Here is a 526134-nt window from a genome sequence, read left to right on the forward strand (position 1 = left end):
TTTTGGAATTACCTATGAGACACTGGTTAAAGATCCTCATGTAAGCATAGGCCAGTTCATTAGACATTGGCCTGGAGCTCCGGAAAAGGATTAGGTGATTGAGCTGCAGATTTCTGAGCTAAGCCTTAACCATTTGGAGAGGAAAAGATTGCCAGGGAAGGGCATTGATGTTGCAGAAAATGTTTTAGAGAAGTGAAAAGTAGACAATGGCAATTTGTCTTAGAGTTCAGAAGAGGGGAGCTCTCAGAAGAAGAGTCAGGTCCACGGTCTTACATGCTGGTGGGGACTGGGGACCAGCTGAGAGACTGAGAATTGACAGCAGCTCCTTAGTGACGTTTCTAGATGATAGGTATAAAAGAAGAAGGAGGTGGAGAGGGGCTACGTGTGGCTGAGGCAGGGGTGAGCTGGGAAGGCTGTGTCAGTGAGTGAAAGCATGGAAAGGAAAGGAATTATCAGTATGTGAAAGTATCTCCAGATTGTTCATGACATATTCGTTATCTGGGGGCCTTAACCAAATCAATAGTTAGTACATTGGCTTTGTTGGAGAATTTCCGTATGGTCATTTCCTTTTCACAGGAAGAAATCTCCCAGGGGAATAGCATATTTTAAAATTCTCACAAACACCCAGAGATGCTTCACCTACTTCATACTTTATTTGCGTGTTTCTGTGCTTTTCAGAATTTATCAGAGCACGTGAGATCTCGTGAGCCTGGCATAGTTACCTCAGAGCTGTCAGTCATGTGTCTCTCTCCGCAGGGGCCACATGGGCCTGGCTGCAAATTCTTTTCATCTCTTGGTTATCTATGAATTCAGTAAGAGAATTTCACAAAGGCAAATGGGATTTGAGGGCAGTGGCTTTAGAATTATGATAAAATACTCAGATTACAACAATGGACATCCAAGAAACTCCCTCCGACCAGTGATCCTGAAAGTGTAGTCTCATCCCGGGGCCTGTGGCTCAAATTGTCTTAATGAGACACAAACAATTTTCTCTCCTGCCCTAACTAAGGTAGAACTTGTTTGTTGAGCGAACAATGTGAGATATATGTGGCTTAAGAGATTTTGAGAAATATCATATTTCATCCTCTCCTATTTACTCTATAGTGACTACTCAGTGTTACCAAAGACCAGACGCAGCCTGTATGTTGACATCCACTGCAACCCCTTAGCCCCGACCAGCCCAGCACACACCTGATTGCCAGAGTTCCCAATGGAGCTTGCTTTGCCCACGTGTGGTGCTGGCCAGATGTGCTAGGGAATTAATAGCTCCCAGGGGCAGCCCTCAACCAGTGACCAATGGGACTCAACCAATGACCAGTGGGACTTAGTGTATCAATACCTCACCTCCCTCACACCTCTGGGGGGATAACTCTGAGTTGCGTGATCTAAACCCCCATGGTAACTGGCTTGATAATGCATCCTTTACTGGCTGCCTCTCCTTCCCTCCCTTTCTTCTCTATTCCTCTAATTGTGTTTTCTCCACCTTCCTGTACTGAAATTCTTGTCTTAGCATCAGTTTCTGAAGGAGCTTCAAGTAAACCCTGGGTATTCTACCAACCTAAGATAACGTTTCACGTTCAAATTTCACTCTGCCAAGAAGGAAATAAAGTGGTTGGCTTTAGCGACCTACCTCCTGCACTTTATTCATTTATTCATTGAGTAACTCTTACTTTTCCAAACACTGCTAAGTTTCTGGGGCTACAAAGATGAATACAGCAAATTACATAAGTCGATCAAATAGAAGTTTACACTTGGTTCAGAGAGTGAACCAAGAACCGGGTTACCACCTTCTCTTGTTGGTCAGAGGTTTCCTGGGAGGACATAACGCTTGAACTGAATCATGAAAACCACGCAGGTGCTGAGCAGATAGGAAAGGAGGAAGGGAGTTCCAGGCAGGAGGAACAGCAGGGGTAAAGGCAAGAAAGCATGAAACACCAAGGTGCATTAAAGGAATGATCAGTGATTTATTGGGACTGGACAGAAGAGGAGAGAAGGGTGCAGCATTCTGCTGGGCAAAGGAATTTGGACTTTCCCCCATAGGATATACCTTGAGAAAAATCTTTGGTAGAAGTGTGCCTGATAGCTTGGAGTAGCGCCAGATTGAAGGCAGAAGAACAAATTAAAAGACTGTTATAATTATTTAAGCAAGAAATAAGAAGTCCTTGAACTCAGCAGAAGCATGGGGTGAAGGAGCAGGCTATAGGAGATTGAAAAGGTAGGGTCTGATGGCATTTAATGGCCCATGAGAAATGAAAAAGGAATTGCAGTGACATTAACCAGCATAGAAAGTGCTCAATTTACAAGTACATAGACTGAGAAAGTTCTCGAAAAAAACTTATGTGACTTCCAGAATCCAAAATTTCAATTTCAAACTATCAATCCTTAAGATTATTTTCCCCAAGGTCATTCATGCCAGTAAGTATATATCCAGCAGTAAACTAAGTCTACCTGCAATGTGAAACTAGCCATTTTAAGCTAGTAGGGTGCCGCTTTTGTGTTTGAACAATAAATTAATAAAAGACCAATTTGCATGTGTAAAGTATCTAAAAGATAGGCTGTGTTTTTTGGTCTAATCCAGAGTAGAAGAAGTTGTAAGACAATTAAGGAAAACAGCTATGATTACATTCCATGCCTTGAAAATTAACACTAACACTAGTCATCCTGCTTTCCTAACAATTAGTTTTTGCCAAATCAGAAATTACTGTTTAAGCATCTTATTAGGCAAGTAAACAGCAAATGTATAGAAAAAATGGGAACTTTTGGGAAATTAGTTATTTTAATATGCCGACAAATGAACCTATCATACGTAACGTTTCAAAAGTAAAATCAAAATGCAGTTTTACCTTTTACTTACTTATATGTTACATATAATTGTAATAAAATGTCACCGAACACAATTTAATCTGTTTTTGAAATTTTTAAGTTTGGCTCGTTTCCTATAATGAAAACATCAAGATCATAAAACTTGATGTCGACCAAGTATTATCCTTGTACCAGCTGTTAATCTAAAAGTAACACATAGAAGTTATATCACATTTGTCCTGATCGCTGGAGAGACCCTTATGGAGTGGTTGTTGCAAGGAAAGAAAGAAGAAAAGGAAGGAAGGGAGAGAGGAAGAAATTAGTTCTACCTGGTACTTGTTCATTTGTCATACAAGTTGTATAAAGGGGTAAAGACCTCTGGTTATTTGAGTGTTCTTGTTATTTGAATTTAAAGTAAGTTTAAGTTTTTTTAACTTTAGGTAGAGAGTTAATACAGTGTCACAAAGTGCCAAACATAGAATCAGACAGAACCAAAACTATTTTGCTATTTTCAGTGTAAGTGAATTTGCTACCATTTATTTCAGTTATGCATGTTAGGTGATTTTTCATTGTGACACTTCCAAGAGGTGTCTTAATTGCATTCCCACACGTCCTCCTTCATTTTCAGCAATAAACAAATTAAGCAGTTTTAGATGGAGAAACTTTCAGATCAGTTGATTCATGTTTCATGTCCTATGTCAGTAATAAAAAATCAAAACTGGGGGCTTCCCTCATTTTGTTAATTTGGTTTCTGCCTTCCATTAAGTCACCAAAGAAGTTGAATGGTAATAGCAGCTCTTCTTCAGTTGTCTTTTCGGTCTCTTTTGAAATAACTTGAGTGAGATGGCAACAAATAGCAAATTAAATAATACAGAAGAACAAATAAATTACCTGAGAGACAGAATAATGAAACTCACCCAATTAGAACAGTAGACAGAAAGACAAATGAAAAAAAGAACCCAGTATACAAGATCTATGGGATAATGTAAAGCATCCCAGTTTATGCATAATGGGGATCCCAGAGGAGGAGAGAAAAGGGGGTTGAAATGTGCTGGGGAAAAAGTATGGCTGAAAACTTCCTAAACTTAAGGAAGGAAACAGATACCCAGGAACAAGAAGCATAGAGGGCCCCAAACAAGATGGACCCAAACAGACCTAGGCCAAGATGTTTTATAATTAAAGTGGCAAAAGTCAATAAAGAGACGCTCCTAAAGGAAGCAAGAGAGAAACAAAGAGTTGATCACAAGGAAACTCCCATAGGGCTGTCAGCTGACTTTTCTGCAGAAACGTTGCAGGCTGGAGGGGAGGGGCAAGATATATTCAAAGTTCTGAAAGGTAGAAACTTGCAACCTAGGCTACTCTACCCAGCAAGATTAGCATTTAGAATAAAAGGAGAGAGAAAGAATTTCTCAGACAGGCAAAAACTAAAAGGATACAGCAGTGCTAAACCTATCCTAAAAGAAATGCTGAAAGGTCTTCTCTAAATAGAAAAGAAGCAAGAATCTATAGAAAAGAGAAAAGCACGAATAGAGATGTGATGACAACTACAGTGAACAGCAAAAGAATAAACACGAAGATGTGAAATAGGACATCAAAATCAGAAAATGTGGTGGAGGGGAGTAAGGCAGCCCCAACTGACTAATACAAACTTGTGTCCTGCTAATTTGCTAATCTCCCTTATTCTGGTACCTTTTTATAATGTAGGATTTTCTACATGGACAATTTTATCATCTGCTAATAAAGGCCATTTTAATTCTTCTTTTCAAAAAAGAAGTCCACAAATAATAAATACTGGAGAGGGTGTAGAGAAAAGGGAACCCTCCTACACTGTTGGTGGGAATGTAATTTGGTGCAGCCACTATGGAAAACAGTGTGGAGATTTCTTGAATATGTGTAAGCACATTTGACTGTCCTTTATGATTGGATTACCACATTCTGTTGATTCTTATTTTGTGGTTGGCTTTATTCCTTTGATAACTATGTAAGTTTAAAAAGCTAGAGATCTAATCTGTGCTTAGAAACAATAACTAGTACACATATGAAAACTAAAAAAAAAGTGCAGTATATTGTTTATAGGTATTTACATGCAATACAGTGTGTACGTGCAGTTGAACTGTAATAATTCTACATAATAAAACTGGAAAAGAAGCCAAAAACTAAATATAGAGTTACCATATGATCCAGCAATCCCACTTCTGGGTATATATCCAGAGAAGACAAAAGCTCTAATTTGAAAAGACACATGCACCCCAACATTCATAGCAGCTCTGTTTACAATAGCCAAGACACGGAAGCAACCTAAATGTCTATCAGCAGATGATTGGATAAAGAAGTTGTGATATATATACATATATGGAATGTATATATATGGAATACTACTCAGCCATAAAAAAGAATGAAATAATGCCATTTTACAGCAAAGTGAATGGACTTAAGGGATTATCATACTAAGTGAAGTAAATCAGACAGAGAAAGACAAATATATGATACCACTTACATGTGGACTCTCAAAAACTGATACAAATGAACCTGTTTACAAAACAGAAAAAGACTCACAGACATAGAAAACAAACTTATGATTACCCAAGGGGAAAGGGTGAGGAGGGATAAATTAGGAGTTTGAGATTAGCAGATACAAACTACTATATATAAAATAAATCAACAACAGGGTCCTATTGTATGGCACAGGGAACTAGATTCAATATCTTGAATAACCTATAATGAAAAAGAAATATAGATATAAATAAATAACTGAATCACTGTGCTGTACACCAGAAATTAACACAACATTGTAAGTCAACTCTACTTCAAAAAAAAAAAAACTAGTTTAACACATGAATGATAAAAAGCTCTATTTCTGGAATGATCAACTTTAGATACAATCTATTGACTATCTATGTAAAAATGGAAAGATTAGTACATTGAAACATCTCCTTAGCTCTGCTCCTCACCTCCTGATTTCCTTTTGTTCTGTTATTGGAGATAGATGTCCACTCACCATCCGTCTTCCATCTGTTTGAGGTTGGGTAGAAGTGAGGGGTCCATTTGGGGGGTGGGAGTGGTGCCAGATCCTCTAGTGTCTTTCTGACTCTTACATTTCAAAGGTATTCATGCAAGTAGTGTGTCTTTTCTGGGTCCCCAGTGGCATATTTCTTTCTTTCCTTCTTTTTCTTCTTCTTTTTTTTTTTCAACTTATTATTGTTCTGGTTCACTCTGCCATTTTACTTTGGACATTGCATATCATCTCTTTCTTTACCACTTGGTATTCATGTGCCTTACATTGCGGGATTTAAAAGCAGAGGCCCCTATGTAAGAATAGCTTTAAAATCCCATCTATTGACAATAGATGACTTTGCCATGGCCACCAGATGATTATGCTGAAGGTAGGTCTTATCCAACTTTCTCAGTTGCAGTGGCTGGAGAAAGTACGGTTGATACATCGGTAAGAATCTGAGAAGCAGACAGTAGCATAAATGCCAGCCATGCTTAGGGAGCACACATGATGTGCGAGGTACTCTTCTGAGCACTGAGCATGAATGAACTCATTTGATCCTCACATCAGCACTATAGCATATGCACTTGAATTATCCTCATTTTACAGAGGAGAACTCAGAAGCACAGGATGGTTAAGTAATTTGTCCAAAGCCACCCAGCTCCAAGTAGTAGAAAGAGGACTCAAATCTTGGAGGTCCAATCCCAGAAGTGATGGTTTTAACCCTTTCCTTACACTGCCAAGTCACACGAGGTTTGCTGTATTGCACATGTAGACCTTAGAAGAAGTTTGGCTTTCCTAGGAAGACTGAGATAGCTTTCAGACTAAGCCAACTCTGTCAGCTCCAGCCATTCATTTAGTTGTTCCATCTGCAGTACTCTGGTGACTGGGTTTTCTAAGCTCTTGTTGAATTGATTGGAAAATTCAGTTTCTTTTTGTTTTTAATTTACCCAGCTGAATTTCATTTTTTAACAGGACTTACAGTCTATTTTAAGATTACATTTTGCAAAAAAAAAAAAAAAAAGGTTACATTTTGCGTTTAAGAGATTATTACAAGGTCGGTTAGGTTTATTTTTGCTGTGTAACAAACTATCACAAAACTGAGTGGTTTAAAACAATTCTTTATTATTCTCTCTTCTAGTTTTGTGGTTTGCCTAGGCTCAGCTCAGTAATTCTTTTTTTAACACCTTTATTGTGGCATGGTTCCTGTACAGTAAACTACACATAATTTGGATATACAATTTGATGAATTTTGATAGATGTATATACTTATGAAATCACTGTGATATCACTTATATGTGGAATCTGAAAAAAAAAAAAAAGGACACAAATGCACTTATCTACAAAAGAGAAACAAACTCACAGACATAGAGAACAAACTCATGGTGACCAGAGGTTCAAGGGAGTGGGAAGGGATAAATTGGGAATTCGAAAATTGCACATCGTGGGGAGTGATGGAAATGTTAGCTATCTTGATTGTGGTAGTGGTTTCATTGGTGGATGATTCAGTTTCATATTGGTTCTTCCTTAATCACTAAAAAAAAATTTATTTATTTATTTAAAAAAAATTTAAATTTAATTATTTTATTTAAAAAAATTTTATTTATTTATTTTATTTTTTCTTTCAGTTTTATTGAAATATACTTGACATATAGTACTGTATACCTTTTTGGAGGGGGAGGTAGTGGATTTTATTTGCTTATTTTTCAAATGGGGACTGAACCCAGGACCTTACGCTTGCTAGGCAAGCAGTCTACCACTGAGCTATACCCTCCCCACCTTAAAAAGAATTTTATTGATAGTTCCTTTAACATTTTTTGTCTGCACATTTAGAGGTTGTCAAAGAAAATGTAGCAGTGAACTGTTATGCTGCATTGGGCCACCTTTTGTCTACTTAGGCCTTAGTGAGGGAGGAAAGGGCAAATTTGGCAGGCAGCCGTGGAATTAGAATGAACATTGGCCATGAAGGTGCAACCAGTCATCCAGCCAGATCACTCCAATATTTGCCTGTCTGCATGCGCAATTCCTGTCTTAGACCAACGCACAGAAGGAAATGTTCCTCTTTTGAAAATTTTCTCTGTATACCAATCAAATTGTTCCCTCAGGACACATCATAAAGAAATGTCATTGAATACTCTAATTGTGGCATTCACCAGAGCTATTTTTTAAAAAGCAATACTTGGTCACAAACTCCAATTTTAATCAAAAACAGAATTCTGGTGAGTCGAGTGGTTTTTCCAATAGTTTTCAGCTTAAAATTTTTGATAGTCACTGGCCTCATAAATCGAACCTGTTTTCAAAAGATTTCAGCTAAATTAGTTCAGCATTTTACAGTTAAGTTAAAATAGAAAAAAAAAATCTACATTTTTCTCTGAATACAACACCCCGCACACACACCCTCCCCCTCACACCAACATCACCTTACCAAAATGCTTTTTTTCTCTTCACTGAGTATTACTCAAAAGTATCTGAAAGTTTAAAATTCAGACTTGGCAGCTGTATGATCCTCCCATGGGAGGAAACTCAGGAGAATTTAAAGAAAATTGGCTTAGCAATGTGTTTTGAATATAGGCAACAGAACGTTTTCTATTTGGGTACAACTACATCAATGAAACTTGAGTCAGTGGAAGTCTTGTCCGATGCCTTTTAGAAGGTTGTCAGAGCTCAGGGAGGCGTTAGAGGAATACCGATTGGAACAGAGAACTGCCTTAAGGAAAGACTCTATTTCCTTCCATTTCCTGCTGTAGATAAATGAGGACCAAATATAGGAAACCATAAGGTCATTTCAGCAAATAAAAACCAACCCACCATCATACATTGTGGTCATTGCTGCTGGTACATTGCTCACTGTAATGGCTTCAAAGCGTGTCTGCAGATGCTCTGATGCTTGGGCACTCCTCCCGCCCTGCTGGGTCTGAGTGGGCTTGTCACTGCTCCGAACAAGGGAGAGGGAGGAATGCCAGGTGACTTCTGATACACTCACTCCTGGAGCCCCGAATTACCAAGCAATCACTCTGAAAATCTTGGCTTTACCTGGCTGTTTAACCTCGGGGCAGTTACTTAATCTCTCTGTGCCTCAGTTTCCTCATTTATAAGTTAAGGGGAGATAATAGTCTGGTACACACCACCTGTCCTCGTACCTGTAACTTATACAATTGTTTAAAGAGACAGATGTGTTAATACTTAGAATAGCGCTGGCAGATAACAGACAAAAAATGGAACTATTTGTTAAATAAAACATGCATGTCCTTCCAAACGTGCCTTACAGGTTTAGAAGCAGACTGCCCTCAATGCAATTCAAAAGCAAATCATTCTGCATTTTGGATATCAGAGAACAGACCCCCATGGTAGCAAGTAAAAAGATTGTCTAAAGCACTAAAGAACTTGAGCAATTCAGCTCCCCGCTCCCACAACAACAACAAAAAAGCTAGTGTCAAAAAAGAAGGGATGTTTCTGAAAAAACTCCTTTGCTTGTATTTCCCTTCCTACATTCTAGGCTGATGTTTGCTGTGTTTACATCATTGAACTAGGCACTTCCCTACTCATGTTCTAGCACTAAGGTATTTGAACTTGTAAAATTTACAAGTCTAAAATGGTTACCATCACATACTCCCCCACTCTGCAGCTTGCCTCATCCTGTGAGGGATTAGGTTATAAAAATGAATGAAATCATCATTCCTGTTTACTGGATAATCCCAACGCTAAAATAAAAAAGGAACCGGGGAGACAGCAAAGAACAGTTAAGGGAAAAGGAAGATATATGGGTACAGAGAGACCACACCAGATACCTCGCAGGGTAAATTACTGGCAAACACATCACACAGCCTGATGGTCTGTGGTTTTCCTTCACTCATATTTTACGTGAATATGAATGAAAAGGGAGCTAAAATCTGCTCATCAAAGTCCACTTAAGACACAGGTCAATTAACTAAGGCCAATATACAAATATACATGTCTTCAGAGATGCCAAATGTGCTACTCACTTGCCATTCTGCAACGTTTCCCACATTCTGCTCTGGAAATTACATTTCCCAAGCTCTCTTGCACCCTGGCTTCCTGGTTGATTCAGCCAAAGGGAGGCTCCGATGGAAGATCGGGGGATGGAAGGTGGGAGAAGCCAGGATATTTCTCCCCTGCTCCCTCTGCTTTAGACTACATCATCTCTTCTGTGAATTCAGCTTTCACTGGGAAGACCTCACCATGAATTCTAGCATCCAGTAGATGCACCCAGATTCTGGTCCTGGGAACCACTTTTCCTTCCATTAACTTTAAGGAACCTTAACCTTCTTACTATTAATAATCTCTGATTGCTTCGCTATCCCCTGTGAGGGGGCGTCTTACCTCCTCAAATCTGTCCTCAAGTCCTTCTATTAAATCCCTTCTGCTTGAAACACCTAGAGCGATTCCAGTTTTCCTGACTCACAGATACTCATAAGCAGTTTTTAAAATTGTTTCTGATCTAAAATATATAGGAATAGTGTTGTTTTATTGGCCTGACATTTTATAGACAGACTGTACCAGTTACCTATATTAAGGCTGTTATGACATTTATGCTAATTTTTTATTTTCTCCTGAGCTAACTGAGCTATGTTTTGATATACATGGGAGTAAATCTAGTTGCATATTTAGAAGACTTGAGAGTTGAGTTGCTCAAGAGAGTGAATGCAATCAGATTCTCTTTAATTCACCTTCCTATGGGCTCCTCACTGGACCTTCTCTGTTTTTGTCACACCAAGTGTGCAGTATGTCAAACTCATGCATGGCATACGATACATAAAAACTCACTACCCATTAGGAAAAGGTATTCTCATACCATGACTTTTAACAGATATTTAATCTTTAACATTGATGATTCTTTTCTTCAAGTAATATTTTTATTGACCTCAGGACCACCAAGACTGGTAGGAATACTTCCCCAAAAAACATTTTATTTTCTTGCAAGGTGTCCATTTGGGGGCCTGGATATAGAATTTTGGTGCTGGGCTCCATCAGGAAATGCCACTGAACCCCCAGGGATCTGAACCTCAGTAGAGAGGCTATGATCTGCAGTCAGAGCTGACTGTTTGACAGAGGCTTTACTGCAGCTGCAGACTTAGCACATATGAAAAGGTTTTCTGTGCTCAGCTTCTGGATGAGGCAGATTGCATCACCGGGAATTCCGGTCCTGTAACACAGAGTGACCAACATGCCTTAATAAGCATTTGCCTTTTTTATTTTCAGGTCAATAACGTCATGCTTTCTGTTCATTATGGAACCAGTTTTTTTTTTTTTTAAATCTCTTTTTTAAACCAAAGGGAAAGACGTAAAATAAGAATTCCAAAGCTGTGACTCCGATGTGCCCTGCTCATAAGTAGTCAGCCAGCATAACTCAGTGCAAACGAGGGGCGATATTCAGGTTTGAATAAAGCAGGGTTTCCAAGACATGGAGTCTGGCAAGAGGGGTTGTTGTCAGGGGAAAAAAATTGTGTATCCTTCCATGAGGTAGGTACTCTTGGAGGGGGTGGGAAATTGGCCCCATGGACAGCATCCTCTTAGCAAAGAAGTCAAGGGTTCAAAGTTAATGCACTTTGGTTGGAAACATTGACAGCAGAACCTTAGGAAAGCAAATGCAGCAAACAGGACACAGAGCATCTCAGAAAGCCAGAGGATGTGAGTCCAGCCAGCAGGCCAATGCCAGAACCATAACAGCCCCAATCAGGCAGTGCAGAGATGGAAGGAGGGGAGGTGGAGGCAGCAGGCTGGTTCATGGGCTATAAGTGGGTTAGACCAAGAGGGAGCTTAGCTCAGCGGAGGGCTGCCCCTTGAGGGGCTTCCTTCATCCCTTGACCCTGGCCTAATTTCAGAGTCAACCTGTCTCCTTAAGGCACTCAGATACTGTAGTGTTGTGAAATGTCCCTCCCATGTACAGGAGCCACAGGGTTGCTCTGGAATGCCTTAAAGTACTGAAGAATGTCTTCTGACATACCTAGTCTCTTATGCTGAGCCCTTGAGGAGTCCTTATCTGCACAGTGACAAAGAATAATTTAGATGGGTTTTCTTACCAGACGATTGCACAATCCCAGGATTCTCCTTAGCGTTTAGCACACATTATGTTGTTGTGTGTGCGATCCAGGTGGGGGCTTACAAATCAGCAATCGACTTATACTGCTAGCGAAGAGGAGCCTGGGAAATGCTTAAAGATCACATGAGCCAGACTTTTTCAGTGGCTCTGCCTAGTGGACTTTGAGTCAAAGATAAATTAGAATTTGACAAAGTGAGAATACAGTTCTGGGGTTATTTTCCCACTGTAATGGCAAAATGCACAAGAAGAGAGTTAGTTGTGTTGACACAGACTGGATGTCAATAAAGGTTATCCTTAGATAACCATGCTGATTAGATTTGTGTGTGTGTGTGTGTGTGTGTGTGTGTGTGTGTGTGTGTGTGTGTATAAGAGTGGAGTGTTTGTGCATGAGGATGATGGGGAAGGAGAGGTGACCCTGAGGCATAGGAAGAAGGTGATCAGGAGCCAGGATTGCCCTGGAAAGCAATTGAGAACCTTCTTAGTGGCTTCTAGAACATTCTACACAGTTTCTGTGCTTTTATCATTGTAGAGGGAATTGCAGCAGCCATCCCTCTTCTCCATACCCCATGTAAACTCTGCCCAGTGGCCTTTCATTCATGGACTCGTTGAGTCTAATAGCTGCTAACTTGTGGCTCGTAGGGGATATCTAGCTCAAAAAGCATTAGATTTGGCCTATCAAGGACTTTTTAACTTTTGCGAATGTGCTGCTAATATCTAACATTTGGAAAAATTCTCAGAAAAACCTAGAATTCCTTCTTTTCGAAAGAGAGAGATTTGAAAACACCCAGTCTTCATTCCCACATAGCCCCAGTGTGCTGGGCCAGTGCAGTGGGGTAACTCACTGGGCACACGTGCTCCCCAGTTTTCCACAGACCCCACTGCTCCCTATTGTTCTTTGGCCTCTGTTGCCATATATCTTCACACTCACAATATTGCTTTTATTCTAAGGTAGAATAAGATACAGGTAAAATATGTCTTGTGTGAACGTCTCTAGCAAATGTAGGAAAAAGAGAGGGACCTAGAGCATTTACGCGTGGCAAGGGATGCTCTCTTATACCTGTGTTACTTCACTCATGGCTGCTGTAGGCATTTGAGCTTGAGAGCCTGAATTATACTTACTTATAACAGAAAGGTGCAAATGACAGTGACTTCGACAGCAATTGATCCATGATACAAACATGATCACTTGTGGAGAATGTCATTGCTTCTGTCTGTTCTGCAGACAGCCATGTGGATCTAGGTTATAAAATGTATGAGATGACTGGCCTCAAGAGTTTATCTGCTCAGATCATTAGGATTTACTTCAACCATCAAGCCCCCTCTTTCATTTTTGTAAAAACCAGTTCCTGGAAATAGCTTTTAAAGGCTAAACGAACCTATCCTTAGTGATTGTGTGAATAACCACAGAATTTTGTATAAACAGTGAGGTGAGGAAAGAGCCAATGACCTCTTAGGATGTGACGGGTTTAGAGAGAGCCAGGTGACAGAGGGACTGTTCTTGTCTGTCAAGACTTCTTAGCACGTGGGGGCACGTGCTGCTTCTGTAGATGAGATTTTTAAGTGGCTCTCCCAGAGCTATGAAATTCCTCTTAAAAAAAAAAAAAACAGACAGAAACATTGTACTAGGGAAGTCTGGAGACTTTAATACATTTCAGGTCCTGCAGATTTTTTTAGTAGACTACGGAGGTAGTTCAAAGGGGAGGGGAATGCTATTAGAATGGAACAACTGAAGATCCTGAAATATGAAACACACACATGCATAGACAACAACAATGACATTTACCAAAAGATACATTTTCAAAGAAAAAGATAATAAAGGCAAGTCCTAGATAAGACCAAATTCTGAATGGGATCATAGAAATCAGTTAGATGACACAGGGCCTTTTCCTGTGGGGAGGGCTTGAGGGAGCTCTAAAATCACAGGATGCCAGGCATTCTGCCAATCCCAGGTTTAGATCCACCCCCCACCTGGTGAATCACATCAATAATTAAGCTTAAGATTCAAACATACTTCCTCCACTAGATCTGGCCTCACTCTTGACAATTAGATTTTTCTATAATTTTTAGTCTGGATCTTCAACAGGAAAAAGAAGTAAATTCAATAGACTGAATGTAAGATTGAGGGTTGCAGTGTTGGTCGGTTGCTCTGTTTATTTCCACCCCATCCCACCCCCAATGCACATTCCTCCTTGCTCTCTCCTGCCTCATGCCCCATGAGGTGAGATCTATGGGCGGAATCCCATCCCTTGTGTCCTCTGACTTCTGGCTTCTGGGTGGTCCTGGCAGGAAACTGGAGGGCAAGAGAGAGATGGACAAGTCACAGTCTTCATGCTCGTATGTACTGTCTTCCCACTGAGCCTCATGTTTGAGAGTGGGTATGACCCTATGCCGTGCTGCAGCTCCTGTGTAGCTGCTGCCCCTCTTAGCATTGCTTCTCCCTTTCCTTGCATCTTCAGAATTGGGATGGGGGGAAGGGTATAGCTCAGTGGTAGAGCACATGCTTAGCATCAGCAAGGTCCTGGGTTCAATCCCCAGTACCTCCTCTAAAAATAAATAAGTAAACCTAATTAACCTCCCCACCAAAAAATTTTTTAAATTAAAAAAAAAAGAATTGGGGTAGTAAAAAATTTTTCCTATTGGTGGATTCTAGGTATCTCAATATCCCTTACTAGTTCTCTTAACTATCTTCACCCTTCTGCACATGTTCTAGGCATTAAACTCTGTAATCAAATTCTTTGTATGAGCTACCTTCTCCTGTGGAGACCCTGACAAGTATAATTTCATTTCCTAGAAGTCCTGAGTAACTCTTTCTATATTTGTGGCATTCTGATTAATAATAATAACCATTCTGACAGCAGAGTTAATTGAAAGGTTTCTGCAGATCAGGCAGTGTATTTTATATGCATTGTCTCATTTAAGCCTCATATTCACCCCAGAGGTTAAAAAAAAAAAACTTTTTATTATTCCTATTTGGCACATAGGGAAATTGAAACTTAGAAAAATTAAATAATTTGTTTTGAGTTCCACAGCAACCAAGACACAGACCTGAGACTCAAACTCAGGTCTCCCTGAAGCTGTCATAGAAAAACAGAGTGGACAAAAAAAAAAAAACTGTCCTGAAATCTCTGAGAGGCTGCTGTGGGTGACTTTGGACTTTTTAATATACAGATACAGAGCAGTATCACCCTCAAAGTGTAAAAGCATTAGTGTGCTGATAAATATTTAATAGTGGACTCAGCATGGGGGGTGGGGAGAAAAGTCCTGATTTGTGGCTTTTAGCAATTTCTGTGGTGTAAACACATACACCATAGCCAATTTCAAAGTGCCAACCTGAAGCCACAAAGCGTGGAGCTGGGAACAGAGGTGCACAGTCAGCTCTTGACTTGGGGTGAGTATAGACCCGCTCTAGTGTACCATTGGGTAGAAGTCTCAAGAAAGTGGATCTTAGCTAAATAAAAGGAAGAACCATCCCCAGTGGCTATCAGCTGCCCTGTGAAGGAATGAGGTAGTCATTATCGTAGGCCACCTGAAGCACAATGGGCTGTTACAGACCTGAAAGAGGGAATTCCTGTACTTGATAGGACCCAAGTTGACCTCTTAGGTCATGTCTAACTCTGATACTGAAAGATTTGTGTCAAGGTTACATGGATTCTAGGTGAGAAAGGAGAGAAGAAAGAGTTCAAGGCTTTGGAACGAGACAAACCCAAGATTCTGATCCCAACTTAACAAGATATTGACCTTGAAAAAGATATTAAACCTCTCTGAGCCTTTGTTTTCTCATCTCTGTAAAGCGGTGATGATAATAACTCTTCCTCTTGGTACATGATTAAGTCATCAAATGCATTTTCCATGTCTCACCTTCATTCTCATTCATCCCTCTCCTACACAAGGCAAAAAGCATGCATCTATATGGGAATCTCTTTAAGCAAATCTGCTTATAGGATTAACATGCAAGATTCCTACTTCATGGTTTGACCTGTGGTATTAAAAATGTGTATAATACATTGAGCTGTATTACAATGCAGTTCTACTGAGATTGGCTGGAAATTAAAAAGAAAAGGGAAAGGGAATTCTCCTGGAATCTTGACCACCAAATCTAACTGAAGGCCATGGAACCTTTCTGAGATACTCATATCAGAAGTCCAGCCAGCTGGAATGTGTTTTATAACCCTGCCTCCAGTGTAGCATTATCAGAGGAAACAAATGAATGACCTGCCAAATTGGTTTTGGACACACCAACCCACCCTGGCACAGCATGGTAATGTTTGAAAAGAAGAAAAATAGAGCCCACCATTCCAAGCCCTGAGTCACTTTAAGGGGCCAAGTCAGTGTGTGACTCCAGATCTTCCCTGCCTGTTGAAACAGGCTGCCAAAACCTCCAGGGAAGAGCGAGGAAGCCCTAAGACAAATCCTTCCTTACTCACTTTTCTAAAAGCCCTTCTAGAAATAGAGATGTCTGAACTTTAATCACATGCTTAAGATGTGGATGACAGAGATGGATGGCAATTGCACCATTTGCACTTAAGGTACCACTATCTAGTGGGCTGAGCAGATAGAAAGTTGGAGACTATGGAGAAAGCTGTTAAGCCGCCTTGTCTCAAAGAAGATTTTGCTGTAAAGGGACGTAGTAAGACTTCAGAAAAGATACTCTCCTTGATTTAGTTCCAAAAAAATTTTTTTTTTGGAAAAAGTTATTTACGTTTTTTCACCACCTAATTTAGGATACTGCTTGATTTCAGAGGAAGATCTGGCCAATCCCAGACCAAACTAAAAGTCTACAAAGCTGTTTGAGTTTCATCCTCTTACAAGAACTGAGAGTTTAAGACCTCTCCAGAGAAGAAGAGAATGGAGAAAGGAAGGGAATTTTTCAGCTCCTGCATCATCCCAGACACTTAGCTATCTCTTCTTGTTAAATCCTCACTTCAACTCTGTTCTTCTCTTTCTGTACACGTGGGGACTGAGGTTCAGAATCATAAAACAAGATTACAGAGAACCAAATTGGGGTGTGAGATTCAAATCCAGCTCTAACTCCAAAAACCTTTTTTTTTTTAAACCGTATTACACAACTTCCTGCCCTATTTAACTTCTTGAGTCTTGAGTGGTTTTAATCAGCATCAGACATCTAGGCTACAGCTCTTGGGCATCATAATGACTGGGCAAAAAGTGTAAAGTCCACTCCAGTTGGGACATAATCCACAGCCATGTGAACTCAGCCTGATGGGTTTGTATGGGTACACATGGCCTGCTGAGCTGGACTCTGTCCTCAAGGGACTCTGCCTCCAATGGAAAGACAGAATAACACAGGAGGAACCTGCAGAGCATAGCACTGCCCAGTGGCTAATCAAGTATTAATGGGGTGGGTCCATGTGTAAGTTCAACAAGCGCTCAACAAAATGAAAAGCCCATCTTAGTGCTGGGCGGGAGAGGTGATGTGGGGATATCATTATAGCAAAGATAGTCTTTGTAGAGGGAAGACTTGATGGTCAAGTTGGCTCTTGCTGGGTTAAGGGATGACTGGAAATTAACTGAAGCACAGAAATGAAAATTAATGGGTGCGGAATGGGCAGAGTTAAAATTGCAATGGCATATAGCACTACATGCCTTCCGGAAGAACTAAAATACACACTGAACATAATCAAGTACTGATGAAGATGTGGAGCAACTGGAACTCTCATGCATTGCTGATGGGAGTATCGGTTGGCTACAGCCAGCGTGGAAACTGATTGGTGGCTTCTATTAAAACGAATCACATTTACACTCAATATACAGCTATTCCTCTTCTAGGAATAAACCCAGCAAAGATGTAGATGTCTGTTCACCAAAAGATACGTACTAGAGTAATTTTCATAACAGCACTATTCATAATAGCCCAACTGGAAATTGCCCTAATATCTATCAGCAGGCAGAATGGATATAGAGTTTTTGGTGTACTCACCACAATGAGATTTCAACAGCAAAGAGTGTGAACAATCAGCAACTACACACAATTACAAGGATGAATTTCTCAAACATAACATTGAATGAAGTGAGCCAGACATAAAAGAATAAATTATGTATATTCCACTTATAAATATTTCCCCCAAAAAAGATTAAGCTATGGTAATAGAATTTAGGATAGTGGTTACTTACTTGGTGAGACAGTGATGGGTGGGGGTATGGAGGGGGTGGCTTCCAAGGTGCTAGTGATGTTTCATTTCATAATCTGGACGCTTGTCCCAACAGCATCCAGATTCCATTTGTAAAAATTCTCCAGAATGTACACTTGTAATAAGGACCATTCTTCCCGTGTAGATGGTATGTCAATACAAGTTTTAAAAAATGTATATATGTGTAGGTCTTAATCCAGACTAGAATGTGTAATCCCCAGCAGTGTTTAGTTGCTCTTGTTAAATGGGAAGGGAGGGGGACCCTACAGGTACTTCTCCATCTTCACGGTCCCCACATCCTGGTGAAGTTCATGGTAAGTTACTGAAAATCCAGCACTGCCTGCCAATAAGTGTGTATATGCACATAGAAGAAGAAAAGTCACTTCTTCTCTTTCCCTCTGCCTTCTGCCTCCCACATTTCCAGCCCCCAATCAGCCTCCTGCTAAGTATTAGCTAACCTCCTAAATCAATACCTCTTGATTTAAACGTAATAGGAAAGAATGTTTACTTTTGTATCTGGGTTCAAAGTACAGACTACAGTAGTGGCTTTTAAGTTTATGTTATAGGCTTAATTTTCTTGCTCAAAATGAAATGAGGAATACATTAAGACTGCAAAAGGGAAAAAAAAAACACATGATTGATGAACTGGCTTATATGACAATAGTTCCTCTAGCAACGAAAATATTTATTACGTTCTCTTCTTATGGAGATCAAGCAATGTGCCTGGATCTAAATGACACAAAAATGGTTTGAATTAGAGTCAAATAATTGCCATTCTGAGTGAACATAAACTTTTTGGAGGGGGGTGGTGAATGGGGATAAAAAAAAAAAAACTAATAAACTCTGAAGCAAAAGCTCACATCTGAGACTTAAGCTTCAAAGCGCTTTAAAGGGAGGCTTCCCCCTCCCGGAGAGAGAGAGAGATGCACGCAGCAGGAGGAGTGGTTTTCCCAAGCTGATTTTTCTTACGGGGTGACCCAGCCTGGGTCGGAATGTTACCATGTGATCAGCCCAGACTGTGGCAGCACCACAGTCACAGCACAGAAGTCAGGACTTTCTGCAGCATGATGAAAATAATTGGGGGAGAAAAAAAATGTTAAGCTCCACAAGATTGAATCACAAGCCTCTTGGAAAGGTTAATAAGCTCGCTGCTCCCCTCTCCCCTCCCCTCTCTTCAATGCCTTGCCACCCCCACCCTTCCCTCTTGCAGCGACAGCCTGGTTATCAGTTGGGGAAGGAGGATTCAGAATACAGCCTTTGTTCTGAGGCTGAATGGCACCCCTTTCCACTACTGATGCTGCCGGGTCCTTGTTTATGACGATGCCCTGGAGATCCAAAAGGCAGTCTCTGCTTTTGTTCTCACTACTGGAAGCTCCCAAGCTAGCAGACCCTTGGGGTCCAAAAGGAAGTCAGTCCCGCAGTATAAAGGTGGAGAGGAAGTGGGTGGGTGGGGTGGAGACAACACTCAGGCTGAGGTCGGACTCTATTAGTGCAAGGTGAGCAGTGTAGATCAGCAAGGGAGCAGGAAAGTTCTTTAACCAGAGAAGCAGAAGCAATTGTAGTGAAGCTCACAGAGAGAGTGTTGGAGCGTGGAATAAATTCAGCTGCCGTGGGTGGCGTGCCAGCTGGGGGGTGGGCAGCAACGGGGTAACTGGATTTGTGCCGGGAAAAAGAGTGAGAAAAGAGATAGAGATGGAGTCAGAGAACTGCAAGGGACTAGGCTTTCTTCTCCCTAACTTCGATTTGGCCTCGGAATACCCTGCCGTCGAAGGTGGACTTCCTTCAGTGGAGACACCTGGCTGAGGCTACCATCCCCACCCATCCCCGCCTAGGGATAGTCCCGGTCTTGAGACTGGAGTCAAGGTATGATCAGTAATGAGGGAACAGGTCCCCCTCCTCCCCTTCATCAGTAACTTTAGTAAGAATAGTTGGTGCCAATGCTGGTTATTAACGGAAGCTGAGAAGGAAGTGTGCCTTCCCCAGAGACAATGGATTTTCAAATTTTGTTAAAACTGGTTGACATGGGTGAGCACGTCCTTACCCTTAGTCTTTAAGAAAGATATTTCAGAAACCGTAGCCAGGGGAGCAATAGGCTCACAAAGGAAGCCCTGACTCCCCTGTGTTGAGTGAAAGCTGTCCTCAGTGAGTGGTGAGATGTGGACAACTGTTTGGATTTGGAATGCATCCGTCACAAAGGCCATCCTCCCTGACAGTTACCGTTGTCTCCTTATTGATCTCAGTCTCCCCAGGTGAGTGTGTATCAGTGAAGACACCCCAGGCCATCCCACTGTGAACATTCTGGCCTCTCCAACTGAAGTATTTAGTTAGTTGTTTAGCCTTTTACGTTTTGCTCCATTCCATACCCTCATCCCCATGACCACCATGCCGTCAGCCCCATTGTAGGGACAACTGTTCTCTTCCAACCCTGCAGAATGAACAGTCTCTGTTAACTGATATAAAAACAACTTCAAACTGTTAACCCTTAAATGTTTATTTCTTACTCACAAGAAGCCTTCCACATGATCAGTCAGTGACCCAGGCTCTTTCCATCTTGTGGCTCTGCCACTTTTAAGGGGTCTTGGCGTCCTCACTGTTCAAGTACTGAATAGGAAATTCAACAGTAGAAAAGTCATTAGTGTTTTAACCCTTTTGTTTGGAAGTGATACACAGAATTTCCGCTTATTTTCCATTGGGGAAACTTAGTCACATGGCCCAACACAGACTCAAGAGGGGCTGAGAGTTGTGGCCCTTCCCTAAGGAGGGATTTTCTAGCCTAACAAAAGCTTTATTCTAAAAGCATGACTCCTTGTTGGACAACTAGTCACGCCTCCCAGGGGGAGTTATGTTACATACGACTTCCCATCAGCCATGGCCGATTGAACCAAAGGTATGCAACTGTCCTGGTCACAGACTGGCCACTGGCACAAGATGTGGCCCATTGTAAAAACAAATGCCCCAGTTGGCACAATGACTTTTAGCTGAGTCAAACTGATGACTTATTTGAGGAATTTGAACTACCAAATATGGAAAGCAGACAGTTAAGGGAGAAAAACAAACAAGCAAAAAGAAACGAAGTCTCATTCATGCCAGAGGACAGGGAGAGCCATCTACGAAGTCCTGCTGATGGACACTTTTCCAGCTCTAGCGTTCACAGGACTTGCCTGTTGTTGAAGTCCCATAGGCAGAAAAGAATGGAGCCAGGATTTGAAACTCAGATCTTCCTGGTCTTTAAAGCCTGATTGTCTTAACTTCACTATAATACTGTTCCACTTGATATTTCAGATGGGACTTTTTGATATCTTTGGTAAATTGGTTCATTGTCTAAATTCCCATTCCCTTCCTGTTTTGGAATTATATATTCAAACCCTTTGCCACTTAACTGTGCATTTTATCCCCTAGAAGTAGAATTAATTTCTTTATCCATTGATGGTGGAGCTGGCCATATGATAAATTTTAATCAATAAAATGCAAGTGGAAATGACTTTGTGCCAGTTTACAGAAAAGGTGGTTTCATTCACTTGCTTCTACTCCTGTGATCACAATAAGAAAAGCACTACCCAGGTAGCAACAGCCTCATATAACTGAGCCCCCAGTAAGTGACACATGGAGTAAATGTGAACCTAAATCAAAGCCCAATCCAAGCCTAGTCAATCCCCAGCCTGAAGCAGAACAGTCCCAGCTGATCTGTAGACCCATGAGTGAGAAACATAAATGCAGTTGTAAGCCCGTGAGATATGGCATGTTTTGTTATGCAGCTTTATTGAGGCAAGAGCTGACTAATACAGTGCTGAAAAGCAAATATTTTGCTATTTAGCATAGTTGTATATATCTGCACTTTTTGAGCATCTACTATCAACATTTAATATAGCATATTATTAGTTTTTGATCCCAATGTAAGTCAATAATCCCTGTTTTAGCCCAAAGGATAATCTACATCCCTTATGGTTAGCAAAATTGAAGTTCTTATCATATATAAAAATAGTTATTTTTTTAAGTTACCAAAAAGTTATTTTTTTAGATCAATAACCACCTTTATTAAAGTTTAAAGATTTAACACTTGTTTAAGGATTTTTCATCCAGATCTTGCACGGCCAACAAGGGGCCACCATTCCTCTTTTGACTCACTAACTAGACCTGGTTTCTCAGTCCTGGCTAAGACCAAAGATCTCTTTGCTCAGTGCTCTATCTGGTTTCTAGGTAAACAAGAGAAGCAAATCAACAGTTAAAAAAGAATGACACCATCATTTTCTCATTTAAATGCCTCTTTCTCTGAGCATCAGTCACACAACTTCTGTTTGGGACACACAAGGAGCATGCAACAAGAAAGATGCTGAAGGGTGTGTGTGTGGGGGGGAGATGTTGAGTGTGTTTACATGAAAGGGCCTTGGGATTCCAGGAAGAAATTATAAATATGTTTCCACTGCTTATGCTTTAAACTAGAAGACAGTCTTCAAGTCCCTTACTTCTGTGTTCAGGGTGAAAATAGGGTTACTTAGATGAGGAATCTTTGGGTTAGAAGTGCCCTGGGATGTATTTTGATCCAGTACTTAGTCAAAATGAAATGCTCAGGTCTTTACTCAATTTAATCAGTTACTACAGAACTCTACATGATATGTCAGTTGCTTGAACGAACATTTTGCCAAGACCAGAAACAGCAAATACCTATTGTCTGTGCTGACACGCTGTTGCCCATCTCGTTCCCCACTCATCACAAAGGCACTGCTGTGGCAGACATTACTAATCAACTCTGGGACCCTCTTTCCTCCTAAGCCTAGAAGTGGCCTGAATTTCCTTCTTAGGAGCAGTCATGACTAATCGATGAAGTTGGCACCTGAGATCATAACTAGTTACCTTGCTTGACCTAGATATTTTGTGCATTTCTGATACCATCCTTCTATGCACATTCTCCCTTCTGTCAATTTCCAGTTTGTCAAATCACTTCTAAAATAAAATCAATGCAATGATAAAAGGACAGGGGAGAAAACAGATAATAATCTGAATATCATTTCCTTTCTTTCTGGTTTTTTGTTTTTTATTCTTCTTTGACCTGAGATTGTCTAAAGATGGCAATAAAACATGATAAACAAAGGTTCAGGGAGAGTCAAAATTATTGATTAAAGCGAGTCAAAATTAATAGGGCGCAGCTCTCCTTGGTCTGTTAGAAAAAATTCCTTAGGAAGCGGGTACAGTCACTGCAGCTTCACAGAAAGCAGTGGAGAGGCCTCACCTGTGGCAGAAATATCTCCCTGACTTAGCTACACATTGGAGGAAGCTGGTCCAAAAACAAGTGGCTGCTCGTTGGGCAGAAAAGCAAATTTTGTGTTGTGACTGTGTGAGATTACTCATAGTAGACACAGTATAGTTTCAGACCAACTAGGGAAAATGTGTTAAAGAGAAAATACATATTAGCATAAGTGAGTCATCGGTGTTCTCAGACTGAGCGAAATACACAAATCTGAATTGATCCGCTCAGGGCTCCCTACGCTGTCCCTCCCCTCTCCTTCTCCTGCCCCGCGTCCCCTCCAGTGTCCCCTTTTCTCCTGCTCTGAATGCATCAGTGTCCCGGGAATTCTGGCAGCCCTCCTAGGCCAGCTGCTGCCTCTGACCTGGACATTCCCAGCCTGCTACAAGGTCACGGGACATGCTGTATTCTGGGAGTCTTCTGGTGGAAGCTGTGAAAAGCTTGAGACTACATGTCCTCACTGTCCCTGTGACCCTGTGAGTCCTTGGCTGGTAGGTCCAGTTTTAAAGGCAGGCTTTGACTTTCGGCCCTGAGATCCAGGCCTATGGATTTGGATTAAATATAATCCCTGATTTACAAATTCACTACTTCACTCAGCCCCTTAACTGACAAAACAGCTCATGGAACACATTTTAACACTCCTGTTTTCTAAAGGCGAGAAATATAGACAGGACTCATTGATAGGAGTGCTTGAGTTACGATGTAATGAATTCAATGCATTATTCTTACATTCTAGAAACAGACATTGTTGCGTCAAAGGAAGAATGTTCACATACTTTTTGCCACTTCTTAACTCTCTCTTTTCAGCTTTCCTATGGCCTTGGCTACTGAGTCCTCGGGCTACTGTTGTGAGGGTGATGCTGGCAGGCCTGTTAATCACATCTCTTGATCTTCTGAGGAAAGGCCTCTTTCCTTACTCGCCCACAAATTCACTGGGCACCCCCAGAAGTGTGGTTGTGGGCGCACAGCCGGTGTCTGGGCATTCTTTCCTGGCTGCACCAATAATTGGGGCCTGATTATAATTCTGTTTGGCACAGGACACATCAGTTGAGAGAGATGGTCTGCTTGCCAGGAGGGACACTGGCAGGGGACTCATACCACCTGCCTCATTTCCTTCCCTTTTTACTTTCTGGGGTGAAAAGCAGGTAAAGGGCTGGAGAGAGGGCCCAGGTCAATGAGAAGGAACCAAAAAAGATGACAATTAATTAATTAATTACCTGGGAGACACTGAGGGAGATTTGAAGTTGTCCATAAGGAGGAATTCCTGGCACAGACTCAAACCTGGAAACCCAGTGAGATCTGCCCATCACTCATGGGCGCATAATAATGTATTCCCAGGGGAGGGGCTGAGAACAGCTATTAAAATGCCACAGCGTTGTCCTCTATGGGAGGGGAGCTCTCTGACATGTGGTCTTTGTCAGGTTTCCCCTGAGAGTCAAAGGGAAAAGAAATGACTGGAGTTTGGCTCCTGCAACATGAAGTGTTGGGGAACCTAGCCGAGGAAGCTTCTCTCCTCAGTCCAGTGCTGGACGCACCTTCATTCTCCTTGTGTATTTATTTTAAACATGGTGATGGGCCAGCTTGTCAAGCGTGCTGGCTGGCTGGCTGGCTGGGGGACTGGCAGGCAGCCGTAAGTGAGTGGAAACAAAAGCTTTGTGGGGTCTGAGGTGGCCACAGGAGCCAGAACCAGGTCTGGAACCAGAACCACCAAAACAGTTGTTTCCAAAGGTGTTGGCAACTCTGCACTTCCTTCTAGGGAGATATGACTTTCCATCGGGGTACATGTGGGGCTTTGGGCATCTTGACTGGTCACTATGACCAAAGAAAAGCCCTAATTTGACCGTATTCTATGATGACACATGGTAGGGCTCAGCGAAAGTTTTCTTTTTAATCAAATTTATGGATATATAATTTAATACAATTAAATTACCCATTTTAAGTGTACAAGGAGTTCTGACAAATGTATACATCCATCCAACTAACCACTACTGAAGTCAAGACAGGACATTTCCATCACCCTAAAATGTTCCCTCCTGCCCCCTTCCAGTCAATACTGTCTTCCAACCCCAGGAGACCACCGATCTGCTTTCTATCACTGTAAATTAATTTTGTCTCTTCTGGACCATCATGCCAATAGAGCCATATGATACGTATTCTTTTGTATCTGGCTTCTTTGGCTTAGGGCAATATTTTTGAGTTTCATTGATGTTATGAGTATCGAGATATCATTCATTTTTATCAATGGGTAGTATTTCAGTGTATGAACATGCCACAGTATTTATTTGCCATTTAGCTTCTGTTGGACATTTGGGTTTTTTTTAAATAGAAATAAGATACAGTCCTACAAGGAGTGAAGAGGGTAGAGAAGACAGAAGAAGAGGTTAACAGAAATATGGGCACAACATTTAAACTGGCACTTCGCAAAGACAGTGTCCGAATATCCAACACCTGCAAATTAAAACTAAGATGAATTACCATCACACCCTCACTAGAATGGCCGAGATGAGAAACACTGACAATACCTAATGCTGTCACGGATGTAGAGCAAACAAAACTCTCATGCTGTGCTAAGAGTGGTGTAAACTGACCCCGCCTTTTTCAAAAACTGTTTGGCAGAAGGCACCAACACATAACACAGGCAAACGGGCGATCTGCCAATTCCATTCCCAGGTTTATGCACCATAGAAACACATACATGTGGCACCGAGGGACATACACTCAAATGCTCATAGCAGTGCTATTCATAATAACCCCAAACAGAGAGTTATCTAACCATCCATCAACAGTAAGATGGATAAACAAGTTGTAGTTTGTTAACAACACAGAATACTACACAGCAATGACAGTGGACGTATATGTATATAACATAAATAAATATATGTGTGTGTATGTATTATATATACATAATATAATACATACACACACATATATAAACACATACAGCTCATAAAATTATGACTCAGAGACATTATATGGAGCAAAAATACCAGATACAAAAAAAAGTTCATACCATAGGATACATTTTCATACACGTCTGAAACTCATCTACGGTGTTAGAAGTTAGGACAGTGGGGTTGCCCTCTTGCAGGTCGTGACAGAAAAAAAATACAGCAGGAGCTTCCATGGGGCTCGTAATCTCCTGTTTCTGGATCTGGTTACTCAGGTGTGTTCAGCTGGTGGAAATGTATCAATGTCTGCCCTTCGTAATGTGTGTATTTTTTCTCTAAGTATGTTATCATCCAACAAAGTATCAAAAATCAGGAAAGCTTCTGTAGTCTCAATCCTCCACCCTCATTTACACACGCACACACATCGCAGGAACTGAGAAATTGTTGGCCACAGGTGCTGCTGACTGTGGTTCATAGCAATCGGTCCTGGGGCAGGAGCAGGTGCCTAGCAGTCCAAGTCATTGCCAAGAAGGCCAAAATAATTGTGGCACTAGATCGAGGTGGGCTAGATAATGTATCAAGGCCTACTGATAAATGGGGACCCCTGTGATAACCAAATAATCATGCGTCATACAAACTGGTGTGAATCTGGTCCTCCTTTTAGCAGTGTGAGAAAAGAGAGATGGAAAACTGAACCCATCAGCTCATAGTCTCCACGCATTTTGGTTCTGGTCTTACAAAAAGTAAATTAAATGGGGTCAGGAGAACGAATGGTGAGTTTGCGGTCATGGTTGAAAACCAAGTGGAGCAATATAAAGGGTGACATAAAGCACTTACTCCTTAAAATATCTCCCCCAGTGCTGTCTGAAATAGCGCTATGGTAGATTGATTCATTTTGGTTAAGGATTTTCTGGTTTGTTTTTTTTTTTAAACAAAAAATGGCTCACTTTTGAAAAGAATTCTCAATCGTAACTAGCCAACACTCCCACTCTGTATTTCAATGGCACCCAAATTTTACCTAGTTCTTCAGGCAAGATCGTGGCTGTTACCACCACCATGGCTGTTTCAGAAGCACTCAACTCTCCTAGATCTGCTGGTCTCGGTGGAGATAAAACAAACACACAAGATTTCCTTGCCCTCTTTTTTCTCAATATATGCAAGACACTTTGAAATCTTTCAAAGGGAACTGTAAAATTTGTTCAAGAAATCACCAAAAATATGAATAATAAGTATACAAAATACCCATCTCTGATTTTTAATGCCTAAAGCACGCCTGGGTTTCTCTCTTTGTTTTGCTTCTATTCCAGTCAACAGCTATAGGTCAGTGAAGAGAATTTTTGAGTTGGTGTGAAAAGATTTGGATTTGAAGCCTCAGTCTTGGGTTTACGTGGTATGAGCTTAACCAAGACCCTCAGCCCTCGCCAGCCTCAGTTCCCTCCTCCGTCAGTGATGAGTGATGTGCTAAGCTGTGTGCTGGAGTCTCCTGAACCACAAAATGCACTGTGTCAGGGCTCTCTTGCTGGACCAAGAGTATCAGTATTACCTGGAATTTGTTAGAAATGCAATTTCTCGGCCCCCATCTCAGACCTACTGAATTGGAAACTCACGTGGCGGGGCCCCCAAATCTGTGTTTTAACAAAGCCCCCCCCCCAGTGGTTCTGATGTTCAATCAAGTGTAAGAGCCACTGTACTATTCAGACACGTGTCTGCTTATAGTTAGAAAATACTCTTGTCTCCCAAGATCTTGTTTCAGACTGTAGCTGGGACACTTTGCCCTCTCAGAATGCATGGAGAGGATGCTTCGGACTTTCTTCTCTGAGTGGCATTACTGGGGCGGAAGATGCTCTCTCAAGATGACTCACTCACGTGGTTGGCAAGTTGGGGCGGGCTGTCAGCTGGAAGCCCAGCCAAGGAGACGGGTACAGACTTTTTGTTCCTCTCCGCATGAGCCTTTCCATGAACTGCTTTAATTTCATCACAGCATGGTGGCTGTGAGCATTTTAAGAGAACACACATTTTTCAACACAGGGCATTTTTCAGACCTGTCTTTGGAAATCATGCACCATCACTTCCACCGTACTCCACTGGTCAAGGCACTTACGAAAGCTTCCCAGATACAGCGGGAAGGGTACATATACTCTCCCTCATGGTGGAGGGTGGTGAAGTTTTAGAAGAGTCTTCAGGATGGGAGACATTGCTGGTGTCAGGGGGAGAGTCACCTCCCCCAAAGAATCTGCCACTCTCACAGCATCTTTAATACAATTTCAGTAAAATGCAAATCTTCCTGGAGAGGTAATGTGATCAACTCCCATCAGTCATTAATGTCCCATTGAGGATGTGTTTACTAGGCATTCGGCTAAGAGGAAAAGAGATACATACTAATTAAAGGTAATAATAGCTTCCAGTTATGAGTACTTACCACGTGCTCAGCACTGCTCTCCGCAACTTAGATGTGTTGTCTTATTTGATGCTTGTAACAGACCCACGAGGGGGTTCTCATTAGCCCCATTTGACAGCTGAGAATTTCAAGCTTCGAGAATTCTGAAGAACTTTGAGATCACACAGTTTGGAAGCAGTGGAGCTGGGATTCCAACATAAGCAGCCTGGTTTTAACTCCTCGGTCCGATTTTGAGCCCTTTACCTATCAAGTAAAACTTAAAAAAACAAAAAACGAAAAACCAACTTTTTGATCATACAATGATCAAAACAGGGGAATTAACATTATAATATTAACTCAACTACAGGTGTTTTTCAATTTCACTCCTTTTCCCAGTAATGCCCCCTTTATGTTCCGGGGTCTAACCTAGGACCCCGCATTGCACTTAGTCGCTATGTCTCTTCACTTTCCCCCAGTCGGTGACAATTCTTCAGTTTTCCCTTGTCTCTCATGATATTTCCACCTTTGAGGAGCCTGCCCAGTTGTTTTGTAGAATGTCTCTCCATCTGTGTTTGTCTGATTTTTTCCCCCCATGATTGGATTGAAGTTACAAATTTTTTGTCAACAATACCAAAAAAGTGATGTTGGGACCCCCTCAGTGCATCATGTCTGAAGGTACAGTATGATGATGTTTTATGAAAACTGTTCACTTTGAGCCATCACCAGACAGCATTTTTAAAGAAAGAGATGAGGGGGAAAGGACCACGTGGAACTGACATGGCAGTAGGCAATCTAGGCAGAAATGCTGTTAAGAACAGAATGATGAATAATTACAATGAACCTTCATGTATGTGCCAGGCATGAAATTTATCACTTTGTTAAAATGTACTAATTGGACATTCAGAAGACCTGTCTGGGAGGTGGATGCTTTCTCAGGACACTTGGAGGGAATCTGGTGACAGAGCCCATGTGGTGGTGTCAACACCCATTCTCGTGGGGCTCGGGGAAGTCAGAGTGGAAAGAAGGTTTGCCAAGAGGGAATCTGGATCTTGTAAGAGCAGATCATTGTTTTAGGCCACTTGCTGTACCCTAGCAGCTGAAATTTCAGTCCTTAGTACACAGAGCTTCTCTTCCATTTTCCATTGAGAGACAGCCTGGCTGGACAGGGAAGAGGCCAGGGCTTGTGTCCTGGACACTTGGCTCTTATGATAGCATCCTCACTTACTCACATGAAAGGGATCCCTCCGGCTTCACCTCCATGTACAAAATAGTGCAAGGACAGTGCTGAGCACTTCCTACTCTGCTAGTGCTCAACGTGTGAAAGCTGGTTCTCAGGGTATGAAAAAGAAAAGCTTAGAATTTTAGATTTGGACGCTCCTATCTTTCAGTCTCAGCTCTGCCACTTTCTAGCTGGGTGTCTTCGAGTAAGTTTTGAAACTCACCACATCAATTTCTGGAAAATGTTGTCTGTGTGACTGAATCGCTTTGCTGTACACCAAAAACTAACACAATACTGTAAATCAACGGTACTTCAGTTAAAAAAAAAAAAAAACATTTTCTGGAAAATGTTGAGAAGCATCGTGAGTGGGTAGGGTATGGCAAAAATAATGTATAGAATGTTCCTGGCATAATAGGTGTCTCAAACCAGTAACCTGTATTTTTTTATTACTGTTGATTGCATCTTTAGCTTGTTAGTTCTAATCTTGGCCTCTTTCCAAGCAAAATCCTCTTTTTAGGACGGTGTCATAACCACGAACCCAACTATATGGGTTCTTGGTTCTTGAACTGGATTCTTGAGTAGAACTGAAAGATTCAAGGGAAATCCATGGATTCCATGATACCAGGATAGAGCAGCCATGAAAAAAATGTTTAATGGCAGAACCCTTCGCATTAGGGCAAGGAAGGGAGCTTTCTTATGACTCAGCAGGGATTGTCTCCAAATTTTCGAAGTGTTTGCAAACTTCTCCTCTCTCTATGGATACACAGGTCTTGGTACGTTTCTAAAGGAAGTACTGATGCAGAACGTAGGCAGCTTGGAAATGGCTACTTGCCGAGATGATTAAGGTTTTATGACAGCAGTTGAACTGGAATGGATTTTCCTTCTAGTCATATAATTGTTGGTTGGCATTTCCAAGTAGAAGAAAAATCCTGGCTTAAAATAAAACAAAGCTGTTATGAGAACATCTTGGGCTGACCAGAGTCTGGGTTGAGTGTTACTCCAGTGAGAGCGACAGGGTACCAGTTATGTGGAATGATGTGTCTTTTGCACAAATGTATGTGAAAATGAACCATGGTGTTGATGTTTTTTGATCGTAGGGTAAGCGTAAGCCACTTAGGAAGGAGGAGACTTGGGTCCCAGAGCCCCGTCTGCCATGTCCTTGTTATGTGACACTGGAAAGGTAACAGTACCTGTCTTGGACTTGCTTATCTCATCTAGAAATTTGTGAGAATGATACCTATGTACTCAGATACTATGGTTGTATCATATGTAACCTGCATGTGACTGTGGTCAACAGAGGCACGTAGTGCGTTCTTAAAAGGCACTTGATGAGTTCAGCAGAATTCATACGTAGTCCATGCTTGGTCTGGTTGCCCTTGGGCACATCTCTGGGCTTTCCCTGTAAGATAAAGACTTTGAACATTAATGGCTGCCAGGGTTATTCTTCTTCCAGACATCTCTGTATCTTGGTCTCCCTCCGTGACTGTGCCCACGTACATACTTGTATGAGCCTTCCACCGCAGCTGCCAGGTACACATTCTGCAGCACCAATCACCCATCTCAAAGACATGCCCTTTCGATCAGATTGAAAGCCCAATGTCCTTTGTTTCGTAACCTCTAGAAGCCAAATGCTTCTCAAGAAAATGAATATACTGAAGTATAACATTTCTACCGCAGCTGCATTTAACATAATGAGCAAACATATTTTATTTAATCAAGTGAGAATCTGTAGTTTCCCCGTCTCCTTAAAGCAGTTACAACTACTAAACATCACATGGGAATTTTCAAACTAGAACTCAGACCTTCAAAACAAGTAAGATTTACAATGTACACACCAGCCAGAACAATTCTTAAAAGTTAAGTTTCATGGAGAGCATTCTTAGAGGAATGTTATTCCTTCATGATAAATCAGAGGAAATCCTGCATCTTCTCATGGGTGGTAGAATTCTATCAATCTCTCATCCTGAGGGAGGTTTGCAGCTTCAAGAAAAAGAATTCTACTCTAAGTCAAATCAATTACAACAAAGTCATCAGCAGACATTTCAAAAGATACTTTGCAGCTTTCTGAAATGTGTTTCCGTGTATTCACTTCCTGGGGCTGCTGTAATAAGGTACCACAAATTGGGTGGCTTAAAACAACAGAAATTTATTCTCTCAGAGGCTGGAGCTAGAAGTCCAAAACCAAGATGTTGGTAGGGCCTTGCGCTCCCTCTGAGACTTGTAGGGGAGAACCCTTTGTTTCTTCCCAGTCTCTGATAGACCCTAGCAACTTTTGACGTTCCTTGTCTTGCAGCTGCAGCATTTTAATCACATGACCTTCTCTCTTTGTGTGTCTCTTCTCTTCTCTTAAGGATGCAAATCATATTGGATTAAGGGCCAAGGTGACTCCAGTATGACCTCTTCTTAACTACACCCGCAAAAACCCTATTTCCCAATAAGTTCATGTTCAGAGGTTGCTGGGGATTAGGAGTTCAACATAACATTTTTGAGTATACAATTCAAACCATACCATTCAGATACCTGAAAACACCTGTTCAACAGGGGAAATAGAGCTGAGCACATTTGCAAGGAATTGGAGGAGCAAAAAAGTCAATGGTGGATATACACTAGCCAACACATTTCATACGATGATCATAAAACTATACAGTTATTGCATTAAAGGGACAGCAAAGATCTGTTGGCCTCACTTTTTATCCAGCGCATCATGCACTTTTCCACAGCATCTTTGTTGTGTGATCATTTAAATTCTGCCTGAAAATTCCAATGGTGTTGAAAGGTCATTGTTTCGTGAAGGCTACCATTTCCCTGTTGGACTTTCTAGGCTATAGAAGATTGGTTTCTTCACTGAGCAAAAATTTGCCTCCTAGGGTAATCCAGCACCTGTCAGGAATTTTGCTCTCTAGACTAAACCAGGGCCTGAAAGTGTCACCCCACCTGCTTGTGACAATCTTCCCAGCATTTGATGAGAATTGGGAGTGCTATGTTGTATGCTCTTAGTTTCTTGTCTTCTAATCCACACAACTGAGCTGCCTTGGGACCTTAGTGTCCAAAACCATTCTAGGCCATCTCCTGTGAGTGCCAGCCCACACCTGGATTAGCCAACCTGGGCTCAGCATAGGAAATGTGTCCCTTCTACCCATGGTCCCCATGTTCCTCCTCACAGCCATGGGGCATCCTCGTTTCCATTGACACATGCAGTATTGGACAATGTGTCTACCTCTTCTTGGGCTATTTTCTCCTTTGACTTGTATTATGACTGATTATTCTGATTTTCCTCTTTATCCCTCTGACTCCCTTGAAGCTACTTCCTTTCTTCCCTTCTTGGTTTCTCTTTCCCCTCCAATTATGATCTGATCTACCTACATAATCCCAGCTAGCCCCACTGTGCTGGAGTGCATTATTTGTTTACAATATCTTATTCCCTCCTATACCTTTGCTACGCTTCCCCACATCATTGACTTCAGGCTTAGCCATGTGACTTGCTTTGGCCAATGGAACATGAGTGGGTATTATATATGTCACATCCAAGCATAGTTTTCTTTAAATCATAATTTATTTTTTAGAATTTTCTTTTTTTTTTTTTAATCGAGGTACTGGAGATTGAACCCAGGACTTCGTGCATGCTAGGCACACACTCTACCACTGAACTACACCCTCCTTCCTGAGCATAAGTTTTAAATGCCCTTGTGTGGTTAACTCTGTGCCCTATTACTCTGACCTTTCACCATGAGAACAGTTTGTACCAAATCCACATGCAGCCTGGAACAGAGCAACAGAACCACAGAGCTGCAGCTGATTTACAGGTGACATGTTAGGTGAGCAATAAGAGGCTTCTATTGTTATAAGCCACTGAGATTTGAGGGCATGTTTGTTATGCAGCACAATCTAATGAAATACGACAAATACAATCACTCTCAAATCGACCATGGCTTCCTTCCAGTACCATACATCCCATATTTCTAACTGTTTTGTTAGCATCTCAAACCTAGTTTGTTTAAAAATTAACTCATTGGGTTTTTCTTTCTTTTTCTTTTCTAAGAAGTTCCTCCTCCTAACTTCCCTATTTCTATAAATATGATACAGATTCTTATGGTAACTTGGACTTCAAACCTTGGAGCCAGCTTCCAACCTGTCTCTTTCTCACTACTTCCACATTTAGTTAACTGCCAAGCCTGCTGAATTTTTTCCATTTATTTCAATTAATATTTATGAAAACCTACTGTAAATCTAGCATGGTCCTTCCTTCTTTCTGTGGAATTTAACATTGAATAAGACACAGCCCCTGCCCTCAAGAAGTCTTCAGTCTGACCTGGGAGTAGGACCATAAAGGTGACTTCAGCACTATAGAATCCACGCTGTGATAAAATTATCATGTAGGTGGGGAGGAGAGGCACAGAGCTCAAGCTGGACATTCTCGGAAGGCTGTCTGGGGGAAATGAGGCCTGAGCTGGCATTTCAGGAATGAGTAAGCAGTATCGTGGAAAGGGGGATGATATTCTGAGGAGAACCAGGAAGACATGATCGAGTATGGTGGATTTGGGCAACTCCACGTGGTTCACTATTATGTGGGCTTCCATTGTGAAGTTAGGGGTGGTAGGAGACGAGATGGGAAAATTAAGCAGGGTCCAGGCCATGGAAATGTTTGTACACCATGTCACACAACCTAGCATTTAGCCTACAGAAGAGAGGCATGGATAGTTCTTGCCTCCCTAGTGGGGGGGGGGGTGGATTTTTTAAATTTTTAATTAAAACAGAAAACATTATACAGCACCTATTACATACCTGATGCCCTTCTAAGTGCTATACAAGCATTAGCTCATTTAGTTCTCTTAACAGCCTCGGCAGATAGGCTACTAAGATTTACAATTTTCCATATGAAGCAAGAGAGGCAGAAAGAAATGAAGATACTTGTTGCCGGTCATATAGCTAAGAAGTGTGACAGCCCAGGCAATTTGATACCAAAGTCCAAACGTTGACCCACTATACTATTGGTTATGGCTGGATGTGGAGAGACCAATCAGAAGTTAGTGGCCAATGTTAGATGAGCTAGGGAGGGCTAGTGGGGTTGTCACAAGGATTAGGTTTAGAAATATTTTTCTGTGGTGGAGAATGAGACCTTGAGGTTGGCTGGATAAAGCAAGGCTCAGCAGAGGAAGGAGTCAGGCTTAACTTGGAAGTTTCTGGGTGCTGGCACTGTAGATGGTGTCATAAGTGAGATGCGGACAATAAGGGGAGGAGTAGGTTTTGTGAGAAAGACAGTTAATTCAGTTTGGGACACGTTGAGTATGACAAGTAGGTTGACAGTGGGTTGACAACTGACCTAGAGGCAAGAAGGCGGAGACGGCAGGCTCCCATTATCACCATGGTAGGGGAGGTACTTTAATCTCATAGCCTCCTAACGGACTTGCTTAGTCACTGCCCCTCCCTCCTCCAAAAAAAAATCTGCACTCCACATCAGAGTAGTCTTCTGTATGTGTGTTTTGACTACATCTTTCTCCACATCACACCTTTCCAAGGCTCCCCACTACTCGCTCAGTGACTTTCACCTCCCCAGCCTGCCATCAAAGTCCCCCCCCAAAATCAACCTCCACCTACTTGTAATGTTTCTCTCCTTCCATTGCTCCATGAAAAGCATAGCTTCTAACTTCTTGTTCCCAGATGTTCCTCCATGGTTTGGTCAGTCTTTGTGCATGCCACCTCCCTCTCCCAAAGTCTAACTAATAAAACCCTGCCTTACTTCAAGGCTCATACAAAATTCCCTTCCTCCATTAGCCTTCCCTAATTACTCCATCTGGAAGTGGTCTTTCCTGATCCTCAGCCCCTACCATGGTCTATAGTGAACACCTCTCCTTGCACAGATTCATGCACAAGGGCTATTTTACCTGAGGGATTCATTTCCTATTACAAGGTTGAAGCACTTTGGGCACATTTTGTATTCTCTCTATCTACAAATGTGTCTCAAACGAATAGATACATTAAGGTCAAAGTTAAAAAAAAAAAATCATGTCTTTGGGTGCACCAAACTTAAAAAGAGCTTACCTTGACAATTTTATAGACCAATGGCTCTCTTTTCCCTATTCAATCGTATTGAAAGCTGTATCAATTAACATTGCCAATACTTTTATTATCTCAGACATGACATAGGAAGACTGGAGGAGAGGAGGGAATCAAGCCTTTTGAGCATTTTATACAAAAGTTCTATCAAATATAACACAGTATGTCACATGATGGTTGTTCAATTAATGAAGATGTCAGAAAAGGCAGTATGACAGCAGATGTTAGAAGGCACGAGGAAGGGCATTAACTTCCACCCAAGCTTTTCAGCTCTGATGTCTGTAGCCGTATCCGTTCCAAGTCCCCTCCTTTCTACAAAATCACAGAACATATTTTGGTAACACCAGTCAGTGGAAACTAAGATGCACATTGCTTGAAATGTTGCACACATGTTTTTTGCAAGCTTATTACAATTTTCAAATGTGTGTGTATAGTTTCCCAGAAGTAGATCAGAGATTTATCTCTGGGCTGTGAGTGTCCTGTAGGATCTGGAGAAGGAAGACTTGAAAGAGATGTTTTATGGATTTTCGCTCTATGAACCACGCAGGGTCATCCCTAAAATCCCAGGCATGTTTCTTGAGCTCAGAACCTTCCGTGAAAAGAAAATAGTACTCTTGATGAGATAATTATCTATCAGTTATCTATTTTAAGGAACTTGTTAGACAGGAGAAGAGTGAGTCAATCCATGTTTAGACAAAATGATGCATAATTTATTTTTATCCTGGGCCATTCCTGGGGCAATCGTGCGTGTGCGTGTGTGTGTGTGTGTGTATGAGAGAGTGTGATTCAGTTCCAGTCTCCTACACAACCACGTATGCCTGGTCTACACCAGTGCTGAAGAAATTCCTTTTTCCACATCTGTATTTAAATGAGGCACTGGCTAAAATTGGATATCATTGTCCTAAGCCTCCGCTCGCACTTAATGAAAGAGGCAGTATGAATTATTTACCGAATGTCATACTTCAGGTTTTAAATTCAATATATTGAGATACATATGCTACATAATTTAAGAGGTGGACAAATTACAACACGGCACCTGCCCATGCTTCTCCATTCAGTCATTTCTGCTGCTGGGTTAAAATCTCCTTCACATCAATAATTTAGCAGAGACCCTCCCATGCTCTCCTTAAAAAATAAGCCAGCGTCCAAACACTTACAAAGGGAAGCAATCCATTTAACCTGGGACAAATCTCATCTGCTGAATGATTTAGCAGCCCAATGCGAAGCTTCAATAAGTCACTGAAATGTTGTGAGCAGAGGGATCAGCTGTGAGAACAGAAAGTTTCCCCAACAAGCTTTACTCTGTCTCTTGCTGTCTTTGGGTCACTGCTCTTCGGTTTGTGTTCGATTTTTTCAATTGCACTTAACCCCGAGTCTGTTCCGCCTTTGTGGGCCAGGAGCTACTCGGCCCGTCTTGCCTGTTACCTTGCTTTTTCTCTTTCCTCTGTTTTCTTTCCCATTAGTAATTATTTATTAGTCTCTGAGGTGCAGCCCAGGAGTTTTCACGGTATGTCTCCCACTTCCTCCAGCCCATTTGGTCACTGCTGCCTGTTGAGAGGGGAAAGTCGGCTTTGACATGGCCCTTACGTGGATCTGGAGCAGCGCACTGGAAAAGCTATACAATTGCCGGTTCCCTGGCATCGTTTCTTCCCAGCTCTTTGGCTAGGAGGGACTGATTGGCTAAGGAGGAAGTGTGGTTCGATGCTTTGAATGCACAGTGGTGGAGCAGTCTGAGCCCTGGCCCTGGCTCCTGGCTCCCCGACCAGCTCCAGATCTGAAAGCAATGTACCCCTTAGGAAATGTCTATTTGTTGTCCTTTCGCTATCTCTGAAGTCAAGGTAAGAAACCTATTGGTCACTGACACTCTTTCAATGGGCATAAATACTTGTGAGACAGGAATCAATTCACTGAGCCTACGAGGAATGAACACTGGTATTTTTACAGTGCTCTGCGTTGAGAGTACCATTTTATTATTCCCTGGAGAAGTTTAATTTCTCATGTGAGCATGGACGTTGATCCTCAGAAACAATTTATGTTCACCCTTCATCTGTAATCGTCAGTAATCATCCTGCTTATTTTCAGAGCAGTGCTTCTGGAATTTTAGGTGGCACCCAAATGACCTGAAGAGCTTGTTAATATGCAGTAGGTCTGGGCTGGGGCCTGAGATCTGCATTTCTAGCACGTTCCCAGGCAATGCTGATGCTGCCAGTCTTAGCCTACACTTGGGGTAGCCAGGTGTTCCAGAATTCTCCAGCCCCCCAGCTGTTTCCTTCCCCACCACATCTAGACTGTCTTCTCTGACCAAGGCTCCCCTCTCTCCTCTCCCCATCAAAACTTACCAATCCTATGTCCCATTGTCTCAGATCCCCTGTTCTATGTCATCTTGATGGAGCATCTTCATGGCTCTAACACTTCTTTTTCATCCTTGCTCATCCTGCTTTGATGTTCGAGCCACATGACTATATCACCATCTCCCTGCCCTTGTCATTGTCATCTACAATCTGATACAACCCATCGTTTGGTGGAGATTGGAACTGGAGGCATAATCATCATCTCTGATCTACCTCTTGTGATCAGGCAACCATGTCCATACAGCTAGCCCATCCAATCCCTACCTTCCCAATTCCTTCCTTATTTTTTAAAAAATGTAAACTTTACTTCCACTCCATGGCAGCTACCCATTGCAAGAGCCAACCCCTAGACTTGGCTACTACCCAGAACTAAGCATCAGAGAACTTGAACCCTGATCGCCCACTCCCTGACCTCCTGTCCCTCCAAGTCCCTCTGCCCTCCCTAGAGTGATCCCTGATCTCTCAACACCTCCATCCTTGCCGTCTCCACCGTCTCTTGACCTCTTGTCCTCGTGTGTGCAGCCTGGGTCTTCTATGCGATCATCTCACCTCCTTCCTCACAAGCACTCAAGTTCCTATTTTTTTTTCATGCTACTGTAATGTGTCCTTATTTTTCCTAAACCTGGAAACTTGAACACGGCTAGAGAAAATTACCCAAGAGTGCCAACCGGTGCCACCACAGCTGGGTTCTTGCCCAAATGAATGATTTGACAGACAGTTCATTCACTTACAGTGGGTCAGTTCCTTGAGCCCCTCTTCCAGACTTGCACCCCCCTTCCTCAAATCTGCAATTCAGTTCATGCCCACACTCCTAATTTCAATGAATCACCTTGTTTCTATTACATTAAACTTAGAGAAGATCTCTGAAGCGAACTCCTTCTGTGGTCCACCATCTATGAGCTTATCTTGGCCCACACCCGTCTTTACTTCCTTCTTCCTCTACATTCTCAGGTGATGAGGTGTCTCTCCTTCTGCCAAGTCCCAGACCCAGCACAGATCACTTCTGCCCATCCCATCCCATTTCTTCCAGGCTCCCAGCGATGACCCCACCAGCGTCTTCATCTTCAAACTCTGCCTCCTTCCTCCCTGCTTTCGCCATGCCTGCAAATCATTATACGCTAATTATCCTATGAAATTTTCTAGCTTCATTTCCCACAATCCCCCGTGTGAGTGGAATTCTGGTGATTTCCACTCTTCTCACATACTTCGTGCTTTGATAGTTTTGCTGACGCTGTCCCTTTAACTGGAATATTCTTTCTCTGTTTTGTAGTCTGGAAAACTTCCGCTCATCTTACAAGACTGAAATTGGGTGCTGCCTCCAAGCAGGCTTCCATGACTCCCACAATCCGAATTAGTGGCTCTGCGTCCAGGTTGACGTCCACACTTTACAGTTTGCTATAGCAGCTTTATTTCACTTTCCATATTTTATCTGAATTAATGGCAGGCTGTCTCCCTCGTAAACTAGGTGCTCTTTGAGGGCAAGAAGTCTCGCTTGATTCATTTATTCCGAATGCCTGGAGCAGCTCCTGGAATAATGAATGCGCTTGAGAAATAAATACTAGTTAAACAAATGAATTAATAAATAAAAATTCCTCATAAAGTGAACACTTTGTATCATGTCCCATTGGTTCCAAATGGCTTCATTTCACAGACCTTTAGATGGGGGTGCATATACGTATTTAATTCACAGGACTAGCTTTGAAAGCTCACTCTAATAGTAATAATACGATTTTTGACATTATACCAACAGTTTACTGAGTTTGTTTTAGGCACTTTGCTAAATGATGAACGTACATTATACAATTAAATCTTTATGACTGCATTCTGAGGGCAATCCTATTATATTTTAGAGATGGGAAGCTGAGAATCAGAGAGGTTGAGTAACACACTCAATGTCACAGAACCAGGGGCTTGCAAAGCTAATTTACAAACCTCAGCCAGGCTGGCTGAGAGATTCGTGCCCTGAGGAACATGTTACTTCCTTTCTAGCCCCCGGCTGCTCTTCCCTAGTCCCTGGTCTCTGCCCTTCCCTTGTCACATGCATTGCTTTTCCTTGGCCTGACTTGCCTGTGCAGTGGAAGCACCCTCCTCCCTCCATCCGTCTCAGAGCACTGGTGACATTCTGATTTACAGCCGTCCATCTAATCTACAAGCCGTAATGACTGTTTCAAGGAAGCCCAAGGGTTGAGAAAATTCGTCTCTTAATAATCATTAAGTAAGGAAGTGTTCATTAGCATTATTGCCTTAGATAACTAGGACTTTACAGAAGCCAGGCGTTCTGTGGGTTTGCGCTAAAACGCAGTTTGGGATAGTTGGAAATGTTGAAGTTTAATTGGCCATCACTTTTCTTCTTTTGCCATGAGCGACACCCTAGTGTAGAATAAATTCTGCATACTCACTTTTAACAGGGAATGAATGAAAAACCAGGACCAGGGCTGATTAGAAAGCCAAGGAGATTAGAAGCCCTGCTTACATAACCCTGTTGGAAAGTCCTCTGTGCGTGTCTAAGGTAAGGGGAATGAAAGTCTCCTTTAGCTAGTAACAGGTGGATGGCTTACTTTATATATCTGCCTTATACACAGACTGCTTCTAGACTCTGGAGCAAGGAGGAAATGGGTTTTAAAAGACTTACATAATTAATTACCCAGTAACTCTCATTTTTCACATTGTAAGTTAAATTGAGTAATATTTGCTTAATGCATAGAATTACAATCTAATTCTTAATAGAAGTCTGCATGACTCGATGCTAAAGATTTATCATGTTCTTTTTTAAGACCAACACTATTTCCATGCTTTGTCAAGCTTTCCTTGGTCTTCAGTGTTAAGGCACTTTTGGTGTCTATTGTAGCACTAGTAAGATGATGCTTGAGGGGTTAGTTCTTAAATCTGATTTTTATTTCCCTCTCATCCCATAAGTGAAGCCCGCATTCATTTGTCACAAGTATCTCACCCATTTAAATTGAAAAAAAAAAATCTCTATCTAATAAATAACATGCTTTGCATGCATGTATATGTGTGTTTTAATAGTAATAAAACCTTAACAGAGTCGATGATTTTGAATTGCCTGAACATTTGTTGGGGATCTAGATTAAATAACTTTTGAATGTATGTCTTCTGTATATACTACTATAAATGTTACAGTTACAGCTCATTGGTAGAGGTTTTCTTAATCTCTAATATGAGATTGAATCATACTGTGGAATTTTACATGGCCTGGCAAAGGGCTACTTTATCACTTAGAAACATCCTTTGGTTAAATGCCAAGGATGTAATTGAGACCATCTCAGTTTATGATTCCCTTTTAAACCTTTTGACTTCAACCTGCTCATTTCCTGAAATAAAAGTGTATATAAAGCAACAACTTTTTTTTATTTGCTCATTTCAGGGAGTAATCAGCTTCTCATGAACACATATAAAACAGGCCACGTGATCCAGCGATTCCACTCCTGGGCCTTTATCTGAAGAAAATAAAATGGTTAATTTGGAAAGATGGATGCACCTTGATGTTCAGAGCAGCATTATTTACAATAACCAAGATATGAAGTAACTCAAGTGTTCATCAATAGATGAACAGGTGAAAAAGATGCATATACATACACACAGTGGAATATTACTCAGCCATAGAAAAGGATGGAATTCTGCCATTTGCAATACCGTGGATAGACTTGGAGGGTATTATGCTAAGCGAAATAAGTCAGACAGAGAACGACAGGTTATCACTTGCATGTGGAATCTAAAAAAAATCAAACAAACAAATGTATATAACAAAATGGAAACAGATTCATAGATCTTGAAAAGAAACTAGTGGGTACAAGCGAGCATAGAGATGGAAGGGAAGAGGGGCAAGACAGGGGTAGGGGATTAAGAGATACAAACTACTATGTATAAAACAGATAAGCAACAAGGGTGTAATACATAGCACGGGGGATTCTAGCCGCTATCTCCTAATACCTTTAAAAGGAAAATCATCTATAAAATTATTGGATCACTATGCTCTACCCGTGAAACTCATATAGTATGGTAAACTATATTTCAAAAAATATTTAAAAAGTAAACAGGTTTTGCACACCATGCTAAGCAGAGCCTTCCTTGGCACCTGCAGCTGCTCACAGGAGTTATTCTAGACCTGGGGTTCTCGGCTTCCATGGAGGACAGAGCAGCAAGCAACTCTGCAGACCACAGGACCCCTCGATGTGTGTCTCCCTGATAGCACGCCAACAACAGTCTGTGTCGGAGTTAAATCTAGAATAGAATGCTTTACTCGTTACCCCTATTGCTAAACCTTCTTTCTTCGTGTAAACAGGATCTGTCGGCCAGTGTTCTTTTGTCCATCTGAGGCAAAAATATTCCCATTGTGACATCACCGGTGGTTGTTGAGGAAAGGACTCGATATTACAAATAAAGGCACATCGCCCTGGAATGAAATGATGGCGCCAATGGAGGCACAAGGGGCAAAAAATGCTGGTTTCCTTCATAAATTCTTAGCCTTCCCTGTGGAGTGCAATAAAGATGACCTATGGAGAAGGAGGCTTGGGTTCCAGTCCTCTGGGAGAGGTTAGAAAAGTAGCAGATTAACTTGCCTGATACCTTATCAGTCAGTTTTGAGTAATCAACTAAGTTAACATTCTTGCCTTCCACAAATCATTAAATCATACACCTTGGACCTGGAAATCTCCTAGTTCCTCCAGCGAAGGTATGCCTGGAATGTGAGGAAACGTCAGATGCGGAGGACTTTTCCCAACAAAAGGGAGTTAGCGATTCCCTTGGAACTTTAACCTCTTTTAATCTGAGTGAAGTCCATCCCAGTGGGACCAGGAAGGCGGATTGTTCCCAATCCATGGCTCTGTTTGACGGGTTAAATTGGGACCTAATGGAATTGCGCTAAGAGGTCTGGAAGGAACAATGGTGCACCCAGTGCTAACACCTTTATAACCCCAGGGCGTCACGCACACAAACACACACCATACAGGACGTGGAAGTGTGTTAAGCTTGGGTTCATTCTTCATGGTTTCAGTTAAGGAGTAGCGGGAGGGATTGGCTTGTAAATAATTTACTTCCCCCCTTTCCTCTCCTCTCTTACCAAGATCCTGCTTTTTAGGGATTGAGTTGATGATATAAATTTTAACTCTTGCCTCAGTTTCGCCACACCTCGGAGAAATTCAACATAAAGCATCGAGATACCAAAACCTATCAGAATTAGCAGAAACAGCAAATGAAGAACCATCCTACTGCACCCAGGTCAAAAAGAATTCTTTCTCTATTCTTCCACCAATTGGCTCAGCTTGGGGCTTATATAAAATAGACTGAATAAATTCTTGCTGGATATTTAAGTACTTCCCTATTCACTGAGTCACTGAGGATAAATCTCCTGCTTGTAAACAAACAAACAAAAAAAAACATAAAAAATAAGATGTATGGGTATCAGAATAACATAAAAAGCCATGCAGCTCTGCGCCCTCTCATGCCGGGAAACAGCTGTCGAGTCTCCGCTCCAGCTTGAGGTCCTGTTCCACCAGCCAGTAGAGTTTGGAATGGCTCTCCCAAGACATTCCCATCTCCCTGGCATGCTTTGGTTAGAGGAGCTCTGATTAACAATTAAATACCAAGGGCAGCTTTGAAAAGAAGCTAAATAATGAAGTACAACCCAAGATGGTGGACTTTTTGCAAAGAGGAACGAGGTTTTATTCATCTTTTGGTCTCTTTTAAGATGATAGCCAAATGTCTGGCACAAAACCTCCCTTAGGGTCTGCTTGACAAGGCTGAGCTCCTCTTCTGTGTTCACTGGGCAGTGGGCGTGTGGGCTGGTGGTCTGAGCAGCACCAGGTGGTTGAAATAAGCCCACCAGCCACTCCAGCACCCAGCTGACAAAGCCGCACACACCAATCTGACCAGGACAGCGGCCAATTAGAAACCTCATGAGCAGCAAAGAGACACAGGGATTGGCATCCTTAACTTCTACGCAGTCTGTCATGAGCATTTGTACCTTTACACTCAATCTCGCCAGCCTTTTTCTCAAAGTGCTGTACTTTGGGAGCCCTAGAGTTTCATTCCAAACCAGAAAAGACCCCCAAAGCTGGTACTTTTCTGCCTAAATTTCCCACGTCCAGACCTCAAGTGAGCACATTTGAGAGGTTACAGTCTTGAACCCTGCCTCAGTTGCCCAAGGCCGTTCAGTTATCTACAGCTGTGTGTCACATAGCACCTTGGTGCACGGCGGTTTGACACAGCCATGATTTTATTGCTCATGATTCTGGGTGTCAGGAATTCAGGCAGGGCTGAGTGGGACGGCTTGTCTCTGCTTCATGTGGGGCTGCCTGAACTCGCTCATGCAGATTCACTCAGCTGTCAGCTGGGCTGGAGGATGCGAGATGGTCCCCGGTGCTGGCTGTCTGCTAGAACACCTTGGTTTTCCTCCTTGTGGCCTCTTCTCAAGAGGCCTCCATATGGTCTCTCATCCTTCAGGGCCTCTCCCTCCGCCTAGCCTTTCCCTCCAGCAGGAGAACCTGGGCTTTTTAAGGTGGTATTGCAGAATTGCAAAAGTTACAAGGTTTCTTAAGGCCTGAGTTTAGAAGCCCCAGAATGTTCCCTTCTACAGCATCCAGGTGGTCAGAGAAAATTCCTAGGTCAGCCCATATTCAAGAGATGAGGAAACAAAACCCCCTCTTAATGGGAGGATGATGAACATACAGACCTGGCGGGGGGGATTGAGGAATGTCACCGCTGGAGGCGGTCTACCAGAAACCCTGTGGTTTGGATTGCTGGCAACGGCTATTCTCAGTATCCAGCCTGATATATAAGGTGGCCCTTAAATTCATGCCTTGCCCAATCTGTTTCTCTCTTCACCAGGCCATGTACCCAACATGCCTTGGCTAGCCCTAACCCACTGGCGGCATGCCCTGAGGCAGACCCTGGGTGGGCATTCCTTGTCCACGTGTTGGAAGGGGAGCTCGGAGCTTCTGCCATCCAGCCCATTTCCTAAGAGAACTGTACTGGGGAGTCATCCCCACTCTTCCTCCCTGTCTGCAGCCCTGATCTTCAGTCTGACTCACCTGGCAACATCTGGGTCTTTCTCAAACTAACGCCCTCGACTCAAAGTTGAGCTGTCTTTTTACCTGCTCTGGGTATCCCTGCCCAGTTCCGGGATTTACAGTATTAGCCTATATTACCCTGTCTCTTGGTTAAAACACCTGTGTGGCATGATGTGTGGGGCGGAAAATGGGAAAAGGAAACTGATTTGAATGTATGGATTCAGCCCCACCTTGACATTGACCTTTTGTTCCTCCTCCCTCCCCCTTCAACCTTAGGCCAAATTCCGAGAGATGATCTTTGCTCTCTATTGAGAAGGGCTGTGAACAACACACCCCTTAGGATGCTTTTTTCGTTCATGCAAGTGGATAAAAGGTCACATACTTTGTATGCAATTAAGACTTCGGGTGTGCAGTTACAATCAGATGAGGATCACAGGACAATAAATAATCAGGATGTGGCATCAAAGAAAACACAATTAAATATTATCTGAAAAGAATATGCCTAATCTGCATGTAGAGACAAATCTATTCTGTATATAAATTTCAGCCACATTTTTGCTCAAATACCCATGATTCCTCTACACCAGTTCACATGGCACAGGGGTCCCTAAGGGTCACAGAACGTGTTAAAATATACAGTGAAAGGAAGATTAAACTATCCTTCCAGGAAAAAAATGCACAGGTGGATAATGGTTTGCATTCATTTCAAGACATTTGTCAACCCCCTGAGTATCGCCATCCATGGACTTCTTGTAAAGAAGATAGGATGAGATATGGGTTTTTGGAAAATCTCAAGGAACGTGAAGGTCAATTTAGAATAATTTTATTGGGAATTATGCAGTCAGGACACACGTATGGTCCTTCAGCATTCCATTTTAATTGTCTCACGTGGATCTCATTACATAGATGACCTCCTGCTCTTCAGTCATCCTCACCTTCCTTTCGAAAGATCTGATGGAAGTATCCTGTGATAGCCACGCAAGCTTTCAGGCCAGTGTCCCTTCCCTGCTGGCGGAGAGGAGCCCTCTTAATCTATGCCTCACATGCATCATAGTTCTGAGTTTTGTGAAGACGAGGATCCTATCCTGGAGGGTTTTGGCAACCACCCAATTTTCACATGAGTGTAATAAACTGAAATTATCAGCTGCTATATATCTTGTCTATTGTCCAAAGGGAAACACCATCTTCTAGAGAACAGAAACAAATCTGCAAAAGGTCTTGTACAGTTTGGGCGTTTCTGAAGCCGGACACTAAGTCTGTTTTGATGGATAGTGCGTGTAGGTGCTCTGCTCTTAACGATGCACCATATCTGAGAAGGTCTAAGTAGTCATGAAATGTAACCGGACGGTCGAACCTAAAAGCAATTGCGACTTCCCAAGCATAGCGCAGCACTTCTTCTGATGGGTGTAGTTCAAGGGCAGTGCCCAATTCCACAGAAATCCAACCGTTAAGGTGACCTTCACGCTACACATTTTACAAATTTGTCTCATTTCTAAATTATCACTGGCTTGATCCTGACTATGAAGAGGAAAATAAAATAATGTAGTAACACCCTGGGCGGGTAGAGTGTATTTTATCAGTGATCTCAAAACACCACATAAGCATTAATTACTTCTCCAAACATGCTGGGAGGGAGATGTGGTTATGACCATCGTGCTGATGAGGGAGCGGATGCTGGGTTAGGGCTTGGTGACTTAGGTCTGGAGCAGAAAGGAGGAAAACTGGCCGAGCATTGAAGCTACTTGCCCAGCTTTGTTCATCAATTGCCAGTCAAATCCTACGCTGGCCCCATCCCTCAGCACCACCCCCCATTTCTCCCTTGTGCGGTCATCCTTAGGCTCATCCCAGGTAACCAAGCACCTCCCTGAAGCAGGTGTCATCCCAGCTGAGATTTACAAGATGAGCTTGCTGCAAACCAAAGAAAAAGGAATATCAGGGGAGAACTGATTAAAACACACTTTTCAGGGCTTCCAGAGGATTCTTAGTTGTAAATATCAGACTATAATCAAACTCACTGTAGCCCTTGAAGATTCAGTTTTGAACGAGCTGCTCTTCCCAGGGGCACTAACAATTTGATGCCGTCTGGCCCCATAATGTTCCAATACACTGGGTTAAATGCAGCTAATTGTAGCTTTTCTTGTTGGACATTTCATACCATAAACCTGGGAAGGTTAAGAAAGTAACTTCTGCCCATAGAGCTGCCCGCTAGAGTTTGCCCCATTTTTTTCCTTCCTCCTCATCAATCTTCTACTAGTTTTCCAAACTTTCTCAATGCAATGTTCTCAAGACTCAGCCCGTGATGAACATCAGAGCCAGACAAGGCCAGGTCAATGCTCACAAAGACCATTTTATCGAGGAAAATTCCAGAAGTTCCCCAACCTATCAGAGCCCCTCGGTGGACAACAACACCCCCACTTTTTTGGAGGTTAATTTTGATAAAACAAAAAGTGTACATTATTTGGGATATTTCTGTTTCCTGTGCTTCTTCTTTGCCTTATCCAAAACAGGCAACAGGCAAGAGATTAGGATGTAAACAAAGATGGCCACTGTGGAATGCGTGGGGACAACAAAATAAAATCATGATAAGTTAGTTCCATGTCACGTCACTAGAGAGAAAGGTTATACACAACTAGGGGGAAAAAAATCTTTTTTTTTCCATTGACCCACTCAAAACAAGCCATGACTTCACCAGGGCTGGATATCTGGTAAGTTCCACTGGGATAGCATGCTCTGGAATTTAGAAATTAGAGGAAGGGGCCAGAGGAAATTTGAAAATAGCCCTAGAGGGTGGTCAAGCCCGGTTCGCAGCTCCGCTGCACTGCGTAACCCCCAGCCCTCTGGGAGCTGTAGCAGCAATGTGTTTTACTTTTCTATTTTGAGCCTGTGACTCACATTACAAATATTGACTTCTATTTCTCTATTAGCATCAGATTTTTTCTTGAATCCTCCAAATTGACTTTGACTATAACTTTGGTTAATATTAAACCTCTTGGGTCAACACATTTTTATAGCTGTGAGCTGCTCCAACCACATGGAGAGGGGATTGGCAAAGAGACCTCACAACCAGGAGCAGGGCACAGAGAAGGCTCCTTCCAGGCAGCCCCCTTCCCGTCCCCCATCCACAGACTACCCCTAACCCTCCTGCCAGATTCATCTTCCCCAAGTACTGGGGGGATCATGGTTTCCTGGCATAAAAGCTGTTCACAACCCCCTAGTCCCAAGAGAGGAAGGTTTGAACTCCAAACCTGGGCTCTCAAGACTATGGAAAGACTTCACTCTGGCAAACCCCTAAGACGTCGCCCAACACATCACCTCCACACACAGACGTAATCTCTTCCTTGTTTTAATCCTCCAAGCACTCTGGGTCTTTCTTAAGGCACAAAAGTAAACTTGCACATAAGTAATTTCCCCCTCAGCTTCTCCTGCCTCCTCTTCCTTAGGCGCTGACATACCATCTTTGCACCCTCTAGTCACCTTGCTCCAGAGCTGGACACATGGGAGATAATGAATAAACATTTGCTAAGCTGAATTCTGTCTCAAGGTTTATCTGTTTCCTTTAGGCACATGATTAATGGTCACACGAAGCAGCTAAAATAGCCACACTGCAAGGTGGCTGGAGCAGCATGTCTCAGGGAAAATCGGGTGGTTTTGGCTAACACCCAGCTAAAATAACATGCATTACTATTCTTTTTCACTTTGTCTAGGATAGTAAAAGAAATTACAGCCAAAGTTGCAATAAACATGAAAATACAAGTCAGAGAGAGAGAGAGAGCAATAAAAATGGAAACCTGCAGGGAACACAGCATCCTAATAGCCTTTCTCTGATGAGGTCTTGTTAGGGAGACACTAACAAACAGAATTAAGGCATGAGATGTATTTTCCCTTGCCTTTGCATTTGTTTGGATGGGTGATTGTAAGGAGAAAACAGTGGCAGAGCAGGAGGAGGAAGCAGAAAACAGGAAGAATAGGGGGAAATTTTTAAATTAAAAAGAAATTAAAAACTAAAAGCCAGGTATCTCTCGCCGAAGGAAAGGAATCTCTTGACAATGTATGGTGACTTTGACCTCTCTCCTTCCCTGAGCTGGAAATAACCAGATAAAAGTCCAGTCCCTTTGTTTATAGAAGAGGAAGTGGGGGGCCAGAGAGGCCAAATTATTTTACTTCCTCAAAGTACAGGACTTCAGCTGAAGGGGGCATCTTGGCCATGATGGCTAAAGCATCCTCATTAGGTTCGTTAAAAAATAACTGGGCACTTATATGTGGAATCCAGAAAAAAAAAAATGACACAAATGAACTTATTTACAAAACAGAAACAGACTCACAGACATAGAAAACGAACTTATGGTGACCAGGGGGAAAGGGGGTGGGAAGGGACAAACTGGGAGTTTGGGATTTGCAGATACTAACTACTATATATAAAATAGATAAACAATAAGGTCATACTATATAGCACAAGGAACTATATTCAATAATTTGTAATATTGAAAAAGAATATGAAAAGGAATATATGTACATTTATAACCGAATCACTATGCCGTACACCAGAAAATAACACAACATTGTAAATCAACTCTATTTCAATTAAAAAAAAAAAATGGGGCACCTGGGTTACTGATGGAGTCCGTCTGGCCCACAAGTGTTTATCATGTCCCTCCCTACTCAACATCTGGTGATGCTATAGGTGCTGAAGATGCAGGGGAGAATTTTTGATTTTGTCAAAAAATATCCAAAGGTTAATATATGCCCTTTCTATGCTAAAGAGCTGAAGACAAAGCTGAGTGGTTGTAAAAGCTGGTCCCTATGCAGCGTTCCCGGCAATGTTGGACAAGAACCTTGATTTTCTAAAGGTTCAAGAAAAAAATCTTTAACTCAAATGCCATTGCTCATGCCCAATCATGAATTTGCATTTGCAAACACGGCCGTGGTTGATGAAATTTTCCATCAATTGCCGGCGTATTGGCCTCTTTGGCGAGTGCGGGCAGGCTTTGTGCACAACGATCCCCCCCTCATTCACTCTCCAGGGTTTCTGTAATAAAAATACTTGACCTTTATGCAATCTGGACCTTCCATCAGCTGCTTTTTATCAACCTCACTTTTCTGAAACCCTAACACCCATTTGGTTTTAGAAAAATAAAGGGAACAGGAGGCTATTTGACAATCAACCTTTCTGAAAGGCTTTGAGTGATTTGTGAGTTTTCTTATGGTTTGTAGTAATAGACAAACAAGGGACACATACTTCCATTTTATCATATCCCTGCGGATGGTGAAAGTCCGTATTTTCCTGTTGCTAAAACTTCATGGAAAAAAAAGAAACCCTAAAAAAATCCCTCAAAAGGAAAGCAGCAACATTTCTTTTATGACTCACTTTCAGTGTCAATAGAAAGATTTGTTTCCTCGGAAGGTGCACTTTAAAAAGGAAAAACAACTGAACATTCTAAAACAAAAATAATAAAAAATCTTGCCACACATTTTAAGAGCCAGAGAATATCATTATAGGACCCAGAGAAAATGCTGCTCACCAAAATAGATTCATTCATTCACTTGTAAATTCTCACCAATTTCTTCTTTCTCTCAAAGCAAACAACTGTACCATCCTCCCTCTTTTAAAAATAGGCATGTGTGGTAGGCCTGTGATAAAACTAAAAACTGCATATTCACTTAAGTTTGTCGGAAATCAAGGCTGAAGTATGAACAGGCCTGTCTACCAGGGTTTAGCAAATCTTGCTAGAAAGAGTTCACCTTTCTTCAGAAATTCAACAAGATGCATATCAACTTTGTCCCCGACTGTGTTAATACACAGTCCGTGGGCCAGTAGCCGATGCAGGGTTGGTCAGTGTTAAATAATATCAACAACAATAATAATAGCTAACATTTAATGAGTGTTTGCCAAACGCCATGCACTATATACACCATACACTATATACGCCATACACTATATAAATACCTTATATGCATCGCTCCACTGACTCCTCTCATCATCTCACTGGGCATAAACCACAAGCTTTCACCATTTTACAAATGAGAAAATAATATTTCCTGGGTGTTGATTCAAAGTGGAGTGGGTGGTGGGCTAAATTTTGAGGCCAAAAATAGTGTAAATCCTTAGGAAAAAATCTCCTATGCGCAGTGCCTTGGATTTTAATTTACTTTGCTCCCTGGAACTTGGAAGAGAAAGACAGAAGGTGGTGAGTTCAGGGAGTTGTGATGACCAGCTCTGAAGTCTTCCGGGAAAGCTAGATGGACAGTAATATGGAGGGGCGGGCCTCCTCCAGGCCCCGCCCCTCATCGCTGCCTCCCCTGCACAAGGCAGGCGCCTGGCATTTAGTGTGTTCGATATACATTTACCGGATGGAGGAAAGGTTGCCTTTCTCCTGCCAGCTGAAATGATTTCTGGAAGATTCAGCACCTCTGCTCCTAATGGCAGATGCCCCACAAGACGAAAGGAAGAGAGAGAGAGACTGAGAGGCTGAGAGTGGAGGGAGAAATGGAGAGGACATGGGCTAAATCACAGGCCTCTGGCGAGCACTTCTGGCTTAACCCGCTCCTTCTTTGGAATATCAAAGAGCTGCAGCAGCGTTCAAGGCAGCGCCCGGGACGGATGTCCTTCCTCTCGGCTCAGGCCATCTATCTACTGATGCCTGCAGCTTCAAGGCTGTCGAAAAGCCTTGACAACTTCTCACTTACAAGCACTAAATTGGGTGTGATTAGCCCATGCTCCACGGAGGATTAAATGCTCAGCTTCCCTTTCCTGATTTCTCTCAGCTCGGGACATGATGGCCCAAAAATACACTCTCCCTGCTGCCGACCAGGCTGCAGAGTCTGCCCTTCCCATTTCTGACCCCTTTTGCTATCAGAACTTTTTTTCCTGTTGAGCTTTCTAACCCATCAGCTGGCACAAGCAGAGAGGCCAGCGAGCAGCTGTGGGCCTCATGCTTCCTGCGGGCCCCACCCCTGACCCCCTGAACGCAAGATCCCACCTCGCCCGCAGGCCAGGCTCCTGCCTCCTTTGGCTCCCCCTGCGCCCAGCACCCTGTTCCCAAGGGAACACATCCCCTCTGGTTTCTCAGGGTCTCTTCTGGGGCTGCTCATTCGCCCAAAAGTCTCCCTCAAATCAGGTCTTCTCCCATTTTCATCATAAGCACATTTCACGTAAAGGAATTAAGGCCACCCAGTGTGCCCTTTCTGGATCTCGCTTCCAGATATGGGACCGCAGATTGAAACTGATCAGATAGGAGCAATTGTGCTGATATGATATTTGTCTTTTAGGCAACTTTGCCTTATCTCGGTGGGAAAGCACATGTTTCCAAAGGTTCTTCAAGACCTAACACAGCGGTGGGAATTGCGGCACAGTGAAAATCTTGTGAATGCCTCCCGATCGCATCAGCAGGTAAGGGTTAGTGCTCTGAACTCAGAGTATATTTCCCGCAGCCTCAGCCTTCCCTGCTGTCTCTCTGCACTTAGAAGCCTGGCCTCCCTGTGGCCCTCAGGGACGACTTGATAAACCATTGACCTCAATTATTAAGTGTGGAGCAGAAACAGTATTAAACCTGACTCTCCCTTGTTGAACTATCATGTGTCTCTCAGTCACTTGGCAGGAACCTCTTCCTCACCCCATGTCCTTCCTATTACCCTGCAGGATGTCCTGATCCCTCCCGAGTAACCCCAGAAACTCAGCTCCGGCCTCTCAAGCGTGAAATTGTTGGACACCTATGCGGGTGGTTTTTGCAGGTCAGCACTTAATCAGCGAGCTCCTTCCTTCTCCAGGAGTCTGATAATCACCCCGGGGTCAAGAGGGTCATTCCCTCTCTCACCAATCACTGCTGATTCCCGGGAAGCCGAACTGTGCTCCCGGGGAAGGAAGATGAGTCATTCCCAAGCAAAGAGTTACTTTTTGTGTTTTGCTTTGTTTTAGGAAACTGAGTCTTAGAGGAGTCAAGATAGGAATCTGGAAAGGACGTCGTCTCTATTGACCAGCCCAGCCTGAAGTTTCTAGAATACCTGGTTGCTGCATCGTCAGCCAAAAGAATGCCCAGGAGAAACTCCACTGGCTAGGACAGGAATCACAGTAGCAGATGATGCGTATTTAGCAAGCACCACGTGACACCCATGTCTTCAGGATCATTTAATCCTTACAGCGACCCAACGCAGTAGGTGTGGTTTAGTTCCATTCTAGAGGCAAAATAGAGGGGAAGAGGCAGTAGTTGGCTGGTAAATGTTAACAACTGAACTTCCAGGCAAAAAAAAGGCCCGGCGTGTAACATTTGCCAGTTTCTGTGGGCTCAGTCGTCACCAGGTCATGGGAGATTTTAAAGCACCAACCTGACGTCGGTGAATGCACAGCTGGGAAGAGTTATGCACCATCAGGCTTCTCGAGCTGGCCCCAGCGCACACTGGACAGAGAGGTTAAATTGCTCCTCAAAGTCACCAAGCAAAGACGTGGGAGAGCTGACTTCCGAAATCCAAAACCCAGACCGTTAACCACTAATGAAGCACAGTCAGAACCAAGCAGAAGGGCCCTCTCTGAACAGCAGGTTGTTTGCAATGTCTATGCTAATTCATCAGGCAGTTTCACAGATCATCACAATGGTATTCGCTGGCACAGACGAAATGGCCATCGACATGTCTTGACTGTCTCTGTCTCTCCCGCACCTGAGATAACACCTGCCTGCTCCAGGCACCGCCAGATGCCAATGGATTGTACTGACTGGCATCAAGGGGCGTGGGGTGAACTTCGGAAGTCCTTGGAGGACCGAAGGTCGGTATTCTGGGTTGGGGGGTGGGAGGGAAGAGTGGGGGCATCACGTGTGGCAGGTGGAGATTGGCAGAGCGGGGTGAGGACTGTGAGGCAGGGCCCTAGAGTAGACTTTCTCCATGTATCTTTTCTCCAAGGCTGGTCCCGGCTCCTGTGCTCAAAACTCTAAGTGGAGCGTGGTTGGGACACCCCAATGGTTGAGAATTATTTCCCTTCTTGGCTGCGTGAGGCCACCAGTGAGTCATTCTGGTCTGGCTTTCAAGTAAAAGGTGGAGGCAGGAGAGGCCGGGCATCCTTTGCAGACCAATGCAGGCAGCCGCCTGAGGTGTCAAGCCAGAAGGTGGGGCGTCTCACTGCTTCACAGCCAGATCAAGGCACTGGATTGCAATGTCACTGCCTTCCAAACGCAGACTGGAAGACTCTGCCGTGAGCTGCCAATTTAGCTGAGCCGAGAGGTGGAGGAGGATGGTTGGGGCTCTTCTGTCACGTGTCAACGTGAAACTGAGTTAAGGTATAAGCTGTGGGTGGGCCAAACCCTGGCATGACTGCTGGTTTAATAAAGCGTTCATCTGGGCCAGACGTAGCCTGTTGACATATGTGACCTTAGCTGACCCTCACTGGAATCGAGTAGACAGTTATATCCCCATTTCTCAAAGGAAGAAACCTTCCCCAAGTGTGTCCCCTGGCCTGGCAGGGAGCCCCTGGCCCACTCTGATGGTTTAGCTGGGAAGACTTTGTACAGAAGCGTGGACAGGGTTAAGGGGCAGAGCTGGTGGGCCTCTGGGGCCAGCAAGAGTGGGGAGGTTTTGCTACCCCCAGACTTAGGGCAGAAGGGAGGGAGCCACATGGCTGGAATCCGTTAAGGGCTGCAGCCATCAGAGGAGAGCCACTTCACTGGGGTCATAGCCGTCCCTAAGGAGCACAGCCACTGGGAAATCCATGACCTGACCTGAAAGAACACAGAGAATAAATCTCCCAATTTTCCTCCGGCATCAGCTGGAAGCTAGGGGGCAAAGGAAGTGGTTCCAGCTTCCTGGACACACAGAGCAGGGCAAGGAAGAGCAGAGGATGTGTCTGAGGGGACACAAAGACTAACCAGCACATTGTGTGACTTCCCCAGGCTCACAGAGGGAGTTTGCTGGCAACCTGAGAGAGAACACAGCATCCCGGAACAGAAGAGAGACCCCAGCAGACAGAGAGACCAGAGTCTGTGTGACTGTGATCAAGCCACTTCGGTTACCCAGGCCTCTGTTTTGTCACCTCTAAAATGAGACATTGGACTTGACCATAAGACACTGCCATTCAAATATTTATAATCTGTAGCTTTCCCCGAATGATGCTGTTCAGACCAGTGCCTTGCTGAAACTGGACTTGATTTCTCTCTGAATGCAAAATTCTTGGGGCACATCCACATGAAACAACAAAAAAGCACCAGAGCATGGAAGCTTCTAAGTCAGCATTTGGCAGCCCAGAGAACAGAGCCGGTGAGAAGCAGAGAATTCCGGAGTCCTCGGCGCGGCCACCACAGCCACTGCAGGGCTGCAGGGTCCTTCCAGGACCTTAGTGTCCACTGCAGGGAACGGGGGCTGCCACAGGGTTCAGTAGGGCTGGCAAGTCACGCAGTGCTGGTGGGCGAATGGTACACACACACGCAGCCGTCACCACTACACGCACGGATCGTTTCCAGCCGTATTTTAGGATGATCCACGTGTGCAGGTTGTGACTCCTTAATATGACAGAACAGGACAGTGTGGATGCATCTGAGGAGCATCGCTGTAACTCTTGAAGTTCTTGTCTTGAGGTCACCACGAGCCGACCTACTCCACGTTGAAGAAATTCAGGGAGATGGAAGAGGCTCGTAAGGCATTTTGATGTTTAGTCTATTCATATTCTAAAAGGAATTATCCGTTACTGAGAATTCATGTAAAGGATATAAAATGATGACCCCGTGTCTGGAACATGGTTGGACACCCAGCTTTGTGGAATTAACCCTTTGCCATTACTCTCCTTTCAAATAATTGGCACTTTGATGATATTTTTATTTCCTGTAAGAGATCAGTTGAAGGACAGCTGACCAGTGAACAAGTCTGTATGCAGGTAACTGCTTCTCTGAGTTTTCTGACTGTCCAGCCAGACTACCAGCCCTGCCCACCTGAGGTCTCCTGTCAGCAGTTCCCAAACCCACAGGTGGGCTCCCGTGTGCCTCTCTGCCTGAGTTCCGTCTCTGGCTCCAGACTGTGCTTCACCCCTGTTCAAGGTATTCATGCCCCGGGAGCAACCCTTACCTAGTGAGGGATGAGAGTTGGTGAAGATATACCCCAGGTTCTTTGCCCCCCATCTGGACAATTCTGAAGCACAGTCCACGTCTCTCAGAGGGCACGTGGTGGGATTAAACCTTGGTTGTTCCTAAAGGTAACCACTCATCAACTCACCCTTCCTGGACTTCCACCCTTCCCTCTGTCACCTCACTTACTCCCCAATGCTTCCTGGAATTACTTCTCAATAAACTTCCTGCATCCAAAGTCTTACCCAAGGTCTGCTTTGGTGGAAGCCAAACTAATGTAATGCTTTTGTGACAATCAGAGAAGGATACCCCCTCCTCCGGTGTGTTGGGCAGAACACAGGCTGGGTTCCAACAGATCTGGCTCCTCTTCATGCCCCTTGTGCAGTGAACAACCTGCACCACAGCACATGGGTCTCTGGTTCCGCAGACTCACAGGGTTACTGTAAAAATTGAGGAAGCCAAGCTTGCGGGAATGACGGATGCACAGTAGGTGCACTACGTATGGTAGCTTCCTTCCTCTGTTTTTGATATTTTCTTTTGAAACACTGGTTTCCTCAATATTCTATTACTTTTTAACATTCTCTTCAGTCCTGCCCTTCACACGCTACAGCCAAGTGTCCCTGTACATTTTGGGGGCTTTTTTTTTTCTTTTTCTTTTTCTTTTTCTTTTTTTTTTTTTTTTTTTTTTTTTTTTTGGTTTTAAAAGATCACATATTACAAAGAAGAAAAGAAACAAGAAAGAGCTCAGGTCTTACTTTTTTCTTTCTGACATTCAAACATGATAAGCAAAAACTTGCTAGTGGCTGGGCTGCAGGTGGCCTGAGAGGTGGGTTGAATCACTGGAAATGGTGCAGAAAAAGCAGCCGACAGAAAATGTTGCCTTGAGCCCAAAGCAGTCCCACAGTGTCGCCCTGAGATCCCGAAGCCTGAAACGAAGGAGAGGGATCACCCCAGGACACAGGGCTTTGCCTGCTCGGGGCTACCTACTTGCCTGCTTTACCCGAATTGATTCATTAATTCAGTGAAACAAATAGTTTGACTAATATTTTTTCTTCTGAATCAACCCCTTATTTGGGCATCTTGCAAACACAGGCTTTCTGTGCAGTAAGATCAGGTAACGTCAGCTCGGCGCTGGCGGTCACACTCAGCCTGGGCATGACGTGCATTTTGAGAGTAATGAGAAGGAGGTAATTTAAAGTTCATTATTGTTTTGGACAAGAAAAAGATAATTAAGCATTTATTATTTGACCTTGGGAAAAGGACTGCTCCGCTTGCCCCGGGAGGGGATGTCACTCACTGAAATGCCTGGTTATTTGTGTATCTGTTTAAAACCTCAAAAGATCTGAGTACCAGTCACAGGATGCTGGAGCGCATGCTCACTTTTTATCTAGCTGTTTCAAACGTGTGTGGTTAAGAGATGTACCTGCTGGAGTTCTGTCTCCACTGGGATTGCCTGTCACAGAGTCTAAACAAAAGAAGGGCAAGTAGCTGGATGTGATCGTTGGCTGGGTACCAAGGTCTGTGCAGAAGGGAGACCCTGAAAGCAGCAGGGGAGCCTCCGGGGTGGCACTGCTGGGGCTCCCGCCCTCCCCGAGCCTGGGAGCGCTGGGGGATGGGTGATTGATGGGCGAGAGCTCAGAGGCCCAGGAGTGAATGAGTCAGCAGCGGGAGCGGGAGCAGTGGAACAGGGGTTTTCTCTTGAATTCTTGCTTATTTTGGGACAGCACGATGCTCTTCTCAGAGGGAGCAAACAAAGTGTTAGTGGAGGGAGCCGGGCTTATGTAACTCACTTCTAAAACAAGTGGGCGACGTCACCGAAGGGATCAACACCTTCATTAAAGAGGTTAAACAGAATTGATGCAAACACAGCTGGCCTTCTTTCAATGTACACTGATACTATCCTTAGCTCTGCCACTAATTAGCTGTGTGAATTTGGGCGAGCATTCTGGGCCTCAGTTTCCTCGAATATAAAATGATGGGGTTGTCTTTGGCAGTGGCCCAGGTACTTTTTTGATCTGACCTCCCACAATTCTACTAAATATTAATAATGATAGCACTCTCAGTGACAACAGTAGCTAATATTTATTGAGGGCCTTCTGTGTGTCCGGCACCATGCTAGAGGCTTTAAAAATATTCTATCAAAACATATGATCTCACCATTTCCTCCAAACAACTTAAGCAGCAGAGAACATTATTATCCTGATTTTGCATATGGAGAATCTGCGTTTCCAAGAGGTTAAGGTCCTTGGACAAAGTCACGTACAACCAGTACAGAGGTGATTGGACCAAGGTCCCAGCAGAAAAGGGATGCCATGTTCAGAAGGGTTTAACTGAGAATAATTTAGTAAAGGGGTCCTTTAGAGGGGGTGAGGGTGTGGGCAGAGCTAAAGGAACTGACAGGGGGGTGACCAGGCACGGGGACTGGCAGCAGCAGGGAGCTGAAGGGAGCAGAGGGAGGAAACAGAGTTCCCTGGGGATGCAGAGAAGACGGGTCACCGAGGGATGAGAGAAGACGAGTAGCCACAGAGGACCGGAGAGAAGCTGGGAAGGCGAGAGAAGAATAAATACCCCAGCTTCCCTCTCTCTTCTTGCCTTCCCACATCCTGCTAGACTCTCCCATTGCCCGAACAACCAAAGCCAGAGGGTGGCAGAGCCTGAGAGTGCAGTCCATAGGGTCGGCCTCCTGATGCAGGAGCAGAGCAGACAAGAGGAGAGGATGGGTCTGGGGATCCAACAGAGAAACAGGAGCAGACCAGAGCCGGGATTACGGCCCAGCGCTCTCTGAGTCCGGAGACCGAACTTCCTCCCTAGGTCCAGCTGAGTGACAGGTGCATAGGAAGAAGCATGGCGTGTTCTAGACCACATGATAGGACCACTGGAGCTTGGGGAGCCCTAAATTCACGGCGGCTGTCCAGGTGGTCCTGGTTATCAGTGCTAATGGCATCACTAGCAGCTGTAGGAGCCTGACTGCGTTTAGGGTCTTTCCCCTTAAGGCTTACCCGTGGGTTATGTTACAGGAATGGGCATGTGGAGGGGGGTGATACTGTAAGTTTTCTCATAAATAATGTAATAATGGTCAACTTTGGAATGTAGTTCCCAGAAAGAAGCAGGCTCAGACATCCACAAACAGATGGAGACGTTCACCCTTTGATCTCTGCCAATCTTGGTGTGAAACCATCCATGCCTTCAACCCTCCCCCCCATCTCATCCCCTTCCACCCGCCGCGCAGCCGACCCTGTGGGCACATCGCCACTGGACTGTTTCTGTGCACAGGCTGCTCCCTCTGCCTGCGGTGACTTCTCCTCTCTTCACCTGTTGAAACCAGATTTCTTCTCCAGGAAGTGGACCAAAGTTCACCTCGCCTCTATGAAGCCTTCCTCACCTCCCTGTTCACTCTCTTATCTGCATTTCTTTGCACTGATTTCTATTGCAGCACTTAGCATTATGTTGTAAAGATTTCTTGTTTGTTCCTGCACTGGACTGTGAACCCTCAAGGAAGCATCTTAGTTAAAAACAAAGCAAAGCAACACAAAAAAGACTAACACTGGCTAATGCGTATTTAGCACCTGCTATACATCAAGAGAGCGTGTGTTAGCTCCGTTAAGCCCCACGACAACTGTCCAAGATAGCTGTGATTTTCACTCCCATTTCATTCATGAGGCAACAGGCCTAGAAAGATTAACTTGCCTCAAAAGTCACAAGGCTCTATGTGAGCTTAGAGATGCTTCTGGAAGTCATGGAAGTCTAGACTTCTTCTCTCAAAAAACTTAAAGTCTGACCCATCCCCTATAAAGACATAAGAAGTGAAGGATATTTACCTCCACCATCAATGTTTATGTATAATATTGCACTGACACATTCATTATTTATCTTAACATTTGTTAATTCTGGAAACTTACTACTGTATAGGGTGCTTGTTATATTGGCCTCTGTGTTTTTCTGAATTAAAAAGTTTTCCAAATTGAGCACATGCATAGAATACTTACATGTTTTATATGTAGTAGATATTAAATAAAGATTTGTCAGTAATGATGGAAATGAGAAGGTAAGCTGTTAACACTCACAAAAAGCTAACACAGGGCAAATGTAAGTTCAGACAATAAAAGCTATGTGAATTTCTAAGTGAGCTGTCATAGAGTATGAAAAGATGTCTGGGGTCTGAAGTAAGCCTTGGATCAAGTTCTGGGGGGTACCAAAAAGTGCTCCTGGCTCTTGAAAAATATTTACTGATTAAATCATAATTCCATTAAAAAATTCAAGGCTGTTCAGTTGAGAATCATTAAAGATGGCATGACAGTACTGTGGCAAAGCATAATTGTAACAGCAATCACACTGAATCTCACACACACACAGTGGGTTGCTGGTAGCTTCTACCTAGTCCTGAAAGCTTTTGGTGACCACACCTCCTGGAATCTGATTTCACTCTTGTTTTGTAAGCATGCGTGTATCTGTGCGTGCATGTGTCTGACTTAGCAAACAAACATGGGGTGAAAACTGAAATAGAAATTCTAGATATCAAAAACAAGCAGAGGTTTGGCTCCAAACTAAGACGAGATTGCAACATTCCTAGCGCGTGCATCTGGGAGCAGAAGGCTGACTCAACAGTCTCATAGCAGCACGTGCCTGTGAAGGGTGGGCGGCTCCCGCCCTCACCTGCGGACCTGGTCTCGTGAGGGCCTGACTGTGGGCTTTGAAGGGAATTAAAAGGAGCTTAGCAGATACGAACTAATATATATTAAATAGAAATACAAGAAGTTTCTACTGTATAGCACAGGGCACTATATTCAATATTTTGTAGTAACCTATAATGAAAAAGAACATGAAAAGGAATATATGTATGTATATGCCTGACTGAAACATTATGCTGTACCCCAGAAATTGACACAACATTGCAAACTGACTATACTTCAATAAATATATATATATATATATATATATATATTTTTTTTTTTTCCAGAGGAGCTAAGCTTTTGGTTTTAGACTGGGGAAGTTACACAGGGGTTGACATGAGTGTAAAATGGCCATTTAGACTATTTGTACACATTCTGTGATTTTATTATATTAGTGGGAGAGGATGAAGTGAAACCTGACAAGTGTGAGGAGACAGGAAAAAAGAAGGGTAAAGGCATAATGTTTTAACAGCTTCCTAACAAGTTCTGTCTCTGGATTCTTTTCATTCCATCTCCTCATTGGATTTTCCAACCCGTTCCCAACCCCAGCCTCCTAAGAGCCAAGGACAGTTGTGTATTTATAAAAGGCTTCTCGGAGAGTTTGATATCTCACCGACACCTCCCGTTCCCACGGGGAACTACCACTGAAATTCATTCACCCCAAGGTCCCCAGAGTTAGCTTTACATGTCACTCAACCAGCATGAAATTTTTCACCAAATTTTACCTGCCCAACTCCTTCAAAGCTTCAAAAGACCAGCCTTTGACAGTTTGGCCCCTGCCTACATTCAAATTTTCATCTTCCAAAATGGCCAACCACTCCATCCATAGGTCCCTGGATGACCCTACAAGGAGATTCGGCATGCTTAGCAATAATAACAAAAGCATCAATCTGTTGAAGAAATTTGAGGTTTAATGTTTCTAAATAAAGCATCCAAGCCAGTTGTTAAAGGTCAGCCGAAAGGTAGCTCATGAGGGTTTAACACGGATGAGATCACTTGACTTTTGGGAGGAGCTTCGTACCTTAGTCCCATTACTCCTTAGGTCCCCCAAGGGTCTTACTCTGGTTTTAACCTGAACATTTCTGGCTCTTTCCCACCTTCTTCCATTTCCTTCTCTCCCTGTTTAAAACATCCTCCCAGCCACACAAGCCGGTACTCTGTGTCTACACGACAGCCTCGTCTCTTCCCATGAAATCACAATCACGACTAACACTTACGATCACTTATTACCTGCCAGGCACTGTTCAAAGTTCTTTGCATAAATACCTCATTTAATCCTCAGACACATTTCTGGGTGGTGCTATTGCTATCTCTACCTGGCAGAGGAAGAACCTGAGGCTCAGAGAGGTTAAGTAGCTTGCCCAAAGGCACACAGCTAGCAGGTAACAGCGCCAAAGGCAAACAGGAAGAGTCTGTCCCCACTGTAGTCAGCTTCCTGGCCTCTCCACCCCTCGGTGGCAGCCCTCATCTCACTCTGTTGTGACCTTTGGTTTACCTGTCCATTGATCTACCTGTCTGTCTGTTTCCCACTAGACTGTAAGCTTCCTGGGTGCAGGACCCATCGATGATTCATTGTAGCATCATGGCTCGGGGATCCTGAAAGTTAGCTGGGGGAATGAGGCAAAAAGCAAAGGAGTTCTTCCAGCAAACCTGGGACCATTGTCAGACCCCGGGCTGACGCTTGCCAGGGCTCTTCACATTTTCCATGGGAGCCTAACCCAGTTTCCCACTTTTCCTCATAGTGTTCAGTTCCACGGCAAGGAAACATCCTGACCCCATGCCTGGGAAGGCTGCGTGCGTTACAGTACATTAAAAAAAAAAAGAAGCCTTAGAAATAGCAAGTGTTTTGAAAACCCTTTACTATATTCCCATTTCCCCTACCTACCTCCACCCAAAAAAAGCTGGAGTTATGAAACGCATGCTAAATATTGAGCCATTAAACTTAGGAATATTGAGAGAACTGTTTTCTTAAAAGCTTATTTTTTCTCCTTGTTTTGCCCTGAGTGTTTTTAGCAGTTCAAACAGGTTGGGTTGCCCACAAGGAGCAGGGCACAGGTTTTTTCCACCCGTAGGTTGAGGTATTCATTCCCACTTTAAACCTCTCTAAATTTATGTGCCAGTATTTTCCAGGGAGATGTATTTGTAGGTATGTTCGGGGTAGAATTGGACATTCACAGTATTGACTGAGACTGGGAGATGACAGCTGGACAAATTCGAGGTTTCAAGCTTCATCCTCAGCCTGACCTTTGGCAGCAATGGAAATGTTTGCACTTTGCAAAGCTTGTCACTCTCTCTGTGTGTGAGTGTGTGTGAGCGTGTTTGTGCGTGTGAGAGAGAGACTGCACTTTTGAGAAAACCTGATAGTGTTGTAATAATGGCCAGAATGGGTCAAGCCCAGGGTTTCTGGGCTCCCGCTGTCCACAGTTTTGTCTCTGAAAGAGACATCACGACATGTTATTATATTGTCATCAGCGCCCTTACGGCTCTCAGGAGATCTCTCTCTCCAACGCCCTCCCTACGTCACTAGCATCTTTGTGACCTCCACTGAGCTACCATTTTTCCTTTCTTATTTAGGGGGTGGGGCATGTCAGGTTTACTGAGGTATAATTTATTTACTCTGTTTAGTATATAATTTTATGAATTTTGACAAACGCATATAGTCATGTAACCATCACAATGATCAAGATATAGAACAGTTTTCTTACCAAAAATAAAAATCCTTTGTGTGGCTTCCTTTGCAGCCAGCTTCTTCTCTAATGCCCAGGCCCTGGCAGTCTATCTGTTTTCTGACTTTAAATTTTTTATTTTTCTAGACTATCATATAAATAAGATCATACAGTACATAGTCCCTTGTGTCTGGCTTCCTTCACACAATATAATGTATGGAAAATTTGTGCACGCCATGGCACACAGCAGTAGTTCAGTTGTTTTGTTTTGTTTTTTTCTGAGTAGCATCCTTTAGCATGGATGCACCACAGCATATCATGGTGAACCAGTTATTCATTCACCAGTTGATCATCTCTAGATTTCAGCATTTATGAGTAAAGCTATAAATACTTGCTTCTAGTTGTGTGGCCAAAACTAAGTCTTCATTTCTCTTGCCTAAATACCCAGGTGTGGGATTTCTGGGTTATCTAGTAAGTGTCCAAATGTAGAAGGAATTATAAGAAACTGCCAAATGTTTCCAGAGTTAATCTGCCATTTCTTTACTCATCTAAACATTTCAAGAGACTTCAACAGGGTTCCTGACCCTGTTCATGAATGCCAAAGCATTACGGCAGGAAATATGCCAATGGGTCAGTAACTCATGATCCCAGTCCAGTCAACACGACTGCCATTTTCCAGGGCTTTGGGGCTGACCTTTGCCATGGAATTATGGCCTGAAAGAGTTAACGCACCTCCCTTGGATGACTCTGTTCCCAGGTTGAGAATAAGTCATTCTGGCTCCTGGGAGGACCAGACCTATTATTAACACCCATTTCCGGGAGGAGCTGGTGAGGCCTGGGGAGCTGAAGAAAGCCCTGGAATTTAGACATTCTAGCAACTAAGTCCCACTGTGACCGTGACTCACGGGGTGATTCGGGTACATCAGTTTGATGTTCTAGACTCAGTTTCCTCAAGTCAGAGATAGGACTGCCCTGTTGACTCAACACATTGCTTGGGGGTAAAGGGGATTCCAAAGAGGAAGAGTGTCATACAGGGAGACTGAAACTGCTTGTCTCACGGCTTCCTGGTCCTGGGCTCCCCTCTCCCACAGGACGATAAAGCCCATTGTTACACCATCCCCTTGACGGAGACTCCCTCATAAAAAGGAGTCACATGACCGGTCCTGTGAGACACAGTGAGTCAGAGGAGTTTAAAGAGTCCTCAGGACTCCTCACCATCTTTCTGAAGGTGCCCACTGACTCACTGATTCCCTTCCTTCTGGAATAATTTTACAAGTTGAAAATACTGTTGGGCATGCTGTTCACAGATGGAGTCACCTCCAAATTGGCCATTCACCTTTAGGTGTCCCCTTCCCCCCCAATCAGAATTCTCTACAAAACTGGTCCAGGATGGCCTTAAGGAGATGAAATCGATAGGGGGTCCTGAGATATAGCTACAGCTAACTTTGTCCACCGACACTCTCTTGACAGCTCGACCACTGCCCTGAGTGCCAGCTTGACTTCCCATGGCCAACACCTGCCTGTCGGTCACGGGTCCCCCTTTGGGCTGCCAGAACCCACTTTGCCCTGCACGCTGCCAACAGAGGTGCCCAGAGGCGGTCCTGACCAATGACTGATGAGCGTTGGGGCCTTTTGGCGGGGATAATACTGAAGCGTGCGTTTGCAGCATTTTTCAGAGTTCCCCACGAGCTTAAGCTTCCATTGCTTTCATGGAGAGTGCCTTAATAATCCACCCTTTATTGCCTGCCTATACTCCCCCAGGTCAATCTCAGTGCAGTTCCTTGTTCTTTCCAAATAAACTGCTTGCCCTCCAATTCCTGCCTTGGCTCTGGTTCTAGGGAATCCAAACTAAGATGGTCATCGACGTTTGATATTTACATAGTGCACGTGCACTCTTTTTCTGAGGAAGGAATCTGTAGTCTTTTTCGGATTCTAAGAGGAGTCTGTGACTCTTCTTAAGTGATTAAGAGCGCTGCTTTTTCGCCTTGGACAATCTCTTCTCCCTTCCTCCTTGCAATGTGCTCCACCCACCCACAAGCCTCAGTGTTATTACTCCCTCGCTTAACCAATCCGCAAAAAAGAATCTTAAACTTATGCACATTAATATTTAACTGATAACCACTAGAGGCAAATAAGTCCCAGAGACATTTTCACTTGAAGTGTCCCTGAAGCACAGAACAGAAGTGACAGATTTTGTATCTGTAAGGAATCCAAATAATTCTGAATACTTTGGCGGAAAATTTTATCAAAGCAGTAAGAGAAAAGACTCAGGCCAATTGTTGAGCATTCTGCTAATAAAACATTGTTTAATATGTTTTCATCACACAGAAGAGGCTCTGACAATTGAATTTATGTATGAACACCTAGTCTCATATGCACACTAAAGATAATTATAAATCTTAGAAGCATGTAGGACAAACACAATTGCTTTTAACTGTCTATAAAAGTAAAGGTGTGTACCTTTCTAGAAAAGGTTAGCAGCTGAGGGATGTCATTCAAATATTTTTACTTGCTGACTTATGCTCTGTGATTCTTTCAGTGGTTCTTTGTCCTCAAGTTATTCCTAATGTGCTGGCCACACACCTGTGAACGCGTGCGCGCACACACACTCACATTGCTTTCAAACCAAATACACAATTTTTTTCTTCATATCCAGTATCAACATCAAGGAATCTCAAACACAGTGGCTGACAGTCTGAGGCTTACTTTCTGATTTCAAGGAGCTGCCAAAACGTACAAAATGAAACACTCTGGTTCACAGCAGGGCTCTTTGTCAGTTTACCTGATCTGAAATTCAACACTATCATAACTCCTAAAATTCTCACTTACTTGCCTTAGGAAAAGGGGGGAAAAGAAGTCATTTTCCTCAGCAGAGGACCATCGTCTGTTTGAAAAAGTTTGCGTTTGATCTTCCTGTGTCTACCCTAGCCAACAAACACAGATCAAATCCTGCTTCTGTGACGTGGGGAAGAAATACCACCTCAGGACTTACTAAAGAACGGTATGAATTCGGCCACTGCAATGCGAGCGTTGTCAGACTGAGCCACGGGCTTGTGAATAGAATCCAGTCACTGCAAATTAGTAGGAGGTATTTCCACTTCTCACTGCCACTATCTGCAGAGGGAGAAATGCCTTCACCGAGTCACACCCACTGCCTGCAAGCACAAGGGACAATTAGGAATCCCCTGGCAAGATAAATAGAACTGTCTTTTTTTTTTTTAATTGAAGTATAGTCAGTTACAATGTGTCAATTTCTGGTGTACAACACAATGTTTCAGTCATACACATGCATGCATATATTCGTTTTCATATCCTTTTTTATTATAAGTTACAACAAGATATTGAATATAGCTCCTTGTGCTATACAGAAGAAATTTGTTTGTTATCTATTTTATATACAGTAGTTAATATTTGCAAATCTTGAACTCCCAATTTATCCCTTCCCACCCACTTTCCCTCTAGTAATCATAAGTTTGTTGTCTACTTCTGTGAGTCTTAAATAAAACTGTTTAAAGCTGAATGAGCTAGAACTTTCAAAAATTAACTTCACTTGTTCATAAATTTCCTCCCTCCCTCTCTCTCTCCTTCCCTCATTCCTTCTTCCTCCTTTGCTCTTATATTCTTTGCTTCTGCTTTTGATCGAACTACTAAATGGACACAGAAAAGCGTGACAGCTTGAGTAATTTTCACAGCATGAACATAGTTTTACAGACCAGCTCCCAGGTTAAGAACAAGAGGTTTCCAGCACCCAAGAAACCCCCGTGTCCCTTTTCTGTCATTATGTCTTATCACTAATGGTAACGACTCTCTGGACCTCCCGCCCCAGAGATTCACTTTGCCAGTTTTTAAACTCTTATCAGTGGAGTCATCCAGACATGCCTGGCTTGTCATTACTGTCGTTCAATGTTATGTTTGCAATATCCATCCATGTTATCCAAATTCTAGTTTGTTCATACTCAATGCTTTATAGTATTCCTTTGTATATATATCTCACTATTTATGCATTCTGCTATTTAATGGCTAATTGGGTGATCTCCAGCCATGTAATATACAGGCTATTACAGATAGTGCAATAATAAATTTTCTTGAGCAAATCTTTTGATAATAAACACCCATTTCTTTAGTGTCCGCATTCAGGAGTAGAATTGCTGAGTAACATCAGATCAACTTCAAGGGCCAAACCGTCTTCCGAAGAACTTGTATGCTTGGTGTTTTTCAGAACATGTTAGTTCTTCTGGTGTGTGCAGTCTTTTATTTTTAGCAAGGTTTTTGTTTTTTTCTTTTTGTTTGTTTTTGAGAATATAGCATGTTCCAAGGCATGTCCCAAGCCCTGGGACAGGTACAAAGAACTGGACCCTGATCTTAGAAATGTGTCTAATAAGAGAGACAGAGAGAGAAAATAACTCCTAGAATTCACGGAGATGAAAGATTATTAAAGATAACTGTCAGATGCAGTGGATGCATCAAGGAAGACTCAACTAGCTCTTTAGAGGAGGTGATAAAGAGTTAGTGAGCTGGTACTAAAGGGCTGAGTAGAACCCAGGTGAGACAGGGAATTGAGATTTATTTGTTAGGTTTTCATGAGGTCAGAGAGCATTTTAAAAAGAGGAGTAACCTAATCAGATTTTTTAAGTAAAATATTGGCCACCGTATTGTGTCTGCAAGGGCAGAAAAAAAACACTGGTGACATTTACATCAAATTTGCTGTAAGGTTAACAATAATAAAGCCTCTGCCGTCTGTGACTGGGTTCAGATCCTGCTCCAGCGTTTAATGACTGTGTGATGGTGGGTAATTCAGCCACAGTGTGCAGTAATTTTTCCAACACTTCCTACCTTCTGGAGTAGTTATGAAGGAGATTAGCCAAGCAAAGGCCTCAGCCGAGCCTGCCAAAGCAGAAGCGCTCTAAAGGTATTAATTACCAGGTTAGATAAAGAGATTAAAAAAAAAAAAAAAAAGAACTAGGCTGATTACTTAAGCCATTCCCGTGGAGCATCATGGATGCTTTATGTACAACATGGAAAGCTACAAAAGCTGACCTGTCTGAAAACATCCTCCTATTCTAATTATGCCATCACGTGTTCAACAAGTAGGTCTAGTGAGTGTTTTATGTACGGCATGGAATGGTGATAAAGTTGATATTTTTGGAAACATTCTAATTACACAGTCATGTATGCAATAAATGGGCATTAAGACTCTGCAGGAGGTACGCTTTGTGCTGGACACTCTGAGTCCAAAAGGAAATAGAGCTGCCTCTGCTTCCCGGAGACGGCATGACCTAGTGTGACTCTAACGTGTAGAAGAGGAAGTCCTCCATCCTTTCTGAGATGACCAAGAGGGATGATGGAGATGGTAAGTAAGTGGAGTTCTGAGAGGCAAGCTGGACACAGGGCAGAAATGTGTGGGCACAGCAGGGGACAGGGGACGGCATAACAAACAAAGAGAATAGAATTTATTAGAAGGAGAGGGAAAAAGAGGCTATCTGAGGCCACTCATTCTGCCTACGGCATGCTAATACCATGACAGGAATAATTCATCTGCTATTTCATTCCATCAATCTTTACTGAGTGATGACTTTGTCCCAGGAAGGGTTTTAAGCACTGAGGATGCAGCCATGTATATCAGAGGATCCTGCCATCTTGGAGTTCATATTCTGCTTTGTTGAAAGAGACAACGAAGAAGTAAATGAATAAATGAATAAAATAACAGACAGTATACTAAATGCTGGAGAGGACACAGAACAGGTGATATGATGATGTGGACGGTTTAGGTAAGAGGGATGGGGACCAGAAAGTGTTTTCGAAGAGATGACATTGGAGCTGAAGTTTTAAAAGACTGCAGAAAGAATACTCCAAGGAGAAGGGGCTTGAAACCCAAGGTCTCCAGGTGGGATTCAGCTGGAGAAACTGAGTTTGGTGACACAGACAAGGGCCAGCTCACATGGAATCTCAGAGGACAACGTTAGGTGTGGATTTTATTCTAACTAGCAGTGGGAAGCCACTGAGTGAAATGGATGTAGAATGGTTGCGCAGAGAAGTGGCACAACCGGAAAAGCACACTGTGTGGCATGTGACATCGGAAGAGCAGCAGAGGAAAAGGGAAGTCTGTCCACTTGCTCGAAGAGCCCTTCAAGGTCAAGTCCAGGGTCTTTCTTTTACATCAGAAAGTCTAGACATGAATACCTCCGACATAAGCTTCAATTCACTTAGTCACTTTTATTTGGGAAGATACCACATCACGCTGACAACCTCCTAGGAATATGCTGATTGGCCAATCCCTGAACAAAGCTGCATCCAATCAAAAATATCGATTGTTCCTTCCCTGACAGCCTCTAGGGTGGGGCTGATGGCTCTACTTTAAAAAAAAAAATCCAAAATAAATAAAAGAATGCAAAATGTTAATCAAAAGTAAACAAAAGAATTGGATAAAAAAAGCCCCCCCACCTCCTCCCCTCTACTGACTTTTATTGTCTTTGCTGTGGGGCCCGCAAGGGAATTTTAGGTGAAATTCCCCCTTCAGCCTCCAGGAAACGGTACTTTGTTCAAGCAAAGCAGTTGCCCTGCCGTGCGGCTCTGTGTAGTCCACTGTGACCAGGCCGTGGCTTGTTTACATCCAGCTTGAAGAGTGTCAGAACACCTAACCCTCTTCCTGCCTCCCTGATTTCTCAGTAGAAGAGACAGTCAAATGAACTCTCCATATTATGGGCCCCAAGAAGCAGGCACAGGAGGCATGACTCAGGAACACGGGTTAGTTTGGAAAATGGAGGTTTTCACCACACAGGTGGTTTAAGTGATGTGTATTAGCTGGATCTACAATGGACCAAGACAGCACACTGGAGAGAGATGGCCAGGGATGGGAGTCATTGCAAAATAGTAATGTAACCTTCTTTCCTTGGATTTTTTTATTATGAATCTTTGGCTGTACAGAGGAAGTCAATAATTCCTAGCTTGAGCATCTTTTAGAATGCTGGTAGCTAGATAGCTAGGTATGAAAGATAAAATGAGGCTCAAGTCGAATCTTGGTCTTAGAACCCACACATGGCTTCCCGCCTTGGGCGTTTCCAGGACCCAGTCGTTGAAATCCAGAACATTTAATTAGTTATTACCTCTGAGCACACTGTTTAGCAACATCATGCTACTTGTCCTCTGTCCCTGCAGATAATTCTGGAAACTCGCCTTACTAAGGCTTGAAAACAAATTTAAGCGTTAGAGTAAATAAAAGAAAATTTGACTGAAAAAAAAGATACAATAAATTCCAAAGCCAAAACTAGAGTTGTAGAATCCTTTCACTGCTCATCCACCACTGGCACAGCTTAATAGAATTTTCATTTATTTCTAAGAACCAGTGCTTTGGAAATATCTACTCAAGTTTCTAAAGCACATCCCCTTTCAACATACATGTTGATGGAGTTAAAGGTACCTTTCTTCTCTGTAATGTTCTTATTCAGAAAGATGATTTGTTACCGCCAGACCTGACAAAACCTCAGGTCAGGGCTTCTACTCAAAGTAATCATAGAGTCTTTTGTGTTTCAAACATTTTATCACCTTTTTGTTCCACGAAGTGATGCATTTGGAGCTATGAAATATTGATCAACAGACTAGCCCTCGACATTCTTATCTGTAATAATTAAAATTAGTTAAACGCCTAGAGGAATAAATTTCATCCTCTTTGCCCGGAAGCAGTCTTCCTTAGTTGATTTAGAAATTTCAGTTGTGATTGTTGCAATTGTAAATTTCATTTTGTGCTTAAAGCCTGATTATCCCAATCACTTAGAAGTAACATCAAGCTGGGGTCAGACATCAAAGGAAAAGCTCTGTTTGCTTCTCTGCCTTCCAATGATGCTTAATTTATGCCTCCCTATTTTTCTTTTTTAGCAATTCTGCATTTTTACTCTAGTATTCTTTAAAAAAAATTTAGGTCTGTATTCAGAGGTAATAGATCATGAGGCTAAATGTAACTGAAATTAAACTAATAAAAGGTCAGACATGTGCTTCACTCAGAATCTAGAGGCAAGTTGCTATGAGAACAGTTCAGAAACTTACCAGCTTTGCAGCCCCCAGTAGCTGCTTAATAATGTCCATTCTTAGTATTGCTAATAAATCATTAGGTGAAGCTTCTCCTCTCCATTGTCTTCACCTCCCATTTCCCTCCCCACCGCTACCCTCCTAAAAAAAAAAAATACCAACAAGAAAAACCAAATTCTTCCTTTTGTGAACTTCCCCGTATTGGCTGTCAAAGAAAAGTACCATATGAGATAGCTCATACGTGGAATCTTAAAAAAAAAAGAAAAGAAAGAAAGAAAGAAAAGAAAAAGACAAATGAATGTAAATACAAAACAGAAACAGACTCATAGACATAGAATACAAACTTGTGGTTGCCAAGGGGGCAGGGGGGTGGGAAGGGATAGACTGGGATTTCAAAATGTAGAATAGATAAACAAGATTATACTGTATAGCACAGGGAAATATATACAAGATCTTGTGGTAGCTCACAGCGAAAAGAAAATGTGACAATGAATATATGTATGTTCATGTATAACTGAAAATTATGCTCTACACTGGAAATTGACACAACATTGTAAACTGATTATAACTCAATAAAATAAAATTTTTAAAAAATGACAATAGAGAATGATACAAGCCTGGAACACCCTGTAGGTTCTTGTTGTTTGTTTGTAGGTGAGAAATAAACACACATCATTTTTTTCTGTAAGATGATATGCTTGATATGGTCAATAAAACTTTAAAACTGCCAGTGATTAAAAAGAACTTCTCCAATTGAAATATTTTATTGGTTATTTTGATGTCCTGCAATAAGTACTTTTGATAAATTTGATGTATCATACACACACACACACACACACACACGCCACATAAGGGTATTTTAAATTTAAGTGCATTTATTTATTTATTTATTTATTTATTTATTTATTTATTTATTTATTTATGTGTTTATATGCTCAGCCATTCTTAAAACTGAACAAATGCCCTGTTTTGAGAATTTCTAGCTTGAAGGAAGTGTATACAATTGAGACCCACTAATATATTCACTTGTTTATAGTTTTAAATCAAGTTATTTATGCTCTTACATATGAAGTATCTATATCTACTGCTTCTGAGCATGGACTGAATTTATCAGCTGTTCATTCTTGGACAACTTGCCTTCATTCATGTAATCTTAAAGCATTAGCATCAAGAGAAAATAAACTCAGTTCAACTTAACCCAAGCCCTTCATTTTCTAATTGAGAAAACCTAGAGGTGGGGAAGATAAATGACTTTCTTCTATTCTTCATTTAACATTATTCATTGCGTGTCTCGTAACTAAGGACTTAAGGTAACCTATAGATATAAGACAAGGGGATAGAAAATAAATACAGTTGGATCTAAACAGTGGCTGAATTTGGCCACAAATATGGTTCCAGGTGCCCAAGTGGCAAAAACAGTGCAATCTTCACAAAATACAGAACACCTCTGAGCTGCCATCAGTCATTTACTCAGGGGAGGCACAGGGTTCCTGCAGAAGGCTGTGACCCGTGCTTCAATACACTGTACTCGTAACTAGAAAACAAGCAACTGATTCCCAACCTTATCTTTCCCCGCCATGCCTCCCAAATGAATTTTTAACTGTATCTGAGAAAGATTATTGACAATGAAACATCCCTCCCACATTTTGCAATTTCTCTTTCTCTGGAAGTGATTACTCTGTTACTCATTTGTCCTTTGTGACAGTCTTGCCTGTCTGGTCAGCACACACCTGCATCTCATTGCTTCAACCAGACTCTGAGCAACAAGACGGCAGGGGATGACTTTCCTTCTACTTGTCTGCCATGGGGACAGCAGAGTGTCCCACAAGTAGTAACTGTCAAAAGACTAAACATGGAGAATGAGAAGAATTATATATATATATATACACATACACACACACATAACATGTATATATACACACACACACACACACACACACACACACGATATCTTTGCGTACTCATCATTGGTCTACGGATGATTTGGCTAAAAGATGATGGCTGTGCATTTGCGGTCAATCTGCAAAGTTTCATGTCCTTAGAGGCCTGTGAACATAATAAAGGCTTATTTCAAGTGTCAAAATACAAGGAGAAAGTACTTATTTTCAACGGTAATTTCTAGGGGAATTAATTTTTTTGTTTGTTTCAATATTTAAAACAAAATGTTTTCAACATCTTTTGAGCACTGATTCTGTGCCAGGCTTTATTCTGAATGATCTGCACGTACAGATTCATTTCATAGCTAAATACTTCCATATAAGGCTTCATCCAATGCCCCCATCTGATCTGCTGCAAAACTGCCCAGCGTTTAACAAACCCTTCTTTGCCCTCTTACACCTTTCCCTCTGATGCTTCAAAATCGTTCCTGTATTTTTTCCTTTCCTTTCTACTTCCTGTATCGTTTATGACATGACGCTGCAAATGCTTATGTGTAAATGTTTACTATCTACTAGAAAAGATCCTATAAATATACCAGATACTATCTTGGGAAAATATATTTAACTTTTAAAAAATATTCATGATACTGTATAGTAATTACCTATGGGTAATTACTGTTAGCAGACACTATGCAAATGATTTTTCATTCATCACCTAATGTAATTTTTACAACTTGGAAATGTTAGTTCTAACAACAGTGAAATGTAGGGGATATTGATTCACCTCACTGTAAAGTTCAAAAACTGAGGCTGAACAAAGTAACTTAGCTAGTGTGTGGAGAAGCCTGAATTTAAATTCAGTTCTGTATGATTCCAAAGTATGCGATGTTATTTCCATATACATTACCTCTGATTTTACTTAAAGTCCTCTGCCACTGGTCCCAACCACCCTATCCACCACCATTCATCACTCCCTTCCCTCCTGCTCAATAATGTCTAAACAGGTCCCATTTATAGTTTATCATTTGTCTAAAAGAAACTTCAAACTCTATCTCCTGAATTTCCATTGGGAAAAATCTTTCTTACTTCTGGTCTACTATAGCTGTGATCTGTAACCATCCTTAAGACATGTTACCATATTCTTATTTGATGTTTAATGGACTCTGCCAGCTGACAAGCTCCTTGAAAAAAGGAAACCAATCTTTATATTTTTTCCTAGCACCGACATTGCAATCAGTAATTTTTAAATTAATTAATTAATTAATAGACATCAATTTCCTCCTTCCAAATTTGGACTGAGCACCAAATAGTTCATGGAGAAGACGTCTGAACTCAGAAAGTAATTTCATCTTATGCATAACATCCTTTCAAAATGGGAAGATGATTGCTAGAAAATTAATTTGTAGAGGAAGCCTCTTGCTTATAAAGGGTAGTTTATAACCAAGGGGAGAAGAAAAAGGGAAACAATGAGAAGAAAAAAGGGTTGAATAAAACAGAGGATAGGCCACAGTGGGAGAAGGAAGTGAAGAGAGAGGGAGTGGCAAGGACAGTCAGCCCTGTACCACGGATATGAAACCTGTAGATACAGAGGACTGACAATGGGCCTGGAGCATCCACAGCAGAGGGTCCTGGAACCAACCCCTGTGCACACTGAGGAACGACTGTATAAGCAAAAAAGGAAGGAGGAAGAAGAAGAGGACAAGGAGAAGGAGGGAAAAAACCAACAAGAAAGCAGGGAGTAGGAAATTAGAATAGAGAGCGACATGAAACTAGGATGCTGAAATAAGTCATTCAGAGCTGATCCAGAGAGGGCAAAATTTCAACGTTTGGTTAGGTTTTCTAATTAATGTTTGAAAACTTACAAGTCTTATTAAGATCCTGATTGCAGTGAAGATTTGCCCAAATCTGAAAATTTTGCCTAAACATAGATAGCTTTGGTTTAATACATTCTGTTCTTTAAACACGTTTTTTTTTTTCCCTTATTCCTTCTTATTTCCTATGAAAGAAGAAAGAACAGCACTGAACAATCCTTTTGCTATTAAATGACATATGGTATCTCTTCTTTTCCAAGCTTCCTTGCCAGGGTCAGGAAGGATTCGTGGCTTTTGAAAGATCATCAAACACTCTGGTCCTGAAGCTAATCTGAAGTGTCTAGAGACAGGATGTGTCCACAGTGTCCATGAGACACCTCGGGTAAAGTTTAAGGCATCTTGGAGCGGAGTGTCTTCTTGGTCTCTGGCTGAAATTCTACACTCTCCAAGAGCAAGTCTCCTTCCTTCTTTGGCTGTTTCAATCTTCATATACTTGTGGCAGGAACATTTCCCTTGGAATCTTCCAGAGGTTTCATAGTCTTCCTAAATGTGTCCTAAGGCAATCATTGGGAAGTAAGATGCCCAGAAGTCCAGAAGGATTTGCTTCATTCCATCAGTGTATTCAGGCCCGAAAGCATTCTTCTGGCTCTTGTTGAAATTTTAGCGGGGTCATTTACTCCCCTACTGCAGCAAGGTGCCAGATTCAAAGATGGCATTCCAGGTGAGGCCTCACCAGGATCCCAAGAGAGAAAATGTTCCTGTGGAATGGAGACTTTCCTCCTGCTGCTGAAAGCAAACCAAGCTCCTTTCCACTCAAATATCATGTTGCGAACTCCTCTGAAATTTGCCCTCTCTCATGTCCCTCTAGGTCTTTTCTTGGTCTCGCTGATTTTTGGGGTCTGAACTCCCCTGGAATACCTGTGTTTCTCATTAATTTTGACAGATGTGTTTCCCTTCTCTCTGAATGGAATCTTGGCATCCTCAAGTCGGTCTAGATTTCTAACCTCCACTCCTCGTGTTTGTTTCTGTGGTCTTGGAGGACATTCTCCTCCGCCTCATCTCATCCCTCGCAGGTAATGCCCTTGGTCCAATGAGGCAGAGTGAAGCTGAGCGCAGTCAGCAGCACATGCCGGTTCCTTACTCACTGGCTTGGCTTCCCACCGTTGAGCACATCCTGAGTCATTCGTAGTTGAACCAGCCTTTCCCCCTGCAAGGTTACATCAGTGGCAATCCTTTGCGGTGCTCATGCTAATGGGCTCTGGTTTTGAATTCTGGCATACCAGAAACAACGTATTCATTGGACGCACGCAGCTCAAGCCATTTCATTCAGGTGCCATAGGGTACCACATTCCACCAACCGGAGTTGAAAAACAGACATTACATTCCTTCCACCGCTTCAGCCTGCAAGAGAAGAATTTTTCCATCCCCTCAGAAACCCATGAAAAGCCCCACTCTGTAGGTCTACTCTAAGCTCTCTTAGGAAAAATTGGCTAAATGGAATTTCCTAAACAGTTCCATGAGCTGTTCAAGGGCTGCACACAGAAAGAGCTCCAGGGGCAAACAAGATGGGGAAAACGTCCTAATGGCTACATATGCATATTAGAGAACGTGCAGATACATATTAAAGTTTCTTAGAAGATAGGAAATAAAAAAAATGATTTTACTTTCTCTAAACAGAAGTTTTCTAAACTTATTAGACAGTGACTCATTTTAATTAAATACCCATCGCAGATACACAGGACAAAGGTTACAGGTACATGAGTCTGCTGCCTGGTCACCCATGAGGATTTGGGTTTCCCCACTCAGTTTCCTTTTTTCTCTCTTTGAAGGGGGAGGTAATTAGGTTTTATTCACTTATTTATTTTATTTTTCAGAGGCGGCACTGGGGATTGAACCCAGGACCTTGTGCATGCTAAGCACGCGCTCTACCACTTGAGCTGCACCCTCCCCCTTCCACTCAGTTTCTTTTATTTCTTCACTCTCTGCAGTTGCCCAAGGTGCTCTTTAGGCTTCGGCCATCAAGAAACAAGAGAAAAGTTGGAGGAACAGAAGGATAAGAAGCTCAAAGAACAGAACTTTATGGAAGATTATATTTTCCAAAGATGGCTGCACTGACGTATTCCATCCACATGCTTTCCTTACACTGTGACTTCAGCCGAGAGGTGGATCTATGCTGCTTTCCCTTGAACCTGGACAGGCCCTATTACCACTGTGACAGATGGAGAGTTGCTGAAGGGATGTGCTCTGTCTTCTGAAGCTAGGTTGTCCTAAGTGTTACAGCTTTCACTGGGCACTCCCTCTCGGAAGGCTCACCAGCCTCCATGTTGTGAGACATCCCAGGTCACATGGAGAGGCGACACACAGGTTTTTTGCCCAACGGCATCAGCTAAGGTCTCAGTTAAGAGCTAGTACCAACTGCCAGACATGTAATGATAAAACTTTTGGATGATTTCAGGCCCCCTCTTTTGAGCTTCCCCAGTTGACAGCAAGTGGAACAGAGATGAGTTATTCCCAGAGAGCCCTCCTCCAATGAAAGAATCAGAGGGAAATGAGTGTTGTGTTGGTTTAAGCAACTAAGTCCTAGGGTAATTTGTTATGTAGCCATAGGGGCTGGAATGAGTTGGGAGAGCCCTTGGGGAGTGGAGATGGTTCTGATTTAGTTCCGTTTTTGAGATGCATTATGATGGCGACAATTACCAATCAATGACAAGTAACTGCTAACAAGACAGCAGTTCTTTTCTAGAGTTTGAGGGACCCATAAATACAACTTAAAGTTCTGAGTTCCTTTTCCCTTAGCAAAAAAAATCACTCAAACACTTATCATATTTCCTCTTGAGACACTGTTTATTCAGTAGTTTCACTAGTTCTGGAGGGGCTGTCAGCTGAACCTCCAAGTTTCCCCATGGCTGTCTCCCTGTCCTCTTCAGAATTAGCCAAACTGCCACCCCTTGAGAGAAGCCCTCCCTTTCTTCTCTCTGTCCCCTTCACAGCATTTCCCGTGATATGAATATTTCACTGCTTTGATGGCGTGTTGATGGGTTGTCTCTTCCCACTAGAATAGAGTTTTCTTTCTTGCTTTAGTCACCACCGTATCTTCAATACAGTGCCTGTCTAGAGAAGGTATTTGTTAAGTGAGTGGGTAAAAGCAAAAGGTTGAGAGGGCCCTGTCCTGGCTTCCAGGGCTGCCTTGTCACTACATAAGCATGGAAGCCAGACCCCCGTGCCCAGTGCGTTGGCCACAGTGATGGCGGTATGTAGATTGCCTCCAAGAGCCCCTGCTCCACTCTTCTGGGGTTCAAGTCTCGAGGGTCTCCCTTGACCTGAGGTTCAACTCTGGCAAATCCTTATGTTATTTAAGCTGATTTTTTTTTTTTAACCACAGAAATTGCATTCAATCATTTGAAGATCTAGGTTATAGTTTCATCTGATAAAGCCATTTGTTTTGGGAACATTAGGTCCTTGCAGACACACCTTTGTCCTCAGGCTGGTCTATCTGTTCCAGACATTGTCCAAACAGACTAACTGGGGTAAATATGACCAGACCCCATTCATAGCACTTTGCAAGTCCTCTCCCAAGAAAAGGCTTAGAGGGATAATAATGTAATTTAATTGTCTAAACGAGGACACTTCGGAGAGTAAAATGGAATTCTGTTAATAATTACATCCAGGAAAAGACGTCATACTTTGTTTTCTAAAGTCCAGATGGTGTCAAGAAAACAAAGATACATATGTATACCCGTAAAATTTTCAGCATTGGCAGAATGAAGAGCCATCAGTATTTTGGCTTCTAACATGCATTTTATGATCAAAAAGGGTTTGATGCTTTTTGAGGGGGAGGGAGGTAATTAAGTTTACTTATTTATATATTTTTAATGGAGGTACTGGGGATTGAACCCAGGACCTTGTGCATGTTAAGCATGCACTCTACCAGAGCTATACGCTCCCCCATAAAAGGTTTTGATGTCATCATTTTATCCATTTTCTTTATTTTCACAGTGCCTTTTTGATGCAGGTGACAATAGTCAGGGACAGGAAACAGAATTTCTCTGGAAAACATTTAACTGCAAAGAAATTAATATGGGGCTATGCACAGAGATGTGTGTAGGGTTTTTTTTTTTACATTGTTTACATACATATACACACACACATATCTATAAATATCACTTTAGCTACATTCACTTCATTATATATACATATATGTCTGTATATGTACACATATTAATTAATGTATGTTTAACTAATAGACTTCACTTCTTAGAGCAGTCTTAGGTTTACAGAAAAATTGAAATTATAGAGAATATCCAGATACCTCCTCTACCTGGAACTGTTTCCCCTGTTGTTAACATCTTGCAATAACGTGGTCCATTTGTTACAACTGATGAACCAATATTGATGCAACATTACCAGCTAAAGTTCAAAGTGAACGTTAGAGATCACCTTTTGTGTTTCACCTTCTATGGACTTTAACAGATGCATAATTACATGCATCTACCATTGCAGTATCACACAGAATAGTGCAGAATGCTCTGGAAGTCTCCTGGGCTCCACCTCCTCGCCCCTCCCTCTCCCCACTACCTCTAGCAAACACTGATCTTTTTCTTGTCGGTATCGTTTTGCTTTTTCCAGAATGTGACATAATCAGAACCATAGAGGATATAACCTTTTCAGATTAGCTTCTTTCACTTAATTAATATGGACTTTTTCCCCATTCCTTTCCGTGACTTGATAGCTCAATTTTTTTTTATTACTGAATAATACTTCATTGTCTGGAGGTACCAGTTTATTTCCCTACTCACTTAGAAAGGACATCATGGTGGCTTCCAATTTTTGGAATAAAGTTGCTGTAAACATCCATGTGAAGGTTTTTGTGTGAACATTAGTTTTCAACTCATTTGAGTAAGCAGCTAGGAGCATGATTTCTGAAGTGTACAGATTCTGTAAGATTATGTTGAATTTTGTGAGACACCGCCTGTCTTCCAAAGTACACTTTTGTATTCCCACCAACAACAAACGAGGGTTCCCGCTGCTCTTTGAGACATGGATAGCTTTAATGGAAGCAACAGAAGATGTTGAAGAGCTCAGACTAGCAACAGCTGGAAGCCGTTAGCACTCCTAGACCTGAAGGGGAGGGGAAGGGAAGCCAGGTTGGCAGAGCCCAGGGAGAACTGGAACCAGGAAGGAGCCATAATCACGGAGGTCTGGAGACACCACCAGTGAAGCGGTGCCAAGGCCAGGTGGGGCCAGCGGATACGTACCCCGATTCTTTCTCCTCCAACACCCTTCTCCTGCCAGCACTCCCATTAGCTGAGCCGTGTAGAAACTAGAGAACAAGAGAATTCCCCTGACTTTGTCAGTAAAGGTCAGCCCCCAGGGATGCAGAGCAGGGCAGAAAGAGTGGCTGATGGCTCTGCAAGACGGGGGGGAGTACACACAGCACCACACAACTACGGTCAAGATAGTAACATGGATGGCCGTGGAGATCATCATTCTAAGTGAAGTAAGCCAGTAAGAGAAAGAAAAATACCATATGATATCACTCATAAGTGGAATCTTTAAAAAAAAAAAAAAAAAGACAAACAAACTTAGTTACAAAACAGAAGCAGTCTCACAGACATAGAAAACAAACTTACGGTTACCAGGCTGGGTGGGGGATGGGAAGGGATAAACTGGGAGTTTGAGATTTGCAGATACTAATTACTATATATAAAATAGATAAACAGCAAGTTTATACTGTACAGCACAGGGAACTATATTCACTATCTTGTAGCAACTTCTGGTTAAAAAAATATGAAAACGAATATATGTATGTTCCTATGTGACTGAAGTGTCGTGCTGTACACCAGAAATTGACACAACATTGTAAACTGACTATACTTCAATAAAAATATATTTTAAAAAAGACAGTATAGTGAGCAACAATGTCACGAGCAGTGTTGTTTTTTGAAGGTTTTTTAAATGATGTATCACTATTTTTTTTTTTTTTTTTTGGTAGAGTGTGTTACTGAGTCATTTCTAAAATGTCTTGAAACAGAATCTGGAGCTAAAATCACCAGTGGTGTGGAGTATGTCCCTCCAGGACTTCCTGTCCAACCTGTTCTCCCTGGTGAGTGTCCCCCTAACCATCCTGGCAGGTGGGTGTCCACGCGACTTCAGATCTTCAGAATGAAGGAGTCCTGTCCTTGTCTATCAGTTATGGTGCTAAATAATACTGCTTTCGCATGATTGCTCCCAGGTGAAATTCCATCAAAACCCAATGTCTGTTCTCGGAATCTACACAGCAGTGTTATGGTCAACAGCACTGTTGGCTGTCTCTTGGTAGCTTCCCTTGTCTATGAAGTCCCTTTTGTTCAATCAGACAAAGAACTTTCCTATGAATGTGGAAAAAAACAAAACCAAAAACATTCACTGTTTTTGCTTTTGAACCTTTGATATGCAGGGTCCCCTGGAGCACAGGCACAGGGAGGGACGGCAGGGAGGGGGGCATTTCTCTTCTGGTTCAGAGTTTCCCACCCTCAGCACTTGTTGACATTTGGGGTCAGACAACCCCCTGTTGTCAGGAGCTGTCCTGTGCATTGTGGGATGTCTGGCAGCAACCTCCCTAGTTGTGACAATCACAAATATCTCCAGATATTGCTAAGTGGCCCCCATTGGGCAAAGTCTCTTCCAGTTGAAAACTACTACCCCAGTAGAAAGGAGGAGCTACTTTCGACCTGCATCGTTGCCATAGTAACTTAATGGTGATCTCCACTTCTTGACAGTTATGATTCCGTTCTTTGTAACCAAAACCTAGGTCCCAAGTTGTTACGAAATGCCACCTTCCAGAAAATTCTGTCAGGAGTAGATGCCTTTTCTGACCCAAACTGTCATTCCTAATTCACTCCCTTTTCACTCACACTCACATAATTCCTGGTTGGATCCTAGCTATCCTTAGCAAATCTCAGCATCCCTTGTGGCCATATGGTTGGGTCATTGATGATACATACAGCTGCAGTGGAATTTCAAACGACAGCTGGAATAAAGACTGGGTGCTCTAGAATTTCTATGCTGCACACAGTTAGAAGTACTGACGTGTGCCTTCACCCAATCATGTCATTGAATAGTGACCCCTCATAATTTACCATATTTACCTGATGGTCCTTATTAATTCAGTGCTCTCATTTCTATCTAGAATATTAGCAGCTTTTCTCTTTTCTGCCTTTATCTCCCTTCAAGTGTTTGAAGAGGAAGAAATTCTCAAACTACCCAACCTCTTCTTACATTGGAGGCAGTTTTATTTATTTATGTTTTTATATCCTGCCTCATTCCAAAAAAAGGTTTCGAGGAGAATGAAGACATTGGATGGCATGGGTCAGTGAGAGAGCAACTGGAAACGACATTCCCCAATTCAACACTGTTTTCTGAAACAATGTCAAGCCCTTACAAGGATGGGAAAATAACGAAGTCACATACCGTGAAAGTCAAGGATTCTCTCTTAGGGAATAAGTGTCCTCAAGCTACTGTCCTCCCAGTCCATGTGTGAGCTTAACAGTTTGGAATGTCAACAAGAAGGGAGGCTGGGGGCAGAGGGCTGCAAGAGGCTTCACAGGCCACTCACTGATCAATGCAAGGAAAGGAGTCAAAGCTGGATGCTCTTTGGAAAGGGCGCACAAACTAACCACGCTGAACCAACATGCAAGAGAGATTTATCTTCCCTAGACATGGACAGACTACAACCAAGAATCCTGAGCCAGCAGATCTCCTGAATATAATACTTTATAGCGGATGGGGCTGAAAATCTGTTCAATAAATGGTGATACCTTGTGTTGTCTGTCTTTCAACATCCCTCACTGACAAACCTTCCAAATGTTCAGTCCAGCCAGGGAGATGCAATTGTTCACTTTATTTACAACAGTCTTCAAGACCAAATCTGGGCTTGAATTTTTCTATGCTGACTCATAGTTTAAAGAAAAAAGAAAGAAAAAAAGGAGCGAAAGAACAGTATGCAATGGGTCCAGCTGAGGACACTTAGTCTGCCTGCTGTGGTCTTTCAAAAGAAGGACTAGATGTTTGAAAGCCAGCTTTTGAGTGACAGCCCAATCATCAGAGATGGTTCAAGCTCATCAGACCAGAGATGTCATCTGAAACCCTTGCCACAAGTTGTTCAGGACACCCTCAGTCATTAGCATGCTTCAAAAGAGCAGACATCAAGTCACAGGTACTCATCCACTCTGCAGAGTCAGCAGTCACTTCAGCTGGGACAGCAGGGAACTTGGACCAGCCTGTGTTGCTGTGACCCAAGCATCTTGACCAGAAACAGGGCTGGAAGCATAGGCACAACCCTGATAGAACAAAGACATGGAGGATGAGGATGTCAGTTTGGCTAGTGTAGAGCAGCACTGTGCAAAAGAAATATGATGCAAACCATGTATGTACCTTCAAATATTCTAGTAACCACATTTTAAAAAGTAAAAACAAGCAAGGAAAATGAACTTAAGTAATATACATCATGTAACCCAATATGTCTAAAATATCATTTCAACATGAAATCAATATAGAAATATTTAATGAAATAGTTCACATTCTTTTATTCATACTGTCTTAGAAAACCGATGTGTATTTTACACCATGTGCTGCTGACAACACATGTGGCCATCGGTATGTTGTTCGGTGCAAGTCTAAGGAAACGGCATACAAATTCTAACTTCTCAGTTCCCTATGACATCAGGACCTGCCACAGTCTATCAATGGAGTGACTTCGTCAGCATGACTTGGAAACAGGGTACAGTAGCCCATAGCAACAGCAGGAGAGCTGGACCCCGTCTCGGTGGCTAGTTAGTTGTGTGACTGTCACAAGCCACTTGGACTTCCCTTTTCTCATCGTCTGACTGAGGGAGTTGCAGTAGTTGATCTGCCAAGCACACCTAAAGGCTCAGACATCTGGGATTATGAAGGACGCCAGTGGTGGTTTTAAAGATATGTTCACAATGTCTTTTGATACTTGTCCCCACAAGAGAGGAAGCCTAACTCTCCTCCTTTTCAGTATGTTTTGGACCTGGTGACATGCTCCTAGTAAATAGAATATGGTTAGAGTCTCTCGGTTTTTCTCTCATTACCTGCTCTGGGGCAAGCCAGCTGCCATGCCGTGAGGATATTCACAGAGCCTATGGAGAAGCCCACATTTTGAGGAACTGAGGTCTGCCAGGATCCTTGTGAATGGACTTGGAAGCAGATCATCCTCTGGTCAAGCCTTGAGATGAATGCAAGCAAGAGGGCAGCTTGATTATGACCTCATGAGAGACCCAGAGCCATAAGCACCCAGTTAAGCTACTCTGGGATTTCTGACCTACAAAAACTGTGACATAAAAATCTGTGCTGCTTTAAGATGCTAAATTTGGGGAAATTTGTTACACAGACAGAGCTAGCTAATACAATACTGCTGGAATATGAAAGACAATTTGAACGAGCTAAAAAAAAAAAAAAAACAGGTTGACTACAAGCAAGATGGCACAAGGCCACTCTTTCCATCAGGCATGGACACTTCCAGGAAGCAGCAGTGGAGAGCAGACCCGCCAACTGTAATAAGTCATGTTAATTGAGCACTTTTGTTTGCTCCACACTGTTTGTCCAGGATTATATAGGTTGTAAAAGACAAAATTATGATTTGAACATTGTCTACATCTACAACGCTTCATGAAATTAGGTGGATGTTCTCCCCAAGGCCTGGTTGACAGAAAAGATGCACAGACACTCAATGAAAAGCCCTAAAATAATGACGGCCCCCAGGAAAGTGTGCAAGTCCTGGGCTAAGTCATCTACATTAAGTAATTTTGGTTACTAGCAGCCACAATTACACGTCTGGGGTGCTCTGAGATAAGAAGGCTGACTATGACAGTGGCTCAAATTTTCTTAAAAACTAAGAATTTCTAATATTATAAATGATGATGTAGCAGTTAGTGAAGGAGAACTGATGGCATCTGGATTCGGAAGACTGGTTATTTTGGGGAATCAGTTTTTCAGGGAGCAACAATGGGGAGGTGAGATGTTTTAAGTACATGATATACAAGAGACAGTGAACAAAGTGGCTCTTTTAACTGGAAACGAAAAACTGATGTTAAACCACGGTAGATGACCCTGAAGTTCAAGGTTAGTGAGAATTTCCTATCAGGGAAGACTGAACTTTAAGGCTGTGGAGTTTCCTTTCCCAGAATTTCCCCTCTAAGCTTTCTAGACTATAACACTGAAGGAGGGGAAAGATGGACTCTGTTGGAGAGGCATGACTTTGGGATCAGAGGTGATTTGCAGCCCTTGAGCTTGGGCATGTGTAGGTTTCAAAAACTCAGATGACCACCATGCCTATACTCCAAATTCCTCAACTGTAAAATAAAGATTTATAGCAGTATCTGTGTGTTATGAATGCTATTGATGACTGATACCTCAAACTGACCTAAGTCAACTGGATCTTTCACAATGACTCATCCTTTTTTACTAATATGGATAGCTTTCAATAATTAGGAATAAGTGAGGCCACCTCCCCCTAAACCTCCCCACCAGTTACTATATAACAATAAAAGCAATTCTCAGAGAGAAATTTGCCCCCACTACAAATATCTATTTGCAAGCAGGTACCAAGTGGTAGGAATTCTTGACTTAGTTCTTTGTTCTGCTGGATATTTCTACAGAGCGTTGGCCAGAAGGTTCACTTGAAACAGATAAAAAAATATTCCAGTCGCAGAATTCAGGCCAAGTAACAAAATCCTCCTATAGACAGCTAGCGTCAGGGCCACTTCAAATTCCTAAGCTGAAGATTTTATTCAAAGGTGTGTGGACTCTTGGACTCATCCACCCTGTTCGTGCAAGGGGGTAAGAGCATCTCCCCCACAACTCACACGGCAGGTACAACCCCAAATCCACTAATGAGAAACCAACTCTGAAAGCCATTGTGCTAATGTCCCAGGCTTCTGATGGTCACTAAAAACAAAGAGCATTTCAGAGCTTATAGAAGGGCTTTTGAAGTACAGTGGAATGCTAGTAAACCGCAACTCAACATGGCGGTGTTTGTTGATTGACATTGAATAAATACTGCCGCCATAATGATTTTAAGTTATTACCATGACATCCCTGAATGCAGTTAGAAAAAGATGCGTAGGACCAGCTCTCATAAAATGGTTTAAGCTGGCTCCTGGACACCACTGAACACGGTCTTATGATTTGAGTTTTCCAAATGCTGACTACCCTAAGAAACATTCCATGTGAGCAAATAGCTTTGTGTAGTTTATCTCATGTTGTGTAAAAAATTACCTCAAAACTTAGCAGCTTAAAGCCAAACATATTTATTATTTCAGTTTTTGTGGCTCAGGAATCTTGGTATGACTCAACTGATACTCCTTTGCCTCAGGGTCTCTTAAAAGGCTGTGATCAAGGTATTGGCTTCATTTATGGTCTCACTGGAAGGCTTGACAGGGGAAGGATCTACTTCTAAGCTTGATGTAGAGGGTGTGGCCTCAGTTCCTGCTCGCAGTTAGCTAGTGTCTGCCGTGTGGATCCCTCCTGCCCCCTGAGCACAGTCAGCATGGACAAAACACCAAAGAGAGAGAGAGTGAAAGCAAGATGGAGATCACAATGCTTTTATAATCTCATCTCAGAAGTGACTCCCATCACTTTCCCATATTCCACGTGTTGGAAGCAAGTCACTTGGCTCAGCCCACACTGAAAGGTAAGGTTTTACACAAAGGTGTGAATTCCAGGAGGTGGCACTCATTGGGAGCTGTTTTAAAAACAACATACCACAAACTCCTAGAGTTTAGACAAAAATTAACTCCCAAGAATATGTCCCATTGTTCATGCTGGAAGTATTTCAAATTAGATTATAAACAACAAAAACTAAGGAATGTAAGTTGAATAATAAGCCCAGTGAATGTTCAATCACTCTTCCTCCTCCTTCTTGTCCCTACAGCATGGGAGAACTGAAAAGGCAGTTAGAGACTGCAGGCTGGTAGCTGAAAAGCTCTTATTTTGCCAACAAAACCTTGAAGAGAAGAGGACACTTGCCCTCATCACCATCCCCACTGCCTTACGTACAACAGGTTCATGCTGTTGTGTTGCCAGTCTGGCCCCTGCATGATCTGCATCAGAGACCCCTTGACATTGACGACTGTAACGTGCAGATATACCTCTTTTTAAAACTATTCTAAATCTCTTCCCTTCCACGAAGCACGTTTGCCACTCAACAAACACTTCTCCAGTGTTTCTTGTGCTTAAGAAACAGTACTAGGCAAGCCACACGACACAGAGCTGGGTGAAATACAGCATCTTGGCCTGACCACATGAGCCATGTCTCACTTTATTTTCTCATTTCAAACTTTGGCCTTCCAAAGATGGTCAACCTGGTGGGAGAAACCACAGCAAAGGGTGGGGAAAATTCAGAAAACAAAACCTCATTCATTCCTGGAGCAAAGGAGTCCTCATCAGACCACAATGAAGCTATGGATGGTGGCCCAGGAAGATCCCCAGAGCAGAGCAGAAATCATAGACGCAACAGTGGTTCTCCAAGCGCGGTCCCCAAACCAGCCGCTTAGCCATTCCTGGGAACTTAGTAGACATGCAAATCTTGGGCCCCACCCCAGACTTTCTGAATCAGTAACTCTTGGGGTGGGGCCCAGCAATTTGTGTTTTATCAGGTCTGCAGAGTGATTCTGATGATTCCTCTGGTTTGAGAATCACAGTGCTAGGGCAGTCAGAGCTGAAAGCTATCTGACGGCTCATGTGCTCAAACCCCTGACTGTACAGATGAGGAAACGGAGGTGCGAAAAGGTGACACAACTGGTTAATTTCGCCGAGCTAATGAGCAGCTACCTCCCTCGAGCACAGGTAACTTGAGTCCTGAGGTTTCAAGCAGGGCCAGGGGCCGGGCTCCCTGTCAGCCCGGGGCTCCCGCCTAAACCCATTCCTTGGCTCCGAGTGTAGCCAGCGCCTCCGTCCAGTCATGCACGGCACGTCCTGCCAGGTCTGCAGGTGTGGTCCATGTACTCAGAGGTGTGCCACTGGAAGAGTTAAACAATTACCAACCCTTGCCGGCCTTGCTACTCTTTAATGCCACATACCTGCCCCATTACCTGCAAAGGTGAGCTCAGACAGAGGCTATGCTCACACACCTCCCTGGACCCGTGCCAACGCGGAGGGGCCTGGGACTGGGCTCCTGGGGCTCCCACCTTGTTTACACAATTAACATTTGGACAAGAAACTCGAACCTCCCCGACGTACCACACCCTGGAGCACAGGATGGTGAAGGGCACAGAATTCCTGGTATATTCCAGGTATAACCCTCTGAATCACCGTGTGGAATGAACAGACCTCGTAAAGGCACATTATGTGAGTCGGAGAATAGGTTGCAAATGAAATAACAGGAAGCAGTATTTATCAGAGCAAATGATCCCTTATTAAGTAAGAAGAAGGAGAGAATTTTAGCTCCATCCTTCCACACACATGGAGGCTGGGGAGCAAGAGACAAGAAATAAGTCCTCTAGAATTTTTCTAGGTTATCATTTCTATGAATAGGACTAGAGAACAATAATAATAAAACAGTAAAGCTCATGTCCATACCCAAGTCATTGGATACTTTTTAGGTTTTTTCTTTTAAATCCTCATAGTCAATTTCCAAACATATTTATTTTTAAAAATTTTTAAACATTTTTTATTAAGTTATAGTCATTTTACAATGTTGTGTCAAATTCCATTGTAGAGCACAGTTTTTCAATTATACATGAACATACATTTATTCATTGTCACATTTTTTTTGCTGTGAGCTACCACAAGATCTTGTATATTGTACAGTACAATCTTGTTTATCTATTCTACATATGCCTGTCAGTATCTACAAATTTTGAACTCCCCTTCTGTCCCTTCCCAACCCCTCTACCTTGGCAACCACAAGTTTGTATTCTATGTCTATGAGTCTGTTTCTGTTTCGTATTTATGTTCATTTGTCTTTTTCTTTCTTTCTTCTTTCTTTCTTTTTTAAGATTCCACATACGAGCGATATCAATATGGTATTTTTCTTTCTCTTTCTGGCTTACTTCACTTAGAATGACATTCTCCAGGGACATCCATGTTGCTGCAAATGGCCTTATGTTGTTGTTTTTTATGGCTGAATAGTATTCCATTGTATAAATATACCACATTTTCTTTATCCAGTCATCTGTTGATGGACATTTAGTCTGTTTCTATGTCTTGGCTGTTGTAAATAGTGCTCCTGTGAACAGTGGGGTGGTACAATATCCAAACATATTTAGAAAGTCCTGATCATGAGGAATGGAGGGAGAGAAGAATGGGTTACCCTGGGTCTAAAGCTAACATGTTTACAAGCAAACAAAGAATTTAGATGACATCTTGTAGGGATGATCTCTGAATTCATACCCACTGATTGCAATGTAGAAGTCTGTTCTAAATAGCGCTTCTCAATGGTGGAGGGTGGGGTGGGAGGAAGCTCAGGGTCCTGAACTGCAAAAGCGTTTTAAAAAATGCCAATGTTCCTCCTTGGGATACAGCATAAGCCTCCTGGGGCTGGGAATGGGGGACCCATGTTCCCAGATATTCTGATATACCATCTCAGCACACCCCGAACAACCCCCTCCAGCTCCAACAAGGACACAAAAATGTGAATACGTAATCCATAGAAATTCTAAAATCCACAATACTAGATTGTGTTCCTGAAGGAGAGAAGCCAAATAATCATCTCTGAATTCTTACACCCTCAAAGCAGAAATCCAAAACTTGTGGCCCCTGCAATGTCTAGCCTACAGACACAATTTTTACGGAGTTGTACACACAGTGTTCAATTCATTTTAAAAAATAAAGTTTTGAATTAGCTACTGCAACAGGTTATATTTTTCAAAGATGATTGCAACACTATTTCCTGGCCATGTGTTTTTTTTAGAATGTACCCCATTAAAAGGCAAAGCCTTGACTCTGGTGGGCTTTTGACTGCTTTGACCAGCAATAGTACAGCTGAAGCGATGCTGTATGATGTCTAAGACCAGGTCATAAAAGGCCACGCAGCCTTCTCCTTGTCTGTAGGAATGCTGGTGCTTGACGCTCTGCCGGGGAGAAGTCCCACACCTCTGGGGCTGCCATGATGTGAGGAAGTCGGGCCACATGGGGAAGCGACACGTGGTTGATCCAAGTAGCAGTTTGGCTCACTGAGTCTTCCCAGCCCAAGAACTAGACATGAATAAATGGCCCTTTCGATGATTCCAGCCCCCAGCCTTCGAGTCCTCCCAGCTGAGGCTTCAGACATGGTGGAGCCGAAACAAGACAAGCCCACTTTGCCTGTGAATTGCGAGCCAAAGAATCCATGAGAATAATAAAATGGTTGTTTGTGAGCGGGTAAGTTTTAAGTTAATTTGTTGTGCAGAAATAGTAACCGGAACAGTTTCCAACATACAGTCATAAAGAGATTTCCCATAACATTTCCAAGTTTCTTGAAAAATTGGAGGATATGGCAGATGGACACCAGGTGTGCCCAAAACGAGGAGTGAGGTCGCTGACCTAGGAGCTCGCAGTTGGGAACGTACCCAATGGACACGGATTCTGCAGAGTCACTATCTCGGCCACTGTGACCTCAGTTTCGATGACAGGAGTTGTTACACTCATCCCGTTGTTTTTCTTACACGGCAGAACTGCGTACTTCAAAGCGGGTAAATAAGACCGAGGGGGCCCTGAGTCTTTTATATCGGCACCTCCTTGCCTGGTTCCTGGATGTGCTTTGAGTTTGCAACCCCTGCCTTGGAATACAGTAAGCACATAATAAATATTTGTTCAGTTTCGAAATTACTCCATCCTTCTTGTTGATTCTATAGTTATCTTTGGATTCTGCTGATAAAAATTTCTTTCTCCATAGGTTTAATGCCATTTAAGACATATTTCTCTTCCTTCTTTCTTTCCTCCCTCCCTCCTTTCTTTCTTCTTTCTTCCTCCCTTCCTTCCCTCCTTCCTCTCTCCTCCTCTTTCTCTCGCTCACTCTCACTCTCTTCCTCTCCTTCTCTTCTTCCTCCCTTCCTTCCTTCCACACTTTCACAGCTGCATCCCTGTTTATAAATCCTAACACTACCCACTGGCTGTCCATTTGCCTTCTAGTCAGAGTGTAGAAAAATAAAATAATAGCGTTCAAACCGAAAAAGTCTTGTTCCTTAGCAGAAGTACCATTTTGTTCAAGGAGAGCTTGCCTTAGGGCATTTAGGGAATTCTTTAAAATATCGAATTAGGTATAGAGTATACCCACCTTACACCCAGCAGCTCAGATTGAGGGCGCCAAGACACAAATCTGGACCTTAGCCAGCACGTCCGTCACAGGATTCTGGTGCAGACGCAGCTTTAGAAATCAGCCCAGCTTTCTTTAAGTGGCTGCCATGGAAGGTAGGCTCTGACGTCAAACCCTGGGATTGGAAAAATGGATCTGATGGGACCAGAGTGACGGTACTGCAGGAAGGTCAGTGAACAAGCACGTGGAGGTGGCACTGGAGATGATGGTGAAAACGAGGAGGCAAGACAATGAGAAGCTGGGACCAGGGCCTCCAAGGGCACAGAGACGAGGGGGTCAGCTAAGCAAGGTGGGCTGAAGCAGGGCTTCCGTCATGGGGTCTGTGGACCTGGACAGGGAGAAAATTCTACCTTGTCTGTACCACTCTCTGAATGGAACAGAGCCCTTCCCGTGGCACTGAATGTAGGCAACAAACCAAGGCAGGCTTCGCAGGAGACATGCTTTGCCCTAAAAGAAATCGCAGATATTTTTCTATCACAGAGATATCTCATCATGACATTTTCAGTCATCACTTACTTCAAAATATGATCGTTTTTAGGCCCTCTGCTAGATCTTGCTGTAATAGACTACTTCAGAAATATATCTGTTACTATGTCACAATTGAAAAAAATGTTTTGATATCTAATTAGTTTCCTTTGGAATCCCCCAAACTGTATTTTACAAATTTAAAACTTTCCTCAGGAAGGAGCTCAGAGGCTTCACCAGAGTGTCAGAGACCATGTACCTGGATTAAAGGAACAGGTAAACCACGGAGAGGCCAGCCTGGCCCCTACAAGCCTGCGAGAAGATCCAGGCTGCCACTTTCCACCCACACCTCTCCCCGAGGCAGGAGGGGGCTAAGGAAGGTGACAGAGAGAGGAGCCCCCCATCCTAGGTGCGCTCAGCATCCGGGCCACTCCTCCTAGGACTTGCTGCAACAGACTGTCCCCTGGTCTGCTGGGGGGGAATCCATGGCACCAGGCCTGGATTGGGACATCCAAGGATAAGGGTCCGTCTTCTCCTGGAGACTGGGCTGGCCCCTGTGTGTCCCCAGGCCCGCAACCTGCCATCCACTTAGGCAGCCTTGGAAGTACCATGTTTCCACAGGCTGGAACAAGGTAGCCGTTCTTGCTGACAAGCAAAGGATGTCTCTCTTCATACGGGGCCTGAGAAGGACACACAGACCTTGCATCTGAAACAGCGATCCTTTGTCACAAGCTGCTGGGCCAGTGCCGCGCAAAGCCGTTTCTTCTTCTTCACAAAAAAACTATGAAGCAGGGTCTTTTCCCAACGTTCATAGCTAATATCTTCATTTTCCAGAGGAAGAAAAAGAGGTTCTGCAAGATCAAACACCAGATAATCCAAATATCTATTGTTATTATTAAATATAAATATATTTTAATGTAAAATATAATACAGTAAATATAAATATCATTATTTACTATTAAAATAAACAAGCAATACTATATTATTAACATTATTAGTAATAATATCACTGATTAATAATTCAATATAGATTATACTTATTAATGTGGGCTCATTTTAACATCCATACTACTTTATTTTGTATTGATGAATTAATTATAATTAATTACTTATTGCAAATAACATTCATAAGAGCTAATAGTGATAATAACAAGATTGCAGCTAATAGTTATAATTAACAATATTTTATCTTGCCATTACCCAGCCATGGACTGTGTGTTGTGCTTTAATTTTCTCATATAATCTTTATACAACCTTCTAAGATGGAGACCACTGTCACTGCTGTTTTGTGGATGAAATCTTCAGGGGCTAAGAACTTACCCCAAGTCCCACAGCAAGGAGCTCGCTAGGTCCTCGGAGGACTGGAATTGGGATCCAGGCTTCTCTGATAGAAAGGTCACGTTTTCTCCTTGGTTTCAGGGCTCTGGGTCCTCACTGTGCCGCTCACGTTAACACCCCCGAAAACCTACACATTCTTGGCGAGTTGGCTTTGTGGAACCTTCCAAGGATAGTGAGGGATGGGCGGTTTCAATGTCTCAGAAGCGTGGAGCCACTGGGGCCGTTTCTTCAGGCCAGAATCTTGCCAACGTCCCCCACTCTCCCCCATGTCTTCTGAAACTTGAGTCAGCAGCTGAGCAAAGCCACAAAGACAGTCCCAGGAGGTGTGGTGTGACCAGGAATAAACACAGGCAGGGAACATTCGAACCAAAACGCACTGAAACTTGACAGCCAGGACATGCCAGGACACGCCAGCTCCTGGCTCATAAAGGTTGCAACTTTTATTGTGTGCGTTCAGTCCCTTGGTTAAAATACTACTATGAAAATTATACCACCTGCTGACATGACTGGGGTTCCCTGCTATTTGGGGGTACGGCACTATGCAGGCTCGACTGAGGGAAAGGGCTGGGAAACCACAGGCAAATGGACATTTTCTTGCCCTTGAAGGGAGGAGATGCAGGGTAGGGTTAAGGGGTGGAATTTCCCTGGCTCATTCCATGACGCCAAGACCAAGGTTAGAAATGAACTGAACCACCTTGTAAAAAGCATTATATATAAAGTCATCTGTTTACCCCGGCCGCTGCTGTCACAGGCCCGCGTTCCTATCAAGGGTTTAAAGCAAACACTGTGAGCAGCTAGCAGCTAAAAGAACAACACAGTTTCTGATTCTCTCCTAAGACCCGATTCACTTACAAAATGGGCTTATGAACTTAAAATTATGGGAGGTGGGGAGGGAGCGGGAAGACAAGAACCCTTTTATTTAGCATATTATTCACAATGAAAATTGGCACAGAAGCCAACCACATACATTAACATAGCTTGGGCAAGTTTAAAGCTTATGAATACATTTCTGTGGAAAAATGTGAATATGGAAAATCCCCTCTCTTATTTTGCCCTTTCCAAAAAAGCAATGAGTTCTGGGCTCCATGTGTATCTGTAACCTCACTTAGAAACCGGGGAATGCCAAGTGGGACTGACTGGGGGAGCCCGGGCTGAAGGGAGCCCAGGGTCTGCTACCTTGGAAACCAGAGGAGAGGAAGCGGGGAGGCCCAGGACTCTCTTGCAAGTCAGATTTCCTCCCGAGTCACAGCGGGGAAGCCCAAGAGAAGAAGCTGAGGTTCTCAGTGTCTCTCTGGCGATACGGGTGTCTGCTGGAGGAGAGGCATTATAATCAGAAGAAGAGAGGGAGTGAGATCTGTTTCTAATCATGCTTAAAATACACCAATTCAAAGGGAAGTTATAGTTAGAGAATTGTACACAGCAGTAACCAGGAGTCTGACGTGGCGATCTTGTAGTGGAATTTTATTCATAGAGTGTTTCCTTAAGGACCCTGTTAAGTATTAAGAAACAAGGTAATTCATCCTCCTCAAAACTGTCCTGAGGATAGAGGCGTCTGCTGATAGTTCTTCTTGTTTCAGTTATTTTGTGGGCTCCCATGGACGCTTTGCCTGACAGCTTCCCTGGAGAGTGAGGGATTTAACTACTCATTCACAAACAGGGGAAACAGTTGAGAAATAAACAGGCTAAGGAAATTGTCCACAACTACAGAGCAACATCTGTCAGTACATCTATCTGCCTGCCATCCATCCATCCGACCCATCCACCCATCCATCCATCCATCCACCCATCTATCCAACAAAAAATTTATTGAAGGTCCAAAGGGCCCTTGCCGATGCACATGTGAAGGTCTATAGAAGCCCTGGGGAAAAACTTACAATTTCTGAAACTCTTTAGCTTAGCCTGGAGAGCTAGAGCAGAGTTGGTTTGGTGGAAGAGGCAGAGTGTGCAAAGGCCGTGAAGTAGGGAAGAAATAATTTATGAACCAAGTGAAATGCAAAGTAGACAGACTAGACAGACAGACAGACAGATATTATATATGCAACCACTTTGCTGGAAATGTTCAAATAAGCAAGTCTAACAATCAGAAAACAATTGATACATTTCTAGGAAGCACTCAGCAGGTAATTATTGAGCACCTACTCTGTGGCAGACTCTGTACCAGGCCCTGGGAACACAGATAAGCTCTTTCTATGCTCACATCTGCTCCCAGTCCAGCTATGAAGGAGGCACATAACATTGTATCCTCATTGTGGTAAGCACTGCAAGCTCTGTGAGAGCTGTTGGCGGAGAACACGGCTGGTCTGCAGGCTCAGAGAGGAAGAGGCACGTACAAAGGCCCTGTGGTAGGACCCGGCTTCTGAGGAAACATCTGAAGGCCAGTATGGCTGGAGAGGTCGGTCATCTAAGGACTCAAAGGCTATGCTGAAGGCAATGTAAAGTCACTTACAGCTTAAAACAAGGAAGACTCTCTCATATTTACTTTGTAACCTACGCTCCTGGTTTCTGGGAGTAGAAAGGCAATCATTCAGGCAAGGCAGTGGGGGCATATGAATTAGGACCTTGCAGGTAAAGAAGGAAAATCTGAGAGATGGGCTTAAAAGCTGTATGGAGAAGAAGGTGCTGCAGGAGGGAAGGAAAGCGGACCCTCTCCCTGGGAAGCAAAGCAAGCAGATGCCTCCCCCCGAGGCTGCTGGAGGCAGCGTGAGTGTGGCAGGGGTCAGGGTGGGAACAGGGCAGAGGGAGGCCCCTGCCAGCAGGGGGCGTGGGTGTGGCTGGGCTTTTTTTCTGAGTCTAGCTCCCCATCCAACCAAGAGGAGAGGAGATTTAAACTAGCTTCCAGAATGTCAGATATGTCCGTGTGCATTCTTATCTTTCCTGCAGACTAGGTTTTTCCATTCTTTTTGTGCTGTGACATTTTTAGTCCTTAAATTCAAAAATGGAAGAAAGAAATGGGAAGTCGTTGATATTGGGAATTACTGTTTCTCAGGTCCATTTGAAACGAAATTCAGCAAAGACACTGATTAATATTAAAAGACTACATTTCAAAGATAATATGAAAATTATTTTCAACTTAATTTTTGAAAATCACAAAAAATAAGAGTTCTGGTGGCCTGAAATCATAGTGCCGTTCCCTTTGGCCCAATCACAGACGCCATAGCTTTTCAGAGACTGCAAGCTTCTCCTTGCATGCACATGGGAATATGACCTGACGGCCACCACTGCCCGTACTTGAGATGTCACTCTGCCTGTGGGTCACCCATCACTGCCTTTATTGTAGGAAGTCAGCAATTACTTTGGATTTTTTGTTAATGAGTTTCAAAAATGGCTAATCAGCATCCTTTAAATGATTAAGAAGTTGGGTCTGGATATCATATCGTATGAATCCGTCACAATTTTACTCAATTTAGTGTACAAATTTGGCAAGTGATTTGTTTTTAAAGTAGAGCCAATATCATGTTGTCAATCTGTTACTCAAAGATTAATTCTGACCATCACTTCTTAGAGCAAAATGGACCAATATCTCTAAAAGGAAATAATAAGATAATGATAAGTTTATGGATCTCATAACCACCTCCAAATATCCCAGGTTGCTTGTGTGTGTGTGTGTGTGTGGAGGGGCGGTTATAGGAAGAAGGTAGGTAGGCAGAGAACAGAAGGTGGTTCTTGTTATTTTTCAAAACCAGTTCATCTTTTCTAATGAGTCATATCCCTGTGTCTAAGCCAAGTTCTTCCATGTCCCCACTGGCCTCGGCTTTGGGAATCCTGGCTATGACTCATGGGTCACAATCCTGAAGACAGAGTCCTATATTTCTCCAAAAACAATTTACACCCCTCAGCCTGTGATGCAATGATACAACTCTGTATAAATCAGTGGGAGCTTTTATGGGTTGACTAATATGTTAACACCCTGTGATCCAGGAACGAAGTGGCCTAAGTTGTTTTCTGTTTTTTTTTTTTTTTTTGGCCGGGGCGTATAAATTGTGTCTCAAGCAGCGTTCAAGAGTTTTCAGTGTCTTTTAAGATGATGTGGCAGAATGGGACAACACGTGAACGATTAATACGCTTGACTTTGTGCAACGCTTAACCATGTGTTGGAAAAAGATCGATTTCTGTGCATTTACATCAGCTCTCAACTTTCTGCCATCATTCTTGGAACTGCAAAGCACCATCCCCAGCTCCCGGGACAGGAACTAGAAATTATAAATCTCTGAACTTCATGACTTGTGAACACAACGTCAATCACCTTCAGTTTCATTTGAAGGACTGAGTGAAATCCTTATAATACTTTTTTTCCTAACACTAAAATTTCAGCTTTGCAATGTTTGTTACCCAGTCTATAGGCTGCCAGAACCACTTCTCGGCATCTTAATAAGTTCTTTTTTTTATATTTATTTTTGGGGGGGGGTCATTAGGTCTATTTATTTATTATTAGTTATTTTTTTATTTTAATCCAGGACCTAGTGCATGCTAAGCATGTGTTCTACCACTGAGCTATACCCTCCCTGCCTCTTAATGAGTTCTTAACAGAGGCCAACCAATATCTTTTAGTATTATGAAGACAGATAGGAAAACACCATTTGTACGAAAAAAAAAATGCAAAGAAACAAAATCTTAAGACACAAACTCTTTTCAATTCAATAGATCTCTTATTAAATGGTTAGAGCTTTGAAACGAACCCTGAACGGCAAATGTGTGTTCTACAGTAAATTACAGTGCTGGGGCCACTGGGTTGAAAAAGGTACTAGTTCTGAGGAGAAAATGACCAGATGGATTTAGTAGCATCTGACACAGGCCCAGATTTGGAGAGTAGTGGTTTTAGCGCCATTCACCTGCCATCCACGTCCAACTTCCCAAACCAAAATACTAAAAATTATTGTACTGTAAATAAGATGAAATGCAATACTAACATAACACATTATCTAACGTATTCCCATTGCCATAAGTACTCTGTGTTCTTCCTTGTTTAAGAAAGCTTCAATACCAAAAATCAGAGAAGCTGACCGGTGAAGGTCATCTTGACACCAGACACTTAAGTTCTCTCACCCGGAAGCCCTGTGGCTTCGACATTCAGCGCGTGTCAGTGACTTCCTAATGTTTATTCCTTCGGACCCAGAATCCTTCCTGAGCTCTGGATTACATTTTTCAGCTGTTTATTGGACATCTTCATCCCCAAAATGGCGAACTCAAGAAAAAAAAATTAATACTCTGAAAAGATTCATCTTTGGACATTTTCTAGTCCATTCATGGCCTCATTGTGAATCCAAGCTGGAACCTTACAGTTATTCTTATATTTCTTTCAACTATTTCACACACTCAGTCACCAAATCCTAGTGATTTTAACACTTGACGTCTGTCTGTGGATTAAATCTAACACCTTTTCATTTGGTACTAGTTTTCTATGATTGCATGACCAATTACCCAAAAATCAGCAGTTTAAAATACCCCAGTTTATTATGTCACAATTTTCCTTGGTAAGAAGTCCAGGAATGGGTTAGCTGAGTCCTCTGGGTAGGGTTTCACCAGCTGCGTTCTCATCTGAAGGCTCTGGGCAGGTATCTGTCTCCAGATTCTTTCAGGTTGATGACAGAATCTCGTTCTTTGTGGTTATGGAACTGAGATCCCATTTTCCTGGTGGTGGTCAGCTGGGGGCTTGCTCTCAACAATTTGAGGCCCATGCTTCATGCTTCATCTTCAAAGCCAGCAGCGGAGAATCCCCCTATATCAAACTCCTCTCACACTTGGACTCTCTCTCACTAGGAAGACCCCAGTCCCTTTTTATGACTCAGCTGATTAAGTCAGGCTCACTCGAGACAGTCTCCCTTTCTTAAAGTCAGCCAATCTGGGACCTTAATTATTTCTGCAGAATCCCTTCAGAGCAACACTGAGATAAATGCTTGATTGAATACCTGGGAGAAGGTGGGTGTACACCAAGGCACGCGGATTTGGAGGGATTATGGGGGTAATTCTGCCCTCCACATTTTCCAAGGTCACTGCTTTAGTTGCGGCCCTGACAATTTCTGTGTCGACTATTACTATGACCATCTGACTCTGCCTTGGACTGGATTCTCTCCAAAGCAGAACGTGAGATAATGCGATGAGTATGGGTGGCTTATTTGCAAGGTAATCCCGGGAAACACTCATGAGGAAGCGACGGAGTGAAACAGAAAAGGAAGAAAACCAACACAAGGTATTGTTGTGGGGCTGTGTTACCGCTGTGAGTGACTGGGGTTCAGCGCCACTGCTAAGTATGAGGAAGCTGGGGTATCCATCTCCCAACTTCCATCATGGTGGCTTGAGAGTTGCTCCCACTTGTGCAATAAATGATCCCTGAAATTTTTTCTTCTTGTCTAACTAAAAAAAAAAAAAAAAAGATCTGATCCTGTCACTCCTCTTTCTAAAAATATCTATGTTTATACAGCCAACCAATATTTATCTTGTTTGTTGCAAAATACGACATGCAGTGCCGTATGATGGTCACTGTGGATTCGACAGTGAAAAGACAGCCACGTAGGGAGCTTATAATTGGAATGATCCAAAAAAAAAAAAAATTCCAAATTCCTTAGCCTAGACTGGGTCTTTCAAAATCTGATGTCAAACTGTTTTGGCAGTATCTTCTCTAATCTGCTTCATTTAAATTAGCCTCTATTCAGGCTACCCAAAGTTCTCAGTGTTCTTGGAAAATTTTGTGCTCTTTCATGGTTTCATCAACTTTGCTCAACCTAAAATGTGTTTCCCTTCCTCCCTTCCAGGGAAACTCCTATAAAATACCTGAATCCAAATCTGCTTCCTCTGTGCACTGTTCTAATACCTCGGCCTCAGTAACATCTATCGCTCGTATTACTTACAACTCGGGGCCCGTTGCACAGGAGGGACTTCTGGAATAAATGCATCAAAAACCATGAACAAGTAAAGTAATATTAGATTGTATTCTTTCCAACATGAAGAATTGTTTTAAGATTACTTTTTGTTTCAGATTTCCATATATGTCATTGTTCTTGGTTTCGTTTCACTTTTATCTATCTAGATAGATAGATTATGGAGATAGGTAGATAGATAAAAGGAAGATAGATAGATAGATAGATAGATAGATAGATAGATAGATACAGAGATACAGAGATACAGAGATACAGAGATACAGAGATAGATACAGAGATAGATACAGAGATACAGAGATAAATAGGTAAGAGATGGATAGACATACATCTATGAATAGGGAGTTATCTATACAAAGAAGCCAAGTAGTAATTTTAAGGAATAATTTTTAGTTGGTTTTTGATATTCTAGGATTCAATACAAGAGCTACCAGGTCAATGTGTCCTTAAGGCTGTTTTTGTGGCTGTTGTGTTTGTTTTTTGTCCTATTGAGGTATAATTGACAAATAAAATTATATGTATTTAAGATGAACACCTGAATGTTTTAATATACCTATACGTTGTTAAATGACCCCTACAATCAAGCTAATTAACTATGTGAGATGATCCATCATCTCACATAGTTACCTTTGTGTATGTGGTTATGTGTGGTGAGAACATTTAAGATCCACCCTCTTAGCAAATTTCAAGTGCATATTATAGTATTATTATAGTATTGTTAACTGGAGCCACCATGCTGCACATTAGATCTCCAGAACTCATTCATCTTGCATAACTGAAACTTTGTACCCTTTGACCCACATTCCATCTCTCTCATCCACCAACCCCTGGCCACAACAGTTCTACTCTGTTGCTTCTATGGTTATTTTAAATTCCACGTATAAGTGAGATCATGTGTTATTTGTCCGTCTGTGACTGGCTTACTTCACTTAGCATAGTGTGCTACAGGTTTATTCATGTTGTTGCAAATAGAAGGATTTCCTTCTTTTTTAAGGCTGATAATAATCCATTATATATACCACATTCTCTTTGTCCCTTACTTCGTGATGACACTTGGGTTGTTTCCATAGCTTGGTTATTGTGGATAATGCTGCAGTGACCGTAAAGGTGAGGAGATCTCTTTGAGATACTGATTTCATTTCCTTTGAATAGAAAACCAGAAAAGGAATTCAATACTGGATCATATGGTAGTTCTATTTTTAATTTTTTGAGGACTCTCCATACTGTTTTCTCCAACCTGTTTTCCAAATTGGCTGTACCAATTTACATTCCCACCAGCAGTATACAAAGGTTTCATTTTTCTCCACACTCTCATCAACTCTTGCGATCCCTTATCTTTTTGAGAATAGCATCCTAACAGGTGGGAGGTGCTATCTCATTGTGGTTTTGACTTGTGTTTCCTCAATGATCAGTGATGTGGAGCACTGTCTCCAAGTCTGTTGGTGTATCACATGTCTTCCTTCGAAAAATCAATTCTTTCCTATTTTCAAATCAGGTTATTTGTCCTCTAGTTACTGAGTTCAGTGCCTTATATATTTTGGATATTCACCCTTACCAGATATATGGTTTGCACATATTTTTCTCCCATTCCATAGTTGCCTTTTCACTCTGTTCATTGTTCCTTTGCTGCATAGGAGCTTTTTAGTTTGATGCCATCCCATTTGTACTTTTTTGCTTCTGTCACTTGTGCTTTTGGGGTCCTATCCAAAAAAATTTATTTCCCAGACCACTATCAAGAAGCTTCTTCTGTGTTTTCTTCTAGTAATTTTACTGTTTCAGGTCTTATACTGAAGTCTTTAGTCCATTTTGAGTTTATTTTTGTATGCAGTGTGAGATAGGAGTCCAAATTTATTCTTCTGTGTGTTGATATCGAATTTTCCCAGCATCATTTATTGAAATGACCGTCATCTCCTATTGTCTGTTCTTGGCAGCCTTGTTGCACATCAATTGATCATAAATGGATGGATTTATTTCTGAACTCCCTATTCCGTTCCATTGGCCTATATGTCTATTTTATGCCAGCACCATCTTTTTTGATGTAATATAATTTGAAATCAGGAAGTGTGATGTTTCCAGCTTTGTTCTTCTTGCTCAAGATTGCTTTGACTATTTGCAGTCTTTTGTGGTTCCATATGAATTTTAGAATGTGTTTTTCTATTTGCTATAAAGAAGGCCAGTGGGATTCTGATAGGGTTGAACTGAATCTATAGTTCACTTTGGGTTGTGTGGATATTTTAACAATGTTAATTCTTCCAAACCATGAACAGGGAATGTTTTTCCATTTATCTGTGTCTTCTTTCATTTCCTTCATCAATGTTTTATAATTTTCAGTGTCCAAGTCTTCTACTTCTTTGGCTGAGTGCATTTCTAAGTATGTTTTTGTGGCTTTTGCTATTGTAAATGGGGTTGTTTTCTTGATTTCCTTTTTAAATAGTTTGCTGTTTGTGTATAGAAACATCACTGATTTCTGTATGTTGATTTTGTCTCCTGCAACTTGGGTCTGGTTTTAAAGCTGAAGGTCTTGTAGACATTGGGGGTAGATAAGCTCTGCCAAGTTTTAAATTTTATGCCAATAATATCCCCTTTCTTTTGACAAATAATCTTTTCAACATATCTTCGCATGTTTTCTTTGTTTTTTTTTTTTTTCTTTTCTTCCTAGACAAAGTATTTGGGAGCATGTTGATAAGTATCCCTGACTTAAAAGGCTATATATTTTTTTAAAACTAGCTTTATTCCTGTGAAGCCTCTAGCACATTGCAGACATAAGTAATTTCTGTTAAACGATATGAAGCCATTTAAAATCACAGTGGGCCCATATACCAAAAGATGCATTTTAACCAAAAATGCCCCACATTCACTCTACCACTGCAAATAAACTTGAGGACTCAGAAATTTGAGGTACATAGTTGGGATTCCTTTTGTTTCCCTTGAGTCCCTCTTGGTTCAAGAAAACTGCCAATTCTAGAAATATTTCTCTTACTTGAAACTCTCCTTTTAATAACTGTTATTGAGTGCCTATTATAAGCTAAGTACTGTGCTGTGCATTGAAGTTTCAATGATAAGAAGATTGAAAGAAATGCACTGAGGAAGAAATGTTAATTACTTTGCCTCAATAAATATTCTACCCAACAGGCCTGACTAATTTGCTAAATTCAGCTGGGAAAGGCCTGACTTAGTGAGGCTTTATACTTACCTGGTAATGGCTAATTTTTAGATATCAGATAATTCAGAGGCCTATGTTCCCAATACTGAAAGAATACTTTCCTGGGTTAAACAGGCAAGCTCAAGGTCTCCCAGAGGTCAAGAAAAGCTTAAGATACATTCTTTTTTTTTTTTTAAGTCCCTATAATACTAAAAAAAAAAAAAAAAAAAATTATATGTTATCATTTCATTTGAAAAACCTGCAAAATATTTCAGGTATTTACCTTGAATTGGTAACACTTTTAATTAAAAATACAATGCAATATGATAGTGACAGTCATAAAATTGGTATACGTATTCATAAATAATATTACTTCACAGTTCATTAGAGGTTAAATGGTTCTGAGGAAAGGACACATGTTAAAGCCGTAGAATGAAGATCTTTGGATTCACCTTTGACCTCTACAGCAGTACTCCTGTGTGCATGACCTCCTTTGGAGAAAACGGCAAAAGATTTATTTATGCACTCACTTGAACACCAAAAGCAGAAATGTGAGGTTTCACCAAAGGGCCCAGTGACGTCCCCTTGGAGAAAAGAGAAGAGTGACCGAGGTCCTGGAGTCACCGTCACCCAGGAGCCTGGCACACATGAGGAAGGATGCTTTACTTCAGAACTACTCCCTGTCCTTGAGAACTAAGGCAGACTTTCCTTTCCTCACCCACAGACCCAAATCCTTCCTGCCATTAATCACGACAACCCCTTTTGATGTGAATAGAAAGTATTCTATTACCACTTAAAAACCAGTACTCTGGGCTTGCGACACATAAAGGTGATTCCCAATCAGAGGAGAATGTAATACCAGGCTTAGTGGGCATGAGACAGATATGTGGGAGTGAAACAAGGAAGGATAGGAGGGGGAGAAGGAAAGAGGGGGAAGAGAGGAAGGGGGGGAGGGAGGAAGGAAGGAAAGGAGGGGAGGAGAGATGGGGGAGGAGAGATGGGGGAGGAGAGATGGGGGAGGAAGAGGAAGTCAAGAACGTGATTCCTCAAGGAAGAAGGGACAGGAGACCTTGCCTCCCAGACAGAAGCAGAAAGGTGCAAAATCTCCAAGGGCCTTTCCAACACAGACGTTGAATCTCTGGCTTTAGTCCTTCCCAACAATGAAACGATAGGAGAATTCAGGGCCCGGGCACTGCTCCGGCATAACTGTGGACAGATTTTCCCCCATATGTTTACAGAATTCCGAAAGGACAGAAATAGCCATTGAGCTCTAAGCAGTTTTTGTAAAATTACCCTCGCTCTGAGAGGTTTTCATTCTACCCTGGGGACTCTTTGGTGAAATCTAAATAAGTGGAAAGATTCAGCTATTTTGGAGTTTTCCTTGTGCTAAATAATATTCTGTAGATTGGATTAAAAGCAGAAAAAAAATGTAGATATTTTCACATTCACATAAATCAAAATGGCTGAATGTTGAAAAACAAACAAAAAAGGGCCCTCAGGCTGAAACCAATTATGGAAATTCTTAGCCGAAAGGGATAATTTATTAGATCATTTATAATGAGCACAACGAGCAAGTGAAAACTGGTGTCCCTGACCTCAGCTACCACAAACACTACGATGTTTTCTATTTATAAAAATGATCACAATAAGGTTTGTGGAGGCTCCGGGTGGGAGGGGCGGGCCGAAGGGTCCACAAGGGCCCTGCCTGACCCGCCCTGATCCCGGAGACGGTAGCTACACGGTCTCCGTGGTGACAACTGTGGATGGCTTTTCTTTTTCCCTTGACTCCATTCATTGATTTCATGGGCTTTTAGGAGATTATTTTTTAAACTGATTAATTTGCAAAAGTAGAATGAGAAAACCCTCTTGACCTGGATGGTTCCCCCTTGTTCTCCAGATAGCAGCTCAAACATTACTTCCTCACAGAAGCCATCTCTAAGCATAAACGCCCAGCAAAATCAAGCTAAATATTATGCATGATGGTCCCCAATCACTTTCTGTCTCTCTCTTAGACTGGAATTCCCAGAAGCCCAGAAACAATATCTATTCCATTCAGCATGATAGCCCCACACCTAACCTTTGGTGGGTACTCAGCTAACATTTGTTGAATGACTGAGTAAAGGAAAGCAAACCAACCCTAAACATCTACATAATATAATTGCTTCATTAGAAAGATTCTGATGGCAAGTTACAGAATGCCCAATTGAACTCAATAAGATGCCCAGAGGTAGATGTTTCTAGAGTGGTAACTCACCCACATCAGGGCACTGAATCGACTTCCCTGGGTTTTTCCCTCATTGTCACAAAATGGCTGCCACAATGATGAGCACTCATCCTCAAATAACTGGGGTTAAAGCCACTAAATAGAGAGACAAGAGATCACTTCTCAAACATCAGTCTCTTATTAAGAAAGAAAATCTTTCTTCAGAGATCTTCTGACCAGACTTCTTCTTCAGTCCCCTTTGGCCAGGATATGATCACATATCCTTAGCCTATCTGCAAGAAAGCCTGAGAAAACAAGAGTCTGGCATTTTCCATATCCATAATAAGGGGAAGTTTCTGTGAGCAAGAAGGAAGGGTAGGCAAAACTACTGGGCAGCAATCAAGGGTCTGCCAGAGCACCCTATGACTGTATTCTTTACTCACCATTGTTTTAAAAAATATGTCATTAAAATGTGAGCTTTGTGTGCCCTAAGAACATAGGAAGGACACGTTCTACACACAGCCTTTCCTGGCCCAAGCATGCAGGGAAGCAGGAGAATCCAAAAATGATTCATGAAGTTACAACCAATGTCCAATAGGCAAATAACCCTGTCAACATGATGACCTTGAAGATGATTTTGAACTCTTATTAGATCAGAGAAATGTGCAGAAACGTATCCTGTTTTGTCTTGCCATCTTTTGGCTGATGTTATTTAACTGGTGGTGGCTGTGCCTTAGTGACTGTCATTACAGCAAAATGGTTTTGCTGGATCTGGAGAAGTAGTGTACCCTGCCCTTGTTAGTTTTTTTTTCATTCTCAATAAATGTAAAAGTTGCTTTCAAGGACCTACCAGATCAACCAAAACCCTCAGGGAGCACCATTAAGTAGACATTGTTTGGAGAACCAAGAGGAATACGGGCTTTTATTTATGTGCAGATGCTGAAGACAGATCTCACGTCTTTTACTTCCTCTGTCCTTTTAGCTCTATATCTAAACCTGGTTTAAAAATTCCTCAATTAGCTGCAAAGTGCTGAAAGATCCTGTTACAGCTTTGTTGCAGGAACTGGACAGAGCTGGGAATAGAAGGCAGCCCATACCATTGACTTGGAGATGAAGGATGAGTTCCTTCTCCAACTCAGAACGATAGGAACATGAAAGCTCCACTCAGGTTTTCCCAGACCCGGAAGATTAGTCAGTCCACTGTTCCTTGGAACCATTAGTCAGATCGGTGAATTCATTCCTTGGTGGGAGCTCAAACCAGCCTTGTCCAGTCGCTGCAATCCTGAGCTCTCCTCAGCACAGGACATCCTAACTTACTGTGTTCCCCAGGATCACCTGACATTCTGAGCAACCCTCTGGATAATCTACCTGGTGGTTTGGTATTACAGGAAATTCTTGGTCTCTTTTGTGACTCCTTCACAGGAAAAACACGTCCACTGTGCTGTTAAGGCTTTTTTCCTAGTCGCATCATGACCTACCGTACATTATCTTCTCTTCAACTCATTTCCTGTATTTACAAACCTTGCTAGTTTCAAAAGTTTAAAACTCTGTGTCTCGAAGAACACCCCTCCCTTTTCCTTCCCTCCTGCCAGGCCCCATACACCAGGCCTCTCTTGCCTTTGCAGTGATCTGCACGTTGCTCTGTGATTGATACAATCAGCCTCTCACGACACTCCCATGAGTATCAGCGGAGGATGCGTTGCTCACGTGCGTAAACATTAGAGATGGCAGCAGTCCTTTTGAAAATTTGAAAAAGGTTCCATTTTGAGAACTTGGCATTTCCCAAAGTCGCTGAAAATGTTTGATAGAATTAAAGCATATTAAACGTTAAAAAAAAAAAAGGAAAAGGTAGGCAGTGCATTCCCTTGTGTGGTCCAAAGGCCATCTGCCGCAAAATTAGCTGAGGAGCTGGTTATGAAATTGCAAATTCGTGGTCTTCTTAAGTGTACTAAGTCAGGCTCATAAGCAGTGGGGTTTCAAAAAGTGTGTTTTTGGAATCTTTCTTTTTGTCTTCTTCTCAAGGTGATTCACATACATCCTTGAAGAACTGTTAGCATAAGGCATTTCGCATCTATCAATTTCCCCAATTCATCAATCAGCCTGAAACAGAGGAGGTGAATGGGTCATCAAAATGTGGCAAAGGGAAGGTGTTAGTTTCGAGACACAGTTCAGGTCATGGCTGTCACTGAAAGCATCCTTGTGCCATGGACCTCGTTGGCAGACTGGGGAAGCCATGATACATCCCTTCTCAGATTAATGTTGTCAAAAGCATGAAACAAAACATATGCGATTATAAAGAAAATTAATTATATTAAAGTGTAATCCTATCTATGGGACCCCTTGGGGACTCTGTGAACACCAGATGAAGGATCCTCGCGCCAAGGGACAAAGTAATTCAACTGCTAAGTGGAAACGACAGATCAGATTGGGTTAGAAGCTATCTGAGGCTTGCAGCCTAAGTTAGGATTCATCTCGGCAGGAGAATCTAAAAGCGCTTCATAGAGAAGAGGCGTTGAAGATGAGAACAAGAGTGTTTAGGGATGGAACCCTCCGCAAAGGGGTAAAACACATACCCCGTCTCCTCTGTCTTCTCTTTCTCCCTTAACCTGCATACAAACAAAAAATACTCTTCCATTTTGAAAGTCTTACCTTGGTCCTACATCTCCCTCTAGCTATCGTGCTCGCTGTCTCTTTTTTCTTAGTGAAATATCTAGAAGCCATCTACACTTCACTCCCCTCTCGCCGAGGATCTGCCTTCTGTCCCCATGTCACCATTCCTGTTGTTTCTGCCAAAGTCACCAACCTCCAACGCTGCTGACCACCTGCTCTGTTTACAGTCTACTAATTTAACTTCCCGGCTCCCCTCTCCCTGGCTTTCTCACCAGCCAGATGCTTCTTTCTGGGCTCCTATTTCTCCATCATCCCGAAAATGCCTCTCATCACCAATCTGTCCTCAATCCTCTTTCCTTCACTTTCTTTCCACCGTCATCTGGCCTCGTCACCCCCGCCCCGCCCCGCCCCGCCCTGCCCGGGTTAGGTCTTCACCTTTATCACTGGTTTACTGCAGAGTTTGCCCTAACTCACCTCCCTGGCTTCTGCTTCCTCATCCATCTGCTCTCTACCTGCTCTCTAGGTGAAAGCATCTCTCCTTCTTTGGAGCTGACCCTTCTCTGGTTTCATAACATTGTTTGCCTTACTTTTTTCCGCCAAATGCCCTCTTGGAAGCCACTGCTGTCTAGATGACATATCTTTCTGTGTGTCCTGGTCAATTATCTCCCCTTCTAGACTATAAGTTCCTGGAGAGTTCACAGGACTTAGCCTACCTGGGTCCTTTCTGTCCATCCTCCCATCACACATACAGAAGAACTCAAACATTCTTCATCAAATTAGGGAAGTTGCCTTAAGGAAGAAAAGGACCGATTTGAAAAATGAAAGCATTGAGCAATCTATCTACCAATCTGTGGATAACCACAAACTACTACCACACATTCTCTGCCTGTCTAGACAATAAATGCTGTGAGGATGTTTATACAATGATACAGAGTAATAAAGGACCTGGTAGAGAGAAAAAGATGTTCAGCTAATCATGTCTCGCATTTCAGCATGGTAAAATAAAAAAAACCCCGAATCGCCTATCAGCTGCTAAGAGCCAAGGTTCATCTCATTCATTTACCATTTTATTCATTCATTCAACACATAATTTTGAGTGTCCTCCACATGCCAGTATGCCAGGCACTGGGAATTCAGCAGTAAACAAATATCCACAGATCCATCCTCACAAAACCAAGAGTGTGATGGGAGAGGCAGACAGTAAATAAATACATGCTTATAAGCTGTGAGAAATGCAGGAAGGAAAACTTTCTTGAAGGATCGATGGAACAAAGGACAAATACACATTCTATTTCTACAGGGTCTTTGGGTCACTGGAGAGCTGAACTTGCCCTTGTCTGAATCTTGAAGATTTCATTCACCCTCTTTACTGAAGGTTTAAGCTAGAATTAACCCAAGAAGTTAACTCCTTCTCTTCCCTCCAAGTTGGCCTTGACCCTCCAGGGGGAGCACTCCCATGGCATGAGGGGTGCCCGTCTCCCCTGGTCTGGAGTGAGCCTGTCTTTCTTCACACCAACACGACCTTTCATGATCAAACCCACTCACTGACAACATGGCGGGGAAACAAAAAAGGGCTTCTTCTAGCAAAAGACTTTTTCATGGCCCAACATTATTCCCATCCCTTTTCGCATCTCTCTGGAAAACGTCATCACCTCCTCCAGGCAAGTGGCCTCAGGGGGGTTCAGCCCGGTTTTCTTGAGATCCATAGCTATGCTCCTTTTCTTAGAGGTGGGCATGACAGCAGAAGAGAAAGAGTGGTGCTTCCCTGGTCGGTCCCTGGACAGACAGCCAAGGACACTAGGACAGTGTTCTTGCTCTTCTCTTTCCTCCTTCCTTCCATGCTTCTTACTTTCATCCCAACCTCCCAGAATTAGCATATATCACACCAAGGAAAGGACAGAGAAAAAGCAGCAGAAAGAATAAGAAAGGAAGGACGAAAAATTCAAATAGCAAAAGAGAGGTAAGTAGGAAGGGTGATTTTTTCATAGGAAAGAATAAATTGAAGCACTGATGTTGAGATGGAAGGTGTCACCAGCCCACTTCACCCCCAACTATCACTCAACTGAATAAATGATGAACACCTGCTGTGTATCAGGCAATGCGCACAAGTCCTAATATAATAAATGCAAAGAATTCTGGAATTGTTAAGCACATTCTGTGAGCTTGAGAGTGGGTTATTGGCATAGATTCCCCATAGTTGCCCTGATTGATCTGGGCCGGTGGTTTTCCACCTTGGTAGCATATTAAAGTTTTTTTTTTTTTTATTTTAATAGCAATTCCCAGGCCCCACCTCAGAGATTCTGATTTACTGATCTTGGGTGGGCTCAAGGCAACAGTAATTTTTCAAAAGTTGATTTTAATGTGCAGACAGGGCTGAAAGCCATTGGCCGAGGCAATAGGTCAGATCATTCTAAAAGCTATCCAGTCTAGTCTTCCAGAGCACAAAGAAGGACCTCTTTTCTTATACTCAACTCACATTCTGGAGAACACTCTTTGATACGCTGGAAGGAATTTTTCTCCCTCCAACAAGAACTAACCTTGACTCCTAGCATCCCCATACGTCTAAGCTCTCCTGCAGATGCAACGCGTGGACAGTGTCTTCTGTTCAATAACGGGGCTCTCCTTTGGCTGGGTTCCCAGTCAATATCCCTGCACGTCTTCTCCAAGCCCCTCCCTTCACAAACCGTGTCTTTGTAGGACAGCGTGAAATGTCAGTTTCTGTTGGTAATCTACATAATTGCATTACTCAGCCACCAAACCTACTCCTGTAAAAAAAAAGACTTAAGAGATACCTTTTCTCTGAGCCAGAAAGGTGGGACAGTGGCACTCCCTTGGTTGCGGCTGGTTTTGGAAGGAGCCTTTATTTACATGACAAATGTCTCTGAAAATAATCGTCCCACCTCCTTGCTGGGCCTTCCTTCTTGGCGGAGCAGGTGCTCGTCAGGAGACAAAATCTCGCCCTTGATGGTGGAATTGGCACTGCCTTCTAAGTAGGCCAAGGAATTTGGAGCTTGTCTAACCAGAAATTCTTACCCACTCCCGAAAAATGCGTATCCTGTCCGTCCAAAGGCTGTTAATTAGCACCTGCTTCTACTTCTGAACTCCTGTGGGATCTGGCATGATGCGCTCGTAGTTCCTCTGATCTGTACCGGCCACTGCCCCCTCGTGAACCAGGGCAGTCACATGATGTGTCACCTGATTGACCAGAGAGGGTGTTACATCCTTGAACCTAGGTGTGACTGCCCAACAAAACCATTAGAGAGTGTGTAAGAAAGGATGCAGCTGGAAATTGGCCAGGAACTGAATCCAATTAACCTGACAGCCATAGATTCCTTCCCTGAAAAACAAGAGCATCGTAGACTATTAAAGCTAAAGAAGACCTTAGAAATCACCTAATCCGGATGTTGTTTACATTAGAGGACTCACTGCCTCTGATTAGAATCAAAAGCAACAGGACTTCTTTCTAGAAAAATGCGTGTACAGAGTTTTCACAAGACTTCAAGAGGCTGGATCACAAACTCCATCAACTGGGCCTATGACTCCCTGTTGAAGAACCCTGATGTAATCTTAACTCCCACCCCGCCTCCCACCAAACACACCTTTTACAGACGAGGACACTGTCCAGAGACGCATGCGGTTCTCCTAAGAGCTCATAGTTTAGTGGCAGAGACACAAGCTCTAAATTCTCATTCTGGTCCCTCAGGACCTACCCAAGACCCCTGTCCCAGCATCTCCTTAGAAAACACTTGGGGGCTTACTTTTTCTGAGACCACTGTCCTTTGTCTTAGGATTTCTATTCATGGGCCTTCCTCTGTCTGTAGGCTGTGCCCATTGGCAAAATGGGCAACCATATCCCTTTGACTGGCAGACTCTTTCTCGGGAGTAACCACTTAACCTATTCAAAATTCTTCCAAGCTTAAAGCCTTGGGGTTGGAGAGCTTTAGAGCCAGGTCTTCACTAGAGCACCACCTGGTGGAGCATTGCAATAAATCCTGCCTAAGCAAGCAGGAGATGCCAATCACGCAGGGAATAAATAGCCTTTACCATTCCTTCCATATTTGATGTCAAGAGACCAGTTTTATCCACTTTTTTTTGCTTAAGAGCATTTTAAAATATCACCAAATAAAACCGTATTCGAAAATTAACTGATTACTCCAAAAAATCAAACTTTTATTTCCTAGCTCTTTACATAAAGTTGATCATCTTGTTCGTCCCTTTAACTACAGATAAATTCCAAAAGCAGGGGCAAGAAGTTTTTCTCTTGGAGTCATGATTGCCAACCTCATTCGGCAAACAGACATGACCTCGAGTTGGTGAGGTTTTCCTACAACACCATGATCGAGAGACAATGGATTCCATTTCTATCTCCACCACATAGGAGCTGCGGCATCTCAGGTAGACCATTTAATTGTTCTCGTCTGTGACATAATCCGAGGCAATGACGGTGGCATTTACTAGCTCGATGACTTGGACACATTATCACTCAAACTTCCTGTATTCCAGTTTTCTCTTTTCTAAAGTAGGAAGACAATAATGCCACTCATCTCTTAAGATTGTTGCAAGGATTTAATTGCATACTTTGTTCAGTTTTGTGACATCTCATGTCCATAGCATGATAGTGGCTTTGTAGAAAGAGCTTATCACAGTCACTGAGACATCTGAAGCGACCGACACACTTTCCCAAAGACACTGGTTGTTGGGGAATGTATGAGATTATACATATCAAGCACTCAGTATAGTACTTTTGTTTATTAAAATTCAATGGAAATAACTTAATGGTTAAAACATAACTTCACAGATTGGAGTATCATGCATCAAATGGGCATAATATTAAGACCTAGAAAATTAGATGTCAGTGAGGGACGGCAACCAAGCAAGAACTATCAAGTTCACCCACTTCCTTTGTAGATGATGAAACTGAGGCTTAGAGGTACTAAGGAACCGTTGAAAGACACACGGCTATGACATGTAGCCCAGAGCACAAGTCCAGGGTTCAAGCTCTCAGCTCTCTCTCTCTTAGCAAGACTGTCAAATGAGAAAGGAAAAGGAAAGATTTTGAAGAGTTAAGTGCACAGGACAAGCCTTTTTATTAGTCAACTTAAATGGGTCTCTAATCTTTGCACGCTGGGCACTACATCTCAGGCTCCAACGATGGGCTGAAAATACCAAATTCTCAAAGCCCTGACCTCAGCGGCCATCAGTCAGACTTTTCCTTCTGGAAAGCCCAGAACCAATACGCATCTCTGCGTGTGGTTGGACCTGTCTGCCCTGGCAACATCAGGGCTCCAGGCCACCCGGCACCATCCCATCTGGGAGCTGGGACCTTCTCAGTGATTGGAAGCTTCACAATCCTAAGACTGGAAGAGCAGCAGACGGAACAGCAAGCCTGGCACTGACACCAGGAATAGAGGATAATTTTCCAGGAAGTTCATGTGTCAAAGCCCTCACGCCGACCAGCCCTTCCCAGCCCTGGGACAGAGCTCAAAAACAGGGGGAGGGTATAGCTCAGAGGTAGAGTGTGTGCTTAGCGTGCAGGAGGTTCTAGGTTCAATCCCCAGTATCGCCACTTTAAACATAAATAATTAATTAAATAAGCCTAATTCTCCCTCTTCCGCACAAGTAAATACATTAAAATGTTTTTTTAAGTTTTATATAGTCTTTTGTTTTGCAAATTTTTCAAAAGAAAAAATATATTAAATCAGGATCAAGTAGGATTCCTGTCTTTTCACTCCAACTCCTGCTCCATCCCCCTTCCCTTGGTGTTAGGTGATGCTGAGTGAGAGTGTGTGTCTTGGCGATCTACCTAAGGGAAACCTGAGCTGAGGATGTATTTAGTGTCGGTTTAGTGGGAAACGGTGAAGTGGGTCACAGTCCCTTTCAGGATGTAAGTACGTTATTGTTTTCTACCCCGGTGTGGGAATGGCCCCCTCAGGGCCTCCCACTGCCCACTGCGCAAACTCATCGGGTGTCATGACAAGAAGGTGCAGGACCCAGGACGTGCACGTCATTTCATAGCATAAAAGAGTCCTGTGGTACCATGGCACATGGCACAGTGGCTTTATGGACAGTGGAAGAGAAACAGGGCTTGAATGCAGGGGGTCAGAAGGCAGTCTGTGGACTTGTGAGGTTGTAAGCGAAGGACTCCATTCTCACTGAGCACTTGTCAAAACGCAAGTTCTCGCCTACCAGAAGACACTCAATTTTCCAGCACATACAATGATATATGCACCTATATAAATTTTCTTTCCTTTTGGATGGGAAGCAAGTAAAATAGAATTTATCAGAATTTCTGTGTTTGCAGGGCACAACCTAGTGGTAGCACTAAAAAGAATGGGTCGTGGCAAGTTCTATGCATTTCATCAATAATAGTGACTAAATTTTGATCAACCATGCTACCCTAAAGATTAAATGATCCTTCTACTCTCTGTACAAAAAAAATTACCAAATCTGTTGCCATATGAAGGGACAATGGACAGAATGTAGCCAAATGTGCAGGAAAAAAAAAAAGTTAAAGCAGTTAATTCAAAACCTTTTGTGTCATTTTGTGTCATTGTACATAAGACATCTCCAGCTTTCTAGCATTTGTCATTTCTGGTGATTTATGTTTTCATTTTAAATAAAATAATAAAATACTTTAAATATTTTTATGATCATTTCTTCCTCTCCTTTGACCCCTGGGAAAAAAAAAAAAGGTTACATGAACTTCAGCTCCACAAAACCTGTATCTGTATTCTGATCGGGGGCAAAGAGAAAGAAAGAGGGTAGGAGGGGGATGTGGGGAGGAACAAAGACAGTTAGAAGGAGGGGAAAGAAGTCCCAGAGGGACAAGAATCGGCCTTGATGGATCAACCAGGTCGAATGTGCTTTGCCCTGTGAGTAGGCCTCTTACCCCGCAAAAGACAAATGACTGTCCATTTTTCCAGTCTTTTCTTTACATGTGATTTTCCCCAGAAGGAAAGGCAGGGGATTCTGGCTGCGAGTTCATTTTGCCAGTTTGTGCCTGGACACTTGAAGACACAGAATAACATCCATTTCGTTTGGCCCACGGGCTGGATGGTCCACAATTAGCCTGCTCCAGGCATTTTCTTTGGTTGACTTTCTCAGGGTAAACAACCTCAAATGCTCCATTAGCTAAGGTTCAGAAAATGTCCCCATCGCTGGGCAAGTCAGTAGGATTACAAGGCATCCCATGAGAAGAGTGGCAACAGGACAACGGCGATGAAGCTGGCAAATTAACAAGCAGACCTTCAAGGCCGTCGCTGTATACAATATCAAGAAAAACATGTAGAGGGGTGATCATGCCTCAGTTTCTCCTGGCTTTGGTCATGTCAACCCATCTCTCAGATTTACTCTGAAGAATAATTTACTTAGTGTGTTTTTTTTTTTTTGAAATTATGCAATGTTCCCTTCCTGAACTCCCCTGTGCTCTTTGAGATGTTACTGGGAAAACAGGATGTAGTTACATAATAAAAGTCTGCACCACCCACACTATTCCACTCTTACTAAGCAAAATTATACATCTGAAGGCTCTTATCTCACGGGAGGAATCTTGTCCATATCATATCGGCTTCACCTGGTCTCTTATCTCAGCTCAAATTTCTCAACTAATTATGAAAAGAAAGAAAAGTCACCTTGATTCTACAAAGTGACCACAAGTCTGGAAACGCTGGCAAAGATGTAATAAATGGTTTGTTGATATTACATGAAGATACATGGTATAATAAAAGATTGTCTTTCTCCCAAATTTATGGCTTTAGTGCTTTAGGGCACTGCAAGAAAATAATAATTCTGCAGCTCCGCACTGCAGCATACAAAGCGTTAACACCGCATGGCATCGGGCTGATGGCAGATTGCAAAGTGTAAGATTTTTCAGATATGAGCAGTCACGGGGTAAAGAAATATGAAAGGGGAGAGGAACTGTCATCCTTTGGCCTGGTGCCAGCATCCCAGACAGTTGCCATATGGGGCTCTGAGTCCACTCAGCAAAGCTCAGTGTCGCTCTGAAGTTCACCGGAGATGAAAGGAATGTCCCGGCTTGATGAGGGAAGGACAGGGAGGTGTCCTTGGGGACTTCTCATTCCATGCCTGTGGCTTCTCTGGGAAGGACAGTTTCACGCTTCATTATCTTCCTTAGTCATGGCTTGTGTGATTGCAAGAAGTGGAAATCCATTCAAACAAGTCAAAGCAAGGGAGTCCTGCTGGGCAAAGCGAATGAATGAACCATGGCTGTACACAACTCCATGGTGAATTCCATGAGCATAACATTAAGCAAAAGATGCCAGAGACAAGTATTGTTTGGACTTGAGGATTTTATTTGTATAAAAACACAAAACTAATCTACAGTGTGACTACTGCAAGGAGGCCATGGGAGGTGACTTGGACAAGATTGGAAGCAATTAGAGATGGAAACAAGTTGTTGGTTCTGGCACTTCTTAAAAGAGAGGTCGTCGGCCAGGAAAGCAGTGCAAGAGCTCTTCCCCGCACCTTCAGGTTTCCTTCCCGAGCCACAGTAGGAAGTGGGGGTGGTGCCAGGTCGCACCTGCCGCCGTGGGGTGGAGACATTTATTACCAGCGCTAACTCCTGCCACTCTTGCCCACCTCCTCTCATTTGTCAATCAAGTCATGAGCTCTGAAAAGGTTCTTTTGTCTTGTGGCCCCTCAAATGCAGTGTTCTTGTTCTGTGAATTTCTCAGAGAAATTCACAATCCAATTAGAGGAAGCAGAAAGTGAAAAAGACAACAAACAGAAGCAAAAGAAGCATAATGGAATAACCCCCTCTTAAGTAAGACAGACTCAATCTGGGAAATTTACACCAGATTGAAGGAAGTGAAGGCTACACACTCAGAGAGAGAGAGATGCAGATAAACAGGTGCTAAGGATCTAGCAAAGATGTTCATAATTCATAAACATTTAATAAGCTTTCAGAGAACACATAAATCACTTATGTAGCCATATCTTCTCTTCACACATGCCTTAGAACCAGTGAGGACATGTAAAGGACTCCATGAAGGCAAATAATGGAAAAGAAAAAGGGATCCTGGAGGACACATGTGGAAGGCAAGAGGTGTCTACAGCTGTGGGGTCCACAGGACCCCAGTGGGCCAGTTAGTGATGGAAAATGAAAGGTACACCAATAATTACATAATCTTCACTGTCAATTGCACGCATGCACTGATGACAGTCAACATTTGCACCAATGCACCCTCCCACATATTATGACCGTAAGTACTTAGTTATATTTGGGTGGGGAATGGTAGACCAGGCGTAAGGGTTGGAGGGTAGAATTTACAGCAGATTGTTTAAATAGCAGCTTAACCTTGGATGAAACACCAGATCAAGGCTCTAGACCCAGTCCTCTGATATTCCACATCCGGAGGTTTTTAAAATCACTAACAGAAAGAGGCTGGGGTGTTAAGAATAGACTCTTCAGAAAGAATAAAGGTTTGGGGGCAGAGAGCAGAAAGCGTAAAGCTTAAGAATGAATATTATAACGAGTAAACTGGGTTATTTAGTTATTTGCTCTTAAATCCTCTCCCCATCCTTTCTCTCTAAACTTTATTTCCTGGACTCTCTTACCAACTGCCTTCTAACTTGGTTTAGTCAATAAAAAGCACTGGGGAGATTAAAGAGCAGAAGGAAAGGGGAAGACAGGGTGTTTCTTCCTTTTTTTTCTCAGTTTCAGCCAGGATTTCTGGCCGTGGCTGTGTCTCCCCCTTGTCTCTGCTTCTACCACGAAGCCTCTTCTATCAATTAGCTCCTGCGGGAGGCTCTGATTCTTGGGCTCCAGTAAGTCTAGTTCTTCCCTTTATCCTTCTGGTCCTACCAGTAATAGCAGCTTCAAGCTGTTGCCTTTGATTGGGTTTTCAGTTCTTCCAACACCATTGTAACTAGTTCCCCACATTAAATTCCTTTGGCAGGAGTACCTTGCATGGCCTCTATGCTCATGACTCAACCATGACTGATACACCAGAAAGTCCTTCTTCTGCTATAGAATGCAGGCTCTTCCCCTACAAGAACTTCCACCAGGAGTAGCTGGAGGAAGGGGGCCATGGATGAAGGCTTAGAATTCCACAGGAACTGTTTTCCAATTTTTAAAGAAAGTTATACAGTGACAGGAGAGGCATCAAAGATCACCAGGGAAAATGACAGACGAGCTGGTAAGAGGACTAAAGGATTCTGCATTCTGCTGTCCACACCCAGAAGAGGGATAGATACCCAGAAGAGGGACAGATACCCAATAAGAAAAACCTTTGGGGGACACTATTAGGTACCAAAAGTACATGGTTTTGTAAGATGTGTAATGGCAAATTGTACAGGAAAGGAATAAACTAAACTGTGACTTGAAGCACACTGGGCAAGTGTGGTGAGGGTAGAATGTCCGATGTGGGGAACACAGGAGGATTACAGACAGCTCAGAGGCCCCTTTCCTTGAAGTCACCCATAAGGAAGGACTGCTGTGAAGCTCCTCCGAACTGTAAGTCTCTCTCATGGCCACCATTGTAGCCACTGTAGATGACAGACAGAGGACTTCCCAACCTGATTACAGAGCTTCCATTACAGGGAGAAAGAATCCAAAAATCAGGCCCAGTAGCCCCTTTATTTGTGGTCATTCTCAGGTAGATGGGCTGGTCCTAGACCTTTTTTTTTCCCACAATTCTATTCCTTACCCTCTCCTTGATCTGCTCTTTGTCTTGGAAAGAAGGGGTTGAGCGTATCAAGCTGTATGCCCAGCAGCTGGTTTCTACATGGGTTTGGACAATTAGCACCATTACTAGGAGATTAAAGGCAAGAGAAAGATAGGGACTAGGTAGCTTCTCCTCCTCCTTTTCTGCCACGGGCAGCATCCCTGCCAAAGGCTGCCTTTTCCTGGTGGACACAGTTCATTTGATGTAGCCTTCTATGGTTCTATTTCCCACCATATGATCCCAGTCCTTGGGTGCCAGTAAAACCACCTCTTCCCTCTGCTCTTCCAGCCTTGGGGTGGTAGAAGATTCCAAATGTTGTTGATTTCTGGGTTGCCTCCCTGTACCTTGTTTGACTTTCCCAGGATCCATAACTTGTGTAACTGACTTCTTGCATTGTATTACTTCTGTTTAAAATACTCAAGTGGTTTCTGATCCCTAATTAGACCCTGACTTATACACTGACCCTACGAAGATGCTTCACAGGCTAGAGCTAATTAAGACAAGCAGAGTGGTACCAGGCAACTACAGTTCTTGGTCCCAGATCCAAAAACCAAAGTTCATACAGTTCCCTGAGGTCAATTGCATGGTTAATTCTTCTCTTGCAGCCCTCCAAACCATAGAGCATCAAAACAAGTTGTTAAAAAATTTTTCATATTTTAGTGATTTTTCGTCCTATATCTGAGAACCCCAGATTGTTGCCTTGAAAAAAAAAATCCTGTATTACTTTTCTTCCTCTATTTTATGAGTAAGGGCTTGGAATTTCAAGGCTTAGAACACTTAGGCAGCTGTGGGGTTTGCAAGGCCCAGCAGGCCAGATTATGAATGAACTTTTAATTTATATTTCTAAAATTTAAATCTTTTTTTTTTTGATAATTTCACATAAATGGAACAATACGTGATTTCTTTCACTCAGCAAAATGTCTTTGAGATACATCCATGTTGTCGCACATACAAGAGCTCATTCCTTTTTATTCCTGGGTAGCATCCCATAGCAAGGATGTAGCGCAGTTTCTTTATCCATTCATTTGCTGAGGCTATTTGAGTTGCTTACAGTTTGGGACAATTATAAATACAGCCACTATAAATATTCACATACAGATTTTTGTGTGAATATTAGCTTTTATCTCTCTAGAGCAGACACTGAGGAGTAGGATTGCTGAGTCAGTAAGTGTATGCTTAATTACACAAGAAAACACCAAACTATTTTCTAGAGCTGCTGTACCATTTTTGCATTCCCACCAGTGATGTGTGAGATTTTCAGTTGCTCTGCATCTTTGTCATCATCTGACAGTTTCAGTATTTCTTAAATTTGGGCCATTCTATTCGGTAGGGTAGGGTGGGTAGAAGTACCTCATCGTAGCTTTATTTTTCATTTCCCCAATGGCTAATCGTGTTGAACATCTTTTCACGTGTTTATCTGCCACCCCTATATCTAGGTGAAGTGTCTACATTTTTAATCCATTTTTTAATGCAGTATTTGTTTTATTGCTGTTGAGTTTGGAGAGTTCTTTCTATATTCTGGAATGTGTGATTTGCACACATTTTCCCAGTCCATGGTTTACCCTTTCATTTTTGTACAGGTGTCTTTTGATACAATTTTTCTTCATTTGGAAAAGTTCAATTTAATTTTTACTTTTATGAACTGTACTTTTGGTCTCAGGTTTAAAAATTCTTTGCCTAAGTGCCCACTTTGCTCCAGGTCACAAAGATTTTCTCCTATGTTTTCTTCTAAAAGTTTATAGTTGGTTAAGGTATGAGTTTGGCAAAAATGAGCAAAAAGTGTTCTGCGATGGTCAGTTGGCTATGTGGAATTTGTAATAAAGATCATTATATATTTTAATTATTTTAACTTGTGTGCTATATATCCTGTAATATTTATAATAAACTTGGGTGTGTGTACTTTTTTTTTTTTTCTGAAATGCTGGTTGTTACACAGCAGCACAGCACAGCACAGCCCTGGGAGCACTGTTACATGGTACAAACTGATGGTTTTTATCATGGATTTTGCATTTTGGTACACCTGGATTCCAACTCTGTGGATACCATTTACTGGTTAACTTCATGTGAGTCACTTAAACTTCCTAGACCTCAGTTTAAATATATGTAAAATATTTAAGTGAGTATAACACTGACTTTGTAAGGCATTTTACAGATTAAATCCTCTAGTTTTGCATAGCGCTTAACAAGAAACTTGCAACAAATAGTAATTATTGTATATTGGCCTATTTTTCAAACCCTAATGTTCACAATGATCCCACCGGATGATTTAAGAAAGATCCGTTTCACTCAATGTATGTTACTTTGAAAGACAAGAAAATAAGCAATTTGTTTTAGATTGGTTTTCATCCAAAGCAGTGAAAATAAAAATTCAACTGCTTAGGCACTTGAAAAAGGACATGGTATGTGGACATTGATTCCCTTGGCTAACAATCACAGATTATTTCTGCAGAGCTTTATGTCTCCCAAAGTGCATCCTAACACACAAGCCTCGTCAGGCCTTCACAACCAGAAGATCCCTGTTGACCAGAAGCATGTCTGCAGCTGTTGTCTGGTGCAGTTAGAAGCTCTTTTTGTTTGATGGCAAACCAGAAACACTTTTCTTCATCTTGAAAAATCAATTAAAGCTGCCCTAAGAGTTTTTGACCTCAGGCCAAGCTGACCAGCCCGAGGGCAGTTTAAGAAACTCCTCTGCTGTCCTTACTAACCTGTCACCAGCAGGCTGGCTGCTTTTCCTGTTTGCCAATTGTCTTGGTACCAAAAAAAATTCCCTCCCCTCATCCAGCCTCCGAGCCTCACTCTAAAGTGATAGCAAGATAACAGGAAGTGAGGGAAACTGGTTTGTGCTGTGGTCGACAGTCCGGAGGTTAACGTGTCACTAAAGGAAGGTTCAGAAAGAGAACATTTAAGATAACACAGTCCTTCCCCATGGTTTAGAACAGTCCCAGTGCTTGTGTGCAAGTTATTCTTATGCAGAAATGCTTTCCTGACAGTTCTGCTAAACAAACGCACAAATGTATTCATTTGTATTCGTGTTTGTATTTGATATATTTGTATATGTATTTACAGCCACACTCATCCACATACATATAACATGCAAGTCTTTGTTAAAAAAAACATTTAAGGACTAGTTTCTTCTGCATCAAGGCCAAAAGAATTCTCTATTTGATGTGTGCACTTAATAGAGTACATATTTAAAGACTTGCTTTGCCCCTAGGCAGTAAAGACTTAGCCAAGGTACTCTTTGCTTTTTCTTATACCAAATCTCTGAGAAGAAACTAGATACATCACCAGATAAAGTATATGATAAAACTCTAGATGTGACATGGTCCACTTACTCGTATGTGTAATAAACAGAACGTGAATTATAGAGAAATTGACTTTGGAATACATTATGTGAGTAACTTCCTTGGCAATAAATGATCCCTCCTTCCTCTGGGCATCTTCCTCTGGTTGTGTAGTTTGTCACTGTCAATGCCCAAAATTAAACATAAGACACTCAGAAAGGACCCAAGTGGCACATGATACAGCGGGATCAAAATCACTGGGGAAGTTCAGCTTTTACAGAGCAGGCTAGAACTGCGTTAGAATTTTAGATAACTTAATTAAGGAATAATTGACTGTGTAGACAACTAAGACTTGCATGGTTCATCACTGAAGCAAATTACCCAATCTTTACATATGTAACTGGTATTTTGGTGCCAAGGTTGGATTTTCCATCTATTCTAATTAAATCAAATTTTGTTAGTTTAAGCCTACTCCACCAGCTTATTGAAATCTTTTGAGGGGGGATGGTGTAGCTCAAGCGGTAGAGTGCATGCTTAGCATACACAAGGTCCTGGGTTCAACCCCCGGCACCACCTCCAAAAATAAATAAGTAAACCTAATTACGTCCCTCTGCCTAAGGGGAAAAAAAAAGAAAGAAATCTTTTGAACCTCCATTCTATTAATATTTCTCTCAATTTTGTGCTTTAAATGATGCTTGTGTTTTAAAAGATGGTCATTAATTTTGCCTGCTCAGAATCCCCCCTCTTTACTTGTAACAAAATCTCTCTCTCTTTTTTCTTTCCTCTTCTTTTCTTCTTTCTGTTTTTTAAAGAATTTTTTTTTTTTAGTTCTTTATCTAGGTAGTTTGAGTGGAGCTGATCCAATGCCCTGGCTCCACAGGTGGGGGTGTGATTTTGACCTGGCTTATTGGAATATTCCATCACCCTGGCCACTGTTATTGATTCAAAATTAGATGCATGAGTAAGTCGGGCCATGAGAGCAATCTCAGGGCTGCTGGGAATTACTCTCTCCTGAAGTTGCTAACCTGATAGGATGTAAGAATGGCGGGATGCAGGTCATGTTTAATATCATATTGAGAAGTTTATATAACATAAAGCCAACAGAGAAGAAGCAGAGCCAAGAGGTTGTGAGGAAAAGACAGTATTTTTTATCACATCAGTCAAGTTTCATACCCCAAGTTGTGCTTATAGCCCTGCTCCTGAAGTTTTCTGGTTGAGTTTCTGTCACTTGTGACTAAGAGAGCCTTGTCTCTTTTCTCCCCCACTCAAATGCCTCATTAGCATGTTGAACTAGACAAGAGTATAGCACTCTCTGTCAAGAGCTCAATCTGTGTTGAGGTTCAGTTCAGTGTTGGTTTTCATATTATTCCACCAGTTCTGAACACATCATCCATCAGCTTCCATTTTCCTCTCTTATCCCAAGGATACCGTGAGACTCTCACAAGGACCTTGATGAATAAATCATCTACATAATATCTACTTGTCCAAAAACACTTTTAAAAAATGAAAGAGGCAAGCATGTCCTGAATCCAATCTGCTTTTCAGCTGTAGAGGACAACTGCCAGTTTTTTGTGTTTGGAATCCTGTTTTCTTTCCAAAAAGCACACTGATTTCCTTTTAGAGAATGAACTATAACCCTCTGTGTCTGTAGCCTTGGCAGACAGGCAGACCTAGCTTCCTGTCTCAGCCAGTGATCTCGCCCAAGGCTCCAGATCGTTTCTTTATCTGCCTTTACCGGGCAAAGGGGCAGACATGTGACTACGCTTGGCCAATCAGAGCTTTCCTCCTGAGACGTTGAATTTTGAGTATTTTACACCGGGATGTTATGGTTGTTTGTTCTTTTTAACTATGGAGCACAGACCAGACTTTTTTTTTTTTTTTTTTCCTCTATAAGATGAGCCTCCAACTTTCTGTTACCTACAAACTGATTCATGAACAATAATTGTTTTTCTAAGAGCTCACCAGCCTTCTATTTAATCATCAAACCTATACATTTTTCCAGAAATGTCTTTAATTGCTCTAACTGATATTTTTCTCTCCTTGAAAATGTATAGACATTTGATCTTTCCTGTACAAAATGTCTTTCATGCGGGAACCTCTTTCATTACCCATGACCTCCCTAAAGAAGGTGAGAGAGATTGTGCACACTACATGCTGCCTTAATACCCCTGAATGGATTTCACTTGAAGATTTGAGCTTGTGTAAAGAAATTTGGTAATTTCTTCCTAGATTCTTCTCTAACTTGGCTTCAACTTTTACACTTTAGAAGTTATCATTTTTGTCAAGAAAATGGAGGAGGGGGAGGAGAAAGAACAGTAGAAATGTTCGCTCTTGCTCCAATCTGAAATAAAAGTTTTTGCCTCCATCACTTTGAATTTACCACTTACTTGTTGCTTAATCTTGAGCATATTGGCTTAATCATCCTAAGGTTCAAGTAATTAATCTTTGAATTGGAGATAGTGAATGCTACTTTTATGGTTTGCTAAAGGAATTGCAAATAGCAGAAATTCACTAAAGGCAAGTTCTACCCTCCTGTCCTGCAAGCAGAGCATCTGTGATTTCTGCCCCCTTGTTCTTGCTGCACACATAATTCTGAGAGCCTTTCTCATGTATTTGGCATTTCCTTCAAGATGTGCAACATCCCAAGATTCAGGTTTCCCTTATTCAATCAAGCCTAGGCTGGAAACAGGTCTTATCTCCTTGGTATTTGCTCTCAGTTATGAGTTCTGATTTCAGTGAGGGGTTCCCTAAAAACCTGGACAGAAGAGGAAGAAGCTTGCCATTGAGAGTTTATGCGATATAAATTTACCAATGATAGACCAATGCAAAGATCAGCAAAGTCACTTTACAATGCTATAATGTTGCCTGGGTCCATGGTTCCCCCATATTGGGATTTCATAGACAAGTACAATTTTAAAATGAATTAAAATCCAGGATTGTCATATTATAAATTTGCCAAGGAAGGGCAAATTCAGAACTACAAATAACGAAATATCAAGCGGAGTGAAATCCTTCCCTCCAGAAACTAGGGAGTAAAATGGCCCCCATGCTAACGATTCAATCAAATCCTAACGAGCCGTTACGTCAGAGTTCTGCCTAGTCTGTGTTTCTGGAAGACAATGATGGGCTATAGCTAAGCGTGGCCAGTTTCTTATTTAAGGAAGTCCAGGTGGTGACAGTTTGAAGATGGGTGTGGGCAGGAGGCTGAGGTGCTGGTGACAGAAAGGAAGTGACCCTGTTCCACATAACAAAGGGAAGCTCTAGTGATCAGGTTTGCTTGTAGAGAGGCAGCCCTGCCCATTGGGGGGGGGGAGTTGGATGAATGCTTTTCTTTGTCCTCATGAACTGAGTTCATATATTGTAAACTGGTTGGTTGATGATAGGTCTAATCTGGTGTGAAATTGTATTTTGTTGGCCCACGTCTTATTTTAAAAATGGAATGCTTGCAGACAGGTATGTACTTTTCAACCCAACAACAACTATATTGCTCTGTATATTATAGCTGTTTCACTGTGCTTGTCCACCTTGACTTTTCAGCCCTTTTTTAGGCATATGACTCTTCTACCTTTAGTTTATACCAGGGATTGATAAACGACATCCATAAAGGATCAGACAATAAATATATTAAATTTTGTGGGCCACATGGTCTTTGTTGCAAATTCTCAACTTTGCCCTTGTAGTATGAAAGCAGACAAAGCAATAGGTGAATAAAGAGGTATGGTTGTGTTCAAATAAAACTTTATGTACAAAAGCAGGCAGAGAGCTGCATTAGGCTCCAGGCTCATAGTTTACCAAATCCCTGATCATGTTTTTGATAATTAACATCTGATCTTGGAAGATGTTATGTATCTTTGAAGACATAGGTGAGTATGTGTGCAACCAGTCTGATTGGTCAGTCAGGAAGAATAAATGGATGTATCTCTAAGTCATTTGACTAGACTTTTTTCTGGACCACCTTGAGCACTTTCCTATGGCCCTTACCTCAAGGTGGTGTTCTAAACTGAATAAATCAGACTTATGAAAGTGTGACACTATTGGTGAAGATCATGTGGAGAAAAATCCATTAAAAGTTGAATTTAGAAAAAGTAGTATTTTGAAGAAAACCCTCAACTTGAAATATGGAGAGTAACATTATTCAATGCATGTGTCCATCCAAGAGATTCCACAAAGAATTTAATTTACCAATAGCTTTTACCTTGAGTCCAACAGATAATCATATTTAGTAGGCAATTTTAGGAGTTTTTTAATCTGTTCCTATTTTTTAAATCTCTGATCCTTACAAAATCTCAGTTGGATTCACCAATATTCATTTTTCTTCTCTTTTGGCACACAGCTAAATTACAATCCCCTTAGAGTAAAGATCCCCTTGTAGTCAGGTGAAGGCCATATGATTGAGCTTATATCAATGGAATGTGGGGGAAGTAGGTTTGTCCTTTCCAGGACAGGCTAATAAAACATCAGTATATTTCTAGGTCTGTTGATCATCAGTCCTCTTGCAGCCATCTTGCAGCCATGAGGATAAAGCCAACACAGAGGACAGGAAAGAAAGCTCCAGCCAACCTCCTGTTGTTCTGACCACCTAAGCTGAGTGAAGTCACCTTCAGACACGTGAGTGAATCCATCTTGGACGTTCTAGTCCCAGTCAATCTCATCCTTGAGTTTATTTGCATGAAGGATCCCAGGTGATGTCATATGGAGCACAAGAATCAAAGAGACAAGCAAAGCCAATACCCAGAATTGCAAGAAATAATAAATGTTGATTTTTAAGCTATTAAGTTCAGGTGTGTTTTTTTCACATAGAAGTAAGTAACTGTTTTCATGCACTGGAGATGCTATAGCAAAATACCACAGACTAGTGGCTTATAAACAACAGAAATTTACTTCTCAAAGTTTGGAGGCTGAAAGTCCAAGATCAGAGTGCCAGCGTGGTCAGGTGATGGCCCTCTTCTGGGCTGCAGACTTCTCTTTGTTTTCTCAAATGGCAAAGGGAGCAAGGGAACTCTTTTTTATAAGGGCACTAATTCCACTCTTTAAGATTCCGCCCCCATGACCTAATCACCTCTCAAAGGACCCACCTCCTAAAACTATCCCCTTGGAGTTTAGGTGTCAACATACGAATCAGGACACACTCAAACCATAGCAGCAACCTTGTAACTATCTCTTGTGTTTCTGTATTCATAGGGAACACACCTGTCCTACTACTGTTTAATATATGTAGGTCTTCTGTCTTATTTTAAAGGTCATATCACTAAGAACATTTAGTTATAGATTTTAAAATGTTTGTTAATGTCTTTCATTTCTCTTAGCCATGTTCTTTTAGATTTGTGCATATTTTCAGCCTTAGAGAAGGAAAAAAATTATGTCTTTTTTGGGATATACATCTCTGGGGACCCTTTGCATTTGAGAAGAACTCGTCTATGTTCCTTGGAAAGGAATCTGAGTCAACCACAGCCCTGACCAAAAGCAACCAGTAACACATCTGCACACAGGAGGCACTCACTCAGGCCAAAAATGTCAGTTGAATTGAAATGACCAGGATACACTGCCATCTCCACGTCTGTGCCCCTATCTCACCTCCAGAGGGCATTAAGGTGATAGAGACCCTTACGCTATCCTTGGGCTATGTAATAGATAAATAAACTTTTAAAAAAGCATTTTGATATTTGGGATCCATTCCTAATGATAAACAGCAATGGCCTGTAAATTTAGGATAAGGAAGGAAAGATAAGTTTATGCAAATTTAGAGGCTAGTCAGGTTCCTGCCTCACTTTACAGAAAGTTGCAGAATGAAAGATGACCAGATAGGCCTGGTTTAGAGGACTAGAGAGACCCCGGGGATACCATCCTATTTACAATTAGCCTCTTTACAATTAGGAAGTTCAAAATCTAAACCACACGGACAAATAGCAGTCTCTCCTTTGGAGAATTCCAAAGAAGGAGATGCCATCATTTCTCCATGTAACACAACGATTTGTGAAAGAAGACCCTATTCCACTCCATCCCCATCTCTCCCAACTCCCAGTGTGAACCCAAAGCACACACAGCACACCTAAGTGCGCGCGCGCACACACAGAGATTCAGACAAATTTAGCCCAAATTTTTAATGCCATAATTTCAACCCATTTTATCTTTCTCTGGACTTTATAAACAAGCGAGCAGTCCTCCCCCACTTCTTGCACTGCCTGTAATGAGGTCAGGGATGACAATGGATTCCTACTGCCGTGGAAATAGCTGCAGCTAAATGTTGGAGACTTATTATACAATCTTTTGCAAAATGCAAAGTGTAAAATGGAAAAAGATTACCCGCAGACTCAGTTCTCTTCTAAATCATTGAATTAATATGTGATTTATAATCCCTCTGAAGCTCCTTTCCCTAGGGCTGTGATAAGGCTCAGTTTAGCAGTGAGTGCTTGAAAGGGAAAAACATGCAAGAAGCAGAATAAGTAGGGAGTGAGGGCAGTTCTAGAATGGTTTCGCTCTTGTGCCATCCTGGGCCCCAAGTCACAAAGAAAAGCAACATAGCATAAATGAAATTCTTTCACAAAATTCATTGTATCTATTGTCCTAGCAAAGAGGGGGGTCCTTTTGATAAAAGGCATTAATATATTTAGTTGAAACACTAAGTTAGTCATTAAATCATTTTTCCTATCCCTGGTTGAGATAAGGACACTCTAAATGATAACATTGGATTATTACTATCAAAAAGGCTTATGCCATTTTGGTTATGTGAATCCATGTAATTCAGGAAGGCAATTTCATTTCTCTTGCTTTAGGGCATGATCATGGAGCTCTGACGAAGTGCGTGTGCCCCTAAGGCCATAGGTGTGTCACCCCCTGAAACTGACAGTTCTCTGCAACTGTGAATGTGGCTTAAAATACATATAATTATCTATTTGATGGTTATGTAATGCAATATGAGCTGAAGTCGTGCCTCTCACACTTTAATGTGCACACAGATCTCTTGCAGATCTTGTCAAAAAGCAGATTCTGATTCAATAGGTCTGGAATAGGGCCCACAAGGAGTCTTGCTAATAAGCTCCCACCGAAATGTACTAACTAGGCTCTCTCTGGAACACACCAGCTATTCTATTGAAAAGTGAAACCTTTAGTCAACCGTTTACAGGTGGACCATCTTTTTCATGACTTCAAATTTCACTATCCCATTTATCTGGGCCTATAGAATTAATACCCATTTCTTCATTACTCTTTCATATTTCATCATGTATTTGGTACAATGCCTAAGACTTTGGAGCAGCAAGAAGTAATTATAATGATGCAATAGTAAGTGAAATAAAATCTCAGAAACAAATACTGTCTGAAGTACACAGACAACATTTTTAGAACACGTATGTACAAATAAAACCGAAGGAAAATTCAGCTAAATGTGATAATGGCTGCATGTGGATGGTCGCATGGTGTGTGCACATGCTTTTGTGTGTCTATTCTTATTTTTTTTCATTTTCTTCTAATTTTATTGTATTTTTGAAAAAAATTTTAAGATAGGCCATTTTCCGTATCACAAAAATCCTCCCTTTCTAGAAAGATAGATCAAACCAGGTTTATGACAGAGGGGCTGTGGTTCTGATAATGTTGCAGTAATGGATAAAGTTGTCTGAATATTGTTGCCTAAAAGGCTACAGACCCAAAAGCCAAAATAGAGAAAAAAATGTAAAAATAAACTTCCAAGAATTTAAAAAATTATTGGAGTCTTTGTTCCCTTAAATCTGGAAAGCTTTCCTTGAATGACTTGGGAAGAAACTGCAGGCGTAAAGGAAAATTAACTGAATTGGCTTGGTTTTTTATTATTCTCTTTGGAGAAAAATCATCCGTCGCCATGACCTTCAACATCAATGCCAGAGCCCAGGCAGGTGGTGGGGGAAGGGCAGGGAGAGGGCAGCCTTTGGGGACTGCTGGCCTCAGTGTGTTCCCAGCTCTGCTACTTCCAAGCTTTTGTCTATGTTCAAGACACTTTATCTCCTCTGAGGTACAGTTTCCTCACCTGTTAAATAAGGCAGTTATGGCATTTGCCTCTGAACCTTGTGAGAATTATCAATGTACATAAAGAACTTAGTGAGATTTCTGCTTCATAACTGTTACCGTTAAAACAAACCTTTGAGTTTTATCAATGTCCATTGATAAATGGAATGCTGTTTGCAGAGGATAAATTGCAGGAGGAAAAAAAGACATGTGGTTGAGTAGCGCATTTCAGAAAGTTCTAGAACACATGCAACTTTAACCTTCCAAGGATACACATAATAAATGTTTAATGCCATACCTAGCTTGTGAATTTCCTGGCAAATTTAAAATATAATAGAGTCATCTTTTTTATGGTCACTGTGAGCACTTCACAATGTTTTGAGGTCCCCTGGTAATAAACAATTTTATGTTTCTCTTGTTTTCCACACAGATTTTAAAGATCTTACTGAGGCTCTGGTAAATATTTTACAACTGGCTCTTCAAGGCAAAATAAAGCCCTGATTTGAAGTGTTTGCCAGATTCTATGGAATAAATACTCCAATCACGGCCAATTTCAACTCGCCCAGGTGATGTCACGGAGCTGGGAGTTGGGGAGAAATGCACCATAGAACAGCATTTCTACAGTATTTCTATCACACAGACACAATAGATAGAATTCACCTCAATAGTACAGATTATGGTAAAATGTAGTACATGACTAACAAGAGAAGGTTTTTGAGAATTTACGACTTTAGTTTTTAATAAAAGTGATTAAAGTGTAAGTTTATATGGTGTAGTTTTTAATAATGGCTGTGTTTAACAACCAGCTCTCCTAAAATTCCTAAAAATTTAGCAATGGGCTCTCTTGAGCCACTATGGGCTGGCTATAGCTCACTGTCCTGTGCTAATTCTAGTACAGGATACAAGGATGAACGACTAGGTCAGAACTATCCAAGCATTTACTGAGTGTCCCTTCTCTGTACAAGTCTTGTTCACAAAATTTACTTCTCTTGTATATGTGCGTGAGGTTGAATCAGGTCATCATCCCATTTTACTGAAGACAAAACTGAGGCCCAGAGTTGTTAGCAAACCAACCAAAGTTAGAATGAGGAAGGGATACAGCAGGAATCACAAACTGAGTTTCCAAAAGGGAGCAAGCAGGTAACTGAGCCAGGTTGGGTGTAAGAAAAATCTGAATCTGAGCATCAGGGGGTGGGTGGAGCCTATGACATGAAATATTAACAGCTGGCATATTTAAACCACTTTCTAAGTTCCAAGTACTTGATACTGGATCTCTGCATATATTAACTCATTTAATCTTCAAAACAACCATGAGGTGGGTATCTTACTATCCCCACTATCTAGAGGAGGAAATTGAGATGCAGAAGGTAGTCTAGACTCACATAGTAGATGTGGGAGAGCTGGAATAGTTCCACCAACCAGCCCCCAGAGCCTCCACACTAGCCTTCTACAAAGGTCTCATTTAAAAGCAGCCACTGGTCAGCATGGATGTATTGTTATGTAAATACATGAGCCAGGGGTGCCAGGTCTTCCAATTTATTGAGAAAAAGATGAAAATCTGGACTTTTACATGAAATAGACCAATCTTTACTTAATCCTGGAAGTCTTGGTTGGCAGGTTTTTGCCTATTTTCCTCCACTATTTCTCCTTCCCCTTTGGGTATCCTATTATACGGATGTTGAAACCCACTTCTCTCCACCATGGCTGTTAACATTTACATACATAATTCCACCTCCTTATTCATTCTTGTTATCTCCTGATAGAAATTTTCTGCTTCCTCTTCTGGCTCAATTAATCATCTTTGCCTCTCAATCCAATCAATCAGTTTGATTCTCTAGAGCAGTGGTTCTCACACTTCAATGCCTCAGAATCACCTAGGCGTGTGTCTTAAAACAGAGATGCCTGGGCGCTACAACCAGAGTTTCTGCTCCAGCAGATCTCAGGTGGATACAAGAGTGTGTATTTCTAACAAGTGTCCAGGTGATATTGACGCTGTTGTTCTGGGGCTCACACGTGGGAACCACTGCTTTACTACAACTCTTCTGTCTCTCATGTCTCCCATTTCCACTCCCATTTTCCTTATAACTGCTTGTTTCTCTTCCACGTTATCAAACCCTGACAAATTGCTTTGAACATACTCATTCTACTTATTTTATTTTATTTCTTCTAATTTTATTGAGCTATAACTGGCATATAGCACTGTATAAGTTTAAGGCATACAGCATAACGATTTGACTTACATACATCATAAAATGATTACAAGTTTAGTGAACATTTAACATCTTATATAGATTAAAGTTTAGAAAATTAAAGAATAGAAGAAAATTCCTTTATAAGAACTCAATAACTTTCTCTTATTTACTCTCTTAATAACTTTTAGATATAACATACAGCACTGTTCATTTTATTTATCATGTTGTACATTACATCCCTCATACTTATGTATCTTGTAACTGGAAGTTTCTATCTTGTGAATGCCTTCATCCAGCTCCCCCCTTTCCCCATTCACTTCATTTTATTTATATTAAATTCTTTCTCTGTCTAATACGTTAATTCTATTTTGTTTGCTGTAAGCTGTTTGGGAGTTTTGCTTTCCTGCTTTTCTTTTGTCATACGTATAGTCTCTGTATATTAATACATATTAAATATGTATATTTCACTGTTTCATATATTCATATATGCATATATGTATGTGTATATACATGTGTATATATATATACATGTGTGGGTGTGTATGTATAAATACATATCCCGTCTTCCGTGATCATTTCCCTGGGCAATATTAACGGTGTGTGCCAAGGCAAGGGAATAAGGGCATGCCCTAGCTTGTATCCCTCCTAACGATTTTGGAGAATGGTTTGGGGCATGCAGTTCAGAAAGGAGCCTGAAGCTATGGGATGGACCACTCTTCACTTGCCACCACACCACCAGGTGATCCTGACACTGGGATCTGTGCTCTCTTTTCCAAGGTGCTTATGAATACTTTTCACCCAGCTGTTGCGGTTGGGAATGGAGTGGGGCAGGAGGAGAGAATGCTCAGTGTCTGTAGGTCTGATGGATCTGGTGTTAGTCACCTCCCATTTTAGCCCAGCTGAAGTCAATCTAGATTGTAATGATGAGTTGTCTGTCAATTTAAAAATATGTTTTTTTGGTAAGTCAAGATTTTGGATTTTTTGGTGACTTGCTAATATCTTAGTAGGAAATTTGGAGAGTTTGCTTGGGGTGATGTAGTCAGAAACTAGAAGTCTAGATACTTAGGATTTTCAACTGCCTTTTAAAATTTTGAAATCTGTACAATACTTTTGCATATCTAAGTTAAAGTCAGATCTTAGAATCTAGGAAAGCACTGGCTATTTGCTTTTTTTCCACTAGAAAAAAAATTTATTGGAGTTAAAACATTTTCAAGACCAGTCAATTATTGCTCATAAATATAAGTTTCTTATACATGTCCAAAACAAGGAAATCCGTAAATGGGGAATTCCTGTTCATGGACGTGACAGGATGGAGTGGTGGTTATCGGAACAATCCAAGAATACAGATATGGTGGCATAATTCCCAGACCTATTCCACAATTATAGGGCTGATCAGTTAACACCACTTTCTCTAACAGTGAAGCAAGACAGATGTAATTTGCCACCTTAAGGCTCAGGCTGTTGCAGTAGTTTTGATGACTTCCGGGAATGCACTGGAAATTGCTCAACATTGTCAGTAAAAATCTGATGCACATTTGATTTCCACATATGCTTGGAACTTAGAAAGCACAGAAATCCAAGTAGCACAACCTTCTAATGGAGAACTGTGAAATGTCACCAAACACAAAGACCACAATCATCAACGCCAGGGTGAATTCTCTGGGACAAGTGCTCATGGCACCATGTTCTCTCTGTTTAAACTGTTTCCTGATACAATGTTTTCTCTATCACATTAGGGCTGTGTATGGTGTGTTTGTGGTAGATTGCACCCTCTTTCATTCTGTGGTAAGTTGCAAAAATAACCACAGATTCCTCCCTGCTCCATGCCTACATCTTCTGCAATGTGACTTTTGCCGCTCCAGTTATCAAAGAATAGGACTCGTCATTCAGTCTTGAAACGGGTGGCCACATGACTTGTTCTGACCAATGGAACAGTGGCAAACATGATGCAAGTTGAGGCTTGAAAACCACTTGTGCATTGAAGGTCTCTCTCTAGGGTGTCTTGGAAACCCAGCTGCCATGGAAACAAGGCAGAGCTAGCCTGCTGGAGAACAAATGGGCACCTGGTGGAGAACTGAGGCACTCTAGCCAACAATCAACAAGGCAGTTAATGGATAAATGAGCCCAGTCAAGATCAGCCAATCTCATCCAGATCAACAGAACCACCCAGCTGAGCCCATCACAAAGTTAAGACCTGCAGAATCAGCTAAAAATTAGTTTGAAGTCACTGAATCTGGAGTTATCTATTATGCAGCAAAAACTAACTAGGGACGGAGAAGCTAACATGCAGACAGAAATGTGCCTGTTTGAGACTTTTATCCTTAGGTGACCCTGAGAGCTCTTAGGTCTTCTGAGGATATTGTATGTAACATTCAAAAAACACATGTCAACTAGAATGACATCTCTATGAGGGCAAGGACTAGGTGCTTCCTTAATATATAGTGCAAGGCATATGAGGGTCTTCTAAAGTATTTATTGAATGTGTATTCTTGCACAAATCTGTGTAGGTATTGTGTCTTCCTCTAAACTGTGTAGAAATTTCTTTGGTTAACCCCACCCCCATATCTCCTTGTAATTTAGTAGTCTGGGCACACCAACCAAACTTGCAGCTGTCAACACTAGCAACTCTTTGCCTTAAGCTCCCTCTTGCCTCCAAAACCTGTTCTGCCCATGTTTAGAAAAGGCTGGAACTGCTGGGTAATCAGGGCCCCCCAAAAGCACCCCTCAGTGAATGATTAATGAGTGTTGGCAGGTAAATAGTCCATTTCCCTCAGAGGATGACTTTGAGTTTCACGTTCTACACTGGCTCCCAGAATTCCCCAGGGTTTTCATTTCCGGCTGCCCGAAGTATATCTTGTTTGATAATGTTTCCTTTATTGTCTTTTTTTTCCCCTACCAGTGTTTCCAGAAATCACTTTCCAAATAAATTACTTTGCTTCTGGGAAAAACTAAACTAGAATCATGGAGACTCCTGGGTCTCCAGGTTTGTTCTTACCTATACTAAGGAGAACAGAAGGCTAAAGAAGACTCATACCTTTCGGAGATAGATGGTACCTTAGGCATTTGCTATACATGGAAAGGACCCATGTCACAAGCATAATAAAGACATGTAGAAATGCCCTTCTGTGACCACACAAAACCAACAATGTCAAGACTATTTTGTAATTGTCAAAAGTTGAAAAGGACCTTCAGGGATTAAAAAAAAAAAAAAAAAAGAAATGTTGATGCTACTTTTAAAAAATCTAGATTTTTGGAAAACATTGATATTTTCCAAAGAATATGGATCTCATGAGAAAACAAGAGGAAAGAATATAACTTTGCTGTGTACTAAGGCCAATGCAATAAAAGGCAACCAATTTTTTTTTTCTTTCAAAAAATGCTTGTAAGTTTCTTCATTTTAAAATATACAGAATTTCAGCACTTTTGTTTGGTGGTAGAAATTTCAGAATAGATCTTTGAGGATACACAGAGAGATGATAAGATACACCTACCATATGCAATAAGAATTAAAGCCAATTATAAATTTTAATTTTCTATAAACAACTTTGATGTAAGAGCTACTTTTTCCTTATCTCCCCATAAAATATGATCACCTGCCTTCTAATAGCTCTAGTTTGTCCTATAGAACTGAAATCCTCATATCTTTTAATGAACCAGCTTCTGAGATTGATTCAATATTTGGATAAATTTTCAGTTATTAAAGGAAAAAAAAAAAACCCAGATTACTTTAACTTCAGTGCAATTACCAAATCTTATGTTCTCTAAACTTCATGCAGAAATAGGGAAGCCAAGCTGAATTTCACCATGGATCTACCCATGTTGGTTATGATGTATGGGGCTGGAATCAGTAGCCAAACTTTTGAAAGATCTTAATTCCTGGGTCTCTATTCTCGAATGGCTTATTTTTCACCTAATTTGCTATAATGAATGATTATGAAGATGTGGCATGAGTACACTGTTCTTCCAAGCTATAATCTCTTTGAAAGTATAACTGATCTTGTATTTTCCAGCCTTCCCATCCTCAGGCCCCAACAGAATTCATTTTTGACACACTCATCTGAGAACATAATCACTCATTATTTTATATTATTATATAACTATTGCAATGTCTAACCTTACCCAATGACATTTAAGGAACTTCATGGAACAATTATATTATATGTGTTTTTAAAGGTATCACTTAGTTGCACCATGAACGAGGTCAAATGTACTGTGGGAATTCAAACTTTCATCGACCGATTTGATGTTTTCCATAATTCTCTGGCCAAATGTGAAATACATATTAGGAGAAAATTTGCATTGATATTAAAATATTGACAGCATCCATTAGCCTCATCATAATTTATCCCAGTGGCATTTATTCTCATTAGTTTTGACACCTTGCTGGGTAATGGAAATATCCAAAGCAATTTCAACAGCTCCACCAACTACTGCTCCTTTAAAGCATGCCAAAGTTTGTGCTGATCAAAAGAGAATGGCCCACAGTGACACAACAAAGCAGCATGAAAATTATATTGAGAAACTCAAGTCAGTTACCAAATATTAGAAATGTTGAGTGGAGGGGAAAAATGTTAATGATGATATATACATATATTATTTTATATATATAATTTTGACTTGTCTATCAATTTCCTTTTCAAACTCCCCTGTAAAGCATTCAACATAGAATGGAAAAGGAATTCGAGAGGTGAGATGGAAGGACTAGATGGCAGCCTACTTCTGAAATCTTTTGGAATTTCAAACTGCAAAAAAAAAATTAATAAATTGGCATCAGTATACATCAGCATTAAGTCTCCTTAAAAATATATATACAAACTTACCACCTTCATGAGAATGGTGGCACTCAGAATCAGAAGGTAATATTTCTCTTTTAAACAAAAAGCAAAATTATTATCTAAACATTCAACAAATAATAACCTGATACATACACATTCTTAAACAACTGATTATTTAAGTAATTATAAATCAATTTAGCCTTTCCAGGTGAAGAACTGTCCAATAGCAGTCCTTTTATTCCCTGTACTAATATTCTCTTTACTCAAACCATTAAATGTTTGTTTTATAGTATTCTAACAATATGAACAAATATTTATTGTACACTTATGAGGTACCAAGCTTTCTTGTAAGTATTCTATAATGTATTTTAAATGAACATATAGAGATGAAACACCCCAGGGAGGTAAATACTGTCATTTTTTTTTCTCATTTTATATATGAAGAAATTGAGGCACAGAGAGGTTGAGTGATAGGCTCAAAGTCACTCAGCTGGTAGATGATGGAGCCTTAGAGACAACAATGGTCGGAAATCTGATTCACACATCAGGTCTACAAGTACTGCACAATTCAGAAACCAAGGTCTGAGATCTAGTTAAAGGCACTGACGAGGAAAAGTTAACAACCTCCATGAAATTCACTCAACCTGCATCTACAAATGGAGAGGGGGATGAGCTGAACTTCAGGGCCCGTCTAGCACTAACATAAGCTAGATCTCCCTGTACACCATCTGTGCATACTGCAAGCATGACCAGCTTCACCAACTACAGCCGCCACTCAGCCTTGGCATCCTTGAACAGACCTGCACTGTCCGACGTGGTAGCCATGAGCCACCTATGCTGTTGAGCACTTGAAATGTGGCTAGTCTGCTTGAGATGTGCTGTCGTTGTAAACTACGCACCAGATTTCAAAGATACATTACCAAAAAAGGTAAAACACCTCACTAATACTTTTATATTTATTTTAGGTCAAAATGATCATTTCTGGAAAAAGTGAGTTTAAATAAGATATATGACTAAAATTAATATCTCCTGTTCCTTTTGACTTTATTTTTAATTACTAGCAAATTTTAAATTGTATATGGGCCCCACAATGCCCTTCTGTGGGCAACAGTGACTTAGATGGTAAGTGATAAAGTGGAGGAGGGTATGATGTGTGTTACGGTTAAGTCCAGAGTTTACTTGTGCTAATTTAGTTCAAGGCAAAATAAAGAGAGTTCCTGAACTAAGGGATTCTGAATACTTTCTTTTTTTAAAATGGCTTTATTTGTAATAAACTGATCTTTAAAAGATTTGTGACAATATTAAGATGGTATAAAATATTGAGAAAGTATGATAGTCACCCAGACAGTATTTCTCTTTCATTCTTTTCTTCTTCCTTCCTTTCTCTCCCTTCCCTTTCTCTTCCTCCATCTTCTTTTCCTCCTCTTTCTCCCTCACTCTATCCCTCTCTCTCCACGGCCCCCCTTATCTTTCTCTGACCTCTCTCATTTTCTTACATGTGGATGTGGAAATAAATATTTTAACACTTGGCTCCAGGAAAAACCTGATTTATAGAGTCTGCCAATTTCCATGGTGTAAATACTCCCACCATGACAGATTTCAAACGGCCAATGCAATGTTGCTAAATGCAGAATTAGGAAGAGATATGTAGTATTGCATTAGACACCGTTTCTACCACACAGACACAATAGGTAGAAATAACCTCAAGACCATATATAAAATTTAAATGTGCTAAAATAATTATGAAGTGGTGACTTATACTTATTTCTTACCTTTGTTTTTAATAGAATTTATTTAATTGTAAGTCAACCTGATTTAATTTTTAATAACAGCTGTGTTGAACACTGACTTGCTAAAAAAAACCGAAATTCTAAGCATTCAACAATTGATTATCTTGGGAGGCACTGCCAGCTAACTCCAGCCCATCCCTGATGTGGCATTTATTTGAAAATCAGATGCAGAGGAACAACACTTTTTTCAAGACTCAAAAAAAAAAAAAAAAAAACCCCAAAATTTTCTTACTCCCAATCACTCAACTACCCACAAAGGCACAACCTGGTTAATGCTTATCATTTAGAAAGATACAGTATAGAAAGAAACAAAAGTTAAGTTGTTTAGCTGAGAATAATTATGTTAATCTGGGTCTCATATAATCCATCCCTGAGAGAAACAACAGGATACTCTTTAAAAGCCCTGCAGACCAAAGAGCCCCATCTCTCCTTGAGAACTCTCTGCGGAAGTTCCTTCTTACAACTAGCCCAAATCCCTTTTGCTGCAGCAGAGGCCCATTCCTGTCCACTCCGTCTTTAGTGAAGGTGAAAACAGCTGGTTACCATCCCCTGTGTTATAACTCTTCATGTAAGGAAATGAAACACCCCAAACCGGCTTCCAAATCTGTTCAGCTGTAAAAACAGGCTCTTCTTGAGCAAAAACAAACAATAAATTAAATGGAATTGGGAGTTGAGAAGTGCTGCATATTTCACTCCAGGGAAACACCTCGAGCCAGGTTATACCCTCGTCAGCACCTAGTGATCAAAGGCGCCTTTTCCCTGGAAACAAATTCAAGGAGTGAAACAGATGGGATTATTAATCACGTTGCTGTTAACCTTTTGGGCCATCTTAAAGAACATCCTTAAGCAGGAGGCGTCCTGAGCTTTATCTTGTAATAAGACTGTAAGATTCTAAGATCTTGGCAAGATGCACGTTGCGTTGTATGCTGATGCCTTGTTTGGTATGTCCAAGACATTTTTTTTTTACCGAAGAGAATTCAATAAATCAGAGTAGCTGCAGAAGCTACGTCTTAGGCGGGACAAGTAGGCCAGTAGAAGCTGAAATTCCAATTAATATTCAAAGCTGTGCCACCTACATTTTAATGCTAGGACTCTTATCTCTCTGGAAGGAAACAAGGAGGAGAGGCTGAAGAATTGATCCCACAGTGTAGAGCTGGCCTAAGCAAGGAGCGGGGAGCATTTGGAAAAGAAAGAAACAATAGCCCTCGTTCATGTCCGTTCACGGGAGAGTCATAGGATCAGGGAGAGAACAGAATCGTGAAGTCCTAAAACCAAGGACATTCAGGAGATGAGTTCATTGCGTTGATTTGCACTCTACTCTCTTTTTGATTGCTGCTTTTGATTTTTTTGTTGTTTTTTGGGGTTTTTTTTTTTTTTTTGAAGTATAATCAGTTACAATGTGTCAATTTCTGGTGTACAGCAATTATGCATTTTTATACATATAGTTGTTTTCATATTCTTTTTCATTAAAGGTTATTACAAGATATTGAATATAGTTCCCTGTGCTATACAAAATAATTTGTTTTTATCTATTTTTATATATGATGGTTAACATTTGCAAATCTCAAACTCCCAAACTTACTCCTTCCCACCCCCTTTCCCCTGGTAACCATAGACTGTTTACTATCACTGTGAGTCTGTTTTGTAGATGAGTTCATTAGTGTCCTCTTTTTCTTTCTTTCTTTTTTTTTTTTTAGATTCCACATATGAGTGATATCATAGCAATTTAAGGCCATGGTTACGATGTTAGTGACTGATTGACTTGCGTGTTCACAGGCAGATATGGGCTTCTTTATTTATGTAGCTCAAAGGGAGCATTCCTTCTCCACCTCTACCTCTTAACCAGCGCATCATTCCGTTTCTGCTTAGAGTCCAGATTTCAAAGCCAAATTCAGTCCAGACCAGCCACATTTGTCCCTGGATTGTGTCAAATCCCCAGAAAGGAAGGACAGATTGAATTTCTTTTGGTTGGATTCCCAAACTAGACAGTGTGGGGAGTTGTTTCTTGCAACTGAAGTTCAGTCCTGCTACATTCCCACCAGCAGTGTGGGAGGGTTCCCATTTCTCCACACCCTCTCCAGCATTTGTCGTTTGTGGACTTTTTGATGATGGCCATTCTGACTGATGTGAGGTGATACCTCGTTGTAGTTTTGACATGCCTTTCTCAGATAATTAGCAATACTGAGCATCTTTTTCATGTGCTTGTTGGCCATCTGTATGTCTTCTTTGGAGAAATATCTATTTAGGTCTTCTGCCTATGTTTGGATTGGGTTGCTTGGTTTTGCTATTGAGTAGTATGAGCTGTTTGTATATTCCGGAAATTAAGCCCTTGTCAGTTGCATTGTTTGCAAATATTTTCTTCCAGTGCGTAGGTAGTTTTTTTCATTTTGTTTATGGTTTCCTTTGCTGTGCAAAAGCTTATAAGTTTGATTAGGTCCCATTTGTTTATTTTTGCTTTTATTTCCATTGCCTTGGAAGACCAACCTAGGAAAACATTGCAACGACTTATGTCAGACAATGCTTTGCCTATGTTCTCTTGTAGAAGGTTCATGGTGTCCTGTCTTAACAGTTTAAGTCTTTAAGCCCTTTTGAGTTTATTTTTGTGTATGGTGTGAGGGAGTGTTCTAACTTTACTGATTTACATGCGGCTGTCCAGTTTTCCCAACACCACTTGCCAAAGAGACTGTCTTTTCTCCGTTGTATACTCTTGCCTTCTTTGTTGAAGGTGACACACATATGGCCACAGTATCTTTTCTTTTTAATTTGAATTCATTGACCAACATTTTAAATCTGGGGAATTCCACTTATAAATCTCCACTTCTAGCTGTCCTAGAGGATCGTGCCACAACGTGCCACCTTCCCACATAGCCGCAAGTGGTCACAGCTGAGTTGGATTGCCCCCTCTAGACAGGATGCGCCTTCGGTCTGCTGCCGTCCCCACTGCTCCCTGGCAGCAAAGCTTCCATTGCTATTTATCATTGTGTTTGTTCTGCCAGGTCCCTGTTTCCAGGCTTTCTTTCATCTCATGTCTTTCCTACATGTGACTGGCTTGAACTATTTTAAGAAATGAGAGGCAAAGCCACGCCCCACATAAGGTGTTAATACAAATAAGAACTTGATTTTGTGACAGAAGAGATTTTATAAGAAAGACAAAGAAAGGGAATGTCCTGGAAATAGTGTTATTGCTTGCCCATTGACTTTCTTGTTACCTTTGGCACCTAGCTGGCAGCATCTACTGATTATGGAGGTTTGAGGACTATGCAAGGATATGAACTAAGACACTTGTCAATAGTCTCCCAATGCCGGTCCAAAGATGGCCTTTAGCAGTTTTTTTTCTTCTAGTATTTCTTTTCCATCATTATCACAATATAAGTATGCTACAGAGTTTGAGAAAGAGACAAGAAAGAAGTCTCTCTCATTACAGTCCCACTGCCCTCTCCCCTCGTCTTATTAACCACTGTTACCTGTTAATTATGAATCCTTCCGGAAAATGTCTGGTCATCTGTGCACATCCACTGTTTTACACAAATGGGGTTGTACTGTGCTCATTTTTACTTAACAATATTAGCACATATATTTCTTCATCATTCTCCTTGAAAATTATCCTTATTGTTTTTGTAAAAAATGATACACATCTGTAGGAATTCATTCAACCAGTAAAAAAAGAACAAATGAAATTTAAAATTACTTGACATTATTTCACGTAGAAGCAGTGGTTACTAACATTTGAAGATCTTTATTATAGGCATTTTTCTATGTATGTATTCAGGCTGAAGGATGGATGGATGGATGGATGAATGGATAGATAGATGGAAGAACACAGGAGTGAGGGAAAAAAAAGAAGGGAGGAAGGGGGAGGAAGGAAGGGCATCAGACTGGCAAATCAGTCAATAGATAGGAAAATGGGATCATGTTATGATGGCATTTTGAAATAAAACCTTTAACTATGATTTTTCTTGAATTTTAAAATGAAGAAAGAGAAAGCCAAGGAACTCTTTAACTTCAGAAAAGAATGTTTCTTCACAAAACAGATCAGTTCCTGAGTTCTCTCTTTAAAAGAAACCATGTGAAAAACATTGTCTTTGATAGTATCTACTGACTTTCTCTTGTGAAAAAATGTGGAAACCAACATTCCTAATGTTATCATGTACATTCCCTTTTATGTTTGAGTTGTATGAAACTTACCGTCTGTTCTGTAACAGTCATTTCAATAGTTGTTTAGTTTTATTTTTATGTTTGCATAGCACCTGTGCTCATCACCGCCAACCTTTTATTGTGGCTTTCTCCATTTCTGATGTTTTGATTGATTCTTTGATTTATTGACTGGATTAAATAGTCTAATACTTGATCTTTTTTTTTCCCCCAAGAAGGGCTCTTGGGTGTTCTATTACATGAATTATTGCATATTGGAAAATGCTTGTGTATTGACTTTATACCTGAAGGACAACTTGCTGGACCTGTAATTCTCAGCTCGCATTTTTTTCTCAGAATCTTGTGGACTTTATTCTGCTGTCTTCTGGCATTGAGGATTTTCTGTATAGATTTTTGAGAACAATCTGACATCTCCCCAATTAGTGATTGCTTTTTCTGTCTAGTTACTTGTGAAAGTCTTTCCCTATATTTGTATTTCAGTAACTTCCTAATGATTGATCTTGTTGACTATTGTATCACTAATGTTTTGGACAACATGTCCCCATTACATCTGAAGATTTAAGCCTTGTGGGAAAATTTTAGGAAACTGAAGACACACGGGGGTTCAGTAACTTGCTCAAGATCACATAACCAATAAACAGTAGGGTCTAGATGTAAATCCTGCTGTCTGATTCCAGAACCCAGTCCCCCAGCCCCTACAGTAGAGTTTATCCTGATGAAGAAGTATCCTGGATACCTCCCCTCTAAGCCAGTTAGCAATTTACTCCAAGGACGTCTGCACGGGCAGGTACTGGACAATTTAGTCAGTGCCCCACCATTTGGAAGTCACCGTCTAGAGAGAGGACGACACAGTAGTTTTCAGTCATAGTGGTACTGCTTTCTCCCCCTTCCCCCGTTTCTCCCACCCCCAGCTTGGGCAACGACCATACTACTCTCTATTTCCATGAGTTTTTCTTTTTAAAAAAAAATCTTACTTTTTATACCAGTGACTCATTTACTTTGCAACTGGGAAGTCTCTACCTCTGAATTTCTCTCACCTATTTCTTCCCTCCCCCAACCCCCCTCCACTCTGGCAATCACCTGTTTGTCCTCTGTATCTATAATTCTGCTTCTATTTTGTTATATTTGTTCATTTATTTTTTTTTCCTTTTGGAAGAAGAGAAAAGAAGTAAAGGGAAGAGATGGAGGGACAAGGGTAACAGACCAAAAGCAGAGAGAAATAAGCAGAGGGGGCCAATGGAGACGGATGAAAGTGGATTGGTTCCTGCTACTACACACGCCCAGGGCAGCAGAACAAAACTGGGTCCTCTTCTGACATCCCCTCTCCTGATAACAACCTTCCCTAACGGTACTAGGTTTCCTTAATTTCTGGACTCAGTACAGCAGCACTAAGAAGAGAGCAGATGGAGCACAGTTACCTGATGAGGTCTTCCCTCCAGACAATCAGCCTCGGTGGCAATTCACACAGTGTGACAAGGTTCCTCACCCCGACTCTCTCCAAGCCTAACTGGTTGGATGCCCTGAGACCTCCACCTTGAGAATCACTCATTTGGGTTTACATTCTCTCTACAAAAGGCCTTTGTTATCAGGGAAGGATTAACTTTTGCCAGCCTTTGAAATATTAAGAGAACACAGTAGCTTCACAAAGTTGGAAGAGGCTTTCGAAAGCAGCAAGTCTCATCTCTCATTTCAGAGGCCAGGCGGTTGGTGCTTGAGTTTTAGATCAGTGAACTGTGAAACTGGAAAATGACGGATGTAGAGGCATGGAACACGGGGGCCTGAAAGATCTGTGCACAACTAGATGGGTAACTGGAGCAAGGTAGTGGGTGCTGTGGGTGCCTCCCCAGATCCCTTCTACTGGGCGGGTGCACTTACCTCCCAGCTGTGGGGGCCGTTGGCAGATAATGGCTCACCCTCTACCCACCCCCCATTTACCCTCTCTAGAGAACTGACATGGACCACAAGAAGCCTCCTTGCCTAGCACACTGCATCCCTTTCCTAGGGCAGCCCACAGCCAATGGCTGACTGAGACAGGAGTACAAAAGAACAGCTTCCACACCTGGCGGTGGGACAGTTTCTGCAGCGTGATTCATGATGCCGTGCTCCCCATGGGTCAGGCCGAGGATGGATCAAAGCCAGTTGATATCTCTGCCTGCCTCCTACTGAAGCCAGCCTGCTTCCCTTCCCTTCTTTCTCTTCAGAGCACTCTCTCAGTAAGTCATACGTAGCTGAATCTTTGTCTTGGACTCTGCGCTTAGGGAAGCCAACCAAAGACAAACAGGACACTGACTGGGGAAAGGAGTGACTAAATCCTTGACCTACTTAACAACTGGCCTGAAGGAGACTCTGTTCCCCTAGTAACCACGGATTTCCCTCTCTTTTCCTCTGTCTAGCATTTCAGGTGGAAAAAGATCGACAGACTCTGAAATTCATCCCTTAATATACTAGGTTTGCACTTTGGTCTGAAGAAGGGTTTGCACCGCTCTTTGGTGACACGATGACCGTTCCCTGAGTCTCCAGGACAATAGGATTTAGTGATGTCTCTAGTGTGAGGCATCCCAGGACTAAACGTACAGCCCAATGACCCACACTGCTCCTTCCAGTTTAGAGTAAAATGATACATTCATCTTCTGCTTTATCAATTAATGCCCTGGATGGAAACTCTCCTCCAAGGTGAGATGAGACAGAGGAATTGAAATATTTAAGAGACAGTGAGTATTTTATTTGGAAGTAAAACAGTTAACAGGACCAGCCATGCTTGGGAGCTGCTGCCTGGAATTTCTCTCTGTAAGTAAGAGGTGTCATCTCAAAACTCTGCACTTGTCCTGCCAAGTGACTGAATTAGCTTAAAGCTTTTTTACTTTTTGCCTGGGGACATCGCACTAGGATTATCACCTTCCTCCTGCACCTCAGTCAGGCCTCTTCATCCAGGACACCTCCAGAATGGTGCTACATCCTTGTGAAATCAGCTCGGCGAGGTAAGGCAGGAAGGACTATCAGTTCTCAAAAACAGTGGCTGAAGGGAATCAGATGGTCGTACAAACATCGATTGGTGCCAGTCAAGAATATTACACTGAGTCTTTTAGAATGTGTGCTTCATTTTCAGTTGTCTCCTTTGCTCGAAGGGGAAGCTACCTGGAGCAGGTGGATTGACACTCTTCACTCATTACTATTAAAGATTCAATTAATGTTCAAATTGCAGATACTCTGACTCCAGATATTATAAGCCAAGATCACCACCGATCTAAGAGAAAAGTGTGATACTGATTCTCTTTCTATTTTACTTCTTATTTTTTATGTCACCAAGAATAAACATTAGTAAAATATAGGGTTTACAAAGCTAGAGCCATGTCTTGAAAACCAGTCTGTAGTCGAAGAGACACACCCTTGCAGTCAGCAGGAGCAAGCGGGCAGCATGTCTCGCTGCTGTGACAAAGAATCCCCAACCTCGGTGGCTGAGAACCAGGAAGGATTGTTTGTTGCTCAGGCTACTTGTCTACTGCAGGTCAGCTGGGAACCCGAGCTAACAGGACCAGTCTCTATATGGAAGATAATGAATTGCTATGACAGGTCACCCTGGAAATTCATTGCTAAGCTCAGACATGACACATGACACTTTTACTCTCAACTCATTGTCCAGAACTGGTCTCAAGCACAGCTAGACGTACTCAGTCAGGAGATTTAGTGGCTCTACCAAGCCTGCATTCTGACCCTTAGACTAGCCCCAAAGGAGACCTGTCCGTCTAGAAGATGCCCTGCCATTGAGTTGCACTCCACTAACAAGCATTGGTTGAATCCCCATCAGGTGCCCAGTACTGGGCTCACTCTTATGTGAGTCACAGAAATGTTTTAAACATTTTATTTGTCTTCTAGCTGTCCCGGTATAACTGTTAGATGAATCCAGAAATGAGAAAATATATATGTATATAGTAATACAAAATAGGGCAAAACCATATGCCAAATCAAGTGATAACCCAAATAAAACCTCTCACATTGGCCTTTGTCTCTACCTGTATGTTGAAAACTTGATCTGCCACACCAGCTCTGGCCAACAGGAATACAATGTGAGCCACATTTGTCATTTTAAATTCTCAAATAGCTAATTCATAAAAATCAGAAAGAATAAATGAAATCGAATTTAACCGTATCTTTTGTTAAACTCAATATATTAAAAATAATTATTATTTCAACATATAATGAACATAAAAATCACTAAGGAGATATTTTGCATCATTTTCTTCTCATTAAACCTTCCAAATCTGGTGTGTATTTTACCCTTTCATATTCATATTCATATTCATATTCATATTCATATTTTACCCAGCATATCTCAGTTCAGACTCTCAGTCACTCACGTAACTAATGGCTAATGTGTTGGGCAGAGAAGTTCTAGACAATAACCAAAATTAATATAAGGACTGCTCAGCCTGCTTGGCCAAGATTTTTTTTCTTAAACTGCTGGTACATGCTTGAAGATTTTCTGGATGGTTAAAATGATGCTCTTTCTTTATGGCCCATATTTAGCTTACTTTTACTCTACAAAGCGATACAGTTGTATGAACTTAAAGCAGCTAAGGCTGAGGAGAGTGTGGTGCAAAGGGAACACGAATCCACCCAAAGTTAAAGAATTCAAGCAACAAACCAAAAGCATGTCCTACCAGGGCTGCAGGTGGGGGAAGGGGTGAAGAAGAGGGGCAGGCACGTCGAGGGCGTGTTAATAAAAGCCTGCTTGTTGAGGCTGGTGGCAGTGGAGCCCTTTTCTTAAAAGGTTAACCAGAAAGCAGAGCCACTGTATTTCAGCAGGCTAATTACCAAGGGTGACTTTGACCTTTTCCGTTTCTGGAGATTTACGATAGAACATTTTCCTTTGACATGGCGCAGGCTCTTTGAATCCAGGTTGAGTGTGATCAGGTGTGCTTCTAGTGGAACCCTTCCTGTGCACAAAGGCATGTCTGTGTTCCCAGGCGCACTCCGAGCGTCCGCTCTGGAAGACCTGACACCAGGGAGCTGTCGGTCCATTCCTTCGCGACAAACCTCACCCATCTTGAGACCACGTTTACCTTTGGAGTTGAAGAAACGCAGAAATAGACCATTTTCACAACGGAAACTTTTGTTGACAGTCAGGGCTGTGGAAGCTGAGCCTTGAAAATTCAGTTAATCTAATAAAGCTCTTGACATTCATGGGCTTAGCTAGTGGGAGAGTTTGAAATTCCTTCTCAGGGCCAACAGGGTCCCTCGGTGAGCTGGAGTCTTTCAGGTGGTTTTTGCTTTGGGCCCCAACATGCCAATTTCACACCGAGGATCCAATGCTTCAGGACAGTCATTTACACTTGAGTTTGGGTTCATTCTGATCAGGTCACGCTTCCAAGCCAGGTGTCCAAACTCACTGACCTTCGCTGTTGACTGGCTTGGTTTCTTACTGCTAATGAAGTAAAAGGTATCTTTATAATCCAGTCACCCTGTAAAGCTTGTGAAACTAGCAAAGGAGGAGAATCTGGTAAAGAGGTCAATTGACCCAAATGGTTTTCTGCTCCCAAAAATAAAACCTGAACGGTAAATACTATTTTGTGAATGAGCTATGGGTACATCTTTATAACCAAAAGGTAGCACTATTAAATGTAAAGTCTTGCTTGCATCTGACGCGACAGATGCCAGATTTTCTTTTCTCTGAAAATCGCCCCTTATAGATGGAGCCAGCAGATCTTATTTCACCCTCATATACCCACAAACCACTGGTCAGTCTGGTCCCTTCTAGCCACAATCTGAAACCTGGCCTCAGGTGAGTTGGTTTGTATTAATAACCCTGCCGAACCATAATGAGAAAGACGAAAAATGCTTATTTGGAAAATCAGCTGGTGTTCGAGGTCACCAATGGTTGAGGTGAAGGAGGCATCAGTGATTTTGGATTCTTTTGATCCCCCTGACTTTTATTTTACTGAAATTGTGGGGTAAACATAGAACATGAAATAGAGCTGACTTCTTTGTTAATTACGCATTGATAAAGGGCAATCAACCCTGGTGATAGGAAAGAAAAAGGAACTTCTTTCTGTGATTTTGACTTTCAACATGTCCGAGCTTTCGGGAAGATAAATAGAAGCAATGTTACTTTGCTACTAGTTCCATTTTTTCAGATCCACTTTTCAAAAGCTATTGAAAAGAAACTCAATCCAAACAAGAAGTGAGCAATGATGCTTACATCCCCCCAGGGGGAAGCAGGGCATACGGCTATTTATAATAATGACAACTGACAGCAAGGGCTTTAAAAAAAATGCCTTTCCTTCTGTTGTCAGTTTTGGAATGGCGTTGGAGGCAAACAAAGTCCTGATAACATTGGTGTATTGTTCCTGTAGGTCCTAACCTCAGCAGGCTGCATCAGTATCTTCTGTCTGAAGAAGTCACTTTCTTTTCATCAAACACATTCCAGAAGTCAGTGGTAAAAGCACTGACGGGGGAGAGCAGATTGATCCATTAACTCTCACCCAGTTCCTTGGCTGAACCCTCACTCTGCATTCCAGTTATAAAGACTTGGTAAGTTATCAAACAGGAAACAAACTCTGAAAGGAATTGCGTCTTTGGAGCTTCTCGCCAAAGCTCCTGCTTGTTGCCTGTGCATCCTGGAGCAGGGGAGAGCCCCACTTCCCTAGCAGGTCTCTGGACTTCTCGAACGTCGTGTGCCTCAATGATGTGGGGACCTGGTTCAAATGCACGGCTGCCTGTGGAGTGGTGGCATCTGAGAGTCTGCATTTCTGTGCTTCTAATAAACCCCCAGATGATGCTAATGCTCCCAGTACATGGACCACGTTTTGAGTAGCAAGGAGCTAAAAATCACTTTGGGCATCTCAAGTGTCAGAAGTCAAGATACCGTGTTTCCACTCATTTGAGCTCTGGCTTCAAAAGTTATCCCATAAGGCATTGTATGTGCTTTGCCCAGTGACAGCGGGTGGGGTGCAGTGGGAATAAATATACAATAAACTACAAAGCGGGTGGTTTATTGAGACACCGACCACTCAAATGTTGTGATGAAAAACACACTATAGCTTTACATCCACAGGTCTAGTGAGAAGGTCGAATCCAGGCAAGGAAGGTGCGTGTCTCCCAGGTGAGAAAAGAGACAGAAGATAACTGTCACACTAGCTGTACTCAAAGTCAAAGCTTAAGGAGGAACACTGGTTATCTCCTCTTTGCTAAGCTCAGCTTCAGGGTGACGGAACAGCTCAGGAGGCATGACCGGTCCATTTAAGGGGACACCTTCACCTGGAGTGTGACCTTTTAGGTGCTACTCCCTGCGACTGAAATGAAGATCAAGGGTCAGATTTAAAGTCCAACAAGATTCTGCCTTAACTGGTCTGAATTTGTGGCAAGTCGTAGCTCCCCACAACAGCCTGGGTTTCACTTCTCTCTCCGTTGAGGGGTCTGGGGTGACTGCTGAGTTTAGTTTTAGTTTTATCCAAGTGGAGTGGCCTCCTTACCTTAAACTCCAAACTCGCTGAGAAGGTTTGATGTCAGACCTCCCTGGCCCCAGTACCCTGCGCACCAGCCATGTCATCTTGCGACATCACACTTACCTTCCACAGATGTTATTTTCTCTTTCTGCAAAATTGGAATGATGAAAACCTACCCCATAACACTGCTGCGAATCCTAAATAAACTAATGTACAGAGCAAGTATGTCTAGTATAAATAAATGTGAATAAACCAATAAATGCACCTGTCCTGGCAATTGTTTAAAAAAAAAAAAAAAAAAGAGAGAACAATCTTTGTCTCCAGAAGGGCTTGAAATTCTATTTGTAGTCCATTGCTACTCGGAGTAGAGCAAACAGTAGGAACGCTGAAGGATTTCCTTCAGTGGCTAATTTGACGGCTGGGAAATATTTTTGGAGCGAGAAGACCATAATTTAAAGTAAACTGACATCAATAAATATTTCCTTAGCATTTAGCTGTAAGAGCTCTGAATCCTCCATCTGTTCAGAAATTTCTAATTTCAAAATAATATGGTGCTTTGGGAGTTCGTGAGTCCACACAAACGTCAGAAGGACCAGGTGCCACCGTAGTTTTCCACACTTAGGGAGAAGTGTACACGGCTCTTATTTCTTTGTGAAATGAGAACACTGATCTCCATTACCCCTTCATTCCTGTGTCCCCTCTGATGGTATTTGGAAGAGGCTCTGATGGGACATTAGTTCTGACTATGGGGTGAGACTGGCATTAGGATGGCCCACTGCCCAGCGACCCAGATGACACCTTCCGTATTCACGTGGCTGCATTTCTAAGCAGCTGCAACATGCATCCATCTCAACCAATTGTTTTCAAGCTCAGATGATTCTGAGATTACAGCATTGGATGAAGAGTTTCTTGCCAAATATTTGTTGAAGTGGCTAATAACGCTTCAAAATAGGTTCCAGGCAAGTGCTTGATTTAAAGTCAATCTTCTCTTTTCTGTTCACGTCTAGAATGGTCCAAATACAAATACTGTAGAAAGATCCACAGTCCTCGTCCTACTGTCCTACATCCACTGTAGACGGCACCCACCGAGATGACCAGGAGGACACCTGATTGTCTAGCACAAAGCCCACTGAGATGATTTGCAAATAAACATCTTAAAATGACAGTAGCCTTGCTTCTCTTCCACCTGAGAATCCTCCTTACCTCTCCATCTCATTCCATCCTCCATCCTGTGGCCCGAATAATATTTTCAAGAAGCAATGCTGACTGTGCCACTTCCCTGCTTAAAACCCTTCCTCGGCCGGCCCCCAGGAATGACGTCTGAACGGCGCACAAAGTTCTTCATGATCTGACTCCTGCTTATCTTTCCAGTCGAGTCCCTCAGACACTCCCCATCCTTCCCTCCCTGCCTTCCCAGTGCCTGATTCTGCACCTCTAAGCCCAGACGCACTCTGGACTGCCCTCCACACACACCTGGTCTTCTGCCTGACATACTCTCTCCCGTCCTGCCCCTCGCCCCCAACAAGGACCTACCCCGTGGTTAATTCTGACTCCTCCTTAAGCTGAACATCATTTCCTGGGACTGGTGCCTCAATCTCTGTATTTTTGAACGTGTCCAAGTCCTACCTGCTTACTAGCCATGCACGCCCTTTCCAAGCTACTAAGGATCCCATCTTATTCATGGCTATATAGTCCCAGAGTCTAGAATGGGAACTCACTGCCAATTCCCAGCATCTGGAATGCTGTGTGCCACACAGAAAGGGCTCTGCCAATATGCGCCCAATTACTAAATGAATGTGTCAATGAGCGACGTCCTTTTTCTGTACCAGAGCACACATACTAGAGCAGCGATGCTCCAAGTATGAGCCACAGACCAGCAGCATCAGTGTCCCTCGGGTCCTTGTTAGAAATGCAAATTCTCAGGCCTCTCTGCAGATCTGGTGAATCAGAGATGTGGGGGATGGGGTTCAGCCGTCTTTATTTTAACAAGCCCTCTGGCTGATGCTGAAGTGCGCTAACACGAGAACCACTGTTGTAGAGCAGTTGTACTGCACAGTCTGGCTGCACATTAAGTCACCTGGGATGTTTATAAAAATGCTTTCACTGTCCTCCCAAAGTTTTTTACTCACTGAGGTTGATGTGGATTCTGGAATAGCTTTTCAAAGCTCATCAAGTGATTCTGACATGCAGCTGGCATTGAGATGATCCCTGTCCTAGATTTTCCATTGCCTCTTCTTTACATGAACGTTAAAATTACCAAGAAAAATGGGGCATCAGTTGAGTACCACTCCGCCACTGCCTCTGGCCTCCACCGAAACAATGCAGTTGGATTCTGCATCAGGTCCAGCCCAGCAGCCCAAATCTCGGGATTCAAAGTGTAGTGCATGGAACAATGATTGCATCCCCAGTAGCTTGTTAGAAATACAGAATCTGAAGCTCCACCCAGACCTGCTGCATCAGAATCTGCATTTTAACAGGCTCCCAGGTGATTTGTGTCTACATTAAAATTTGAGAGGCACCAGCCCGAGAGGCAGAGTATTGAGCATGGATGCTAGAGCACAGAAGGAAAATCCCTTTCTGTAAGTCTTTATAATGAGGGTATATAGCACATAGTTAAAGGTACTTTGTCATAGACTTCCAATAAATCTTCTGATCAGGGCCAGCCATGGAACTCTCAAGGTCAGATGGCTTCACCACTTAATAGCACGGAATGGACTTCATGAGTCACGGCTTTTGTTGACAATTGTTGGGTAGAGAAGGTCATTTCCGCGTGAGTGTTTGAAAAACTGGGCCATTCAGGAAGACCCACACATACACAGCTCAAAATAATGAATTATGGGTGCTTCCAAACCAGTCATATTTACTGAGTGCGTACCATGTACCAGGCATCATACTAAGTACTCAAAACATATCAATTTATTTACTCTTTCCCAAAGCCCCATGAAGCAGGTGCTGGTAATTATCCCCATCACAGAAATGAAAGAAGCAGAGGCATGGAGAACTCAGGCACAGCTTACGAGTGTAACCGAGAACTGAAATCCAAACCCATCTTTCTCTGGAATCTGCGTTATTAACCACAACACTATGTTCAACAATTACTCCAAAGGAGACAGAACAATGACCCCAAACAACTGGTTTTTTAAAACATTAGTTGAAAGGCTCCTGACTGTTCCTCCAACAATTAGAAGAGCCAGAATTAAATAGGATGGCTGCTGTGCCAACCCACAGAAGTCAAATATAACCAGGCAGCAAATTAGAGTAAACATTTAGGAATCCCTTGCATGTGGCACACGACTCCACCCACCCTTCTTGGCACCAGCAGGACGTTGATTATACGGATCCCGCTGGCATTTCTTGTCCTCATGCGAGTCATGCAGAGTGTCCTCCTTACTGCTGAATGCGAACATGACCAGACTTATTTGGGTAATTTGGCACATATGGTGATGACTCAGTAGTGCAGACCAAGGCACAGGCTCCAGCTTATGCATTCATTCCTTCATCCCTCCCCCGCCCCTTACCCTTTTCATCCAATCACCTGCTGTAAATGGATAGAGACAAGATGTTTGTCACGAGAGAGCTGAAGGTAATTTTCCAAAACCTGGGACTTCTTGAGGATAGAAGTAACCAACTGGCCTGGAGCCATTAACTGCAACCGGTTAATAAGCTCTGGGAAATATATCTCATCTAAACAGTTTTTGCCATGGAAGATAAGGCAGGGAAGGGCGGAGCAGGCACCTAGGTGCCTATATTTGGAGCAGAATGTATACCCCACAGATGCCAGCCAATCAGTTTGGCTCATCTCTCCTGGCATTCCATTCTACTGACTCTCCCCTACTAACACAGTGGAGTTTTCACACGTTAACTCAGTTTGTAAGCATGGGAGTTTTCATGGGAAACTCCCTGAGCTCAGGTCAGAGGTGAGATCCCTGAACACGTGCATAGTTTTTCTTTGTCTTGGGTCACAAACACTGAGGTTACCAGGCAGCCTCTGATGAGTCTATGGTCACAGAACCTCGGCTGATGGACGCGGACAGAGTAACTCAGACCTTTCATGTCAGAGTTTGTGGCCCTGGCAGCATACTCTTAATTGAAAACATTTTCTGTGTCTCTAATTCATGTCACAACTTTCTTTGGAATAACTGAAAAGATCCCTTATAAAATCATAAACATTACTACTGAAAGAAACTTAGAATCTTGTCTAAGCCCTTTGTTTTGTAGATGGGGAAGCAGAGGTCCAAATTACTTGGCCATTTTCCAATATCATGTCATAAATGGCAGACCCCAGGGTAGAATTTGGAGTTGCTGATTTCCATGCCAAGTGCCAGCTCTGCCACTGAGTTAGAGTTAGACCCAATCTGGCTGTTCAGAATCATCTAGAGATCGCTGAAGGTACAGATCTCCTGGTCCCACTTTCAGATTTGTTGATTTAGTAGACATTTAGAAAGGGGTCCAGGAATCTGTACTTTAAGTAGCATCCTGAATATTTTGGTGCACAATCAGGAATGAGCTAGACTGTGCAAAATAAATCTCAAAATCAGACTTTTCCTAAATATATGAACAAAAATGATGAAGTATTCTTAGACCTTCAGGTTGTCCGCAGCCCTTTGGATTGGGTCTCCAAGCAAAGCTTCACAGAAGTTGACTTTCCCAAAAGTGATTTTTTTCCTTTTTATCAGAACATCTATGTGATCAAAATAGGGCCATTATTGTGCCCACAAGCTCAGAAAAGGAAAAGATAATCTAAAATCCCATAGTTAATAAACAATAAACCTAAATTTGAACCAAATCTTCTGTGCATGTTTTTACCCTCGCCCAAGCTAATTTACAGACACGATCTTGGAGATTATGATGCAAACACAAAACTGATGATAGAAGAAATCTCTCAAAGCCCCAGTGAATGAATGCCCTCCAGTATTAGGGACTTTCTTCTATCCCCTCTTTCTCTTTCCTCTCCCCTTCCCTCACAGGATGATGAGAACTGCAGAAAACATTCATAATATTTATTTACTGGGAGGCCATTGCTGAGCCTTTAAATGACCCCACTGGTCAACAAGTAGGTAGGTTAGAAAGGAGACCATCACCACTCCTGGCAAAAAAGATGTAATCTCAGTCAGTTTTCAAAGTCTGGATATAATACTCCTTTAAGAAACATAAGATCTTTAGTCATTTATATTTGTTTTATGTGATAAAATAAGCAGAGCTGGATTTTTAATAATGAAAGCATCACACTTAAAACCAGGAGGTTACACAATTAGTTTAGTAGTGTTTGCTGTAGGAAAATATCTTAGAAAAAACTGTGGGATGTATAAAGCCTGTCTTTGAGAGGACGGGGTCCAAATTCCCGTTTCTGTACGGGGAACTTCCTGTGCTCTATCTCCTTGGTCTTTAAGAGCTTTTTCAACAACAAGGAGTTAGTGACTGACAGCAGATTGGAAGGCAGGAGCGCTTAAAGGAGGTTTGAGTTGTGGATTATGAATATTCCATGCCCCTTTCTTTTCGGATTTCGTTATTTTTTTGTCCACTTTAGACCCTACCACTATTTACTAGCATCTTAGTAAGAAGTTAAAACCCAATCTAGCTCATTTTTTGCCCTCTTTTTTTCTGGTTTGGGGATCCAGGCGGTTCTGCAGACCCCAACTATTCATGCAGAGCTCTCGGATCAGAGTACATGGACGAAGCTCACCCAATTGGTTCGTTCCCTTCCCTGGTCACGGTGATTGGTTCAAGGTAGCCTGGTGATTGGTTCAGAGGTAGCCAGGTGACTAGGACTGGCCAATCACAGTGAGCCACAGGACTTTTCTTCTGGAGGGGAGAGAAATGTGGAATTCTGGGGCAAAACGCTCTCTCTTTTGTGCTGGACGTGAACGAGGAAGCATGTAGGCCTGAGAGAATCCATGTTGGAAGATGCAGAGGAGAGGAATACACTGGAATACAGATTGGTTTAGGAATTTTAACTTTAAAAAACTCTTTTAGCCCATTTGTATTATTATTTTTACTCTCAGCCTGCCTTTCCCTGTCTCTCTCCATCTCTCTTTCTCTTGTCATCAATCATGTATCTATCTATCTATCTAAACTATTTGAAAGTAACTTATAGTCATGATGCTTCTTTTACCTTAAAAATACTTCAGCAGGTATCACCTAAGAAAAAGGACATGGTCGTATCCCCTTATATAACAGCCGTGCAATTAATAAAATCAGGAAGTTTAACATTAATACAATACTAATATCTAAATTCACAGTTAATAATCAAATTTTGCCAGTTGTCCCAATAATATCTTTCATAGATATTTTTTTTTCCTGCTTTAGGACCCAATCCAAGGTCATTGCACTTTATTGTCATTTGCTTTTACATTCTAATTTGAAATTGCTTCTTCTTGTTGTTGTTGGCTTTTATGACATTGACATTCTTAAAGATTCTAGGTCAGTTTTTATTAGAATGTCCCTCCATTGGCATTTGAGGTAGGGATTATTTTAAACATGCATATGTTTAAGGGACCTCAGTGCACTTGTGTATACTGCGTGCAAGTTATAGATACCGGCATATTCTTCACACATACTTTGATTATCAGCAGGGTGTAATACAGTTTGAAAAAGCAGGCATACATTTGTAACGTATCAGGTGAAGAAGAGGCAGAAGAACAATTTTGCGATTTTGAAAACCATGCAATTTGACAGCCTAGTCCCTACATTTTCTCCTAAGTACCAACAAACTGAGGAAGATTGGAATTACTCAACTCCTATATTAAGTGTGACACATATTTACATGCAAGTAACTAAGCAGCAGCCCTATTTCGCTGTACTCTCCAATGAAAGGGACAGAATCAAAATATTAGAAAAACGGGCTTTTAGAAAAAGGGGCTTTTACAACCAAGAGGAGAGATCAGCGAGAAATATGAAACACAAGCGACAACATAACATCTGGGTGGTGAAGTGGGAAGAGCTGTAGACTAGGCATCGAGAAGCCAGGACACTAGTCCTAGCTTGGCCATTCACTCCGAGTGATCTCTGGCGAGATGCCGTCGCCCTGCAGTACAGCTTCTTTATCTATAAAACAAGGGGGCTAGACTGGATGCTCTGCCGTGCCCCTTCCAGCTTTGTGGGTCTCTGAAAGGTTCATATCTGCATTACTCAAAAGTCTGATCCAATGCCAGACTGGGCAGCAGTTCAGAGAAAGGGACTATCAATGTGAGGGGCAGTGATGGGAGGTTCCTGGGAGGGGTAGGGGCGGGGGCGGGGGCGGGGGTGCGGAGGCTCCTGGAGCATGGGAAGGCATTTGATGAGCGGAGGGAGAAAGAAGGCGTGCTAAAATGGAGAGCAATCCAAGTGAACGCACAGTCCAAGAAATGAGCACGGAATGTTCTTGAAACAGACTTGCCTGATTCGGGTGTGAACTGGGGACCTGAATGGACAGACAGCTCCCGTGCAGCAGGCAGCCTCTCTACTGTGGCCACTTTTAGGACCACAGAACGTTCACTAGTGCACTTTGTAATGATGCCTATGGATGTGAAAGAAGTCAGTGGAGTCTACGTATCTAAACAATATTACTAAAACCATTATTGAAAACTATTGCAGGTAGTTTGAGATGCCTTGACATGTATTTGGGATCAGAAAGGTTATTTTAACATATCTTGGTTAGGAAAAAAAAAAAGTTAATTCTATTTTACACGGAGATCATGAACCAAGGTTATGGACAGGCAGCAGAAAAAAATGAAGAAAAGGAAATTACTTAAAAGGGATAGGTGATAAATCCTCCATGCCCCCTGGGGTGGTTTTTGAATGAGTATTATTTAATGGTAGCAGTGGCTATGGGCATGTGCGTACTTGTATGTGCATGCATGTGCATACACTCGGAGGGCTTTTTTTTTTTTTAATGTTTCATATCCTTTGTAGTGTTTTATCCTTCTATAGACTTAATGGAAGAAGATTATAAGTCTCCATATATTTCAGGGCAGAGTTGTAAATTGTTGGTGATGGTTGTAAAGTTTGTTCTTACTTGTAAACTGAGTTCCTATTCTTTCTCTTCCTTTCTTTTCTTTCTTTCTTTCATTCTAACTCTCTTCCCTTTTTTCCTTCTTTTTCTTTCTTCCTTCCTTCCTCCTTCCCTCCCTCCCTTCCTCCCTTCCTTCCTTCTTTCCTTTCTTCTGGTTTCACAGTTTCAATTCACAAGGTGGTGAATTCTACTCAGTGGAAGATAAAAATGATCAGAAAGTATTCTGCAGTAATGCACAAAAGTGAAGTGCCATTCAGAAGCATCAGATCAAATCCTGTGATGAAAAAAGGATTCAAAGATTTGATTTTATTTTTAACTAAATTAATAATCTTCCCTATGGAATATTCTATTGTACTCAGAAGACGTGGGAATCCTATACTTATGTCTTCAATATTAAAAAGTCAACTTCAAAATACACATTTCAGGGTTTTTCAAATAGTGATTTCTATTCAGCAGAAACAGGATTTTTTTAAAAAATGTATTTCAAACTGAATTTTTGTAAGTGGAGTTGTATCTTTCTCCTGGTTTTTATGGTAATATTGAAGATCTGTCCTTCCAGAATAATTTTGCCTGTTATCAGATGAACTTTACCAAAATCTGTATTTGTTTTCTATAGCTGCCATAACAAGTTACTACAAATTTAGTGACTTAAAACAACATACATTTATTTTCTTACAGTCCTGGCGGCCAGGATACCAGAAAAATCTCCCCGGGCTGAAGCTAAGGTATCAGCAGGGTGGCTTCCTTCTTGAGGCTCCAGGGAGGGTCTGTTTCCTTTCCTTTCTTGCTATAACCTGCACACATCCCAACCCATCTAATGCTCCCAACACCTCGGAGAGGTTGGTCCATTGATTTCCAGTTTTACAGATGAGGAAAATGCAGCACAAATGGCAAAGTGACCTGTCCACAGACATGCAGAGGTGGGGCAGAGGTGGAATTTGAATCCACGCAGCCAAGGTCTCAGAGTCTGTGCTGTGATGCCAGTACTTCCTTTTCATCACAAAATATCATCGAATTGAAGACCCTAGGAAACATTAAGCTCATACGACTTAATAGTAATGAAACAAAAAACAAGCTATCCAATCCCAAAATGAGCAAAGACCTAAACAAGCAATTCTCCAATGAAAACATACAAATGGACAACAAGCACATGAAAAAATGCTTAAAATTGCTAATTATCAGAGAAATGCAAATCAATGCTACAATGAGGTATCACCTCACACCAGTCAGAATGAACATCATTCAAAAGTCCACAAATGACAAATGCTGGAGAGGCTGTGGAGAAAAGGGAACCCTCCTACACTGTTGGTGGGAATGCAGTTTGGTGCAGCCATTGAGGAAAACTGTATGGAGATTCCTCAAAAGACTAAAAATAGACTTACCATGTGACCCAGCAATCCCAGTCCTGGGCATATATCCAGAGAGAACCTTGATTCCAAAAGACACCTGCACCCCCATAGTAGCACTATTTACAATAGACAAGACATGGAAGCAACCTAACTGTCCATCAACAGATGACTGGATAAAGAAGATGTGGTATATTTATACAATGGAATACTACTCAACCATAAAAAAGATAAAATAATGCCATTTGCAGGAACATGGATGGACCTGGAGAATATCATTCTAAGTGAAGTAAGCCAGAAAGAGAAAGAAAAATACCATATGATATCACTCATACATGGAATCTTTAAAAAAAAAAAAAGACAGACAAATGAACATATATATAAAACAGAAATAGACTCACAGAATGGAATACAGACTTGCGGCTGCCAGGAGGGAGGGAGGTGGAAAGGGATAAACTGGGAGTTCAAGATCTGCAGATACTGACGGTTACATATAAAACAGGTAAACAACTTTATACTGTATAGCACAGGGAAATATATTCAATATCTTGTAGTAGCTTACAGTGAAAAAGAATATGAAAATGAATATACGTATATCCATGTATGACATTGTGCTGTACACCAGAAATTGACACAACATCGTAAACTGACTATACCTCAATTAAAAAAAAGAAAAAAAAAACCAATTCTGGTTGAATTATCATGTATGCTAAATTCATGGGTTGTAATATTCTTGGTTACACCAAGGCCCTATTTGCCCACTGGGTGTGAAAGGAACTCTGACAAAGTCATTACAAGCAACTACAAAACCATGTCATCTCTTTGTTACTAAGCAGGTGACATTCAGTGTTTTGGTTAACTATATCCGTGTATAGTTCTTTGTGAGGCAACAGTGGTGTATTTGACCAAGTCTTCTGAAATAAATTTCTAAATCATCCCTTAGCTTCTCTGTGTATGCGACTGTCTGATCTCCTAAAAGTACAGCTCAGCACCAGATACCTCCCGCTGTTCACTGATTCAGCACAGTGAGACCTGCTCTTGGATCAGACACTCTGCTTGATGCCGAGGCTGGATGAGACACACTCTCTGTTCTCAAGCAAGTCACAAACAAGGGAGGAAGGCGGTGAAAAGATGGGCACTGTGATATGGATGGTCACAGCATTACGTCCAAAATGCTACGGACGCTTTCCAAGAGTATTGCTTAAGGAAGCCGTACTTTCCAGAATGAGTAGGGACATTGAGGGGCATGGCATCTTCAAGGATGTGCCAGGAGCACAATGTGCCTTCCAGGGTTTGAGGGGTCCAAAGGCGACAGATTGAGAAGCTCTTTTATCTATGCTCACAAGTCTGAACCTCATCCTATAGTCAGTTAAGGACCATAAAGGGTTTTCTTAAAATGGAGGGGGACATCAGCCACCCCACACCCAGACAGCTTCTGCTACCCCAGACAAAAATTTCCTCTGCACCTCCATTATACTCTCCCTGAAAAATCTTCCCAGGGCAGTTGAAGAAAATCAGGTATTAGGGATCCCAGAATTCCTCCATTAACATAGGTCAGAGAGGAACATTCACAGCTTCAAAGGCCCTTTGACAGGGCTGTTGCTTCCTCTATCTTGGGGGTTTTATCTGCTCTTGCCAGTCTTGGGGGACGAGAGGGCACAAGACTCGACCCTACTTCAACCAGGGCAACTTGCTTTGATTTGTTAAACATATTGTTTTTCCACCACGAGATTTCTTCCTGGAAGAAAAGAAACTTACATGCTGAAACAGACTTTCTCGCGGCATCCCCAGTCAGTGGCAAGAGGAGGCACCTGCCAGAGACCTGGCTTCTAGTCCTCACTCCACCACCAACTAACAGTGTGTCCCTTGTCACTGGGTTCGAAAGCTGCAATGGTAGATCATTTTTTTTTTTTTTACATGAATTCATAGAATCCTAGAGCACGGAGGGAACTCAGAGGGCCCGAGAAACAGAATCTTGCCAGAGGTCAGTGCATAGCAGTGCAGGAGGAGAGATTTAGAGCGTGTCGACCTCTCCCCATCCCCACACCATGTCCTCCCACTCCCACCCCACTGTTGCCACCACCATCTCTCGCCTAGACCCCTGCAACAGCCTCCTAACCGGTCTTCCTGTTTCCAACCCTGAATCTTCTCAACAGTGGCGGCCAGAGTCATCTGACAACTTCTGAGATCAAGCCCTCAGATAAATGAGATCTGTTCTATCAACCTCCCAGGGTCAAAGGATCAAACAAGTTGTAACAATTCTTTGAAATACGGAAGATAGTTGCTGTTTTATCTCTAACCCCGAAGTTAAACAAAATAAAATAAACCTGCATGAGAAGCAAGGTGAAGCAAGTAGCCTCCCCAAATGTTTCAGAGGGGGCCCTCTCATCACTCATCGCTTCCTTCCTTTATTTCCTCTTCCGTAATCACCTCCAGGGAAACAAGGACACAGCTTTGCAGGAAGGGCAGCAGGCTGGGTTCCTCCAAGCAGGGGAGACAAGTACCACAGGGAAACAAAACTGAACACTGCCACCTGCTGGGAGAAAAGGGCGCACGGTGGAGAAAGCGCATGAAGCAGGAGAGAATGAGAAGAAACCAGAACAGACTAAAGGTATTGCTTCAGCTGGGCTGCTGCAGGGGGACAGGCTAGAGAGATGAGAGAAAGTAACGAAGGCAGAGATGGAAGCAGAAAGTGCCAGGGAGAGACTCAAATGGTCCTTAGGGCGCACCCTTGTAGCATTTCACAGGGGACAAAGGAGAAGCCTAAGAGATTTGAGTGACTTCCTTGCAGTGACCTAACTACTCAGTAACACCACCAAGACTGGACCCTTTGCTCAGTCCCTGGTGCACACTGGTTTAATCTTACACCCGCAAGCCAGCAGGCACACAAGCAAAGCCAGGAACTGCTGTTGCTACATTTTTGGTTACTTGGGAAATATGCATCTCTCTCTCCGTCTGGGAATGTATGTAATTACTCACATTCCAATTTGTCGCAGAAGGCATTCACAGAGGATAAATCAGGAGGCGGTGATGGGTACCTAACTCATTTATAGATGAGATGAATGGACAGGAACTGTGCGTCTACAGAGAGCATGAGTCCTGAGAGGGAAGGGCCACCTCAGGCTGGGAGGAGGAAGAGGAGATAAGGAGCTGGTCCTCTCACTAACCTCCTAGAAAAGAGCGTTCACTGGAGGAAGCAGTTTCCACCAGTTATTCTTTTTTCTTTGATGAGTTCTAGTGACAAAGCTAAACTATCCAAGAAGTTATTTTATCAAGCCCTTTTATTTTGTAGTGAAGAAAACAGAGGCTCAGGAGGACTAAATGATTTGGTGACACGTCTTCTGACCCAACCCCAGTTGTTCTCCCAACCATTTTCCTTGTCTCACCAATGATGTTATCAACTTATGAGAGCAAAGATCGCATATTTTGCCTTTGGTCCTCCGTGGTATATACCAAATTCAATCACCTGGTCACTAACAAGCTTTGGTTGGCAGACACTCAGAAAAGTTTAAACTGTCTGCTTTATGTAATACTCCCAGAGTCCAAAGGAAATACACCAGTGAAGTTCTCAGTATTGATCCCCTAGACACTTGTCTCCCCCCTCAGAGGAAGTGCTTCCTTCTTCAAACCAAAATTATTTAAATTCCAACCCAAACTCACAGGGTTGCTCTAGCCCCAGATGTGGTCCTCCCCATCTCAGGTCATCTGGGGTGCACTGCAGTCTTCAGCAGGACATTCCTCAGGGTCTGAGTTACTCAATCAGGGGCCAGGTGGAGGAGGTGGTGAGGCTGGAGGTGCAAGGTCGAGGGTGCACTGGGTTTCCACCTCTGGTCACTTTCAAGATCTCTCCAGCAGTCGGAGAAGCAAATAAGAATCCCTTCCGATCATTCAGGGATAAAACGAAACATCTTCCAAACGAAGAGCTCAGAGATACTAAAATTAGCTCTACATTAAGGAAGAAATATATTTTCCGAAATACATCGTTGGTCCAAATGCTGCCCACAGTGGAAAGAAGCCTCCCCCTGAGATAAGTAGATTCCATTTGTGCAGCCTCAGGCTTCTGAGCTGTGATCTGCGGCCTAGAATAGTTTTAAAAGTGATCTCTCCAGAGTCAGACTGCCTGGGGTTCAGCCCTGTCCTTCCATCTTATATCTAAGTGACCCTGGGCAGTGTATTTAATTCCTCTGTGCTTCAGCACTTCGTTCTTATGTGAGAGCAATGGTGGCAGCCACTGCAGAGTTGTTGGGTAGATGAAATGAATTAATGCCTGTCAAGTTCTTATGAAAGCAACTGGCCACTACTGAGTTCTCAGGAAATGTCTCCATCGTTAAACAACTTGCACTGAGAAATGGCAGCCCATTTCAGCACTGCTCCTCCAGTCCTTTGGCTGAGCCTTCTAAATGACTGGTTTTCTGCATTGTAGGCATAGTCATATTCTAAGTGAAGACTTTCCCTCATTAGTCTCTGTCAGAAGAAGTGAGCCCATATGAGGATTCATGATTCTGCCTCATGAAAGGCAATTTTCTCTTTCTCTTCCATTAATAATCATTTGAATAACGAAGAAGACAATAATGCATCCAGCATGCTTTGAACACTTACCATGTATCAGGCCCTTGGCTAAGGGTATTACATTATCTCATGGCCTGCGATATGGAGCTTTATTATCCCCATTCCACAGAAAGGAAGACCGAGGCCCACAAAGGTGATTCGCCTGGCTACTAAGCAGTGGGGCTGTCACTCCTGGAGCCTGCGGGCCTCAGCTCCACGGGTACACTTTAGTAACGAAGCTTCAGAAACACTCTTCTAGCTCTCACCCCTTCTCCTAGGTCAGATGGAGGAGACTTCACTCTAATCCTAATGAACGTCAGCATTTTGATGTACATCTAGAACTGATAACCAAGAGGCCATTAATGCACGTGTACTTGGAATTCTGCTAATACCCCAACAATCAGCGATGGTTTTAGAGAGGAGCCAGGAGCTGGTGTTCCCCGGGAAAGCAAGAGAAAGGAGAGGGAAGACCTTAAGGCAAAGATCTTTATTGAAGAAGCAAACTAAGGCCAGTGCTGCTGAAACCTGGGTGAGAACTCGGGGGACTAACAGAGAGCAGGGCTCTGAGGGGTTCCCCGAGGGCTATCTCTGCCTGTGGGGAAAAAGAGGACAACAGAACTTTCTGGTCCCTGCTGACAGCATAGGGAGAGAGGACTGTGGCCCGGAAAAGTCAGTTCCTCCCCTAGACATGGTGACAGTTGAGATGTGTGAAGACAGCTCGGGGGGGTTCATGTTGGTCAAAGAGATGAGTTTCAGCCTCAGGCAAGCAACAAACTCAGGCTCTCAGCTAAGAAATGGATGGGTGAGTAAAAGGAAAAAGGGTAAGACTTTCACCATCCTGAGCTGTGTTTTTTTCAATGTGTAAAGTTCTATGAAGGACTGAGTGTTTGCCATTAGTGCGGGGGTGTTCCCTGGGTGGACTGAGCGTGGTTAGGGAGCAGTGATCGATCTGTCAAGGAGGCTATGAGCAGCAACAACACCCTCCTCCAAGGCATGGAGGGACCGGGAGCCACTGAAATTATCTAGGAGAGCGAGGCAGGGCAGCTGCTCTGGCTGGGGAAATTTTATGGGCATTGGCCCGTTGTCCTGGGGGAACTCAGCCTTACCTGTGGCCAAAGCCTTCAGAGCCAGAGGGCCACAGATCTTGCAGCAAAAATGTCAGCAAGGAGGGAACAAATCCCTGTAGGCTTGGAGGTCTGCACTTCCAAGACGGCTAACGTGCCCCGGGGACGGAGGCAGAGATCAGATAAACGCCATGACTGTCAGGAAAGACAGTCATGTCTCCAGCAAGACAGATAAGACAAGTGGCTTCGACTTGCCACACAGTCTCCTCCATCCAAATTCCACGCACAACCCGGAGCAAAACCAGGAAAGTTGAAGACTAGGAGGGATGGCAGGTGACTGCCCCATTCTCAGAAGACACAGCACCCACTGTATGCAAGTCCCTTTGTTTCCTGGGTCTTCTCTTTCAAGGTCCCATTTGCTGGTCCCAGAATGCTTGGGAATGAGAAGGAAAGGATTTCGGAAAGCAGGTTGGGTTAAGATGGCAGATGGCCTGGAGGAGAAGCTGTGTTTATGTCAGAGGACAGTGGGAGCCATGAACACTTGTGGCTGAGTCCAGCACAGACGACTTCAGAGGACACGGAAGCCAGGGGACCCCTTAGTAAGCTGGTGGCGGTACCAAGCCTAGAGCAGGTGGTGGGTGCCTCTCCCCGCCGCCCCACTTAAAGAGTTCAACTCTGGCCTTTCCCTGGCTGCACCCCTCCCCATGGGGCAAACAATCTGCAGGGCCAAGTGGATGTACCCTCCGGGGGCCCACACCCCTCCTTCTAGACCACACCCTGAGAGGAGTCATGGGACCTGAGAATTCCTGCCCGGATAGCTGGGAGCCTGGCTTCAGGACCTGCAGGGGTCTCTTTCCTGCTTCTGTCCCCCTGAGGGGTGACTGGTGTGCACAGATCAGGCCTGAGGGGTGGCACAGGGCTGCTGTTTGTAGGCCGGGATGGAAAAGTGGGTGGGGTGTGTATACACGTCTGTGGGCCCTCGTGTGATGACAGAGCTAGGGAGGAGGAAGACAAGAAACCAGATCCCAGGCTGGGGGCTCCATTTTACCCTTGCTCTGGGCCCAAAAGTGTGAGGGGCAGGCCTGGCTGGCTCCGCCCCCTGGTGGGAGGCAGTGAGTGACCGATGGAGGACGGCCAATGGGAAGAGCTGTTATAGAAAGAAACCCTTCCAGCTTAGCTGTCTGCTGGGGGCTGCCCTGCCCCTCTGTGGTATCTCTGAGGCTGCTTTTCAGGTCCCGTAATTACAGGTCTGGCCAAGGGATGGGATGGGGTGGGGCTGAGGTAAAGTGGGTGAGGTACTTTCGGAAAAGGTGGTTAAGTGTCTGAGGCTGCAAAACCCGGGCACTGGCCAGGTACAAGGAACAATGTTTGGCAGAGAACAAGGGGTGGGGCCACTCCTGGCTGCCAGGCCTGGCCAGGCGCTGGGTCCGCTGCAGACATGTGGGCATGGGTTCCCGCACTTTCCATTCTTTGGTTCTCGGTGGGTGAGGGCTGAGGTAAGTGCACATCTGGGGATGCAGCTGACCTTCAGGGGATGACCTCATCTCTGCCTCCTGTTACTTGTGTTCAAAGTGGCTTTGGGAATCGCAGCCTTTTGCTCAGTAGCTATTTTAATAATATGATTCTTAGAAACATCCCTGGAGGTTTGCAACCCACACCACCACAGGCAAAGATTCCCCTGCCTTTTAGGAGACAAAATGCTTTACAGCAGGGAGTGAATGTTGAACGATACACGATATGCCCCTGAGGTCCCTTCTAAGGCTCACATGCCAGGACATCGCTCTCCTGGCCTTTCCTGCCCCGCTGGTCAACATCTGTATCAGTGTCTCTGTGATGGTTGGGCATGCCTGGAGAGAGGAAGTCAGACTCTAGCAGGCATTGTGTTGCTACTGAAAAAGCACCCTGATCAATTCTGTGATCAGTGATGAGTGTTGATAAAGTAAGGCTTGAGGTATGTTGTGATGTCCAATTAGGCTAATTAGTACCTTTAGATCATTCTTTTTATTCATAACGGTGGGTAATTATAAGCCGTCTTCTTTCTAGTTTGTGTTAGGATGCTTCACAAGGAGAAAATAGTTAAATCCTGAAAAAATCACAAAGCAGGAGATTCTCTCTTCTGGAGAGATTATTATAGATCTGGCATAAAGCCAGGTATTGAAGCATCCCACTGTCTGCATGAGTGAATTCCCTGGGAACCCTCTGGTTCGACAGGTGGCCCAGGATCCAAAAGCAAACGGGCTAACTCTGTTGACCAAGAAAGATACCATGATGAAGAGGGAGCAGTAAGAGTATGCAGGTCCCGCGTGGGGAAGTCCAACTTTAGGGGCTAGTCGAGGGGGAACAAAACATCTCAGAAGAGGTGAGTAGGGACAGGAGCTACAGCAAGTGGATGCGAGGCGTTTCGGCCAAGCACAGAGTTGCAGGGAGAAACAGCAGGAGGCCTTAGTCCCAGGAAGACGGCAAGATTGTTTCTTTCTGGCTCCACTAGATCGTCACGATACAAATAAGAGTAAAGAGGTGGGGCCACCGTCTAGGTAGCAGAGGAATGGCTGTCCCACTCCTGACACCTGGCACAGGGAAGGGGAAGGGGCTGCACTGTGGACCCGGGAAGTGGCCAACAGGAGTCTTTTTCGGAGCAGCGGGGCCCAGTGCAACCTCCCTAGCAGCGTGGTGGGAATTACAGTGGCCATAGTGTGCTGGCTGACAGAAGCTCCCAGAAGAAACAACTGTGAGTTGTGCAAGGGCAGAGACTGGGTTTAGATTCCCTCAGAGGCTGGTTATGAGAAAAGGTTTTGAGTACAAGTCATTTATTTGGAAGGTGATCTCAGACAACACTGGTTTAAAGAAGAGGAAAAGGGTGCAGGAAGGGAGGTTCGTCCATTTGGATGTGCTGTCAAGCGGATTACCCTGCAGGCAACTGGGGCTCAGTTCCACCGGGCATCTCTGGGAGACAGTGTAGAACACGTTTCATGGTTATCTTGCTCAAGGGGCAAGGACTATCCACCAACTGCTGTCAGTTTCTGGCTGAAGGACTCTCCCAGAGAGGTTTAATTTCTCAGCACTTTGGCCTGCCTCACACGGGTGATATTTTTATCAAGGTCCTAGGACTCCAGGCCATCCATGAGACAGAGTTCCCAGTCTTGGTGGCATGCCCTCTTTTTCACCCAACTCTCTCTCTCTGTCTCCCTGTCTCTATCCATCCAAGAAACATTTAATTTGATTTCTTGGGGATATCCGCTCTTCCAAATGAGAAATCACAAAATTTCTCTTACTCAAAAGAGGTGCAGACACGGAGACAGGGGTCTTAGAAAGGCCATTTTCAATTTATCTTAGATACACACCTTTATTCTTGGTCAGCAGGCCACCCCGCCTCCACCAGAACTCACAGTTATAGGCTAAGTACTTCGGATGGAGTCCGTCCTTTAATTCTCACTCAGTTCTACCAGTTAGCTGCTGCTGTAATGATCCCCCTCACTTCAGAGATGGGGGAAAAAGCCACACAGCAATTCACCTTCAAGCCCGTCTACTCCCTGATCTGAGATTCTTAATGACCACATCCATCCTCCTGCCTCCAGCAACTCCAAGATAACTCATGGTGCCATCGTGGCACACACACAACTGAGGGACTCACTTCCAACAAAGATGACAGAGAAACCATACAAGAAATATTCTTCTGAATATATCTTTTAAAGTAAGAGTGTTTATAAAACTGTAAAATACATAAAGAGAACTGCCCGAATCACGAGTATTCAGCAAGCTGAATCCAGCAAGCTACAAAGCAAACACAGGGGTCAGGCTTCAGCAGTGAAGACACGATCGGAAGCCAGTAGGACCCCTCCGTCCCCCTCCCATTTTCCATCGCCCTCAGAGGTAACCACTATCTCGACTTCTGACACCGAAAATTATCTTTGCATGATTTTGAAATTTACACAGATGGGATCTATCACACTCTATGTGTGAGGTTCATCGGTATTGCTGCACGCAGCTATAATTCATTCATTCTCATCGCCTCATGTGTGAATATGCCACAGATGTACTCATCCACTCTGTGGCTTGTGGACACGTGGGTAGTTCTCAGTTTGGGGCTCCTGCAAATAGTAAATGTATGAAATTCCTTGTACACGTCTTGGAGCACCTATGTCTGCACTGCTATTGGGTATGCGGAGAAGAGTGAAGTTGGTGGGCCACGGGTAGGTTCACTTCCAAGGGAAACTTGGTTGTGGAAAGTAGGCTTCCTTCAAAAAGCTCCCTCCTTTCCAGGATCAGACTGCTTAGGCAGTCCTCGTGGGGTTTTTTTGTTTTGTTTTGTTTTTTGTTTTTGCATTTTATACAGCTTTTCTGGTTTTTCCCAGCAGGAGCATTTGTCCACTACAAGTTGCTCTTATTCAGGAAGCAAAAGTGTACTCTTAATATATTTTAATAATCTATTTATATGCATTTATTTAGATTCATCTCCTATCTATTAATGTGAAAATAACTATACAGACTAAGACTTACAAGAAAAAAAATCCGAGTACAAGTGACATTATCATTATTGTCACTCTCACATCTTCCCTAACTCTGGCTTGTTTTATTTGGCTCATATTTTCCACTGTCCTTAGAAGCTGTTTATAGTCTGTCCTTTACTTTCAGATGTAGCAACAGATGCATTTTGGAGCATTAGGTGCTAAACACCTGATTAGCACCTTTCATGGTCGCTTTTGATTACTAACTGTCCCCAGATCACGCCTCTCTGGCCTCTGGCTTTTCAAGGTGCCCTCTGTCTTGCTGATCTTTCTCATTGCATAGGTCTCACATCTAGCCCCTTCCTGTGGGTCAGAATCCTTGGGAGGGGGCTGTCAAAAACACAGATTGCTTGGGCCCTACCCCGAGAATTTCTGATTCAGTAGGTCAAGTGAGGCCCAAGAATTTGCATTTCAAACACGTGCCCAGGCGATGCCGATGCGGCTGGTCCAGAAACCACTTTTTGAGATAGGCTGTTCTCGTGCCGTCTCTATTTTTCCTGAAGTAATTGTGAACTGTCTTTTCAAAAGAAGTTATTGTATCTGCCCCAGCTGTTTCTAATTTCCTCCTGCTGGATCGCACCCATCAACTGGAGAGTGATAAAACACAGGATTTTAAAGGAACTGGACCCATGATCCTCCGGCATCCATTTTAAGAAAACAAAGCAGTGGTATAAATAGTTAAACAGGTCTTTCGCCCCAATAACTAGGAATCAAAAGCTCCTTTTCAACTGAGAGTTATATTTAGAGGAGCTTTCTTAAAATTTTGGACATATTTGGGAGGAGGGGAGTTAAACGGAAGGTTCCTGTCCGACTCAAATCTCCCCCCTTCCATCATTTAAAAAAATGTCATTTATGACTGCAGGCCTGTGAAGCCAAATTTATTTATAATTCTCAGTAGCCCTCAGGCTCTGGGGCAATCTAAAGACACAAACCTTTCTTTGTCTTTAAGTGAAATATCTGTTGAATATATATTTTATGCATATTTGTCCAGCTTGAGTCAAAACAACACCAACTCTCAGCTATCAGGAAGTGTACTGTGATGTTCAGTAGGGAAAACAAACATGAGGTTGACTTCATACAATGGCATTCATGGCATTTTGCCCACTTTTAAACCTTTCTCGTATGGGGTGGACAACAGCAGCCCGAGGTTTTCACATGCTGCTCTGTAATCAAAGCGCCATCTACCCGCCGTGGAAGGGGAGGGTGGTGGGACCGGTCCCTTGTGTCTGAGATGAACCAGGCAAGACTGTTCCTCCGTCTCACTGTGCACACTCAGGCACGGCAGTTTCCATGTAAGGGAAAACGACTGCTTTTAACAGAAGATAAATTAAGCCCTCGGGTTAGAGTGGGACCTTTAAGGTCAGAATTCAGATGATAAAAGAAAACGGAGGTTGGCCCAGTTGTGGCAGAGGGCTGGGTAAGAGGTGAGGTTTATCGGCTTTCCTGCAGCAGTGCTAATGAGTGCTAAGGGGTCTCAGCGAAGATACCCCGTGGCTGTTAAAGTGTGTATGCAATGCAGACAGTTCATCAGCAGAGCAGGCATCTTCCCCCCACACAAACGGAAAAGCCATTTTGGTGTCTTTGGATTTCTGATGAAAGCCTGAGGGGGAATAAAACAGGAAGGGGAAACTAAATTTTAGAACACCTACTATACGCCAGGCGATACTCCAGTTCTTTATCCAGGGTCATTCATCTGGTATAATCCCCATGATAACTTTCAAAACATGGTGCCACGTTTTCCGGTGAGGAAACTGAGTCACAGAGTAGTTGGATGATGCAAAGTCTGTGCCTTGGTTTCCTTTTCTGTAAATAAGGCTGATCAGTGAAGAAACAGATGTTCAAGTCCATGGTTACCTGACCCTAAGCCCCATTCTTCCTTCACTAGCATTGGTAACTTTTTTCAGGGAGTGCATTTCAGAATTTCTACACCAAGCATACATAGATTCAAAAAAACTCCACGTTATTCTGAACCAATCCCTAATCCAGAGCATCTCCTATTGTTTTCTTCTCCTTTGGACAAATCTTTTAAAAATCACCAAAATGACAAAAGTGCTTTTTAGTCTAGTGAAAAAACACTGGAGTGGGAATTTGGAAATTTGGGTCCTCTCTGCTACTGGTAACTGTCACTTTTAGGCAAATGACTGAACATATGTCCTTCATTAATCAACATTCATTTATTAAGCAAAAATTCAGTAATATTTCCAATGGCGTGGGCTCTGTACAGATGAAGTGTGTGTAAGCCATGCCCTCCACTTGCAAGCTGCCCAAGGTCTAGTGAGGAATCCAGGCATGTAAACATGTTTGACATCCATAATGAGATCTGATGGCTTAAGTTCCACTCAGCGGTTGTGAGACTATGGCTCCCAAACTCTCACATTTGCCTGGATGGTCAGAGGGGTCAGGAAAGCTTCAGAAAGAAAGGAGACGATTGAAGGAGTTTGCCAGGTTGATATATAGAAGCAGAGAGGGGAGATTTCAGGGTAAGGGAACAATATGTGCAAACATATGAGGGTCACGTTCATAGACCTGAATGTCTAGAGAGAGCTGAATCACAGAGGACGTGGCATGCCGTGCGTAAGAGTAAACTTTCTCTCATAAGTGATGGTGAGACGTGGAAGGTTTTGTAGGGCCATCAGGTGGTTAAATTTGTGTTTCAGGGAAAATACTAGTTCTGTGACAGGTGAATTCAAGCAAATGAGATGAAACTAGAGGCAAGGAAACCAACTAGCTGTCACAAAAGTTCAGGTAAGAGATAATGCAGGCTTGATCTAGAGAAGGGGTGAGAGAAAGAGAGAGGGCGAGGTAGGCACTGGTTCAAGAGACATTCTTAACGGACAAATCTTGGCTGTCAACATAATTAGAGTTGTGAGAAAGATGACAGAATCAACTCCATGAAGACATGGATTATGTGTGTTTTATTCACCATTATGTGCTGTGATACAGTGTGGAGTTGCTCTATAAATAAATGAAAGCACAAGTAAATTAATTAATGATGACTTCCAAGTCTTGGGCTTGGTTGGTTTTGGTGAATGCTGGGACCATTATAACCAAAATAAGTGGGCAATAATAGAGAAATTTGGAAGGTAAAAGAAACAGAGTTTAGTTTTGGGATATTTGAGGTACATTTGTGAAATACACTTGGAAATTAGAATCTTGAGTTCCAGGGATGAAAATTCAAGACTGGAGATCATGGTTTGGAAGTCAGAAATATAGATACGGTATTTTCAATCCACTAGAAAGAAGTACAATTACTCAGGCAAAACTACAATTACTCATTCATTTGCTGATCCATTCATTTATTCTACTGTATATTTATTGAGAGCCTACCTAGCATCAGGCTTTGGGCAAGGCTCAGGAAATAAATAGGTCTCTGTTGGTCTCTGCCTTCAAAAGTATATTATAGCTGGGGAGACACATACAAAGTAAGAAAACAGACAAATCAGAAAATGTCTGTTTGTCAGTAAGTACTACTGAAAGAAAACAAGTGGTTGAGCCAGAGAATAAAGACAGAAAGGCTTCTTAGAGGAGTGGCATTTAAATTGAGCCTGTGTTATTCTGGGTTCTCCAAAAACAAACAAACAACAGAACCAATAGGAAGATAGATAGATAGATAGATAGATAGATAGATAGATAGATAGATAGATAGATAGATTAGATTATAAGGAATTGACTCTCACATGGGTATATAGACACTGAGAGATCCTAAGATCTGCAGCTGGCAAGCTGGAGACCCAGGAGAGCAGATGGTATATTTCCAGTCCAAGTATGAGATCAAAGGCAGGGAAAAGACCAATGTCCCAGTTTGAAGGCCCTCAGGCAGAAAGTACAAATTCCTGGTTCCTCAGCCTTATCATTTGATTTATGCCATTAACAGATTAGAGGCAGCCCACCCACACTGGAAAGGGCAATCTGCTTTCCTCAGTCTACTGATTCAAAGGTCAGTCTCATCCAGGAACACCTTCACAGCTATACTCAGCAATGATGTTTAACCAAGTATCTGGGCATCCCTGGCCCAGCCAAGATGACACATAAAATTAACCATCTCCAGCCTAAAGAAAGAGAACAGTTCAACCATGAAAATTCTGCAGTAAAGAGTGTTTTAGGCAGATGACAGTGGGTGTAAAGGCCTTGGGTGAAAAGGCATTTGCTGTGAAAAGCATTGCCCAAAAACTGAAAGGCAATGCACATGGCCTGACATTAGAGAGTGAGGTGGAAAATAAAGTGTAGAGAAATTGATCGGACAGGGCACAGATTATCCACAAACCTTAAGGCATGGAAAGAATTTGGGGCATTATTTTAAAGCAATGGAAAACCAATGAAGGGTTTTAAGTAGATATAATTAGATTTTGTCCTAAGGTTACATTTTTACAACATTAATAGATTGTATGAGTCAGGAATAAGAAGAGATAAGACTGAAGATCTTGCTACTTTCTAGAAAGCTTTGGAGAGTTAAGATAACATGGAAGGTATTTTCAGACTCACAGACAGAGAATACAGACTCGTGGTTACCAGGGGGGTGGAGGGTGGGAAGGAATAGACTGGGATTTCAAAATTGTAGAATAGATAAACAAGATTACACTGTATAGCACAGGGAAATATACACAAAATGTTATGATAACTCACAGAGAAAAAAATGTGACAATGAGTGTGTAATATGTCCATGAATGACTGAAAAATTGTGCTGAACACTGGAATTTGACACAACATTGTAAAATGATTATAAATCAATTAAAAATGCTAAAAAAAGCAATAATAATAATAACAATAATAAAGGAGAAGAAAGAAAGAAAGAAAAAGATAACATGGAAGGTGTGACTATATTCTGAAAAACAAAGCAAAACATGACAAGTGTGTACAAGTTAAAAAGTTAAACACAGAGAGAATATTATTTTAAGAAGTTACAGTCATTCCATAGAATTCAGTTCAAGTGAGGTCAGGGAGTAAAGAAATAATGCTAATCTTGTAAGTACTGAATTACTTTATATTTTAGGATTTTTTTAAATGATTATCTATCTTGTTAATATCTAACCCCTAGTTTTGTCAGCTTTTCCAAGTTGTATTCTGAGTGTGTCTTTTAAGTAGCTTGCATTTTACAAATACTACCTGTAAATCACAGCCTTTCAAGAAGCAGATTTAATCTACTTATATTTATGTCAATTACTGATGTATTTTGGTCTTATTCAACCTCTTACATTGTTTTATCTTTACTAAGATTTGTCTGCCTGTTTGCTCTCTTTTCATGCTTTCTGTTTGAACATATTTTCTTTTAGTTTTTCCTATATAGTTTGGAAGCTACACATTATATAGCTTACCTGTTTATTAACATACACAGTTAGCTTTGTATTTTCTCAACAAATTCTATAGCTAATCAATATCTCTGTGCTTCTCCTAACAAGATAAGAAATGAATACATCCATATCGTAGTCTACATTGATATCAACTATAAAGTACAGCTGAATAATGGAACATTTTGACCAAACTCTAAGTAGAGACCTCTGACATCCCTCCTTTCACATTGATACTGTATAATATTTTAGTTCCACTTTATTCTAAGCACAAACTAAATCAGTTATTACTATTATCATTAATATTACTAATTGCACATGGATTTACCAAAATATTCCATAATTTCTATGTTTATAACTACGTCTTGCATTCAACTCCTTCAGTACGGAATTTTTATTTTTCACCAAAACATATCCTTTCAAGTTTGTTCCACAAGGGCCGTGGATCTGTATGAATGTTAGTCTCTGTTTCATTCCCATCTTGAGTGAGACTTGTGGTCCAAGCAGAACCAAGGTTAACAGTTAACGTTCTTGAACATTTTGACTATGTTACCCCATTATCCTCTAGCGTCATTTGTTGCTGATAAGAAATGCCCCTTATTTCCCTTTTATTTTCAAAGCTCAACATGAAAGTAAATAATAAAATGCTTTTGAAGAAGCTGTGTCTTCTCTGAGTAAGTGAAGAGTGATAATGAGTTTCAAAACTTATGGACTGCTTGGTTCAATCCACCTGCTCAGGGAAGCCCCGTGATGGTCTTAGATGCCTCTCCACTCCACTTGAAAGTCATGGCAGGTGACGGAATATGGACCCCGAGGTTCCCCCTTTATCATTGTGCTGACACCTTCTGAATTGGCAGAAAAGGATACAGTGTTCTCCCACTTTAGTGAAAATAGCCAGTTCTCTATAGTTTTCCAGATTCCAACAGAGCCAGGGAAAGATAATCAGCAAGTCACCAAAAGGTGGAACTGTAAGAAATTCTGCAGTTATTTTGTAGACATTCAGTGATGCCTTTAATTGATGATAGAGCCAGCAATACAGCCCAGTCTCTTGGCCTCCAATTATGTATTTTTTTCTAAGACCCCACAGAGCTCCTCAAGATGGAGAAAGAATGGCTAAAGGAGGCACCCCTCCTGCTATGAATAAAGCTTTGCTCTTCTGGAATCTCCAGGTTCCTACACTCTTCCTCTGTCTCCCTGCTTTAGCAGCGGTATTCGGAGTGGATACATTATATCTACTTTCCCAATTATAAGAATTCAGTAAAAGTGTCTGATTTTTAATTAAAATTGATTTTTACAATAGGTGAATCTTCACTGCTAATGCCAATGGTTACCACAATTTAATCCAATGCAAGTGATCTGGCACAGACCGAGCACTGGACTTCAAGCACCCTCAAAGGCTCTCATTTCTACCTTCTTTACATTTGAGATGTTGTCAACAAGTCACCACAATAGCCAGGTAGAAAACGAAAAAGCTCAAGACTAGGCATGTGTGGGGGCAAGGGGTGTGCTGGAAATCTCTATACCTTTCTCCCAATTTTGCTGTGAATATAAAACTACTCTTAAAAAAAAATAAAGGCTTTAAATTAAAATTTTTTAAAAAGGCTCAAGGATGCAGACCAATTTTTGAGATACATTAGAAAAGATAAAAATATCCTGCCAAAGCATTTAAGGCTATTTGGTGTTCTATTGCAGACTATTGATATCCATGGCATTTCCTGTGGAATTTCTGGCACGAAAGAGGCAGTTTACACAGTACTATCAAAATCATTGATATAGTACCAAAACTACTGCTATATCAAATAGATATTGTTATTTATTATCAAAAATAAAATTACGATTTACATATCTTGTATTTTTGTCAAACTCTAATTAATTACTTCTTATCCAGAATCTAACCACCTGTCACGAACTTCATTGGCACCTCCCCAGTTTTAGCCACTGTCCTCTCTCTCCCATATTATTGCACTAACTTGCAAATTAGGTTCTTTCCTTCTTTCACCCTATTTTCAACCAGCAGCCAGAGTGATGCCGTAACATCGATCGACTGCGCAAAAGATTCCAGTGACGTCCCGTATCATCAGAGAAAAAGCTACTTTAATGGCCCACAGGACTCTACTTGACCAAGCCCCCATAAGCTAGCTCTTCTACTCTCTTCTCCTCCCTGCTAAGCCCTCTCCAACCATCCTGAGCTTCAGAGTGTTCACTAAACTCATTAAGTAAGCTCCAACCACAGGGCCTTTGCATTTGCTGTTTACTCTCTTTCCTCATCTTTACACATAGCTAATTCCCTTGCCTCCTTAGGCTATTTTTTTAATCAAATTTACTATCAGTGAGGTCTGCACAAAAAAAAATCCCATTCCAGAATTTCCCATCCCCTCCCCAGCTTTAGTCTTCACCACAGAACATGAAAAACATACCATACGCTTTATTTACATTGTCTCTTTCTACTAGAATGTAAGCTGACACCTCGTAGGTTCATAAATGTTTGTTAAACGAATGGATAAAGGACTGGACAGTTGTTTCTAAGCACTGTGCCAGGTGGTTTACACACATTCCATTCGACGCTCAAAACAAACCTAACATGCAGATACTATTACCTTCATTATATAGATGGGGACACTAAAGAGGAGAGAAATCAAATAACATCCCAAAATTCACTCAGCCAGAAAAAGCTGGACACTGACACCATGGCCCACGTTCTTCAAGCCTCTTCACTCTCCTTTGCACTGAAAGGCTGAAGGTCAAGTTTGTCCCTACAAACAGGGTAGCACAGAAAGTGTGTCCAGATGAAGCATGTTTCTAGAGAAGTCCGAGTCTAAGGAACACGATCAACAGCACTCCACACTCAGCACAGAGGGAAGCATATGCCTCTCACTGGCTCTCACTGCTCTGCCGCACAAATTCCAAATACCTACAGTGACACAAATTCATACTAATCACCTTAGAATTATACCACTTATGGTGTGTGTTATGCATGCACTTTATAGTTACTTCCTTAGAAAATATCCACAAGACTTAGCCATAAAAAAAGAATGAAATGCCATTTACAGCAACATGGCAGGACCTAGAGATGATCATAATAAGTGAAGTGAGACAGAGAAAGACAAGAATCATATGATAGCACTTAGATGTGGAATCTTAAAAAACGATACAAATAAACATATTTACAAACCAGAAGCAGATTCACAGAGATAGAAAACAAAGGGTTTTGTTACCAAAGGGATGGGTGGGAGGGATAAATTAGGAGTTTAGGATTAACATATATACACTACTGTATATAAAATAGATAAACAACAAGGACCCACTATATTCAATTTCTTGTAATAAGCTAGGATGAAAAAGAATCTGAGAAATATTTATATGTATATGTATAATGGAGTCACTTTGCCGTACCCTGGAAACTAACACAACATTGTAAATCAACTAGACTTCAATAAAAGAAGAAACTAACCACGAGAGAAATCTATCAAGTATACACATGTCCCGTCTGGAACAGCACGCAGCCCTGTTTGTGGGTATCTTCTTCTAGACACTATCTGTGTTGCAATTGGCACTTAATGGGGTCTTGCTCCTTTTTGAGGGAAAGATATCACAGACCTCTTCTAAGGTAGGGATGACCTTTCCATCTGACCTGATTATAGACATTCTCTTGCCAACAATGTCTAAAGCTGGCTGTAGGCAGGATGTGTTGGGAGAAGGGGGCAAGGGAGAGAATTCCTTTCTGCACTCGGCTGTACAACACCTTTGGGTCATATTGGGTCAAGGAAGTGAGCAGAGGGAGCGTATGGCATTCCTGACCCCCTTTCATCTCAGAGACCCAGGAATGATGGCATCGAGGAATATGAGATGTGTGTGTTTGTTCACATGTTCAACCATATATCGAGTACCTTTGCATGCTCTGCTGTGTGCTAGACACAGGGAGGGTCACATGATCTATAAGCTCACGCAGTATGCTGTCAGAGAGAGGGTATGACTCAGACAAGCTTGTCAACCTATAATAGACAGAAATGAAGTGATAACTTGAATCTAATCCAATAAGAGACTGCACAACCAAGATATACTTTAAAGGAAATAACACATTTGCAGAGATTTTGGAAAAGTCTTCATGGTGAAAGTTTGGCTGGAAGGACAGAAAAGCATGTGGATTGGCAAAATGGAGGAGTCAAGTTATTTCAAGAGAAGAAATAGTTTAAATTAGATAGGCAAAAATTAGAATAATTTGATTCAGAGAGAGAATTCCATTAGCCTGCTGATGGAGAGATTATAGGGATGTGTGAATGTCTGCATGAGAAGCTGAGCTCCCACATTTACACGTTAATCATAGAAAATTCTGAGACTTTGATTGGCAGTGGAGGCAAAAGACTCATTATCCTTTGCCATCAGGTAGTTCTAAAATGTGTTTCTAAGTGTTTCACTGCAAGAAATATTTCCATGCAGATGACAGCCACAGGAATCAATCAGAACACACCAATGGTGTCGTGTCTGATTCTTATTAAATACATTGATGAAGCATCAATTCATTCCAGAACCTTAAGTGTTCTCACTGTCATAAGCCAAGCATGAACATCATAAAAAAACAGAAGCTCCTTGCTGACAGCACCCTAGTGATCCCTGTAGCAAATCTGGGGGACATTCAAACCAAATCGATGGCATCCCAAATTGCTGCAGTGGGGAGTCACAATTTGAAGCTGACTCTGATGTTTTAAATCTTACTTCTGAGAAATGGGGCCTACCATGTGCTCTCCTTCCCTGTCTCAGGGGTTTAAGAAAACAACAAAATCATGGTGGAAATACTTTAGAATGAAAGTAAGGAGGACAAGGACAAATTGTTATGACCTCTTTGCTATGACCTGGACACTGCTAACCTGCTGCACCAATTCAGGGTCTATCTGATACTCAGTTCACCTTGCGCTAACTGCTCATGGCTGGGATGCTATGGCTCATTCATATTTTTCGCTTATGGAGGCTCCCCTGATGGTTAAAACATGAAAATATTTGCCCACCTCCTTCCTGCTTAGTATATGGAAGAAGAAAACCTTCCTCTGACAATGGAGGACCACGAAAGGGTCCTTGGTTATTCTCAGCGTAAAGTCCTGAAATGTGGATGTTGAATAAATTAAGAAGAATATTCAATGATGTGGGGACAACTCTGGAATTTGACTTTTTGAAATTGCAGTTAGGGCCCTATTTTCTAAAGGTCTGCCTCATTCCTGAAAAAGTGCAATGCAGCAGAAGGGAATGCATGAAGGTTACTGACAGCCTCTCAATGCTAGAAAGCAAGATGCTCTTACTTTACTGACTTCTAGAAAGTGCTTTCTCACTTTTACTTACTTTCTAGAAAGCCCGTACTCTTAGATCCGGTTCTCAAGAAGCAGAACCTACTGCAGGGATCCCAGTGCACAGGGTTACTTGCAGGGCTGGGAAGGAGACCAGGAGAACCAGGACGGGGCAAGGCAAGAGTCAAGGTGGAGATGAGCCCCAGCCTAAGCCCAAGGGGAGCTCCGGACTGTGGACCACAGACTTGACCCCACCTTGGGAATGGCCTCTTTTAGTTACATGTATGTCAGTCATTGGCTTTCAGCTGTCCCTAGGGTCTGGGGAATGTCATGTAACTTCCAAGGCAAGGCATCTCCATTTGGCCGAGGGCAGTTCCAGAGAAGGGAGCAGCAATCAGCCTTTCACTGCCGGCATTCACAGTGGCCGGGGGATGGGCGCAGCCTGGTGGGGTGATCTTAGTGGGGAACCCACAGCATCCACGGCTTCACTGTTCCCTAACAGGCAGGATGGGACGTACTTGATGGGGGCGAGGGAAGGCTCCGTGGAAATAGGAACACTTAAAACTGAGTCGTGAAGGATAAATAAAACTTCAAGGGGCAGAGATCTACTTGGAAAGTCTCTTCCTCGGTCTTCTGATAATAGATGGTAAACCCCACAGACACCATGCAAGATATTCTGGTATTTGCAGTCCCTCCTGCGGCCCTGGCTAGGTGCCCACTGCCATCTTTTCTCCTTTCCCATAGAACACAGTTGTAACCCAGAGGAGGCTGCCCAGCTGCAGGCCACATCCCTCACCCTTCTTGCCGCTGGGCAGGGCTATGTGACGAATTCTCGTCACTGAGAAATAAGTGGAAGTGGTGAGGAACACTTCCAGGCTAAGGCATTTAGGAAAAAATGTGCTTCCTCCACCCTCTCTTTGCCATTTCCATCAACTGCTCTATGGGATGCCAGAGTCCCAGGGGAGCCTGGTTCCCCGTTCTCTGTGTTGAGAACCATCTGCTAATTAGAACCTTCCACATGAGCCATTATACCTTTTATTGAATTCAAGCCTCTATTCATCACACCAATATCTTAACTAATATTCCTCATTCTTAAGAAACTAACAAAAACCCTTCTGCCAGATGAAACTAGAAAACAGTTTCTCTTCTGATGCAAGAAGCATTTCTTTTCCAGTCAGATCTTGGGTTCTGCTATCTTTCTTCTGTGCATTTCATAGAGTTTTGCCATGGACTGGTCACTTCCTTGTATCGGGACATATTTTAAGTTGCAGAAAATTCTGTTGCCTCTGTATGGTTGTTCAAGTTTTGTGATAAAAAAAAAGTGGTTACATCTATGGCGTGTTAAAAAGGCTCCACTTTCTCTGATGCCCTACATCCTGTTGCCAGCATTGGAGTTAGCCAGGCATGCATCACTGTGCTGGTGTAGACTGGTAGTGCTTTGGGATATCGAGATAGCAGCTTCTACATTCTGACTCCAAGTTCTCTTGAGTAAGGAGATGATATTGGGAGACTGTCAAGGGGGAGGGAGAGTGTTATCCTCTAGCATTTTGGCAAGAAGTGTTACTTCCTATTTGTAGATCCTACTAAAAATGCATGCCCACTTAGAGAGATGCATTAGGTCCGTGATACTTGTGGAGGAAGAAGGAGCTCAGGGATTTGACAGTTTATCAATTTCACACTCAATGTTGAATTGACCATGTTGACAGGCAGCAAATACTATCATTCCCTCAGACTTGATACAGAGCTTTAAAATTCCTTTTAAATTCACAGCAATTCATCACTATTGTCAGAGAAAGGAATGTGACAGATGAGGTTGCCATCAAGCTCAGGTACAAGCTAAGTACACTGCATGTGGGAAAAATAATTAGAAACAGCTTTTCTATTGACAAATCTTTCACATTTATAAAGCTTGGGAGTAATTAAATGATAATATCAACATATCCATAAATATTAATTTTAAAAAGCAGTCTATACCTGTAACACATACTCACTCTAATAAAACAGCATTTGATAGAGGCAGCATCTGTTTCCAGGTTTAGCTCAGATAGAAATGTGGTCAGCACATACTACATGACACTTAGTTTCTTTGGAGATATAATTTCATGTTTTATATTCAATCCTTATGTGAATTTAATATTTCATCCAGAAAGAAGCAGGCACAGAGAAAGGAAATAAATCAGAAACCAGGTCAAAAATCCATATAGCTGGAGTATGAAATATGACATGAAAAATTGGAGAGCCTCAGCCCAGTGGATCTCCAATATCTACATTATTTTTTAATATTTCTATTGGGTTCTAATATTTATCAATAAAATAAGTTACTACAGTTTTAACCTTTGAACAATGCAAGGGTTGGGACGCTCATCTGCCATGCAGTCCAAAATCCACATAAAACTCTACAGTGGGACCTCCCTCCATATGCATGGTTCCTCATCCTCATATTCAACCAACCAAGGATTGCGGAGTCCTGTAATATCTACTACTGAAAAAAAAATCTGCCGATAAGGGGATCTTTGCCATTCAAACCTATGTTGTTCAAGGATCAACTGGATCACCAAATATGAGTGAGGGGGGAAAAATCCCAAATCTTTTAGTCTTCCAGGTTAGAAATTCTCTGCAAAACTAACTAAATTACAGTGACTTCTTTTGAAGTTCTGAAAAGAATTCTTTGATTGGAAGCAGGTACTATATTTTCTGCACCCCATGAAGGATGTTTTTATAATAACAGTTTGCATTTCATAAGACACTAGAGTCTGGTCATGGTTTAACTTATCCATGAATCACTGAAAACAAGTTAACAATCTTCCCCCTCAGCTTCCACCCCTGCTTGTCACACAAACTATTCCTTCAGACCTGTTTTAACTGTGAAAAGCATGTTTCCTGACACAGAGCTTGTCTTTACGAAAGTCTATCTGAGTAATCCGCAGCGTCTGAGAAATGTCCTATGACCGCTTTTTGACCCATTGACACAGCTGTTGGTTTTCCCATTTTCCTTACTACAATGCCCTGGATAGCATTTCAGATGCACACAGTCACGACCTTTATTGTTGGCCAGATGGGCTGTGAGATGTATGCTAATGTTCATAATAGGATTACACAAGGTTGTTTATTCTCTGAAAAATAATATGAGCTTTATCCTCTATTTTTTCCCCCAGTGGGTTTGCGCTTTGATAGGAATTAGGAAGTCTAATTTTGATTAAGTAAATATCGGCTTTCAGCTTTACCAACGATGGTTCATTTAGGCAAATACTTTAATGGTATTAAGGGTGGAAAACAGGAAGAATTAGCCAGGTAAACTGAAGTACAAAGAACACATTATAATACAGGACCATGCATGGCAACTTGCAACACATACATATTTCATGCTAGAATTATGTACAGTGATTCACCTTAATTCAAATATGGGACAAAGGACTGTATGTGGGCTGTGAAAGTGACACTTAAAAATACAGAATGCAGGGCGTAACTACAGTGCCACTGTCCTTCAAACCTTTTGCTTTGTATATTCTTGCCCAGGTATGAATCTGGGTCCCCACTGAAAACGGATGCTCAGTTTAGAATTTTGGATCAGGCAGTTTGTTTGGGAGAGCATCACAAGCCGCACAGTGAAGGCAGGGAGGCAGATGGATAGGAAGGAATGCCAGCAAAGGGTGTATGATAGAGTGGACACAGCTGTGGGCACCTGGGGTGCAAGTTCACTGTGGATCATGGGAGAGGCTCTGTGCCTCCAACACCTCCAAAGAGGGGCAAGGGAAGGCAGGTATTTGGTCACCCATCACCTTCCCTCATTGGTTGAGGGCCACGTGCCATCCAAACATGGCCAAGCTGCCAGAGAGAGGCACAGGGCCAAGAAATTCAGGAAGACACAGGCCTGCCTAGAAACTCATTGAAGAGAACTCTCTTGTGGGTTGAGGGGATGTGGGCAGGGAATCTACAGATTCCACTACGTATGCAAAAGCCAGTGTGTCCCTGTGAACGTGGTGGCTACATCTGAGCTCAGATGCTGGGAAGTAGGGTTTGGGATCTTGTTCTACCATTCATTTGCGGCGAATAGTTTTTGCGTGCTTGGAGGTTTGGGCCACACTTTAACAGTTTGACCCCTTGTGGGCTAGAGCCTGGAAATCCATTTCCTCTTCAGTAAGAGAGATAAGAGAGATTTACTGCAAAGATTAAATCATAATAATAATGGTTGCATGAAAAGCATCTAGAAAAGTGCCTGGCTTATAATAAATGCACCGCAGATTCTAGGCCCCTAGCACCATTCTCCCGCTCCTATTTCTGTGCCCCTCCTTCATCCGTAGCATTGCTGTTGCATAATAGACAGCAAACCCCTTTGGGAATTAGGAATGTGTGTCAGGGGTCCCCGGTCACTCTCAAGTTTGATAAATTCACTCTAAGGATCTACAGAACTCAGGAAAGCTGCTATACTCATGGTAGGGCTTATTATGGTGAAAGAATACAGATTATAATAAGAACAGAAGAAGGCACATAGGGCAGAGGCCAGAAGAAGCCAGGCACAAGCTCCTTGTTGTCCTCTCTCCAGCGGAGGCATGTGGACAGCATCTAATTCTCCCAGTAGTGATGTGTGGCAACACGTGAGAAAGCTGTCACCAGAAAACAAACATGTTAGCAAGACCCAGATGCACTCCGCTGTTTGTACTCTACTTGGTGCCACTGTTTTGCTAGTAAAATTAGATTGTTGCCATCCTGGCTGCAGTCACCTGAATCCCACCCAGACACAGAACCACTCCCTCTCCCTCCATCCAATAAATTACAGATAGTATGTCTATTTGATCCAGGGAACAATCAAGCATCTTTAAAAAAGTGACTTCAGTGAAAGGAGAAAGAAAAATGGAGATGACTCTGCCTTGTAAAATCTGGCAATTATATGGTTTACAATAAAGAGAAGTTTTATTTTATGAAAGACCCATGATGGGCTTTACTCAAGTATGTTTAATTTCTAAAAGCTCCAAACCAACACAGTTATAAGATGGAAGAAGTCCAAGAGCAGGATATCACATCCTGGTGTCATAAGGGCAAATGTATGCAAAAAGCAGAAGACAGTGGTTTCCAGAAAACGTAATCATTGGGAAGTTTGATTTTTCCTATTAAATTGTATTCGTTCAAGATGGAGGTCTAGAACAGTGCTGTCAAACTACAACCCGAGGCACGAAAGTGAGATACGTATGTGATTGTAAGTTTCCTATTAGCCACATTTTGTTTAAAAAAATAAAAAGAAATGTTAAATTTGTTTTAACAATATATTCCATTTGATCCTATAGGTCCAAAATAAATCATGTAATCAATATAAAGTTATTAATGAGCTAGTGTACATTCTCATTTTCACACTCTTTGAAATCCAGTGTGTATCTACCTACGGTACATTATGATTCAGCCTAGTCCATTTTGTGGAGAACCGGAAAACAAGCACCTCTGTATCCTCCAGTCAGTGGGTCTGGTAATGACCTCCTATTTGTGCATATTTTACTAAACACTATCAACCTTTTAGTTGAACAGAGAATTAGAAAAACTTTAGTTATCCTACTTAGCACCATGATTCTCTTTCTCTTAATTGTGTTGGATGAATATTTTATCAATTATTTTGTACATAACTTCTTGAGTATATGGCACCTTACTGAACATTTTAATGCTAGATCATCCTTATATTAAATGGGTTCAGAGGAAATGGGTTCAGAAAAATTTGGCAATTTGCTTAGAGTCTCAGAGCTAAGAACAGGCGTGGGGGTCAAAATCTTAGTCTGTTTCTCCACTGAGCTTTCCTGCACATCACCCTCCATAGTACAGGGGCAGGAAGAGTAATGGCTTGTAGCCAAGGTGAATTGTGGGACCTAAAGTGACTCAGAAAGACCTGGAAATAAAGGAGCAGAGCTATATATGCCTTTCAGAACTCGCTCCTCCAGAGGGAAAAGAATGAAAGCCCTTGGAAAGATTTGCAATTCCATCTGGGTCTTAGATCTTATGATAAGATGTAAGGCCAGCACCCTATACCAGTGAAGAATGAAACTATTATTTCACAGTCATTTACAAACACATTTCAATTCACGAAGTCACATTTCATGTTAATTCCTAGGAACTTCAACCAAGTCTCGAGTCATTTGGGGGAAACTGCAGTGCTGGAATCCAGAACATCTCCTGAATCAGCCTAGTGTTTCCAAATATTTAAGGCCATCAACCCCAGGGAATTTTTTTCACCCTTCATTAACCTGGAGTTGTGAGGCAAACTACTGAGGAAAGTAACTTGGCCACAGGCTTTGATCCCTGAAAGATTCGAGGAATTGATTGACTCCTCTGTCAACCTAGAAATAATAATTAAATCGTCCTCTAATTTACCACACAGCGTATCGGTATTAATCACTCCTGGGCCTCCTTTGCTGACTTCAGTTATTTAATCAATTTTCCATACCACTAGCATTTTACATATTTACTGGTATATTATTTGATGGCAACTCAGTAAGTTATCAAAAATTCCACTGAGGAAAAAAATGATATTTAAAAAGGGCAGACTAATGAACACAGGAACTACTCGGTCCTTTGTATCAGCAGTTTTCAACCTTGACTTCACATTGGAATCACCCAGGGAGCTTTAAGAAAATGCCTGGTGTCCCAGCAGAAATCCTGATTTAATTGGTCCAGGATGTGGTGTGGGTATCAGGAATTTTAAAGCTCCCCGGTGATGCTAACATACAGCAGGGTTGAGAATCACTGCTCTACACTCCCTAAACATTATCCCTCAGTTATGTTAGCAGTGTAAGCTTAAGCTACGCAAATGGACTGTATTTCCTAAGATTCACATAAAAATGCCTTTAGAGAATAAATAGGCAACAGTGTGTCCTCAGGTTTAATGGAGAGTAAATAAAAACATCCAGTCAAACAATATTTCTGCTGTAGATTTTTTGTAACACCTTAAAGATATGAAATAACACACAGGATAAATTTTTCCTTAGATTAAATTTCCTCCTCCAAATAAACTTCCTTCCAGAAAATGGTATACTTTATAAATCAGATGAGATAAAGTGAGTTTTAATTTCAGGTACCTGAAATATCTATACTTTTGCTTCTTGAAAAAATGTTTTTTTCTTTAGAAAGAATTGTTTTTTGCCATGAATTGTGCTCAAATTCATAAGCCACATCCACTTAGTTTTGAAAGTGGCTGGAGTACAATAAAGAATGATAATACATGTTACTCTCCATTGAATAAATCATCGAGGAACTTTTTGCATTCATTTTTTTCCCACAGCTTTTCTCGTGACCATATCTTTACATCTTCTCCATTGTGCTCGAAGGTCACATGGCTCAGTCCTCCTTAGATAGAAGGCCACGCTCTGAACCTTTTTCTCTTTATCTCCCCCACCACCCATTAGAGTTTTCCTCTCCTAGATACCAATTTCCTCCCTAGTAACACGCTACACACTAAACTTCATGCCAGTCTGCTTCCTGTGCTGCTCCATCCGGGGCACACCCCAGAGGTCGCTGCACACACCATCCCCATTTTACAGACGAGTAAACTAACACCGGGTGAGATTAATTTACCTCCCAAAGACCTGTAGTGAATAGATGAGAGAACCGGGATCTAAGCCAGGAAGTTTGACACCTGAGCCTACAGCCGCAAAAGCGTGGCTATCAAACCAAGGCTACTAGATGGGGTGTTGTTAGAACACTTTACGAAGAAGCATTGTTATTTTGTTTCCATCTTTAGGAAACCTTTGGATGGCTCTTGGGATCCACACCTGGAGGAGGAGGAAAAGGAAGCAGGAATGGACAGAAGGAGAAACTGAGCTTCAATGAAGTTTTAACAGAGGCCTCAGCCTTTGGGGATCTCAGGAGCTAAGGTGACCCCTTAGTTGGGGAGACGGGTCTGGGCTCTTATTCCCCTGACAGTGATCCGTCATTGATCACTTGGAAGTGCATCAGACCTTGGGAGAGATACCTAAGGCCCCTTTCTGGCTATATCCCAGCAGCCAATGAATATGGTCCCCATTCCTGAAGGGGGATCTTCAGGGAGCATCACAGCATTCACCCCAGGGTTGTTCTAAGGTGATCACATCCCAGTGGTTAACCTAGAGATGATTTTCCCAAAGACAACTGGCCAGCCTCAACACGTTCAAGCCAAGTAAACAGATTTATAAAAAAATAGATCAATTCTTTTTTTCTTTTTTTCATAGGAGTAAGCTTGGTAGCAGTGATTCAGAGTGCCTGGGCATGCTGAAGAGATCCCAGAGAACATGCACTGCCCTGCCACCCGACTGCCCAAGGGCTGCTCGGCCCTCGGGAGACACCTGCTACCAAAGTACAGCCTAACTATTTGTGACCTAGCCTCTCCCTAAATAACACCCAATTATTCAAATAAGCAAAATATTCAAATGGAAAGTAATGTTAAAAATACATACAACTTTTTTTTTTTTAACCATTGGCTCTCAATTAGTCTCACTAATGAGCTATAAATTGATCCACTGTATACTTCGGAGGTTCAGCCTCAGGACACATCTCCCAGGCTCCCCGATTCCCTTTTATAAATAAAGAAGTCGCCATATCCACACATACCCTGATACCTGAAATAGTGGTTGAAATATGAAATAAATTTTTACTTAAATATTTAGTTTTCTTATTTTCCAGGAATCTTTTCAACATCTGGCTCTTGTTGCTACTGGGAATTAAGAGTTCCAGCTAACAGAGGAGAATTCTGTGGACAGACACTTCATTTTTTGTGACGGCATCCTTGGGGGTCCTGGAAGATCGTATCCGAGTGGGCAACAACTCCGTTTTATCACCCCATATTTGGACCACTGTGACAGAGATGGAATGCTCCCTGACAAGTTGAAAGTGATACCCCTGCCACTTTCAGCCCTAATGACCTGTTCTTCTTCTTGCCGTAATAAAGAACAAGTTGAATTTTGCTTCCAAGCAACACTTTCTCACACTTTCTGTGCAGAGCTTTCAACTTAAATGTCTCCATATCTTTTAACTCTTTCTCAGGGGTCAAGCTTTGAAAATCTTTTTCTTTAATTGATTTATTTTATTTTATTTTATTGAGTTATAGTCAGTTTACCATGTTGTGTCAATTTCCAGTGTAGAGCACAATTTTTCAGTTGTACATAAATAAACATACATTCATTGTCACATTCTTTTTCATCATGAGCTACCACAAGATCCTGAATATATTTCCCTGTGCTATACAGTATAATTTTGTTTATCTATTCTATATATACCTGTCAGTATCTACAAATTTTGAACTCCCCATCTGTCCCTTCCCAACCCCCTCCCACAAGTTTTTATTCTATGTCTATGAGTCTGTTTCTGTTTTGTATTTATGTTCATTTGTCTCTCTCTCTTTCTTTCTTTCTTTCTTTCTTTCTTTCTTTCTCCCTCCCTCCCTCCCTCCCTCCCTCTCTTTCTTTCTTTCTTTCTTTCTTTCTTTCTTTCTTTCTATCTATCTATCTATCTTTTTAAAATTCCACATATGAGCAATCTCACATGGTATTTTTCTTTCTCTTTCTGGCTTACTTCACTTAGAATGACATTCTCCAGGGACACCCATGTTGCTGCAAAGGGCATTATGTTGTCAGTTTTTATGGCTGAATAGTATTCCATTGTATCATTATACCACCTCTTCTTTATCCAGTCGTCCGTTGATGGACATTTAGGCTGTTTCCATGTCTTGACTATTGTAGATAGTGCTGCTATGAACACTGGGGTGCGGGTGTCATTTTGAAGTAGCGTTCCTACTGGATATAAACCCAGGAGTGGGATTCCTGGGTCATACGGTAAGTCTATTCCTAGTCTTTTGAGGAATCTCCATACTGTTTTCCACAGTGGCTGCACCAAACTGCATTCCCACCAGCAGTGTAGGAGGGTTCCCTTTTCTCCACAGCCTCTCCAGCATTTGTCATTTGTGGTCTTTTGAATGATGGCAATTCTGACTGGTGTGAGGTGATACCTCATTGTAGTTTTGATTCGCATTTCTCTGATAATTAGTGATATTGAGCATTTTTTCATATGTCTATTGATCATTTGTATGTCTTCATTGGAGAATGCCTGTTTAGGTCTTCTGCCCATTTTAAGCTTAGAAAATCTTTTAACATCCTGATATTCTTTCCTGAACACACTCTGGTCATTCAAACCTTTCACACGACATACTGCTCAACACAGAGATTAATTTCTCTCTGGAAGGTCAGAGCATCACAGAGAGGAGTGGGCCTGTCACTCACTCTGTAATAATTCTCTTAGTGTGGATGCTTTGAACAGCATTAGCTATTTTAGCAACCACATCAAAATATTTACTCATCTTGGCTCATGAAATTTTAAGAGTAAAGGAAAAATTAATAAATGAGACTATACTAAAATTTAAAACATCTGCTTGTCAAAAGACTAAAGAAAATGAAAAAGCAAATTACAGAATGGGGCAAAACACAAATTATATATATACATATATATCATATGTATATATAAGTTATATATATACACACATACACACCTATGTAAACATGTAAATTTTATATACTGCTGGCATGGTTCATGGTACAATCTCTCAGGAAAGCCGAACGTATATATGTCTGTATCTAGCAACGCTACCACAAGGTATATATTCAACAGAAATGCACACACAGGTTCATCAAAAGACACATATAAAAATATTTATACAAGTACCATTCACAGTAGCCAGAACAGGAAATAGAATAAATAACTGTGTAATCATACCACGGAATACATGACAGTAATGAAAATGAACAAACAATTGCTACCTAGGACCACATGGATGAATCTCATAAGCATAAGACTGAAGGAGAGAAGCCATATTTCTGAGTACACACTGCATGATTCCAATTGCATAAGATTCAAAACCAGGCAAAACTAATTTATAGTGTGAGAAAGCAGGGTGCCCCTGGGGAGGCAGTAGTTCTCAGAAGAAAGTGCAAGAGGAATTTGTGGAATATTAATTACAGTCTGTTTCTTGACCTGGGTGCTCATTACACAAGTGTGCTCTCTTAGTGAAAATTCAGTGAGATGCATTTATTATTATTTGTGCACTTTTTTGTAATACTTTGACAGAAAGGGTTACTTCGAAATGAACTTGTAAGGTAAATAATTGATGTTTCGTTGCAGTGACTCTAGGTTCATTTTAGAAAGTGATTGCTACTTCATAGCAATGGCTTCACCAGGTTGTTTCTTTCATCTAAAGAGTTGGTTTCCTCAACAGTCAGATGCTATGCCAAAAAGAGTAAATAAAATAGAGGGCCACTAGTCATAAAGAAATTCTGACACTTTTAGCTATGGAGTTACCATTTCTGGTGCTCGTTATTGCTTCGTGTAGATTCAGATATCTATCTGTATCATTTTCCTTCTTATTGAAAGACTTCCACCATTTCTCTCAGGGATGGGTCTGTTGTGTTGAATTATTTTCAGCTTTTACATGTCTGAAAAAGTCTCCAATTCACCTTCATCTTTGGAAATAATCTCCTTTCTCTTCCATAGCATTTTACCCCAAATTTCTGAATAAAACAGAAACACTGGGTAATGTTTAAAATGCCTTCTTTAAATGAGAATTATACAATGAGTGACCGAGCATCTCCCCAGGGGTTCGTACTTGCTTACTGACTAGGAAGGAATTGCACGACACATTTATAACTCGGGAAGATGCAGCAGCTGTGCCTCCAGACCCCAGGTCTAGCTCATCTTAACCCCCAGCCGCTGGATCATGGAAGCAGCATGCGTGCAGCTCCGAGAAAACAAGACAGCTTCACCTAGGAGTGTATGCAGCTGTGCGTCCTCGGCTGTGGGCAGGAATGACTCGACATTATTCCAGGCAGAAAGAAAGGATGCAAAATATAATGAAGGAGATGCTGGGCTCTGCTGTAGCCTGGGAAAGAGTATGATCATCTAGGAGACCAAGTCCGGAACCTCATGCCCAAACTGCAGGTGACCACCAGCAGAAGTTTTCATCAGGAGAACAGGGTGTAAGGGCAAGTTACACAGAGTGGGATTCACAGGATATTTTTATACAAAGGAAATACAGTTAAAATCAACAGCGATGATGGTCTTTATAGGAAAAAAGGCATAATGCAAAACAAGCCTGAGAGATGTCTTTTATCTGATTTCAGGGAAAGCAGTGTGTCTGTTCCTAACCAAGAATAAACCCTCTGTCCTTTGGATCGCAGCCCATCCCTTTACATTTCTCCTCTAGTCTGTCTAGTCTATATTTTTCCTTTTAACAGCTTTGAAATATAATTCACATACCATAAATGTTATCCATTTAAAGTATGCAGTTAAATGTTTTCCGTATATTCGTGGACTTCTGCAAATAGCGGTACAATCTGATCTTAGAACACTTCGTCACTCCAAAAAAGAAACCCCATATCCATTGGCCATCACTCCCCAAACCCCCTTCCCAAGCCTCTGGCAGCTGAACTAATCAGCTTTCTGTGTCTCTTGATTTGCCTGTTGTGGGATTTCAGAGAAATAGAATCATACAATATGTGGTGTTTGGTGACTGGCTTCTTCCCTTTAACCTAATGTTTTCAAGATTCACCCATGTTGTATATATGAATTCATTTATCCCACTCTTTATGGATGCATGTATATGCATACTTTATAATGATGCATATGTGATTTTTATATGTACTTCATACATGTGATGACATATGCTACATAGATGACACCTATAACAATGAATTTATATACATCACATGTATACATGAAGGGTGTACATGTAACTATTAGATATAGACGTAGATGTATACATCTCATGCTTAGCTGACAGGATGTATTCTGTGTGTACATATGTAAATACAGTTGGCCCTTGAACAAGCTGGTGGTTAGAGGTGCTGACCCTCCATGCAGTAAAAAAATCCATGTATGACTTTACAGTAGGCTTTCCCTATCCAAGGGTCTGCATCAACAAAGTCAGTCAGGTGCAGATCATGTAGGATTGTAATACCTATTTAGTGGGGAAAAAAAATCCATGCATGTAAGTGGATCCACACATCTCAAACCCATGTGTTCAAGAGTCAACTATATAGATATTTACCCTGCCATACCATATTCTGATAGGATGACAGGCTGGGTAGATATATTTACCTCTCATCACACCCAAGTCTCCAGAGGAATAACAATGTAGACACGTAATGTAGAATAAATCTAAAAGAATAAGGAGAAATGAAGAAAATGTGAGTGGAGCAGTAATTGAAAGATAGATTTCAATAAATTTGTGGAAGGAAAGCACAGGAAAACAAGCTTAAGACAAATTAGAAAGGGTGCATCTTAATCCAGGAAGTAAAAAACTTACACACTGAAAACTACGAAACATTGCTGAAAGAAATTTAAAAAGACACAAATAAATGTAAAGGCACCTGTGTTCATGAAGTTGGAAGGCTTAATATTGTTAAGATGTCAATACTATCCAAAGTGAACTACAGATTTAATACAATTTCTTTCAAAATCCCAATGGCAGAAACAGAAAATCCATTGCAAAATGCTTATGGAATCTCAAGAGACACCAAATAGCCAAAATAGTCTTGAAAAAGAGGGACAAAATGGAGCTCTCACATTTCTTGATTTCAAAATTTATTAAGAAGTTACAGTAATCAAAACAGTGTGGTCCTGGCCCAGAGACACATACAGACAATGGAATAAAGTAGATAGCCCAGAAATAAACCTTCATATATATGTCAAATGATTTTTGGCAAGGGTTCCAAGATCATTCAATGGAGAAAGAACAGACTCTTCAACAAATGGTGTTGGGAAAACTGGATATACAGATGCAAAAGAATGAAGTTGGATCCTTATCTTATGCCATGTACAAAAATTAACTCAAATTAGATTAAGAACCTACATGTAAAACCTAAAACTATCCAAATTCTCAGAAGAAAACACAGGGTAAAAACTTTATGACACTGGATTTGGTAATGATTTCTTGCATATGAGACCAAAAGCACAAGCAACAAAAGAAAAAAATAGATACACTGAATCACATCAAAATTTAAAACTTCTGGTTATCAAATGGCAAGAGGGAAAAGGTAGCCTAGAGAATGGGAGAAAATATTTGAAAATCATATATCTGGTAAGGGAGTAATAGCCAGAATATATAAAGAGCTCTACAACTGAACAACAACAACAAAAATAACTCTATTTAAAAATGGGCAAAAACTTCTTTAATAGACATTTCTTGAAAGATGATATACAAATGGCCAAAAAGCACACGAAAAGATGCTCAGCATCACTAATCATCAGTGAAATGCAAATCAAAACCACAATGAGATATCACTTTACACTCATTAGGGTAAGAGAGGAGAAAGGAAGAGAGAGAAGTTGGTGGTGGGGAAAGGGAGAGAGAAAGTAGAGGGTAAGGGTGGGGAGAAGAAAAGTATTGGCAAGGATGTGGAAAAATTAGAAGCCTTGTGTACCAATGGTTGGAATACAAAATGGTACAACAGCTATAGAAAAAAGTATGGCAGTTCCTGAAAAAGAAAAAAAAATGGAATTAACATGATTCAGTAATTCCGCCTCTGCATATATATTCAAAAGAATTAAAAGCAAAGTCTCAAAGAGATATTTGCACAACCCATATTTATAGCAGCATTATTCACAGCAGCCAAAAGGTGAAAGCAACCTAAGTATCCATCAACAGATGAATGAATATACAAATTGTGGTACATAAATACAATGGAATATTATTAAGCCTTGAAAAAGGAGGAGATCCTGACATATGCTACAATATTGATGAATCTTGAGGACATTATGCTAAGTGAAATAAACCAGTCACAAAAAGACAACTACTGTATGATTCCAAAGATATGAGATATCAAAAGTAATCAAATTCCTAGAAACAGAAAGTAGAATGGTGGTTTCCAGAGGTTGAGGGGAGGGGAGAGTGAGGAGTTGTTTTATGGGTATAGAATTTTAGTTTTGCAAGATGGAAAAGTTCTGGAAACTGGTTACACAACAATGTGAAAGCACTTGATACCACTGAGTTGTATACTTAAAAATGGTTTAGATGATAAATTTTATATCATGTGTATTTTACCATAATTTTTAAAAATTAGGATGGGAACAAATGGCACAGAACAGGCTTATGAAGGGGCTGCACGGAAGTGGAAACTAATCCGTCAAGGGATCCCAGAGAAACATCAAAGGTAGAATCAGTATATGGGTGAAGAAGTCAACTGAAAACAAAGAAATTAACATAATTCATATCAATGTGTATGTCTAAAGCCGCCCATATTGTCAGCTTATTACAAGCAGGAGTCTCAGTATTTAGCCCCACTCAAATTTAAGGGGAAGGTTTCTCTGTAGAAAGAAACTGAATGGAACCCCTGAGAAGAACTTGGCCTTCTCTTGTGGATGCTGTTGCCCAAGGGGGAAAATAAAATCTCCCATGCACATTTATTCTGGCATTTTGGTTGCTGAGAGCTTGAGAGCTGCCTGACTCCCTCACAGCTAACATACTCTTATAGATATAAAATGCTACTATTCAGTCTCACCACTCAAGAAAGAGGCCTATTGGAAACAAAGATAACTACACAACAGCAGAGGAAACTTATATTCACAGGCCAGTATCATAAATTCAGGCTTTCACTTTTCAAAGTAAAAACCAACATCACGAATAACAAAGTCCATGACAATATAAAGAAAACCCAACTGTGGAGAGCAGATGTTACTCTAAGAACAAAGGAGAATTTATCAACAACATTTGAATTGATATGGACAGGTAGATAATTCAGCCATAAGATAAGAACAAAATATTATGAAGGAGAAACAATAAACAAGAATGTTTAGGGATAAAATTGTGACTTTAAAAAAATAAAATCAGCAGAAGAAGTTGAAGATAAGGTTGAGAAGATTTCAAAGAATGAAGAGCAAAATAAAAGTGGAAGTTATGAGTGAAAAAAAAATGAGATATAGAGGTTGGATAGCCAATGAGTCCCATAGAAATAGGATAGAGGAAATGGGAAAAGGAAATTTTCAAATAACAATGGGGAAATCCCTGGGATTGAAAAAAATATTAAAATATTCCAATGAGTTCTGAGAAAAGCAAATGAGCAAAAACTCACACAACAAGCCCTGACTCAGATATAGCTTCAAGAAATTTCAGCATGTCAATGAAAAAGAGATGATCCTAGAAGCTTCCAAGTAGGAAGAAATACCCAGATCACCCATAATAGAAATAAACATCCTGAGCAATAAAAAGTAGTGGGGCAATGCCTTCCAGCCACAAGGCAAAATGACTATTGAGCTGTCATTCTACAGCTAAACTTACTATCCACTGAGTGTGAGATCAGGACAAGGACATTTTAAACATGCAAAGACTCAGGAAGCAAGTAGTTTCTATAATTCCTTTCTTACGGAGTTACTTAAGGGCTGGAAAACCTAGCAAGAGAAACTAAGGGATCCAAAAAACTGTGGGACAATCCTGGTGAGAAGAGAGGTAACATGATGAATTCTCTGAGTAGACCTAGAAAGAAAATTAAAAAAAAAAAAAAAAAAGAGAGAGAGAGAAAGGAAAAGGGAATGAAAAAAAGAAAAAGAGAGACAAGAAAGACAAAAGAAAGAAGAGGGATAATACTCAGATACCCTCTCTGATTAAAAGCTTACATTAACTTCAAGATATAAAGACACATTGTTCTCAATTCAAAAAATTATAACGGAATTTAGAGACCATAAGAAAAACAAAACACTGAACACTAAAACAATTTTCACAGTATTGAAAAATTTTAAGTGGATGATTTTAATTAATTAAATAAAATATATTTGATCTTGATGTTGAAAATATTCTCCTTAAAGTGGCCCAATAGTAATACAATTTCTGAGATCTTGAATATAATGGAATTGTACTTGCTGTCACACCTGAATTATAGTTTAGTTATATAGTCTATTTCCAAAAAGCAGTTTTTCTTAAATCTTTGAGGACACTTTAAATTCTTCTCTTCAAGTTCTCATCTATTTCTTGTATTATTTTTGCTTCATCCAGAGTCAGTTGTCTTACTCAACTATTTTTTTCAGAATCCCCACCACCAGCTACCATTTTGTATTTTATTTGTCACCTTTATCTGCAACTGAGGCTGTGAAACATAGAATTTTCTGGGTACATTGCCACCCTCAATAATATAAGGATTCTATTAGTAAAAAGGAAAGGGGAAACTAACATTGTTTGGGCAGCTGGAAGTCCTCCCATTTATACCCCACCAAATTAACTACAGATGTTGAAATAAAACTTATTGTGTTACTTCACAGTTTTTGAAAATTCTGTATGCCAATATATACCTTCTCTGCTAGGATCAGGATCAATTAACATTCAGTGACTTGTCTTTAGTTCAGTGGCTTTTACATACCTTATCTCACATAATCTTTAAAATAATTCTGTGAGCTTGATATTGTTACTTTCAATTTACAGATCAAAACACAGAGGTTTGGCATGATAACAGAGCTTATCCAACACTGTAAGGCCAGGAAATAACAGATTTAGAACCCAAGCAAGTCACCTGATTCTGATTTGAGGGCTATTTCCATGATACCACCCCCTCCAAGTAATTTAACTGGGTTAAATTTCCTTCTTAGGGTCAGTCTTGCAATGGGGATTGTACATATGTATGTCCAACAGCCATCTCATCCACCTGCCTTAGTTAGCTCAAGCCCATTAGCTAAAAAAGAAAGTGTTCATCAATTTCATCCAATATTAAGACAAACAATCAAAAGGTCCATGTACCAAAATGGCGAACAATATCCAAACATTAGTAGGAACTTACAGTTATGGCCTATGGTGCTGAGAAATGCAGGAAGTGAGCACTTAACTTTTATTGACTTAAACAGCGTAGGCAATTCATTTACTATTTTTCATTCATTTATTCAACACGTACTGCCGGTAAGGTGAATTCCTATGATGAAGCAGCCAGATATAAAGCCGCATATCTCAAAAGTTTCTAGATACATCCTGAATGAATAGAGATTGAACTCCTTGTTCTTTAGTATCCAGAAGCATCTGAGGACTCAGATTTCATGAGCACAACTTTCTTTGAAGCATTCCAATTTCTAACTAAAAAAATCAAAAAAGTCATGAGTAGTTAGCCTGGTGCAGTTGGTGGGGATCACTAATTTTAAAAGCATATTAGATGCAGTAGAATCCAATCTCAGAATAGCTGTCTGTGAGGTTGGCTCCAAGACAGATCTAGATCTTAACTAAAAGATGATTGTAACAAAATATGGGAAGGCAGGGTAAGACCTTAAGAGGGGAAAATAATAATGGAAGATTGCTAGAGGACTTGTTTCTTCAGAGAGGTAATTAATATTGACTAACAGTAAGATCAACAGAGAAGTATTAAGCAATTTAAGAGTAATGTCTAAGACAAAAGAAACGGTAGATAAATCTCAAACACTAGATACTGCATCAGTTCTCTTAAAGATAGTATATAAAAAGGAACACGAAAATATCAAGAAATGAGAACAAATTTTAAAACTATAAACAAAAATGTTAGAAAAGTAATCAAATATTTGTGATCAAAATAGATGTGATATCTGTTGATATCTGATTAAATATGGAGGAAAAAGACATTTTTATTTCTTGATGTATGCTAAAAAGGAACAACAAAATTTTTTCAAAAAAACCTTATTTTTAATATAATAAGAAAAAGACACTACCAGAACAAAAGCTACAAATCAGATATACCCTCAAACATTGATATTCAGGTTTTAAGGCAGAATATTAGTGAGGGGGCCACAGAATCCCTCAGACACTGATCAAGAAACACGTTTCTTGCTTAATAAGGCAAATATTGAAAGGCCTGTCTAGTGATTCTTGGTTAGCAATGAAATCGAAGTCTGTGGACTGGGCATGGGAAAAGGCAAAGAATATCCCTCAAGAGACCCAACCTGAAACCGGAGTACAGCAGGACAAGCAAAGTTGAAGGAGAAACGAACATGCCACTTCTAATTGTGTATAATCTATCCTGGGAGTCTAGGGAGACTTTTGTAGGTGAGGCACAGTCAAGAAAGAGAAGAGAAAGTTATCTCCAGGTTACAGCACAGGGAATGTGACTAGATGGACACTGCTCTGAGCTACACAGAAAATGAGAGAGATATGCTACCCAGAAAAAGATTTAAAAAAAAAAAAAGATTCAGCAAAGAGATGTTCAAGAAAATAAATCCAAATATAAACTGAAGGCTCTTCTACCTTCCTGCCTACCCTCAAAACATACTTGAAAATAGTCTCACTCTTTCAAAGAGAAGTAACAAGGAGAAAAGAACCAGGTAAGGTCTTTTAAATTAAAAATGCAATGCAAAAAAAAAAAAAAAAAAAGGAAAGGAGTATATGTAAAAGATAAAGCACACACAGCCTAAGAGGAACTATTTAATCAAGTAGATCCCCATACTCAAGCAGATTATAAACATAATTTCAAAAAATTAAGAAAGGCACATATTACAGATACAGGTATTCAAATAATACACGGAAGTAAAAAGTGAACTTTCTAAATAGAAGATAAAAAGAAAATAAACAGAAGAAAATAAAATGGAGCTGCTCCCCAGCTCTATATAACTAAAACTATGAAAAAAAATTTTTTAATTAAATTCTTTGGACATTACCCTACAAGCATACAGCCAATGGCAAAACATTTATTCAAGCAAATCTAAATATTGGTAAGAACAGTGAGAATTTGTGACACTTGAGCCATGACCTGCTACCTCCCTACCCACCCCCAGTTCAATGTGACTGAAGCTCCACTCCAGCTCACAGTCAAGGGCTACAGTATGTCCCCACTAGGGCTAGGCCATCAATATTTCTTGTCCCCCCCCAATTTCACATTTCAGAGACTAAACTGCAGATGAGTTCAGCCAAGGAGTTAGTGGATCCTCTTCTCTAACTCAGCCACCAATCACAGGAGAGAGCCTCTAAACCAGGCACAGCACACTGAGTACTGGGGCCTGGATCACTCTCTCCCAAATCACTCACAGAGCAGAGGTTCCAGATCAGGAGAAGCAACCTAAGAAGACTTGCGACTTCCACCTAGTGTCCAGCTAATAAATCAGGAATGTCACCGTAAGAAAATAAAGACACTGTTTCCACCACCTGCTCTGGAGCAGTGGCCCAGAGATTTTGCCCAGGGGACAGGCAGGCGCTCAGAATAGAGAGGTTCTAAGCTCAAAGAATCTGACCTTATTTGAAACAGAGTATAGGGAAGTTCAAGCCCAAGAGCACTCTCAAAAACAGTGGAGATTTTAGTGTAGAAAATTCAGAGGAGGCTGATAGCTTCATGGGAGCAACAAGTCAAACTGTAGGTCAGGTAGATCACTAGAGAAAATCAAGGAAACAGACAACTAAGAAAAGCCCTCCTGCAGTCAGAACAGACCTCAAAGACTGGACTAAAAACTACTCCTGAAAGGAAGTCCAAAATTAATTGGATGAGACTGTGCAATTTACACCCCAGGGCATTACTGAAAGCAATATAGCAATCCATCAGCAACTAGAGGATCCTAACAGCTTTCTGCGCATGACAGCACTAGAGGCAGATGGTTTAAACAGATCAGATTTCAAAAGTTATTATAAATGTGTTTAAAATGTACATATATAAGCATTAGCATATTAAATATATTTAAATATATGTTACATAATATATAAATAGATTACAATGTTGAAAGCCACATTTGAGACCAAAAAATATCAACAAATCATAATTTTTAAAATACTTTGGACATACAGGACAACTCGATGAAATTATATTACATGGAGAGAAAAAGAACAAAGATTAAAAATTAATAGAAGACAGGTAAGAGGTCTATCACACATACATAATTGAATTCTCTGAAGAAGATAATAGAAAGAAATCAAATAAAAAATGAGCAGAGATATAACAGAAGAAAACTTGATTTGAATTTGCTGCTTAAAAACGACATATCATGTTCCAGGAAAAACTGATACAAGCAACAACAGTCATACCTGGAACAGTTAATGAACTTCAAGGAATGAGAGTGTGGACATCCACATTCTCCAAACTCAGTGAAAGAAAAATATAGTTACCAATAAAGGCATTATTCATAAAACGCTTCAATTTAAATTTTTCAAAATAATTTCTAAATAACTTAGGATAAGAAGGAACTCATAACTGAATTTCTAGGTACTAGCATAAGGATAGAAAATGATCAATGGCATGGAATTGAGATTCCAGAAATAAACACACACATCTATGATGAACTGATTTTCTACGAGGGTGCCAAGACCATTCACTGAGGGGAAAGAATATTCTTTTCAACAAATAGTGCTGGGACAAATGCAGAAGAACAAAGTCCTTACTTCAAAGTATGTATAAAAATTAACTCAAAATGGATCAAAGACCTATACATAAAAGCTAAAATTATAAAATTCTTAGAAGAAAATATAGAGTCACATCTTCAAGACTTTGGATTTGGCAATGGTTTCTTAGATATGACACCAAAAGCACAGGCAAAAAAAAAAAACTTCATCAAAATTAAAAATTTTTGTGCATCAAAAGACATCATCAAGAAAGTAACAAGACACAGAATTAGAGAAAATATTTTAAAGTAATATATGTGGTAAGAGTCTAGTATTCAGAGAGTATAAGGAACTCTTACAACTCAAGGATAACAAAAAAAAGTCAAGGAACCTAATTTTAAAATGGGCAAAGGACTTGAGTAGACATTTCTTCAGAGAAGATAGTTACAAATGGCCATTAACACATGAAAAGATGTTCAACATTCTTAGTCATGAGGAAAATGTAAATCAAATTCACAATAAGATATGATTTCCTATACATTAGAATGGCTAGAATAAAAAGACAGACAATAACAAGTGTTGGTGAGAATATGGGGAAATTGGACCCCTCAAACATTTGCTCTTGAGAATGTAAAATGGTGTGCCTACAGTGAAAACAGTTTGGTGGTTCATCAATAAGTTAAACATAGAATTATCATATGATCCAGCGATTAGACTTCAAAAGAATTGAAAATAGATGTTCAAACAAAACCTTGTATATGAATATTAACAGCACTATCCACAATAGCCAAAAGGTGGAAACAACCCAAATGTCCATCAACCAATGAATGGATAAACAAAATGTAATATTCATACAATGGAATATCATTCAGCCATAAAAGGGAATGAGGTTCAAATACCTGCTACAACGTGGATGACCCCTGAAAACATTATGCTAAGTGAAAGAAGCCAGTCACAAAAGGCCAATTGTATGATTCTGTTTCTATGAAATGGCCAGAATTAAGGGATAACCACTGAGGTCAGAAGGAAAGTGACAGAAGCCTAGGCAACTTTCCTTGTTCATTTCGTTTGTCTACAAAATCAGACCCTTGGAGTAGTGTGTACAAAAGGTCCCTTCCAGGTCTTGTATTTGTCATCATTGTATAAGTTACACCATTGCCATTAACAACAGTCTTTTTTAATTTTCTTTCAAGAAAGTAAGATTGCTTCATACAGGAATTCCATTTCATGTTCTCAACCTCTAAGAAACACTGGAGGTGTGGGCAGATTGGAAAGACGAATCTCTTCCATTATTAAGTAAATCACTAGGCAGAGCAGTTAGTAATTTTTCTCATATAGTTTCCTCTTTTTCTCTTATGCAAGTGCTTCAAAAATCCCTCTAAGATAGATAGATAGATATGTATGTGTATATATATATATACCTACATGCTCTAAGCACTAAGTCAACACCATATAATACCTAAATTAAGAACCTTAGATTATATATAAGAAATTTGCTTTTTTTCTCTTCTTAATATTACTCCTACTCTCTGAATTGCTTGAATGTAAAGAGAACACAAGCTCTGGCTTGAACGGTGAAGAAAAAAAATGACTACTGTCTGGTTTATACAATAGCAGCATAGAAGTGCAAAAGGGGAGACTGACAAGGTAATGCATTTTCGCTAAATCAGAAAGTCCATTTTCACCAATTCCACTTTCACAAAGTTTCTCCCCAAGGACTGCAGATCTTTTAATCCAACAAATACCTACCCCAGGACAAAGGCAGCTCTAGATTTAGGCAAAGGAGACTGCGTGCCTCTATTTCATCCCCAAATTATCAGAATCTCAACCAAAAAAGTTGGCTTTGGTCAAACACAGAATGTTCACTTTTGCTGCTTCCTGGGAAGACGATCTGGTTTGTATTTGTGATGAAGCCGTGGAAAGAGCCTGTGGCTTGCCCACTTTCACTTTTCAAAGGCTCTCTGATACTCACCAAGCTCCACAATAGCTCTCAGTTCCAACCCATTAGTTCTGAGACAACCCTACAAAGCCGCATGCGGAAGACAGAAAACAGTCCAACTTCCCCCTTCGCTCTGCAGACAAAATAGAATCATCTCAGACGGTAGAAAAACCACATGGACTCAGACTGCTCAACTGATCCAGTGCATCCCAGACGACCTGAGACCAACAAGCATCATGCAACACTGGTTATTTACAAGACAACGTCAGGAAACAAGCAACCCAGAGCTCTTGAAGAAAGCCCGCGGGCCCCCGCTGCTCCCAGCCCCGCGCCTCGCTCCACAACGTTCTCCCTCTATTGTTTGGTGCTGAATACACCCAGCTCGCCCAGCTTTTCATCGGCTCTTAAATCCACTGCTGCTCAAGCATGAAATATCTTTGGGTTCCATTAAAAAAAAAATGTGCTAACAAGCTGTTAAACCACATTTTACAACAAACGCATCAAGCTGATGACTTAGCTTCAAAAATATGAACTAACCGGAATAATAAAGGCTTTTGTAGAACTTGGATAAATGAAGTGATTACCTCACAGGGAGGGAAATCTGTGGGGCACATCCATGTAATCAAAAAACTCAGTTCCTGGTCCTCAGAGGAGAATTCCAAATGCTCTGCCTTGCCTCCCAACAGTCCTGAGCCCAAAGGGTTTGGACAGGAGGAAAAACAACACAGGTACAAAAAAAAGCAGCGGGCGGGGGTAGGAGAGAGAAAGAAATTCAGTCAGTTCTTTGATTAACAAGACTTCTTGCTGGACTTAAGTACAAACAGCTGCCTGGACTCCAACAGCCAAGCCTAAATCTAAACACTCCACTGTTTACATAACCTAAACTTAATCAAGCGACCATATAATCCACCAATTTAAAGTATCCCTAAGAGTTTCAATGTAACGTTGGTTTTCTCATAAGCCAGCCCGTCAACAAGCTGTTTAAAAATGCCAGCTATTCCAGCTCAATCTCCAGTCTTGCAGCATCTCCTGCCTGGTCACCCTGCAAGGCTCTTCAGGGGAGAATGCTTAGATGATTTGGCCTTGTAAACCATTTCCTGTTATTCTTCTGTTGGTACAGTACACCATATTCATTTAATAAATCCAGAATCCAGATTGTGGGTTTTTTTTTTAAGTTTGGTTTGATAGGGTTTAATACTATAGCAATATTATTACTAATAAGGAAATTTATTTCTTTATTCTTCTATGGGATTATGTACCATAGAAGAAGTGTTCTGAGATGGACAGGTAAAGGTAATTTTCATGAGAAACAGAATGAGAGAAGGGAACTTATCATGAGAAAGATACTAGAAAAAGGAAAATGCTCATGAGGTTAAACGGAGGCTGAAAAGTCAGATGTCAACAGAGGCCAGTGATGTAACCTAAATGCAAGAAGCCGGCTGGGCCCTAGGGTGATGGAAGCAACACAAAGTGCTGGGGACTGTGTGCAAACTGGAGTTCATACTCCCCATTTAAAGAAGGACTGTGCTATCCAGCTCCAACCCATCTTGAAAACTAACATGTGTATTAAGATAGTCACGCACTATGTAATTCACATACTATGTAATTCACATATTTGAAGTGGACAATTGGATGATTTTTCAATACCATCACAGATTATGCAGCCATTACTATAATAGCTTTTAGAACATTTTCATCCCCCCAAAGAAACCCTGTACCCTTTAAAATCACTCCCCATTTCCTTCCAGCCCCCCTAGCCCTGGACAACCACTAACCTACTAGTCTGTCTATAAATTTGCCCATTCTGGGTTTTTCATATAAATGGGATCATATAATACGTGGTCTTCTGTGACTGGTTTCTTTCATTTAGCATAATGTTTTCAAGGACTCCAATCCATTTTTTGCCACCAGTATGGGCCCAATGTGGCCAGATCTTCCAAATATTAAGGGAAGTTGGAAATCTGGATTCTAAACGTGAATATTCCCAATGTTTCCTAGTAATCCACTACAAACACAAGCTGTAAAAAGTCTTCCTCATAGTGCAGACCAAATAAATACGTCTGTAGGCTGAATTCACAAGTGGGATACCGTTTTGGTTCAGGGGGAGGGGGTTCTTGGGACAGAGGGAGGGAAAAATTAAGAGTGAGCCAAGATTAAAGAAAGCAAGAAAGGGTCAGACTCACCTAGGCAAGGAATGAAGACAGAAAGGTCTGGAGAGGAGAAATCTGAAACTTCCCACAGGGCAGAGAGTGTGGTTCTGTATCTGGTCAGCATCCCAGGAAAAGCTCAAGAGATTCCTCAACCTTCCACAACCTCAGCCAGGATTCTCTGGCTCTGCCTGGAGAGAGGGCTGACCAGGGCTTCAGACAGTGAGCTCCCTGCATCCGTAGCACTCATGGGCCCTTAAAGAACTAATTCAGATTGTTTCTTGAGTGAATCTATCATCTCTAACAGAATAATTCATTAAGATACTCATTTGAGTTTCCCATCCTCTCTCTCTTTCCCAATGCGTGCATGTGCATGCGCGCACACACACACACACACACACACACACACACACACACACAACCCCCTCTAGTTGGCTAAGCCCTTTTCTGCTCTCTTGCCTTCAGGGATGTTTGGGTTTATATGGCAACTGAAAGGGAAGTTCTTCGAGATCATCTTTCTAATTGTCCTTATAAGACCTAAACTCTTGAGGTAATAATGCTAGATGTTCAGTACACAGGGAACAAGAGAGAAGAGAGAATTCCTAAATAAAGGAGAAGCCAAAGGAGTGGAGGAGGAAAGCCTTCCCCAGACCGGGAAAGGTGGGCGGTTGGTGGGTCACAGGAGCATCCATCTCACCCACATACTGGGAGCATCCTGGGAGAATGTCAGGGGAGAATGGTTGCTCATTTAGAAGAGCTGAAGCTGGATACTGGGGGTTACTCATGTGGGCAAAGAATTCTATGCTTAAATTATTACAGAAGGAGCAGAAGTGTGTCTTTCAAGTTCCGTGAGGGCTTGGGCAGATGAGGACATCAGCAGTGATCATTATGGCCAGGAGCTGAGAGGGCTCTTGGCTCTACTTCTAGGTTAATGCACTGTTTCCTCAGAAGGTTATTTCAATAAAAGTACTAGCATTGATCTGACAAACATCTATTTTTCTACGAACAGAAATCTCATACCAATGCCCACAAAATTCAACCCATTGTCAAGGTTTAGTTCTTCATAGGACAACCTTAGGAGAGTAGACAGAATATCTGTGTGTGTTTGGGGAGAGAAACAGTGACCAGAACCATCTCTGAAGGCCTGTCTCTTTCTACTCAATGACCATATGTCTGGCATTGAGGACACAGTCATTTTCTTAGCTATTCCTGGGTTTTACTCTCATTAGGGATTTCCTCTTGCAGGTCTGCACTGAGTTTTACTTGGGTAAAATTCAACTGCATTTTAAAAGTGTTTATTGTCTACAAATAATGTACTAGGATAAGGTCAAGGAAAGCATGTATTTTGCCCCCAGAAATGTCACAGCAAGGCAAGAATCGTACACATCTCACTTCAATTCGATTAGTGGAGACCATTAACACTAGCCAAGTGCTAATAAGGTACATTGCACTAGAAGGAACCTGGGATCCTATCCCCAGACAAAAACCTTACCAAGTAATTTTTTAAAGTTTATGAAACTTAACCATCAAACTTCCTTTAGTAGGGAAGGATTGGAATTATTATTACAGATGAGTTAAACAATAAAATAAATAGAATTGAATGAATAGTTGTGTTATGTTTATAAGTCTGTAAGACTTATGTCCCAATATTTTCTCAATTACCAATAATTTCATCTTTTTCTCACCTGTTTGAGCAGTGCTAGGTTCAGTTGTGATGATTTCTGTTATGCCTTTAAGGCCCACATTCTCCCAATTAGTAGTGAGAGCCCAGGAATTCTATTAGAAATCTCCGTCCCCATGGTTTATTAACTACTTCAGTGATGTTAATTTACCTCTGCTTGCACTTGACTTGTAGTTTGTCAGACTGGATCCAGATATTCCCCTTAGTCAACCTTAGGTGATCTACACCTGTTAGGTCAATTCCTCCTCCAAGCAGGTCCTTCTTAGTTGAATATAATACAGGTTAATCAAGCAAGAATAATTCTTTGTACATGAATGTCACCTGAGGGACAATTCTTAGCTTGTCTATAAGAGATTTCCACTTACGCATAAGTTTCAAAGTAAATTTAAAGAGATGCTGACCAATATTTACAGCTTTTGAAAAATGAAATGGTATGGAATAGAACAGAACAGAAAACATCAGTTGTATCCAAGGAGTAAGATGAACATTAACTCAAGAAACTTGTTTACACACACACACACACACACACACACAGAGGTATATATACAGACACATACATACACACACATATATAAAGTGCATTACATAATATAAATAAATAATGCATTTTAAAATTATACATCACAATTGCAGAAATTTTGAAAATCATCGATCTATAATACTTTTTTATTTTCTCCTACACTATACCACAATACTATGACATCTGATACATTTCCCCACATTTTCGGCTAAAAACAGCTTCATCCAATAAACATGCACCCCATTCTTGACGTCCTCCAGAATATGGTCTGCACATACCGTATGTGCTCAATAAATATTAAAGAATTCGCAGTTGGGTAGAAGTTGCAAATCTAGTCAAGTACAGATTTGGGGGAAATTCTTGACTTTCAAAGGTTAGCATTTCACTGACATGGAACATTTTCTGGATATTCCTAGTCTTGGATGAAAAGAGAATAAACTAATAATAGTAAAACCTAGATTATCTAGTACCCAGTTGGTTCTGGTCCCTCTACCAGAATTCTAGTTTATTACGTGCTTTCTTCAGAAGCAGGCAAGACATAAGAATAAAAAGTCCTATTGAAATTTTAGTTTAGAAATATTTCATGGTTTTGGAATACAAGAGTCATTAGAGATTTGTGCCCAATAATCCACATCTACAACATTATAAGGATTATCATCTGCTTCTCAAAGTAATCACGCTGGGGCACAGCAAGATACCCTAACTCATCAAAGAGATTTTTGTTAGTGTTTTCCATACTCAACTGTAAGGCAAAAAGGTGGACCAACAAACTCTATAAAGGTTTCCAACAAAAAATGTCAAAACACAAAGGGTTGTTCATTTAACGTTAAGTTAAGAAGAAGATGTCATTCCTCCAGTGGCAAGGATTAGATGTCCGTGTAGATAATATGTTCACGGAAGACCTCTCCTGGGAGCAGGCAGGAGCTGTTTTAGGAGCTCTCCATATTTCATTTTAATTTAATCTTCAAATAAACTATAAAACATAGGTATTTGCATACTCACAGTAAAGAATGGGATAATGACTTTCAGTGAATTTAGGTAATTGCCTAGGGTCACCCACTCAATTACTGATACCCTGAATTTAAGCTTTCTGTCAAGCTCATTTTCTTTAAACCATACCATGACACCCACAGATATAAGAAAACTGGCTGGTCCAAGCATTACTGTCAGAGAGTTAGAAGCTTTGGCCATGCTCTCCAAACACCTTTTCATTCATTTGTACCTTGGCTTTGCTATTCCCTCTGCCTTAGAAGACTGCCTGTTTCTGAATTTCCTCTATTCCACCTCCTCCTGTGACATTAAAATCAACCCATACAGAACCTTCCTTAATTGGCCGTGTAAAATTAATTATTGTACATGCCAAGACTTCCTTGATTGCAAGCAATCAAAAACTCAACTCATGCTAATGTAAGCATAAAGACGTTAATAGCTGGAAATTTCAGTGTTATCAGGACCTGGTCTCTCCATCTGTTTGTTCCATAGTCTTCTGTATTATTTCCATTGACAAACAAGGTCTTTCCTCCTCATGGCAATATGGCAGCCAATAGTGCCAGACTCCCACCCTCACAATTCCAAGCCCAGGAAAGAATAAAAAGAATCTCTCCAAGAAGCTTAAACCAAGTTTTGCACCTGGTTTTCAGATCATGTGCCCTTCTCTGAAACAGTTACTGTGGTGACCAGGACACAATGCTCTGATTGGCCAGGCCACATTAGGTATCCAACTATGCAGTCAAGGTTAAGTCAAGATCCTCAGTGGAACATATGGGCACTATACCCCAAAACAAGTCTCAAAAATGATACATACACACGGTAATCACTGGACACCCCAGCCATTTGTTCATACCCCTAAGATACTCCTTATCTATTAAATTGTAATGTTTAATGTGTTTGTCTCTCCTCCATTGGCTATAATTATCTTTATATATAAAATAGTAACTGAAAACCATTTTTCCTTGGGTTAATTTATAAGCATTCGAACTTTAATTCAATTACCTTTTATCATAGTCAATAAATTTCAATAATTAGTTCTATTGAATAACCCTGCGCTCCTTTATCAACAATAGTATTAGCTATTATAATAATAATAATTATTATTATTATTGTTATTATTACAGGTAGTATATTTAGCAGTTATTATATGCCAGATATTACGCTAGGTGTTTTGCATGTAGTCTTTTTTCTAATCTTAATGACAATCTATGAGATAACTATTACCATTACCTCCAAGATACAGATGGGATAACAGACTTTAAAAGTTCAACATACCCAAGGTCACTGAGCCAATTTGTGGTGAAGTCAGATTCTAACTTAAGTATGAGTCCAGGGGGACCCTTTGCTAACTAGTATGTGACACTGCCTTAACCAGTATGTAAACTTCATTTGACCCATTCCTTTGATACTGTTGTCAGTTAAAACCTAAATTGTTCTTCTCAAAGATACCACCACAGGCATCATGCTTTTAATTTCACAACATCAGTAAAAAGCTACCTTCTTTGACTTTAAATGGTGATATTGAGGCTTCCAGAGAGAAAGAACTTTATAATGCCCTGATTAGACTTTATCTGAACCAAATCTCGTGTTTTCTGCCTCTCATTTCTGTCCTCTTCATTGGAACATTAAACATACAGTGTTTATTTTTCTGTATGTTTAATGGAAATATTATAAATATTATGTTATAGAGAATAAACTACTACTGAGGTAAAAGTGCATTTAATATATTAACTTTAAAAAAGTTTTGACTTCCAGGCCTCTATAAAGCATTTCCCACAGTGAAACCTCACTCCTTTAGAAGACCAAATGCTAGTAATGGAAAAAATGATTCTATTAAAATAAGAACATTGTACAGGAGAAAATAAATCTGTGATCAGTAGGTTGAGGTTTTTCGACAGTATTTCAGAGATCCCTGGTAATTCCCAAGTGTTTCAGTAGCAACAGAAGTAAACAAAGGATAGAAGTATACTTCACTCTCAAAATAATCTGAACAATTATGACTCAGGAAAGAGTCATACTGCAGACCTTCAGAAATCAGCACAATGTGCTCTTGTGGCCAAGAAGGCTACAGAACCCTGAGCATCATCAGAAAAAGTATTGGAAACAGAGCAGAAAATTTTATCTGTCTCATCTATGGAAATGTGGTTTACCCACACCTGGCATCATAAGTATTGTTTGGTCATTGTAGCTCAAGAAAACTGAGAATTGGCATAGAGACAACAGGAGAAGAGCTATTAAATTGGAGAAGGGGCATCTTTATGAGAACAGACTAAGAAATAGTATTCTTCAGTTTGGAAAGACAAAACTCTAAAAGAACATAGCAAAGAGCCTAAAAGCATAATGTGTTTGGCTCGCAAGAATACAGTTTAACCTCAACATCAGGGAAAAAAAGTCAAATTTAAGAATATTAGAGAAAAATTCTCTGTGATTAATAAGCCTATCAAGTTTATTATCCCAAGAGATGCCACAGGTCACAAAAATAAGGAATTTCACAAGATCACTTCATTGATAACACCATGAATTTAGTCAGAAGGACAAAAAGCAGTTAATTTGTGGATAGTAAATTTACAATAGGTTACTAAGTTGATGAGAGATTGTTGGCCCAGGTTTTTAGTTCTAACATTTATATGAAAAGGAATCATGAAAATGCTTTCAAGAAACATTCTTTCTTACTACTGATAAAAACAGAAACTACACTCTTGGATTATAAAATTAAGTCAATTAAATTAACAAGCCCTAAGACTCTGTCAGGATCCCTGAAAGGACTTAAGTCCCTCCACCATACCAGTAAGAACTCTCTGTAACTAGACTCAGTTAGCTCTGGATGCTCCCTTTCCAACTGTTATTCAGAATTATATGAATGGAGCCTGGACCTCCTTCACTGTAGTGTGAAACTTGATGGACAGCCATACAGAAGACTCAGTAAAAGGCGATATGACTAGTTGACTGGGTTGGAAGGACTCATGGTTCCCAACAATGTCTCCTCACTTCTGCTCATGTTGTCCTCATTCCACTGCTCATCTCTCAGTGGAAGTATGAGAACCGTAACAAGTATATTCAAAGTATAATGCTTTTTTTCCCCCATGTTCACAGCAGCACTGTATACAATGGCCAAGACATGGAAACAAACTAAATGTCCATCAACAGATGACTGGATAAAGAAATTATGGTATATTTATACAATGGAATACTACTCAGTGATAAAGAAAAGAATAAAATAATGCCATTTGCAGCAACATGGAAGGCTCTGGAGATCATCATTCTAAGTGAAGTAAGCCAGAAAGAGAGAGAAAAATATCATATAGTATCACTCATATGTGGAATCTAAAAAAAGAAAAAATGAGAAAAAGAGGATACTAATGAACTCATCAACAAAACAGAAACAGACCTGCAGACATAGTAAACAATTCTATGGTTACCTGGGGGAAAAGGGGGTAGAAAGGGATAAATTTGGGAGTTTGAGATTTGCAAAGGTTAACCACTATATATAAAAATAGATTTAAAATTTTTCTTCTGTATAGCACAGAGAGCAATATGCAATATCTTGTAATAACTGCTAATGAAAAAGAATATGAAAACAAATATATGTATGTATATGCATGACTGGGACATGATGCTGTACACCAGAAATTGACACATGTAACTGACTATACTTCAATTTTTAAAAAGTATAATGCTTTCACCGCATTGTAAAAGTTATCTCCAAAGAAAACTTATTAAAGAGTGTCTTGGGTTATGGGTTAATGCTTCTTTTCACAGCCCAGACAGAGGAGTGAGAATCTTGAAGGCAGATCCAATGATCAATTTATATTTGACTTCCTCTATAGCCTGAAATGCTATGGTTCCAACAGACATTTGGTGAATTGAATTTTAAAAAGTTAGAAGTCAAGTTAGCCAGAAGGTGTGGAAGGGGAAGAATCACAGAAAAGTTGTGATAAAGGATCAGCACAGATAGAAGGAAGACTAGAATGGACTTACAGAAGAGCATGAATTGTTTAGCTTCAGATGCTCTTTTATTTTAATTGAGTCCCCTTGTCTTTTGAAGATCACCTGCTGGCAATTTAAGGAAATAATCACCCGTTTAGTTCCAAGCATTCCTCAATAAAACAAACTCCTGGTTTTGGGGCTGTGTGTTAGCCACTGCTATCAAACAGAAGGAACAAGCCTGCTTGAGAAGAAATCATGTGTTTGGCTAATGCCTACATGTTCGCTTCAGTGCGCTGTGATTCAGATGACATCTCCAGAGGTGGACTTGTTTGTTTGTAAGATTGTTGCTTTAATTTGGTCATTACTTCTAAAGTTTCCAGGGAAAAACCCCAAAGGGTAGTTTTTCCCTTAAATATAATGTGTTTCATTCTTTTAAACATTTATTACTACTAGACCTGGAATCTGGTTTCTCTATTATTTGGGGGATGGCTGGCTGTTTCCCAAGAAGGCAGTTTGATGACTCCAGGACACCAAGTACCCAGAATGGTTCCACTGGGTAATTCAGTAAGTGCCAGGCACTCTCCCTCAAGACTATTAAACATGAGCCTTGCATTCTAATATAAATGGACAGAAAGTATTTTAAAAGTGGACCCTTAATAGTGAAAATTGCAGCCACACAAATGGAAGAGACTGACAATCCAATAACCAATTACATTTAGTTCTGAAACAAGTTACATATTCATTTGAAGTAAATTGGCCTTTCTGATTATGATTATTTGGGAAGGGGGCCATAGAAGGGGCAGGAAGTAAAAGACCTCAGGAGGATTTCAGGAAATGAAACCGGCTTCCAATCCACTAATTGTGCTTTTAGGGGAACGGAGCAGTAGCTTACACTCCCAGATATTTCAATCCTTGTGTGACTGTATATGCCCATTATTTCCTGTGTTTTTGCCCATCAACTTACCATGAGAAGTTCTTGCTAAGGAACACTACTGATTAGACTTTCCATTTGTCAACCTACCTTACAAAGAAGTGATGCTTCTAAAGAGGAACCAGCCCATCCAAAGAAAGTCAAGACAGCCATCTTGCTTTAATAAAGCTCAGGGACCTTGAAATAATATCATCTGGAAAATTCAGAATTTACTCTAAACCCTTTGTCACACACTCCTTAAGACTCTGGGTAAATTATCCCAAACTTCAAGTAAAAATACAAAAAAAAAAAAATTAACACATAAGTAATTTACAATATATATGTCTAACTTTCATTTCAACTTTAGCTCAAGGTAGCAGCTAAGATTTGTCTTTACTTCATCATAAACAACTCTATGAGGTAAATTTTATTCATAATTTTATGAATATATATGAAGCAGTTGAGGATCATAGACATTAAATAATTTGGCCAGTATCACACAGCTAATGAGAAACAGGGCTGGGATTTGATTCCACAGTCAGAAGAACCATTGATTCTTGTCAATAAAGACCTTGGTATGAAGTACATTCTCAACATTTTAGAGCTTCTTATGAAAAATGGTTGCCTATCCAAAGTCAATCACATTTGAGTGCCGCTGACAATAATAAACAATATTTCTAAAAATTTTTCAGATGTCTATTGAATGCCTGCTATATTTAAGGCACTATTCTAGGCACTGAGTTGACTGTTGTATAGAACACTCTCCAGGTATTAAAACTTAAAGGGACTATGAAAATGATCAAATCCGAACATCATTTTTTTATATTAGGATATTTAAAACTCAAGACACTAGATTGCTGGCTTGTAGTATTAAGTCTAGAATTAAGACTAGAACTTAAATTCCTGAAACCTACAATACTGTTTCATGTGAGAGATACAAGTCTTTGCCCTGAAGGAACTTGCAGTCACCTGGGAAGATAAAATGCAAAACCGTGAAAGGATAAATAATGGCACAAATTCAAATTCCAACGAAGATTCTAAGGCAAGTTCCCACAAGAGGACATTACAGCCAAACCAGGGTTAGGATTCATGAGTGAGAGCTAAGTGTAAGCTGGAAGTCATCCTCAAAGAGAAGATAAACTTGACCATGTGAAAGTCACTGGTGGAAGATACATGGGGAATTGCTTACCTGGTAGGAATTATACATTAATAATAAATGTATAGCAGAGGGAGAATAAGACAGAATGGGACTCCAAGTAGAGCTTCTGTGAGCCTCCTACCCTTGATAATCACATATGTGTGGGTTTCTATAGGGCTCCATCCACCAGTGAACTCTAAGTCATTATAGTGCCTGGTACATAGCAGGAGTTCTGCAATACCTTTGATGAAGGAAAGAAGGAAGGAAGGGAAGAAGGAAGGAAGGAAAGAAAGAAAGAAGGAAGGAAAAGAGGGAGAGAGAGAGGAATAGAAGCTATAATTAGAATTACAGAATGAATCACACCAGGAAAGATAAAAAAAATAGTCCCATTGGGATTAAAAAAAAACATAAAGGGCTTCACTCACTCTCTACGCACATCCAAAGTTATCAACAGTCCGAAATAAGCATAGCTAGAGCCTGCTATCAGCACAGTACTAGGAGCAGCCCACTTACCAGCCCACTAACATCATCTAGTAATGGTAAATTGCTCCAGATTGCAGAGGGCACCCAGCAGCTAAAAGATCCTTTCCAATCTGAGGTAGGGAAGAGGTGTTTAAGAGAAAAGAAAGAGGAAGGAGTTTGAGGATGTGTGTTAATAAGGGTTTTTTTTTTTTTTTCAAACATCCAAACTTTGTGATAAAATGCTTCTAAGCTAGGGTTATTTCCTGCACAGACAATGCAACTTTTCTCAGACCCAGACTGAATGGCTGCCTGGCTGAATATCTAAGCTAATCTAAGGCTGCGTCCCCTCAGCAGGTGAGGGACAAGCTGAATGACAGCTGATTGGGCATCATGGACGGATGAGCCTCTGAACCATGATCAACCGTGTGGTGCTGTCCTGCCAAGGCCAGGATGCTGGGATGCTGCAACTCACTGGGAGGTGCTCAAAGTTGGACTATGCTGAAAAGACAGTCTTGAGGCTGAGCTGTGCTGAACAGTCGATGAAGTTTGGTATTAAGTGACCCGTTTTATTTTACATGGGAAGACCAAGATAATCACCCTCCTTTTAACAAGAATATTTCACAGCTCACATGCTGATGGTTTGAGAACCCTTCATGCTCTGCTAGCTAAAGTGGGGATGGGACAGAGAGTCCCTCTGAAGCTTCTGGTTACAAAGATATTGGAGGAAGCAACACCTAGGTGTTCTACCTGTGTGGGGACACTTATTCAGCCTCTTAACAAGCCCTGGCAGCTCTGACCTGTAGCTCAGCAGTAACGTGGAGTCTTGGCCGAGTGTATCTCAGTATATGCTATCAGTAGCCCAGGGGACCCGACAGGAGAGTGTGAATTTTGGCAGCAAATGTCGACCAGGCCAAGGCAATCATAAAGTGGAGAACGAACCACTCTGAGGCAGCAGGAATGATTGTACATGAGGATAACTGCGGGTTTTTTCTTAAAAGTGAGCTTGCAGACTCCTCCTGGATGAAGCAGGTCAAAATAGTGACTCCGAAATCCAGGAAAATCCAGCAGTGCCCTGGAAATGTGGGAGTATTTGCTGGAAAATTATTTTAGCGGGGGAGGGGTGTAATTAGGTTTATTTTATTTATTTATTTTTAAGGTGTCGGTACTGGGGATTGAACCCAGGACCTTGTGCATGCTAAGCATGTGCTCTACCACTGAGCTATACCTTCTCCCCAGAAATGTTTTTTATGAAATTGTTTTCTTAATGAAATTCTTAAAAGGGTTGTGGGGAGGAGTCATTTATTTTAGGATACTGCTTTTTGTCTACAAACAAAGACTCCTCGTTTATTTCTCCGAGAGGGGCCAGGGGTTTGTGTTACGTGGACAGTTTCCCTGGGGAAATGTGGAGTAGCCACTTGAAAGCTCTCAGGTAGAACCAGCCAGCGATGTGTGAGAAGAAAGTGCGTGTGGCCTCAGTTGAAGAGCCCTCCTGTGACCTGTGCACACGACCTCCCCAGCCTTACTGGTTGGTGGTTCTCTGTCCCAGGAACTCCAATCTTCCCACTATCCCCCAATTCATTGTGTTGTTTTTTTTTTCTTTTGTGCATAGAAATCACCTATATCTCCAAAACTGGATACAGTCATCAACCCCTGGCTCAGGAAATGAATGTCATTCCAGCTACAGGGATCCTCCCTCCCCTCCCATATCCTTAGAATGCAGAAGGTATTGTAAAATATTTTTTAAATGTGTCTCCTCTTTACACAAGGATTTGCCCTGAGTACCTACTGATGACATCCGCTGAGTCATCATGTGGTCTGTGAGGATGCTCTGTGTCCTCGTAAGAGGCTGGACTTCACACACAAGGAAGAGACAAGTGCGTGGGGCATTAAAATAGTCCAGAGGTGACAGACCTCTGAGCGAGGGAGCTTAGTTAGAATAAATTCTTGTGGACATCATTATAACCCCTTAGCTATAATTAATACCAACCCCTCTTCTTCTCCTGGGGTGACTTCCTCTGGAGTGACACACACCTATAGCCACCACCAGAGGGGCCCCACACCAGCCTCATATGTGGAGCAAAACCCCATCAAGACTTCCTTTCAACTCAACAAGAAAAATACTGCATCAGAAAAATTTTCAGCAAATACCACCAGGTATCCAAGAGATTACTTAAAACACTTTCCTTTTTTAGATTGTAAACCCAAAGCAGAGATTTCTCTTCTTTAGTAATTCTCCACAAGTCTCTAACATCAGGGGTGGTCCCTGGGCATCTACTGAACTTCCAAGTTAATTACCCAGATTCATGCTGGCCGTGGGAGTTGAGTAACAAAGGCACTCTTTTTTGGAAGTGAGGGGGAAGTAATCTATCTTTCTATATTTTTTCTTTTTCAACATTTTAAATTTTTAATTAATTTCAAATTTACAGAAAAATTGCAAAGTAGTACCAGGAAGTTCTACATCCAGGTATTTTACCCAGATATTCCATTATCAATATTTTGCTACATTTGCTTTGTAATTCTCTCTCTCAGTGCACGATGCACCCAGAAACATAAATTTTTTTCTGAATCATTTGACAATAAGCTATGGACATCATGCACTTTGACCCCTAAATACTTCAGCGTGTATCTCCTAAGAATAGGGACGTGCTCTTACACAAGGCACAGCATAATTACCCAAATTAGGACATTTAATATTGACAAAAATAGTCTGTAATCCATATTCCATCTAATCCATAATCCATATTCAAATTTCACCAACTGACCCAAGATGTCCTTTATCTCCGGTCTCCTCCTCCACCCCCTGCCCCAACACAACACAGAATCCAGTCCTGGCTCACCTGTGGCATTTGGTTGTCATATTGCTTTAGTTTCCTTTAAGAGGCTAACTAGGCAGAGTCCCTAAGTCTTTCTTTGCCTACATAATATTTACATCCTGGATAAATAGAGGACTGTCATTTTATGGCTTGCCTCTTAGTTTGAGTTGATCTGATGTCTCCCAGGATTGGTCCGTTTATGAAAATTTGGCAGGAATACTGCACAAGTGATGTGTTCTTCTCATTAGCGCCCATCTAGACATGTCTAATGTGAGTTTGTTCCATTGCTAGTGATGTCAGCTTCGAGCACATAGTTACCACGGTGTTTACCAGGTTTTTTCCACTGATAACTTACTACATTTCCGTTTGAAGTTGGTATGTAAAACTAAGGGAGATAATTTGAGACCACATCCTCTGTCTCATCAAGATTTTACCCTTTTTAAAATGCATCCATTGATGAGTCTTACAAAACTGTGATTGTCAAACTCCATTCTGGAGAAGAGAAAGCTCTTCCTTATGATCAAATGCTAACTAGCAAATTCACTTTTACATGTTGGGGTTGGCGAACTACCTGGCATCTGCATAGTAGCTAACCTGTTAGACCAGGGTTTTCTGGCTGGCCTCAGTTATTTTTCTAGAATAACAATTGGGCCTTTTATTGAGGATTCCCCAGGGTATAGCAGGGGACTTCTGTGCTATAATGGGGATACTACTATATTCACTTATCTATTTATTTAATTTAACACTTACGTAGTATATATTAATGCTAGGCACTCTTTTAAATGCTTTATAAATATTAACTATTTAAGACATTATTATAACCCAATAAGGTAGATACTACTATTTTCCCATTTTACAGATGAGGAAATGGAGGCAGTGGACTCGAGTAATATGTTCTAGTTTGAGTAGCTTATAAGATCAATGTATTGGACCAGTCTGGCTCCAGAAATGTGTATTCTTAAACCATTATAATATAATCATCTCAGCACACATGCAGAAATTCTTTCTCCAATTCTAAGATGCTTTGACTTAATACCAGTAAAAAGAAACTACTGTTTTCAACAGCAAACAAATAGCTTGCCTTTTTTTTTTTAACTAAATGATCAGATATTGTTGCTAAAGTTCCCCAAAAGGGACGGATCATAAAGACAGAGCTACCCAGAAAATCCAGTTAGAGGAGGGGTTAAGGATTGATCGTGAAGCTGGACGGGGATGGTGGAATTGAACCTTTCCTGGAGATGTGGGGAGGGACAGCTTCCATATGGCCTTGGAGCACCTGTCTTGATGTCTCCTAAAGTGGAAGGAGAATCTGAGTCTCTGAGGGAGTCTTTTAGTGCACCAAGGCCTGGGAAGAGACAATGCCAACTTGGGCAGCTCATTTGGGGAGACAGGAATACACCCAAGGACAGGAGAAATGTATGGTTGAGGAAGGTGGCAGTGGGCGGGGTGAGGTTTGGGACACGAGGCAAGAATGTCAGCAAGAGAATCAGTGTGCTGTCTGGGTCACCAGTAACCTGATGCTCAAGTCACCGCCTTGTCAGCCAAGTGACTGCTGAGGGCAACTGGGATTCCAGCAGTTCTGCTCGTACGACTCCAGGAGCAACTAGACCTCTCCAGCCTACGGGAAGGGATGCTCACATACATATTCCCATTGCCTTTCTCCAAGCAGCACAGCAGCTGTTACAGCCAGATCAGATGGTTCTAGCAAGTGTCTTAAAATGTTGTAGATTACAGTTTGCTAACTGTGGTCCCTTCATGCATTGTGAGTTTGGAGGCCAAGGAGAGCAAGGTACCGTTCCCACTTCAACCATTCAGCTCAACTGTTAATTGCTTTATATTCTGGGGTCTTCAGGGGTATTTCATTTGAAGAAAAACGGGTGTAGTAGGACTTTTAAAAAAGACTGTAATGCAACTAAAATATCACCATGATGACTTGCATTAGCACTTATTTAATAAAGAATTTTTTCAAAAGCACACAGAAGAATCTGTTCTAGTTATTAGTGACCTCTCTCAAGGTGAAAGATAAATGGAAAACTCCATCTGAACTTCTACCATATGCAGACAATCCTCCAAGTTGTAAGTGTTTGGTGTGGTAAATAATGCTCACCAAAGCATCCATATGCCTCCTGATATTCCCCAGGCCCCTTGCAGTTGGGAAGAGCCATGTGACTAGATCTCATCCTGATCTGTGGACGTAAGAGAGGTGCGTCGCATCTGGGCCAAAGCGTATAAGAACTGGTGTGAAATTTTTGTGTGTTTTCTAAATACGTCACCACGATCATAGAGGCCTTGTGTTGTGATGAGGAAACTTTAATGGAAGGAACCTGGGCCATTTAATCACTACCTAGAAGACAGCTGCCTTGGAGCAAGAAATAAATGTGTTCCATTAAGCCATTGACATGTGGAGTTTGTTACTACAACCCTACTTATCCTATCCTGACTAATACAACTGAAAAATACATTGATTTAGGGCAGAGAGAAGCTTTCTATTCAAGTAACCACATACATGTGTCTAAAGCAGTGGTTTCCAGCCAAGGGGTGGTTGGATCCTCTGTCTCCAGGATGTTGGACAATTATCTGGAGACGTTGGTCGCTGTTACAATCGGGGAAGAGAAATGTGCTACAGGTACCTAGTGGACAGAGGAGAGGAATCCTGCCAACTGTCCTGCAATGCACAGGACAACATCTGGCCCAAAATCTCAATAGTGCTGACGTTGAGAACTCCTGGCCTCAAGGCCTCAAGGAAAGGGCTGGCACCTTCATTTTATAAGGAAAGTATTTACTTGCTACACAAAAATCTACCCCCCCCAAAAGATATAGTTATACCTATTCTATTTTTAAAGGTTGGCCAGAAATCATATATTTAATAGAATTTCGAGATTTATCCCAATAGAAGAAATTTCTATTTGTTTAAAAATTTCACTACACTGCCCTTTTTCTCCATCTTCATAAAACAAGGAAATACCAAACAGCAGTTTAAATGGATCTACAGTGTATCCTTAGCATGTCTTCACTTCTTCCTTTTCTAGACTCAGAGATTCTCGTTCAAGAGAGATTTCTTAATCCATTCCCTTCCTTTTTTAAGAAAAATAAACTGTTGAGTGTCTATTCCAGAACTCGAAACTACGGTTCTCAGTTCTTTCCACTACTTCACAGTGTTTTCCTTCATTTAAAAAAAAAAAAAAAAAAACACGAGGTGGAGGTCTGAGGAAAGTAAACAAGCCTCTCGAGCCACAGGTAGGGTTGGATGGATGGCAGAGCATCGTGTTCGAGGACGATGCATAGTTTCCAGGTGAGAGTGTTTGGTTTCGACAGGACAAGCAGAATCAGAGAGGCAGAAAGAAAGGCTCCCCAGTGAGCTCACCAATACAGCATGTCCCCATTCATTTGCTGCTCTACAGACCCATTTGGCCATGTCTGTCCACATCATCTTGTCTCCCAGGTAAGCATACAGACATGCAAGGTAGAAGAACTCAACCACAGCTTGGCAAGAGCTGTGAGAAATTCCACAAAGTAATGGAATGAAAGCTGGACTCAGGATTGGGATAGCCAACGCCAGCCAACTGACTAACTAATTAGCTATGTGCCCTTGGTCAAGCTACGTGGGCCTAAATTTTCTCACCTTGACGTGAAGGGCGTGAATTAAATCAGAATAATCACATTATCAACAATAAAATAACAGCTACTATTGTTGAAGGCTTTCTGTAAGTCAGGATCCGTGCCAAAGGCATTTCATTACATTCTCAAGACCAACCTGGGCATTATCACCCCCTTTACAGATGAGGAAACCGGGACTCAGAGAGGTTAAGCAACATACTGAACACAATCAGTAAGAACCAGGATTTGAACCATGATCTACCTGACTACAAAGCTAACATCCCAAATGTCTACATTTGCTACTCCCGGCTCCCAGTTTCCAAACCCTGCATCCCTAGGATCCCTCCCTGAATTGTTTAAGTTTCTGAGTGATTTGTGGCATCTCAATCCAGCAGAAGCAGAAGCCAGGGTCCTTTGGCTGGAATTAATTAGCCTAGACATTGTTATTACTCATCCACAAAACCCAAAGTTGAAACAGGTTGTTTGTAAATGTCACTAGGTTTGATTCTCACTCTAATGAAAAAAAAAAGTGCAAATAAAAAATTGAGAAGCCAGAAGCCCACAGGATCCAAACTTCAATTGACATTTTGCAGAACATCCAGGTAAGCTGGAAATATACAAGGTAAATGATTACCAAAAATAGCTTTATTAGATGGTCTTTGTTTGCAGGCATAGACAATACGGTTTATTTTCTATTGTGCTATGTGCATGCATTCTCTGTCTCTAAAAATCAACTATGGCTTAGCACAGAAATAAAGCAGATATCACCTCTTGGATATCCCCTAACTTTGCCAGACTGCAGGACTCGGCCTTTAAAAAGATGTCCAAACCACAACTTTTAAAAGGATGTCCCTAACTCAAATTCTTCACCCTCACCTTTCATATATTTGAGGAGTCCTGTCTGGCTATGGGAGAGGAGGAGGAGGAGGTGGTTTAGGGTATCTTTCTCCTTGTCATCTTTTGTCCCAGTGTTCTTCTTCTAATGTGTTTGTAAACACTCTCACCTCATGACCCTTGGCTGCCATTCACTTCTCTCCATCCCATGTAACATTAACACCCAAATGTTAATCTACTTAGTCAATTTCCTCAGTATGTCACTCATATAAGACAGGATTTGTGTAATGGAATTGTATTAAAGAGTGAGGATAATGGTGAGGGAGTGGGGACAATTAAAAAAAGCCATAGGTGTTCTTAAAAATATATAAGCCATTCTCACATCTTGAATTGTCCATTTCTCATCCTTGGGGCCCCAAACCCCTTGAATAACCCTATCTTTGCCTCATTTCATGAACCCTGCCCTTTCTTCCCTCATGGGCTTCCTATGAAAACTATAAAAATTCTTTTTATTTTATTACATGGTGCAATTTTGTTCTTTCAGCCTCAATGTAACCTATCTTGAGCAAGCCTGACGTTGTGAACTTTGTTTAGAAGGTTCAAGGTTGTGAAATCAGTCACCTTCCTTGGGAAAAGTCTGGCTTCTTGGCTGGAGGATGTTTGTGGTTAAAGTGACAGTTGTTATTACAAAGCCTCCCAGAGATAAGTGCGACAGAGGGGGCTATGTGGGAAACCAGGCAGCCTCTCCCTGCTTGGGAAGTTCCCTGTTTTCATCACTTCTCTGGTGTTCAAATGCCATAAAGCATCGCCCAGCATTAGATTCCTGTGGGAGGGATCTGAGTTCAGCGATTAAAAGCAGTCCAATAATAAGAACATACATGGTCTATTACCAAACACTAACTGGGTTCACTTTCAAAATTTAGTGGAGTGCACATTTTGGTTTTTACTTACTGAGTCATAAATATAATTGGAAGTAGATGAGAAGCAAAGTCACATACATGCTTAAATAAATAAGACAAAGCAATTATTGAAATTATTTTGTGCCTGAATTAAAGTAAATTAAAAAGTAGACGCATACACATGTATATACACAGATGGGATCTGTGCCTGAGTCAGGAAATCCTACATTTCAGGCAAGAATTGTTTGGCTGAGGTACGTGATCATGTACACAATATCCTTTCATCCGTCTACTTATGATGACTTCCAAACTGTGCCATCTTACCCTCTGAACAAAAATAGGAAGAAAAAGAAACCATACTTCTGGTGAGGGGCCAAGCCTTTCGGAGGGGTGGAAAAGAAGAGACCCTGAGAGACACTGGGTTATCTGGTGCCATCTCCCCCAGGGATGCTCTCAGTAACTCTCCTTTTGATCTACTCCCCCTTTTCCAGCCAGCTTCTGACACACAGGCTCAATGATAAGCACAGGGGAAGCCAGCCAACTTTCTTTTTATCCAAGTCAGTGACTACGAGGCACTCATCATTTACAGCAGTTCTCTTGAGACCTTGAGAGCTGACCTCATGCTTGTAATCTATTGGGAGGTTCCTGAACTCATCTTGCTCTCCATCCCAGCATGGGTTCCCCAGTGATAACTAGCAGTGGATGAGATAACTCTTTTATTCGGAAGCTGATAAAGTCTAAGTGGTAAAGTCAGTGGGTTTCTCTTCTCTAGTCTATCTTCTGTCCCCATTGCCTGAACTCTGGCTTCTTTCTCTTAGTTAGGGGTTCCAACCAGGCCCTCATTGCCCATTCAGATATCACTTGTAGAAGGTATTTTGGGAACCAAGTGCAAGAATGACCCACCCTCATTAGGAGATCAAGATGGTGGAGTGGGAGGACACTGAGCTCACCTCCCCAGTAAACTCATCAAAATTATTCTATATATGGAGCAATTCCCACTGAAAACTAACTGGAGACTGGCAGAAAGACTCTTGTACAACCAAGGCTGTAAGAAATAGCCACATGGAATCTGGTAGGAAGGGAAGATAAGTGATCAGGTCAGGACCTGTGCCCCTAGGAGGGTACTTAGAAGAGGAGGGAGGTTACACAGGTGGAGATCTTCTCTGGGAAGACCAGGATTTCGGTTCCTCAAAAAACTAAAATAGAACTACCGTGTGATCCAGCTATCCCACTCCTGATTATACATCTGAAGAACATAAAAGCATTAATTCAAAAAGATATATGCACCTTAATGTTCACAGCAGCATTATTTATAATAGCCAAGAGATGGAAGCAACCTACATGTACATCAACATGAATGGATAAAGATGTGGTATACCCATACCTATGGTGGAATATTAATATCCATTAATATTAATTATACCCATACAATGGAATATTAATCAGTCATAAAAAAGAATGAACTTCTGCCATTTGCAACAATGTGGATGGGCCCAGAGGGTATTATGCTTAGTGAAATAAGTCAGACAGAGAAAGACAGATACTCTATGTTATCACTTAAATGTACAATCTAAAAAATAAGACAAAGGAATGCATATTTCAAAAACCAAAAAACCAAAACAGACTCACCAATACAGAGAACAAACTAGTGATTACCAGTGGGGAGAGGGTAGAGGATCAAGAGATGCAAATTAATATGTATAAAATCGATCTGCAACAAGGATATATTGTACAGCAGAGGAAAATATAACCATCATTTTACAATAACTTTAAATGAGTATAATCTATAAAAATACTGAATCACTATGTTGTACACCTGAAATTAGTAATCACATTGTAAATCAACTATACTTCAATTTGAAAAAAAAAGAGTGGCCCATCCTCACTTTCTGTTCCAGTTCCAAGCAAACACATCATCTAGTGTGTCAAGAGTCCTGTAAGTGTGACATGGGGCTTGAATTCCAGGACAGACCCTGTCACTTATTTGCTGTACAGCTGCGACCTGGTCACTTAACTCTAGACTGATTCAGATTCTTAATCTTAAAAATAAAAAATCAGAGAAGACCTAGAAAGGGCTGATCAGGGCCACAAGTACATATAATAAGAGCATCCACATCTATTACTAAACAACTACCTGTACACTGAGTCAGATCCAATCCTTATCACAAGCAGTGGGAAGCACCTACATGGTCTCAGGTCTACATTAGTATAAATAACCATGATTCACCAGAAGACTCCACTAAATCCTCAAAGTCCTCATCCATGGACAACTGGAAAGACTGTTGGACTTCGGATATGAAAAGCAATGGTTTATTGATTCTCTGCGACTTTACTCATGCTGTGAATCACTGAACCATGCTTCACTTGGGCTTGGGAGTTTGGCAAAGAATGGCAGGACAGAGAAGGATTTTTCTTTTCTTCTGTGCCCTAAGATTCTGAATCATCAGGTGTCTTTCCAGGTCCATTTGTCTCCTGCAAATGACTGTGCTCTCTGAAGTATGAAGCCCTATTGTTTAGAGCATGTTAATAAAATTTGGTCTTTCAAAGACCAATTATTGAACCCATCTGAAAAGTTCAGGATGAGCTAAGTTATGCTGCAGTAACAAAAACAAAGAAAACCCAGTCGCTTAAAACATCAAAGGATTAATTTATTGTTCATGCTACATGTCCATCATGGGTCAACTGGGGGCTATGTTCAGCAATGCCCTCATGCTGGGAACCAGGCTGACAAAAGAGCCTCTATTTGGAATATTACTGATCACCATGGCAAATGGAAAGAGAGAGCATGATAAATTACACAGTGACTCTTAAAGCTTTCTCCAAGAGGTAATGTGCACTCACTTCTGCTCCTGTCATTGGCAAAAGCAAATAGCATGACTATACCTGACACTGAGATCTAAATGGAAAATGAGAATTATTTATAAATAGCATTCATGATGACCTCAGGGTTTTTTTCTGTTTCATCATACTCAGGAACCCTGATCTTGTGATAATGGACCTGTGTAGACAGTGCCCACATATGCCCATGTTAACCAGCTGAAAAGACCCAAGAGATCTTCCTTCTCCTTGCATATTTCTCCACTGCCCTCAGTAGAGCTAGAGGCCTCCTGACAAACAGAAGGAATAAGCTAAGGGATCACTCTTGAATTCTTAGAAAAGTACACCTAGGAACAACTTGGGGGAAACAAATTCGCTTAGCCAAAGAGGGACAATCACAAATCTCAAGTAAAACTTTCTATCACCTTTGAAAATCAATTTCCTAGAAGCCTACGCATAAAGATGGAGGATTTCACCTATTAGCAATACACCAGACACTGACAGGTTCTACATTTATTATTTATCGGTATGTTCATTTTGGTTTTTGCTTACTGAACCATAAATATAATTGAAAGTAGGTAGGTAGAGATGTGATGTAAATAATTAAGACAAGAATTGGAATTATTTTATTCTGAATTAAGGTAAATTAAAAAGTAGATACATAAAGACACACAAATGAAAAATAATTAACTAAATGCATCAGGAGTGTATGAGAGTTTCAGTTGCCTCACCTCACTGGCACCACGATGTTGTCAGCCTTTATGTTTTAATCATTTTGGTTTTAACTCGTATTTCTTTGGTGGCTAAAAAATTTCAGTAATCATTTGTTGAATGAACTAAAGAAGGAATATAGCAGAAGACTCCTAAAGAATGAAAGAGACAGCAAAGTCCTCTCAAGGGTAGGGGATGACATTTGAATTTGAGACTCTCAGAGCTGCCTTCAGATTTCACTTCAGAGCAGGGAGGCTCTTTTTGGTGCTGAAGTTTTTCCGAATCAGGAAAAAGGTAGAGAGCAGTGGGGAGAATGTGATTGTCCCAAGCCCCACGTGTAGACTCTTGGGAATGGCCTGATTCCTGCCACCATCATGAAAACACAGAAACCCTGATAATAAGAGTAAAGGTTATGCCAGGCAGCTGAAACAGCTGGTGGTGCTAGCATCGTCCTTTTGTCCTCCTCTCAGCTGCTGGTCTGCCTCCCTACCTGGTCACAGCTGAAGGAGGACAGCCTGGTTCAAATGAAGAATCAGAACTTATTTGGGAAGCCTGTCCTATGAGAAGACCATGATTTTCAAATGTGACCTCAGAATTCTGACGTCAAAGGAATTTTCCTAAAATAGTAGCAGAAAATCTATTTTTAGAGTAATGATTCCTCCTAGAGATGATAGAGTTGGGTAATGTTCACTAACAAAATTAATACTCAAATTTTTATGAGTAATAGGTATAGAATTTTAAAATAAGGCTGAAATGTATGTGAATGATTTATTAACATGACTATTGAGGGAATGGCAAATCAAGAGAGATGTAAAGAAAACTGTGGATACCGTTTTATAGATGCTCTAATGATTGCCTGTTTATTTCCATTGTGAATGACTCCAAAATTTATAGAACTAGGGCAACTTATACGAATTTCCTTGTTATGTAAATATCAGAGATCCCCAAAGCTCTTCTCTTGCAACTTGAGTGACAAGGTTAACATAACAATTAAAAAAGGAGTCACATCTCTGTAAGCTTAATGTAGGAAAAGTTATCTCTATTCATTCTGAAACAAATGCAAAGTTGTCATTCCTTTGGGGACAGTAAGTTGGAACAACATTTGAGAAATTCTAAAAGCCAAGACGACCTCATCTTTCAGTTGGCAACTAAAGAATTCTTAAAGATAGATCTAATCAACTCACCTATGAAAATTAAATATTCAAGGAAGAAGACATTGTATTATAGAAATAATAATTGAGCAAGCATTTGTATTTTAAAATAAAAGTAATCTAATGCAAGTTTAGACACAGACATAACTATGGTTGTGGCTACAGACACATTGCTGCTTCATTAAATCATAAGAAAAACAAAACATCAACTGAGAAATCTATGTATTAAATGAAGGTGCATTACATTTACGAAATTAGAAAAGTGTCTAATAATAATGTATATTTACTGTAAATGGACTACTACTAAGGCATTATTTTAATTAAAAGGCTTTTAATTAAAATTAATAAATATTTGCACGTTATTTTTAAAAAGTAATTTTTTATATCCCCCATCCATTCTGGCCTCTGATTGAGTTCTAAAATATTTTATTCATTTGCATTTTCCAGTGTTGTTTACTAATAATGGTTGGTGGACAAGATGTCTCATTATTTAATGACCAACAAATGTAAAGTAGTAGACAAATATTAAGGTCAACTAAAACTGAAATGAGTAATAATGGTGAGAGAGGAAGGCAGAAGGTAGAAAAGGACAACGGGCCCTTAAGAAGGTCAGGTGCCTCTGCCCATATCCAGGAGCAAGCCCCAGAGGGCAGAGAAAGGCCAAGTGGTCCTTCAAACACTCTTTAAAGTGCCACTTTCTAGGTTGACCCATTCATCCAAAGGGCAAGGTACTGCTGAGCATTATCTGCTGAGATGCCCTCCTCAAGGAGCTGTGTGTCAGGAAATATCAGCAGGCAGTTTCTAAACTAGTCCATAATCACTATTCCCTTGAACTCTGAAGTCCGAGCAACCTACGTCATTGAACAATGTTAAGCATCACCGAACATAAGATACGGAACAAGAAAACACAGCGATGCCTTCTGAGGCGCTGGGTGAGGGAGTGGCCTCTGGAACTGGGAACATGTAGGCGAGGCGTGGTGGGGAATTCTCTTGGTTTGGGCCCTGATGGCTACCCAAGGTATGTTTCAGTATTTAGGAAAATTTGGACTTCAGAGACTCAAGTTGTAGAGATGATTATTCCAAGAAATGGAAGTGAGATAGGGCAGGAGGCAAGGGCAGAGAAGAAATGGGATGACATTGGAGTCTCAGGTGAGCAGGGTGAGGGTCAAGCTATCAGAATTTAGCAAATCGAGTCCAACTTTTCTTCGCTCTCCTGTAGAGTATGGAAGAGTAGGTGTACTTGGTAAGAAGCAGGAACAATGAAACACATACCTTCTTAATGACTGCCTTAGCACATCATAATAAGGAATGGTTGGTTCACGAGGTATTTTCAATTAATTTAAAGGTGCTACCCTAGCAGTGAATTTCTGGAGCTTGATAATGTCTATAGTGGAGAATGGAGCAAAGGGAATGGAAAGGCAAGTCCGACCAAAGTCCTTTCTAAGATGGAAAAGTAGGTGCTGGAAGGGTTTTGTTTGGTGTGTGTAGATGGGGATCCAGGCAAGAAAGATTGGGAACAATCACTTTGAGGAATGGAGGTTTCAGGTGCAAGTGGATAAAGGGGATTTAGAGAGCACAGCTCAAAATAACATGCATTGTAATACTGTGCAGAATCTCTTTTAGGGACTCAAGTAAATATTATGTGTTGTTGGGGTTATGTGAAACTTTAAACACACTTGGCACTTTATCTTGGTCACTTACTAACAGAATTACCTTGAGTAAATCTCCTGGTCTATTTAAGCCCCCATTTCATTATCTGTAAGTTGGAGCAGTAATAGGGCCAACCCCACAGGATTTTTCTGAGGATTATGTGTGATACTATGTTAAAGGCTTTGTATATGTGGTCCTTTGAAAAACTGTTCCTATTTCTTCACCCTTTTCTGTATCCAGACCTTTTCCTATGTGACTTGGCAGTTCTTCCCACTAAAGGAAAATTTATATCCCTATACTATTTAGGTTGGCCATGTGATTTATTTGACTAAAGGACTGCCTTCAGAGGAATCCCCTATGGGATTTTGCAGCCCCTGACATGAGAAGAATGTGCACCCAGTGGCTGTGCCTCGTTGGTCTGGGTCTCAGAATGAACACACATGGAGCACAACTGAGCCAAACCTGCATAACTCTGAGTGTGTGAATAAATGCCTATTGTATACCATTGAGTTTTGAGCTGGTTTGTCACGCAGCAGTAGGTGACTGATACAACACAGTCCTGGAGTGTGGCTGAGTAATCTGCATTTCCTAGGTCATGCATAATAAAAGAATTTGCAAATAACTGCAGTATCCTTACTGTTCTAACGTCATAACATTTTAAAAACAACCACCTGACATTTACCTTTGAGAGGTGCACATTCACTGCTGGTTGACTTTGTGGGAAACCTGTTCTTTCTTTGAGAGTTCTCAAATTTCCTCTTCTAGGCTTTTGCTCAAAGATTATCTTATCCTCTCTTTCTCCACAGACCTCTTCTAAATAGACTTCCCTTCTTCCCCTTGCCTAGATTTCTCTGCATCTTTCAGTACCAGCCTTAAACCTGACTTCTTCACCAGTCTCTCTTGGATTCTCCAGCCCAGTTGATAGCCTCCTTTTCTGCACACTTGTTGCTCTAGTAATCAACGCCATATAGTTAAGACTAACTCCTTAAACATTTCATGGGTTTCTTTCCTCCTCCAGGCTAAACTGACAACTCCTGGAGGCAGGGGCTGTCTTCACTCCTGTATCTCCCACGATCTCTAACATAAAGAGAGATGTACAGTCAAGGCTTTCGCATCATGTCAGTAGATATTACTCTGTTGACTTCATGGATTTTTAAAAGCTAGCTCTAGTGAAATTGAATATTTCATTACAAGATAAGATTTTCCTTGCGACAAAAGACATGAAACTGCATCTCAAAACAGGAGAAGAGCACTTTCCCTTTCCTTTTTTTTAAGGTGTTCCAACATTGTTCTTATTTGGAGGTAGGGTTTGTGAGTTTCACAGAAACATGGTCATTGTTTCCAAATTGGAAAAAGATTTCTGTTTCCAAAGTCTCACTTATCCCAACTAAATCTGCCCCACCCGCCTTTTCTTTATCTTGAAACATGTAAAGTAACATGATCTTTAGCAGGGTTTCAACATGCGGTTTCAGGGAGTACTAGCAGAATTTCACACCTTTGCCCACAGCTTAAAATGCACGGAGATAATTAAACAGTAAGACGTGCAGCTGACTATGATTCATACACAACTTCTTTCTCCTTTATCTTTCTTTTAATCAGACGGACAATTACTTATGAAAAATGGCACTCAGTAATCATGTAATTTGCTAACCATGATTTTTGAGATTGGGAATAAACATCATTCGAGTGGAATTTTCCTCTAGTCTGATATTGTGATTTAGATTTACTTTACTTTAATAACATCTTAAAAGAACACTGAACTGCTAGACAGTATTCCCTAAAGCTAAGCATGTGTCTACCCCACAACTCAGCACTTCTGAAACTCTTCGGTATATCCAACAGAAATCACAGTGTATATCCACCAACAGATGTGTATAAGAATCCTCACTGAAGCTCCAAACTGGAAACGATCCAATGTCTGTCAACAGTAGAATGGGTCAATAAATTGTAGTCAGGTAGTATATTCATTCAACAAAATGTTATATAACCATAAAAAAAGAATCCAACAGCAAGGATGAATGATATAGACAAGATTGTGAATTAAAAAAAAATAGATGCAAAGGAATAAATTCTGTATTATTCCATTTGTGCCAAGTTCAAGAGAAGGCAACTTTTATCTATGGGAATGGAAGTTAGAATTGTGTTTCTTGAGGCAGGGTAGGTATTGCCTGGGAAGGAGCAGAAGGAAGCCTTTTGGACTTGCTAGAAATGTTCTACATCTTAATCTGCATGGTGGTTATGTTACCAGCTCAGACCAAGGGCTGGGCTGCTTCCTAGGGATCTTGTCAGCGGGAAGGGGGCAGGGTTCTCGCGGGGCAGGTGCAGCTGGGCTGTCCGGGGCTCCAGGTCACGGTGCCCGGCGCAGCATCTCTGCACATGGCCCAGTGAACGGAAGTGTTAGCGCAGCCGTTCTGCACCAGGGGCTCTGGTCTGAAGCGCCGGGTGCAAAGCCTCTGCTGGTGGCACCCTGTGAGCAAGTGAAACTGGACTAAGCACAAAGGAAAAGAAAAAAAGAAATGATTAGACTCTATCTTTTCCTTTTTTAAATCTGTTTTTATACATAGTGGCCAACATTTGTAATTGTCAAACTCCCCAATTTATTCCCTCCCTCCCCCTTTCCCTGGTAAATTACCTAGATTCTATTGTTAATGGGCTCTGCTGGTGACAGTTTCATGGCTGTGTATATTATAAAAACTCATCAAGCTATAAACTATAAATATAGGCATGATATAATAGAAATATATCATACCTCAGTTTTTTTTAAATATTAAAAAAAAGAAAATTTCACCTAGAATTAGAGAAAAATGAATATTTTAAATGCCGGTGTTTATAACTTACCAAGCTTAATTTGGCAAGCCTCTAGGTTTCAGCATAGCATGATATTAAGACAGACAGATGTAACTAGTCGGTGAAGCGTTAAACTGGACATCATGAAACGTGTGTCTGGTGAAAGTTTCAGTGACTTATATACCTCGCCTGGGAGTGGACAAAGGTACCTACAGACCAACAAGGACAAGCCGTTTGACACACTGACTGGCTAAACACCCATCAGTGGTTTGTCTTACGCCATCCTGTCTCCAGATTGACAAGACAGGGTTGGTGCTCCGGCAGGGGAAGCAGGAACAAAGGCAGGCGCTGATGCTGCCGTAACAATGGGTGCCTATTCTCCCCCTGCTCCTGAGAACACCAGTGAACTTGGTCATTGTTCAGCAGCAGCAACCTTGGGGTTTCTCTCACCCTTAACTGTTTGTCATGTGACCTCATCACTCCCTTACCAAGTGATCCTGCCCTGTGTCCCTTGACAATGGAATCCTCCAAACCCATAAACTGTGTCATCGTGACTGACCAACCAGAGGTCACCGCTCCTCACCACCCTCCTTTATCCCAAGCTGTTTGCTCTTATTGTTCATGGAGGAAAAAAAAAAAAAAAAAGAATGAAAGGGAGGAAAGACAGCAATCCAAATGCAGTAATAAGTAGCACAAAAGATTCATTTGTGTAAGGGTAAAGATTACCAGGACTAATAGCTCCAGGGGTTTGGGGAAAGCGGGTCTGATTCACGGAGCCAACAGGGAAAAGTTGAGCACAGACAAATTGCTTGCTACAAAGGGAATACTGTGTGGGAGGGTGTGGAAATAACTATGTTACTTTCTGTGGTGTTTCACCAAGAACCACGAGGACAGCCAGATGTGGCAGAATAATACACCTGTCTCCTTGCCTCTAGACATTGAAAGTTTAGCTTTGGTTCAGGACTAAAAACGGTGTACCAGATTTATCCAATTTATTCAATTTATCAGATTTTACTTCTTGTTGTACTTTTTCATCTCAATGGGAAGGAAAAAACGCTTTCTCGAGAGGTCACACAAACATTTTCTTCAGCTACTTTCTTGAGTCCTAGCATCTTATGAGAATTTATTCTCCAAAAAGTGACCTGGAGACATTATCAGATCTTTACTAAGTTTTCTAGATTAATGCTCTGGAGAAATGCTTAAGAGCAAGGGTTAAAACAAGAAGGGTATGCTGGTTAATGTTTAGTTAATATTAATATCTCCCTTGACATAAACCCTCTGGATAAAAAAGAGGAAATTATTTTTTCTACCATTCTTTTTACATTGTTATTGTATTTAAAATACTAAATGAATAGAATTGCATGGAAAGAAAAGTAAACAACACATGAAATGAGAACATGGTCCAGTGATCTTTTCAAACTGGTTTGGGGGGGAAAAGCCTCTGCAAACTAAATCTTTTTTTTTAACTGAAGAATAGTCTAGTTGACAATGTTGCGTCAATTTCTGGTGTACAGCATAATGTTTCAGTCATATGTATCCATACTATGTATTCCTTTTCATATACTTTTTTATTATAGGTTACTATAAGATATTGAATATGGTTCCCTGTACTATACTGTAGAAACTTGTTATTTATCTATTTTTATACAGTAGTTAGCATCTGCAAATCCTAAACTTCCCAATTTATCCCTTCCCACCCCCTTCCTCCCCACCCTGCTCACAGTAACGTTAAGATTGTTTTCTATGTCTGTGGGACCTAATTAATCTCATAAGCTTTTGCACAGCAAAGTAAACTATAACCAAAACAAAAGGACAACCTACGAAACAGGAGAAAATTATTGCAATGATGCAACTGACAAGGGCTTAATTGCTAAGTCTTCGTCCCAACATCATTTATTTTAACAGTTCTACAATTAAGATAGATGTTTGAAAACTGCCAGACACATGAGCCTTGTCCCATTGTTTCTAACACTAAGCTAAGAAACGTTTCAGTGCACAGAAAGGGACGTGCTGACCTTATCATCAGAAGGTCACTCACATAAATTACTGTCTTACCTGCTGACGGGAATCAGCATGAATCTTACCCAGCCTCTCTTAGTAACTATCTGATCAAGAACAAGCAAGTAACTTAAGTACACAGGAATCGTGAAAGCATTTAAGAATTATCAAGGAAAGCTGAGAATCATTTTTTTCCCCCAGTGCATTTTGCCCCAGGGTTGGAAGCATCCCATAAACAGCCACATGTTTAACAGAAGAAGTTAAATGTTCAAGGGCACCATCATCTGACTTAGAACATTCCATCTTCTCAGCAAGGAATGGGTTTCCACAATCCACCTTTGCTTTGTACCAAAGAAAGTCCACTTCTGCAGCGAGCGCTCTCCAGATGGAAATGTGGAACCATGGCCCAGGGAAGAAGCTCACATCACTAAGGGCCTGATCAAGGTATCAATGAAACTGTACTGAACTGAATGCAGCCGTTTCGTTTGGTTTTTCCCTCCAGATCTCCTACCTGTCCTGCGCAAATTGTTCAACAGCCTTCCCCAGTGACAGGACTTCAGGAACAGGTGCTGTCTTCAGGAGAGGAAGAGAGGAGTGGTGACACGCTGGCCCACAGCGCACAAAAGCCCACTGACAGATGGGAAGGAAGAAAGGAAAGCACCGAGAGGATTAAACACAGAAGGATTTTATAAGCAGTAAAGGCAATAATGATTCCCTCTGGAAGGAGGCCACCACATATTAACTGGGGCCATTCTATCTGCTGGAGGGCACGAGGGACAATGTGAGGGGTGAAAAAAATGCCCAGGACGCATCTGGGTACATAGGATAGATGGTGGTCAGATGAACAGCCAAGCGCGGGCGCTGTCAGCTCAGCTCGTCCTGGGCCCCTGGAGGCCGGATTTTGAAAGCCTAAGAGGGTTATGCCGATTTCAGCATACACTCTTATCCCTGGGATCTGGAAGGCAATTATAAAGTCGTCTGTCATGAACGAGCTATCCCACAAACATTACTCGGCTGCTATTACGCCTGACAGTGGGGCCAACTTCTGGTTCAAAAATAGTCCATTTGTCAGTTTCCTCTGCTCCCTGCTATTGTGAAAGAGGCGGAATTAGGAGGCATTGCCGGGATGCCGGTTGAATCACTTTGGAATTGTGGCATTGGTTTGTCAGAGGAAAAAGGGGACAGGAGAGGACAGCGGGTCGTGCGAGAGGAAATGCCCACTTTGGGACGCTGTCTGCAGAATTCCCTGAGCTGAGCTGCACGCCGGACCTACACAAACCTACACAAACCCGTTCGAGATCTTTCACAGTCCCAGCCCCCACACGCGGCCTTGTTTTGCCAGTCCTCATCGCAAAATAGAAGTTTTGCACCACAGCCCACGGAGAAGCACAATGGCCATTGACAAATGCCCGTGGAGCCTTCATGTGGCTGTTCTGAGCACGCCATGTACCTTGACTGAGACTGACTCAATGGCCTCTGAATCACTCCCCATAAAGAAAACTCAAACATACCTTTCCCCTTTTAGACTAAGGGAGCCCAGCCCAAAAGTGCACACAGGTATCTAAACAGACAAACAGCTGCCTTCCCAAAAGACAGCAAGTCTACGCTCAAACTTCATGACAGCCCCACAGTAGCAACAATCGTTAAGGGGATTCAACAATCCTTAAAGGAACTGCTCAAAAAGTCTGTGTTTCCTCTCCTAATCTAGATATAGAGGAGTCTTTGAGTCAAGCATTTGTTTCCGGAACGTGCTTACTGTGGACCCTTGAAGGCTCATTAGGTCACGATCGAAGCGGCAGGATGATGAATCAATGATGCATCCAAGATGGAAAAACACTGCTGTGGTAAAAGGCATTGTGCAAAAGCATGCCAGCATAATGATCTCAGAGGTCCAAGATAAATGCCCCTTATTTGTAGGTTCAGAACATCTGTGTCTATATATGTACATTCTGTCTCATTCAGAGAAAGGCACCTGCTTCTTCTGACATGATTAAGTATATAAATAGCTCCCTTCACATTAAACATCTGTTTGATTGTATGTGTATATGTACGTGCATCTATAAGGTGCAAATGTTTATGAACATGAAATATATTTTAACTATATACGGTATAATGTGTATATACTTGTATCCGTTTAAACCATATGAAATTGCCTTTTTTGTGGATTAAAAAGTATTTCAGTTGAACATCTGCAATTTCACGTGGTTCAACCCAATACCTACACAAGGTGGTCATTAAGCCCCTGTTGTCTCTTCACCAAGCTTACCTTCTGAACACTGATTTGGAGGCTGGGCTTCTGCAGACAGCATTCCTGCGTTGCCACCTGCTGAATACTGAAGTGGGCCAGTCAAGGGCACGAGGGAGAGCCTGCAGGATGACAGAGGGAAAATGCCCTGCCTTCTCCTGTTGGCTTGCTGCTCCAGTGAACATCCCTCTGGCTTCGCTTCTTCACCTGGCCCTGGCTTTTGAGTCCAGCCCCCAATCCTATGGTTTTATGTATTTATTTTTGTCCCCCCCTCCAATAACTAGTCTCTTTGCATCCCCTCAGATGCTGCTTCCCAGAGCCCTTTTCCAAGCTTCTCGTAACCCCAGCTCCTTCTAATTCCTGTAGCCTACGATGGAGAAGCTGCTTACAACATCTATTTCTTTGGCAAATTTTAGTCTTCTAGTATCTGTTTAACAAGTTTCATATATTAAATGTTCTCCATTAGACTCACTGGTATGGTTTCTGTTTTCCTGACTGAATCTTGTCTGATACAGTATGTGTACATATTTAAAATAAAATGTCTCTTTTATGCATGTATGCTTATATAACATGTATACGGAAAGAAACATACAGATATAGAGAAACAGAAAAGCTTAAAATGACAATGAGATCATGCACATTTTAATATACTCAGACAATACTGGCCTATTAGAGTTATATATCTTCTCCAGCCTAGCCTCCCCAGAAGCTCATAGAAAATGCATCCAAGTGTCAAGAAAACCATGTGTAGCCTCTATACCAGCACCTTTTAAAAATTATTATGCTGCCAACCTGCCAAACCAGGAAGACTCTGATGACAAATAGTAAAAAATGAAGAGTCCATTTTTTGTCTATGGGTCATTTGAAAATATGGATTTGATGGCTGATTCATTCTGATATTTCACACATATTTTTTAAAAATCTGCCCCATTTTGACACAAACGGCTTTCTAAGATGCCTGTCCTGATTCATGGGCCTGTTGCCTTCAACACTGTGCTCTATGGGGTGTCTGCCCTACCGTCAGGGTCATGTGGGGAAGAGGGGATGACTTTTAACACAACTGTCCGCATCAACTCTGACTGTTACAAAGGCCTCGAATTCCCACAATGCAGGAAGGCCTTTGGTGTGGTCAACTTTTCTGTTCCTAATTTTAACACACAGACCACTAAGGAAGAAAGAGGGTTTTTTTAAAAGGCCCAAGAAAAGCACATGGTTTCCATCCAGCAGTTACTGACTTCAGATCCATTTCAAAAAAAATATTTCATATAACACACATCACGTTGGGTAGAAGGGCAATTTTCTAATCAAGACGTTTTGTCATTTCCTCTTAAGTTCACATGCTCACAATAAGCGTGGTGTTTTAGATCATCTGTGCATTGACATATACAACTGGTCGTCTTTCAGGAACTAAGACGCATGCATACCCTCAAGAATGCAAGTGCACCCACACACAACCCACAAACCACAGCCTCTCAACATGCAAACCAATTTTAGAGTATTAAACAAGCTTAAGGATTTTTTTTTAATTAACAGATTAAGAAATTTCCAATGCCAAGATCATCTGTTGCTAAGGACAGCCATTAGCAATGTACAAATATTTGGGCACCATCCTCAACTCTGCAATAAGCAAAGTAACTAAGCAGCCTGCCTGGTATGTCACAGGCATATCTGGGGTTACGGTCTCTGCCCTGAGAACTTTCCAGTGACATCCTTAGCAGATGCCTCCAGCCCACTCTGGAAGGCACCTGAAGCTCCCTCACCTCTCATACATGCGATAGCATGTGCATCTCTCTGCCAGAGGGTGAGTAATGAGACTTGGAAGTTAAGGGACGCAACTTCTCTGCCCTTTGGTTCAGCAATTCAGAGAGTCCACGGTGGGAATGAAGCCCACTGCTCAGGGTAATAACCTACTGGTGAATAGACCTTTTATTGACTTTCCTCTCACTCCTCTACTCCCGCCATCCTTCCTGGCATCACCTCCCAAAGAAATATTCAGACCCAAATTCTTGTCTCAAAGCCTACCTGTGGGAAGTGCAAACTGAGAAAGCCACTCAGCTGCTCAGTGCTGTCTTGGCCCCTCACTGCAGCATCACACGTTAACCATTCATCCTCCTCAGGCCAGGACGGCAAAATCCTAAAGGTCTCCTCTTTCCTGAGAGGATGGTTTCTCGACTCCCTCACAATCACCTCATCCTCTGTGTGAAGGAGATTAGGTTCCTAGCGTGCTCCTTGCTTGTAAGTTCCGTGGATGTAAGTACAACGTGGTGACCATAGTACAATATTGTATTGCATATATGAAAGTTGCTAAGAGGGAAGGTCTTAAAAGCTCCCATCACAAGGGAAAAAACTAACTATGCGAATATGAGGTGATGACTATTAACTCCTCTTACTGTCATAACCTTGACACAGAAACAGACACATGGATCAACGGAACAGAATAGAGAGCCCAGAAATGAACCCACAAACTTCTGGTCAATTTATCTTTGACAAAGGAGGCAAGAACATATAATGCAATAAAGACAGTCTCTTCAGCAAATGGTGTTGGGAAAACTGGACAGCAGCATGTAAATCAATGGAGCTAGAACACTGCCTTACACCCTACACAAAAATAAACTCAAAATGGATCAAAGATTTAAACATAAGACAAGACAATACACTATAAACCTCTTAGAAGAAAACATAGGCAAAACATTATCTCATATACATCTCAACAATGTTCTCCTAGGGCAGTCTACTCAAGCAATAGATATAAAAATAAACAAATGAGACCTAATTAAACTTACAGGTTTTACACAGCAAAGGAAACCATAAGCAACAAAATGACAACCTATGGAATGGGAGAAAATATTTGCAAAAGATGAGACTGACAAAGGCTTCATCTCCAGAATACATAAACAGCTCACACAACTTAATAAGAAAAAAACAAACAACCCAATCCAAAAATGGGCAAAAGAACTTACTGTGGTAACCATTTTGCAATATACACATATATCAAATCATTATGTTGTACAATGTTATATGTAAATTATATCTCAGTAAAACTGGGAAATGTTTTTAAATTATTTTTTTAAAATACACAGCTATGACAAAAAAAGAAAGAAAAAATAGGTGATGGTAATGCCTGCAAGAACATTTGCTTCCCTACCATACTGAGAAACAAATGTAGATTCCTTGGCCCCAGCCCAAGGAAAATGCTCACATGACAGAGGGAAACTTGATACCATCTTTTTCATAAAATGAACAAAATACCCACAAAATATTATGCATGGTGTACACACACCACCCAAGTCACTGCAAGCATTAACCAGACTTTGACCTACCTTCCTTATTTCCAAATTGTGGGATAAAATAATGCAGTTGGAGTTCAGGGAGTGTCAACATGTTTCCTACACTTTGTAACAAAGTTCATTAAGATACTACATAAAGAGTGACAGGAGGTACTATAATCCCCATCTGAAACAGGCCAATGGCCTCTATCTTGTGTTGGTATTGACATATTTCCTAGAAGAGCTACTAACTTAAAGTGTCATTTTTTTGTCACTTCCAAATATATCAAAGAGTGTTACAGTCCTCCTGTTACCTTGCAGGTGACAGTTAACATCTGCTTCTCAAGGACCGATTTTAAACTCTATCTTCCAGGATCATTCTTATCTGTGCCGTCAAGTTGGTACTACGGCTCTTAGTAAGGTGAATTTGACAGTGTGCTGCCCAGTTGTGACAAATGAAGCCCAGTCAATGGGATACGCTTTGGGGAGGGGGTTCTCAACCTTGAGTACACATAAGAGAATCCCAGTTGCCCAAATTTTACTCAGGGCTCAACAATGGAGAATCTCTGGATGTTCGGCTGACCCTGTGATTTTAAGATTTTTGAAAACTCTTCATGGGAAATCCTTCATGCATCATAACTTCCACACATGCAGAGAACTATGGAAAAGAGACCAGTTAACTGAACTGCAATCTTGGTTCCCATAGAAACCACTCATATGCCTTTAGATAAATCTGTGTCTCTATCCCGCAGATTCTTTATCTATAAAATGGATATAATACCCCACACCTTACCTTCATAAGAAAGAGTAGGGGGAATCTTACACAACCATGTTTAAGAAACAGAAAAAAAATGAAAAAGAAAGAAATCATTGTTAGGGTACAAGGATCCTGTGGTGCAGAAATGCCAAATTGCTTAAATAAAACATTTTTAGAGGCTCTTTCCAGAAGAGCAAACATTTAAGTGGAAAAAAAAAAGATAAGAAAGGAAAAAAAGACAAGATAGAATAAGATTGATAGTGTGAGTGTATTTTGTTTAAGAAAAAGAGAAAATTTTGAATAGGAGGTTTTCTTTTTTTTAACTTTTTTTATTGAGTTATAGTCATTTTACAACGTTGTGTCAAATTCCAGTGTAGAGCACAATTTTTCAGTTATACAAGAACATACATTTATTCATTATCACATTTTTTTTCGCTGTGAGCTACCACAAGATCTTGTATATATTTCCCTGTGCTTTACAGTATAATCTTGTTTATCTCTTCTACATATGCCTGTCAGTATCTACAAATTTTGAAATCTCAGTCTGTCCCTTCCCACTCCCCTCCCCCTTGGCAACCACAAGTTTGTATTCTATGTCTATGAGTCTGTTTCTATTTTGTATTTATGTTCTTTTTTTTCTTTTAGATTCCACATATGAGTGATCTCATATGGTATTTTTCTTTCTCTTGCTGGCTTACTTCACTTAGAATGACATTCTCCAGGGACACCCATGTTGCTGCAAATGGCCTTATGTTGTCATTTTTGTGGCTGAATAGTATTCCATTGTATAAATATACCACTTCTGCTTTATCCAGTCATCTGTTGATGGACATTTAGGCTGTTTCCATGTCTTGGCTGTTGTAAATAGTGCTGCTGTGAACATTGGGGTGCAGGTGTCTTTTTGAAGTAGGGTTCCTTCTGGATATATGCCCAGGAGTCGGATTACTGGGTCATTTGGTAAGTCTACTCCTTGAATAGGAGGTTTTCAATCTTTTTCTGTAATTAGGAAATAACTGAAATTTTGTAAAGCTCAGTGAAATAGAAATAAAGTAATGGACATAATGCTACAAGTACGCTTAGAAACATGAAAAATACTATAAAGACATCACATTGCACTACAAAACTGATACTGTTTGACATTTGCTGGCACTTCTATTAAATTGTTCTTGGGAACACTGGAATATTTATGGGACAATATCAATAGAATCAGAAATGTCAGTTGAGTACATTCATTCTATTTTGGTCTTTATATTGATTTTTGACATTACTCAATTAAAGAGGTGGGCACTAGGCATTTAGTTCAGTGTAAACTGATGACTGTAAATTTCTCAGCTGTAATCATGGAACCCATCTCAAAGTTGAGTCCCTCCACTAGTGCCGGGGCCAAATCTGGTTGTAGATTTTTTTGGGTAGAGAGGCCTCAGTCCTATAGTAAGGATCGTTAGTCTGCTACTTGGCTTTCTTTCCCTTGTTCTACAAGCACCTGCCACTGTTTTACTTCCAGTAGTGCTGGGCTCAGGACTGCTGCCTCAGCTATCTGTCCCATCCCTTCCCAGATCTGGAATTTCAAGCTTTAAACTCAGTCCTCACAGCTTGCATCTCATCACCTGACCCCAGGTCTTTCTGATGAGGACAAGCTTTCTGTCAGCCCCCATTGCTGGAACAAGCTTCTTGGTCTGACCCACGCCTCCCTCTGCCATTGTGTCCACCTGCTGACCTGCCACCAAGCCACCTGCATGCCACCTGCTGCCTCGATTTCCTCTGTCACCTTCCTCATTGCTGCACATGTATCTGGAATATTGAGCCCAGTCCTTCTCAGAAGGGGCCTTTCAGCGCTGACTTGGAAAACACAGTGGGCATCAAAATCACCAGATTTCTGTTAGGGACACCAGCAACCCCTTTGTAGAACCACTAACCTTTATGTTCCCAGTCTTGACACAGCAAGATTGAAGCCAAATCTTTATTCCAGTGTCTGCAAACATTCAGTGACAGAGGATTTTGTCCAGAGCATAGGAACCAAGTTCCTAGGTGAGATTCATGTAAACTTTTGAGTAGAACCACAGACACGAGTCCACATGTGAATGCCATCTGACATATTCTCTTATTTTAAAAAATAGTTGAGAAAAATTACACTAGCCAACTGGTAACCCTTGAAATTTAAATCTGAGCAACAGCTCCCTCCCCGCAAAAATCATCTTCTCACTCTAAGGCTTTACTACTCAGACCCTAAATGACATTGCTTCATTGCTTCCTGGAGTCAAAACCCACTTACATGATCAAGCTCCATCCCAGCATTTTAATATTCATAAAGCTCCCGGGCCACCAGCTTTCCTTTCTGGTCTACCAGGACACTTACATTTGGGGACCAGCCCTAGGTCACCATGTTTGACAAGTCTATCCCTAAAATAATTCAGTAGACTATCAAATAAGTAGTTAAAGAATAAAAACCTTTTCTGTGGCCAAATATCTTAGGGGAACTCAGGTTAAACAATATTAAACCAATTTATTTATTGTAAACTTTCGATACATTTTCAGATGATTAGATGACTTCCCCATGAGAAACTGAAATGCAACTCTTTATTTTCTAAGGGGGCAGTTCACAAAATTAGTCCCCCTGCAAAACACAGTTTATGGATTTTTCTTCTGAGCCAACAGTTTGTCTGTTCATCTTTGGACCCCTCCACTATGCCTGTTGCAGCCCTGAAGAGAAACTAAATGAATTAAAATAGAATGATGTGGAGGGGAGTAGGGTGGAATACAACTGAGTGGAGTGGAGTGGAAAGCTCTGGTTCTCGCCAGAGGAACACAACAGAATCGCAGCTAAATGTATTTTCACAAAAATTGTACACAAAGTAAATCTGGTCCTAGTCGTTGCTATACAGAAGATGGCTGAGCAGATAAATGTTTAACAAGCATATACTGCTAATAGAACAGATACCCAACAAATGAAATATTCTGTGCAAGACACCCAACAGATGGGCATTGCTAGAGTCAGGAGGCCTTCAGAGATCTGCTTCCGTAGAAAGTTGAAGACCTGGTCTTGCTTTCTTCTCAATTTCTCCAGGTTTTCCTTAGTTTCCCCGGAGTGATGAAATCCAGCGCCAATCCTCTCTGAAGCCTGACCATACCCTCCAAACCAGTCAGTACTGCCTCTTCAGAGCCCTGGCTGCTGCCCTAATCGGTCCTCTTCATCCTTGGATTCCGACTCTTTTGTTCTCCTGAGGGCTAATACTAAGGGGCCCTCAGTGAAGCCCAGGTTCTAGAAACTTCTCCCTCACCAACTGTATCTAGTTTCAGCCAGTCCTCCGAGTGGTCCAGGGCTCAATGCAGCTCTGCCTTCTAGACAAAGCCTAAGCCAACCACTTCCACTCTACTAAATGAACTTCTGCTTGTCTATTCCAGAAAGCAGGAGAAGACTGCCTCAGAAGAAGAGGCAAATCTTCCTAATCCAAGATAGTTCTTCACTAAGGTAAGTCTCCTTGAGGCTACTCCATGCCCTTGCAACTTCCCAGGACAGTAGGTCTGAGCCAATTTGTTTCCAATGCCCTCAAAATTAGATACACTTACTAGAATCCAAGAATCAAGGCTGTCCTGCAAGAATCCATGATTGGATCTAGCTGCATCCTCCAAGTTCAAAAGGTCTTTTTTAGCAGCTTCCCCCTATCTTTAATAACAAATAAACAACAAAAAAAAACCCAAAAAAACAAAACAAAAATACAAAAATAACAGTACCTGCTATATGCCTGATTATTTAGAAGACCACCTAAAATGACATTTCCCTCAGACCTAACGGATGGAAAAACACATATTGAGATTCTTGAGTTCCTACTTGCAATTAGTTCTGGTCACTGGGCTTTAGTACTTTCTGATCTAACCCCTCCCATCTTATTTCACAATTGTAGTAAGTAGAAATTTCTCAAGCCCCCATATCTGAGTCCTAGAGTTGGCTCGTGTCTCGTCTTTTACCAACTTCCAGTGTTTCTCAGAAATATAGTTCTACCTACATAGTCCATCAAGTCCCTGTAGAAAGTAGATCTACCTAATGTCCTTATTCCAGGCTCTGCTATCATCTGAGATCTCAGAATTCATCTCCTGCCAGATGCTTTTGGAAGCTCCAGTGGTGCAATGGGTTAGTGCACAGTACTTACACAGATGCTCCTGGTTCTCATATCATCAATTTTCTTGGATCCACCAGTACTTTCAGACTCCCGAGGCTGCTGCTCAGCCTGGACCCAAGCCTTGGGCTACTGAACTTTTGATTACATCCTGCTTTTCCCACATCTGACTTCACTCTCATATGTGCAGCAAAGTAGGTGGATTTCGAAAGGGAAGACAATTAAACCCAGATTCTAGAAAATCCAGCTTACATTCTATGTAAGCACCATTTCTAAAGTGGTAAGTTCTTCAAAATCAGAGACACACCTACCAACTATCCAACAGATTCCAGCTCCAGAGAATTTGGTTTCACAAGAAAGGCTTTTCAGGGGAATGATTTACGTTCACATGGCATGAGCACTCTCTGTTGACATCTGAATTTCCAGGGTGAAATGTGTCTCTTGGCTGCATAGAAGTCTCCATGTCTCTAATTATGCTCCTGGCTTGGAAGCTGCCAGGGTGCTTGGACCAGCAGAGAATTCCTGATGTGTGATGCTTCCATGGGAAGTATTCGTTCAGTAGCAGAAGGCTAACACATCTGATGGGCAGGCTGCCCACTGGGCCATCTTGTCTGCCAACACTCCCACATTTATTAAGGTTCTTTTGTGAGATAAAGAGGTTGGACACCTGGATCCTTCCAAAAACAAAACAAAATTAAAGCTGCAATTACCTGTCTGCCCTGTGCAAGGCAATCTACCCTGCTATCCTTTTGGTTTTACTGGTGACAGGCAGATGTCACCCAGTGCAATTTGGAAACCTGAGCAAAGAGAATTCAGATAAGATTCAAAAGAAGAACTTAATCCAAAAGTACAACCTATCTGCCAGATAGTGAATATAAGAGCTAGTACACAGGGAATTGAAAACATGCAAAGAGACTCATTATAATGATCCTGGCCAGGCTCCACCCTCCAGCACTCTTTCTCCTTTTAGCTGAGACTGACTGGGTCCCAAGCTGCAGGCTAGTCCTGATCCAGATTTGGGGGCCTTCATGGGAATTTAAGGTACTCTGTGAACTCCTGGAATTAAATTCCAGGTAAAATTTGCTGCTTCAAGTTTAACAGTTGATCTGTTTCGTGTGTACAATCAAGCCATCATCTTGGGTCCCTGTCTTAAGGCCCATGCTTGATTTTTCTGTTTTGCTGAAGACACAGAGACCTGAAACCAATTTGTGGTTAGCTCCCCTAAGAAAGTGCCACTACATCTCCTTGATGTGAGCAGATAATTTGCCTGCTTGGAGCCCCACCTAATGACCTTCTCCTTGTTAGCCAATCTCTGGGCTCTGCTTCCTTGATAAGCTGCATCCTTTATCTCCAGAGACTTCACTGAATTTAACCATAAAACATAATTAATTATTGCCCAGTCTCTGGACATTCTTTTGGACCTGGCTAATGACCCCCTGTCAACTACATCTGGTTTTGCTCCTAAAGGTCTCCCCGATCCCTTGTTCAGTCTTCTCCCAGATAGCTTCTTCTATTTTCAGCATTTGTAGTTTTCATCTTCCTGAGAGTCACAGTTCTCCACTCTATCGTGCAGTCCAGTGTGTTATTTACAAGGCTATCTTGTCTGCTCTAAGATCCTTGAAGATGGAGGCAAAATCTTAACCTTCATTACAGTTCCTACAGTGTTTCATAGTTTTTGTTCACTTGTTTTGTTGTTTTGTTTGTTTTCTAACATAGTACATGCTTAATGAGAGTCTGATGAATCAGAGTTTGATGAATCAGAACCTCTCATCTTTAAAAAAAAAAAAAAAAAAAAAAAAGAGGTACCCAGCCATGGCTTTTAATATGATCAAGAAAACTAAGACATGGAATAGATGCAGTACCATAGCTACATGTCCAACGGAGTAGGGGGCCATCAACACTGGCTCAAGTAAACAAAGAAGCACAGGTCATCCACAATGGCCCAGACTCTTCGCCAACTTTCTAAAGGAACCTAATGGGTCCAAATGTACTTTGTAAAGAAAGAGAATGAATGCTAACTTGGAGAGAAGGAGATTTAAGTCCAGGAAGAATACAATTTGATAGATTGCTGTGATAATGACTCCATGGTAACACCTGGCCCCCCTACCTTCTATAGGAGACTGATCGTCTACACTAGAGAAAGTAAAATGGTTAACAGCGTCAGGTACAGTTGTAAGTGATTTACATGGGATAACTCATTTTACCCTCACTGAACTTCCGCATGAGATCCCTATTACTGTAAACTCAATTTACAGCCTGGAAGTTGATGCATAACAACAGCAACAACAAACAGTGGGGTGAATTACAGTTAAAGAGTCGAAAATTCATGTCATAAAACTTGACCTTAAAAATGACGTAATTCACCAGAATCTGGAGGAGAGAGGGGAGTGGAATTGGAGGAAGTGTAAGCGTGGAAATTCTTTAAAATATTCCATGGTAGGTATGGATAGAGTCTCAAATTGAAATATTAGATTAAAAATTTTTTAAACTTCAACCCCTGAATGCTTTTCATTATTTCTTCTGATTGTTATTTTAGGAATGAATACTTGTTATTAAAAATGTTTTTTCTAAGGCTCAGTAACTTTTTCAGTGGCATCCAAGTTTTACCTTAATTACTGTTTCTTATGGTAAATGGAATAGTTTTAGTTCAAATAATATGTATTATATTAACTCCTCTCTCTCTCACTCTCTCGCTCTTTTTCTCCTTCCATCTCTAACTCTCCTCCTGAAATCAAGAACGTAAAATATTTTTCCATTTCTATCACTATGTGTGTATATATATATATATATATACATTCCACACTAGCTGAGGTGAGGAATTCAAAAGAAATAGTTGATAGATGCACTTATAGATAAGACACATATCTGGAGAAAAAGTCATGCCTCACATTTTATTGTCTAAAGTTGGCAGCTATAGAAATGGCCTCACAGGTGTTACCAATATAGCAAAGTAGGAAAACTCTGAGCTCACCTCCCACAAAGGACACACTAAAATTACAGCCATTAACAGAGCAGCTATCTATGAGAATGGCCTGAAGACTAGTAGAAAAGATTTTCCACAACTCAAGATGTAAAGAAGGATCTATAATGAGATGAGTGGGAAGGGCAGGGATGTGGTCTAGTCAAGGCCCACACCCGCAGGTAAGTGACTCAGAAACAGGAAGATAATCACAAATGCAGAGGTTCTCCCCAAGGAGCAAGGGGTCCAAGCCCCACTTGGGGTTCCCCATCCTAGGAGTCCTGCACCAGGAAGATGAGCCCCAAGAATGTCTGACTTGAAGACAAGTGGAGCTTGTGCATGGGAGAACTGGAGGGCTGTAAGAAACAGAAACTACGCTCTTATAGGGCATGCACAAAAATCTCACACATTCTGAGACCCAGTGCCATGGCACTAATTAGAAAGGAGCCTACATCAGATGCACTTGCTGGTCTTTGAGATCCTCCTGGAGAGGCAGGAGCAACTGGGACTCCCCCTGGGGAACACAGATACTGGCAGCAGTCATTTTTAGAAGCTCACTGATTTCAAACTACACTAAAAAGCTATAGTCATCAAAACAAGATGGTACTGGCACAAAAACAAGATACATAGATCAATGGAAACACATAGAGAATCCAGAAATGAACCCACACTTATATGGACAATAAATCTATGGCAAAAGAGGCAAGAATATACAATGGGGAAAAATACCCTCTTCAATGCATGATGTTAGGAAAACTGAACAGCTACACACAAAAGAATCAAACTGGACTGCTTAGTCACACTATAAACAAAAATAAAACCAAAATGAGTTACAGACTTAAATATAAAACATGAAACCATAAAACTCCTAGAAGAAAACTTAGTCAATATGCCCTTTGACATAAATCATAGCAGTATTTTTTGGATCTATCTCCTAAGCCAAAAGAAACAGAAGGGTCATGTGTGTTTCTAAGTTTATAAACAGAAGCTTGATGCAGCCCACCTTTGGGGTCATTTACTTCTACAGTATTCTAACATCTTCCTTAGCCTAAGTTTATTTTTTTCTATTTCAAGGAAATGTAGAAAGAAAATCAAATTAGGTTTTAAAACATTGTGCTAAAGGAAAAAAGCCAGACACAAAGGACCACGTGTTGTATGACTCCATTTATATTCAATGTCCAGAATAGGCAAACCTACAGAGTCGGGAATTAGATTAGTGTTTGTTAAGGTGAGGGTTAGGGGACAAGGGAGTTGGGGTGGGGGACAGGATTTGAAAGCTAAGAGGTGTGGAGTTTCTTTTGGGGGTAATGGAAAGATTTTAAAATAGATTGTATTTATAGAAGTATAACTCTGAATATGCCAGAAACCAATGAACTGTATACTTTAAATGAGTGAACTGTATGGTATGTGTATTGTCTCTCAGTAAAGGTGTTTTAAAAGTTCAGTTAGCTTGACTTCATGTATACCCTTTCTAGAGGAAGACGTTTTAAATAGCACAGGAAATGACTCAGAGTATTATTTCCTATAATACTTCTTTAGCATTCTCCTTCCCTGGGCAGAGAGCTTACATAAATGTGGTAGTAAGTAATGGCCATATCATTCAACAAATTATCAGTCCCTGCAAGCAAGTGTGGACAGACGTCTACAAATAAACACTCAAATGAAAATGTGAACACAACATTGTGAAGAATGATCACAACTCAGATGAATTATTGGCCATATGGCAAACTCTGCTTCTTCCTACTGAATTTGCACTCAATATATTCCTCTGTGGCCACCCTTGTCCTGTTTTATCATTGAGATTCCAAGTGCTTTGAGGGTTGAAACCGCCTTATCCATCTCTGGTACAGTGTTCAGAACAGCAGCGTGCACATAACAAATTCTTAATATACATTATTGACTGAATAATCCAACTTTTAAAAAATCTATCATTATCAGAAATACAGACTTTGGCTGAAAACAGTGAAAAGTGCTGCCTCAACTAATTGACTATATGTACCAAGACAGAGACTATGTACTTCTTCAACAGGTTGGTTTAAAGAAATTTTGTTGGCTGTTATAATTGTGGGTGTCTATGACTTCTGAAATATTCTTTTTCCTCTCCATATAAGTAGACTTAAATCAGACCTGCTGCACTGAGAGTCTGATTCTTCTCTTCCTCAAAAGGCAAACTCAAGAAATGCTTCTTCAATATTAATGTGTATATGAATCACCTAGGGATCTATGTATGAAGCAGGTTCTGATTCAGTGGGTCTGGGCGGGACCTAGGAATCTGTGTCTCTAAGGAGCTCCAAGGCGATGCTGATACAGCTGGCCAGAGACCACCTTTAAACAGCAAGGGGCTATGACACACAGGCTCAGCAGAGAAGCTCTGATGGTGCTTCCATGACAAAGGAGTCCTTTCTTTTATTATGATATAGATGTGAGTCTATAAAATAGAGGTTGGAAACTAGTCACCAAGGTGGGAAATTGAGCTCCAGGATGGAGATGTCTTTTTCTCACACAATGATTTGAAAATATTGCCACATTAAATATGGGGAAATTTCACATGAAAATCTAGATTCTTGTTTTCTCCTAAAATGTCAGAAATACTTCTTCATTGCTGCCATGCTCCCATAAGACTCCATAAACATATACACCCTTGTCGTCTACAGTCCCCCTCTGACCCACTGGCCACTGCAGATGTTGAGTTTTTAGCCCCCTCTCTAAATATGAAGGAAATAAGACACTGGTTCAAAAGCCCACAATCTCTCTGTATAACAAGATTAACAAGAGGAGACAAAATAATGGGGATTGTTTACAGCCCAAGTGTTGATCATGCTAATAGTAAAACACTGGGTGACTGTACAGAAATGTGGCTCTGAAGTTTAAATCTGAATTCTTGGAAATTCCATTTGATATGTTACATTCCCAAAAAGAAAATATTTTGAATTTCAGACAAAAGAGTAAAGGGTAACCCAGACTCTTCTGAGAAACACTGAGCAACTTCTAGAAAGACCACAATGTATTCAAATTCCTCTGGTTCATACTCTCCTGGTTGGGAATCTAATTCCTCACACTCTAGGGGCTTTATCCAGCTCTGTTGACTTACCCATGGTTACACTTTGATAAAAGTAAATTCCAGTGTGGTTGGAATCATGGTAAACAAATTCCTTTTCCTTGTATTGCTTCTTCTTTTCCTTTTGCTTAGGATCTTGCTCTTTGTTTATGGAAGGTTCTGAAATATTCTGATTCTAATGATGCATTCTGTTTCCCTTTCATGGTGGAACTTCACCCAGAGACCTTCTCTACCACCATTCCTGGTCAGCAGACCTAAAGGCTATATCAAAAATACCGCCTCTGGACAGCAGCATGTAAATCAGTGAAGCTAGAACACTCCCTTACACCATACACAAAAATAAACTCAAAATGGATCAAAGACTTAAACATAAGACAAGATACAATAAATCTCCTAGAAGAAAATATAGGCAAAACATTATCTCACATACATCTCAAAAATGTTCTCCTAGGGCAGTCTACCCAAGCAATAGAAATAAAACCAAGAATAAACATATGGGACCTAATTAAACTTACAAGCTTCTGCACAGCAAAGGAAATCATAAAAAAACAAAACGACAACCTGCGGAATGGGAGAAAATTTTTGCAAATGAAACCAACAAAGGCTTGCTCTCTAGAATATATAAGCAGCTCATATGACTTAATAAGAAAGAAACAAACAACCCAATCCAAAAATGGGAAAAAGACCTAAACAAGCAATTCTCCAAGGAAGACATACAAATGATCAATAGGCACATGAAAAAATGCTCAATATCACTAATTATCAGAGAAATGCAAATCAAAACTACAATGAGGTATCACCTCACACCAGTCACAATGGCCATCATTCAAAAGTCCACAAATGACAAATGCTGGAGAGGCTGTGGAGAAAAGGGAACCCTCCTACACTGCTGGTGGGAATGCAGTTTGGTGCAGCCACTATGGAAAACAGTGTGGAGATTCCTCAAAAGACTAGGAATAGACTTACCATATGACCCAGGAATCCCGCTCCTGGGCATATATCCAGAAGGAACCCTACTTCAAAATGACACCTGCACTCCAATGTTCATAGCAGCACTATTTATACTAGCCAAGACATGGATACAGCCTAAATGTCCATCAATGGATGACTGGATAAAGAAGAAGTGGTATATTTATACAATGGAATACTATTCAGCCATAAAAACCAACAACATAAGGCCATTTGCAGCAACATGGGTGTCCCTGGAGAATGTCATTCTAAGTGAAATAAGCCAGAAAGAGAAAGAAAAATACCATATGAGATCACTCATATGTGGAATCTAAAAAAAACCAAAACATAAATATGAAACAGAAACTGACTCAATAGACACAGAACACAAACTTGTGGTTGCCAAGGGGACGGGAGGTGGAAGGCACAGACTGGGATTTCAAAATGCAGAATAGATAAACAAGATTATACTGTACAGCACAGGGAAATATATACAAGATCTTGTGGTAGCTCACAGTGAAAAAAATGTGACAATGAATATATGTATGTTCATGTATAACTGAAAATTGTGCTCTACGCTGGAATTTGACACAACATTGTAAAATGACTATAAGTCAATAAAAAAAAGTAAAAAAAAATTTAACAATTTACTCAAATGTTCGAATTAACAAGTAATGAGTTCTTACTGTGATCATTATTTAAACACACACAACATAGGTTACTGTATCTTTTCCCTGCAAGGGAAAGAATTACATAAAAACTATATTGATATAATATGTAATGTGTGGGGCACGGGAGAGGGGGTGGGTGGACTATGACACTATCCATCAAGGCAGTAAACTCCTGGGTGTCTTCCAAACTTCCTGAAAGAAATGGTCTTCTCAGCACAACTTGGACCCAAGAGAAAATCCAGCCCTTCATCTCAAACCCAAGGTTCAGTAGTCCCCTCTTAACTGTGGAGTGTAAGTACCAAGACCCCCTCCCAGTGGATGCCTGAAACTACGGATAGCACTGAACCCTTTATACACTATATTTTTCCTGTACATGCACACCTGTGATAAAGTTTAATTTATAAATTAAGCACAGTAAGAGATTAACAACTAATAATAAAATAGAACAATTATAACATATTGTAGTAAAATTAATGTGAATGTGGTCTCTCTCTCTCAAAATATGTCTTTGTACAAATTTAATCCCTTTTCCATCTTAACTAAGCACTCACACACTGTGGCCATAACTTTTACGGCTTGGGGTGCAACAGCAAAACTAGCATGAATTTCTTTTTCCTTCTTCACAATTTCAAGGATAGAAGATTTGTTCTTACCATATATCTTAACAATCTCAGCATACGACTTTTTTTCTTTCATTATTAATTTGAGAACTTTCACCTTTTCACTTTTCCCTTTGGCATATTCAAACTGCCAGCATTATTACTCTTGTGCTTTGGGGCCATTATTACGTAAAATAAAAGCTACATGAACACCGACACTGTGATCCACTGTGACAGTCGATCTGATAGCCAGGACAACTACGAAGTAACTAACCAGCGGGACGCACTGGAAAGAGGGGTGATTCACATCCCAGGGAGAACAGAGCAGGATGGTCCGAGATTTCATCACGCCACTCAGAATGGTGGGCAATTTAAAACTTACTAATTGTTTATTTCTGGAATTTTCCACTTGATATTTTCAGACCATGGTTGAACACAAGTAACTGAAATCTCAGAAAGCAAAAGCAAAACCGGGGGTAAGGGGGTCTACTGTCTGCAAGGAGCACATAGGCTACAGCTGGTCCTAAGGCACTTGGGCTGCCCACCCTGAACACTGCCATCCAGAAAGGAAGAGTGAGTCAATTTAGCACACTTCACGAAGTGAGATTTAGAAAAGAAAGAAACACAGTGAAAACATACATACACACCCACACTCCTATAAAGACCCAGGCACTCACCCACAGCCTCCTGGCCAGGTATGTCTCCCAGCAGCTTTGAGGCATCTTGAACTTGTCCCTGAGACTATCGCTGCCTGTTCCTGGAGCACTTCCCACCACCCCAAGAAAACAGCCTCAACACATTGCTTTCTCTTTTGACCCAGCCCAATTGCCAACACTTTGCCATGGAAAAGCTGGTGCTTTCTCCCAAACCCCTCCATCAGAGGCTCTCCTCTTTGAACGTCACAAGGGACTGCCAGGTCCGGAGGCAGGCCTGATGTGTGTGCAGGTGAAGCAGAGCTTCCCAAGGAGGCGAACAGGACCCGCAGGGTGTGCTGCTGTGGCTTTGCCTGTGTGCGGGAAGTAAGTTTGGGGCCTTAGTTGGAGGGCAGGGAGAGGGTGGGCTGGGACTCACTGAATGTCAGGGGTGGTGGGTTCAGCCCAAGGGGCTGCTGCCATGACAACCCTTCCCAGAAGAAGATCTCATGGGATCTTGGGAGATCTAAAGGGACCAGCATGGGAGTCCTGGGATGAGAAACACCTGTTGCCCTGGGTGCTGGAGGCCCCTTATGCCCAGACTCCTCTTAAAAAGTCTGCCTCATGCCAGCTATCAACCAAACCGTAATTCATAAGGACACTTCACCTGCCTCCCCACCCACTCAGAGTCACAGAGCAGTGGCGCCTTGTTCAGGAGTCCAGCCAGGTGCAAGCAAAGGGCTTGGGGGAAACTACCAGATGCCAAAACAGGGAGTGACCTGTGTGCGCATAGCTGCAAATCTAGAGCCTCCCAGAAAAGTTAAGGCCCAAGGACAATGATGCAAGTTTCTAGCGCAGAACCATGGGGTCCAATATGACATCTGCCAAGATTCAAGGAACAACCATCCAAATATGCCTTTCCATTCTAAAGTCAGAAAATAAGGTGTGTCAGACCAGCAGAGGGACTGAACAGGAGCCCACCTGACAGTACGCAGTGTGGTCCAGCCCATGTCCACCGCCATCCTTCTCTTTCTCCTCTTCCTGCAGACCTGAGTATGGTGCCCTCCAAACAACCCTCTCCCATGTCCTCACTTGTCCAAGTGAAGAGGACTTCCATTGTGGCTTCAACAGTTGATTCTAATTCACTGCTGGCTGTTGCTTGAATGGCATAAAATATGTTCCTTCGAAAGCAGAGCCCGAGATAAATCCCTTAAAGAGAAACGAGGAAGTCAAGAGAGTGAAGCAGGGAAGGAGGACACACCGATACAAGGGGTATTACTGAGGTCACCATTGTGGGCAGTGGAGGCTTGATTTTGACACTCTGAGTAGGTGAATGAATGGACCCAAAGAATTGGCAATGGAGATACAAGCCTTTGACCTTCCTAATCAAGTCCTTGCTCAAGTTCAGAGGTCACAGGATGGACAGGTAAAGCCAACGGAAGAGAGTGAGACCAACTAGACTGCATATTAGTTTATGGGAAACCCAAGCATGAGTGGCTTTGGGTGGACAAGGATTCCGCCATCTGAGACGGATGTTAGCAGTTTCCAGCTTCCAGGGATTTATGCTGATGAATGTCGAGGTGGTGAAAAGGGGCAGCTACCGCAGCTGTTGTCGTTGGACAGCCTGCTGAAAGAAACATCTCCACGTGGATGTTTCTCAGACATCTTAAACCTATATCCAAAACCAAACTCCTAATTTCCACCCCACCCTTCACAAAGTCTTCCTTCAGGCTTTTCCGTCTCAGCTAATGAAGACCTCCTTGACTCCCCGTTCACATGCATCACTAAATCCTGTCATCTCTCTCCCCAAACTGCACTGAAGTCAAACCACTTCTACCCTCCCCGAGACCCTCAGTTCTCCACTTCAGGACACCATCATCACTAGCCTAGATTCTTGCAATAGCTTTCTGCTATTCCCATCAGAAAAATTATATCCCACCAGGATCACTTACATTCCTGGAAGCCTTCTCTGACCTGCATCTTTATGACACTATCAAAGGTCACGATTCTGCCTGGCGGCTCTCCAATAAAGGCACAAACTCTATTTATGGCAACATTTGGGCCCTTCTTCATTTTACTCCAAGCTTTGTTCTTAGCTTCTTGGCTTCTGCTTGGCTCTGAGTTTCACCTTCTATTCCAGATTTGCTCATGCCTCTTAGATGTGTTGACTGAACCTAGTTTCCTTTGCCATTTTTTTTTAAAAAAAATACTAAATATAGCTCACACTGAGCCTCCTGGGCCATCATTCCTTAAGTCCCCTAGGGTAGACTTGTCCATCTTTGCTCCTGTTCTCTATATGCAAACCAGACACCACCCAGAATAACATACATCCAGGCACATCTTAATTATCTTAATTCCCTGGGAAAAAAAAACTACATGCAAATGAACAAAGACTAGGTGAGGATTTTCTTAAGACAAAAGGGGATCAAGGGACTGGGCAGTTATGCCGTATATGGGAATTCTGGCATATCAGGAACCAAATGTTTGGGCCACCTGGATTTATCAGAATTATCAATATTTTTGAAGGAGACTACTACCACAAAAATTGGGAAATCAATCATCAACAATTGGAAAATCTTAAACCTGCTAAAGTCATACATGTTCTGAAGTACCTGCCATTATAATATTGCATTATTCCCAGCTGAACGAATCTAAATTTCCTAAATCCATCTAAATGAGATGTTGGGCTCTAAAAATCAGCAGTAGGGCATACAGATCTAGTTTTTAAGAATTTTGCATCCAAAATTAAGGTAGGAAGAACTGGGTATTTTTGTATGGATACCTGATGGTACCCAGTCTTCTATTATCATGGAAAGCTACATTCCAAATTTTCAATGTCCGAAGTTCTTCGTAATAATAAAGAGAACCATAAGTCCTTGCATATTTGAAACCATTTTTCTCATTTTTTATACTCAAAATGGGTATAGATGGCTATATAGAATTCTTTGTCAAATTTCTTTTCTTTGAAGGTTTTGTAGGTTTTATTCTCTTGACTTACACTTTATTTCTCATGATTTATTTCTTTGTTCAGTATTATGTTTGAAAAGCTTATCCATTCTGCTGTAAGTAGCTAGAATTCATTCACATTCATGCTCTAGAGTATTCTAATATATCAACAGTCAAAGTTGATTTATCCTTTTTAAAAATTAATGGACATTTGGGATAGTTTTCTTTGGTGGCCAATGCAATTCAAACATTGCTGCTGTGTATGGCTAGGTCACAGCATGTGCCAATTTTGGACTACATTAGATAATGCCAAACTGCTCTCCACAGTGGGTATAAAAATTCCTATTCCCACCAGCCATGTAAAAGACTTTCCATTGCCCCATTTTCTTTTTTTTTTATTAAAGTATAGTTGATTTACAATAGTATATTAGTTTCAGGTGTACAACATAGTGATTCAATATTTTCATAGGTTATACCCCATTTAAAGCTATTACAAAATAATGGCTATATGTCCCTGTGCTTTATTATATATCCTTATTGCTTTATTTTATACAGAGTAATTTTTGTCTCTTAATCACATACCCCTGTCTTGAGATGCTCCTCTGTCTTCCTTCTCCCCTCTGGTAACCACTAGCTTGCTCTCTGTATCTGTGAGTCTGTTTCTGTTTGTTACATTCATTCAGTTTATTTTTCAGATTCCACATACAAGTGATAACAGACTATCTGTCTTTCTTTGTCTGACTTATTTCACTAAACATAATACTCTCTAAGTCCATCCACATTGTTACAAATGCCAGAATTTCATTTTTATGGCCAAGTAATATTCCATTGTGTGTTTGTGTATCTGTTTGTTTATATATACTGCATTTCCTTACCCATTCATCTGTTGATGGGCACTTAGGTTGCTTTCATACCTTGGCTATTGTAAATAATGTTGCTATGAATATTGGGGTGTATGTATCTTTTCAAATTAGTGGGGTTTTCCTTCAGATATATACTCAGTGGTGAAACTGCTGGATCATATGGTAGTTCTATTTTTAGTTTTTTGAGAAACCACTGTACTGTTGTCCATAGTGGCTGCACAAATTTGCAATCCCACCACCAGTGTACTAGGGCTCCTTTTTATCCACATCCTTGCCAGCAACTGTTATTTTTAGACATTTTGTTGATAGCCATTTTGACAGATCTGAAGTCATATCTCATTGTGGTTATGATTTGCATTTCTCTAATGATTAGCGATGTCAAGCATCTTTTCATGTCCCTGTTAGCCATCTGGATATCTTCTTTGGAAAAATGTCTAATCAGATATTCTTCTCATTTTTAAATTACATTCTTGGTTTTTTAATATTGAGTCATATGAGCTATTTATAAATTTTGGATATTAACTCTTTAACTGTCACATCATTTGCAAACATTTTCTCCTGTTCAGTTGGTCGCCTTCCATTGCCTTCCATGCTTATATGCTGGCTGGTTCTTTTGCTGTCTTTATCTTTCAGTCATTTTAATTTGGCATATGTATCTGTTTTATGACCAGTATGGCATAGGTCACTGGCAACCACTGTCTGTCCTTCTTCTTGGGAGCAGACTTAGACTGCAATTTCCCAGACTACCTTGCCATTAGGTGAGTCATGTGACTAAGCTCTTTCCAGTGGGATGTGAATGGAAGTAATTTTGTCTTTCTCAGGCATGACCTATGAAACCTGCGGTATGAACTTCACTGTGTTCTTTTTTTTTTTCACTCTGGTGACCTGTAGTGGCCACATCCAAAGTATCCTTGGAAAATTGCTGTTGAAGAAAGAAGTATGACCTCCAGTTTATAAAGTAAGTGATGGAAAGTTCTCTTGCTGATTCAAACACTACTCTTTCATTGTTTCAAGAAGAGAAATGAACTTATTTTTCTGTAAGCAGCTAAAATTTTAATAAAAATATTCTCCACTTAACCATCTAAAAATATTACTGTCTTGTCTTTTATATTCAGATCATTAAACTGGAATTTATTTTTGTGATGGGTGCAAAGTTGAAATATTTTTCTTTTTTTTCCAGTATGGATATCCAGTTTCCCCAGCACAATTTATTGACAGATCTATTATTTTATCATTAATCTGAAATACTACCTCAGCCACATTTCACGTATCCACATGCGTATGGGTCTGTGGGAGGACTCTCTGTGCATGGCGTATTTAGTATGCCAGATCTGTTTATGTCCTGCCAAACCACACTACCTGAATGTCCACAGCTTTATGACCTTGATACCTTGTTGTTTTCATCAAAAGTACATTATATATTCTTATCTTTTTGCCTTTCTGAATAAATATTAGAGTCATATTGCAAAATTCCATGTCTTTAAAATTGGACTACAATGATTTTTTAAGACTTTGTTTTTAGAGCAATTTTAGGTTTACAGAAAAATGAAGAGGAAGGTACAGACATTTCCCATATGCCCTCTGCCTGCACACATGCATGCCTCCCCCATTATCAACATTCCCCACCACAGTAGTACATTTGTCCCAGTTAATAAACTTACACTGGCACATCATTATCATCCAAAGTCTATACTTTACATTAAGGTTCACTCTTGCTATTGTACATTTTATGGGTTTGGACTAATGTATAATGACATGTATTCATCATTACAATACCATACAGAGGATTTTCACTGCCCTAAAAATATTCTGTGCTCTGACTATGTCCCTCTCTCACTCCTCTCAACCCCTAGCAACCACTGATCTTTTTCACTATCTCCACAGTTTTGTCATTTCCAGGATGTCACATAGTTAAAATAATAAGACTGTCTTCTTTCACTCAGTAATATGAATTTAAGCTCCTCCATATCTTTCCCTGGTTTGATAGATCATTTCTTTTTAGTGCTGAATAATATTCCATTGTCTAAATGTACCACAGTTTATCCTTTCACCTGTGAAAGATATCTTGGTTGCTTTCAAGTTTTGGATATTATGGAAAAAAGATGTGATAAAGATTCATGTTTAGGCTTTTGTGTAGACATAAGTTTTCATCTCCTTTGGATAAATACCAAGGAGCAGAATTGCTGGAACATACAATAAGAAAATATTTAGTTTTGTTAAAAAAAAAAAAACAAAGACAAAAAAACCTGCCAAGCTGTCTTCCAAAGTGGCTGTAGCAATGAATGAGCATTCCTATTGCTCCACATCCTTGTCAGCATTTGGTGTTGTCAGTGTTCTAGATTTTGGCCATTCTAATAGGCATGTAGTGGTGTATAATTGTTTTAATTTGCATTTCTTTGATGCCATATGACATGAAACATCTTTTCATATGCTTGTTTACCATCTGTAAATCTTCTTTGATGAGATGTCTTTTAAGAACTTTGGCTCATTTTTTAATTGGGTTGTTTGTTTTCTTATTGCTGAGTTTTAAGAGTTCTTTGTATATTTTGAATAACAGTCCTTTATCAGATGTGTCTTTTGCAAATATTTTCTCCCAGTCGGTGGCTTGTTTTCTCATTCTCTTGACATTGTCTTTCACAGAGAAGTTTTTAATTTTAACGAAGTCCAGCCTATCAATTTTTCCTTTCATGGATTGCACCCTTAGTGTTATATCTACCACAATAAATTTTTAGATTAATTTGGAAGGAATTTATGCATTTATCTAGTCAGTCACGCAATCCATGAATATGGGATAACTCTTTATTTAGTCTTTAATGACTCTGAATTAATTTTTATAGCTTTATCCACCAAAGGTTTTCACATCTTTTGTTAGATCTTGTCTGTTACTTTATATTTTAAATATATTGTCTAATTTTTTTTAATTATAACTGATTTTTATGTTATTTTGTGTCCAGCAAATTTGTTACTCTTACTGGAACATGGTTGTGTATTTGAAAACAGCTTTTTCCCACTGTCAACTTCAACAATTTAGTTTCTATTTACCTCCATAGTGAAACTGCCAAATACTTGTTGGAAATTACAGAAGTTCTCCCACTGCTCAGGCAGGAAGCTCTGTTCAAAAGTACATAAAGAGCTGCCTACTCCAGTTAACAAGAACTTAATTAGAAATTAATATGCAGACTGCTAGCCTTCATTTAGATCAGAATTCTCAGTCTTTAATGGACATCAGAATCACCTAGTAAGGGGCCTGTTAAACCGTTATTGCTGAGTCCCACACTCATAACTTTTGGTTCAGCAGATCTGGGGTGGGGATTTGCATTTCTAACAAGTCCCAGGTAAGACTGATATCCCCATTCCGGGGAACCACACTTTGATGCTGTTGTTTTGGGGTTTTGTTTGTTTGTTTGTTTGGAAGGAGAATAATTAGGTTTATTTGCTTGTTTGATTATTTTTAATGGAAGTACCGGGGATTGAACCCAGGACCTGGTGCATGCTAAGCACATGCTCTACCACTGAGCTATATACCCTCCCCTCAAGGTGACCACACTTTGAAAACCACTGTTGTCAACTGTCAGTTTAACAAGGATCCTCATCAAACTGAATTAAAGGGAACATTCACTATCAAGGTTGGCAAAAGTAGGATGTTTTGCCACTCAGGGCTTTGTTTTTTTTTTTAATTTTTTATTGATTTATAATCATTTTACAATGTTGTGTCAAATTCTGGTGTCGAGCACAATTTTTCAGTCATACATGAACATATATATATTCATTGTCACATTTTTTTCTCTGTGAGCTAACATAAGATCTTGTGTATATTTCCCTGTGCTATACAGTATAATCTTGTTTATCTGTTCTACAATTTTGAAATCCCGTCTATCCCTTCCCACCCTCCACCCTCTTGGCAACCACAAGTTTGTATTCTATGCCTATGAGTCTATTTCTGTTTTGTATTTATGCTTTGTTTTTGTTTTTTAGATTCCACATATGAGCGATCTCATATGATATTTTTCTTTCTCTTTCTAGCTTACTTCACTTAGAATGACATTCTCCAGGGACATCCATGTTGCTGCAAATGGCATTATGTTGTCGGTTTTTATGGCTGAATAGTATTCCATTGTATAAATATACCACTTCTTCTTTATCCAGTCATCTGTTGATGGACATTTAGGCTGTTTCCATGTCTTGGCTATTGTAAATAGTGCTGCTATGAACATTGGGGTGCAGGTGTCTTTTTGAAGTAGGGTTCCTTCTGGATATAAGCCCAGGAGCGGGATTCCTGGGTCATATGGTAAGTCTATTCCTAGTCTTTTGAGGAATCTCCATACTGTTTTCCATAGTGGCTGCACCAAACTGCATTCCCACCAGCAGTGTAGGAGGGTTCCCCTTCAGGGCTTGGTTTTCATCCTCACCTGTTAGGACCAGTTTATGTCACATGGATATGTGTTGAGCAAGCAGGGAAGGAAGATATTTTACACTCTTATGTTATGTTTCCTGGAACTGGAAAAGGTTTGGCAGAATAATTTCATGACTAGCTTACAAAAGGATGTAGAGAGACCGAAAAATCCAGGACATCATAGGTCAACAGGAAATCAGTCACTGGGGAGATTCACTTTATGATCTGAGGGCATTAAAGAAGATCCAGAGAACTATTAGAGATGAGAGAAGGTGACCAGACAACTCAGTGATTTAAGTCCAACAAGGTACTAAGTAAAAGATGAGAAAAAAAAGATTGGCTTCACACAGAATTTTTCTCAACTGGGGCTGCTGTTAGCAAGCTGTCCACACACCTGGCAAGAGAAGTTCCTTATCTGTTCCAAGGAGACATATCAGAAAAGGCTCCATGGAGAAAGGTGGGCTCCAGGTAGCTCTTGAAAAATCAGAAGGATTTTCCTGGGCAGAGAGCTCTGCGTAAGGTGGAATGGAAATTAATGGCTGTCAGACAATCCATACTCAAAATGACCAAAGGACATTTTGGCTGGAAAAGACTATTTGATTGGGGACTTTGTAGGTGATAAGACAGGAGTATATAGGCTGAGCTTGCATCTTGGATGGTCTTAAATGTTATGAGCTTTGAAATTATCTTACATCTTGGCAGAACTGAAAGTTTTTGAATAATGAGCAAAACAACCAAAAGGGTAACACCTGAAGTCCACTCTGGCAGAATTGTGTATGCCGTTGAAAAGGCAAAGCCCATGAAGAGGCTCCTGAAATAGCCTCAGGATTTAAGCATTTCATTTTTATCAGATATTTGTTGAAGGAATAGACACTGACGACAGACATGGGGCACTTGCTGGGTAGTGTCGCTGGTAGAGAGAAACTCCGGAGAAGAAACAGGCAAGACACTATATCCTAGACACTGAGCAGCATACAAAAGAAACACCTTGGGAGTAATACCTTTATGGAATCTTTACATTTTTTTCTAGCAGGCTTAACATTAACAAGGAAGGTTTGATTTATTTCAGAAGTTGCTCTCTCTCAAGAGAGATATATATATATCTAATATATATATTAGTTGACTAACAAAGACCCACAGAGAACAGAGAACTGTAAGTCAATGTAAGTTCTTTTAAAATGACACAGTGACACACCACATTTTTATTTGTGAGTGGCATAGAGGCTCCTGGGTTCATTAAGAGAATCAGAACCAGCAACTCTGTTTCAGTGTGTAAGTTAAAATATATTAACATGACAAATGGAGACTGAGGAACTGCTAGATGGGAGCCATCTGAGCTTCAGCTAACAATCCATGAGCCAAACTATGGGTTCTTAACAACATCCCCCACTGTATACTTGCTCTATTACTCCCAGGCTCAGGCCAGTCTGATGTCAGACTGTAGCACAGTGCAGAGGGGAGGCATATGGATGGCACAGCACTGAGTTAACAGACCTGAACTCCAGAACGTTTTAATAAGCTGAGTTACCTAAAGGCTTGGGCAGGCAATGAACCACTTAACAGGAGATTAAATGGGTTCTTCTTACCTCCTGGTTTCCTGAAAAAGCCAAACCTAATCAAATTCCAGTGGCACAAACAGGGCCACATGGATAATTGGGGGGGGGGGGGTTTAAAGAATGCTTTTATATTAAAAGCAGTGTTTGTCTGTAGCATTCTATTACCTACAAACCAACATGGTTTCAATTTAAGCTTCTGTTAATCCTGACCATTTCTTTCAAGTGTTTCTTATTTAAAATAGAAATTCCATGTTGAACATTTTAATAACATTAACTGTCAAAGGCATCTGTGAGCGGTTTTCCTTTCAGTGCTCAACCAGATGTTGATATTTGTGATCACTGGATGCCCTTTGTTTTCCTCCCTTTCCCTTATTAAATGTATCATTAGTAAAATGCAAGTCCAAGGGAAATCACTTTTCACTGAGACTCCACTCTAAAGGGGCGAGGAAAACAGTGCCCAGAGAAGCCAAAGGAACACTGCAGACAGCCACCCTCCACGGAGACAGATGCCAAGAGGGTTACATTATTGCGCTAGTGACTTAATGAAGAGTTATTACTTTATGGTTTCTTCCATTGTCAGAGATGTTTTTGTCACACAAGCCACAAAAGACAGGACAAGAAAAGTGAATGTCAGCTGTCTCAAAATAAACCATATGCTTAGAGGCAGGTTTAAAGCATATTGAAATATGTGGACTTCAAAGTGTTCCCAGAGGAAGGCCAATAACACGTGGACCATGTTTGGAGGGACACTGGAGAAGCCATATTCAATGAGAAACGGGCACATATTCCAAAAGAAATCCTAAGACTGTCTTTGCATAAGAGAAAGCCAGATGTTTCCCAAACAGTATGGCAGGAGGTACAACCACTGGTTCATGTGTGTGATGGATAATTCAGTACAACTGAAACTGATGAATACACGTCTGGAGACAGCTAGCATGCAGGAACCTTCAGCCTCTTCACTTGTAAGCGTGGGCAGAGTAATTGGCCAGAGAACAGTTGTTCCTTGTAAGAACACTGGCTCTAATATTACCATTACAGAAGGCACACGGATCCACATTTCTGATCGCATCATCAACACTCTCCTACACACAAGCTTTGTTCCTGGGAGTTCATCTATGTCCCATAGCCTAATATGACTCTGCTGTTGCTGCCACATCAGCACAGACTTCATGACCCTCTCAAATGCATGCTTGTCTTCCCTCTTCCCACCCAACTCTAAGCAAACTTCCAGGCCTGCCTGGCTCAAATGCCACCACTTCTGTGAAGACTTCACCAACCACCCACCTCTGGGCATGTAGGTCACGTATTGTCTGAACTCTTCATGGCACATGTAAAGCACATCCTTCAGATACTGTCCATTTTTTTCTTATTCACATTTTGAAAGATTGTTAATGACTTTCAGATTGGTTTCAGATGGAGATACTGAAGTCAAACATCACATGGACACCATGTGTGATAGTGGCATGGCTTCCAAATTAGTAAATGATTTACCAACTGACTGGCAGTGTAACATTATTCTTGGACCTTCTGTAGCTAAGTCTGGTTATCTACTGATACACAGTATGATTTCATTGTTCCAACTAATACTAATAGTAAAATAGATTGGTTATAAGAAAAAAGGCCACCAACAAGCTAAAATGTTGAGTCAAATCTGAGAAGATTAAATTCCATATGAACCTCCCTTCCCCCTGTGGTAACTATATTCCATATCTTGTAGTAACTTATGGTGAAAAAGAATATGAAAATGAATATATGTATGTTCATGTATGACTGAAGCATTATGCTGTACACCAGAAATTGACACAACATTGTAAACTGACTATACACCAACAAAAATACACATATACAAAAAATTCTCTATGAACAATGTTTAGTCCTGTGATTAGTTTAAAAAAGCAACTGTAAATTATATGTGTTAATATTAGCATGGGTGAAAAAGACTTAAAGATCACAGATTACTGTAAACTCATTACAAGTCAACCAATGGTAAGGCTGACAAAGTCTTTGAATCTCGGATTGCATTAAAAGAAGTATGTCCAAAACAGAGGAAACTGTCACATCCTCTTGAGCCCTATCCCATTCCACATTGTTCACATTTTGAGTATGGAGTTCGGTTCTTAAAAAGTATCAGAAGCATGTCTGTAGTACAGTCACCACAATAATAATGAAGAACAGTGAGGGGCTGGAGGAGCTTTGAAATTTCAGTCACATTAAAAGAGGCCTTGAGATAAAACCAACTTCAAATTCTTCAAGCGTTGTCATGGGAGTGAAAGACTAGGCTTGTTTCAACTGGTCTTATATGAAAGAACTATAAATAGTTGTAGAATACATGATTAAGTCAGATCGAGGTTCAAAATAAAAACTTTTATAACTATTACATCATCTCCAAACTAAGTTATATGAAGTTCCTCTTTGCTGAAGGCCATCAAGACGGAGGCGTCTAGCCCTAAGATGAGGATATTACAGACAGCATGCAGATGGGAGATCTCATCCAACCTTGAAGTTCTCCTCTGTGAGTACACATGGGGGGGAAACTATGTAGAAAATTGCTATGATCTGAACGTGTGCCCCCCAAGTTCTTATGTTGAAATCCCAATCCCCATAGATGATGGGATTAAGGGTGGGGACTGTGGGAGGTACTTAAATCATGAGAGTGGAGCCCTCATAAAAGGGATTAGTGTCCTTATAAAAGAAGTTCCAAAGCAACCCCCAGTGCCTTCCACCATGTTAAGACACAGCAAAAGGACAGCAACCACAAACCAGGACAAGTGCTTTTACCAAAACATGACTGTCCTGGTGCCTTGCTCTTAGACTTCCAGCCTCTAGAACTATAAGCAATAAATGTCTGTCATTTATAAGCTACCCAGTCTGTGGTATTTTGTTAGAGCATCCCAAATGGACCATGACAAAAGTGAAGTTCATTTCTTCTGACTCAGCTTCTCATAGAAGCCATGTTTCTGGGTTTCTACATCCATCAAATTACACTTTATACCTAGAATGACCCTCATCTAAGAACTGAGTAGTTGTTCAATGAGAAGGATGTTTACCCTGAAAATGGTGTCGTGGGACCACTGCTACCACCAGTTTTTAGTAATTCTCTCCCCAAAAAACATGGTCTATTTCATTTGTTTTGACAAGACTGGCCAAAGTACTGCATTCTGGAGCAAGTTCGCGCCTTCCTTCCTGCCAGGCTCACTCTTCTGCATCTTTCCTGTCTGTGTGGAAAGGTCTAGAGGCCCCATTCCCACCCACTCTACCTAACTCAGCCACATAGACATTACAGCCCCATGCCTCTTCGACAGACAACAATGGAGGGTAACTACACCTTTCTCCTGCAGAATACTCAGGCTTACTGAACATAATTAAATTGTTTACCATACATATGAACAAATAACAGTAAAAATGAATAGTCTTACTTCATAGATGGAGAAACTGCGTATCTAAAGGGAGACGAAAATCTGCTATCAGAAAAGGGTGACACACTATTCAGTAATCACCCAGGAGATGGGTTGATTTTGTTTGTTCACTTCCTTTTCTTGCTTAATTTCAGAGACTTCCAACATCACTTTCAGAATAGTTGTCTGAACACCTAGAATGAAATTTGTAGTGGAATTTTTTTAAGCACTCAATCTATTAGGAAAATGAGGGCTCAGAACATAAGCCTATAGCCATGGTCACTTCCTTTATGTAACTTTCTTTTTTATGATGAACAAAATATGCAAACATATTTTGGATAGCTTTATTATTAAAAAGCTAATTAGGATGAATTTTTACCTTCAATGATTTTAAAGATTCCCATGCAAAAGTCTTTTTTTTCTTAGCCCAAGGCCGGGCTTGTTGCAATGCAAATGGAACAGCAAATCTTGCTTTGGCCAAAAGAAAACAACCATGGTTACCTGACGGGAGTTACCATCAGTGTCCATGTTATCAGTGAATTAGTGCCACACTGGCTGTTTTCAGGATGAGGCTGACCTTTGCTCTGCAGCTTAGAGAGGCAAATGGAGATAATTTGACTGAAACAAAATACTGGTCAAGGTTAAGTGAGGAATCCCAAGTGACCACCTACCTAAGTAATGTAACATGTGATTTCGAGGGGAGGAAATTATAAATTATAAATCTGGCAGGAATTATAAAACAGTGAACATTTTCTGCCAAACTGTCATCAAAACAATAAAAAATACAGAAGTCCAGAGTTCTAACTTCAACATCACAACAGTCAGGGAAGAAAGTGAATTATTGTCAAAGTTTGAGAGAGAAAAAGATTGGGAGTTAAGTCCATGACATATGCATATATAAATTTTTTTTTAAGTGCCAGGCTAAAGAAGAGACAGCTTGGTTGGTTGCATCTTTGTAAGAAGAGATATAGTTATGATTCAGATAATCTAAAATAATAGAATAATACTAATCACTATTGGTCCCTTATTATGAGTGAGACATAGCACTAAAAATGTCATATTAAGTGTCTTTTTAATCCTCCCGGTGCTCCTACAAGGTGCACGCTATCCCAGGTGTAGTGCAGGAGGTTCCGAACTCCAGGATACAACAGAATCACCTGAAGGGCTTCATGAAAACTGATTTTGGGGGAGCGTCTCTTTCAGTTGGTCTGGGGTTCAGCCAGACCATCTGCTCCTCTGCCTAGTTCCTAGGCAAGGCAGCAGCTACGTGAGATGTGCGTAATAATAGCACCTACCTTGTAGGGGTTCAAGGGGGCTCTTTTGAGCTAGACCATGAATTTACGGCACATAGCAGGTACTAAGCAAATGTTTACCAAATTATTTTACACATGGCAAAAACGGAAGCACCTAGAGATTGTTACCCAAGTGTCACAATTAGTAACGTGAACTAAGTCTGTTTTCAGTGTGTTTTTCAGTGTAGTAAACTCTCTCTCAAATAGTATGCTGAAAAAAAAAAAAACTTTCTAAGTACTTTAAACATTTATCTCGTGTGCTGGGAGCTTTTAAGAACACTGACGCTCAGACACACTCCAGGTCCGTGACATGAGCATCTCTGGGAGCAGGATCCTGGCATCAATAGTATTAACATCTCCCCCTACAACCCCAAGTGATCCTAATGTGAACAGTGTACTTTGGCTTGGACTCCCAGTGAGGTGCTTTGACTTACTGGGGCCTAGGGCAGGGGGAGTCATAAAAGTTCCCCGGGTGATTCTAATGTGTAATAAGGCTGTAAACCGATGATATTCTAGAGACATACACTTGCTTCTCTCTTCCTGAGAGGTTTCAAAATGGTGAAAATACTAATCCCTGGCTTGAAGCTGTTTCAATCTGATGGTAAATCACAAGTGAATTTCAATTTAATTCCAGCAGCCAGTGTGAAGTTCAGGAGAGCTGCAATCAACAATCTTTAAAACTTGTTGAACAGAAGGCTAAGGAACATTAGCATTGAATTGAACATTGAATTATTTTAATGAAAAAATTCTCCTATAAGTATATATACACATGAATACATCCAAGTGAAATTAGCCCGAACTGTCCAAGGCATCTTGATATATTTATTTGTACCAATATTGTTATTCCAAGTTCCTAGTTCAAGGACATCACTGCTTATGAACTTCCCTCTGTAACCACTTATGTTATGCTTCTGTCATAATTTATGTCCTCCAACATTTGTAAATCTTAGATGTTTTATAGCAGCATCTTCTAATGCGGGACTTAACCTGCTTTGGCCATTACTGTTGATTCTATATTACTGTGTTACCATAAGCAAAATCATGGCAACAAAGCCTAGGCTGTCTTAGAGTCCATCTACGACTTCTAGATACAGATTAGCAAATTATTAAAAATTCACTTCCCTTAAACTGAAATAACAATTACCTCTTGTAATATCCTAAAACCAATGCTCTTTCCATGGTCCTTCTTTGCCAGGATTCTTGGAATTTAGAAGACTGACTAAAGAGAGGGTGTGGACAAGTTGGTGTATAGTCTGATCTACTTACTGTCAAATATATATAAATATATATTTATATATACACACACACACACACACACATACAAATATATTACATCAAAAAAGGTACTTATATAAAGACAGAATAATTCATGTTACCAACCCTAAAGGCCTTTGCATCTAAAATTGTCTTTTAAAAATAGATTTGAATGTTTGGCTTCAACATAGAAGACGAAAAGTACTTTGCAACTTCCCTCACATCTCAAAAAGAAAAACTACAAACATGTGCGTGAACACACACACACACATACCACAGTCATGCTTAAGGTAACAAATATATAAAATAAATAAAAATAAAAAATATTTTAAATTTGAGTAATTTAACTATTTGTTGAGAGGTAAAAAAAAAACAGATCTGCTTATATTGATTTGGAATAAAGTTCAAACAACAGAAAGTGTAAAAGGAAAATTGATGGAAAATTATAACATGAAAAAACATAATATGTTCTCATGAAAAACCTCTGCATGTACGTATTTGTAAAAACATAAAGGGATATTTGCCAAATTGTTAGTACTATCTGAGTTTGAGCAAGAATGATGATGGAAACGGTAGAATTCTAGGAGAGAAGAGCTCTTTTTTAATTTATATAATTGAGTAATCATCTGAATTTGCCAAATAGGCACATACTGAACAATATATAAAAATGAAATAAAATAATAATAAAGACTATCTTTAAATTGAGGCTATAAAGAGTAATCTACATGAAAATGTGGGAAACGTGTTATGATGATGAAAACAAAGATCACTGTAAATGGAAGTAGAAGACTTAAACTCCAGTCTGCATCCACCCCTTTACTAGTTAAGCAGTACTGGGTGGGCCTGTAACTTCTCCAGACCAGTCTCCACATTTATGACCGTTTATATGATTCATACAGGGCTGTTTTCAGGAAGAAATGATAGCACGGTTATACTATTTGAAAGCTGCAATGTACACAAAGTTAGATGCTGATCATTGTTGCCGAGTCTGGGATCCCATTTTCACTCCACAAAGTACTTTTTTTTTCTGTGCAATAGAGGACCTAGAACTTACAGTCCAAAATTCATGTCCACCTGGAAACTCATAATGTGACATTTGGAATTAGGGTCTTTGCAGATGTAATCAGGTTAATTTGCATTTATACTAGAGGGGAGTGGGGCCAATCCAATGGCTGGGGTCTTTATAAGAAAAGAAAACAGAGACACAGACACACAGGGAGAACACCATATGACTATGATGGCAGAGACTGGAGCAATGTGTCCTCCAGCTCAGGAATGCCAAGGATTGCTGGTAACCAGCACAGCTAGGGAGATGCAAGGAGGGGTTCTCCCCCACAGCCTTCACAGAGAGTGTGACCCTGCTGACACCTTGATTTCAGACTTTTAGCCTCCAAAACAAAAAGAATAAAATTCTGCTGTTCAAGCCACCCAGTTTACGGTACTTTGTCATGGCAGTCCTAGGAGACTAGTCAAGGTGGAAAATTCTTGATTTTGCTAAGGTGAAGAAGCTTAGTAACTTCCAGATTAAAAACGGTCCCTTTGGAGTAAATAGTGGCTCAGGCTTGGGGTTTTCTCTGTCCCCTCTTTCTCCTTCACTCCCACCTGAGTGTGATCTAAGTGGCCTGTGGGCTGTTTCGTTTTCACATGTCCCTGGCCTCTGCTGAGGTCTCTCCTTCCCTTGGTTTCTGAATTCATATTCGACCTCTGCTCTGCTGCTTCCACTGCTAATTCATCTTCCTCAGCCTGTGGAATAGGAAAGCTCTTGTCAGAGACTCACGGACTTTCCCTCATCCACCCCACACTGATGATAACTCAAGATTAGACGGGGAAGATCAAACCAGCCACTGACAAGAAGAAAAAAGCCTGAGAAAACTGCGGTCGATACTCAGAGTGCTGTAAATATCCCCAATCCAGGTGAGCACCGCTCACAAATCTGACCTCAACACCCTCAGCAGAGAAGGGAGCCAAAGGGAGCCCCTCCTGTGCAAGCCCAGACTTTCAGCACTGGTTGGGTTCAGCAAAACTCCACCCCTGGTCAGTAGCTGAACTCAACCCATCCCTTGGTGACTTAGGATGAGCACCGGGGAGATGAAGGGAGCCTGCTCTCTGTCTTGAGATCAGCCATCAGCACACACAGAAGGACTTCTAGTGTCCCTCTTTATCACAGCACGTGCGTGCAAGCATGCACACACAAACGCACACACACACACTCAACATCACAAGATTTTCTCAGGGGCCAGCTAGCTCCACTGCTGTATCAGCAAAATTCAAATTTGGTGTTAGCATACATAGAATAATGGCAACTTGCACTGTCTTGACTTACAACCTTCAATGTGTAGGAGTTGCCAAGCCATGATGGGATGTGAAATCTTCAGTCGAATCTCCTTTCATTGTTTGGGTGGTCAAGTCTCACATCACACGGTTGTAAAGGGTTGAAATCCATTTACCCACCTTGTGTGTCAAGTGTGTATTTGGTCTCATATACACAGTCAGCAAAAGGAAAATTTCAAAGACAAAACCAAGAAATATATGCTTCTCTGGCTTTGAAACTTCAAACTCAGCAAGATATTCTACTTTAAAAAAGCAAAGGTAACACCAGATTCCCATAAAAATAAGTAATTGTATTCAATCCCTAAAATAAATAGCAATCAAACTAGAAGGGGGGAGGGGAGGAAGGGTGGGAGGAAAGGAAAACTTACAAGTCAATATTCCATTCTTTTGATATACTGTATGACACTTTCATTTCAGGCCAGCATATATTTGACATGATCAAGCCTTCTTCCTAGATTTCCTGTCCTGGGAACATTGATAGGATAAGGCAATTATTGAGTTACAATAAATGATTTCCTTCAGTATGCTTGTTCCTAGACCCCATCAACTGCAATGTGAACCAGTTTTGGTTCACAGGTGGTGCAACTGAAATGCTGTATTGCATATGCAATTTCTGATCGTTGCACTTACTCATCAGAGTGAAAGAAAGTAAGAAAGTAAGAAAATAAGGAAGGAAGGAAGGAAGGAAGGAAGGAAGGAAGGAAGGAAGGAAGGAAGGAAGGAAGGAAGGAAGGGAATAAATCAATCTTTGAAATGACACTGCAAAGCCCATTTTTCGGTCAGGGATTATACCCAAATGGAAGCAAGCTGGCTCTCCCACTCAACTACAATTTCATTCCTAATTTACACCTATCCTGCCTTAGAGTTTGGAACACCTTTTAGCACAAGTTTAGAATGAGGGAAGAAGGGACCGGGTGGTTCAAGAAACCATAGAAAGAGTCTAATCCTCACAGAAATTAGCTTCTTTAAAAGTGACCAGTTTTTCTGCCAGACTTCATCTTCTGAAGTCTCCCAAAGGTAATTCTAGCTAAATAAATCTCAAGGCCCACCTTAATTACAGACATTCACCCATATGCCCAAGGAACAATGCTGTCATAGTGGAGAATCTTGAAAACTTTGAAAGGAAATGCAACTTTCCACTAAAGGTCTGGAAACAAACCCCCAGCTGATCATTTCAGGGGTAGAGACCAGAGACTGCCCTTGAACTCTCATTTCTAGAGGGGGAGAGTGCTAATATGTTTGGTTAAATTCATTCATTCATTCTTACCAACTTAATCTCATTGGGGTGAGCCATTGCTCCCCTGAACTTCTCAACAGGGTCCACCCTCAGACCTAATAAGACCCTATAAGCCTAATCAGCTTATGAGCCAAACATGAGGTTTGTATTTCCAATGAGATTCATGGACCCAGACAGCACCTTATATGACATCTGTCCTTTGATTTTGTATGTGGAGGAGAGGTGACACACAATTTAAAAAGACAAAGAGCTCCTGATATTCCAAGCCTAAGTCTAGGATATGCTCACTGAGAAACATTTATCTTCCTAACATGAGCTTTAAGTGATATTTTAAAAATATAAAAATATAGTGCAAAGAATATAAATGGTGGGTTTAGCTCGAAAAGAGTAAAATATCTATCCCAGCAGATTTTTCATTCACCAAGTGGAGACTATAATAATGAAAGGATGGGCTAACATTTTACATTATGCCTGACTTAAAGAAGGTCTTTGATAAATGACAACTATTATGGTTATTATGGTTGTTAAAATGGAGAATTTGAATATTCTACCTGTATCCAACTTTCTGCTTAAAGAAAAACATAAGCTCTTTTACAAAGTTATGCCTAAATTAGCTGGTGGTAACATGGATTCAAAACTAAGTCTTAAGTCATATTCTAAGAAATACACATGAACAGCTACTTTAAGACAGTTCACAAACATGACTTTTACGGTGCAGATTTCTTCAGATTCGTATGTCTGCTCTAGCATATCCTGTTAACTGTTCTTTATTACAACATGTGTGAAAACTTTCCTGCAGATTCTCTTGACACGATACTGTCTGCCCTTCTCTTGGCTTCAATATGTTATATACAAATTAAGTTATCTCTGTTTTTTTTTTTCTCTTGAGGATAGAACAATTATAACAGTACTCCTTTCCTTTATCCCAACTATAAACTCAAACTGGCAACAGTTATTTAGAAGAAGTTATGAGTTGAATTGTGTTCCCCCCTCAAAAGAAGCTGTAATCCTAAGCTGCAGTAATCATGAATGTGATCATATTTGGAAACAGGGTCTTTGCAGATGATGGAGTTAAGATGAGGTCATGAGGGTGAACTCTAATTCGATATGACTGATAACCTTTTAAGAAGAGAAATTTGGACACAGACACAACACAAGGAGCAGGCTGTGCAAAGATGGAGGCAGGGATCTTTGGCATCTGGAAACAAAGAAGCGCCAAATATGTCCAGCAAACCACCAGAAGCTAGGAAAGAGGCAAGAAACAGATTCTCTCCCATAGCCTTCAGAAGGGGCCAACCCTGCGAGTACCTTGATCTTGGACTTCAAACCTCCATTATCAAGAGACAATAAATTGCTTAAGCCATCCAGTATAAGGGACTTTGTTATGGCAGTGCTAGCAGACCAGCACAGAAGCCGACCGTCTATCAGGTTTTCGAATCTTGTTTTTGTCAACTTTTCTTATAACATCCTTAAAACTTGAAAAATCACATATAATAGAGAACTTGTATATCTCTGAAAATATGTCCATAGGCCACAAAGATCTACAGTTTCGAGTTTGAGGAACAATGTAAAACAGAACTTGATAATATTAATACCACATGTTACACACGCACCTTCCCATCTCACTGGCAACAAAATCCAAAGGCAGAAAGACTTGTTCCTTGGCATTATGCCAGATCTATGCACAAAATATTTTAAAGGGCAGAGTTCAAAGACAAAAAATTGTAATGATGTGCTTTTTCAAAGCAGTCACACCCATTACACTACAGCCCTTCCCTATCGTCCAGTAAGACCACACAGTGGCTGCCGTTTATCAATATAGCAATGAGTTACCGTTCCATTGGAGGCTGACTTTGGTTTCACAGTCTTAAAGAAAAAAAAATGTTTTTAAAAACCACCAAAAGATTTGAGAAGAAAATCTGATATCCATCAGTTTGTTTCCTGCATTTAGCAGAAACCTGCTTATTTGTTTAGTTCTGGGCAGGAGATAATACTTCCCCGGATTTTTTTTTTTTTTTAATATTCCAAATGCTTCAGTTTGAAGCCTTCAGGCTCTACTGAATTCTATTTAGCCTATATTTAGAACAAAGCAAACACATGTGATTCTTTAGAGCTAAGCACTTCTGCCAGTGGGCCCTGGAAAATTGCTAACCCCAAAATAAAACAATACCGCTTTCTTTAAATACTTCTGCTTACACTTACAGTGAGGAGATATTGACAGCAAGCGTCAGTTTGAGTGACTGAAAATAAACAGAAGTGAAGAAAACAGGGACTTCTGGTATTAAAGCCAGATTTATTTAGAGGAAATATATGACAAGTATCATTATTTTCTCAAATAGCAATCTCAGGGTATCTCACCCATGAAGGAAAGTTGTTCTGTCATTTTCATGACTTCTAGAGACGCTGGTTAACCGCTCTCCCCAATCTGATCACACTGGCACTGATTCTAAATCATCGCCAATATGGAAAAGCAAAGAAGATAGTGTGGTTTACCCAGAGAGACAACCTACAATAGAGGAAAAGACACTGTAAGTTAAAGTGACCCTGTCTCTGCAAACGTCTAACTTTACCCTCCGCAAGCAGCAACACTTACCAATACTGGACACGCCCACAATGAGACACCCTGTGCAAGAACAGCAGGAAATCCCATTGAGTGGCTCTCCCGTTTTTCCTACAACACTGGTCCTACCACAAGTTCAAAATTAAGAATGTAGACGGGGAGTGAGGAAATGTGCATTTTCACTCTGATCCTACCTTTGTGTAAGTTTGAAAACCTAGAAGCCTTCTGAGCCTTGGTTTCCCCATCAGTTGGTATCAACAGTAGTGGGGAAGTATTGTGGGCAGTTATCTTTTTTACATTCAACATATTTTTAACTTTATTGAGGTATATTTTACATATCATAAATTCATCCATTTCAAGTGTACAACTCAATCATTTTTAGTAACTTTACTGAGTGGTGCAACCTTCATCACAGGTCAGTTTCAGGGTATTTCCTCTCCCCCAGTAAGATCCTTCCTGGCCATTTACAGTTAAAACTAGCCTCAAGAAACCACTAATCCGCTTGTTGTCTCTAATCTTGTTGCCTTTTCCGGACATTTCATATAAAGGAAATCATATAATGTGATAATTGTGCTTGGCTTCTTTCATTCCACATAATATTTTTGAGATTCATCCTTAATGTAGGATATGTCAGTTGCCCATTGATTTTCTTTGGTGAATCACATTCCATTCTATGGATTTAAGACATTTTGTTTCTCCATTCACTTTCCAGTTGTTATTATAATTCACTTGTTTTTTAAAATAATATTTAATTTTCAACAACATTTTAATTTCCACTACACTGCTTTCCTCTCTCTCTCTCTCAGTTTTTACTGTTTATCAACTTTATCACTCCTAGAGTACAATGTCAAGTAAGCTGATTCTTTTCCAGGGTGTCTGGGGTGGAACTGAGCCCTGCCAATACCTAGGACCAGCTTGCCAGCCATGTGAACGAGCCATCTTGGAAGTGAATTTTCCAGCCCCAGGCAATTCCCAGTTGACATCTTGACGGCAGCTTCAAGAGAAACCCCAAGCCAAAGCCACCCAGCTAAGCTGCTTTCCAATTCCTGACCCACAGAAAACATGTGAGATAATAAATGTTCATTGCTGTTTTAAGCCACTTAAGTTTGGAGTAATTTGTTACAAAGCAATAGATAAGAAATATAAATACCAGATGATCTTCTGTCTCCCAGAAATGGTTTGCTTACATTTTCCTACAACCCTCTTCATCTACTCTCAGTTACTTTATGAATTTATTTCTCTAATTTTTCACTGCCATTTTAATAGTTTTAGGGAAAGAGACAGGAATATATGCATGTAGTCAACCATCTTGTACCAGACCTCAGACTATTTTGTTTGAAATAATTCATATTTTTCTAAATAAAACCTGAAAATAAACTGTTAAGGGGGCTGAGGACTACTTTTCTCTCCATACTATAATCGTTGATCACAACCTACCCTTTTGTACTTGCTGACAAGCTACATTCTTGACATGATAAGAAAGTTTGTTAAAATTCCTGAAGAAGTTTGAAAGTATGTGATCATGAAAGTCACCTGGGGAACTTATCTAAAATGCAGAGTTCCAGACCTATTTACAAAGATCCTTGAATAGAACATTTTCTGTGCATTTTTAAGGGAACATCATTTAAAAAATGGAATCGAATAGACAGCCCAGAAATAGATCAAAGTAATCATAGGATTTTAATACATAACAAAGATGGCACTGTAAATAACTAGGGCTAAGATAAACTTTTGATAACTGGTGTTAGGACCACTGGTTTGCCATTTGAAAACAGATCAAAATTAAATCCCTACCTCACACCATACATAAGAATAAACTACTCTTAAGTGGAGAATAGAGTATAAAAAATAAAACCATACACATTCTAGAATTAAAAATGGGTGAATTCATCTATAACTTGGCTACAGGGAAAGTCATTCTAATTACGACTAAAATCTTGATGCAATAAAAAACACCCCCCAAAATTCTGTTGCAGATACCCCCAAAATGTAATGCAGAAAGATATCAGAGATACAAGTGGCTGAGAAAATATATTTGTGTATCATGTTTACTAGGCTTATATGAAAAGTTGCATAGAATTTTTGTGATATAGTTTGTACAATTTTTTTTTTTAGTTCCTAGAAAGTCAAGGCACCCCTGTCCACTACTTAACTCCTAACCAGATCTCTTATTAAAATTCCCTAATCTTAGCCGATAGAACCCAGAAGGACAGGGCTTATCCAGCATTTGCCAAGATCAGGAATGTGGCCCTTCCTCCCTTTGAGTGTTTCCATTATCTCTGTGCAATTTTCTACTCCACACACCATAAATGGCTTACTCCATAATCAAGAAGATCTTCTGAGTTCTGCTGCATAGCTTAGACAAGTTAAAAATATTTTAGCTTCTCTGAGAAAAAGTCAGCCCCCAACAAATCATAAAACTTGTCACTTGAATTCGTCAACCAGACCAGAAAAAAAAAAATGCTCCCTCCAACTCCAGTCAATACTTATTAGTAAAAGAATGTAGGATGGCTTTGTAGCTAAGTATTATTTTTCAAAGCAGTGAATTGTATAGCTTTACATTAAGAATTTAATTACAGCTTACATATGTACTTGTAAGACTTGCCAGATTTCACTTGGCAAACCAGCAACTGTATTAACACTTAACCTTTCCTTAAAGGAAAGGAAACGTACCTAGAAGTGACTAGAATTCCAAAACGTTAGAATTTACCAGGGAACTGAATTCAGCATTTATTTGTACATGCACTTGGTATGACAACCGACTGCTGAATTGCTAAAGTGTCAGTGAATCAGCTTGTTGCCCTTTGGTAGCTTTTAAAAGTTTCTCTATTTAGAGCTTTTCCACTATGAATCTCTAAAGAACCCCCTTGTCCTGTTGCTTCAGTGGTCACTGTGACAGGAGAAAGCCTTTCAGAAGCATTAGGAGGTATAAAACAAGCAAGCTGTGCACGGTGTGAGGTAAGGGTAAGGTTTCATTTTTGTCTTGCTTATGGATAACCAGTTGCTTCAGCATCATTCAGTGAATGACTGGTCCTTTCCTGACGGATATCCTCCATTGCCATCCCTGTGATCTATAGAAATTTATATGAATTGTTCTCTATTCTCTTAACTTTTTCCTCCTTGTTTATCTTTGTACCATACTTCTCAGTTTAAATTATGTAATTCTGTAATAAATCTTGATATAGTGAAGGGCCATTCACCATTCCACCTTGCCCACACTCACCTCACTGAAATTCTTCAGGAGGCTCTTGGCTATTCTTGGCCCTTCACTTTTCCATATAAAGTTTAGGAACAACTTGTAAAGTTCCACAAAATACCTTTTTGAGTTTTCGTTGGAAGTGAACACAATCTGCATATAATCTGGGGGAGAGTTGAGATCTTAAAAATACTAAATATTCCTTTCCAAGAACATGATATTTTATTACTTATTACTTTCTTCTTTAATGTCTTTCACTAAAATTTTATAATTTTCTTCAAAAGGTCCCACATTAAATTTAGATTTAATACTAGATATTGTAGATAATGATAGACTTAGGTAGATGATGATGATGATGAAGATAGATAGATAGACAGACAGACAGACAGAATTATTATGATAAGTCACTCTTTTGAATTTCATTTTCTATTTTCTGCAGGTATGTAGGAGTGCAAATTACTTCTATATATCCGTTTGATATCCAACAACTTTGTTAAATTCTTAATGATTCTAACCATTTCCTATTGTTTAGTTTGGATTTTTCCCTTTCCAATTTTTATACCATTTATTTACTTTTTTTCTGTTACAATGCTCACCCAACTGATTTTGCTTAGTATTTGCCTAGTAGATTTTTTCCACCCAGATGCCATTACATTTTAATTATGTCACATATAAGCAATTATTACTGGGTTCAGCTTTTTATACAGCCTATTACTTTTGAAATGGTTACTGATCTATTTGGATTCATTACTAACAGCTTATTTTGGGCTTTATGTGTCTCTTTCCTCTGTTTTCTTACCTTTTTGTACTATTATTTCGCCCATTCTATGTTTTTTTTTCCTCTCTTGCTTTTTGTTTTCTTTAATGATTACCCTAAAGAGTATGAATAAGGGAATTTAACTCAACACAATGTAAGGTTAAATCAGTATAAAAGCAAAGCCTTAGAATCAATTATATCTCTCTTAATCATGTTTCTTATTCAAAATTTTAACTTTGTCTTGCTCTTCTAACCTATAACTAAGATATTATTTTTATATACTAAATGTTTATTTAAACAAACATGCATACCATATTTTTTGGCTTACAATTTCTTCCATCTCAGGAGCATCCATTTGAGATCTTTTTTTTTCTTTTTTCTGGAACACGTATCTTCTAAACAATAATCTATCAGTTAACATATTTCTGTGTTAATTTTTCCTTTGTCCTTGAGATGTTGGCCTAGAAGATACTAAATTTTAAGTTGACAGTAGTTCTCTCACAGAAAGTTGAAGGTATTGTTTAATTGTCTTCTGTTTTACATTGTTTCTGTCAAGAAGTTAGCTGTTAAATCTTATTTTTGCCATTTGTAAGCAATTTTTCTTTTTTCCCTGGCTGTTTTTAAAATAATGTTTTTGTCTTTAGTCCTACAGTTTTACAACTACTTGTCTAAGGTTATCTTGCTTTTTATTTATACTGATTGAGACTCATTAGACTTCTTGAAACAGAGGATTCATACCATAAATCAATTCTGGAAAATACTAAGCCATTATTTCTGTAAATATTGCCTTCCCTCCATTCTTTATATTCTTTTTTTCCAAAACTCCATCTACAAGTATGTCAGATATTCTTTTTCTTTGCTCATTTTTTCTAATCATATATATACGTATAATCATATATATGTGTATATGTATATATATATCGTGTGCATGTAATTTATTCATTTTTAAAGTCTAGTTTATTAATTTTTTCTACAAAAATGCATTTAAATCTAAAAAAATGATTAAAATGAACATATTTACAAACAGAAATAGACTCACCAACACAGAAAACAAACTTATCATTACCAAAGGGGAAAGAGGCAGGAGGAGAGAATTTGGGATCAACAGATAGACACTACTCTATAAAAATAAACAACAAGGACTTACTTTATAGCACAGGGAACTATATTCAATATCTGTAATAATCTACAATGGAAAAGAATCTGAAATATACATTTATACTTCAATTAAAAATTTTTTTAAATAAAGAAAGAAAGGAAAAGCACTGGAAATGGAATAAATGAAAGTAAAAAAATCATGTTTTCTTATTAGTAATTTCTATAAAAGAAAATTTCCTAATGCAAAAATAGTAACAATATGGTATACATTTTCACATATGTAAAGTCAAATATACAACAAAAATAGGATAAAGGGTGGGAGGAGGAATTGGGAACATACTATTGTTAGGTCCTCACACTACATATGAGGTGTCTTAGTATTAATTGAAAACAGATTAATTTAAAATGTATGTTACAAACCTTAGGGCACCCACTAAAATATGTAAAAAGAGTTATAAATAATAAGCCAATAGAGACAAAAATGCAATCATAAACCATGCTGAACACAATAGAAAAAAAAGAAAATGTTTAAAATCTGCAAAATAGTAGATTTTAATAAAATCATGTCGATAATCATTTTTTGAATGTGAACAACATAAACTCCCAGTTAAAAGAGATTACCAGAACGGATACAGAAGCAAGATCTAACTGTATACTGCTTACAAGAATGAAAAGGCCCCTTTTAGCTTTTCTAGGTCATTCCTTTACATGATCGACCCCTATAATGATTAAAGAAGACACAGAAATCAGATGGTTTCACATAAAAAGCTGATCCAAGCCTTTGGTATCTCTTGCTAACTTCTGCTGTTCTCCAAGCTCCACCCAATTCTGCAGACAACAGAGATCCCATGAGGGGATCTTGTTAAAAACTAAAAAAATAGTTAAGAAATTTCTTTTGATTTAGATACTCCCTTTCTTACGTCACTAGCTTATAATTCAGTAGGCTATTACTAGGTGTTTGTTTCATATCCTTTCAACAGAATTTATGTCAAGATTTATAAAGGGTCTATGAAATACTTTTTTTAAAAAAACCTCTTTGTTCAGATGCCTAAACTCTAAAGAATAGTTTATAAATAGCAGACACAAGAGAAGGAAATTATCAAAGGGTCACAAACTTCAGCTGAAAGAGGAGGGGCAAACTCTTGACCAATAATGTGACAGAGAATTAAAGAACTGTTCATTCAGTGGTATATGACCATAGTAATGCCTTTTTAACCGAAGAAGATGGGTTCCATATTTCTTTGTCAGAAACAGTAACTAGAGGTAGAAAACCTAAAACCTCACTATGGGATTTGAGTTAAGAGTACATTAAACTCAAGGTACACAAGCGTTTCAGTCAATCTAAAAATATGTGTGTGGGTGCAAAAGTAGGGAAATGGGGGCTGAGACTGTGAAGCTTCTGAGAACTGAAGGAAGGAGCCAAGTTATGTTCCAGGAGAACATAATTAGAAAAAAGTAATAGCAAATATTTATGATGTACCACTTGGTTACATGAATTTATTTAAGAGAATAAAATGTCTGGAAGAAATGACTCCTGAATGATGCCTGGAGCCCTCTCATACCATGATAATATCCATCACTCTTTATCTTAATGACTTGTTTTAATTGCCCATCTTCTCCCCTACTAGGCTTTGCGGTATGTTTGAGAAGAGCTATATCTCCCATATGTTCCCAATGTATTTCCTGGCTTTGTTATATAAATGAGAACACTTATGGGATAGGAAAGACATGTCACCTATGTTCGACCCCCTCATTATTATACTCAAGCCATTCTAAAATAATTCAGTCAGAAAACCATAAATATCATCTAAGCAAAACTGGTATGTGAGCCTCATTGTTGCAACCAACCTTCACAAACACATTCAGTCCCAAATTCTGCTCACCATGCTGGAAATTTCTTTAGCAAAGAAAAAGCAATAAAACTAAAAAGTCAAGGACTGGTTGAGAATATTTTGGTATATAATTAACCAATCAACCAGTGAAAATAAAGAATGTCTCTCTGTATTAGTCAGACTTCCATTGTAATTATGCTGCATAACAGTAATACCCAAACTCAATGACTTATAAAAAATAGTTCTTTAGTTTCACTCTAATGTCTGTAGAATGGCTGGTGCTGCTTTAATTTCATCTTTGGTGGACAGTATTTAGTTTAGGCTTCCAGTCGGGTTTAAGTCTCCACCTCATGGTTAACCAGCAGCTATACAGGACAGGTTCTCTTCAAGGAAGATGGCAGAAGTATAAGAGATAAAGCCAAACAATGAAAGTACATTTATATTCTCTGATCACAACACATTGATTCCCATTCCTTTAGCACAAAATAGCCATATAGCCAAGTCCTGTAACAATGGAGTGGAGAAATACTCCACCTACTCTAGAGAGAAATACTATAATGTTCCATGACAAAGGGATTGAGCATATAACTCTGTAACAGAGAGGCAGTGAAGAATTGGGAACAGTTATTCAAGACAGTACTTGTAACTTCCATATTTTAATAGCAAGAAGGGAAAGAATAGAACCAAAGGGAACTGTACGCCTGAGGGTCGTTAACCTCCAAAGAGTGCAAAGCTTCACATTCTGAAGAAATAGTTAACAGACACATTTTAGCCTATGCTGGACTCTACTTCCATTCTCCAGGTACAACACAAGTTGTGTATGTCCTCAAGCTCTTCTTCCAGTTCCTTAGCACAGCAAGCTTTTGGACACACCACGGCTGCCCTCTGCAAGAGCCCTCCTACCTTTACTCTTTCCTTAGCTAATCCCTACTCACAGCAAAGGTTTCAGCTGAAATGTTGTCTTTTCAGGAAGCTTTTCCCTACCACCTCCTCACTATCCCCAACCTAAGTCAGTATCAATCTTTTGCAGAAGCTTTCCCCTGCTTTATTGTGCCCACCTCAATTTGTAATCATGTGACTTTGTTTTAGTTACATCCCTCATCGCGAGTCACGTGAGGGCAGGACCACGACTGCACCACTGTGGCTAACACCAACCCAAGAAGAGAAGAAGTGATAAATAAATATTTATTAACTCAATGAATTGTGCATATTTTTCCCCAAATGACAGTTTTTGTTAACAGCTCATATTTCAGTCACATATGCTAAAGCAAACATTTCCTCTGAACTAATTAGCCACATATGGTCAAGTATGCTGACCTAGAGATCTTTTAGTGTTGCATTACCCAATATGGTAGCCACTAGTCACGTGAGACTATTTACATTTCAATTGATTTGTGTTCATTAAAATTTAAAATTCAGTTCCTCCATTGCCCTAGCCACATTTCAAGCTCTCAAAAACCACATGCCGGAATACCCAGAAGTGGGATTTCCACTCATATGGTAGTTCTATTTTTAATTTTTTGAGGAACCTTCATACTGTTTTCATTAGTGGATACACCATTCCCACCAACAGTGTACAAGGATTTCATTTCTCCACATTCTCACCAATACTTGTTGCCTCTTTTTTTTTTTTTTTTTTTTTTTTTGATGATAGCCATCCAAAGTGTTGATATTTCACTGTGGTTTTAACTAACATTTTCCTGATGGTTCATGATGGGTATCTTTACCTATGCCTCTTAACTATTTGAATGTCTTCTTTGGAGAAATGTTAATCCAACTCCTTCACCTAACTTTTAACTGAGTTACAAGTTTTTTGCTATTGAGTTGTAGGAGTTCCTTATATATTTTGGAAATACACCCCTTATCTGATACATGGTTTGCAGATATTTTCCCCTATCCCCCAGGATGCTTTATCACCTGTAAGTTGTTTCCTTTGCTGTGCAGAAGCTTTTTAGTTTGATGTCTATTCCACTTGTCCATTTTTGATTTTTTTTGGCCTGTGCTTTTTATGTCTTATCCATGAAACCATTGCCAATATTACCACCCCCATGTTTATGTGATGTTATAGCATTATTCACAATAGCCAAAATACAGAAATAACCTAAAATGTCCATCAGCAGATGAATGGATAAAGAAAATAGAACATACAACAGAATATTATGCAGCCTTAAAAACAAAAAAGGAAATTCTACAATATGTGGCAACATGTTTGAATTCTGAAGACATTATGCTAAGTGAAATGATCTAGTCACAGAAGGACAAAATATTGCATGATTCCACTTATATGAGGCAACTAAAATAGTCAAGCTCAGAATCAGAGAGTGGAATGGTGGTTGCCACGGGCCAAGGATTGGGTGTTATTTAATCAACAGGCTTAAAGCAAATTCTAGGGGTCTGCTGTGCAACACTGTACCTGTAGACAACAGTGCTGTGTTGTACACTCACAATTTTGTTAAGAGGGTAGGTCTTATGTCTTTGTACCACAATAAAATAAAATCAACTTAAAAGTCTCATGGGATTAGCAGAGACCATACTGAACAACACAGATAAAGAACATTTCATCACTGCAAAATAAAATTTACTGCACAGGGATGCTGTTCAAATACATAATCAAATTCTCCTCTGTTAAGATACTCTAAAGAAATGTTATTATACTTCCCCAAAAGTCTGATTTCTAAGTTTACAAACCCTGAGATTCTGACTCAACAAATCGAAAGCACACTTGCTCAGCAAACAACTCCTTAAGAGGTATTTACAACTGAACTAGGTACACTTTTTTTTTTTTTTTTTTTTTGGTGCAGGGCGGCGGGGAGTAATTAATTAGGTTTGTTTATTTTTACACGAGATACTGGGGATTGAACCCAGGACCTCATGCATGCTGAGCATGTGCTCTACCACTTGAGCTACACCCTCTCCTCCGAACTGGGTAAACTTCTTAAGTTTCAAAAAATTTTTTCCACTAATGTTGACAAAAAGACATTATAGGTTACAGAGTCAAACTAATTATCTGTCTGTCCCTGCTAAAATCAGCTCACCCAGGTTTGCAAACGACACAGTTAACTATGATTCTCTCAACTTCTTTCCCACTCATTGTATACTTATGTCAACTATTCTCTCCTTTGCTCTCTCTGTGTGCTTCTTTTCTTCTATATGTGCTGTGGTGTATATAGGTCAGACTCTTGTAAGATCTTATTTAAATGATTGGCAATTGATCTTGCTTCTAGACACTCCCGTGTCTGTAATCAGTTGCCAATGAAACATAACTGTATTGTGTCACTTTCCTGCTCAAGTTAACTTTCGAAGATACTTATTCTTCAACATTTAAGACTCTTTGACAGTCTATGCTCAACTTACCTTTCTAATAATATTCCCCACCACTCCCAACAGCTGCAGACAGACCCAGCCACTCACCTCCCAAGCACAACAAAGCCATTTCAATTCTCCCACCGAGAGTTCCTTTTCTTCCTTCATGGCTTCCTCAAATATCTCTAACTCCCGTTGTTTCCTCTTTTCAATAACTTTCAAGGAACTATATTCAATATCTTATAATAACCTTTAATGAAAAAGAATATGTAAGTATATGTATATATATGCATGACCAGGACATCATGCTGTACGCCAGAAACTGACACACTGTAACTGACTATACTTCAACAAAAACAAAAAATAGTTCTCGTTTACTTTGCTATTTTGGCTCTGAGTCATGTACCGCCTGTGTCATCACTTATATTACAGCATCATCACAAGTTACTTCTATTTTATTTAAAAAGCAGTATGTTGATGTATCTTTTTCTCTCCTACTATAATAAGCTCTTGAGATCATAGATTTTCAGTTACATCCTTTATCTTCCGCAGAAGCTAGGACAACGATCAGGAGAGAGACAAAGGCAGAGAGACAGTGAGAAGTGTCTGTGTGTGCATATGTGTGTATATATATAACAATTGTGGATGTATGTACCGTGTATGGATAGATGTGTGTGTAAATCCATGATGAATGAATGAATGAATAATCCCTACTGCATTCTCATAGGTTTGCCTTGACTTCTTAACATGTGTCTCTAATTTTTCTTGTAAATATTCAGGATATCACATAGGAAAATCATGAATCATGCCAGAAACCACTTAACAATGCGGGCTCAAAACTGCCATGCAAAGGCAATTACTTCCTTTAAAATGTTGTCTTATTTGGTCTCTTCCTTTTTCCTTGCTAGTTTTTCACAGACCTTCTGCTCTCTCCTCATTTAAAAAAAAATCTTAAAACTCAAGCTCTATGGTCTGAAACTCATTTTATAAGAAATATGTTTCTTTTGGCAATAAAGATTAAGAAACAGTGCAAAAAAGAATACAAGGCTATATCAGTATTCAGCTGTATTTGTATGGCAAAAAAAAAGAAAAATTTAAACCCTATATTCAATTTAAGTAGAAGCTTTTCAGTGGCTTAAAGATGGAAGCAGAAGTGGCAAAATGCATGAAGTCAGAGGGAGGGTATGGCTCAGTAGTAAAGCGAATGCTTAGCATGCATGAGGTCCTGGGCTGGATCCCCAGTACCTCTGTTAAATAAAAAGAAAATAATAACTAAGTAAACCAAGTTATCCCCCCCCAAAAAACAAACAAAAAATCAAAATGCATGAAGTCGTGTTGGGGCCACCCTTGAGCATAAATGAATCTCTTCTGCACAGTGTTGACATCTCTCTCTAAACTTTCCCTTCTTAAGTTCTTTGGAAGAAAACACTAGAGTCATTTCTCAAGTATTTATACTGGAAGAAACAAAACAAAAATTTGGCATAATCCCACATAAGAATAAACTAAAATTTTTTTAATTTGATACTAAAATATATTCTAACATTTTAATATGCATGAATCAAGCTTTCTAGGAATTTGATATCAAATAGAACCCTGACGCCACATTGTGAAGTCCTTAGCGAGTTTAAAAGTTGTCCAGAATCTTCCATACTTGCCATTTTCCCACCCTTTTTCCCCACCCTTTTTCCCCATTCTCCTCCCCACCTCCCCATCTTTCCTCTCAGCAACGCACCCAGACTAGGACTCAGCTAATAAAAAGATCTGTCTTCTTTCAAATCTCCCTTGTTTAAGAGAAACTGTTGGTCTTTTGACCAAACTTGTTGGTCAAGCACTTGAATTTCAGGGGACTCTTCTGAATAAGTGAAAGGAGTAGACATTTGAGATGTTAAGAATATTTTGAGGGTGTTAGGTTAAATCACCTGAGTAGCTCGCCTCTATAATCCCCCTCCCCTCTTCCCTGTCATTTTTATCCAGAATTTTAGTTCCATTTTTAATAAAATTAGTGACTACTTTTCTTATGGTCAATAATTTTTACCAATATAGTTTATAAATTTCCTTATCACAATGGCTTTTTAAAAAAAAGTCTCCTAAATATTTTCAGTGAAATATTGTGGGCGATAAACTCTCTTAGTTTTTGCACATCGGGGAATATGCTCATTTCATGCTTTCCAATGACAGTTCAGCTTGATATAGAATTCCAGCTTTTTTCCCTTTGCATTCTGGTGATACTACTCCATTGCTTTTAAGCATTTATTTCTGAACCTAAGATTCTGGTAATTGCTCTAACTGTCATTCAGTAGAAGGTAATCTGTCTTTTCTCTCTCTGGTAACCTCAAATTTTTCCATTTATTCTTGATGCTCTGCAACTTCAATTAATCTTTCTGAATTTATTCCATGTCATCTGACCAGCACCGAGTGTGAACTTTCAGTCTGAGGAGTCATGTCTTCCTGGCAGTATTAAAAGTGTCCGTCGTAATCCATCTTAATATTTCTTCTCAACCATCTCTTTTTCCTTCTTGTGAAAATTACATACACTAAGGGTCTCTCATTCTACCTCCCACTGCCCTAATTTCCCTTCCAGGATCTTACTGTCTATATCAGACTGTGCAACATTATGAGTGAATTCCTCAGTCACATCATCCAATTCACAAATTCTACTTATACTGTAACTAAGCAGCTAGAATATTTTTAAAATTTCAATGACTATACATTTTTTCCGAGCCAGGATTTCTAACAAGTTTTTATCCATATCCACTTTACTGCAGGGCTGACTGTTTTTGCTTTACAGGGTTTTTTTGTTGTTGCTTCCCTTAAACTTATTTATTATAAAGTCATTTTGCATTTTATCAGAAGTTAACTTGCGTTCCAAGTGCTTATCTTGTTAGCTGTCTTTTTTAATACTGGTGATTCTCATGTGCTTTTTAGTTTTCAGGTTTGTTTTAAAGGTGGGGTGGGTAGGGTTACTGATGGTCCTGATCTGCCCAGGGCTGACAGTATCCCTGGAGCATGGGAATTTCGGTACGAAAACTGGAAAAGCTCCCCAAAAACCAAGAAGAGTTGGTGATCTTAATTTGCTCCCCTCTCTCTGGCTAGTGGTTTTGATTTTGCCTCCTTCCAGTCCCTGAGGACTGGTACATCCAGAACTAAGTCCTCTACTGGCAGCTGACAATGCTTAGCCCACAAAATGATACATTTTCTGAACCGATAAAAGGCTTAGTTCAACAGCTTTACAAAAACTTGAAATATAAGCACTGATCTTGGCTCTTCTGAGCCTTTTTTATGACGAGGAACACCAATGCCACCTCCAGTTTCATATAAGGAGATTAACTCAGTCCCTAAACACAAGTTGGTGCTACAACCATCCACTCTCAGGGCTCAAATTCCCGGCCACCCTGGCCTCTTCCCAGACCAGGTGCACTGCTTTCCCTCTGTTTCATAGTGTGCCTACATCTTCTTACAGTTCATCAGTAACACTGTCTATTATGTCTTTTTTCTGGAACAGAGGATAAAGTTTAAAATTCAACTTCACAAAACCATTTTGTCCAAAACTCTATCGTAAATGCGGAACACTTAAATATCAAGCCTGTAGACAATGTTGTGGTGCCTTTCAAACCCTGTATGGCCCCCAGTGCCTCTTAGAATTCCCTCTGCACTTCCTAGGATGCAACAACCATGAACGTGTAAAAGGACTTTGGCAGCTTTTGGAAGCTGAGATATTCACCAACTTCAGGTGGTGAAAATGCAGCTGAGAATCAGAAATTTCAGAAGGAATGCTTCACGCATAACAAAAACAGGTGTCTCGGAGTTTACAGGAGAAATTACAGGCCTATTAGCCACAGGAAAGTTTATAACTCACCAGCATGTGGGATCCTTGGGAGAAAGAGCTTTATTCATCTTTACACCCTGAGCACTCAGCACAGTACCTGTCACATATTAGGCACTCAACACGTTTCGAGCGAAGTTGTTTGAACTCTAAGGAGAGCTCCTTGGGCCTTTACTCAGAGCTTTTACTTTATAAATACTTATAACCTCTTTGACAGTGCATCAGAAGACAAATAAAAGCAAGAGAGAAAAACAGAATAAAACGTTAAAGGCAGACATGGGATTCAAACAGACTAGTGCAAACAGACGGTTATATGTTAATATACCCCAAGAGCATCACTACATTATAACATGATATAAAAACTAAAATGTATAATGATTCTCTTGAATCAGGAAGAAAAGATTAAATTACATAAGTATGTTTTGCTTAAGAAGACAGAGTAACAAAATGTATATTTTAGAATGATTCCCATGTACAATGGGTAAATTCTTTAAAGAGGTGTTTATGCTTGAAGGTATTAAACCCTAAACTCTTTGGAACACTCAGCTGCTGCGAACAATGCCCTCCTTGAGAGTTAAAAACAGTTGAAATCTTTCTGCATAATGAAATCTCAGTTACCTGCCATTATTATGGAATGACCAGTTCCAGAAAATTTTCTTCCCATTAATAAGAGTTTAGCTCCTGCAAGCAAACCACAATGCTACCCTTGGTGGTATTTGAGCTGTAAGTAACTTTTTGGTGTCTCACACCTCTCTCAAAACCTCAACTGTGCCTTAAGGATTACAGAGGTAGAGGGACCTTTTTGCTTCTGCAGAAGTGTTTGGCTTCACTTTTCATCGTGGAATTTCTACTGAGTTGCTTATTCGTTTCAGCATCCCTTTCGATTTTCAGGTCTCCCATCAATCTCTTACCTCCGTGGCTACCAGAACTTAAATCCTGTCCAATCTTTTTCCTATTCCTTACTGATTACTCTAGGAGCACTAATTAAATTAGACACCCTATGTGGCATAGCTAATATGGTGGCTGGCTCATGACAGACCCTGAACTGGAGCTAGAGGACAATCATGGTAATTCTCATACCATCATTTTGTGGATGGAGAAGCAGAACCTGGGAGGTCAGTAACAAGTCCATTTAGATAGTGACAGAGTGAGAATGTATTCCAGGTCTGAATGATTCCAAGAACTCCAGGCGTATCTGCCTCAACATAAGATTGCTTCTTTCTGTCACCCAGCTCCGCCTGCCAAGAGGAAAAGCAAGTGCAAACAGGGTGGGAGAAAAGACAGCAAGAAGAATGGATGGCCATAACCTTAGGTTCATGAGCTCTGATTTCCAAATATCTGGGAGATATAAAAGGAATTGAATCAGAAACATCCATACCTTTGAAAACAGCCTAACTGATAAGATAATTTTGCTTTCCATGTAAGAATTCTGTACCACCATTCTGTACATCTCTAGAGGCTAGATTTTGTGGTCTGTGATCCCAAAGAAAGCCTCAAGCTGAAGATAAAAACGTTAGTGGAAATGTTTTTTGAATTATCAGTTCTATTTCCAAGTGGAAAAAAAAATATTCTAAGGAGGTAAAATGGTGACATGGGGACCTCAGTTGCCCTTTTACAGTCACACAGAGGACTGTTTCTAAGACTCTAATAGCTGTGCAGGTTTTTCTCTTAATTCTTTTTTGAAAAATGTACTTTTCACAATTTGGATTTCATACCTATGAAATACGATCCTCAGTCATCTTAGCAGCAAGCTTTTGATGAAATTTTCATCATGTTCCTGTTACTACATTGTCTCTAAACAGGGAATGAAGCTGATTGGGTAAATAAATAAAATTAAGGTATACATTATTTATAAAATTATTATCAATTGGTCCAAAGACCTCTTCAAATCAACGAGGAAAAAAAATTGCCAAGGACGAAAGATGGGGAGGAGTTTCACGGAAGAGGAAATCCGAATGATCAACAAAAGTGTGAAGATTCTTCAGCCTCAGCAGAAATCAGTTACATCGTGAAATACAAATCTCAGCGATGATGAGATACTACTTTATGCTCATCCAATGAACAAAGTTGAAGAGTCCAAAAGTAACAATCGCTAGTGAAAACAAAAGAAAATGAGACTGGGGTGGAAACTGGTCCAGTTACTTGGGAGAGAAATTTGCAAAACCTAACACATTTAAAGATGTTCCTACCATACAATCTATCAATCTATATATCTACCCTAAAAGAACTCTCAGACATATTCATAAAGAAATGTGCAAACGATGTTTGCTACAAAATTGTCATAACAGTAAAAAAATTATGGAAGGAACTAACATACCACAGGTACACAGGTTAAGTAACTATTCATAAATGGAATGCCATGTAACATTAAAAATGAATGGACTAGATGTATATGTACCAACAGGGAAACACTTCAGAACTTTATAATGAATGAAAAATGCGAGCAGTAGATGACAACATTTTTGCACATTTTAAGCCCATGAGAAAATACCATAAATTGTGTAATCATACATTTGTAAGAAAAAGTAGGAAAACAAGGATGGGAATAGAGAACAGTTTCAGGAGGCAAAGCAAAGAAGAAATTGGATGAATTTGGTGCTGTATCCATACTATTTTATTATTTAAAAGCAAAAAGATTTGAAACAAATATATCTAACCGATCTCTGAAATGTGGTAGGTAAATCCATGATGGGTGTTAATATTACTTTCTATACTTTAGTGGAGGACTGAACATTTCATAATTCATCATTAAAAATCTAAGCAACATATACATATTGTATATATGGCATAATTAATTCAAATAATAAAAAGAGACATGCACAGAAAAACATCAAAATATTGACCATCATCTAGGCAACACTGAGGAGAAACAATTGGTGAATGTTTCTCCTCTTCTTTCTTGTGTCCAAATTTTGTTTACTGCATATGTCACTTTTAAGTTTTTTAAACATATTGATTTGACTATAAAATCTAATTAGATTTTCTTATCTTTTAAATAAAGGAGACATTTTGTCTTTTTAAAGAGATAAAATAAATGACTCATAGTCCTTTTGAGGCTGCACATTAGTAATGAATGCCTTTAAATTTAGCATTGTAAATATTGAATTCAGTAGTTACAATAAATTAAATGAGTCAGTGTTTATTTACATAGTCAAGCCAACGCTTCTAAAATAGTTTTAGCTGCTGTTTAAAAAAGAAATGTTACTGCAAGTTTTGGTCATCGTGAATTTTTTTTTTCCCCGAGTAATTGCATCCTCCTCAGTTTGTCAGTTTGTAAGTGATACCCAACCCAAAGCTGCATCAGCCTGGAAAATCCTGCACACTGGCAAGTGGACAACTAACAAGATGCTTTTTAGAAATAAACATATATTAAATGGCTCTGCTTTTTTAAAGGCCAGCAAGTATCTGATACCTATTTACAATGTCAGCGCTAGAAGGGAGCTTAAAAATTAGCTAATTTAACCCGACAATCTTACAAAAGTAGAACTGACATGTGGGAGGTTAAGAGGTTAACGTCACACAGCTTAGGAGGGGCAGGGCCATGCCCTCAGCCCAGGTGTTTGATCATATGGGACACCCTGACCAAGTCACCAAACTGCGGAGAGTCCCTTCTAACTATTCTAGACAATGCTGCTCCTTAAAAAGCATTCAACTCTATCACATCTGAAAGCTCGGAGAAAATACCACAGAACTCCTGGAGAAAGAGGTTAATCATTTTTAAACTGAGAATGCGCCCTCCAAAATCCCAAATCTGAGGTGGTGCTTTTAAATTATTGTTATAGAGCGGAATACAAGTTTTCCAGCCCAAGGGGTACACAGTCCCAGTGTTCATCACTATTGCACATTCCCAGCCATCACCGATCCACTTGTGAGATTGCTCTACCCTTCCTTCCTTCCTTCTTCCCTCCTTCCCTTCCGTCCTTCCGTCCTTCCATCCTTCCTTCCCTCCTACAACAAAACATTTCTTGATCGCTTCCTATTATTCAGGCACACAGTGATGATCTCTGTGGTCACTATCGTCACAAAGCATATCGTCTAGAACCAGGGAGTTCAATATGGTAGCAACTAGCCACATGTGGCTACTTAATTAAATTAATTAAAATGAAAATTTCAGTCCCTCAGCCACACTAGTTGCATTTCTACTACTCAGTTACCTCAGTGCAGATACAGAACATTTCCATCATTACAGAAAGGATTGTTGGAAGCACTGGTCCAGAAGGAAATTAAGCAGTCACAGTGCATGTTGTTAGCAGTTTGATAAGGGAAGTTCAGGAAGCAATAGGAGCACCAGAAAAAGAGTTGAGACGGTGATGAGAAAGGATCAAGAAACGAACAAAAATGTGTACTCCATGGACTCCACCTGGATTAGAATTTCTGGCTGGCTCTGTCCTTCTCTCTGCACCCTGCCTCTTCTCACCCTTCCCCCTCTTTGTCATTCTGGCTGGAGGGAGCATGAGGTTCAATCCCAACAGACAAAACAAAATGCCACCCCCTCGATCCCGTCCAATCCATTCCTCAAGTCTTCTCTCAGGGACTAAATCTTCCACTTAACACTCGCCCATTCAAAACCAAATACTTCCAACAAAGGTTCTAGAGGAAGCTTTTTGTCCCGCTTATGACCTCGTGATGTCTAATGCCAAAGGACCAGGTCATGTCTGAAAAGGCGGAAGTTGATCAGCTTCTCAAAAGGGTGCTTCCTTTGAGCTCCTGTAACAATACGGCAAGCTCTTCTGTCTGGCTACCCAGGCAATCAACTAATTATGAGATCTGTTTACACACTGTTTTTGAAATATTCTAATCATCCCCTAGCTGTCCTCAGAGCCAAGAGTTAACTCAAACACAGGTGCAGAAAAGCCAACACAAAGGAAAAGAAATAATATACAAGATCAAGTGAGAAATCAGACCCTCCATGGGTTGCTTATGTAATGGCTGGTGTCATGTCCACAATGGACACACCAGCGACAAACATGTGACCACAGGAAATCCCTGCCAGTCAGACTGGGTTTGGGAAAGCCAACTGGATAGTAAAAGGTTCATTCAAAGAATTTTTTTTTAAGATAAATTACACACATTTCTGGACAAGCAAAGAAGGATTGAAAGGCCTCTGGGGGCATGTTTGCTTTTTCCAGAAAATGGATAATAGTTATTTAAACTTCCAAATCAATTATTTGCATGTAAAAGCCTTATGTAACAAATTACCACAAATTTGGTGGTTTAAGTAAATGCATGCTCAATGCATTATTCTGGGGGTCAGAAGTCTGAAATGGGTCTCCATGGGCTAAAATCAAGGTGTTAGCAGGGCTCCATTCCTTGCTGGAGGCTCTAAGGAAGAATTAATTTTCTTGCTTTCTTCACATCTCTCCCACATTCCTTGGCTCATGGCTCCCTTTTATCTCCAAAGCCAGCAATAGACCTAGCTGAGCCTTTCTCACACTGCATCACTCTAACTCTGACACCACTGTCACGTTTTCTTCTCTGATTCTAATTTTCCTGCCTCCTTCTTCACTTATAAAACCCTTCCGACTACATTAAGCCAACCTGGAACATTCTGGATAATGTCCTTATGTCAAGATCCACAACTTAATCACCGCTGCAAAGTCCATTTTTCCATGTAAGATGACATCTTCACATGGACCACAGATGAAGAAGCAGACATTGCTGGGAGGGTCATGATTCTGTCTACCAGATCCCCATCCTGGGATCATCCCCTGGCTAACTACTGGCATGAATTGGGATATAAATATTTAAATCCTTTGCCCCTCAGATGGAGTAACTTTGAGATGCACGTTTTACACTGGTCCTCAAAGTTCCCTAACAGGATTAAATTTCAATTCAACATGGTGAGGAATTGTTTAATTCATAATGGTTGCGTCTCTTTCCTTTTTTGCTTCCGCAACTGAGGTTTCCTGGGACCACTTCTCAAATAAACGACCTGCACTAAGATCCTTGTCCCAGAGTCTTCTTCTGGGAGAACCCAAACCAAGACATTGTGTGAGCTGGACCCCTACTTTTCTTCTGTAGCTCAGTTTCCTTGAGAAAAAGGGTGTAATATCATCTCCCCTGATTTTTCTCTCAAGGCATGTGTATGAATAAGACAGGAATAGCACTTACGAAAAAGTTTTGGAAAAACCTTAAATGAAGGAGCACAGATGTGTGGTATCTTAATTTAAATCAATCCTAAATTTCTTTTCTTGATATAGTGAATTGGTAATCATTAGTGAATGCCTCGAAAGCAGTGGTTCTCCACCGGAGGCAATACTGCCCACTGAAGACATTTGGCAATATCTGAAGACATTTTTGATTGTCACAGCTCTGGCGGGGAGAAGGAGGAGGAGGTTTGCTACTGGCATCCAGTGAGTAGAGGTTGAGGGCACCACACATCTTATAGTGCAGAGGACAGCCCCCCACAAGAGAGAATTATCTAGTCTACATGTCAATAGTGCCACCGTTAAGAGCAGGAAACCCTGCTCTTAAGTCAGAAGATTAAACTGGTTTATGTCATTATTAGGTTTGTAAACACCAGAATCATTTTTCTACCTCTTCAAAGTTTCTGGTTGCTCACTTCATTCTTTTACTCCAACCACTGGCTAGAGAAGCCATTATCTAAACCACCTAATGTCACTCTTCGTAAACACCTTATTTTTTTTGGTGGAATCTGTTAATGTTTTTGTCACAGAACCATAGCAAACCACGTTGTAGATGAATCCCAAAGCTATTCTAACTACATCATAAAAGTCACTGATGCATGGCAGACAGGCCACTTCATCATCAAAACCAGGGTCTGCCTTACCCAGTGGAATAGTGTGGAGTTGAACTTGCTAAAAATATTTCCTTTCCCTTTTTCCACAAACCATTTACTTCCACTGTAACACACACACACACACAAAATTAAAGCTGAGATATTAGTTACTAGAAAACCAGAGCATCTTTACCCATCTTTTCTTGTTTCTTATTGTTTTTTTTCCAAATAGCATTTTCATCTTCCTTCTTCCCTCTTTCTCTTTCTTATATTCGTTTTACTTCGTCTCCTCCACTATCATTTCAATCTCACCACCTTTTCATTTGATTTTCACTCTCTCTTTTCTCTTTTTCTTCCTGTCCCACCCCTTGTCAACTTTGTTCTTGTCCTCGGAACTAAAATTCTTCCATTTAACTGAGTGGCACTTGCAGGATTAACGGCCTTTCCCAGCGACACTGTAAACATGTAAACTTGAGCCATCTGGGCCTTTTAATGTTTCCTGCAAAGTCTGTCACTGCATCCATCGTCTGTTTTGACTGGCTGCACAAGAAGTCATTGTGAGCTAATATGTCCCTAGGGCACTTCAGTCACTTTATTAATTGTTTTCTCCCTCATGAATGTCTTTTTCTCAGTAATAGGCTTATTTTTTTTCCCTAAACACAAGCTGAATTCCGTCCTAATTGTTTACTTACTGTTTTTTAACTTAATTATACCATGCTGTCATAGCATAGAATTACAGAAATCTTAACAAGGAAAAGATCTTCTATTCAAATAAAACTGTTTAAAAATTAGAGGATGAAACAATCTCTAGAAGATTTCCACCAGGTCAAAGAACCCAGGAAACATTAAACACACACACACACACACACACACACACACACACACACACACACACAAGGTGAAAATATACAAGGACCTTCGTTTTGATTGTCTATGATGCTCCCCTCATTCTTATACTACAGGTATCATTTTTTTGTTTCATTTATCTATTTAGGTGTTTACCTTGGAGGGTTTTTTTTTTTTTAATGTAGGTAAGAAGTCTAAGCAATCTCTTTAAATGTCAATATTTAAATAACCATGACCTTGCAAGAATAATTTGGAAATAGTTAAATAATTTAGTGCCAAAAAATCCCATAGTTGCAGTCATGTATCAGATCAAATGTCGTGTCGTGTCGTGTCATAATCTACGACTACATATAGAAACATAATTACAGTAACAGTAACAGTCAGTTTGTTAAGTATCTCCTATTGTGATTTTCGGACAGTATCCCTAAATGACACCACCTTTTTTCGAACTCATCTCTTCATCTTCCAATTTTTATCTTTCTTCTGATCTCTTCCTCCTCTTTCCTAGATTTTTACTTTCCTTCTTTATCCACTCCATTGTCTTTTCCACCCTCATCATCTTCTTCATGCAGCTGTGATGATCAACAATTTTCTGAAATGGAACAAAGGCCTTGACACTCAGAGAAGTGAAACAGCTTGTCTGGAATCCTGCACATTGTACGTGGAAGGCTGACTCAACCCAGGCCTCTCTGGTGCAAAAATCTAGGATTGTGTAAGAATGCTTTAAAAGGATCATGCACTTCACTTTATTCTTTGCACTTTTTTAAAACATCACTTGGCCTACTTTAGGCATTCATGCAGTGCACTTCTCTTCCTAAGACAAGCATACCCACCACCCTACCCCTTTAACTGTTTTGTTTTGGGTTGGTTTTTTTTTTTTTTTTTGAGATATTTCCAAGTCTGTTTAGAGTATTTTAATTCCCCAAGTTGGACTGGGTGACAAGATCCTCTCCAGGAACAGAAGATAGACCATACAGCCTAGAAAAAAATTGAGGCTAAACTTAATCCCAAAGGCATACCTGGCACTTTCCACTTACAGAAGTCCTGGATAAGGTAGTGGGCCTGAGATTCACCATGATTAACCAAGAGTATAATGACTAATAAAAGCACCCTTTAAATCATTTGAAACTTTTGACTAATATGATATATATATATACATACACACCTATATACAGAGAGATAGATATTCTCCAATATATCATGACCATAAAACTATAAAATATATCTTACTTTCTGTTAAGAAGCTTTCCCAGTTTTGGGTATAGATTTTATATATTTCTGGATAAGTAATTTATATTCTAACGTAGTGTTCTGTTCAAAGTAGGTTAATTTTTTTTAACCCCTGTGAAGGCTACTTCTTAGAAACAAAATCCCTCTCTGATATACAAGCAGTGTGCCCTCCAGCCCGCCTCTTGGTAACACCTGTGAGTTCTGAGAAGCCACAAAAAATATCAGAAAGTGTTAAAGACATTGACATGATTAAACTCCCCACAAGTGGATCTGGCTGGCCCAAGCGTCAGATTCGCATTCTTTGAAGCAGCTGATAGCAAGAAATTCAGCTGACAACAAAAGCAAACAGAAGAAAGAGAAAAAAAAAATTAAAGAAAAAATACAGAAGAACCTCTTTGAAATAATAGTGTTCAATAGCAATAACAGTTTGGATTTAGGAAGTAATGCCAAGAATAAACGCACTTGGCAAAGATTTTATTTGTTCTTTCCCAAAGCTGGTTTTTGGCTTGACAGTGTGTTCTGAACCCCATCTAAGGCAAAGCACTATGAAAGAAAGACTGGTGACCCATTAGTGTGTCGATAGAAAGAACTGACATAGAAATGAAGATGAGTATATAATGTTGGCTGAAATCAGTTAAACAAAACTCACATAGAATACCTTATTATCTCATCTTTCCTTGTCACACCACTAAACACACCCAAATGACAGCACAAGAAAATAAGAGCCTTTTCAGTTTTAAAAATTTAATTTTACCTCCTAAATGATCAAACTTTTAGGAAGCTGTGTAAGACAATAAGCATCAGAATAAGTGGCCCCCAACTTTGCATATAGGATATAACCACAAATAATATGCTTTTTGTTAAGCAAAGCAAGCTGGGTTTGATTAATTTTCTTTTTCCCTGTTTCTATAGCACCTTTTCATTTTTTTCCTAATAAAAACAATTTAGAACAAGAAACATTTGTTCATTGAAGCTAGTTTACATAATTAATGCCAGAACTCCAAAGTACAAACAAACTGGACAGAGGTTGTCAACAGCTGCATCATTCAAAGGGTTTGCGTCCTCTCTCTTCTGGTCCTTGTGTGTTCATGAAGGCAGCCTACCCACATTTTACCCATGTCTGTTAGGCTCCCCATGTGAATCCCATACTATATAATAATAAAAGATTAACTTCTGTAAAACTATGGTTGTGATTGGGGCTTGGTCATTATTGTATTCCATCAGAGGGAAAGCTTCAGCATCTGAAAAGAAAGTTTCCATTGTAAGGTTCTACTCGCAACTATCCAGCCCTTCTCCTTGGTGGCCTCAGGCAAACCTTATAATCCACATCTCCCTCATTTTGAAAATTAGCTACTTCCATATGACCCAGTAATCCCACTCCTGGGCACATATCCAGAAGGAACCCTACTTCAGAAAGACACCTGCACCCCAATGTTCACAGCAGCACTATGTACAATAGCCAAGACATGGAAACATCTATATGTCCATCAACAGATGACTAGATAAAGAAGAGGTGGTATATTTATACAATGGAATACTATTCAGCCATAAAGGACAGCAGAACGCCATTTGCAGCAACATGGATGTCCCTGGAGAATGTCATTTTAAGTGAAGAAAGCCAGACAGAGAAAGAAAAATACCACATGAGATCGCTCATATGTGGAATGTAAAAAAATTAATAAATAAATAAATACAAAACAGAAACAGACTCAATGACATAGAATACAAACTTGTAGTTGCCAAGGGGGCAGAGGGTAGGAAGGGACAGACGGGATTTCAAAATTTGCAGATACTGACAGGCATATGCAGAACAGATAAACAAGATTATACTGTATAGCACAGGGAAATATATACAAGATCTTGTGATAGCTCACAGCAAAAAAAGTGTGACAATGAATATATGTATGTTCATATATAACTGAAAAATTGTGCTCTACACTGGAATTTGACACAACATTGTAAAATGACGATAACTCAATAAAAAACGTTAAAAAGAAAAAAGAAAGAAAGAAAGAAAATTAGCTACTTCCCATCTCCAAGGGATTTTGCAAAACTGAGCAAGATTAAAGTGCTTATGAAGCCAAACAGATACTTATGGGTGAATGAATCCACCAAATGTTCTCTTATAAATTTGAAACACATATTAAGCCTAGTCCTCCTTTTTATATGAATAAACATGAGCATTGTTTAAGGTATGAATAAAACATATTTTTTCAAGAAGTTCAGAAGTTTGAGGTCAAGAAAATCATGTAAACAATGATACTTATGACTGACTTCTAAACAGAAACAATGGACGCCAGAAGACAGTGGAATAATCTACTTGAGGTATGAGAAGAAACTGCAAGCCTGGATTTATACAGGCAGAGAAAATACCCTATAAAAGTGAAGGCAAAATAAATACATTTTAAGACAACCCCAAACAGAGAATTTATCACCAGAAGCCTTGTACTAAGAGAAGGACCACTGAGAGTTGTTGAAGTAGAAAGAAATTCATCTCTGGCAGAAATGCAGGGAAAAAATGAGAAGGAATGTGGACCAATGGAAGCCACAGATGTGGGGTTAGAAACACAAGCCCCAACGTCCAATTTCTGAGTGTTTCTTGACACCAAGTCACCGAACATATCTATCACATCTACGTATCCTTGTGGGTGTACGAACTGGGAGAAGAACTGACTGGGATTCTGGTAAAGAGACAAAAGAAACAAAACAGCAACAACAATTAGAATAAGAGGCTAAGATACAGGACAGCTACCATTTTTATATGTTCCTTTGTTTCGCTTTAATTTGGTTACTTGGTTTCCGTATTTGTTAGCCATTGTCTTTGACTTTTTGGTGTTTGGCCATTACTTAAGTTTGCTCTTTGAGTCTCATTTGCTTCCAAAACTACCTCTTTACAGAGTAGGAATGGGCATCTAATACCAAACAGGCAACATCTCAAAGCCGGCTCGCTAGCGTGAGCCTCAGGATGCTCTTGTCAAATGATTCATCCGTCTGGACTCAGGGCAGAACAAAAAGTGAAGGTTAAGCTATGAGTCACCCCACAGTGGTTCGCACCTGCTTCCGCGGTTTACAAAGTCAAGCCTTAAACGGACTGCTGCAATCTTCAAAGAATCCGAATTCACTTTAGGAAGAGAACTCGCTAAAAAAAAACTGCAATTACAAACAAAAATTGGCTGAGAAAGGAATTGTAGAGATCATTCAAGTCAGAGGTTCCTAAGCCCTTTGGGATCATATAGTCTTTGAAAATCCATGGAAAGCTATGGACTTTTTTGCCTCCAAACCACATTTAAGATCTTGCATAGAATTTTAAGGAATTTATATATGTGTGTGTGTGTGTATATATATATATACATATAATGAATCTCACCCATGAATCCACTCAAAGTCCAAGGGCTATGCATTTTTAAGTCCCTGATTTAAGCCAAGCAGGAATAGGTGGTCTAGAAAAGTTAAGTCGTCTACCTAAAGTGACAAGAGTCAGGAGAGCAGCTCAGGGGCCAGAACACGGGTGCCCCTGGCTCACAGTCGACGACCCACACCACTGCTCCAGAGTAAAGAAAGATCTAAACTTTTAAAAATATGGTTATTCTGGGGCAGGTTGGACTTTCTTGAAACACACATTGATTAGGAAGTTGCATTGGGGAGAAATGATCTTGACTATAAGTGAAAGACAATCAGATTTTCTATTTGGGTTCCAAATTAATTGTCTTTATTTTTCTGTTCTGGATCAGCTTTAAAACTGAGAATCAGGTGATTAGAAACATAAATTCCTAGGAGGAGGCATTATGTTATTAGTATTTTCCTTCCGGTGTATCCAGGGTGGCACACAGGGGAAGAGAGTCCCAAATTCTGAGGCCACACTATTTATTCTAAAAGCTTTAATATAAACAGATAGTAGGAGCTTCTTTTATCTATTTGATCATTTCAAGCAGTTAGACTGGCACATATTCCTTGCACTTTTAGGCATCATGCCCTTTCTATTTCTAACAAAATTTTGGAGACACTCACTCCTAGAATTGTTGCAAATGTCTGTCATTGAAATCCTACAACGAAGTGGCAGCCTGTTAGTTCTCAGGGAACTGCCCTTACACAGAATCTGCAAGACACCCTGTTCTAGGGGCTATCTCTTCCAACTGTTCATACAGAAATTGGTTGTGTTAGCAAGAGCCACAGCCTGGCAATGAGATTACGTTGCCTGTGTTCAAAACGGTTCTGATTCTTCCTGACTGTGTGACTCTAAGGAAGTCATTTAACCTCTCTAAACGTTGTTGTCTTGATGGGTAAAGCAGGAATCATAATCAAACCGACTTAGAATGTTGCTGAAGTTAGAAGCCTATCAGGCATGTAAAACGATTGGCCAGTGCCTGGAGCACAGTAAACCTGGGTCCACATTAACTCGTGTTGCTGTTATTAACATCTCAGGTCAAGGTACAGGGCCAGGGAGAGGAAGAGGCAGGATGGGAGAGGGTAACCAATGCCTGAAACTGAAGAAGACATTGTAAAGCAGTTTGGTTTGACCTTGATTTAAAATACAGAAACAAATGAAGCCCTTCTAGCCCTAGACGTCTAACCTACTTACTTCCAACCAGGACGCATGAAAGGGTTGCTATCAAAGGGTCTTGGTTCAGTGCAGAATCAAAGGACATCATTAAAAAGATTCCATTACAAGGTGCAGCCCTGGGCGTAGTAATAAGGCGAGATTCCAGCGTCACCGAACCCCGGTGATCATGACGTTCTCGTCTGCTGTGGGAGGTGACTCCTCCCGGGTTCAGCCAGTTGCTTGACAGCTTCCAGCTTCTGAGAAGAGAGAGGCTGAAGGTGGTCACTGAAGCATCCCCGTGTAATACGCAGAGGAGGTGGGAGCCTTCTCTGGAGGGATTTCGATTCTCTTTCATGGCAGTCGTTTCTGGTTTATCATATACTTTATTTCGCATTTGTTCAGAAGACATTAGTCTTTCTAGTCAGAGCTTAGTCTGATTTTCTTTTTATTTAATGTAATGGTGGCTCAATATACACCTATTCGTCTCCTATTTAAAAAAAAATTCAGAAAGAACAATCATTCTTCCACGCGTCCTTTTGCTGCTTTGCTTGCCTTGGGATTGTAAGAGTCCACGGTGGCTAAGCTTAAATGTCTAGAACCTGGTTGGCCCCCTAGAGACATCTGGAGGCAGATTCTACTTCTGGCTTCTCAGTGCTCCAATGGGCTCCCGGGTGATGAAGCGAACTCTCCGCAGAGTGGGACACGGAATTCCACTCTGAAAATAAACAAAAGCCTCTTGCTTCCTACCTCGGGGTTGAGGCTCAAGTTGCTTCAAACAGCTTGTTTACATAGGAGCCCAGAGTGTGGCCTGAGCTCTGATCCCTTCCCTGATAAGAGCCTCAGCACGTTCTGTGCCCAAGCTGTTTGGGTTCAAGTGCAGGGTAAGACCCCCTAATGGAAAAGCGTGCTGGGTCCCTGCAACTCTGGCAAAGAAGTTGGGCCTGTTTTTCCAGGATGCAATCCCCATCCAACAGCCTCCAAACGCCCAGCACTCCTAGAGAAAAGCACACACCAGATCGACAGGGACGGAAGACACTTTTCATTATTTCCAACCTCAGGAAACAACTCTCATCACTGTCATCAACCTTCCTTCCACCTCTTAGCTTATAAAAATATTTTAAGATGCTCTTACCCTAAAAAAAAGGTATTAAATTTTAAAACTCTAAACCATTACCCAATTCTACAAACCCCACAAGTTATTCCTACATCTTTTCCTGCCTTCTCCACCTTTTAAAAGAGTAGTCATCTATCTGCAAAAAAATATATACTTTGAACCTTAAGAAAAAGTGTCAACATTCAACTATTTTTGACCTTCAAAATCTTTCACATGATTCAACCCAATAGCCCCAGTCTGTTAACAGCGTTTATCACGGGAGGACTGATAAGGCATGGAGGGAGCTTGAGAAGTTACTATTTTCTACTTTATACGTTTCTATATTTTCCAAATTTCTTCAACCACCTTCTATTAGTTTTAAAATCATTATATAAAAAGAAGTGGTCAGAAATCTCCATCTCCAACTTCCTCAAGGCACATCGATCCCACAGCCCCTTGACATCCGCTCTTTCCACCTGCCCCTCTTGCTTCTCTCGCCAAGGACGACAAAGTCACCCAGTAACCAAATTTAGCCAATGGCCCAGACGAACCTGTTATGACATCTGACATTTTCCCGTTTCTACACTCTCCCCTCCATTTAGCACTGGTTTTCCTGCTTCTCCAGTCTCCATCCACTCCATCTCAGTCTCCTTCTCCAGTTTACTCACTGGGCAAATATTTACTGGGTACTACTCGGTGCCACTCCCTAAAGCTAGCAAAATTACAGTGAACACAACAACTTTTGCCCCTGTCCATCCGTAAAATGTTGGCTTCTCCAGGGTTCTATCCACCTCTCTTGTTTTTCATTCTTTCCACGAACCATCTCTTCAGCTGTCTGGTTTTGCTCTCTTAGGCGAGCTTTGTGCTGATGGCTCACAAAGTCCCCGCTTCTCCCCACTCCCCTTCTTCAGCTGAATGTTCCAGTGCACCTCACCTGTGATGCATTCTGGACCCAATTCGGCCAGCACTGTTCTTCCTCCAGCATCTCCTAGGTAGGTCCTGGTCTCCCTGTTCATCCAGACATGCACTCTAGAGTTATCCGTAAATCCTCCTTGTTTTCAGCCGGCTTCTTCTAAAAGCAGGCGCTGGGGGCAGTATCTGAGCACAAAGAACTTATTTAAAAGGTGACTCCAGGAAGCAGGAACGAGAGAGTAGAGAGTGCGAAGCAGGGAAGGAGAAAGAATCAACAAGAGGAGTGTCACTGAGTGGGTTCTTGCTGTGGACAACTGGAGTGCGATTCCACACAGGGATTTCTGAGGAACCGTGTGGAATAAGTTTCCAGATTTTCCCACTGAAGGTTGAGAACCTGCATTATTTTTATAAATTCATTTCCCAGTGGCGAAGCGTTGCTGGGAGTGAGACACGGTTTGGGTGTTCCCTGCACTTTGAGTGTGCCTAGAGCCATGTACCACAGATGCAGGTGAAAGCTGATGCGAGGCAAGGAGCTTACAACAGTAAGAGGCATGTATACATCCGCCACCCTCCCTCTGTCCTCACATCCAGTTTCCAACTCCTAATAATTCAGCCACTTAAATATTGTTGTAATTTGTCTCTTTTTCTCCATCACCACTTAGTTCAGACTATCTCATCAATTACACAATTAGAGCCATCTTTCCTTTCTGTCTCCCCTCAAGATGGCCACCAAAGGTATCTATCTAAAAAACACTTCTGATCATGTAGGTTTCTTGTTTAGAAATTCAAGATGACCCCAATATCTACATGTCAAATACCTATACAAATGGAAACCCCCCCAAAAAAATTTTTGATGGCATAGTTGTCAACATCTATGACAGGATGTGTTTTCAAAATCAGACTTTCAAAATTCAAGTATTATTTTACTATTCACATAACTTCTACTTAGATCAAAACATTTAGAACCAGATGACTCAGATGATTTTACTATTGCTAAAAGACAAAAAATGAACAGGTCTAAAGTCAGCAAGCTTCCTACTTAATCACTAAAAAATTATGTGGCTGCTAGAATCCACTTATATTTTCTTTTAGCAATGAGCTTGATAAGCTATTACCTTGGACAATGAAGGCAGGCAGAAATGTGCTCTATTTTGTGTTACTGGTATAGATGTAGGTTAAGAAGAAAGACCAAAAAAGAAATACTGTATTGAGTCATTCAACAAATATTTATTTTGAACTCAGAGGGTAAACCACAAAACATAATGCAAGTACTCTGCTTTCAAGGAACTCATATTCAATTTCAGAACTCATATTCAATTTCAAATTTTGTTATACACAGAATAGTAGGCTACTAAGATACACAACACCATAGATGACTCTCAGATACAGTATGTTGAGTGGAAAACACCAGTCACAAAAGGACTAAGTGATTCCGTTTATGTTAAGCTCAAAATTAAGCAAAACCAATTCATGGTGAAGGAAGTCAGAACTTAGGTTACCCTTGGAGAGAGGGTTATTAGCGGGTGTGGTGCAAAATTTCTTTCCCTCTTCTAGCTTCATTAAGTACTAGATGCAAAACATCCGGAGTGAGCAATAAGATAGTAATTAATGAGACCAATATATAAGCGAAGGTAACTCATAGGTCACAGGGATTCTCAAACTCTTTTCCGTCTCAGTAGGCATCTGAATGAGAACCTCTCGTGACACCAGAGATTGCGGGGCAGGGCCACACCCAGATAAGATATGCCTGAGCTATTTGTACTTACCTGAGTTAAAGCTATAACTCAACTTCCTTCTCATAAGTAATCGTAACACAACAACATGTCAGATACTTGGTTGAGGATGTTCAGAAAAACACTGTACAACCTACTGTCATTTTTCCAATTGTATAATGAAATGGTGAGTTTTTAAAAAGCGATTTAGGACATGGCTTTGTCTTTAATAGCAGCAGCAAAGGAAACACTATAGTAAGTCTCTTCAGTTTCAATAAGTCAGTCGAAACTGATCTGCCGTTTCTGTTGCTTGGACACTATGATATGGCCAAAGGCATGTAGAAACTGTCCCAAAACTGCCTCTGATCTTCTTTCTCCACATTCAGATTAGAACCAGCCCAAATCCACATCACCATACTGTCCAGATATCTTCTTACGTCTAACCAACTCCCTCCTGCTCCAGCAAATCCAAAATGTGGGGTTTGTTTTTTGTTTTTGTTTTTTTATTGATAGAGAAGAATGGCTTTTTCTTAAGTTCAAAAAATTGTTCTCATTTTGGCCTGGAAATTTCTGAGCAAACCGGAGGTGAAGAAAGTCACTCAGTAGGGTTTTCAGCCAGTCGTCTAAGAGGGTGACCTGGAGCCACCTCCATTACTCCCCCTAAGTTTAAATAACACCATAAAAGCATGCATGTGACTTGGGCTTCCTCATGGTATGGTGGCCTCAGGGTAGCAGAACCCCAACAGAGTGTTCCCAACAGCCAGAATGGAAGTTACGTGGCCTTTTGCAGTCTGACAGCAGAAGTGACATATCATCAACTCCGCAGTACTTCTCCCGTCCAAGAAGTCATGAGCCCACCAGATTCAAGGGGAGGAGAAACAGATTCTATCTTTTAATGAGAAAAATGCCAAAGAACTTGCAAATTTAACACCGTGGGAAGGAGGGAAGAGAAAGTGTCTCCTCATGGACCACACGGGGAATGTACAGATCACTCACAGTAGCTACCCTGTCTCTCTGCCCCCGTGTCTGAGATGATCACAAACTCAGGGCTGGTAATTATCTTGCTTCCACTACTGACACACTTCGCCTGAGCAGATGAAAAATTAAGGCAAGAAGACAGAAGAGATCTTTAAGTGACACTGATATTTATCTTCTGGGAGTGATTTTAGTAGTAGAACAAAAGGACCTGAATCTCCAAAAAGCTATTTCCCCCAACATTCAAGTAAAACCTGAAGTACTCATCTTAAAACTTAAAACTCTGAAATTCAAGCCCCCTCCTCCTCCTTACTTCCCTGCCCCGGAGAGATGGTGGTCTCTCTCTCTTGATTTAATATGAATTGATAATTAACTGAGATGTGCAAAAAAGGTGTGATTAAAGACAAAGGCCCAGGGTTTCCTGCCTAAAGTGGGGTCCAGATGCAGAGAGAACCAGAAACACACTACCTTCTTGGTTTTGTCCATGAGCGTTCTGAGAAAAGAAACATGGCAGTGAAGGAGGGTAACATAACCACAGGTTTCAGCACTTTCTGCTGCATCCCACTTCCAATGATTTGAGGCGGCCTGTCATAACCTAAATTTAAAAATAAGCTTCTGTTGAGAATCAAATTTCTTCTTAGAATAGAAGCCTCCAGAGACTTTTTTGTATTGGGCTTTTCTGAATTATGAAAGGTGGGTTAAAGACATATAATTTAATCCTAAACCATGGCTCAAAAAAAAATGCTTTTATCCCCAAACATGGAATTCAAAGGGGGAAAATTGGCTTTAAAATAAATTTTCCTTTTCCTGGTTGCTTCTTTAGAAAGAGCCAGAAGCATAAGACTAAGTAGAGAGAGGAGGTCCAAGGGGAAGTCAGAAATACTGCTGTCCCGAGCCACTGCCCAAGTGCAAGATGGAATTCCATAAACATTTAGAGTTGCAATCTTTTTTCCAAGGCTGTCAAGTTTCCTAGCACTAAGATGATCCCATCTCATGGTCACATGCCTATGATCTGGGACTGTGAATTGGGGGTAATGTGAAGGGGGAGAGGAGGAAAGGTAAAAGGGAACATTTCCTCCCTTTCTATCTTCCTACATCAACAAAACAAAACAAAAAACAAAAACAAAAACAAAAAGGAGAGAGGAAGAGCACATGAAGAAAATCACAAAACAACTTTGCAACAGCTTATGCCTCTTGGAAGTTTCCAGATCCAATACATTGAAGAAGTCATATTCCTCCATTGCTGAAATGGTCCTGAGTCTAAAGGCCAGGGTGGCTCATCAGGACCTGGGAACCACCCCCCAAGCTTGGTTTACATAAAGTGCCTCTTGGTGGAATCAGTTGCTAAGGTCTAGCTACTAATTCAGATCCAAATACTTGAAAGTCCTAAATCAGCTGCCACCAGTGGCTATGGGTCCTTGACAAACTCAAAATCTATTGGCCAAATTCCCTGTGGATTGATTCCAACAAGCAATCCTCTGCCTAAGAATCATGAACTGAAGTGTGTATCAGCCAAGACTTGATCAAAGAAATAGAACCACTGGAGATGGCGAAATAAGGGATGTATCACAGGGATCTGACCTTATACAGTGGTGGAAGTTGAACAGCCTACAGGGATCTGTGCCTTCTGTGTTTGGTGTGGAGGCTTAAAGTCAGCAGAGCAAGTAGTTATTACGAAAACATGGATACCAAGGGCGGAAACAAGGACAACTGGAACCTTCAAGGATGGGCTGGAATCCTTGAGGACAGATTAGAATTCATGTTGTTCTTTCACCTCCTCAAGGCTTCCACCTCTGATGACGAAGTGTCCTGTGGGAGGAGGTGACATTATTCACCATGGAACTAGACTCTCACCTGGCACATGAGAAAGAACAGCTGAAGGAGGATCCAGCAGGAGCAACAAGTGCTCCAGGACAGGCTCTCAGGATGAGTCTGCAGGAAAATGATGGCAGGCACAACCGGCAGCACTGCCTTGTGCCACACGTGGACCTTCCAAGTATAAGAAGAATATGGCTGTTGCCTCACTCCCACCTTCTACATCTTTCACCAAAGGTATTGTGTCCTATTTTAACCCAGAACTAAGCAAGGAAGGGAATTCTGCAATGTAGTTCCAGCCACGCTAAGATGACACACTTCTAACCTACCCCAACTTGACTGGTTTTCTAGCACCCACCTGTCACCCACCAACTTGGCTTTACTTGGCTTTTCTCTGCCACATGGCAGGCAAAGGAGAGAGGGAGAGAATAGAAAAAGTAAGTAAGAAAGAGGGGACAAGTTGCACTAAGCATGGTGGACAAAACGAGATGAAGAGCCCCTTGACTTCCTGTGATACAAAGTAGTGATGGGTGATGAGATAATCATAGCTAATTAATTGCCCACGCTTGGAACATCTCAGCTAAAAAGTTTCCTTCATACCAACCAACTTCTACTTTCCAATCTACTATTGCAATACCTATTAAACTAAGGTCATCCAGTGGGAAATGGATGGTCCAGAGGGTCTGGAGGTCCTAATTACCTACCTTAGCATATCTTTCAAGACTGAAGTCCTTGTGATGTCATCCAAAACCACATGCCAGGTAAGTATATGATAAATAATTTACCCTGGGATTGAGGAGGACTTTCAAAACCATTAAGCTAAAAAATACAACCTGCCGTGATACTTTGAGTAGTTCATCTCATTTTCAAGTATAGGTACCAGCTGTATCAACTCCAGTCCCCCATGTCTACCACTCCCATAATGGAGCCCATGGTTCAAGGCTTCTTGGATTCCCTGGGGATCTGAGCCAGTTCCCCAGGAAGCCAAAAGATAATAGAGAAAGGGCAAAAAGCATTGCACTTGGGCTGTGGACACCAACCAGTTGATGCTCACTAGCCTGGGTCCAATTATGCTCAGGACATGGGTCACAGCTTCTTTTCACAAGTCCATGACACTGTGACTCATGCTCTTGTTGAACTTTTAGGCAGGAAATCTCTGTTGGTAATAAACTACAATCAAGTGTCTTTGACTTTATTACCTCATGACAAAAATAGGCAGAACAGCACTGTTATTTACATTTACTGGGTATGGTGGGAGAAATGCAATCAAAAATTTGTGAAGGAAAACAAACATGGAGTTCTCTCCTCCAAAAGAAATATGGCTTCCCACAAAAACTAGCAAAATCTGCACACAATATGTGATTTAGCCCTCAAAGCATGTGTAATACAGTGGAGGAAGCATCAGAGATCAAGAGATGATCTAAAAATGTGTGACAAAAGGGTTTGAGAATGCCCCAAACTCTTAGGAAGATGGATGGACTGGGAGTAATTTTAAGGGTACAGGTATAAGATGCCACTGTAACATGGTCAAGAGAAACTAATCAATTATACTGACTCATGTGGCAGTCTGATGAAAGGTCATGGAATTGCAAGTAAGTCAGTCTTAGATCACATGAAAAAAAGTAATTCAAAGTTGTCAGGGTCCAGCAGGAAGGTCCATCAGGAAGGCCCAGAGGAAGGGGGATGATGCTGGCTTTGCACATATTAGCACTGCTATTTTCTACGACTGAAAGCAACAATTCTCTAAGTGTGACCCCAGACCAGCATTATCAGCATCTCCCAGGGGCTTGTTAGAAATGCAAATTCTTACACACACACACACACACACAAGAAACTCTAGGGGAGGTGGAACCCAAATCAAGGCAATTTTGATGCATAGTAAAGTTTAAGCCACTGGTTTAGAGTGTGCAGCAGATTTACCTTGACTCAGAAACACTGCTAGGAAGAAATGACTCTTGGTTCTGTTTCCATGGTCTCCAAACACTCACATAGCTTCCCTGACAGCTAGCATACTTTCAGGGAGCAAACACCCTCACCAAGCTTACTAAGTCATTTCAGTCCATTTGGTGCTATATTTTCCAAGCTAAATTAATAAATTAACATTCTGATTTTTATATATCAGTCACCTGTAGGGTGTTTTTGACCTGAGCCAGCACCCCAGTCTAAAAATCTGATGCTAACGAGCCTCGTTGACACCACCACCCTCTGGTGCTTAAATACTATCAAAATGGAGAATATGAAGCCTTTCTGAAGCAGAATCCCTCTACATCAAACATAAAAAAAGAAGGACTGCTCTAGTAGTAGCTGGAGTGAAGAGTGAGGACTCCCTGTGTCTCCCCTTCACAGCTTCTGGGATGAACTCCTCAGAGGTCTCAACCTCCAAGGTCATTATTGGAAAGCCAAGTATCAGAGAAAGAAGTATCTCTCAGGGAGGCTTCCCAGAGCAAACAGGACTTGAGCTGGGTGCATCCACAATGAGCAGCCATGATCCAATGCCAAGTCAGAACAGAGCTCAGTCACACAGGAGCACATTAGTGGCTTTCAGGTTCCCATGACAATTATCTGTGATTGGCTCTCTGGAATGGCTCGCTTTGTGCCGCCAGGATGAGCTCATAAAAGAGGCAGTTAATTTGAATGAACCTATCACCCCCCAGGTAGTCCAAAGCCAAAGCGGATGAGAGAGCACCATTGCACACACACAAGTCCGCAAATTGTGGCTTCAGTGAGGAGTTCCTACTGTTTTTCTAAAAATATTTGCTGGAATGCCAGCAAAACTGAGCAGTCCTCAAAGCCACATTGGCCCAAGTGATGGCCGGAAGAGAGGCACACAAGACAGAATCTAACAGAACTGAGGGGGAAGGCTTACTGAAAACTCTAGCAATAGAAAGAGGATGTGACAGCAAAAAAAAAATCCATAGAAAAATGACAAATTTTTCCAGCTATTTTTGTGAAAACACCCCACCAAAGAAATTCACTTCTTAAGCACTCATCATGACTCTTTTATACAGTTTACTAACAAAAATTCGAGCACCTAACAGGTGAAGACAGTTTCCTAGCTCACTTTAAAGAGGCACAAGACATATCCTGTATCGCTAATAAGTAGACCATGAGTGATGTCAGGGAAAGAGTAAACGAAATATATTCAGAAATAAAAAGAGAACGTGGTGATAATGAAGATGAGATAAATGTCAAAGTGAAAAAATAAAATAATTTTGCAAGGGCTGATCAAAAAAAGAGTGTATATTTTCTAGAGACACAATAAGCTTTCTTGCAAAGAATAAATCCAGCTCTCAAAAAGCATAATTAATGGAACATAGTCACAAGACTGAATGAACAAAAAGCAAATCTGAGTGCCAAGCACTCTATCTTGAATGCAGAAGGTGCTCAATGAACTTTGCTCAAAATTGGCATAAATAATATATACGTAAGTGTTTGTATGTTAAATATTAAATAACATTTAGCTTACAACTAGACATAATGTCATAAGATCTTGGACTTCCAAGGGAGACAATGGCTCTGGCCTTAGGAGTGGGATCTGGTCTGTGTGCTTCCAACAAAATAAAATGAGTAAGATTAAATAGTTCAAGTTTCTACTGCATATCACAGGGAACTATATTCAATATCTTCTAGTAACCTATAATGAAAAAGAATATGAAAAGGAACGTATGTATGTGCATGTATGACTGAAACATTATGCTGTACACCAGAAATTGACACAACATTGTAAACTAACTATACTTCAATAAAAAAGAATGCAAATTAAAAACAAAACAAAAAAAGATAAACACACATACACAAAAAGAAAAATGATGAGGGGAAACTAGCCCTTTTCAGAAAATAAAACTGTAAAGCTAGAATATTAAAATAGTGAGGATCAAGTGAATTAAATAAAACATTCAAGAACAGAGCCCCCGAAAAAGTGGGATTTAGTTCACAATAATGATGGTGTTTCTAAACTTTTTCCCCCAGATGAATTATTCAGTAAATAGATTTCAGGCAACTAGCCTTCTGGAAGAAAAGCAATGAGGGTGCATCACTGCATCACACCTCACCAAAAAATTCTAAATGGATCAAACATATGAACATTAAAAGACAAAGAATAAAAGAACAATGGGTAAGATTTTTATAAATATGATGGAAAATCTAAAATCACTAAAGAAAAGATTGATATATCCAATTATATAAAAAATCAAACATTTCTGCAAGCCAAAAATAAAAAACATAATCAAAATCTTTAAAAAGCAACAAACAGGAGAACATATTTGCTACTCATATCAGAAGAAGGGCTAACTTCCTCAAGAGAAAACCAGGAAAAAAATACAAATACAAGGGTTGCAGAAAAGAAGACAGCAAAAACTTTCCAACCTCACTCATAAAATGAGAACCATAAATCTACAATGAAACATCTTTTTCCTGACATGAGATAGGCGGGGATCAGAAAGTCTGACTTCCTCCTGTGTTACACGGTGTGGAGCAGGGATTCGCAAACTTTTCCTGTAAAAGTCAGATAGTGGATATCATCACCTTTCTGGGCCATACGCTGTCTGCTGCATCTTCTCAGCTCTGCTGTTCAAAAGCAGCTGTAGACAAGGGGCATGGCTGTGATCCAACAAAATTTTATTCCCCAAAATAGGCAGCCACAGTTTGTCTATGTAGAAAAACAAGCATCCACATACAGTGCCGATGGGACTGTAAGCTGGTACCACTTTCCTGGAGGGCAGTCTGGCATTGCAGTTAAAGTGCACCCAGTTTTTGATCCAGCAATTCTAATTCTGGGCCTGCAGCTCACAGGTATCCTCACATATGCATGACCTGATCTAACCACAGGGATATTAACTGCAGCCCGAAACTGAGAATGAGTTAAAGGTGTCCATACCATGGAATAATAGTCAACTGTTAAAAACAATAGGGAGGCCTCACTGACAAAAATAGACTGAACTCCAAGGTATAATGTTAAGTTCAAAAAACGAGATGCAGGACAGGGCATAAAGGATTCCATCACACAGGTGGGAAGAAGAACACGCACACACAAATACATGAATTATCTTATCATTTATGAAACTATAAGAAAGCATTCCTGTAAGAGGAACTGAGTGACTGGGAACAGGGTAAGAATGAGACTGTTTACCATATGAATGCTTCTGAACTCAGAATTTTGAGCAATGTTCTCATATTACTCATATAAAAATTAAAGCTAGGGTGAGGGAGGGTGTAGCTCAAGTGGTAGAGCACATGCTTAGCATATTAAAAGGTCCTGGGTTCAATCCCCAGCAGTCCCTCTAAAAAGAAGTAAGTAAGTAAACGTAACTATCTCCCCTCCAAAAAATAAAATAAAATAAAATTTTTAGAAGGCCTTAAAAAATTAAAGCTAAATTTATGAGTTTCCACTTAATCAGGACCATTAACAGTGGATAGGCAAGACAAGGGATGAAAAGGAATCCCTGAAAATATGCCCAAGAAACATATATTCCAGAATATTCTCGCCCAGACTTTTTCCCTTAGACTTCATGGTCTTTTTATCTTCAGTCCTTAGGACCTCTTACTTTGTCAAATCCCAAACATTCCATCTCTCTTTTAACCTGTGTGCACAGTGCGTCTGAGTCAGCCAGTCCTGCCTCCTGTGCTGCGTCTCTGCTGAGGATTCACCCGAAGTAAGGTCAGGGAAGGTTCCTTTCTCCAGGTGAATGAGTCTGGCTGGTGACTGACAAGGCCAGAAGGAGAGGGCAGACAAGGACACTTCTGAGGAGCAAACCCTGGCCAGACCAGCTCCCGTCATTCACCTGATTGGGAAAAGGCATCTTTCCCAAGGCTTCTCGCACACCTGGCCCTAGTTTGGAAACTTCAGGATGGCACCAATGAGAAGATGTCCGTGGGAACATCACTATTCCCATAATGACCACAGAGACAGGCATGCCTGTTGACTGACGACACTTACAAGGGCCGCAGATGACAGTGAGTGCAATGTTAATTCCACCATCTCCAAGACTCGGGTTGCTATGCCTTAGCACCTGGCCTCATTCAACCAGGCCCACGTCTCCCTTCCCCTGACTCTCCTGTCTGAAATAGGTTGGCCTCACTCTTTCCAATTTATCTAGGAAAGAGGACTGCATAGCCTGAAGTTGAAGGTCAAGTTCACCAGAAGCAGAGCTGTGACAGGGATTTAGAAAGTGTGCGCTCTCAGGAGGGAAGTCAGGGAGCTGAGCAAGGCTATGGGTCCAGGCTCATCCTGACCCCATGGGGGACCCTGCAGCACAGGTGACACCCCAGAGTTGACCCTCTTACGGCTGCAAACCAAAGGGGAAGGGTGTAGCTTTCCTAATAAAAGAGGTCCTGTTTGTCTGGGGGAAATCCTCTGGAAAAGCAAACAGCACACACAGCAGCTAGAAGGTAAGTTCCAGCCCAGCAAAGAAGATTGGGCGGGGTGCCCTCAGCACACTTTTCATGCCTGCTGAATCTCCAAACAGCAGAGAACACCTGCTCTGACCAGAATGAATTTCCAAGGGGAAGTCCTGGATCCATCATCCATAGTCTTTGTCCATCAAGTAACAGACATTCCCGTATTTGGGTGATGCCGTAGCATGCGTCACACAAACGTCAGCAGCCTTTGGGTAATGCAGTGGTTTGCCAGGGCTGCCATAACAAAGTAGCATAAACCGAGTGGCTTAAACAAGAGAAATGCACTGTCTCATGGCTCCAGGGGCCGGAAGTTCCCAATCAAGGTGCTGGAAGGCCATGCTCCCCGAAACCTGTCAGGGAAGGAGGCTTTCTCGCCTCTTCCAGCTTCTGAGAGCCCCAGATGTACTCTGACTTGCAGTAGCATAACTTCAGTCTTCCATGGTGTGGTCCCTAGGCATGCATCTGTCTCCAAATTTCCCCTTTTTCAGTAAGGACATCAGTCATGTTGGATTAGAGGCCCACCCTGCTCCAGTATGACCTCATCTTAATTGAATATATCTTCAGCAACTTTATTTCCAAATAAGGTCACATTCTGAGGTATCAGAGGTTAGGACTTCAACATATGAATTGGGTTTGGGGAGGGGACACAATTCAACCCATCATGTAAGTGTGTAACCACATTAGCATTTCTACCTAAGAGTTTGGCTTCCAGTCTGGGCCTGCTCCAGCCATACCATACTTCCACCTTAAGTCCAGTCACTAAAACCCAGTCTTGTGTGACCCATTATGTAATGGGAACCCCATATTTTAACCTCCGTCATAATTAACTTAGCCATGGAAATTCCAAGTTAGGACCCAAACCAGTCCCTCTTCTGTGTGATGGCAGGTGTCCGAGCATGGACACAACGCAATTACTCTTCTCATTTGTAACTTCCATCTCTTGGTTTGGCCACTGTTTGGTCAACAGAGAGCAGAGAAACCACCTCCATGTATGTAAAGAACTTTTCAGTCTTGGAGATGGGAGACCAGAGGGATCGAACTGTGTGCAACACTTTGTGGGTAAAACATTTGTTTTTAACATTCACAATGAGGTACATGCAATTGTTATTTTAAAAATTCTGAACATTGAGAAACAACACAGAGGAATAGGTTCTTATTTCAATATATTGAATATCAAGAGAGTGGGAGTATAGACATGAATCACTGTGTTGTCCCTGGCTACTAATCAGAGGGTCAAATGAAGTCACCATAGGCACACCCACGCAGAGGTGCGCCATTGAAACTTCCATCCTGGAGATCAGTTCTAGGGAGGTGCAACGCCATCAGCAAAATTGGAGGAATGTGGGCAGCAGATGATGCATGGACCACTGGGGGATAAACAGGGAGGCAGAAGAGAATATATGCACATGATAGTCACTGTAGGAGTGAGGCGAGAGTTACACATATGAGTGAAAAGATGAAGGGATCCTCACTAAAAGATGTTGTCTGGATCTACTCTCATCAGCCTTCACACACTCCTTCTTTCCAGCCAAGTGTTTTCTTGACCCCATGCTTGGGTTCTGAACGTCCCACGCTGCTGTCCGGGTCTGAGACTTGCTTCATTATCAAGGTGATGTCACAAGCTCCTGGCAATCAGGTTACCTATTAGCTTCTCTTGCCTGTCTTGAACTTCCTGACCCATCACTTGGCCCCAACCTCTGGAAACAGTGCACACCTTGCTCCCACTTGCTGCCCAACCTACTGCAGCCTGAGCTAACCTATGCCCTTTGATTTTCCACACGATGTTCTTGCAACTTCAAATATTTGTGTGGCCCATAATCTCTACCTATTGTCAACTTTTCTAGGCCCTTTGAATTAAGCAGTTTTCTTTAAATCAGTAGTTTTTGTACCCTAGCTAGCCATGCTGCATGTGACTGGATAATACTGGGCTGGCATCTTCTGTTTAAATTTTGTTTTCAAACCTGGGCTTACAGCAGACTAGCCATGCATGCAGAAATAAGTGTCACACACTACTTCTTCATGATTTCATATAACAGTCTTGGGAAATAACTTCTTGGGTATGCATCCACACTTGCAAATGGTACACCAAATTATATTTCACCGTTTTACAAAGGGGGTAGATTACTTGCATTAATGGTCCCAATTCCTCACCCTTCCTTATATCCATGCCCTTTGTAAACTTGCAGCATCCTCCTTCTCTGATGCTGGGTTGGCCAAGTATCTCAATGTGGCCAGTGGGATGTTGGCAGACATACTGCAGAGGCTTGAAAAAGTACTTGCATGTGTTCACAGTTGCTCTTGCTCCTCTGCCATTGCTATCGGAACATTCCAGCGCTAAGATGGAAGGTAAGAGACATAGAGAGGATCCGAGCTGTCATCACTGCTGAGGCCGTCTTCAGACTGGGCAAGTCCAGTCAAGACTAGAAGAACCACACAACCAGTCTGCAGACAATGCATCTCATCTGGGGGCCACGGGTTTTAGATGCTTTGTCACTGACACAGTAGCTTGCAAAATATCATTTCATACCCAATCCCATTCCATGGCAATTAATCCACTTGAACATAAATTCCATGAGGGCACAGATCTTGTCTGTTTAGGTCGCTCATGTTCCCTAAGTATTTAGTGTAGTGCTTGATACACAGTAGGTTTTCAATAAGCATCTATTGAATTGATGAATGAATAAATTAGTGAAAATAATTATGGTAATAGTAATAATAATAACAGGTACAATTTAGTTAAACCCTATTATGTTCTAAGCCCTCTACTAGGTGCCTAGTCAATGGCTTCCTTTCATTCTTTTGTCAACACTGTAAAGTAACTATTATTTATCCCATTTTAAAGATGAGAGAATTGGGGTTCAAAGCAATTGAGTAACTTGTTCAAGAACACACATTTCAAAAGTGGCACCAGCATGACTCAAATGCAGGACTGTTTAAATTTAAAACACATGTTATTCATAGAATATATCGGTATTGAATTATTAAAACTATGTAATAGGTATATTTTAAATAATTTGAGTGGCTTAACTGAGTTTTAAAGTAAGTAAATTATAGTGGATCCTGGAACCTTCTCTCTGCTCAGATGCTTTCCAGGAATCATAAAATTTCAAGCCAAGTGAGCACATGTCTAAGGTCCCCTAGAAGAATACGGAGTTATCCTCTGAGAATCTGACTGTGAAAAGAGAAGCAAAATCAGTGAAAGAACAAATATATAAAGTAGTATAAATAAAATTACTACACACCTGAACGAGACATGGATAGAAAACTTAATTGATATTGTTAATAAAAGTAACAAAAGCTAAATGAAGGACTGGATCCACGTGGAAGTGAGAATGCATGTCTACCTTCCCTCTTCCATGAACCCATGAACAAGAAGATTTTGCAGAATGGAAATCAATGACAGCATTAGCAGTTAAAAAAAGAAAGAAAGAAAGAAAAAACTAGTTGAGTGTATTAGGCAAGATTCTCCAAGGAAACAGACTCCATAGGGTTTGTGTGTGTGTGTGTGTGTGCACGTGCATGTGTGTGTGTAGAATAAGGAACTGGCATTTGCGATATGCAATTATGGAGGCTAGAAAGTGCAAGATATAGGCAATATAGCCAGCAGACAGACAGAACCGCAGGAAGAAAATGAAAAATCTACTATCATTGCACATGTTTTACGGTGTAAAGACATTTTCCGTGAACAACAATGAGTGAGCTACAAAAAAAGTAATTACTGCTGTTCAAATGTTTCATAATTAATAATAATTAGCTATATTTAATAATGTTTAATGTCTCATCTAGTGGATATAGAGGAAATCTTATTCTCAGAAATGGGAGAATACACATTTTTCCAAGCACACAAGGAACATTTATGAACTCTGACCACATGTTAGACCTTTCTTTATTTTATTTTTTTGGAGGGGGAGGTAATTAGGTTTATTTACTTCTTTATTCTTAACGGAGGTACCAGGGATTGAACCTAAGACCTCCCGCATGCTAAGCACGTGCTCTACCCCTGAGCTGTAACCTTCCCCTACACCTTCCTTTAAAGGGCCAGATAGTAAATATTTCCGGCTTTGCAAGCCATATGGTGTCTATTACAACTGTCCACTCTGCCATCACAGTGAAAGATGCAACGGGAAATATGTAAAAGAATCAGTGTGGCTGTGTTCCAATGAAATTTCATCTGCAGAAACAGGTGATGTGGATTCCTTCTAGAGAAGTGAGAAGGAGAGCACCTATGTTAATGTAGTTTATGTGATTAGCCCAACCTCGGCATCAAGTAGAAAACCAGACAGAAATGATACAAGAAATAAGCCAATTTCACTGAAGATCCTAATGCAAAGAAAACTGACTATCCTTTAGGAAAAAGAAAAAAATTGCATCCCAACATAGTATCAGATAGATTACAGACCTGAATGTAAAAGGCAAAACAAAAACAGTCAGAAGAAAATGAAAAAGAATATCTTTATTTCTCTTATATTCTTAAATAAGAGAAACAAGATGTAAAAACATACTGATATATTCTACTACATTTACATCAAGAGCTTTTATTCAACAAAAGATACCATGAAAACAGGGAAAAGATAAGCCACAAACTGGGAAAAGACATTTGCAACATATACAATTGACAAAGGATTGGTTTTCATAATATATAAAGAATTTCTACAAATGAATACCAGATAAGGTAACTGAACAGAAAAATGGCTCAAACAGATCTATCATAGGAGAGGAAATGTGAATCCCATAAACAGAAAGTTGATCAACCTTATCAGTAATTAGGAAAATGAAAACTAAAAGCAAACTGAGACACCATTTAGAACTCATAAGGTTGGCAAAATGTGTAAATTTGGGAAATATCAAGTTCTGAACAAGTTATGGAGTAAAAGAAAATCCCATAAACTGCTGGCTAAGTGTGCACTGATGAGAATCTCTTTGGAAAATGATCTGTCATTACCTAGCAAAAGGCAACACTATTCTCCCGACCCACTGTATTAGTCAGGGCGAGTTAACTTTGTCATAACTCTGTAACAAACTTAAACTTATAGAAGATGCTTGCGAGGACATCATGCTTGCGGATGACGACTGCTTAATGATTGTTACTTTATCAAATTGGTGATGTTTTCATTAGCCATTCTCAAGAAGAAACACAGGAAACGTTAGAAGAAGCAAAGTAAAATTTGCAAGAAGAAACTGACGCCTTAGAATCCAGAGTGAAATCAATCCAGCAGATGTTAGCAGATTTGTAAGTTCAGCTAAATGCAAAATTTGGGAGTAACATTAAACCTTCAAATTGATGAAGGTTAAACAGTTTATAACACTTTTTAAATTTGTTTAAACTTGAATATTGTTTAAAATGATAATGTCCCCTCTCCAAATGATATGGAAAGCAAAACTTTTTTTAAATTTTCTTTTATTTAATGGAAACATGCCTATTTTCACGTCTTGCTTATTCATTTTATATGTTTAAAAGAAGACAGTAGTCATCTATGTATTTTGCATAACAATTATGTTAAGAGTAAGATCTTTATGTCATGTTATTAAAAATCAGTTAAACAATAAAAAAAAAAAACAGTTAATGTTTTGTTCACAACATAGTCAGGTGAACAGCAAGGCAGGAGAAGGTTGGTGCTGGTAACTAACCCACACAGTCACGTGGGGAAAGAAGGTTAAGGGTTCCTGCACAGAGGTTTTCATGGGTCAGCCCTAGAAGTAGCAAACATCACCCATTTACATCTAGTAGCCGGAATTCCGTCAAAGGCCTTATCTAACAACAAGAGAATCTGAACTCTCATAGTCTGCATTCACCAGAAGAACCAAAGAACATAGAGCAGGTCTCCCCTGCTATCCAAGCAGAGTGTTCTTACGAAATCTTTTTTCTGAAATGGCTTAAAATAATTGCTTCCTTGGTTACCTTAGGACGCATCTTGCTAACAAGCGCACAAATAAATCAAGATAAAGCACAGATGCTCACAGACACAGTGCACAGCCACGGTGGCCTGATGCTGAGATGCCAATTACAGTTGCTGGGGAAGGAGCTTGGCAGCGCCCCACCTCTGTATCCGCCCCACTGTAGGACAGGTGCCAAACGCACTATTTTCCATTTTCATCTTTTTTCGTACAATCAAAAATCCTTTTCAGATTTCTTTGGTTAATGAAAACAGGAACTAAAGTGAACTGGCATAAAACAAACTTTCAAAAAGCAGGGGCTACCCATATTGGTAAGCACTAGCAAATTCTGCCACCCCCAGAACTGCCATTCTTAGCTATTTACCCGGCCTGACCCACTTTTGCATAAGCGCGTTATTATATACATAATGGAATTTCACAGTATCATTGTTCTTGTTGACAAAAAAAAATTGGAAGCAAGCCAAATGACTACAATAATAGAACTGGACGAACTTATAATAAAGGAGGGAGTAGGGATAATTTAAGGAGCAAACTGTTTGAAAACACAGGATGGAACAGACGATTGGTCTAAAATGGAAACAGGAATATCTTATGCATCAGCGTACATGAGTAGAGAAGCAAACAGACTGTCAAGTTTCAATTTAGAAGATATCATTCTCCTTTGAATGTACCTAATTTCTCTAAAATATGAGGCAACTTCACAAGCTAAGATGCAGTGAGGAAGGGATGTTGAAAAGAGGATGTGAAACAGTCATCTTTGAAAGTTGAAAACTAAATTTACTAAAATGTATAGTAAGAATTGAGTGCCCATTTGGGATTTGTGGTCATAAGCTGAAGTGAGTCCAGATGACAATGCCACTTGATTTCCTCCAACCATGCTCAGCTGCTTGAGTGTAAGAAGGAAATGAATGGGTAACTGGGCTTAACTAGGGTGGAGTCTTGCAGAGGTGTGTGATGGCAGAGAGAGAACAGGGCATGAGGAATGTCCTCCTGAGAACGTCTACAATTCTATTCCATGAGATCTAAGCCAGATAAGACAGAGGAACCTGAAGTGGGTAACAGATGATGAAAAACAGCAGATGAAAAGAAGCCCTGAGGAAAGGTGAGATGGGAGGGTAAAATCTGTCCCCAGAGGATGGGAGATTTGAAACTGAGATTTCAGGAGGGCTCGCTGTGGATGATGAGGTCTGGGTAATGACCAGGATGGGTGGTAGGATGAAGCGAAAGACCATTGCATAAGAGAGGTCAAGGGACTGATGAGGCCGGGTGTTAGAATGAATCACCTACGTCAATACTGGAGCTGCCAAGATTAATAACAAGAGTAATTGTGGAGAGGGAGACAGTGATTGAGGTGCTAACATTAGAAATGAATACAGCAGGGGATAAAACATGGTTACTTATATAGCAGACAAGGGATTAATATTCAGAATACATGAACAACTCGTATACAACAATTTATAAAAGAAAAACAAGCCAACATAAAAATGAGCAAAGACTGTGAATAGACAGTTCTCAAAAGAAGAGAGAATGGTACTCAGTAAACATAAAAAGATGTGTTCGCTTGCAACAGGAAGATGCAAATTAAAATAAGATTATTTTAACTCCTTAGCAAAGAAGAAAAAATTAACTGATTAGCAAGATACAGTATTGAATTGGTGGGTGAAGAAATGGGACTTCAAACACTTTTAAGGTAAGAACAAATGGATGCAGGCTTTTTAGAAAACAATTTTGTGGCTTCTCTCAAAATTTTCAGCATGCATACACTTAGTTAACAAAGGCCATTTCTGGAGATACACATGTGAACGCATGTGTAGGTTTATAATTCATTGTACACGTAAAAACGTGGAAACAACCTAAATGTTCAACAATAGTGCCTCCTGGATCACCTTTCAAATAAGCTACTTGCTTTCATCTCTTTGCCTAAGGATTCGTGTCTGGAAGCACCCAAACTAAGGGTCCCCGCAGGGCGGTTTATCTCCCTGTTTTATTCAGGAAGACTGACAGCTGTACTATCCAGTCACCGCCTTTCCTTTCTCACTTGGGGTGCTGAGAGACAGGCTTCCTCCTGGTCTCTGACAGATATTTTACAAATTAACTAACATGCAAAACTTCTCAAGACATAGGAACAACTCATGATTTATTCCTCTCCCATAGTTCTAACTTACATAAATTACTCATTAGGATAGAATGGGCTCCACCTTGCTGGACCACACTTTCCCAATAATTGTTATCAAATTCATATATTTACAGATGTATTTTCACATAACAAACAGCCAGACCTTGGCCTTCTGAGGTGGTGTTGTATGAAGGCTCCAAGCTACAGTGGGCACCACTGAGCGATGAGTAGAAAGCTAACTTTTTCCCCTAATAAAGACAGAAGAATTGAAATTCTGAAGGCAGTCTACCTTAGCCCAGACTGCAATAACCAAATACCCTAAACTGAATGACTTAAACCAGACACTTATTGCTCACATTTCTGGTGGCTGGGAAGTCCGAGATCAAGGTGCCAGCAGATCTGGTTCTTGGTGAGGGCTCTCTTTCTGGGTTATAGAAAGACACCTTCTCTCTGTGTCCTCATATGGCTGGGAGAGAGGGAGATGTGGTCTCTTCCTTTTCTTGTAAGGGCAGTAATGCTGTTGCAGGGGTCCCAGCCTCATGACCTCGTCTAAACTTATTACCTCCCAAAGGCCCTACCACCAAATACCAGCACACTGGGGGTTAGGGCTTCAACACAGACATTTTGCCTGGGGGCAGGGGAGGACATAAATATTCAGTTTATAACAAAGTCCAAGGGAGATGGTGAAATCCCATGAAAACAGACAAACACAGACATGTATAGGAGGTTTTTCATTTGGGGATGGGGAGGGGTCAGAAGTATCATTGAAAGAGGCACTTATAAGTCTTCAGCATGTAGAGGGTATTTAAAGTCGTATGACTATAGAATCCACAAGGAAGTGACGGCAAATAGAGAAGACAGACGAGGACTGAGCCCAGGATACTGCAACCCTAAGAGTTCAGAGAGAGAAAAAAAGATCAGCAAAGGAGACTGGGAAGAACAACAAAGGAGGAGACAAAGCATCAGAGTAGAGGGTCTTGACATTTAAGTGAAGGATGGTGTCAAACTACGCCGATAGATATGATAGGTCTAGTAAGATGAAGACTAAAACCTTAACCATTGTTTTTTTAATCAACTTCTGTCATTGGTGACTTTGCTTGTCATTTGTGGCCTTGGCAAGAGTAGTTTTTGTGGAATAGTGAAGGTAAAAACCTGACTGGAGTATATTTAAGAAAGAATAAGAGGAGAGGAATTACCAACTTCAAATGTAGACAGCTCTTAAAGGAGTTTTCTGCAAAAAGGAACAAAGAAAGTATTCATTTGGGGGGGGGAGTGGAAACAAGAGAGTGATTTTTCTTAAGATGGAAAAAATAGTGTAATTATATACTGATGAAAATGATTCAGTAAAATGATGTGTCAGGAAAGAGTTGGGAAACTTTCAAGAGCGATGGAGTGGGATTTGGTGTTTCAGGTGAAGAGCTTGGCTTCAGATAGGGGCATGGATAATACATACAGGAATGCACAGGAAGAAATCAATGCAGATGCTGGAAGGTAGGGAGATAATGTGGCGGTGGGCCATGGAAGTTCTAACTGTTTCTTGGGAATTGAGGCTCAAGCCAATTTTATTTAAATCTCAAAAGACAAGATGGCCTCGACTGACTTTTTCATTAGTAAATACATCTGATTACCATATAATTGTAAAAATGGTTGCATAAGAAAATTGTCAAAGTCTAGAAAACAAAAGATGATAAACTGAGATGTTCTTCCTTGAAAAATTACTAACAAATGCAAATTGGGTTGTCCAGGGAGTGAATGATAATAAATCCAATGGGGGAAAGAATTGCCTTTCAACTGATGGTGCTTAACAAGTGGATAAATAGGTGGAAAAACATGAACCTCAATCCTTACCTCATCCCACTCACAAAAATTAATCCAAGATTTGTCATAAGTCTACATATAAAAGTTACAATTATAATATCTTCTCTATAGAAAATGTTAGAGAATAAACTTAATACAAACAAATATATCTTAGGATGCACAAATCTTTAATCATAAAAAATTATCATTCAATTTCAAAGTTAATAACTTATGCTCATCTAAAGAAATCATTAAGAAAATGAACAGGCAAGCCATAGACTAGGAGGAAATAATTACAATACATATATCTGGCAAAGAACTTGTACCCAGAATATACAACAAACTCCTACAAATCAATATTAAAATGGCAAACTATCTAATTTTTTAAAAAATGCTTGAGTAGGCACTGCACAAAAGATGATATATGAATGGCAAAAAAGCACATGAAAAAGTGATCAGCATCACTAGGAAATTCAAATTAAAGTTACAGTGAGACGTACCGCCATACACGTGTTTGAAAAGCTAAGTTTTTTTTTTAATGACAATATCATAGTTTGAGAAGGATGTGGAGCAACTGGAACTGTCATTAATTGACAATGTGAGTGCAAAACAATACAAGAACTTTGAAAAACTGTAGTTTCTTATAAGGTTAAACACAGATCTATCCTGCAATCTCACAATTCCACTCCTAGACATTGATCCAAGATAAAGGAAAACATTTATCCGCAAAAAGACTCATATAAGAATTTCCATCACAGCATTATTCGTAATCACAAGTTGGAAGCAGCCTAAATGTCCATCAACAGAAAGATGGACAAACAAAACTATAGAAAAATGCAACAACATGGATGAATCTTAAAAACACTATGTTGAGTGAAACAAGCCAGAGGAAAAAAAATGTATTCTGCATGATTCAATTAATAAGAAATTTAAGAACAAGCAAAGCTCATCTATGATGACAGTGTTTGCCTTTGGGGGTTGGGAGTTGTCTAGAAAGGGGAATCATGGGACTTCTTGGGGTAATGGGAAGGTTCTATATTATTATTGGGATGTTAGTCAACACAGATGTATATATTTGCCACGATGCGTCATATTATACACTGAAATCTTTTCATTTCACTGTCTGTAAATTTCACCTCAATTAAAGAACTTTGAATGGCCACCTTGGCTTTTTCTGTTTTTCTTTTGGTTCCACCCATTCTGCCTGTTTTGTGTCCCTATATCTAGAAAAGCTGAGCTCACTCCCAAAAATGCCCTCCTCTCCCTGGTTCGTGCCTCAGAGAGCACAGTGTTTGGGTTTTAGCCTGAATGAATAGGCCAGACTTAGGTTTGGGGCTCTCTTTACTTAATTTTCCATCATCCACCTAAAATCAGGAGAGATTGCTCTCAAATTTGGTATGAGAAGAGGAATTCAAAAATGATCCTCAGGTGGCATGAAAGACAGTATAGCCTTTTCTTCCATTCCATTGAATGTATATAAACAATGCGGGGAGAGGAACATAGTAAGGAGAGGACATGATAAGGGAGAGGACATAAATGTCCATCGGGAGAAGGAGATTTGGGAGCTAAAGAAAGGGTGAGGTAGGGCAGGCATCAGCAAAAGTCCCCACCTAGATTGTCCCAACTTGTTTTGGGACAAGTTTATGGAAATTCGTGTTTTCTATAAACAACACAGGCAGATTTAAGGATTCTCATACTGATTTTGCAGGGACCCAGAGACAATATTTTCACAAGAATGGACAACTTTAAAACATCTTTGCCAGTGTATTAACCATAAGATAGAGGTGGGGAAATAGGTCATACAGTCATTAAACTGGCTAGGTATGCATTCAAAGGTTCACTAAAAGTATGTCACGTGAGAGGTGAAGCCCAGCACCCAGGGGTGGCCCGTCCTCTTACCACCTGCCTCATCCTCTCAAAATAACAGACAGTAGAACAAGAGACGCTTCTGAACTTGAGGAACGTGGGTGGTAGTACCATTCCAAGGCTTGAGAGCTCAAGACACTGATAATTCTTAGAAACTGAAACAGGCATCCCCAGTGGGCAATGGTTGTGCCCAGTTTAATTTGTTGCATGTCAAACTATTTCTGCAACACTTGAGATTACTTAGTGATCATTTATTCCCTGAGTATGGGGAATGTGGCACTACACAGAGCTATACTGCAATAAATTTCAGAGGGTACTTGTTGCTTCTCCAGTCACTCACCATCATACATCCCAGAAATCACTCAAAGACGCAAAACCTCTGCGTAGGAGTGATGCAGCTCAAAGACAGCAAAAGCCTAAACCCTTGATTCTTTCATTTTATAAAGTCACAGAGTTAGATCTTAAACAAGAGCATCTACTCTGTTTATAGCAGGTGTAACAAACACCTGGCACTCATGCCACCACTCCTGTTTTTGTACGCGTCGCAGGCACCACGAATCAAGCGTGGTACTTTTTCGCATCTAGCAAAGCACGGCATCAGAATCTTTTCAAGGGGGAGGCTCTAGCTCAAGTGGCAGAGCACATGCTCAGCATGCGTGATGTCCTCGGTTCAATCCCAGTACCTCCTCTAAGAATAAATAAATAAACCTCTTTACCAAAAAAAAAAAAAAAAAGATAAAAGAATCTTTTCAGCACAGCCACCACTAACTGAAACAAGTTAACACATGAATATTAATCTATTTGCCATCCCAGTCTAGACTTTCCCAAATGCTCTACTTTCTAGTTTGCCTGCATCAGTCCAAGTCATAACACTTCCCTAAATACAGCACACCCAGCAGTGGAAAGTGACTAGAATTCTGGGGACTTTTACAGATGAGGTGAAGGAAGCTCAGAGAGTTTATGTTCTAAACCCAGGACCGCAGGCCAGCTACCACACCAAAGCTCTCTGCTCCTTCTCCCCAACCACATGCCTCCCTCCTTATGACACATAAGATGCCCATCCTTCATCTTCTATTTACACAAAAGGTCCCTGCCTCCTGTCATCCCAACTCTCCTCCCTCTCACTCACTTAAATTGTCCTATTAGCCTTTCAAGTCCTCTTGAACCGGTCTTCTTTTCTCATCCTTTCTTTGCCCTGTTTCAAACTCACCTCTGCTCTGTGAGTAATCCTAATTACCCAAACACTGGTACCTTCCCTACAATAAAAATCTCCATTAATCCCATCTTTCCTAGTGAGCACTTCAGTCAAAACAGGTCTTCTAATGCTGTTCTCATCACCACGACCTGCTCAGTTCTTTAAACACTGAAAACTTCACACTTACTTGGAATAATCCAAAAAAGCATTGAGTAGATAGGAACTTTAAGAGGTCATAACCCCTATCCCCCTGCCTCAGGCAAGATGATACCCAAACCATGCCAGAAGGAGCCTGCTTTGAAAGTAAGCATTTGAAAGAAGACAAGCCCTTCTGCTTAATGAGCTGCATGACTCACTTCAGCTTGGGTAATGGGGGATTATCTGCTACACAGGGAGGAATACGCCACAGTAGTAAAAGGTGCATTAAAACTAGGAGATCTGCAGAAGTCGTAAGATACAAAATGTGCGCGCCTCCGTAATCCTCAAAACTAGCCCAAGAAGAAAGGAATGGTACTTTATATAATTCCTTATAAAGACTGCTTACTGCTACAGCTGGACTGTTCAGAGGCTAACTTCAGCTGGACATCCTTCCCCCAGGACCCTCCCATCCCACCAGTGGACTGTAAGACCTGTAAGAGCAGAGAACACATCTGTTCGTTCATTATTGTACCTTCATCCCCTGGAATGTGCCTGGCATAGGGTTGGCACTTAATCAGAATTTGTTAGTTGAATGAGTATTGCTAGTGTCACTGTCCCATAATTAGTTGTGTCCAAAATGATGTATCCATCCATCCTATAAACTGTAATTACACTGAGCCCAGCACCGTATTGCTTAATTGGAACACGGTGGTAATTAGGATGTAAACTCTGTCCTCAAGGAGTTTTCAGTCCAGATTTAGAGAGAAGCAGTGACAACAAGGCGTGATGAATGGTGAGCCTGAGAGCACTGGAAACCACAGAACACCTAAGAGAAGCACCTCACCCAAGCAGGTCGAGCAGGGGAGGTACCAAGAGCACGGAAACAGCCATCTTGGGTGGCCTGACCATGCAAAAGGTCAAAGAAGACACGTATTACAAAGTGCTACACATGACACAAAATGTAATCAAATGTTCTTGATTACAGAAACCATGTGTCAGAAAAAGCAAATGAAATTCCATTCACCGTCACTCCACCTGTCCTTCTCTAGGTGGGAAGAAGGACCTGAAAATGCAAGGGTACCCCACAGCCTGATGTGTGTGACAAAATCCTTGCCTCAGACGAGTTTTGTTTGAACTGATTCAAAGAGTAGGACTTTCTAGAACTGTGTAGACAGACTCCAGGGAATAAAATGTCATGTGGGTTTCATTCAGAGGGAATCATAGGAACAGTGTTTCTACGTGACAGTTTTTAAGGTGATCCTAACACACACCCATCTTTAGTTAAGGCACAACCACTTACTTGTTAATGAAATGTTTCTAGTTAGTTCCTAAGAATGAGATGAGTTACCTGCTGAATTCATCCAGCCCAGGATTCTTGCTCCCAAATGTCTGGGGCAAGAATTTCGACCTACAAGTTCTGAAATAGTGAATTCTCTGATCAGTAGGGGAAGCCACATTTCCTTCTCAACTATACAGCACACATTTCATGGATTGGCAGCCACCCATGGAACTTTCTCGGCACAGGAAGGGTGCAGGAAGGAAGTTTTGTTTCCTTTCAGAAAATTGGCACAGTTGACTTCAGACGTGGAACATGCAGCCTCAAAAGACTTCATCGTTATCCAGAACACAGTCATGGATGCTCTGTGACTGCACCTTCCGATGGACAGCACACAACCAGGATATGTGTCAAAAATGTGATCCCAACCCTACCAGCAAATGTGGGCAGGAAGAACATTTCAAAATCAGTTCTCTCCCCTCTTCTGCATTCTTTGGTCTGGTCCTGTTGGAAATAGTTTGCCAAAACACTGAGGATTCTTTCCATATTTCAGCGTAAGTATAGTAATAAAAAAAAATTAGAAGAGAACTTGCTTTAAAAAGAAGTGAAAACCTTTCTTCTTTGCAAACTCACGCCCGTCTGCTCAATGTCCTTTCATTTTCTCTCAGTGTCTTTTGACGTTTTCTAACCAACAGGATTCCATCTTCTTCTTTCTAACTCAGTCACCCCCTCCAGCCACATTCACATTTGTGAGACACAGAACTCACTTTCGAGTCCTTGGCCTCATACCCCTGGAAATTTGGCAAAGCTCGTTTAAAAACCATGTCCCCTCTCTGAGACTCTATCTCCAGATTTCCTTTCCTTTCTGACATTCATGGGGTAACTAAGTAGCCAAAAGTCAGGAAGGGACAGAGCCGTCAAAAAAGGCAGGAGATAAATGACACTTGTGGTTCTCACTGTCTGGAAAACTTAGGATCTGGTGAGTGGTCACGCCTTGCTCCGTACACATTCTCTGGCTCGTCTAGGCCGCTTACCAACCGCCCTTTTACTTACTCACGCTTCAGCTTCCACCCCAGCCCGTACCACTCATTTCTCAGCTTCACCTGTAAGCTGCCTGGTTAACTGCTACTTGTCTGTATCAAGCAGGGTCCCAACATTACACAAAATTCTACTCAGAACCTTCAGCTCAGGAGCATGTTGGAGCTGATTTATACTGACTTGCAGGAGAAAACTGTTAATTCTCAAGAGTTTTGCAAGCTGGCTATTAAACACGGTCATTATTTTTAATTAAATTAACTTACAATTACTTGAACTATAGTAAAAACAAAGACAATATATAAATATTCAAAACGCATGCCTTCCTCATTATTTTATCACATTACGTACAATCTTGAGGTTATTTATATTTATTGTATGTATACAGTTGTCCCTCTCATCCATGAGGGACATATTCCAAGACCTCGAGTAGGTGCCTGAAACTGCCAATAGTACTGAACTCTATATATACAATGTTTTTTTCCTAAACATACATATCCATAATAAAGTTTCATTTATAAATTAGGCATAGTAATAGATTTAAAATAATAACTATTATTAAATAGAGCAATTATAACAACATACTCTAATAAAAGTTACATGAATGTGGTCTCTCTCTCTCTCTCTCTCCCAATATCTTATTGTACAAATTTAATGCCTTTTGCATCTTAATTAAGTATTCACTACGCACTGGGGCCGTAAGTTTTGTGGTTTGAGGTGGGACAGCAAAACTAGCACACATTTTCTTTCCTTCACAATTTCACGGATAGAAGATTTATTCTTACCGTAGATCTCAGCAACCTCAGCGTACAACTTTTTTTCTTTCCTTACTGAGCCAAGAACTTTCACTTCTCACTTAAAGCACACACGTTATGGACACTATTTGGCGTATCCAAACTGGCAGCGTCACTTCTCTCGCACTTTGGGGCCATTATCAAGTAAAATACGGGTTACTTGACCACCGGCCCCGTGATACCATGGCAGCTGATCTGATAACCAAGAGGGCTACTAAGTGACTAACGGGCGGGACACACTGGACAAAGAGATGATTCACACCCCGGGCGGGACAGAGTAGGAGGGCGTGGGATTTCAGCACACGGCTCAGAACAGCACCCAATTTAAAACTTATGAATTGTTTACTTCTGGAATTTACCATTTAATAGTTTGGGACCATAGTTGACCACAGGTAACTGAAACCGCACGCAGCACTAAATCTCAGATAAGGAGGGACTACTGCACAGTCAGACTACTTGGCATCTCTTTCCAGCTCTGTGTTCAATGGCATCGTGTCAGGCCATGGTGGGCACACTTATTCCACAGGAATTGTCAAAAGCTGCAAATCAGAGACCTAGTTGTTAAATACTTACTAGCGTTTATAACTGAAGGTTGAACCAAAGGATCCATTCAGGTTAAGAAGTAGGATTAAGGGAACCAGCTAGGGATGTTGAGGCCTCTGGAGACTAGCAGCAGAGGCACACATGATCACTCTCGGTCCTGAAGGAGTGAAGGGAGGAAACAGAGCCATTACCAGGGGGAAAGGACCACCTGGACAACACCACAATCCCCAAGGGACCAACTACTGCCAGAGAACAGCGTGGAGGCAGGGAGGGGGCACGGGGTAAACCCCTTCCTCTCCTCCCACCTCTGACCACGTGCCACTGGCTGACCACATCGAGACTCCGGCTGGCTCAGAAGCCTGCTGACTGCAGCCCGCACGTGTCATGCTGGGTTCGGCAGAGATAGAGAGTATTAAGAAGGATGTTCCTAGGAAGTACTCTTGGCACAATCATCTGTGCAAAGGAGGGGAAGGACACAGGACTGGGCAGAGAAGGCAGGCTGCAATGCAGACCCCACAGAGTACTCAGGTGAGCCCACGGGAGCTCTGGAGCTAGGATGATCCTGCAAGCTTCTCTCAAGTAGGAGCAGGGAGGGCTGGTCTTTCTATCCTGGCGGTGATCAGTCATGGGACACAGGAGGCAGGTTTCTTAAGGAGGTGCAGTCCCCAAAGAGAGCTGGCACCTGAGGTTTGTCTTCCAACAGCTGAGGGAGTAAGTCCTTCATAACTGAAATGGCAAGTTACAGGATCCACCATGGCAGGGTTCAGCTCCCTGGGCAAAGAAGGGGGGAGAAGGGGTCTGGGGAGCTGGAGGAGAGAGGGATGAGTAACAACCACATATTACCCTTCAAATCCCAGCTTTTAAATCAGCCCCTCTCAGAAGCAGTTCCTGACCCTCCTGCTCCATGTACACCTATAGTCCTTTTGCAAACTTTGATCATGCTTCTCAGCAAACAGTACTAAACCAGTCTGTTTACTAGTCTGTCCTCTTGTGAGCCCCATGACCACAGGCATTGTTCCTTGTTTATCCTTATGCCCATTCTGGGCTGTGGATGCTCAATAAAATAACCTGTCAAATGGTAAGCAGCTAACAAAGCTTAACAAGTCCAGACTTCATAATTACAAAGACATCTCAGATGGAAAAAAAAAAGTTATCCAGAGGAAGAGAAATCAAGCTGCTACAAGGAAAAAGAACAAAAACAAACAAACAAACAAACAAACATTATCCTTATGACAACATTCCATGGCATATTAATTTCCAAATCACCACTGCTGATATGTCCCTGGAAGGTTTCCAACTAGTTAGCAAGCCAGATTCATATCTACAGACATAAAATGATTGATTCATCAACGTATGTGGGGGTCGGAGGGGAGGGAGGGAATAAATTCCGTGGGAATAATTGTATTTTTAAGATGAAATGGGGCAGGAGGGAGAGTCAAGGGTGGGCAGTGAGGCACCAACATGACAAAGATTAGTTTGAGCCCAGGCATCAGATCGTCAAAGGGCCCCTCTGAGCTTCCCCTCCAAAGGGACAGATAAGAAACAAGACATTCAAGTAGCTGGCGGGGTCGCCTGTGAGTGTCTCCCTTGTCCGGCAGGCTTGTCAGTTCTGGCATCGTCAGAAGACGTGTGCCATGGCCATCAGCTTTGTGTCACCACACTCCTCTGTCTTTCATCACCTTCTGGAGCATGAATGGTGCTTTTCTTTTTTTCTTTCTTTCTTTTTTTTAATTTCTTAGCCTAATGTGAGGTACAACACTGCTGTGCCCCAAAGTCATGTGTTTGAAAAAATACATGGCTTTTGGCACTGCTTGAAGCTCTAGAGAATTAAGCTGAATATTCTAGGCAATGGTGGAATCTAGTAAGTGACTTAGAACCTACATTTTCAAGGGGGAAAAAAAGGAATTATAAGGAAAAGGAGGAAACTTAAAACTTGAATTGATTGGTGAAATGAATAGAAAATAGCTGAAATAGAAAAATCCACGTTGAGGAGTGTTTCCTGCATCTGCGTGATTAATCTGAAAATACCAGGTTTTATTAAGTTAAATGAAGTACTTTGTGAGCAGCTCCTTTACATGTATAATCTTCATGACAACCCTGGGAAGTAAAACCATTCCCATCAGGATTTTACAGATAAATAAATGGAAGCTTTGAGAGGCTAAGTGATTTGTCCAAGGTAAGGAGTCGAGCTAAAAATTCAAATCTGTGTTTGATCCATCTCAGAGTCACTCAGCGGAGCAAGTGGGAGGACAATTTGGATAACTGGTGACACACAGCGCCACCTTTTCATGACTAGCCCTGGAAGGCCAAGGGGGTGGGGCTAAACCAAGGAGACTGTCATGTGTCCTCTGCCACCCCAACAGGGTAAAGAGGAAGCGCTAACAAAGATAAAAGAACATGCAGCCCTTGGCTTGATGGGTCTTGGTTTTAATGGTATTTAAGAGAAACACAGAGAGGAGGACCCAGGGAAAGTAACCACCACACACGGTGTGATGAGACAATGAGTCTCCATCCTCATGTTCCCATAAAGAGAAGACTCTGCCCCTTTCCCCATCAAGAGGACAACCTTAGTCCTGCAGGGGAGGAGCTTCCCTTTCCAGGGCATCTCCTGATCAGAGACTGGAAGATTCTCGGGGCCACGGTGAGGTTACTCTGCTTAGAAACGCCGTCTGCCTGCCCCCCTCCTTCCTTCTCCACCTGCTCTCAGAGTTAGCAGTTTGGAAAGATACTTTTCGAACAGAATGAGGATTTTAAGAGGCAATTTATCATGCAAAAAGATTCAAAGGAACTTCTGAACAATGTAGTTCATGGCAGCCGGAGATGGTGTCAGCGAATCAGCCAGCTTTTTCAAGTATATAATGGCTAACAATATTGTGCAGTTGTGTGCATCAGGTACCACGCCAAGCATATTACAATCTCATTGAGTCCCCATAGCAACCCTATTTATGGAGAAAGAAGCTGAATATCAGAAAGGACAAGGAATGTGCTAAAGCTTACATAGCTATTACTTTGAGGAGCTAGGAAACAGCTGTAATTTTGAAGTCCATATTCATAATCCGTAAATTGTATGGTCTCCTAGAAGCTAAGAAAAGATCTAGAAGCAGGGAAGTGGAAGACAATAATGACCCTACAAAGCTGGACAGATGTGGCAATAAAAAGCGAGCATTCAACCCATATACTAAAAGACTTGTGTGCCCCTAAAATGTGAAAGTCAGCTGTTTTCTTTTCATACAGCAGTATGCCATGGTGGCCAACTGTTGGAACTTCCAATGCTTAGAACTTAAGTTAGAGGCAAATAATAGTGAATTGGTCTAGCTCCTTCCAGGGTAACGACTTCAACCAAATGTGTGTCATGATCTCCTAAAATTATTCCATCAAGGTGACCCAATCACAATTTGTTATAGATGTGAACACAACTTATTACACATGTGAAGTTTATCAGTACCCAAATGGCAATTCAGCTAGACAAGAACCCAAATAAATACTGTCACTCAAAAAATCAGTATGGCAGCGGTGTGCTGAAGCCAGCTCAGACTAGCTCACAAGATCCAACTGTGACATTTTCAGGAATGTTGTGAGCTGATTATTATACACAACCACCTTTGAAATTTAAATTAAGTAAGCTTACAACAAAATAAGCTATATTAAAAAATAAAAGTAATAAATATTCAACCCTCATCATTCCCTATTTACTGCATCTTAGTATTATCTATGCTCTTAAGATTACTGTCAAGTATTGAATCTGTTGGGCAGAAATTCTATATAATTACATACTATATGCTTCTCTTCTCCATTCCACGTTCAGTCACATCGCATTGGTAGCTTGAAATTGGCCAGGGTGAGAATATTTACAACATGGAAACAGGAAAATACTAAAAATCAGGGCATTGATTGTTTTGGGGAGAGCTGATTGTTAAAAGCCTACCAGCACACCACTACCTGTTTATGTGGGGGTACAGCTGAACTAGGGAAAGACAGCCACATCAGACTGCTCTGCATCTCCGGGAAAGCATGAACTGCCAGTGAGGAGTATTACTTTCCTACTGCTGTGTAACAAATTTCTCCAAAAGCTCATGGCTGAAAACAATAAGCATTTATCATCTCTCAAGTTTCTCTGTGTCAGAAATCTGAAGGCAGCTTAGCTGGGTGGCTCTGGCTTGGAGTCTCTAATGAGGTCATGGTCCCAATGTCTGCCAGAACTGCTGGCATCTGAAGACCTGAAGTTTTGCCAGATCCCTATTTTGCAGGATCTACTGCCAAGGTGGCTCACTCACAGGGCTGGCAAGTTAGTGTGAGCCCTCAGTTCTTTCCCACATGGGCCTCTGCACAGAACTGCTTGAGTTTCCTGACAACATGGTGGCTGGCTTCCCCCAGAGCAAGCAAGCAGTCTAAGAGACTAGAGCAGAGGCCTCCATGTTTTTCACGACCTGGCCGTGAAAATCACGCACCATCATCTCTGCCATGTGCTGTTGGTCACATCGAGTAGCTCTGACACAGATGGAAGGAGATTACCCAGGGCATGAACACCAGGAGGAGAGGACCACTGTGAGCCATTTTAGAGATGCTGGTTTTGTCTGTGCTCTGGCACGTTATGGAGTGGTCTCGATTTGCTTGCTCCATCAGGATCCCAGCGTGGCTTTGTCTGATGTCTATGTTTTGTAAAATCGTTTATAAATGAGGTCTGGTTATGAGTCTCAGACCAGCTTCTGGCTCAGAGCCTGGTTTTCTCTTTCTCAGTACACGTGTAGAAAAGGAACAAAGGAAGGAAGGAAGGGAGGGAGGGTGAGAGGGAGAAAAGAAAGTTGATCAAGTGCTATGATACCCCATGCACTTTATGACTTCGTTTTCATTTTATAACTGAGGAAATGTAGGTTGCAAGAGGTTAACAGATTTTCTGACATTCCACAGAAGCTAATTATAGAGCTGTAGTAATTACTGAAGACACTAGTAACTTCACACTAATTTTTTTTTATTTTTAAACAAACAAGGGAAATTAGTTTGGTAGACAGTTCATATAAGCTTCCAAATCTGGAATCCTTTGCTTTAGGACCATATACAAATTCTACATGAACTTACCCAATTCTCTGCTGACAAGTATTTCTCAACATTTGTGTGTAAAATCCTCCAATCTATTGCTCCAAAACCCATATACCATTGTTGATAGTACCATATTTGGAATATTTCCTCCCAAAGTAGTCAACCTTCACCACAAAAAGGAGCAATTGCATAAACACACTAACACATCAGAGAATCTTTAACAAAAATCCATTCTAACTTTGGAACATGGATTTGTCACTGGAAATTCCAAATGATCTTGGTCTTCAGTCAATTCCAAGGAAGTCCTAGCCCACAGGAACTCTCCAACACCCAACAAAGAGAAATAGCTTACAGATCTTACAACAGGAAGTCAGACGGGATTAAAGCTTTGCCTTAGATAACCTACAAAGTAAATGAATCACATTCAGTTTAAAGTGAAGCTAAAAATAGAAAATCCCACACTCCTGTGTTTGTAAAGAAGCTTACGATAACTCTATATTTTGACATTATGTCTACACCCAAAATACTAGAAACTATCTCACATTTACAAAGTCAAGTAAAAATAACACTGTGCACCTGTTTGGATTGCATTGTTTCAGGTTTCCAATGATTAGTAATAAGTAATCAAAATGATTCACCATCGTTAATATTCTGAGACTGATGAATAAATTAATAAATCTACATCCTGTAACAGATCTGTGGGAATACTTCTGTTCTACAGAAAAATTTATGGCAGAGTGTAAATCCCACACGTAATTTACTATACAATTTCAGTATATTCATTGCTATGGGAGAAAACACATGTCATTAATAATATTCCCTTCAGTCAAGGAAAAATGAACTCTTTATTCAGAAACAAATCAATAAAATGCTAGTATTCCAAGACTTTAATTCAGGAGCTAACTTTGGTACTTTTTATTTGTAAAAAAAAAAAAAAAAAAAATCAAACCAGCATTTTGGGTTTAATGAATCTAAATCCAGACTCCTCCTATAAAATCAAACAGTTTACCTATAGCCAAACTAAACTCTTTATTTAAAAGAACACAGTACATTTGCTAAGACCTTCTCTTTAAACCGGCTTTAACACACTGCCTAAGTTTTAGCAAGAATTCTAGCATGTACCCTATAAAACAGAATCATTTCAAGAGCCGCTTCTTTTGTGCGGGATGGTAATAATATCCTCCCCTTACAGAATCTCACCACACGCCATTTCAAAGGCAGGAAGAAAAGGGAATACCTGGAAGGCTAATTACAGAGCTGGGCAGATACATGATAAAGCATTAAAATAAATGAGATAGATGAGTTATCAGAGGGCAGAGCTGAAGACAGACGAACCCTATTTAGTACACTAATCCCAAGTGTTTATTTTGCATTCTTCTGGCCTTTAAAGATGACAGGTTGTGATCAATTGCTTCCCTTGAAGGCTGGCTGCTTTCCTGCCCTAGCATTTAATGTCTGTTTGATGTTCCTCACTTTGTGTCAATGCATGAGCTACTGTTAAGATATATAGCAGCGATTTAAATAATTCATCCATCTGCTTATAATTAAAGACCAAGTTAAATGTAATGACAACTTTATCTAGCAAGTTTGCTATCATCTAAAAAGGAGGCTGGCCCCTCAACAATTTCTCCAGCAGATGAATTATTCTAGTTAGTGGCAGTTCAAATTTTTTCCTTCAAAGAATGGAGATTTTAATCAGTGATGTCATTGGACAAGTGAAATGGGAGAAAATATGGAAATATCTTTAATTTTCTATCTTAACAAAAAATAGGATATTTTGGTGGCTTACTCAAAGGTTGGAGGAGAAAAGTGACTTCTGAATTAATATTTTTAAATTAATCAGTCACAAAGGTGAGAAGACACTGGAAAAACAGCAAGCACTCCAGATCATTTTTTTTTAATGAGACCAGCTGAACACACTGCTATCTTAGAACAAAGAACAAATCTCTTAGGGTATTCTTTTAAAACCTACCGCCATTCTAGAGTAAACAGAACACTCCAGTTATATTTTTAAATAAATTTTTAGACATGAAACTCAGGGAGGTGAAAGTAGTGACTAAAATATTCACTCATTTTCTCTACCGCCCTGAAAATAAATAAAATTACTGATTTGTATTTTAGCTTTCTGCCTTTTCCCAACTAGATATATGCACATACACATACATACACACACACGGATCTATCACAAAATTGAAGTCATATTATTACTGGCTGTTGTGAAAGGTGCTTTTTTTCAGGTACTAATACATGATGAATATTTTCAAATTATTTAAAGAATTTTAAAAAACCTAACTAGCAATTTTATATTCAATAGAATATGGAAACCAAACTCCAGTCTTAACTATCCTTTAATCGCTGACTGGTAAGCACAATTTAACTGACTACCAAAAACGCTAAAGATGAAAATGAAAATGCTATTAAGAGTAGAACTGGAAAGTATTTCTCTTTTTCAATAATCGTAGTTGGCCATCAAAAATTTAGTAGAATTTTATACCAGTAAATGGCTCAGAAATGACCTCATTCAAATGACTTTTCCAAGTCATCTGAGCAAGCTGTTTTAGATTTTACTTTTACTTTTCTAGTTAATATGATGCTTGAAAGGATGTCTTCTGGTGATCAAGAAATTCAAACTTGGGAAACCCACCAGGAAATGTTGTAGTTTAACTCATCAAAGGAATTCATTGAAAGATCATTTATTTAGAAAAGTAACAGCTAAAAGTACTTACTATAAAATAATTATGCGAAAAATCATGTCTAATGTACCACATGAAACATGGTAGATAATTAAGAAATGACTGGGAAAAAATATGAGAATGAATATATGTATGTATATGCAAGACTGGGACACTGTGCTGTACACCAGAAATTGACCCATTGTAATTGACTGTACTTCAATAAAAAAATAAAATAAAATAAAAAGAAATGTTTATTGAAAATTTGAAAATATGACTTATTTTTGCTTCCAAGTGTTTTCTGTTACATGAGGCCTAAAATAAGATGTCTCCAAGAATTTTGGAAATAACTCGACTTCTTTGGAGATAAACATAAGAGCAGCATATCAAGAGACAGTGCGTAGTTACATTGAGTTACCTGATTGGTTTTCAGGCCAATAGCGACTGCAGCCAGAGGGACACATTAACACATCCAAAGAATGAATGCATATATCGATCCAAGTAGAAACTGATTAGACAGGAAAGTTTATTTCCAGTGCCCAGCAAAGCACAACCCAAGAGACAGGAAGTTCTAGCCACTGGAGTTAGTGTGTTTCTAATCCCAAAGGTAAAGTTACTCCTGGAGTAGAAATGGATGCAGCATGAAGCCAACAGATTTGGTTTTACCCGACCTTACCGACAAGGTGACTTGTACTGTGCACCGTAAGCAGCAGACTGTCTTAGCCCACTGCTATCAATCATTTGTTCTTTTAACTCTCCTTCCTCTGATGACCTGCTCCCCAGACATCCTTCAGATTCCCAAGTCAGTTACAGAGAAAGAAAGGGAACTTACCCTGTGCAGGTGAGCATTTCTAGTCTGTACCGCAGTGATTTCCTACAGTAAATGAACCACATAGCTTGATGATAGAGAAAAAATGAGCTGATCATAAATCTCCATTATCCTGGTCCCTGTGACAGGTCTCTCATTTTATCTCATTTGGATACATTATCGTTCTAAGCTTCGTGAATGTTTTAGTAATGAACAGTCAGTGTCTCGAAGCTTGACATTCTCTGAATAGACAGGATACCAGGTCATTCAGAGGCCTGGCCAGCTTCTCTGGAGGCCTCTGACCCCACTTCAGTTTGTCTCATCTAATATCAACACGTGGAAACGTATAGGGAGACTCTCTGGTAGCAAAGAGAGGAGCTTCTTTTTGAGATGACAAAACAGGACTGGAATTGAGGCATTTTAAGAAACCTCCAGCATTAAAATCAGAGCATTTTTATCCCATATGAGGTATTCTCTCTTCCACTTACATGGTGGAAAGATAAAATCAAGTTCATGAAAAGTTTTAGGTTTTAAATTTGGTTAACTAGCAATATGAAGGGGTGCCGAGAGTACCAGCAGGTTCTTCCATGCTCTCAAATAAAGTCTGTACTTGGCTCAGGCCAGGGAATGACTCAGGGCTCCAACCAAGAAGCTAAACTTTCCCCAAGAAGCCAGAAGCTTGTTGGCTGCAGAAACCCTGAGAGAGAGCTGCTACAGTCACACAGGGGAAACAGAAGCAAACTGGACCACCCTGAGTGCCCAGGCAACGCTGGGGACCCTGCTAGGAGTAGGTCAAGGACTCTACAGAAGGGTACAGAGACCTGAGCCCCAGACAAAGACAGCCATCCTTCTGCAGAGTTCCTGCGGCTAAGAAGCAACAAAGCTCCTCCAGGCCCCAAGGGATGCTCTGTGCCCTTTGAGGAAAAGGAGAATGAGTTGAGATGACGGAAATGACTCTGCAATCCTCAGTACCTTCTTTGTCCACAGCCCAAATACTAAGTTCCAATGTGAATTTCGGGAAGATTCAAAGGCTCCCTCCCCTGATGACAGTGTAACTCATGCCTTCTGTCTACTAAACTTCCCACTCCCAGGCTTCATTCTGTGGCCTAAGTCTATGGATCCTATTAGAATGCAAATGCTCTAAGGCTGGATGTGACCTGAAACTGGTTATCTTCAATATGGAAATGAAGGTCAGCAGCTTACTAGGGTGAAATGTGATATGTGATAAAGACTTCCTGTAGGATAGAGAACTGCTCTCCCAAGGAGGAAGAGGGCGACCTGTGTGATCACCAGGCACCGGTCTCTCCCTCACAATACTGTGAAAAGCTTCATACTTAACAATCGGATTTCATTTTCCAAAAAGTGCTAGAACAGAAGCTACGGCGGTTCATCATCTTTCTTCTGATTAAGGCTACAACGCAATGATTTTTATTTTAAAAATACTAATCTTCCTTGGCTGCACAGTGAAGGATTTTATGCCTATTTGTGTAGCAGAATAAAATGCTAACATGTTTTGGAGTGCTTTCTGCTGTTATAATTACTGCTCACCCTAAAAGCCTGGAGAGGTATAGGTGACAAGATCAAACTTGTTTCCCCTTAAACTGAACCAGGTTTAAACCAAAGTCCCCAAAGATGAAAGGCTCAATGCCTTGTTCAGTTTCAAAGGCCAATATATGTTTAATCATTTCATAATGTAAAAGCAATATTCAAAAGAAAACAATTTTAAATTGTGAGCCATGTGAGAAATGAGGAACGTGCATAAAGAAGGAGGCACCATTTTTGTCCAAAACAGTAATTTCTACAAGGGGAAGTGCAAAAATACCAACCCGATAGAGAAGTGAATCTTCCCTATTAGAGTTTTCAACCTCATAGATTTTGCCTCCTTCCTTGCCTCGAAAAAGTTGTTTCACTCCATTTTCCCAAGTGCTCACTAATAATATAACTATGTCAAAAGTTTTAAAAAGATAATACATCTTAACTCAGTATCAGCCCTGTTTAAAGTGTATTTTTAATGACTGTGTGCTCTGTATTTTTGATAATGCTAACCTGAAGTTTGGCTAATGTCCAGAGCTAGGGGAAAAAAAATTGGACACACGTATGAGTTATGTTTCTGTTTATATTCCCATCCCAAAGCTATGATTTAAGCAGGGGGTTCTGCCTTAATCACAGACACCTAGTAAATGAAAGTTGCTTATATATCTCAAGTAAGTTTGAATCTCTTTGGTTTGGCAGAAAGTCAAACTCACCAAATATTTCTATGTAGAACCATCTCAAATCAAACAAAAGACATAGTTAGACAATCAAATAAAGATCTGTGAGTTTGCATAAAGAATATCTGGGTCATTTGTTAACTAGTTGGTATGCAGTCCTCCAATTATAATATAGATCTATGTGGTTATATTTTATAACTAGTACATATAATATTGCACTATAGCATATAATAGTAAGAGTTTTGAAGATAAATAATAAAGATTTCATACCCTTATATTCTTCTATCACTGAAAAAAAAAAGCTATTATGTTAAGAAAAACCTCAATAAGCTGTTCTCATTACGGCTTCCTATCTAGAAAGAAGAAGTATTATAAAATTTCTCTTCTAAAATTAGTCCAAACTGCAGTAGACAGGGGTGGGTAAGTTTTCAGGTAAGGACGTAGATCTAAATCTCTGAACTGAACAATTTCAGCCATTGTTAGGAGCCTGTTGATACACTCAGTTACCCAAATAAGATACAGCCTCCTGAAGAAAAGTCACCAAGAAGTGACGTAGATCATACAGAAACCGATTCATGAGGTGTCATACGAAAGTTGAAGATGGTTTATATTTTTAAAGACCGGACGATTAGAAATAAAAGGTAAGTTTTATTTATGTACATTCATTAGCATTTCCTAAGTAATGTAAACTTCACATTCCAAGTTAGAAAGGCAGCTATATAAGGAGACTTTTGATTCTCAAGAAGAGATTTAAAACTCGGTTTGGCCCTAGCCATAGAATCAAGGCAACACTGAACTAGAGTATTCCCTCCTGCCTTTGAGTCCAGTTGTAAAGTGCATACTAGCATCAGCCAATTCAGATGCAAATGCAACAAGATGGTGGCTTCCCTCAAGACGGCAAAGATGGTAAACGGAGTGTTTCTGAAGGCTCCCTCGGGGCCGGCTTTAAGGACACGTGACATGTGCAGTCACGTAGGGTGCTACTGGCAGAAGGGTCCTGCACTTAGCTTAATGCTCTTACTATCTACTGTATCCTGGCCGCATTGGGATAGATGCCTCATCGTTAACTATAGGTCTCCAAACCATGAGAAGCTGCATGTGGGCTTGCTTATCAATTAGAGATCCTGGTTTGGAGCATGATGAAGTTACTAGAACAGATTTTGTGTTCTGTACTTCAGGAATGGGTTGAGATCATTTTATGTAGTCTTAAGAACTTGGAAAATGTACATGAGAAGAAGGGTATGTATAGATATTGGGTAACCAAAGGGATAGATCACAGTGAGAACCTCTGGGTGGCCCATCCCAAATCCTCACCTCTCCCTTTCCTTTGGGGTTTCCTGTGATTCGAGGTAAGTTCATTCTGCCCACAGTGCCAGATGTGGAGGGCATACCCTAACCTACGCCATTCAGAACATTCCATCTCCCAAGTCACAGTCCTTAGTTGACAGGTTGGCGTGTGGCCCTAACCCAGTCTAAGTGGAGTGAATCTCAGGACACAGACACCCTCTTTTCCTCCAAATGGCATGGTTTCCAGATATGGGGCTTGAAACTGCTGAAACTATTTTGCTAGCACAAGAAAATTCAGCCTAAAAATATAGCCAACACAGAGGGGACAGCATAGCTGAGAGATTTTCAAATAAAAGGAGCTGAATTTCTCATCAAACTGTGCCTGAAGCCTGCCCTGCTTTGGCACTTTTTAATTATGCAGGTTGAAATTTTCCTTTTATTGTTTAAGCCGGTAACAATCCAATGATAGTGTTGCTGGATTTGCAAATAGAAATGCAGGATGCTTCTGAAAAGAAAAAAAAATGTGTGTGTGTATGAGAGTGTGTGTGTGTGTGTGTGTGTGTGTCTGAATCATTTTGCTGTACACCTGAAATTAACATTGTAGATCAACAATACCTCAAAAAAATTTTAAAAAATAAAGAAATGCAAGATGCTCAGCTAAATTTGACTTTCATATAAACATACAATAAATAAATAGTTGAGGCATACTTATACCAAAAAAATTCATTGTTTATTTTAAATTCAAATTTAATTGGGTGTCCTGTATTTTCATCTGGAAAGCTTATCAATTAGTTATCATTCAAGCATTGTGACTGATACAAACTTAAATGTTTATCAATAAGTGAATGGATACATAAATTATAGTATATTTATTCTAGCAAATATTACGCAGTAGTTAAAAAGAAGGAGGTGGATCTCCTTGTGTTAACCCTAACATGGTGAAATCCACAAGACATATGTAAGAGTAAACAAACAAGTTGCAGAACAGTATCCATAGAAAAACCTTGTATGTTAAACAAAAAAACACAAACAACAATGTACTTCTATAGTTACAAGTACTGGCATCGGAAAACATGTTTCCATCTCCAAGCCTTTGTTTTTGTTCATCCCTATAACCAGAGATTCAGATTGCTTAATGGCACATTGCATCTGGGTGTGATCTCTCTGCACTCCCTGCATTCACAAGGGCTCCCACACTTCATTAGAGTATGCCACTCACTTCTGCAAGCCTGCTCCCTCACTGCCCTCGGCAGGGGCTCAATGCTGTCTTCCCAGAGAGACCCTGGTCTCCCCTAGCTCTAATTTTTTGTCTCTTTTCCTTGATTTAATTTTCTTCATATCACTTTTTTAAGTTATATTATGTGTTTGTGTGTTATTATTTGTTTTTAATCTCCACAAGATGACCTCCACCCATATTCATATTTTTTAATATATGTACACAAGTAATGACAACAAGGAGTGGACTGATTCACATTTGGGTTCCTGAAGCAGGGCTGCCTGTGACTACAGTCAGAATTGCCATCTACTTGATCTACTTTAAAAGGCAAAACCAAGGAGGGAGGGTGTAGCTCAGTGGTAGAGTGCATGCTTAGCATGCATGAGGTCCTGGGTTCAATCCCCAGTACCTCCATTAAATATTAATAATAATAAATATATATGTAAGTAAATAAAATAAGTAAACCTAATTACCTACCCCCCCACTCCAAATAAAAAACAAAATAAAAAAATAAAAGACAGAAACAGACAGGGACACTCCCACACACTAACTAAAACTAGCAAAGTGTCTCCTGGACACTTGCTAAACAGATTATCTTCATCATCCAAAAGTTTTCATTCCTGGGCTTCTTCTGGCTAAAAATGTTGACCCTTGATGAAATAGAAATTCTTCTCAGAGAGATAAATGTTTAAACTTCCTAATTAACATCCAAATTTTAACAAAGGACCCTAGCAGAGGATGGAAAGAGGAGAACTTTGAGAGTGGTGCATGAAGAAGGAAATCCCCATGAAAGAAGAAAGAAAACGAAAAATAAAGGTAGACTGCCAGGATCACAATTTGTTCAATATCTTCCAGGTTCTAGTGACATCTTTCTTTTAAAATAGTGCAATGCTATGTTAATGGCACTGTGGTTCCCGCAAGGAGGTCAGCATGTCCGTGACACCTGCTGTGATGCCGTGATCCAGGGCTTAGCATCCACCACCTAATCAAGCTCATAAAAAAATTAGTTCTCAGCTGATACTTTCCTTAGGATCTGCTACTTAACTTTCACTGGAAACTGGAAACCTTGCACAAAGTTTTGTCCTCTACGGAACACAAATTATATTCTATTTATCCCTCTCAGCATACAATAGTAGCTTTTAACATCCCTAATGGCTACTAGAAGGCTTTTGCTACACAAAGGAAACACAAAAGAAAAATGAAGCTTATTTTCAACTTTTATTAATGAATTCCATCCAATCCAGGAGACCCACATACTTAGTGCAATCGTGGTTATTAACATATTTCTCAAAGTCTAACTCTGGGATGAACGCACAAACCACATGTATCCACAGATAGACAGCACTTGTATTTATGGATGTCACAGAACCGAAACAGGTACTATTGGCAACAAAGATAAGAGATGACAGAATTTGTTCCATTAGTTGCTAATCAAAGGCACAAATGAATGTCAAAGCAAGAATTTTATATCTTAAATCAGAGTTAAAATTCATGTGATCCTTGGAAAAAAAAACAAAGGGTAGCTTTAAAATGATTAGCTCTTCTTAAAGTCTGCCAGGCAAAAACCACTTTGAAACTCTACGTTTCAAGTCTTCCAATAGATAATGATACATCTTTAAAGATCAACTAAGTTACTTCCTGATTAAAAAAATAAATAAAACAAAATTAAGGGACCATTTTGGTCTCTTTATTTTATTTTTTATTTTGAAGTATCTAAAATAATTATTCTTTTTTGAAAGTTCACTAAACTAAAAGAAAAAGTCATGGGTAAGAAAAGCGTAAGAAAGGCTGATTTCTGTACATAAACTGATGCTAAACTTTGTTGGTGCTTCGAAGGGTGATCCTATGTGCTTACATAGAATTTCACATCCTTTAATGAATTTTGGGAATCTCCTTTAAGAAAAAAAATGTCCACTCCAACCACTAATTGATTAAAAATTACTATGCAATTTTAAGCATAACTAGAAATGTCACTATTGACCCTCCTGTGGTGACCTTGTGTTTCCATAACCAGCAAAGTCTAGAAATAGGAAAAGGATGATGTGTTTACAATTCCTCTTAAACTTCAAAAGAGAAAGCTTGGATCCTTTTTTTACCTGAATTATTTCTCATTTCCTTTAAGCAGATTCATTTATCTTCAATACACAAATTTACAGAATGTAGAAATGATAGCTCTTTAGTCTAGCTAAATGAAACCCAGAACAAACCACTGGCAAAAAGAAAACCCTCAGAAGACCACCTATTGGCCCTGTGATTGACTTATTTTAGTATTTCCCTCAAGCTTTCAAATCACAAGTTTCACACCACTGAGGAAGAAAAACAACTAAGACATTACTATTACAGGGTTATTTTTTTAACAGTACTTATGTTTAATGCCTGAGCTGTTTGACAATTCTCTTAAAGCCAGTTCAGCCAAGAAGATACTCACAGTGGGCATTTCATTCATCAAACTCCAAAAATAATTTGCAGACACAAAATTCTACATTCTGATCTTAGAATAATATCAGAGTAAGCCACCACCTCAATACAAAATGCTTTCTGATGTAAGAAGTAACTCAAGTAAATTGTTTCGGTAAATGCCTACCTGCCAAAAATTGGACCTCCAACTCCTCCCCGGAATCCCTTTAAGCACAAGTGAAAGAAGGCATATAAGAAAAAATAAACAGTGCCAACAAACAGATGACATCCCAGAGAGCTGACACTTAAGTCCACAAAACAAGCTGTACAAGATTGCTCAGACCAGCTTATTCATAACAGCCCAATACTGGAAACAACTCAAATAGCCATCAGCTGCGGAATGGGCAAATAAACTGATACAGCCACACAATGGAATACTACTCAGCAATAAAAATGAACAGTCTATCAATATATCCAGCAACATGGATAAATCTAAAAATAGCAAACAACAAAAAAAAAAAACACTTATGCTAAGCAAAAGAAGCAAGACACAAAAAAGTATACACTACATATCTGATTCTATTTATATGAAGTTTCAAAACCGAAATTTATCCATAGTGATAGTAGTCAGAATAGATGTTTGTTTTTTGTGGGGGGTTCCCTAGGAGGGTTGGAGTGAACAGGGAGAAATTAACTGAGAAGGAGCATCAGGGAACTTTCTGGGGTTATGGAAATATTCTAGACCTTGACAGTAAAGGTGGCTGCATGTGCCAAAATTCAACAAGCTACACACAATGATGTGTACCATTTTAATTATATGTCTTGGTAAAGGTCTATGTGGGTTCAATTTTTGGGGGACCCTCTGTGCTTCCTTCTTTAGGTTTGCAAAGTTTTCAGCCATAATTTCTTCAAATAGGTTTTAGATCCCCTTTTATCTTTTTTCTCCTTCTGGGACCCCCATTATGTGTAGATCAGCACGCTTTATATTACCCAATAGGTCTCTTATACTCCGTTCATTTTTTTTTTTATTATTTGTTTTTCTATCTGCTATTCTGATTGCATGATTTCCACTATTCTATCTTCCAGATTCCTTATTCATTCTTCTGCATTATTTGGTCTGCTACTTACTGCCTTTAGCTCGGCTTTTATCTCAGCAATTGAGTTTTCTGATTTTAACTGGCTACCCCTCATAGTTTCTAGTTGCTTTTTATAGTGATCTGCATTTCAGTCAATAGCCTTTCTTAATTCCTTCAGTATTTCTATTATCTCCTTATTGAACGAAAGCTCTGGTAGACTGGAGAGATCTATTTCACTGTGTCTTCCTTCAGGGTATTTCTCTTGCTCTTTTAATTGGGAGTGGTTCCTCTGCTTCTTTATTTTACTTATGTTTCTCTGACTCTATGAATTTGGGAGTACCAGTTATCTACTCTGGTCTTAAAGGGCTATTTTTATGTGGGTGCATCTCTCTGTAGTCTGTGTGCATCTAATATTTTTGTTACAAGGGCTGTTTTCAGAATGAGTGGCTGCCACATCTTTCCTCATATGTGCTGGCTGTTACCCCCTTGATAGGGGGTGTGATCGGTCTTGTGGTGACCAGAGCTTGCAATGTATGTTAAGTGGGACTTCCTCTTGGCTCTGTGGTTGTCACAGCCCTGTTGAGGGCAGAGTCTGCTCCCTAGTTGTTGGAGCAGAAGCCCCCAGATCCATTTCTGAGCTGCTGTGTGTGAAGTGGTGGGGCTGGAGTGCTTCTGCCGGGAGAGGAGCCTCTGGGCATCCCTCTGCAGGAGCTGTCCACCGGGAAGTGCGCTCTGGGGCGTGGAGTCGCCTGTCACCTACTGTGCAGGCTCAGCAAGTACACTGCTGTCAGCCCTGCCCCCAGCCCTGCCTAAGCCATGGAATGCAGGCAGTCTAAGAGAAATAATAACTTTCTTATTACAAAAATTTACTTCCATTTAAGAGGTGAGCGATTTTTTTTCCCAAAAAGCAGAAAATAAATTCCAAGCAGTGAGGTTACCAGCATCCAAACAAGATGAAGCACGGGGTTTATATCCCAATCTGAGAAGCCCACAGCCAAGGGCAAAAGAGGTAGATCCCCACAAAAAGAGAAAAGGGTAAGAATCAAACAGAAATATCATGCAAGCAAATGCTGACAAACTGGAGAGGAAATCCCAGAGGGGGTTATTTACTCAAGTAGATGTTAAGCAACAAGACAGAATTTCTGAGATTTGTAAGTCATTTTTTCCAGTGGCTTCGACTTTTATCTCAGTTACCAGCCAGGGAAGACAACTATGGAGCAACTGGCATGTTGAACAATTTCTCTTCCAGACTGTTATTCTCTTGGGAGGCTCCCCAACCTTCTACCCGTCTTATAAGGGCCACCTCTCAATCAGCTTTACCTGGCCTCAATCTAATTACCCCAGATCTAACTCATACAATAGATTAATTAATTCTCATATGCTTAATTTTGCTCAGTATCACACCCATTTGAATTTTTAATGGGCACAATCTATATTATAATCTACAAAGGGATCCATGAATTAAAGTTGGAAGGTGAATGGGAGTTTTCTGGGCATTCCCCAAATTACTGGTTCCATTTCTTCTAGCAGAGTATCCAAACAAAATCAGACACAGGACATACCCGGAAAGAGAAGAGAGGAAACTCCCACATGGATGGAAGACTTTGAAGCCATATGACCAGATTGAACAACCATTGGACCACAGATCTTGGGATCTGGGCTCTAGCCCTGGCTTTGTCATGGACAAACTGCAAATCCTGTTGCCAACCTATCAGTGCCCCAATTGCCTCATCTGTTTTACATGTGAGTGGGACAGAGGGTTGCCATTACAACTATATACAACCAAAAACTGGCTATGACAATTTAGGAAGCAAAGATATTGAGATATTTAGCAGTGACCTGCCAATGATACTGATAAGGTTGATCCTCATTTTTCACAGATTTCAATTTGCAAATTTACATACTCACTAGAATTTATCTGTAACCCCAAACCAATACTCATCACATTTTCACAGTCATTTGCAGACAAGCACAGAACAGCAAAATATTTGAGTCACCTAACCTGCATGATCGCAGGTGAGATGGAAAAAAATCAACCTTCTTGTGTCAGCTCTAATACTGTAAACAAGTGTTCTTTTCTCAGTCTATTTAGTGTGCCACATTCTTCACATTTTTGTACTTTTTGTGGGAGAGTTCCCTGTTTAAGATGGCCCACAAGCACAGTGCTGAGTGTTGTCTCAAATTCTTAATTGCAAGAAGACTGTGATGTGCCTTCTGGAGAAAATATGTGTGTCAATTAGGCCTCCTTCTAGCATGAGTTATAGTACCATTGGCCATAAGCTCAATGTTAATGGATCAACTGTATATGAAGCAAGTGTCTTTAAACAGAAGGACACATAAGACAAGGCTGTGGAATGAGGGGGTTGATGAAAATATGATCAGAGGAGCACAGGAACCTAACCCCATATTTCTCCTCAGAGTAATGGTTCAGTATTTGCTAATTCAGAGTTCATGGAGAGTCTTCTAGAACATGAGTACTATGAATGAAAATCAGCTGTACAGATGGGGAGGAAATTAGAGAAAGAACATAGAGATCACAGTGGAGGAGGAAGTAGGAAAAACACACCTGCCTCCTGAACACTTGTTACTCTTACTGTTATTTCTAATTCAGTTATTTTTCAAGGATGTGGTCTCCCTAGAAACCAAGAGAGCCAGGTTCCAGGTGACTTTTCACATTGCCATCTGGGCAAAGAGGATGTGAGAGACGGCGTGTTTCCTCCTGCCTTTGAGGGGCAGAAGACTAGCAATCATACTCAGGTAACAATGGGAGAGAAAAAGGAAGAATAACAGAGATGGTAGAACCTCATGCCTTTAAATAAGCAACGATACTCAAGAAACCAGTTGGGAAACACGTGACTCAACTGGCAATGTTGCAGTTAAAAACATTTGGTCAGCAACGTCAAGTTTAATCAGCTCCCCTCAAATCTTAATCAGCTATTTATGGACTAGACTTGGTGGCAACCAGCCCTTCCCCATAAATCATCTTTCAATACCTCAAACACTCAAAGACACAATCTCCATGGAATACCAAACTGTTCGACCCCCCCATGTCTTCTATGAGAAAGATCGGGAATTCATGACCTAAGAAGTCTATTAAAGAAACTTGACAAAGAAAAACAGTAAACATAAAAAAAGAAGGAAATAATAAAGATAAAAAGCAGAAAATAATGAAGTAGAGCACAGAGAAAGCTTAGAGATAATTGACAAAACCAAATGCCATGGGTTTTTTTAAAATAATAAAATATATCTTGGGCTGAAGAGAATGTAATTTCTGTTTGCAAGGCAGACACAAGTTTTCTATAAATCTCTACATCTATTAAATTGAGCTTTTGACTATAATCTTCAAACATTTCACATTCTTTCTCACTTGTAGTTTTATTTTACCTGTAAATACATCACCGTAATCTTGTTTTAAATCTCCTTTTTCTTGTATTTTTAGGAGCTTTTATTTTATGCTCTTGGATGTCATATTTTTGAAAAATAAAGTCATGGATTGGTCACTTATCTCTGGGTCCCAAGCAGTGTCTTCATGGTGAAATTGGGCAACTTGGGATCTCTGATTCTTTCATACGATTTAATTCTACAGTTGTATACATTTCTCAAAGTCAGACAGAGAGAGAGAGCAAAAACCATTTTAGCTACTAGATAAACAATAAGGACCTACTGTATAGCACAGGGAACTATATTCAATTCCTTACAATGAGCTGTAATGGAAAGAATGTGGGAAAAAATGTATATATGTATGTATATGTATAACTGAATCACTTTGCTGTATACATGAAACTAACATTGTAAATCGATTACACTTCAATCAAAAAATAAGAATTCTAAAAAAACTAAAAATAAAACATTTTAGCTTCAAACATCATCACAATTTTTAACCAAAGCACAAAGTTCTAGTTGGGAAATTAACCCATCCCATCAAGAGGCAGGGTCTATTTCCCCATCCCTTGAATCTGAATTTGCCTTGTGATTTGCTGGGTCCAATAGAATATGCCAAAAATTACATCATGTTGGCTCTAAATTGAGGCCTTAAGAGAACTTGAACGTGTTCGTTACTCTTGTACCACTGATTCCACTACAAGAACAAGCCCAGACTAACCTGCTGGAGGATAAGAGACCACGTGGAGCAGAACTGAACAGCCAACTGACTCCAGATGCATAGGCACACTCAGACAAAATCGCCCAGTGATTTAAGACTTAAGTCTGTCCCATAGACTTAAGAGGAAGATAAATGTTTATTATCGTATGGTACTGAATCCTGGTTATTGATTGTTTTGCTGCATTATAGTGACAATAAATAACTGGAAAATTTTCCAAAACATGTATCACACTGAGTGGAAATTCACTTTTCATGAAACTTATTTATGTATTTATTTGTTTACGCCTTTGTTTATATTCTGTTGAATAAGATTTTGCTTTATTGAAAGGTTTATGCATTTGTATTTAGTTTGTTTGTCTATGTGGCAGGGAAAATTATTTTTCTTCCTGCTTCCTTAAGAATGTTATGTGAAGACCTAAATTGAAGGACCGTGTTTGCAGGACAGTCACCTCTGTCATCTAAGTTCCCAAACATCTGATAGTTACAACAGCAAATATAGCTGCCCTTCTTGTTATGTGGGTCAAGAGAATCAACCATAAACTTAGGGACCCTGCCACGCCCCCCACAAACATGCCTTGGAACAGTAAAAATCAGCCTCTTTTGAAAATACTCATGTCTCGAGAGAATACATATACCACCATCCAAGCTCGAACAGAAGAACTCAATCTCAAAAAAAAAAAGTAAAGTGGGAATGAAATAAAGCCAGCTGATCTCCTGTGTGATTTCCAAAAATCAGTGAGCATCAGGTAACTCTATTTCATAACAGACACTGATCACAATTTTAGGTGTCATTTACTCTCTGTGAGGCAAATAGTAGTTTCCAAGTTGGAAAATGAAAGAAGAAATGGTGCTGAATATAATTTTCATAAAAGAACTTCAAGAACAAGGATTAGATTTCATTGTCATTTCACAAGCATCTACGATGCATACCATGTGGATAATCATACATATTTCACATTATACTTCCATAAATAATTTTAAACAGAACGTATGGCAAAATGGAAGTAGAATTTGGATTGAAACCACTCTGCTATGTTATGAGACAACATAAACCACTTGGCATGCATTTCAGATAATTGTTCTAACATTTTTTTCAAAATTATTGTTGAAAAATGAATACATTACTGTAGAGAATTTATAAACTATAGCCAAGCAAAAAAGGAAGTTAAAATCACTGATAATCCTACCGTCTAGACTTTTTTACATAAATCTATGCTTTTTCCCAAATACGTATTTTCATAATTACATCGATAGTGACTATATTTCACCAAAACTGAATCATGTTCTATACATTTACTTTTTCCACTTAACATTATATGGCAAATCCTGTCCATGTCATTAAAAACTGTTTGGCAAGATCATTCATTATATGGACATATCATTTTTACAACCAATTTTCCATTGTTGGACGTTGGAGTCATCTGCATTCTTTTCATTATTTTATCACCATGTTGTAATGAACAAATATCCTTATAGCTGAGTAGCTGAGCACATCTGTGGTCCTTTAAATAAATTCCTTGAAGTCATCCCTATTAATATATTTTCACAGCTAGTTTTCACAGCACTGATAAAACAGTCCTTATCTCCCAGGGTTAGATTATGTTTGTCTCTGACAATCACTTTGGTGTTGCCATATTGATTCAAGCATTGCTCTTGCTGGCCCTCTGCCTTTTATGACTTAACCTCCTCTGAGTTGTTTACATTACAGAAGGGCATTCTACAAATTAAAGAAGCAGGAAAACTTTCCTCTCAGCACCTCTCTTCCTAATCACAGCAATCGTTTGCCTCCAAAATGCCAAATCTCTTAGGTCCTCATCAATCCCTCCCTTCCTAACATCCCTAGCACATAAGAAAGTCAGACTAACTAATTCATACCAAGTTTTAAATGCCTAAGGAAGTTTAAGGTGTTGTCTCTTCAGTGTTGCAGATTTTATATGTGAGAAAAATTCATTATCCAATAGAAATGCAACTTCCACGCACCAGAAATAGGCCTACTTAGGAAATTTAGATAAAAGAGGGACTTCCCTAGTATGCTTGGATTTATGAGTTATGCAGTGTTAAGCAAAAAAGGTAAGAGGTAAGCGAAAAAGGGCAGGCACAATATGCTCCATTTGTACCAAATGTTGTGCATGTGTGTTGGAGGATGAGGTGGGGTAGATGCTTGCTCTTGTAAGAATGGAATAACTCTACAAAGACATGCGAGAAGTGAGTAATGGTGGTTGGTTTGAGAGAGAAAAACTATGTGATTGACAGACAAGAATGACTGAAAATATATCTGAAATCTGAAATATAATGAAATACATTTATATGTCTCTATATATATATTGAAATAAAATTAAAATTCTTCTTGCCTTAGAAACACTATACCTCTAATGCATTATGTATTCCTCCAATCTTAATTAAATTAAAAAACAAACATAAATTCATGGCATAAATTGCTACTTACTCTGTGAATAGACAAATTCTACAAAGGCTTGAAAGGAATTTTCATGATAAATTATGTCAACCCATTCCCCATACACCCAAGAGAAAGACAGGAGCCAAGAGATTTTGACCAGAGAGTGTCACTTGACTTAAAAAAAAAAAAAAGTCATCAAATCAAACTCAGCAGAGAAAGGGAATGATCGTTGGAAATAAAAAGAACCAATGGGATAGAGTCTATCCTTCTCAAACATGAAGATCATGCACTCTTTCATTCTAATTATTAAATAAAACTATTTTCTTTTGTCCTGTCTATAGTGGCAACACTCTGGTTATAGAGGAATGAAGGGGAAAAGGACAAAAAGACAAACTGACATATTATTCTGGCAGATAACCATCGGTATGAGAGAAAGGAGCATTCAGAAGACGCACTTTCAGCTCCCAAGACCATTTATTTCACACTTCTGTCATCTCTGGTTGCCTTTCCAGCAATCTGTCAACAGTTTCCCTCTGCCAGAGACACACATTTAGCATCCAAAAGGAATGATAAAGTACATCCAGCTCCCAACCTATGGAGCTTAGGTTTGGCTCAAAAATAAAATCATTCGTATATTCTCAGAGGGACAAAAGCTCATCAGACCATTTTCCAAAGGCACAATTTTTATATTTTACAAAGAAATTGACTAGCACGTGAAGATATCTGTTGATGTCTTACACAACTCTGTTCACAAGATTTAGGCATTTCTTCATGTGTTTATTGACCTTCTCCTGAAGAGGCATGCTGGGGACTGAGGACAGAAGGATGAGTAAGAAATGATCCTGGCCACCAAGAAGATTTGGGGCTGACAAAGAAAGATAAAGCAGTAAACTGTCAATTACAATTTGATGTGATCCATGCCCTAATAAAAGTGTGCCCAGGACATCATGGGAGCACAAGAGAGGTGGACCTCAGATTAGCAGGGTTAAAAGACAGCTTTTTCAGAAGACATTGAACTGAATTCTAAAGGCAGGCAGGAAGTAGCAGGCTGAAGAATTAGAGAAAAAACATCCCAGTACAGATTCGCCTGTAGGTATTGATTCCCTGGTGTAATGGCCCTGACCCTCTTGGCCGTCCCATCCAGTCCTCAGCTCTCCCCTTCTTTGTACTAAATCTCAGGAGCTGGCTCCTGCAGGCTTTGTTTCCCAGGCTTTGTCAGTTCCTGAGATTCAGCACAGAGAAAAGGAGGGCTGAGAACTGGATCGGAGGGAAAACAGGCACAGGACTGCCACAGCAGATAAGCAATATTCACAGTAGAATCCTCATTGGGTTTGTTCGGTGAAAGGCAGTGACAGGAGACGGAAAGGCAGACAAAGGGAGAGGCCAGAATCTTCCTCCTCTGCCTTGAACAGTATCTCCAGCACAGCCAAGTCCCACTGTGATTCCTGCTTCCATTGCATAGACCCACCTGAGGTTCTAGCTTCTAAGAGCTGATCCCTCCAAGCTAACTCTCCCTCCTCCCTCTCCTCCCTCCTGCCAAGAGATGGTGAGGGCTTCTTGCTGTTGCTAATCTCTAGTGGTTTCATTGACCCCCGTTTGGCTTCTTAGCTCTTCTATAACCTGTGACCCTAATTCCCTGATATTACTATTCCCTGTGTCACTAAAGTCCCTCTGTTTTAAATACTCAGGGCATTTTCTGGGGAGACCCTAAGGGATGAACTGTCCATCTCTCCACAGAATCTGAGCTACTCAAGGGTAAAAACAGCCTTTGAATAATTTTGCCCCACGTATCTAAAGAAGACACACCAAAAGAAGGAAGAGAGGGGATGGGGGATGGTATCAGAGGAAGAAAGAAATAAACAATCATAGCTAAGGATGCCCTCATTTCCAGACCAAAAGAACTACAGTCTTTAACAGACACATAGACTCACGTGACACCCTGAGCCATCACGAGCATCAATACCCTGCATTACTGAAGCACGATTCTAATGAACGGTTGTCAGCAAGATGAGTAACATCTAATTAGTACTGGGAGGAAGGTGTGACCTTGAAAGACCTTGTCGGCCAATGGGTCTTTCTGTGATGTGGACACCTCTTGCTCTACTAAGAAATGGAGGAAAGTCCCAGATACTCTTGGTTGACCAGAACCCAAAGCTAAATCAAGCAGCTGCTAAAATCTGGCCTTTTCCTTGTGTTGTGTATACTTCCCTAATGTGAAGATAATCTCAGCTCTCTCATCCACACTCTTGAGGACAAAAAAAAATGTACCTTGTTTATCAAGGCAGGCTGGCCGGTCACTGATCAAGTTCAAAAGCCTAGTGCTTAATATCCATATTCTGTCCATCCTATTTCCATTCTGCTTCAAGAAGCAGAGGAAGTAAGAGCCAAACTAAACTCCTGGCCGAGAGCAGCATGAAGTCATTTTAGGATATTGACTCTTCTGAGATGCTGGAGTAAAACATAAGGATCATGTTTATCCTACATCAGTTTCCTGTCTACACTATTTATTCTTAAGCTGTAAACATACTTGGAGGGTAGTGAGGTAGACTCTAGACGAATTACTAAGAAATCAGACACAATTTCTGTAAATCGTCAGAGGGATATTGGTGAGAAATTCCAGACATGGTACCAGTATATATTTTGGGGGATGGCGGATGGCATAGTTTTGTGGGTTTGTGAAAAATGCATGGGATGTTCTGGTGACAAATCTGTGGTCCTTGTCCAATGTTAGCAGAGCCGACTATGAAGATTATTGTTAATTTTTACTAACCACATCTCCAGCTGTTTTAATGGAAGGCTCTTTCGCCTTTTCTTGGTCATAAGCAAGAAAATCATTTGTGTTTGCAGAATCATTAATATTCTCCCAGGAGTCCTTTTCCTGTCTCCACCTTGCATTGGATGATGCGCCGGTGGGCTATGGCATCATTTGGGGTCTTTCCAGAAACTACAAAGTGCCCCAGGAGTCTGTAAGCCTACAAACACTTCCAGAGCCATGAGGCTCCTCAGTGCATCTCAAATCCACCCAACTGCCAGCAGAGCACAGGGACCAGAGCTCACAGTGGGCCTTCACTGTCAGCATGGTTGCTGAAAAGGCTACCAAATTCTACACAGACTAGGAGCTGTGATTCCACACATCTGCTGTGACCTTACCAAAACTTATGTGATTTTACTAGGATTCAGATGGCATTAACCTCAATTATCTCATCTGTAACACAGTTTGCTCATACAGGTGTAAGAAAAACAACATGAAAATAAGGACCGAAGAGCTCTGAAAAAACTAAGTTTCCTGCACATAAGAAAGATAGAATAATTATTCAAAGTCACCAATTACCATCTATGATGTTGGTCATGTTACTGCACTTCACTAAGCCTCAGTTTTCTTAGCTGTAAAACTGTGATAATAATACCACATATGCCATGGATATACATGGGATTAACTGAAATACTGGACACAAAGCTCTTTGCTCAGTAAGTGGTATATAGTAAGCCATCCAAAAAGTGCTCTCCTTTATTAACAACTACCCATGTCTGGAAGTCCCTTTTGATATCGACCTGCTACTGCCCAGGTGTTGGGCATTGTCTCATGTCTGTGACCTGCCCCACAGCTTCCAGGACCCTCCATATTTACCTAAGTTACCTGGAGTTGTTGCTTGACTGGGGGAAAACTCTGTTATTGTTTGTTTGCAGGAGCAATGGAATAACTCCTTAATCAAACTGTGAGCTCCCAAAGAGTAGAAAGTGCACCTTAGTCTTTGTATTCAGCAAGTACTGAGTTTACCTTTACTTTATGGCCATGATTAAACAGAGGAAGACTCTAGAGGGAGACTGCGGCAAGATGGTCACCATATTTGTTCTTTAAAAAAGGAATATATCAATTAATTCATATTGTTCCATCCACTTTTGGGAGGGAAAAAAATATATATATATATAAAAAAAAAAACCTGCCTTCCCGTCTTCCTTCCTTTTCACCTAACTTGTTTACTCTTTTAATCCATACAAAGAAGGAAACAAGAATATTAGCCATAAAATATTAACTGCTGGTTATCTGTGGGCATTGAGATTGCATCTTAGTCAAGCAACAACTCCAGGGAACTTAGGTAAACATGGAGGGTCCTGGAAGCTGTGGGGCAGGTCACAGACATGAGACAATGCCCAACACCAGGGCAGTAGCAGGTCAGTATCAAAAGGGACTTCCAGACATGGGTAGTTGTTAATAAAGGAGAGCCTCTGGTGCTGGAGTTCATCAGCTCCAAGCATTTTCCCGTCCTTGAATGTCTCCCTTCTAGAATCAAAGTCTTAGGAGGGGAGAATCTGATTGGCCTAAATGGGTCACATGACTGTACTTGGCTCTGACTAATGGGAAGGGTGACCCGTGCTGTTACCAACAAAAGGGGGAGAGGTGCTGGGTTGGCAGAAACAACCGATGACCATTGCAATCATGGATTCTTTTGTTGTTGTTGTTGTTCATCCGTGATTTCTAGGTTTTTTTTTTTACAACAAACATTGAACATTTTTATATTTTTATATATTTATATATAGTTTATAATAAGAAAATCTTTAAAAATTTGTTGTTTTGATAGTTAAAAAAATATGATGGAGCAACACTGCAAGAGAATGCTGGTACCCTAGAAAGGATTCAGAGGTGAATATTTGAAAAGGTAAAAGGATGGAAAATCATGCAAAATGGGTTTTGGGGAGGAGCCGGGGATGTTTTCATCAGGGGACAAGGAGACTCAGGTGCATATGAGAGCACTTTCCATCACTTGAGGGGACAGCATCAGGATGTGGTGGGTGTGTCCTACAAGGCTCCAGAGGTGAGGGTGTGCTTCTGAGGGAATTCATAGCCCAGAGATAGGAAAGGTGGCCTCAAGAGTTCACATATGACCTCACCAAGCGTATCTATGGAGGAGCTCAGTGACTCATGCCATGGTTGGTTTAATTGGATGAGAGGCATCTGGCATCCCTTCCAACTCTTATTTCCAGGGTTCCACAACTCACGATCAGCATGCATTTGTAGAGTAAACAAGTTAGGTGAAAAGGAAGGAAGACAGGAAGGCAGGTTTTATATATATATATTCCCCCCCCCCCAAAAGTGGATGGAACAATATGAGTTAATTGATATGTTCCTTTTTTAAAGAACAAAATATGGTGACCATCTTGCCGCAGTCCCCCTCTAGAGTCTTCCACTGTTTAATCATGGCCATAAAGTAAAGGTAATCTCAGTACTTGCTGAATACAAAGACTAAGGTACACTTTCTACTCTTTGGGAGCTCACAGTTTGATTAAGGAGTTATTCCATTGCTCCTGCAAACAAACAATAACAGAAAAGTCCACAGAGTTTTCCCCCAGTCAAGTCCTTAGGGCAGGGAGCGCTGGACTCCAGCACAGGCTTTCCTGCCAGGGAAGCAGGAACAGGGTGCGCCCTTCAGGTGGCCAGATCCAGCCATAGCTGCTCGGGCTTCGCTAATCAGTCCACCTCTCGGCCCCTCCAGCGGCAGCTGTGTTGTCAGGTCTGGCCCCCTCTGATCTGTCACCACCGGGAAATGTGGAACTCGCACCTCCTGAGATTCGAGTGTGATGGGAGTGGAGGGTACTGAACTTTGGTCCTTTGGAGCTCCCTGGCCCCCTGGGTTATCTCTAGAACAAGGAAGATTTCTGGGAGAATCAAGTCGCACCTTGTCTTGACACTCGACTCACAAAGTGCTAGGGTGCTGGCTCATGGCCAATATGGAGAGGGAACTTCGATGCCCACAGACATGCAAAAGGGAGGAAGCAGGGGGTGGGACAGTAGGGACAATGACCGGAACCTGTGTGAGAAAGGAGCAGATTGCAGGGAAGCGTCCTGGGGACATGACACAGAGTCCTCTCTAGGACTGTCCTAGGACCTCCTTATCTCGCCCTTCCTTTCACTGCCCCGTGTGCCCCTCTGTGTGACCACCTACCCAAAGCACATCGCTGACACTTGAGGGTATTCAAGGTGGCTGGAACAGGCCAAATCATGCCTCTGAGGACCTTCAATCTCCAAGCCACTCCTTGTCTTAAGCTGGAAAAGCTCAGGAACCTCCTGCAATCCCCTAATCAAGATGCCACTCAATGAACTCCCAGATTTTGTCCACTCAAAGGGCCAGAAAACTGAAGCAATAAGGGCTTCTAGAAGTCTTCCAGGTTTAGCTGGATCTGGGGAGCATAGAACCTGACTCTAGGCCAGAGCAGCTTTCCAGCCTCAAACCCTCACTCCAGAGGAGCCCCAGAGCTTCATAAACCCCCAAACTGTCCTGGAGTCTACGGGTGGCAGCCCAGACATGAGGTTTTCCATAGGGCTGGAGGGCAGATTAGCTGGGAGGAAGGCAGAGCAGGCTCAAAATCCAGCTGCAGGATCTTGGGAGAGCTTCTCAACCTTTCTTTTTTTTTTCATATTATCTTTTTTTTCATTGAAATATAGTCAGTTTACAACATTGTGTCAATTTCTGGTGTATAGCATAATGTTTCATCCATATATTTGTTTTCATATTCTTTTTCATTATAGGTTACTACAAGATGTTGAATATAGTTCCCTGTGCTAGACAGAAGAAACTTGTTGTTTACCTACTTTATATACATCAACCTTTCTTAATGCCATTTGCAAAATGGGCACCGTAGTAGCCCCCACCTTAGGGGCTTATTCTGATGTTTTAATGAGATGGAGCATGTATGGTTCTAAGCACACTGCCTGGCATGTAGTAAAAGCTCAATAAATTTCAGCCACTGCTACAATATTTTTTTCCATGTTCAGGCTGGCAAAAAAGTCCAAAATATGAAGTGAGGAGCCCATTTTTCCCACCCCTGCCTTTTCCCACACAAAGGTCATAAATCAGCTCTGACCAATAAAACCTCTTGTGATAACAGAAGTGTTCTACACCTGCATTATCCAGCACATAAGGTAGTGAGCATGTGGTTAGTGTGAATGAGAAACTGAATTATTCACTTGAGTGCATTTCAAGTCATCTAAGTTTCAACAGCCACATGTGGCTGGTGGCTCCCTCACTGAACAGTGCAGCCTGAAATGACCAAATAAGAAGTGATAAGTCACACTGACAGGGATTCGATTCCAAGTTTAAGTTAAAAGAGACAATCAATGGCTTAAGCAACTGGGAGAGCTTTTCCAAGGGCCAGGAAGGATCAAGGGTGGCACTGGGTGTTGGAAAGACTGTGCAAAGGAAAGGAAATGGCCAAGGGGCAGCTGGAGCATCAGTCCCCCATCCAGTCCACAGAGGGCCGGCCTTGCGCACAGCTGGCTGGTGCAGGAAAGATGGGGTTTCTGTGTTTCACATGTGGTTAATCTCTTGGGGCCAAGGTGGCTGTTCTTGCTATCAGGCAGATTAACTGTGTATTTATGGCCCCGCTTGGAGAGTCCAAAATAAGCCATAAACAGTTCCAAACAGCACAGTCAGATCCTGCCGAGGGCCTGCTTTTTCTGTTTACAAGAGAGCAACTTGTTGTAAACTGTGAGAAGGGTGGGGGTAGGGTAGGAGAGGGGAAAGAAACAGAATAGCCCCCCTCTGCGTGGGATGCAATGCCAGAGTGATAAGGCGAGCGGGTCCCAGGCTTGAGACCAGACGTCCTCTTGGCTCTGCACTCTGGACCAAAGGAGAAACTCGAGATGATACAGGGAAGGGATGAGAGCTGTCAAGAAGGCAGCTGCCGGCATGAAGGCGCTTGGAGCTGCTCCTCTTTTATCAGGAGCAGCTGTAAGTGACGGATCCAACCTCCAGTTTACATGCCCGCTTGTCTTGCTTTGACTTGGGAACTAAAAAGTAAATCATTAAAAAAAAAAAAATTACTCTGGTTGGACACTGAGGATTTTGCTCCTGAGCTGATTTCAAACAGACTCAAGAATGCTATCGTTGGGGTCTTCCCCCCTCATAAAGAAACTGTGTAAGACAGCAATTACAGTGCTACTTCTGGTAGCAAAACAAGAGAACACTCTACCTACACAGCCATCAGAGGCCATCTCAAGCCTAATTTAAGTAGAAATTCAAATTCCCCTTTGTTTTAATCTGCCTGGAGGAGACACAGCTGCTCACCCTAAAAATGTATCTTTGATCAAGAAATTCCACTTCTAAGAGTTTATTCTAAAGAAAAAGAACCAGAGATGTTCACAAACATCAGTGCACATGGATGTTTATTACAATGGTATTAATAACAAAAGGAATTATGGCAAATACCCAAAATAGGGGTGGATATTGGTGCCATACAATCTTACACAGCCATGACAAAGTCGCCATGCCACAGATACTTAGTAACAGAGGGAAAAGCACGTTTTTATGGTGTTAAATGAAGAGTGGAATTGTTCATAGTGTGTGATCCCAGTTTCCTTAGATACATGGCTTTAACTGTGGGTATGGCTATTTAGAAAGAAACTGAGAATAAATCAAAATATTTGTGGAGATCATCTTTGGATAGTGAAATTATGAATCATCTTTACCTTCCTCTTTCATACTGAAGTTTCTGTAATTAGTACAGCATAAGATGAGAAGCATTTCACATCTCACAGCTTCCCAGCAGCCAGGAGAATGAGAAGGTTCTAAGGTCACCAAGACCGATAATCATAGCTCCTTGGGACTTCCTGGTCTTTTTCTCTTTTCTGACCCAATGCACATAACACTGAACTTCATTTACAGTCTCCTGGTAAATTTAAAGTAATTCCAGTCTTCCAGAAGAGTTTTCCTCAACATTCACCAATAGATTTTATTTTCCCCACATGTGCATAAAGAAATGGGCTTCCCCCGATGTGTTTATGTGCTGGTTAAGAGGGAAGTATTTCTTCTCATACCATTAGCGTCTTACAGACATTCTTTTTCTATTCCCAATTCTCATTAGTCGTAACTGACCCTCTGCCTTGTTCTGAGCTGCTTTCCAACTGAGAAATATGGAGGATATAAACTCCATATGCCCAGGAATTTTGCCTGGACTACTCAAGTCTCTAACTCCACTACTGAAAACAGTGTCTGGTACATAGTAGATACTAACTTAATACTGAATCAAATGGATGAAGGGATGGATGGGGGGGTGTGTGGATGGCTGGATGAAACTTTTCATGCCAAAACTAAACAGAGTGAGATGAAACAGTAGGTAAACCACTAAGTCAAATTCTGCATCTTGGAGCCCTAAAAAGAATAACAGGTTCCAATCAATAAATGAACTAAAGGTACCCAGTGAGATCGGTCCGAAAAGAAGGAACTCAGCAGCCCTAATTCCTTCTAGCAAACTGTCTTAACACTTTGAGTCAAACAATCAGTTGTACTTAGTCTGGAGTCAGTGATGCTGGTATTCAAGGCACAGTTTTTCTTTTTTTATTATTTTATTTTATAAGGCACAGTTGCCCTTGTTTTCTACCTCATGACCTTTCTGTTGCCTATAATGACAGATTTTCTTTTCCAAAAATGCCTGCAACAATGTCTCCCCTTCCATGCACTCTGCTGAAAAGTAAACTTGTCTTTCCCCCATCTTGAAGTGAAGTCTGTTCCTTAGTCCCCTGGAATCTGAATGCAGCCTGTGACTGCTTTCGTCAGTAGACTATGGAAGCAATGAGCTGCAAAGTCTTCACGTGGTCTGTCAAGAAGCCCTGAGATCACATGGGAAGAGAGAGGGACCCTGCTGAACCCAGCCCTCCAGACATCCCTGCCAAGGCACAGGTGTGTCAGTGGAGCCATCTCGGACCTTCCAGGAAGACCAGCCACTGGCTGGATTCCACAAAGTGATTCTGCTCAACACCACATGGAGCTAAAGAATCACTCTGGTGGGTCCACTCCAATGCCTGACCCACAAAAATCACAAGATAATCATAAAATAAATGTTATTTCACTAAGTTTTGGTACAGTTTGTTATGTTGCCATAGATAACTGGAATATTTACCTTTAATCATATCCTTCACCTCCACCAAGAGACGGTTTTAATTCCTTTAGTCAAAGTGGCAGGATTACTTAATGGAGAAATTAACTTTTTTCTTGTAGGCTTGTTAGAGTGAGAAATCAATGGTATTTTTTCCTCACAAATCGCTCCATCCCACCCCACAAAAATAAGAGTGGTTAAGGGGACAAAACCAGGCTTCACGTCCTGAAAGTCTATGGTATCCCTTGCTTAGAGAATAAAGAGACTTTTGTTTCCATTAAAAGGTGGAGATTCTCCCCCCCTCCCTTGAACCTTGTCTGTCTTTATGCCAGCACCATACTGTTTTGATTATGTATCTTTGTAATATTTTGAAATCTTAAGAGTGAGGTATCTAGCTTTTTCCTTCTTTCTCAAGATAGTTTTGGTTATTCAGGATCCTCTGTGATCCCATATAAATTTGAGAATTGTTTTTCCTATTTCAGTTTAAAAAAAAAAAGCCACTGGGATTTTGATAGGATTGATTCAGTTTGTTGAGCACTGAGCGTAGAATGGACATTTTAACAAAACTAAGTCTTCCTATCCATGAACATGAGATGTCTTTTCATTTATTTGTGTAATCTTTAGTTTCTTTAAGCACTGCTTTATAGTTTTCAGTATACAAGTCTTTCACCTTTATAGTTAAGTATATTCTTATATACAATCTCTATTACAAATCGGATTGTTTTCTTAATTTCCTTTGCAGATGATACATTGTTAGTTGCTATAAAAATGCAACTGACTTTCGTATTTTGATTTTGTATCCTGCAACTCGAAGAAATCATTTATTAGTTCTAACAGCTTTTTTTCTTTTCAGAATTTCTATGGTTTTCTACATTTAAGATCATGTAATCTGTGAGGAGATAATTTTACTTCCTTTTTTCCAATTCAAATGCATTTTACTTCTTTTTCTTCCCTAGCTGCACTGGCCAGTTCTTCCAATATTATGTTGGACAGAAGTGGCAAGAGTAGACATCCTTGTCTTACTCCCGATCTTAGAGGAAAAGCTCTCAGTTTTCCACCAATGATTACAATGTTAGCTGTGGGCTTTTCATATATTGGCCTCTTTGTTTTAAATTGTCTCTGAGTTCCTTGCTTTGTCCTACTTGTGGACACCTGGAATCATGAAAAGTGGTAGACTTTGATTAATGCTTACATTCGACTACACTCACAAGGTTCAGTTCTAAGACCTTTCTAGTTTTCCAGTTTGGACCTTTTCTCAGTAAACATGAAACAGAAGAATTCCAATTCCCTTATCCTCGTCTTTAAAAATGTTTTTGAAAAAATATGATATTTAAGTATGCCACATTTTTTACAGCCCTCTCTTATCACAAGTACACAAAAGGACACATTAAAAGAGATTCTACCTAATTGGCATTAAGTTTGTCCTGGCACCATTTGCTTCCTGGGAGCTGGTATATTTGTTATGCACCTCAGAAGACTAGGCTAATTGTTGACCTAACAATAGTGCAGCTGCAAGCTGAAAAAACACTCAGGTCCCCACAGGACAGCTTAAAAAAAAAAGTGTATCACTTGCAGCAGGCAAAGTGACTAAATTCAGCCCCATGAGCAAAATCAAGAATCTGACCCATTTTTCCCAGGGAAAAAAAAAGCTTTTCTTTATGCATGAACTATGTCTGCAGTTTAATGGACAAATAGGATTAATCTGATTCCCTGAATACAGCAACATTAATAAACAGAAACTAATAACAAAAAACTAACACACAAAGAAAAAAAAAACTGGTTGATTAATTCTATGGCAAAGACTCATCTTTGTCCACAAATCTCATGACTTGGGATCCACATTACCTTGAAATGCACTATCCAACACAACATGGAGCTATTAAGCCTTGAAATATGACTGGTACGACTGAGAAACTGAGTTTTCATTTTTATTTTAATTTATTTAAATGAAAATTTTAAAACTATGATCAACTCAATTCTTGGAAAACTTTTTATTATATTTAGAATAACCTGGTATGTGAATCTACTTTTCAACCATAAGTTTTATAAACTCAAAGCACAGATCACATATTTCTGATATAAATTTAGGGCCCAAATTGAAATGTACTCTAAGTAGGAAAATCTCACCAATTCCATAGATTTAGTGTGACAAGGAGATGTAAAAAATCTTATTAATATTTTTGAAATGATAATATTTGGGACATACTAAATTAAATAAAATATATAGTTGAAATTAATTTTACCAATTTCTTTTTACTTTTTTAAAATGTGGCTACTAGAAAATTTTAAATTACATGTGTGACTTGCATTGTATTTCTATTAGACAGCCTTGACCTACAGAATTTCCTTAACTCAACAATTCACTTTTGGGAGGGGAATCCAGTCAAAGAATAAAAAATTCTATGACTTGTTTTTTACTGTCTAAACAGGTGTCAATTGCAGTTTTTTACTCAAATTTTTATCTGTGCCTGACATGCTCCAAGTACTGTGTTATTTACTAAAGAGCAGAAGTAAAAATCACAACCCCAGCCTTCCAGGATCTTAGAGTCTGGTGAGGTAATGAGCAAATAAATTCAAAACTTGGAACCATATGATGAGTTAGGAAAGATGTACCCTGGAGGACATGGAAATGCAGAAAAGAATCATATGACTTGGCCAGCGGGAGAAGACATCTCGGAGACAAGGAGCATTCAACCAGGATTTGTTTGTGCTGAGTGTTCACTGCCTCCTCTTGTACTGACAGTTTATGCACAGAGTTGATGTTATATGCATGTCACAGAGCTATGCTTTGTTGATGACTCCTCCCCAAATGGATTCGTATCTTCTTGAACATGCAATTTGTTCAAATATAATGAAGAGATGGGAGCATGCACTGGGGCAGCCTGGAGTTTCAATTCGGGTTTGTTGTCTCGGAAACTCAGTGTGTTCTCTGCTCTTAGGGAGGTATTTTCCCTTAGTGTTCAGAATCCTCTGCTTAAGGGAAAGCAGATCATTCCAGAAAGCAAGAAAGCACAAAGACTATCAAAGCAATATCAGAAAGACTCAAGAGACAATTTGAAAAGGTACTTGCTGACCAAAGTTGGAACCATTTGAATAGCAGTAAGGAAGCAGGCAACCTGGGTTGTTATAAAATGAAGTTAATAATAATGGTAGAATGGTAGTCCTCTTATATAAAAGTCAGCTGTTGCTACATAACAAAGAAACACAAAAATCTCAGTGGCACATAACAGGCATTTACTTCTTACCCATGCGTCTGCAGGTTGGCTTGAGTTGAGCTGATCTAGGCTGCACTCAGCTGCACTTGGCTTCAGGTCAAAGCTTGTTTTAGGTCTACTCCATATTTCTCACCCTCTTGGGAAAAAGACTGGAGCTGGGAGGTAGGGATGTTCTTTGGCGAAAGTGCAAAAGGAAGGCCATCAGGCCAATTCCATCTTAAACCTCACATTAGTTAATATCCCATTGACCAAACAAGCAAAATGGCCAAGTGTAAAATCAAGGCACTGGGGAACCCACTCTGCCCACCATGAGACCTGGCAAGGATACCATGTAAATGAATATTACTACCGAGGACTGAAGATTTGGGACCAATAGCCTGTGCAATGACCTAAATACTCATAGCTGTATATGGGCAGGAAGCATAGCATGCCAGTCAGTGGAATGTCTGATGATCATTCATTCTACCTGCATCTTCAGAAAGCAATTTTCTAACATCAAGTCTGTCTTTATTCTAGTCTACCCTGTAAGTTTCCCCAAGGTGTTCATTCTTTGTCTTGCATGTCCATTAGTAATATGCCTATCATTGCACTTGGCATTATCTTTTTCAAAAGTCACATCCCAAATCTGAAAGAATGTAAGGATGGAAGCACCAGGAGAGGAGAGAAGCTCTGTATGCGCGCATTGTTGTTCTTACTGAAAGGCGCCAAGGAGACTAGAAGAGTATTTAGATTTGGATTGCATTCTAGCTGGTTGCCCGAGTTAGAGGTTCTTGCACATGTCTGGGCTACATCAGGATACGCCAACATAAGGTCTCAGGAGATTCTGGGAGGAAGAAGAGCATGCAACCTCACAGTGAAATCTGAATGAGTCCTGGGCATTTCTAGAGAACTCTGTGGCTTATTTCTGTTCTCCCTTTCTTCCATCAGGGAGGAAAACTTTCCTACCAAACACACTCACAGACACCCCTCGGGCTAACACTAGGAAAACTGCAGAGACAAGGCTTTGTTGACACGAGAAGCTGTGATGTAGTAAGCCAAAATCGCTGCCTGCTGGGTCGAGACAACAAGGCAGTGTGAAGGGGCTGTATTTAGACAAGCACTTGAGCCCACCAAGGGTAAGAAAAACCTACCACTGTCAGCCGGCCCTGGAGATGCACCCGACTTCCCAAACAACAGTATCCCCCAGTGCAGCCCAACAGAAATGTTGATTTAAATTATTCGTGCTAATGTGAGTGTGGGATACGGTGATGTGATTCTTGGCCTGCTGACAGGAAGCTGTGAATGATGTGGTAATGGTATATATATATCTCCCAGCCTGGATGCCCGAGAAGAAAGGCAGGACTGTGAAATCACAGCAGGACCCTGCCGTGTGCTGCCCTGCTGAGTGCGACAGACACACACAGGGCTGTGTCCAGGTCTGTCCGGGGAGGTAGCCAGACAAGCCCCAGGAGTCCACAAAAATCCGCAAGCTCCTCGCAGAAAATTGGGTGGAGAATATCAAGCAGAGAGAAATCTCAGCACTTTAGATTTTAATTACAAGTGATAGAAAATTGCTAGATAGATAAGGCCTTGTTGGGGTCCCCAGTGAAGCTTGAAAAATGGCTATACATGTAGGTTCCCAAGTTTGCCACTAACTTCCTGTGTGACCTGCCTTCAGGGTCCCCATCTTGACACTAGAGTGGGTGATTCTGAGATGCTTAGTTCCACGAAATCAAAAAGAAAAGAAATTGTTTATGGAGTTTGAAAAGAAAATGATGGCTCCAAAAATTTGGTCAATAATCTCAGAATGGTCATAACATGAAGAGTGTGCTTTTTTAAAAATTTAGTCTGGAAAATACAATACAACGACCCCTCAACATGCTCATAATTTCCATCATGAGAGATCGGAAGTGGTTCACTACAGACAAGGAAGTAACTGAGAATGGAGTTAAAGGCCTTTAAAAATCATTTTAAAAATCTTTAAAAGTCTCATCTGCTTGGGAGATGACATGGCATTTAGAGGTCATGCCCTATATGGCATTTCTTTCTTTTTGTTTTCAGTCACATGGTCCTTTGGGCATAGATTCCCCCTGTCCCAGTGTTACCAAACTATAACATATGAAGAGATGGCATGATTTTGTAAACAAGGGCTTGATTTTCTAATTTCTACACAAGGAATATAGTGTGATATTGATCTCACCCACAGTCACAACGTGAATCTTCAAGTGGGCTCCAGATAACACACAGAGATGCGTTGCTCCATCCTCACACACACAGCGAGAATGCCCCCTTGCCCTCGCACCCACCCCCGCACAACCAGGACAGTGCGCATGCTGGACACTGGGTGACATCCACGCTGCTCATTCTGCTACTTTCAACGTCACATTAAATGTCTTCTGAACACCCCTGCTGTGGGATGGGTTTAATCTGAATCCCATACACAGCCTATGATTTGGAGGCAACCCCCGGCCTTTCTATTCCTGGTTTTAGGCTGGTGACACAAGGAAGATGGCTTTGTCATACAGCACAAGAATATTCTGTTTTGATGTTTAAGTCTGACGCATCCAACCCTCAGCACCTTTTCACTAAGTGTGGTTCTTTCCACTCCCTTCCAAACCTCACAATTGATCTCAACCCCAGTGGTAATTCGGTAGGTGTAAGGCCTGGGAAAGAAACAGTCCCTCAAAATTGGCTTGTACAGAAGAAGGAGGGAATCACCATGTTGATCTGGAAAAATTTCTTAAACTATTTAAGTGCCCATGAAAAACCCCCTTCCGTCTCCCACACCTGGGGTCCCAGAAAGTCTGTACAAGAAACATAACAAAAACACGTGCTATCGCCCTGGTGTTTTCTTAACGCATACATTCAGTTAGGGGATTAGTGGAGGAAAAAAACTGTATGAAACTGAATCAGATTTTATAGTAAGGTGGTAAAAAGCAAATCCATTGGGACTGAATTAACTCTGGCAAATTACAGAAGAAAAAAAAATCAGGTAAGTCGTTTTAAATTTATACCCGAGCAAACAAATTAATTTTGTTGTGATTCCAGACCACTTTTTGCCCTCATCTGAAGGAAAGAAGTAGCTCATTTTTACAGCCTGGGATGTAACAACTGCTGGTCTTTATGCTCTCGATAATTCCTTGAGGTTGCTTTGTTTTTGTTTTTGTTTTTGTTTTTTTTAACTCTAAAAATGTTTGAAATTAAACTACACCCTCATTAGCTGGAAACCTTAAATTGGTAGCAAGGACCAGCTTCTCTCCTAGAAACGTTTTTTTTCCTAACATCTCACCCCAGCGGCTCCTCCCCACATGACCAGGCTCATTCGATCCCATAAAGACGGGCACCCACAGCTGAATTTGAGTCCAGACACCATATTTTGGGGAATGACTAAAAATACCAGCCCACCTATTTTTAGCAGGGAGAATAAACATTATCTGTGTGTTTCTTTGGCTCCCAGGAGATTGTTTTTAGTCACAGAATTGAATACCCCTCCTTCCCGCCATGGATTATTTTTAAAATGCGGGCTCAGAAATAACCCACATACACAGCATCGAAGGCCTGAATGTCCTCAAAACTAGAAACATACTGTCCAGAATCAAAGCTAATACATTAAGTGTGCAATCAACAAAGGTCAGAGGCCTGGAGAATCGACGTATTTTTACTGAAGACTTGCCAAACTCTGACACTGTGCTAAGGACCAACACTTTGGGGTAGAAAAAAGCAGACACTCATAATCTATAAAATGACCTGGGTGAGAAGTTGTCATGGGAATCAGGGGTGAACAGGGCATGAACTGATAGGGTGGACTAGATGGGAAGGACTATTCAGAGGCGAGGGAAGAGCCTTCATTAATTTGGTCAATTTGGGGAAATTCAGAGAAAGTTAAAGTTCATGCCTCTTCTACCGCTTTTTAAACTGTTGGCGCTCCCATGTCAAAGACTGCAGATATTGGTGATAAGAAAAGAATGTATGCCCGGCACTCCCCTTAGAGGGGTCCCTACCCCAGACCCCAGGTTTTAGAGGGTCCCACTCTGGATCTTGTCCAGTGAAATCTTCTCAATAGGACAGAATCCATGAGGCCAAGGGGATGTGCTCACGGGGAGCCCACACTTATCCTGTTATAGGTTGAAAAGTGTCCTCCGAAAATCTGTCTGTTGAAGTCCTTATCTCCAGCACCCCAGCACTCAATCTTATTTGGAAATAGGGTCTCTGCTGATGTGATCAAGTTGGGATGAGGTCCTTAGGATGGGCCCTAAGCAAACATGACTGGTGTTCTTGTAAAAAGTGGGTATTTGGACACAGACATGAACACAGGGAGAATGGATTTTGAGGATGAAGGCAGAGGTCAAGGTAACACATCTACAAACTAAGAATTGCCAAAGATTCCCAGCAAACCTGCAAAGGCTAGGAGCTGGGGGAGAGGATGCAACAGAGTCTCTCTCACAGCCTTCAGAAACAAGCAGCCCTTGCTGACACCTAAATCTTAGACCTTCAGCCTCGAGAACTGTGAGATAATATATGTCTGTGGTTTAAGCCACCCAGTGTGGGGTCCTCTGTTAGAGCAGCCCTAGCAATCTGACACCCCTCCTTCTAGACTGCACCCCAGTCCCCAAGCCCCGAGAATCTCCCAAGCCCCCTTCCAGGGCCTTCACTGGCCAAGCCCACCCTCCTGCAGGCAGCATGTGCGACTTAATACATGCCCCTCTGGGTCCAAGAGGTGGCCAGAGGACAGCTGGTGTATGTGGCATACACACCGGCTTGCATGTGAGAGGCCTCTACTGGTGCAGGAGCTCAAGGTGGGAAAGAAAGGGCTGAAGGCTGGATGCTGAAGGCCCAGGGCTGAGGTCAGCTGTCCTCAGCCAGCACAATTTAACAGAGAATCCAAGGATTTTAAGCAGTCTAAATTTAAACCTTGCCTTCCAGATAAAGATGAAGATACATCTGTCAAGATAGGAAGCTAAATTATGTTCATTTGTAATGGTTTGTTAGCTTGATTTCTAGCTTTCAAAGTTGGAGCACATGGGCCTCTTCTTGGCCTGAGTCTCACAAAGGGAGGTTAGGGGAGGGCGGGCCTATTGATTTCAGACCAAGATGCTCTAGTCCACTCCCTCAATCTGAAATACCCCCACAGGGCATCAGCCTTACATTTGGAAATGCAATCACTGTACATCTAAGGGTAAACCCTGTGCCCTCCTGTCTGATGAAATTTTATTTGCTTTGCCAAAAAAGACATGTTGAACACAGAGCCTAAAAATAAAAATTCTTTAGCTAAAATTTCCCACCAGACCTGATTTTTTTTAAGCACTTTATAAATGAAAAAGGAAAAATGTTTTGGGAAGGCCTGATGTTAGACAGCAAAGCAGTCTGGGTGCATCTAGCTTCACTGAAGCTCAATGCATCCGCATTCAGTGAATTTCAGGCCAGGTCACTTACCCTCCATCTCAGAGGCCTGCCCCCAGCTCGCACGGAGATCTGCCAGGCCAAGACCATTTGCAGGAAATCATGTTAGAGGATGTAGTATAAATATAGATTAACTGATACCATGGCTTGAGATCTTAAAATTTGGAGGAAATTGAATATCTGGGACCTAAAAATCTAAGCACATAATGGTGCCAATTGGCTCATATTTTCAAGGGATTGGAACCTGATTGCAGGAGATGTATAACTAAAACAGAAGTATTTTTTTAAAGGAGTCTCTTAAGAAAATTACAGAAGTCAGGATAGTTAAGCCAATGGCTAAATCAGGTCATAGTGACCCACAAGGATATGCATAAAAGGAAAATTACACAGCCACAGTAACCTGGGCCACAGTCACAGTTTTTTGTGGGTTGCACACGCTGGGGCAACATGCAGAGAACACAACTGAGAATGTTCTGGGTATAATACAGGCGGAAAAAAACGGCTTTCTAGAAATATTTTGAGGCTCACCTGGGAGACCCCAATTAGCATTGCAACAAGAGACCTGGCTCTGTTAACAGATAAATAAAATAATCCAAGTTCAGGACAAAATTATGTAGAAATTGATGCTAGGGTCCCAAGTCCATTAGATTTATTTCTGCCTCTTTTTTTTTTCCAAAAAAGAAAAAGAAAACTTGTTTCCTGACCTAGTGCTCAGCCCATGAACAGTCTGTCCAGTTGCCTTGGAAAGCAGGAAACAGTTAATAAAATAAGCAAGCAGGCCAGTTCATAAAAATGGGCAACAGACTCCAACACCTCATATTCTCACTACTTTCCCTTATAAAATAATAGAAAAAGCATCATAAAATCAATATTAACTTATTTAAGTAGCTATAAAAGAGCTCTCTGGTCATTTGGTCCAACTATAAAATTATCTCACCATCTCAGTAAACTGTCGATCCTTTGAGAGCATCTACCATTGCTGTCTATTAATCCTTAACGATAAATACTTTGATTACAACTGGCATATCTTTCTTAAGGTTGGAGAGGAGTTTTAAAGCAAACATATCAGGTATTGCAATGGAATACTTTCAGAGTTACCAAAAGTTACTCAATATATTCATGCAAACACACAGTGAAACAGCAATAAAACGCAAACACCTTTTCCCAAATAAAACACCACACAGGCCCGACGCAGTATCTAGAAACTACCTGCCCCAAACGTTCTTGTATTTTCTTGACATATTTGAAATATTAAATCACGGGTTCCCTTGCAGGATGATTTTTAGGTTAAAGAATACAGCAAGTAGATGATTTCTCAGCTTTTATGTTTTATTTTTGTTTAGAGTGGTAGCTCTCAGCCTCCTCTAGCTGGCTTGTACTGCCAAGATTTTTTTCTACCTATGTACAGTCCCTAAATCACACTCCCTTAATTTTGCAGACGCATGTTAGGAATTTCCATCAGACCTCATGGTCTCTGCTTCTCTGAACAACTGGCTTGTTTCTTATATTGTGGACACTGTCATTGCTGAGGACTGATGGTGTTTCTCTCTTTGCCTTGGCCACCAGGGAACCTGTTCATCTCCCTTACCCCTGCTAGACAATTTTTCTACCCTTATTTCCTCCCTTACTCCAATTACGTTCGTTCATTTTATATTAAAATTGCATGATTTTTGCCTTAACTTCTTTATATAAAAAGATAGTCCATATTTCTTTGTCTTCTACTTCCTTAAAACTATTACATGAAATTATTTTCTTTAAGTTCTGTCTCTTCCCCTCAACTTGGGGCAGATTTTTTTTCAGGAAACCCTTCTAGAAAACCTGACTCAAGTATCCTTAAAAATATTACCTTAACTGCTTCACCCTCGTGTTAAATAAGCACTTACAAACACATATCCCCAACAGGTAGCTAGACCTCTAGGCTGTTAGGGTTAGTTCTGTGTATTTTATCTCATTCTTCCATATTTCTTTTTAGTTACAGTATATATTTTATTTCTCCTGGGGGAGGTAAAGCTCCTGGAGATTGGAGATTGTACTTATACGACCACCGCTTGCTGCTCAACAACCTCCTAATTCCTAGGTGGTTCCCCATTGCCTAGAAGTCCATCGTGCACACCATTAGTTTTTAATTGTAATAGTTTAGATAAGATAAGTTATGCTGCAGTAACAAAACAAACAAACAAAAAAATCTCAGCGGCTGTTCACACCAAAAAGCTTATCACTCAAACAAAATAAACTTCAAGTCCAGGTGACCCTCCAGGGCAATCATCCTCCATACAGGTACCTCAGCCATCCATTCTGCTTTGATTTCTGAGGGAAAGCCATCATTAACATGAAGGTGTATCCATGATCAGAAAGACAGAGGAGAAGAGAAACAGGAGAAGTGCAGACGGACTGAAAGCGATATACTTCACTTACACTCATATTTTGTTGGCCAGAACAAGTCACCTGGCCCTGCCTAACTGCAAGGGACTGGGAACCTAGTCTACTGCATGCCCAGCCCAGGGAAGAAAGGAGAACCAGATGTTAGCAAGCCCGAGTGACATCGACTGCACGTGCCCACTTTAAAAAACGAAAAAGAAAAGTCAAGTTGCTAACTTGTCACAAAGACTCAGGAATAAGCTCAAGTTTCTACTAGATGAAGTTATTTTAAGTGATTAAACCCAGTAATGTGTCAGCCATTATAAGACATGTATTATAAAATCAAGCCGATTCATCCAAACAAAAATGACCACTTCAACCAGTCATTTAATGATCACCAACTGTATGTGAAAGGTAATGGTAAATACAGTATACCATTTGAAATGACAAGCTTATTGGAAAACAATCGAAATGCCCATCTATTGTCAGTCTCAGGAACAAGAATGAGGATGAAACTGGAAGGTCGGATCATTCCCTCAGACTTGGAAGCCGTCAAATACGTAAAGATTCTAAATAATCAGTCATTCAGGATAGACACGATGGATGTGTGCCCAGAAACATGGATGACTTGAAGTTATCAGAAACATGTTTTCTGAAACACTTAAAATCTAGAAGGTAAATGAAAACCAAAAGGTAGAGACTCATGCAACAGATGTTCAGAGAAAAAAAAGCTATTAAATACCTATACTGAACACAGTGTCTCCAAAGCCCATCCCACACTGTCCAGAATTCACTTTCTGTTAATGGCAGCAAAGTCCATCCCTCCCTCTCCTTTGACCCCCACCCAAAGTTTTCCCAAGTGTTCATGTCAACTCTTAACTTCTCAGAGTCTCCTCACTCAAACTCTGCTTCCCTCTTGCCTAACCCATTGCCGCCGTCCCCTGCTTTGATACCACCTCATCCAACTCAACTTATACGTGGAGCTGAAAGCAGGCACCTCCACACTCTGGTTGAATCACCCTCCTCCAAAACCTTTGCTGGCTTTCCACGGGCTCAGCGAGAGTCCAACACCTTTCCACTTAAGCAAGCAAAGCCCTTGCAGCTCAGCTTCTCTCTCCAGCTTTATCTGCAAGTCCTCCTCCAATGAGCATTTTGCTCTAAATAAATGAGACAATTCATGGTTCCCTAAATATACTTTAAGCTTCATATTTTCAAATTCCATCAGGTCAGAAAAAAATCCATTAGTTCATTTAAAGTTTTCACAAAAAAAGAAAAGCTGGCTCCTAGTGTAACTTAACCAAAGTTATAAAACTACTCTATTCGATTTGTAGGACACAACAACTTAACTCTTTGTTTTAGGCTTACTACCTTTAATGTTTCAAGTAATTGTTCAGAGTTATTTCCTCCTCAATATGAAGAACACTTCAAGATGCAAGATGTTTTCTTCTAGAATAAAAAATACAAAAAACAAATTTAAAAAATCTAGACTTTACTTTTTTGATTTTCTAGTCTTCATTCTTAGGATTATAAAAATAATACAAACGTTTCAAAAACTTCAACCATTATAGAAATACATAACCTTAATAAGGAGTATTTATTAAGTGCCAGGTAGTGTGCTAAATGCTTTATGTGAATTATGTAATTTAATCCTCACAACAATCTTCTGAGATAAGAATTATGATTATTTGCATCTTTATAGCTAAAGAAACTGAGGTTTGAGGAGGTTAACAAAGACCAGAGTCAAAAAACAAGTGGTACAGCTGTGATTTGACCAAGCCACATTCCCAGGAATCAAAACCCTCTTATAATCCTGCCCTCAGATTAAAATTATATCCTCAGTTAAAATCTTCTACTTGGGCTTCAGAGAGTAAATAAAATACAATGAACTCCCTCCAGTAAAGACACTGACCTATCAAACAAAGAACTGGAAAGTCCCTGGCTCACTCAACTCTACACAACGGTTGAATCTTTGAGAAGCACCTACAGCACCACCTGTCCAGTATCTCCTCTCCCCAATGCTGACTCCCTGACCTGACATCCCTCTTATGGTTTAAGGTATTGCTCTCTCCCTCAGATGAGAGTACTTTCCAAATGTCATCTGTTCATATTACCATTAATATAAGTAAACATATTGCCTGGAACGAGTAACACAAATAAATACTAAACCACCATAAACCATATTTCACAAATAATTTCAGGCCGTTACTGGACACCAAACAAAAACCCAGTGTCATGAGCAGCAAAAAGAAGGAAAATGGACAATGCCCCTCTGTAAGATACGCTCCCTGTACCTTCAAAGTGCCAAGGGGAGAAAAAAGATGCATAAACTCACTTTTTATCTTCTTTAGTGTCTTTGGATTGGAAAGAAAGAAGATTGATAAGACAGGTAAACATGCAGCCACCTCTAGCTGGAAAGGCTGCTTTGTGCAAAGTACAGAGAACATCCCCTAGACCCTCCAGACTCTTACCACCTGCCAATATACTGTCATTGTGATCATATCAATCTGTGACGCCTGCATGTGAACGGCACCCTCTGGGCTTGTCCCAAGGACAATTCACACAATTTATATAGAGCCTACAAGATAATTTGAAATAATCCGAGCATAAGATCCAGAAGGATATGCTAATTAAAGACACACAATACATTAATCCAAATGAGAGCAGGACAAGCATCTCTTACACAAAAAGGCAGCAGCCAGCGTGTCTGTCCACGTGAACTGGGGACAAAGCAAAACGAAGACTTCGGGTGCAGCATGAAAAGATCAAGCCACAGAGAGGAAGAACTGCCTAACAGGAGTGATAGAAACACTCTAGGTTGCTTAAGATAACATAGCACCTCCTCTTGGGGACTCAGAAACATATATTCATTTGCACGTGTATACCTGCCCCGGAGCACACATTCACAATTCTCCCTCAATTTTGAGAAGGAATACCAGACCTTTTTTGGCGGACACAATTTCTACACTAGGATAAAGATTAACAGATTGGAGCCGAAAAACCTAGGTACGCATCCCAGCTGCACCCCTGACTTACCAGTGGAGGGTTTAGCCAATCCACTAAGTTTATTTAAGTCTCAGATTATACATCATCCCCAGGCCCCCGCCCCATAGGAGGCTCCCTTATAAAACACCTAAAGTATCTTTCCCACCATTTCCCCCGTAAATGCTATCTCAGTCCACTTACTAGTCTCCTTCCCATCACTTACCACAACTTTCACTTTTTATTTGTCTATTTACTCATTTTATTTTCTGTCATCCCCGTTAGAACATTAGAAGCATGAGCGAATTTGTGTGTACTAGTCACACTCGTGGATACTCCTAGCACCCAGAGCACCGCCCAGTATATGGTAGCTGCTCAACCGTTGGCGAATCCACGAGCCTTTTTCCTCATCTATAGATCAGAGGTTTGCTGTGTCTGTTGTGAGGAGCACAACGTAAAAGAAGCAGCTGGCTTCTGCATTGCTAAGTCTGTCCCAGAGTGCCTGCTGTCGTAAGACATGATGCCTCCGCTTCCCCCAGCTACCAGTCATTGTCCGCAGCAGCATCAGGAAGAGCCTTGAAAGCAGGACAGCCTGGTGTTTGCAACCGTTGATCCATCAATCCCTAGCAATGTCTCCGTTTTTTGTCTCATCACTATTTTGTGTCATAATTCACTGTCACTGGGGGAGGGTGGGGCAGGCAGTCTGGACCGAGAGCTTCACACTTCCCTCACAATCATCCTTCACACAGCCTTCTCTTCGCACAACACCCAGAGCAATAGTGAGCTGAAGGTAATTTTCATCATTTCTTTGTGAAGCTCCTTGGAGACCAAATCACAGCAATCAGACCTGGAATAGCTAATTTTCCCTATCAATATGGCCAGGCCATGGTGCACAACTGTTCGGTCAAACACCAGTCTAGGTGTTTTGTAGATGTAACTAACATTTACCATCAGTAGACCTTAAGTAAAGCAGATTACCCTCCATAATGGGGGTGGGTCTCATCCCATCAACTGAGGACCTTGAGAGAAGAGACCGAGGTTTCCCAGAGAAGGAATTCTGCCCCAAGACTGTAACACAGAAATCATGCCACGGTTTCCAGCCAGCTCGCCTGCCCTGTGAATCTTGGACTTGCCAAACCCCACAGTCACATGAGCCAACTCCTTAAAATAAATCTCTCTCATCTCCATATACATAAGTATATATATTTATATGTATATATGTATTTATATAAATTATATGTGAAAGCTTGCTTATCTGTGTTTTTATTTCTGGGGTTACAATCCATTACTTTCATCAGATTCTCAGCATGATATTCCCAAAAATCATACACACACACACACACACATATATATATATATATATATATATATATAGAGAGAGAGAGAGAGAGAGAGAGAGGGAACCAATACTATATAAGCTATATACATACATATTTTATCTTGTGTGTGTGTGTGTATATATACATATATATACACACATTATATATATATTTATATATATATGCACACACACATAAATAAAAACATTAGAGCATTTCTCAGAACTTGTGATTTTTACGTGAAAAGAAATCTACCTTTTTCATAGCGGTGAAAAGCTGTTTTTTCAATCCTATCTCAAGGAAACAGTCAAGAACATGAGGGTACCCAATGAAGGGAATGGCCCTTGAGGGTGACCTGTTACAAGTGCCTTCTGGCCTCCTCAGAATCACTTAACCTAGGCCACCCCTCCGTAATTCAGAGAAAATTGAAACCACAGTTTAGAACCTCAAAAAAGTTCATGGAGTGGGGAGTGCAGAGCAACCTGGAGTTCTGACGCAAATGGAAAAGGCTGTTTTCCGCCCCCGGTTACCCCTCTGGGCCCTTTTCTCCACCTGGAAAAAAAATAATGGTACATGATTGAACAGAATAAGCGCCTCTCCCTCACTCTCAAATTCATTTTTTTAAAGAATCTCTTCTCTAAAAATACAAGGAATTCTATGAATCTTTCTTTCTGCTTCTGAAATATTTTCTACAGAATCTCTCTAGTCCTTGCAAAGCGGTGATTATGAATGACTAAACAGTCTTGCATATATTTCTGGAATACTTGGAAATGCCTCTGTTATTTTTGGAAATGTGTGCTTGTTCAGGTTATTCCAGCAATGGGCAGCTCCTGAAAAAATTCTTTCGTGATAAAAAGCCTGTAGCTCCACCTACTGCTTCCTCAAAGATGACAAGCGGGGCCTCGGCAAGAAAAAATAAAAATCAGGATCGCATGAAAACAGCTTTATCTTCCACATAAAGTTCATCTATTTAACTGTTTCAGGTAAGAGTTAGTTAACACGTTTCACCACTGACAACACAAATGCACGCAGCCCGTACGTCACGCATCACAAGCAGGAACTAAAGCAGGCAGGGAGTAAATTGTTTGAGTATTTTGAAACACCTGTCAAAGTCGTTGCCAACATCTGCTGAGAAGCAAGATGAACTGGGGAAGTCCTTGGGGAACACATCACTCTGGGGAAAGCACTACCTTGAAGACACAGGCAAAGTAATCACAAACATGAGGCCAGGTTGTATCACTGCATCTAGCTTCGCCTGGATTTGAAGAAAATGGTGACATGGGACCCAAAGGCAGCAGAGAAGTGAGGGAATCCAAGTCTTTAGATGGATGTTCCTGGTGAAAGGGTCCAGCCTTCCGCTGCCTGGTCCTTCCTCGTGGCTCACTCCACCGGATCTGGGCCAAGAAACAATTTCCGATGGAACTAATTCTTTTGTTTTGACTTTTTCCACTGCTACCAAACCCTCCAAATCAACTCCCCTACATTACAGCAAACCTTCCTGTCTAAATTCTAGAGCCTCAACTGCAAGAGATCATGCTTTGCTTCTCTCAATAGGCGATTAAGAAACGCCAACTAGGAAACAGCTTTATTCTTCCTGTGAGTCTCAGATGCTTTTCAGGTAAAACCCAATGTCTCTCTACCACAGCTAAACAGAAATGCATATTTCCCATTTTCCATTTTCCATAGTGAACTGTAACCAAACTAGGACAGACAACTGGGAAGAACACTGAGAATTACCAAGTCAGGCATTATCGTTAAATCTAGAAAGGTTGGTTTATTTTTCTGTTTCGTTAATCAGAATCAGCTGTTTAAAAGTATGTATAGCTTTGGTTTCATGGTCATGAAATATCTTGTAATTATATCATCAATAACATTTGATTTTGCACCTTTACATTCTGGGGTGCATTTTTTGTTTTTTATGGGGTTATTTTGACACCTATTTAAAAATAATTATTATTAACTATTACTTTTTTAAAGTTGGAATGAACCTACCTTTAAGATCTTCAGAAACACCCACCCTCTACCAAACAGCAATCACTCCTGTCAGAAAGTATCATTTAACTAACCAAAACCCTTCGTGCCCCGGCCCTTTCAGTCTTATCCTCAGTGTAACTGTCCAGCAACGAACCTTAATAGCCTGTGTTGGAAAAAAAAAAAAATTCAGATTCTTGAATCCTGTGAGACTTTGGCTTATTCAGCAAATATTCACTCTCTTTCTCATTCCTCTGTGGCAGAAGTTTACTTCCTTTCCCTAGTGACTTTGGTTTGCCATACAACTTGCCTTGACCAATGGGATGTTCACAGGACACAAACAGAGGTCTTAGGTAAGCTTCTAGTTTGGTTTGGGCTCCTACACTCCTGGGACAGCTGTGAGAAAATCATGCCCTGGGTAGGCATGCCTCTTTAGCCTGAGCCTTCATAAAAAAATACGTATCGAGCAGATCTGAACCCAACTCCCAGCCTGGATCTAACACTGTGGTAGAGTAACTCATCTGAGCCCACTTCAGACCAACTAAACACCACAGCTCCCCTGCAGACCCATGAGCATGAGAATTAATGGCTGTGGTATATCATTGAGTTTGGGGACGGTTTTGTTTGTCACACAGCATTGCTATAGCATCGCTGACTAATACAAATACCATATTAAAGTCCTTCTCTACTATCTCCTCCAGATTAAACAACCTCAGTTTTATATCACCCTATCCTAAGGCCCTATTTTAAAATTATTCCATTATCTTGTTCTCTCCTTTCTTTTTTGTCTAGATAAGAAACTTCAGCTCTCCTGTGTGACTTAAGGAACACCTTTCCTCCAGGAAACCTGTGGAAGATCCTAGTCAGCCTGGCTTGGAGGCACTTGTTTGGACTTATGGTGTGACCACCCAAAAGAAGATTACATACAATAAAAATCTAAACAAATGGCAAAGTGGACAGAATAAAATGACCTGCAAAATGGACTCTCTCCCCAAAATGTATACTCTTACAAATAAATTTTAAACAGTCTTTTCAACTTTGATGACAACAAATCTAGAAGGAAATAAAGTAAGCACCCCTCTGCTCAAGGCCAGCTTCAGGGGCACAAGATCTGTGCAGTCACACAGGGCCCTCACCTGGTTTACTGCTCTGTTCTCACTGTCTTGAAATTAGTGTTTTAAGAAGGAGCTCCTCAATTTTATTTTGCACTGGGCCCCACATTATGTATGCAGCCCATTCTGATTCCACCTATAAGATCATTCCTAGCTTCCAGCCTGCTCCTTCATTTCCTCTGCTAAGGCTTTTGTGCAGGCTCTCACCTCCTCTGCCTTGGATACTTGCAAGAGTTCCTAATTAATTTGCTTTCCTTCTTTCTCTTGCTTCCCTTCTCTCCCCTTACCTCCTTACCTCATCCTGTGTTACTGCCCCAGATTTCCTTGTCCTTCCCTGTCTTTGCTCATCCCTCTGCCTGGAATGTCCTTCCCTTTAATTCTCTCATCTCTGAAAGCACTAGACCAGATCTGACTCCTGTAGTCTTCCTTGGCCTTTTTCCTACCCCATACAAATTCTTAACTCCTCATTTGGATAGCATCTGAATATCCCTTTTTTTTTTTTTTCTTACTCATTGAGTCTTTTTTTTTAAGGCTTTCTCTTTTTCTGTTTTTGTTTGTTTGTTGGAGGGAAGCTAATGAGGTTTATTTATCTATTTATTTTTAATGGAGGTACTTGGGATTGAACCCAGGACCTCATACATGCTAAGCATACACTCTACCACTGAGCTATACCCTTCCCCCTGGAATATCCTTTTCTTTTAAAGTATAGTTGATGTACGATATTATATAACTTACAGGTGTATAATATAGTGATTCACAATTTTTAAAGGTTATACTCCATGTATAGTTATTATAAAACAGTGGCTATGTTCCCTGTGCTGGATATATATCCTTGTAGCTCATTTTATACATGGTAGTTTGTACTTCTTAATCCCTTACCCCCATCTTGCCCCCTCTCCCATCACTCTCCCCATTGGTAACCACTAGTTCTTTGTCTATATCTGTGAATCTCTTTCTTTTTTGTTACAGTCACTAGTTTGTTGTATTTTTCAAATTCCACATATAAGTAATATCATGCGGTATTTGTCTTTCTCTGTCTGACTTATTTTACTTAGCAACATACCCTCCAAGTCCATCCATGTGAACACACTTCTATGATAACACTTAATCTAAGTATCACAATGGCTTATTCACTACTTTCCAGACAAACTGTACTTCCAGAGTCAGGAATCATATCCTATTCTTTCCGCCCTCAGCTCCATGACTAGCACACAGAGGCACCAAAAGCAGGCATTCAAGAGATCACTGAATTTGAACTGTCACCTAAGGAATGAGGAAACTTAGACCCAAAGTCACCCAGGGAGTTAATGGCAAAGCCAGGATTCAATCTCGGGCCAGCTGATTCTTGGTTCAATACACCATGTTGTCTTCCTCTGGTGAATTTTTTTCCAATAAAATATCAGTCATTTCCCCACCAATCCATGAAGCAACACAACCTTTTGTGCTTATCCAGGATAAGCAATACTATGCCCCTCCTAGAAATTCCTCCAAAATACAGGTTGTTCATCCTGGGTGAGCACTTGGAGATTGTTACTCCAATTCTTCAGTTCACCGCAGAGAAAGAAGAAATGAAAGCCATGAAGAGACTCTCCCTGGTAACATTTAGTCACCAAGTGTGCTGAGTCTCAGGCCAGTGCTAATTCCACTGATCACATCGTCTTGTAATTAGAGACAAGAATCCAGATTAACACACTTGATCACGGCAAATAAGTGTATTGGTTCCCTAACAGCTGCCATTGGCCTAATTTGCTTCTCCCTTGGGCTGAGCAGAGGACCATCTGAGACGTACACAGGGCCACGAAGACTTTCAGCGTTTATCACCACCACCATGCAGGTTCCATCCAAGCACATTCGGGTCCCACTGTGCTCAAACACAGCTGGAGAAGCCTCTGCACCCACTCCTGCTCTACACACCCTCCCAGACATAACACCATGTCTGGACTCACGTGATTTCTCCATCCGGAAAAACCAGTTCTAAGGGAAAAGGTTCGTATTAATAAAAGCTGAAAGGGGATTCCCTAAGTACCTCCAAATAGTCAGTGGATGTTTTTTTAGAGAATAATTACTGCCTCTTTTTCAACAGCTCTGAATAGAAAATGAGCAAATTATTCCAACTCCAACCCAAGGAACCCAAAGTAGACATGAGGAAGAGAAAGGAGGGGGGACACAGGGAGGGAGGCTGGAAACAGATTTCTGGTAACACAAACCCTTTAGAAAAGGACAGATTAAAATTCTACCAATCAACAGAGGGTTAAGCAAAGCAAAAAATATTCCTAATAGCCTCACCGGCAACTTTGGAAACACCTTAAAAAGAAGTGATGTCTGTTGGTCTCTGGAATTTGTTCTAAGAGAAAGTTTGGGATTACAGTGGCTGATTGAGGGCATGTAATCTGGGAAGAAGAACTGAATTGGGGGCCAGTGCTCTTGGTCTGCTGATGCCTGCTTCCTCCTAGTCCCTTGTTGTGGGCACGTTCCATGTGCAATAAGAGAAAGACAACTGAGCCATGGATCAGAAGGTTTGTCTGAAACACGTCATCCCTCAGCACTTTCATGTCTTTATCTGAAATATGTGGGTAAGGAAGGAGCAAGGGCTTTACTTATGGGCAGATCAGTTCAAATCCCAGCTCAGCCACTTCTCACAATGCCATTTAATGTCTCTTGAGTTTCATTTTCTTCTTCTCTAAGATGGAAAGCGTATCATCTATCTTACGAGAATTTTCTGAGAATTCAAATGACTCCAAGGTACAATCTCTCCACTATAATCAATTACAAAAAAAATTTTTTTCATATATTCCTTCCCACCTTCTCCGACACAGAGTTTTTGGGAGAACACAATCTACAAGCCTGATGTGTAAGCATCATATAATCAATATTAATTTTCTTTTCCCTCCACTCCCACCCCACCATCATTATAATGAGGGTTTTGTAATAGCTAGTTCCCTTCTAATCCCTTCTAATTCCTTAATTCTACCAATAAATTCTCTGCTTCACCACTTTGCTTTATCTGTATATCTTTAGATCCAGCAGAGTAAGCAATTTAGCACAGTTATTTAATTAGTATTTGTAGCATTAAGTTTTCCCTGTATAAATCAGGTTCAAGGTAAGGCGCATGCTCTCTGTTTCTAGAACTGTACACTAAAGGAAGTGAGCCGGCTTCCTAACTCACTGGGAGGTTATGAGAGGGACGTACATCCGGCAGAACAGGGCTCACCGCCACAGAGAAGCCCACCCCTCACACCCTGCCCCGCTTCACCTGGGGAGCATCTTCATGACATCAGATGACTGCTTTCTAGAATTCAGCAGCAATCTCAACTTGTTGCATTTTAAAAGCGCCATATCAGTGTGCTATTTTTAGACATCACCCACAGCTCAAAGGGAGCCATCAAGGATCTCCTTTTGAACCCATATTTGATTATTGGCCAAATTTCCATATCCTGTTCTAGGCCATGTCAAAAACATATGTTTTGATGAAAGGGTGATCAAGAAAGTGCTCTCACATTATAGAGGAAATGGGTTCTGTTTAATATGAATTACTGGCACTAGAAACCCTTGTTTCGAAGCTGAAGGCGCAATCACCAGCATCTGCGCCAAACCCAGTAAGACAGGCTGGGCCTTGCTGACCACAGACCACAGGACTCAGTTCTGGGAAGGACTGCCCTAAAATGCGGGACTGGTGAAATTCCAGGAGAGGGTCTCTATCACCCAAGTTTGGCATATATCACCCACCAGATACGAAAACAGACAAGGAAATTCACAGAGAGGCTACACTCCATCCCGTGTGGGGGCCCTCTTGACCCCAGTAAGTCTGCAGTAAGATGACTCTCAGATGTACTTCCTCCTTTGCCATCTGTCTTCTCCCTCTGCCTCCTTCTTCAAGGATTAAATACTGATTTTGAGTCACTTCAAAAAAATGGAAGAATTCATCCTCCCTCCTGTCCAATTTCTACCCTTATTATTGTAAGTCGACCTATAGTTTTGACTTATTGTCTGATATCTGTATATTTATGTTAATAGTATAAAAATGCATCTACAGTATATACAGCACTAAGAAGTTCAACATGTCATCTTGCTATAAAGGAGCCAACAGGCCCGTAGAGGACCTATGACCTAAACAGGAATAAGTACTAAGCAATGAGACAAAAGTTAGTGTCCTCGGAGTGTAGAATTGAGAGGCAAGAAAGATGATTTCCAGCTGGGTCGATCGGTAAAGGAATGGCCCATGAACAGGTCCTTGAAGGATTTAGTAGGTGATGATTGTTGGGGGAAGTGCTTTGTAGGTAGCAGGAATGGAAGAAGAAAAGAAGCATCCTAGAAACCAAAAGCAAGACATGAACTTGACCATCAAAGAAATTCCAACCAAACCCCTTCTGTAATGAGTGAGATTGTAGACAAATGCATAAAACCACTTGAAAAGCAAGGTCCCCAGGCTTAACATAATCTAAAGTGTTAAATGGCACTGTGCACAGTGAGTTGGGATGAAGATACCTAGCAGAGTTGGGTAACGAACTGGACACCAAAGAACGGACTCGGTTTGGTGCAGGCAACAGAGAAGGTATTCCAGGTAAGTAAAACAACTGATCTAAGATGCCACCTCTACAGACACCCTCCTTCCATCTTCCCAAACACATTCCTTCATCAATATTCAGAGGTGCTTGTATATCATGAGCCTCCTGCTGGCTTTTACGGTATTGTGGAGATGACATTAAGTACGCACAGAAATAATTAGAATTTAATTGCAATTGTGATAAATACAGTGAAGAAAAAGTACAGGGTATTTTGGGCATCTGTACATGGAATGCAAAACTTTCCTGCCTCTTAGAGGTCACTTTGCAAATTCCGAACAGGTGCCAGCATATCCCATTTTCTCCAAAGCAAGTGCCTGGCCAATGGCATCTTCTCACAGTGCTCTGAGGCTCTGTGGACCTCCTATGTGGGTTCTCTGGTCCCCTTTGCCTTGTGATCACCAGAAATGGCACTGCCAGTTTATCTCCAGCACCTGCCGCACCAGGTGGGTGTCTGCCGTGGGAGCTGTCGGTGCCGTGCCCAGATCCCCTGTACCCACTAGGTGTCCGCATCTCCCAGCTGCTGTCAGTGTTGGCGGCTCAAAGCTCACAGCTCACAGCTGCTCTCATCTGAGGAAAAGCATCCTCAGCTGACGGGACCTGCGTCACCAGGAAATACCTACAGGTTGCCTGCCACACATGCGAGCACATGTGCACAGTGGGGCAGCCCCTCAGTGGCTGACAGACACAGGGTCTGAAGCACAAGCCTCTAGCCACCAGGGAGACAACCCTGTGGTGCCATTCACGCTCCAGAGCCCTCCGCGGGATCAGGCTGAGGGGAGACGCCAGACCAGCTGACATCTCTGCCCAGCTTCTCCCTCGGCCCCATCCAGCTTCCCTCACTCTTCTCAGGTTCCCCCAAGACCTCTCCCTCAATAAATAACTTCCTCAGGAACCCTCAATTCCAACCCTGCTCTTAGGAAACCCACCTACAACTCTGTCCATTTCTGGATGCTCAGGTGCCTTCCAGATGCAAATTTCCACCCTTTTGATTTCTCCTCCAATGCTCTGCTTAAGGTGCCAGAAAGCAGAGACATCAGGAGACCAGCTGCCAAACAAGGAAGAGAAAGGAACGAAAGGTCCTGAGCTAATCAGTCCCTGAAATAAATCCTAGTTAGTAACACGGCCAGACACATTCTATAGGAATTCTCACTCTTAGAGGCTTCTCATCCGATAAAGCATTTTAAACATTTTTATGTCCCTCATAACATGTTTTCCCCATTATAAAAGTTTTTAATACTGCTGAGAGCACTTTATTGAGGTATGATTTACAGGTAGTAGCATGCACAAACCTTGAGACCATACCTTAATGAATTCCGCAGTTTAATTCATATAAATATCACCCAGATCAGGACATAGCACTTTTTCTGCACCCCAGAACGTTCTCCAGTTGCCCTTGCCTTTAAACCACTCCCCATCAGAGGCAACTTCTGTTCTGATTTCTGCCACTATAACAAGTTTTCATATAAATGGAATCACACAGTACGCACTCTTTCCTGCCTGGCTATTTTTATTTAACAAAATTTTTTTTAATCTCCATCCATACAGCTGTGTGTGTCAGCATGTCCCTTTTTATTGCTGAGTTATATTCCATTGAATGTACACGCCACAATTTGTTTTTCTCCATTCTCCCATTGATGGGTGTATGTGTTGTTTCCAAGGTTTGGCAATTCTGAGTAAGTCTGCTAAGAATCTCCTTGCATACCCTGTGCTGGAAGGATTTGTAATTAGCTATAGAAAGTCTATATAGTGAATTCTCCTTTCCCATCATGCAGTTAGGAAGCAATAAAGCTATTCCACTGGGGCTGCGGGGAGTCAGGAGGTAATAAATCTGCAGACTAAGATTATGAAAAGGAGATTAGTGGCAGCTGTGATACCCAGGAGTCAGGAAAGCAGGGTTTCAAAGGCTGGCACAGAGCGGGTGTTCCAGCCTAATGCTCCCTCACATGTAGGGTCTTCATGTATTCGATCTCAGCAAGGAATCAACAGCTAGATGTGTTTGTTCATCCACACTGAACAGATTAGCAAAGCTTGGTCCTTCCTCTAGAACTGCATGGGGCCATCAGACCCAGCTCACCGCAGAGTCAGACTCAAATGCATGCTCGGTCCAACATGAAATCCTGACATGAACCTCCTAGGGACAGGCCCCACTTAAGGGATTTATTTTCCAGTGGGGGAAATTCTCAAAATCCCATATGAGGTTCTACACAGCTAAGTCTAAACTCACTCCTTACTTTACTCACTTCTTGACAGCTAGTTTCCACGTATGGAGTATCTTGTGTTTGTCTGGAATTGTAAAGGCAGTGACTTCACAAAAACTCAGTCTTCTAACCTTCACAGTACCCTAAAAACTAGGTCCTATTATTATTCCCATCTTACAATTGGAGAAACAGGCAAAGGGAGGTTAAATAATTTGCCCAAATTATGCAGCCACCAGAATCATGCTGCTGTATCCGTTGGCATGTTCCACATCATTCTTAGCACTAAACCACGCACAAATGGGCGCTCTATAGAGCAGCAAATATATTTATCTAGAGGCCATGGCCTCAAGAATACAGTATACAGCTAAGACAAGGGAAGAAAGGGAAAAACAGTCCACGGGCTTTCCAGGATCCTGAGAAGCTGGATGCAGACATACTACAGTATGTCCGAGTCTTTAAGACACTGGAGACCCCAGGACAGGGAGGCAGCCCTGTTGCTCCTGAGGTTGGCTGAAGAACCAGGAAGGTCCTGAATGCCATAAACAGTTCCTATTTGGGGCATAGTTTGCAGCAAGTTTTCCCTGGGCAGCAATACAGGTCCTATGTGTTAAAGAACTGGGTGTTGAGAGAATGTACTTGGCCTACGGCAAGGACCTCCAGGCTTGGCATGGACAGACGCAGCAGTAGCTCGGGGCAGCAGGGGCAGCTATGCTGCATGAACCCCTGCACTGATGGGTCCCTTGGCTTCTGATGAGATTCCATGTCCTTAGAAACAATCCATCCTTACAGTGATGGGGAGTGGTCTCCTCCCCCAAATCAATAGCCCCCAAGGGATGTCATAGTGAAGGCTCATAGATGAGCAGACACCTTAGGTCCTCAGTGAGACCCTATTCACTCCTATTTGACATATAAGTCTAAAAAACATAAAAGAGAGAGAAAATGGGGTGGATGCAAGCTCACACACAGCAGGAGAAAGGATCCCTGGATCCTGACAAGCAGAGAGCAAGAACTCCAAGACCGTAATTCAGCTTAAGGAAACAGTCCTACCTACCTTGCTGAAGACTCCATCATATGTATTAATCATACTTTTCTATTTTCTGTATTTCTGGTGATTGGACACCTGGGGCCTTGTTGACTCTGGAGAGACTGTACTTCCCAAGACTAGCCGATTCCCAGAGGCAGAAAACAGTTCGTTTGGGAACATGCCTCTCCTATAAAAATAATAATAAAGTTAATAATCAACCCAGAGCTCAAACCCCAACCGCCTCCTTTATCAGGTTCTCATATTCAGGCCACTCTCCACCTGCCCCAGTCACCCCAGGCAACCAGGGACAGCCCTTATGCCCCAGAGTCTGCTGAAATTATTCAAACTAGCCAACCTTATGCCTGTTAACCCTGCCTCATTCATTCCTTCCCGTGGAAACTACAATAAAGTTTCTTTCCCAAGTTTTCTGTTTCTTCCCCATGTGGCAAGACATGCCATGTGTCCTGTTTCTATGGAGCTGTAAGTATAAAAACGTCTTCCTTTATGACAGTCATTTCCATTTCCGCATGTCTTACCATATCTGATTAAAACAAATCCCAGGTACTCGTAAAACTTCATATTACATCATAGCACATAACATGAAATTTATACTGACAACCCGAAGTCATCAAGAAAATGGTAAAATCCTGGTTCTAAAGGACAAAGCACGAATGCACGCAATCCATTCTACATAAATAGAATACCATTTCTTTCAGCTTTGTTCTGTTTTGTTTTGCTTTGCTGCTTTCATTGTGAAAGTGATACGTGCTCACGGCAAAAAGAGAGAGAGAGAGAGAGAGGCAGATGACAGATCACTAACCAGTAAGGAAAGACACACAGTGTGTTAAATGAAAAACAGTAGTTCTCCTCCACCTCCTGCCTGCCCCTGTTTTTGCCATTAACAGTGTTGTGTGCATCTTTGCAAGTATTTTCATGAGGACTCATATTTCTACTTATTTTTATTTTCACGAAATCAGATGGTACTAGACATTGTTCTGTAACTTGCTTTAATTTCTTTAACCATAATTCTTGTTCACCTTTCTTCTTTCTTGTAATCTTAGCCCCCAAAGATCTACATTTTGGAAAGTGATTTAAAAGTTTTCCAAGTAATGAAGCTAACTACACTGAAATTTGACACAATGTTGTAAAATAACTATAACTCAATAAAAAAAAAAGGTTTAAAAAATACACTGAAATTTGACACATTATAAAATGACTATAATTTAATAAAAAATGTTTTAAAAAAAAGTAATGAAGCTGATATGCAGAGAGCAAGATCACTTTGTACAGCACAGAGTACAGAAAACTTCTTTATTCTTTTCTATGCCAATTTCAGAATCCACTCCTACATTTCAGCAGCTGTATATTAAGTAGGGTCTAACCCTGCCCTGTCCAACACAGTAGCCATTAATCGTATTTAAATCTAATTTACATTAAATTAAATTAAAAAGTTCCTCAGTTGCACTAGCCGTATTTCAAGTGCCGAATGGCCACAATGGCTAGTGGCTGCCATATTAAACAAGACAGATATGGAAGAATGTTTCCATAATGACAGAAAGTTCTATTGGACATCAGTGGCGTAACCTTCATGCATTTACCACAGAGAGAGTTTTGTGCAGGATACTGACAATAGGAGAGCTAAGAAGTCCAATGGGACCAGAGAGGCACCCAGGTACTGGGGACAGCAGGAAGCCACTTCGCCCCCAAGGGCAGCAGGCGTCTCAGGAAAACATGGGGTTTCCAGTGCCCCATCACCAGGTGATCTGGCAGAAGCTGAGAACAAGGCAGGCCTGTCTGGCAAGAAGCTGAGTCCATGGAGAAGACAAAACCACTGCTGGAGACGCTGCTCAAAGCATAGAGAGAAGAGAAAAACCTTCCTCCCACCACCTTCCCGCCTCCTTTAAGTACCTCCCATTGGCTTAACCCAGCATGAAGCCAGCAGTCACTGGAGCCTGGAAAAGGCAGCCTGCAAGGTAAGGGAGGAAGTGTGCAGCAGACAGGGCCCCAGAGGCGAGGCAGAGCCTGGTCCATCAGGAGAGCGGCAGATGCCATAAGGGAAACGGAGGTCTCATGGATGGAGCTGGGGTGGTACCCAGGGAATAGGGCATGAAAGCCCTTGGACGGGGCCCTTCGGGCTTTGGACTTTATGGACTTTGGTGGGTCTTAGAAAAAGAGTGTCATGATCAGATTTGTCTTTGAGGAAGATCGTTCGGCTAGGTCAGCGATCCTCAAAGTGTGGCCTTGGACTCAGCCTCGACACCACCTGGAAAGTAGTTAGAAATGCGCATTCTAGGCCCAGCCCCACCCAGGTCTGGTAAGTCGGAGCTCTGAGAGTGGGGCCCAGCAGCCCGTGTACTAAGGAGTCCTCAGGGAACTCTGATTCCTACTAGAGTTTGAGAAGCCCAGTGCTAGCCTGGAGTGGGGAGGACTACATGAGATGAAGTAAGAGACGGCGAAGGTCGGGTTAAGACTGGGACGGGGATGGGGTGCTCGCTGAACAATTAAAGAGGCAGGACTGGCAGGCCTGGTGACAGGACGGGCGTGGCAACAGGGACAGAGGAATCCATCAGGAACAAGCAGAGCAGGCGACTGCCCATGTGATGAGGTTCAGGGGACACCAGACACATCAAGCAGAAACACCTCTGACCCAAATACGTTTAATCACAGGACAGCACCCGATTGCTCTGGACCCTGCCCTTGGCGCTGTGCCAAGTGCCAGGGAACAACAGAGCAAGTCCGGCTCCCCATCCCCCGCCCCATCCAGGGCCTCACAGCTGACGACCTCTGTGGTCCCTCCCTGATACCTGAACTTCCACCTCAGATTCAAGCATCTGCCTTCTGTTAAAATGCAGAAGCTCGCTACAGGGACCCCCATAAGAAGAGGTCAACCACCCCACTAGCGGGGGGATCCTCTCCCGCCAGGGCTGCACCTCTCTCCTATCTTCACCCCGAACAGGGACCAGAGCATGGGGTTTGGAGCAGCGCTGTCCAACTGAAACATAACCCAAGCCATGTAGGTTATTTTAAATTTTCTAGTAACCTCGTTAGAAAGAAGTACAAAGAAACCAGCCACATTAGGTTTAATAACACATTTTCCCTAAGCCATCATTTCAACCAGTAGTCAACATTTAACAAATGATGAACAAGATAGCTTATATTCTCTTTTTCACCCCATACTAAGTCTTGGGGATTTGGTGAGTAGTTTACATCCCCAGGGGGTCTCAATTTCAACTCCCCCTATTCCCAGTAGCCACATGAATCTTGTAGCTCCCATACTGGGAAGTGAAAGGTTAGAAGACTGTAATTTTTTTATTTGGGCTTTTCTGAAAAAAATAAAATAAACGTGGACATTCTTTCCCATGGAACAGACAACCAAGGATTTGTTACAGGCAGCAGTGTCATTGTGAGAGCTGTTGTTCTGTGGGAAGGAAATGGGGAGCCAGTGGAGGTGATAGAGGGAAAGCAAGCCAACTAGCTGGGCAGACAGAGGGGCATGAAGACAATTTGCCTGGAAACCTGAGGTGGGAGGGGATGGGCATGAGAATATCCCAGAGAGAGAGAGACGAATGTGGATAAGAAGGTAAGAGGCCAATAAAAATATGGTCACCTGCCTCCATTGGCCCTTGTGACAAATAGAGTGTGCCCTCAGTGGCACTGCTTTTTCCACCATGAACATCTGTCTCCCTGATTCCACAAAAGTCTAAGTCCGCACTGTGTATGTTTATGAAGCACGGAGTGAATGATGCCAGCCCAGCTTTCCCACTTTTACTGTGTGACCTTAGGGAAGTTAATTAATTTCTCTGTTCCTCTGAAACAGAGGAACTCTGTTTCATAAGAACAGAGGAAACTCATCCATAAGATGGAGTTCATCGTTAATACCTTCCTTAGAGACCTGTCATGAAGATTAAACCAAACTACAGCAACAAAGTGTTTCACGTAAGACCGAGCCACATGGAAAACATTTTGAAAAGGTAAACTATTATAATTATTTGTACTGGTCTATATGTCTGTTTTTGTACCAATACCATGCTGTCTTGATGACTGTAGCTCTACAGTATTGTCTGAAGTCTGGGAGAGTTATTCCTCCAGCCTCTTTCTTTATCTTCAGTAATGCTTTGGCAATTCTAGGTCTTTGATGGTTCCATATAAATTTTATTATGATTTGTTCTAGTTCTGTGAAATATGTCCTGGGTAATTTGACAGGGATTGTATTAAATCTGTAGATTGCCTTGGGCAGTGTGACCATTTTAACAATATTGATTCTTCCAATCCAAGAGCATGGGGTATCTTTCCATTTTTTAAAGTCTTCTTTAATTTCCTTCATCAGTGGTTTATAGTTTTCTGTATATAATTCTTTCACCTCCTTGGTTAGATTTATTCCTAGGTATTTTATTACTTTGGGTGCTGTTTTAAAGGGGATTGTTTCTTTACTTTCTTTTTCTGTTGATTCATCGTTAGTGTAAAGAAATGCAACTGATTTTTGAACGTTGTTAACCTTGTAACCTGCTACTTTGCTGAATTCTTCGATCAGCTCTAGTAGTTTTCGTGTGGATCTTTTAGGGTTTTCTATGTAAGACAAGATACAATAAACCTCCTAGAAGAAAATATAGGCAAAACATTATCTCACATACATCTCAAAAATGCTCTCCTAGAACAGTCTACTCAAGCAATAGAAACAAAAGCAAGAATAAACAAAGGGGACCTAATGAAACTTACAAGCTTCTGCACAGCAAAGGAAACCATAAGTAAAACAAAAATACAATCTACGGAATGGGAGAAAATTTTTGCAACTGAAACCGACAAAGGCTTAATCTCCAGAATATATAAGCAGCTCATACAACTTAATAAGAAACAACCAAACAACCCAATCCAAAAACGGGCAAAAGACCTAAACAAGCAATTCTCCAAGGAAGACATACAAATGATCAGTAGGCACATGAAAAAATGCTCAATATCACTAATTATCAGAGAAATGCAAATCAAAACTACAATGAGGTATCACCTCACACCAGTCCAAATGGCCATCATTCAAAAGTCCACAGATGACAAACACTGGAGAGGCTGTGGAGAAAAGGGAACCCTCCTACACTGCTGGTGGGAATGCAGTTTGGTGCAGCCACTGTGGAAAACAGTAAGGAGATTTCTAAAAAGACTAGGAATAGACTTACCGTATGACCCAGGAATCCCGCTCCTGGGCACATATCCAGAAGGAACCCTACTTCAGGATGACACCTGCACCCCAATGTTCATAGCAGCACTATTTACAATAGCCAAGACATGGAGACAGCCTAAATGTCCATCAACGGATGACTGGATAAAGAAGAGGTGGTATATTTATACAATGGAATACTACTCAGCCATAAAAACTGACAACATAACGCCATTTACAGCAACATGGGTGTCCCTGGAGAATGTCATTCTAAGTGAAGTAAGTCAGAAAGAGAAAGAAAAATACCATATGAGATCACTTATACATGGAATCTAAAAAAAAAACAAAAACAAACAAAGCGTAAATACAAAACAGAAACAGACTCATAAGACATAGAATACAAACTTGTAGTTGCCAAGAGGGTAGAGGGTAGGAAGGGATAGATGGGATTTCAAAATTGTAGAATAGATAAACAAGATTATACTGTATAGCATAGGGAAATATACACAAGATCTTATGGTAGCTCACAGAGAAAAAAATGTGACAATGAATATATGTATGTTCATGTATAACTGAAAAATTGTGCTCTACACTGGAATTTGACACAACATTATAAAATGATTATAAATCAATAAAAATGTTAAAAAGTAATAATTATTATTATTTGTATTAAAAATGGAAGTGTTTGATTCTTCGGTACTTTTCAAAATTGGAACCAAATAGCCAGGAGTGTTACTATCATTGATGAAATCATTTTTTTTTTAAATTTTTGCTTTTAGTTTTTAAAAGAGAGACTATTTGATGGCAGAGAGAGAATGTAGAAGTTGAGTGAGGGCAAGGTCTCAGCCAGGAACTCAGGACTTTTGGGCTCAGATGGGCCTGGGCAGGGTAAGAAGAAACATGAGCCACGTGGCACAACAGGCTCCCCATGGAAAGAATGAGGAAACCAATACCAGAAAGCGAAACCCCAAGCCTGGTCGGCAAGGGCCGCGCTGCTGGGAACCCAGGCAGGCAGACAAGGCTACGTGCTGCGCGTGGGAACTGGACCCCTGCGCCCTGCTCACAGGCAGCGGCTGCCCTGCCTCCTCTCTGCCTGGTCTTGGCCAGTGTCTCCTGTCTCCATTCCTCGGGGTAGACCCACACCTCTGGCTTTATTTGTATTGCAGGGTACGCCTATATCCCATCACACAGGCCTCGGGGCTCTACTCAATTAAAAAGAAGTTCCCAGCCCCTTACAAGGCTGGGAACACCTAGCTTCCCATGCTGCCCGGGAGACATGTCCCAGTCACCACCGCGAGCGAGGCTGTGTGTTCCCGTGCAGCTAGGAGGTGGCTGTGGTGACCACGGTTGACCTCAATCCTGCTCAGCAACTCTGCTCCTTCTCAACTCTATAGAGACCCAGGGAGCCTCCAAGGAGACAGCCATGAAGGGCCATGCTTTCCCCATCCCACCCTATTGCCCTGACTAGGAAGTTTTTTCTGAGGGGGGAGGTTGATGCCAAGTTAAGAAGGGCACCTTCAAAGAATTGGAATCAACCCCCATGCATAAACTATGGTGAAATTCGCCTGCCCCACCCCTTCCCTAGGACAGTAGATGGGAATCTGGCTTCCAGAATGGAGACATTTCCATGGGGAAGGGAACCAAAGCACATACCCAAGACACAGCATCGGGAAAACAGGCTCTGTTTTCCACAAGTCCTCCCTCAGAAGGAACAGAGCTGGGCATTCTGGCTGGCCCGTAAAACGCTCCCCCACAGAGGTACAACCAACCAACAGAAACCCAAGCACCTTTCAAGCTGAGATCAGACAGAATCAAACACTGTTTTATTTTACTTTATAATTTTTCTTCCATTTGACTTTGCTGACTCTAAGTCTTAACAAAACAAATGTGCAGACAGGGGCAAAATAAATCCCAGGGGACTGAAGCTTCCTGAATATTTACATCCATTTCCTGCATCACGTTCAGCAAGGGCTAAGAGGTATATCCACTGAAAAGAAATTAAATGTGAGAAAAGAAGCAGGTTTAACAATGAAGCAACAGAGCAACACTTTTTAGATATAAAGTCCTTAGTGATCATTTCAATCACGTTTTCCCACCAAACCTCTGGGTCATGCAGCCCTCATCATCAGGTTGTCCCTCGTCATTAAGCAGCTCTGATGTCTTAGCAAAATAGAGCCTCCCCACAACCGTCAGCCCCACCACGTATCCCAGAACAAACTTCTGCAGGACAAACTGAATGGCCAGCTGGTCCTGGTCAGGATCAAGTGTTGGTTTCACACCTGGTGCTGAGCCAGGCGCTGGGAGTCGTAGGTGATGAGTTCCCTCAAGGACCTTGCAGTAGAGGGTAAAGACTGACACAATCTCACCCCAGTAAACGGAGAAGGGCGCACATGGAGACTTGCACAAGGCCGAGGGGCGGGAAAAGAAGCCACCACTGAGTGCAGTCATCAAAGGACAGTTCCAGAGAGAAGGTAATTAGGCTTCTTGGGTCCTTAAATTGTGCTGAAGTTCACAGGTGGACAGACGTGCAGCGCAAACCCCACACCGCAGCCACGGAACATGCCCAACGGTATGGGGCTCAGGAAGGGCGTGGGATGGCTTAGCCAGAGTTGGGTCATGAGTGGCCTGAGCCGCTGGATGGTTTGAAGCTGGGAAGTAACAGATCAGGTGTGCCCCTTGGAAAGTTATCTCTGGCAGCACCATGGAAGGCTGGTTCTGGGGGGGAGAGATTAAAACGGAGAGGCCCCTCAGAATGCCACTGTAATCAACTAAGTGAGATACTACAGATTTGAACTAAATTCTAGAAGTAAAGAAGGAGGCAACTCAAGGGTTGTTTAGGAAGCAGAGCCAAGGCTCTCAGCAGCCCCCAACTGTAGGGTGAGGACAGAAGGGGGTCCTGGTGGGCTCCTATAGTGGGCGCTGCCTTAGTTTGGGTTACCCCAACAACACATCCTGATACAAGAATCTGGTTGTTCACCTGGGAAGTAATAGCCGGAATCCCAAGGGAGGGACAGGAAGAGGTTAGAGAAGGAATTTAAAAAGGGTGTGTAGCAGACAGCTATGGCCTTGAGCGCTCAATCCCCCTGGCACCCTCTCACTCACCATGTAGGACACAGCTCCAAACTGACCCAGGGTGCGGGCACTGGGGACACCTGGGTTCATAGCCACCAATTCTCATCGCTCAATCCTGAGGGTACTGAAACCTCAGGCTTTGTGCCCTGCCCCGCCCAAGCCAGGATGAGCAAGCCCGAAGGCAGAGAGCACAAGCACTTGAGGGAAGCAGCCACTGGTGTGAGAGAAAGGGCCCACCAAGGTTGCACATGACCTCTCAGGGCACAGCACAGTCTGCTAGGTGTCTAGAAGGTCACAGCTTCAGGCTGTCTAGCAGGGCAACCGTGAATCATTTCTGAGTTATCATGTCCATTTTACCCCTTAAAAAAATTTTCAGTGAGCTGTAATTAGGCCACTGGAAGAAAGCTTGCTAGGTGAGTTCCATCTGGTCATCTTGCATGTGTTAGAATGTTGTTCCATGGCCACAGAGGCTCCAGGAAGTACATCCAGAATGATGGACCGATAACAGAAGCATCAAGACTGCAACCACGATATTTGACATAAATACTTGTGATTAGCAGAGTGGATGAGAAATTTGGTGTAGGACCTGAGAATGTCAGTAACGTAAGAAGCTTCCAAATTACGAACTGATTCTGACTGAATGTGGCTGTCTCATGCCTGCAGGGAGGGAAGCCAAGTATTGTCTGATACTCATCTTCTGAGGCTTGGAGCTGTCGGATTTGGTTTCTAGATCAACCACACTCTGGTTATCTTCTGAGGACATTCTGGGCTTTTGTTTTGTTTTGTTTTGGCATTCTTACAGATCCCAGTCTCTCCCCATGTTAAAGAAGGTGGCTGCCAAGAGACCGCAAGGGACCATCCCCAAAGAAATGCACATGAATGTGAAGAGGAACTATAGCCCTAGAGAAACCTCCGCACGTTTTTAAACTCATCTTGGGAAAGATCAGACATTTCCTACCCACAGATTTGAATCAGCCTGAACTCAAGTATTTAATTTCCATATTTACAGCAGTAGTTGCCATTGGTATATAATACGAACCATCCCCTGCAGCTGTGACTCAGGCATATACTGATTACTGCTAAACTACCCAGAATTCGAGCTCAATTTCACAAGACAGAAATATGACTTTTTTTTCTTCTTTTGGTCATAAAAGATCACCCAAGGAAGTAGCATGACAAAATGTTTCCTGATGCTGTTACAGGCGTATGGCTGAAACTCAACCTCACACACATCTGTACAGAAACGCACTGAGCAACCCACAAATAGCTGGGCTCACTGGCAACATTAACACCGAGCATCAGCAAGCCTTCTGTTGTTAATTATTTGAGACATCTCCTGCTTTGCTTTTGTAACATCCTGAGCTGTTTATCAAAGAGGTCATAACATGAGAAAGTATTCGTGCCATCTTTAATAAAGAAAAAAAATCTGACTGGACAGGGAGAGAAGGAAAAACACTGTTGCAACAGAGCAACAATCAAATCACGTCTATAATGGGCTTTAGAAGAAAAGATCTACAGTTTAGCAGTACAAAGCAGTATTATTCATGTTGTTATTAAAAGCTGCTCTCTAATCCTTCACACATATGTAATACATCTCATCCAAGGATCTCGAAGTCCATTATAAATAAACAAGAGGCTACACTTTATAAAATCTGGCCAAGGCCACAAAAGAGATGGAACTCTCTGGTCACGCATAAGCCAGTATTTTTGAAACAACTCACCAGCTAATGATATAAAGTCTCTTGATCTCACCAAAGTTTGGGGAAATAATCAGGTTTGCAGATGCAAAAGGCACTCAGTAAATGTTTGTGGATATAAAGATTAATAAAAGATCTGCTACAGGAACATTATAGAGATTAGTTAATTCATGAGGTTTTTAAATAAATGTATTTTACGTGTAAATATTACTGCAAACCATGTAATCCCCTATAAATTCACTCTTACCCTCAGGGCCTAGAAGTCTCAGTATCAAAGCAGAGAAATATTAGTTACCTCCCTGATACCTATAGCTTCATTACTATGTCTGCAAATCTCTGCAGAACTAATTACTTGGGTAATTGCAAGTCTGAATTCCAGTGAACAAGGAGGAAAGCTACCTAAGTAGGAAAACAGAAAGCTCACAATGTTTAGGAAGCACCAACACTGTAATTAGCTGGTGAGTTTAGCCCCTCCACTCATTCAACAAATGCTCACCAAAGTCACGGAAGTCAAGGGGAAATGTCTGAGTGTCCAATATATGCCAGGCCTTGTGTTTGACACTGGCTTAGACCACAATACAGAAAAAGGAGAGATACGGGAGGGAGATAAAAGAAACTCTTAAACCAGTGAGTGCTATCCAGGGTGACTGTCAATGAGACCTGTACCCTAGAACAAGAGTTTTCGACCTTGGCCCTACTGACATTTGGGGCCAGATAATTCCTGGTTGTGAGGAGCTGTGCCCTGTAGGATATTCAGAAGCATCCCTGGCCTCTACCCACCAGATGCCAGTAGCACTGTACTCCCCTCCCCAACCCTGCCCCAGGGGGCAACCAAAAATGTCTCTAGACAGTGCCAAGGGGACTCTGGAGGACAAGACTGTCTCCTAGTTGAGAACCACTGCCCTAGAGGCCTCAGAAAATAATTGGCCTTCTTTCACTTATATATTGACATTAACTGGACAATTCTGGTTGAAATACTTAATTGTATCTTCAACCAACACATCTCCAGGTATTTTTAATATCTTTGGCATCCAGATCAATTTGTGTCCACAGGCAACTCGTCTAATGAACCATCCTATTTCAACAAGGTATCTGCCTCCATTTCTTCATTATAACTCAGGCTCCAAAAGTAGCATTTATACTGAAAAAAAAAAACTCAAAACGCAACATTTGCTAATATTGTAATAGACTGCATATAAGATGACATCGATCACCACTATGTCATATGTCAAAGAATGACTCAGGGACACGTAGTTAATTATCTGCATGCCAAGTAATTCACGTGTATATAAAGGACCTGGCCATTAGGCTGCTGCCAGTGAACAAAGGTAAAAAACAAAACTGAAAAAAGAAAAAAAACAGTGGTGAGATAGAAAAAGAAAACACAATGAGATCAGCGGGCCTTATTTTGCATTTTGGAAATAAATTAATTAGCTGGCAGCCAGCGAAGAGGTCTGTCTGGGCCGTCTGCCCTTGAACAGGCCATCTAAGGTATCAAACAAAGCAGTTTAAGCTGATGATGGATTCTCTGAGAAACTGTGAGGATGTCGCTGAGAGGTACGCAGGAGAGGCTGCCTCGCGACACATCTGCCGGATCCTCCATCAACTGGGCGAGCACTGCGTCATGTCTCTATTCAGAATAACTCATGGGAAGGCTAATTTTAATACGGCAGCTCTAGTTTTTGCTCTATAACTGGATGGAGAGGAAATGTTACATCAAACAAGCTTCAAGTTCCTAAGAGCTAGAGATCCCAGGCACTGAGATTCCTCTTCAGACATGGATTTTTTTTTCTGTTCTCCTGAGTGAACAGACCATGTACCAGGCTTTTCCACCTGTTCACCAAAGTGCAGAAACTGCACATCTCAGGCTCCTGCACTGGAGAAGATTCTAGCCACTGAGAAATGACACGACAGGGCCCCTTGAAGTGCCACGATCTTGTTAATGTTTCTAGAAGGGCTACCCTTCCTTTCCCGTGTCACGTTGAATCACTTTAGGAGAGAAGCATCCCTTGCTTGGCACTCTGTGACCCTTGAGCTCAGTGCCTGGCACAAAGTGGCCAGTCAATAAATGGCAAAGATTGCTGGAGATTTTCTTATCATCGTTACCACTTATTGAACGCTTACTGTGTTCCAGGTACTGGTCCAGGCACTATACACATCTTTCATTTCATTTACTCTTCACATCAACGTTAAATTTTTATAAGAACTATTACTATCCCCAGATAAAGTCTAGAAGGTTAGATTCTTATTGTTGCCAGCCCATATAATAATTTTTAACATTTCAGTGATCTCTATGTTTTTCTTTGGAAAAGAAAATATTCTTCCCTTTCCTTCACCAAAGGATCTCTGTCTTTGCCTGCCCCAACCCCACCCCAAGGCCTTTAGTCATAACCTCTCCTTAAAATATACTTCAAATTTTTTATTTCTCTGTTGAGTGATGGAGCCCAGAATGAGAAGCAATTGATTCCATTTTTGAGGGTTCATCTGTTCTAAGCCACGGCCCTGTTTCTGAGCATACCGCCTGCCAGACCCTGGAAGTCATTCAAAGATAGGACGAGGATGTGATTTTTGCGCTTTGAGATCCTCCCAAAAGGAAACCAAAAAATGCCTAACACAACAATGAGACATGAGCAGTAGACCAAGGGGGCCAAAGGGAGAGAGTAATTAACCCTGTCTGGGGCCACGAAGGAAACAGCTCTTAAACTGAGTTTTGAGGAGTGGGAGTTGGTCAACGAGGGGAAGAGGAAGAAGTGTTCTGGTCAAAGGAAATGGTCTCATCCAAAAGTTGCCCACTTTCCCTTTGCACTATATACACATTCACTTCTGCAGTAAATCTTTTCACAGGTAGTACATGCCAGATTCAGCAACAGGTGTCAGAGATCCAGCGGTGAACAGAGGAGGCAAGGCTAGGGCCCGTGTGGACCTAAGATTCTAATGAGCAGCGGTGTGGCAGCTGGTTTCCAAAGATGGCCAGCATCAAGTCCCTTCCCTCCTGTGTCCACACGCTGGTCCTCCTTCCTGCCATCAGGAGGTGGGACTTACGTCTCCTCCCCTAAAATCTGGGCTCAGGCTGTGGCTGCTCTGACCAAAGGTGGAGGGAGTGACATTCTGGGGCTTCCAAGCTCAGGCAATAAAAAGGCTTAGAAGTTTCCACTTTCCCCCTTTTGAGCCCTAAGCTGCCACGTATGGAGCGCAGACTCCCATTCTGCAATGAGAGGCCACACTGAGGAGTACCAAGGCATCTTATACCCGACTCCATGCCACTGTCTAACCACAGCTGCACAAGAGAGCCTATTCCAAGCATTCCAATCCTGCATAACAAACCCCTCCAAAAATTAATGGCTCAAAACAATAACATTCATTTTATTCACACATCTTTGATTTGGGCAGAGCCTGGCATCTCCACATGGTGCTGCATGTGGCAGCAGCCAGAGTAAACGTGACTGAGAGCTGAAGGACTCACATCCGAGCTGGCTAAATTATATGGCCGGCAAGTTTGTGCTGCTGTCAGCTGGAATCTCACCCAGGACTGAGGCTCCACATGGCCTGTGCTTCCTCAGGGTAGGGTGGCTGGGTTCCAAGTGCAAGTGTCCCAAGAGAGCGCCATGGGAAGCTGGCTCACCTTTCACGAACTAGCCTTGAAGTCACACAGCATCCCTTCTGTTACACTCTATTCTATAGATTGATCAACTCACAATGGCCTACCTACCTTAAGAGGAGGGACATCGACTCCACCATTTGATCAGAGTGTGGCAAGATGCTGGAACAGCATATAGAATGGGGACTATTGTTACAGACATTTTTTATCTATAGAGACCAAGCAAGGCCAGTAGAAGAACTGACTAACTTAACCGCAATCCATGGAACCATGAGATACAATAAAATGTATGTTGTTTTAAGCCACTGAGTTTAGGGTGGTTTGTAAGCAGAGCAAACAAACCACCAGACAGCTGAAACACATTTTAAAAATTATGCATACATACATATTTGGGTAGGAAAGATCAGATTCTAAAAATAGAATTGAATACACATTTAACAGAGTGATGGGAAAGACAGGGATTCAGGTCTACTCTAGATTAGACATCAAAGGTGACCTTTCTTACAAATTTTTCTCTGGTTTGAAATGTTTACAATGAGAATGGATTAATGGACAATTTCAAAAATAATTTTTTTAATGTAAGTAGATGGAATTAGGTTAATGTAGAAGACAGAACAGAGAAATATGCCAACCTAAAATAGAACTCCCAAAGAAATTTATATAGGTTACATAACTTCTTTCCTAAAAAGTCTCAAAGAATCACCAAGCTCTGAGCTAATAAGGCAGAGAATGGGAACAGGTTATGGCTCAATCCCACAAGAGTTTAAATAAAGTCCAACCTATATGGGTTGGTCAAACCCTCAAGAAGTTTGCTTTTAAGGTCATTATTGCTTGGAAAGATCTTCAGTCTCCATGGAGACTACAGATAGACTCCCTCCTGCTAAGGCTGGTAGATGTTCCTCCAGCACTGGGACAGATCATAACTTTTCACTTGAGCACCAGACAGTTTTTGACATGCATTAAGAGTGTACATCATACAGAAAATAATAGATCCCTTCTACCGTTAGGCTCACACTCAGCCTAATGAGATGCTCAACCTGAGTGGCATGTGGGAACTGAAGCACAGTGAGGGAACAGCAGATTGACAACACCAGCTCACGCTCTTCATCGCTGAGTAGACAGGAAGGTTCATTGCTGCCTCTCTCTCTCTCTCTCTCTCACTCTCTCTCTCTCTCTCTCAATAGCTGATATCAAAAATACCACGTGTATGTATGTCCTGATTCCCGTGCACAGAGCTGCTAGCTGTTGCTTTTGCCTCCAGGTCAGTCACAATAAATGTCTTCCAAATAAAGGGTGGGCAGAAGGCTCCAGCACAGAAATTAGGTCCAAAGAAAGACATCCATAACTCCACAATAGGCACAAAGGGAAAAGCACAAAGGGTAGCAATGTACAGAAACTAAAAACATCAACCATGCCTAGAGCAAAGGCATCTCAGCTTTGGGTATCTTAGGGTTCCCCAAGCCTGCATGCCATCCAGATGGGTCACAGATCCACAACACAGTCCATGTAGTGCAGACACCAAATAGAGTTTATCAAGGGAAAAAAACAACTATAAGCAGAGAAGTTGTAGAGAGCACACAATCTCTGAGCCTCTCATTAATCCACAGCTTAGGCCAGGCAGGGATAAAGCATGTGAACACGGCCAACATCCCAACAGCAGGAGACTCTAATCCATAACAGTCGATGTTTTTATAGGGCCAGGGAAAAAGACCAGCTATGACAATATATTACTTTGGAATCTTCTGGCCAGAGGAGAGGCCTTGTTAGAAGAAATTGGGAGAGGGTGTTTCAAGACCTTCTGAGCCAGCTCTTTGCTAAACTATCAAAAGGAAATCAGACCCCAGATCTATCCAGAGTCTCTCCTCACTGCTTTTTGTTCACGCAAGTTAAAAAGAAATGTGCCTACTGTGGAAAGAGATCTCCAGGTGGTACCTGTGCCTGACACCTTTAGTAACCAATCTTGCTCTCTCTTTATGAACAGACTACTATCACCAGATATTTGAAGATGCTGAAGTACAAAGATGTAAGCAGAAATCAATAATACAAGAAATAGATGAGAATTTTTTTAAGTTCTAGTTATGAGAAGACAGTGGACTCATAACATAAGAGCAAGCTACTCAGAAAAAAGAAGCATTCAGAGAACAAATAAGAGCTCTTCAACATTCAAAAAAATGATTTCCAAAATACTATATTCAACAGAAGGACTGAATAATAGAATGGAGATGGTTAAAAATCAACCAAAATAGTGTGCTAGATGATAACTTTCTCAACATAGTACAGAAAGAAAGAGGGAGAGGGAGAGAGAAAGACACAGAGAGAGAAAAGGAAGGAACAAAGAGATAAAAAGCAAGATGGTGTAGTATAAGGACACTTGTAGCCCACCCTCTCCCACAAATACACCAAAACTCACATTTATGGACCCACTCAGCCAAACAGAGCACCTGCCAAACTCCAACAGAACACTGCCCTCTTTGAAAGACAAAGACGCCAAAAATCTGGTAGGAGAAAAGGAAAACAGAAAGAAGAAAAAACAAAACAGATTGGGACCAGTCCCCTGGGGAGGGAGCGGCAAAGGAGGACTAGCACTCGTTCGCTGGGTCTCCCTCCTCCAACGGAGAGGCCAGCAGGATGGAGGAGGAGCCTCCGAGGCTCAGATCTGCCCCGAGCACCCCTTGACCAACAGAACTAAGTTAAATGGGCACAAAAAGGTCCCAGTGACACCCAGCCTGAGACATGAGCCAGCAGCTGGGGGCCGGGACAGGCCGCCCAGGCCAGGCAAGAGGACTAGGGCGGCTGCACTGAGGCAGCCCCGGGGGATTGCAGGGCACTGCACGCCATGGCTGGGAGGGGATACCGAGCAGAACCACCTCAGTCCCCCATAAATTGCAAAAAAAGCAAAGCAACAAGGCTGGTGTGCCCTGGGGGGAGGGGCACCGTAGCCTTTGTCTCCTCAGACCCGAGGCACCATTACTGGTGCTTCTCGCGAGAAGAGAGGCAGGGTGCAGCCACAGCCACCATCTCCTCCTGTGCACAGCGCCTGGGCAGGGGCTAGCTGAGACCTGAATTCACACCAGGGGGCTCTGCAACCTCCTAGGTAGGACTGAGACTTGTTTACAGCCCAAGGCAGATAGGATCTTTCTGCCCTGGCACCTCAGAGAACTTGTGCCGCCAAGACAAACAAAGAGCTGAGATTTGGCACAGAGTAGGGGCGGGGCTGTTTCACGGTCTTCCCCAAGCCCGCCTACAGAGTGCCGACCCCAGGCGGAGCGGGCAGCTGCACGGAGCAGCAAAGTGACCGGCACAGGGAGAGGGTGGGCAGCCACCCGCCTTCCTGGCAGGAACGCAGCACCTGACCATGGTGCTGGGAGGGGGCACGATCCGCCCACCTGCCTCACTGGAGCGCAGCATCTGACTGCAGAATCAGGAGGGGGAGTGACCCACCTACCCACCGGCCACAGTGCCAGAAGATATGAGCAGTATGAAAAAGCAGAGAAACCACTCCCAATTAAAAGATTAAGAGAAATCCCCTGAAAGCACGATCAAGGAAATAGACATTGATGGCCTACTAGATCAAGATTTCAAAAAAGGAGTGATCAAAGTACTGAAGGAACTATAAGAAATAGTGTTTAGAGATATAAAATATGTCAAAAATGAAATAGAAGCTATAAAGAAGAGCCAAGTAGAATTAGTAAACTCATTTGCTGAGATGAGTGCTGACCTAAAGGCTGCACAAAGCAGGCTAGATAATGCAGAGGAACGAATAAGTGACCTAGAAGACAGGACATCAGAAAGCACCCTATCAGAACAGCTGAGAGAAAAACAAGTAAAAAAAACAATGAAAACAATATAAGGGACCTATGGGATAATATAAAGTGTACCAATTTATGCATAATAGGGGTTCCAGAGGAGAAAGAAAGAACAAAGGTGATTGAAAAGGTATTTGAAGAACTCATGACTGAAAACTTCCCAAACCTAAAGAAGGAAATATATATCCAAGTACAGGAGGCTCAGAGGGTCCCAAACAGGAAGAACCCAAACAGACCCACACCAAGACATATCATAATGAAGATGGCCAGAGTCAAGGATAAAGAAATGATCCTAAAGGCAGCAAGAGAAAAACAAAGAGTGAGTTACAAGGGAACCCCCATAAGGCTTTCAGCTGATTTCTCTACACAAACACTACAGGCCAGAAGGGAGTGGCAAGATATATTCGAAGTCCTTGAATGAAAAAAAGATGCAGACTAGGATACTGTATCCAGCAAGGCTATCCTTTAGAATAGATAAAGAACTTCACAGACAAGCAAAAACTAAGAGAGTTTAGCAACACTAAACCCATGCTAAAAGAAATATTGACAGGTCTACTCTAAATAGAAAAGCAGCAAGATGCTACAAAAATGAGAAACTCATAACTGGAAAGGTGATAACTACCATGAATTACGAATAGAATAAACATAAAATTGTAAAAGAAGACATCTAAATCATTAAGAGTGGGAGAGGGAAGCAAGGAAAGCCACTGTGGAAAACAGTATGGAGATTCCTCAAAAGACTACAAATAGACTTACCATATGACCCAGGAATCCCACTCCTGGGCATATATCCAAAAGGAACCCTACTTCAAAATGACACCTGCACCCCAATGTTCATAGCAGCACTATTTACAATAGCCAAGACATGGAAGCAGCCTAAATGTCCATCAACAGATGACTGGATGAAGAAGAAGTGGTATATTTATACAATGGAATACCGTTCAGCCACAAAAACTGACAACATAACGCCATTTGCAGAAACATGGATGTTCCTGGAGAATGTCATTCTAAGTGAAGAAGGCCAGAAGGAGAGGGAGGAATGCCGTGTGAGATCACTCATATATGGAATCTAAAGAAAAGACATAAATACAAAACAGAAACAGACTCATAGATGTAGAATACAAACTTGTGGTTGCCAAGGGAGCAGGGGGTGGGAAGGGACAGACTGGGATTTTAAAACGTAGAATATAAACAAGATTATACTGTATAGCACAGGGAAATATATACAAGATCTTGTGGTAGCTCACAGCGAAAAAAATGTGACAATGAATATATGTATGTTCATGTATAAGTGAAAATTGTGCTCTACACTAGAATTTGACACAACATTGTAAAATGACTATTACTCAATTAAAAAATGTTTAAAAAACCAATTTAATAAACTTAAATAAAATTTTAAAAAAGGAAGGAACAAAGAAAAGAAGGAAGGGAAGAAGGAAGGGGAGGATGGAGGGAGGGGAAAAGAAGGAAAGAAAGAGATGAGATTGAAAATGTAAAAATACAATTTAAGAAATATGGAAGAGTTCCAGAATGCCAACATTCATCTGGTAGGAATTCAGGAAAGAGAATGGGGAACAGAAGAAATAATCAAAGAAATAATAAGAGAAAAAAATTCCTAAACTAAAGGGCTTGAGTCATCAGGCTGAAATGGGTCATCAAAGAATAATCAGAAATAATTTTAAGTCACAGGTAGAGGTACAGACTGGTAAAATATATTAAAAGATAAACTGAAAATCACAAAAGCAAAAAAGTATCCTAGAAACAAAAGAATAGTTATTGAGCTGGCAACTGATTTCTCATCAACAGAGAGGGCTAGCAGACAATGGAGCATTGTGTTTAGATTTCTGAAGCAAAATTATTTAGAACTGAGAATTCTACGCCCAGTCAAATCTTTGTTCATGTGTGATGACAAAATTAAGGCTTTATCTGGGTAAGGGATCAAAATAGTCAATATTCATATATCCTCTCTGAAAAATTATTCAAGGAAATATTCCAGTGAAATGAAAAAATAAATCCAAGAAAGAGAAAGACATGGGACACCTGGAACAGTAGTGAGAAAGACATACAACAAAACCAGGAAATTTACAATTGAATCTTAGTAACTGCTGGTAATATGCAAAGAACACTTAATGATAAAATATCTTAAATAGCAAGAACATAATGTAAGATATAACAATCTAAGATTTATTGCCAAAAAACAAAAGGGAGGAAGGGGTTGAGGATAAATTTGCTAAAGACTTTGTTCAGGTTATAGGTTATAAATATTGATGAATGCTTGATCTTACAGTCATCGGTATGAATGTAAAACTAACAAATAGAAAAATAAAAACAAGATGTTGCTTCAATTATCTATTGCTACTTTAGCATCTGTGACATAAAACAACCATAATCATTCCTTTTTTCTCTTTCATGGTTTGGGGAATGACTGAGCACAACTAGGCTGAAGGCTCTCACCTGCACATGTCAGCTGGTGCTGAGTCTGGAGCTGGAGACTCAGATCTCAGCTGGAGCTGTTACCCAGAACACCTGCTGTTGCTGGCACATGGCCTCACCATGCGGCCTGAGCCTCCTCCTGGCATGATGTCTGGGCTCCAATGGTGAGCATCCTGAGAGAGAGAGAGAGAAATTGAGAGTGAGAGAGAGAGGCAGGCAGAAGTTATAATGGCTGTATCACTCCATCATTACGGGCAAGGTCAAATTCAAGAGAAGAGGTTTAGAATCCACTTCTTACTGCAAAAGTGTCAAAGAACTTGACAGATTTCTGAGTTGTTTCCAATGTATTATTTCAAAAAAATAACTAGTGGTTTAAGAAAGAAGCAAAAAAACAAATGTTGTAGTCCTGTTGGAAGTCAGAAGAAGGGGTAATATAGGGGTGGGGAGTTAAGAGGTATAAACTATTATGTATAAAATAAGCTACAAGAATACATTGTACCACACAGGGAATATGCCCATATTTTATAATAACTATAAATGGAATATAACCTTTAAAAATGGTGAATCGCTGTGTACACCTGTAACATATAATATTGTAATCAACTATTCTTCAATAAAATAAGTCAGGGGGAAAATGTATCAATAAAGATTAAAAAACTACTGAACAGAAAATGATATGGCTGTTTTAACATTTAAAAAATTACAATGAATGTGAATGGCTAATTTCTGCTGTTAAAAACAGAGAACTTCTGAATTAGATTTAAAATTAACAAAACCAGGGAACAGCTACCGTAAGTCGTTTTAAGAAACATACCTAACTTAAGAAAGGAAGTTTGAAAACAAAGCGATGAACAAAAATACATCAAGCAAATTAAATATCAGACAAAACAGAAATAATGGCAAAAAATATTAATTGGGAATGATATAAGCTAATAAAATGCGATATATGCTAATAAAATTATCAAGAAGATAAAATACTCCTAATTTTTTACTTAGGGACATCGTTTGTGAAACATGAAACGGAAGTGTTGGAAAGGTGAAGAACAATTGGAAAAGCACAGAGTCAAAGACTTTAACATCATCAGAAATGAATAAATCAAGCACACAATAAATGACTTAATTATCCAGACCGCGCAGCAGGCGTCACGGGCACTGGGGAGGCAGCAGCTGCGGTGACGCAGGCGGAGCTGAGCCACCTGTCTGCCCAGGACCAGGAGGGCCAAGCCACCACCATCCCCATCGTGCTGACGCATTAGGAGCTGGCCGCTCAGCAGCACCACCTCCCCGCTGGGGCCCTGGCCCCTGCCAACATCCTCAACCCTCCGACCATTGAGAGCAGCTGCCCCAACGAGCTAGCTGGGGCCATCCCCAGCACCGTGACCCTGCTGCCCTCCGCGGCCACTGAGAGCCTGGCTCCGTCCAACGCATTTGTAGCCCCCTAGCCGGTCGTGGTCGCCAGCCCTGCGAAGCTGCTGGCCGCGGCTCCCCTGACTGAAGTAGCCAACAGCATCGAGTCCGCTGTGTGTAAAGCCAGACCTACCGCCCCCGCCCAACAAAGCCCCCGTGAAAAAGAACCAGTGGTTTGACGTGGGGGTCATTAAGGGCACCAATGTCATAGTGACACACCATCTTCTGCCACAAGAAGATGCCGTCCAGTCTGACGATGACTCGGGCACCGTCCCCGACTATACAACCTGCTGAAGAAACAGGAGCCGCAGCCGGGCACTGCCCATTAGTCCCATGTGGCCGGGATCAACGCCTGTGGCCGGGGTCCTTCAGTGAGGTCTCAGCCTTTAAAGCGTGTCTAGTGTGTCTGCTTGGCCTGCAAGGGGGCCCACTGTGCCATTAAAATCGGCAAAAGTCCAGATGGTGCTCCCCTCACCCGGGAGCCCCCTCTGTGACCTCCGGCAAGGCCATGGAGCACCCGGTGCACCCAGCCATCCAGGGCTCGCCCCGGCCCCGCTGGCCTCCGTGCGGGCGCGACCCCACCTGCCTCGGGCAGGCCTCCAGCCTCGCCCACGCCCACATCCAGGACACCAAGCCCGCCATCACCTTCCGCATCGCCGCGTAGAACCAGGAGGGCCACGGCCCGGCCACCCAAGGCATGTGGTGGCCAGAAACCAGTCAGGGCAGCTCTGGCGCTAGGCCGGCCAGCAAGTGGCCCATGTCCTCTCCGGAAGGGAAACCCGCTCCAGAGAAATCGAAGGCAGCGGGTCGGTGAGAGCTCCAGGCCCCTCCTGCTTCAGGAGCACCACCGCCAGGGCCTGCCCTCCCCCACACCCGGCGCTCGCACTGTCCCCTCAGGGCCACTGGCTGCCGTGCTCGCTCCCTTTCTCTCTGTTTTAAAATCATCTCAGGAAAGCACGTTTTACCGTGACTGCTGGGCGGACGCGGAAGAGCGGCGAGCGAGTTAGGGCGCCCCCCCCCCCCGCGCCCCCAGCCAGCCCTGGGCACCAGCCCGGCGACCTTCCTCTCCTCTCGGGCCGCGCGGGCGGGCCTTCCGCCGGGAGCTGAGCGAGAGGGACCAGAGGCCCCTCGAGGGAGGGACAGACAAACTCAGAGCCAAGACGACGGAAAGCGCGTGCGCCGAAGCCTGCACGCCTCTTGCTGCTTGTGGCCTTGCTGGAGGGAGCCGCCGAGGCCTGGGGGGAGGACGTGGGGGCTCAGGAGAGGCGCCCCCCAGGCCCCGCCCCCGCCCCCACCCCGGCTCCAGGAGCCTTTGCGGGGCACCCGGACTGGGTGTCTGTCTGCTTCTACTTTGTTTTGTTACTTTAGCATTTCCCGCCCTTCGGCTTAGCCAACCCCGGCTCTGCCCTGCAGGCCCACGGGAAGCTGACACGTTTTCTCAGAGGCCTTCGGACTGCCCCGCTTCTCCCCCCACCTTCTTTCCCATTTAAAAAAGAGAAGGAAGAAAGAGGGAGAGAAAGGAAGAAGGAAAGGAGGAAGGAAGGAAAGGAGGGAGGAAGGAAGGAAGGAAGGGAGGAAGGAAGGGAGGAAAGGGCGGGCTGGAGAAGGAACCCCGTGGGGGCCTGAGCAGTGTTCTGTGACAACCTCCCGCCTCCCATTTGGGGCGCAGAGAAACCCCCACCCAGCCTGGCCTCGGCCTCTCCGGGGTCGGGGCTCGAAGCCACATCACCAACTGCTGCATTTGTTGTTTTGTTTTGTTTTTTAAGTTGAAATTTATGTAGTTAATATTTTCATTGTAATTATAGCCTTAGTGTGGGGGGGGTGTCTCTTTTTTGTTGTTATTGTTAGCTACAGAATGTGTATCTTTTTTCTTTTTTTTTTTTTAATCGTTTTTCTTCCTTGGCCAAGCCTAGGCAGGGATCTTTCTGGAGGAAAAGCTGGGGGCAGCCGGGGCAGGAGAGGCCTGGAGTCTCCCCTGTGGGCCTGGTGTTTGCTACCCAGCCAGATTTCCTCTTGCTGACCCCTGGCCTCTGTCCCTTCTCCTGTCCCCAGGCCTCTGGGACAAAGGAGGGTGAGCTGTCAAGCCTCACTCCCCCAGGCGACTGCTCCACACCTAGAGGCTTGATCTTGAGAGTCTGCTGGAGCCAGTTGTTAGGTCTCTCAGGAGGATGTCCCGGAGGCGGGGCCGCTGCCTGCTACCCAGTCCTGGGTTCACAGTACTCTTCATGACCCCCAGGCTCGCCTGGCGTGACCAGCTTAAAGCATCTGACATCTACAACCGCCACTTCCTGCAGCCACCCCTCTTCCTTGGCAAAGCTGTAAGGAAAAGGGTGCATGAAGGAGGGGAGCTCAGCCTCAGAGTCAGCCTGGGAGGGCAAGCTGTGCGGTGTCACCGATATGATTTGCAGTGCAGTCCCCAAGCGGGGCCCATCCTCCTAAGGCCAGACTTGGGGGTGCTTGGGGTTCTGCTTGGAGTGGCTAGTGAGACAGCTTTCTGCCCCATCCCCAGGCTTTAGGTAAGGAGCGATGCTTGCAAACAGGTCACACACAGGAAGGATTTAAAACAAGCAGCCAATCTTTTCAGACGCCTTTCTCTCTCTGCCCTGGAGATGCAGCTGTGGCTGGTGGGACTCCGGCCTCTGCAAACCCCACCCCTAGCCCATGGGCCTCTGGTTTGTTGTTATTATAGTATATTTCGCTGTCACCTTGGAGCCCACTCACCTGGCCCCATTGTTTTCCCCCGCCCTCTCCCCAAGCGCCCTTTGATTTCTCTTGTTCCTGAAGAGTACACCCGTTCATCTATTGTAGAGTAACCCCGGCGACTCGATATTACCTGTAGTACCATGTTGTTTTGTGCTATTTTGAACAGTGAAAAGACATTTTTTGAAATAAAAATAAATAAGTAAAAAATTACTGAATTAGCAAGCCTGACTTGATATGAATACACGTACTCAAAAAGATACACATTCTTTTCCAAAACCCATGAAACACTGTTAAATTGGCCTGAAGGACTCCAATAAATTTTCAGTTAAATCCAGAAAGCAAAACTCATCTATGCGATAGTATATAAATGCAGTACAAGAAAACTGGAAATAAGCTGCAAAAGCCACCCAACTGAGAATTTAAAACATTCCTCGATACCACCCTTAAATTAAAAGGCAGATCAAAGTCTGTATATATTATTTTCAGTGAGTAAAAACACAGCAATTCCTCAGGAATGCTGTAAATCAATATTTATAGCCTCATACTTAACCATGCATCAGAATTAGCTAGGGAGCTTGTTAAAATACAGGTTTCTGGGCCCCCGTCCCAGAGTCTCTGATCAAAAGTGCTGGAGTGAGGCCTGAGACTTTGCATTTGGAGCAAGTTCTCAGGTGACACTGGGGCTGCTGGTCCTGGGACCACACTTTGAGAACCACTGTTTCACAGTTTCACTTAAACATCCTCTGCAGAGGAGGCCTTCTCTGATTCCCCTAGCTCACCACATTTTAGCATCTGATTACAAGTTTTTTCTATTTTGTTTAATGGTTTACCATCATTTTTCCTCTAAGAGCATAAGAGATGATAATGATACTAATATGGTGATGATAGTGAACTAGCAAAATTGTGTAAATCTAGAGAAGGTGCCAAATACAGCATGATACATTTGTACGGAATCAAAGGCCAGGAATGTCAACAAGTCAGTAAGTGTTTCCATGTCCACAACCAGAATTTCCCCTGATGATCCCATGGTTCTCAAACTTGGCTGCACATTGGCATCACCTGGAGTGTTTTGATAAGGACTAATGCCTGGATCCCAACCCAGAGACTGTGATTTAATTGGTCTGGAGTGTGGCCTAAGCAGCCGGGGGTTTTAAGAGCTTCCAGTGGTACCTATATGCAGCCAAGATTGAGAACCACTGAATCTATAACAAGGAAATCAAGTCATAGAGGACTGCATCCTTCTCTTACGTTTAAAGGACAATCAAGTTATACATAACTTTGGATACCAATTCCAGCTTTCTCATGGATTCAATGGGAGTTTTGTCTGCTGAGGAAAAGCAGATACAGCCCTCCAGCCCCTTCCAGCCCCTTCCAGCCACAGTTTCCACAGAATAGACATTGCTTTATGGTTCGTTGCCGCCCCACCCCCAACATATTTCACAGCAATTGTAACAACGGTATGAATTACAAGTGATACGCTTTGAATGTTATTATCCGTTTCCCCATATCTTGACATTTGAGATGTAACCGAGAACTTTGCGTCCCCTTGGACTGGTTGAAGGCGGAGATTCTGATTAATGTCCTTTCAACTCCCATAAGAAACACATGGCTTGTATTAGAGACAAGATGAATGAATTGATACATTGGGAACGGCCCTCACATTAGAAGAACATGACTGACTAAAGCCAGGAATGTCCTAATGATTAAATCTATCCATGGATGTGAATCAACTTATCTCCTTCGGGGAGAAGCTCTTTCAAATGGCAAAGCAAAAATCTTCTCCATCACTGAACAGAAATCATTATTCATTCAAGTAACTGTGAACATTAGAAATGTAATGAGCCTCTAGTGCAAAAATAACTTTACCCTATTCTCTGCTCCGATCACTTAAATTCCCTATCCTTCAAATATTTAGCTTAAAAATACAAAAATCCATTGCCAAAATTTGTATTTTTACTAATGTTAAACTTGCCAGATGAAATCCAGGACACTCAGTTAAACTGGAATTTCAAATAAAAAACAAATAATTTTTTTTCAGTGTAAAAATGTCCTAAACATTGCACACACTTATCCTAAAAAATGTATTTGTTGTTAATCTGGAATTCTAATTTAACTGGATGTCCTGTATTTTCATTTGCTAAATCTGGCAACACCAACTACTGTGGACTTCACAGGCAAGAGTCACATTCTTCAGTTTTAGGGGACTTTGGTGGCTATTTGGTCAGAAGACACGGTCTTATCACTAAATCAATGCATTAAATTTCCCTGTTGTTAAAAAAAAAAAATCTCTTCATAGATAGACAGTACCAATAAGTTAACCTCAGTCTGACATGAATGAAAACCATTTCTAAGTGGTTATAGTTTCTAAAACAGAACTCTATCTACAATAAATGTAATTATTTCACTAAAATTGTTTGCATGTGTTTCTTTTCTGCACTGGGCCATGTTCCTGTACCATCTTAGTTGCCTTCATCTGTTACTTTGCAGACCTTTCTTTGCCCATATCTTTGATTTAAATTTATCATGACACATTTTTAAACAATAGCAGGAAACCTCACTTATGACTTTAATTATAAAATGGTGTTATAAAATTATATCCACATTTTATTTTTGGCAGACACAGCCCTCACTGAACTTGAATATCTCAAGTTGGCCTCTGCAGTTCTCTTTGGTTGATTTCAGTGCTTACTGTATGTAATTGATATAAAAACACAAGTTTAAGAAGTAGTTATTGGAACTTGTTAAAAGAAGTAGCCACATTCATAAATACTTTCATTTTGCTGTATAACATGCCAAGAGAATTAAATACACACTTTGGGGAATATGGGAGAAATTCTGACTTTTTAAAGAAAAACTGATGTATTCTGCTCTTATGTTAATTGTTTGACTATAAGGCCTACAGCTTTGTTTCTCTTCAAATCCCAACTGTGTCTAATAAGAAAAAAAAAATAAAGTGAACTAGACAAACATGCTTCTCTATAAATATCTGTTGGCACTTAAATAATTCCATTGTCCTTTCACAGTGAAAAGAAATAAAAAATGTGTCCGTCCTAGAAAATACCACAATAAAATCATAAAAAGCCATCTTTGGAAACCTCAAGTTTAATGCTGCCTGACATAATCTCAATAAATTTTAAAAGTAGGAACTTTAAAAATCAAAACTGCACTCACTGGGCCATGTTCTTTTCCATTAATGCAGGCAAGTTTCCATATTCCTTTGGCTTGAAGGCAAATGTAGTTTATAGCATAAGAGGCCTGCTTTTTGTTTGCATTTCTCATTGACAAACTACCAAAAAATAGATTCCACTTAGCACAGAACAAACAAGTAGAAGGAAAAAAAGAAAGAGAGAATTCAATAAACTGTATTTCTAGTACTAATAAAGTGGGGAGGGGGAATTCATAGCCCTCCATCTTTTATTTTTAAATACCTATTTATTTTTTGACAAATATATGACAATAATGCAAATGTGGAGGAACCTGAAAAATGTGTCTCAGAAAAAAGAACCTATGACAAGCAATAGCATAAATTAGGATGATATGAACTATGAAGTTTCTTCAAGATATGGCCCCAACTTTCAAGTTGTTCACTATCTACCTTAAGCAATACACACAGGAAATTATTAATAAAGTGCTAAATGGTGTGTTACAAACGCTAAGAACAATAAAGACCAGAAAGGAGAGAAAGTGGTATAACTCAGAAGGGTCTCGAGGCTTAAATAATGTTTAGAGAAACATAGATTAGATAAGACAGCACACGTGGGGCCTGGCCGCTGGGAGTGAAGATAATATATCACCTGGTGATCGCCACAATAGCAAAAATCAAAAAAGTGAAAGCTAGGACTAAAAATGGTGTTGGTCATATACAGCAGAGAGCATCTTCAAAGAAAGAACTATTTCAAGGAAGAAGAATATAAACCAGCAAACTCAAGGGAATCACATTAACTACAGACATTCAGAAATGGAGTAACCTTCATCTACAAAACAGAAACAGACTCGCAGACATAGTAAACCATATTATGGTTACCGGGAGAAAAGGGGTGGGAAGGGATAAATTTGGGAGTTTGAGATTTACAAATGTTATCCACTATATATAAAAATATATTTAAAAAACAAATTTCTTCTTTATAGCACAGGAAACTATATTCAATATCTTGTAACAACCTTTAATGAAAAAGAATATAAAAACAAATACACATATGTATATGCATGACTGGGACATTATGCTGTAACACCAGAAACTGACACACTGTAACTGACTATACGTCAATCAAAAAAAAAAAAAAAAAAAGAAAAGAAAGAAATGGAGTGACATAAAAAAAAAAAGACAATTTTTTCTTGGAACCACCAATGACACTGCCCCCTAAAAGACTCTGAAGATGCACTTCCTTTGCTTCTCTTCCTCTATTCCCACCTTACAACCTCTTACAACTCTGATCAGCAATGCCATCTACAAGACAAATCCACAGTAAACATCAGCATTGCAGTTAATGCTAAATAGCATCCCTAATAAATGTTTATACTTACACAGAAAACAGTAGCTGCCATTCCAAAAATACAATCACTGTGTACTAGGCATTGTGCAAAGTGTTTGATCAGCACTATGTCATCAGCAAAATCCTGTTTAATCGTAATGCATATGGTTCTGTTTACTTCATTTCAAAATTAAGGAAACCATGGGCAGAGATAGGGCATAACTTGTCTAAGGTCACACAATTAATAAGAGGTAAACTGAGGTTGAAATCCATGTCAGCCCAGCTCCCACGCTCACATTCTTCCCACTACATCCATGTTACAGAAATTGCCTGGAGAGCTTTTATTTCCCAAACTTTTTATTATGAAAGTCTTCAGACACTAGGAAAGTTGAAAGAATCTGACAAACATCCATATACCTACCCCCTAGATTCTACAATTAACATTTGCCTATGCTTGCTTTGTCACACATGTGTCCACCCATCCATCCCTCTATCCACCCATCCATCTTGTTTTTGATGCTCTTAAAAATCAATTACAGACATCAATGCATTTTACCCTCAGACATTTCAGCAGGCATACCATTAATTGGAGTTCAACATTGTCTTCAGTCATTTTCCTTTTGAGATAAACTTAAATGCAATTAAATGCACAAATTTTAAGTGTACAAGTCAATGTTTTGACAAATGCACACATCTGGACAAGCCAAGCCCCTATCAAAATATAGAACATTACCGTCACCCAAAATATTCCTTCTCAGTCAATGCCCACCCCACCCCACCCTACAGGCAACCATTGTTCTTATTTTTTTCCATAGATTATTTTGCTTGCCCTTGTAATGTGTTATTAATGGATAGCTCTGGGCTCCACCCCAATGTACTGAAAGAGAACTTTTATGTGTGAAGTTTAGAAATCTGTGTATTTCACAGGCTCATCTGAAGCTTGAGAGCCACTGTGCTAGTCCGGCCTACCTCACTCTGTGAGACGTGATATCATCTTGTATTATGTACGATCTTTCTATTTTATGTTTTCTGTGTTCCCCTAAGGGAAACTTTAATTCCAAATAGTTCTTCCCTCATTTCTTCTTATTCTCAATGATTATGCTCACAACAAATCACACCTGTTCATGGTAAGAAACAATCTGATTTGCAGAAATACTGCAGAAAGCAAGGTGGAGACCCTAATTGTGGGAATGAGCCAGCAACACAGTGTTGTTACTGGGGGGTTCCAGGAGTATTCATGAATTAAATGTGGTATTTTCAACAGTTCGCATAGGCAGTTTATTATTAATTTTGTAATACTAATTTATATTCATCTTGAATTTGTATAGGTCTCAGGTCTAGCTGAAATGTTAAGTTTGATGCAGGTCCTTTGGCAACTAAGTAGTTGTTGAACACTAGTTCTGAAAAGTTCTATTTTTATAAAAACATTACATTTTAATTACACTTTCACAAATTAAATCAAATTGATATCCATTTACCTTTTGGCTACTAATTTTGATAAGTAAATTTTTCTATTTTAGAAGAAAAATAACTTTTGAAAACAAATGAATAAAATTGTAATTTTGGAATTTTTTTTTACATTTACTTTAATTTACATTTTGGTAAAGATATTAAAATTTTGCGCACTAATCATAATTTGTTTTTTTAATCTTTTAGATAATACTGATTCTGTCAACTCAATATCAATTTCGTGAAAATCTTGATTACAAATCGTGATTTTTTTTCTGAAAAATGAAGAAAATTTTCCATAAGTAATTTAATAATTATGCAGATCTTTATTACTTATCCAAGCATTGCTGATCCGTCAACAGAATACTGGGCCATGGAAGGTAATAAGTAAATTTGTCACCTTTGGTATTTTGTAGACTTTCAGTCCTGTTAGTTAAAATAGGAGAATAGAATACATTTTAATTTTGTGTGTTATCTTAATTTATTGTTTCCAGTTCTAGCAACTGAATGAAATGCAGACTACACTGATGCAGATACTTTTCCTCCTACAGATACAAAAACATGTGGATAAAATACAAAAAGAGAGAGAGGGAGGGAAAAAAGAAATCTGCAGGTGCATGAGGTAAAGAGAAGTACACATGCTGACACCAGGCCTGTATCAGAATCCTTTACACACCCTCGCAGCTGGAAGGGAGGATCTTATCATCCGTGAGAAGACAAAGTTATGACCTTGGGCACAGTTGAGGCAAGGTACTTATGAATTATCTGAGTAAAAGGAGACAGTGAAAAGGCTGTTCCTTTTGTGAAAGGGGAACTATAAAAAAAAATCAGCTTTTTGACCTAATGAAGGGTCAAGGAAGCTTGTCTTTTCCCAATTTTGAATGAAATAAAGTAGAATTTTCCCATAAGAAATTAAAATGTCAAGCTTGAGACATCTTAGAGTTTATACTATTCAAGTGATGCTAGAATTCCAAGCTGACTGGATGCTAGAATTCCAGTCTAAAAATCCGAAGGACGTTAGGCAGAGGCAAAGCAAAGCTCCTGTGTAGGCTGCACACAACACCCGCAAACACGCGTGCCCAAAACTTTTAAACCTTGATGAAAATAAACTTACATCCAAAAATTGCTCAGCACACCAGGAAACAATCTGCCACTACAGAAAGTCAGCAGATATAACGAACTGGAATATGTGTCATAGCAAGAATTTGAGATAACAGAATTAGCTGAGAAAGATTAGAAAATAAGTATGTTTCTAATAGAGAGCTAAGAGAAGAAATGGAAACCGTAATGAAGGACAGAAAACTCTGGGGGAAATAGCTCAGAGATTTGGAGAAAGAACCAATGACATTTAAATTAAAGCTCAACAGATGGGCTAAAATACAGAGTAGTTAAACTGAAAAAGGAAAAAAAGAATTAGTATCATAGAAAAGAGACAATAGAGAATTATCCAAAAGTTAAAAAAAAAAAAAAAAGGTGTGGAAAGATGGAGCAAAATGAGAAGATACAACTTACATAAAACTAGAGTTCCAAAAGGTTCCAGAAAGAGAGAACAGAGGTGCTATTCGAAAGGATAACAGCTGAGAATCTTCTAGAACTGATGAAAAACATAAATCCTGAGAATAAAGAAGCACAAAAACTTGTAAGCATAAAAAATAAAAAAAATTCACACTAGGTATATTGTTAAAATATTTTAAGTGCAAAAACTAAAAATAAATCCATACCTAGATACATTTTAATAAATCTGGAAATCAAAAAAGACAGAGAAATTCTTAGAAGGAAAAAAATGGAGAGAAGGTAACTACATGGAACAATTAGAAGGCTTTTCCACAGTAAAAACAGGTGTCAGGAGACAATGAAAAATATCTTCTTTGTGTAGAAAGAGCTAATCATGGCGTTAAAACTCTATAACCAGGCAATCGAGATGAAAAGTAAAAGTGAAACAGATACACTTTTAGGTATCTAAAGTCTAAGAGAATGTGTTATTCCAAGATTTGCACTGAAAAAGAGCCATTTAAGCCTGGCCTTCAGTAACAGGTTAATTGAACCCAGAAGGAAAACGTGAGATGCAAGAAGCAATTGTGAGCAAAGAAACTGTTAAATAAAGAGTGTCAATAATAACAATAATAATGACTAATTGGGGCACTTAAAAAATGTAAAGCGAAACATAAGACAAAGGAATCCTGAAAAGTCAGAGAGGGTAGTAATCAAGGGTTGATAAAAAGAGTTAATCATTCTAAGGGGCTTGTATTGATCAGGATAAAGGCAGAGATGCTGATTATGCTTAGACTTGGTTAAATCAAGTATGCAAGTTTGAATTTAAGTGTAATCTCTAAAACCATGGAAATGGAATCTATAATTTCCAAACTATTGGAGAAGAAGAAAAACTCAATAAAAATAGATACTACAAAAAAAGAGAAAAGCAAAGAAAAATGATAATACACAAAAATAACCATAATATACAAACACATAAAGTAAGCTGACAGACATAAATTCCAGTGTAACAATATTCACAATAAATATGAATAAGTTAAACTTGCCAGTTAAATAATAAAGATTCTCAGGTTTTTAGTCAGATTTTTAATCCAGCTATATATGCTGTTCGCCAGAGACAGGATGACATAGATGTCATGGAAATTATGAAAAAGAGGGATAGAAACGATAAGTCAGGACGTCCAGTTAAATATTAGAACTTCAAATCAATTATTTATATTTACTGCTCTTTGAAAGCTCCCAAAAGGAATAAAGGAATAAATCCACACAGGCAACAGAGGGGATGAGAAATGTCAAGAAAGTATAGGAAGAAGGAAAGCAGACGGGAAGTGGTAACTGATTCAGCGGAGCAGGGAAGGCTGACACCCAGGAGCCAGTCTGCAGGAGGTAAGAAGCCACGTCAAATGTCTGACTCACACAGCAGAAGCCCAGAAGGGCCCCAGATGGAGGCATCCAGTACCTCCGAAAGCCCAATGAGGGGCAGCATGGAAAAGAGGAAGCCTAGTTGAAATCCACAGGAAACTGATGCCCTCCTCCAAACACACAGCCTCTCCACTCCAGCAGGAGACAAATATACTCCCTGGAAGGGTTGTACCAGAGAGCCTTGGAGCTGGGAGAACAGGCACAAGGAAGGGAAGCCAAAATCAGGCGCGAAAAGCAAAGGAAAAGAACATTATAGGAGAGTCTCCCTTATGAACGTCAACACAAAGACCCTAAACAAAAAAGTCCAGATTGAACCTAATAAGGTACAAAAAACAGAATAATTCATGACCAAACTGGACATGAAAGAATGGCTTCACCTTTTAAAAACGGTGGGCTGTAACTCACTACAGTAACAGGCTAAGAAGAAAACCCCAGTAGAATCATCACAATAGGTCCTAGTAAATGTCTTTTCAGAATGTAATGCCTGTTGATGATTTTTACAAAAAGTTTTAAAATCTCTCAAATAAAAAGGAATTGAACAAAACCAACCAACCCAATAATGGGAATCTCCCCCAAAATTCGTAACAAAGATCATACTTAAAGGTGGAATGTTGGGGAACATTTCCTCTCACACCAGAACCAACACAAGCAGGCAATTACCACTGTTTGGTCTATCTTGCGCAGAAAGAGGAATTTAAAGCATATGGATGCAACAAACTGCACGCTGCATGCAGAGACTCTGAAGATTACAAAGAGAGAAAGTAAGCTGTCCTAGCAAACTGCAGGACAACAGTACGGCCGACCCTCGAACGATGCGGGATGAGGGATGCCAACAGATACACACATGTGTAACAGAGAGTTGGCGCACGTATTGGTGGATTCAACCAACCGCAGATCGTATAGTACTGTAGTTTTTATATTGAAAAACATTCTCCTATAAGTGGACCCATACAGTTCAAACCCATGTTGTGTGAGTCTTTTGTTGCTGTGAACAGCTTAAGCCAAAGTGATTACTTCAAACAGTTTCTGAGGGTCATGACTCTAGAAGCAGCATAGAGGCTCAGATCTCCCTAGAGATTGTCATGCAGGTGTCTGCCGAGGCTGTGCTCCTCTGAGATTTGACTGAGACTGGCGGGTCCATTTCCAAGATGGCTCGTTCAAAAGGCAGAGGGCCTCAGTTCCTCTCCACGTGGACCTTCTAGAGCTGCCTGCCTGTTCCCGATTCAAAATCAAACCAAAGCGAGTTACCATTTCACATTCATCAACTTGATAAAAAATGTAAGCCTAGCATTCCAAATTTTGGAGAGGATGTAGAGAAACAGAAATTCTCGTACACTACTCCTAGGAATATTAAGTTGGTAGAAGTGTTTTTGGAAACTGATTTAACAAGATCAAGTACGGCAGGGACTCTTTCCTGCCCTCCTCTGCGGTCCCTGCATCGTGGAGTCAGGGAGATGGAAGCATCCAGAGGCTTCCCAGGTTTCTGGAAGGTAGGGAAGAGCAGAGGAAGGACAGTGAGCTCAGTAAAGAACAGGTGGAGTTTCAGATACCAGAAGAGTCAGGTGAGGATGCCAACGGGCAGGTAGCTGTGTTTCTGGAACTAAGGGAAGATGTCTATCCCACAGACAAGGACTGGGGAGTCTAGTGAACAGGCTGAACAGAGAATAAAATGGAGGCCCATGAGCCGTGAATGCCTGAGAACAGTTTGCTTCACACGTGCAACACTTTTAGCTAGGCAGGTGTTAAGCCAAGTTACTATTCAAACAGCCCCACCCCCACCTGTGCTTCAAACAATCTGGCTTCACCTGTCTGCAACTGGATTGGAAGCTCTGTAATGAGTGATATAAGGAGCCACGGGTCTGTGCTCAAATTTGAACATCTTAATCTTTTAATACTTCCATGACCTGAGAAAATAATGATCATTTACATTAATTATCTTTTGTGCTTATTCAAAAATTCAGTCATTGGATTTGATATAGACTACATTTCTTTTTAAGTGAGTTTTATGGCTGTGTGCAAACAGCCTGTGTTATAATGTCTGCATATTACAGGACAAGTACGGGGTTAAATCAGTAACTGACAAAGAATAGAAAGTTAGGTCTTCTTACTTTGATGTCATGTCTACTCAAGTTTTGATACACAACAAAGAAAGGAGTAGTGGAAAAAGAACTTGATTTACATTCAGAATTAAGACTTAATGAATGGGGGGAGGGTATAATGGTAGAGCATCTGCCTGGCATGCAGGATGTCCTGGGTTCAATCCCTGGTACTTCCACTGGGGAAAAAAAAAAAGACTTCATGAATGGAACTTAACCACTCTCAGGGACTATATCTAAAAAGATCATACAGAAATTGATTTTAAAAATATATATCCTAGAGATAATTATTAAATTTTCAAGGCCAATGTGAATTTTTTGCGGATTCTAGAATTGTAGAGACAGCATTTGAAGGTAATAAAATGATGTGATTTAATAATATTAGAATTGATTTTATTCACAGAGACATTGGGATTAATAGTGCACTGCACATTGCTCCTATCTTTTTCCTGGTTTCTAAACCTTGGAAGTGACCCTCCCCTTTGGACCACCTATGTCACTTTTCCCCTTTAGCATCAACTGAAAATGAAAGTAAAACCCCAACTGTCCTAAACAAGAGGAGATTCAGGATTTCATTCAACAGGAGCAGTGTCAGTCTTGGGTAAGGTCCCAGTTCCTTGGCTGGCTGTTCAGAATTTCCCAGTTCTCCAGTTTCTGCCCCTGGTACACAAACATCCCTAGTGTGGGTTTTCTACATGTGGGGATCAGCAAGAAAAAGGATTCAAACACTGCCATTCACCTGGTAAGTGACAAATGCAGGCTCATCCCTGACCTGGAAAATCCCAGTCTGTTTCTAGAGTGAGGCAATTACGTGGATTCTAAAGAACTGAGGGCTGATGCTTACCAACACTCCTGGCCCTCAGCCACCAGCAAGTCTGAGCCTACAATACAGTTAATGGTGGAGGTCGCTGTCAACCAGCTGGGAAGATGCCAGACCAGCTAATCTTCTACAGACTTCAGGTGGCCTCAGAGAGGGGCAAACTGGACTGCCTGGCTGCCTTACATCTGTGCCCTATATAGTCCTAGGACCACACTAGGAAACGGTTAGAAAATGAAAATCATTTGCCAATAAGGGGGACCTATCCAAACTGTAAATCGTTGTTCTCTAAACAGAAACAAGATTCCATAATCTCCAAAGCTGGCAGCCAGCGCTGTTTCCCAGGTTACCAGAGGCTCCCAGTGCCAAGGACAGTGTGTCCTGGCTACTCAGGGCATTTAGAAAGCATACCATGCAGGATGTGGACATATGTACTTCAGACATGGTCTCCATTCTTACTGAATCTTTGTCACCTACAGCATAATTTTTACATCATAAGGTAAGTTAACATCTGCTTTGCGAAGGGAAATCCCGTGGAAGAGTGGTTCTCAAACTTGACGGCTCGTTGGAATCACCTGGGGAAATTTAAAAATACTGATGCCTGGGTCCCACCCTCAGAGATTATTCTGATGCAACTGTCATGAGTTGTGGCCTGGACACTAGGAATTTTAAAAGTTCTCCTCATGATCCAAACATGACTGAAAGTTTGAGAACCACTAACGCTGAAGAACTATTTGGAAGATTCCCTTGGCCATCCATTGGGTGTCTTCCCTTTGAGGGTCCCCATTCACTACAGAAACAGTATAATGGATCTGGACCCAAACTGGTTTTGCTTTCTAGACTTCTGTTTGGCTTTAAGTCTAATTTGATTTCAAAGTCTTAAGCAACTACACGTTCGCAATCCCTTTTCATCACTCTTGAAATCCATAAAGCTCAGAGAACAAAAGTTTTGTTATAATCCATTTGATCACAAAATCCAAGCTCAGCTGATGTGGGATTATTAACAATCTTTATTCAGCTCACTTAGTGTGAACAGTCATATGTTTCTCTACATATATAGTCATGGAATGGATTATTATATATTGCTATTTTGGTATTAAGAACTATGCAATATATTTACCATAACATCTTTCTAAAATCCAAGGGTTTCAGGTAACAGAGGCATTATGCTAGGTGCAAACTAAACAACAAAAAATCTGTATGTGGTCCCAAGCCTCAAATTACTCACATAAACACAGATCATATTGCAATAGAGAAATCTTGTCTAGGTATATAAAGTTTTCTGGGAATACAAAAGGGTGGAGCAATTATTTCTTAAGTGAGATGAAGGAGAAAGCCACAGAAGAAGTGGCATTTGAGCCAGATCTTGGTGAATGAGCAGGGTTTGCCAGGTTGAGAGCCTCCAGCCAGGAAGTGTTAGGAGACACCAATGAGTGGAATGTATGGGGAAGGGTAATAGAGAAGAACTTGGAAAGAGGGGAGCCCCAGGTTCTTAAGGGTTTTGTAAGTCAAAGATTTTGGATTATAACCCAGTGGTTCTAAAACTTTAATGTGCATAAGAACCACTGGGAGATCTTGTTAAGATTCAGATTCAGGAGGTCTGGGATGTGGCTGGAGAGCTTGCATTTCTAACAAGCTCTCAAAGGATGCTGCTCTCAGCAGCAGACTTGAATAGCAAGATTCTGGAATGGAACAACCCAACACAGTAGCCACTAGTCACATTTGCTAGTTAAATTTAAACTGTAGTTATTTTAAATTAAATAATACTTTAAATCTAGTCCCTCAGTTTCACTAACCATATTTCAAATGCTCAATAGTCATTGAGGCTAATGGCTGCTGTACTGAACAGTGCAGAAATAGAACATTTCTGTCATCACAAAGGGTTCCATTGGTCAGAGCTGATTCTGAAAGATAATATGGCATGAGGCATGATTAAGTATTTTCAGACAGAGATGTCAACTGAAAAAAAAAAACCCACAACAAAAGAGCAGTGAGTTTTAGTTTTATTCGGGGACCTCCCTGAGGACTATAGCCCGGGAGACAGCCTTTCAAATGACTCTGAGGAACTGCACTGAAGAGGCAGGGGAGGAGCCAGGATACATATGAATTTTTTGCTGGGAAAAACATGTAGTCAAACATAAAAAGAAAATGACTTCTAATCACAAAGAACAGACATCTCAAATTGATTTTAGTGTTTTCCTATGTATGGGAAGATGCAAGAATCTCGAGTCACTGAAGGTTTGCCTTAGATATGCATCTTAAGTCTGTAGGGGCCCATGTATCCAAACCACAAGAATGCTTGCTGTTTCTCTCCATCCTGAATTCCCCACAGGGCACACTGTCGGTGGGCAACTGTGGTGGCTAAGGACTTGATCCTTGCAGAACTGGCATGATGGGCAACATCTTCCCTTGACAGGGATATCAGACCAGCGAGTGAAAATGACCAAAATTTAACACATCGCTTACCATGAGCCCGAAAACTGTATGTGGTGGTTTAAAATTATGTCCACTGATTCCTTGCTACTCATCCCTTTAAGAGGTAGAAATTCATTCTCCTTCCCTTGAGTGTGACTTCGCTTCTAATGAACAAAATGTGACACGTGATGGTATGATTTAAGTGGCCCTGTGGCGATGCCCATGCGGCGAGAAACTGAGGCTCCAGCAAACAGCCACGAGATTAGCCATTTTGGAAGGAGGTAATTCTCCAGCCCCTGTCAAGACCACTGCATTCCCAGCTGACAGCTTGACTGCAACCTCACATGAGACCCTGAGCCAAAACTACCCAACTAAGGTACTCTCAAATTCCTGAACCACAGGAAGTGTAAGAAAATAACTGCTTGTTGTTTTAAGCCACTAAGTTTGGGGGTGATTCATTACATAACAAGAGATAGCTAATATACAACTCTGAACACTTTGCATATTTTAACTCACAAATAACCCTTTAGTAGAACATGCCATCTTAACCCCACTTACAGATTGGGAAACTAAGGCACAGAGAGGCTAATAAAATTGTCTATGGTCACACAGCTAAGAGGCACAGGAATGGGGACTGCAGTCCAGGAGGTCAAGATCCAGTCCATGTCATTCTGCCTACTCTTAGACTGCTCTATCTCAGACCAGACAGAACATACTTCTGGGGGAAGCATGGGACACAGATTTGGGGAGCCAATGAAAGGGGGGCCTTCCTCCCATTCTGGCTGCATATTAGGGTCCCCCAGAGAACTTTTACCAATAGCCAGCCTCCACCCAAGATGAACTGAGGCGTGATCAATGGGTGCACCCCAAGCATTGGCAGTTTTTAAAGCCCTCCAGGTGATTCCAACGTGCAGCCAGGGTTAAGAGACACCAATAGAGCAGGGCTATTCCAAGTGTGGGTCCAGGAGCTTGTGAGAAGCCAAATTTGTGTTTCAGCAAGATTGCCCAGGTGCCTGTACCACCTTGAAGTTTGAGAAGCACTGCTCTCTAATCCTTTCCCCAGGCCACACCTGGTGACAGGCAGCAGCTGAACATCAAATGGACTGGCACATGTGGTTTTGCTGTAGGAACTGAAATTGGGTGCATAGAGAAAAACTAAGCCTAGCATTTTATAAAGTGGTTCCTTAAAATACCAAAAAGACAGGAAGAATGAAAACTTGAAGAGACAGGTGAGAAAAGCAGGAGAGCACAAATAACTTCTCTTGGTGTCAAAGAGAAATAGAACTCCAGGGGGTGATCAGTGAAAAATTAGGGTGTCAGAGAAGGGCCTGCCTTAAAAGACAAAAATCAAACAAGACAGCAAAATTGCCTCTCATTGGTTTGAGGCCAGGGGTAACATTACACTCACTGTATGGCTTTAGGGGTTTTGTGAAAGGAACACGAAAGCTGCTTCATTCTAACCTTATCAGTCTGCAGTGAATATCATGCCAGTAAACATGAACAATTTAAAAGAAAGAGAACAAAATTTCTTACTGTTTTCCTATTCATTTATCAGCAATATAATTATAGCTAATCCTCAGTTATGAATGATCAACTTTATGATCTATCCACAGGCTTAAAATTTTACCAATGCCATCTGTTATTTAAAAAGCCAATCACATAGAGCATTTCCTTCATCCTCCACAGCCTCCAGGAAGATGGGAAGAGACAGAGCCGTATCAACCTACAGATGAGAAAATGAAGGGTTAGGGAGACTCTAGATAGCATCCTCCTGCCTCAGAATGGGAAACTAGAAACCACCTCCCCATGTCGACGTTCAACTCATACAAGTTTCTCCTATATTCAAAAGGAGACAGAGCTCAAAGGGTAAATCAAAATTACTTGCTGAATACCATTATGGAAAACAGTATGGAGATTCCTCAAAAGACTAAAAGTAGACTTACCAAATGATCTAGCAATCCCACTCCTGGGGCATATATCCAGAAGAAACCTTAATTCAAAAAGATACAGGCACCCCAGTGTTCATAGCAGCACAACTTACAATAGCCAAGACATTTAAACAACCTAAATGTCCATTGACAGATGACTGAATAAATAAGTTGTGATGTATTTATACAATGGAATACTACTCAGCCATAAAAAAATAATAAAATAATGCCATTTGCAGCAACATGGTTGGTCCTGGAGAATGTCATTCTAAGTGAAGTAAGCCAGAAAGAGAAAGAAAAATACCATATGATATCACGTATACGTGAAGTCTAAAAAAGAAAGGCACAAATAAACTTATCTACAAAACAGAAACAGACTCACTGACATAGAAAACAAACTTATGGTTACCAGTGGGGGAAGGGAGTGGGAAGGGATAAATTGGGAGTTCGAGATTTGCAGATACTAGCTACTACATATAAAATAGATAAACAATAAGTTCATACTGTATAGCACAGAGAACTATATTCAATATCTTGTAATAACCTATGGTGTAAAATAATATAAAAATGAACATATGTATGTTCATGTATGACTGAAGCATTATGCTGTACACCAGAAATTGACACAACATTGTAAACTGACTATACTTCAATTATATATATATACACACAAAATATATATATATTGTAAATATATATATATACACACAAAAATTTTTTTAAATTACTTGCTGCATAGATAGCAGCCAGCAGTGGTTATCAAATATTGGCATGTGCTGGATTACCTGGAGGGCTTATTTCAACACAGATTGCTGGGCACCACCTCCCTGAGTTTCTGGTTCAGTGGGCTGGACCGTGGTCAGAGAATCTGCCCTTCTAACCGGTCCCCCAGTGATGCTGATGCTACTGATCCCAGGTGCACGTGTTGAGAACCCCTGGCCAGCAGCAAGCAGGGAACATGATAGTCTACTGGGAAAGAGTTGGAACTCTGAGCCAGTGCCAAGATTTAAATCCCAACTCTGCTTCTTCCAAAATGAGTAGCCTTAGGCAAGTTACTTAACTCCTCTCTGCCTCCATTTCTTTCATTGTAAATTGAGGATAGCAGCAGGGCCATCTCCTCCGGTTTTCATAATGATTTTAAACGTTAATTCATATAAAGGACTCAGAACAGTGCTTAGCATATTATAAAAGCTCTGTTAGTTTCAAAGCACATGGAAAACAAATTATTTTTGTACTAGCTTTACTCATCATAACGTGTGCTTCACCAGCAGAGCTAAAAAAACAAAACTCATTTTATTTACTTATGTATTCATTTGTTTTATTACAAAATACAATGATCAGTCTGGTTCTCAAATACTACACCTGAAACAGTGAATCATCAAATGAAAGGACAATGTGATTTTCTGTGACTTAAAACAAAAGTCCAGAGGCATAAGCAGGCTTTGTAGCTACATCAGACTCGGAAGGACAGACAGTTATTTAGAAAACACTGCAATTATTAAATAAGAGTTAAAGAACCCATGTTGCGGCATAAAAGGAAGACTTTGACAGAAAAAGGAGGTAGGGAAGTCAGGACAGAGCGTTTTGGAGCCCGAAGAGGATGGAAGACAAGGGAAGAAGTGGGGGCAGTCACCACTGGGTGGACAGGACAGAAGATGAGTCTGGAGCACTAGAGAACAAAGCTGGCGAGAACGCTGTGTCCAGAACACTGGATCGAGAATTAGGTCCTTATGAGAGGGAGGCAGGAGGGTCAGAGTCATAGAAGGTGATGAAGCGATGAAAGCAGAGAGAGAAATTCGAAGATGCTACACTGCTGGTTTTGAAGATGGAGGAAGATGCCTTGAACCAAAGAATGCAGATGCCACAAGAAGCTGGGAAAAGGAATGAAACAAATTCTCCCCTAGAGCTTCCAGAAGGAATGCTGGCACTGATTTTTAGCCCACTAAGACTTATTTTGGACATCTGACCTCCAGGGTTGTAAGATAATAAATTTAGGTTGTTTTAAGCCACCAAGTTTGTGATCATTTAAGCGGCAGCCATACGAATCTAATAGCATCCCTCAGGATTTTCTAAGAGGTGGCCAAATGCCTCTCTGTCCATCCATCTCTGTCACACACCTCCAACCGAAATCAGAAAAAAACTCGAAGTCTGAAAGACCGTGTTGGCAGAATTCATTAGACTAGCAAATGCTTTGGCTTTGCCTCCTCCATCCTGCCCCGGACCAAGTGAAGAGAGACCCCCAGTAGAACTCCTTAGAAAGAATGTAGTGTCAGTGAGGTTAGGGACGCTGGATTCTCACTCCCTGGCAGAGAAAAAACTAGAAGGCCCATCATGGTGTGGCCACTAGAGTAGATCATGTGAAAGGGTTCTCAGGAGAGCTTGCTACGTCACCAGGGAGTTGAGGGTGCACGCAAACAAAGACTGGGGTCTGCTTGCTGCCAAGAGAAATACAAATGTCGGGGCAAGGGACTGGCGGAAGCTGCTGCAATGAGCAAGGACAAAGAGAAAGAAGTGAGCACCGGGCAAGTTTCCGATCTTCCTTTAGTGGCGTGAGAATGCTTGAGGAGATGGACCGAGGAGACGATGCCCAGAAAGAGGTCAGACTTGGGGAAGAGAGCGAGGCTGTGTGGGCTATGTACCTGGGAGGCGGAGGGCAGGAGCTGAGGAGGGGTCCCAGAAGGTCAAGCAAAAAGTGAATCAGGAGCTCCAGGAATGCAAAGTATGAGTTCCCCAGTGAAAGTGGCCAAGAAACCCACAAAAGTGTCCCACCAAAGAGCCTAGCATCTGGGCACCGGCCATAACAGAGGAAACGGTGGCCAGCAGGTATCAGCCAAGAGAACGTCCCTGAGCCCCTGAGCACCGGCTGGCACAAGAAGGCCCTGGAAGACACGGTGCAAAGATGGGATGGCCGACGAATAAACCATCACTGCTTCCCTTTTTCCAGACCCCAAGCTTGAGTCTTCAGGCCTGAGCTGTAGGGAAAGAACACATTTTGAACTGAATGCAAGATTGAAAGCACTGACCTAACTTGCACTGTATTTTATAACACAAAAATGAGACTGTTCTTACAGCTGAAAGTGAATAAAAAGCTGTCACGGGAAGAGAGAAGGCAAGGGAAATGCAGCAGAGAATGTTTGAAGTCACTGATGGAAGGAAAATAAATTCATTCTCTGTTTTTGCTTCCATTAAGTTAAGCCCATTCAATAAACCAGCTATATAAGCCAAAACAAAATATTGTACAAATTATTTCCAGCCCATTCTTCTCTTTATGATAGAAAAATTAAACAGAGAGTATCAATTACTTTTTCCTATCTCCTTTATATCACTTGGTCATTAGAAAGTAACTTTTTCGAGGCTAGCTTTGTGGATATCTAGGATGCTTTCATTTACAAATAGACTCGACTGAAGATTGTGTGAACAAATATGAACTTTTTTATTTTACATAACTAAAAGTGAGGCAGCTGATTAGTTGAAGGGCTCTGAGATTGGTTAATTCGATGGCTCGATGACTTTTTAAGCCTCAGAATCTAAGATTATCTTAAGCATCCCTTCATGTTTACAAAATTACTGCGTGAACTCCACGATCACATTCTCACTGGACAATGTCCAGAAATAGGAAATCAAACATACTTTTTCCTTTGCTCCCTTTTAGGATGAAAGAAAACAGGTCTAGGTGCCGTTCAGCTGGCTTCCTTTAGGTGCCATTGACTGGAATCGCGTCACATGCTGTTCTCAAACCAGTCACTGGAGAGGAGAATGAAACCATCATGATTGGCTTGAGTTGAACAAAGTTCATCCTTTGGGACCAGAATGGACTGAGGCACATGGAGGGAGAGGAAGACGTGATGGTTGACAGGCAATCAACACATGACCTACCAAGTCAAAAAAGGTACTGTCTCAGGAAAGGTTTCAGAAGCAGAGGCTGAGCTGATTTGTCACAGGGATGCTCTCCGGAGAAGGGGAGTGGAGAAAGCAGGATGACACAAGGGAGCTTGCTAAGCAAGGAGCAGGTAGTCCCACCTGGACTTTACCTTCAGCCTGATTCCATGGGGAGCCCAGAAGTGTGAGTCACACCACAAAACTGGTTCCTACCTTGAAGAAAGGGAGCTGACATTATGGACCCCATTTTCAGCCAGTCATTGTTTGTAAATTGCTGAAAAGGACCATAAATTCCATGGCAAGGCGACTTCCTTCAATGGAGGACAATTCTCTAGGAAAAGGAGCAGCTGTGGGTCACCAGCAGCCAGCTCAGCACCTGGAGGTGCCTGCGCCAGTTCAGTAAAGGAAATCTGGGTGAAGCACTAACCGTGCCCACCATAGATGCTGTCACTGGAAACAGACCTGAGGACTGAGAGACTTAACTGTCCCTCCAGAATGGCACTCTCCCCACGCAAGACACCTACAGAAAGTGTAGTCACCCTGGCCTGTGTTTCCTCTGGAGGATCCCAAACCTACTAGTATGTTCTAAGGTCCAGCACTCAGCTCCACGAGCTGCAGCCTGAATTGCAGATTTCACGGGACGTGGGCCCCGAGATGAAGACCATTCCCCTATTCACCCCCACCCCCGCTGCAACCCCTGCCCCCCTTCAGAAGATGCTGCAAGCCAGGCTATGGGGATAACAAGCTTCAAAACTGCTGGTTCTGGTTCTCATTGTGGGTCTGAGAGGTCCCATCCCTGAGGTGGAGAAAGCACTTGAACTTGGAGAGTGGCTTTGCTCCTCACCTGGGGGCAGCGGCCTGCAGTGAGCAAAGGAATCTCCCAGAGCCTGTGGCCTGGTCTCAAGTCTACAGCATATCACTCAACCCACACACTTTCAACAAACCTTCCACTGCCAGCTCTCCGGTAGGAGAAGGGTAAGCAACCCCCCATTTCCGAATTTCACTCTAGATTTCCTCTCGGTTGAGGAGACCCGAGTTACAACAATGCCCCTTTTTCACGAGAAATGGAAAGACTTTAGAGGAAACCAAGACAATGAGCGAGTCTTTCCAAATAATCGATTTTAAAAATTACGGGTGGAATTGCAACGTACAGATTAATTTCCTCTTAAAATGTTGCTGAATTTCAAAAGTAGGAAGAAAGGAGGCCTGAACAAATCAATTTTGGCAGAAGCTAAAAGAGTTGAAAACAACCTCAATATTCTGGACGCCATCTACAACAGGAAACGGAAAGAATTCTAAAGGCCACCAACAATTAATATAAGAGACGTCAGTTTTCCTCAGAAGCAAGCATTTGAAACAAGAATAAATATTTTGTCTCGTGTTTTCACTTCCTGCATTTATGTCTTATCCCCTCTCTGTCTCACGAATTCTTTTCCAAGAAGGGCTGACTCAGGCCCACCCTTGGAGCCCCACCCCCGCCCCCTAATTTGCACACAGAAGGCACTAAATCAATATTTGTTGAATTTATGAGTGAATAAAATCGAGTTAAATTTAGTTAAACTATTTTATGATCTGCTACCACCCTCTCTGATAGCACAACTTATCACTTACCGACTAAGAAAAATATTGGAACGAATCTTCTTAACACTTTGACGCCTTATGTATAAATGACTTGCCAAAAATAAGCTTTAAAAAGGCTTTGGAAGTAAAATCTGTTCCCTCATGCACAGCAGGATCTGCAAATAATTCTGAGGGTAAAGAAAAATCCATTACGTAAGGATGCCCTCTACTGGGAAACACTCTTCTCCACTGAGCACATGGGACAAACTCCTTCTCCATCAACTCACCTACCACTCACGTTTCTCACCAAAGGAGAAAAAGGCCCCGGGGCCAAGCCCGACATCCTAACACGCCGAAAGCCTTGCAGACATTGAGGAACAATCTTAAAATGCCATCTTCTCATTTTAGATAGAATCATTTCAAACTAAAGAACGGGATAAAGAAATCTTAGAAGGTAAACTTTGGAGAGAAAGGCAGTCAGGTTCCAGCTCTCAGTGAACATTTCATATGTGCTCAGTTTTATCCCATCAATACTAGCCTCTTAGATTGCCTGATTTTTTTTTGCAGATTTGTTTACCATCAGAAGCAATGAGACCAGCCCCCTGGCTGAATCTCATCTACAGAAATTGTATTCTGATTTTTTTTTTCATTCCATTTCGACTGAAAGGAGGATTGCTCACTTCCTGGCCTAACTGGTAAATGTTAGAAACGGACTGACTGACTAGTCATTGGGTTTTTTAAGCGTGGACAGTGCTTTATTCAGTGTGCTCTCTCCCCTCTCATCCTCCTCTATCTCATTATTCTATTTGAATACTTTATTGTCTCATGAAAGAATGTACCTAGGAGGCCTCCTTTGCTGAAGCTTTTCACATTTCCCTCTGCTCTGCAAGGCTGCCTGGAAATTCTCTCCTCCCGTTGAACCTTGAGGCCAGCAGCATATTACGGGTTAAAACCAGCAGCCCAGCAGCCCTAGCACTAACCTGAGGAGTTAGTGCAGAGGGCTGGAGCCACAGCAAGCGCTGGGGTGGGAGGTAACCTGGATAAGTCAGAGGTAGCTGGAAGGGACAGTTTCTGACTCAGAAACAGGTTCTAAAGTCAACCAAACTCTTGTATTCTTCTTTGTACTGGAGCAAGTAACCAAAGAACAGTCAGCCGGTCCTCAGGATGGGAACAGTATCTCAGAAGCACCCTCTTCTAGGGAAAAAGAGGGTCCATATGCGAGGGCTAGAGTGTGTGCCATCTCTCCCACCTCCTGTCCCTCTACTGATGCTCGAACTCCAGCCCACCCACCTCTCACCCCTTCAGGCCAGTTATTTGGGGAAAAAGGAGCCAAGAGTTGCTTGCAAATCTCACAGAGAAGGTACTGTGATTTAGCTAAGGTAGTTCAGGCTCAAACTGCATAACATCATACAGAGCTTTCCTGGGAACTGGCTAACAGAACTGCCACATCATACATTTTCCATCTCTAGAAAAGGCTGGCTGGCTGGCTGTCCACTCCCGTGTCCCACAGGGACACATCCATTATCTCTGTGAAAATCACAAGGTCAAGCCTGGCCCACAACCTCTTCAAGTTCAATACTGGGTTTCGTCAGCACACAGAGAACGGATCCACCAGGGAATCACTCGGGGAGTTTCGAAAATTATGACGCCTGGGTCACACCATCAGAGATTTTCACTTCACTGGTCTGGATTAGGAGTTTTAGAGGCTCTCACCAGGTGATTCTAGTGTATGACCAAGGTTGAGGACCCCTGTGCCAGAGATACAGACTCACTAACCAAGCTCAAGGACATCCTCTCAATGGACGGTGAGAAATCATTGTCATGGGAACGGAAAGGTCCATAGGATGACTGCATTCTTCACCTGTCAGTAGAGCTGTGCAGGGCGCTAATTCATAATCAGAAGGTTGTCTGATGAGGGTGAAAGGGGAGCAAGGGAGTTAGAAGGATCAACTGCATTCAGACCTGCTGTGTCCACCTCGCTGGAAGGACGGTCTTGCAAACAGAACCAGAATGCTTCAGATCAGTTGGCCGGAGCAGCAGCTCTCACACTTCCACATGCATCAGGATCACCTGCGGTCCGGGCTTACTGAAGCAGGACAAGACTGAAGTAGGACAAAACTTTGTAAGTTTACCAAATGCCCCAGGTGACTTTGATACAACCAAAATTTGAGAACCACTGGGCTGGTGCTATTTGCATCCATTCCCACTTTGCCAATGGCTTTGCTGGTGAGATGGGAAAGGGATGAGCACTGCCCACATCTGTCTCTTTCATTGTCCCTTTCTACTCTGTATAAGTGACTGATGTCCCTTCAGTCATAAGCTAGTCATGAATACACTGAAGGTGGCCAGTCTTGCCTCCTAGAAGTTCTCCCCTGTTCTCCCTTTGCACATCTCTGCTCTGGTTTTAGACTTCAACTCTTAGAGGGAAAGCTGAATTTCTTTGTCTTCAAGTTCTTAAGAAATGACAGCCAGGAGTTCACGACAATGGTTGGTTCTGATTGTTACTCCTTTTGCTCAGCTGAAGTAAGTCTGAGAGCAAAGCAGGAAGAAACCAGCGGTGTAGTCATAGCAGGGCAGAGGGGACAGAGAAGGTTGTACCCAGACCAGGGGTGGGTGAAGCCCCGGGCTTGCCTGAAAATCTGCTCACCCTCTCAAGCATCCGAGAATCAACCCATATAGATTCCTGAATAGGTTAAAAGCACAAATGAATGGAACTAGCTAGAATAAAACAACAGGGAGATGTCCCCACTTCTTATGAAAATGGAAAACTTTCTGAAGGAATGAAAAGCTGAGTAATTTTATTGTGCTTTGCCAAGTCCCTGCATTCTGAACATTTCCTCATTCTTGGCCTCATCTGAGAAAAAGATGCTCGGTGTCAAACTTCATAGAGAAAATAGAAACCAGGTGGGGACTTCATGGTCTTTGCACAGCCCAGTTCTTTCTCTTACCCTCTCCTCCCATTACGATATGTCTTAACACACTTGAATTTAGTAAGTAAGATTCAGGCCCATTACATAGATGAGTTTCCAATGTGATTTGCCAAGAAATTCAAAGTTTGCTAAGTAAACAAGCAAAGAGGGCATCTGAGAATAAGTAGTGATATCCATTTGTCAGATATCCCAAATTCCACACTAGGACCACATGCAGTAATGCTGATAATTCAAGAGGATTAGGAGGCTATTTCTTAAAACATGCTGTAGTGTCTTTATTGACAAGGGACAACATCTGGCTTAACAGAAAGGGGAAACAACATTTCTGAAGCACATCTATTAATCACAGATGGTAGCACGCCAGTTATCAGTTTGGAAACTCTCAGCTCCAAATTCATCATTTTTTGCCTGCTTTACAAAAATGGAGCTGGACCCTGTAAGCATTTCTCCTTCGCCAGCTGGCATGATATTAAGCTTTGTCAGTAGAGGGCACCAGGGGCCCTCGCAAGAGGAAGAGATTTTTTTCCTTCCAGGTCTGGTGTGCTCCTCTCTCCCAGGTCTTGCAGCCTGTGCTTGCTCCAGCGTCTCGTTTGTAAAGTGAATGACTTCTCCGGCACGCGGCAACCAGCAGTACCCAGGAGCCAGCAGCTCCCCCAACACTGCCAGGGCACCTCTCCACGGACAGCTCTCCCAGCACCCCAGAAGGCAGATCTCCAGCAAGTTCCACTGACACAGCATCATAGACAATTTTCCCACCATCCAGGGAGCCACAGCCTTGTCTTCCAAATAAGTCTGTGTCCACCCTGAGAGAAGGAAGAGCTCTTTTCTTGGGGGCACTATCTCAGCCCCAGTGGTGGTGGCTACTCCTTACACATGCCATTCCTGCATACTTTACAGTCCTTACTTCTTACTCACCAATCCCTCATTGCTCCAGTTTTCTGTTACAGTTAATTATTCTCCATATTAAATGTCCACTTTCAAACAGTGTGTGCTTTCTGTCTCCTGGTTTGATTCTGACTGGTACAAACTGTATTGTTTTCAAGTATTTAACACTAAAGACTGGACAGGCATACATCCAGAAGGAACCCTAATTCAAAAAGGCACCTGCACCCCACTATTCACAGCAGCACTATTTACAATAGCCAAGACATAGAAACAACCTAAATGCCCATCAACAGATGACTAGATAAAAACGTTGTGGTATATTTACACAATGGAATACTATTCAGCCAGAAAAAATGACAACATAATGCCATTTGCAGCAACATGGATGGACCTAGAGAATGTTATTCTAAGTGAAGTAAGCTAGAAAGAGAAAAAATACCATATGAGGTCACTCATATGTGGAATCTAAAAAAGAAGAAGAAGACAAATGAACTTAAATATAAAACAGAAATAGACTCATAGACATAGAATACAAACTTGTGGTTGCCAAGGGGGCGGAGGGTGGGAAGGGATACTGACAGGTATATATAGAAGAGATAAACAAGTTTATACTGTATAGCACAGGGAAATATATAAAAGATCTTGTAGTAGCTCGCAGTTAAAAAAGAATATGAAAATGAATATTGGTACATTCAAGTATATCTGAAAAATTGTGCTCTACACCAGAAACTGGCACATAGTAAACTGACTGTAACTCAATAAAAAAGAATTAAAAAAAAAAAAAAAAGACTGGACAGAAAAGGCCCCATTTTATAGCATCCGTAGAGAAAGCAGCCCTGCCCTGGTGCACTTCTAACTAAGCCTTCCGTCTCAAGCCACTCCATGCTCCAGAAACCTCTTACAAGTGGAAGGTTGACATCATAACTGCAAGCTCAGTTCACTTCACTCCAGTTGCCTTCTAGGTTATTGACAACATGCTTTGGAGCCTGAAAATTGTATTGAAATATAAATGAGCAAACACGAAGAAAAGGAAGGCTCCTAAGTTTACGATGCTGGCTCACTGAGCAAAGTAACTCAGAATACAAACCACTGTGGCATGGCTCCAGCAGAGAACCAGATACTCTTATTTAGATGTCATGAGGGTATGTATGGGTAGGCTGCTAAAAGTGTTGGTTTCTGGTCCCCAGAGATAACAATTTATCAAAAATTCCTTTTATCTTAAGCTCACAATATAGAAGGAAGAGGGGTTAGAACTGGCTTCATTGGGAGAAGAAAGAAACTCTGGTAGGACTGACCAACAAGTGAGGGGTTTCCTTTAAAAGCTACATTAATTCAGTGTAACTCGCGAAAGTGTCTCTCTTGGCATTTAAATTGTTTCATTCATGCTGAAAGATATTTTAGCCATATCTATCAAAATTAAAATACACATATCCTCATTTCTGGAAAACATAATGAACTCCTAAAAACTAAAACAAAACAGGCAGACACTCTAATAGAAAAATGCGCAAAGGGCCTGAACAAGCACTTTACAGAAAGGACTATTCAAATTCCAAATAAATGTATTAAAAGGTGATCAACTGCTATTTGTCATCAGATCAAAGCATACTGAAATCTTAGACAACATAGAAGAAATGGACAAATTTCTAGAAACATGCAGTCTACCAAAACTGAATCAAAAAGAAATAAATAATTTGAACAGACTGACTACTAGAAGTGAAATAAAATCTGTAATTTTAAAAAGCTTCCTTCAAATAGAAGTCCAGGACCAGAGGACTTCATTGGGGAATTCTACCAAACATACAAAGAAGAACTTGTACTGATCTTTTTCAAACTCTTCCATAAGACTGAAGAGGAGGGAATACTCCCAAATGCATTCAATGAAGCCATCATTATCCTGATACCAAAATCAGACAAAAAAAGACTACCAAAAAAGAAAATTAGAGGCCAGTATTTTGACGAATACAGATGCAAAAATTCTCAACAAAATATTAGCAAACCGAATCAACAACACATAAAAAAGATCGTCATACACTACAATCAAGTTGGATTCATCTCAGAGTCACAGGGATGGTTCAGCATAATGCAAATCAATCAATGTGATACATCACATCAACCAAAAAAAAGACAAAAATCACATGATCGTCTCAATGGATACGGAAAAAGCATTTGACAAAATTCTTCATCCATTCATGATAAAAACTCTTACCAAAAGTGGATAGAGAGAGAGCATAATAAGGTTATTTATGACAAATCCAAAGTCAATATAATACTGAACAGTGAAAAGTTGAAAGCCTCCCCACTAAAATCTGGAACAGGACAAGGATGCCCACTCTCACCACTGCTATTGAACATAGTATTGGAAGCCTTAGCCACAGCAATCAGAAATGAAAAAGAAATAAAAGGGGTCCAAATTGAAAGGGAAGAAGTAAAATTGTCACTATATGCAGATGACATGATACTATATATAGAAAACTCTAAAGATATCACACAAAAACTATTAGAGCTAATGAATGAATTCAGCAAGGTAGCAAGATACGAGATTAACACACAGAAATCTGTAGCATTTCTTTACACTACCAATAAAATATCAGAAAAGGAAAGGTGAAAAACCAATCCCTTTTAAAATCACATCAAAAAAATAAAATACTTAGAAATAAATCTGACCAAGGAGGTGAAAGACTTATACATGGAGAACTATAAACCACAGATTAAGAAAGTTAAAAATGATTTAAAGAAATGAAAAGATATCCCATGCTCTTGGATTAGAAGAATTAATATTGTTAAAATGGCCACACTACCCAAAGCAATCTACAGATTTAATGCAATCCCTATCAAATTACTCAGGACATTTTTCACAGAACTAGAACAAATAATCCTAAAATTTATATGGAATCACTAAAGACCTAGAATTGACAAAGCAATACTGAAGAAAAAGAACAAAGCTAGAGGAATAACCCTCCCAGACTTCAGACAATACTATAAAGTTACAGTAATCAAAACACCATGATATTGGCACAAAAACAGACATATGGATCAATGGAACAGAATAGAGAGCCCAGAAATAAACCCACACACTTATGGTCAATTAATCTTCGACAAAGGAGGCAAGAATATACAATGAAGAAAAGACAGTCTCTTCAGCAAGTGGTGTTAGGAAAGCTGGACCACCACGTGCAAATCAATGAAGTTAGAACACTCCCTCACACCGTACACAAAACGTACTCAAAATGGCTTAAAGACTTAAATATAAGACAGGATACTATAAATCTCCTAGAATTGAAGATAGGCAAAACATTCTCTGACATAAATTGTAGCAATGTTTTCCTTGGTCAGTCTACCAAGGCAATCGAAATAAAAGCAAAAATAAACAAATGGGACCAAATTAAACTTAAAAGCTTGTGTACAGCAAAGGAAACCACGAACAAAATGAAAATGCAAACTATTGGATAGGATAAAATGTTGCAAACAATGGGACTGACAAGGGCTTAACTTCCAGAATATATGAACAGCTCATACAACTCAATAACAAAAAAATAAACTACCCCAATCAAATAAATGGGCTGAAGACTAAACAGACCTAAACAGACATTTCCAGTGAAGCCATACAAATGGCCAAAAGACACATGAAAAGATGCTCAGTATCACTAATTATCAGAGAAATGCAAATCAAAACTACAATGAGGTATCATCTCATACTGGTCAGAATGACCATTTAAAAATCTACAAATGATAAATGCTGGAGAGTTTGTGGAGAAAAGGGAACCCTCCTACACTGTTGGTGGGAATGTAATTTGGTGCAGCCACTATGGAAAACACCATGGAGGTTCCTCAAAAAACTAAAAATGGACTTACCATATGAACCAGCAATCCCACTCCTGGGCATATATCCAAAGGGAACTCTAACTGGAAAAGATACATGCACCCCAATGTTCATAGCAGCACTATTTGCAATAGCCAAGACATGAAAGCAACCTAAATGTCTATCAACAGATGACTGGATAAAGAAGTTGTGGTATATATGTACAATAGAATATTACTTGGCTATTAAAAAGAATGAAATAACGCCACTTGCAGCAACATGGATGGACCTAGAGATTATCATACTAAGTGAAGTAAGTCAGACAGAGAAAGACAAATAACATATGATATCATTTACATGTGGAATCCGAAAAAAAAAAAAAAAAGGACACAAATGAACTCACTCACAAAACAGAAACAGACTCACAGACACAGAAAACAAACTTATGGTTACCGAAGGGGAAAGGGGGTAGGGATAAATTAGGAGTATGAGATTAACAGATACAAAGTACTATATATAAAATAGATAAACAACAAGTTTCTACTGTATAGCACAGGGAACTATATTCAATATCTGTAATAACCTATAATGAAGAAGAACTTATATATGTATAACTGAATCACTATGTTGTACACCAGCAACTAACATAACATTGTAAATCAACAATACTTCAATTTTTAAAAAAAAAAAGCATACTGAACCACAGTGCAACACCAAGATATACTCACCAGAATGGCTAAAATTTAAAAGATCAAATATACTAAGTGTTGAAGAGAAAGAGAAGGAAGCCAACTCCCACGCATTACTGGAGGGAGTACAAATTTCCACAACCACTTACTAAGGTAGAACGTATGCTGACCCTGGGTCCCAGCACTTCCAGTTCTAAATGTACACCCCACAGAATGCAGACATATGTTCATCAAAAGACTTGTACAAGACTGTTCATTTCAGCACTGCCTTTAGTAGCCAAAAACTATAAATTATGAGGGACAATATAGCTCAGTGGTAGAGTGTGTGCTTAGGATGCATGAGGTCCTGGGTCCAATTGCCAGTACCTCCATCAAAAAAATACATAAATAAAACTTTAAATTTAAATAAATGCATAGACAGATATATTAATACTTCACAGCCATACATACTTCACAGCCCCAGATTTTTATTTGTCTGAGTTTTTCCTAGAGAAACGCTTACAAATGTGGTCAAGGGGTGGATCAGTTTGGGTCCCCTGAGAAGCAGGTGCCAAGACAAGAATCAAGAGATCTTTTTGGAGGAAACATTGTGAAGAACAAAGGGGAGAGGGACAGGGGGAGGTGGAAAGACCCTTCAAACTGTGGCAAAGATCTGATGTCTAAGAAAGGAGAAAAGGGAGAAAGGATTGGGGAGGGTGATGCTCAGACCACAGTACAGTTCTAGGAAAACTTAAGCCAGATCACTGGGGAGACTCTCAGCCAAAGTTGCCCCAGAATCACACCTCAGGCGGGTAGGCCACCCCCGCCATCCTCAGTCATTGGCTGGGAACAGCCTGGTGGCTGTGCGGCTGGTAGTGATGGAGGCAGAGGTGTGACAGCTGGAAGGGTCAATCAGCTCTGCTTCCTGCAATCACTCTCTGGAAGAGTGACAGCCACCCAGGAGGCGTGCACAAAGGACAGCCTTTTAGGCAGTGATAGAGTGCGTTCCTAGTGTGCACAAGGTCCTGGGTTCAATCCCCAGTATCTCCATCAAAGATAAATAAGTAAAAACCTAGTATTTCATTTATTTAAAGATAAATAAATAAAAACCTAATCTTTTTATTTATTTAAAGATAAAGACCTAATCTTTTATTTATTTAAAGATAAATAAATAAGGAAAAACCTAATTACCTCTCCCCTAAAAATTAATCAAAGGTAAATAAATAAATAAAAGCCTTTTAAAAAAAAAAAGAGCAGTCTTTAAGACATTGTTTGTACACCAAAAAAAACGTAAATAGCTGCAGTAGGCCATTGCTAGAGAGGGAACAAAATAACTAAATACCCACACTGTAGAATATTAGATGAGTTAACAGGAACCAGCTAGATAGGTTTTTATGTGCTGACAAGAATAGATGTTCAAGACACATCACAGAATGAAAAAAAGAATAAATCATGGAATCCTTTTCTTTCTTCTGTGACTACAGAAGGCCCCACTTTAATTATGAAAAGCATTATTACTTATCACTACACACAAAAGAATTCTGATGAACTTTCTGTCATTGTTTTTCTGCTTTTAAATATTGTACATTTAAGCAAGTATACATACAAGATATCACTCCTTTAGCTGCCTTCGGTAAACCCATGAATTAACGTGTTTATTTTTTCCACTGTTCCTTTCTCACCCTCTGTTTGCCTTAGGCCTTTGAAAATCTATTTCAATAGAAGTTTGTATCTTTCAAGAAAAGAATCAGCCTTGGATATCAATGGACTTGCACAGTTTTGATCTTTGTCCACATCATGGCTTCCACCTTTGAAATCTCATCCCTCCCTTTGTTCATTTCTTCGTAGGAACAAGATAGTCATATTATTTGGGGATATTTGAACCCCAAAGTATTATGTTTTGTTTGTGACGATTCTGGTATGAATTGGTGAGTTCTCCCTGCTTTTCTAGGTTGGTTGGTTTCTGTCCCAATAGCTTGGAAGAATTTCTCTCGGGTTGCTCCCTTCTTACATCTGATTGGTCTCTGCCACACCTTCCCCTCCGCTTCTAAGGACCAGTTTTACACATCTCCCAGGCGGCGTGCTGATGTAAGTGGCCCAGAACCGGAGTCATTTAACCTACAATGAATCATGGATAATAACAGCACAGGCCCAGGCGTCAGACCTCCCCGGGTTCACACTTGGCTCTGTCACTTACTTGCTAAAAGGCATCTGTCTGTCAAGTGAGCTAACCAGTCCCCACTTGAAAGTAGGAAAAGTAACAGCAGTAACCTCGAAAGAGGGTTTCGAGGGTTAAATAAGAAAAGTTCACATAAGTTCACAGAGCTCGACTGATCACCCAACTGACCAACTAAGCCTCAGAACCAACCTTTAATAGACAGTCCTGGACATTAAACAATTAAATTAGCAGAGGTGGGGCCCTGGCAGGAAAGAAGAAAGTGCTTTGCGTTTCTTTAAAGCAAAAAGTTTATAGCCGTTCTCTGTATTTAGCAATAGGCACCGGGAAGAATTCCAGACACCTGCAAAGTGACCAAATTCTACTTCTTAGGTTTGTGGGGACCTGGACGCAGTTAAGAGGACCATGACTCAGCAGAGTGACGCTCCCTCTGCCAAGTCAGAATGTCACCATTACCGAATCTCAGCAGGAAACAGAATCCAGGGTCCCTCAAGTTCAACGAATTCCAAGTAATTAAAATCAAAAGCAAAGGACTGGGATTTTAACACAACATGTTTATAATGTGTGTCACCGAAATGGGTCAGCTGCTTACGGGGGCCGTAAATAGTCCTGTCATTTCCCAATTTCCAGCTCTCACATTTTAAAAGATTTTTTTTTTTTTGAGATCAAAACAATAAAAACAGAAAGATCAGAAGATGATATATGACAGGATGTTAAGCAACGATGAATGACCTTTTAACGCACACACTCACTTAGTCACTGCTCTCAGATGGTCGGCCTTTCAAGTTGGAATTACAAATAATTCCTTCCGTCAGCGAGTCGCAAACAACCCACTTATCAAAAATTGTCAAATAAATCTGTCGTTCATTAGGGGTTAGCAGGCATTTGTAGATGTGGCAGAGTTCCCAAAGTAACAGCCCCCCAACATCCTTGATTGTCTCTGAGGAGGAGAAAAAGCAAACGGCTGACCCGTGGCTGGGGACTTGGACATTCCACAGCCTGACGTGGCAGCCAAGGAGTCGACAGAAGCCAAGGAGGCCAGCTGCGGGCTGCAGGCTCAACACTTGGCCAGCACACATAAGAAACTGTTTCTTCTCAGGGCCCACCTGTCAGACAGGCTGTGCAGGTGTTGGCTGAACAGTAGTTTTGCCTCTCTGGCCCTTCCATTATTCCTAAAGAGAGAGGGCTGTAAAAAAGAGACCAGAACACCCATCTGGAGTCATGGACTCATTGAACTTTTAACCCAGAAAAATCCTAATGACCGTCTAACCCTTCCCTCTTCATTTAACTTGGGAGAAAATGGTGCCCTAGGAAAGTCACTGGGTTTGCCCGGGGTTCATAAAGGCAGACCAGGACCTCTCAACCCTAGCCATTTACTGAGCTCTGTAAGGGACAGTAAATCAAAGAAAGAGATACAACCTGTCTTCAAAGACGTCCTCTTTGGTTTAATGTGAAGGACCTAGCATATAATGCTTGCTCAAAAAAGGACAGTGTCCACACTTCCTCCAGGTAAAACAGTTAAATTCCAGCTGGTGAATTATCATTTTAACAACTACAATGTCAAATAAGTTTGAAATAGATTGTTCTAACATTTTAAACCAAAAGAAAAAAATCATTCAACTGAAATACACAATCAAATCTTTAATCCATTTATAGTACTTTTTCCCCAAAATTCTAACGACTGCCTAAAGAGAAAGCTTCTAACCCTGATTCGCCAAAACAAACGTTAATGTGACTGGTCCAGCCAAATGCATTCCAGAGCCAGTGCTTGCCATTAGAAATTGCCTTCCAGAGAATTCTATCCTGAAACATATTTTTTTTAAACCTCGTTTTTACAGGCACCTCAACCCTGTTCCTGCCGCTTCTTCTTGCTAAGTTCTCATAAGATCATACGGTGTGTTCATTTTCTCTCTCACTCCCTAGTCTAGGAGGGGGATTCATAGTGTGTCTGTTGAAAGCATGGGCTTAAATATCATTAATTCAGATCTGGATTTCCGATTTGGGAACTTAAGTGAGTTGTTTAAAGTCTCAGTTTCTTCAGCTGTAAAATGGGTATAATAATAGGGTTTAACCACAGGGCTGTTGTGAGGATTAAAATAAAGTCATGCCACCAAATATTCGAGCATTTACTCTGTGCCAGGCACTGTGCAAGGCCCTGAGAGTTCAGGAGTGAGCAGTGACCGAAGTCTTCACTGGAGCCTGGAACATGAGAGGGATGAACTTCAAGCAAATAATCACACTAAGACAACTTGTTCTCCATAACAGGCAAAGTGAGCAAAAAGGGGGATGATACCCATGAGAATTTTCAGAATATGTGTGTAAAGCAGAGGGGACAAAGGATCTATACTTCCTCCCACGTGCTTGCTCTGGGAAGCCTGTAATCGAGACCCGTGATTGTGGATGGACCATATATCCACAGTCACAGGATATGTTTTCACCCCAGCTCTTCCCAGGAAGTTGATCAGGAGTCCCACCAAAGAGGAAAACCTTGAACAGGCCCCATCTATTCCCAAAGCACATGGAGAAGCAGCCTTGTGTTCTCACCAGGACCCCAAGGGGGTCTGCGCTCCCTGGGATGACATCGGCTGGGGGCATCCTGCAGCCTTTTCTCTGCCTTGAGGTGGCCGAAGTGGGAAAGTGACAAGGATCCAGAGATTGAAGGAGATGGGGGTGGTGGGGTCACCCTGGGGCCTGAAAGGCCATTGCCTTCGGAAAAGTAGTTCAAGCAGAGTTTGTGAGAATTTCTGTAAGTATTTCAAGGAGCAGCCTCACTAGGAAGGGCTTATAGAAGAAGAGAAAATTCTAGTGTGTTTTTTTTTTTTAAAAAACTTTTGACCTATTCCACTTAAGTTTAAAAAACTGTTAAATTGAACTTTTAAAAATAAAATATACCCAAATGAAAGAGAACTTTTATTCAACTGCTGGGGGAGAGGAGGGGCTTATTTTGAGCAGCACATCTTTCCATGTCTCTTTCTGTTTCTAATTTCTGTGCTTTAGGACCAGGAAATGTGTCCATCCCTTGGAAGGCCCCATTTGAAAGAAATCCCTGGCAGCCTGCTCTCAGGAGCTGACTTGGGAGGTCAACCAGACTTCTGCAACCTCTTGCCAAGGCCCACAGGCATGGAGCAAGGAAAGGTCAGGCAAAAGGGGGAGGCCTGTGGCATTGCCTGATGTTGGCATCACTTCGGGTCCGGGGAATGTCCAGCAGGAGCAAATTCCATGAGCCCAGAGCCCAGAATGAGTGGGTTTTCCTGATGGTTCCTGTCAACTCCCCTTAAACTGACAGAATGCATGTTTCTGATGGCTAGAGGCTAGCCAATGCTGGGGCAGGGTGTGTGTGTGTGCGTTTATGTGTGTGTGTGTGTGTGTGTGTGTGTGTGTGTGTGTGTGTGTGTGTGTGTGTGTGTGTGGAGCCTGAGAGAAACCGGGTCCCAGGCTGATGTTTTATAAATGTGGGGCTGAGTACTTGACAAGAGGGCAAGTCAGGAGAGACATGGAAGGACATCAGAGAAAACAAAGGCTGCAGAAACCTGAAGTCTCCTTTCCGCCATACTGGAGCCACTGGTTCCAGGGGAGAAGAGTGTGGCCATCTTAACAGTGACAGAGAGACCCTGCAACACTTCTCATCTGTCACGTTTGTTCTCTCAGCACACTCTGGGGCAGCTGGAATTGCACCCATTGGACAAATAAGGAAATGATGCCCCCTGAGGCAGCAAGAGCATCCCTGAGCCAGACCCAAATCTTCTGGCATTATGCACGTGTGATCCATTAGCCCAGCTGCATCCTAGAACCTCACACCTTAATGTGGTGACAGAAGACATCCCTCTTGTTCTTAGAAGATGAAGCTGGACAAACTGAAAAGTCAACACTGTTCTTGGACTTATCAGAAAACTGAGGTCACAGGGCAAACCACCACCTCAAACTATGAAGAGATGGGCACATCCAGAGGAATAGTGCAACTGAGATCTGCTTGCCTGAAGCAGAAGCCCCCAGAGGCAGAAACTGGTAGGAATATTTAAATGGCAATTTCGATGAATTGATGGGAGACTGAGTGTGGACTAGCATGGGAGTAAGACAATCCCAGGCTGCAGCCGTGGGGGGGCCCCACACTTTCATGAGGTTCCCCCCAGGAGCCCCATCAGATTCTCATGGTGAGGATCTGGAAGGATCTCCTCATGGTTCTGTCAGGAATTGGGAAGCATAATGATAGGGACCCTACTCTCCAGGGTAAAAGACTTTGCCAGAGCCTTATCCCAGCTGATGGAAGAGCATTCCTCCCACCCAAGCTTCTCCAGCTCCTGTCTCATCTCAGGGGGGAAAAACATAATCAACAGGGGACAAGCCTTCAGGGAAACAGACCGGAACTGCTGCAGTCATGGAAGGGAGTAGCGGGCAGGACTAGGCGGGGGCTGGACCACTGGAGGAGGGACGGAGGCACTCGAGAAGGTCACAACCCCAAAACATGGGTCCACTAAAAGATGGAGATTTCATCACAAGCTTGTGAAAAGCTCTCCACTCAACACAGCCGCCCACTGTAAGGCTTCAGTATAAAAACAGTGGATTGTAGGTGAAAGAGATGCGAGGCGCAGACTCCTCCTGAATGAACGTACAAACGCTCAAAGCCAGCAGAAAAGACAAAACAAAGACACCAGAAGAACCTGAAGCCTCTATCTTCTGTTCAACTGAAGTATCTATAGCCACAACAAATATTAAAAAACAGCCCTAATCCTAGCCTGATTATCATAAAACTTCATGCTAAAGGTCTATCTATCTCAGTTCCTGTTCAGTATGCGCCCAGCTTTCAACAAAAAATTATAATGCATGCAAAAGACAAGAAAAAACCAAGTCTGAAGACAAAGCAATCATAAGAACCAGACTCGGATAAAACACAGATGTTGGAATTATCAGACAGGGAATTTTAAATAACTATGTTTAATAGCTGAGGGCTGTAGTGGAAAATGCAGACAACATGCTGGATGGGTGATGAAGCAAAGAGATGGAAACTTTTAAGAGATAATCAAAAGGAAATACTAAAAACCAAAACCACAGTAACAGAAATGAAGAACGTCTTTAATGGTATTATCAGTAGACTCAACAGGGCCAAGGAAAGAATGAGTGAACTTGAAGACAGGTCAAAAGAAACTTCTAAAACTTTAATGCAAAGAGAAAAAAAATGAAAGAAAAAAAAAAACAGAACAAAATATTAAAGGACTATGGGACAATTTCAAAAGGTATAACATATACATAATTGGAATACCAGAAGGAGAATAAAAAGAATGGAGTAGAAAAATATTTGAAGTAATAATGGCCAAGAACTTTCCAAAACTAACGACAGAACGACAGACACCAAACCACAGATCTAGGAAGCTCAGAGAACACCACACAGAATAAATACAAAACAAAATTTTTATATTATATTATATTATATTATATTATATTATATTATATTATATTATATTATATTATATTCAACCTGCCAAAAAGCCAAAGACAGAGAAAAACTGTGAAGGAATATAGAGGAAGAAAAAGAAAACCTAACCTACAGAGGAATATGAATAAGAATTACAATGGACTTCTCACCAGAAATCACACAATCACAAAAAGAGTGAAATCTTTAAATTTTTGGAGGGATGGGAGGAATTGCCAATCTAAAATTCTATATCCAGTGAAATTATCCTTCTAAAGTAAGGAGAAATAAAGACATTCTCAGACAAAAATGAAACTTATATCTGCATAAATAAAGTGTTACAGAGGAATCAATTAAATTAAATACTGATTTTCTCATTCTTAATTGATCTAAAATAGAAGTGTTTCTTTAAAACACTAATATTAACAATGTATTTGGTGATTATTGCGTATGGGTAAATGCAGTGAATGACAGCAGTGTCACCAAGGATGAGACCATGCAACTGTGGATATTCTATTATAAGGTAACTGCAATACATGTGAAGCAGTATAGCATTATTTTTTAATGTACTTAAATTATTTTAAAATGTATACTGTAAACTCTAGGGCAACTCCTAAACATTTTTAAAAGAAGTATAAATGATATGCTGAGAGAGGAGATAAAATGAAATCTTACAAAATGCTCAATTAAAACCATAGAGAGCAGAAAAAAGAAAGGGGAAAAAACAAGTGCAATTAATAAAAAGCAATTACAAAGATTATAGATACTAATCCAACTGTATCAATAATCACTTTAAATATGAATGGTCTAAATATACCAATTAAAAGACAGAGAATGTCAGAGCAGATACAAAAACACAACCCATGTTTTCTGCAAGAAACCCACTTTAAAGTCAGATAGGTTAAAAGCAAGGGATGGAGAAAGATAAACTATCACTAATCAAAAGAAATCTGGAGTCATTTTATTAATTTAAGACAGGGCAGGTTTTAGAACAAAGAAGGTTATCAAGGATAAAGAGGGCTGTTACATAATGATAAAGAGATCAATTCTCCAAGAAGACATAACAGTCCTAAATGTGTATGCACCCAAAAGTAGAGCATTAAAATACATGAGGCAAAAGCTAACAGTGCAAGGAGAAATAGACAAATCCCATATTATAGTTGGAGACTTCAACATACTTTTGTTAATAATGACATTTCAAGCTGGCTGAAAATCAGTAAGACTACAGATGACTTGAATAGCACTATCAATCAACTTGAGTGAATTGACATTTACAGGATATTCCATATAACAACAGCAAAATACACACTCTTCTTAAAGCTCGACATGGAACATTCTGAGTCATTAACAAATTCAAAAGACTAGAAATCATACAAAATGCATTCTCATGCCATACTAGTGGAATTAAACTAGATATCAATACAGAAAGATAGCCATAAAATCCGCAAAGATTTAAAAATTAAACAACATGTTTCTAAATAAGTCATGGGTCAAAAAAGTCACTTCAAGAGAAATTTTTAAAATATTATTAACCAAATAAAAATTCAACTACTTACAAAATTTGTGGGATGCAGTGAAAGCAGAGCTTAAGGGAAATTTACAGCATTAAATGCACATTTTAGGAAAGTCAAAAGATCTAATATCAATAAACTCAGCATTTACCTTAGGAAACTAAAGTACAGTAAATTAAAAACAAAACAAGTAAAAGCAAAGAAATAATTTTAAAATTAGAGCAAAAATCAACAAAATTGAAAATAGGAAAACAAAAGAGAAATTCAACAAAACCAACAAAGCTACAGCAATTAAAACAGCATGGTATTGGCATAAAAACAGACATTTGGATCAATGGAACAAAACAGAATGGAAACCCATACACCTACAGTCAATCTTTGACAAAGGAGGCAAGAATACACGATGGAGAAAAGAAAGTTTCTTCAGCAAGTAGTGTTGGGAAAGCTGGACAGCCGCATGTAAATCAACAAAGTTAGAACACTCCCTCACACCATGCTCAAAAATAAACTCAAAATGGCTTACAGACTTAAACATAAGCCAAGACACCATAAACTTCCTAGAAGAAAACATAGGCAAAACATTCTCTGACATATATCTCAGCAATGTTTTCCTAGGTCAGTCTACCAAAGCAATAGAAATACAAGCAAAAACAAAAAAATAGGACCTAATTAAAGTTATAAGCTTTTGCACAGCAAAGGAAACCATAAACAAAATGAAAAGATAAACTACAGAATGGAAGAAAATATTTGCAAATGATGTGACTGACAAGGGCTTAATTTCTAGAATAAACAAACAGCTCATACACCTCAATAACAACAACAACAAAAAAAAACACCCAAAAATGAGCAGAAGACCTAAACAGACATTTCTCCAATGAAGACATGCAGATGGCCAATAGGCACATGAAAAGATGTTCAATATCACTAAATATCAGGGAAATGAAAATCAAAACTACAGTGAGGTATCAACTCACACCAGTAAGAATGGCCATCATTCAAAAGTCCACAAACGATAAATGCTGGAGAGGGTGTGGAGAAAAGGGAACCCTCCTTTGCTGTGGGTGGGAATGTAATTTGGTGCAGCCACTATGGAAAACAGTATGGAGGTTCTTCAAAAAACAAAAAAAGACTTACCATATGATCCAACAATCCCAGTGCTGGGTATATATCCAGAGGACACTCTAACTGGAAAAGACACATGCACCCCAATGTTCATAGCAGCACTATTTACCATAGCCAAAATATGGAAGAAACCTAAATGTCCATCAACAGATGACTGGATAAAGAAGTTGTGGTATGTATATACAATGGAATATTACTTGACTATAAAAAATGAAATGATGCCATTTGCAGCAACATGGATGGACATAGAGATTATTATACTCAGTGAAATAAGCCAGAAAGAAAGACAAATGCCATATGATATCACTTACATGTGGAATTTAAAAAAAAAAAAAGGACACAAATGAACTTATTTACAAAACAGAAACAGACTCACAGACATAGAAAACAAATTTATGGTTACCAGAAAGGAAAGGGGGAGGAGGGATAAATTAAGTGCTCTGGATTGGCAGATACAGGCTACTATATACAGAACAGATGGACAGCAAGGTCCTACTGCGTAACACAGGGGACTGTATTCAATAACTTGCAATAACCTATAATGAAAGAGAATATGAAAAAGAATATATGTGTATAACAGAATCACTAAGCTGTACACCAGAAACTAACACCACATTGTCAATCAACTATACTTCAGGGAAAAAAAGCTATAGCTTTTTTAGTTTTTGGTTTTTGTCCTTAAAGTACTGCTTTAAGCCCTTTAATCCCTTCCTGGGAGTGGTGATAGCCCCGAGGCAATCCTGATAAGCTAGAGGAGCAGCTGCCCTACACACTGAATAGTTGATTCCTTTGCCCAGCAGACAAGTGCGCCCACTGTAGAAAGATATTTCCATTGGAAATCTAAGGTTGAAAAGACTGATACTTAGGACAGAGCTGTATGGGGAGGTCTTCTCCTTCTGTAAGAACTACACTTGTGGCCTGATCCTGAGATGCTAACGTAGCTGCATCTTTACGACCCTGACCTGGTTTTGCACACGCTACTTGTTGACTGGGGAGGCAGCACCGTCAGGCACAAGGAGATGGACTAGGGGCAGGGCGAGCCAGAACAGGACCCCACATCGTCCTCTCTCTTTCAATGGTGTGTGTTCCATTCCAGGTGTGGTGTGTCCTGGCTTACAGCAGGACAACAGATCCCAGTGGAGACTGAGTAGTTCTCCCTCACCCAGGGGTGTGAAGTAACTTACTCATCCCAGCAGGTCATCCCATCACTAATTCCAGTACACAATGCCTTTCCATTTCCCAGGCATGGGGCAGCTTGGTGTTCTCAGCACGGTGATCCACGGTGAGAGTCAGGTCAGTGGCTCTCACCGTGACTCCTAAGACTTCCACTCTCTTACCACATTGAGTGTCTCAGTAGGGGTCCCCAGTTTGGCATGTCGGGTAACAGGCCTCACTGGTCGATCATCCAAATGTTTTAAAGGCTAGGACAGTACCTTAGTCTACCCAGCCAAGGTGGTTGCATCTGTTGGTGAATATTCCATTTTCCCTTTCCACTAACCCTGCTGCTTGTGGGCTATAGGGGAGATGGAATTTCCACTTGATGTCATGTTCCTTTGCCCAGTCTTGTACAGCATGACCTTTGAAATGTGACCCCTGATCACTGTGTAGTCAGCAAGGGTACCTGTCCATGGTACTCAGCTTCTCTAACGCCATAACGGTGGCAGCCTGGTTTGTGCAGTGACAGGGGAAAGCTTGGGTCAGGCCAGATGCAGTGTCCACACAAACCAAGACAAATTTAGAACCCTCAGTTGGAGGGAGGTGGCCAATATAGTCAATTTGCCCATCCCTCGCTAGTTGGGAACTCTGGTGAATGGCTCCAGAAAATGTCTCCTTTGGCGGTTGACTTGGACATTGTTTAGAACACCCAGGATATGCTGTTACTGCATTAACCAAGTCACCATAGTTCCAAGGCAACCCAGCATTCTTGGCAATAGGCCGCCCAGGCATTTCTGTGCACCAAATCTGCTGTATCTGTTGAGGGTCCGTTGCTTGGGTTGGTACCTAAGCTAGGGCATTAGCTTCCTGATTACCAAGAGGTACCAGTGCTTTATGAGCCAGGCTGTGAAAGACAGTGAGGATGCCTCGGGCTCTTGCAGGTGAGCCCAGATGTCTTTCCATATATCCTGACCCCACAAGGGATTATTCATGGGCATCCACCCTTCAGCTTCCCAGTGTCCAAGCCATAGGATGAATCCCTTTAGAACAGCCCAACTGTCAGTGCTAAGGATTAACGACCAGGATTTATGACTGATCACCAGCCAAACTGCTCTGAGTTCAGCCCACTGGCTGCTGTGGTTCATTCCTGTTTCCATCCAGATGGTGTCAGTGTTGGGCTGTAAGTGACTGCAGTCCACGGGGACGGTCTGCCCTGACCAGACTCATCAGTACACAGGCATCAGCGGGAATTTCCTCCACCCCCTCTCTGTATGCTGCAGGGGCCCCATGGGAACGGGGAGGGGGCACCTGGAGGAGCTACGTGCTCTACGGGGCCTCGTAGCACCCACATATCTAGAGATAGGGGGCTGGCAGACAGGATGCTCCTCTGCTCTAAAAAAGCACGTAACTTAGTCAAAGTGGGAGTTCAAGCCATGACTGAGGTGGGTCAATGGAATGCGTTCTCAACCCACCCCTTGATAGGAAGAGAAGTCCTTACCATGGGTTCTTACCATCACAAGAGGCCCCGCCGGGGGGAGAGCCATGCGCACTGTAGGAGCTGTCGTTCTCCGGAGGTTTATGGGGCTTCTGCCCCTTCCAGAGCTGGGACCAAAATCCCAAGAGCATTCTCTCCTGTTGTCTCTGCCACAGTGCCCAGCCCATACCCTGCGGAATCACAGACACATCCAACTCAAATGGTCGCCCTGCTTGGGAGATGCCCAGAGCTCTAATCTGCTTCACTAGTATTGTTGGCTTCTCAGAGAAAGCTCACTGCTTGGATCCCCAGTCCACAAGTGCCCTTTCTGTACCAGGCGGCTTAAGGGATGGAAGCACTGCGCCAGGTGGAGAACTGAGGTCCTCCCAACCCCGAACCCCTGCAGAGTCTTGCACCTCTCTCACATTCTTAGGGGCTGGACAGGCTTGTACTTCATCAGTCATAGCTTGCGGGGCAATGTGAATCTTACTTGACCAGATGGCTCCCAGAAACTTTACGGCAGTTCCTGGGCCTTGAATTTTCCATGGGCACAGCTGGTGGAGTCACAGAATGCTAGGGCTTTGGAATTAGGAAAGCCTTTAGAGATCTGGAAGGTCTTCTACAGATGAAGACAAAAAGGTCAGCGGGGCAGTCCACTGGAGGCCAGGGGAAGAGCATTCCAGGCAGAGGGAACAGCCCCGGCAAAGCCCACGGTCAAGGGCAGGACTGGAGTGCTCAAGGAGAAACAAGGAAGCCAGGTTGGCTGGACTGTAGAGAGCATGAGGGAAGGTAGTAGGAGATGAGCTCAGACAGGTGACCCAGGTGTTTGGCTTCTTAGCAGCCAATATAGGCTGGCGGGTGAGGACTGCATAGGTGTCAGCTAACAAGCTATGGGTACATAACTCTGCTATAGATGAGACCTGGACTTGAGTGAGGGGAGACTAAAGACAGAGTCTTTCTTGTTTTCTCCAGTGGCACCATTCCCAGCTTTTCTTCCAGCCCTCCTACTGGTCCTTCACTCATCAGATTGGCCTGCCCTGTCCTGGAAAGGCTGACTCCTCAGATCAGTTTTGGGGAAGAGGAGAAAGGACAAGGTCAAAAGTGATACCCAGGCTGGGCTCAGGAAGATTCTTAACAGAGTGGGTGGGGAAGGAGTGGAGAAGGGGCCAGGGCCATAAACACTGTCATGTCCCCTCTGCCCCCAACACACACACACACACATGAAGAATCAACACACATAGAGTTTACTTCATAACCCATCCCCATGCCCCCCATAATTATAAAACCACCAAGGAGACCTTTTAAAGAAGAAATCATCCAAACGAGGTCATCTTAAAAAAAACACAGAAGGTGTGGTAGGCAGAATAATGGCGCCCAGAGATGCCCACATCCTAATCCCCAAGACTTGTGAATGTTATCTTAAATGGCAAAAGAAAGTAGTAAAGGACTTTGAAATGGAGAAATTATCCTGAATTATCTGGGTGGGCTTAATGTAATTACAAGGGTCCTAATAAAAGGAAGGCAGGTGGGTCCAAGTCAAAGAAGGAGAATGATGATGGAAGTAATAAGGGGTCACAAGCCAAGGAGTGTGGTGACCCCTACAAAGGAGAAAAAGCAAGGAAATGGATTCTCCCCTTGAGCCTCCAGAAGGAACGCAATCCTGCCAACACCCTGATGTTAGTCCCGGGAGACCCACTTCAGACTTCTCACCTCCAGAATTACCAGATGACAAATTTTTGTCAGTAACTTGTTACAGCAGCAATAGGAAACTAGTCCTGACGCGAATGAAATGCTGGTTCTCATTTACTTGTTCATTAGTGCAATAAATATTTATTCAGAGCTGCACTGTTCTTGGATCTAGGGATACACCAGTTTAAAAAAAAAAAAAGACACAACATCCATGGTCCCTTGGACCTTACATTCGGGGGGGGGGGGCAGACAGACAATAAACAAGTGAATGTCTAATGTATTTGATGATATAATATGTCCTATGGCTAAAAATAAATCAAAATAAGGGGAATAGAACGTGTTGTGTGATGAGAGGGAGGGATGACTTTATACAAGATGTTTGGAGAATGCTGTTCTGACAAAGTGACATTTGACACCTGTGTATCTGGAGCAAAAGCATTCCAGGCAGGAGGAAGAGTGAATGCAAAGGCCCTGAGGCAGCAAGTATGATATAAATAATTGCGCTTTCTACTTTCTACTGGTGGCATAATCCTAGGAACTACTACTGTGGTTTGTTGTCTATATTTATAATCAAAGGAAATGCTACTTTAATGTTAGAGGTTAGCGATTTTTTTTTTCCTATTCAAATTCACACTGAATTTGGCTTCAAATGTGGTTGAAAACACTAGTAGAATCAAGACATTTATCTAATTTTTTAAATAAATAGTACTGCAGTAAGTTAAAGTAGGACCCTATCCTCAAATCCCTAGAAACTCTCTCTTTTCAATTCAATTCAAATTTTAAGTACCTACTGTGTACAGAGAATTCCATGTGCCAGATATAAGCAAGTTTAACAGCAAAAGTCATGGAAAGTCAATGACAACATGGAAGTAAAGCAAGTATTCCTATAATTATTAGAGGAAAACCTGCCCTCTAACTTAAAAATGGACATATTTGTGTTCTAAATGTAATGAAATCAAACCAAGATGGGGGTGGGGCGGGAGGAAATGAGGCATATAGGGTTTGCAAACATGACAACAGTGACATCTAGCGGGAGCTACGTGGTAAAGCACCTCAAGTACCTACTAAGAAATGCTGCAGGCAGAAATAAGCAAAAACACAGTCATCAAACATTTATTGAGCAGCTTTTGTAGATTATTATCTCATTAGGCCCAGGCTGGCATCCCACTCATGTTCTCATGTTCCTTTCCTTCCCCTGGCTCCGTCCCACACTGTGATGGCCTCGTGTGTACACACCTAAGCCAGGTCCCAGGTACAGAGGAGGTAAAGAAAATGACTCTGGCTGCTCTTCCCTTTCTCAGAAAGACTGATTAGAAACTCAGTGCTAAAGTAAAAAGCCATGCAAATATGAGATGACCAAATCTCGGCAAGGGGTATTTGTCCATGGGGACAAAAAAAAAGGTGTGCACAGAAGTAGGTTATAATAGTGGAGACCTGGGGGTGGGGTCATTCAATTCCCCCTAAATTACTTCCGTGTTCTCTGCCCTTGAATCACTCCTTTTTCCTTCCTCTGACAAACCCCAAATGCTTCAGATGTAGTGAAAGGGCCATGAGAGAAGCAGAAGGGTAGAGGAAGAAGTAAGATGGACAGCGTTTGGAAGAAAATGAGGTCCCTGGGCCACCCCTCAGACCTGGAGCAGCACACACTCATGGCAGATCCACCCTGCAGAGGAAGGGCAGCCCCAGGCATCGCTCCCCTCTGTCCCGAGCCCCGAAACCCTGGGGCCTGCTGGGTGGTCAGAGTGCAACAGCTGGAGAAGCAGCCCGTGCAGTGACATGAGTGGGGCCATTTGTACAGGGAATCCCTGAGTCTCAGATACCGACTGTAAGGCCTCCAAGGGTACAGGGAGGTCTCCAGGGGACACTCCACTAAGCGTCATGGACTCTTCAACCAGTGGGACAGACATGGCCAGAGGAGAGCTGTGGGAGCGGGGAGGGTTCTTGCCAAGAGTTAAGGGTGTTCCTGCTCTTACCTTCCACCTTTTTACTGCATTTCCTTGTTGTGACCATTTTCATGACTGCAGCAACTCTTTCGACATTCATGCAGCCTGTGTGGGAGATAAGTGAGAACAATTCTCTTCCCAGAAAAATGCAAGAGAGGTGTTCATCGTGGCCCTGGAAGCCACAGGGCAAGACCTAGGCTCAAACTGGGCTCAGGACAAAAAAAAAAAAAAAATGCTTAGAGAAGACAAATTTTCAGAGATGAGTGGGACTGGAGTCCAGACAGCCCTTACAGGAAGTTCTTCCTTTTCTAAAATAATCTCAGGATCTTCTTGAGATGCCAGAGGTCAGGGAAGTGAGACCCAGTAATGACAGATTACATTTCCCATCAGCCTAGTGGGAGGGAAAAAGAGGCATGGAAGAGGGAGCGGTTTAAAATGTTTTCCAAATAATCAGCATAAAAAAATCTCCCTGCCAACTAAAGTCCCGGACCACATGGCTTCACCAAGGAATTCTACCAAACATACAAAAAAGAACTCATACCAATCCTTCTCAAACTCATCCAAAAGACTGAAGAGGAGGAAATACTCCCAAACTCATTCTGTGAAGCCATCACCCTGACACCAAAATCAGACAAAGACACTACTAAGAGAGAAAATTACAGGCCAATATCGTTGATGAACAGAGATGTAAAAATTCTCAACAAAATATTAGCAAACAGACTCCAACAACACATAAAAAAGATCATACACTATGATTGAGCTGGATTCATCCCAGGGACACAGGATGATTCAACATATGCAAATCAATCAATGTGATACATCACATCAACAAAAGAAGGGACAAAAACCACATAATTGTCTCAACAGATGCAGAAAAAGCATTTGATAAAATCCATTTATGATTAAAAAAATACTTTTACCAAAGTGGGTATAGAGGGAATATATCTCAACATCATAAAAGCTATTTATGACAAACCCACAGCCAACGTAATACTCAACAGTGAAAAGTTGAAAGCTTTCCTGCTAAAATGTGGAAGAAGACGAGGATGCCCACTCTCACCACTGCCATTCAGCATAGAATTGGAAGTCCCAGCCACAGCAGTCAGACAAGGAAAAGGGGGAAAAAAAGATCCAAGTTGGACGGGAATAGGTCAAATTGTCACTGTATGCAGAAAACCCTAAAAGCTCCACATAAAAACTACCAGAGCTGATAAAAGAATTCAGCAAGGGAGCAGGATACAAGATTAACATGCAGAAATCTGTTGCATTTCTTTACACTAACAATGAAATATCAGAAAAGGAAAGTAAAGAAACAATCCCGGTTAAAACGTATCAAAAAAACAAAAAACAAAAACTTAGGGATAAACTTGACCAAGGAGGTGAAAGTCTTATATGTTGAGAACTACAAAACACTGATTAAGAAAATTCAAGATGACTTAAAGAAATGGAAAGGTATCCCATGCTCTTGGATTGGAAGAATTAATATTGTTAAAATGGCCACACTACCCAAAGCAATCTACAGATTTAATGCCATCTCTATCAAATTACCCAGGATGTTTTTCACAGAACTAGAACAAATAATCCTAAAATTTATATGGCATCACAAAAGACCCAGAATTGCCAAAGCACTACTGAAGAAAAAGAACAAAGCTGGAGGAACAACCCTCTCAGACTTCAGACCATAGTACAGAGCTATAGTCATCAGAACAGCATGGTATTGGTACAAAAACAGACATATGGAGCAATTGAACAGAACTGAGATAAACCACCACACCTACAGTCAATTAATCTTCAACAAAGGAGGCAAGAATATACAATGGAGAAAAGACAGTTTCTTCAGCAAGTGGTGTTGGGAAAAGCTGGACAGCTGCATGTAAATCAGTGAAGTTAGAACATTCCCTCACACCATACACAAAAATACTCAAAAAGGCTTAAAGACTTAAATATCAGACAAGACACTATAGACCTCCTAGAAGAAAAAGTAGGCAAACATTTTCTGACATAAATTTTAGGAATGTTCTCCTAGGCTAGTCTAACAAGAAAATTGAAATACAAGCAAAAATAAACAAACAGGACTGATTTAAACTTACAAGCTTTTGCACAGCAAAGGAAGTCATAAACAAAACAAAAAGACAACCTACAGAATGGGAGAAAATATTTGCAAATGATGCAACTGACAGGGGCTCAATTTCCATAATATACAAACAGCTTATACAATTCAATAACAAAAAAATGAACTACTCAATCAAAAAAATGGGCAGAAGACCTAAATAGACATTTCTCCAATGAAAACATACAAATAGCCAATAGGCAAATGAAAAGATGCTCAATATCGCTAATTATCAGGGAAATGCAAATGAAAACTACCATGAGGTATCACCTCACACCAGTCAGAATGGCCATCATTCAAAAGCCCACAAACAATAAATGCTGGAGAGGGTGTGGAGAAAAGGGAACCCTCCTTCACTGTTGATGAGAATGTAGGTTGGTACAGCCATTATGGAAAACAGTATGGAGATTCCTCAAAAAACTAACAGACTTACCATATGATTCAGCAATCCCACTCCTGGGCATATATCCAGAGGGAACTCTAACTCAAAGATACATACACTCCAATGTTCACAGCAGAACTGTTTACAATAGCCAGGACATGGAACCAACCTAATTTCCACCAACGGATGACTGGATAAAGAAGTCATGGCATATACATACATACAATGGAATACTACTTAGCCTTTAAAAAGAATAAAATAATGCCATTTGCAGCAACACTGATGCACCTGGAGATCATCATTCTAAATGAAGTAAGCCAGAAAGAGAAAGAAAAATACCATATGATATCACTTATATGTGGAATCTAAAAAAAAAGCACAAATGAACTTTTTTACAAAACAGAAACAGATTCACAGACATTTAAAAAAAAAAAAAACATGGTTACCAGGGAGATAGGAGGTGGGAAGGGATAAATTGGAAGTTGGAGATTTGCAGATACTAATCAATATATATATAATAAATGAACAACAAATTTATACTGTATAGCACACGGAACCATATTCAATATCTTGTAGTAACCTATGGTGAAGAAGAGTTTAAGAACAAATGTATGTATGTTCCTATGTGATGGAACTACTGTGTTGTACACCAGAAATTGACACAACATTCTGAAATGACTGTACTTCAATAAAAATATATTTTTAAAACGAAAAAAAAAATTTAAAGAACTCAGAAGCAAGGGAAAAAAATAAACAACAAGGCCCTACTGTATAGCACAGGGAATTATATTCAATATCTTGTAGTAACCTGAAATGAAAAAGAATATGAAAAGGAATATATGTATGTATATGTATGACTGAAACATTATGCTGTACCTTGGAAACTGATGCAACATTGCAAACTGACTATATTTCAATAAAATTTTTTAAAATTTTGTAAAATGCTATTCATTTTAAATGTGTTAATAAATTACAATCTGCACTGGATTAAAAGCAAAAGTACCACACCCTACTCCTTGCCATCCAGTGTCCTGTTCCCCAGAGGCTACTGTTCCTAATTCCTTTAGCTCTTTCTTCTGGGTGTCAAATCCATATCTCTACACCATAGAGCTTCATTACTCAAAGGTCCCATATTTGTGAGTGGCTGACCAGCTGAAATGTATTTGTAACTCCAAAATTAATATTCAAGGCGCTTTAGCGGTGGACAATAAAAAATGTGAGTCAACTCTAACAGGCTGGTGCCCATCGGAGGTGGAGCAAGGCAGCGTTCTGCCTTCTTGTTTCAGCTTTCATACAGGTGTTATCAGAAATAATCAATAAACAATCTATAATAGGAATAGAAAAGTTTTATTTGACCCAAACTGAGGACCATCATCAGGGAGACAGCCTCTCAGATAACTCTGAGAAACCGCTCTCAAAAAGTACGGTTTTCAGCAAAGTTTTATTTCTTGTCAGAACAAAGAACATCAAAAAAAAGTCAGGGATACATTCCTTCCAGATTTCAAAAATAAGCAGATCAGCACATACACAGTGAGTCAGTATGTCCTTGGCATCCAGGAAGGGAGTCTTATCATCAAAGGAGTAACAGCATTGGTGGACCAAGAAGGGAAGCATTTAATCTTTATTTTTAACGTGAACCTTCTTTACTTCTGGTCAATGCAACCTTTTCTTTAATGATTAAACTACACGCACAATGCATATTTAATGGGCCACAAACAGGCTGTTTTAGTTAGCCTCAAGTTTAAGCTAAATCATTTATAACCCAGAATGATTTCCCCATACGTCAATATGGGAAATTTTCTTCCATTACAGGGATGACCAGAGGATGGAGACCAGCAGGCAGTGCCATGTCCTGCAGACAAAGCTCCAGCTCTGGGACCACCGGGACGGAGTTTGAATCCCAACTCTGGCACCCATTAATGAGGCAGTCTCAGGTCAGTCGCTTAACACTTTCGAACCTCAGAACATTTTTAAAAATAGAATCTACCAGCATGAGTTGGTTTAGATTTAAGACTACGATCTACGTGAGACACGTATATGTGTGTATGTGGGTATACGTAATTTCCCTAAGAGCAATGGTTCAGTATTGGCTAATTCAGTGTTCGTGGCAACTTTACAGAACATAATTCCCATGAACAATGAGAATCAACTGTATATAATATGTGTCTACTGCTAATTCCAACTGATTCATTTTAAATATCATCTGTGGACTTTAAGGTTTAATAGATGAGTATTCAGTTCTCTTACAAAGCTCCCACCTCCCAATATAGGTACATCTAGATTTATTTTTATTTTGGTTTTTCTCTCGGTTACTTCTGTTATTTCAAGTAATATACTGATACTTGTTTATCCGCCGCATCTTGCCAGCCCACGCTGTAACAGGAGGCTCTCGGCACCTCCAACATCTGTCTTCATCGTTCGTTTCTTCCACCTCCAGGCTCCATCCTCTGTGCCTGCATTTTTGCATTGTTGAGTTTGACTGCAGGGTTATTCTCTCCAACCAGTTCTCTGATTCTCTGACACAAAATGAGTGTCCCTCAATTCAATTCAGTTCTGACACTAACCACCCAGAGTAGCCGCAGACCCCACAGGTTTAAGAGCCCAGTGCCACCAGACTGCCCTCGCTTCAGTCGCCAGCTGGAAGAATTGCATTCCCAAGTTACCTGTCCCCTGTCTGACGGGACTGCGAAGGCAGGGATTCCCACAGTCCCCTCCCTCACTGCCCAATAATCTGCTCGAAAGACTCACAGAGCTCAGAAAAAGGCTGCACTTCCTAGTTCAGTTAATTAGAAAGGATACAAATGAAAAGGCAGTTGAAAGAGGTACTTGGGGGTGAGGTCCAGAAGGGTGGGAAGTGCAGGGGCCTCCGTCCTCCTGCAGCTGGGGTGCATCGCCCTCCTGGCACGTGGATGTGCACCGACTCAGAAGCTCTCTGAAACCGGGCATTGAAGGTTTCATGGAGGTTTCACTACAAAGGCCTGATTGTGGCAGCTGGTGATTAGAGGGTGGTGCTGAAAGTTTCAAGATTTTAATCAAGGCCTGGTCTTTCTGGCGACCAGCCCCCATCCTAAGGCTGTCTAGGGCCCTGCCAAGAGTCACCACGTTACAACAAAAGACACTCCTGTCACCCTTATCACTCAAGAAATTCCAAAGCTTTAAGAGCTCTGTGTCAGGAACCGGATGAAGACGAAATATCTTTCGTATTATATCACATTGACAATATTTACATTCTGTTCCAGAACTACATTAAAAGTTACGAGACTTTTCTTATTTGCTTTGTCATAGATTAATTTTTTGAAATTGAAAAAGTTATTCGTTACATTTCCTTTTTCATATCCATTTGTTTCCTGAATATTCTAATTGACTTTATTTCTTCTTGTACTGTTTTCCTTTACCACATCCCAAATCTTTTTCTAAGTTTCCCACAACATCAGCTATTCTGTGATGTCTTCGTTTGCCCCAGAGACTCCCTCCCAGGGCACTCAGTTCTCCTTTTCTGGATTGGGTCTCCTGTTTCTGGCATCCTAGGTCTTCCTCTTTCTTCATTCACATTCTTATTTTCTAGAGTTCATTTTGAGAACGTTTCTAAGACAGGTTATGTGAAAATGAAATTTTCCGAGCCCTAGCATGTCTGAAACATATTTGATTGATAATCTGACTGGGTAGAGAATGTACATTTGGGTTCCCTTGCAGTTAAGCTGGTTTTTCTTACTAAAAGCTTTTAGGTTTTGGGTTGTTTTTTTTTTTTTTTTCACATTTCCATAGTGATCTTGCATTTCACAATGCTGTGCTTTGGTGTAGCTATTTCTTATTTATTTGATGGTTTCCAGTAGACGCTTTAAACTGGACCTTGGTGTTCCTCACCTTTGGGCAGTTTCTCACACTATTTCTGTAATAATTTAGTCCACTATATTTCTGCTCTTTTCTTGTATTGATCCTCTAGGTTTCTTTTTTTTTTTTTTTTACACATTTTTTCCTATATTGCTCCTATATTTCCAATTATTTCAATAAAACTGTAAAAATAAATAAATAAAATAAAGACTTTGAAGTCTGTTTTGCTCCCATCTTGGAGGATTTCCTTAAATGTTTGATAACATTTGAGAATGAGGATTTTTTTTTTTTTGATCTGTTTGGAGGCTCAAGGGTTTCACTGTTAAGCTTTGCTTTAAGGTAAGTGAGTGGGGAATTGGCCTTTATACCAATTAACCTTTTTAAAGGAGACATTTAAGTTCTAAAGAGCAGAGCCCTCTGGATTTTGGGCGGTAAAGTGGAGATCTGGCAGCTGTACGCTCAGCCTAAATGCGATAATAAGGAAATTGACTGCTCTTCATAGAGACTTTCTATTCATTCCCTTGTTTTTGACAACACATCCTCCTTCCACTGTCTGTCACGCCTGGCATTTCCAGGACCTGAGTTTCTCTGAGAATATTCTGGAACACCTCTGTTACATCCCCATTTTCACATACACTGCCCTGCTTCATGACTAACCGCTCCTTCTTCAATTTCCTTTCTTCTAGGGAATCTTGAAATCCCTCACTGGCTGATGGCCTTTCTCCTGTTCACTTTTGTCTTTGTAGGTTTATACCTTTTAACAAAAAGGTTTAGACCTTTTCAATTTTAATACTATAATTTTAGCCGGAAGTCAATAGGAAGCAAAGATGAATATGAGGAGCCAATCAACCATCTTCAATCAAAATATCAGTAAATGAAGTTAGATTTAGAAAAATAGAGGACTATGGCTGTTCTCACACTCAGCATTCTGGATTTTTCAAAATCATACCTGCCACTGTAACAATAGCTGGTGTGTACTGAACATCTATTACTAGAAAGTAGGACAGAGATTATTCCAGTATTTATAGAGCACCCTACAAGTGCACTGATTTGGAAAAAAGTTCACTGTGACCCTTCTACTAATCTAGGTATAAAATGTTGCATTTTCCCTCTGTTGCAGTTTGGAAAAGTTAATAAATTCCTACAGGTTCACCTAAGTGAGATTCCTCCCCATCTTTGGTCCCTTACCTGTAAGCAAGGCAGGAGGAGAGGTGCGCACAGCCCTACCTCCCCAGGATGCAATGCAACATCTTCGGAGTCTCTAATTCCTCCTCTTTCTTATTCATTAATTACTCTAGTGATAAATAAATTTACTGAGCCATGTTTCAGGCTCTGTGCTCAGTGCTTTAGAAACATTCTCTTATTTCACAGCACCTTACGAGATGGCTATTAGTGTTACGCTCGTTTTGCAGAAGCAGACACTGAGGCCCAGAGAACCAGGCTAACACACGCCCAAGCCCTTGGATCTGCTGTGTCAGCAGCACCCGTAGGTGAACCTGGATCGGTCAGTTTCCAAATCCTGAAACTGACCACCTGAAACTGAAACCACCACGCTGTAAATTCACTGCCAGGGTATGAATACTAGACAGGGTCCCCACATCCCAACCCAGTTTGAAAACCTGAGTTACAACAAACAATCATCTGTACATGGTCTTTCCTCCGTCTGCTCACTGGAAGGTCATGGCTGGATCCAGAACCCCCAACACTCTTTACCTTCTTAGTGTGCTGTTCAGGGTCAGAGCAAGATCCTATTGCCACCCTCCACCTCCTCCTTATTTTGAGTAATTTTAGACTTACAGAAAAGTTACAAAAATAGTACACAGAGAACCTGTATGCCCTTGTACATAACAGCAGTATCATTATGGAAACCAGGAAATCAGTACTGAAATAATACCATTAAGTAATCTATTGCCCGATTCATATTTCACAGGCATTCCCACTGACGTCTGTTCTTTGTTCCCAGGTTAAACCCTAGAATCTGACAAAAGAAATTTTCACATCTTGAGATACAGGCAAGTCATCCTGGCTTATATATGAGTTAACTTGAATTTTATGCTGACTAAAGTAGCCTGTTTTTGCCTATCAAACATATACTGTACATTTGCTTTAATTATTAAAGAAAAGGTACATTGACCAGAAGTAAAGAATGTCCATGTTAAAAGTAAAGATTAAATGTCCCTCTTCCTGGGACGCCAAGCGCTGGTCCTCCTCTGACAGTAAGACTCCATTCCCGGGTGCTGAGGCCCTACTGTACACGCACGTGCTGGTCGAGGTTTTGGGGGTTTTTTTTGAAATATTGAAGAAATGTGTCCCTGACTTGTTTGACATTCTTTGTACTGACAAGATATAAAACTGACACTTTTAAATATTAGCAATTTATTTTGTAAACTGTCCTTCAATCTGGGTTTATCTGACGTTTTCTCGTAATTAAATTGAGCTTAGCTACCTGGGACAAGAACACCACGGAAGTGACACTGTCCCTTCTCAGGTGTGCCAGGTCGATGCGCATTATTACAGATGGTGTGCATTTCGATCACTTGATTACGGGGATACCCGCAGTTTCTCCTACTCTAATGTTACTGTGTATCTTTCCCTATGTAATTGACAAATACTTTGTCGGGAGATACTTTGAGACCACAGAAAATCCTGTTTCTCATCATAATTTTACTCACTAGTTTTAAAATCCATCAATGATCCTTTTCTATGATTATTAGATGGAAGCTTCAAGTACACCCTGTCTTTGCATCTCACTCACTTCTAAATTAAACCTATACCTGTGTGTACCTGAGTGAAATGGTCTAGGTCACAGGCCTCTACGCCGGCTGCAAGGGAGGCTGGGGATTTGAGTTCTGATTTCTAGACTGGAGAAATGACAAAGGAATTTCTACAGATGTAAAGAGGACTTTCCAAGGGTGGTTGGTAAGCAGCCATGAATATGAATGATGTCTGCTATCATCAGCAAGATATTTTAAAGTGAGAAAAACCACAGACACTATGGATGGAGTACCATCACTTGTATAAAAAGCAAACATAGTCTGCACACATAAACTATCTCTGGGAGGTTCACGGGGAAACTAGTAACAGTTTTCTCCGGGGAAGGGAACTTTATTATCAGGAAAGAAGGAAAATAATGATTAGTAGATATTCTTTTGTGCCCTTTGATTGAGATGGATACAAAGGACAGAAGAAGAAAGAGGGGAGGGAGAGGGAGAGGTACCATCTTTCATGCTTCTTCTCAGTGCCAGGTTCCAGAGTGGCCCACAGCAAGGCCTTCTTACGTTCCTTTGCTGTTCCTCACCCTTCTTCCTCTGGTGCCTGTAGACACATCAGGACACACCCTCTCTGCCCTCGCAGGGAGAACATTTTAGAACTTGCCTGGGCATAGAAAGTGCTGATTACCCATTCAGCTGGAAAGGAGGGTGTAGCTGTAACAGGCACATTCTGCTTCTTTGCACTAAATACAACATGTTCTCCACAAACGTAAACACAGTCCCTGAGTCCCAAGGACTCGGTGAAAATAAAAATGCATTTTAGGTGACTGTGGCCGTTTCTTAGTTGCCAGATGTGCAGTATGTTTATAAGCCGAAAGAAATTTACACTGGGTAACAGCTGATTTGTTTTGTCAAATAAACCCATCAATCAGGAAACTAACTCCACCTCTTCTCTCCTTCAAGCAGCTTTCTCAGTCTAAGTTAATTATATAGAATCTTTTACACCTCGAGGGCTCATCTGGTAGAAATGGTGTTAGAGGAATTGTCACCTGTGATTAAAAAGTTAAGGTAGCTAGGACGTTCAAAGGCCCTTCACCGCTTTATTTCCCTTTTCTGTTCTGTGAGTAAGAACACAGACACATCTCCCATCCATTCCTGTGTACTTGTTACTGAGTCCAAGCTTGTTCTGCTCACCACATGACAGGCCAGTAAATTGAGAGATGAGTTGTTAGGGTAAGGAATAGTGACTTGTACTTGAAAAGCCAGCAGACCAAGAAAATGATGGACTATTGTCCCAAGGAACCATCCTCCCTGAGTTAGAATTCAGGTTTCTTTTATACTAAAAGGGGAGAAGGTGTGGCAGGTTGTTGCAAAACTCGGTACCAGAATCCTCGGTGCTTGCATTTGTCCACTAGCTGAGGGCTCCATGTTCCTGTTACCCTCCAGCAAGACAAATGTTATTCCCTGTTTTGCAATTTTTTATCTCTATATGAGTAAAAAGTGTTATATCTTCCAAAGTCAAGCCTGAGATAAAAGAAATAAAAGCAAAAATAAACAAGTGGGACCTAATTAAACATATAAATTTTTGCACAACAAAGGAAACTATAAACAAAACAGAAAGACAACCTACAGAATGGGAGAAAAAGATTTGCAAATGATGCGACTGACAAGGGCTTAACTTCCAGAATATACAAACAGCCCACAAAACTCAATAACAACAACAAAAAAAAAATCCAAAAATGGGCATAAAGCCCAAACAGATATTTCTCCAATGAAGGCACACAAATAGCCAATAGGCACATGAAAAGATGCTGAATATCGCTAATTACTAGGGAAATACAAATCAAAACTACAATGAGGTATCATCTCACACGAGTCAGAATGACCATCATTAAAAAGTCCACAAATGATAAATACTGGAGAGGGTGTGGAGAAAAGGGAACTCTCCCACACTGTTGGTGGGAATGTAGTTTAGTGCAGCCATTAGTTTAGTGTTTACAGAAAACAGTACGGAGATTCCTCAAAAAACTAAAAATAGACTTACCATATGATCCAGCAATCCCACTCCTGGGCATGTATCCAGAGGGAACTCTAATTGGAAAAGATACATGCATTCCCAATGTTCACAGCAACATTATATACAATAGTCAACACATGGAAGCAACCTAAATGTCCACCAACAGATGACTGGATAAAGAAGTTGTGATATATTTATACAATGGAATACTACTCAGCCACAAAAAAGAATAAACAATGCCATTTGCAGCAACTATGGATGGATCTGGAAATCGTCATTCTAACTGAAGCCAGAAAGAGAAAGACAAATACTGTATATCACTTACGTGTGGAATCTTAAAAAATGACACAAATGAACTTATTTACAAAACAGAAACAGACTCACAGACACAGAAAACAAACTTACAGTTACCAGGGGGAAAAGGGGTGGGAAGGGATAAATTGGGAATTCGAGATTTGCAGATACTAATTATGATATATAAAACAGATAAACAACAAGTTTCTACTGTATATCAAGGGGAACTAGATTCAATATCTTGCAGTAACCTAAAATGAAAAAGAATATGAAAAGAAATATATGTATGTGTATGTATGACTGAACTATTATGCTGTACACCAGAAATTGACACAACATTGTAAAATGACTATACTTCAATAAAAAAAAAAGAATGCAAATTTTAAAAAAGAAATTAAAAAAAAAAAAGTCAAGTCTGGGAGACACAGCCTTGAGAATGGGCTATCATGCTTATTTCAGGTTTGCTCTTCTCTGTTACACACTCACATCCTGTATGATAATACAGACATGACAACTTACTTATTGAGAGTAATAATTCTCACATCAGTTTTCAGTAACTATCTGATAATAGTTATTGTTTCAATATTTGCACCTGTGAACATGCGGATTTTTGAGATCAGGAGATACAGCTCCTAAAGCACAGTAACTATCTGCCAACGAAAAAAATTCCTTAAAACAGTTTTCTAGAGACTACAGGTTATTATAGGCAAATATTAAGCTTTATCCAACCCTTGCAATTCCATCTCAGAAGTCCCCTCCTTTCTGAAGCCTCAGCTCATACTCTCCACCACGTCTGGCAGAGGGAAACACCCCTCTTCTGAATTCGTTAGCATCACAGTTATGATCTGAAGATAAAGTTTATGCCTAATCTGAGTATTTTCAGCACATGTTCCAGTGCCTAGCTCACAGTAATGCAGTGACTGAATGAATAAATAAGCTTATTCATTGCTTGATGAATATGTATGAATTAAATAACGGACTGAAAGTGTTGATTCAGCTTGTTTTTTAAGAGGGGTTCAGGTGAGTACTGCTTGTTTATATATGTAGGAAATTTTGAAGTCCAGAATACACTTTTTATACACTTCTAAACCAGAACCTTGGGGGGATGAATTGGGCCTGCATCACAAGAATAATAACCAGGTAGTAAGCAAAAAAAATTAAAAAATAAAGCCTAGGACATTCAATATGGATGAAACTCAGAAACATAATATTGAACAAAAGAAACCAGACACAAAGTAGTATATATTCTCTGATTCCATTTGCATATGGTACAGACATCAGCAAAACCCATCTAAGGATTAGAAGTCAAGATAATGGTTACTCTCAGTGGCAGGCGGTAGTAACTAAAATGTGGGATGAGGGAGTTTCTGGGGACTGGCGATGTCTTGTGTTTTGATCTGAGCGTTTACTGTACGAATGTGTTCGGTATGTGAAAATTCATCAGCTGGTATTCATGATTTGTGTTCTTGCATACAAACATATAATATCTCAACTAAAAGCTTAGAAAATAATTTAGGCCAAGCAGAAAGCATAAAACCAATTAAATTGTTTAGCATACTCCAGATATTTTCAACTACAATAAGAAACTAATTTGAGATAAATAAAACCATTACTACTTCATCATAACATCCAAGAGCCTGAAGACAGTCTATGATCTAATCACCCATGCACAGTCTCCCTAAAGTAAGTCTTATAAAATTTCTGCCCAAGAGAAGAGTATATTTGCCCAGTCGGTGTTGGGCACCCAGAGAAGTGGGACCAGATGACCGCTGGCCACATTCCCATAGTTGACAAACTACCAAATTAGGGAATTTAGTTTCGAAGTTTTGATCATTCTAAAGATAAAAATCCCGTATTTGCCGAGGATTGTTCAACTGACCTTTTCAAATTAAATTTAAAGTACTTTCAAAAGCATAATAATGGCTAATATGATAATGTCCAAACAAAAACAAGGATTCCACTTCTAAATTTTATAACATTTTAAATTAATATATAAGTTATCTAAAGCTTTATGTACTTGATGAAAATCGCTAAAGGTTGTATTATGCTGCGTGAAAGTCCTCCTTGGACTGAATTTAATTCTGTCACGGAATGGTGACTGGAATCCCATCCCTCTAGCCATTTTACAGACTATCATTTCCAGGTCTGTTTTATAACCGCTGTATCCTCCAAGCTCAGCCCCAGGCCTGGGGCGTAGTAAACACTCCACAATTGTGTGTAATCTGGGAGAAGGCAGTTTGAGAGGGTGTGTAAAATACGCCCAAGGTCACCCACCTTTCCCGCTCTCTTTGGAAGTCTGTCCAACCGGAAGGTGAGTGGCGGGCTGGGCGGTGAGTCCGAGGTGAGCCACCCAGACTTCCGCGTGGGGCGTGGCCTTGGGGCGCCCCCCGGGTCTTCCGAGGTGCGTGTTTGGGGCGCCTCACCCTTCTCAGGGGTTTGCCTCACCCTCTTACTCAGAGATGATCCGCTTCTTCCACCTGGCGGCCACAGGTCCGCCGGGCTCCTTAAGGAGGGGCGGCGGTTCCCGGCTTCCGGAGGTGGACGCACCCCGGGGTGTCAGTGATGGTTACACCCGGAGGGCCGGGAGGACTTAATCACCCGGCTAGTCCCGGGCAGGCCTCGGGAAACTGACGGCGGTCCAAGGGGGTGGAGGTGAGAGGTCGCAAGAGGGGCGCGGGGCCGAGCACCCGTCCGGGTTCTCCGCGCCCTACCGCCGCGTGGCAGCCCCGCGAGCCCCCTGTGCGGGTCACGTCTGCGGAGCGCCCCCTCCCCCGCAGCGGGACCTGGCGGGCGGGGGCTGGGCGTGCCGCCGCCTGCCCGCCGCGTCGGCGGGCCGGTGCCCCGGGGGCCGCGCGGGGCGGAGACGGGCGGCGGGGGCGGGCGCCAGTCTCGGCGGCAGGTCCGCACGCAGATCCTCGCCCGCTGCAGCCTCTGGGAGCCGCCGCCGCCGCCGCCGCCGCCGCGCGCCCCCTGGCCCCGCCTGGGTGGTCTCTGCCCGGGTCTCCAGGGGCGCGGCGCTGCACATGCCCGGCTGCGAGGCCGCACGCCGCGGGTTCGGGAAGGGAGGTGGGTGCCGAGGGGCCCGGGCGGGGCGGGGGGCGGCTGCGACGGGCAACGCTGGTTCTGGAGACCCCTGCCCCCGTCCTTTCTGCAGTGCTCGCACTTAAATAGCTGCTGAATTTAAAATCATGTTCAGCTGTGACCACCTTCTCGGGCCTTGCGCGTCTCGCCTCGCAAAATAAACTCTCAGTCCAGCAGCGGGTCCTGCCTTTACGGGGGTAAGGAGCCGGTTTCTCCCACCCACCGCACTCCCCTGGGCCCCAGGACCCTGCGGAGCTGGCAAAAGTCAGGCCGAGTGGCCCTCGAACCCACCCGCTTTGTGATCTTCCAGGGGAAGAAACAGGGGCGATTTCCCCGTCTTTCAGTCTCTCTGCTTGCCTGTCTCTGTCAGTCTTGCTTGAGTTTCCTATAAAGGACACGATGAAGTGGACCCCTGGGCTTCCCAGGGAAGGCAGGTCTGCTGGTGCGCTTTGCTTCTTATTCCTGTCCTTTAACTTATATGTGCTTTCCCAGTTAAAGTTTGCTGCTTTTCTCAACAAGTAACAGCTTGCTGCACAAGGTGCACTCAAACATGAAGGCGCAGAAAGATAGGAGAGGAATGTGGGGAAACCAGACTGTCTAATTTTAACCTGATTTCGTTGTAAGGAAATCACCATCTATTGCCTAAATGAGAAGTGTTTTGATTGCCCAGGTTAGGAAAAGAACTCTCTGCTCACAAAACAAGCAGTAGGAGCCACCTTTAAAAAAAAAAAAAAAAAGGTTATATTCTTTATGTACAAAACACTTTAAATAACTAACCTCAAATCATACTATTTTAGAAACTGTAAGGATCTTAAGGTCAAGTACTTCAATGCCATGTTAAGTTTGGATATGAAGGAAGTATCTTTATTGTCTCCTCACTGGGAAAGATCTATGTTAGTAGAAATGCTTACTGAAATTTTAGTTCATATGGTTTTAAGATGTTTTATTTCATATTGTCATTGCAGCATTACCAAAGACGTGTCCCGCTGTGGTGGTTAAGAGTTTGGAGTTAGAACCTGGATTTCTGTTTGCACTCCACCACCTAACTTGCTGTGTGGTTTTTGATTAAGTTCCCTAACCTCTCTGAGCCTGAGTTGCCTCATCTCTAAATGGGATTGCTGAGAGGATGAAGGTGATAATCAAGGATAGTAGTTAACACAGATAACTACTCGGTAAGTAAATGATAAATGATACCTGAGGCTAATGACAATGAGGCGAGTGGCTAGGCCCAGTATAATCATTGCACAGCACTGCCCATGCAGAAGGTCTTTACGGGTGCCTCTGTGCATTGGGAGGTGCAAGCATTACATCATTGAGACCCTTCTAGTCATAAGAACATAAGGAGCTACCTCTGAACTCTTGAGTTTGATTCAAACAAATGAAATCTGCCCTAAACCTATTTAGATTTGCAGCATTTATCTATTTTGTGATTCTGTTTTGCTTACAAATGTGAACGGTTTCATATGAACACAAAATTGGTATAACACTGGTTAAGTATTGCTTTCTTATACTTTTTTTAACTTTTTTATTGAGGTATAGTTGATGTACAATATTATATAAGTTACAGGTATACAATATAGTGATTCACAATTTTTAAAGGTTATACTCCATTTATAATTATTATAAAATAGTGGCTATATTTCCTGTGTTGTATAATATATCCTTGTTTTATACATACTAGTTTGTACTTCTTATTCCCCTACCCCTAACTTGCCCCTCCCTCCTTCTCTCTGCCTACTGGTAGCCACTAGTTTGTTCTCTATATCTGTGAGTCTGTTTCCTTTTTGTTATATTCACTAGCTTGTTTTATTTTTTTAGATTCCACATATAAGTGACATCATACAGTATTTGTCTTTCTCTGACCTATTTAACTTAGCATAATACCCTCCAAGTCCATCCATGTTGTTGCAAATGGCAAAATTGCATTCTTTTTTATGGTTGAGTAGTATTCCATCATATATACATACACATATATAGAGATATATACTGTATCTTCTTTCTCTATTCTTCTGTTGATGGACACAGGTTGCTTCCATATGTTGGATATTATAAATAATACTGCAGTAAACATTGGGGTGCATGTATCTTTTCAAATTAGTGTTTTTGGGTTTTTTGGATATATACCCAAGAGTGGAATTAGCTGGGTCATATGATAGTTCTATTTTTAGTTTTTTGACAGACCTCCATACTGTTTTCTGTAGCAGCTGCACCAACTTACATTCCCAGCAACAGTGTACAAGGGTTCCCTTTTCTCCATGTCCTTGCCAACATTTGTGATTTGTGTTCTTTTTGATGATGGCCACTCTGACAGCTATGAGGTGTATCTCATTGTGGTTTAATTTGCATTCCTCTAATGATTAACGATGCTGAACATCTTTTCATGGGCGTGTTGGCTTCTTTGGAAAAATATCTGTTCAAGTATTTTGCCCATTTTTTAATCAGGTTGTGTTTTTTTTATGTTGAGTTGTATGAGCTGTTTGTATACTGTGGATATTAACCCCTTGTTGGTCACATCATTTGCAAATATTTTCTCCCATTCAGTAGGTTGTCTTTTCATTTTGTAGATGGTTTCCTTTGCTGTGCAAAAGCTTTTTAAGTCTAATTAGTTTCCCCTTATTTTTGCTTTTATTTCCTTGCTTTAGGAGTCAGATCCAAAAATAATATTGCTACAATTTATGTCAAAGAGTGTTCTGCCTAGGGTTTCTTCTAGGAGTTTCATGATTTCTGGTCTTACATTTAGGTTTTTAATGCATTTTGAGTTTATTTCTGTATATGATGTTAGAGAATGTTCTAATGTCATTCTTTCACATGTAGCTGTCCAGTTTTCCCAGCACCACTTATTGAAGAGATTGCCTTTTCTTTGTTATATACTCTTGCCTCCTTTGTTGTAGATTAATTGACCATAAGTTTGTGGATTGATTTCTTGGCTCTTTGCTCTGTTCTGTTGATCTGTGTATCTGGTTGGGTTTTTTTGGTTTTTCTTGTACCACACTGTTTTGATTACTGTAGCTTTGTAGTATAGTCTGAAGTCATGGAGCATGATTCCTCCAGCTTTGTTCTTCTTTCTCAAGATTTTTTTGGCTATTTGGAGTCTTTTGTGTTTCTGTACAAATTTTAAAATTATTTGTTCTAGTTCTACGAAAAATTCCCTTAGTATTTTGATAGGGATTGCATTGAATCTGTAGATTAGCTTAGGTGGTATGGTCATTTTAACAATATTGATTCTTCCAATCCAATAATATGGTATATCTTTCCATCTGCTTGTGTTGTCTTCAGTTTCTTTCATCAGTGTCTAATAGTTTTCTGAGTACAGGTCTTTTACCTCCTTAGGTAGGTTTATTCCTAGGTATTTTGTTCTTTTTGATGCAATGGTAAATAGAATTATTTCCTTAATTTCTCTTGCTGATAGTTGTTAGTAAAAGAAATGCAAAAGATTTCTGTGTATTTATTTTGTGTCCTGCAACTTTACCAAATTTATTGATGAGCTCTAATAGTTTTCTGGTGGCATCTTTAGGATTTTCTCTATATGGTATCACATCATCTGCAAGCAGTGACACTTTTATTTCTTCCTTTCCAATTTGAATTCCTTTTATTTCTTTTTTCTTCTCTGATTGCTGTGGCTAGGACTTCCAATACTATGTTGAATAAAAGTGGCAAGAGTGGGCATTCTTGTCTTATTCCTCATCTTAGAGGAATTGCTTTTAGCTTTTCAATGTCAAATATGATATTATTTACACTCAATGGTGTTTGTCATATATGGCCTTTATTATGTCAAGTTATGTTCCCTTTTATGCCCATTTGCTGGAGAGTTTTTATCATAATTATTGCTTATTATTAAAAATAATGTTTCTCGGGGGTCACCATAGTCCTGGCTTAATATTGCTAATATATATTAGAGATAAAGGTTTTAATGACATTCTTTTTAAAAATCAGTTTTATTGAGGTATGATTTGCATACAACCAAAAGCATCAAACTGTACACTTAAAATCAATGCATTTTATTGTATGCAAATTATACTTCAATAAAGTTTTTTTAATTGTCAAGGATTGTCATAATTTGTTGCCTGTTGCTAAAATATGTTCAGAGAAGATCAAGAAAAGTCAGTAGAGAAGGATGAATGGATTAGACAGGCACAGAAAGTAAATAGCCAGGTGGTCCTGGGGGTGGAAAGGGGAAGTACATAAATTTAGAAAGCTTGAGGTCATTTTTATAGGAGTTTTTGTCTTCAAAGTTAAGATGCTAAATTTCATATCAGGAACCCCACAGCATTTTTAAGAGGGGGTAAAATGAAAAAAAAAAGAAAGAAAGTTTTCTCTGCAGTATCTACTTGGCAAGCCCCAGTCTCCTTCTCACATTCTGGTCTATCTGCCTTTCTACACGCAGACACCTGCATTTGCCAGGATGCTCTCATCCAGTGACTTTGCCTCTGCTTCTTGGGAGCTCGTGGTCCGAGTTGACCATCCAAATGAAGAGGAGCAGAAGGACATCACGCTGAGAGTGTCTGGAGACTTGCACATTGGGGGAGTGATGCTCAAGTTAGTGGAACAGATCAGTAAGTTACCACTTCTTTATTGTTTCCCTACATTTGAAACCCTCTCTGTTGCATCACCACTAAATGGGTAATCTGGGTTGTCTGATCATCTGTTTTTCTGATTATCCATCCTGTAATGTATCCTCTCTGCAAGAAGAAGAGAAATAGGGAGCCATGAAAGAGCCCAAACAGCCCCTTGGACCCCTTTGTGAAAACTTGAGTCTTTGATAGTAAACTAAATCTCCCCAGTAGGTGTAATAACATATTTACAAAAGAACAGTGACATCTAGGGTGACTTTACACCTGGGGCCTTAGGCTAGTGTGTGATTCTCTGTTGATGCTTAATTGCTCCATGATACAGGCAGTTTGGTGCCAACGTGTCTTTTTTTTTTTTAATTGAAGTATAGTTGATTTACAGTGTTGTGTTAGTTTCTGGTGTACAGCAAAGTGATTCAGTTATATATATAAATATGAAATATATATAAGATATATATGTTTTACATATATAAGAATGAAAAATAAGAATATGAACAAGAATATATAGAACATATAATAGAATAGAGAATATATATTATGTGTGTTCCTATTCTTCTTTCACCATCTGTCCACCATTTGCTACTCGCCCTGTTTAAACAAGGAAAGAAGTAAGTCTTCAGGGTCAGAGTCTTCACATCAAGTGTCAACATGATGGACCTAGAATTTAATATTGTTCTATTTTCTTTGTATTTATTTCTGTCTTCTATTTAAGCCATAGATATTGGCTTTTCATTTACACTAGTGATACAGTATTTTTAAGTGATTCTTCATGAGAGTAAAGAATTTCATCAGGAACAAAATTTGCATGTTTCTGTGCCGTCCAGTTTCTTAATATAAAGAAGGTTAAGGTCCAGCCTGTCTTCTACCTGCCCCGCCTTAGGGACTTTGAAGAGATGCCGAGAGCTGCTGAGCCGTGGGCTGTAGGCGAAGGGGGTGGGCGCTGGAGGTGGGGTGCCGTTTTGCTCGCGATGGAATTGCCTCCGGGCTGCGGGGTGCCAGCTCTCACTCTGCTCCACGGGGTTTCCCGTTCTTGCAGACATACCCCAGGACTGGTCGGACTTTGCCCTTTGGTGGGAACAGAAGCACTGCTGGCTTCTGAAAACGCACTGGACTCTGGACAAATGCGGGGTCCAGGCAGACGCAAAGCTCCTCTTCACCCCTCAGCACAAGATGCTCCGCCTCCGCCTGCCGAATATGAGGACGGTGCGGCTGCGGGTCAGCTTCTCGGCCGTGGTGTTTAAAGCTGTCGGTGACATCTGCAGAGCCCTGAGTGAGTTTCGGGGGCGGGGAGGGGGGCCGCGCCTGTGCCCTCTGGACGCAGCAAAGGGGGACAGGAAAATTACGTGCGGCTTCCGCCCACAAGCGGTTGGCTTTACCGAACACTTCCCTTGTTAGGAGCACACTTCCAAAGCCCAGTTCTGGGCACTTCAGCCGTTTCAATGGGGTTAAACGAAGTGGAACATTATTGGAATAAATCAGATTCACTTCCACAGAGCTTAAAACTGTTTCAAAAGAGGTTTATAAACAGAAGAGACAACCCCATTAAGATTTCCCCACCAAAACTCATTTCTCTAAGCCATTCTGACGTCATCCTTATACTTAAGACAAACAAAGAGTCCTATTAAATCATTATCACCACAGAGCTGATGCGTCTTTATTGTTTTTGAGATAATGGTGTTGCAATGTCTTATTGCTTCCCTAACACTTGGCTCTGGTAAATAGCTCTGGCTAAAAAATTCATGTGTGGACTTTATTTAAAACAGAAAAGTGCTCCTAATTATGGATCGGAAACTAATTCTTATGGGTCGGTGTCCCATGAGTTTAACAGCCATTAGGACCAACACTGCCCAAAACATTTCGTCTCGGTGGGACTTCAATATTGGGAGTGAACCGTGTGTCATGAAGGTGTTCTTATTTTATGGTTTTTGAAAGTGCGTAGGTATATTCTTTGGTCCCAAGGCTAAGATTAAGTGTTTGAACACAGTCTGTACAATATATGAGTAAATAATCTATCTTCCCCCTTAAACTGTAAACTGCTCATTCATTCTTTCGACAAATATATATAGTTTGATTTGGCAGACGCTGTGGTGCGTGCTAGGGATTGGTTAGCAATAAAAATAGCCCCAAATCCCTGCCTGCCTTGAGCTAGCATTGCAGCATACAGAGACAGAAGATAAATCTTGTAAAAAAAAAATGTTAAAAGGAGACAGGTAGGACGGGGAAAAAAGGAAAAAGTGTAATAGTGTAGACAGGATTGAAAGTGCCAGTGTTGGGTAGTGTGCTGGTGTGGTATAAAATAGGTTGAAGACAGACTGTTTCTTGAGCACGTCTGTGTTTCTAATCCCCAGCACATCAGCTGCTTAGTAACTGTTGACAGAACAAATGAATGGAAGCTTCCGTTACAGAATGTAAATTTCAGAATTGTCCCCGATGCATAGTGAGCAAATGACAAGCACAGGGCATGCTGTTTCTGGGGATAGTCTAACGAGGGTTTGAAAACAAAGTCAATGAGTAAATAAAATTGTACATTCCACCTGCCACAGTGGACTGCAAGCACACATTGTAGCGGGGGCCAAAACCTTGAGGTTGTGAAATAAACAAGCATTCATTCATTCTTCTCTTTTCCAGATTATATCTCCATGGTAGTTCTAAAGGTCCCAATTCAGTATTTCTAATAATCACTTTTTGTATTTCACCAATTGAAGCTAAACCAAATTTAGCAATATAACTTTTCCCTGGAAGAAAAGAAAAGACACAAATCTTGGGCTTGGTGATTATCGGTGGGGTTTTTTTGTTTTGTTTCTAATGCTTCCACCAGAAATTTTGATTCATCTCCAGGTTTTGCATGTAAATTATGTATTTGGAATGGTCACAGGTGTGTGTGGCAACCTGACAATCAGGCTTCCTGGTTACTGGGAGGGACTTGGGCTGAACTGCCAGCCGCAGCCTCGGAGCTAAGCGGTGTTTGAACTCACAAGTAGGCGGACCTATGAAATCAGTGCATCTACCTCCAGGAAAGCTGCCCAGAGACTCCAGCATCCGCTCTCCTTGGCTTTTATCTGGGATCATAGCATCCCAGTGTGCTTACTAGTTATCAGATTGGAAATGGCAATTATATTTGATTAATGGAGGAAAATGGGGACTATCTTCTTAGTTTGAGTTCTCCAGAAGCAGGCCCTGAAGTGAGAATTCAAGTACAAATATTATTAATTTTAAAGGGATGCCTGGAAACCCTGGCTGGGGGTTGGGAAGCGAGACTGGGAAGAGAAGGCCCATAATAAGCGAGTGTCACTAATCTATTCACACTGCAGGCAACTGGAGACCACCTCGGAGCTGTGCCACTCAAGGGGCATGGGAGCTGGGGTGTTGATACCCCTCTTGTCACACATTTAGGGCTGCTCTTGGGGAACATCAGTTCTCTGGACTGGTGTGGCCTGGTGCATCTGTATCTGGGCCATGCAGACTCTGGCATCCTGAGCAAGCCCTTGGACAGAGAGACACACGTCCTAGCTGGCACTGGGAGTCGGGTCAAAGCTGAGGCCAAGAGAAGGGCAGGGCGCTAATGATGTCTGCACAGGGAGGGAAGGAGCTATTGGGCATGTGTAAAGAAAGGCTCTGAGGATCACTGGTCCATAAAGGAAAAGGGTGGGGTCCTTGGTTGTTGTTTAAAAACTAACAAAAGAAAAAGAAAGGAAGGAGGGAAGGAAGGAGGGACAGAAAAATTGGTAAAAAAATACATGACACAAGAACAGTGAAATTGTGCTAGATTGAATCTGCTTCCCCTGTTTGATACACACACACACATCCATTTTGGGGATCACTGGTCCCATTCAGTTTCTTCAAAGGGGATGCAAAAGTAAACTAAACTAAAGTTCCATTTAATTCTGAGGAATTCCCTGAGAAGTGGTTTCAGATGGCCAGCATGGCTCTGAGTCTTAGAAGGAATTCTCTTTTTACTTGCTGCTTTTCTTCTTTTCTTTTTCACATTGAATGTTTTTTTAGATATTAGAAGATCAGAAGAACTTTCCTTGTTAAAGCCTTCTGGTGAATATTTTAAAAAGAAGAAAAAAAAAGAAAAAAATAATAAGGACCCTGTAACTGAAGATATTTTAAACCTAGAGGGCTCTCCAACAATTTCGGGTCCACGAGGTAAGATTCATCAGAGGTGTTTTGTTGTTTTAATTCATTATTAAATCCAAAAATGTTTGTAATTCTTAAGTCCCAAGAACTCTCCTCCCCTCTAGTCAGCCTTTCCTCTCTCCCCCAAACAAAGAAGGACTAAAACTGAGAGTTCCTGTGATGAGGAAAGAATTTCCAACTACTTTTAGAACGAACAGAAATGTGTTAACAAGGTATGTTTTCTAGCTCATTATGTTAATTGTATACATTATGTTGCTGATGGAGGCAAAACTTCAGTAGAAATGGCCGTGAAATTGTGGGATAGAGATTTGTTGGATCACTCAAATATGCTTCTCTTCCTGGTCCTACCTGCACATGACTCTTCCTGAATTCAGTTCACATTTTGCTTTGGGCGTGGAACAGGAGGGGCGGTAACAATTTTGGAAAGGCGTCATCCTTTTATTTTTACAGGCGTATCTCAGAGATATTGCCAGTTGGGTTCCAGACCACTGCAATAAAGCAAGTCACACAAACTTTTTGTTTGTCTCCCAGTGTTTTCCCAGTGTTTCCCAGGTTGTGTTTACACCATCCTGTTACCTATTAATTGTGCAATGATAGCGTTATGTCTCAAAAAAACAATGTACACATCCTAATTAAAAAATACTTCATGAATGGTCTCTAAAGAAGGAGAATCCAGAATAAAAGTGGAGCTCAAGAAGCATATTATCTTTTCAGGATGCTTTAAAATTCTGTATCATTTAGGGATTTTTTTTTTTTTTGAGTTATAGTCAGTTTACAGTGTTGTATCAGTTTCTGGTGTACAGCACAATTAAATTTAAATTTAAAAAGTAGAACAACAAAAACAACAAAATAAAGTGTGTAACAGATAAAAAAAATACTTCATTGCTAAAAATGCTAAACATCATCTGAGCCTTCAGCGAGTCATAGTAATAACATCAGAGATCACAGATCCCCATAACAAATATAACAATAATGAAAAAGTTGGAGAATTACCAAATTGTGACACAGAGACACAAATAGAGCAAATCCGGTTGGAAAAATGGTGCCAAAGCACTTGCTCAACACACAGTTGCCACAAACCTTCCATTTGTTAAAAGAAAAAGGAAAAAAAAAAAAAAAACAGTATCTGCGAAGCACAATAAAATGAGAATTCTTATTCCTGTAATAAGAATAAATCTCTAGCTTGCTTGCAGCACCAGGGTTTTGTTTCTGTTTTTGTTTTTGACTAGTATATTCCAATGCAAATACACTAGAATGAAAGGGATTATTTGTGCTTTCCTCATGCAAATTAGAGTCAGATGATTTATTAACCATCAACTAGCCAAGTTCTTAAAAGTGGTAAATACTGCGATTTGTTTAACAGATTTGCAAAAAAAAAAAAAAAGTACGAACATGCATTCTGTGAGAGCTCCAGTTTTCCAATAGTGCAAAACTCACTACTGAAACAGGAGAATTTCTAATTATTGAGAAGGAGATAGACCCCAACATTTGTCTGGGCTGATTTGGGAACTTTTTACAGCCTGTGAGTTCCCAGGCTTTCCAGGAGCTAAATATTCAGGCAAGAGCTTTCAGTAACTTCTCTCCCATCAGTCATGACTCATCTGATTATTTTAAGGGATACAAGCATTTAAGTTCAAAATCCATTTTAGTACAAGCAGCGCTAGTACTTATTTTTCTGAAGACTCCTACCCCAGATCGCAGAGCCCAGTTCCTACTCCCCTTTGCTTTGCAGTGAGTCCCGGCTTATACAGTAAAACCATGACCCCCACGTATGACCCCGTCAGCGGAACGCCGGCATCATCCACCATGACTTGGTTCAGTGACAGCCCTTTGGCTGAGCAAAACTGCAGCATCCTGGCCTTCAGCCAGCCCCCTCAGTCACCAGAAGCGCTCGCTGATATGTACCAGCCTCGGTCTCTGGTCGACAAAGCCAAGCTGAACGCAGGGTAAGCACGTGACTTGGTTTTGCTTCTTTGTGAACTGATGTTGGTACAGTAAGAGAGAAGCTACAGAGATGGGGGAGAGGGGAGTGTTCAATTTTTTAAGTTACACCTAGCGATTGTACACTGTGAGCAAGTCAGTGCTGGTTTTAGCAACGGAAGGGGAAAATGTGGCCTTTTGTATATCAATACATTTAAAGTGTGACAGCATTTATGTGTTGGGGTAACTCAGTGGTTTACCATATGTGAATACTAGTCTTTGCCCGTACATGTGTGCAAAGTCTATTTTATGGATTTTATGGGGTATAGAACAGTGTATGAGTGGGTGGTCCCCACTGGGCAGCCCGGAGACCCATGTGGCCCCACGGCCCACTCTGTCTTCTAGAACATACAGCACCCCTTCTCCGTTCTCCATTCTGATGAGCGATTTCTTCAGTTTCTCTTTGATGTGGTCTCAGAAACTCAAACTCATTCTTAAACCACCATTTCTTTCACTCCCTGTTTACCTGTCCACCAGGTAGAGTCAAATTTGTTAACAGCTGTCCACTCCCTGCGAGATCTGGCCCCAGCAGATGTCTGTCTGTCCTGCTGTGCGCGCATGCACCCCCGCCCCCACGGTGCGTGTTCACTGTCACCGCCTCGCCTCCAGCCTCCAGCGTTTGCTCTGCTCCAGGACTCTCGCCTTTCCTCCTGCTCTACCGCTCAGTCCCTGCTTGTCCTTTAAGGCCCAGCCACATCCTGTCTCCTGCTCAGTTGTCACCATTCAAGACCCTCCACCATTCACTCCCCTCAGATCTCGTGCTGATACTTCACTCGCTCCAGAGTCACCTTTTTCCTTTATTATGAGGCTTGGTCTCCCCCACTGGACCATCAGCTCCTTTAGGATGGAGGGTGCATCATGGTTTTCCTTATTCCCCCATAGGGGAATGTACAATATATAATAGAATATTACATATATGAATATATATAACCAACATATGTAAACATATGTGATAGAAGTTCAGGCCACTTTCGTTCAGTGGTATTATATGACACCCATTCCCACCTTGTTTCATTGTTGAGTTTTAATCACCGTTACCCAGTATTTATCTTTCAGACTCTAGAACGGTACTACCCTGTACGGGAGTCCCTAGCCACATATGGACATTTGCATCTACATTTGAATTTAATTTGAAATGTAGCACTAGCCACATTTAAATCTTCATAGCCACGTGTGGCTAGTGGCTACTCAAGTGGACAGGACAATATAGAATATTTTCATCATTACAGAAAGTTCTAGACGGATAGAGCCAGCTTGGGGTCGGACCAGCTGGTGCAGACTTGGGCACAGTCAGCAGGCAGCAAGTCCCTGCAGTAGAAGTGCAGGCAGCAGCCAGCAAGTCCAGATGCTCGTTCTGGCTCCATCACGGGGCGCGTGACCTTGAACGTACAGCTTAATGTTACTGAGGCTCATTTTCCTCATCTGTAAAACTGAGCAAACAAGAAGCGCCCTGGCTAGAGGAGGGTACAGCTCAACGGTAGAGGTGTGTGCTGAGCATGCACAAGGTCCTGGGTTCAATCCCCAGTACCTCCACTAAAAAATAAAATACAGTAAAAAAATTAATTAAAAAATACAGAAAGAAACCTAATTAATTACCTTCCCCCCACCCGCAAAAAAAAAGTGCCCTGGCTCCTTTGCTGGGTTACTTTAAAATGTCAGTGAGAAAATATATACAAAAAGCACTTGGAAAACTATGAAAAAATGGACATGTAAGCTGTTATCAAGTTCTCTCCCTTACTGGTTTTTGGTTATATTACTAACCCAGACTTTGTTCAAGGATACACACACGCACACATATACATTACGTGTACATGTAGACATAAACATTTTATATGATACTATAATATGTATGTGTACAGTCAATTGACTTTTAAACCCACGCTGTTGTTTTCTAGTTGGCTGGACTCCTCGCGTTCCCTTATGGAACAAGGCATCCAGGAGGATGAGCAGCTGCTGTTACGATTTAAATACTACACTTTCTTTGACTTGAATCCCAAAGTAAGATACTTTTTCTCCATTCTCTCTCTTTTTTTAATGTGAATGCATAGAAGTATAAAGTTGAGTCATTTAAGTTGTCCAGATTAGGATTAATTTGTGTCCTCTTCTGCTGTAGCTCTGCACCATTAGACCAGTAAATGTATACTGGTCTCTGGATGTTCACCTTTTAGTCCCTAGTGAGCATGACGAGCTGCCCCAGAGTTGGAGGGAGTCTCTACAGGGACTTCGTGCCCAGCAATGGGATGCACTGTCCCTCTCCATTCACAGGGACAAAGGAACAGGAGAGAGTGGCTCATGGAGCCAGAGCCCTTCATGCTTAGGAAGGAAGGCGTTCTCAGGACCCAGGCTGAGAGCGGGTCCTGGTGAACGAGGCAGGTCGTGGGGATGGCACACACCAGGCTCCCCGGCGCGATGCTGAAGGAGTCTTGGGTGACGAGGAGGCGGGATCATCTGCAGAAATAAAGCCCCCAGCTGGTTGCCAACTCCCATTTTAAGTGCACATCTCCCGCCTGTGGGTTCCTGGGACAGTTGAGGTGGTGAAATTAGTCTTGTGAATATCTGCCCTTTCCTCGCGCCATTCTCCCTTCCGTGGAGCTGTGAGTCAGCAAGTCAGTGGCCATTTACTACTGGGCGCTTGTTTGGGGGGCCTGCCTCGAGCCCTCTCTTCTGTGTCCATCCCTTCCTTGTGCACAGCAGGGTTTCTGCCTCGTGTCACTGTCTTCTTGGTCCTGGTTTTAAGCCTGGTCCTCAAAGGCCCATCTCAGCTCCCACTGCATCCCTAATTGGCGGCTTCTCCAAAACAAGCCCTATTCCATGTCGTTTCTGGGGAGCTCTTGTTCAGCCTTTGGTTTAAATCCGACTTAATGCCCACGGACCTCACTTGTGTCTGGAGTGCAGAACTTCCCATGAATCATGGTAAGAAAGCAAACTTTGGCTCTTTTTGGGTAAAACCTTCGGGAGAAATTAATGTTACAGCTTCTCCTAACCCACTGTTTTAATTTTTTTAAGGGCACCGTAAATTATACAGCTATATTCAGGTTTTCTTTTTTGCATTGTCTGCTAGAACCAAATCTCTGCATTTTCTGTGATGTCATTTTTAGCTCTCATTCCTGCTCAGCTTTACCCTTTTTCTTGCCTAGTTCCTAGCCAACTTTAAGGTACTTTGTTGTATGCTATCTATTCTGATAAACTGCCTTAAGTTTTCTTCTGAAACTAGATGACACATAAATGAAACATACTTTTGCATTTTCTAATTGCTGAGTCAATAAAGGGGCCCCATCTTATTGATTCAAACGTGTGCCCCTGTTGTTTATATATTTATTTATGTAGCAACTGCCATGTGCCAGGAACCACCCCAGCAACTGAGAACCCAAAACTTCTGGACGTTAGAAAGAGATTTTCAAAGTTATGAAGTAAAATAATCAGATTACAAAATGGGATAATTAAAATGAACTACCAGTGACCAAAATCTTTTCCCAAATGGATATAAGTAACATATCTGTTCAATGAATTGAATAAATGATAAGGTCTAGTGGCAGTTCTCAGAACTGGCGTAGTGTCGAAGTGGTGATGCATGTGAGCATCATTTGGAAACAGCAGTGTGATGAAATAGGAAAAATCGGTGATGCTGGCTATCATGACGTCACAAGTCCTCCGTAATACTGTGGTGTGTTGCATACATTCCTCATGGAAGGAAATGCTAAATTCCCGTTGGAAGTTGGTGCAATTCAGAGGTGTAGTGTTTCCTCATTCAGGCTCATGGACCACCACGTGATTTAGACGCTCAAATCCAAGAACCCCAGATTCAGAAACCCTGCCCTGAGATCACATTCAAGTCTTAACCCCTTCTGGAAAGGAGCTTTTCTCTACTCCTGGTCACACAGGCCTTTCCCTTCTTTGAGCCACAACTGAGTGAAATTTCAGGACTCACACCTCGATTTGTAGCATCTTCATGGATTTTCTCTGCAAGTAAACTGCAGGCTCCTTGGGGACAGGGACCTTTCTGGTGTTTCTTTTGCCCTCCATCCCCACGTGCTGCAGGAGAGTGAGGCTTTTCTAGCCATCTGCTCCATGAGGGTCGTTGGAGACCCTCCTATGAATTTCCTTGCCGAGGGATTTCCCATTAAATAAATCCCTTGCTTTGGCAATTAAGCTCAATGCTAAAAATAAAGGAGCTCAGTCATCTATTCCTTCAGGAGCTTGTGAGTGACTTCACAATCAAAGAATTCAGACATGACAGAGCATCAGCATAAATATCAGAGGTGGCTGGAGCAGTGTTAAATATGTGTCTAAAAAGTGGAAGATTAAACGGAATCATACTCCCAGAAGGAGGCAAGGACCCCAAAGGAAGAGGTCACCGGGGCCGATGTCCTAGGCTCTTTGCCTCCAGCCTCCACTTGCTTAATTGGTAAGGAGTTCTCTCTCCATAGCCTGTGAACAAAACCCATTTGAATCTAGCGGCCAAATATGGGAAAACTCAGGCTGGCGGAATATGACTTGGAGCCCCGGAACAGCGATCCCCATGCACTGTAGAGTTGTCGCAGTACCCCCTACCCCCGGCTCCTAAAGAACGGAGTGCGGAGTGCTGTGAAGGGTACCACCAAGTTTAGGGCCCCTACTGTGTGCTGAGTATAGGGAGGCAGAAACTTCAGATAGAATTCATGCTTTCAAAGAGTCTACAGTCAAACCTTGAAAAGCAAAGATAGCGCCCATGAACCACTGCAGACAGACAAGGCACCTGCAGTCAGGAGCTCAATTATACAACAGGACCTGGCAGCATCTCTCCCCTGGCTTTTGGAGGAGAGAGATGGACAGGCAGGCTGCAGGACTGAGGCAGCAAATGCTGGTTAAAATCTCAGATATAGGAAAATACTAGAACACAACATTTCAAACATAATATACTTTAAAAATGCAAACTCCAGAAGCCATAAAGAAAAGATTGGTACATTTTAATGAAAACAGTGAAAATTTAATGCACGGCAAAAAACTACAAACAAAGTCAAAAAGTCATTGTAACACACACTACAAACAAAAGGTTAGCCTCTCTAAATAGAAAAGAGCTCTCCCAAATCAGTCATAGAAAGGCCACAACCGAGTAGACTAATGAGCAAAGGGTATGAACACATAGTTCATAGAAAAGGAACTATAGTGGCTCTTAGCCTTATACTGGCAAAGATCAAGAAGTTTTTGATACACTGTCTTCGTAGGAGTGTGGGGAAATTGGCTCTCTCATCTATTTGCTGCTTGGAGGTCATAGTACAAATTAATCTACTCTCTGTAGAAGACAATTTGGCAGCATCTAGCAGAATTACAATCCTGCACAGCTTCCACCCCGCAAATCCACCCCTTCGTAGTTATACCACAGTTATACTCAAATATGTGAATTGAAAAGTCTGTACCCCAAAACAGTTATTATTACATTATTTGTTTTAGGAAAAAATGGGGAATCACCTAACCACCCATCAGTAGGGAACTGGTTAAATAAATACATTATGGTCCATCCTTCTAGCGTTGTTGTTAGGAAGATTGAATCAGCTTTCTTTTGACGGGGGACGTACTCAGAGAATGTTACTGAATGAAGAAGAGCAAAGGGCAAGACGGTAGAGAAACTACCATTTGTGGGGAACCAGGCAGGGAGAGAGACTAACTTTTTACTGTACACCCTCTGTCCCTTTTGAATTCATTCAAAATGAATTCCGTCATTATATGCTCTTTTGCCCCCATTTAAATGCATTTTTAAAATATGTGAATTTAAAAAAAAAAAAACATTTATAGCTCCAATAGTTTATAGTATTTTTTTCTAATATTCAGTAGAGAAAAGGCACACGGCTTTTAATGAGAGGCCCAGAAGACACTAAAAGTGGCGACCTGGCTTCTAAGGAGTCTTAAGTAAGCTCCAAACAGTAATCCCTCCCTGAGAGCATGAAAACTCTGGGAGGTGGGTTTTGTTGTCTGTATTGTTGGTTGGTGGAAGGAGAAGGGAGTTGACTGGAATTGACCAGATGGGTAGAAATATTCTTTCAAGGAATTGTTTTATTTGGCTTGATGGTAAAGGCGAGTGAAGTATTTTTAGGTGTGGAAGCTTTTATTAAATTTTTTTCAGTCTTTCTTGACTGCATTTGAGAGAAAAGCCTCATTGGATGATTTAACTTACTCTCGCTAAAACCCCCACAGTGTCAGGAGTGCAGCGCCGTGACTGACTGACTGGCAGGCAGACAGACAGACAGACAGGTAGATATGACTGTTAGTCCAGTTCAGATTTCAGCAACCTATTTAGATTTTGTGTTTCAGCTGTGAATTACAGGCAGGGGCCCTTTTAGGGGAGGGTGGGGGTTTGGTTGCCTGGGTTTTTTGGTGTGCACTGTGCGTGCTTTGTTTAGTTGCCATATCTTTTGATTGCAGATTAATTTACATGCCATAAAATTAACCCATTTCAAGGGTACAGTATGAATTTTAGTAAATGTATATAGTTTAAATCACCACAATCTAGTTTTAAAACACGTGCAGCAGGCAAAACCATTCCTTCATACCCGCTTGTGGTGGTCCCGGCCCCCAGCCCCAGCCCACCACTGGTCTGCTTTCTGTCTCATCTTTGGCCTTTTCTAGAACTTTCACACGTGGAATCATACAGTGTGTAGTCTTGTGTCTGGTCTATTACACTTGGCACAATGGCTCTGAGGTTGACCTGTGTTTTCGCATGAGTGGATGTCCCATCCTGTGGGTGGACACATTTGGAAACATTGTGTATATCTGTTTCCCAGTTAAGAGACACGGGGTTGTTTCCAGTTTGGAGCTGGTACGAATAATGCTGCCCTGAGTGTTTCCAGGCGTGGCAGGTTTTGGTTTGTTTTGGGGGGATTCTGGGGTGAACTTCTGAGGTGTTCCATGACACCTGGCAAAGCTCACGAAACACAGACTTAAGATTCTTATGATTCCAGCCTCCTGAGAATACACACCTGGCCCTGCAGTGGCCCTTCTTTCCGAGCAGCTTTAGAAAATGCTGAGAAGGAGGAAGCCTGGGCTGCGGGTCACCGTCACTCACCTGAGCGCAGTATTCCTTGTGGTCTCGGCTCACTTTGGATTTTTTACACTCCCCATCACCTTTTTCTTAGTGTGCATAAGGTTACTGCAAAAGGAAAAACAAACTAATGCTAACCAGCCCGTGATAAATCTGTTTAGGTACTGACTATCTTTCTATTTCTACTCCGTGCTTTCTTCAATATTTTTATCTTTTTTAAAAGATACACTTAAGTGTAAACTCAATATTAGAAAAAAGAAAAGGAAAGAAAATCAAACATAGGAGTTACTGTTTAATCAGTACAGAATTCCAGTTTTGCAAGATGAACAGAGTCCTGGAGATGGATGGTGGTGATGGTTGCCCAGCGGTGCGAATATAGTCACTGAACTGCACACGTAACAATGCTTAGGACGGTACATTTTTAATGTATTTTACCACAATTAAAAGTAATTTTTAAAAATCAAACAGAAGAAGGAATTATTTCAAGTAAAAATGGAAAATAGTCCTTAACTGTGACCTTTCTCCCAAGAGGTGGCCACAGTTAACAGCTTAATGATTAACCATCCTTGCACATTTTTCCACATACATTTATAAACATATTTTTGAGCAGACTTGCAGGATCTTTGCCCCCTACATAAATTAGATCTTGTATTTGCCCTGTAGCTTGCTTCTTTTCACTTCATAGAATATCACGGCCACCTTTCCATGTCAGAGTCTACGTGTCCGACTCACTTTTTTTCACCACTACAAAATAATCAAAGGAAAAGCTAAACTCTAGTTTATCAGGACCTGGGGGTTGCCCGAAATTTTTGCTCGTTCAAAAAATGTGAGCATTTTTGTACAAGTATCTTTGATGAGGGCTCTGCATTTCTTTACAATTGTAACCATGGACATGCTCACCAGAGGGCAAAAAGACATCTAAAGATCTCGCCAGATGGCCTCCTACTGTTCTCACAGGTGTCTTGGCACCACACCCTCACCAACACCAGACATTATCAATACCTACAGCCTGGTAAATCTGATAGGAAGGCAGGAATTATGTCGTCTTGTTTTAATTTGAATTCTCTGCTTATTAGTGAGGTTGGACATCTTTTCCAATGCTTATATGGCCATTTTGATTTCTTCTGTCAATTGCCCGTTTACATATATTTGCCCCATTTTCTATTGAATTCTTTGTATTTTTCATATTGATTTATAGGAGCACTTTGTATGTAATGGATACTGTCTTTTTATTTATTGCAAATATTTTCTTTCGATCTATAGTATATTTTATAAACATATCACCTTTAGGGTATTTTTCACCATTAAAAATGTTTAATTTTTGATTGTCAAGCCAGCCTTATGCATCATAGCCTAAAGGCTTCCTGTCTTGCTTAGAAAGGGCTTCCTCACTCAAAGATTACAAAAAGTTCTCTTGTTTCCTTCTAATAGTTTTGATCGCTAGCTTTAGATTTTTAATAATTGCTTTTAGATATATAATTCACATACCACACATTTCACGTACCAAGAGTTCACCCATTTAATACGTACAAGTCAGTGATTTTTCGTATATTCACAGAGTTGTGCAGCCATCGCCACTATCTAATTTCAGAACACTTTCATCATCCCACCGAGGAACCCATCACCCATTAGGAGTCTCTTCCCATTTCCCTCCAACTCCCCCCAAGCCCTAAGCAGCCATCAGTCTACTTTCTGTCTATGGATTTGCCTGTAAATGGAGTTGCACAGTATACAAAATCTGTGGCACTTTGTGAGTTTCTTTCACTTAGCATCGTATGTTCAAGGTCCGTCCTTATTGTAATATGTATCAGTATTTTATTTCTTTTTATTGCCAAATAATATTCCATTATATGTATATGCTACATTGTATTTATCCATTTGTCAATTGATGGACGTTTTGAATGGTCACTTTTTGACTATTATGAATAATGCTGCTGTGAACATTCATGTATAAGTTTGGGGTTTTTTCCTTTTGCCTTTTTTAAATGGTGGTAAAATAAAACAATGTAACATATGCCATTTTAGCTGTTTTTAGGTCTACAATTCCGTGGCTTTAAGTACATTCACAGTGTTGTGCAACTGTCACCACTCTTTGCAGAACTGTTTCATCATCCCATATAGAAGCTCTGTCCCCATTAAACAAAACTCTCCATTCTCCCCTTTCTCTAGCCCCCAGTAACCTGTATTCTACTTCCTGTCTGTGGGAATTTGCTTGCTCTTGGTACTTCATGTAAGTGGAATCATATGATAATTGTCCTTTTGTGTCTGTCTGATTTCACTGAACTTCAGGGTCCATATAGGTTGTAGCATGTGTCAGAATTTCTTCCCTTTTTAAGGCTGAATAATATTCCATTGTATTCCATTGTACGTATAGACTACATTTTGTTTAGTCATTCCTTTATTGATAGATATTTTGGTTGTTTCCACCTTTTGGCTATTGTGAATAATGCTACTATGAACATTGGTTTAAAAGTATCTCTTTGAGTCCCTGTTTTTATTTTTTTTTCAGTGTGTACTTATGAGCAGATTAGCTGGATCATATTCTATGTTCAGCTTTTTGAGGAACCACCAAACTTTCCGGTGGAGGCTGCACCATTTTACATTCCCACCAGCAATGCACAGTTTCGATTTCTCCACATTCTCGCCAACATTTGTTATCATCTGTCTTTTAGATTAGTCATCCTAGTGGATGGGAGGTGGTATCTCATTGTGGCTTTGTATCTTTAGACTCTTTAATCTATCTGTAATTTATATATTTTGGAGGGAGTAAGATTGTTTTGTGATTTTTTTTTTGTTTGTTTTTTGTTCTCCAAATGGCTAGGCTATTTATGGACTATTACAGTGTTGAATTCTTTCTCCCCCTGCTGATATGAAATGCCTTTTACTTTATACCACATGTATCTACATACATAGGTCTGTTTCTAGATATCGCTTTATCGGCATTTTGTCCATCACTGTACCAATACCACACCAGTTTAGTGACTGCAGCTTTATTGTGTGTTTTAACATCTGGGAGGACAAGTGTCTCCCCAACATTGTTCTTTCTCAAAATGTTCTTGGAGACATTTGAACATCGTCTCTTCCAGCTCAACTGGAAGAGCTTGTACAAAGTTCCACCAAAAACCCTGGCCAAATGCTGGTTAGGATTGTACAGAGTATGCAGATCAGCCTGGGGACCCTTCTCCTTTGTATTAATTATCACAAAAAAAAGATTCCTCTGCCTGCTTTTCCCACCAAGAGAAGTGTGATAAAAAGGAAAAATGATGGAATCTAAGATAGGTGGGTCAGTTTGGCCCCTTAAAGAAGCTCTGGAAAATATTTTGAGAAGGAAATTTCTTAATTCAGAAGTAAAATGAGCGAGGGCAGTGGAAAGATGGAGATTGTACCTAGCAAACCCGAAGGAAGGTTCACAGCATCTGAGTAACAAGGAATGGCCTCTGTTAGTCCAGGGTAGCCGTGTTGTTAGGATGTGACCCCTCACACACACAGTCTCACATACCTGTCTCTTTCTCTAGTATGATGCGGTCCGAATAAACCAACTCTATGAGCAAGCCAGGTGGGCCATTCTCTTAGAAGAAATTGACTGCACGGAGGAAGAAATGTTGATCTTCGCAGCACTCCAGGTATGGGAGCATCAGCACCCGTCTTTGGCAGGAGAGAAAGCAGATTTGCTCTGCTTAAAGTTTCATTGTCTTCATACTAATATTTTTCTTTGAAAAAGAGCTGAAACGAGGGTAGTAAATTTAAATTCAAAATATTTCTCATAACCCACCCACGTGCACATCTTAAAGGCATCAGTCTTGAGGTCCTTCTCTCGTCCGTACTACAAGGTCACCCAGTGATGGAGAAGAACTGAGTCTGAACATGACTCACCATAAATCTCAAAATAAGTTAAGTTGAAATGTCGTTTTCCCTGCATCGACAGGAGCTCTCCTCCCAGGAGATGCTCAGTGTTACAGGGGAGTTGTCTTCAAAGAAGAAATGGCTGATGGATTCACTGGCGTTTATAATGTTTCTAAAACCTCTGTCTTCACTGTAGTATCACATCAGCAAATTGTCGTCATCAGCTGAAACGCAGGGTTTTACCAGCGAGTCTGAGGTCGACGAAGTAGAAGCAGCACTTTCTAATTTGGAAGTGACCCTGGAAGGCGGAAAAGCCGACAACACTTTGGTATGAGCTTTTCTGATAACTCCGGATTGTGACTTTGCTCTGACTGATCGACAAATACAGACGACCAACTTTTTAAATTAGAAATAAGAGAATGATCTGTCTGATTCTGGAAAAAGAAAATAACTCTCTTTGTCTGACAAACTTAAGCCTAGCAAGAGCTGACCAGTGTTTCTCAGATCAGCTGTGAGAGACTGTAAGATATTTTCATGGCTCCCAATGACAATTTCTTTGTATTGTATTTCTTCCTAAGGATAAGCTAGCTTGGTATGAGGGAAAGACTGCTGGGGGCTCCATTTCACTAGTGGGGGGCATGAAATTGGCCCCTTAATGTAAGTCTAGAAGAGTGGGTACCTGTGAAAATAGAAAACAAAAATGCTTCACAGATAAGATGCCTTATTATCTATTTTCCTAGTCATACATTTCAACTGGGCAAGGTTGGACATTATGAAAATTCCTGAACCTTTTTGACTTTAGGAAATAAATTAAAACCCCTTCAGTGAACCATAAATAACACTTTTTTTAATCATTTCTTACTCCTTATCCAGGAAATGTGGCTGAATGTCACCTTTATAATTGGAACGCCCCTCCTTGTTTGATTTATTCATTGGGAGCCACCCATGTGTTTAACTTCTTCAATCATGGGAGTAATTGTTAGTTGAATCACATTGAATCAGAGAGGTAGATTCACTGTTAATTGCACATAAATAGCAATAGATTAAAATGAGTCGCTCTATTTTTATGTATGTAACGTGCATTCTCTTATGATTAAATTCCTTAAAATGGGAAGTTGGTATCATGCAAAAGCAAGTATTTTGAACAAACTGAATTCCAAGATTCTGTCGAGATTCAGAGCCCTGGACTCCATTTATGGGAGACACAGGCCTGGTGAAACTGGGGTCCTCTTTTTGTCTAAAGCGATACAATGGAAAGTTATCCTTCTTAGAGGAAAAGAAAAATTCCCTCCTCGCTTCCCTCGATATTTTTATGTGACGCCAAGCGATAGGCTTTTCAGTTTGAAAATAGGCACCAGTCTGCCCTGCAGAGTGGACTTTGAGCCACGCTCCCTCTGAGAGTTTAATCAGTGAACTAGGCATCACTAGGTTCACCCTGCTGTGATGTAAAAACTGTGAAATATTTCATTTGTTCATGAAAGTAGTAGTTTCTCACTCAAATTTTTAACTTGAATGGTAGTGCTCGGTCAGTTTCCTTAATCTCTTTTTTTTTTTTTTTTGAGAGGGGAGATAATTAAATTTTTTTATGTATTTATTCTTAGAGGAGGTACTGGGGATTGAACCCGGGACCTCATGCATGCTAAGCATGCGCTCTACCACTTGAGCTACACCCTCTGCCTGTCTGTTTTTTCATTTGTATAATATATGACACAGAAAAGTGAAAAAAAAATGTACAGCTTAACAAATTAGAATTCAATCGTTACCCAAGTCACCACTCAACTCAAGAATTAGAACTCTGCCCGTCACCCCAGAAGCCCCACATGTGCCCCATCCTGGTCCCAACCCTCCCCAGCCCAACCCCCAAGGTCACTACTGGAAATGCACCTAGTGTGACGAGGAGCAGAGGTTTTCACTTTATTTCATTTTAATTAATTCAAATGTAAATGGCTGCTACGGGCTGGGACAGCGCAGGTACCAGGGCTCAGCACCACGCGTCTGATCACTGTTTGTGAAATGTTATTTCCGTTTCCTCAGGAGGACATTACTGATATCCCTAAACTGGCAGACAATCTCAGATTATTTAGGTAAGTCACCCTTGAAGAGGAAAGAGGTTAACTCATGGCAAAATCTTGCAGGTAAAGAGTCCACGGGCCTAAATTGAACATCCATTAGGCAGATTTGAGGGTCAGAGGTAAGAGATGAGCTTGGCATCAGACAGACAATGGATAGAAGCCTAGCTCCACCGCACACACCAGCTGGGTGATCTTAGGCATCCTTGAGCCTCAGTTTCCTGATCTATAAAGTGGGGCTATACCTCCTCTTGGGTTTGTTGGGAGGATTAAATTAAATCATGCATATGAAGCCTTGAGCATGATGCCCAGCTCATATTACCTGCTCACTAAATAGTGGTGTAAACATGGCCAGTGTCGGTGACAGTGAGCGCATGTGCCAGACTGGAGTTCCTTCTCCAGTCCACCTGCCAGACTGAGGACTGACACCATTTGAAGGCTCTCCATGATTTAAAAATCAGTTGTTTCTAGAACTTTGATCCTGGGCTTATAAAGAATGGTCACCTTAGTTTATCTACCTTTGCCTGTTAAAGCATTTCTGATAAACTCCCCAGTCACCTCAGGACAAGCTGAAACTGTTCAAAAGGCAGACAAGTTTTTAATTTAATGGAAAGAAAGGACTGCCGCATTTGTGATGGTGCCAAGGTGTGTTGGGATGAAAGGGTAAGGTCCCTTTGAAGTTCTATCAGTTGCTCACGGCACTTTATGGTTTGTTGACTTTTCTTGACAAACTGACATGTCACTGAGTCAGTTGGCTTGAAGAGAAACACCAGTTGCTTTTGTTAACACCCCATGCAAAGAAAGACTTGGAAAGAATGAACAATGAATCAGCTATAAATGAGAAACAAGCATCCAAAGGTAACAGTATTTGTCACTACAAGGGTTCTTTTTTTAATGTGATCATAGCACATGGTCCAAAACAATTCGTGTAACTTCTGGGCACAAGTAGCTGCAACCACACACATTGTTATAGTCAGAGCGACAGAAAAAAAAAAAAATTTCGAATCCACAAATATATCTTTATAAATTATTAATAATTGTTCTTGAAAGAAATTCGGTTGCCATATTCTCTGTGAAGAGCAAATTGAGCTCTTCACAAACCAAACGATAACAGCCTTCTTCCTAGAAATGTTGTCAATGAAGGAGATGATGTTCCGAAGCTAAGCCCTGTACCCGCAGCCCTTAGGACGACTCATGTTAAAACTCACAAAGTTGCCCTCATATTTGGCCAGTGGGACACTTTATCTCCCAAAGGTCTCAAGGGGTTGAATATAATATGTAATATGGTTTATGGAAGAAGTAAATGAAGGAGGGAAAGAGGAATGAAACAGAAAAAGGAGACAGGAAGGGAGGAAGGAGGTCAGAGAATGAAGCACTGTTCCTGGTGGCTTTGTGATCCTCAAAGACTCTCCGTTTCCCTGGACCTCCTTTCCTCATCCGGAGAAGAGCATTGAACTAGCCCTTTGATTTTTAATGTTTTTTCTTTAAGCTCTCTTTTTCCCTAAACAACATCTTTTGAGTCACTATGTAAATCGTGGACCTCACTTTCTGGCAACACGGCATCTGATCTAATGCAAATCTCAATCTTGCTTTAAATTCATCGAATGTTGGACAAAATAAAAATGGAAGAATTATCAATACAAAGTTGATCTTGAAGTGAGACTGGGAGATCTCAGCTTACAGGAAATGAAGAGGGGATCTAGTTCTGCAAATGAAGCCTCAGCTGCACAGAAGGATTTGGCCGTGGACACTGATTCTCATAGCTTGGAGCTAGGATCTTAATCTCCATACAGGACTAGGAGATGAAGCCTTAAGATGCGATTGACTTATGTAAGGCAGTGAGCCAGGACTGAAGCCACTGCCTAAAGACAGAAACTTGCAAGAGTTGCCTTCTCTGTTGAACAGAAAGTAGAAAAACTCTCCATCAGCCACAGGAAGATTAAGGAAGTTCATCCTTGCATGGAGTTCTGTGTGGGGAAATGAAACGCCTCTTGGAAAATCAGAGCTAATGTCTGTGCCATACCCAGATGTAGATCTAAATTTAAATGCCTTATATGATAAGAATCCTGAAAATAAAATAGAAACTGGTCCAGAACCACAAAACTTACAAAGCCCTACCAATGTAACTTGGTAGGCAAAAACACTTGGAGGGAAATACGCACAATCTAGCACGCGTGGGACTTCTACTGAGAACAGTAATACTACCGCCCCCCCCCACATACACACACAAAACTCTCAGTAGACCCAACAAATAATAGCATTAGCAGTTTCAATAATTTTAGATAATAAAACAATCAGAAGAAACCACAAAATGAGTATGTTGAGAATCATTGAAAGGTAAAAATTGTAACGAAAGGCAATTTTTGAAACTCTAGAAATGGAAAATACAGTTATAGAAATTTAAAATTGAATGTGTGCTTTATACATCAAGTTTAAAACACAAAGAGAGGACTTAGAAAGGCAGAAATGGAAAATATGACACAAAGAATGAGAAGATTCAATATAATAGCTACTAGGAGTTTCAGAAGGAAAAAATGACGAAGGAGCAAACATTCGAAAGAAAATGCTTGAGAATTTTCATAATTGTTGAAGACAAAAATCCTTAAACTCAGGAATCACAAATCCTAACAAAATAAATCCGTATAAATGTACTTCTTGATGCGGCCAAACACTGGCAAGAGAAAGTCTTTAAAATCTGAGAGAAAAGACAAATTTCCTACAAAGGAGAAAAGGGGGAGGGTGGGGTGCAGCAGACTTCTTGTTGGCTGGAATATATTTCGAAAGGGCTAAGAGACGGTACCAGTCAATCTAGAACGTTATACCCAAGTCAGTCTTTCAAGATTCTCCTTGCTGCAAACCCCTAAATATAAACCAGACAAGATACAGTCCTAATAGTCAATTACATATTTAATGAAAACAACGATTTATGCCCAAACTGTTAAGATTTAACCTCAGCTGGAGAGACTTCTTTGGAATAAATAAAATGGCTTCACAACAGGGGTTATAGAGAGAGAAGGTACACGTAAATTCATTCATGCATTCATTCATGGTCAAGTTACAGTGGCAAGGAAGTTCCGGTCAGACATACACACCATGCTATAGAAGACTGTTATGAAGAGGAGACTCAAAATCAGAAAGTGGAAATTAGTAGCCTTGTTTCAATAAGAACCCTCACAAACAGGTAGATGGCATAAAATTTGAACATTGTGATTTAGCAAACACAGCCAACAGTGTACTTCCTCACCTGGGGTTTGTATAACTGAGTAATCATCTCCCTTCTTGAAACAAGCTGAAATTTTCTTACCTACTTACTTTTAATTTATGTGTGTGTAGGTTCTGTAACGTGTATATTATATGACAAATATTACAAATAAATAATCATAAGTATGTTAGAGGGTCGGTACCCAAAGTACTTAAAGATGGGGGATGCCCAGTTTTAGTTTGGAGAGCACTGATCTAGTGTGTCTCAAACTAGGGAACCACGTCAGGAGAGCTTACTTAAAATGCAGGTGCCTGGGCCCTCACCTGGACCTGCTGAATGCGACTCTGGGACGGGCCAGGCTTGCGTGTCTCCAGCAGTTTCCCTTCCAATTCTAATGAGCACCAGAGTTTGAGAACTGTTTTTTCTAGAAAATAAATCCCACTCCTTCGCTGGACACTGAGACCCGCATGGGCCTGGCCTCCCTGGTGTCCTGTCTCCCCCATCCCCATCAGGGAGATGCTGTTGCCATGGAAACTGCCCCTGTGCCCATTTCTGTTGCTCAGCCCAGCGTCCAGTGGGAGGCTGATGTCCAGGACTTGTTGACCCAACTCGTACTAGCAAGGCGCCCAGCTCTGACTCACCTCTGCACTTTGCACCTGCAGTTTCCTGAACTTCCTTTTTGAAATTTCTTTTCCCTGTTCCTCCCATCAAATTCTTACTGATCCTTCATTCTGTCCTTTAATCCTCTGTCACTCGTGACTCCCATATCCTTGTTGTATGACTTACCATATCTTATTACATTTATTTACTTGTGCATCTCCCTCTTGAAACTGTGAGCTCCTTGAGGGTTCAAGAAACTGTGTCTTGGGTTTTTTTGGTCATTTTTGGGATAACATTCCTCGTTGCTTACTTTTTGGTTTTTTAAAATTTATTTTTATTGAAGTAACATTGGTTTATAACACTATATAAGTTTCATACGTACAACATTATATTTCTACTTCTGTATACCGTTCAGTGTATACAGTGTACTCACCACCAAAAATGTAGTTTCTATCACATACAGTTGACCCCTTTATTACCAGTGCACCCTCCCCCCACCCCTCCCCCTCTAGTAACCACTACTCTGATCTCTGTATCCACATGTTTGTTTTTCTTTGGTTTATCCCTTTATTTTATCTCTTCATTTGTTTACTCACTTTTGGTATCCCACATATGAGTTGAAATCACACAGTATTTGTCCCTCTCTGTCTGGCTGATTTCGCTCAGCCTGACAAGTCACACCGCAGTGGTATGGATGTGTAGGCTGAACTGCAGAACATCATCTCCTTCATCCAAAACATCCAGAGGAAGAACATTGTCCTCATTTGGTTCGTGAAGAGCTCAGTTTGCTCCATGCAGAGATTGTGGCAATGGAATTTCTTTGAAGAACAATTACTAATAATTCACAAAGGTGTATTTGTGGATTCAAAGTATTACTTGTCCAAAATTATATATGAGTGGGGTCTAACACCAAGCTTCCTCTCTTCCTTCTGTTCTTTAGTGTGGAAATCCACCCCTCTGGCATGAGACACCCCAGTCCACCCCCAAGACCAGGATTGTTCCACTGAACCACATACAATTCCTGTTACCTTTTCTCTGCACCCCCTCCCCCGCTCCCCAGCTCTCCCTCTCATGTTTTCTATTTTGAATGACCCAGCTGAGACCTGCCCCTGGCACCACCCACCCACATTGTCTAGCCCAGAGTACAAAGTTTCCTGGCCACAACGGATATCACAGTTGGAGATCTTCCCCCAGAATATTTTTAATAATTGTAATATCTGTATAGGTTAGCTGTAGATTTTGGTGATTCCCATGGCTCACGGGGAATTTTCCAGTGGTTTCTCTTACGGGTCAAGAGGAAAGTACGGAACAGTTTGCTTACTGTTATATCTGATTTTTATGTCTGGTAATTGGAAGATTGTGCTGTCCGTATGGACAGCTTTTTCAGATGTAAGAACTAAACTGAAATTTGGGTGTCACCAGGTTTGTGGATGTTTCTTACATCATCATCATCACACTAGTACTAGGAGTAGTAATAATTATTGAGCACTTCAGTTCACAGACCTCTGTGAAGTTCAGGTACTTTGCAGAGATGACCTCTTATCATCGTCACAAAAACCCTGTAAGTTGGAAGCTGATACTCACATCACACAGAAGCGGTCACGTGCCCCAGGCAGATGCATTGTCTTTCCCAGGGTCACACTGTTGGACGGTAGCAGAGCCAGAGCGTGGCCCTGGGTGGTCTAACTCCTGAGATTCTGCTTTAACTTCTACATCTCCCCTCAAAACTCCATTTTCAGTTTTTAAAAATGAGTTAGCAGTTTGAAAATGATCCTTAAAAATAAAGAGGATGTTGTTTGAAAGGGTCTTTAGAGCCTCTTAATTCACTTGAATTTATAATGTGTCTTGCATTTCTGGATGTTTTTTTAAATGCTTACTGTTCTTTGATTTGCAGGCCCAAGAAACTAATATTAAAAGCATTCAAACAATACTGGTTCGTCTTTAAAGACACATCTATAGCCTACTTTAAAAACAAGGAATTTGAACAAGGAGAACCAATAGAAAAACTAAATCTTAGAGGTAAGAGGGTAATACGTCTTGGTATGGCTTGTCATGGCCAGCAAGCAGATGAAGGCTGAGGATCCCCCCCAGGGAAGCAGGGTTCACTCCCAGGGGAACCTCTGCGTGTCACTGGTTTCAAACCAGGAGCCTGTCTGCAGCTCCTCTTCCCCGTGAAGCGTGGACCCGGAATGCAGCCCAGTGAATTGTTATTTTCATTATGCTGTCCCTCTTTCCCAGTGTGTCCAAGTCTCTGACGGGGTGATAACCAGTGTTGTAAAGGTAGCACCTGACACATTGTGCAATCCTAAAGAGCTTTCTGAATTCCAGAACAGTTATGTTTAATTCAGTGTCACCTTCGTGCCTGTTATGATTTCTAATTAACAGTGGCTGTGAGCATATTGGTAGCTCCATTAACTGAAAATGTAATTAACTAGTGCACTCAATTCCCTTCTCATTGTGACAGAGAATTCCCCTGCTTTGATTTATTTCAAAGTTCACCTTCAGTCATTGTTTCTATGAGTTAGAATAGCCTAATCGACCTGAAAGATGAATCTAACCAATAACATATTTAAGAAATTCGTAAGAGAAAATATTTTTATCGATCCATGCTAATTGTTCACAAGCCTTATTTCGTTAGCCTTTAATTAATGTTATCAGCTTGCTCCTCAGTGTTTCAGAAGAGAACTAAATCTGAGGGGCTTATGTTCAAAGTGGTTTTTTTTAGATGCACATCTGATATTTGTATGAGATTTCTCAGAGCTCAGTTCTGTCCCTGCCTTTTCTCATTCAGGCTGTGAAGTTGTTCCAGACGTAAATGTAGCAGGGAGAAGATTTGGAATCAAGTTACTAATCCCTGTTGCTGACGGTATGAATGAAGTGTATCTGAGATGTGACCACGTAAGTAAAACCACGAAAATGTTAAGTCACCTCACCTCTATTGAGCCTCAGGACAAACCGTCTGAGGGGTCTTCTCGGAACACTCATCAGTCAGCTACTGCTTTGTAACAAGCAACCACAAAATCACAAAGACCCACACCAATAAACATTGGTTTCTGAAGCATCTGCAAGTAGACTAGGGGTTGGGTGACCAAGCTGGTATGAGCTGGACAGACCTGCTTCCAGCCGTCCCCCTGGCCCTGATTCAGGCTGAGCCCATGGGATTTGTTCTGAGTCCCAGACTGCCTGGGAGGCTCTTCTCAGAGTGGGGGTAGAAGTGCCAGAGGGAACTGGGAACATGGGGGACCTCCTGAAGCTTAAGTGTGGAGTTGGTACACTCATTTGCACCCACATTCCATTGGCTAAAGCATGTCCATGGGCAGGACCTAAGTCAGGGGGTGGGAAGTTACACTCTGGCTCTGGTGGGAGGGACTGTAAAATTCCAAGGCAAGAGGTGTGGACACCAGGAGGGTGGAGATTGAGGTCAGTGATTCAGTAAACCACACCTACTGTTGCTCTGAAGAATTAATTCCACTCTTTACCTGCATCCCTTGGCTTCTGGGGCGACTCCCCTTCACTCCCTGCGGTACAAGTGAGTACAGACGTAAAGAACAGTAGAAGCCACCACTCAGTGGTTCAGATCCATCGATGAACCTGATTCCTTACACAAGGGGTTAGAATCTTTACTTGGGGTAGGCCAAGGTGGAAATAAGATGGGAAATCAGGTCATGATTTTTCCTCATTTTCTTCTGTCATAGAGATCAGATGTGATACGAAAATGAAAGTAGGTCTCAAAGACGCTGTCCAGTAGTTTGGGTTTTCAGCTGTCTCTGCTCCACTGCACTCCTTTGTGTCCTTGGTTTATCTTTAAACGCAAAGTTCCACACATGGAATTTCTCAAAGGGAACATTCCCGTTCTGTGGCCCCTTGGTATCTAGAAATGCAACTCAGGACTCAAAAGCTTCTATTGGGTGTTCAACTGGGTGACTTAACAGCCACTCAGAATGCGTGCCACTTCGCATCTTCTCTTGCAGGGACGGTGCTGGTTTTGTATTGATTAGAGAAGTGAAAGCACAGGTCCTGCTCTGTCCCCAGCAGGGCCGCTTTGCACTTGAACGTGCTTCTCAGCCCTCTGGTATCTGCTGCAGGAGAATCAATATGCCCAGTGGATGGCTGCCTGCATCTTGGCCTCGAAGGGCAAAACCATGGCGGACAGCTCCTACCAGCCGGAGGTCCTCAACATCCTTTCATTTCTGAGGATGAAAAACCGGAACTCAGCATCTCAGGTGGCTCCTGGGCTCGAAAACATGGACATGAACCCGGAATGTTTTGTGTCACCTCGGTGTGCAAAAAAACACAAGTCTAAACAGGTACTCCCACTCTGGTTGGGGTGATTGCCATGGATTCTGTATTTTCTGAAATAAAAGGAAGAATTAAAATGTTCAAGACCATCACAAAATCAGCTGGTGGGGGAATTTGATTATGAACTGGATATGAGGTGATACTAAGAAATTATTCTGAATTTTGTTAGTGGTGACTGTACGGCTTACTGAACATGGCAATATTCCCAGAACTAACCTAATTTTAAGACGATGATTGAGTCTCCACAAATGACAAATTTAAATTATGCTTCCATGAGAGGGGGTTAAAAGGTACATAGATAAACTGATTTAAGTAGAACCATTGTTTGGGGACACTCCACAGACCCCCAGAAAGAAGAATTCAGAACCTCCATCTGTGTGAAGCCTAGAAGCTTATATGTTGGCTATCTTCATGTTCCTCCCCAGTGATTTGCGTGTATTATAGAAAAGGAGAATGAATGAATGAATGAATGAGAAGGAATTGTCTTTGCGGAGCTGCAGTTGGGCCTTGCATTCATTCTTGTCAGTGGGGGTCTGGAACCAGCAGGCTGATGGTTGTAGGCAGTCAGTGCCTGCGGAGGAGAATTTGATGTCTCCCGCTCTGCTTAGCTGGCAGCCCGCATCCTGGAAGCCCACCAGAACGTGGCCCAGATGCTCCTGGTGGAGGCCAAGCTGCGGTTCATCCAGGCGTGGCAGTCTCTACCTGAATTCGGCCTCACCTACTACCTAGTCAGGTGATTACCGTGTTCTCTTGCCTCTCTCACTTTCTGTTCAATTTTAAGTGGTTTCCTTGGGGCCCAGTTGATTCTGATTTGGTCTAGAATGTAGAACTCCTTTTTATCATTATTATTTTAGAATACTGTCCTTCCACAAACGGCCCAGACACTTTTGGCTGCTCATAACGGTCTTCCATGCCTCTCTGCTTCTCCTGCGCCCCCTGGGTTTCAGCTTAGCAGCCAGAGTGGTCCTTTCAAGACCTCAGTCAGACCACGTCAGGCCTCCGCTCGCCACCATCAGAAGGCATCGTGCCACACTCAGAGTAAAAGCCAGATCCTGACAGTGGCCTCACAAGACCTTAACTCTGGAATTTCACATCCCCTCCCCTCCTCTGCTGTGCCCAGCCACACTGGCCTCCTGGCAGGGCCTTGACATGCAAAAGAAAAAAAAAAAAAAAGCCCTGGCCTTTGCACTGTCTGTGCCCTCTGCTCTAATACTCATTCCCCAGATAGCCTGGCTCACTTGCTCACGGATATCAAATCTCCCTTCTCACTTAGCTCTTCCCTGTCTCTTTAAAGTGTAGCAAGCTCCTTGCCCGTATTCCCTGGGCCACTTCTGTGCTTTGTTCTCCTTTGTGACCTTACCTGCCTCGTTCATGACTCTCTCCCCACACAGAATACAAGTTCCAAGTTCCATGAAGCCAGTAATTTTCCCTCTGTGTAGGTCACTGCTGTAGTCCCGCTGCCCAGAAGGGAGCTGGGCGTGGTTGGTGCTAACTTTGAATTAACAGACTTTTTTTGGAGGGGTCATTTAGGTCTATTTATTATTAGGGTTTCTTTCTTTTCTTTCTTTTTTTTTTGATAGAGGTACTGAGGATTGAACCCAGGATTGAACCCAGGCCCTCCTGCATGCCAGGCACACACTCTACCATTTGAGCCACACCTTTTCCCCTTGACTTAGTTGACTTAACCTTCTCTTGGTTTGCTTTCCTCTGATGTCAGTCTCACCTTTCATTCCTCCTTTTCAGTCTTCATATCCTCTATATCATAATAAAAATGCCCTTCTGTGGAAAGTTAACCCGTCATTGTCTACTCTTCAGAAATGATTTAGAAATGTTGATATTGTGTTTAAGAAGTTGCATGTGAATGGACATAAGGTTACAGGAAGCAACCGCTTCTTTGAATTAATTTTCTTTTCAGATTTAAAGGAAGCAAGAAAGATGACATTCTGGGAGTTTCATATAATCGGCTGATTAGAATTGATGCTGCCACTGGGATTCCAATTACAACATGGAGATTCACAAATATGAAACAGTGGAATGTAAACTGGGAAATCCGGCAGGTAAAGTGGAAGTTTCTCATATATTCAGTGTTGAGCCTATAAATGTGTCTTCCCTCCGAACTGCAGATTATTCTGTTTTTTGAAAAGGTGTTCTTAGAAACCACAAGCATGTGGTAATTGTCTGCTAAAATAATCACATGCAGTTCTGGGCAGTTTCCGAACAACTACAAGCCAAATGCTTTTGGATTAACACAAGTCGGCTTGGTCTCCATACAGACAGATTCTAAAATTGCTGAGAAGTTTGATTAATTTCCTTCAAGTCAGCAGGGGATTATGTAAGATTTAGGCTGATAACTACTTAGCAGAAACCACCTGAGATTGTAACCATCATACAAAATAAATCCAAAACAGGCCTCATCTGACTGGCTGCCAAGAGGTGTAACTGGCTGAGAATTCAGCCCACGTGGATAGTATTCCTGTCCCCAAAAGGAAAAAGTGCCTAAGAAGCCTGCAGGGTGCACAGATGATGGAGGAAAGCTTAGCCTGTGGGTTCAGGAGCCCTCACCCCCGTCAGCTCCACCCTAGGAACCAGGTCAGGCCAAACCTGCATCATGGGACCTACTAGACAAAGTCAGGGACACCTGAGTGTCGTGGTGATCTTAGACATTCTGCTCTTGCTAATCCAGACTCTCTTACCTCATTCCTTTGGCATTTCCCATTTTTCCAGTAGAAGACCATCAACGTAGGGGGAGGTTAAGAGACTCACATTTTTTTTTTTTTTTTTAAGAACCGTGGCTTCTCAGCAGGACTGTTGACTGGCTAGGCGCTCATTTGTAGAAGGGAGGTCTGAGATTAGGGAGCCTCTCAGGAATGGCTCGAACACCTTGTTGCATGCCCAGGACCACGTAAATCCGACTCTGGGAGTAAAAGCTGGGATCATTGAGTCTTAAAAGTCCGCAGCTGATTCCAATGAGCAGCTGGTTCCAATGAGTGGAGAACAGGTGAAGATGCAGTTTCTCCTAGTGCTTAGAGCTTAGGGCTTGCAGCTGGGAAGGGGTGAGGGCTGTGGCTGTAGGAAAACTCATGTGGGCCCTTCCTTCTCCATTAAAAAATCTTCAAACCCCCTGCCCCTCGACACAGGGGGTGCTTAGACAGTTCTTACACCTAAACAAAAGACAGACAGGCAGACAGAAAATAGTCTTTGTTGGGAGTTAGAATGTTCTGCCAGGTGTGCTGGAAGTGCCACTAGAGGGCGCTCGGGGAGCACCGCGTTTTCTATAAGCCGTTAAGGGGAGCGGCGGTTTGACGGGGCTTTGGGAAATCCACCTGTCGCGACCTCAGCCAGCGGCCCTCCGTTCCGGGGCCACCTCCGGCAAAGCAGCTTCTTTTCCTGTCCCCCTGTCAAAGTGTGAGCGTCCCGGCGCCTTCCTCTTCCAGGTGGCCATCGAGTTTGACCAGAACGTGTCCATTGCGTTCACCTGCCTGAGCGCGGATTGCAAGATCGTGCATGAGTACATCGGGGGCTACATCTTCCTGTCCACCCGCTCCAAGGACCAGAATGAAACGCTCGACGAGGACCTGTTCCACAAGTTGACCGGTGGCCAGGAATGAGCAGAGCAAGCCTGGGCGGGGGGGTCTACACAGCCCTGGGGGGCCAAAGGCAGGCCTCCCTGGATGCTGCGTCCCCTGCCTGCACTGGGTGTGCATTCAAGACTGACAGCCTGTGTCACCACCAGGCACCCAGACCCTCCCCTCATTTCAGACACCCTGCCTGCACGTCCCTCATCTTACTTGGCCCCTTGCTGGCAGCGGTGGAAGAGGCCTCAGTTAACCTCTCCTGGATGTGAGGGGCGGGAGAGAGGAGGGTGCTGGGACGTTGCTCGAAGGCCCAGCATGTGGCGACAGTTCTGTAACTCGCAGAGCCTGCAGGCGTTACGGCTCCAAGTTGTCCATATGCTTATCTGCTTTGTTGCCAAGTTAGCAGAAAAACAAAGGTTAAAAGCGCATGTGGCAAGGACATCTTATTCCACAAACTCAGGTATGAAAAGAAATATGGGGGAAGGAGGGTAGAGCTCAGTGGTAGAGCGCATGCTTAGTACGCATGAGATCCTGGGTTCAATCCCCAATACCTCCACTGAGTAAATAAATAAACCTAGTTACCTACCCCCTGCCCTGCAAAAAAAAGAAATATGTCCTTCTTTAACAGAAGTACTTTTAACTCCCATCTGGTGAAAATGGCAGAGGGAGTCCATGCATACACTTTTATCCCAGAGGTCAAGGTCCGGGGAAAGGAGGGGTGACCTGGGACCAGTTGGTGACAAGCGGTCAGAGTAGTGGCCCTCGGTGTCATCAGTCCACAATGACACATTGCCAAGGTGACCATTAACCCATCTGGTCTTGGACACTGGTGCTATCGGGCTCCTGCCCCACCCGCAAGTCCCATTCCATCCCTGGTGCTCCCTCCGCCACCTTTAAGTCCCTCCTTAAGTCATGGTGACACAGGAGCTCAGGGAAACCCATTCCTCAAACCCAGCAGGTTTCTCACCTGCTCCTGCTCTAGGCTGGAAGATGGGTCCAGTTCTAACCTCTTCATAAAAACCACCTCCCAGCAGTGAGGCTTCCAGCGAAGTCTCCATCCCAACCCTTCAGGGAGAGACAGGCAAGACCCAGGCAGACCCTTTCACAAAGACCACCGTGTTCAAGGGCTGGGCCCCTCACTGGCTTCCACCTCCTGGACCTTTGGCTGGTCCGTGGGGAAGAGAAGCCTTTTCTCATCACCCGTCAGTGTTCTCCTGGATTTGGTGTCTGGTTATATGACTCATGGCCTTTCCCCTAAAGGCCTTTTTTTTTTTTTCCAAGTTTACACGTCTAAATTTCATTATCTCCAAGCCACAATGCCAATCACACATGCACACCCTTTAAAATGGTAACAAACAACAACACGCTTAGAGAACAAAACACAGCAAAAAAACACAGTGGACCACCAGAGACAAATGTCCCAGTGTCTTAAGGTCCGGGAATCTGGACATGCTACCCCCTGGACTGAAGAGACATCTTCAGGTTTAAGGCAAAGGGAACAGCCTACACAAGGCACAACCGCCAGCTGCCACTGGAAGAATCTTAGTTATTTCTTCCTTGGGGGTTTGAGTGCCTGTCTCCTGTCCCCACCCCTAGACTTTTTTTTCTCTGCTTTTTGCTCTGTCATCTCTGCCTTGAGACATGACTGTGGGCCAATTAACAGTTGCCTCAAATGAATAAACCCAATTACCACCCCCTAAGTGGGGAGGGTGTAGCTCAAGTGGTAGAGCGCATGCTTGACATGCACGAGGTCCCAGGTTCAATCCCCAGTACCTCCTCCAAATAGAAATAAACGAACAGGTGCCTCAATTGTCAGCTTCTGTTTTGGTTTGGCAGTGTTGGGAGGAGTGAGTTTTAAGAAGGTAACAAGCAGTACTGGGGCTAGAGGGAAATACCAGACTTCTTTTTTTTTTAATGTATAAATATTCTCCTGTCACACAGAGGACGTGGGTTGCCAGGTGAGGCAGAGACTCCCTTCACATTTTGAAGTTCTTTCAGGATGCAAAGCTCAGGGGGCCTGGCTAGACCTCAGATGCCCCAAAACACTGGGTGTTGCTTTGTTTTCCAACAAAGCCATCTGAGAAGACAGATCTCCACAGTTCTGGGGGCCACCTCGAGTCAGCCTTGGCGGGGGACCCTTAGGCCCAGAGATAGAAGCTGTCACTGGAAATCCCTCTTTCAGCCTCTCCTTGGAGGTGAATGTTAGTTAAGAATCTTCAAACACCAGCTGAACTTCTGAGGCCTAGCCGAAAGCTGGGAGGTGGCTTAGGCACTTGGAAAATCTGGTCCATGTCGTAAAGAATTTAGTCTGAAGTGTTTTGTAGAGAAACCAGTGCTGCGTGTACTACGGTAAACTTGGTGGTGACTTCTCCATAGTCCTGGGCTTCGCGGTTTTAGATCCTAGCTGGGTGCTACAGTAAAACAGTGCTCCCTGATGTGACTTTTTACCTGCCTGCTGCCACACACAGCTCTGCCTAATTTACCAAAGCTGGCCCTTCAGTACAACCCTCTTCCTTAGCTTTTCCTCCTTGTCTGGCATCTCCTTGGAAACACTCAAAAGAGTTGCCTGGTTTTAACCAAACTTTCAGGGGAGCATTTCTTCCTTGAGTACACTGCCACCTCCCGGAGTAAACAAGTGTGACAAGAAACCCTAAAAATGCTGCTATTCCAAAGAGGACTCTTTTATTTTTGAGGACTTTGTTTTCTTACATTAGGTGCAAAGGTCACCTGACTTCCTATGATAAAAAATTGAAATTAACATGTGCCTTTCAGCCCTGTTTGCTTTTTTATCTATACTACATGGGTAACTATGCATTTTTTATCTTATGTGCATTTTTTTAATTAAAAGTTTTATCTGGATTTGAATGCAGGCTAGGAGCATCCTTTCAGCGTGTTGTCTCTTTAAAAAGGTGAATATTTTTTCCACTACAAAAAAGAAGTGCAACTTTCAGGTTTAACACTTGCTTTTCCTCACAGTTCCAAGATTTGAGCTTATTCTCTGCAGTGAGATTGACTTAGAATCCTCCCGTAACCACCGGTTTCAACTCCTTTCTCATTGACAGTCACCAGATTTCCTGACGTATCATGAGTTTTTTTTATCCAGGTCTACCTTTTGGAAGAAGCATCATAGAGCAAAGAAAAGCCATAGGCAGAGAAGCATCAGAGGGCCTCTGATTTGATGGCCAGATGTCAAGGGCATATCTTTGATCTAGTGGTACATCGTACATGGTACATGTTAGAGGCAGACGGTCCATAAGGGGTAGGGATGTGCTGTTTGTAGATGTCCCTTCATGCAGTTCTCACATCCACACGTAGGGGGCAGGAACAACGTGCCTTCTCATTTTACAGAGAAGCCACACTCAGAAGGTAAAATAACTTCCCATCAGTAAGCAGTGGAACCAGGATTCAAAGCCGCGTTTGTCTTAACTCCAAAGACCACTGAGCTTAACCCAGCAAACCCCACCCTTCCATTTCCAGCCCTGCTCAGCCCTAGTGCGGACTTCTCCTGAGCTCAGTGTCCCCATGTCACACTGTAGAAGAGGGCCAGGGAGGTTAGGGGTTGGCTGCCCCAGAGTAGCTGGGGAGGTGCAGGTGGATCAAAAAGGTCTAGAAGCCACAGAAATGAGCTATCTGGTGAGTATTTTATGATTCTGGGAAAGTTTCGTTTTCAGTTCCAGGGTGGAAAAAGTAAGCAAATGAGTTTCATTTGAAAACTCATCTTTGAGTTGTAAACACTAGAAGCCAAGGCATTCTGCAATTTTTGTTTTCCGGAATCACTAAAAAAAAAATTTTTTTTTTAATGCTCTTGTAGTAAAGACCTTTTTCCCTTCCATACATTCAGCAAAGGGTGAAATGGAAAAGGAGGCGCCCTTCGACCCCTCCAGCCTCCCTGAGAGATTCTGGGGTGACACAGGGAGGGGAGGAGGCAGGGAAATCACTTGAAATAATGAAATTATAAATTTTTCATTATTCTCCCACACAAACACATGACTTTATGAAATCACATGAAATATGATCATGTGAATAAATGAAATATATATGATTTTTTTTCATCATTTCCCACACAAACATGATTTTCCCACTTCCTCCCCTTCCCCCGCTGTCACCCCAGAATCTCTGGGAATGGCAGGGGTGGGAAGAAGCTGCCTCCTCTTCTATTTTGCCCCCTCTTCCCCTTCATGCCCCTTCCTCCAAGAGCCGTTGAGCCCTGGACGTCCCAGACAAGCTGAAGGGCAGCACTTCGCCCTTTCTTGTGTTCAAGTTTCTCCTTTCTCAACACTTGTAGCTCATTGAAGCCGTGTGGCAATGCTGAGTGCTGTCAGAAGGGGACAAAATCAGCCTCTCCCGTCCTCCATCCTCACAAATGCCCGTGTTGCCCTGGACCCCGCTGGCCTTGGGGTGATAGGTCCTCAGATTTGGTTACAGTGGAACCCTTCCTGCTGAATGAAAGGTCAGATGCTAATGAATTAAGCCCTACTTGAGCCCAGGTTCCATGGAAGCCACTTTGGAAAACACTGGATTAGATGATTTAGAAGGAGCCTCCAGGAGCCTCCCCACATCTACCCAAACATCCTGTGTTACATCAAGACCTGGTTACCTCAACAAGAGGGGCTATGAAAACACACACGGCGGGGAGGATGTAGTTCAAGTGGTAGAGCGCATGCTTAGCATGCATGAGGTCCTGGGTTCAATCCCCAGTGCCTCCTCTAAAAATGAAGAAATAAACCAAATTACCTCCAACCTCAGAAAAAAAGGCCTAAATAAATAAATCACTCTTAAATAACATTTTAAAAAGGGCACTCATAAAATAGGATGGGAATTCAAGATTTCATCTGGACTCACTAGTCACACTGTCAAAAAGATTTCTAACTAAATGAATTTACTTCCTTCTGACTCGCCGTGTGACATAGAAGACCTCGAATTCCCCTACATGCCTCAGTTTCTTTGGTCATGACAGTGGAAACATCCTGCAGCCACTCCCCCTCAGGGGACCCCCAGCTGACCAGTGCTGTCCGGGGACCCTGAAGGGAGTCATTTTGAAATTTGAGAGGTGAGGCCTTGGCTGCTCTGAGATCCCTAGGACGGAAGGACGGGCCCTGGGGAGGAGACAGAAGACCTTCTGTGAGTGGAGCCCTGGCCTCAGGAAGGGGAGGGTCCAAAGCCCCAAGCCTGTGTCCTCTGACTCAAGGGCTGTGTCGTCAGAGGCCTTGGTGGCCCCAAACAGGGCCCCTGATAGGATGAAGGGAAGACAAATGAGGTTCCAGAAGGGAAACAAGCATATGTGTGTATTTATTTATATTTATATACATATGTATATATATCTCCTTGAGAAAAGAGCAGGTGATGCAGCAGGGCGGGGGGGCCCAGGCTCAACACATGGGGCGTGGTGACAGGCTGGCTGGTTTGTGCCCAGCACCTGGCTGGTAAAGGCAACCCCTACTTGTGGCCACCATGGCGATTAAGGCGGAGCAGGGACACTCCTGCAGGCGACAGGACGGGAAGTGGGGGAGCCAGTGCCGAACAGTCAGATATTCCTTTTTTTTTTTCCCCCAAATAGTCAGATATTCCTGCTCACTAAGCACACGCTCTACCTCCGAGCTGTACCCTCCCCCATGTTACTATCTCATTTGAAGGTATTTTCTCACTTGCTTTGCTGATCACATCCAGAAAATTCTCTTACAGAGTCTGAGTTTGATCATGTTTTTCACCATAATCAAAATCCAGAAACATCAGCCTGGTCAAAAAGGAAAGTGAAAAAGCAGCAGGAGAGGGAGATCAAGCCTTGGTCCGAGGGGTGTGTCTCCTCAGCTGTGAAGCCACGGTCCGGGTCTGGGTCGGGGTCCGGGTGCTTCCTTGCCGCCCTCTGTATTCCGGCATTCTGTGATCACGGTCCATTTCGGTCCCCCCACCCCACCCAGGTCAAGGCACACCCCCTACTCCGATGTAACGCTCCGGGCCTTTCTACCATGCACGTGTCTTTCTTTCAAAACTCTTGCATCACTCTGCCAACGTGACCCCAGTATCTGTGTCAGGCCACATAGTTACAAAACTCGAATTTCAGGGCCAGTTGGCAGGCTGCCATGGCTGTCAAATATGCCCCAGGGGCTAAAGGGATACCGAGGGGATAAATGGCGATGCCACTTTAGAGCCAGTGAAGTCAGCCTCCACCTCCCCAAAGAGTGGTCTCAACGACAGTGAAGCTCACAGCACATGGCTGAAGGCTCAGGAAGCTAGCACGGACCCAGGGCTGCCACTTGTGCTGCCCACGAGTCTTTCAATTCATCCTCCAGGTGAGGTAGGTATTAGCCCCATTGTACAGATTAGGAAAAGTGTGGTGGCGTCCTGGTAAATTGCTTTTTTTTAATGAACAAAGTCGATTTATTTAAAAGGAAGACTACAGAATTTGACATTGAGAGAGGTATCAAAGACCCACAGGATTTATAACTGATAAATACCAAAATGATTGGCTATAAACCATGTAAAAATACATTCCCTGGTCCCCAAACAGAACATAAATTAGGTATGGCAATTATAAAATGTTTACATACATTTCCCTTATAATTTTTAAGAACCATTCTAAAGAATTTATTTGTATAACAAATTTACCATATCCATTGATAAAAAAAAATTATTAATTTGAATTTATTATTGCTTGCCCTTTTCTATACATAACAGTGGCTTTTGTCCCAAGTTCTCCTTGAACTTTTTATTTGCCATAAAGGTCTTTTTACTCCTAATTCTTTCTACAAACAGAAGAAGGAGGCTAATCCGTCATGGATCCTGTAGAAAACAATGTGAAGAAAAGTTCTAGAGTGAACAAAAATACCGGTGAATATATTATCTTTCTGAAAAGGGGAGGATTGGGTGGCTAGCTGAGATCCATTTCTGCGCCAATGAAACAAATGGAAGTGAAACCTGAGAACAAGCAGAACTGAAGCTCAATGCCAACGTGCTGTGTCTCTGAGGCCAGCTGAGGACAGTCCCCCAAGCTCAGTGAAGCCCAGTGCACACGTGGGCTCCCTGAGGTAGCCCAGATGGTTGCTGTGAATCCCAGCTGGGTGTAGATGGCACTTCAAATGACAATGGTATAGTTTGATACGAAATTTCCTGGTAAATTTTTAATAACTCTGTGGGCGGGAGGGAGCCCTGGTTTGCCAGTTTCCCTGGCGTAGACTCCCACCACAGCCAACATGACACCAAGATGACATCACTGAATACAAAGTTGGGAAGAGGTTCAAACACCTGGCTCTCTCTCAAACACAGGGCTGAGCCAACCTCAGCACACACTGGAACAGGGTACAGAGGACAAACAACTGGTCAAGGTCACCCAGCTAAAACAGCTAAAATGTGGGACGGGAGGATGTGGACCCACACCTCTGACGTTAGCACAACTTTGGATATTCCCATGTGAACGGTGAGGTCTCATGAGCGGAGAGCCCTAGGTTGTGTTTCTCTGTGATAATATAGCCCTGAAGTGAGTTTTCACAGAACATACAAATCTCCCTAGATGTTCTTCCTCCCAGTTACGTTACACCAGATTCCAAACGTCACAATGGTGACAGTTTCCACTAAAAAATCTTCAGACCCCAACTGCTTGTCCGGTATGACATTTGACTGCAAATCTGGGTCAGAGGTGGGGTTCAGGAGGGGAAAGAGTTCTGCCTTCTTCCCAAAAGAACAAACACCAAACCATGACCTGAGACAACCCCCCAGCCCCCACGTCCGTAATGGGCTGGCCTTTGCAGATAAATGATTAACGTCAAGTCCACCAGGGAGAGGCGACTCTTCCTCAGGGACCGAGCTCTGTTTTCAGAGGCTGAGTGGAATGTTTTTATTCTGACCTTTTCCTCCCTTTATAAATGGTTCTGTGAATCAGGTAGACATCAGGAGAGCAAAGGGGCAGCCAAACACTTTGCAAGAAGCTGTTGAATAATCCGCTCCTTATAACCTGGCCAAGTCCAGCCTAGGATAAGGGGCTGTAAACGCAAGTGAATTTGGGGGTAAAGAATGTGCACAACCCAGGCACCGCTGGTCACATGTCTCCAAAATGTGTGAAGCTATACCCAGTATATCTGAGAATGTAATGCAGTCTATGGGCCAATAATTTTCAAGCCATGCTCGGGTCCAACCAATCATAATTCAACTAATTTAGTTAAATGCACACACACATAATTTTTGCATATTTCAGTTAGAATTGTTCAGCTGCAAGTGACAGAAAATCCAAAATAATAAAGGCTCAAAAACAAGAAAGAAGTTCTCTGTCTCTTCCACCTAAAACTCCTAAAGCAAGCAGAAGCCAAAAAGGCATGCCTCACCATGTCGGGGACCCGCGTCCTTTTAGGCTTTTATTCACTCTACACAGCTTCTACTCACAAAGTCATCCCATGGTCTAATGTGGCCGCTTAGCTCCACTGTGTCCCATGGCTTCAATTAGCTAGAAGGGAGATCGAAATATTTGGTCTTTATTCAAAGTAGCCATGAACTCAGTTAAAAATCAGGGTTCTTTTTCTGATAAAGGTGAGGATATTTATTGGGAGTCAAGGAGCTCCCTCGGCCATAAGCACATGGCACTGTGCTAGGCACTGCCAGCTGCTACAGATAACTCCACTGAAAAGAGTTTCTAGTCTAGCAAGAGATGGACATTGGAGCAAATAACTACATAATGCTATGTAACAGGTTCTATTCTTGACATGTGAAAAAGACATACGAGAACAAAAAGAAGAGAATGGTTAGTTTTGTTGAATCAGAGGCAAAGTAGGAAGGATTTCCCAGAGGAGGAGTCATTTAGACTTGGCCTTGGAAGGCTGAGTAAGAGTTCGCCAAGTGGGGAGAAGGGCAGGAATTAGGTCAAGCTTGGCAGAGCAGCCACTAGCAGAGAGAGCGAGCCAGTGAACGTTCTTGTCCATGAGGGGACAGACTTGCATTTTAGAAACACATGCCTGGCAGCTGATGGAGACTGGATGGAAGGGGGGGGGCACACTGGAAGTTGGAGGGTCAGCTCAGAGGCTGCTGTGACGACCAAGTTAAAAGACGCTGAGGAGGGGTGTCAGGGTATAGCTCAGTGTCAGAGCATATGGTTCAATCCCCAGTGCCTCCATTTGGGGGAGAAAAAAAACACACAGAACTGGAGCTAAGCCAGTGGAAAGAGAAGTAGATGTGAGAGCTGTCTCAGCACTAAAATCAGTGGACTTTGCAATTGTGGCCAACACTACATTTGCAAGGTATTTGGTTATTACCTACCAAAACCACTTTCCCTTCTTCCTTGCTAACAGAATCTGAATTTGACTGAGTGAATGTGTCCAGCCCCATGGATGGATCTTTATTGGTCTGCACCAGTCGTGACAATCCTGTTCCACACTTTCCAGTTCCCTTTGTAGGGAGGGGTGGCCATGTGGCTGGTTCTGACCAATGAAGCCCAAGGGAAAGTACACTATGGAGATTCTGATAAAAGGGAGATGCAGCTGGCTTCACTTTGACCTGTCCCCATTTCTTCCTGCCTTGAATGTAGATGTGATGTCCGGAGGTACAGCAGCTGTTTTGCAACCTGAAGGCAACAAGCCTGAGGATGAAAGGGTATCCTAAAGATGGTGGAGCCTGAAAACAGGAGTCAACGTCATCAGAGGACAGCTGAAAGGACACCAACAGCCTCTAATTCTGGACTTTCTGTTGTGTGAGAAAAATAAACAAATGTGTTTAAGTCACTGTTAGGTAGGTTTTCTATATCTTTCAGCTGAATGTATTCCCAGATGATTGTTGTGAACAGTAAATGGGTGATTTTGTAGAGTAATGGAACGGAGGGTTGAGCCTGACCTACAGTTTCTAACGTGGCTAGTTGGGTGGAATGAAAACCAATTGATAAGTAAATATAAAGGAGGGAGAGGAGGTATAGATAGTAATCTGTGGACATGAACAGTAAATTTGGTCTGGGTGATTCTAAGATCTCAGTCACTCCTGACATGATGTGATTCTGTGAAGTATGTGTGGACCTTCACAATGGTGCATCCTCAGAACTCCCCTTTGGAAGTTCTTAGCAAAGCCTCATTCACCTTATTTGGGATTCCCTGGCTATAAATGAACCTTCATTACTTTCATGGGGATTCAATTCAATTCAGTTTGGGGAAATATCTAAAATTAAATAAGGTAAGTTATGAGATTGTGATAAATAAAATATTTTGGTGAATGCTTTAATAAGTAGAAGTAATTCTGTTGACTGTTTTGTATGTGAGTCATAAACTCCTTCTGAAAACAATTCCAGAACAAGAATTACAAATATATTTTCAACACTGAAAGCACCATTTGCAAAAAGACACCACCTACCAAGTAACTTTGCTCAAGACCAACTCTTGCCACATTTTTTTTTTTAATTACTCTCAGGAGTTTGTGATCCAAACAGCCTCTCAGGTAAAAACAAGCAAGTATTTTCCATGTTCTCAACACTCCTAAAAAAAGAAATGATCTTAAAAAAAGAAAGAAATGATCTCAGAGTTCTAATCTTGGGTTCTTTCTCAGACTTGAATGCAATTAAGCCTAGTTCCTTCCAAGCAATAAAATGGAAAGAACAGCCCACGCCTCCCATCTAAAGGGGTGTGGTGAACAAGAGTTGGTCATCAACTTCCCAGAATTTGGAGCATCTCTTATAGGTTCCATAAATACTGGGCATAATTAATAATCACCCATAAAGTGATTTTGTCATCCATTTATTACTGAGGATTAATAATCATGTACTTACAATCTGTATTCTTTTCAACAATTACAGAAAGCCATCACTGTTAAAATCTGCTTTTCAAACACCTAACATTCCTACTCTGAAATTCCTATGTTGTACCTTTTCTTCTCAGCTTTCCTCAACACCTCCATTCAGCCAATGATTTGTAACATAATAACCGTATGTTGCTGAGCACAGTGAAGTCACCAGAGGAACAGAGCTCATCTTTTCCCTCTGCATCTGTCCTCACAACGTCTTTCTTCCCTCCTGCCCCAGTTTGAATCTTTTCCACGACAGACTTTAACAGGATCTCAAATGGTATTTTAAAATTTCTAAGCATTCTATAAATCCTCATGCTGAAATTTTACAGCCATTGAGTGATGCCTTACTAGGAAAATAAATATGAGATTCAACACTCATTACTATTTTATTTCCTCCAGCTCATTTCCTCACAGACAGCAGCACCCACTTAGATATCTGAGTCCCCCGCCTCTTCTCTGTACACCACTCGGTGAGAGCTGGCTGCCCGGAGACTTGACAACCTGGTACCATCTCCTCCCACAATCACCCCCCCCCCAATTCCGCCAGCTTATCTCTGTTGTCAGAGAAGGATGAGCCTTCAAGCTTGTACATTCCGATTCCAGCTCTTGGGGGAAGAACCCTCGGCACAGTCATCTGGCGCCTGGAGGGCAGGGCAGGGGCACCTGGTGGTGCAATCACCTGTCACCTAGGCCAGCCCACCTCACCCCACCCAGGCTGCTAGAACTGAACAGAGCTGGACAGGACCCCCTTGGAAAGCACCCATTCTGGGTCTCTGGTGCAACCTGTATTAGGAGCATGTATTTCTGGGGTTCTGGGGATGGAACAGGGACAGCAGGGGTCAGAACCCCTAGAAATTCTGCCCAGTCACCTCTCATCGGGTTTGTTACTAAGCCATACCTCTGGGAAAAGGCCACAGTGCTAATGCCAGGGCAGATGAGCTCGGCCAGCTGTGCAAATGAGCCCAGAGCCCAGAATAGAACAGTGAGAATAAGGCTGCCCTTCCTTCTCACTGGGCTATTGGACTCAGTTACGTGAGCCCAGACAAGCCAATTTCCCTCAGTGGGGCTCAGTTTTCTCTCTCTAAAATGGACCGAGAAGAGTGGAAACAGACAAGTTCTAAGGTCACTTCTAAGGCCAACGATCCATGACTCTGATTTTTATCTAAATCCAGAAAAGAAGTGTGCCCAAGTGTATAATTAGTGGCTCATTGTGTTTTTCTTGGGTTTGCTAACAATCTAACCTTGTGATCTTTTTCCACAAGATCTTTCCCCCAAAGATTCCTGAGAGTATTGAGAATCTGGATTGGAAATTTTTTTTGTGTGACTCAATTCTTTCCTTCCATTCCCACCCACGCCCACACCCACCATGTCCCATCTCAACCCTCACCTGAGCCCTTCTTAAAGCTGGGATGCTGGCAGACCTGGGCTGCAAATCCCAGGCACTTGAATTTAATGTTTACTGGTTTGAGTCCGGCCCCATCCCCTCCCAGGCACAATGGAGGCCATCCTGACTCACCATGTATTCTTTTTTTTTTTTTAATTTAATTTTTTAATTAAAGTATAGTTGATTTACAACATTTCAGATGTACAGCAAAGCGGCTCAGTTATACATGTATATATATTCTTTTTCAGATTCTTTTCCATTATAGCTTACTACAAGGTATTGAATATAGCTCCCTGTGCTATACAGTAGGTCCCTGTTATTTGTCTATTTTATATATAGTAGCGTGTATCTGTGAATCCCAAACTCCTAATTTGTCCCTCCCCCACCTTTTCCCCTTTGGTAACTATGAGTTTGTTTTCTATGTCTGTGAATGTATTCCTGTTTTTTAAATAAGTTCATTTGTATCATTTTTTTAAGATTCCACATATAAATGATATCCTATGGCATTTTTCTTTCTCTTTCTGGCTCACTTCACTTAGAATGACAGTCTCTAGGTGCATCCATGTTGTGCAAGTGGCATTATTTTATTTTTATGGCTGAGTAGTATTCCATTGTATAAATATACTACATCTTCTTTATCCAGTCATCTGTTGATGGACATTAAGGTTGTTTCCATGTCTTGGCTATTGTCAATAGTGTGCCTACAAACACTGGGGTGCAGTCACCATGTACTCTTTTCCCATCCATTTGTTGAATGTTTCTCCCGAGTACCAGACTCCACCCTGGGCACCTGTGCTACTGAGAACAACGTGGCCCAGTTCTCAAGAAGTTGAGTCCTAAATTAGGGAGGAGCCACATCAGTCAACCTGACGGTAGTTAACCAGGTCACGTGGGAGAGAACACAAATGAGGGCCTCCCTGGGCGAAACCCTGAAGGCGCTACAGCTGGTGCTGTCGGTGCCCACCCGCATCCCCTAGCCCTCCTTAGAGTTCGCAGGGCAAGCCAGATGTGCTAGGCAGCTAAAACCATGGAAACAACCTTCAAGACAACAAGCAGCATAGGCTGGTGGGTAAATCCCCCACCTCCTTGACACATGACGAAATAATCTTGAGGCAGCTCTCCAGAGCCTCCCAGATGATCCCAGTGGGACCACGTGACCTGCTGTTAACACACCTGTGGTGCCTGCCCTTCCCTGTCTCACTTCCCGACTCTCTCTCCACGCCTCTTGGAATGGTGTCCCGAATAAACCACCTGCATCCAAACCCTTCCCGGCTTCTGAGGGAAGCCACGGTAGGTCTGGCAGAGTGAGCAGGACTGGAGAGTAAGGTGGTGGGGAGAGGGCGCCCAGGCAGAGGAGCCGCTTGGGTACCACTTGGGTACCGCTTGGGGGATGGAGGGCGGATGTGGCCTGGCATTCGGCGTGGGGTGGCATGGGGAGGACACACAATTGTTGGCTCCAGGACTTTGTTGTGGGACCTTATCACCCTTGTCCAAGGGGGACAAACACTTCAGTCATCTTTTCCTGGCCTCTCAGAGGTTCTGGAAGAGAGAAGGTCACCCTTGTCCAAGGGGGACAAACACTTCAGTCATCTTTTCCCGACCTCTCAGAGGTTCTGGAAGAGAGAAGGGGCTGGAGAAGATGTCCAGGGCCTTCCTGAGAGGTGCCCTGTGGCACTGCCCAGGTGTCTGCCTCAGTCCTGGGTCCACAGGGGCTCAGGAGTTTGCCTCTGTTTCTTTGAAGAATGAACTACTCCACTATGAAAGGAAATTTCCCAACTGTCCTGGCTTCTTGCATGATTTGGGTCTATCTAAACATTTGAAAGAGATTCTCTTATGCTTACAGGGGATATTTCAGTGTCCGAGGCTGAAGCCTGTAGAAGGCAATATAAAGCAGTGGTTAAGCCAGACAGACTGCCTACGGTGTGCTCCGGAGCCCAGCCAGCCTCTGTGAGCCTTAGTTTCCTCATCTGTAGCATAAGAAAACTCGTACCTGGTGAAGTTTCCGTGAGATAGTGCGTGTGACATTAAGGTTCTGAGTACAGCCACCGGGGCAAGGCTAACCTGCCACCTGGGTCCATAAGCAAATTCTGCAGCTCAAAAGCCCAGCTGGGCAGCCCACTGAGAGTGTGTCTGCTTGGGTTGGGTATGACCGGAGCAACCAAGAAGTCCAAGGGCCAAGCTCAGACAACAGGTCAGCCTGTCCTTGCCGCCACTGGTGAGCTAGCCAGCCAGCAAGACCCCAGGGGGCTCCTCAGCCCCAGC

The 526134-nt window shown here is 41.3% G+C and overlaps 1 protein-coding gene and 1 long non-coding RNA gene across 4 annotated transcripts; one reads left to right on the plus strand and one right to left on the minus strand.

Moving 5' to 3' along the window:
* Positions 1-89349: 89349 nt before the first annotated feature.
* LOC116657958 lies at positions 89350-414144 on the minus strand. Its single transcript, XR_004313144.1, has 8 exons — positions 414000-414144; positions 411649-411800; positions 391900-392059; positions 94516-94649; positions 93322-93756; positions 92261-92852; positions 91498-91983; positions 89350-91000 (listed from the first exon to the last, which is right to left on the minus strand). It is a non-coding gene; the product is annotated as an uncharacterized LOC116657958 (long non-coding RNA).
* A 61724-nt stretch (positions 414145-475868) lies between these two features.
* FERMT1 (fermitin family member 1) lies at positions 475869-514607 on the plus strand. 3 transcript variants are annotated; one of them, XM_032461855.1, is made up of 16 exons: positions 475869-476022; positions 477417-477623; positions 480836-481004; positions 482056-482289; positions 485022-485168; positions 486892-487105; positions 489035-489137; positions 497670-497777; positions 498194-498325; positions 500032-500081; positions 505763-505887; positions 506660-506766; positions 507954-508175; positions 508776-508900; positions 510083-510224; positions 511602-511775. In XM_032461855.1, exons 3-16 carry the CDS (start codon positions 480854-480856, stop codon positions 511773-511775), a joined length of 2034 nt encoding a protein of 677 aa, XP_032317746.1. In that variant the 5' UTR covers positions 475869-476022; positions 477417-477623; positions 480836-480853. The 3 variants fall into 3 exon arrangements, with proteins under 3 accessions (XP_032317746.1, XP_032317749.1, XP_032317747.1); XM_032461856.1 differs by lacking the exon at positions 475869-476022 and adding an exon at positions 476276-476436 and having other exon boundaries at positions 511602-514607; XM_032461858.1 differs by lacking the exons at positions 475869-476022; positions 477417-477623 and adding an exon at positions 476264-476436.
* The last annotated feature ends 11527 nt before the right edge of the window (positions 514608-526134 follow it).

This window comes from Camelus ferus, chromosome 19 (genome assembly GCF_009834535.1).
Source record: "Camelus ferus isolate YT-003-E chromosome 19, BCGSAC_Cfer_1.0, whole genome shotgun sequence".
Taxonomy (NCBI): domain Eukaryota; kingdom Metazoa; phylum Chordata; class Mammalia; order Artiodactyla; family Camelidae; genus Camelus; species Camelus ferus.

What these genes read in the sequence shown, in the direction of transcription:
- FERMT1 (XM_032461855.1), top strand. Translation starts at nt 480,854, where the DNA reads ATGCTCTCATCCAGTGACTTTGCCTCTGCTTCTTGGGAGCTCGTGGTC. An exon ending in AAAGCCAAGCTGAACGCAGG is followed by an intron (nt 487,106 to 489,034) that starts GTAAGCACGTGA and finishes GTTGTTTTCTAG; the next exon opens with TTGGCTGGACTCCTCGCGTT. An exon ending in AGAAAAACTAAATCTTAGAG is followed by an intron (nt 505,888 to 506,659) that starts GTAAGAGGGTAA and finishes TTTCTCATTCAG; the next exon opens with GCTGTGAAGTTGTTCCAGAC.